At 42.0% G+C, this 568,761-nt stretch overlaps 6 protein-coding genes and 2 long non-coding RNA genes across 13 annotated transcripts; 4 read left to right on the forward strand and 4 right to left on the reverse strand.

Moving 5' to 3' along the window:
• Nucleotides 1-30,981: 30,981 nt before the first annotated feature.
• ANTXR1 (ANTXR cell adhesion molecule 1) lies at nucleotides 30,982-266,063 on the reverse strand. 2 transcript variants are annotated; one of them, XM_037806755.1, is made up of 18 exons: nucleotides 265,512-266,063; nucleotides 237,784-237,855; nucleotides 232,652-232,723; nucleotides 204,969-205,050; nucleotides 204,412-204,445; nucleotides 203,166-203,245; nucleotides 199,644-199,712; nucleotides 198,171-198,251; nucleotides 184,382-184,442; nucleotides 176,981-177,079; nucleotides 158,067-158,136; nucleotides 156,485-156,563; nucleotides 123,894-123,989; nucleotides 106,887-106,928; nucleotides 101,869-101,964; nucleotides 101,202-101,369; nucleotides 91,449-91,529; nucleotides 30,982-34,940 (listed from the first exon to the last, which is right to left on the reverse strand). In XM_037806755.1, the coding sequence occupies exons 1-18, from the start codon at nucleotides 265,661-265,663 to the stop codon at nucleotides 34,680-34,682; spliced, it is 1,695 nt and encodes a 564-aa protein (XP_037662683.1). In that variant the 5' UTR covers nucleotides 265,664-266,063; the 3' UTR covers nucleotides 30,982-34,679. The 2 variants fall into 2 exon arrangements, with proteins under 2 accessions (XP_037662683.1, XP_037662684.1); XM_037806756.1 differs by lacking the exon at nucleotides 30,982-34,940 and adding an exon at nucleotides 62,043-62,084.
• On the forward strand, nucleotides 50,252-64,811 carry LOC119512209. Its single transcript, XR_005212338.1, has 3 exons — nucleotides 50,252-50,633; nucleotides 57,297-57,975; nucleotides 64,526-64,811. It is a non-coding gene; the product is annotated as an uncharacterized LOC119512209 (long non-coding RNA).
• On the forward strand, nucleotides 261,810-298,933 carry LOC119512208. Its single transcript, XR_005212337.1, has 4 exons — nucleotides 261,810-262,186; nucleotides 290,165-290,307; nucleotides 294,179-294,298; nucleotides 298,367-298,933. It is a non-coding gene; the product is annotated as an uncharacterized LOC119512208 (long non-coding RNA).
• LOC119512207 (gastrokine-1-like) lies at nucleotides 288,049-293,381 on the reverse strand. The gene is made up of 6 exons (XM_037806757.1): nucleotides 293,346-293,381; nucleotides 291,690-291,743; nucleotides 291,464-291,601; nucleotides 289,978-290,088; nucleotides 288,840-288,987; nucleotides 288,049-288,143 (listed from the first exon to the last, which is right to left on the reverse strand). The coding sequence occupies exons 1-6, from the start codon at nucleotides 293,355-293,357 to the stop codon at nucleotides 288,049-288,051; spliced, it is 558 nt and encodes a 185-aa protein (XP_037662685.1). The 5' UTR covers nucleotides 293,358-293,381.
• Nucleotides 298,934-305,495: 6,562 nt separating the features above from the next.
• On the forward strand, nucleotides 305,496-318,225 carry GKN2 (gastrokine 2). Of its 2 annotated transcripts, XM_037807767.1 has the most exons (7): nucleotides 305,496-309,781; nucleotides 310,230-310,425; nucleotides 312,946-312,999; nucleotides 314,178-314,315; nucleotides 316,142-316,252; nucleotides 316,919-317,075; nucleotides 318,066-318,225. In XM_037807767.1, exons 2-7 carry the CDS (start codon nucleotides 310,414-310,416, stop codon nucleotides 318,146-318,148), a joined length of 555 nt encoding a protein of 184 aa, XP_037663695.1. In that variant the 5' UTR covers nucleotides 305,496-309,781; nucleotides 310,230-310,413; the 3' UTR covers nucleotides 318,149-318,225. The 2 variants fall into 2 exon arrangements, with proteins under 2 accessions (XP_037663695.1, XP_037663694.1); XM_037807766.1 differs by having other exon boundaries at nucleotides 305,496-310,425.
• Nucleotides 318,226-330,416: 12,191 nt separating this feature from the next.
• Nucleotides 330,417-343,969, reverse strand: LOC119512060 (gastrokine-3-like). Its single transcript, XM_037806612.1, has 8 exons — nucleotides 343,956-343,969; nucleotides 342,814-342,961; nucleotides 342,293-342,343; nucleotides 336,822-336,872; nucleotides 336,505-336,639; nucleotides 334,812-334,919; nucleotides 331,911-332,052; nucleotides 330,417-330,561 (listed from the first exon to the last, which is right to left on the reverse strand). Exons 1-8 carry the CDS (start codon nucleotides 343,967-343,969, stop codon nucleotides 330,467-330,469), a joined length of 744 nt encoding a protein of 247 aa, XP_037662540.1. The 3' UTR covers nucleotides 330,417-330,466.
• A 54,109-nt stretch (nucleotides 343,970-398,078) lies between these two features.
• Nucleotides 398,079-403,674, forward strand: BMP10 (bone morphogenetic protein 10). The gene is made up of 2 exons (XM_037807419.1): nucleotides 398,079-398,412; nucleotides 402,702-403,674. Exons 1-2 carry the CDS (start codon nucleotides 398,079-398,081, stop codon nucleotides 403,640-403,642), a joined length of 1,275 nt encoding a protein of 424 aa, XP_037663347.1. The 3' UTR covers nucleotides 403,643-403,674.
• Nucleotides 403,675-435,848: 32,174 nt separating this feature from the next.
• On the reverse strand, nucleotides 435,849-528,796 carry ARHGAP25 (Rho GTPase activating protein 25). 4 transcript variants are annotated; one of them, XM_037806465.1, is made up of 11 exons: nucleotides 528,369-528,796; nucleotides 490,940-491,139; nucleotides 481,580-481,667; nucleotides 477,408-477,524; nucleotides 464,596-464,803; nucleotides 458,531-458,663; nucleotides 456,071-456,144; nucleotides 454,422-454,543; nucleotides 452,868-453,064; nucleotides 440,949-441,463; nucleotides 435,849-438,934 (listed from the first exon to the last, which is right to left on the reverse strand). In XM_037806465.1, exons 1-11 carry the CDS (start codon nucleotides 528,427-528,429, stop codon nucleotides 438,727-438,729), a joined length of 1,923 nt encoding a protein of 640 aa, XP_037662393.1. In that variant the 5' UTR covers nucleotides 528,430-528,796; the 3' UTR covers nucleotides 435,849-438,726. The 4 variants fall into 4 exon arrangements, with proteins under 4 accessions (XP_037662393.1, XP_037662392.1, XP_037662395.1 ...); XM_037806464.1 differs by lacking the exon at nucleotides 528,369-528,796 and adding an exon at nucleotides 528,088-528,350; XM_037806467.1 differs by lacking the exon at nucleotides 528,369-528,796 and adding an exon at nucleotides 500,340-500,760.
• Nucleotides 528,797-568,761: the final 39,965 nt, after the last annotated feature.

The raw sequence follows: 568,761 nt of genomic DNA on the forward strand, positions 1-568,761 counted from the left end.
AACTTGATTTATCTATTCAATTAAGAGCATTCAGACTCTTGGTTATCTATATGAAAAAAATGAAATTGAATCCCTACTGTGCACTATTCACAGAAAATCCATTCTAAGTAAAGACACAATTTGAAATGTAAAATTATAAAACTTTTAGAGGAAAATATAGAAAAATAGCTTTACAATATCAGGATAGGAAATAATTTTTTTCTATGAAACAAAAATCCACGATCCGTATGGGAAAAGAATAATAAATTAATCACATTAAAATTAAGAATTTCTGTTTATCAGGAGCATCTAAAAAAGAGTAAAAAGACAAGTCACAGAACAGGGAGGAATATTTGCAGCACTTGTAACTGTGAAAGGATTAATATCTAGAACATACAACCTCCTTTAAAAATCAGTAAGAAAAAAGATGAACAAGACAAGAAAAATGAGTAAAAGATTTGATGGACATGTCGTAGAAGACGAACACAAATAACCAATAAATGTTTAAAAAGATTGACTATCTCATGATAAATCAGAGACATACAAATTAAAGCCAAAATGAATTATCAATGAATACCCCAAAACTAAAGGCAAAAACTAAACAGTATGAAAATGCCAGATATTGGTTATATTAGGTTGAATTATACACCCCAGAACAAAGCAGGTTCTTGATTTTAATCCCATTCTTGTGGATGTGAACCCATTGTAAATAGGACCTTTTGAAGATGCTATTTTTAGTTAAAGTGAGGCTAATTGAATCAAGTTAGGCCTTAGTCCTGTTACTGGAGGCTTTATAGAGAGAAAGCCATGGGGAGGCGATGGAATGTTCCATGTCTTCCTCCGAGTGGAGTGTACACAGCGCATTTTGTTTTTAGTCTCCAATTTAGTCTATTCAGTACTTTATAATTGAAAAAAAAAATACCAAACTCTGACCACTGGATTTGGGGGGATTTGTTGTTGGTGGGGGCACAGAAGAGATTTTGATTACTGATTCAATTTCTTTATCATTTTTGGCTTATTTAGTTTTCCCATGTAGAGTAAATTTTGTGAATTAATTAATATCTTTTATAAAAAATTTTTCATTTTACTTAAGTTTTAAAATTTATTTGCATAGAGGTTTTTTTTTTGTTTTTCATTTGATCTTAAAACATCCTACTGCATCATAGTTTTATCTTTCTTTTTTTCCCGATAACCTTATTCGTACATTTTCTCTTTATTCTTGTTCAATTTTGTTAGAAATTTGTCCACTTAAGAACTAGCTTTTGGTTTTTGTGTACACACTCCAATAATTGTTTCTTTTTCTCTCTTTTTTTAAATTCAGTTTTATTGTGATATATTCACCTACTGTACAGTCATCCATGGTATACAATCAACTCTTCACAGTACCATCATATAGTTGTATATTCATCATCCCAGTCTATTTTTGAACATTTTTGTTACACCAGAAAGAATAAAAATAAGAATAAAAAATAAAAGTAAAAAAGAACACCCAAATCACCCCCCCATCCCACCCTATATTTCGTTTAGTTTTCGTCCCTGTTTTTCTACTCATCCATTCATATACTGGGTAAAGAGACTGTGATCCACAAGGTTTTCACAATCACACTGTCACTCCTTGTAATCTACATTGTTATACAACCGTCTTCAAGAGTCAAGGCTACTGGGTTGCAGTTTGATAGTTTCAGGTATTTCCTTCTAGCTATTCCAGTACACTAAAACCTAAAAACGGATATCTTTATAGTGCATAAGAATGCCTACCAGAGTGACGTCTTGACTCTGATTTGAAATCTCTCAGCCACTGAAACTTTATTTTGTTTCATTTTGCATCTCCCTTTTGGTCAAGAAGATGTTCTCAGTCCCACAGTGCCTGGTTGCAATTCATCCCCAGGAGTCATATCCTGCTTGCCAGGGAGATTTACACCCCTGGGAGTCATGTCCCACGTAGGGGGAGGGTAGTGCATTTACCTGTAGAGTTGGCTTAGCTAGAGGGGGGGGGGCACATCTGACAACAAAGAGGTTCTCAGGGGGAGACTCTTAGGCACAATTGTAAGTAGGCTCAGCCTCTCCTTTGCAGTAACAAGTTTCATAAGGGCAAGCTCCAAGATAGAGGGCTTAGCATATCGAACCGCCAGTCCTCAGTGTTTGTGAGAACATATATATTGTTTCTTAATCTTTATGATTTCTTTTCTACAACTCTTTAGATCTACTCAGTTGTTCTCTTATAGTGTCTTAAATTGAATACTTAATTTCCAGCCATCATGTTATAATAAATGCTTTTTATGCTATTAATTTACAGCTAACAGGGTCACTCCGCTTTTCTTTTCATAGATTTTTCAGTTGAATGCTTAACTCACTTATTTTCAGTAGTTTCTGTCTTGTAATACTTGCATTTAATGCTACAAAATTAGCTGCATCCCGCAAGTTTTAAATTCGCTGCATCCCACAAGTTTTGGCATGTGGAACTTCATTCTGATAATTTCTCAATATTCTTTGATTTCCTCCTTTTACCCTGAGTTATTTAGGGAGTTCATTTAAAATTCCCAAGAATAATATTTTAAAAACAAGTGTTTTTTTTTTTTTTTTAATTTATGAGCCAGAGGAAATTTTCTGTATATTGAAGTTGGTTGAGACTTCCTTTGACATCTAGAATGTGGTTGATTTTTATAAATATTTTATGTTTGCTTGAAAAGAATGCTTATTCTCAGTTTGTTCACTGTGTGGTTTCATGTTGGTCTATTAGATCAGACTTAGTTATTTGGATCATTTTAATTTTCTATATCCTTAATAATTTTCCTATAGCTTGGTAGTTCAGTTTCTAATAGAGATAAACTAAAATCTCCAATTATAATTCTGGGTTTGTCAATTTCTCCTTTAAATTCGATACATTTTTGCTCTCTGTAATATAAGCATATGGTATTAGCTATGTTACAAGTTTATCGTAGCTTTTCTATCTTCTTTCACAATGGTTCCCCTCACATTTATCAGTTAGGATTCAGTGAAGGAAATGGAAACTATTACAGGTATTTTAAACGCAAAGGGCTGAGACACAGGAAATCAGATGCTTTAAACTGCTGGAATAGCTGAAGGAGTTGGTTCTAGGCATCTTCGAGAATGATTCCCTGAGGGACACAGCACTGAGCCAACAGGGGACTGACGCCAGTGAGGCCATCTTAACTGTGCTGAAATTAAGAAGCCACCATTGCTGCACCAGTTGCCCCTCAAGACCCATAAGCTGGAGAATAGACACAGGAAACTCCTGAAGTAAAGCCTCTCTGCTACACCTCTGCCAGTGAAAACAGTGAATGAGTTTGCAGGAAAATGGCCTCTGCCTGACTACCATCTTTTAACTCTCCAATTGTTATAACCTGATATGTAACACAGTTTTCATGCAGGACCCTAGCCTCAAGGGACACTGGGAAATTCGGTCTTCAGCATTCCCACAGTTCCAACTGGAAACAAGATGGACTGGAATTTGTTATCAACCAGTCCACATTTATCATTACTCCCCCCACACTCCCCTTTCTTGCCTTTTTAGGTTAATTAAATTGTCTATGTTCCCTTTATTTTTTTCTTTGCCAGTTTGGAAGCTGTGATGATTTTTTCATGTGTCAACTTGGTTGGATCATGGTTTACAGTTGTTTGGCCAAACACTGGCCTGCTTGTTACTTGCCAGGGTATGTTGAGATAGGATTTGGATCTATAATCAGTTGATTGCGTATAGGATCAACAAAGAAGATTGCTCTCAGCATGTGGGGAGTCTCCTCATCCAGTCAGAACTGAGGATTTCAGAGGTCAGAAGAATTTGAATCAACTTCAGCATTGGTTTTTGTCAGAATTCCCAGCCAGCCAGCTTCCCCTGGGGAATTGGGACTAAGGACTTTGGCTTTATCTTTATGGGAGATTCCAACTTGTTGCCAGCCCTATGGAGTCTGGACTTAACCAGCCTCCACTGCTGTGTAAGCCAATTTCTTATAATAAACCTCTTTATACACTTATACACATGTGCACACACACATATGTATACTGTTGGTTCTGTTTTTCCTGAGAACCCTGACTAATACAGAAGCTATGAATTATATTTCTACTCTTTTAGTGAGTACCTTAATTATTTTTTAGGTAAGTAAAATTATTTACTACATCTAATGTTATTTGGTATTTCTCTCCTCTTCCTAACCAAGGTAAGGTTATTATCGTACTTTATTGATACATTGAACACCCCCTTTCTCAATCTTGTTATAGTTGTAAAATTTTATTCTTACATTTTTAAACACAAGAGTTAGTTTTATTGTTATTATTTTTTTTACAGTCAATAGGTAACTAAATTTATACTGTTTAAAAAATAATGTTTTGCTCACCAGTGTTCCTGGTAAACCGTGCTTCTGCTTTTCTTTCTGTTGAAGTATATCCTTTAGGACAACACAGGACAACAAGCCAACATGCTGAGGATTGCTCTTCCTAGCAGTCAAAAGCATTTCCAATGGACATACTTACTTTGCAGGCTGTGACAATTAAATGAAATAATGACTGTGAAAGAGTTTTGGAGAGTTCCTGATGCATAGCTAGAGGTCAACAAATGCTCATAAGCTGGAGAGTGGTTATATGCGGACAGTTGTATTTGATTGGCTTGGCTGTCCCAGGCCTCCTCTTCATCTGTCCTTGGTTTCTTTTGATTGTATCAATTAAACAATCCCCTTGTTGGCTGCCCATGTATCTTGCCCCTAGGAACCCTGTGTTCTATTAAGGATTTCCACAGCCCTCTACAGCAATGTGCCCCCATTGCACATTGGTTAAGCATCTCCATCTGGCCTCTAATATTTTGGGATCCATTTCCTTCCCATTGCTATCAGGAAGCCCATTTCTATAACAGCCTCTCTTGCCATCATCCCTAGCCTACGGATGACAGCCACCACAGAGCTTCTCAACAATGCTGGTGTCCTCTGCAAGTGCCTTCCTGATTCTTTTGGTAATTGGAGTATCCTCTGGGCCGTCCCATGGATATAGTCAGCCAGTAGGTTTCTGGTCTTACTAGAAAAATATTCAGGTATGCCTACCTCCCTGAGCTTTTTGATCTACCTTCTCCCATCTGCTATAGAAATTCCAGCATTTCTAATTCACTTAGTTTGGGCCAATACTTTTCCAAGCTTTCAAAATCCATCCTAGCATTGTGGTTTATGTATCTCCTGGGGTCCTTGCTGGGGTGTTAAAATCTGTGTCTCAGCAGAGTGCTTCCACACTGATAGACTCTTCAACCTTTATGTTCTGCCTTGATCCAACCCTCTTGGGATCAAACCCCATACTTTCCTCACTCCTTTTGTTGGTCATGTCCTCTAGCTCCTTTGGTGTGCAGTCCCTGTCCCTTAGTAGCACCTTGCTACTGTTGGGATTTGACCCATGCTGTTGGCCTGGTTGCCATGGTGGGAAGTTGGGGCGGGGGGGGGAGGTGATCCCAAGTGAGTCAAATATTGTCTGTAAGGCAATTACCTCATCGGAGGTTTTAGCATGACCTTCAAGCAAGGAGGGGATGCTATCTTCTAGCAAGGGGGAGTGGGCCGCTTCTGCAGCCACAGCAGGCATAAGGAATCAGGGTCTCACTCCTTCCTTATCAGGACTCTGACTTTGACATAGGAGACTTGCTGGCATTGAGAATTCAACTTTCTCTGAAGCGCCACTACTTTCATAATTAAGTTCCCAGCTGTCTCTCCACTCTGTCTGCTCTCCACCTGTAAGTGATTGGGGTTTCCTTAAATATTGCCAAGGAGGCATTTTAAGCTTTCATATTTTTTCCTTGGCTGATGATTAATCACCCTGAGTCTGTCAAATCTTTCTTCAATGAATCAATAATGGTTCTAGCAACAACCACCAAATTCCATAGTCCTCATATTTACTATCTCCCTCATAATTAAAGTACCAGAAATAATTTGTCAGCCAGTGCACCTCTTTCCAGCCCTACCCCATCCCAATTCTCCATCTATGACCATATTAATAATTGCATGACCACAGCACTCCAAGGGCTGTCCATACTCCACCTACATCAGTGGTGGGGTCCTCCTTGCCCAAGTGACTGCTATAAGTGATCAAAATCCAAAGTGAGAGTGCTTCCTGGGACAGGCAACAGAGTTGGTGATCTGAGTAGGGAGTATTCTTAGGAGATTAGATTAAAGAAGAAAGGATTGGGCAGGGGGAGAAGCTGACTTGCAACAGATCTGCAGCTGAGGACTCAGCTGACCCTATAAGGAGCTTTGCAGGTAGTGTGGCTCTGCAGAGTTGCCCCAAAATGAAATAAGAGAACTAAGCCATGGTATCCATGCAACAGCTGGACCTTGGCAATGGACTGCCCCTGGGAGGGGGCATAACCTTGGCCAAGGCCAGTAGCAAACCCAAGTGAGAGGTGCAACTGGGAGCTGCCAGCAGCTGATATTCCCAGCAGCTTGGGATGGGTTTGTCAGCCTAGAAGAGGGCATCTGTGCAGGGCACCACACTATCTACTACACATTTTCCGTAATATCAAGTGAAAAGCACAGGGTAGAAAATTGTATATATAGTATGATTTAAATATGTTAAAATGAACATGCATAGAAAAACAACTGGAAGGAAATAAACTAATAAATGAACAAAAAAATCAAATCAATCAATCAAATAAAATGTTTAAGAGGTGTTTTGGTTTTGGGATAATGGACAATGTTTTTTTAATTTAATTTAATTTTTTATTTATATTTTTCCTTATCTCTGTCTTATAAATACACAAAGAATTTTAGAATACTTTATTGAAAAAATAAAACCATCCTGCTGGTTTTTCTCTATGAGCTGTTCAAATCAGTATGAAAGTGAGCATCAGTTTCTGTAATCTACTAAGGCAACAACATTAGCAGAAGCTGGAACTGACTTTCCCAGAGGTCACCCTCAGTAAACAGAGAAGAGACCTCCTTATTATGACTTGAATAATGCCCTTTCAGGCAGCTGTCAAATATTAGAACATTAATCTTCAAATAAAGAGCTGCTTTTTTGTGGATGCATCAGTTGGAATCACGACAGCTTAATTCCTGGATTCTGGATTCTTGGTGTTTCCACAAGGAACCACGAGGCACCATGGAGTCTTGCTCTACACTTTCATCTCATTGCGGGGCATCTGGTCCTGGGACAGGATGTTTGATAAGCAAACGAGGCAATTTGGAGCTGATTGTTCAGATGACTGCCAGCGCTGGCGCCCTTTTCCTTCTGGCACCTACCCACAGTCCCTGGCATCTCTTCTTCATTTTCCTCCCAGGCTGATTTCAAAAAGGACTTGACCTCAGCTGACGTGGAATGTGCAAGAATGTGTATGCATTGAAAAGCAATCCAGTAAGCTGACAAAATTAATGAATTTTCAGAGGAATTCATTCAATACCACCCAGCACGAGTTTACCCTTTGAATATTTGCTCAAAGGCAATGGGAAAATGTGAACTTGGTTAATTGCCGATGGTTCTTGAATGAAAACGTTGCCTCAGATATAGCTTCCATTTCTGTTGTTGATTTGCTTAAACATTTGGAAATCTTGAGATTCTTTATTCATATGTTTTGTCACCTATCTGACAACTATGTGCTGGGTACCATATGCATGGAATTGTTACAGGAGAGGCTATACTACACCTGAGTGTAGGGTGGGGGGACCTTCTCCTTTTCTCTCCTATTCCTGCCTAGGTTATGAAGAAGGCACTCTTACCTGCCCTTCCATTCTTCTTTCCTCCCTTTTCTTGCTCTTCCCTGGGAGCCAAGAACTGTCTGATTGGCTGGATTATAAGAAACTTACATTCAAGGGCAGTGTCACTAATGGACACAATTATTGTTAATTAGAAGCAAGAAAACTTCCCTTGCATTCTCTTTTCTTTTATCCATCTGGAATTTATTTTTCAATGATTTCACCTTCGATAGCCATTTCTTACAGAATTAGTCCTTGGATATGCCACCGTTATCATAAACCGAACTTCCATATGTTTAGAGAACTGTTCCTGAAAATTGTTCTGTTATTGACCATATATTGATTAACTTGTGTATTTTCTTATCTAATCGAAATTAAGGATCAGCTTTTGAAATTACATGAAAATCTTGCTAGGATTTTTGTTGACATTGATTTGAATTTAATTTATTAATTTATTAATTAACTTATTTTTTTCAAATCTTCATTTTATTGAGATATATTCACATACCATGCAGTCATACAAAACAAATCGTACATTCGATTGTTCACAGTACCATTACATAGTTGTACATTCATCACCTAAATCAATCCCTGACACCTTCATTAGCACACACACAAAAATAACAAGAATAATAATTAAATTGAAAAGAGCAATTGAAGTAAAAAAGAACACTGGATACCTTTGTCTGTTTGTTTGTTTGTTTCCTTCCCCTATTTTTCTACTCATCCATCCGTAAACTAGACAAAGTGGAGTGTGGTCCTTATGGCTTTCCCAATCCCATTGTCACCCCTCATAAGCTACATTTTTATACAATTGTTTTCGAGATTCATGGGTTCTGGGTTGTAGTTTGATAGTTTCAGGTATCCACCACCAGCTACCCCAATTCTTTATTTTTTTATTTTTTTATTTTTTATTTTTTATTTTTTATTTTTTTTAATCATCATTTTATTGAGATATATTCACATACCATGCAGTCATACAAAACAAATTGTACTTTCGATTGTTTACAGTACCATTACATAGTTGTACATTCATCACCTAAATCAATCCCTGACACCTTCATTAGCACACACACAAAAATAACAAGAATAATAATTAGAGTGAAAAAGAGCAATTGAAGTAAAAAAGAACACTGGGTACCATTGTCTGTTTGTTTCCTTCCCCTACTTTTCTACACATCCATCCATAAACTAGACAAAGTGGAGTTTGGTCCTTATGGCTTTCCCAATCCCATTGTCACCCCTCATAAGCTACATTTTTATACAACTGTCTTCGAGATTCATGGGTTCTGGGTTGTAGTTTGATAGTTTCAGGTATCCACCACCAGCTACCCCAATTCTTTAGAACCTAAAAAGGGTTGTCTAAATTGTGCGTAAGAGTGCCCACCAGAGTGACCTCTCGGCTCCTTTTGGAATCTCTCTGCATTGAAGCTTATTTCATTTCCTTTCACATCCCCCTTTTGGTCAAGAAGATGTTCTCCGTCCCACGATGCCAGGTCTACATTCCTCCCCGGGAGTCATATTCCACGTTGCCAGGGAAATTCACTCCCCTGGGTGTCTGATCCCACGTAGGGGGGAGGGCAGTGATTTCACCTTTCAAGTTGGCTTAGCTAGAGAGAGAGGGCCACATATGAGCAACAAAGAGGCATTCGGGAGGAGGCTCTTAGGCACAATTATAGGGAGGCCTAGCCTCTCCTTTGCAGCAACCATCTTCCCAAGGGTAAAACCTATGGTAGAGGGCTCAGCCCTTCAAACCACCAGTCCCCTATGTCTGTGGTCATGTTAGCAACCATCGAGGTGGGGTAGGCCAATACCCCTGCATTCTCCACAGGCTCCTCAAGGGGGCACTACATATTTTTGTCCTTGTTTTTCTTTTCTTTTTTTTTTTTAACTTTCCTTTCTTTTTTAAATCAACTGTATGAAAAAAAAACAACAACAACAAAAACCATACAATAAAAGAACATTTCAAAGAGACCATAACAAGGGAGTAAGAAAAAGACAACTAACCTAAGTGCTTTACTTCTAACCTGTTCCTACTTTACCCCAAGAAAGTTACCTAATATAGCAACATTTCTGTGAACTTGTTCCTACTATATCCATCAGAAATTAACAGACCATAGTCATTCCTGGGCATCCCCAGAACGTTAAATAGCTTATCTGTTCTTCTTGGATTATTGTTCCCCCTTCCTTAATTGCTCTCTATCGCTAGTTCCCCTACATTCTACACTATAAACCATTTGTTTTACATTTTTCAAAGTTCACATTAGTGGTAGCATATAACATTTCTCTTTTTGTGCCTGGCTTATTTTGCTCAGCATTATGTCTTCAAGGTTCATCCATGTTGTCTTATGTTTCTCGAGATTGTTCCTTCTTACTGCCGTGTAGTATTCCATCGTGTGTATATACCACATTTTATTTATCCACTCATCTGTTGAAGGACATTTGGGTTGTTTCCATCTCTTGGCAATTGTGAATAATTCTGCGATGAACATGGGCGTGCAGATATCTGTTCATGTCACTGCTTTCCGATCTTCTGGGTATATACCGAGAAGTGCAATCGCTGGATCGAATGGTAACTCTATATCTAGTTTTCTAAGGAACTGCCAGACTGACTTCCAGAGTGGCTGAACCATTATACAGTCCCACCAACAGTGAATAAGAGTTCCAATTTCTCCACATCCCCTCCAGCATTTGTAGTTTCCTGTTTGTTTAATGGCAGCCATTCTAATCGGTGTTAGATGGTATCTCAGTGTGGTCTTAATTTGCATCTCTCTAATAGCTAGTGAAGCTGAACATTTTTTCATGTGTTTCTTGGCCATTTGTATTTCCTCTTCAGAGAACTGTCTTTTCATATCTTTTGCCCATTTTATAATTGGGCCGTCTGTACTATTGTCATTGAGTTGTAGGATTTCTTTATATATGCAAGATATCAGTCTTTTGTCAAATATATGGTTTCCAAAAATTTTTTTCCATTGAGTTGGCTGCCTCTTTACCTTTTTGAGAAATTCCTTTGAGGTGCAGAAACTTCTAAGCTTGAGGAGTTCCCATTTATCTATTTTTTCTTTTGTTGCTTGTCCTTTGGCTGTAAAGTCTAGGAAGTGGCCGCCTAATACAAGGTCTTGAAGATGTTTTCCTACATTATCTTCTAGGAGTTTTATGGTACTTTCTTTTATATTGAGATCTTTGGTCCATTTTGAGTTAATTTTTGTGTAGGGGGTGAGGTAGGGGTCCTCTTTCATTCTTTTGGATATGGATATCCAACTCTCCCAGCCCCATTTGTTGAACAGTCCACTATGACTCAGTTCAGTGACTTTGGGGGCCTTATCAAAGATCAGTCGGCCATAGATCTGAGGGTCTATCTCTGAATTCTCAATTCGATTCCATTGATCTATATGTCTATCTTTGTGCCAATACCATGCTGTTTTGACAACTGTGGCTTTATAATAAGCTTCAAAGTCAGGAAGTGTAAGTCCTCCCACTTCGTTTTTCTTTTTTAGAGTGTCTTTAGCAATTCGAGGCATCTTCCCTTTCCAAATAAATTTGATAACTAGCCTTTCCAAGTCTGCAAAGTAGGTTTTTGGAATTTTGATTGGGATTGCATTGAATCTGTAGATGAGTTTGGGTAGAATTGACATCTTAATGACATTTAGCCTTCCTATCCATGAACATGGAATATTTTTCCATCTTTTAAGATCCCCTTCTATTTCTTTTAGTAGAGTTGTGTAGTTTTCTTTGTATAGTTCTTTTACATCTTTGGTTAAGTTTATTCCTAGGTACTTGATTTTTTTAGTTGCTATTGAAAATGGTATCTTTTTCTTGAGTGTCTCTTCAGTTTGTTCATTTCTAGCATATAGAAACATTACTGATTTCTGTGCATTAATCTTGTATCCCGCTACTTTGCTAAATTTGTTTATTAGCTCTAGTAGCTGTATTGTTGATTTCTCAGGGTTTTCCAGATATAAGATCATATCATCTGCAAACAATGACAGTTTTACTTCTTCTTTCCCAATTTGGATGCTTTTTATTTCTTTGTCTTGCCAGATTGCCCTGGCTAGCACTTCCAGCACAATGTTGAATAACAGTGGTGACAGCGGGCATCCTTGTCTTGTTCCTGATCTTAGAGGGAAGGCTTTCAGTCTCTCACCATTGAGTACTATGCTGGCTGTGGGTTTTTCATATATGCTCTTTATCATATTGAGGAAGTTTCCTTCAATTCCTACCTTTTGAAGTGTTTTTATCAAAAACGGATGTTGGATTTTGTCAAATGGTTTTTCAGCATCTATTGAGATAATCATTTGATTTTTCCCTTTTGACTTGTTAATGTGTTGTAATACATTGATTGATTTTCTTATGTTGAACCATCCTTGCATGCCTGGAATGAACCCCACTTGGTCATGGTGTATGATTTTTTTTTTTTTTTTTTTTAATTATCCATAACATTTTATTTCTTTATCTTTGAAAGAAAACCCAGGCATTTATATATAAATTTGACCAGACAGTAAGTTTATCTTGATTCTATTAATATCATTGCTTTGAATTGTCTGAGGTAAAATTTCAAATTATAGTCAGAATATTAACTTAATCTTGAAACTTTTGGTTAATTAGCTTTCAGTTGAAATACCACAAAAATTAATGTGGTGGTCATTTGGGTTAAAAGGTCTGAAACTAAGACTGTATTAGATTTATAAGCCAGGATTGTATTTTTAGGTAAAACAGTAGTTGTTTTATGACATTTAGTCTGAAAGATACATATTGAGTTGGACTTCTGTTAGCAGTTTAATTTTTCAAGGCAAGGCTTTTTAGAAAAATACGATAATATACTGTGGTGTTTGGGCCTTGGCAGTACCCAAACTGAGTTTTGCAGTCCATGTTAAAGCCAAGTGAATTACTGATTTCCTTTCTGGAATAATAATTGTAAATTACATAACGTGAACTTTGGATACATTATTTCATCATTTTGATTCTTATTAATTCATATTAATCAGAAAGACATTTGTGTATTACATTTTGCTGCTTGTTTTGTGTTACTGCCATTCAGGGTGGAATGTTTGTCCCTAATTCACTTCGTAATCCCCTTGCAAAGGGGAACTTGAGAGAGGAACATCATAAATATTTTCATTGTTAGCATTCGAAAAGAAATTTTTTATAAGGAGAACATCAAAATAAAAAGCAGTCCAATTTTCTGTTAGACTTAGTTGAAAGCCCTTATAGGAATTACCTAGTATGAAGAAGACATGCTTATCCAATATTTATCAAATACCTGCTATTTTCAGGACTCTCTGCTAGGCTTTGGGAATAGGAATAATAAGAAATAATATATGTATTCAAGGAGCTCACACTTACAGATGGTGAGACTGAGTCAGTGGGGTTACAGCTTACATGTGCTAAAGTCCAAGTTTGAAATGAAAACCCTGATAGGCAGAATTCTCCTTCAAAAAGCTATTAAATTAACTGAAATCTACCTTTCTATCTCTCATAAGCCCAATAGCTTAGTTTTCCATGGATATAGAAACTAATCACTGTTTCCTCAGTTAAGTTCCAGTTGAAATAGTTGGCCCCCACTGAGGAGGTATGTTTTATGAGAACCAGAAACTGTATCTTTTAAGCAGTAGAATCACACTCAGTTACCTCTTTGGGAGATGCTTCCACTGTTAAGGGAACTGAGACCAGTTAACGAACGGCAGAGATATATACTATACCTCACAGTGCTGGAGCATAAATTTATTGATTGGACATGCTGGCTCCATTTAATTGTGTGCTCAGTAAGTAAAATGCACATATGATGTGATATTCCACTGTGTATAAACAATTATACATATACATATGCATAGCATCGTGTGGAAGTGCCATAGATTTTATATAGATGGACATAGATGAGGAAACAAGTTTTAGATTTACATTTGTAGGTTAAAAAGGTATGTATGTTTTTTTTTTTAATTAGCAAGTGAGCTAGTGTTTGAAGAATGAGGTTCAGTTACCATGTTTTACATCTAAATACTCTAGTCATATTCTTTATTTTCTACAAAAATACGCTTTATCAACCTTTTCCCTATTCCCTCAGTGATGATTTTTCTGAGTATAAAGTATGTTAATGAATTCAAGAAGATGTATTGGGCACATCTGAGCCAACACTGAGGCAAAGGATCCTAATCCCCAGAGATACTTTGGCTTGTTATGCTTCTGTAAGTTCTCCCCATATTGCACAAATTGTACAGGTAAAACAGTGCAAAAATGGGAAAATTGAACTTCCCCATAAGTATTGATCTATGAGCCAAGATATAATGTCCATCTACACATTCTATATACTTTTGCATCTGCTGTTTTGTTAGTTTTTCTCTTTGTCTTATGTCTTTTTTTTTCTGTCTTCCTACACTACTGCCTTCTTATTTTCTTGTTTACCATTTAATTCCCTTGTTTCTTGTATAGTTTTTTTTGTTTGTTTGTTTTTGTTTTTGTTTTTTTTAATCATCATTTTATTGAGATATATTCACATACCACGCAGTCATACAAAACAAATTGTACTTTCGATTGTTTACAGTACCATTACATAGTTGTACATTCATCACCTAAATCAATCCCTGACACCTTCATTAGCACACACACAAAAATAACAAGAATAATAATTAGAGTGAAAAAGAGCAATTGAAGTAAAAAAGAACACTAGGTACCTTTGTCTGTTTGTTTGCTTCCCCTACTTTTCTACACATCCATCCATAAACTAGACAAAGTGGAGTTTGGTCCTTGTGGCATTCCCAATCCCACTGTCACCCCTCATAAGCTACATTTTTATACAACTGTCTTCGAGATTCATGGGTTCTGGGTTGTAGTTTAATAGTTTCAGGTATCCACCACCAGCTACCCCAATTCTTTAGAACCTAAAAAAGGTTGTCTAAAGTGTGCGTAAGAGTGCCCACCAGAGTGATCTCTCGGCTCGTTTTGGAATCTCTCTGCCACTGAAGCTTATTTCATTTCCTTTCACATCCCCCTTTTGGTCAAGAAGATGTTCTCCATCCCATGATGCCGGGTCTACATTCCTCCCCGGGAGTCATATTCCACGTTGCCAGGGAGATTCACTTCCCTGGGTGTCTGATCCCACGTAGGGGGGAGGGCAGTGATTTCACCTTTCAAGTTGGCTTAGCCAGAGAGAGAGGGCCACATCTGAGCAACAAAGAGGCATTCAGGAGGAGACTCTTAGGCACAAATACAGGGAGGCCTAGCCTCTCCTTTGCAGCAACCGTCTTCCCAAGGGTAAAACTTATGGTAGAGGGCTCAACCCATCAAACCACCAGTCCCCTATGTCTGTGGTCATGTTAGCAACCATGGAGGTGGGGTAGGCGAATACCCCGGCATTCTCCACAGGCTCCTCAAGGGGGCACTACATCTTTTTTTTTTTTTTTTTCCCTTGTTTGTCTTTTTTCTTTTTTTTTTTTTTTTTAACTTTCCCTTCTTTTTTCAAATCAACTGTATGAAAAAAAAAGTTAAAAAGAAAACAAACATACAATAAAAGAACATTTCAAAGAGACCATAGCAAGGGAGTAAGAAAAAGACAACTAACCTAAGATAACTGCTTAACTTCCAACATGTTCCTACTTTACCCCAAGAAAGTTACATAATATAGCAACATTTCAGTGAACTTGTTCCTACTACATCCATCAGAAATTAACAGACCATAGTCATTTCTGGGCATCCCCAGAACGTTAAATAGCTTATCTGTTCTTCTTGGATTATTGTTCCCCCTTCCTTAATTGCTCTCTACTGCTAGTTCCCCTACATTCTACATTATAAACCATTTGTTTTACATTTTTCAAAGTTCACATTAGTGGTAGCATATAATATTTCTCTTTTTGTGCCTGGCTTATTTCGCTCAGCATTATGTCTTCAAGGTTCATCCATGTTGTCATATGTTTCACCAGATCGTTCCTTCTTACTGCCGCGTAGTATTCCATCGTGTGTATATACCACATTTTATTTATCCACTCATCTGTTGAAGGACATTTGGGTTGTTTCCATCTCTTGGCAATTGTGAATAATGCTGCTATGAACATTGGCGTGCAGATATCTGTTCGTGTCACTGCTTTCCGATCTTCCGGGTATATACCGAGAAGTGCAATCGCTGGATCGAATGGTAGCTCTATATCTAGTTTTCTAAGGAACTGCCAGACTGACTTCCAGAGTGGCTGAACCATTATACAGTCCCACCAACAATGAATAAGAGTTCCAATTTCTCCACATCCCCTCCAGCATTTGTAGTTTCCTGTTTGTTTAATGGCAGCCATTCTAACCGGTGTTAGATGGTATCTCATTGTGGTCTTAATTTGCATCTCTCTAATAGCTAGTGAAGCTGAACATTTTTTCATGTGTTTCTTGGCCATTTGTATTTCCTCTTCAGAGAACTGTCTTTTCATATCTTTTGCCCATTTTATAATTGGGCTGTCTGTACTATTGTCATTGAGTTGTAGGATTTCTTTGTATATGCAAGATATCAGTCTTTTGTCAGATACATGGTTTCCAAAAATTTTTTCCCATTGAGTTGGCTGCCTCTTTACCTTTTTGAGAAATTCCTTTGAGGTGCAGAAACTTCTACGCTTGAGGAGTTCCCATTTATCTATTTTCTCTTTTGTTGCTTGTGCTTTGGGTGTAAAGTCTAGGAAGTGGCCTCCTAATACAAGGTCTTGAAGATGTTTTCCTACATTATCTTCTAGGAGTTTTATGGTACTTTCTTTTATATTGAGATCTTTGGTCCATTTTGAGTTAATTTTTGTGTAGGGGGTGAGGTAGGGGTCCTCTTTCATTCTTTTGGATATGGATATCCAACTCTCCCAGCCCCATTTGTTGAAAAGACCATTATGGCTCAGTTCGGTGACTTTGGGGGCCTTATCAAAGATCAGTTGGCCATAGATCTGAGGGTCTATCTCTGAATTCTCAATTCGATTCCATTGATCTATATGTCTATCTTTGTGCCAGTACCATGCTGTTTTGGCAACTGTGGCTTTATAATAAGCTTCAAAGTCAGGGAGTGTAAGTCCTCCCACTTCGTTTTTCTTTTTTAGAGTGTCTTTAGCAATTCGAGGCATCTTCCCTTTCCAAATAAATTTGATAACTAGCTTTTCCAAGTCTGCAAAGTAGGTTGTTGGAATTTTGATTGGGATTGCATTGAATCTGTAGATGAGTTTGGGTAGAATTGACATCTTAATGACATTTAGCCTTCCTATCCATGAACATGGAATATTTTTCCATCTTTTAAGGTCCCCTTCTATTTCTTTTAGTAGAGTTATGTAGTTTTCTTTGTATAGGTCTTTTACATCTTTGGTTAAGTTTATTCCTAGGTACTTGATTTTTTTAGTTGCTATTGAAAATGGTATCTTTTTCTTGAGTGTCTCTTCAGTTTGTTCATTTCTAGCATATAGAAACATTACTGACTTATGTGCATTAATCTTGTATCCTGCTACTTTGCTAAATTTGTTTATTAGCTCTAGTAGGTGTATCGTCGATTTCTCAGGGTTTTCTAGATATAAGATCATATCATCTGCAAACAATGACAGTTTTACTTCTTCTTTTCCAATTTGGATGCCTTTTATTTCTTTGTCTTGCCGGATTGCCCTGGCTAGCACTTCCAGCACAATGTTGAATAACAGTGGTGACAGCGGGCATCCTTGTCTTGTTCCTGATCTTAGAGGGAAGGCTTTCAGTCTCTCACCATTGAGTACTATGCTGGCTGTGGGTTTTCCATATATGCTCTTTATCATGTTGAGGAAGTTTCCTTCAATTCCTACCTTTTGAAGTGTTTTTATCAAAAAGGGATGTTGGATTTTGTCAAATGCTTTTTCAGCATCTATTGAGATGATCAATTGATTTTTCCCTTTCGAGTTTTTAATGTGTTGTAATACATTGATTGTTTTTCTTATGTTGAACCATCCTTGCATGCCTGGAATGAACCCCACTTGGTCATGGTGTATGATTTTTTTAATGTGTCTTTGGATTCGATTTGCAAGTATTTTGTTGAGGATTTTTGCATCTATATTCATTAGGGAGATTGGCCGGTAGTTTTCCTTTTTTGTAGCATCTTTGCCTGGTTTTGGTATTAGATTGATGTTAGCTTCATAAAATGAGTTAGGTAGTGTTCCATTTTCTTCAATGTTTTGAAAGAGTTTGAGTAAGATTGGTGTCAGTTCTTTCTGGAAAGTTTGGTAGAATTCCCCTGTGAAGCCATCTGGCCCTGGGCATTTATTTGTGGGAAGATTTTTGATGACTGATTGGATCTCTTTGCTTGTGATGGGTTGGTTGAGGTCTTCTATTTCTTCTCTGGTCAGTCTAGGTTGTTCATATGTTTCCAGGAAATTGTCCATTTCTTCTACATTATCCAGTTTGTTGCCGTACAGTTGTTCATAATATCCTCTTATAATTTTTTTAATTTCTTCAGGATCTGCAGTTATGTCACCTTTTTCATTCATTATTTTGTTTATATGGGTCTTCTCTCTTTTTGATTTTGTCAGTCTAGCTAGGGGCTTGTCAATCTTGTTGATCTTCTCAAAGAACCAACTTTTGGTGATATTTTTCCTTTCTATTGTTTTTTTGTTCTCTATGTCATTTATTTCTGCTTTAATCCTTGTTATTTCTTTTCTTGTACTTGGTTTAGGATTGGTTTGCTGTTCATTTTCTAGCTTCTTCAGTTGATCCATTAGTTCTTTGATTTTGGCTCTTTCTTCCTTTTTAATATATGCGTTTAGTGCTATAAATTTCCCCCTTAGCACTGCTTTTGCTGCATCCCATAGGTTTTGGTATGTTGTGTTCTCATTTTCATTCGTCTCTATATATTTAGCAATTTCTCTTGCTATTTCTTCTTTAACCCACTGATTGTTTAGGAGTGTGTTGTTTAACCTCCAGGTATTTGTGAATTTTCTAAGTCTCTGATGTTTATTGACTTCTAATTGTATTCCATTGTGGTCAGAGAATGTGCTTTGAATAATTTCAATCTTTTTAAATTTATTGAGGCTTGTTTTATGTCCCAGCATATGATCTATTCTGGAGAAAGTTCCGTGAGCACTAGAAAAGTATGTGTATCCTGGTGATTTGGGATGTAATGTCCTGTATATGTCTGTTAAATCTAATTCATTTATCAGATTGTTTAGGTTTTCAATTTCCTTATTGGTCTTCTGTCTGGTTGATCTATCTATAGGAGAGAGTGATGTGTTGAAGTCTCCCACAATTATTGTGGAAACATCAATTGCTTCCTTTAGTTTTGCCAATGTTTCTCTCATGTATTTTGTGGCACCTTGATTGGGTGCATAGACATTTACGATTGTTATTTCTTCTTGCTGAATTGCCCCTTTTATTAGTATGTAGTGGCCTTCTTTGTCTCTCAAAACATCCCTGCATTTGAAGTCTATTTTATCTGAGATTAATATTGCTACACCTGCTTTCTTTTGGCTGTAGCTTGCATGAAATATTTTTTTCCATCCTTTCACTTTCAGTTTCTTTGTGTCCCTGTGTCTAAGATGAGTCTCTTGTATGCAACATATTGATGGTTCATTTTTTTTGATCCATTCTGCGAATCTATATCTTTTAATTGGGGAGTTTAATCCATTTACATTCAACGTTAAAACCGTGAAGGCATTTCTTGAATCAGCCATCTTATCCTTTGGATTATGTTTGCCATATTTTTCCCTCTCTCTATTAATATCCTTTATTGTACCCATACCGAATCTCTTTAGTACTGAACCTTTCTCCAAGTCTCTCTGTCCTGTCTTTGTTTCTCTGTCTGTAGGGCTTCCTTTAGTATCTCCAGTAGGGCAGGTCTCTTGTTAGCAAATTCTCTCAGCATTTCTTTGTCTGTGAAAAATTTAAGCTCTCCCTCAAATTTGAAGGAGAGCTTTGCTGGATAAAGTATTCTTGGCTGGAAATTCCTCTCACTCAGAATTTTAAATATATCGTGCCACTGCCTTCTCGCCTCCATGGTGGCTGCTGAGTAGTCACTACTTAGTCTTATGCTGTTTCCTTTGTATGTGGTGAATTGCTTTTCTCTTGCTGCTTTCAGAACTTGCTCCTTCTCTTCTATGTTTGACAGTGTGATCAGTATATGTCTCGGAGTGGGTTTTTTTGGATTTATTCTATTTGGAGTTCGCTGAGCATTTATGATTTGTGTATTTATGTTGTTTAGAAGATTTGGGAAGTTTTCCCCAACAATTTCTTTGAATACTCTTCCTAGACCTTTACCCTTTTCTTCCCCTTCTGGGACACCAATGAGTCTTATATTCGGACGTTTCATATTATCTATCATATCCCTGAGGTCCATTTCGAGTTTTTCAATTTTTTTCCCCATTCTATCTTTTATGCTTTCATTTTCCATTCTGTCATCTTCCAGGTCACTGATTAGTTGTTCAACTTCCTCTAGTCTTGTACTATGAGTGTCCAGAATCTTTTTAATTTGGTCAACAGTTTCTTTAATTTCCATAAGATCATCCATTTTTTTATTTAGTCTTGCAATGTCTTCTTTATGCTCTTCTAGGGTCTTCTTGATTTCCTTCATATCCCGTACTATGGTCTCATTGTTCATCTTTAGTTCTTTGAGTAGCTGCTCTAGGTGTGTCTCTTCTGGTCTTTTGATTTGGGTGCTTGGGCTTGGGTTATCCATATCGTCTGGTTTTTTCATATGCTTTATAATTTTCTGTTGTTTTTGGCCTCGTGGCATTTGCTGAACTTGATAGGGTTCTTTTAGGGTTTGTAGACCAGTTGAAGTCCTTATCTCTAATTTATCAGATCTACAGCTTCGTGGAGTACACTTTCTCTAACTAACCAGCAGGTGGCGTCCACGAGCCACCTGTTCTCCACAAGCCAGATCTCCCCTGCTTAGCCTTTTTGGTGAGTGGGGGAGTGAGTCTTGTGGGGCCCAATTGGTGTACCAAGCTTGCGTGTGTAGTTGGTGTTGCCTGCCCTGTATGTGGGGCGTGTTTCTGGGCAGTCGGGGAGGGGGGGTGGCCCTAACAATCAAATCTCCCTGATGATCCTAGAGTTTTAAAGCTACTGCAATAGTCTAATCCTTCAGTTCAGTCCTGCCACAGTTTGTCTCTGCCACTGACCCACAAGTCTTTGGTATTGGCGTATGGCTCCTGAGACTTGCAAGTGGGCCCCTCTTCCAGGCTGTGCACCCCGGGTCCTCTGTTGAGGGATGACAGTGCTATGTCACAGGTGAGTGCCGTCCCCCCAGGGCAGTTCTGGGCTGCTGGGCTGTGTTGGGAGGCTCCCAGTCTGCTCAAATGATGGCTGAATGGGGCTCTGTTAATTCACACTGCTCCCCCTTCCCAGCTCTGGGACATTCAGCTGAGGTTGCAGGGAAGGCTAATGTCCACGCCCAGTTTTGTGGTGTGTGCCTGTTATTTGAAGCACTTCCGTCACACTGGGTTGTCTGGGGCTGCTCTGGGCTATGGGGCTGGCGATGGGCAGGAGTGTTTCCTGTCCACCAGGATGGTGGCTGTGAGCGGACACCCCCCTTTTCTTGGGAAGTTGTGTTGTTTAGTGAATTTTCTCAGCCACTGGATTATTGCCTTTTGTCTCAGAGCTCTCTTAGTTCTGCTCTTGACTTGACGAGCCCAAATTTCAATTCTTTGAAGCTTTCTGTATTGAGCTTCTTAGAGTAATTGTTTTAGAAAAAGCAAAAAGGATTGAAAAAAAAAAAAAAAAAAAACGGCCCTCCTCAGAGATCTAATGGGTTATTGAAATGCTAATAGACAAAGCAACCAGGGCCATTAAGGAAAGGTGCACAGGGCAGAGAGATCAGCCTTGCTTCGGGATTTGCATATGCGCCTCAAGGCCTGATCTCCGCCCTTCCCCTTTCTGTGTTCACCAGAACTCCAAAAATCCTCTGCTTTTATTTTGGAGTTTTTCGTGTTGTTTTTTTTCTATGCCTGTCTCCTGTCTGCTGGGCTGGCTGCTCTCAGAGTCTCTGGTGTCTGGTCTCAGTCTATCTATGGTTGGAGTTTGAATCAGTAGAATGAGTTTCCGATAAGAGCAGCCACTGCAATTCTCCCTTCTCCTTCCTGGAGCTGACAGCCCCTCCTCCCCCAGGACTGAGCCTGGCAGGGAGGGGCGCGGGTCCCCTGGCCTCAAAAACTTACAGATTTCGCTGATCTCAGCAGTTCCACGTTTTCATGAGTTTTGTATGAAGTATGCCCAAAGACAGATTGCTCTGTGGTGTCCAGTCCACGCAGTTCCTGGCTTTTTACCTACTTTCCTGGAGGAGTAACTAAAACATACAGCTCACCAGTCTGCCATCTTGCCCCGCCTCCCTGGTGTATGATTTTTTTAATGAGTCTTTGGATTCGATTTGCAAGTATTTTGTTGAGGATTTTTGCATGTATATTCCTTAGGGAGATTGGCCGGTAGTTTTCCTTTTTTGTAGCATCTTTGCCTGGTTTTTGGTATTAGATTGATGTTAGCTTCATAAAATGAGTTAGGTAGTGTTCCATTTTCTTCAAAATTTTGAAAGAGTTTGAGTAAGATTGGTGTCAGTTCTTTCTGGAAAGTTTGGTAGAATTCCTCTGTGAAGCCATCTGGCCCTGGGCATTTATTTGTGGGAAGATTTTTGATGACTGATTGGATCTCTTTGCTTGTGATGGGTTGATTGAGGTCTTCTATTTCTTCTCTGGTCAGTCTAGGTTGTTCATATGTTTCCAGGAAATTGTCCATTTCCTCTACATTATCTAGTTTGTTGCCATACAGTTGTTCATAGTATCCTCATATAATTTTTTTAATTTCTTCAGGATCTGCAGTTATGTCACCTTTTTCATTCATTATTTTGTTTATATGGGTCTTCTCTCTTTTTGATTTTGTCAGTCTAGCTAGGGTCTTGTCAATCTTGTTGATCTTCTCAAAGAACCAACTTTTGGTGATATTTATCCTCTCTATTGTTTTTTTGTTCTCTATGTCATTTATTTCTGCTTTAATCCTTGTTATTTCTTTTCTTGTACTTGGTTTAGGATTGGTTTGCTGTTCATTTTCTAGCTTCTTCAGTTGATCCATTAGTTCTTTGATTTTGGCTCTTTCATCCTTTTTAATATATGCGTTCAGTGCTATAAATTTCCCCCTTAGCACTGCTTTTGCTGCATCCCATAGGTTTTGGTATGTTGTGTTCTCATTTTCATTCGTCTCTATATATTTAGCAATTTCTCTTGCTATTTCTTCTTTAACCCACTGATTGTTTAGGAGTGTGTTGTTTAACCTCCAGGTATTTGTGAATTTTCTAAGTCTCTGATGTTTATTGACTTCTAATTGTATTCCATTGTGGTCAGAGAATGTGCTTTGAATAATTTCAATCTTTTTAAATTTATTGAGGCTTGTTTTATGTCCCAGCATATGATCTATTCTGGAGAAGGTTCCGTGAGCACTAGAAAAGTATGTGTATCCTGGTGATTTGGGACATAATGTCCTGTATATGTCTGTTAAATCTAATTCATTTATCAGATTGTTTAGGTTTTCAATTTCCTTATTGGTCTTCTGTCTGGTTGATCTATCTATAGGAGAGAGTGATGTGTTGAAGTCTCCCACAATTATTGTGGAAACATCAATTGCTTCCTTTAGTTTTGCCAGTGTTTCTTTCATGTATTTTGTGGCACCTTGATTGGGTGCATAGACATTTACGATTGTTATTTCTTCTTGTTGAATTGCCCCTTTTATTAGTATGTAGTGGCCTTCTTTGTCTCTCAAAACATCCCTGCATTTAAAGTCTATTTTATCTGAGATTAATATTGCTACACCTGCTTTCTTTTGGCTGTAGCTTGCATGAAATATTTTTTTCCATCCTTTCACTTTCAATTTCTTTGTGTCCCTGTGTCTAAGATGAGTCTCTTGTATGCAACATATTGATGGTTCATTTTTTTTGATCCATTCTGCAAATCTATATCTTTTAATTGGGGAGTTTAATCCATTTACATTCAACGTTATAACCGTGAAGGCATTTCTTGAAGCAGCCATCTTATCCTTTGGTTTATGTTTGTCATATTTTTCCCCTCTCTCTTTTAATATCCTTAATTGTACCCATACTGAATCTCTTTAGTACTGAACCTTTCTCCAAGTCTCTCTGTCCTTTCTTTGTTTCTCTGTCTGTAGGGCTCCCTTTAGTATCTCCAGTAGGGCAGGTCTCTTGTTAGCAAATTCTCTCAGCATTTGTTTGTCTGTGAAAAATTTAAACTCTCCCTCAAATCTGAAGGAGAGCTTTGCTGGATAAAGTATTCTTGGCTGAAAATTTTTCTCAGTCAGAATTTTAAATATATCGTGCCACTGCCTTCTTGCCTCCATGGTGGCTGCTGAGTAGTCACTACTTAGTTTTATGCTGTTTCCTTTGTATGTGGTGAATTGCTTTTCTCTTGCTGCTTTCAGAACTTGCTCCTTCTCTTCCATGTTTGACAGTGTGATCAGAATATGTCTCGGAGTGGGTTTATTTGGATTTATTCTATTTGGAGTTCGCTGAGCATTTATGATTTGTGTATTTATGTTGTTTAGAAGATTTGGGAAGTTTTCCCCAACAATTTCTTTGAATACTCTTCCTAGACCTTTACCCTTTTCTTCCCCTTCTGGGACACCAATGAGTCTTATATTGGGACGTTTTATATTATCTATCATATCCCTGAGGTCCGTTTTGATTTTTTCAATTTTTTTCCCCATTCTTTCTTTTATGCTTTCATTTTCCATTCTGTCATCTTCCAGGTCACTGATTCGTTGTTCAACTTCCTCTAGTCTTGTACTATGAGTGTCCAGAATCTTTTTAATTTGGTCAACAGTTTCTTTAATTTCCATAAGATCATCTATTTTTTTATTTAGTCTTGCAATGTCTTCTTTATGCTCTTCTAGGGTCTTCTTGATATCCTTTGTATCCCGTACTATGGTCTCATTGTTCATCTTTAGTTCTTTGAGTAGCTGCTCTAGGTGCTGTGTTTCTTCTGATCTTTTGATTTGGGTGCTTGGGCTTGGGTTGTCCATATCGTCTGGTTTTTTCATATGCTTTATAATTTTCTGTTGTTTTTGGCCTCTTGGCATTTGCTGAACTTGATAGGGTTCTTTTAGGACTTGTAGACCAATTGAAGTCCTTATCTCTAATTTATCAGATCTACAGCTTCGTGGAGTACACTTTGTCTAACTAACCAGCAGGTAGCGTCCACGAGCCACCTGTTCTCCACAAGCCAGTTCTCCCCTGCTTAGCCTTTTTGGTGAGTGGGGGAGTGAGTCTTGTGGGGTCCAATTGGTGTACCAAGCTTGCGTGTGTAGTTGGTGTTGCCCGCCCTGTATATGTATATGGGGCGTGTTTCTGGGCAGTCAGGGAGGGGGGGTGGCTCTAGCAATCAAATCTCCCTGGTGCTCCTGGAGTTTTAAAGCTGCTGCAATAGTCTAATCCTTCAGTTTAGTCCTGCCACAGTTTGTCTCTGCCACTGACCCACAAGTCCTTGGTATTGGCGTATGGCTCCTGAGACTTGCATGTGGGCCCCTCTTCCAGGCTGTGCACCCCCTGGTCCTCTGTTGAGGGATGACTGTGCTATGTCATAGGTGAGTACCATCCCCCCAGGGCAGTTCTGGGCTGCTGGGCTGTGTAGGGAGGCTCCCAGTCTGCTGAAATAATGGCTGAATGGGGCTTTGTTAACTCACACTGCTCCACCTTCCCAACTCTGGGACAATCAGCTGAGGTTGCAGGGAAGGCTAATGTCCACGCCCAGTTTTGTGGTGTGTGCCTGTTATTTGAAGCACTTCCGTCATACTGGGTTGTGTGGGGCAGCTCTGGGCTATGGGGCTGGTGATGGGGAGGAGTGTTTCCTGTCCACCAGGATGATGGCTGTGAGCGGACACCCCCCTTTTCTTGGGAAGTTGTGGTGTTTAGTGAATTTTCTCAGCCACTGGATTATTGCCTTTTGTCTCAGAGCTCTCTTAGTTCTGCTCTTGTCTTGACCTGCCCAAATTGCCAGTCTTTGAAGCTTTCTGTATTGGGCTTCTTAGAGTAATTGTTTTAGAAAAAGAAAAAAGGATTGAAAAAAAAAAAAAAAAGGGCCCTCCTCAGAGATCTAATGGGTTATTGAAATGCTAAGAGAGAAAGCAATTAGGGCCATTAAGGAAAGGTCCACAGGGCAGAGAGATCAGCTTTTCTTTGGGATTTGCATATGAGCCTCAGGGCCTGAGCTCTGCCCTTCCCCTTTCTATGTTCACCAGAACTCCAAAAATCCTCCACTTTTATTTTGGAGGTTTTCATGTTGTTTTTTTCTATGCCTGTTTCCTCTCTGCTGGGCTGGCTGCTCTCAGATTCTCTGGTGTCTGGTCTCAGTGTATCTATGGTTGGAGTTTGGATCAGTAGAATGAGTTTCTGATAAGGGCTGCCACTGCAGTTCTCCCTTCTCCTTCCCGGAGCTGACAGCCCTTCCTCCCACGGGACTGAGCCTGGCAGGGAGGGGTGCGGGTCCCCTGGCCACAAAAACTCACAGATTTCGCTGATCTCAGCAGTTCGATGTTTTCATGAGTGTTGTATGAATTATGCCCAAAGTCAGATTGCTCTGTGGTGTCCAGTCCACGCAGTTCCTGGCTTTCTACCTACTTTCCTGGAGGAGTAACTAAAACATACAGCTCACCAGTCCGCCATCTTGCCCCGCCTCTGATTTGAATTTATAGATAATTAATATTTTTTCAATATCAAGTCTTTCCACACAGGAATATACTATATTTCTCCCTTTTTAAAGAGTATTTCATGCAAGTTTTATGATTGTCTTCATGTAGGTTTTGTGCATTTTTTGTTAGGCTTGTTTCTGGTTAATTTATATGGATTTTCTATCATAACTGGGGAAATTTTCTCTTGTTTTCTGATTGATCTATGCTGGTATAGATCATGCTGCTGGCCATTTCATTCATCTCTTTTATTAGTTCTAATAATTTTAAGTTGATTCTCATGGAATTTTTAAGTAGTCAGTTATTTTTTTTTTGTAAATAATGACAATATTTTTCTTTCTGGTATTTATAATTACTTTTTTCTTTTGCTTGTTTCATTGCATAGGCCAGGACCAATGGTGAATAGTAATAGTGTTGGTAGGAATCCTTTTTTTATTCTTGATTTTAAAGAAAATACTTCTACTCTATTTCAACATTAAGTGTAATGTTTGCTGTATGTGATAGATATCTTTTGTCAGGCTAAGGAAGCTTCTCCCCTCATTTCTAATTTACTAAAAAAGTCAAAAAAAATTTTTGAATCAATTACACCAGGACACAGAGTTCAACAGAATCCTTTCTTGTTTTTACTAATGGTTTGAGATTAAACAAAGATAATGAAGATTAAGAATCTAATAAAAGCAGATATTGAAAAGCATTAAAAATACTGATCAACACATCAAAATGCTGCGAGAACCAAGTCCCAATAGGTAACATGTGGAGGAGCCAGGACCACGGAGAGCAAAAAGTTTGTTTAGGCAGCTTTGACGGGGCAAAGGAAAATGTCAAATGTAAGGACGTGGAATGAAATTCTCCTGGAGATCTGCAGGTCTTATTCCTCATAGTGTTGACTTTGTTGGAGCAGTCATAAACGGGAATGAGTCTGAAAGTCTATTCGGCCTTGTTGGAACACAGGAAGGAAAACCACTGAAACTTTATATGTAAAGCACTGATCATGGCCAGAGGTGCTGGTTATACCCAATTTTGCACGGAGTGGAGAAGGCAATCCAGGATATGGCATTAACAAGGATTATTTGCAGCAAATACTTACATGCTTGTTTGAAGCAGGAAAGAACATTTTCTTTCCTGGAGAGATGACCATGGCCCATATGACTTCCCTTAGGGATGGGTTTACTCACTTGAGGTTTGAGGTCCACCATCTTTGCCACCATCTGGAACAAAAGGAATTAGGCAGGGTCCATCTGGACTTCCTCTTGGCTCAACCCCATCAGCTGCCAGGAATGTTCTGTTAGGGTGTGCCAGCAGGACTGTTTTTGCCACCAGAGGTCACTAGACCCTTGGCTCCGAGCTACAACCTAGCAACTTTACCACCCATGCCTGATGCCTAAGCCAGGAGGTCCACTTAGCTAAGCTAAACTCTCAGCCCTAGGTCCTCAGCATCATAGTTAATTCCAGGTGTTCAGTAACCAGAAGGTGCACAGCCTGTTTGGCCACCTCTTCCTGCCTTGCCTCTCTTGCCTGGAATGGCACCTCTCACCTTCATGTCTGTGTCTCATTGCCCTCCCAGGGGCTGCTGTTTTCCCTTCCACCCTAAGGAACCTGCCTTCTGAACCCGGGGGCTACTTCGGCAGCAGCAAAGGCTGCTTCCTGCACACTCTGGATCAGAAGTCCTTGCCTCGGGCCCTCCCCACTGCTGATGGCACTCAGTGAATCCACCCAGCCAGGGAGAAGCCCAGAGAAGCCCATTTCTGCAGTTTTGGGTGAATGGTAGTGCTTTTGCCTCACCTTCTCTATGAACCATTCTTTGGGTTTGTGCAAAATATTTATCTCCACAAGGGCGTGGTTGGGAATGCAGACTCTCATTAATTTCAAATGGGTCTTTTACAGTCTCTGTAGGAGTCCTGTAAGTAGTTAAAAAGATAAAGCTAAGCAAAAATCATCGGCTCTATGTCCTGCAAAATTGGAGTGGGGATCAGAGGAAGGGCCATGTCAGAAAGTGCCTGCATTTTAAAAAATTGTGAAGGTAAAGGGCCGTACAGCCTTCTGCAGTTACTCTTGGAGGTGCATATCTTTGGAAAGGGCTGGTGATGGGTGGGCTCCTGTCTTACAACTTCTCCTTCAGAAGAAAATGGAATATCTTATGCATTCTCAGCACACATACCCAACATTTCTTGTACTTTTTAAACCTTGTGCAAGAATGCAAACCACTTCAGTACACAAAGGAAAATGTCATGTTTGTGAGTCCCATCCCTTTTAATGTTTATAAGAAACTCCCAACTCAAGATGCCAGCTAAAGTACTGAATGTGCACAGTTAATTGAATGTCTTTTAACAGTTTTGTTCTGAGTTCTCAAGTGATTCAGGCCAAAATTCGCTAACTGCTGCTGTTGCTATTTTATAAGTACACTCTGAAGTGGCATTTAAAATAATAAAGTAGATGTTGCAGTTTCAAATCCAAAAAATTAAAATAACATATCCCAACTTTAGCAGGGAAGGAAGAATCTATATAACTTAGTGACTATTTGAACATTGAGGGGAAAAGGAGAGGAAGGAATCAAAGATGACACCATGTAGAATTGTATTGTAGGGCTTCTAATTCGTTTATGTTTGATAACTTCAGCGCAGGGAGAAGTGCGGGGTTCAAGTGAACACACAAACTGCTGATAACTGTAATCACAATAAAAGCCAATTGTTTTGAATATGCCCACTTTATACAAATACCATATGTTTAGCAATTAAAAGCGACATTGACCTTGTTTACAATGTAATTTAGATGGACAAAGTGTTATTCTGTTTGTTTTATACTTAAGTGAGACTCCAGAGAAACAGATTTATCTGAAGACAGAAAATTGGATTTAGTGATGGATAATCCTAGATCTCAAGCTCATGTTCATGGCATCACTTGATAAATTATCTTGTTTCTGTCACTAATGGTTCCTTTGTTTATTCAAGGCAATGCTTTGTAGCTCTGCTCAGAATGTCTGATTTCGTGAGAAAGTTGATTGGTAACGCAGAATTTTTAAATTCTTCATGCCATATAGAAAACATTTCTTCCTCTTCTACTTTCCTGGTTTTAATGGTTACATTTAAATCAAATACAGCTGGAATTTATTTTGGTGTGAGGAGTGAGGTAGGGCTTTTCTTTTTCCTTCCAAATTGTTAGCTGGCTATCGCAAAATCATTTGTGAATTGAAGATAATAATTTTAAAACGTTGCTTGGGTCCAAAATGCCATTAAAAAGTGAATACTAATGAATACTTGGAAAAATTGTGGCATGTTTTTCTGTTTGCAGATGGTTTCATTCCAATTAAGAAGAATTCAAGGCTTAACGAGGACTTGTAAAGAAACACATTCAGGAACCAGTAAGAGATGCTCTTTCACTTACAAAAATTTAAATGGAGGAACTGAATTGAAAGTATTAAGGAAAATAAAGTGGTTTGTATCAGAAATGCAGAAATAATAAAAATGTTGAGAAGTATATAGAAACAAGGGCATTTATTGCTGCTGATTTCTTGAGCAGCTACAAATCTCTGGACACCTTGCTGTGAGTAAAGTCAATCATGGTCAAGTTCTGGTCACAGGCAAACAGAATCCTAACTGATACAGTGATATTTTTCTTTTTGCTTTTTATTCTGTCTTCCCTTTCTATTTTATTTTTTTCATTTATTATGGATTTTTTTAAATTGAGGTGAAACTTACGTAACACAAAATTAATCATTTAAAGTTAACAGTTCAGTGGCATTTAGCACGTTTACAATGGTGTGCAACCACTACCTCTACCTAGTTCCAAAAGCATTTTCATCACTCCAAAATAAAACTCCATATCCATTAAGCAGTTATTCTCCATTCCCCTCCTCTCCTCAGCCCTTGACAACTGCCAATTCACTTTCTATTTCTATGGATTCACCTATTCTGAATGTTTCATATAACTGGAATCAGACACTATGTGATCTTTTGTGACTGGCTTCTTTCACTTAGTATAATGTTTTCGAGGTTCATCCATATTGTATCATGGATCAGACTTCTTTCATTTTTATGGTTAAATAATAATCCACTTTATAGATATATCATAATTCATTCATCCATTAATTTGTTGATGGACATTTGGGTTTTCACCTTTTGGTTATTGTGAATAATGCTGCTATGAACATTGGTTTACAAGGATTTGTTTAAATCCCTGTTTTGAATTCTTTTGGGTCTCTACCTTGGAGTGGAATTGCTGGGTCATATGGTAATTCACTTTTTAACTTTTTGAGGAACGGCCAAACTGTGGTTGCACCATTTTACATTCTCCCCAGCAATGTACAAGGGTTCCAACTTCTCCACACCCTTGAAAACACTTATTATTTTCAGTTTTTCTGATTATAGCCATCCTTGTGGGTGTGGTGTAGTATCTCAGAGTGGTTTTGATTTTCATTTCCCTAATGACTAGTGATGTTGAGTGTCTTTTCATGTGCTTGTTGGTAGCATGGATTACTTTTATAATTTAAAAACTGTTACTAGAAATAAAGAATATTTTGTAAAAGAAATGACAGTAAAAATTTAGTGGAGGGCACAAAATAATTTGAGAAAGGGTTGCTAAGCTTATTATGTAATTTAATTTGCATAACAAGGACCAATTTTATTACTATCAGGATGTTAGGTATTCGAACAATCTGCACATTATTTGTAACAAAAGACAAATACCCAGTAAAAAAACTGATTTTAGGAATTTATTATTTTTTTAAAAAAAGCAACTTCCAGGGTTTGTCATTGTACAGGTTTAGCCCAGTTTCCTATAGCATGGTACAGTGATAACTGATTTTTATAATAATGACTTAGAGGCACCGAAGATCCATAAGTGTCTTCTAAATTATCACAGAAAGAAAGATTTAGAAGAGTTTAATGTTAAGTGTATTTAAAAAATCATATTCTAATTCTTTTAAGTTGGTTATCCAAGAATGATAATATAGTAGAGCTCAGATAACTAGAAAAGGCAATTGACTAGAACACCCCATTCCCACCCGGTGTGCATTAACAGGAGTTTTACTGCATATATCTTTATATAGATTGCAAACGCATTCAACCCATTTGACACAGCATTAATTTTTTTATTGATTTGGCACTAGGCTGAAACTGTTGCTCATTATCTCATAATTTATTTTCTAGTTCCTTGATAGATTTTCCTCCATCTGACATGGTGTTTGGATTTGAGTGTATTTGAGACTGCAAGTTCATCGCTGCTTATTGTAGTGATATTTGCAGTGAGGCTGCCTATGGCCAGACAGCCAAAGCCATTGATTAATTTATCCACCATCTCTGTTCTTTAGGTTGGTAAAGAGAGCCCTTGTGTCTTAGTGGTGTGTGTACCTAGCTCCAGGGCAGAAACTGTTTGTGAGCTGGTGGTCAACAGAGAGGACCCCGGAACTCAAGGTTCTGATTAATGCTGTGCAAACAAGGGTCTCGTCATTTCAGTTAATATTTGTACATTTTTAAAAGCAATACAGTTATGGAGAAAACCAACAAGCACAGCTTGGTAGAATAACCTGCCATGAAATATCATTGGCTTTATAATAATTTACTACAACTGTTCTTTTTATTCACACTGGATAGGAAATGCTTCCATCTAACACATGGAATACGAATATATACAACACAAATTTGGCTTTTATTAAAAAACGAAACCTCATGAGGGCAAGAACACAGGGGTTGGAAGAATAATTTTGTGCAGTTTCCTGATCACAATCATATATCTTCTACCTTTTACAGGGAATAGCATGAATTCTGATAGGTTTTATAAACCAGTGAAAGAATTTTCCTGTCTATTAAAATATTGCCTTGTTCATACAGTGTATAAAGTTTCCCCTTCTTGAATGTAATTCTGAATTACTAGGGATGACATAAGTGAGATTTAAGGACAAACCTTGCTAATCCTCTATAAAATCATAATATATTTGCAGTTCCCTATTTCATACAAAAACATCACCAAAACAGCATCTTGGAAACTGCACGGGGCACATGATTGAGATGTGGCGATACTGGGTTTTGCATTTTCACCTGATGCCCGCCATCTGGTTGCATGGCCATGGTCAGCATCTTGCTTTGAACTTTCTCATGGCAGCAGTAAGTCATGCTGCAAGGGTGGGGGATGGACTGTTCTGTACTGCCAGCAGTCAAAACAGTTGTGATGGGCTCAAAGTCTCTAGGCTGTGAGCCTGGGGAACCCATTCCCTATGGAATGGTTGTCTGGGGCCCAGCAATGTCACTGTAGGTGGCCAAGACATTTTGGCCCCTGCTTCATGAGGGATTATACTAAAGAAGAAGCCTAGTATTCTGAAAATAGACAATGTGGTGGGTGGGACAGAGTGGGAGAGGGGAGGGAGGTCGCTTTCATAATTCCTGAAAACCAATCTGACTTAGCTCCATGAGAAGGCCAGGAGATTCTCTGGAAGTAACAGGCATGGGGAGAAGGGCTGGGTCTGAGGTACACTTGGAGGAGTTTGGTGTTGGCACTGCAGGTTCCATGCCCAAGGCCCCCCATTAAGGCACTCTGCCTTCATCTGGTTTCCCCTGACTGAACCCTTTGTGTTCCTGGGCTTCCCCATTTCCCATGCAATCCATTCCTTTACTTTCTAATGCAGGGATGGCAAATAGGGCTCGCCTCCTTCTCAATTCTGAGTGACGGTTGGTGGCTCTTTGGAGTTATGATATGAGAGGGATTGTGAAGGAATATCTGGGTTCGGTGGGAAAGAATGCTGTGATCGATTAGCAATGTCTGCTACGGGCAGACATTGGTACTGGTAGAACGCACGCCAGGCCCTCACATCCCTGTTCTAAGTAAGGTGAGAGGAAGATGATGGCTGAGGGGTTCTTGACGGGTCTTTGGAGATCATAACCCAAACCACTAAGTTCATATTAAATTTACATTCTGCTTTTTTCCAGTAAAGGTTTAAGAATTTTAGGGGGTATAGAAAAAGGGATTTTAGGTCCTGTGGAAGGCTGGAGGGGAAGATGGTTTTGAACAGGCTTGTGCAGGAGGCCCACCACAATGCCCTCTGTTTTCATCTCTGGGTGATGATGTTTAGAAAATGATTATAGGGCTTGCTGATCAACAAACTCAGAAAGGCTTGAAGGGACTGCGTGCCCCCAGGCATGGTGGGTATTCCAGACACAGCATTTCCGTGCTGTACATCTGGTGTATCTGTCCTTGAATAACAGCTGGTTATAGTTGTGAGTAGGCTGAAAGGCCAAGGAGAGAGAGATGTGCAGCCACACACTCATGCCCTTTTCTGTGTTAATCAACGGACCTGGGGATAATTTCCTTATTATGTCAGGACCACTGCCTCCCAGCTCTACCTAGAAGTCTCTGGTGCACAACTTCACCAAGACAGGAAAAAAAAAATTGGTGGACTTGCCTGGTAGGTGCTAATTGCCATTTGGGGAAGATGAACTCACGTTTGTTTCTGGAAAACAGGATCAATCACTTCTTCATATCTCATGTGATTTAAACATAAGCCAAACCTTGATTTTTAACATGAATCATTAACAGGTTGCTCTTCAACAATGCCATGGTGTGTTGATTTAGGGGACCCTGTCTGGCCAAAGCCAGCCACCTCCAGCTGCCGATGGCAGGTGGCTTTTAGAAACTGTCCGTGGCTTCCATCGATACACCCTTGTCAATGCACACAGCTGATTGCACTTACACATCAACATGTCAACATACCTTTTCCCATCAGTCAACACCTGCTCTCTTCATCACTTGAAAACTGGGAGAATTCGAAAGGAAAGTAAGGCACACTTTTTACTCTTCCGCAAATCCCGGAAGAACATCCTTTTGATAGTCTAACTGTCTGATGTTGAGTTTCTTGCCACATTGGGGACCCCGACTTTTCCAATGCTATGGACAAAGGGCTTCTACCTTCATGGGTGGTGCAGACGGGTGGGGATTCCTTGGTTCCTGGGCCAAGGGTCAAAGGTCGAGTGTCGAAAGTAGAATGGAGGAGGGAGGGCGGCACTCAGAAACCCAGCAATGTCATTTTTCATCCAACTCTGTGTTTCACCCTCAGAAAAATGCTTTGCTTACTGGTCTGCATGAGACATAATTCCATTTAGAGCATCTTGGCAGTTTCACTGTCTCTGGAACCTTCTAGAGGTGACAGATGGCTGGCTATAAATGCGACTGTAGTTGCCTCATTATTTGTTTTCAGGCAAATCAAAGTTTCTATTTCTTTCCGCTGGTCCAGGTGGCTGGTGTCTTGGCATTACAAACCAATTTTTAGTGTGTGGACGTCAGTGGGCCTTATCGCCACTCATTCCCAAGTGGAAGCCTCCTCTAACTGGAAAGACTTGTTCTAACACCACGGAGGAACCTCCTCCCCAAAGTTTCTGAGAAAGCCCAGAGAGTGAACTTTGGGTTCTAGACAGAAGGCCTAGGCGGAGGTCGGGAGGGGGGTGGCGCCCGGTTGGGGGGTGGAGCCTGGGGGGGAGGAGGGAGGGTGGAAGGTGGGGAGGGAATGGGAGGGGTGGGGGTGCTGGGGGGCGGGGGAGGGCAGTGGGGAGCAGGGGTCGGGGGGGTGTAGATGGGGGCCGGGGGTGGTGACGTGGTGTGGTAGGCGTTGTTGAGGGGGTACTTGGCCGGCGGGTTGTTCTTGACTCTGGTGAAGTTGATGCAGCGCCCCTAGGAGAGAAGAAAGAGAAGGAAAAGTGAGCTGATACTCACTGTTGCCTTAAAACCAGGGCCAGTGAGAAGTGTGACTTGAAGGAAGTATTTAGAAAGCAGACATGCTGTTTATGACAACATCATCCTGGCATACAATGGAACTTGACAACGCAGAAGCTCTGTCTCCTTTTCCTGGGCTTACCGTGTTGCAAAATTATTTGTTAAAATTCATTTTCCTGATGCCTTTGTCTTAAGGGGGAGGAAGAGAAGGTCACTAACCTTAACTGGACACCTAAGGTCAGGCAGTGCACAGAGATCACCGAATTTAATCTCTTCAATAGCCTTGTGAGCCAGATGTTACTACTAATAATTACTAATTGTTCCACATTTCATAGATGAGGAAACTGAGGCTCAGAAAAGTTGTCACTTTTGCAAGGCAACATAAAGAAGATGTGGGACTGATGAGTTGAACTCAAAATAGATGCAAGAGTGTCTATTCTTTCTGATACACTATATTGCCTTGGGAAGAGGGGCCCCCAAATTCTATAAATAAAAATAATTTATTTCAACTCATTTTAACCATGCTGCTGGGAGGCAGTAAACGGTTAACAATATATACTTCTCCTATACTGTAATTCAGGGGCACTGAATTAAGCTCTTGTCTGAGCTGTCACAGATGGGGCGTATTGGGGTGATCCTCTGAGGCCCCAGGAATTTCCCTCCTCTGCTGTGCCTGCTCACCGACTGGTGCTGGGGAGTGATTTGGAGGCAGCTCCCTCTCCTGATGTGAAAAAGGCACAAACAGACACAGCTTCCCCCTTCGAGGCCCTGCCTTCCCCAAAGCTCTGTTATAAGTGATTTATCCTGCTTCTGTTCTGGATGGGGAGACCCTCTTCCTCCAGATGCTGCGTCACCTGTCCATTTACTCGTAGGCATTTAAGAAATACAGCCCGGAGAACATTTCGTTCCTCAGCAGGGCATTTACCCTGAATTCGCTGCTTTCCCGCCTCTCTGGGCACCTGCCTGGGCAGTGGAGAGCAGACACCTGGAACCCCTTCAGGACCCTCTTGAAAATCCAGGATCTGAAGCTGGCCCAAGTAACCCTCCCTCCCCGGCGGCATCTCCTCTTTGCTCCCCAGTCACAGGCACCCACTCTGCACCCCCCCCACCGTAGGTGCCCCTAATTTCGACAGGCCCCTCGGGAGCCTTCTGTCCAGCACAGGGCTCTGAAAGGGAGGGGAGCAGAGGGTTCTCCCACTCATGATGTTCTCCTTCTGGTATCGGCTCCTCTCCCATTTCCCAGAAAGACCCTCCCTCACCTGGGTGGGGTACAGGCCCCCCTTATGTGGCCCCAGCCTCCCTCCAAACTTTCCATGCCTGGGGACTTTGCCTTGTTCTCTCTAGTGTGTGTCCTGAGCCTACTGGACCCCTCCCCAAGGGAGAGCCACACCCCTCTTGGGCTGCACCTTCCCTTTCTCCTTTCCTGTCTATTGTAACCCTATTACCTGGACTCAGCTCTGTTCTGGGGCTGGATGTGGCATCGCCCTCGGAGGTGTCTGGGGGATCGGTATGTCCAGAGTGGCCAGTGGGGAAAGGCCTTTTGGGGAAGGTCTTTTAGGGGAATGGAGAGGGGAGGTTGTGGGATTTAAGGTATGATTCCTTCTAGGGCAAGAAGAAAATAGGAGGGTGCTACTTGAGACTTGGCCCTGGAGAGAGTAGCAGCAGGGACTTGATGGATGTTTGTGGGAGATGCTGGGGACTGAGCAAACTTTCCTCCTCTGTGCACATCCCCACTCATCCTTCAAGTCATAAGTCAAGCTCCCTTCCCTCCAAACATTTTTCCCTGATGACTCCAGCCTCCATTTATCTTTTGTCCCCTTCCCTGAATTCTTCTCTAAAGTCTACGCCACCTGCTGAGCCTGCACACCCTTTTATCTGTAGATGCCTTGCCATCCTGAACAGGTGAGAAGCGCCCGGAAGGTGGCAGCCTGGTTTTGTCTACAACTTGGTGGCTCATGGGGATGCTCTGCACAGCGCGGAGATGCTCAGTCAAACCGAGTTATGTGAAGCCACTTGGGAAACTGTAGACATTTGACAACATCGGCAATAAACTGAAAATTCATTTACGAGACATGGCATTAGTCAGTGAGAACCGTGACCGGGCAGGGCCAAGCTGAACTGGAATGCAGTAAGTTTAAGAATTGCAATGTCCCATTTTGGTGCCAGCAACCCATTGTCTCCGGGTTTGTACTTCATGAGGTTGAATCAAGACGCAACCATGTTAGGTTCTGATTGGGGGCCCCCTGATTGCAGAAATAAATTCCCATCTTCTTATTGCATTGCTCAGAACTGCCAGGTCATGCTCAACAAGCTTTTGCGCAGTAAGTCGATTTTGTAACCCAGTTCTGTAAATCCCTGGTTGTCCAAGCAGCCCCCCTTTTAAAATAGCTTTATTAAGTCTAAACCTTGATTTCAGTTATTTATGATTCTGGAGAAAGCGCTTTCCTCCAAGATGTTAAAGTCCTAATGATTACCATCTGCGATAAATTCCAGTAATGGACAACTCAGAGTCAGGATTTACTGTACTGCATATTCTGCTCTTCATTCCTAGACATGCTAAATCTGACCAAGGGGCTCAAGAGATTCATTTCCTTTAAAATGAAGGAAAATCATGATCCTGGGGAAGGAGCTCCTACTGCTTGGTGTGGGGTTCGCATCTGGCTTCAGCTCTCCTTCGGAGCTGGGCTTCCCACTGCTCCCTCCCTCCCTTTGGGGATCATTGATGGTGGGATGGGGGCTAAGAGGAGGCTAATTAATCCAGAGGCCCATTTATTTGTATCATGAAATTGTGACTCTAACTATTTTTATCAGAGACTATTTTGTCCAGCCTTCTTCTACCCATACCTCTGTTCTTAACCCAGATTAGGATCCCAAAATGTTTTCAAAAAGGTCTGAAAGGATTCACAGGGATAAAAGATGATCTCTCGTATCTGCCAGCTGAGAATGGAGTGAAAGGGGCGGCTGAGGGCTGGGGGGCAGAGGGGGTGGGAGTGAGGTGGGGAGAAAAGCCCCTCCAGGTCAGCACTCTGGCTGCCAGGAATGGGGTAGAGGAGGGGAGAGACAAAAAGCCCCACTTCCGATGGGCAGTTACACCCCAGGGGGCACCCACGAGTCTCCTGCTTCAGAGCACTGGGTTGTGGCTCATTATAGACCCCTGAGGACATTACAGCTGAGCACAAAAGCCCAGAGTTCTCCTTAAGCAGCCTCAGAGGCGCTGGTAAACCCACAACCCCTGCCACGTCTCTGCTGTGAGAGACAGGGCTGGGGACAATGATCCCCCCTGACCCTTACAGTCATTTTGAGGAGGAAGCTCATCATGTTGGCGGAGGCCTTGGAACAGTGCCTGGCACTTCATTTGGTAAATGAAGCTGAGTCCAGTGCTCTCCCTCTGTAGTTGGGAAACAGATGCTCAGACACAATAATGACCTTGTCTAGGGTAGAAAGGCGCGTGGCAGGTTTTCCGACTCCTACCGCAGTGCCTTCTGAGTGGGCTGCAGACCAGAGTGTCTACACCCTACACCTGGCTTCCCTCAAAAAACTGGCACACAGGAGGCAAATGTAAGGTTGGGCATTTGCTCCAAGCACTCCCAGAGCCTGCTCTTTTGTGTGCCATCTTGGCCTCACATCACTACTTAACTCCTGTAGTTTATATTTCTCATAGGACCTCCCATAGCATGCTTTGCACACAACGCTGATTGATGATGCATTCACAGGTACTTATCTTCCTGATACAGGGTGCTGGCCACGTACAAATGAGTCCCTGGGGTCATGTAGAGTAAGAAATAATTAGGTCTTCAGAAGAGGGGTGTGGCTGCAAAATAAAGTTCTTAAAACCTGAGCCAGAGGAGCCAAACCAAACTCTGTAACATTTAGATCATATAATTGGCCCAAAGATCAGTTTACACGACATCATTTTTTGCTTGCTGGAGGATAATAGAAAGGCCAGATGTTTTCAGTGTACTATGTGCCAGCAAATCCCAGCCAGTGTTTGGTTAAGGGGTTGCTAGGATGAGTGAAGCTCTCACTTCAGACACTGGTCTTTGTAACCCAGTTTAACTCTCCACGGTATTGCTTTTGGGTGGTTTGATTCAGATCCATGATTTGCTTTGACCTCAGTTTACCGTAGCTTCCTCATTTACCAAGTATGAATGCCAATTATTTTCACACATTAACAAAATATTCTGGTTCAATTCTAAGGAAGTGCAACAATATCTCCTCTAGTTGTGGCTTAGCAGGATGTTGTGCTTCTTTGCTTTTAGGCTTTAAAATGCCATTTTGTATTTGCTGAATTTAATGGTGTTTGGAGGATTATTAAAACGACCAGACACCTCATCTTCTTTGTTTCTTATTAAAACCCTATGAGCTAAGTATGCTTATCTTCATTGTACAAAAAGGAAACTGAAGCCTCAGAACTATTTCAACAACTCTCCGAAGATTAAATAGCCTATAAGGGGTAGAACTGGCATTAAAACCTAGTTCTGCTTGCTTCAGGGACTCATCCTCTTTTCACTACGTCATCCTGAACATAGACTAAAAGTAAAAATAATTTCTAGAAGGACTTACAGATGGTATCACACAATGTAGCACTTGGCCATAATCCATCTTCCACACAGCTGTCAAGAAATCTTTCCAGAATACATAAATCTGGTCAATTCACTCTTTGGCTCAGAATTCAATAGCTCCCTATCGCTTTAAAAATAAAACCCAAACGCCTCGGTGTGGCACATGCAACCCTTTATTATATCAGGCCTTTGCTTACATTTTTCAGTTAATTTCCTACTCTTTTATTGCAGGATGTCCAGCCTGCCACATCATAAGCACTCCACAAATATTTTGTTCAATAAAAGAATATCATATGCATCCTGGTACTCTTCTCTGAATGTTTCTCAATAGAGATGTTGCTCCCCAACTCTCTGAGGAGTGTCTCTGAGACAGCATCTAGGTCTTCTCCCCTAGAGGTCTTTAAGGCAGCACCACTGGGTTCAAGGAGGCACTCAACAAACACTGCTCATACCCATGAGGATCCCTGAGGCAGAGCTAGACTTCTTAGAAGGCCCAGCATTCCCTGCAAGTTTAATTTCTCCATTAACACAGCTGCATGCTTAGGTTCCTTTCATACCTCCTTTGGGTCCTTTTGGACATCTTCTAGGCTCTTGGAGAAGGTGCTGAGAACACTATGTGTTCCCCTTGGCTTCCACACTTGAAATGTTAACATGCTATCTTTAAAAATAAAATACTTTTTTTGTGCTGAGTTTGATTAATTTATCAAAGGAAATTGTCTCTCAAAAAACCTCTATCTAAATTGGGGGCAGCATGCTCAGAAATGATCCTGGAGCCATCAGGATGAAAGCTTTTTTGTTGACCAGGTTCTGTCTACGAAATGTAGACACAGATGGTCCAAGAGCAGGCAGAGAGGAAGATGGTGGAGTGGGGCTGGGGTCTGCTGCCTGGGGCAGTGTTCAATGTCCGGTTCTGCCACTCATGCACTCACTGTCAAACCTTGAGCAAGTCACTTTCTCTCTATGGGCCTCAGCTTCCTCATCGGTAAAATAAAGTTGTGCTAGCTAGATGACATCCAAGGTCCTTTCAGCCCTAATATTTTGATTCCAGTAAAGTTGGAGTTGCTTTGGAATCCTTTGCTTGGATACTTTCATCTTAATCCTTTTGGAGCAGCCAGTGTGCACATCTTTTCATTCTACTTAGTTTGGCTAGCTTTTTGTATTGCATATTTTCCAGTAGGTCATTAGAGATTTTAATACTAGTAAATCGAAAATCCAAAATTGGATGCTCTACTTTCTGCTCTTCTGTCACTGTGGTAAAGATTTGAGCTTGCCTATGAGTTCTGAATTTGGGTTTGTGGGATGACGGGGGAGATGTGAGAAGAGTGTGGGGCTGATTGTGTGCAAGGGACTTGCCAGTGGTGAGCTCATGTGTGTGAAGTGATATAAAACATCTGTTTGGGTACCAACATGCTCAGTGGAGGGGGAGCTGGCTTCAGAGACGGGTAAAAATATGCCATAACTCCCACAGATTAAACCAAATAGTTTCCTATGAATAGAGGTCATCTAAGGAAATTAGATTTTACAAGGAGAATACTAAAATAATCAAATGGAAAAAGTATAAGCCAAGCTTCTTCGGACAAATACCTTTTTCTTGTCTGGCCTAGTTCTCCCATTGATTGTCCTGTTTGGAGGACTCTAGGTATTTCTCAAATTAGAAATGCATTGGGTTTCCAAAGTTAAGTCAGTTTTTTGGAATTAGGAGCGTAGTTCCCAATTTTAATCACTCATGTAAATGGAGGTTGGTTCCCAGGCTAGACCACAGGAATTCATATATTGTAGAAGACAATTGATGTAATTCTGCCCAAGTTGATGCTCTAGTGATGAATTAAACACAGAAGCAATAGATGGAGGGCTGGACTGGATGATTTAATAGTGCCTTCCACCTCTTCTATGATTTTCTTCATTTGTGCACTTGTTCATTTGACAAATGGTTATTGAGTTACTGATTAATGTTCCGGACACCTTGAAGATACTGTGGACATGGTGTTGACCGACCCAAAACAGTCTCTTTCCTTGTGAAGCATTTAATCCAGAGGGGTAGATGGATGGCAATCAAATGATTCCACAAACAAAGGGGCCCCCACAGCTAGATTCGTGCTCTGTGACCCTGGTCATGGCCATAGTTGATTGGACCAGAGGTGGGCACCTAACCTGAACTATGTCAATCAGACCCTCTCTCCTGGGAATTGGGAATTTGGATTCCAACTGAGTGATGGGCGGCCAGTCAGCTGGAATCAGTCTCTTGAGTAGAAGGAGTGTGATCAGGAACTATGGGGTGACTGTCTTCTGCCACAGCCAGGGAGCAGCAGAGAAAGTGGTCTGCAAGGACAAGGAAGGTGCTGATGTACAGAGGAAGCAGAGGTAACGAGAGGGAACTGCCTGGGTTCCTGATGGTTATCCTGTCCTCGCTCCTTTGCCAGGAGGAACAGCTGCCCTAGAGTTCTGGAAGACAGGCCTTTGTACCCTTCCAGCAACCCCTCCCCAACAATATTTACATAAGCTAGCTAAAGTCGATTTCTCTTTGCAGCCAGAGGAGTCCTAGCTTAACCATTCTCCCCACCTGGACACATAAACACATATAACTGGTCAACTCTACCATTTTCCAAGGTTCTGGTCTGCTGAGCTTCTCCACGAACCCCAGGCTGGCCCCAGAGCCCTCTCCCTGGTCTCCATAACACCCTGTGAAAACTTCCTGCACTGCTCTGATTGGTATCACTTGGGGATTAAGAGCTTGGCTTCTTTATTTGGTCTACCTGGGTTCAAATCCCCCCTGTCTGAAATGTAGATCTCTCTATGCCTCATTTCTTCATTGGAAAGATTGAGATAAACCTCTTAAGATGATTGTAAGAATAAAATGATATTACTTTGGAAAATTTAGTTCACAGCAAGTGCTTAGTAAATGTTAGCAGTTACTGTTATAGTAATAACTGAGCACACTCTGTCTCTGTTATCTGTCCATGTATTTCTACTGTGGGCTCCTTGAGGGTATGGACCGCACTTACTCATGTGTGTGTCTCTAAAGGTGTCTATGAAGTGTTGAACTGAATCGAATGGCAAGGGGCTGGGGATGGATAATGGGGTCTGAGGAAAGAGAGACCACAGGAAACAGTCCAAAGCACTGACTGGGAAAATTTATGAAGCTTGAATTCCTCCTCTCAATGACAAAGATAATAATTTCTCCCTTGGAGGGTTATTGTGAAGCTCAAAAGTGATGTAAAGGCACTCAGATAAATGTAAGGTTTCATGGCAGTATTTCCCAAAGTATGTTCTGGAGAACACTAGTAGCATGACATAAGGTCCTGTGGTCAAACTTGTTTGAGAAACACCAGGTTAAAACCCAAGTCAATGGTTTCTTCATCCCAGGATGTCTCAGAGTCTATTTTCCATATGCTAAAAGGATATAAATCTCCAAGATGGAAATTTTTTTTTTTTTAGTCACCGAGCATTTTGTGAAACTAGTGGTCTGTGGACATGCTTTGGAAATCACTTCCCTCTACAATAGAAGTGGGAACTGTGCTTAAGGATAGGACATAGGTGGAAGAAGGAATGGCACTGTGATTTCCAGGCCTGTGGAATGTGCTCCGGTTTCCTCCATCTTGACTGAAATCACTGTGAGATCAAACCTCCCGGCAGTGGTGACAGGCTACCATCCAGTGCAGCAGCTCCCAAACAGAAGGTTGATCCTTGATAAAAGGCCACCAACAAAGAGGTTTTGGAAAAGCTGCATTCCATATCCCCCCTAAAAACTTAACGCAGCACATTTGCACACTTCTGCTTGGGCCTCGGCTGGCTGTCACTGGGTCGCTACGCCCTTAGCCTTGTCTCGGTGAAGAACTCCAGAGCCCTCCTCGTTCCCTGGTCCAAGGGCCTCTCTTCTCGTTCCTTACTCTTCCTCACCCTCTGGGCACTGATGGCACCTTCCTCCTGGCTATCCCCGAAACTGCCCATTCTTTCCCAGGCGTCCTGGGCCACCATCTGCTCCTCCCACAATCCGGGGCAGCCTCTTCCTCTTCCGTGGGGGTGACTCCCAACACTCCTTCTCCTGTCCGCCCCTCCTGGGGTTCAGACGCCATCTCCAAATGCCCACTGGGATCTCGTTCAGAAGCCGCATGGGCATCTCAGCTCCCCCGTGACCAAGCCCGTGACCTCCCCACCCCGAGAATCTGTTTTTTTTTGTCTTGTATTCTCTGGCCCTGTGATGCTACTGTCTTCATAGTCACTCGAGTCAGGAGTCTGGGATTCCTCCTTTTCCTTAGCTTTCATACGGAGTCTGTTCCTAAGTTCTGATTCTACCTCTGATTTTTATACCCATGCACTTCCCCCCCTTTCACCATCGCTCGTCTTCTACAGGTTCTGTAGATGTTTATAACCCTGGACCACCAGGCTGGTGGGCTTGCTCCTTCAGTCATTCCCTTTTCCACTGATACTTTGGTTTCCATATAAATTTTATATATACACATACATATATATTTGTATGTGCATTTAATACATATATGTGCACACACAAACACACATTATATAAATATGTAACACAGACATACACAGACACAATCATGTTATCTTCCAGCTTAAAACCTTTAGTGTCTCCCCACCTTCAGCAGGATAATGTGTGTGCTGGTTTGGATCTGTTACGTACCCCAGAAAAGCCTATGTTCTTTTAATCCAGTCTTGTGGGGGCAGACTTATTGTTGGGTGGGACCTTTTGATTAGGTTGTTTCCGTGGAGACGTGACCCACCTAATTCAAGGTGGGTCTTAATCCTTTACTGGAGTCCTTTAAGAGAGCTCACGGAGAGAGAGCTTAGACGGAAGCCCAGAGGCATTTTGGAGACGGCCATTTTGAAACCAGAACCCAGGAGAAGAAGGACCAGCAGACGTTGCCATGTGCCCTTCCCATGTGAACAGAGGGAACCCTGGGTGCCATTGGCCTTTCCTCAGAGAAGGTATCAACCGCTTCACAACTTAATTTGCATATTTTCATGGTGTTAGAACCTGTAAATTTGCAACCTAATAAATCCCCATTGAAAAAGCCCAATGCATTTCTGGTATATTGTGTTCCAGCAGCTTTAGCAAAACCAAATGGCCCCATCCCCCCTTTGCATGTCTCTCTGCCCCACCCTGCTTTCCTTCCTTCCTTTGAACCCTACACTTGAGCATTGGTTCATTATTTCAAATGAAGCCATCATACTCTGGCTTTTCTTTTGGCAGCATTGATTTCATAAACCCAGCTCTGTGATGGACAAAATGGCTCAGAGACATCCGTCTTGCTTCCTTCCCCTTCCCCAAAGCTGCAGCCGAGAGCAGAGAGAAGGGTGTGTTGTGGGTGGTAATGCCAGAAACTTTCTCAGCCCCCTCTCTCCATTTCAAACTTGTCCTGTCTATAAATCTCATGTAATAGCCTGCCTCAGACGTGCTGTTCATGGAAAAGCATCCGAGGTCAGTTCTTTCACTTATTTGATTCATTTTGCTGACCCACATGCTGGCACACCCTCATAATAAGCTCTTTGGATGCCAAAGCTGAGGGTAAGATGAAAGCACAAAAGAAATATTTGGTAACATTAAGGAAACTAGAAAAATGAAGGAAAGGATAGAAATAAAAATGACACATCTTTAGTGAGACACATATAAATATAGGGTTTGTAAGGAATTACTACTGAGGTAAGGCTTGTTTAACAACAAAAATTGTTATTGTTATTGATTGCAAAAGTTCTACATGTCCTTTATAGAAATTTGGAATATTTATCAAGGAAGGAGGAAGAAGAGGAGGGGAAAGAAGAATTTTAAATAATAACCCTCAGAGTTAACATTTTGTGCCTATCCTTTTAGATTACACACACAAATACACACACTACACACACAGAGACATATATTGATGCTTATATTTACAAAAATGAGATCATCTTGTATAATTTGTTTTGCACTTAATAATTTGCTGTGATCCCTTCCCCCTGCCATTAAATGTCCTTTTTCTATATTATTTTCAATGGTGGCACAATATTCCACAGCATGGAAACACCAAATGTGGTTATTAAATTCTTCATTGTTAAGTATTGAGTCCATCTGATTTTCTCTATTATAAAAACTGCAGTAATAAAACTACTCATACATAAAAATTCCCATAATTTTATTGGTAGTTTTAGGACAATTTTTTCTGAGGTGGAATTGCTGGGTCCAAATGTATACACAATTAGCACTTTTTAAAATAATATATTGTTAAACTGTCATCTAGAATAAGTTACATCTAGTTATAATCCAAACACCATTTTATGAGAATTTCTATACCCCTATACTTTTAAATACAGAATTTTACGATTAAAAAATTGCCAATTTAGTTGTTAGAAGGACTAGTATCATTGTTTCAATGTTCACTTTTTTATTACTTGTGAGATGAAATAGTTTTTTACATGTATGTATATATACATGTATTTCATTTTTGATGATCTGCTTGTTCACATATTTTGGCCACTTTTCTACTGAGGCTTTGGTCTTTTCTTGTTGATTTGTAAGAGCTCTTTACATGGTAATGATGAAACCTTGGTCATGCATGCTGAAAATATATTTTTCTTTTGTCTGTCTTTAATTTTGTTCATGGTGTTTTTTAAGTACAGAAATTAAACATTTTCATGTGACTGACCAATTATATCAACTTGTAGAGTCTATCTGTCATATGCATTTGAAAGGCCTTCATTATTCTTTTTTTTCCCTAGGTATTTTATAGTTTCACTTTTCTATGTTTATAGAATGTGGATTCTACAGTCACACTACCAGGACTCAAAATCTGGTTCTGCAACTTGCTCTGTGATCCTGAACAAATTAATTAACCTCTCTGTGCTTGTTCCTGTAAAATGGAGTTAATAATTGATCCTATCTCATAGGATTGTTGTGAGAATTAAGTGAAATTATACATGTAAATACTTTGAACATTGTCTGACACAAATGCTCAACAAATATTATTTATTATCATCTGGAATATTTTTTGGTATAAAATGTGAGATGTGAGTTCAATTTTATTTCGTTTTTTTCTAAACAGCCAATTGTGTCAATACCAATACTTTTAGTTAAAAATCTGCCACCTTCCAATTGATATAATGCCACCCTTATCATATGGTAAAATTCTCATTAGTTCTTTCATTTGTTTCTGAGATCTCTGTTATATTTCTCTGGTATGTCTGTCTATTATTTGTAACAGCAGAGTTTCAATTATTGTAGTTTCACAATATATTTTAATACTTGTATTATAAATAAACCTTTATTATTTTTCCTTTTCAAATTTGCAGTATTTTCATCTGTTTATTTTTCAAGAGGAACATTAGATTAAGTTATTAAATTACTTTAGTTATTTAGAATAATTTAATTCACAAATTAAGTCAGGGAGAATTAACCTTTATCATGTTATATCTCCTCGTCCATAAATAGGACATTCAAGGAAAGATTTGTGGTTTTCTTTATAAGGTCCTCCTACTTTTAAAGGTTTATTCCTAGATTAAAAAAAAAATGTTGCTATTCTAGAGTTTAACTTTTCTCTATTTCAGTATACTACTTTTAGTATGTCTATCTGGATATTTCCCTTATACTTTTTAAGTTAATATAATTTTGTCTTTTCATTTCTAATATTTCTCATTTCTTTTTCTTGGCTTATTGCATAGGTCAGAATGTGTAAAATAGTGTTAATAAAGAAGTGATGCCAGCTTTTATTTTACTGTTTAATGGGAATGCCTCTAGTATTTCACAAAGTTGTTCTGAGATAGCTATACTTATTTGTGTTAAAAAACATCTTTCTCAAAGCTCCAGAAAACGGTTAAAGGGCTGCAGTAACAGGGAAAGTGCCAAATCAAGAAAAAGGCTACTTAAAAGCTGTAGGCTCTTGTGGTGCACATACAAGGAGCATGTTTGTCTCATTCAGTCTTTCTGGTGGTGGGCGGAGGAACTTGCCATCTCAGAATTTGCCGTGTGTATGGAAGGCAGCTCACGGAGCTCTGATACAGAATGCTGTGGGAGAGCAGACAAGTGGATGCCTGGGGCAGGGGATTGCTGGCTGTAGGGCATATAGTATAGTACCTGAGATCAGGAGGAAATTCTTTCCTAGGGAAGAGGGGACACTTGTATATGTGTAAATGGGAGAATTCTCAGGAATGAACATGCATGTCCAAAACAAGACACATGCACAGAAGGGCCCAGGGAGGCCCTTACACTTTGGCTTGGAGTTATTCTCTAAATTCATTGTATGGATAAGCTCTGAAGGAGACAGAGCACTTGCACAGGCCAATCTGCAAAGAATAGGAAAGGTATTTTCCTTTTCTTCTTCTTTTCTTTCTTTATTTTTTTGTTAGCTTCTAGCATTCATGGAAAGTTCTATCATAATGCTAGCTGGATACAAGCTTAAGGAACAGACACCTCAGAGTCTAAATTCCTGTGATGCCATTAAAATATCAACATGCCCAGGTTTCATCAAAAGATTATAAAACATACAGAGGAAAAGGAAGTGGTGGTCCAGGCAAAGGATATTAAAACATTAGAAACCATCAGTGAAGAGGATCAGACCTAGGACATTCTAGACAAAGACTTTAAAAAGTGGTTCTAAATATGCTTTAGGAAAATATGGACAAAGAACTAAAAGAAATCAGGAAAGTGATAGAGGAAGACAAAGAGAGTATCAATAGATGGACATTTCAAAGAGGAACCAAACACAGCTGAAGACCACAGCAATAGAAATTAAAAATTCCCTAGAGAGGTTCAAGAGCAGATTGAAGCTGGTAGAAGAAAAAATCAGTGAACTTGGAAGGTAACTGAAATCATCCAGTCTTAGGAGCAGAAAGAACAAAGAACGAAGAAAAGAAGATCCTGAGGAACCTGTGGGACACCACCGAGCATGTCAATATATGCATTGTGGGAGTCCAAGAAGGAGAAGAAAGAGAGAAAAGGAAAGAGAGAATACTCAAAGAAGCATGGCTGAAAACCAAGTGTAATGAAAGACATATATATATATATAATCAAGATCCAAGATGCTCCATGAACACTAAACACAATAAATCCAAATAGACCCACACCAAATAATAATAATAAACCAACCTCACATTACTGAAATATGCATGCCTTGCTCAAAGTATATTATTTTCTAATATAGTACTGGAATCAATTTTTAAACCTTGATTTAGGATTTTTGCATCCAATTTCATATGTGGGATTGGCTATTTTTTTTTGTGCTATTTTTGTTATCAAGGTTATATTAACTTCATAAAAACAGTTGAGAAGCTTTCATCTCTTTATATGTTCTATATTTATGAAATAGCATAAGAGGAATTTGTTCATTATAAGTATGAGAGAATTCTCTCGAAAAACTTTCTGGACATTCTGTTTTCCTGGAGAGTGGTTCTTTGATACTTTTTAAAAGTTTTGCTACATTTTCCCAGGTTTTGCACCTTTCTTGAGTCCACTGCATAGTTAAATTTTTTTTTTTTTTTTTTTTTTTTTTAGGAAATTATACATTTCATCAAGATATTTAAGGTATTTGCATAGATTTGAACTTTCTACACAGGAAATTCTTACAATTAAATCTCCTTATTGTGGTGATACTCTTTTTGTCATTCTTAATATTATACATATTTATATGTTATGACTTTTTTTATTTGGCTTTCAAAGATATGTCAATGATATTGGTATTTTCAAGGAAACTACTATAGATTTATTTCTCAGTTCTACAGTTTTTTCTTTGTTTTCATTAATTTCTTGTTTCTGCTTTCTGTGGATTTTTCTGTATTCTTTTCTAATCTTTAAATAAATGCTTAGCTCATTTTTTTTTTGTTTAATAGTGAGAGAATTTAAGGCTATGGATTTTCCAAATCCCATAAATTTTTACTGTTCAGCATCAATTGTCATTATTTTCTAGAATGCCAGTAATTGCTATTTTGATTTCCCCTTGGACTCAACAGTAAATTATAAGAGTGTTTCAATAATTCTAAGCATTTTAAAAAAAGTTTAACCTCTTATTGCTGACAGCTTGTGTGTGTGTGCGTGTGTGTGTATGTGTGTGTGTATGGTGTGATGGGAAAATGTGGCCTGTGAAAAATACACTTCTTCCCTTTTTTTGAGTTTTCTTTGTGGTTTAAGTTATTTTTTACAAATTTAAAAAGTAATGTGAATTCTGTATTTGAAAGGTGCATTGTTTGATAAGTATCAATTCATCAATTTTTATTAAATTAGTTAAATAAGCTATGTATATTTTTTTCATGTGCTCGATTATTGAAGTCCAAGGATGATGTGGGCTAACTAACTTTTTCCCCCAATACTTCAAACAGTTATATTTGCTCAAAGTTTACTTTCCTGCTTCAGTCACTGGGCCATCCAAGAGTAGCAGGAAGGGGGCACAGTCAGAACAGTCATGACAGAGAGAATTTCTTCTCTTCCAAAGAGAATTCTCTCTTCCTGTTTGTGGAAAGGAATATGCAAAGATGACTGCCATGTTTTTCCCTCCGATATGCCTCCTCTACACCATCAATTCTTTCCCCTCCCTCCACTGTGAGGAAGAGTCTATTCCTCCAGTCCCTTGAATCTGGGTTGGTTTGTGATAGTTTTGAATAATAGAATATGGTGGAAGTGATGTTGTGCCAGTTTTGAGCCTGACTTTAAGAGGACTGGCAGTGTCTGCTTCCTGTTTTAGGTCTCCTGAGCCCCCATATAAGAAGTCCAGTTACTCTGTGGGGAGCCGGAGGGGACAGGCATGTGAGGAGGAAGCCATCTTGGACGTCTTGGCCAACCCAGCTTCAGATTGACTCCAGCCCTAGCCCTCTCTGACTGCAACCTCATGAGAGATCCCAAGTGAGAACTGTCCAGCTGAGCCCAGAACCCCACAGAACTGCTGGAGAAAATAGTACATTGTTGTTTTAAGGCAGTATGTTTTGGAGTGGTTTGCTACAGAACAATACTGGAACAGGTAGCTGTGTATAGGAGTTGCTGCTAGTTTCCCATTTTCTTGGACTCGGTAACTTGGCACCCTTACCAGAGGTGCTGATAAAGATCCAGATCTGGCTCTACTCATTGCCTGATTGGCTAGAACTTTACACATCTGGATGACAGAAAGATACAACTCCAAAGGTAACCATCATGAATTCCCCTGTCCTGTTTTGATTGCCCTGCACTTTCTGTTATACAATATAAGCTGTTATGGTGATAAGAAATGGCTGAATTGAGAGAGGACTGGGAAGATTTTGCAATATTGAAAGGGTTTAGCCTGTTTACACACTTGTGCAAGCTTACTCGTGTGAGTGGTCCTGTGACATCCCATCACCTACTCCCATGCTGCCAGTGGGTAGTTCAATGTTGAAAAGTCTCCCTTGATTCTGCAGTCAAGTTAAGCACATGTGCTCAAATTGCCATTTTGACCTGAAGTCTTCATACAGTAGTTTAAAAATTACTTTGACAGAGAGAAAGTACAGTAAGATAAATAGCCTTGCCACCCAAATGGTAATGGATGAAGTCTGTCCTAAGGCGATATGAAAGTCTGGTAAGTGCCCATGTCTAACCTATGCCTTTAAGGTGGCAGGATGTGAGTTAGCAACTATAATCCATGATGTGTCATACAAGTGAATGAATTAGTAATCCAAACAGAGAAGGACTCGCTCTGATGACCCCTGAGGAAGGTCAGTACGCCATTGCAGCCAACAAAGATGAAAACATACTGGGTGACATAGAAATTGTTTCACAAATATAACCTCTTGCCTTGGTTCAATGCTCAAATGCCCTCTTTAAACCTTATTATACAAAGCCATGGATATTATGTTTGTACCTTTCTAGTTCTAACTTACACATCTCAAAAGCAAAGCAAAGCAAAATGAAACAAAAGCAAAAAGGACTGGGGAAAGGAGATGCAGGAAAAATGATCAAGAGGTCAGAGGATTGTCAGTGGGGTTTGACTTGAAAAAATCCAGACCTTTTGGGGTAGCAAGACAAGAGACTTATGTAGAGACACCATGGGTAGGACACCTCAGGAATGAGTAACTTTAGAGGTGGAATAAGTTGAAAACATTTGTCACACAAGAGGAAGCACATGTTGAATGCTCTGATCCAGCATGGCCTGCCCTAAATATTGTTTCCTAAATCTTCTTTTCTAAAAACTTTGGTGCTGATCATCCTCTTCTCGTCAGTGGCATCAAGTCCAATGCATGCTCCATGAGTCCTGCCAACCAGTGCAACAATTATTTCTGCAGAGAACCTGGTTTTAATAGACCCTTTTGGATGGGTCTCAGTAATAATGTTTCTTTAATGTACTTTTTTAAGATTTAAATAAACACTGTGGCGTGTTCCTGCTGAGTGAGTGAAAGTTTGACCCAGGATGAACTAATTTTATTTCATCTTCCTTCTCTCCCTGTCTGTCCTCCCCAGTCAACGGTCTTGAGAATATTTTTCCTGTCCTTGTCCATGTCCCCAGTTAAATGACTCTAACCATTTAGAACCATCATTAGTGTAGTCTTTCTATTTATTATTTTATTTATGTTGAGGTATTTGCCTTGAAAAATTGGTGCCAGGGGATAAATTGACTGAGACTGAGGGGCCAAGAGCATGATTTAGTTTGGACATGAACATGTAAAATTATGAAATTATTTATTCATCTGGTGCAGAGATCCCACCTCATCCTGCCCCTATATCACGGATGAAGCTTTGCTTTTCCTTTTGTACATCATGAGGAATGCCATCTTCAGGGTCATTTCTTTTCATATATCATTTAGCTACCAAAGTGCCTTCCCCAAAGTGGAGGGGATATTAATGAAAACACAACAAAAGCACACTTTGTTTTTGTGATTTCTATATTGTTCCTGGTGAGTAGTGCCCTAAAGGGGTAAGTGTCTTCTAGGTTCTCAGCACCTCTTACACACACACACACCAGTTTCCTCTCCTATGACTCTGTTGCACTAGCCAAGCTCCCTACCTATACAAGCTCATTTGATGGACCAGTTGTTTGTAAAAAGTGAAAAGTTTCATGGTAATCACAGCTACCACTCACTGAGTGCTCACCCTGGGCCACGCTTGGTACTGATTGTTTTATATCCACCATTTTATTTTGTCCTCCTAACTGTACTGTTGATACTTCAGATTATCTTGATTCAGAAATACTGAAACCTAGGCTCAGGCAGGCTAAGGAATTTGCTCAAGTCATTGCTGCAGGAAAGTGATGGAGCAGAAAGTTGAATTCAGGTCTGTTTAACTCTAAATTTTATACTCTTTGTGTTGAGCTCCACATACTTTTGGATTGGAATACATCTCGGGCAGAATAAATCAAGAAGCAAGGCCACTTAATAGAGTTAAGTGTAATATAATACATTTGAGAATTTGCTTTGGGTTCCAACACTTCTACCCACCCACTGTTCTCTCCCTGCTTTCCAAGTTTCCATTTCTTCCTTCCTCAGGACTTCAGTGCCCTCCGCTGCCCTATGTATTCCTATCCTTCCTTCCAATCAAAACTTGCTTGTCCAGTGTGCCTCTCTCTTTCAGTCCTTCTCTGGGCTTTCCAAATGATAAACCTCTAATCCATGATCTGAGTCAACTCTGATGGTTTATTCCTTAACATACTCTTTCTTTCCATGGACACAAATATATACCAATATATTGTTTCCTAGATCCATATCCAGTTTCTTCCTTCAGCAGTGGAACCCTTGAATTTCACTGGGCACAGGACCACCTAATAGTGATTGTACTTCCCAGCATCCCTTGCATAAGTCAGTTCAAGAGGCAGTAAATGATGCTGAGAGCCTGGCTCCAAGTGGTACACAAATCTGCAGCTGGGTGTGGCCTCCCTTGCACTGATGTAACCTAATTTCTGGCGAGGTGGATGTGAGCAGAAGTGATGTGTACCAAGTCCAGGACTATGCAGATGAGGGCCACACTCTGGGGATGGTGAAGAAACAAGACGGAAGGAGCCTGGGCCCAGATAGCATGGAGCCGCCATATTGACCCTGGACAGCTCATCCCCAGAGGGTTAGGGTGAGTGGAGAAATGTCCTATCTGGTTGAAACCTGTATTATTTTGGACTTTTGCTAGATCAGCTGAACCTCTAACCTAAGTAACATAACTCCTAAAGGGAACCCCCCAAAGATAGTATTTTATTCTGGGCATTGGGATGCAGGATGGGCTACTGTGGTGATCTACTGGGAGCAGACTGTGTTTTGGGGTGCCTCTTAATTTCGAGCAGGCAGTTGGCTGCCCACCCAAGCTTTCCGCAGGCTGCCCCCCTGCCCTGCTGTCTCTGAGGCATCTTCTGGGTGTTTCCTGGACTTGTCTGCTTATCAGGTAATGACTGCTATGATCTTGCCAGAGAGCCTCTCAAAATGAAGCCAGTGGAAGACAGTAAGTGGAGAAATCTTATGGCTGATGTTGGTGATCGCCAGACACAGAAATGGAAAATTTACAGCACTTGCAATCTGGGATTTGCTTAGGAGTAAAAATCATCAATTTAGGTTATCCAACCTCAAAACTGTTTTCAGGCTTCCACTGGGCCCCAGTACTCTTCCTGGACATGAGACCATGTAGAATTGCCTGAAATTAGACCAGGAACCGGGGTCAAATTGCCTCATTTCCATGGTGTAGGAAATTTAGGATGCACTAATTAACTATATGTGATAATTCTCCCTAGGCTGGGCTGAGCTTAAGTTTTGTATGATCTGGCAAGAAAAGATTTTCTAGACTGATACTGTATAGTGAGACTGAAGGAGCAAGCTTTAGGAGAGGAAAAATATTTAAATCATTTTGGAAAGAGTTAGGGTATAAACTATAGTAAAGCTTTTTAGGGATATCAGCATCTTAGATGTAAATAAAAGATGCTGCTAATTACCAATGCATTTTTTTTTTGAAATTTTTTAAAATTCATTTTCATTGAGATATATTCACATACCATGCAGTCATACAAATTGTACATTCAGTTGTTCAGGTGTGCGTTCATCACCAAAATTAATTTTTGAACATTTTCATTACCACACACACAAAACTAGTAAGAATAAAAATTAAAGTGAAAAAGAACAATTGAAGTAAAAAAGAACACTGAGTGCCTTTTTTTTTTTTTTTCCCCCATTTTTCTACTCATCCATACACTGGGCAAAGGGCAGTGTGGTCCATATGGCTTTCCCAATCACACTGTCACCCCTCATAAGCTACACTGTTATACAATCATCTTCAAGGTTCATGGGTTCTCGGTTGTAGTTTGATAGTTTCCGGTAGTTACCGCTAGCTTTTCCAATTCATTAGAACCTAAAAAGGGTTGTCTAAAGTGTGCGTAAGAGTGCCCACCACAGTGACCTCTTGGCTCCTTTTGGAATCTCTGCCACTGAAGCTTATTTCATTTCCTTTCACATCCCCCTTTTGGTCAAGAAGATGTTCTCCATCCCACGATGCCGGGTCTAGATTCCTCCCCAGGAGTCATATTCCACATTGCCAGGGAGATTCACTCCCTGGGTGTCAGACCCCACGTAAGGGGGAGGGCAGTGATTTCACCTGCCCAGTTGGCTTAGCTAGAGAGAGAGGGCCACACCTGAGCAACAAAGGCATTCGGGAGGAGTCTCTTAGGCACACTTATAGGCAGGCCTAGTCTCTCCTTTGCAGCCACAGTCTTGCCAAGGGCAAGTCCCGTGGTAGGGGGCTCAGCCCATCAAACCAATGCATTTTTTTGGACTCAGCAGAGACCTCTATTTGGTAGGACCGTGCCTGCCTCATTTCCCTTTATTTAAATAGACCCTCCTGGTTGCACAAGCCCTTACCAGGACTGCAAAAAGTTGCTCCTAACTGCAGAATTCTCAGTTTCCTCCTCTCACCAGTGTATGTTTCTGCTCCTGGCTTTCTGGACCCCTGTTTTGGTTCCCAGGCTCACCCATTATTACAGAACTAGCTTTGCCCTTTATCTCTTCTCTGGCTTCCTGACCTGCTCCATGTCCTTCTCTGTCTGACTGACCTTTCTCCAGCCCCACCGGACAGGTGAGGAGCACTGCTGTGTGGCAGGTGATGACATTTACCTGACAGGAATAAGGCTGCCTCTGAACAATGTGCAAATCAGGATTTTTGTTAATTTTACTCTGTGCTCCTCTCTTCTTACACTTTGATTTAAATCTAACTCAGTAAGGTTACCCTGTACAATTCTATTTGCTGGTTTGGCACCAGCGCTTTGGGAAGGCACCTTGCTCGCTGTAAAAAAGCTTCTTCCTGCTCACCTGGTTTAGAGATTTAGACTGCAGGAAACAGCTGTAAGTCACAGAATATTGAAGGGGTTTGAAGGCATCTGAGATGCTGCTTTATATATGTTAACCAGTTCCTTGCCTCCAAGGAGTGAGAGGAAGGAAAGTTTTCCCAGGGGCTCTGGTCTGTATCAGAAATGAGCAGAAGGCAGCCACCCTCTTCCTCCAACTAGTCAAAGCTGACTTCTTTCCTGCTTCCTAACTGGCCCCTTTCCAATCCACCCACAGAGCAGCCAGATGTGCTTAACCATCACAGGATCATACCACTTAGCTGCTCAAATTCTCCCCCAGCTTCCCAGGGCTCAGGAGCTGAAATCTGAAATCCTGACATGGGCTACGAGGCCGTGCATTATCAACCTCATCTCCTGCCTCCTTTAAAATCCATGGTCTTCTCTACTCCGGGATCTTAACATTTGTTCTGCCTGGAACACTTTTTCCCACAAACTTTGCTGGGCTAAATTCTACTCACCCCTTATGTCTCAGCTTCAGAGCCCCTTCCTCAGAGATGGTTTGCTTGGCCACATCCAATCCCAGTTAGGCCTGCTTGGAATCTCATGGTTTCCTGCACATCTTTTAAACAGTCTTTGTAATCATTTATATATGTAATTAGTCTCTCTCTCTCTCGCCACTATACTTAGTGCAAGCTCTTTGTTCATCACTGTATTCTCCTTACCGTTTGGCACATGGAAGGGCTGCCAAAGATATTTGTGAAAGATAGGAATGAATACGCAGACCCTACTTTCTGGGAATGTGATGAAACATTTGTCAGATACCACATTAAGCCTCATGAGCATCATTATTCTATTTGCATGCAATGGATGAGCAAATGCCATTTCTCAACCTGGTAATCGCTCCCAGACGATTTCAGATGTTGGGAGGTTCCCATAGCATAGGGGCAGTAGTTAGCGTCTGCAGAAGCGTCTTACAAAGCTCCTCCTATTTCAGGAGTACATTTGCTGAGAGCTTTTGGAAATCCCACGCTCCTATGTTAGCACCCTTGGATATGGACTTTGCTTGCCTATCACTTACTCCCTCAAACAGGAAGCTGAAGGTGCTTTGCTGAATTTCTGAGTAGTAACCCCAATAAGGCTGAGCAACATTTTTGGTCACTGAGGCCATGAGAACACATGACTTGTCACATTAGAAGAAAAACACGGTCCATTCAGCCTAGAATTGTTTTCTCTAGAAGCATAAGGTTGTTCTCTTTGATAAACTTTGTAATTTCCTTTAAAAACTTATTCTACTCCAAGTCTTCAAAAGCATCTCTTTATAATTTTGCATTGAACTACCTGCCAGGCAGGCAATGAACTCTCCAACTCTGGAGGTCTACTTTGGAGCTACTCTGGAAAGCCTCTTCACTGCGAACCTTATGGGGCTGACTCTTATACTAAAAGCTACAGTTACTAGTCATCATCTACCTCAAGAGCTGGGGGCTGGGCTAGGCACTTTGCAGGCTGAATTGAATCATACACAATAGGTTACCTTTTCATTATACCCATTTAATTAAGATGTTCAATTTAAGTATTCGATTTCTGTCTTACAGATGAGGAAACGAAGACGCAGCATGACTGATTTTCTCCATGGTAGCACAACTCTGCAGCCAGCGCTTGAATCCAGGTCCCTCTGACTCTACTGAACATCCTCTCTCCCCTTCCCAAATGCCCCATTCAGAGCACAGGTCCAGGTATCAGAAGATGTACATCTAGCCCCCTCTCAACTAGAAGCTGGGAGTGCGTCAATGAGCAAATGGCACAGCCTCTTTGGGTCTAGTTACCTCAGAATAGGGGTTGTAAATCCAATGCACCGGTGCAGCAGTGGAAGGAGCTGCAGGGGCTCCAGAAGCACGACGGACCTGGAGGAGACTGTATGCACAATTGCCCAGATTATCTCCCCAGCATCCGTTGAGGCTGCTGGAGAGTGTTGGCTATTTCTTGGAACTCTGGAAGGAGGTGACAACAGGAGGAGAAGATGAGTTGGGAGGATGGAGGAAGATAGACTCTCCTCTCCCACGAACAGGGAGGAGGCAGGAAAAGGAAAGAACGAGTTGGAGACGGCTTGCCCATTTTGTCTTCCTACAAGGCTGCAGGGTCCAATAACCTCTTCATGAGTTACAAGGCTCCAACCCACAGGAATCTTATGAATGGAAACCTTAGAAGGGAGTTAAAGGTGGAAAAGTGGGGTGCCCCTCCAGGATCTGTCACTGCACAGCTGCCTGACAGCAAGTGAGTTTGTTTCAGTATTAGGAAGGCAGGGGAGACACCAATTTGCCAATGTCAACTGAAAATTGGATGCTCTGTTGAAGAGGAAAATTGTCAAAATCAGAAAGGGTAACCCAGGAAAATGCTGTCTGGAAGGAGACTCAATTTGGAGGCAAAAGCAAAAAGACCATTGAGATCACTGAGTCTGATCTTTTCTTTTAGACATGCGGGCTTTTAAGTGACTACATCAGTGTGGGTCCTTGGGTCCCACAATGAGTTGTTGATCTTAAAAACTGAAATGCTCATCTAATGAGCATGGGGCGGTCATTTTTATAACTATAATAGCTACAGTTTATCCAAGTATTACCTATGTTATCCTAAAACCTCATCACAATCCTATCAGGTAGGGGTTATTATCCCATTTTATAGACAAGGGAATGGAGGCTCTGGAGGGCCTTCTCTGGGGCCATGCAAGTAGTAGATAGAAGGACCGAGCTGCAAACCGTGTTTGGTCTGACTCTGAAGCAGGTGTGCTGCCCCTCAATGCCGCGGCCTCTCAGTTGCGCCCCTTTGCATTTCTCCAGCCTCCAGGAGGCATTACAGACTTTGCTGTCTATGGGGAGAGGGGACCTCCATGCTTAGCTGGGACCCCTGGCTGGGTCCCAGGGCCTGCTCACAGAGACCAGCTCTGGAGTGAATTTAGCAGGAAAGCCAAATAAATCCCGTAAACCCAGACGGTCCAGGGAAAAAGAAAGGTGACCTCATGCTTAGTAAGAACAATCTTTGTTCAGTCTCCAAAGACTCTGCAATGAGTGGGGGGGTGCTTGTGGTTTGGCCCAAACCCCCTTCTTGTGCCAAGGCCACAGACCCCCTTCCAGTTCACTAAGGAAGAGGATTCTTGAGGCTGAGAGGTATGGCTGGGACCGAGGCAGAGGAATGCAATCGTGAGGCAATATGGGACACTCCATCACTTCTGCACAACTCACTACATTTATCTGGGAACTCTTAGCTGTGAAATGGTAAAATAATGCATATGTAAAAAAAAAACAAAACAAAACCCAGTTGCAACAGCAGTACTCCTATCCTCTTTTGCTATCAGAATGTTCACCTTGGCCCTTTTATGTTTTTCAGCCTACTTTCTTTGAGAGTAGGAACTTTGTTATATTATTTGGTCTAAAGAAGCTTCTGGAATAGTATTAGACACTTGCTAGGTATTCAATAAATAAACTGCCTAAAGGGGTTGAAGAACCGTAAGTTGGGGAGGCAGCTGGGGAGGACTGCATTGTCAGTTTCTCCTAACTCATTACTCTTTCTCAACTCTCTTCTTCGTCCTGTTTCTTTCTTTGTTTCTCCCCCACGTATGACTTTAACGCCTCTGGGGAGTGAGCTGAGTGAGACTCCAAAACCTATTTGCCTTAATACTTCCTCTTCCTACCCCCTACACTGGCATGTTCAGCCTATCATCTGGGCAGCTCGTGGAGACCTCTGTTAAAATGTCAAGGTTTTACCCAGAAAGGAAATTCACTGGACATTGGGACTCACCAATCTGTGGGGTCTTCAGCATAATTATCTATACTTTTGAGGCCAAGAAAGGGGAAAGGGCACTCTAGTCTGTTAAATGTTGGGGTGGGTAGTGGTCTGGAGAAAGGGACATGAGAAAAATCAAATTTTGCTGGGAGTTGGATAGGCCCAAAGGATAACAGTGTGCAAAGCACTAAAGAGAAAGGGTGTGAGGGGCTAGCTGAGAGGTTGGTATGAGAGCTGGTCCACCCAGCAGGGAGTTCCCAGAGAGAGGAGGGGGGGGGTGGCACCAAAGATGTGTTGAAACATCTTTCTTATTTTTTTTCAAAGAGAGAGAGAGTTATACTGCTAGGTGCAAAGCAGGAGAGCAGATGGCCTATTGGCCCAAAATGCGTTTCCCTGAACTGCAGTAATTCTGATAGTTTTACACTATCAAAAGATGGGCAGGTTTTAGGATAATGAGCACAGTGGTCCCAGATGATGTAATTAGAGGTGATTTAATTATTGAGCATGTGCAGATTGTTCACATGTGTTTAAGTACCTTTTGACCTAGGGCTTACCTTTCCAAGCTTGTATAAGGAGCCTAAGACAGATTTATTTAATTTCCAAGGAGATTTCTGTTAATATGTTAGTCAAATGGTTTAATGTGGACTAATCCTAAAGGTTTCAATATTTTGGGAAAACTTCCACAAAAGGAATGGGAGTTGAATTCCTCTGCCCCCCTGTGTCATTCTTGGGGGAGAATGATGCTTTCAAAGCTGTCAGGGGCCTTGGATTTACATGGTTTTGGGTGGCAGAGCAGCTGTGCAGGATCTGACCTGAGAGATGTGTATGGGGATAACTGTATGGGGTTGTGCCAGGATGTTTGACCATCCTGTATGTTCTTGGGGGGAGACAGCCTGAGTTAAAGGAGTGCATTGTAGGTACTTTTTGTGGGAATGGAATGCATCCAAGGGACTTCAGAAGCTTGGTCCCCACTATAAAAGGGCATTTACTTGCCTGGGTAGGGATTTCGGTGTGGGGGAGGGACAGAGAGGGAAAAAGATGGTAAAGAGAAAGAGAAGACCACAAAAATGGCCCAGCATTTCATTTCTTGCACAAACAGAACAATTTTATGAGGAACTTAGCTTAAATCGGAGGTAAATTTTGATCTGATTACCTTCAACCCACTTTCAAAGTGTATTGGCACAATCTTTAGTCAATAAAAAAACCAAACGTGATTTCAACCAACTGCTTTCAAGGAGGCTGTTACCATATAAGCATCACTTCTTATTTGAGTCTCTGAAATACTCATCATACACAGCTTGATCAAAAGGGTAATATCTTTTATAGGAATAAAAGAAAATTCCCAAAGTCCATATGTCTTGAAAATATCTTTTGAAGAGATCCTATTTTTTTTTTTTTTTTTTCATGTTGCTCGTGTCAGAAATAACTTGGAATCTGTGTTGCTACAGGTCATCTTTTGAAGGCTATTGACACAGTAGCTGGTTTTTTTTTTACCTTAAATGTTACTCAGAAGGCAGGGCCTCTGGCCGTATTGGTATAGGAGACTGAAGGCTCCTGGCTTGACCAGGGGAGATGAGAGCTTAGTTTATGCACCAGAGTTTCAGACTCAAAGAGAACAGTGGAAGTGTGGTTTTGTTTACTACACAGCCAATGATTAACTGAAATCAGGCATACTCCTATGTCACAGATTAAAGACATCCTCTGTAATATTATAATTTTCAGCCATTTCCTCTTTTTAGGCATTTCATATTTGTTTCCTTAGTCAGGGTCTTGACTAATTTTCAGATGCTCTTTCTTTTGACACATCAGTTTGATTATTCTAATTTAAAGGATACAACACACAATGAAATTGTTAAAATCGTAACCATTTTATACAAAAAGATTGAAACATTTTTTCATCATTGTAATAACTGTGATGATGATGATGATGTTTCCCAAAGTGTTGGCCCTTGTTTGCCTTAAGAGTGACCTTGGAACTAAAGAAGACAATCTTGAGTTACTCTCTTCATAGATAGTTATCCTTTTAAGGATAGCATTCCTTATAGTTTCATTGTGTAATAAAGAAGCAAGAAAACTCAGTTTTTCTTCTCCCCAGGTTGGTAAATTAGTAGGAAGGAAAACTTGTCAAAGCAAAGTGAGAAGACACTGGGTAAGAAAAGTACAGAGGACTTGGAAAGGAAATCAGCTAGATGCATAGCAGTTGCTATTTGGGTGAAGAGTAATGTAAGAGGTTGCTTCTAATATCATCCAAGAGAGGACCTGGTGCTGAGCAAGGCATGGCCCTTCCTCTGGCTGCTGATGTCCAAGTGCAGGCCACAGGAGGCACTCTTATCCATACGACCCTCCAACCTATCCATGATGCTGGCTCTTGGCTGGTCCACCCTTGAAGTGATCTCAAGCCCCGGGCCATCCTTCAACCTGCACAGGCCACAGGGTGCCTTCTGAATAGAGGTGACCCAATGCCAGCTTGTTGCTGCTCGCTGGAAGAGAGGCCTTCTCTTGCTTCTCCACCCTGGAACCACAGGGGTTCCTGAAGAATGGAGTATGATTGTACTAAAGGTGCTCATTCTAAAGGCAAATCACAATAATTTCATATCTGAATGTACCTGAAAGAGCACAAGAAGGAGCAGTTTAAAAAAGGGATTGTAAAATTGTAATTTATGCAAAATAAAACCTCAAAGAAGGTTTTGGGTCAGTGGTGAGCTGAAGAAGGCTGGGCGCCTTTGCCCTGCTAACGTGTTCACAAATGTCAGATTCCCACCACTCCAGAGCACACCCCTCCCTTGTGACTGACGAGAGCCCTTTGAAAAGTTTATCACCTTGATATGCTAGGGCTGGGTCACTAGCTCACTGTGTCATGTTCAGCTGGAGTCTGAGAGTCTAAGGAAACCAAGACTAGGACGCTCCTTCTCAGAGTCTTTTCAACTCTTCACCCTCTTTCTCACCAGCAAAGGACTCCAGGGTCATCCCCACCCCCTTCTGGCCTCCTAATATTCTGACTAGTATTACAGTAGCCTTCTAAATAGTCTTTGGGGGAAAAGACAGTTTTCTTGGGTTCTTTGTGTACAACCAGAGAATTCATGACTAATGCCACAGAGAATGACCAGCTGCAACTTTGCACTGTGGGGAGACAGGGACAACCACGCGTCTGTCTTTCTGGAGTCAACACCTGGGAAAACACTGTCCCCTCAAAGACACTGGAAAGAATATTGGACCTGGGCTTTTTAAGCTCTCAATGTTTTTGATTTTTTAAGGTTTAGATCTTGGGCCGGTCTGCCAAAAACATAACCTCATCATACTCTGTCCCTGGGTCAAGAAAAAAAAAAAAAATCCTGACCTAAATGAAGATTGAATTTCATACCAAAGCTCTGACTCCAAAAAACCTTGGGGGATCACGAGGCACACAGAACGACAAGAAGACTAGAGAATGATTTTTAACAGTGGTGAGTTTGCAAACGAATGTTCTGGGAGACCTGACAGAAGTGAAGGTGGTGTTTGAAGACTCTGTAAAGCAAGCACTCCTCCCCCAACAGAGCTATCCTGATGTGCTGGGACACTCACGCGCCCTCACTACCCCTCACTCGGGCTTTATGTAATGGGCCGGAACATTTTTCCACTCACCAGGGAGTCTAGTTCTGACATCACAGATCCGGTTCTACCGCCAGCCCTGAAAACTCACATTTGCTTCTTTCTCTCTTTTCTTAAATTACCGTTTCTTTCATTATACAAGTAATTAAGGGCATTAAAATCTTTATGAGAGAGAGGGTGGGGGAGAACCAGGTTCACTACCCCAACACAACCATGGTTAATACTGGGAACTACATGTTTATTTCCACATTTCACCATTTTCATATTTCAATGGGTCCCCTATTTTTGGTTGATGCCACTGGAACCAGGGATCTTTTTTGTAAGAGGGGGAAGCTGAGTCCAGGCAAAATTTAATTGACTCATAGATAGTCTCTCTCTCGGGTGAGCTGTTCTCACAAATAGAACTGAGAATGCACAAGACCACTTTCACTTTATTCTTAGATCCTCTTTGTGCTCTCACTCACAGTAAGAGTTGAATTATGAGATAGGGACAAGATAGGGCTTTATCTGGAAAATTAAAGGAGATAATCTTTCAAACTGATTTATGGGAGAAAAAGAACCTCAAACAGTGATATCTCCTTCATGAGTTTTTACTGTATTTTAGGTGCATAAAATTGTATAAATACTTTTGAAAGGTGTCTTTAAATAGCTCTCAGTGGAAGGTGACTGTTTTGGGGGGCAGTGTCCACTGGGGTCTTGTCCTCTGTACTTGGAGGTACCTTTACAGCTTCTGGTCCTCGGGCAGCTGTGATAAATGTGTAGTGTCACTTAAAAGCCCCACAATGCTGCAAAAAATGCCTTCCCATATGCTTCCACTTCCCAGCACGTAAATGAATAGTCCTTAAATCTCTTCTACTCCTTAAATGATGTTTATTCATTAGAGCTTCATTCAATTAACAAGGATCATATGAGCTGTATTTCCTGCACATACTAAATGAAATTGCCCTTTATGCTTGATGTAATGATCCTTTTTTTTTGAGTCTCAGGAGGAATTTGATAGAGGGGAGAGGAATCATTTGAGCACAGGGACCTCCAGGGGCCAAATGCTCCATCCCTTAGTTTCATAGCTAGGACTGGCCCCAGCAAGCTCTGCTCAGAGAGAAGACAGTTGACTCTATCTATAAAATCCACCGGGGGAGAGTCAACTATTGCTACATAATTCATTTTAAGAAGTACATTCAATTTAAGCTAAAACATGCTAACACATCGTTTGGAAAGTAGTTTCAGAAAAATAAAGAACAATCTACAAATATCTGCCTCAAGAGTAATTATTATAATTTATAATTAGTATACGGTATAAAGAAGCCTTTTATGTTATATACACAAGTTGTAAATTTACTAGTGTCCCAGACCCAGAGATTTCAAAGCAATGACTTATGGCCTTGTCAGCCACAAACGGGAAAACTCTTGGGGATCGGTTGCCTATGTATCTACATTTAAGTGTTTCTCATCCCTCCAGACACTAGTGGCAACACCTGGTGCACGAGAAAGCCTCGTTTCAGAGATGATACCACGACTGCAACTGTTTGATTTTGCCTGGGAAACTCCAAGCCCTGCACAGCACCGTGCTACAGATCCCTTCGGCAACTCTGTGTGAAGAGGAAGGGGCAGGAATCATTGGTCCCTTATATGGCTGGGAAAACGGAGCCCCAAAGACTTAGGTTGGGGCACAGCTCCAAGGTTTCTTTGCAGCCATACAATGGCCTTGACTCCCTATACGGATATTTCTGTTAATTTTTTTTTTTGTCTTTTCAAAAGATGGAACTACCAAGAACATAAATGCTAATAACCAAAATAAACTTTGAGTTGGTTGGCCTCCTCGTTCTTTAAATCATGGCTCGAACTCCCCAAATTTAATGAAAAGCAAAAAAATGCTGTCTATGGTTTGAGTCTCTTTCCAACAAAAATTTCCTTGCAGTGTACTACTTTCATTTTCAACAGCTAAAAGCCTGTTCAAAGAAAAAAAATGCTGGAAGGATAGAGGAGCTTCTGGAAGGGCTGAACATAACAGGGGAGTGGAAGCTTCCCAAGACAGGAGCTCCTGCCCCCGGTGAACAACAGTGCACTTGGGAACTTTCTACCCTGTGATGAGTCCTGGCTGGGTGGGGGCCTGACACATGGGAGAACGGGGACAGGGTGCTAAAGAGAACTAGAACAGCTGGAACGATAGGCTTAATTCAACGAGATGGTACCTAGGAATAAAAGTCAGGTCTAGTAAAGAAAATCCACTGGTGAGGCACAACTAATCTGGGATGGAGGACCCGGCCCCAGTTCCAACCTGAGGGAAAGAGGATGGGGGTTTGGGGCTGTCTGGTCAACAGGAGGCAGCTGTGTGACATGATGGCCCAAGAGGGCGGGTGGGCTCTCAGGCTGCAATGGGAGGCCAGCCCCCTCCCTCGGGACACCAGAGCCTTTGGGATGACACCACACCTGCTGGGGTGCTATGGGCACCTCAATCAAGGTGGATTTGGGCAAAGCCTCCCGGGGCAGTGACCCATCATAAGTGTCACTTGGGCTACATGTTAAAAACACAGATGCCAAGCCCCACCCTACAGCCACTCAATCAGAATTACCCAGAGAATCTTAATACACCCTGAAATTGATTCTTATAATCAGAAAGTTCTGTGAAACATAAAGACAATGAATTTATTAAGCATATGGCACAGTGCCTGGCTCTTAGTAATGGACCCAATTATTAGGAATACAATCAATGGTGAATGAATAAATGAACAAGATCTAATCTCAGCCAGTTGGTTAAGGGAGTCCACTGATACCCTAATTTTTATCAAAGGGGTGTGTATTTCTTCTTCTGGAAGGCACTGGGATTTTAACTAGGTTCAACGTCCTTAACTCAAAGGGAGTAACATTTCTCCTTTTGAGGAATTTCTGGCAGGTGGGTTGGGGAGATACTTTTGCCCAGAAAAGTCTTTCAAATCACAGCAAGGGTCTCTGGCCCATTTTGCTTATGCATGTTCTCACTCAACCCCAAATATACTAGTATGACCACCAGAACCCTGGTAAGGAATCTGGGGGCTTCTTCCCAATAAGAGGCTGGCTCTGGGAAAAGCTGCCCATCCATAGTGGCTGAGAGGTTGGGGTCTTGGGTCTTGCTGGTTTAATTATTTTAGGCATTAGTTAAGTCCATGAAATTAAAAAACAAAAAACAAAAAACAAAACACCTTCCCCACATTCACACAAAACCAAACAATTCGATATGCTAGCCATTAGCAGAACTAAGAATGAATTTCCTGATGTCGAAATAAGGTAGCTATTAAAGCTCCTGGCTTGTTTTAATTGGACCTGGGCCTTGCAGACCAAAGTCTCTCCAGTCTTGGGAACCATCTATATTCTTTCTGCTTTGAGGGTCTCCACCCCAATTAAGTGGTGAATTCAGGTGGGGCAGGGATATGTAATAAGCCTTTGGTTTTCTGTGAGCCTTTTATTAGCGCTGTAAGCTACAGTGGCCAGATGGTCTGCAAACCAGCGTGGCTGGTTTCAACCTCTGGTGCTGAGTTGCTGTCTTGGGTTTGTTCCCAATGTGATTTGTGACTCCTGCTGAAAGCTGGTCAATGTCAAGGCAGGAAGTACCATCCCCGAAAGAGCCCCAGGCTCGCCCAGACACACAGGTGGAGGTGCTTTGCATAAAAGCAACCTGGCAGACACTGTCTCCTGCCCTTTTCAGTGAATTTCCAGCAGCCTTCTGTTCTTAACTTACTCATGTCACATTCGCATCATCCAGGCAGGAGGGCTAAATTCCGAGTTTTCTAAGCAGTCTGATGCATGGCTACAGAACATGGAATTGATTACTTTTAGACTAACAAAGACAATGGAATCTTTCCATTGACTTATCCTCAGTATGAAAATATAAAAGGATAACCCAACTCCTCACACCTCCATTTTTTCCCCAGAAATGAAAAATAAAGCTTAAAATTACTGAGTGTCAACTTTGTATTAGCACCTTTAGCTTAGTATTTTAAAAACAACTTGGTTTTAGACAGTGACCTAGAACTTCCAAAACTCACTGTAGCTGAATCTTGCCAGCTTAATTTTTAATCAAAGAGACAGGAGGTGACTCTTCTGCAATTTGCACATGAGGGCTGGGGAGGAGTGTGACTTCCTGGGCTGACACTGTTTTGAGGGGCCTCCCTCCCTGGGCATCTTTGTTTCCTTGGTGTTCAGAGACAATCTGAATCTGCCCATGAGATACTCTGTGTTCTCCTCTGAGAAACAGCTTCCTCCCAGAACCAGCCTGGCGCTAATCCACCACAGCCTCAGTCTCACCTGGGGGCAAATTCACAAACCAGGTGACTAGAAGGAGATTTCTTCTCTATGAGACTCTAAGCTCTCAGGGGAAGAGGGCCTTCCTAATTGTGCTGTGTCTGTATGTGTATCCCCTGCACTCACAGTCCTCTATCTGGGCCTGCTCCTTGCTCCAGCCTCACCCCTGACCCACAGTAGTTGATCAATATGACCATATTCTTTTTCTTGTCTTAGCCATGTGCTGAGCACTTCATGTGCAATATTGTGTTTAATATCCACAGTCCTCCCATGTGCTCATTTTTCAGGTTCAGGGAGGGTAATTATCCAAAACCACACAGTAAGTGGTAGAACTGGGTTTTAAGCCTGGCTCTGTGCCACTCTAAGGTCTCTGTGCTTACACTCTGAAAGCTAAGTTACTGTGCTAGTTTGAAGCTGTTATGGGCCCCAGAAGAGCCATAATCTTCTAATCCAATCTTGTTGGGTAGGACCTTTTGATTAGGTTGTTTCTTTGGAGATATGACCCACCCAATTGTGGGTGGGAACTCTGATTATATTATTTCCATGGAGGTGTGAACCCACCCATTCAGGGTGGGTCTTGATTAGTTTACTGGAGTGCTTTAAGAGAGCTCATGGAGAGAAGGAGCTCAGAGAAGCCGAGAGAGACATTTTGGACAGAAGCTAAAACATGTTATCCAGAGTTTGTCCCCGGGAGAGCTAACAGCCTATACAGACCCAGATGCTTGGAGATGCAGACAGAAAGACATTTGGAGATGCTAAGCTAAGAGATGAAGCCCAGAGTTTGCCCCTGAGAAGATAAGAGAGGACCCTCAGACACTTGGAGAGAAATGCCCTGGTAGACACAAGCAAGGATGCACAGGAGCTAAGAGAAAGAAGCCCAGACACATTTTGGAGAAAGGCACAGAAACAAGCAGCTAACCCCAAGAGAGGCCCAGCAGACTCCAGCCATGTGCCTTCCCAATGTGACAGAGAAGCCCCAGATGACATTGGCCTTTCTTTACTGACGGCATCCTGTTGTTGATGCCTTAGTATGGACACTTACGGCCTTAGAACTGTAAACTTGTAACTTAATAAATCCCTTTTATAAAAGCCAATCCATTTCTGGTATTTTGCATAATGGCAGCTTTTAGCAAAACTGAACAGCAACCCCGAGCCCTGAGTTGATGTTGCCGATAAGGAAATAAATACACTAAATGGAACGCTCCAAGACCGCACATTGTGCTCTTGCAAAAGGCAAGTTGTTCATCCTCTCCGATAGAGCCTAGAGTGATGAGGGATGAGGGAACCATTTTGGTGACCTGGACATCGGCCAGCAGCAGGGATGGGGGGACCTGAGGCCCTAAGCACTTTTGGTGGGAATTGCTGACTGGTGAGATTGACGTCAGCCCTTGGCAGGAAGCTAGAGCAGATTATTAAACAGCTGGCTTGTAAGCTCTGAAGACAGGAAACAGTGGTCATCCCTGAGAGCAAAGGTTTTCAGTGAGCAAACTGTGCCAAACCTCATTTTATTTTGCAAGCTTTACTAGATTCACAGATGGGGGCTGACAGAGATGTAATTTATCTGCATTTCAGCAAATCCTTTCTCATAGTGTCTCACAATACCTTTAGAGAGAAGATGGAAAGATGTGGGTTGGATTTTTAATTGCAATTTAGATGGTTCCAAAAAGGTTGAACAAACAGTGTTCAAAGAGCGTTGGGTAATGTAGAAATGACAATGGCCATTGATTTTGAGTCCTAAACACAGGGCCAAGGATGCAAGAAATACCTGGTCATATTAAACTCATAGGGAGGTCTTTGGTGCCCCATAAAAGGGCTCGTCCTTTGACTTAGCAAATGTTTATAGACTAGATGAGGAGTTTGGGAAATGGAGGGGGCAAGGTCTGCTCCTCTATCCAGGAAGGGAGATACAGGCGCTAGTGTCCATTTTCTGTTGATCTCTGGAGCTCAGACTCTCCAGGACAGGAGGATGGCTTTAGAAGACGGCAGGTCTTTCACGGTGTTTGGACACATTGGATATGATGGTTAGTTTTATGTATCAACTTGGCTAGGGTGTGGTGTCTAGTTGTTTGGTCAGACACTGACCTAAATGCTGCTGTGGAGGTATTTTGTAGATGGGATTAGCATCTACACTCAGGTGACTTTAAGTGAAGGAGATTATGTGGGTGGCCTCATCCAATCTGTTAGTTGGAGGCCTTGAATGCAAAGAACTGGGAGTTCTGGGAAGAAGAAGGAATTCTGCATTAGGATTATGCCCTTTGCTCTTTCCTAAGTTTTCAGCTGCCATCTTCCCTTAAGAAATTTTTATGACTTCAACATCACTCTTATTGGAATTTCCAGCCTCTGGCCTGCTACAGAATTCAGACTTGCCAGCCCCACCCCACAGTCACATGAGTCAATTCCTTACAATTTCTCTCTCTACCTAATTATCTGTCTATCTATCTGTCTATCTATCTATCCATCTATCTATCTTTCCATCCATCTATCTATCCATCTGTCATATCTATCATATCTATCCATCCATCATATCTATCTATCCATCAATCATCTATCTAATATGCCTCTATCTTTTATCTTCTGTCTCTGTCATCTCTCTCTGAATCTATCTTCTATCTCTCTATCTAATCCATCTCTATTTTCTATCTCTGTCTCTATCAATTATCTATCTATCTATCTATCAACTAACCTGTCTATATCTATCTATCCATCCATCTATCCATCAATCTACCTTCCTACCTACCTACCTACCTACTTACTATACATATATTTAATTGGTTCTGTTTCTCTGGAGGATTATGACTAATACAGTGTCTCATGAACATTTAGGGATTCTGGCGGGAAGGTTGAGAGACTACTGTGGGAAAATTATGTGTGTGTGTGGGGGTGGGGATAGTTTCCTGGCCCACCAACCTGTCTTGAACAAGATCATCTCCACTTATCTGTTTTTCATATTGGGCTTTTTGGTGAGATTTTACTTAAGGGAAGATTTCTCTTTTTGGCTAAAAAATGCTTGAAAACCACAGACTCTGATGATATTTAAGATTCCTTCTAGCTCTAAAAACTAAGCAGTTCTTAAAAATTGTGTAGGAGGAGGGAATGTTATACAATATTGGCTTCTCTCCCTTCCATTTCCCCTTTACCTGCTGGTACATTCCCTATTCATCAGTCTCCTGGCAAATCCCCCACCCCTATTGCTAGGCCCACTATCTTCTTTCTTGTAAGTGCCCCAGGCTTCCTCCTAACACTTTCTGAGGCCCTCAGAACTAGTCTTCACATAGCTTCTTGTATCAAATTGCCTTAAGTATAAATGACTGATGGCTTCCATTTACCCAGTGGGGATATTTGCATTGTTAAAGAAATCAAACTGATGAGATGAATTCTAATAGAATGTAAGCAGTGTGGTCAGGTGAAGAATTGGAGGAAGGGTTGGAGAGAGGCTTTGGGCCAGTGGAGCCTCCCTGAATTCTGTTTAGAGAAATGTGGCCATTTTCCCAGGTTCATTAATTCATTCAAAACTATGTTTTAAGCACCAACTATAGGCCAGCACTCTGCTGAGCACTGGGGGTAAATGTTGAGTAAAATAATCTCAGCCCTTACTCTCATAAAGTTTTCAATCTGGGAGTGGGTACTTTGCTTAAACATTAATTCATTAATTCAACAATTAGTCATTATTATTCACTGACTGTCTATTACATGCTGGGCATTGCTCTAGGAATTGGGATGTAGTGGTGAAAAAACCAGATGAAGTCCATGCCCTCATGGGGCTTATATTTAAATGAATAGGTAACTAAACGCTGAGATAAGTATGTAATGAATGTAAAAATAAAAATTTTGACTAGGTTCCAAGATACAAGAACTTCTAATGAGGTGCCTAATCACCCAATGCACATTTCCAAGTGAACGTCTATAAACTGGTTCCATGATGCTTGGATAGCTTGGCCAGATGAAGGATAAGAAGAGGGGTCCGCGTTAGGAGAAGGATTTGTGAAGGTATTTCTTGAAGGGAATTGTTGCTGTGCTATAAAGAATCTCCAGTGACCCTCCCACCAGGGGGGAGGGGGAAGGGTTCTATCAGCTTCACTTCAAGTCTCGTGAGGGGTGCTCCCATGGGGTTATTTGGAGATTTTAGGAATAGACACCCAAAGATGGAGAGCACAGCTCTCGCTAAGAAAGCCGAAGCAGCCTGCGGCAGCAGGTAGACATACCTGCCTTGGGATTGGCCTGGCCTAGTGTGGTGTGAATGTCTCCTGTGAGCCTGGGCCATGGGGAACAGAGATCCAGGATGGGGTCTTCTTGGATCCCATCCAAGGGGGCCATCAAGTAGGACAGAGGGACTTCATCAGCAAGAAGCTGGAGGGGAATGGTGGATTCCTAGAGGCTGTGGAAGTGGCCACACGCAAACACTGGGAATAAGGACACATTTGTCCATGTCAAGGAACCTGCAACAGAGAGAGGATCCAGAAGGAAGCTCCAAAGAGTACTCATGAGGAAAAGGGTTAGCATCAAACACCTGCTGGGCCCATGGAGCACAAAGTCAGCTTGTAATGGTCCCGCTTCAAGAAAGATCTACTTCTCCTACCTTGCCTCACCTGTCCTTACTTAGGAGGGGTAAGAAATTGGCTTACAAGCTGGGATGGGAGTTGGAGAAGAGAAGAGCAAAGTGGAGAGACAGCAAAAGAGGACAACCATATCCCTTCTTGTCACTGGGGGCATCCAGACCAGTGGGGGAGGAAAGAAGATTTAATGCTGGATCAAGTTTGAGATTTTGATTAAGCTCTTGGATTGGACTTTCCAACAACTGAATCTGGAGTGTGTTTTTGGTGGCAGACCTGCCTATAATCTAATAGTTAGCAGAAAAGTTACGGGGCCTGCTACGTAGAGGCAGGAGGAAAAAGCTCTCCTGATGAATCAGGGTTAAAAGTGGAGCAGGGAAACACAAACTAAAGGTTTATTCTGATCATGTCACAAGTCACCTTGCTCCAGATACCAGGTATCAGTGGTCTGAAAGGAGAGAAACCCAGTTCCCTGGGAGCTGGCCACAGAGGAATTGTCTAGCCTCTGGGGCCTGGAAAGTCCTGGCCTCCCTGAACTCTGGGGACTCCTCACAGGCCCCGGGAATGCTCCATGTGACCGGCTCTTCTAGATGCTCAGTTCCCGACACACAATCAGCTCTTTTCCCCGCACTGGATTGGCTGAGAGACAGCGGGGCGATGAGGCCCTCACTCTGGCTCGATCCTGCCCCGGCTGAGCCCCACTTGACATTGGGCTGCACTGGGAGCCAGCGGAGGGACCTGCAGAGCTGGGAAGACCCCTCTCCTGGCCCCCGTACTGGCTGATTATGCTCAGTGCTCAGTGCCCTGCCCACATCCCCTGGCTGCTGGTCATCGGCTGCAACTTGTAAAAGTCAGGGGAAATGTTGACGGGAACCCAGGCCTCGTGACATACAGGTTTGGGCTCTTTCCACTGACCACATTTGGGAGACTGATTTAGGTGTTGCCCTGACACTCTGAAATGGAATTTATGCATAAGCACGAAAGAAATACATCTGAGCATTTAACAGAGCATTGGAGAAGGGAATCTGGTGAACCTGCCAAGATGTGCTTCCATAGGATGAACTTTTCCAGGGTGGAACTCTGGCAAGATTGCTGGTCTTTGTAGAAGGTAACTAAGTCGAAAGAAATGAATTGACATCCCACCAAAAAAAAAAAAGGGCTCTTTCGGAAGATGGAACCTTGTTTACAACATGTGCTATTTTGTTTAGGTGGAAAAAATGAAGGTCTGGTCCACTTAGGTAAACAGCTCTTTTAAACGGGGTGCCCATTTTGGGTGTGAGTTAGAACCATGAAGCAGATGTGGGAATGTTTCTTGTGTCTCCATCTCAGAAAGGCAATTGGCCATTTGGTAGAAAATGAGATCAAGGCCTCCCAATCATGAGAAGCAGAGCTTGAAGCACTTGCACTGGGCTCCAAATTTGAGGTTTAAGCCCCAGCTCAAGCCGCTAGGCCTCTGGGGTCTTCAGACCCCTCCCGTGTTAAAGGAAGGCACTGGCTTCAGTGGTAGGAGCTTTAGTGATTATAAGGGTTACGTACTTTGTACTTTGTTAGTTATCTTGCTTAACATTTGGTACTAACTATATGTTGTATTATGTTGTTTAAAAAAATAACAAAAAATGGAGATATACATACACACACACACACACACACACACACACACACACACACACACATGCTGTTTCCTTAAGGTAAAGTGCAGGTGAGGTTAAGGGGTCACATTCTGTGCCCTTTCTCAGACACTGCAGCTGCCAGTTGGACCCGACACTCTAATGGGCACTGCCCTTCACTGGGGGGTGGCATGGGGCCAGCTCCATCTTCACCTCCAGGGTGGTGGCCTTGGCCTTCTCATACGTGGAGAACCTCATGGATCTTCTTTTCCACAAACTAGTCAACAGGGCTTTACCGGGGCTTTGCCTCCCCAAAGTACCATGTCTAAGATCCAGTGAGAATCAGTCCCTTCCCTGGTTTCCTCTCCTTCCTCTACCTCCTTTTTCCTGTCCTCCTCCCTGACTTGTTCCTTTGGGCTTCTTTGTTACCTCCTTTCTGCTTCTCCTCTTTTTCAACAGAGAATTTCCTGACCGCCTACTATGCACAAGGTATTCGAGTTATAAAGGGGTAGAAACTGCCTAGTAAGTGCTAAATGAGTATGACATAAAGCAATGTCATGAAAGTACAGAGGCAGAAGGTGTCTCCAAATCCTAGAGGGGACCAAGAGGGCTTTCCAGAGAAGGGCAGCAGGGTTGACTTACAATGAGAGAAGAGAAAGGGGCAGGATAACTTGGACTGGGGGATGGTGAGAGCAAGAAGTCTAGAGGCACAACGACTGAACCCATGACTCAGAGGGCAGGCTGCTGTGGCGGACACGTGGAGAGTTCAGCAGGGGCCTGATGGGCCATGGAGGATGATGCAGGGTGAGCTGCTGAGCCTAGCAGTTCCCCAAGTGTCTTCTATGGAACACTAGTCCCAAGTGATGCTTTTTGGAAGCAGGTCAGCAATTTCCATATTTGGGAAAGGCCATACACGATATCCCCTCTTTGGATATTCCCAATGCCCATTGGCTTAGTAAAGCCTCTCTGAAGTCCTGCAGGGAAAAAAACCTGTTTAACATTAAGTGCTGCATTTTCCAAATGTATTTGACACATATGAGCAGCTATTGAATAAATGGTCTGCCAAAACACACTTTGTGTGGGCAGGCAGTGGGGAGCCAGCGAAGGCTTCAGTGGGAGGTATAGTACATTGCTGGGAAATAAAAACTCCCTCATGTTGGAGAAAGGTGGGTGGGGGTGTACGGAGAGACATGCCAAACACCTGCTGCCTCTGTTTTCCTGGGAATCGGCTGGCTGTGTTGGTAGGTGAAGAAGGTGGGTTTTCATTCTTTAGCACTGAGAGCATTTACTGCCCTTGGGGATTACCAGAGGCTCAATGCACATGCCAAGAAAATGTTTTCCCTGGCCAGAGAGGGTGTTGCATACACATATTCATGCACTTGTAAACTTTTGCTGACTGACAACCCTTTTTGAGCTAATATTCTCCCTGCTTTTCTTTGTTTACCCAAAGCCTGAGCATCCTCTAAGGAAAAGCTTAAGTCACACCATTCTGTAGTCTTTTCGTACAACCTTAGCCTCCAAGTTTATCACCTCCACCCAGGATCTCTCACTTCTTCACCTTACTCTCCGTAGTAAAAAAATAAGCACTTCATGATGTTTGTCTGCTTCTCAAATACAACTTTCCTCCTCCATCCCCTCTGCCCTGCAGTCAGTAGTGCCTACCCCATCTGTGCCCCAGGGTGGCGTGCTTGGTACATTTTCGGTTGATTGGCATATATGACATTGCATTCCTCTGCGGTTTTTGGTCTCCAGTTGGTAGTAAGATAAACAAGTGTGCAGACCACTCATCTTCCTGCCAGCTCCGGAATGAAATAGAAAGAACAGAATCATTTTGCTTTTATTCTCGTTAAAGTGATTTTGGAATGTAGCAAGGTCTTACCATTCATCATGGGTGTGTTTCTAAAGGTCAACATGAACAAGTAAGAGACCTACAGCTAGGCAGGAGAATGAATTATGAAGCAAAACAATGGAGCGATTGAACAATGACAATCCACAAGAGTTTCATTTTGCTTTTGAGCCTTACTGGGAGGTCACTCCTGGGTAAATGAAAATTAGATTTCCCAAGGCAGAACACATTGTGAAGGACACTGGAGGAGTGGAGGAGGCTGGAGGGACAGTCAGGTTAAGAGAGGGTTAAGGCATTGTTGTGGATTGACTCATGCCCCCCACAAAGACATGTTCAAGTTCTAACTCCCATCCCCATTCCCGGTCCTGTGAACCCATTTGCAAATAGGATCTTTGAAGGTATAATTATGGCACAGTTGAAAAGAATCAGTGTGGGCCTTAACGTACGTGTGTCTGGTGTCCTTATAAGCATAGGAAATTGGACACCACGGCAGTAGGAGCAGGAAGGCCACGTGACATGGCAGAGATTGAGTTATGGACTGCCAGCAAGCCGCCACCAGAACGCTACAGATTTTGGAGAAAGCATGACCCTGCTGACATCTTGATTGTGGTCGTCTAGCTTCCAAAACCATGAGACAATAAATTCCTGTTGTTTAAGCCAAACAGTGCATGGTCCTTTGTTACAGCAGCCCTGGCAAACGAAGGCAGGCATCTATAATCCAGTCTCGTTGGTTTTATCTCCAACAGACGTCCAGCCCCCATCCACTTCTTGCCATTCCCACCTCAACCCTGCCAGTCCACCACCAAGGCCTCTCATCCTGGCTGTCGCGACAATCTCCTGACGTCCACTCTGCCTCCTTTAAATCTGTTTTCCCACAGCGGCACGGGCAGTCTTTGTACAATGCTAATTAAATCATGTCCCTCTTCTACTAACCCTTCCACCCCATGAAGCCTTCCCATTACAGCAGAGTAAAATCCAATGCCTTTCCCTGGTTCACAAGCCCGGCCTGGCATGGCCCTTGCCTTCCGTTTTGACCTTGCTGACCCTCACTTCTCACTGCTCTTCACACACACTGACCTCGTGGTTCCTTCAATAGGCCAAGCTCTTCCCAGCCTTTCCCCGATCTCGATGCAGCCAGCTCCTTCTTGCCGTTAGAGTTCACCTTCAATGTCAGCTCCTTAGAGTGGGCTTTCCTGGCCATCCAGCCTAGGTGTCCAGTCTCGTTTGATCCCATCACCCTATTTTAGTTCTTGGTAAAGCACTTGGCACTGGGTGTTGTGAATCCTTGAGTGCAAACGCCATGATAGGACCATGACTTCCATGTTCACTGGTGCTCCCCACAACAAATAAACATGTGTTGAATGAACAAATGCTAGTTCTGCCATTTACCTCCTTATCTGTAAAATGGGAACAAGAACACCTATGCCATAGGGTTATTGGAGGAAATGCATTAGAAAATAATTGCATATTACAAGGCTTTTTGCAAATATTAGTTATTATGCTCAGGTTAGGTCAGTTTCTATGGTAGATTGAGTTATGTACCCCAGAAAAAACATGCTCTTCATCTCAATCTCATTTCTGTGGGTATGCACCTGTTATAAATAGGACCTTTTGAAGAAGTTATTTTTAGTTAAGGTGCAGCCAACTGAATCAGGATGGGTCTTAATCCTAATATTGGAAGCCTTATAAACAGAAAGCTAAGGGGAGGAGCCAAAAGCTGGAAGTCAGCTGGAAACTGGAAGAGAAAGGACATCACCATGTGATGGGAAAGCCAAGGAATCCAAACTACTGCCAGCCAGCCGGAATGCTACCAGCCCCAGGAGGAAACAAGCCTTCCCATCTCTGAAACTGTGAGATTATACATTCCCGTTGTTTAAGCCAACCATTGTGTGGTATTTGTCTTTTTAGTAAAATGGAGAAAATTCTTCCTTTCCAGGAATGTTTCAAAGGTAAAGTACAACAGATAATCCAATAAATGTACAAATACTTAAAATGAAGTTTTAATTGCTGCAAGCCCTTGCTTCCTTGTAATGATGTCCCTCTTGGACAGTGCAGCTGGAGACCTTACTCTGGGGGTACTCACGATAGAAAAACATCTGTTACTCGTGAGGGCTAGAAGGGAGGTCACAAATAACTTTTTAAACAGTGACTCCTCACGTAATCCCACCAAGTTGTTTCATGTTATTGTACACAGAGGAAAAGTCCTGGTTGGCTCTTCCAGTGGCCAGTGAAGAGCCTAAAATTCATTTAAGACTTTAATAATAAATTCTGTAATGGAAATTCTTTTATCCCTTGAAACTCCATAGACTCTATTAAGACATGGAAAACTTTATTTGAAGCTGTGCTTTTCTCTATCTATGTATCTATCCATCTATGTATCTATCTATATCTATCTATCTATCTAATCTATCATCCATCTATCTTTCAATCATATATCTAGCTCATCTATCCATCTATCTATGACTCATCTTCGTCATCATCATCATCATCTTTTGGAAGCAATAGTTAGGAAGAGTACAAATTTAAAATAAAATCTTGTTGTCTTCCTCTAGCTCACCCTATTAAGCTCTGGGGTCCTACAGTTTTGGACCTGGTGCTTCTGGAGAAGATTTATGAGAAACTGGGTTTCCTCAGGGTGGGACAATTTATGCCAGGGTTTACAAAGTGTGATGGTTAGGTTCATGTGTCAACTTGGCCAGGTGATGGTGTCCAGGTGTCTCGTCAAGCAAGCACTGGCCTAACCATTACTGCGAGGACATTTGTGGCCGGTTAATAGACCAGAAGGTTGGTTTATTAAACCATTAGTCAACTGACTGCACCTGTGGCTGATTACATCAAGGAAGGGCGTGTCTTCTGCAATGAGAGAATTCAATCAGCTGGATATAATCCAGTTAGTTGAAGACTTCTAAGGGAGAAGGGAGAGAACTTTCATTTCTTCTTCAGCCAGCCAGCCTTTCCTGGGCAGTTCATCGAAGACCTTCACTGCTGCCTGCCCTATGGAATTTGGACTTGTGCATCCCTGCAGTTACATGAGGCACTTTTATAAAATCTCATATTTACAGATATCTTCTGTTGGTTCTTTTTCCCCAGAGTGCCCTAACTAATACACAAAGCTAGAGGATTACAAAAATCAAAATTGTTGTCATTTAAAAAAAATGTCAAACGTGGAAGTGGATTAGAACTAAACATGTTATCTACTGAATGGCTTTAAGAGAGCAAGAAATTATTACAGGAGTAAAGTTACCCAAATATTATTGTTCTTTTGATGCTTTGGGGCATAAATCAGCCTATGCTTGGACTTTATGGATATGGAGAATGAGTTTTATAAAGGATGAGCGCCAAGCCTGTCTGTGGGTGATGATCCGAGGGTCAGAACATTCACTGCAAAGCTGGGGTCTACAGAAATCTGGACAACCTTGAAGAATGAAACCAGAGTTTTCAAATGGACTGTTTGGCCTGTTTAAATCAGTGATGCTTTTGAGTGGCATGATGCGGGGTGTGGACATGTGTGTTGTTGGCTAGATACTAATTAGCTCCTAGGTCTGGTTTTTGCAGGGAGGTTGTGTTTTGATCCAATAACAAACATTTACAACTCTAAGTCCAGCAGCAGAAGATCCAGTGGCAAAACTAAGCTAGCGTGGCTGATCGGGTGCAGCTTGGACCCTGGGCTGTGACGAGTTCACATGTGCTTATTCTTGGTGGGGGCTGCTTACTGTTTACAAGCACAGAAGGTGGTCCTGCTTCTGCAGGTGACTTGGGCATCTCTAGAGGTCCCCATGACATCCCCCAGGGCTATGGACATGGTGGAGCATGGAGGTAACGGCCTCATAATAGACTCCGATAAGCTTGCTCCTATCACCAAAGGGAAAAAAGCCCACCTCCCTTCCATTTCTCCCTTCCCCTGTGCCTAAGAAACCTAACCTTGCTTGGCCAGAACTACTTTCCTTGGAAAGAGAGAAGGGGAACACTTTTAGGCTTGTATGGCAACAGGAATGCTTCCACAGTGGACTTTCCATTGGGTCCACTTTTACCAGTTATAACTCTAAGGGGAATGGTTGTCTGTTATTACGTCCAATTTTCCAGACTGTGACATTTAGAGTTTCTCATTACAATTCATCTTTAGTAAACAGGAGAGTATTTGGAAGAACTTACACAAGATTTGTTCCCATTTAAATTGAACAATGCTAACACCTGGGTGTCAGCCGCTAGGCCCACAACACTCAGGAGGGCTGCCCACTCTGGTTGTTGGACAGACAGACAGACACAGACAGAGGTGCTGGAGGCTGGAGGAGTGGGCACCCAAAAGCTAACTTCGTCATCACTGGGGATTCTGAACATGATTTTACTGTTTATGGGTTTAACCAGAAAGAAAAAATGGGAAAACACTAAACATTAAACAAATGTCATAAAAATGAATTTGTGAAGTGAGACTAATAAGAGCTTGGAGAGGTTTCGTTTTGTTTTGTTTTAATTATATGTTCTATTTTCAAATAAAAATCTTTTAAAAAAGCCAAACAGGTATTATTAACAAATGACAATGACAGAAAGTATGAATTGCACTTCTAATGATAGTTTAGTGTTTTGATAACCCCTGAACAGTCTCATTTTATTGCTAAATGCCTCCAGAAGACAATGTAAACTCTTTCTCCTTATTAAAAGGCAGAGGGTTTATTCAGAAGTCCCTTTGCCCATTACAAAAATGCAGTTGCCTCGGAAAGGAACATTGTAAAAGTTTGCACATAGCTTGACACACTTGAGGGATTGCAGAAAACATCACAGTCCTTGGGACAAGGAAACGGATTGAGCTATGTCGTCAGTAATGTGAAGGCAAATGAAAAAAATATGAGCTGTGGTCCCTGCTCTGAAATCACTTACAGCTTATTTTGGGAGTGAAAAGTCAGTAATGATAAAATTAAAATGGTGTAATGATACGCTAGACTTTGTGGCACTAGCCGCAAGCCCCATGACGAACTGGGGCTGGAGCAGGGTGTTGGAGGAAGTGGGGCTCAGCCGAGTAAGGACCAGAAGAATTTGGGTAGACAAAAAAATGGAGCAGGCAGAGCCAGGAGGTGTGGTGTGGCTGCTTCCCCTTCCCTTCCTCCACTGTCCGGCGCCTCCTCTTTTGGTTCCTCTGACATGCTAGTCGTGCTCCCATCTGGGCCCTTAGACCGTTCCCTCCACCAGAAAGCCTTCCCCTTACTTCACCAGGAGAGCTCTTCTTCAGGTCTCAGCCAAATCGTCTCGGCCTTTTGGAAGTCTTCCCTGAACCTCTAGCCTGGGTTCAATATCCTTGCTGTGTGCTCCCATAGAGCCCCGAACTACCGCTACCACTCCTCACATCCAGTTGTAATCTAATGATCTTTTCTCACTATTCCAGAGTACGTTCCACAAGAGTAGGGGCCTTGCCTTGTTCACGCTAATTCCCCACTCTCTTGCCTGGTGCCTGCTGTAGAGAAGGAGCTCCAGACCTATTTGTTGCATGGAGGGGTGTCCTCTGCCCGAGGCACTGTGTTGGTGGAAAGGGGAAGGCAAGGAGAGGTGGAATCAGGGAGAACAAAACAACAGGGGATAACCTGGGAGCACAACCCTTGGGGCAGGAGAGCAGGCCTGTATGAGGCATCAGAAGTGAAGTCATCCTGAGCGAGGTGCAAAAATGGAAAGGTGTTGGCTGGTGGGAGAAGAAAGGAGGGCAGAGAAGGAGGTGATTGGGTGCTAGGGACTAGCTCTGCCTTCCAAAGCATGCTGGTTTGGGTTTGGTCCTATCTTCTCCTCTAGACTTGAAGCCCCAGTTGCAACTCCCACCCTCCTTTTCTTGCCTGGGGTGAGCACTCAAGAAGAGCCAGGGAGCACAGGGCTGGTGGACCCCAGTCATGCCACTTTCTCAAACTCCTTTTGTAACTCAACATAGCAGGGCCCTTCTCTGAGCCTCAGCTTCCTTATATGCAAAAGGGGAAAGGGATAAAGAAGGAGAATGGTGGGGAGCAAATGAGACAATGCATGTGGGAGTGCTGGAGGTCTCTCTACCACCTCTCTGGACCTCAATTTCCTTACGTCTAAAATGAAGGGACAGAGATTGTCAGGAATCCCCCATACATTCTTGATACTGAGGGTCAGACTGAGGCAGGGGTGTCATGAAGATGCAGAGAGGAGATGAGTGTATGTGCAGGTGTTTGTTCTACAGCAGATTGGCTCTCCCCACCCTGTGAATTCCAGAAGGTCACAGAGAAGAACCAGGGCTGGGCACCCTGCTTAGGTATCTTCTACTTCAAATTTTGCCATTTATGATTCAATCCATCACTTTCAGGCCAGAGCAGAATTCCCGGTCAGTTAGGATTATAATGATTCTCAGTTGAGATCCATCACCGAGTCATAGAATGTCCTCACAGATGACCTTTCCAAGTGCCCTCAGATGGACCACCAGGCCCACAGAAGCCAAGTAGATAGATACAAACATCACGTTTGAACAAAGTAGCGAATTTCCTAAAATGTCATCCTCTTGGGTGAAATTTTGATCCTGCAGCTAAGCCTACCTCCCTCAGTCCTGGTTCTGTTTGAAAGGAAAAAATGAGTTCAAAGGCTTTGAGCAGGGTTGTCTTGTTAGCCCTGTCTTGTTAGCCTCTAGCATTGACTTCTCCCCCATTAGCTCTTGGCAACTTGATTCCAGAACTTGACCTGTGGCTGCAGCTGTTTGGGAGATGAGGCAATTCAAAGTTGAAAGTTCTAAGAGACACCACAAATTGATGATGATGATGATGATGATCATGGTGATGATGATGTATGTGAGTGTATGCTGTGTGTGCTGTGGAAAAGGAGGGTAACTTTGTGGGGCATTAGAGGAGAGAGAGAGAGAGAGAGAGAGAGAGAGAGAGAGAGAGAGGGAGAGAGAGCGAGCAAGGAAAGCCCACAACCACAACAATTGCCTTCACATTTATTTACCTAGAGAGACCTCCTACTGTAGGGGAAGGAAGTTGATGCAAAAAACATCTGAAGATAGTATATTTTGCAGCATCAACTTTGGGCTTGTCATCTCTGAAAATAGCTAACTTTGCAGGTTTTGGGTATAGTTTGGTTTTTGCTGTGGACAGAGTGTCTTGAAAAAAATTTTTTTTTTTAAATTCAGGAAAGTAAGCCAAGAATTCTGAGTACTCATGTCCTTCTCCAATGAGACAATGAAGGAAAGATTTCCAAGAGTGAGAACTGAATGAGCATTCAAACATCCAGGGAACATGCTGGGCCAAAATAAATCACACCCTCTAGGAACATTTCCTATAATATGCACCCCCCCCCCCCGCCCTTTCTTAAATATTCTACTGCTTACAAAAGTTTATAAAAGGTTAAGAGCCACAGGTCAGCAGATTGAGTTTTCTCTCCAGATCTGCTACAGCCTGGTGTCAGACAACTGACAGAAATTTTGAAGACCCCAGTTTACTCAAAGTAAAAAGCCAAAATAAAGCTGAAGCCTGCAAAGGAAGTCTGACTTCACTTAAAGACTTCAATTTGTAGATAACTTGATTCTATTAGTCATTGCTGATATAAGCATAAAGGAATCATTCTGAGAAAAAGGATTTTTATACATGTTGAGATGTCACTAAAATTCCTGGAATTCAATTGCAGTTTTTAGGGAGAAGAAAAGGAAGAAAGTAGACTTGCATCTATTTTAATTATTTACAATTGCCATTTTATTTAATTCCAACAACAGCAACTATTAGACCATTCTATGGATGAGGAAATTGAAACTCTATGAAGCTAGGTAATCTAGCTAAGGCTACAGGGCAGCACTGGGATTTGAACTCATTCTGTTGATGCTAAAATTATCACCTTCTTTCACCATATGATGCTGCAACCAGTTTCAGATGGTGCTACCTTCATCTATTCCTTTTCTTTCTCTGTTACGTTTAAAATCAATCCTCATGATCTATGCTTAGAGTATTGTAATAGTCTATTAGCCAGTTCCCAATACATTAGAGCCATCTTTCTTGAACTTTGGAAGGACAGCTTTAACCTAGCTGTTCTGCAAGACAAGATGTAGTCAAATTTAATATATATGTTAAAAATAATTTTTTTGGAGGGCAAAACTCCTATTAATATCTAGTCAAACTAGAGCTCTGCAAAACATTTGGGAAACTTTATACCAGATTAAATTCCTTGAAATGCAATACAATTTGGCACTATTATATTCATCTCAGATGAATCTTCATCTCAGGTGATGATTAGCTCCCAGCGCTTACAGAGTTAAGTCCACATTTTTTAAGTCAGATGATCAGGATGGTGACATCTCTCCCATATTTGCCTTTCTTCCCAATGGGACACCACTTACACCCTCCACTCCAGCCAGAGAAGTCTCCTCGATGCTCCCTGTTTTTCATGGGCACTGTGGGCTGTCTTCTGACTCTGGAGTTTTTTTGCATCAGGTCTCCTACATTTTCTCTGCTGGACTAACAAGCAACTTACCCTCCAAAGCCCAACCTAAGTCCTCCCAGCCCCTGAGGAGACCTCCCATTCTCCCAGCCACCAGCGATCGCCCCTTCTGTTGCTTTTGGTTCTTTCCTCCTGAATCTGTCCAAGGAACTACCTTGAGCCCTAGCTGCTCTCTCTCCTCAACCAGTCTGTGCATTCTTTAAGGCCAGGCCCTTGCCTCATGCTTGTCTGCTTTCCCACAGAGCCCTTCGTGAACCTCGGCAACCATTTGCTGATCATGATCATACCTAATGGAATGAATAAACATTTCCCGCTCCTGAGTTTGCTCTGTTTGTTTTATTTTTGACAACCAGTACTGTCAGAACAAAGGAGTTCTACTAGAGATGCTATCAAGTAAATTCAGATGAAAACTGGTTAGGAGTGTATACTATAGAAGCTGGGACTTGCCCAAGTTACTGGTTTTCACCAAGTTGTTTGGAAGTGTGTAAGAAATTTATGATAGTTGGATCTGTTGTTTCACCAAACACGCAGTTCAAATAGGAAAGTCCATTTCTTTATACAGACATGTAAACTCCTTGGCTGGGCAGACAAGCGTCCCATGACCAGCACCCCACACTTCCCTTCCTCCTGTCTCCCTCCCCTTACTCCCTCACGTGCTTACCCAACCATACCCTGCTCCTTGTGTCTTCCTGAACAGCCACAGTCTTTCATCTCCAGAGCTTTGATCAAGCTTCCTTCTCACTGGAACATCCTTCTCCTACATCTCTCCTTCTGGACTCAGGTTTATACATCTCTTCTTCTTGGAGGCCCTTTTTGACTCCAAGGCTGATGAGATGCCCTTTCTGGGTGCCCTTCCCCCAAACTCAAGAACTCAGCTCCATCACAGAGTCTTTCACACCACAAACTGCTTGGGGACTTGCTTGTTTGTTCCTCCCACTAAACCATAAGCTCCTTGAGGGCAGGGACAGGGTTTACTCATCATTAAATATCCAGCTTGGCTCAAGAATGTGCCTGTGGTGGTTTGGAGCTATGTATCCCAGAAAGAACATGTTCTTAATCTTAATCCATTCCTGTGCATGTGAACATTTTTAAATGGGACCTTTAGATGAAGTTATTTCAGTTAAAGTGTGGCCCAGCAGAATCAGGATGGATCTTAATCCTATTACTGAAGGCCTTATAGGGAAAGTCACAGAGAGTGAGAAAGACACAGGGAACATTCAGAAGCTGAATGTCAAGGAACGCAGAAGCCTGGATAGTCTGCAATGCCATGTGACAGAAAAGCCAAGGACCAAGGATTGCTGGCAGCCAGCCCCAGAATGCCACAGTCTTTGGGACAAAGCATCACCTTGGTGACAACTTGATTTTGGACTTCTAGCTTCAATACCATGAGCCAAAAAATTCCCATTGTTTAAACCAACCCATTGCATGGTATTGTAGCTTCAACAGCCAGGAAACTAAAACAAGTGCCCAATGGGCATCTGGTGAAAGCATGGAGGAAGTAAGGGATGCCCACTGTGGACTTTCAAGTCTGATAGCCCTGGATTCGAGCTCCAACTCTGCCCCTTACCAGCTGTGTGTCCTTGGGAAAGTTACCAACTGTCCTTCTGCTTAAGTTTTTACTCTGTAAAATGGAGATGATAATTACCCCCAAATGGGGTTTGTGCTTCTGTAACTGTCTGCAGTGAATTCACCACTCAGCCCTCCTTTCTCTTCCAAATCATACACCGAACTCCAGGTAGCCGGAACTGTCTCCTATTCTAATTGGTATCCACAGTGGACAGCCCAATGGCAGACTCTTAATGGAGCTCAGTAGATGTTTGATGAAACAGTGCTTCAAGGGAGGCTGCTGTGACAGGCTTTAGAAATTGGCAGTGAGGGGAAAAATAAAGAATGGAGAAAGAAAGAGGGAATGCAGGAAACATGAAGGAGGGAGAAGTCTGTTTTCTCTGAGGTCTGCTGTTACAGGAGGCTCCTCTGCTTTGGAAGTACCAGGCTGAGGCTACCTCACTTGTGTCATGTTCTCTCCCCTCAGACCATCCCGGCCTCTGGGACAGTAGGGTGACCCGGGCACCCATGTGACCAGCCTCATTCTTTATTGGAAACAGCTGTGCAGTACGCAGCCCTGGGCTGGGGCTCTGGGACAGGATTTCACAACCTCTGGGGCTGGTGCTTCAATGAGTTTCAAACGTTGTTTATGTGCATTTTTATGAGTGTTTCCTCAGGTCTCTTCTGATGGCAAGGAGGCCCGGCCTTGCAAAACAAGCTTGGAGGGTGCCTTAGTATTTTGTTCTGGCTGATAATAATGGAAAGTACCAGGCTCCCGATGCCAGAGCTGAGAGAAACCAAGGCAAGGAAAACAAAGAAGACATCCAACCCCAGTGGGCTCCTCCAGGAGCATGTGAGGAGGGGGCTCAAGCTGGGGTGAAAACGACTGGGGAGGCTTAGGCTGCTGATATTTTTACTGAGTTCCATCCAGAAAAGACACAGGAAGCAGAGTTATATTTTTCTCTTTTCTATCCTCTTTACCTAAGAAATAACAATAATATAGCAGCCAGAATCTACATTAGTCATATTCCTGGTAGGAGAGGGACTGTTGAAAGCAGCTGAAGATGGTAATCACCCATTTCCCTTAGGCCTATGAAACTCTTAAGAGTTTTTCGAAGAAGGGTGGAGAGTTGGTTTCAAACTGTTCTGAGAAGAATAGAGAAAACGTTGCCCTGGATGGAAAATAGGGAATTGGACAAGATCAATGGTTCTCAGTCCCGACTACACATTAGATTCACCTGAGGAGCTTTTAAAATTCCAATGTCCAGACCTCATTCCTGGCCAAGTAAAGTAGAGCCACTGGGGTGGGACACAGGCCTCAGTGCTTTGTAGCAACCACATCGATTAAAATGTGCCACCAGGTGAAAGTCACTAGATTAGATGAATTCTGATCTCTGAAGAAACATTGTGTTTGAAACTAGTAGGCACATGAAGATGAGTTAAGAAAATGACCACATCAATACTAAAACATCCAATAGAAAAATGGGCCAATGATGTGGACAGGTAATTGGCAAGACAGAAAATAAACAGTTGAAAAATTGTTCAGTCTCTCCAATCATAAAGAATGCAAATTAAATTAGCATGAACAGAATAGTTAAGTTTAATAATGTTGGTGAGCATCTGGGGAGAAGAGCTCTTTATAGATGCTTACAAGAGGGTTGATTTGTACAATCTTTCATAGTTGATACAAATTTTCCATGTGTACCAAGGCTTTAAAATTTTGCATGCCATTTGATCTAGTAGCAGCTGGATAGCTATCCTAAGGAGATCTTCATGAAAGTGCACAATGATTTGGTACCAAGGATATTTATTGCAGTTTTGTTTGGAATCATAAATACTTGGAAATAAATATCAAAAGACAAGACAGGCAGAAATATTTATAGCACAGATATACAACGGAATATAACACAGCCCATTAAAATATTATTGTGCAAGAAGCTGTAGTGGCATTGAAAGAATATTCCTTGAAGATGGTTAAGTGATAGAAAATAGATTATGAAATCAGGTGCACAAAGCTGACAACCAAGTAATGACCAAGTAAAAAAGCTGCCACAACCTCTCTAGGCTTCTTTCTCAGGTTGAATATTCTAAATTCCGGCAACCAACTGTCCTTGAAAGGTGAGCTAATTTTCTGAAGCCAAAGCTTGACCCAGATATACATGAAGCCTTGGGGATCATCCTGGAAATGCTCATATGACATGGATTCTGATTCCCATACCGTGTTGCTTCATCTCTTTTTGGTAATGAGCCCTTGAAAGTGTGAGTCTGGCCAGCGAATCCTCATATTTACAGAGATACCATGGGGACAATGAACAATATTACCAGTTTACTAGGTAGAGAGAAAGGGGAAGGAATTGCAAGCAGAATGGATGGCATATGCAAAGGCCCAGAGGCACAAAAGTTTCTGGTGTGTTCAGGGAATGGTGAGCAATTCCCTGTGGCTGGAGCCTATTAGGAGTGATGGGGGAACCTAGGGTGAGCAGCAGAGCAGATAAAATCGAAAGACAGGCCTTTCCAGATCAAGCTAAAGATTTGGGACTTTTTCCTATTCTTTGCAAGCCGGAGACTGAGGAGTAACAGGTTGAGGTCTGCATTTTAGAAAGAACATGTAGTGGCTATGTTCTGGAAACAGAGGGATGGTTGAAACAAAGGATATAATATGCTGGGTAAACTTTCAAGATTTGAGGATCTGACATGTTGCTGGTTTGCTATTTAAAATGGTTTCTTCTAGCTCTTTCTCTTTTATGTTGGCCCAGGGATTTCCTGGTGGGCTCCAAGGAAAAAAGGGGCCCATGAACCTACCCAGGCAGACAAAGGAAGACTGGAGGTGATAGAAAGGAAGCAGTCACATCTCCTGCTGTCGTCCCATTCATGCTTCCCCTGACCTTGGGCTTGGGCAGCTCTAAGGAGATGGGCGCCAATCCCAGGCAAGGGTGGGGTCTCTGGGCTCCTGCTTCCCCCAGCTCAGGGGTGGAGGGAGGCTCTCGGCCCTTTCAGCAGCCTTGTAGGCTCTGTTGGTGGGCCCGGTACCCTTGTCTTCATCTGCAGGACTGGGGTGGGCTAATTCGGGAGAGGCTGCAGAAGTCAGGATCAGAGAAGGAAGCATCGCCATATCTCTGCGAGGTCAACATGTGTTAGATGTAATTGAGAATGCAACCGAAAATATAATTCGGTGATTTTTGTTTTTGTTTCAAAGGAAAAACTCAGAACCTGTGACTCTTGTTCACAAGCACATGCCTGGATGTAGTCATTTTGAGTTTATGGAAAATGTGGTGAGCTCCATAAACCAGGGCTGAGGAATTCTTAGTCATCACCGTGCAAGCGATACAGGTCTGTAGTAAGCCTTCTAAGATTATGGAAAACAAAACAGAATAAACATGCAGACCAAGCTCCAATGGAGTCCTCCCTTACCCCAGGAATTCTTTCCTGAATGGCCATAAGGCAGCTTTGAGTTGCTGCTCCTACCTAATTAGTGACTTTATTGCATGCACTGAGATGTCTTGTGGATGTCATCATGACTATGAGGACACAATTCTCTGCATCCATTTCCCCCAGGTATCTTAACATTTTAGCTGGATTTCTATACTTACTTTCTATAAAGCAAAGCTCCTTTGAAAATTGCACCATCATAATATGTGGCAGCACTGAGAATATGTTCAAATGTGTCCTAAGTCTTAGACATCCTGGACTTCCCATCTATTACCTTCTGAGATTGGAGAATGAAAGTTCAAGGTAGTAGTGCAGTTCCCCAAAAACATAAGGAACATTTTCAAGATGTTACTACAAACTTTCATTCAGAATTTGTAAATAAAGAGATTCGATGTAGATATGATTCATTGAAGGACACTCCATCAGTTTTCATTCCATTCATTGTTCTTGGATTTTTACAATCAGCCTCCCCTTCCTCCCCAAACAGTGTTGGTTCTTAGAGCTTGTAAATTACAATATTTCTTTCTAACCTTCTCAGGTTGACTCAGTTTATGAACTTGTGTCTGTCAAGCTGGACAGTGGTGAATGGAATATTAACATATTTTAGTGGATATGTTTTTCAGTTGCTCTGTAAAAAGTGGGCTTTTGCACATTTTCTGTCAAAAAAAATAGTACTGCTGAATCCTGGTTTAGGTATATTATCATTTTTTTTTCCTGGTGTTCAATGAGTCTCATGCATGCTTAAAAATTTCCTTATTTTTCCACAGAAACCAGATATACATAGCTTACAAGGCCAAACACCTCCCCCAGTACAAACTTTATGGTCTATACTCATTTCTGTTAACTATAGAGTTTTTGCTTTAAAACTTGCTATAGAAATTTGTTCTTGTTGACTTTCAGAGACAAAAGCACAAACTCCATAGGCCCTGAGGGCCAAACTGACCCAGCATTTATATGACCTGGTCTCGTGTCATCGTTGCCTGTTGCCCCTGCCACGACTTGGACAGGAGCAGCTCGTCGGGTAGTAGCTCACATGAGCTACAGAACTTAGACCCCAGTCCCTTCAGCCATAAACCACTCATTGCTCCGGGTGCCAAGGGAATGGGGAGCAGGGTCCTGCCTCGGCTTCCATTCTAGGGTCTCATTAGTTGGGCCATGTTGAAGCCAGAGAGGGCAGGCAGAGCATGGAGTTTTAGTTTCCCACCTGCTAAAACAAATATATGCATCAGGTTGGCTTAACAACAGGAAGGCTTGCTTCCTCCTAGGGTCGGTAACTTCTGCCTTTCCTGCCACATGGCAATGCACATGGTGATGTCTTCTTTCTCCTCTGGGTTCCCTTGATTTTTGGCTTTGGGCTGCTTCCTCACGCTCCTGTCTCTGTGGCCTTCCTGTAAGGCCTTCAGTAATGGGAGGAAGACCCATCCTGGTTCAGCTGGGCCACCCCTTAACTGAAGCAACCTCATCAAGAGGTCCTACTTACAGTGCGTTCACACCCAAAGGGATGGATTAAGATTAAGAATACATTCTTCTGGGGGTACATAACTCCAAGCCACCACATATGGGTATATCTAATGTACATCAACTGCAATACGGTTAGAATTTTTACATCACCCATCTGCATACAGTACAAAAACACAGAGTATATAATCATAATAATATTTGCCACTGGTTGAGAGCTACTGTGTGTCAAATACTGGGCCCAATGCTTTACAAACATTACTTTACATTTCTCCAATCAGTCACATTATGAAGTGGTCATCATCATTTATTTATAAAGATGAGGTTGAGAGAGATTAGGTGACTTGCCTGAAGTTTTCCAGCCAGGAAGGAAGTGGTAAGGATGAGATTCAAACCTGAGTCTGCCTGATCTGAAAGGCGTTCTAAATTAGACACCTGTAATTTGCCTTTGGGTTAATGTGCCTGATTCCCGGAGAAGCAGATGGCAGAGGCAGTTTGCTGATAGCTGACGGGGAATTTGGTCCCAGGCTTTACTCTGTAAAACTTATGGAAGAGAGACTAGCTTTTATAAGAAGAAGAGCAATAGGTTTGATTTCAGCAGAATTGAGGTTGTTTTCAGCTTTGTTATTTACTATCTGAACCAGAACAAGTTATTTGACTTGGCCTCCATTTCCTCATTGAAGACACAAGCTAGATGGTTTCTAAGGTCTCTCCTGGTGCCACCATCTCTAACCCCTCGTTGTTCAAGACGTTCCAAGCTTGGCCCTGCCAGTTTCTGGGCAAACCCTCACCAGACTGACAATCGCCTTAAGGTGCTGACCGTGTGGACTCGACACCTGCTGGAACACGCTGGGAGAGTCCTGTGGCACTTTTATTTCTTCAGCCCATCCTTGTGGCTCTGGTTCTCTGTTCCTCTCCATGGCCAGTGTGGCTGAGGACCAGCAGGCCTCTCTCCTGAGATGGCTCAAAATTAGAGCCAGCCCCACTTTATTCATTCACTTTACCTATAAATTAAAAAGCTCAAGTCCCAGAGAGTTAAGCTCAACATATTTCTGTCAAAATCCTCTGCAGAAAAGCAAGCCAAAATGCAAAGTCCTGTAAAAACTAGGATTTTGAAAATTGTTATCTTCTTTGTCACCTTGGAATAATAGCTGGGTTTGTACATATGGAGTTATTCTAGCTCTGCCTAACAATGGGAGAGAGAGAAAGAATATTTGTGTTTGTGTGTGTGACGCCATTAACAAATCCTACCGTGTCTCCTGGCTGTGGACGCATCACGGACACACGATCGTATCCTTTTCTTAGTAGGACCCATAAGGCATCGAGTTTTCCCTGAAATAAAACAAAGGCATCCAGGTTACACATGAAACCGGGCCCGTGGGCAGCACAAGCCCAGGGACCTTCCAGGCTTCTCCAGGCGGGTGGAACCGCCTGGCACGTTGACTCCACCCCTGGGGTCACGATGCGTAGCAGGAGGGGAGAGAGACATAGCAGAGGACACTCAACCTTCATGAAGGGTTCACCCCGAGACCTCAGTGTGGCCCCAAATTTGGAAAGAGGAGACGTGCATTCAGGCTCTTGGCTTTTACACTTATCATACTTCTGGGCACATTCACACTCCACAAATTAATCTTTTCAACTTCCACTAATGTCCTTTTCTCCCACTTGGTGTCCAGAATCCAGACACGACAACAATGAAGGGAATTTCAGGAAACGTGTGCCAAATAGAAGTGTCAACAGGGCATGGCCAATGAAAGGCCTCTGGGATTCAGGTCCCTGGCTGTCTACCAGGTTCACTCACCAGCTACACCTTGCTCAGGAACCCAGCATCTCCACACATATTTTGTGCTTTAGCAAAGTGACACTTTATCAAAAATCACGGAAATTTGGGATTGTAGCTAGTTGGCTAAAGCCAACAAGAGTGAATCTGTGAGAGTGGAGGTTTTTATGTTAGATGATAAAGGGGGTCTAGTTCCCTTGACATGCTAATTGGAGGCTGGTTTCTGCCACTACAGACTCAAAGAGAAAAGACAAGCATTTATCAGTTCTCTTAGTATTAACACTGGGGCATGATTCTCAATAGGTAGAAGTCACTTTTGTCTTATTTTTCTTCATAGTCTTTGTGGCAGAGAGAATAAATGCCACTCCCCCACCCCGCTCCCCCCATCCCCAAAAGAAGTTGTCCATGTCTTTTTCCTCAGAACCTATAAATATGTTACCTTATCTGACAAAAGGGGCTTTGCAAATGTGATCAAATTAAGGATCTTGAGATGGGGAGATGATACTAGGTTGTCTGGGTGTTCCCAATCTAATCACAAGGGTCCTTCTAAGAGGGAAAGAGGGTCAGAGCCAAAGAAGAAACGTGGCAGCAGAAGCAGAGTCAGAGAGACTCGAGGTGAGAAGAACTCAACCCACTATTGCCAGCTTTGGAGATGGAAGGGGCCCATAAGCCAAGGAATGCTCTCGAAAAGACGAGGAAACAGATTTCCTCCTAAAACCTCCAGAAGGGATGCAGCCCTGCTGGCACCACAATTTTAGCACAGTGAGACCCATTTTGGGTTTCTGAACTCTAGAACTGTGACATAATAGGTGTCTGTTATTTCAAGCCACTAGTTTGTGGTCATTTGTTACAGCAGCCAGAGGAAACTAATACTGTCCTTATCACTCCCTGGCATAGTCCACGGTTATTTGCTTATCATCTGCCTCTGCCCAGTGGGATGCCAGCTCTATGTATTGTTGGGTTTGCTCACTGCTGTCTGCCCTGTCCTTAGGGCAGTATCTGGTACTCAGTATTTGTTGAATGGGTGAATATATTCCATGCTGCTGTGTGCTGGGCTGGGTGCTTTCACATGTGTCCCCTCACTTCATTCTCCTAACAGCCCCAAAGTCACGGAGAGGAAAAGAAGAGTTAGAGAGGACAAGTAACTTCCCACAGTTGCACAGCTTGGGAAGTGGAGTGGTGTTGACTGGGACGTGGGTCTCTCTAAGCCAAAGCCCATATACTTTCTGGTTTCCTCCTCATGCAGAGTTTCTGGCCACAGCACTTTAAAACGAAGTTTATAAACTGTGGATTGTGACCCTTTAAACCATCACAAAATCAATTTAGTGTGTCAGGACCAGAATTTTTAAGAAATGAAATAAAACAGAAAAGAAAATATGAAGTTAATTGCATCTGGAAAGGATAGTTATTATTTTGTGAAAGCTGTTTTAGTTAAATGTGTATGATCACGTGTGTATGTGCGCGCGTGCACGTGCACGCGGGAGCAGATATTGGGTGAAGATGTAAAATGTATTCCTGCTGGGGTCTCAGTCAGGAATGTTTGAAAACACTGCTTTGGAAGAGGCTTTTGAATGATAGTTCTGGAAAGGCTGGGGAAGTCCACAGAATTCAAGTTCCTGACATAAAGCTGTTTTAGTGGCAGCGTTAATTGAAGAAAATCATCTTGAAGGCTCCATGCTCTGAAATTGTTATTTTCCGGTGGGTCCTCTACAGAGACAAAAAAAAAGTGTATTCTTGAGTGTTTATCAAATGTTTGTTTGAGTTCTTGTGGGTTAAATGTTGTCTTGCTAAGTGTGGTGTTTCTCATCACTTTTGGCCAGGAGTTTATGAACGCCTTGAAAAATATTTTGAAATGACTTTAGAATGCTGGATAGCCCTGCTGGCTGTGTTCAGCATGGTTTTCTGTATTAAACCATTTCAATCATCAGTTAAATGTTTTCCTTTAAGGTTCTCTGGGATAAGCATTTATATTTCAGGACATAACCAAGTGGATTTCCTGGATGAATGCCTCTTTTTCATTTTCTTTTCCTTTTTGGGGGAGACTGCCAGGATTTGGCCATGTAGATCAGCCCACCCAAGCGTGTGTGCTCATCACTCAACTCTGTGACAAACAGGGAGCGAGGAGACAGGGCTGAAAGAAGAAAATTTGGCTGTCGAACAAGTGTATTAATCAGCCCAGCAGAAATTTAAAGCTACATGCATAGCAAAGAAACCACCTAAGATGTACAATAATAGGAGAAGGAGTAGTAAATTATGTTTCCTTGTGGCAAGAGGCTAGTGCAGTTGATTGCATGCAATGTGACTGCAGTCCAATGACGGGAGTTCAAATTCTGGGTCTACCCCTCACCAGCGATGCAGCCTTGGACAAGCTGTTTAATCTCCCTCAGCTACTTTTCTTGCCTATAAAATGGACATCACGGTACTACCCACCTGCAGACTTGTCATAAGGCTTAAAATCAGATATTGAAGGAAAGGCAAGTATTTGTCTCACGGTAAGCACTCACTAAATGTCAGTAAGATGACAATTAAGGAGGCTCTGTAGAAACACGGAAAAGCAAGAATGTAATGCAGAATGTAAGAAGCCAATAATTTGCACTTTCTAAGAACGTGTATATCCGTCCTCAAGTCTGTGCTCCTCCAGCCCCACATCCCGCTCTCCCTCAAGGCACATGTCTCATTCCTCTTTAGCTCCTGCAGCTAGGCTCTGCCCCCACCCCTCCACTGAAACTGCTCTGGTGAAGTCACCCCCAGCGTCCAGATTGCCGAACGCCTTGGCCACCTTCTGGGGCTCATTTTACTGGATCCCTTCAGATACCCACCCTTGGCCTCCGTGCCACCAGCCTCTGCCTGCTTCATTCCAGCCCTCCAATGATTCCTTCTCAGCCTCTTTTGCTCCTCTCCTGGGTCTCACAAGTTGATATTCTACCAATTTGTTGATGACTCAGTTTCTATCCTCAGCTTAGTCCTCTTGAATCTAATCAGATACCCAGATCAGCTCCAGCTCTACCTTAATTGCTATGTAGATATCTAACAGTTATCGAAAATCAAACACAGCACAAAGTGAATGAATTACCTTTGCCCCAAACCTCCTCGTCCTTTTGCATGCCCTGTCCTGGCTCCTGGCACCTCTGGTCACCCAGTCAGGCAAGGCAGACCCCAGAGAATCACCACCAACTCCTCTCTCCGGGCCACTTCCTCAAATCCAACTGTGACCGCGTCGAATGGATGTTCCCTCTGTAACAGCTCTCTAGCTGTCTCTTCCTGGCCACCCTGCCCCGCCATTCCCACGGCTCCTGTCTGGCCCAGGCCCTTGCCAAATGTCATTCCGTGAAGTTTCCTAAGAAGGGCTTCTCCTCCAGGCTCCCCGTCCTTCTTTCCAGCCCCTTGAGTGTGTTGTTTTCTTCCTGACAATCCTGCATGAGTATTTTTCAAAAAGTAATTGTACATCATTAAATTATCAATTGCCATTTTTAAAAAGGAATGTACTAATAGTAGAGGCTACTCTAAAAATTATTTGGAAAACCTTGTGTAGTATATTTGAACTTCCTGTTATCATTCTGCCATGGACTTCAAAGCCTGGCAGTTCCAGTGAAGTGTCGGGGAGGCCAGATGCTCTTTCACGATATTTGGATTTTCTCTTCTGTTTAATGAATAAATGGATTTCATTGCTAGCCCATGTGGATGCATTGCACTTAATAAAATAAACCAAGAAACATCTTACTAGCAGCAAGCATTTGGGCAAGTGACTTAGCCTCTCCATCCCTTAGTTTTTCCACTTGAAAAGTGGGAGTAATCATAGTTTCTACTTCCGAGGGTTGTTGGGAGAAACAACTGAGCGAGGGCAGGGATGTCACTTGGAACCCTGCCCAAACATGGCGAGCGCTTCCTGCGGGCCGTCGCTGAGTGGGCTGTTCTGGCGAAGGCAAGACTGGCTTGTTCCACTTGCCCCTGCAGTTTTCTAAGTTCTGACTTTCTCACAAATGACCTCAAAGTCCCCGGCCTGTGGTGTAACCAACACAATCTATATCTAAATCCGGTAGGTTTTATGCAAGAGCCGAAGTAAACTGTTTAGAAGAGGCTAACTGTCTAAAGTTAAAGATAGTGCAGGACAGAGGCTCTTTGAACCCTGATTTTCGGAATTAGTCAGAAACTTATGGTTTATGAAGAACATATCTCTTTGCGGCCAGAAAAGCCTTAGGAAATTCTTCCATCCAGCCCCCGGCTTTATCTAAAACCTGGAAAAGGACCCCTCTGAGTTGACTCCACTTTATTCATCTCAGATTTAGGTGTCCTTCATGTACAGCTTCTCCACGTGATACACTGCAAGACACTGGCCCTCACTCCCTACAAAGAACTTTGAACTGCTGCTGTGAAGCTAAAACAAAGCTTTCTCCACATATCTGGCCACCCTCGGCCAGGCTGTATTAGCTGACAATTAAAAATAGCTTCCTCCCAAATGAGGTTGACACTGTAGGATAAAATGAGAATTTTACCAGTTCCAGACTCCCTGTGTATCTCAGTTTGAGACAAAAACTTCCAGTTCACAAAGGCAGACAAACTGGAAGTTCAATGTAAACTCCAGCTCTTGTTTCTTTACAAACAACATGAATATGCTGGGAATGTCTCTGCAGGTGTCACTCAAAGCACCTGATGCATGGATGTTTGTGGTTCAGTTTCCTTCCCTCCCTCCCTCCCTCCTTCCTTCCTTCCTCTCTCCCTCCTTTATTTTTTTAATTTTTTAATTTTTTTGCCAGGCAACAGCTGTGTCTTTTCTTCTTCTGGCTTGTTTGCCTTAGCCAGTTGAAGTTAATCGGAGGTTGAGAATTTCGAGAACAGTTCAACTTATAGAGTGACCATAGACTGACAACTAAATTTTTGCACCTCAAAATATATGGTAAATAATCTGATCAATGTTTCCCCTCAAATGAATGAAATTAATGCATAAAGTTGCAACCTTTCCCCACATACACACACAAGGTAATTTTTGTTTTGCTTTTCTCTTCTTCTTCTTTGGTCTTTCTTAAAAACAAAGATTGGAATTATTCTAAAAAGTAGCCAGAGAGGGACAAAAGTCTGTTCAATATCAGCAGCACATTTGACAACCCTTAAAGCTCTGGGATGTCTTACTTGGCTACATCCAGCTTCATCCAGAGCAGTTTCATGACAGAACACTGCTTGTCTACAAGGTTAAGGTGTTTAAGGTCAAGGATGACAGAAGGACCTGGTGTAAAAGGAGCAGACGACCACCAATCTCCCAGGCCCTGCACATCACTCAGCCCCCATTTGCTATCTGGCTCTCTCGGAGAACAGTCGGCCCAGCAAGCCAAGGTCTGGCTTTCCTCCTCTGCCTGCCATTTCTGTCATTTTCAGTCATGTGGACGAGCTACTGGAAAAGGAGGAAAAAATGGTTTTTGTGAAGGCTGCGAGCCTCCCCACAAACCTGAAAACAGTCCTGGCTTGAATCCATCTGGTGGCCACATAGAAGGGCATTACTTAACTTGTCTGAAATGGTTAGCTGCCATCTAATGAGAAGCACGGGGTACTGTACATCCAGGGGATAAAAACTGACCAAAGGAAAATTCAAGCCAAACATCAGGGAAAACTTCCTGATCAGGGGCCTGGAATGAGGACGGGGTGAATTGTGGCCAGTGTGGTCAGTGCCTTAAATTACAGAAGGGAGTTGAGGAGCTTGGTGTAGCTCCCTGCCCCACAGGGGTTCCCACGGGGTTTGCTCAGCAAATATGCCCACCTGCTTCTCTTCTTCTCAAATCAATTTCATGGAATGCATGAAAAGGGTGAGTCAAATGCAATGCAGTTAAATATGTAAATGATTCTGGCCACTTTTACTGGTGAACTAGGAATGGTCCCAGTACCTCCTGAAAGCTGTGTTCCAGGACAGTGGGCAAGAAAAGGGGACAGGGAGTGGGCTGGTTGCTCCCCACAAGCCCCCTGTCCATTCTCTGTGTCTCCGCCTTGCTCTCTGCCCTGGAAGGCAGACCCTCTACAGAAGGCATCCTCTCACTTCCTGTGGGTTTGGCCAAGGAGTAGCACCGGCATGGATGGAAGGTGAGGGAGAGGCCAGGGAATTTGTTCCTTCTTCTCCTCCCAGCCCCACTGAGCTCTAGCAGTGGCTACATCCCTCTAGGGCTGGGGTCAGTAAACCTTTTCTATAAAGGGTCAGAGAGTAAATATTTTAGGCTTGCAGGTCAAGAGGCAAAATCAAGGATATTAGGTAGATTATTAGGTACCATTTAAAAGATAGCTTCAGCCTAGGGGTTTAACAGCTCTCTCTGTTGCTAGTTCCTGGGGCCTCACCATTCTTATGTGTCTGCTGAAGCCGGCTGCACCTCTGTAAAGAGGCTCTTCATTCTGCACTGTTAGCTCAACACTTTTGAGTGTGCCTTCTGTTTCCTGCCAGGACCCTGACCAATCAGGAAAGGGAAGCAGAGGATAAATGTTTTGTCCAAGGCCCAGCGACTGTCCGTGGCATTGAGGCTGGAGCAGGCATCGTGCTAGACTCTACGATGCAGAGGTTCTGGTGATATCTGTTCTTCTTCTGGAGGAAAGGTACAATTACTACGTGTGAATTCCTTTCTGTCCTGCTATTCTCCAATCTTCTTGTTTCTGCCCTTCTGTCACCCATCCCACCCAGGCACACTTACAAGGACCTCTTTTTCTCTCCTCTCCTCAAAGAGATGGCAAGAAGGCAGCCACTTTCTTTGGATGGAGAGTACCAGCGTGATCCTCGTGGGTCCCAGGAGATGGTCTCCCCAGCATGATGCCGTGGGAGGGGTTTCATGATCACATCCCATGCTCAGCTCTTTAACAAGCGATGATGGGTTCCGACTTGGTGTCAGCCACGGGGCTGTACACTGGGGGTTCAACGATGGATTGAGCATCGTGGGTGCCCCCGGGGACCCAATCTGGTAGAATGACTCATAAACATGGAAAACTAAACCACTGGGCTCCTCCTCCACCTCCTTCCTAGGAGAGCTAGCTGAGTGAGCACTGGCAAGAGAAGCCTTTGCACTTACTCAGGTCAAAACAAGGGAGTCTAGCCCCAGGCGCCTGGAGCATCCACCAGCCTCATGGGCACTTCCAATCTGGTCTCTTTGGTGATTCCTTGACACTCAGATTGCCAGCTATTAAACATTAACCCTGCAGCTGTATTTGTGATTTAAATGGACACACTGTGAACTGGAATGTGGGTTCCCCTTGCTGAGGCTTCTGAGAAATCACTAAGGTGTGATAATGGCTTCTTGCCCTCGCAGTTCCTGCACTCGGGGGACTTCCCATGGAATGCGGGCTAGGAACTTCAGGGACAACTTGCATTTGAAAGCAGGCCTGTCTGGAACCCTCTAAAAGTAAAAGAGTCTAACTCAATGGTGACCAGAGAACAAGTCCAAGGTAAAGAACAAGTCCCAAGGCTGCAGCCAGAAAGGGGGACATGGGCGACTGCAGGGCACGGTTTGCCCAGTGGATCTCAGACTTGAGCCTGCATCGGAGTCATCTGGAGGGCTTGTGAAAACCCAGATGGGGTTTTAACTCGGCAGGTCTGGGGTGCGCTGATAGTGGTGCTGCCAGTTCAGGGACCACCTTGGAGAGCCAGTGGTTTAACACCGTGCGCGAGGAGGAAGACCAAAGGCAGAGGCTGTGGAGGGAGGCGTCATTCGGGAAGCAGGGGAGTAAAACTATCGTGTGGGGAGTTTGCGTGTGAAATTTGAAAAGGGAGAAGGATGAAGAGTTTCACTTGTCAAGACAAAGTGAGCCAGTGGTGAGGGTTGGTGTGGTTCTGGAGGCCTCTTGTGGGGCTCTGAACCATCAGATTTGAGGTGGAATCTGGGATCTGTGTTTATGAAGCTCTCCCGGGTGATGCTGACACTCAGCCAAGTTTGCGAGCCTCTGTATACTCGGCGTCTGGCACGTAGAGGGTGCAATACAAACACCCATTGAATCAATACTAATTCCAAGTTTTTAGGTTTTGAAATGTACTTGTCCATATCCTTATTTACTTCATAAAACTCAGTCTTAAACCACCAGTTACTAAAGGAATAACATGCTCTGAAGCAGAAATTGGATTTTGCAAACAGAATTCCTAGTCTTTCCAACGTCCAAGATTACAGAAATGAAAACCTGGCTACAACCAAAGATATTTTATTAGTTACAAAGTACAGATTCCTGAAAGTGACACAATAAGAAAACCCCCTTTCCTCTTCATCTCTGAGGTTCTGTTTGGCTCCTTCCTGTCTGGACTTGCTCGCACGCCACTGCATGTTCCACATTAGACAATAATTAGAAGCAAACAGCTGATGTTAGTCAAACAAGCTGTACTTCGCCCCCATCTTTCCAGAGTTCAGTCTGTTGCCCCAGGGTTGCTTATCTTAAAAAAGAATCTCACTGTTTTAAACACAACACGGCAAACCAAAATGAAAATGCATCGCAACTGGTGTGAGCATGTGCTAGCTCAACTGGGAAAGACAACTACCAATAAAATTTCATGTCACTGATTCGAAATAGTGTTTCTTTTGATTTCATAGCAGGAGGGCTCTAAAATTAGCAAATAACTCAGAGAATGATGAGAATTATTTTTGTTGGAATTGGAAGAGGGGTAGGTCTTGGTGTATGTGTGTGTGGGAGAGTGTGTGAGTGTGTGTGTGTGGTGATGAAAGCTTGCTCTCACAGTGGGTCTTTCATTTGAGGTCTTGGAGTTGGCCCAATTTTGCTTGCAACTTGGAGCTAGAGGCTGGAGCTCTGAGTTGGGGCCTTGGATCTCCCACAGTCCACCGGTGCATCCTGAAACACTTGTGGGAGGCTCGCGAAAAGGCGAATGGGGCTTATGACACAAGGGCAAGAGGAATAGAGTCTAGGCATCAAGGAGAATCCTGCCATTGTTGTTAGATTGTGGAACTGCCGACTAAGTGAAGCTATGGGATGTTATGAAAATTTATGACACTCTGCAGTTACAACCCCAGTCATCTGACTCACAGTCCATGCTCTTTCCACTAGCTGCCACGGTGATTTAAACAGTATCATTCTACACCTTGGTAATATGGACATTGAGCAAGTAATTGCTTGTACTTCCAAATCCGTAACTTTAGAAATACGTTCCCCTGAGATCAGCAGATTTTGGTTTTGACAGGTTGTCATGTCAAAAGATTCCGATCCTTGCTATGCAAGTGATTCATCAGGAATGAAGACGGATTTTTGAGCAGAGAGAGACACACCTTTATCGGCGAGTACCACTTGCGGGGGGAAGAGGGCCTGCGCATATTGTTGTTGAGATTTCGAGGCTCAGGGAATTCGTACTCCTGCTCCGGCATCTTGACTCTGGCATTCTTTGCCTTTTCCAGCTTAGCACCCTCTTCTGTGGAGCCCTTTTCTCCCCAACGGACCTGAAAGAAATAAAATACGAGAAAACAAAATGAAAAAATAGAATATGTTGCCCCTTGAGAATGGTAATCACAAATGTGAGTCCACCCAACCCTCAATTTCTTTGGGTTTTGAGGGCCGGGGAGGAGGGGGAGATGTGGGAAGGGGTAAGGGGGAGAGCAGAGGGAGTGAGCCACGAGGATGGGTGTTTAGGGGAGGAAGTTGTCCCGGCAGTGGGACAGCACAAGTGAAGGCCTCACAGGCCCAGGTGAGATCTTTGGATTTCATTCGGGTGAGAGAAGAAAGCTTTGGGAGGTCTGAGCAGACGAGTCACCTGCTCTGACTCACGGTGGGTGAGATATGGGGGGAGCACCGATAAGCTGTATCTCCCATTTCCCCATCTTTCTGCTTCACAAACCGCATCCCCACCAGACCTCAAGTAGGAATTTTCACCAATTTGCTTTTGTGTTCCATTGTCGAGTAGTCACACATAGATACGTGCATGTTACGCTGCAATCTTACCTCCATCCTTTTAATGCCCCCAACGCCTCGCCCACCATAGTAGGAGGCGTCTACTGTAGGCCACTTTTTCTTAGGCAGGCCATCATCATCTTCTTCCTGCAAAGAGATGGCACCATGTGAATTTCCAAGCGACACATGCAGGAAAGAAGCACTATTGCTATTGTGAAAGAGAAGGCAGCCAGGAAATGCAAGGCTCAGTAAGGAGAGCAAAAGAGAATAGTACAACTAGGGCCATGGACAGACTGCAGAAAACAAGTGGCCTCCTTTGTGTCAATCAAAAGGGGCTGTGGGCCCCGTCTGATGCCACCTGGGCTTGGGTGGGTAGTGTCACCACGCAGGAAGGGAGCGTCCGATGCTCACACAGAGGTCTGGATCCTCCCTGCTGGAACAGGAGCTCCATGTTCCTCAGGTTCTGGTGAGGGGGATTGCTCCACTTCCCTTTCCGGCACAAATTTGAATTCTGGTGCCATCCCAATACCTGTGTGATCTCGGGAAAGCGTTTCAACCTTGCTGTGCCTCAGCTCTTCATCTAAGAGGGCCCACCCACGTCCCAGAGCTGTCGAAAGGTGAAATGCAATGTTCTAGGAAAAGTGCTCTGTGCAGCTGCCTGGATCGCTGAAAATACTCAGTAACTGTCATCTCTACCAATGCCTATTAATTTTTACAGACTCACATGCAATATCCCTCAAAAATAGCTCCCTTTTCCCCTTACTTGTCGGGAGACAATTAACTAGAACATCAACTTTACAAGCCTTCTCTTAAAATAAACTCCCTGCAGGCAATCTCAGACTTGTTACTCATGGCAACTAGCAGGCCCTCAGTCCAGAGTTGTTGAATGAATAAGTAATTTAAATCTTAAAAACAACAACAATGTGGCGGCTACTTATATACCTTTTACCTCTATCCTGTTTATTTTTCCCAATGTCCTTGAGTCAGATCCTGAGGACTTCATTCACCTGAGGCTAAAAAGTACAATGTTTATACTTTTAATGTCCAGGTCTGTAGTTTGGGTACTTGCTTGATTTACTCCTGACATCATATTTAATTGATTATGCCAGAGAGTTTCAAAGGGAAATGAGTAAGGGAGAACCCCAAGAAGGGATGGTATTGTTTTTCACCAGCACGTGAAATGCACTATTAATCTGTCCAGGCCAGGCCTGGCCAAGGCAGGGTGTTTAAATAAGAAAACTGCAGAAGTGTGTGCTATGCATTCTATAGAATAAGAGAAGGGTTGGGCAAAGAAAAGTACTTCTCTTTCCTAACACTGTTAACCTCTTGTGTAGATCTGTGTGTGTCTGAGATATGTAGTTGCTTAGGGCCCCACTGCTCAGTCATGGGGCTTTCTGTTATGTGTTACTTTTCAAGTATTAGTGGGATCTTTGGGAACCTGTAAGAATGGCAGGTGGCGGAAGCAGGTGGCATCTGTTTCGCACTGTGCTCGGTTTTCTGATATTTAATTAAATGGAAGTTTGGAGAATGGCCATAGTAGTCCTGAAGGCCATGGTGCCCAGTCACTTCCACTCTTCCCTCTCGGGGTGACTCCTTTCGCTGTGCGGAGGAGCCTGGGGGCCTATTTTGAAGGACATGACCCTTCCCTTGGCCGCACCTGATTGGGTAAGGAGTGGGGACCTGACCCGAGGGCAGCCAGTCCACAGGTTAGCCACAACCTATGATGTATGAGGTATGGTCTGGAGTGAAAAGATGAGTTGGTCTGAATATATTTCTCTCTTGGGAATGAGAAGACAGAAACTGAGGCAGTCAAGGGTGGGGCAAGAGCTGAATGATGGTCTAGAAATGCCATCAGGTAGAGTCAGAGGAGGTCAGGTGAGGGAGGGCAGAAGGGAGGAAATTCCCAGAAAGCAGCAGAGACGTGTTCAGTGAGGGTCCAAGAGACCCACCGGAAGAGGTGGGTTGCTGCTCCCTGGAGCTCTTGATGTTTCCCCAGTCTCAGTCTACGTGGGTCCTTTCATCTCGAACTAGTTGAACCAGCACTTGTTTTTTGCAGTCTAGTGATCTTGATAAATCCCAGAAGGAGTCAGAAAATCCATGGAGAGTGGTTATAGTTAGCACTACACCATCCAATGAAATACTCATGGGTGCCAATTATCTGGAATAATGAGAGACTTGGTGAGGTATCCTCACTCTGCTGCCAATTAGAGCAGACCCTTAAGCCAGAACATGCCCCTGGTAGTTGCTAAATTGCAGCTTCCCGGCTTTTGTTGAGATCTTGAAATCTCAAGTAATTTTGTATTCTCTTTATATAGGGGGAACATTCCTGGTTACTGACATCTCAGAAAATCATGGCTTTTTATATTACGCATTTTGGTATTCTCTATTAAAGAGGATCACTGAGAGCTCATTATAAGACTTGTACAATTGCTTTTGTTTTCTAAATTTAGTTCTTTAGATAGTTGTGCTGGTTTGAATCTATTATGTCCCTCACAAAAGCCATGTCCTTTTAATCCAGCCTTGTGGGTACAGACTTATTATGGGTGGGATCTTTTGATTAGGTTGTTTCCACGGAGATGTGACCAACCCAACTGAGGGTGAGACTTTTTGATTAGATTATTTCCATGGAGGTGTGACCTCACCGATTCAAGGTGAGTCTTGACTAGTTTACTGGAGTCCTCAAGAGAGCTCAGGAGCTGACACAGACCAGATGCTTGGAGATGCAGACAGAAAGACATTTGGAGATGCTAAGCTAAGAGATAAAGCCCAGAGATTGCCCTGGAGAAGCTAAGAGAGGACCCCCAGACACTTAGAGAGAAACACCCTGGGAGAACAAGCAAGGATGCACAGGAGCTGAGAGAGACAGAAGCCCAGAGACATTTTGGAGAAAGCCATTTTGAAACCAGAACCTGGGAGTAAAGGACCAGCAGAAGCCAGCCATGTGCCTACCCGGCTGACAGAGGTGTTCCAGATGCCATAGGCTTTTCTTCAGTGAAGGTATCCTCTTATTGATACCTTAGTTTGGACACTTATGGCCTTAGAACTGTAAATTTGTAACCTAATAAATCCCTTGTATAAAAGCCAATCCATTTCTGGTATTTTGTATTTTTGGCAGCATAGCAAACTGGAACAATAGTAGACATGCCTCCCTTTGGATATGATGGTTATAGAACTGATGAAAGCTTGAATAATGAATAATTAACTTGTTCACATACTTGGCAGAGAGTGTTTGACTTCATATAGCTATCAATTATTGTTAGGCGTTCTGCTAAGCTCTTTGGAGATAACTCAAAGGTTAATTAGAATAGATCCTGACCTTCAAGTAGCTAATGGTCTTGAACTTTGATGCACAAGGAAAAATCAGTAGAATATCCTGGGAGTCCAGAGAAGGGAGAGATTAGTCCTGATGGAAGGAATTACTGAGTGCTTCATGGAGACAGTAGAACATGAGCTGTGCTTGGAGGACTGCGGGATTTGGATATGGGGAGCTGGGGTGGGGAAGGTATTGTAGGTTTAGACTGTAACTTTCAAAGCATTGCATAAAATATTTTGCATAGGCAAGTTACGTTATCTGTTTCTGTGGGACTTCTTTTTTTCTGCCAAAACACATTAAACAGGATATTAGGGCCGTGGAACCCACGGGGCCAAGAAACTCTCAGGACCAACAACACATGCTAAGGCAATCAGCAGACCCATAGCCTGTCCCTGGCCCGCAGGGGTGCGTCTTGAAGCCCAACACAAGGAACCCTTTAGATCTCAAGAATCCTGAGGTTGTCATTCTGTTTCAGAAGGCAAGTACAACTTCTCTAAAAATATTGGATGAAACTGGAAAAACTCAACTACTTCTCTTCCCCTGCTTTTGGCTCATTCATTCTAGGTGATTTTCTTGTTTGGACTTTTTTTCCCCCTCCAAAATTGTTTTGTTGAGCTTTACTGTTGTGGATGTAAAGAGGGGTTTTCCCTCCCTCTTCTTCTTCGCACAGCAATGTAATTTCCTCCCTTGATTTCTGGGCAGAAAGTGAACATTCCAATAAGATGCGCTTTAATTGATTGCAGCTATTAAATCCCTTGGCTTCCATGCATATGCTTCAGGATATAAGAGCCACATGGAATTTTAAACCTAATCATTATTCTTTCTGTATGTAGGAAACTTGACAAAGGCACTGGGAAGAGGGAGGGTGAGGGGGTGGTGCTTGGTTTGCACACAACAGGCCTTGGGGACTGAGGACAATGAACATGAAACTTCATCAATATTATCTTTTGGTCCCTCGAGTTTTTGGATCTGCACCCCAGCTTCTAAATTGGGGGGTATTTCATTCAGGAGTCCAGCTAGCCCAGGAGTGACCTGAGGAGCAGAAATCCACTTGCCACGCCCTCCCGCCCAGAGATGCTCCTTCTCACAATCGACCTTTGGTGCTTCCACTCTGTTCTACCCAGACCACCTGGGCATCTGAACCGCTTACTGGTCAATTTAGTGACAGGGTCTGGAATGTCTTTTTTTCTCCTTCACATGATGAGGATTTGGGAGCAAGGGCAGAATATTAGCATAGCCCTCTCCAGCACATTTTCGTTATTGTCTGGCAAATCTTTAGATAACAGTGCTTTAAACTAAAGAAAAAATTAAACACTTTGGCAAGAAGCTGCTCCTAGAAACATGACTTATTTGGAGAATGTGGTAAATCTGCCCTGATCTGTACACTTAAGGCATGCATTTCTGCAGGGAGGAAGAGAACCCGAAAGCATTTGTTTCAGATGGAAATCAGTACCTTGCAGCTCCAAATACTTGTAAGGATAAGACAACATCTATATTTGCATCTCAAATTTTGTCTTCGGTGGGGAGAAAAGCCCCCAAATTATTTTGTCTTTGGCTGCCAGTTTAGTTCAGTTCCTGTTCAATCTCTAGTTAGGAAAGGGCCAAAGACACCAGTTTCCCTCCCCGCGGCATCACATATAGTGGGGGCCTGGGCCTGCCTTAGCTCTGCTGGGCATGGAGCGGAGTCTCGGGGCACTCAGCCATCTCTCTGCCCGGCTCCCCTGCCCTGTCCACCCGGCTACACCCTGTCACTTACCTCGCTCTCCTCGGCAGGGGGTGGGGGGACCTCCTTGATAATCTGAAAAGAAAAAAAGAACAAGTCAGCGCAAATCTCCAGCTACCTGAGGTGCCTTGAGGTGTTGTCACCACAACTAGGTAAGTGGGCCCAGCCCAGGCAGGTCTAGGCAATGCCGGGACACGTCTTTCTGGGCACAGTGGCTCAGTTAGTTAGAGTATGTCCCAGGCTGAGAGCTCTTTTCTCAGTTGTGTCTGCTGTGGTTGTGTACACATAAAAAAAAAATATTCCATAGGTAACAGTTTTATCTGTTACCCCAGGTGGCTCTCTTGTAAATTTATTTATTCATTTACTCATTCAGTCATTCATGCATCAAGTCATTCCTTCATCCATCCAACTGTCTACCCGTTTAACAAAGACTTGTTACCCGGCAGAAGTTAGGATGGGTGCTGCAAAGGCGAATCAGCTATGGACCACACTCAAGCCACTTGCCGTCCCTTTAACAGCCACTGGCCCCAAGTGGTCCCCGTGGAGGGAGAGTGTGATGCTCAGGCAGACTGATTCCTGACAGAATGGCAGCTCAGGAGGGGTAATCAGGGGTTTGTTTCAGGGCACTGGCAGTGGGAACAAAAGTTTAAATAATAGTATTATAAGATGTGCTCTATGACTGCGTCCTCATCGGGACTGACTAGCGGCAGGAACACATCCAGGGAGGGTAAGCAAATGAGGGCCCCTTATGGCCAATGAGAAGATGACTGATGCACAGGAGAAGGACAGGGAAGGAGGACATCCAGGGGCAGCAAGCACCTCTTTTCACTTTTATCCCTAACTTGTATAGCCCATTCATAAAAGGAAACCTTTGCAATTAACTAGATTTACAAGGCAGTTTGGCCATTATCTACTGTGACTCCTCTATGTCCTATGAGGGGGCTCCTTCCTCTCACTGCAAGCTTATTTTCAGAGTTTTCAGACCTCTATGGACAGTTCTTTTTCCTTACAGGAGTTAGGGTAAATTCCAGGCTCACTACATACATCTGGATGTCACAGCCTCAGGGCTGGCCTGCATTTTATAGATGGTGACTCAAGCACTGCCCATGGGACCAGTTCCTGAATCTTCCAGCTGGGGAGCTGGTCCCTGACAGCAGGCTCTTCCCCACCTCTCCCTAATAAGCACACACCTCCTCTGATTTGATGATTCTTCTGGGACCCAGTTAGGGTTCCAATCTCCACTGTTGTCACCCACTATCTGTAAAGTCATCTCTACATGATGAGCATGCTACCAACTTAAAGTTGTTTTACTACCAGCCAGTGGACCACATCTCCAGTCCTCTAAAAGTATGCTATTCAATTAATCGAAGAGGCAGAGGTTAAGGTCTCCAGGGGTTTCAAACTATCATTTCATCTGCCTCCACTTCCTGGCCGTGGTGGGAAGCCTGGTGAAGGTTTTTGGAAAGGATGAAGCCATGATTTTGCTCACCCACTCAACCCTGGCTCAGAACTTCTTAAGAGAATCTCTGGGGAGGGCCATCACTGCCCAGTGCTGATCTACCATCAGGAATTAGTTTCAAACAGGAAATGCCTGGAAAGGGGATGGTGGGGTGAGGATCTGGGACAGTGATTTGGAATGCATCTTAGGTCAGGGTTAGGGAGCTGAGTGTGAGGGAGAGCAGGATACTTGGGAAAATGGACAGATGTTGACAAGAGTGTTTTGAGCAATCAAAAGGCTACAGCTTCATGAAATGAGATGGGAGGGTGGTGTTCAGACAGTGGCCAGGGTGGCTCCACCTTAGGGGACAGTATTCTGTAGTGGGCCAGGGACCTGAGAGTGGCCAGGGCTGCACGGGGGGCTGGTCTGCAGCAGGACATTTTCCCGTGTACACGTGGCCTGTGACATTAGCCCAGCATCTGTCTTCCCCTGCACTAGTGGCCGGCCACTTGGTCCACCCTCTCCATGGGCTGCCATTCAACATAACTCACTGGGTATTTACCAAGCATCTACTCCATGTCCAGCAATGGGACAGAGCCTGGAGGGGAACCTGAAAGACAGTGCCAAAATACATGGCTTATTAAATATTAATCAAAGGTGGGCTAATTTGTAATCCACTGCAAATTGGGTACCTGAGCTTCTGGAAATATGCCACCAAATTCAGGTAAAGAGGAATTTGGTAATTCGAATCTGGCCTCATTTGTTTGATGTCTGCTTAGGAAGAAGCCTCCTCTTGCTTGAAGCTGCCCACTAGCCAACCCACAGGATGGCTGAAGGGCTTTTCAAAGCGGGAACCAGCCAGGCTAAGCTTGAAATCATGAGATGATTATTCCAAACAGTGACGACGGATGGGCAATCTGCGAAGGCGCCAGATCCTTGCACCAAGACCAGCACATAGGCTCAGAGCACAGGGACACATCAGCCTTCTCCGTCTCACTCCTCTTGAGCCCAGAGCCTGGGTAGACTGGGAGAGCAGCCTGGGCAACAGCTTTGCACTGCTTTCGAGCCTGCAGCCTTGCTTGCACCACAGCCTTGCTTGCACCACAGCCTTGCTTGCACCACAGCCTTGCTGCAGACAGAGTGGTCTTAAAAACACAGATCTCAACTGCCGTACCTACAAGCCGTCAAGGGTTTCCCACAGGTGACCAAGATAAAATGCAAACTCCCACTCACCGCCTACAAGGCCCTGCAACGACATGGCCCCTCCACCTTTCCACCTCACCTCTCCTTCCCTTTCTGCAGTCCAGCCTCCCAATTACCTTCCTGTTCCTTCTACAAGCCCTGCTGCTTTGCACTTGCGGCATCTTCTGCCTAAATGCTCTGTACTCCCTCACCGCTCCGAGCTAGCCCCGCACACCCTCTGGTTAACACCTACTCATCAGACAGATTTCCAATACATGCATCTCCTCAGGGAAGCCACTCCTGACCTCAGAGAATGGGCGAGGCCCCCTTTATGGCTTTCAGCACCCTGAGTTTTTTTCTTTTTTGGAAGCGCTTTTAATTAAAAGATTGTGTAATTCTTTGTTTCCAAGTAGAATGACCTAGAAAGTCTTGTAGTCAACTGGAATGCAAGCTAGAGTCACCTGAGCACTAACAAGTTTAGGCTTGGTTTGGCAAGCAGGTTATGGGAGGCTCCTCTTGGTGGTGGATTGGTTCATCAGCCCCCTTCCTCTCATTATGAGGTACAAATAGAAGACAGATAGGGTTGAGGATACCCTTAATCAAATATTTCAAAGGAAAATTCCTCTACAAATATATTTATAAGCATAACATGGTAGAACTGAATGGCAGTACTTGGGTTGAATCGAGGGACATCTTTTCTATTTCCACGTTGGAAGCCAGCACTACTTCCCTCCTGGCTGCCATCTATAAGTTGGACATTTTGGATGGGTAGAAAGTGAACATTTGCCTCCTTGCTGGAAGGCAGGCTTTAAGGCTCTCCTAGAGCCCCTCTGCACTAATGGTTGGACTCGTGATGTAAAGGGGATAAGAAATATAAGACCAAATATGGAATTTTTGAATTCTATGGGTGTTTCTTTGCTACCTGAGAATTTCTTGAAGCTTTGTTTGCTGGGGTTGGGGGGTGTGTCTTTCCTCCCATCTTAGCAGTAAACTTTAACTCTGATTTTATCCATTCTCAGTTCAGGAAGACATTAGGTGAGCCAGACTTGACTGAGATTGTTTTATGGCTAGTGGACAGAAAGCCAAAAGATGCCAGGTAGAATCTTATAAAATGGAAATCTTACTGACAACTTCTCAATGCATCAACACAATTTGAGTTTTACGTGCACCCCTTGGTTTGACGGTTTGAAACGGCAATGACAGAAGATTTGGAGACACAGTTAGCCTGGAAAGAATATAGTAGCAAGACCACCTATGCTCAGGTCCCATTTAACACCTGGCAAGTTTAATTATTCAAGTTTATGAATCAAGTTCAACTGACTGGTTTTCTGCAAAGGCTCTTTCTTTCAGTTTATTTCATAAAATGTTAGCATGAGCTAAAGCACTTTGCTTTTCAATTCTCCACAAGTATTCCAGTTTTGCTACTAATTTGTAGGTTTTGATCTTTGTGGCTTTGTTTGCCCTCGCCATCTCTCCTGCAGAACGCAATCTTTCCAGTTTTTAGCAAGGGCACCTCTTTCTACTCCTGAACGACAGTCACACTGGCTTATTGGACATTTCATGTACAATTGTGAGTCAGGCCACATGCCTCATGAGGAAACGGGGGAGGACTCCAGGCCTAGCTATTTCTCTGTGGTCCCCTGATATGTCTCTGTTACCTTGTAGAGAAATCTCTTTACCACAACTTTTTTCCTCCTCATCTTTCCTTGCTTCTTCTCTCTGTGTCAGGAATTGATTATAGGCCTAGCTGGACAAACTCATGTTAGAGTCTTATGGCATGAGAAGCAGGACAAAGCAGGAGAATTTTTGGCCCTCTTTTGGGGATTGAATCATGTCCCCCACAAAAGGCACATGCAGGTCCCAACTACAGGTGCTGTAGGTGTGAACCATTTGTAAATAGGACCTCTGAAGATGTTATTAGTTAAGGTGTGCCCAAACTGAAGGAGGGCGGGCCTTAATCCAATATGGCTGAAGTCCTTATAAGCAAAGGAAAGTTGACAAAGAAAGAGTGAAGCCTCAGGGAGAAGCCAGAAGTCGGAAGTCAGTGGAACCAGAAAGAAATGAGAATATGCTGCCATGTGCCTTGCCCTGTGATGGGAAGGCCAGGGAACCCCAAAGATTACTGGCCATCCAGTAGATCCCAACCCCAGAAGGAAGCAAGCCTCCCAGCCTCTGAAACTATGAGCCAATAAATTACTGTTCAGCTAACTCCTTGTAAAGTATTTGTTTCAGCAGCTGGGAAACTAAAACACACCCTTTCTTCTTAAATTGTACTTGGTGTCTTGATATCTGTTTTGAATGAGCTGGGTTTGGGGCATCTCCTGAAACTTCTTCTATGCCGGAGGAGTTCTCTTGTTAGAGACACTTCCCTGATCCATAGCCAATTCTACTGTCTGAATAAAGTCTGAGAAAACAGCTTAAGATCACTATTCTATTAACAACATTAAGCACTTGTCCTCTTATTTTAGTTAGCTCAGTGGTTTCAAACTTCATGGAGAATCAGAATCACCTGGAAGACTTTCTGAAACAGGGATTTCTAGGCTGTGTCCTTCTCCCCTTAAGTTTCTGATTAGGAAGTCTGAGGTGGGGTCTGAGTATTTGCATTTCTGACAAGTCCCCAAATGATACTTTCGCTGTTGGAACATGGACCAGACTTTGAGAATCAGCAATCAGCTTATTTCTAACAACAATGAGGGTATGTTTTGCTTCAAGTCAGACATTCCTATGATTGCTTTGTTGAGATTTGCTAATGACTGATAAAACACTAGCTTTGAAAATATTTCAGTCTAAAGATTATGGTGTCCCTGCTCTACTGTGGTTCCATTATCCATGCGTCCCTGCGTAGGGGAAGACAGAAGTGTTTGTGAAGGAAACTCTCAGCTCTGCTTGCAGGCACTCTCTTGCTTCCTCTGGTGGGTGTTTGTGCTCAGACACAGAGGGCAGAGCTGGCATGGCCTGGATTCCTGGACCTAACCCTGGAGCAACCCCAGCAGGTCAGTTCCCTGGGAGTCAGGGACACAGACCTTATTGTTCACCGTCTGCACCACGGGCAGTTACTTCACTGAACTGTGTTTGCATCTCTTTCCTCCTCACTGAACTCTAAGCTGCTGGAAGACATTGGCATATTGGTCGGCTCTTATCTCTGGCATGTAGCCCAATGCCAGTTACTCAGCAACTATTTCTGGAATGAATGAATGTTCCCATGAAGGAGAAGGTGAAGGAAGCATTTCTGATGATTCTAAACTTCCTTGCCCCTCACATGAACACTTACTTCAGTGGTATGAGGTTCAATCCTGGCACTCAACTCTCCATACAAGCATGTCTTTAGTAATTCCTATGCTAATGGCTCCCAACTGCCAAGAGTCGGTTGTGACACTTGGATGCATCCCGGGGATGGAATTAGAGTCATAGGTTGGTCTTATGGTTAATGACTGTACTTTATTGCAACACATTAATACTCTATTCTACCCATGAAATCCAGCCTCCAAGTAACTGCATTTGCCCTGTGGTTCAAGAATTCACTTTCCAACTTTGTGTCTGTTTTGGATTGACTTGTCCCCTACAAAGGCATATTCAAATCCTTATCCTTGGTCCTGTGGGTGTGAACCCATTTGTAAACAGGATCTTTGAAGATGTTATTAGTTAAGATGAGGCCAAATTGAATGAGGGTGGGCTTTAGTCCAATATGATTGGAGGTCTTATAAGTAAAGGAAATTTGGAGAGCCAGTGGAAGACAGACGGGGAGAAAGATGGCCATGTGATGGAGGCAGAGGGTGAGTTATGGACTGCCAACTGCCACCACCAGAAAGCTACAGACTTCAGAGAACGCATGGCCCTACCCATAACTTCATTTTGGACTTCTAGCCTCCCAAACTGTGAGATGATAAATTCCTGCTATTTAAGTTGACTAGTCTGTGCTACTTTATTACAAGCAGTCCTGGCAAACAAAGACAGTGTCCCCAACTGAATTTCTAAGAAGACTTCTGAAAAATTGAAAAATAATGTGCAGTCTCTTTTGTTACAATGCAAGTAAAGTAATATATGAATTTGTTCACACGTGGTAAGTAAAGAGGACAAAGTCACCAAACTATGAAATCATGTTAGGTCAAAATATGATTTTTCATGAGGTGATAGTGTTTTGTCCACTCAGCAACATCAGGTGAACATCGGCTGCCTGTCGTGACCTTGGGCAGAATACACAAAATCCACACACGCTTGCACTGCTTTCTCACCCCTGTTTACCCATGTGCAATGCACGCTGTATTGAGTCCCCTGAGTTTGTGTACTTCTCTCCATGAAAGCATTTAATACAGCGTCCTCTACATGAGTGTGTGTCCTGGTTGTAAGCATCCAGGTATTGAGTGAAGGAGGAAAGAAGCCCGTGAAGAGATGAGAGAAGATGGGATATTGTGAGAACAACAGGCCTAAAGAAATCCACTTTAAGCTTCATCAGAAACCTGCTGAAAAACCAAAAGGAAGGAGAATGGAGCTCTCAGAGCCACCGTTTGCTGCAAGAGGGATCAAGAGCTTGTGCCCTCTAATGAAGAAGCAGCTGTAATGCTGACAGCAGCAGAATAGCAAAATCAGCACTTTCATGGTGTTTGGTCTTATTCGGAACCATACAGCTTTTTTTTTTTTTTTTTTTTTTTTAAATTAAAAGAGGAACCTGGCAAAACAACAAAAGCTGGATTTCTATTCTGAGCCACTGCAGAAGAAGGAATAAGACAATGAGTCATATCCATACACCTTTGATGTTGTGACACTTCATCCTAAAAACGTCTGTCCTTCTGTCTCTTCTCCCTAATGCAAAGCCTCGGTGCTATATCACATTCCCATCCACCAGACTCCATCTATTTATTTTTAAAGTCAAGGCAAAGTGCTATATTTACTGTAATATTATTTATTAAGAATTTAAGAGGTTTAAAAATGATGGAATTTTTTATTTAGTTTATTTATTTATCTTTTTACTGTATTGCTTTATGAGACTGCACAGGTTTAAATATTCTGCTTTGATCCTATTTCCCCTATTAGTCCTGCTATTTTCATGGGGCCAAAATTCCACAACGCAGTGATAGTTTTAGGAACTCACTTCATATTATAGGAGAAATGATGGTATTTAGAGAACTTTCAATGCATCTGCTACTTAACAACAATTGTTAACTTTGGAGAGAGCAAGGGAAAGACTGCTGGCAGGGCCTGACTTGTTCATTGCCTGGCTGTTCTCTTGTGCTTTCCATGTGTATAGCAAAGTTCCCAAAGAATCTAAGGAATAATTTTCCTTAGTGGTTAGTAGTTTTGGGTTGTGAGCTCATGTTTAGCTCACATTTACCCGTGGGAATCCTAGGGAGCATGGGTTGGGGGACCAACCTGTGAGAGGATTTCAGATTTGCAGATGCCTGAGGCACTTCCAAACTGTAACATGTTTTTCTTGGCTTGGGATTCTATAGAACCCCAAGGAGTATAAATTTGAACTCTAAAACTCTGGGAAGTTCTGGTTAGGAATTCTCAGGGAACATATCCACACACAACCACACATCAAACCCGTAGCCACCCTTTCAGTTGGAGTTTCGAGCTTTAGGCAGGGGACTCAGTTCCAATGCCCATGATTTTATGGCCCAGGGCCACTGCGAGGCTATTAAACCAACTCTTTGGGTCACAGGGGTCAGAAAATATTCCTCAGGATGGCTTTAGGGTCAGTTTACCATCTGATTTCCAGATCCTTCTTTATTTTGGTTCTGGGAATGTCCATTATTTCTCTGCATTTGAAACAACTTTTATTATATTTTATCCAGGAGTGTTTTTGTTTGTTTTTGTGTTGCCAAGTAGTCCACTGTACCATCAGTCAACAGCGATTGATTTTTCACAAATGATGTCCTCCTTCACCCTTGCAGGAGTGAGTTCAAATGAATGTTGTAGTTAGATGGCAAATGTTTTTGGAGCCTTTGATTGACAGCATCACATACTCTGGGATTTCTGGTTTGATAGCTTAAAGGCAACTCAGCTGCTGCTCCAGGACTTTGTAGGTTGAGCGTGAGGGAAAGCCAGCAGAAATGAGCTGTGTGTGGCAGCTGTGCCAGTTGAGAACAGAGAAGCCATCTTAACGGGGCTTTAGTGTCACAGGTAGAACTCGTGCACTCTAGCTTTCCATTCTGATTCCTAAGCCTTATAATACGGATTCTTCTAGAAATCAAGGAAAAATAGGCAACTTGATATGCCAAACATCCAGGAAGGATGCAATGCTTGCTGGCAGCAGATAAATGAACCTTTCCGCTATAAAGCAGTATACATTTAATAGAAACCTCACAGCTGACTGCAGCAGGTTAATGCCTGCCAAGCACGGCTTGAATCCAGTAACTTGATCCTGTAAAAATTTAGCAAAAGCTAGTGCCAAGGGTGTTGATCTAGAATTTAGTACAAGACATATTCAAACAAATGAGCTTGACTTTATTCTTTTTTCCATTTGGAACTCAAATTTCAAATCATCTCATCTCCTTTAAGACTTGGACGATTTCAAAGGCCAAATTCATTAGTTTCTAAAGGGAGAGCAGCGGGAGGAATTTTAACATGAGTTGGTCTGGCCTAAGAAGACTTACATGGTAGTTTGGAGGAATGGCTGTGCATATTCTCCATTAGATGATATGTCATTGTCACTGCAGAACGCTATTAAGTGAAACAGCAAGGAATCCCTGAGTGCAGATTCCCTGAGGCTGGGGAGGAGGAGCGTCTGTCCTCTGCCTGGTTACGGGCAAGGTGATCCAGCCACTCACGTGCCTGTGAGATCCGAGCGGGGCACAAGGGGACTAAAGATGCGTCAATGGCGTTCACAGTAAACCTGTTGGTACTGATGCAGCCTCTGAGAGGGGCAAGGAAGAGGCCATGCCATGGAACCCAGGGACCTTCTCTTTCAGCTGCTTTGGTGCTCTCTATGGCTGCGCTTCCCAAACAGTATTTGGCAGAATACCAGCGTCCCTCCAGATGTCAGTATGTAAATAAGTGTTTGGGAGGGTGGGGGGAGGAATAAGCCAAGGAAGGGTTTCAGGGTCAACAAAAGCTTTGAGATTCACAATGCAAATCATCCTACTAAAGGCTCTGAGAAGTCCTGCAGTAAAGGCACTTATTCAACTTAGTTTAATGGTGTCTCTCAAACTTATTGTCTAAAATACCCCTTGTTTTGAGGTGTACCTATTCACATCTTGTAGGGTACCACTCTTCTGTGGACATGGTTTGGATAGGCTGACCCTGAATAGGTGCCTCATAAAATCTCCAGGTGGTTTTAGTGTGTAACCAGGTTTGAGAACCAAAGGCCAGGAGATCTGGAAGGGGAAGGAGTAGATTCACATACAGAATGTAAGAATATAAGGAAGCAACCTCTGTGACAATATGGTTCCAATTTTCTAATTTTTTGTGGGGGAAACTCAAGGTTAAAGGGTTTTCTGCTGTTGGAACCCAGCTGTCTTGATTGTCAGTGCCCCTCTTTCTGTTTCACCCAGCAGGTGAGTGGGTGGGGAGGGTGGATATTAAGGCAGCAGGGAGCCAGCCTGGCAAGGAGGAGAGAGCCGGTCAGAGAGAGGATGTGAACAGACGGGATGTGTGCGATGGCACACTAGGGGAGAGGGCAGGCCATGGTACAGCTCTGACCAGTAGGGAACGGGCGGAGGCTGGAAAGGGATCAGGAAAGCACAACCTGTCTAGGCCCAAGATGCCTGCATGAGGAGCTGCTTGTATTAGTCGTGATTGCCAGCAAATCCCTCTGGTGATGTTAGGCTTGGTTGTCTGGAGCTATAAATTAAATGTGTTTAGCAGTGTGGAGCACAACACTGGAAAACTGAAAGTATTTTTATTTCAATTTAAGGCACATCCAGTTCTTGATTAATTTTTGTCCCTTGAAATTTGTCACTGGAGATAGTGGGCTTATTTATTGAATTATCCTTGAGATTCAATCAAGTGAATGAAACATGACCCTTTACATAAATCTTTAAAACTGTTCATAAGATACCTACAAGGCCATTAAGAACATAACAAAAGAGAACAGATTTTGTTTATATATAGGGAGAAGTTCTGAATGTATGCACACCATCCTCTCCCAACAAAATGAATAAAAGTATCTACTTTTATTTGATCAAAAATATAATGATTTGATTTGACCTAAATACCATGGTTTCATTAGTTTGACTGCAGAAGAACTGCAATTTTATAGTAAGATCTTTTACTCAGGGTTCAAGATCTTCAAATAAAATGAGCACATTTCTAGGATTACGCATAAGAAGTATATAGAAATGTCCTCTGTTAAGTAATATTTGATATGTATAAGACATTGCATGTAACATGCCTAAGTTATGAAATATATTAATACAAAAACCCAGAAAACACTATCTGATACAGTTCCACATCTGCTTGTGGGTTCTTTCTGTATTTTATTCCTCTTCCTCCAAGATGACTTAACATTTAGTTTAGTTTAGAAAACAAAAATTATGTACTAGACATTGTACTTATTTTTGGGATTAGTTTCCATGACTAGATTCTCCATCCTCTAGAGGAGTCCATAGTAAAGTGAAAGAAATATACATACAAATAAATACTTGTGATAGAATGAGAAAATTCCCCAGTAGATGTGTGAATGAAGTCAGGGAAACCAAGTGAAGGAGCAGCTCATCTTCCTTGCGTGGGAGAAGGGGAAGGGTGTGCAGGGAGCCTCTGAGATAAGCGATCAGTGAGTTGGACTTTGGAGCAAAAGAATTGTTGGCCTTCTTTATATAAGAGGAGGGAAACATCTCAGCAAGAAGGAAGAATAGGAGTAAAGAGATTGTGGTAAAGAAATACATGGTTTGTCCAAAGAGCCCCAAAGAGCAGAATGTGTCTGGAGATGGCCCTCCAGCCACTGAGCCACTCAACAAACGTTGTGATTTATTGAGCAGTGGTTTTGAGCCAGGCACTATGTTATGTTCTGTGGACCTCCAGCCCTGGCTTCCAACAGCTTATGTCCGCAGGGGAAGACGACAATGACAGCATGACCAGTGCTATGGAAGAAACAGGCACAGGGCACTAAGGGAGTCTATTCCTAGGTGGAGAACGTAAGACGTGGGGTTGCAGGAGTAGGTTGGGGCCAGGTTGGGAAGGGCTTGCATAGGCCACTTCAAGAAATGTGAATTTTATTTTTGCAACATTGAACAGACAAGAAGATGTTGAGCAGGGAAGTGACCTAGCTTCAAACATTTAAAAAAATCTCTCTGGTGAAGGTGAGAGAGATTAAAAGAGTAGTTAGAAAGTTACTGCAATAGTTCAGGCGAGAGATGTGGAGCCCTAGCCTAAGGCAATGGCATTTATTCATTCATTCAACAAATATTCACCAAGCAACTCCTGAGTGCCAGGTACTGTGCTGTGCTGGGGTAGAGGGTGCAGATGGATGTGAGAGAGAAGGTGAGGCGTGAGGGAAAAGGATGCAGTGTAGACAACTCTCAGTGAGACAAGACCCGAAGTGAGAGGAGGAGGCATCAGTGACCACTTCGCAATCTCCAGTTTGGGCAGCTTGGAAGATGGTGACGGATCCACTGATATAGGGCAGGTTTAGGGGATAATGTGATGAGTTTTGTTTGGGACATGTTGAGGGTGAATTGCCTGCATTTGAGATGCTCTTTGGGCTCCTAGAATGAGGGTCCTTTTCCTCTGGAGCCAAGACCAACGATCGGTGAACAAGTTAAGTAGTTCTCAGCATATGTGCTTCGGCTGAAGTCCCGGGGGTGGGCGATATTGCCCAGGGACAATGTGCAGAGAAGAGGGCCGAGCGCAGAGTCCTGGAGAACAAGTGGCGAGCAGAGGAAGAAGAACCCATGAAGGAGACCGGGACAACCTCAACAGAGACGTAAGAGAAGAATCAGGAGAAGCCGGTAGAAGAGCGTTTAAAGGAAGGAGAGGTCCACAGTGCTTACTGCTCAAAAAGGTGAAGTAGAAAGAGAAATGAGCAGAGACCACGGGTTGGGGGAATTTACCCTGATGAGAGAGGGATTAGAGAAATTATGGGATGGAGGTCGGGAGGCAGTGGGGTGAAGACAGCACGGGATGGGAGGGATAGTAGACAGTGGCTTCTCTGCAAAGATGACGGCAGGTAAAAGGAAGGGGAGAGGTAAGAGTATTGAGTATCTGGTTGGAGAAATAGGGTGTAAGACATTTTTTAAGGAATGGTGGAAGCTGGCATTTGCAGGCAGAGGGAAGGGAGTTAGTGGAGAGTGAAAGGCCCATACAAAGAGAGGAGGTGGGAAGGGACAGAATGAAGAACACAGGTGGCTGGAGGAGGGAAGGCCGCACCTGAGAAGGGAGGGTGGATGACGGTACAGGTAGATTCATGTTGAAGAGAGGGAAGTGAGAGGGTTTTCCACAGGACAGCCTCTGTTTTCTCATTAAATAGAAGAGCAGGTTTTCTGTTGAGAATGAAAGGCTCAGAAGGAGGGCATGGGACTCCAGGAGGATGGGGAGAGGGGGGCCTTCCGGGTATGGAATCTGGAGCTCCATAAGGTTAAGTGAATATTTGCTAGGGAGTGCTGACGGCCTCGTAAATGTGCAATGGTCCCAGCTGGCGTGGTTGGACAATTCTCTTCCGAAATGATCTCGGGAACAGAGAACATATATAACTGGGTTGGTCTTAATGTAGGGAAGGGAAGGGAAATGGGGTGGAAGGGTAAAGGAGCTAGAGAATCAAGTGTTTTCGTGGGCGCATCCACACGGGTTAATAGATGGCGAAGCCAGGCAGGCATTTCTTTTATCCCCCAGATTTTTTTTTTTTTTCCTTTTTTTGAGGAGCTGGTCCTTATTGCTAAACAGAATCTGTTAGTGTCTTGTTACCTGCTAAAATTCAGGAAGGACACTCCAGGCTCACTTGGAGTGTATCATCTCCCATCAGGGCAGTGCCTTTTGGTGAGAGGATGGTAGATTCTTGGGGCTGCCTGAGAGCAGTTTGGTGCCTAATTTTGATTTATTGCTGATTCATTTCTCTACACATTCAAGTCATTCATAAGATTTATTTTTTTAATACACTTCAATTATTATTTTCATGATCTTTCTCATTCAGATTTCCAAGTCTTCTTCTTTTTAAAGTTCAATTTAGAGATTTCAATAATATTGGACGAAACTTATGAGTAGGCTGAGTGGGCACGGCATGACTTGAAGGGTTCTGGCACTGTCCCTTGTGGAACTGAGCCAGGGAATTAAATTGCTTTTCTGGTAAAGTAGCAGCCCCTGGTATTTTCTTTTGTAAAATGCAAACAAGTTCAGTGTGCATAGCCCAGTGCCTCTCTCCCTTTCCCCTTGCGTGTATCTGTACCAATGAATAAATGCGAGACTCCTTAGAAGCCAAAGGTATGCCTCTGGAAACTGAGGGACCAGCTGTGAAACACTGAAAGGTTTCTGATCAAGGATCTGGTCAATTCCTTCTCTTCATCAGTTGTTATGAATACATTATGCTCTGTTATCCAACAGTGAGTTAAACCAGATTCTATTTAGCTGGAAGCCATAAGCTCAGATGGGAGTGGATTTTTTTTTTTTTTTTTTTAAGGAAAGGCTGAATGGAATGGGTAGTCACCAGCCCCTGTCACCCATTAGGTATCTCCTTCCAGATAGGACCAGCAGAAGGCAAGAGGTGGCCCAGGCAGAGGGCAGGCCTGACAGCAGCCACTCTCCCTGGTCTGGCCGTACTGGAGGTTACATTTAAAAATGCTCATTATGGTTGGCGGATAGCTACCGGAGTGCCTCTCCTGCCCCCGCCACCCTCCAGGACTTTGCAGACCTCCCCTTGTCCCACCACTAAAGGGATGATGCCTGGCTCAGGTGGGTTGGGGCATGTTGTTCAGCATTTTCAATGTTGACCCTGGAGAAATCACTGCAGAAAGAGGATGAGGGGACACAGCAAGACAAACTTCAGGTTCTCTACATTTTGCTGGCCCTTTCTGCTCTCTGGCTTTGCCCCATCATTGAGATTCAATTTTAGCACTAGGTCTTGGGAGCATTTCCAACATTGGGTGTCGGGACAGGAAAAGTGACAGAGGAAAGTCTGGGGACCATTATTTACGAGGACTCCCTCGGCTGCTCAGGGAGCTGAAGAAGGGAGAGCAACTCTTGCACCCTTCTGAGGGGAGTGGACCCACGTTTGCCCTCCTTCCTGCATCCTCCCATTTAGGAAACACATGGCCGTGAACCTGTTCCCCGCAGAACACGATTGCTTGTCTAGGAAGCCAGTGAACAACACACAGCGCATTGGGGCCCAGGCTAGCTCACAGAGATAGAGGGTGGGGGCTGTTTTTATGGATATAAACAGGAAGATTAATCTCCAGGATCTTTCCTTGTAAGAAAATCCTCTGGGACTTACAAAACCAGACCACATTAAGACATTTTGGCCACTTTCCAAAGCAACATGGATGTAACCAGATAAATTCATTGAAAAACATTTAGAATATTGCAAAACATTCTCGCCTTGGGTGATTCTACTTCCAATAATGAAAGGCTTATTTTGGTAGACATTCCCCACCAAGATAAACTGAATGTCATACAGAACAGCAATAGATTCAAATAACAATAAAATACATTTTAATAATAAAATAAATTAATAGAGTGCTTACTGTGTGCTAGGAGCTATTTTAAGCACTATATATGTATATATGTATGAATTTATATTTTTTTAATCTTCACAATCTACCTATGAGGTCAGTGCAATTACTGTCCCTATTAAACCGATGAGAAAACCAAGGCACAGAGAGGTTAAGTAATTTGCCCAAGATCACACAGCTACACAGCTAGTAAGTGGCAGAGCACTGCATGGCTATTCTATTGTTCCTTGCTGTCCCCACATGGAGGTAACTGTGTGCAATAATCAAAGGGACTAAGTGAATGAAGGTGATGCCTAGCAGAATAGAAGTTCTGCTTGGTGTTCACTATCTGCTGCCAATGTCCCTCCCCTCACCCTTCTTTAAAAGCCCAGGCAAGTTTTTTTTTTGGGGGGGCGGGGTTAAATTTTTTTTAAACAATTCTGGACTTGAAAATGTGCTTATTTTTGAATCAACACAGAAAGCACCCTGGTGGACTCATGTTTTTTTAACACCCCCCCCCCAAATAAAGTGATTGTACAGCCTTATGTATTTAAAACAACATTTAACTCTTGAGGCTGCCTTGGTAAGAATTTGTTTAAGATCATCTTGAAATCAGTGCAAGATGGCCCCTCCGCCCCGCCCACCCATGTGCTCTTGTCTGCCCCAAGCCACCCCTTTCCTACAACACCCAAAGGTGGCTGTTGGACCCCGGGCCTCCTCTCAGAAACCCCTGCTGCATGGATCTGCATCCAGCTCTCGTTCACTTTCCACCTTTTAAAAATGTCATTCAAAGCCGTTTCCCTCCTTTTCAAGTCCAGAGCTCTGTGCGTCTCAGTCTCTGTTCAGTTTAGTTCTACACACGCACGAGAGTCCCCTGCACTCTGTGCTAAACCCTGAAATGTTAGAGGTGAAATGAAGACAAGAGCCTGTCCTGGAGAAGCTCACAGTCTACTTCTCCCCACTCTGGGGAAAGGAAGACATGAACAAGTGGAGCAGCGTACACGTCGAACTCACCTGGGCCTTACAGAGCATGCTGATTTTGCAAAAAGGCAAAATCTCTAAAAGTAGAGCTGTCAGAGCTATTGTATTTTCTTCACTTAGATATTACTTTGTTTGGGCTTTTCCTAGTCTAGGGGCTGGGGAATAGAAATTGACAACCAGACATATACCTTTTGGGCAAGGCAAAAATGGCAGGTGGTAGCAGATTCTAAGCTATTTGGACAGACACTGGCCAGGGCTATGAGGTGACTGCAGATGACAACAGGAGGTGGGGAGGTGGGTCCTTGTTGACGTGGTGGCTGCAGTGTCTAACCCAGTGCTGGACACCAGAAGGTGTGTCCTATACATGCTAGCTAAAATTAGTGAAAGAGGTAGGTGCCACTCTTTATTGTTAAAGATAAGTAGGCCCGAGGCACTCTTTCAGATGGGCAGACTTGTTGCTTAGCAACCACAGTGGCCCTGGAAGAGAATCGGTTGGGGCAACTCAACACAGACACCTGCACATGCATGTATATGTATTCACATGTCAAATAACACTCATCATGTGCAGTGTCCCGTGGCTCTTTCCTAAGCACTGGGCCATGTGGCCTCCCCAGTTGCCCCACCCCAAGGAAGTGCCTGCAGGCCACCCCACTCCTGCCCCCCACGGACGCCCAGTGATCTGTGGGTCCACTGATCAGTGTGCATTTATACCAATTCTGTATAAATTGTATAAAAACATGAAAGATTTGCCCTCGATCTTCATAGATTTTTGCCCCCTGCCCCTGGCATGGTCCTGTTAATGTAATGTTGCCCTCTGCCTTGCACGGCCAGAGGCCCGAGGCCCAGGGGCAGAGCTGGGGCACTTACCACGGTGCAGCAGAGAGGCCAGAACCACCAGAGCAGAGCCAGGGCCAGAAGAAGGAACAAGATCAGCAGGGCGATCGCCAGGATGGTGCCATCGGACTGCAGGGCCGAGAGAGAGGACGGTCAGTGGGATGGGGCTGTGGGTGCAAGGGGCATGCATACTCGGGGTGGGGGGAGCTAAACCCCTGGTCTCCCCCTCCCTGTACGCCCATCACCAATATGCAGATTTCAGGCTTAGCTACAAGCACAGGTTGCCAAGCAAATGGCTGAAACTCTGTCATCATTCTCGGACTCATGGCCCTGCAGCACACTCTATTTAGCCGGTGTGCAACAGAAACGGATTCGTCTTTTTGGCAAGATCCTGCTCTACCCTTTGAGTAATGTTCTGAAGGACTGACTCTGCAAAGAACACAGCAGGAGGCTGCCCTGCTGAGATGGCCTGTGCTGCCTGTCTGCCTCTGGGCCCTTATCACTGCCTGCTGGCGACCTCCCTGATCACCGGTCCCAAAAGGGTCACCTGGGCTGGACTCAGGACAAGTCTACCCAGCATTGCCCTTGTTCACCTAAGTGCATGAAACAGATCCCTGGGGCTGTGGACGGAGAGCCCAGAGCCTGCAGGTGAGACGTGCCGTGGGGCAGCTGCTGCCGGACCCGGGATGCCAGGGTGGCGGCCGAGTCAGCAGCACAGCCAGACGGAGAGGCTCTGTGCGGCGAGGGGGAGGGGCCGACACCCAAGACAAATTCTCCCCACTTCAAAACATGCCCAGGCTAGTCCTGGAAACAGACCCGGGTGTTGTGGCCCGAGATGCTTGCTGACTTTCAGCAAACAGAGATTCCACAGGTATCAGCTTTCTGCAGCTGCTGGTTCAAGGAAGCCACTTGAGAAGAGGGTTTAACTGCCCTCTGCCCACCGCCCTCCCAGCTAGGGGGAGTGTAATGGGCACAACCTTTCTGGGGAGGGGGCAAATGGTCACCAGTATCTGAAGTCCCCTTCTGAGTAAGGCTGGCAATTCCACTTTTAGCCCAAGGAAATAATCAGGTATGTTTGCCCAGAGAAGAAGAATAAAAATTGGAAACAAGCTAAATGTTTAACAACGAGGAAATGGCTACCTAAAGACATTAAAAAACTACCATGTGATCAATGACTATGTAGACATTAATTATGTTTTCAATTGACTTTTAAATGGTAGGAGAAGATATTCTTGGTATAATAAGTGGATTTATGTATATATACTGAGAATAATATATATACATATAAAATATGTATATAAAGAGTGGGAAGAAGTTTTACTAAAATATTAATAGTGATTTTACTGGTGGTGAGTTTATGGGAACTTCTTTTGGTTTCTCTGTGTCTTCTAAACTACTGAAGTTGCTCTTTACACATCTGCACTTGGGGCTCCCCTTTGCTGTCAGGGGTCGCCTGGCCCAGCCATTCTTATCCAGCTCGGGGGACCGGAGAGGTTCACGGATGGGCTCAAGTAGCTGGAAATTTCTGGCCCTCCAGAAACGACACCCATGATCGTGAGCGCCTGCGTCTGCCGGGAGGCAGGTTCATGGCAGGGTCACAGCATCATCAGATTCGCACCCTCCCCACTCCCCACCCCTGTTCACGGAGGAGGGAGGCTGGTGGCTGCCGGGGGAGCGCAGCAGGCTAACGGCAAGGCTGGGACGTGCTCACTCCCACTTGAAGAGCTCAGCAGGGGCTACTGGAAGCTGTTGAAAGGCAGCCCTTACTCCCTGGAACTCCCTGGAATGCCTTTGACCAAAAAGCCAGGGAATTAAACACCCCCGGACTCCAGCAAGCCAAGGCTGGAGAATGCAAATTGTCCCTAAGGGAGGCGCAGCCTCACAAAAGCAGGTGCAGGGCCAGGCGGCCGGAGGGGGGAGGGTGGGGGCAGGGAGTGTCCGGCCGGACCCGGTGCTGTGGCCACGGCAGGCAGGACATTTGTGGACTCACAGCATTTACATGTGAGTGAAGGTGGAGGGCAGTGCTTTCGGTGGCGAAGGAAAGAAACCACGTGTTTTACAAACTCACTGTTAGTCAAGGACAGCTCTCTTGATCTCTCAATCTCCTACTTTCCGTGTCCATAAAACAGTAATAATAACACCCCCCCCCCGCCTCCCTGGGTAGATGCCAGGATACACTGAGCTATAGGATGTAAGCAGACGGTGTTGGGTAATTCCGATGGAAGCTATTTTATCAAACCCTGAGCTGTAGCTCTCCCTCCCTCCCTCTCATTTCCCCAACACAACAAATACAGTGAGCATTTCAGAACATAAATCTGTTTGCACTTGGAATAATATATGGTTTTGGTTGCTGAAAGGCTTTTAGTATTGGGTTATAACTTAGTAAAGACTACATTTATTCACATGATACATGATTTCACCTCTCTCCAATTTTATTTTTCACTTTCGATAGATGAACTGGAGCAGAAAGGTCGATCAATTGTGGGGGAATATTTTTTACTTCCTTCTGAAAGGAGTCCAATATGCTGGGGGGGTGAAGGAGCAGGCCCACCAGGACAGAGAGGAGAGCTTCCAAGCTGGAAGACTTCCAGGATTTGGAGCAAAGCTACATTAGGCTTTTTTCTGGCCAAGTCTGGTTGCCCCTACAAGTCACTGTTTACCTGGCTGAGAGTGGCTGTGAGGGAGGGGGACAGATGGGCCTCAGGAAGGGGCCACGTGCAGTGAGGGGTGAAGCCGGGGCAGAGAAACGCATGGGGTAAAGAACTTTCTGGGACTCTCTCCTGCTCTAAAAACCTCTAAAGCACTGCCAGATTTTCAAAACTCTCTGCAATTTATGCCCGATTCAAAAGAGTCAAAACAAAAGGCATACCTTTTTGATGAACACAGACCTAAAGTTAATGTTTCACTGGGAGATAACAAGTACATGCAACTCTGGAAGTTCATTCATTTATTTCTTCAGCAAATGCTTATTGAGGGTCTACTCTATGCCCATTGTGCAGATCCCAGGGATACAGATTGATTAGTTAGGGCCAAAGTGCTTATGATCTGTGGAGGCAGATGTTTAACAACTTACCACAATGCAGGACTGGTGCTATTCAACAGCCTTACACTTAGCGCCTTTCATGTGCCCGGCAGTGAACAAAACAGTTTCTATTCTTAAAGTGCTTACATTCTAGTAGAATATTAATAATGACAATGATATGGTGACAAAAATAATTGCTATTATTATAGCCAAGATTTATTGTGCACACACTATGTGCCTGGGACTATTATTTCCATGTGCTAATATGCTGTCCATATACCAGCTCATTTAATCCTCATTAGCAATCCTCTGAATTCAATAAAACTACTTTTCCCATTGTACAGAGGAAAAGAGAAGTTATGAAACTTGCCTTAAAGTTATATGGCGAAGCCAGAATTTAAACCTGGGGAATTTAGCTCCACAGCTCGCAGGATTATCAGGAGCCAAGTGCAGGAGAACCAAGTGCCGGGAACTAGCACTTCACACAGTGGGTGGCCCTGGAGCTCACACGCTGACACCAAGAGAGGCTGACAGTGCTGCTGCACAGGAGGACAAGGAAAGGCCCTGGGGTCATGGAGCTGCCCGGGAACACAGCGTGCATGGGGTAGGGTGGAAAGGGAAATGGGTCTCTACTGTGAGAGGTTGCACAAGCCAAACCAAGCAGAGGGGCTTCCATCCTGAGCCAGGGGGGAGCCACTGGCAGCTTTAACCCTGGGGTGCTGGGATTAGATTTTTTTCTTGGAAGCAGAAGTTACCTTCACTGGAGACTATAGACCTGGGGAGGGAGAGGTTGGGTGCCAAAGCCTGGGTGGAGGGCTGCTGCGATTCTGCCTAGTTCTTTCAGGAATATGTTACAGGCTCACGCCTTCTGAAGCTCTTGCATCTTCATGGATATGTTCCTGACAATTTTCCTAACCACAGCTAACCATTACTGTGGGCTTTCTAAATTCCAGGCACTGTGCTAAGTGCTCTAGGTGCATTATTCTCACATCACCCTTAAAACAGCCTGATTCTGTAGGAACTGTAATTCCCTTTCTGCAGGTGAGGAAAAGGACAGAAGATGCAGAGATGCAAAGAAGGTCTGTAACTTCCCCAAGACCCTCCTCCACAAGCCACTTATGGGCGTACTTGTATTTATATGCCCACAAAGTCAACATTGCAAAACTGGGATTTTAATCCACATAGTCTGATTCTAGAAACTTGCAGCCCTCCCCCATAATCATCAAAGCAGGATCTTTGAGGATGCTATTAGTTAAGATGAGGTCAGACTGGATTAGGGTGGGCCTTCATCCAAAATGACTGATGTCCTTAAAAGAATTAAAATTGGAGACACACACACACACACACACACACACACACACACAGAGAGAGAGAGAGAGAGAGAGAGAGAGAGAGAGAGAGAGAGAGAGAGAGAGAGGGAGAAGACAGCCACATGTCAGAGGCAGAGACTGAATTAAGCCACAAGCAGAGAAGACCATGGATGGCCAGGAAGCCACAAGCTAAGTGCTAGCCTCGTGTTACCAGAGTGAGCACGGCCCTCCTGCATTCCAAGTCTAGACTCCTGGCCTCAGAACTGTGAGACAATAAACTTCTGTTACGTAGTCACCCAGTTTGTGGCTCCTTGCTATGACAGCTCCAGGAAAGGAAGACAACTCCAGTATCGGAATAACAAAAATTCATTTGAGAAATATCTGTACCTTAAGAACTAAACTTTAAGCCTCTGCATCAGTGATTGAGACTGTGCCTGTAATTGCTACATCCACTGGGATAGCAGGAAGTTCCCGCACATGGACCAGAGTGGATCTAGTCAGAGCGAGTTTGGAAAGGGAAGGTGTCAGAGCAGAGGCTGCCTTCCCCTTCCAGGCTTGGCTTGACAATTAATGTAAGAGTGGACTTATGTTACCTCTTCAAGCTATTTCAATGCATAATATAGCAAATGCACTGTTTAGTAAATGGTACTTGTTTCATTCATGAAACTACGCCTTTTGCATCTTTACCATGTTCCAAGAAGAAGAAGCACCCCTGGGTGCTAAAGAGAAGGCCACGAGGCATGTAGGGTGCCCCAGGGCCCACCCAGCCCAGCCCAGCACCCATGGAACCCAGCTCAGCTCCGTGGTCTTGTTCTCTGGCTTGGACACAAGCTGCAGTGACTTCTTGGGCTTCGGCCTTCTGACCCCCTCCTGTGTCCCTGGCTCCCTTCTGGTGCACCTGCGCTGACCACTGCCGGCTCTGCAAGCGATTTCCTGGATCGAACCCAGTTAGGCGTTGGGCTGACTGCTGCTCTCAGCCTGATTCTTGGCTTGGGCTTGGCGGCCAGGACTGGAGAGACTGTCAGGCCAGCACGGTCACCACCCCTGGGCTGAGTGGGTCAGCATCCCCCTTACTGGACCGTGCCCGTATCAGACCCGTCTCAGGGGGTAGCTGGCAGGGGGAAAGGTGGCTCCTGAGCACTGGGGCTACCTGACCTCACAAGTTCAGCAGCCCCAGCCTCCTGCCTGGAAGCGCACCACGGCTCCATCCGGAGATCTCCCTGCGGGGGGCGAAACCTGAGGTGGGACTTGCATGGACCTGATTTTACAGTGCAAGGGCCATGTGAGAACAGAAGGGGACTTGCCCAGCACACTCCGGTCGGACCCCCACCCTGGCTGCAGAGCCCAGCATGGAGGTCCCTACCAACCCTGGAGAGAGATTTTAGGGGGAAAAAGCAGCAGATAAATAAACAGCCAAAGATTGATCCCTACCGTTATTATTTTCCCAGCAGCCTACTCATCAACATAAGTTAAATTCGTATTTTATTTAAGAAATGAAAATAAACGTTTAAAAAATCAACATGGTCCTTTAATATAAAAATGTTGGCATGAGGTGTGTGTGTGGGGGCTTTTGGGGGGACCAGGAAGCGCCTCATAAAGGAAGTAACCTAAGGTGGGGCATCGCTCAGCTAGGAGAACCACCATTTTCTTCAATGAATAGTCCTAAGTTGTTTCGTTTTTTTTTTCCCTATCAAAAGCTGAGCTCAGATATGCTGAGAGCAGCCTGCTATTACACACGCAGATGTGTGACATCGAATGTGAGGGAAGGACATGTGCTGTACCGCTCTTCCCTCAGGGTATTCCGGGTGAGGAATGACATTCCCTGAAGGCCACCTGGCTTGCATGGCCAAATCCCTGCTTCCTGGCTTGCTTCTGATTCTTCTGTTCTCAGCTCATGAAATGAGAATGTCTCTTTAAGATAAGGGGTCATCGTTCTCCAGAGTATAGATCTGGAACTTGAATAATGAAAGCATCGTACTTGGTAGGTAGACTGGAGGTAATTTTGGGGTTTCTGACGCACATGGGCTTGTCCTGGCCTGTCTGCAGCCCGAGCAGAGAGAGACAAGGTCTCTGGACAACGCAGGTGAACTCTGCTGCTCCTTTCTGTTTTGTTTTGAGGGTGGCCATAACAAAGGGAGGAGGTAAAACTGAGAGGAATTGATGGGAGATGGGGAGATGTTCAACCTGAAAGACCTTTGTGAAATCCTCCCCCTGAAGGCTGGGTTTGGACTGGGATTTCTGGCCTAACGCCCCTGGCTTGGGGTTATTATGCAACCAATAAAGCATCCTGCAGCTCTGCCTGGGTCACTGTCTCGGTGAGGGAGGGAATGCTTGTGTCCACTCCTGATGTCTCCTGGCAGGCTGAGTGCTCTCAGTTTGTGTAATTCCAAGCCTTTTTCTTCTCCTTTACTCATTCAAGAATAAACTTAGCACTTTTGAATCTGCTCTCTCCTTTCTCTCTAGAGCATGCTGCCTGCAGGGAGCAGGATGTGTCCTCTGCTACCCCACATAAGTAGGCTTGTGGGGTCTGATACTTGTATAATTTTGGAGATTGTCTTTAAGAAAAAGAACCTAAAATTACAAATGCAACATGATAAGGGCCCCTTCCAGGGCCTTCACAGGGGCCCATTCAGGTGAGGGTCCCTGAAGTGTAGGCTTCATTGGCTTCGTGATAAATCTGCTGCCGGCTCTGAGTCTTCCCTGGACAGGCCCTATGCTGCAGTGATTAAATAAACTGGTAAATTTATTTAATTCTGGGCTTCAGTTTCTAGCCTATCTGTTTGCCACACTCAGCCTTCGTCTACAACTCATCTGTATAGCAATAAGCGTGCAGTTTTGGCCTTCATGTGCCATTCTTTGTCTCATTTCTCAATCATGCCTCTTTCAGGCACACTTTATTGCTCCCACTGCAGCCATCCCAAGATCTCTTAAGTTACCCCAGGATGGGTCCCGGTAGTTGTGACAATTATATTGTCAGGAGGGGTTACTGGACACTCATTGATGGGTGGTGGGTGATGGGGGCTCTACGGTCTCTGCCAGGTTCTGCAGATTCTGAGCCTTCACACTTGACTACAGAAGCCACTGAAAATACTCAGATTCTTTCACATGGTTAGATGGTCTTTTATACATTTAACATGAAAGAATGAATGAGTAAGGTTTTTTTTTTTTTGCCACAGTGAAGGGCTATGAGCCAAAGTCTGCCAAAAATATGGACAAGAAAATAGCTGAGGCTCTATTAGAGCTTCTTTAAAGCTGTCAACGCTATCTCCTTGGATTCTCCCCTCCACAGGGCATCCAGGGACACGACAAGGCAGATTTGCAGATGTCGGGTGGCTCCCCACTGGTCTCTCCCCATCTTCTCCTCCCTCCACCCCTGTCCCTCTTCCCTCTCTCTGAGTGAGGTTGCTCTTGAGCTCAATCAAAAGCTTCCCAGGGGTTCAGACCCTGTAACCAGGGACAGCTCTGGTCTGTCAGAGATTATGATTTCATAGCAACCTGCTTGTTCCAAATACCAAAGAGCCATTCCCAGTGAGAGGGAAATAGGCAGAGATCAAGAGACTATGGAGCTGCAGACTTGTCTTGCTCAAATGGGAGACCCATGTGCCTGGGCCAGCAGCAGAGCCGAGGATATCAGTGCTGGCCAGTGGAAGGCCGGAGGGCACCACACACCACCACTGCTGCTGCAAAGTGCCCCCGACTTGTAGGGCAAAAGCTGGTGCTTACGAGGTGCCACGTTCCAAGCGCTCTGCAGCATCCCGAGCAGCTGGTCTGAGCTCTGTTTTCTGTTCAGACAAAAACTGGCAGAGCACGGGCAAGTTTTCTTTGGAAAGATAAAATTTTAGTCATTTTATTGCTGCTGAGGAGTTCTGGAAGAGCCAGCCCACAGAGCAAAATTCTTTCTCTCCTAGAGCTTATATATTCCCACTGTTATTTCTGGAAGCAACCTTAGCGATTATCTAATGTATCCACCTACCCCGCCCTGCATTTATTGGAATTCTATTTCCCTGGCATTTGTGACAGTTTTCTCCCATTTTCCTCTCTTCTCTTTGACTATTCCTTGTCAGCTTTCCTCCTGGGTTTTAACTCTTACTCAGCTCCTAAATGTTGACATGCCCCATGGATCCATTCTTGGTCCATTGCTTTTCTCTTTCTAACACTCTCCATGGGCTGTCTCATTTTCTTTCATAGTTTAAGCTCACATCTAGATATCAATGGCTTAAATCTTTATCTCCAGCTTAGACCTCTCTCCGTGCATCAGGGTTATATTCTCAGCTGTCTGGTAGGTCCTATCGATCCTTCAAACTCAACAGTTCAAACTGAGCTCACTGTTTTCCCCTTCAGATCTGCTCCTTCTCCTTCTCCCATTTGATGGTACTCCAACTTGGAGACCTGGGAATCAAAGTTTGCTCTTCCCCCTCCTTTTCTCTCCCCCATACCACCCTCTACCAGTACATCCTGTTCCTCCAACCTCCTAAGTATTTCTTGAATCTACCTCTGTCTACTGCGTCTCTAACACCACTGATCGGGTTTGGATCTCATTTTTACCCTGGACTGTTGCAGTTCCCTCTTTACTGGTTTCTCCACCAGCAATTTTACTACCCAGAATCCCATTCTCCACACTGCAGCTGGAGCCCCATCCATCTAAGATGTTATTCTGATAGCTACCCCTGCCCAGGAACCCTTTAATAGCTTTTCATTGCCTACAAGAGTTCTTTATCCCTTTCCTTAGAAAAGCACACATTCACATTTACTAACAAGCCCACAAACGTTTGCCTACAACTTCAGGGGGCCATCAAATTCCCAGAATCCCTCTATGGACCCTGGGTACAAAGTGGGTGGTCCTTAGCAGGACACTGAAGGCTCTCCACCATCAGGCCTCTCTTCTTTCTCCAACCTCCTCTCCCACCACCTCCTTCCTTACACTCTATGCTCTGACAATACCAAGTCATATATAGTTTCCTGTAGGCACCTCACTCTTCTCTCATGTTCTTCTTACTTCTGAAACACCCTTTCTACCTCTCATTGCATGAGTAACTGCTGTTTACCTTTCAAGTCTTAGCTTAGCTCAGGCACCCCTTGATTCAGTCAAGCTTTACATATTTATTGAGCACCTACTAGGCCCTGTATAAGCACTGGAGAACAATGACATAAAATACGGACATGGTCTCTGTCATCACAGACCTTGTAGCTGAGTGAGAAAACCTATGAGTAAATGACATCAGTGAACACTAAGAATGGCTCCCATTTTATCCTAACCCTATCTCTACCTTAGCATCCACTATATACATATTTTTAATGCCTTTTTAATTGTGAACTTTAACATACATACATAACAGTGATAACTTTCAAAGTATGATTTAACAAATAGTTAGAGAAAAAAATTCAAAGAATGTCATGGGTCACAGTTCCACAACTTCAGCTATTTCCATTATTGTAAAATATAACATACAGAAAGGTGTTAACTTTAGATGTGCAGCTCAATAAGCAGTTACATTGTTAAGAGTTACAATTCCAAAGTTTCACTTCTTTCCTTTTTATGCAATATAGGGTGTATACAGAAAGATGAAGACTTTCGAAGCACAATTCAACGAGTAGCTATAGAGCAAATTTCAAAGGATGTTACAGGTTACAGTTCCACCATGTCATTTACCTCCTTCCAGCTATTCCAAGCATCCACTATATTTTAGAGAAAGTACATCATGCACCTGTCTCTCCCACTGAACTGCAAGCCCCCAGAAGACAAAGATCTGATTTTCTTAAACTTTTATCTTTGAGGCTGTGGTGGTTAGGTTCATGTGTCAACTTGGCCAGGTGATGGCACCCAGCAAGACCTATAACTAGACTAAAGTCCCAACAGGCCCTGAAGGGTGAGGTACAAAGCGTGACCCATGAGGAAGTACACTATACTCCAAAAGAACTGTATGAGTTTTCCAACTTATACAGACAGAAACCAGGGGAATATGTGTGGGAATGGATAATGGTGGAAGGAATATCAGGTTGGATCAAGCTGAATTTGCTCTATAGCTACTCGTTGAATTGTGCTTCGAAAGTCTTCATCTTTCTGTATACACCCTATATTGCACAATGAGAAAAGAACAGAAACTGTGGAACTGTAACCGTAACAATTTTTGAAATTTCCTGTACAACTGCTTGTTGAGCTGTATATTGAAAGTTAACACCTTTCTGGGTATGTATGTTATATTTTACAAGCTGAAGTTGTAGAACTGTGACCCATGACATTCTTTGAATTTTTTCAAGCTGAATTTACTGATATGAGCCCACTAAGCAGAGATTCTGCATTCAGTGTTGTAGCTCGAGGGGTTAGAAAGGGCATTAACAGTTTGTTTGGGTGGCTGGCTGAAACATGGATCAAAAGGTGACCGACATTACCGGAGGTTGAAATGCTAGAACTGCCCTGGTATATGGAGGAGCGGATTCAAAGGTTAGAGAGATTGGAATGTTAGAGTGGATTTATCATGGAAGACCTACTCACACACCCCTGGAATGTCCAGAGGACACACCTTTTACCAGGACTGTGAGGAATAAATTTGTGAGACTAGCTCCATCATCCCTGAAGAGCTCTGTAGTTGCCCTTCTCTGTAGGTCTGATATTACTGTAGGAACGGCTGTCACTGAGCTGGAATCCTTAAACACAATGGGGATAATCAGGTCCCGAGTCAGCAGAAGCCAAGTGGCTGCAGTTAATCGCCACAGACAAGGTGGGCATGGCTACCATAATGGAAAACAGGCTCAAAGCAGCAATCAAAATAATATGACTCGCAGAGACTTACGGCATTGGCTAGTAGGTCATGGAGTACCAAGTAGTAAAATAGATGGGCAATCAACTAAATTCTTGTTTGAACTATATAAGCAGAAGAATTCTAGGTCAAGTGAACAAAAGTCTCCCTTGAATTACAAAAACAGAGAGTCACGTCCCTTTAATCTATTTTAAGAGTTAATGTCACCCAAGGACTTGCACCTTATTCTGAAGAGATTTAGTGTGTTTCCAGTTGTACGCTGCACAGCGGAGTATTGTTAGATGAAATATATGTCTGTTATTGTTCTCTACTTAGAGATAAAGTATGGTTTTAGGTGATGTGTATAACTGCCAAGTTGACAAGGGGCGGACTGTGATGGTTAAGTTCATGTGTCAACTTGGCCAGGTAATGGTACCCAGCTGCCTGGTCAAGCAAGCACTGGCCTAACCATTGCTGCTAGGATGAGGATATTTGTGGCTGGTTAATAAACCAACAGGCTGGTTTATTAAATCATCAGCCAATTGGCTGCATCTGTGCCTGATGACTCAATGAAGGGCGTGTCTTCCACAATGAGACAATGCAGTTGGCTGGACTTAATCCAATTAATCAGTTGAAGACTTTTAACCGAGACAGATAGAGGACCTTCACTTCTTTGGCTGACCAGCAAAGCATTTCCTGAGGAGTTTGTTGAAGTTGCCAGTTCGTTTCCTGAGGAGTTCATCAAAGTTGCCAGTTTGTTTCCTGAGGAGTTCATCGAACATCTTCATTGAAGTTGCCAGTTTGCTGACTGCCTTACGGAATTTGGACTTGTGCATAACCACAGTTGCGTGAGTCACTTTTATAAATCTTATATTCATAGATATCTCTCATTGATTCTGTTTCCCTAGAGAACCCTAACTAATACAGAGACATAGTGCAGTACTTCAAACATAGAAGGACTCAAGAAATAGTCATCTGACTGTATAATGGATTGAGGGAGATGGAAATTTAGGAAGCTAAAGCATTCTGACCAAGACCAGTGGGTGGCAGAAGGGGCCCTGAAGCCAATCAATGTTTCCCGAGGCTGCCCACCTCCGTCTCTATGACACCATCGTGAGAAACAGCTGTACCAATCCAACTGCAAAGAGCTGGGGCTTTGGAATCAGGAAAAGACAATTCAAACCCTCACACCTCCACTTAACAATGTAGGGGCTTTGGATAAGTTAGCTAACTTCTCTTAACCTTCCTTTCCTCTCCATACGTGGAATTGAGATGATAATTATGGTAATTCCTGCTTCCCAGGACTGATGTGATGACTGCATGAGATAAGGCATGTAAAGAGCCTGGCACATGGCCATCCTCAAGCACACCTGACTTCTCCTTCCTTTCTCCCCTTGCTTCCACACCCAAGTTAAGGTCCTGGTGAGGTACCCAGACTTGGGCTAGGTAAACAACTGATTCCTGTAAACAGCCTGGTGCTAACTGTGGCTGGAATTTTGGTGTAAGTGGGTGGTCCCAAGTTACATATTTGGGAAACCAAAGGCTCTCAGATTGCCAGACCAGTGTCAAGTGTCAAGTGAGTATTCCAATGGTAAATTTAATAGCCCTCATCAAAGTTGGTCAAACATTAATGGACATAACTATGACTCATTCTTGCTATCTGAGAGGTAATTAAAGCTTGAAATGGCAATAAAACTGATTGACACTGAAGATATTAAATTCCTTAACCCCAGAAGTGGGTGGTATAAGAAAAAAAATATCAGGTGAGAATTACCTAAGCCCTTGTGGAACTCTTCCTAAAAAGCATGGCTATGGAGTAATGGGGCTGTTCATGTAGTGATCCTAGCAGAACTCCTACAGCCAAATAAACCTAGTTTCCTTCAAATAGTGGCTTTGGAGGCTTGACACTCTCCAGCGATGCAGCCACTATTCAAATCAATTCTGAAATAACTCCCTTGGAGCTGTTTCTAAAAACAATTTACAGGCCACCAAGAGACAACCTTATAACTTCTTAGGTCTTGTTATTTTTTTTTTTTTTTTTTTTAATTAAATTCAGTTTTATTGAAATACATTCACACACCATACAATCATCCATGGTATACAATCCACTGTCCACAGTATGATAACATAGTTATGTGTTCATCACCACAATCTATCTCTGAACATTTTCCTTACATCAGAGAGAACCAGAACAAGAATATAAAATAAAAGTGAAAAAAGAACACCCAAATCATCCCCCCATCCCACCCCATTTGTCCTTTAGTTTTTATCCCCGTTTTTCTACTCATCCATACACTAGATAAAGGGGGTGTGATCCACAAGGTCTTCACAATCACACTGTCACCCCTTGTAATCTACATTATTATATAATTGTCTTCAGGAGTCCAGACTGCTGGGTTGGAGTTTGGTAGTTTCAGGTATTTACTTCTAGCTATTCCAATACATTAAAGCCTAAGAGGTGTTATCTATATAGTGCATAAGAATGTCCACCAGAGTGACCTCTCGACTCCATTTGGAATCTCTCAGCCACTGAACTATTTCGTCTCATTTTGCATCCCCCTTTTTGTCAAGAAGATACTCTCAGTCCCACGATGCTGGGTCCACATTCATCCCCGGGAGTCATACTCTGCATTGCCAGGGAGATTTACACCCCTGGGAGTCGGGTCCCACGTAGGGGGAAGGGCAGTGAGTTCACCTGTCGAGATGGCTCAGTTAGAGAGAGAGAGGGCCACATCTGAGCAACAAAGAGGTACTCAGGGGGAGACTCTTAGGCACCATTACATACAACTTTAGACTCTCCTTTGTGGTAATGAGCTTCATAAGGGCAAGTCCCGTGCTCGAGGGCTCAGCACATCAAACAGCCAGTCCCAATGTTTGTGCTTAGGTCTTGTTTTTAACCAAGGAGATTCCCTGGGTTGATAACCCATCATTCACCAGGCTTGGTTCCCACAACTTTTGGTGTTGTTTTGAATTCAAATGTTGCAAATGTTCCCCTGTTGAGGACCTTCCAATATTGTGCCTTCAAAGTTATGACAATTCCAGAGCAAGGGTGCAGAAAGTAGCTGGAACAGTGACAGCACTTTCTGAGGTAAATACTCTAAAGGAGCAGTGATCCTTTGGATACATGAAATCTAGTTTTCTAGAAATCTTATTACTTTATGCCTTATATGGATAATTTCGGAAGAACTTAGATAAGCCACCACTGGTATGCAGTTAAAGAGAAGAATGATGCCTTGTTCTCACAAACTCAACCTTGGAGGTCCTTATTGTGGAAGGACACTCTGCACCGTGGTTTTCCAGCATCACCTTGATCTTCTTGTCACTCGGATGCAGTAGTGGCATTGCATGTCACTTACAATGGTGAGGATGACAATAAGCAAATCTTGGATTCATTCAGCACTTTCCTTTCTCTCCAAAAGACACATAGCACTTAATCAAAGCCAGTGTTTAAAGAATAATACAGACAAGATGTAGCTCATCAGTACTCAGAATGCCTTAGTTCCTCGAGCGGGCTGCTGATTAGGATTTCAGAGGTTACTTAGTAATACCCACATCTGATGACACTGGAAGAGAAAGTCTAATTTCTTGTTTTCAGTTTTTGTTCCATTAAGTACAGACACCTGCCTACTTGCCTTTAATGTACATATTTATTTAATGTATATACTTGATTGGTCTCATTGATCATCCCTCATTTCTGTCAGCATCATTACCTACTATCAGCAAGTGAACGTCACTGACTGTATACTGTTGGCTGTTGCTTTAGATTATGAACTTGTAAAGAAGAGCCCATGCCTACGACTTGAATGAGGCCTCATAAGGTTAGGTGCTTCATAGTGTTCTCCATGATGACTGGATTCCCTAAAACAATGTCTTCAAACTGCAAGACAGGGTATCAGAGAACCCACAGATCATTTTCTATTGAGTTTCTAACCCATGCTCAGCAGAGGGAGATGCAGAAAGATGAACAAAGTCAGCCTCCTATCCAGGAAGATGCCATCACAGTCCATCAGAGAGTCAGAACTGATTCAAGGGGCTCACTCAGGCGCTGCAGAGACCATGTGCAGTTAGACTCTAGAAAGTGCTACAGACGCAGTTCTGGAGTTCGGAGCAGAGGGAGCGCAGGAGGCTTGCCAAGGCCAGGAGGCATCCCTGGGTAGGCTCAGACAGCACGTGGCAGGCCTTGAAGGCATGGTGAAATGTTAGTAGGTGGAGGGAAGAAGAGGGAGTATTCCAGAAGAGAAGTGGAATGTGTTCAAAAAGCACAGAAGTATGGAGGGCTACAATTTTATTTATATAAAATGATGACTGAGTATGTATGAGATATAGAGTCATCTTCAAATACATTTACCTGTTAGGCACCCAGTGCACTCACTAATTAGAAAGCCAGCACTCAAGGGCCAACTGAGGCTGCCAAGGTGGACTTATCATAAGCAGATTTTTTTGCATATTTATTTTGTCTGAGTTTATACCTTTATGTACAATCTCAAGAACCTTGGGCTTTATAGACACCTCTTCTAAGCCTATAAATTTGGGTAATGCAGGTAAGGTAAAATTGCCTGAGCTGCACCTTTCATACTTTGCCTGCAAATGAAGGCGTTTTCCTGATGCTGGGTTGTGGTGTTAAAGAAAGCCAGAAATATTTTAGTTGCCACTTATTCAAGTGCTTTTTAATCTGAAAAAAAAAAAAAAAAGAAACGAAACATCAAGCCCACTGCTTTGGGCACTGACTAAACTAACATCTGTTCTAGCAACCACAGTAACAGCAAAGGAATGCCAGTTATGTGTTGCACTTTTGAGGAGATATAAATTAAATCGCTGATCTCCAAAGTTCCTTGGTGCCCTAATGAATAAGTGAGAAGACTGCATTGGCAAAAGGAAGATGTTTCCATACCCTTGTGGGACTTTGCTATTCTGCAGTGAACAGAGGAAAGAGTTTGCCAGCTTTTGGGGAGCACAAACAATATTAAATCACATCAGTTCCAAATAAAATCCTGAGCAGAAGATAAGTATAAGGACCCAGGGACAGCTTGTGATTTGGCACAATATGACTGTAAAACTGCCACTATGGTTTGGGCCAGGCCGTTGTCTCTTCTCATCTTGTGATGGTGCAGTCCACTGAGTTTTGCCAATTTTGGACCATTCAAAGAATTGGTGATTTTTTGGTGTTGGCAGAAAGGAGAACTTCTCAGCCTCTCTCTCCTTGTTGATTCTTTCTCTCAAACTATTAATCTTGTCTCATGTCTTTCTCTTTCCCACCTACTTTTTTGAACATCTTTAAATGGTGCACTTCTTATAATTGTGCCTCTGTCAACTAGATTCCCTAACCCAGACAGCTCAACCCCCAAAACTCAACCATCTAGTATAGTTCCATTAACCCAGGGTAGGCATAGATGGGCCCATTGGCCATGCACTAAAGCTTGTGTACTTAGGGCATATGATTTTTCTCAAGTTCTTATACAGAGACCAGGATTCCTTATTTCATACATAATTAACATGAGCTTGGGTAACTGAAACCCTGGTACTCAGAAGCTTAAATGGCCAAATTAGGAAGGTGGCTGGGTATCTAGAAGAGAAGGCACATTTATAACATCAAGAAGTGAGATGCCAGGAAAAGCAGACTCCTAATTTGGCAAATTTTAGTTGGTAAGTAAGAATAATATAAATACGCTACAATGTTTCCTAGTATTCGTTTTGTGTACAAAGTCTCCCTCAGGAAGAAAGACTGGGTGGGGGGGGGGCGCACCCCATTTGCATGTGTTTATTTGGTTCCTTTGATTAATGATCCTATTGCCCGCATGGCCCAGAATCTCTGACTGCAGGGAGTTTGACCAACCTTACCACCAGGAGCTGATCAGGGTAAAACGGCTCTTTGGATTCATGTCTATTTTCCTTTTTGACTTTGGATCCTCCCAACTAATGGTGTTCTTTGTTGAGTCTCTCTATTTTGTTTTTTAATCTATCGTTGCCTTTATTATTTCCCCCTTTGTACTTTGGGGGGAGTTTACTCTGTCATTGTTCTCTAACTTCTTGAATTCTATGCTTAGCTCATTGATTTTTTTTTTTTTTTTCATTTTTATTGAGATTGTTCAGATACCATACAATTATCCAAAGATCCAAAGTGTACAATCACTTGCCCCTGGGTACCCTCATACAGCTGTGCATCCATCACACTTAATTTTTGTTCAATTTTTAGAAACTTCATTACTCCAGACAAGAAATAAAGTGAAAGATGAAAAAAGAAAAAAAGAAAAGGAAACTCTAAACCTCCCCTATCCCTAACCAACCCCCACAATTGTTGACTCCTAGTATTGATTTAGTACATTTGTTACTGTTTATGAAAAAATGTTGAAATACTACTAACTGTAGTATATAGTTTGTAATAGGTATATAGTTCTTCCCTATATGCCCCTCTATTATTAACTTCTGATTGTATTGTCATACATTTATTCTGGTTCATGAAGTGATTTCTAGTATTTGTACAGATGATCATGGACATTGCCCACCATAGGATTCAGTTTTATACATTCCCATCTTTTGACCTCCAACTTTCCTTCTGGTGACATATATGACTCTGAGCTTCCCCTTTCCACCTCATTCACACACCATTCGGCGCTGTTAGTTATTCTCACATCTTGCTACCAACACCCTGTTCATTTCCAAACATTTAAGTTCATCCTAATTGAACATTCTGCTCATACTAAGCAAGAGCATCTACATTTCTTCCACAAGGCAGGAGGGAGAGTTGAAGGTAGAGAGGCAAAAGAAAGAGGAAACAAAAAAAATGACAGCTAGGAAGCAGCAAAAGGAAAAATAACCTTAAATCAAAGTAGAATAAAGAATCAGACAATACCACCAATGTCAAGTGTCTAACATGCCTCCCCTATCCCTCCCCCCTTATCTGCATTCACCTTGGTATATCACCTTTGTTACATTAAAGGAAGCATAATACAATGATTCTATTAGTTACAGTCTCTAGTTTATGCTGATTGCATCCCTCCCCCAATGCCTCCCCATTTTTAACACCTTGCAGGTTGACATTTGCTTGTTCTCTCTCGTAAAAGAACATATTTGTACATTTTATCACAATTGTTGAATACTCTAGATTTCACCAAGTTACACAGTCCCAGTCGTTATCTTTCCTCCTTTCTTGTGGTGTCTCACATGCTCCCCATCTTTCTCTCTCAACCATATTCATAGTTACCTTTGTTCAGTGTACTTACATTGTTGTGCTACCATCTCCCAAAATGGTGTTCCAAACCACACACTCCTGTCTTCTATCACTCTGTAGTGCTCCCTTTAGTATTTCCTGTAGGGCAGGTGTCTTGTTCACAAAGTCTCTCATTGTCTGTTTGTCAGAAAATATTTTGGGCTCTCCCTCATATTTGAAGGACAGCTTTGCTGGATACAGGATTCTTGGTTGGTGGTTTTTCTCTTTCAGTATCTTAAATATATCACACCACTTCCTTCTTGCCTCCATGGTTTCTGCTGAGAGATCCACACATAGTCTTATTAAGCTTCCTTTGTATGTGATGGATTGCTTTTCTCTTGCTGCTTTCAGGATTCTCTCTTTGTCTTTGACATTTGATAATCTGATTATTAAGTGTCTTGGCGTAGGCCTCTTCATATCTCTTCTATTTGGGGTACGCTGCGCTTCTTGGATCTGTAATTTTATGTCTTTCATAAGAGATGGGAAATTTTCATTAATTATTTCCTCTATTATTGCTTCTGCCCCCTTTCCCTTCTCTTCTCCTTCTGGGACACCAATGATACGTACATTATTGTACTTTGTTTCATCCTTGAGTTCCCGGAGACGTTGCTCATATTTTTTCATTCTTTTCTCCATCTGCTCCTTTGCATGTAGGCTTTCGGGTGTTTTGTTCTCCAGTTCCTGAGTGTTTTCTTCTGCCTCTTGAGATCTGCTGTTGTACGTTTCCATTGTGTCTTTCATCTCTTGTGTTGTGCCTTTCATTTCCATAGATTCTACTAGTAGGTTTTTTGAACTTTTGATTTCTGCCGTATACATGTCCAGTTCTTCCTTTGCAGCCTCTATCTCTTTTGCAATATCTTCTCTAAACTTTTTGAATTGATTTAGCATTAGTTGTTTAAATTCCTGTATCTCAGTTGAAGTGTACGTTTGTTCCTTTGACTGGGCCATAGCTTTGTTTTTCTTAGTGTAGGTTGTAATTTTCTGTTGTCTAGGCATGGTTTCCTTGGTTATCCAAATCGGGTTTTCTCAGACCAGAACAGGCTCAGGTCCCAGAGAGAAGAAATATTCAGTATCTGGTTTCCCTGCAGGTGTGTCTTAGAAAATTGCTCCACCCTTTGATGCCTCGGGTCACTGTGCTTTTCTGCCCAGCAGGTGACGCCTGTTAGCCTATAATTCTTGACTGGTGTGAGGAGGTATGGCCGAGTTCCCCCAGGCTCTGGGGTCTGGTTGTGAATGGAAAGGGCCCCACCCCTTTCCTCCTAGAGAAGACAGACCCCTCAGGTGGAGGTCATTAGCATTTCAATGGTCTTGCTCTCTGCTTGTGCTGTCTCCACCCTTCTCCGCTTCACAGCCCTGGAAACTGAAAATGACTGGGGCTTTCTCCACTGAGCCGAAAAAGAATCAGATAGTCCCCTTCAGACCGAGTCCAAGGCTCTCCAAGGTCAGTCCTCACCCAAAGCCTCTGTCTGTTTTTTGGGGCTGCGTACCTGTAGTGAGCAGTTCACACTCGCTACTTAAAACCCAGCTGGAGCTCAGCTGAGCTGTATTCGCTTGCTGGGAGAGAGCTTCTCTCGGGCACCATGAGGCTTTGCAGCTCGGGCTATGGGGGAGGGGGGTCTCCCGACCTGGTTCTGCAGGTTTTACTTACAAATTTTATGCTGTGTTCTCAGGCATTCCTCCCAATTCAGGTTGGTGTATGATGAGTGGATGGTCTCGTTTGTCCCCCCGCAGTTATTCTGGATTATTTACTAGTTGTTTCTGGTTTTTTGTAGTTGTTCCGGGGGACTACTTAGCTTCCACTCCTCTCTATGCCGCCATCTTGCCCGACTGCTCATTGATTTTTGACTCTTCTTTCCTAATATAAACACTTTAGGCTATAAATTTACCTCTGAGAACCACTTTAGCTGCATTCCACAAGTTTGATATGTGGCAATTTTCATTATTCATTAGTTCTAAGTATTTTCTAGCTTGTATTACAATTTTACTTTGACCTATAAATGATTTAGATGGGTGTTTGAAATTTTCAAGCATGAGATTTTCAAAATTGATTTGTAACTTGATTTGCTATTGATTTGTAATTGATTTTTTGGTATGACATCAATTTTTGGAAATTTGTTGAGACTTGGCTTATGGTCTAGTATATGGCTAATTTTTGGGTAAATTTTCAAAGTATGTTTGAAAAAGAATAGGTATTCTCTGCCGGGTGCACCTGGCAATAGCACTACGGGCCATATATGAATTTGGATGTAATGGTGTGAGCAGCTCCTGTCCTAATTTTCCATTGTGGGTGGCGATGGGTGGTGAGGAGGTGGTATTTTCCTCCAGATCATTTGGGACTCTCTCAGTTGAAACTATGACTAGTTTTCTCAGCATATATTTCATTATCTTTAATTTTAGTACAGTAAGGACTGATAGAAAATATTTCAGATGCATTCATTATAAGATGCATTCATTGTAAGATGCCCCATTATATTATGAGCTATTAGGGGAAAACACTGCCAATTAAACTATGATACATCCCAATTTCAGAGAGGCTAAAATGTGAAAAAAATGTGTCTGAGAATAGATGAAATATGATATTTTTAAAAATTAATCTTATAATTGCATAATCCCCCACATTATACAAATAAAAAATTTTGGACCTTACTTAGAATGTTGTGTTGGAATCTTATTTTGTGTCCACTAGATCATGATTGATTGCATTATTACTTACATTTTATTAATTCTTTTGGCTGTTTGATTTATTAATTACTGAGAGGGTTGTACTCTCATCTCTCCTTATAGTGGTGAATGCATCTATTTCTCTTTGCAGTTCTGTCAATTTTTGCATTATCTATGCTAAGGTTATGCCATTACGTGCAGAATAGAATTATTACATCTTTTAGGTTAACTCTTCCTTTTAACATTATGAAATGGTCCTTTCTATACTAATAAAATTTTTTATGCCCAAAGTTCATTGTATCTAATATTAACGTAGCTAGATTAGCTTTCTCTTGGTATTTGCCTGATATAACTTTTTCTATATGTTTACTTTCAAACTTTCTGCACCCTTATATTTTAGTGAATGTATGTCTTAATGTTTACAAAAAACATATATTCAATAAAATATAAATATATTTTATTGGATATTTAAGAATACAATCTGTCCATCTCTGTCTTTTAACTGCTGTTTGGTCCATTACATTTACATTGGTTAGGGATTATTTGGATTTAATTTTTATTGCTACCATATTACTATGTGCTTATCTCATAGTTTTCCAAAGCAAAGATCCAGAAAAATCTTTCTCAAAACAAGGAAATTTTAAACTCAGGGCAAGCATTCTTTAAAATACTTAGAGACGAAAATATTGAAAGTCAATTGCTCAAACATCCAAGAAAAACAAATCAGCACGAATCCCCCACAACATATTTGAAAAGATATTTTTACACATACAGGGGTTATCAAAATAGAGATGTTGGCAAATGACTTTTATTTCAGTTCATAAACAAAATTTGAGACCTAAGTTCTGCATTCTGATATTCCTGTGGTCTTTTGCCCTTTCTAATGACACTACAGTGAAACCGCAGGTCATCTTGTTACAATAAAATAAAAAAATTACGAGGACATTGAAGAAAATACCTTGAGTTCTGTGTGACTCTACTGAGACTGGCTAATAAGCTGACAACAGTTGTGACTGGTATAGCAATTGTTTGTAAATAAAATAAAGGACGTGTTGAGGTTATTTGAAAACAACTGTTCTCAGGAGAACTTTAAATGCTCTCCATGTTGAAATGTAGTCTCCCTTGCACTAGGCAGAGGATGGCCAACATGAAACTAAAGTTGTCTGCAGTGTCACCAACAGAGGTCTCCATATTGATTTTCAAAATGTAAAACCCAAGCTCATTTGTTCTGCTGTGTAGGACTGATAATGTTTACTTTACTCCTTCACTAACATACTTTAAGGACTAGAATTACAGACTTGGCATGGGAAGGAGTCTAAAAGTTTTTCTAGTCCAATTGCCTATCTGATGCGTGAATGGTATTTACTAATTCTGCCAAGTTGTCGTGTTGGCTGGACTCTGCTTGCATACAATCAAAACGGGGAGCTCACTCGCACCTGAAGCAGCCAATTAGAAAGACCTTTATAAACTAAGCCAGAAAGTGTCTCTCTCAGCCCATTCTACCCCTTGAGTCCACAAAGAACAAAACAGATGCACCTGCCTCCGGACACAGCTCTAAGGATTGAAAATGGTCATCAGACCTCTTCATGTCTCCAGGCTAAAGAGCCCCGATTCTATAATTATTCTGTAAAATATATCATACTTGGTAATATTTCTCACATGTTTAGTTTATCCAGGCTCTCCCCTGAAGAGTTCTGGGCACTGAACACAATACTGGTATAGAGATTTAACCTTCACCAAGTTGAGATGTCCCATCATCTCCTCAGTCTTGGATACCATACTTTTGTTAATTCAACCAGAACTAAGAGTCTCTTGGGAGCCTCCGATCCCTGGGCTGATTCTTACAGAACCTATAACATCTGGGCACAGAAATTAACACTGGGTATATACTGTGTGCCAGGCCCCGTGCCAGCTATTCTAACCTCTTAGCTCAGTCTAAAGTGTGACCCCAAAGCCTGCACTGGCTCCCATTTTACCTCTTCAACTAAATCTTTCCCTCATGTTTTGCAAAGCCACATCTTTCAAAGGATATATGAGCACCTTTAAGTGCAGCAATAACCAAATGCATAAATGGTTATCTTTATTCAGGGGCTGAGGATGAAGCCCCAGGGCTGTGGACTGGCCACTCTTGGTACAAACTTCTTTTACTCCAAATAATGATTGGAAAGTAAATTAGAGCTTAGTCCCTTTCCAAATGACCGAATTTATAAATCAGTGGCATCTAAATTAACGTTATTTTGTTTTAGTTATATATTTGGAATATTCAAATGCTGGATTAATTTTTCCTAAACTGTTGCTTTGTGCTTTCTTTGAATGGCTTCCCATTGCCCAAACTCCATATTCTGTCATTTGAACTTTTTTCGTGGTCAGGTTCATATCCCCCTCCAATACAGTCTTCCCTTACTCTCTCAGGCCATGAGAAGCAACTATGGCTAAATGAGTAAAGGGAGGGATGGGTGAGGGGGAGAGTAGGACGAGAAGTGGAATAATGTCAGAGTAAAGGAACCTATGGGGGTTCCTGCCTCCTCCGTTGGTTGTTTGGAATGAATTCTTCTTCTCTGGGGGTTGGTTTCTAGATTTGAGCAAAAGTTTGGGGAGGGTCTTGTTGAGGAAAAGACATTCATGGGCTAGAGTTTTTAGACTGGGAACAATCACAAGCTTCCTCCGTGTCATTGCAGGACGTGGGGGGAAGCCTTCTTGGGTAACTGGGAAGTAACCCTTGACGCCCATTAAGCAAATACTCCTTGAGCTGGGCAGGTTGTGTTTCAATTCATTTATCCAAAGGCCTGTGTGGAGGCTCACCAGTCTTCGGAATAGATGGGAGACTTTCTGGTTCCTGGTGGCATTTTCTCTTTGTTCCCCAGACAATATAATGCCTCTTGGAACGTATCGCCTGCCTTGGCGACTATATTGTAGGCTTCTGGAGGGTAAAGAGTAGCTATTCTTTGTGACCCTAACATTTTGCTCACAGTACTGGCTTAATGCACGTTGTCCCTGATCACCTCCATATCTTTGGCCCATTCGCCACCAGCAACCTTCTCCCTGCACTTCTTTCCTTAGTGAAGAATCTCTCATGCTTTGACCTCCCGGTATGAATTGTCTGTCCCAAGGACAGGTACCTATTTTGATTGATGGACTGCTTTGCTGACTTTGGAAAAGAAACAGAAGAAAAAATTCTTCCCTGATTTCCACTTTTTCTGAAGAGTACGCAATAAGTTTTATGATGTTGGAAGGCAAGGTTGCCACTCAGCACAGGCTACGGATTCATTCCCTCCCAGGCTGGTGAAATTCAAGAAATGTTGGCAAGAACAATCGTGCCAGCTGTGTGTTTACCTAGATAGCCATTAACTACAAAACCAGGCTGAATTTGTATTTTCCTAAGTTACTTTAAACCAAGAAGTAATAGAACTGAACTGACTTAAAAATCGAGGACCACGGGAAGTTCCTTCAGACAGAATCTGCAAATGGTACTGGGAGGTGGTCCTGCCTCCCTCTGGGGGTCTCTCTAGCTGCAGCCACTCTAGCCTCCGTCCGTGGGCTCCTTTGGACCAAGACAGTCCGTGCACCCTCAGCCTTGGCTGGCAGCATTCAGCTGAGCCTAAGTTTCTGGTATTCCAGGATGAGCCCAAGCCATGCCACACCAATGCTAGAGCTTTCCCTAGTGACTGTGATTCTACCAGTCTCTGTGGTTCTGCCGGGCTTCCAGCCTGGTGTTGCAGGCCTGCATGGACCAGGGGTCACGCCCGGAATCTTGCTCCAGATGTGTGGGCTATTTCTAGACCCCTCCTCCAGGCCTGCACCCCAGGCAGTGTGCTCCTAGTGGAGCTGATACTGTTCTGAAGAGGTTGCAGTTTCTCACCTGGCAGATCTGTCCCTCGTAAAGCATGTCCAAGCTCCCCAAGTTCTTTGGCTGTGCATACAAGATTCTTGGCCATCCTCTTTGAGGGCTTACCCTCCCACCAGCTCATGGCCCCTATTCTAATCCTATCTGATCTGGCTCCCTTGCTCTCTTACCAGCAGGTGCCACTGTGGTCTCAGTATGACCCTTGATTGAGTCCATTCATTCATTCACTGAATATTTCCTGGGAAACTACTGCACGCAGTTATTGTGCCAGGTGCTGGGGTGCAACAGTGAAGAAGACGGTTTCTGTTTTTCCTCAAGAAGCATGAGGGTACACTGCGCCGGAGAGAAAATTGCTCTTTCCAAGGTCTGTGATTTTTTTACTCCGAGTCTCCATTTGTCTCCAAAGTTACAATCTACCTCTGTATGGCAGTCAGAGGCCCCTCTTCTCTGAGATATCAGCTGCTGTGAAGTGTTAAAAACAAGAGTGTTGCCGACTGGGATCTCTCGTTCTGAGATGAGCGACAAGTCGGCAGGCCTTGGTTATGGAAATGAATATGAAAAAGGGGAATTTGGGGAATAAGGTTTGCAGTGTTTGACAGCAAAAAAGGGAGACAGAGTCTAGCTTGATTACATCAGACTAATATTATTCTTTTAGACAAATTCTGTCTTTATATCAGAAAAGGGGTCCGAAGAAGTAACATTTAGAGCAGGTTCTGATTTTAAAATCTTGGGATTCTTATATAAATAGGATTGAGAGGGAAGCAAGAGAGTAAACCATTTTCCTTAAACAGATTTCAGTGATTTTTTTTTCACTTTAGAGGATAAAGGGGTGCTAGGTAAGTACAATGAAAAGAGTCCTATATGCTTAAGATTTAACTCATAAGCTTATAAAATGCCGAATCTTGGGCTTCCCCCAAGAAAATCTCATTCTTTAGGATTTGTCAACCTTGGTACTACTCTCATTTCGGACCAGATAATTCCTTGTTCTTTGCCTTGTAGGGGGTTTAGCAGCATCCTTGGGCTCTGCTCACGAGATGCCAGTAGTACCTCCTAGTGGTGATGAACAAAAATGTCCCCAGACATCACCAAAAATGTCCCCTGGGGGCAAAATAACCCCCAGTTAGAATCACATTGTTAATAGGTAGATCCTAGGAACAATCTCTCCTCTTCTTCCTCCACGACTACCACTGCTCTCTCTCTCTCTCTCTCTGTCTCTCTCTCTCTCACACACACACATACACATACACTTGAAAAAATAAATATGTGTAGAACAAATGCTACTAGTTCAGGAAAAGAACAGTCTGAATTCACGAACTTCTGAAGGATAGAATAAAGAAAATCCTTGGGAAATAATTGGCACCAAGTTGGCCCCCTTGCAAAGTATTCAAACCATACTCTGAAACCACAGTGAGTCACGGCCTCTTCAGGGGACACTGGAGGCCCCAGCCCTGTCAGAGTCTGCAGAGCTCATCTGCAGGAAGTGGTACCTGCTCGGACAAAATGCCTACAGATATACTGGGTAGGATAGAAAACTGTTATTGTTAATAGGAATGTTCTATGTGGCACGAATGCACCAATGTTAATAGAGACTTAGCTTAGCTCCTGCTTTTAACGGTCTAAACATGATACCATTTACTTGGTTCATTAACTAAGAAACCTTTTTTCAAAAGTAGCAAAGAGTCAGACTGCAGCCAAACCCGGCTTGACTTATCACTAGATCTGATTTATTAGTGTTGTTTTCCTTAGTTATCCTGCTGGCAACCTCTTCAAAGTTTTTTTTCCAGTTTTTTTTTTTCCAGCCTTCTTCTAGAATCCAAGGTTATCACAAGCTGAAAGGGATCATGCCTCTTAATCAGAGGAAAATAGCCTGTTTATAAGCCACCGAGCACGAACAGCAAATCCTTTAATGAGGCAGGTCATCAGGCTTTTATTTGACATGGAAAGAGAATGAGATCAGTAAACTAACAAGCAGGTGCTTTGTTACAATATATCTTTGTAATCAATATATACAAGATATATTGATTACAATATATCTTGAGTACCTTACATTATATGCATTACTGTTAATCTCCAATCTCCACAGCAACCATGCCAGAGAAGTTCTGAGACAGGCTCAGTTAACTCATCCAAGACTACCCTAGAAAGTGCAGGGGCTAGAATTTGAAGTCAGGATTTTTGACTTGATTTCTTATGACCTTAATTCTTCCATTATGCTACAACTATATAGAGCAGTTGTGTCTGCTTTGATGCCTTAGGGATGAGTTTATTACATTTTTAATTTTCATTTGAAAAGGATTTCTCTGAGCAGTGACTTGGCATGGGTCCTCTCAAATTTATTAAGCTGGTTGTTGTTTGCAGTCAGGCTGTCTCTTACATATATTTGGGGGGAAAAGATAGGGCTCTCCATTTATTTAGTGTTGATTTTAGAACACTTTGTCTAACCTTTGGTCTCTTTCCTTTCTTCAAAGATTGTGATTCTCCATCCTGGCAACAAACACAAATCAAGTCCTGATGATAGGTAATGGAGAGAAGCACTGGCTGGATCCCACTGTTCCATACAGGACCATCGAGGACATAGAGTGTAAACCCCAGGACAGTAGCTGCCAACTTGAGAAACAGCCCTAAATCAAAATGCACTCCAAATGGGAGGAAATGCAAAAAAGAGAAGCACTGAAGGACTTAGCTTGTTAAATTTTCTAAGATTGAACCCAAGTTGGTCAACTCCAGAGCCTGAACTATTAATCCTACTCTATGTTGCTTTGAGAATGAAGATTAAAAAAAAGGCTTTGGAGATAGTAGATATGGGTGACGTAGCATGGGAAGTGATTATATAGGGAATTATAATTGGTCTTTCTGAAGGAGAGACCAAAAAAGGGTCATAGAAAACTAATCAAAGATGTAAGAGGAAGAAATTTCTTGAGCAGAAGAAAGACTTAAGTATTCAGATTGAAGAGTCTATCATGCCCCTAAAATATTTAATTAAAAAAGATCAACACTTAGACATTCTGGCTAAAAGGTTTGAACCAATATAATGAACAAAAACTCCTCTGGCCTTCTCAAAAAGTGACCCACAAATCAGTCAATGCTATGAATTCACTGCTGCAACAATAAATGCCAGAAGAGGTTAAGCAATGCTATAGAACTTTGAGGTATAATCAATTTTAGCTGAAGAACTTAATGCCTAGCAACAGGACTTCAGAGCAGAGAAAAATGAGAGAAACCCAGAGGAGTCATGAAGGCTCCATGGGGGAGTAGAAGGCATCAGAAAGACATTTATGTAAGGACTCAGAAAATGTATCACCCATGTATTCTTTTGAAAAAGTAATTGAAGATACCTTTCTCCCAAGTGTGAGAAAGGACTATGAAATTTATGATGCACAAGACATCAACAAAATATAAAACTAAACTCTCACTATAGAGTATTTAGAAATCAATGATAGTAAGCATCTTATATATATAATGCATGGGATGAAGCCAAAGCTATACTCTAGGAAAATTCAGAGCCTAAAACAGTCCAGAAGAATGAAAATAAATGATATGAACTTCCAACTCAAGAAGCTAGGAGGTAAGAAAAAGAGTAAAAGAATAGCATAGTTAATTAAATGGAAGGAAAGAATTAAGGTAGAGGCAAAAATAATTAAATAGAAGATAGACAACCAGGTGGATTTGATTTATAAATCTAGGAGATGAACAGTGAAGCACATTATCAGAATTTTTTACCACCTAAGGACTGTGAGACACAGATCTGAGGGACCATGAACAGAACAGACTCACAGACATATCTAGCCCTGGCTCAGGTTGGTTTCTCTTTAGGGTATGGCTTCTTCCCACTTCTTCAGCTATTCAGATAATGATCAGTTTTCAAATCATCGCTGGGGTTTTACCCCTGACATGAAGTTCTCATGACTCTTGAGGCTTCACTCACCTTTCCCCTCTCTGAAATTCCATAGCATTTATACTTGATTCACCCCATCTTATTCTTTATCATATGCTCTTGCTTATACTTGTTGGCCTCATTTCTCCAAATGGATTATAAGCTCCTTAAGGACAATGACTTTGTAAACGTCAACAGAGCACAGGGGACAGGGCAGGCTCAATAAATACCTGTTGAATGATTCATTGATTTTTGTATACTTTAGGTGGGAAACTATACAATTTTAAGATGTATACCTAAAAGAAGACAATCTTTCACAAATATTTCTCTAAGGTACTTAAATTTGCTTGCTTTGTTCTCAGAAATCAAACTTTGATATTTCCCTTAAAGGAGCACCCTATTGGTGATTTCCTCAATCTATTGCTCAAGATTGGGGAAGAAAAGGCAGGCTAATTAAAACTTCAAAAGTGGGGTGCACTTAAGTATGCCAGTGAGACAGGACTTGGGATATTTCACCATTTTCTATAGTCATGGAGCTCAACAAAGTTTACCCTTTGTCTAAGAAACTTTTAGCTCTTGGATAGAATAATCTCTTTCCTGTAAAACTTCATGGAATTTCTGCTCCTGGCAGGGGCAACAGTTATTCATTGACAATGTTGAAAACTTATGACAACTTGTCCAAATGGGCACCAAATAAAGTGAGAAAAGTAAAGTCTCAACTACATCTTTTTAAATTATTTTGGTTCCATGTGAAGGACTGGGCAGGTTTCGACTGGCACTGACGGGAATCACCCTTTTTTCAGACCCAGGAGATCATTTTTTTGCTCTAAAGCCTTGTCTGCCAAACCAGCTGCCCAAGAAACAAATGCAAGCCCAAGACCTTACTTCATACCTCAGATGACCACACTTTCTACCTGCATCTCTACTTTGCCCAGGGATGTTTCAGTCTTTAATTTGAGATTCTGCATAGGCCTTGATTGGGGATTGAGTCTTATAATTGAATACGGGTCCCTTTCCCTGGATGATTTTGGCTCTCTCGTCTGCCTTGTCAATCATCTGGGCTTGGTCGACAACAAACGAACCCCCAGGGATATATCTTGTCTTAAAAGAGTCCTTTGTTATAATAGACTTTGAAAGGGGGCATCAACTGTCTGGGGAGCATCTCCAATTAGTTCAAGAATTTTCATTAAGCTCCCACTATTATAATAGTTAGCATTTATTGAGCATTTACTAACTGCCAGACCCTCTGCTAAGCACTTTGCACATATTTCATTTAATGTCCACAATACTGCTAAGAGATGAAAACAATTATTATTCTAATTTTATTGATCAGGAAACTGAGGAGCAAAGGGGCTAAAAAACTTGGTCACGGTCACACAACTCATAAATAGCAAAACTGATCTCCTGATCTCCCCCCCCCCCCCCAAAATCTTCTCTGCCTACAGTCTACCACCTGAAAAAACCTGGGAGCCATCCTTGATTTCTCTCCTTCTCTCAAGCCCCATATTCAATGCTTTGGGAAATCTGTTAGCTCTGCCTTCAGCATATACCCAACTTTGTCCACTTCTCTCCAACACCATTGCTCTCTCTTGCAAGCCGCCATTGTCTTTTGCCTGAAACATTGCCATAACCTCTCTAACTGGTCTTGCTACTTCTATCCTTGTCTCTCCATAGGCTGTTCCAGCAGCTGTAGTGAGCCTCCAGATGTAAGTCAAATCACGCCACTCCTCTGCTCAAAAGCGGAAGCCCTTACAAGACCCCACCCTTTGCTTCACTCTTTAAGCCTGTACTCCAATGCCATCACCTTCCTCCATGTATCGATTACGCTATTTAAAATTGGAACCTGCTCACCCAAGTATTCCCAAACTCTCTGACTTCGCTTTATTTTTTCCTATAGCATTATTACTTAACAGAGTATATAATTTATTCATTATATTTATTGTTTATTGAGCATATCACCACTCCCTACTCCCTCCTGACCCCCAACACACCATACACGACAGGGATCTTGCCTGTTGTGTTCTCTGTTGTATCCCAAGCACCCAGAACAGTGGCTGGCATATTGTGCACGATCGATGGATATTTATTAAATAAATGAATGAATGGACCTAATCTCACATCTCAAGGTTAAAAGGGAACAATGCATAAGATGTTATGAGGTGGTATTGAGCCAGGGTCAAATGAACAGAAAACTCAGTGACATTCACTCAGACGAGGAAGATCAGAGTAAAGGGGCTGGAGTGAGTTAGGAAGATACAGTGGGACTTTTCTGGGAGTTCTTCTAATTTTGCAGTATACTGGTAAGGAGAAGCTTCTGAGAGGTCCAGGATTTGTATTTGTAGCCCTGTATTTGCCACACTACAGGTTTAGGCCTGAGATATTTCCCCTTCCCTCTTCTCCTGCCTTGCATAGCCAAGGGCAGCATCTGTTTCTCTGTGGTATGGTCAGACATAATGAGAAATACAGGCCCAAATGGTTGGATCACTCAAAGCTGGGAGGAATCTGAAATGGAGTTATTAAATTTGGGGTATTTTAATCATTTCCTGCAAGTTGGCAGGTTACAAAAGAGTCAGTTTCCAAAGGCATCAGGCAGAGAACACTGGAAGGAATTTCACTTTTTTCCTGCACACAGTTTAAAGTTTGGTGGTGTCCTACTCTTGTCTCCAGATTTGAGATCATCTGGGTGCCCGTGACACAGCCGTTTCACAGCGGCGACGCTTTTCTGGGACAACCCTCATCTCCTGCATTGGTCAAATCAAGCCTTTCCATCATCTGTCCTCACTGGACTGGCTTCCCTTGATTTCAAAGAAACTGGTCTCCTGCTATCCCTTGTCCATCTGTGACGGTGCTAAGGACACAACCCCAATTACTGAGGGGGTCTGCTAACATGTCTTCTAAAGGCTGGCCAGGAAGTGACCCGAGGATCTGCCTAAGCTGTCCATTGGGTCAAATGCATTAGTCTCTAGAATGATCTAATGGAAAAAGTTTAGCAGCTTACAGAAACAATATTCAGACAGATTATTCCGGAAATGCCTATGCTAGAGGCTGTGGTCTGTACATGCGCTAGCTAAGCCCTGGCTGGCTCCTCCTTGGCTGAGCCCTGAGAGACTGACAATGGGTGGGAACAGCTACATAGGCTGTAGAGGTTCTTAGCTCTGGTGGCTCACGAAACCTCCCAGGGAGGCCTTGAAACCAACAAAGCTAGGGCTCCAATCCAGAGATTTGGTTCAATTAGTCTCGCATGAGGCCAGGCACCAGTATTTTTTAAAAGCTCTCCTGGTAATTTTATTTGTGGCCAGAATTGAACACTACCTGACATGAAGGATCCACAGAAGGGGCATTGGAGGAGCTAAAAGAGAAGAACACCTTTCTCCTGCATCACATTCTGTATGGCAACTGGCCCATTCTCTCCATTATCTCCAACTTCATCAATTTTCCATTTTTTACTGGATCATTTCAACAATCATATAAACAAGCTGCAATTTCTCCAACTTAAATGAAAGACCTTCTTTAGACTCCACATCTTTCTCTTGCTACTGCCCATTTTCCTGTTTCCCTTTACAGAAAAATGCCTTGAAAACGTGCCTTCAATACATGCCGTCCAATTCATTTCTTTCCATTCTCCCTTAACCCACTCCAACCAGGCATCTGTCCTCCCTGTGCACAGAAATTGGCACTATTTAACCATCTGGTGATGTCAGTGTGTCCTGGCTGCACACTCAGTAACAGAAATGGAGAAGGTGGACCCAACCCAGGCATCTCTGATCTGCTCTGGTGGGAGGGTGGGGGGGACAGTACTCCCCGATACAGCCCATTGCTGGCTTAGGAATGCCAGGATAAAAGCTCAGCAAACAGAACACCAAACCAGAATGTTTTCTAGGGACACCCTTGGAAGAGAAGACTGTTGCTTAAAAAAAGTTGTTGTTGATGATAATGAGGTCTTCAGTACAGGGAAAGGTTATGACTTACACAGTGTGTGGTGGTGATGATGACCGAACTGGAGATGAAAGACAGACCATCGTTCATGCTGACCTGGAGTGCAGCTTTCCTGCAATGACAACAAGCGAACCAGATACTCAGGGTGGAGTGCAATGAGCAATGTACCGAGAGCCAGCGATGGAGGCCCCCATTGGGCTGGGCTCCTAACCACCCTGGGGACTGTAGTCATTTCCCTTAGGTGGTCTCAGTTCCCTCATTTGTAAAATGTGGAGGATGATTTCCATGGCCCATCAGCCTCTAACATCCTAGAAAGATGGCAGGATGCACTTGGCTGGTGCATTCAGGCCTTCTTGCATTGCAGGGAATTGCATCCAATGAGCAAAGCCTGCTTCCACTTAATTTACTTGTCATATTGTAGTAGGACAGAGTATTCTTAAAAATCAGTGATAAACTGAGCAAACTATAAAGTTGATGTTCTGCTGCTGTTATCAGAGCTCTCAGCAATCTGATGGAGTCGCTTGTTACCACCCTGCAAGCTCACAGAGAGGCACAACGGTAGATGAACTAATTTGTCTCTACCTCTTCCCATCTTAGGAGACTCACTGAAATGTGAGTTTGTACTTTGCTTGCCTTTCCAGCATGGACACTGGATGAGTTTGTGGAATCAGTTGTATCACAGGCTGATGCTAGGCAACCAGAGTTGGAGGTTTTACAATATAAATAAATGACTGAAAGCAGAATTCAGATGAACAAGTTTACCATTTTTTTCTTTAAAGTAGTCATTCTATCTTCAGCCTGTTACAGACATGTTTACAGAGGCTTGTGATTGTTCTCTGCACTGTTTCTTTTCTTACTCAGGATGCTAATTCTCTTTCTTTTGTTGAATCTTTTGATCGCATTTCACTAGCACTTATAATTGCACCACCATGAGATTTTCCCCATAAATTAGTTAAGGGAAACCCTTCCTGTGTGGGTGAACATCCAGTGCTCTGTGGGGGCCTAGAGGGAGGAGCACAGAGCTTGGCACCAGAGGGTCTGAATCCATGGTCTTGGTTTTTTATGTATGAACTAGCTGTGGCCCCACTTTCTGAGTCTCTGTTTCCTTATCTGTAGGGAGGAGATAACAGTCACCTGGCAGGGCAATTAGGGCAACAGGGCAAGGTAATATGTATGAGAGCCCTTTGGGAAGTTTAAGTGCTTTCTAGAAATGTAGATGCGATGAAGCCAGACAAAGCTTGGTTTGAGCCCAGCCTCTGCCACTTACTGCTTGTGTGACCTTGGGCAAGCTACCTAAATTCTCCCAGCCACAGTTTCCATGTCTATTAAACTGGGATAACGTGAGTGTCTGATTTGTGGGGAACATGGGAGGATACAGTGAGAAAGCCTTTGTAAAATGCTTACCCCAGTACCTGGCTCATTCTCCATAAACCCCAGCACCATCATCACTACCTGGTGGTAGCTGGGGTGGGGCTGGATCTAGAGAAAGCCTTGTTGGGAGCTTAAGTCATAAATATGATATGATGTGGAGAAAGACATTTATTTTTCCCTTTGTATCCTCAACCTCCCCCTTTTTCCCTCTAGCTGTGAGGTTTAGTTGCTGGTGAAAACTTACATGCCAACTTCTTTTAAGATAGGTGCTGGACACAGCAAATAGGTATCTTCCACAGTGAAGGGTTTCTCATCTGTAAAAAAGGAAGCCACTGGATTAAGAGGAGAAAGACAAATTTCTAATTTTGTATTCGGTGACTACTGGAGACCATCAGCCAAATCCAAGGAGATGCTAGAAAAGCAAAGAACTTTTTGAAATAAAAACTCTTCTTGAGCTGTAAAATCCATTAGCAGTGAACTCTAGGTCTCCTACCTGAATACTGTCCACTGATTCCCTATGTACAGTTGAGTCAACCAGTGGGCAAAGAGATTTTTAGCTCTTAAAATAGACCAGGAATAAGTGAGGGGAAACAAGAAAATATTGTCCTGGTTGTCAAGGAGATTCGTGTCTAAGTCTAGATTGAGAGAGATGCTATATTCAAGTTCTTTGAGTTGGACTGCGAATTTGGACATCACTCGATAAGCTGTGAAAAAAACTTTGGAGGTTTTTGAAAAAAAATTGAAATGCTGATTTTGGAAGTTTTAGCAGATATGCTGTGAGAGATGGATGAGGTTCGGGGAGGGACTGTGGAGGTGGGGAAGTTCTTGCTCTTATCCTAATGGATGACTGGGAAAAAGCAGCTTTCATCTCAGGCTCCTTAAGAACTTCATTGTGTCCAGATTTGGGGGCCAGAGGCAGGGCTGAACAGTTACTATCCTCAGTTTACAACTGTCATTCATTCACGACTCAACGTTTATTGGGTAGCTGCTCTGTACAAAAGACTATGGTAGGAGCTGTGACATGAAGATGGATTAGATTTGCTGCTTTAATTAAGCTGTGACTACAAATACCTATGTGAGAAGATAGAAAATAATACATCTATTATCAAAGGATGATATTCCACTACCCGGCCTTTGTTCTGAAACTGAGGTCTCTAATGACATTTGCAATTCCTACTTCAGAATACGGCTGACACTAAATGCTTGCCTGAGCTGAGGTTAGGAACGTCACACCTGCACATATGGGATGAGGAGTTAGAGGACACATTTCAGTACCATTGGAAGAGGGAGGAAGATTCAGTACCATTGGAAGAGGGAGGTCAATTACGCTCTCCCTTGTTGACTAGGGAAATCTTCACGAGCTGAAAAATCAGGTTATTCCATGTCATTTGTTCATTCATTCATTGAACAAATGTTTATTGAAGGCCAACTACGTGCTGGAGACACAGGTTTTGAGAAGAGGAACAGTCCCGAGTTCAGATTTTACAGGAGCTGCAGGGGAGATGGTTGTTACACACCGTCATTTTAATTAAAAAATATATTCCTTGAGTGGCTGCCACATGCTGAGCTCTGTGCTAAGGCTTTGCAAGAAACAATGCAGATGAAGCACTGTGCCCAAGGAGCCGACCTGGTAGTAACTACATAATGTATTATTTGATTATAATTGTGAAGAGTGCAAAGAGAAGGAAGGGAGACAAGGCTACCTGAACCCAAACTGGAAGGTTAGGTGAAGAGAAGGTGGGATAGGAGAGGACGCAGCAATGCCAAGATCCTGGAGCAGGAAGGGGCCCAGATCTTCTTTTCTTTTCTTTTAATTGAAATAAATTTCACAAAACATAAAAGCAACTATTTTAAAGTGTACAATTCAGTGGCATTCACTGCATTCACGATTTTGAGCAACGACTACCTCTTTCTAGTTCCAAAACATTTTCATCACCCCTATTAACAGTCAGTCCGTATTGCCATCTTTCCCTGGCTCCTGCAACCACTAATCTGTTTTCTGTCTCTAGGAATTGATATGGACCTTTTGTATTTGGCTTCTTTCACTCAGCACAGTGTTTTCAAGGTTCATCCACATTTTGGTATGCATTAGAACTTCATTTCTTTATACAGCTTCATAATATTTCATTCTATGGATATACTACATTTTGTTATCCATTCATTGGTTGATGGACACTTGGGTGTCTTCCATCTTCTGGCTATTGTGAATAATGCTGCTATGAACATCGGCGTGCAAATATCTGTTTGAGTCTCAGCTTTCAATTCTTTTGGGTATATACTTAGAAGAGGGATTGTGGGTCATATGGTAATTCTATACTCAGCTTTCTGAGGAACTACCTAAATGTCTTTCACAATGGCGGCACCGTTTTACATTCCGACTAGCAGTGAATGAGAGTTCCTACTTCTCCACATCATCTCCAACACTTGTAATTTTCCTTTTATTTTTTTGAAAAAAATAGTAGCCATTCTAGTAGGTGTGAAATGGTATCTCATTATGGTTTCGATTTGCATTTCCTTAACCACCAATGATATTGAGCATCTTTCAATGTGCTTTGTGGTCATCTGTATTTCTTTTTTGGATAAGTGTCTATTCAAGTCTTCTGCCCATTTTTAAATTGGCTTGTTTGTCTTTTTATTGTTGAGTTGAAGAATTTCTTTATATATTCTGGATATATTCTGGGTATTCTGTTGTCCTTACTGGATATGTAATTTCCAAATATTTTCTCACATTGCATAAGCTGTCCATTTACTTTCATGATAAAGTCTTTTAGGCACAACAGTTTTTAATTTTGATGAGGTCTCATTTATCTATTTTTTCTTTTGTTGCTTTGGGTATAAAGTCTAAGAAACCATTGCCTTACACAAGGTCCTTAGGATGCATCCCTACATTTTCTTCCAGTAGTTTTATAGCTCTTACTCTTATATTTAGGTCTTTGAACCATTTTGAGTTGATTTTTGTATATGTTATTAGGAAGGGGTCCACTTTCATTCTTTTGCAAATAGAGATCTAGCTTTCTAGCACCATTTGTTGAAGAGACCATTCTTTCCCAGTGAAGGCCTTTGCCCCTTATCAAAAATCAGTTGGTCATAAATGTGAGGGTTGATTTCTGAGCTCTCAATTCACTTCCATTAGTCAATATGTCTGTCTTTGTGCTAATACCATGGTGAAACAAAAAGGACTGTAAAAGGAGACTATGAAAAACTGTACACCAATGCATAGATAACCTCGATGAAACTGACAAACTCCTAGAAACACATAAACTACCTACACCGACTCAGGAAGAAATAGAAGATCTCAACAAACCAATAATTAGTAGAGATTGAATCATCAAAAACCTCCCAAGGAAGAAAAGCACAGGACCAGACGGCTTCACAGGGGAATTTTACCAAACATTCCAAGAAGAATTAACACCAATCCTGCTCAAACACTTCCAAAAAATTGAAGAGAAGGGAACACTCCCTAATGCATTGTACAAAGTCCAAATCACCCTTACATCAAAGCCAGAAAAAGATAACACAAGAAAAGAAAATTACAGATGAATATCTCTTATGAATCTAGATGCAAAAATCCTTGTACTCTTTAGGCTGTACCACCATCTTTGATAAGATCTTGCTTCCTTCCCACAACAACCTTGTGAGCCAGGCAAGGCAGGGATAATTAGGCTAATATATCAGATGCAAAAACAGAGGCTCAGAGACATAAAAGTGACTCATGGTTGCACAGCAAGTCAGGGGCCAAGCTGAACTAGAACTGAATTCTTCTCCAAAGTTCTTTCCTTGCCTAGAGACTCTCCATTCCCAGAAAGGTTTGCATTAGAGAATCAACCAAACTCAGGACAGGCATGGCTGATTAGAATCTATATTTATTTTCTCTTGGTTATGGCTTATCCTGCAATACCTGGGAGTGCAGATCTCTGCCCACAGAGCCGGCCCACAGAGTCACGGGGCAGCCACAGAGCAGCCACCGAGGGCCTCGCGACTTCTGCCTACATTCTGTGGGAAGAGCTGGGTCAAGCCGAGGAGGCGCCCGAGTCAGCACGCTGCAGCTGGCACAGCCAGGGGCACTCCTGGGGCTGGCATGCCCGCATCTGCGTTAGCACCATGGTCACTGCTGGGCTCTCTCTGAAAATCTACTCTCTGCTGCCTTCAACCCCAACTGGAATGGAGTGAGAGGATTGAAGAGAAGGGAGGATGAGATTGGCCTAGGTCAAGTAGATGTTACTCCCCTTCCTTTCATCTTCCTTTCTTGCTTGTGAAACCAAATATTCCTGGAGCAAAGCAGAAGAAAACCTCGCTGGGAGGACTGAGGAGATTTTGCTGAAGGAGGGGGACGGCCGCCTTCCATCAGAAAGCTAATCAGCCTCCTAGGCCTGTGGCCCATGCGCTACGGAGATGGTATTTTCTGCTCTAAGATGGATTGTTTGGTTTGGAGTCCGTTTTGTTTCACTTTACCACAAAAATGAGTGACTTTTTTTTCCCCCCCTCTCTCTAAACAAAGGAGGGCCATTTGGTTTCCATAACTCAGATCATCTGATTCTTTCCTGGAACGTCCACTTGGGAAGCAGCCTTCTTCATCTGCTCCTCGGCTGGGCCACGTTTGGTGAAGCGGCCATGCCAGCCTCCTGCGACTCAGCCAAGGCCAGTTGTATTGTGACGTTTATGGGGCCACAGTCCCCTCCGAGGACAGCTGAGACCCCTGCTCCTCTGCCTGCTGGGTGGCCATTTCACTGCTCGCTAGCACTGAGGGGGCAGGGGAAAGGGAGACTGGGAGCTGGGACCAGCCCTCTTGGCTTTGGTTTGCAACTTGGGAGAAAATTAGGGAGGGACAGGGAGTTTGAAACCAGAAGTTAAAAGGAATTTTTAGATGCTTTGTAAATATAAATCTCTTTGCCTATTGCCAAAAATATTTCAAAACTCAGTGCATAACCATGACACAGGCTAACCTAAGGCATTTGTCTACAAGAGTCTGGTGATTGAACAGAAGCTTGATTTAAATCAGGATTTGGGAATCAGTGAATGTCATTACATCAAACTGCCAACCAAACACCCCAGACTTGAGAGCTGGAGATTCCTGAAACTAAGTACAGAAGGTTTAGAGGCAGGCAGTGTAGACTCCAGAGTCAAACAGATTCAGGTTCAAATCCTAGGCCTTTCTCTTATTAGTGTGTGAATGGGGATATGTTTTTTGCCTGTTAGTGGTGAGGCTGATATCATCGCATAGGATTGCTGTGAGAGTTAAATTAGAAATGTACAAAAGTACAATCCTGTCACATGACACTTAATAAGCATTCAGGAAACATTATATCCCATTATTACATGGGCATCCACACCTTTAAAATAGACTACATGAATGCAGATGTTTGAAATCAAAGACATTGAAGACGAAATTTTTTTAAATGTGTGAGTTTTTCATTGCATTGTTCTACCAAATTATCATCATTTTAGATATCAGCAATTCCAAGGAAAAATGAAAAATTTTAGTGACTATATGTGTGAGTATATGTGTGTGTGTGTATACTGACTTTAACAATATAACTATATAGTCATACTCTCATTTGATCCTTCCAGAACCCCCTGAGATACTATTATTATTATTTACAGTTTGGGAAACTAAGGCTCAGAGAGATTAGTTAATTGAGTCCATGCTACATACTAGTATCAGAGCTGGAATTCCAACCCAGGTGTGTTGAAATGACTTGCCAAGGTAAGCCTAGGTAATTTTATGATGTAGCCTGAAATATGTCAGAAGCTGGGGTTCTTAACACCATTTTGGAGGCACCATTAACACGGTCAAGACCATGATTGGGGGGAGCTGGATGGCAGGAGGCATGGCTCCCAGGAGAAGGTTCCAGGGTTGAAGGACTCTGTGATAAGGTTCAGGCTGTCTAAGAGATCTTGATCTACCGTGACAGACTCATGTTCCAGAACCATACACTCAAGCGTGTACATACCCAGGTTTTGACCTTGGATCAATGTAATCCTTTCCCGAATGGTGAAGAAGGAAGTTCCCAGAATTCTTCCCTGCAGTTGGTGACTGTCTAACGGATTTGGGATTAAAATTCATTAGCCAATTCAAATACCAATCAGAGTGAATCCTTTTATAAAGCTGAATAAATAATTAAAATATTTTCCAAGTCTTGGCAAACTTTTCTTGATATAAATATTTATTTCTGGCCAAAGGGAAAAGAAAAGTAACTCGTAGGCTTATCTGGAAGAGCTTGCTGAAACTCTCCAAAAGCTGATGTAAGCCCCAAAGCAGGCTTTACATTCTTACTGTGACATCTGCATTATGTAGTGGGGAAACTAGTGGAGTTAGGGACTGAATGAGCTCAGCCTGCTCTTTCTCCCAATCTCCCCTCGGTGTAGGGAGCATTTTCATGGCATTACAGAGCCAAGTATAGCTGCTCAGCACCAAATTACCAGCTGGTTTGGGAATGTGTATCCAAATGTAGGGAGAATAGACAGACTAGAGCTAGGCTGGATATTCCTACCTTCTCACCGCCTCCAAAAGTAACTAGCTTTTTTAAAAGTTAGACTTTTAATTAGCTATTGTATAAAAAGCTGAAATAAAATTAGATTCAGCAGGGCTCCAAGTTGGTGAAATTGAAAGCATCTGTAGCTTTCTGGAGCCCCAGCCAAAGAGGAGATGGCTGGTTGCCCCACTGGGGCTGTCTACAATGATAATTCACAAACACGGGGGTCTTATTGCAAAGCTAAATGGGATCCATTGCTAAGAGTAGGAAGGAACTAATATTTTATTAAGTGTCTACTATGCGTCAGGCCCTGGGATGGAAGGTTTTCACGAATGAGTGAGATAACAGCCTAAGGATTCTTTTGATAGAAGACAATAAAAGACATTAAACTCAACATCAGGGAACAAAGGACAGATTTTGGAAATGGAAAGAGTGGCTTCTACTTGGAAAGGCTCAACAGTGCTTGTAAGGTCAGCAAAATGAGAAGAAAGAGTTGAAAGAGAATGGGAGGAGAGGCTAGTGAAACACAAGCAGATGGGGCCAAGTTGGAAAAAACCCTCACAACATAGCGTGCCAACTCTAATGGCCTCTTGTGCCCAAGCTGAGGCCAGAGGGGTGCCTTTAAAGTGACAGAACCAAGTTGGCCATCATGCTTTCCCTTAGACATGACCCACAACCACATACCCCTTCCCTGGCTCCAGCTGGCTAGAATTTTGTTGCCAGGTTTCCTTAGAACCCCTCACTGGCTAGTTACCATGAGATCCGGAGAAGAACCTGGCCAATAGGTTCCAGGTGAGTTCCCCAGTTCTATACCTCACCATGCCAGCAATTCCTGTAAGTGTCCCTGGGGCCACCAGGAATCCAGGATTGTTCTTTGGGTGGGTTGGAGTGGGAGAGCGAACAATGAGCACATTAAGAGCCTGGGCTCTGGAGTTCAATCACAGCTTCTCCACTCACTGACTATGTAACTTCAGGCAAGGTTTTTTTTTAACCCTATCCATAACCCAGGGTTCTCACCTATAAAACGGGAATAATACTCATTTCATAGGTTGCTGTAAATTTTAATGATAGAGTCTTATTAAATGCTTAGAACACTATGTGGCAATAATAAGCACTCAACAAATGTTAACTGTAATTCCTAAGGTAGGGTAATGCTGGGCTCATTGTCCCAGACATCGATAAAGCACAAGGTGTGAACACGTGTGCAAACTGAGTGGGCCTTGCAACTTTCCAACCAGTTGTGTCAGGGTTATATGGCACAGCTGTGACAAGATGCAAGGCATCTATCTGAATGGTATCTGTGGGTATGCATATAGTGCAGTGGTTCTCAACTGGAGCAATTTTTCACCCCAAGGGACAACTGACAATGGGCGGAGAAAATTTTGGTCGTCACAACTGGAGATGCTACTGTCATCTAGTGGATAGAAATCAAGGATGCTACACAAAGAAACTTCCTAAAACAAACAGGACAGCTCCCTACACAAAAAATCATCTGGCCCAAGAAATCAGTGGTGCCCAGGTTGGAAACCCTGGTATAATGCCTGCCATGGCTTTACACCCTTCTTTGGCCCATGTAGAGGGGCCTGCAGATCTTACTAGGTAGTGTACAGCCCCTGAGGGTCTTGGTGGAATGTCCAGGAAAATTCAAAGGTGTTATGAGATGATGGGTAGAGGAGGCAGAGGGAGTAACAGCTGGGTGGACACTGGAAAAAAAGTCCTGGTTGGAGTAGGGAAGAGGATGTTTCCTGATACATTCCTCCATGAAGGCTTGGATAGTCCAGTTTTCCTAGTGGTAAGTGGCAGAGCACCTGAGTCATCCTTCTGCTTGGTGGAGCTTTATAAGTTAAACGGGGCATTGCAGAAGTGGGACACATATTGCTACTTAGGCTTAGAGATGATGTGGGAGGGAAGGCTGGAGTGTCAGAAGACCTTACATATAAATACCAATACAGAACTCAGAGCAAAGGGCCGTCTTGGAAGGAAATGAAGTGGGTTCATGAAAGTCAAGTCAGTGTGTTTGTGATGGTTAAGTTCATGTGTCAACTTGGCCAAGTGATAGTACCCAGCTGTCTGGTCAAGCAAGCACTGGCCTAACAATTGCTGTGAGGACGTTTGTGGCTGGTTAATAAACCAACAGGCTGGTTTATTAAATCATCAGTCAATTGGCTGCAGCTGTGACTGATGACTCACCAAAGGGCGTGTCTTCCACAATGAGAGAATGCAATTGGCTGGATTTAATCCAATTAATTAGTTGAAGACTTATAAGCGAGATAGATAGAGGACCTTCACTTCTTCTTTGGCTGCCCAGCGAAGCGTTTCCCGAGGAGTTCGTCCAAGTTGCTGGTTCGTTTCCTGAGGAGTTCATCGGACATCTTCCTTGGAGTTGACAGTTTGCCAACCAAATTTGGACTCGTGCATACCCACAGTTGTGTGAGTCACTTTTATAAATTTTATAGTCATAGATACCTCTCATTGATTCTGTTTCCCTAGAGAACCCTAGCCAATACAGTGTTCATGAAAATTGAGATTACAACATGGCCCAGAAGAAAATCGAGATCACAACATGGCCCCAGAAGGAAAGGAAGGAAGCAAAAGATGAGGGACCACGAGTCTGCTCCCAGAGGGGCACAGGGATGGACTCCAGCAGCCCTCCTCCTCTCTGGGTTGTCTTTGTTGGACATTCCCAAGTATCCCAGCAGACTGTGGCCTCCTGAGCACTGGGCACACTGGCTTTTAGAACTGGGGTATCAGCACAGCTCGTCTGACTTCTCAGGATGTAACTTATTTTCCACTCAGATCTATTGGTATTTTTATTAATTGCAGAAGTAATATACATTTAGTGCAAAAAAGTCTGGGAGATACAGAGTAGTATATAATAAAGAAATTAAAATCTTTGGTAATCCTGCCTCCCAGTGATAAACATTGCTAATGCTTTGGGGTATACTCTTTCAGGATTTTGGGGTATGAATTTGAATATATATTATTTTTTACAGAATTGGGCTCATACTATATGTAAGTTGTGGTATTTAGCATTCATCTCCATCCAAAATTAATGGGGGTAATTTTAGACATTCTAAGAAAAATGAACCAAGGTAAGGAGAGTCAGGGCTCTTGCAAAATAGCTTCTCTCAATAAATCTACAACGAAAAAAAAAAATCTTGACTGTTGACATTTATAAAGCTGACAAATTATCTTCTAAGCCCAGCATCAGGCCTTTAAAATTTTGTAATCCTGAGATCAGAATAAGTGCTGCATTTAAGACAGTCGTAATTTGCAAAGAGTAAATGTATATTTTTTTAAAGCTTTGTTTTACTTGGTAGAGGACAGTTCAGGATTCATGTGCAACGTATGTGTGTCCTATCTCACACACACACTCTCACAGCTGTGCACAGTTCGGTCTGGCAGGATATCACCTTTGAAGTTGGGATTGAGGGTGAGTCTACCCAGATGGCTAAAGCCTTTCTCGCAATCATGGGTTATGGGTTATGGAGGATACTGATGGCTCTTAAACGACACAAACCCACACAGCTACTTGGAAGAGAGGTGGGAAGGAGATCTGAACCCATACTTGAGCAACAGCGGATGGCCACGCAGCTGCTGTGGGCCAGGCCGAGTTGCGTGGAGGAGATCCGCCAGTAGCTCTCATTCTTCTTCCTTTCCCTCAGCAGCCTCCAACCTACCTTCCAAACGAATATTGAACAAATATTTAAAGAACATCAATCTGAAGGGCCACAAGATGATTAGCCTGCCTGGGGCTGTGGTTGTGAATCTACTGGTACTTGCGACCCTTTGAAGATATTATCAGTTAAGGTGTGGCCAGTGGAATCAGGGTGGGTTTTAATCTGATCACTGGAGGCCTTAAAAAGAAAGAAACTGGAAGCCAGAAGCTGGAGCAGGCCCACAGCTCTGCAGAAACTGGAAGAGCAGACACGGGAGAGAGAGATCACCATGTGGCAGGAGGCAGAGATGCAAGGGGCCCCAAGGATTGTGACAAGCCAGCACCAGAAGGACACCAACTCCAGGAGAGAGCATGGGCTATCCAGACTGGAAGATGGCCTTCAAAAGCGGGAGACAATAAATGCTAGTAGTTTAGGCCAACCCACTGTGTGGTAGTTGCATAGCAGCCAGGCATCTAAGACAACAGGGATACAACAAGCTCGTCCCTCCATGCACTGCTGTGATGATGACATGACATAATCCAGGGGGGACCTTAGCACAGTGCCCAGCTCCCAGCGCAGTCAGTGGCTGTGGTGCCTCGGATGAAGCTCCCTGGTGACTGCGACGGGCATCCCAACACAAACCGCAGATGAGATGCTCCTCTAGGTCTTTTCATTCCGGGTTACACAAAGTGACATTTCAAGTACATTTGATCAATACATGCAACACTAAATAGCAAGAAAAGGAAACAATGGGCTTTTGCTTAGGAAGCTTCTGCGTGGCTTCCCTCTGCTCTCCCTGCCCTTCGCCCATCTGCCCCCATATGGGTGCGTTTTAGTGGTCTCCTCAGGGTGTCCTTTGGGCCAGATGTTTTCTAAGATATTGTATCAATTCTGGATAATTGGACAAAATTTTAAAAGCAAATACTCTGGACTCCTATATCTGAATTAGTGCTGGCTCTCTTCTCTGGGGGAGCTAAGCCCTTGTTTGGAACTCTTAAAACTGCCTTCATGACCAATGCTCAGTTTGAGAAAATATCCTTAAAGGGGGCAATATCTAATCTTTTGAGGGTGTACTATATTTTTGCAACCAACAAAAAGTAAATCAGATTAAGGACTGAGCTGGGAAATAAAATTTTGCATCAAAAAAATAAAGTGTGCCTATAAAACCATGAAACTCATTTCACAGCCTCTAAATTGAATTTCAGTGAGTTTGTTTAAAATCAGTTTCTTTTGTTTACAGTCATACCTCATACGTCTCCATGCAACACCGGATAGTCTAGCATGTTTTTCATTACTGCATTAGTAAAATGTCCATTTTTAAAATTTATTGTGCATCAAAATGAATAATTTCTTCAGCTCATACCCCAGTGTCTCCTTGTTAGCATTTTAATCTCCCCACAAATGGATTTCCAATTGAAAGTGGATCTTTTCTTGGCACAATGCACTGAATACTGGAGTAGGAAAATGTGCAGCCAGAATAAATAAAGATTGCATGAAGATTTCCAAGTTATTTTCTTGGCCATGATTGAGTTCAGCCTAGTGATTAGAGCATAAACCAAATGCTAAACTTAGGATGTGTGCAAGGCCTAAATAATTACCAAGAACTTTTACATTAAATTTTAAATAACTTTTTTTTTCCTTACTACATAAGGGACAAGTTGCTTATAGAAAATTTAAGAAAACACAGATAAACAAGAAGAAGGAAATGAAAACCAGTAGTGGTCTTGTTCAAAGGTAACTAGTGTCAACATTTTGATGTGTATTCTTCAAGTATCTCTCTCTCTGCCTATAAATATGTGTGTATAAAATATAATAGCATCAAGGTACTACTTGATTTGTTTTATAACTTATTTTAACACATGATGCTAGATCATTAACATTGTGCCACCATTTTGCATTTTTCTTCTACAGTGTTACTTAGCTATTTAGAGGTGAAACATAATTTATATGACAGATTCCCTATTGTTAAACATTTATGTTGTTACCATTTAGGTTGTGTTTGTTACTTCTGTGTGTGTGTGTGTCTATGTGTGTTTTTGCTTTCCTTTTCTTTTTTCTTGCTATCATAAGCAGTATTATGATAAACATCTTTTTAGGCTAAGTCTCTGTAAACATTCCCAATAATTTCCTTTTGATGAAATAGAAATTCTAGGTCAAAAGGGTATAAAAGCATTTGAAACATTTTAAGAACTGCCTTCCAAAAGATAATAATGATTTCCCTGCCAATGATGAATCCAAACACTTGAAATCCTTGCCTATACTGGGCATTGCATCTTTGTTAATCTTTGCCAATTATATAAATGGCAGTTGGTTATTTCAATTTGCATTTCCTAGGTTACATTAAACATTTTTCTGTATGTCCATTGACCATTATTTTTCTTGTAAATTTCTTTTTCATATCTTTTACCCGTTGATGTGTTTGCCTTCTTCTTTATTAATTTTAAGAGCTGTTTCTATATTAAGGTTATTGATTTTTTGTTTCCTATATATCTTACAAATAATTTCACCAATTATATGCTCTGCTCAGTTTTTTTATAAGAGGAATTTTTAAAAGTACTCAAACTGTCAAATTTTTCCTTTATAATATCTCCCTTCAGTGTTGTGCTTAAAAAGTCCTTCTACATAGGAAGATTATATAAATATTTATTTTTGTTTCCTTCCAGAATTTTTATAGTCATATTTACGTTTAAAATTTTAGTTCATCTGGAATTTGTTTAGATGTAAGGTGTGAGATAAAAATCTAACTTAATTGTTTTTCCAACTGGTTAGCCAGTTGCCTCCACACCATTTAAGAATAATCCAATTTTTTCCCCACTGATTCAAAAGGTCACTTTCATATATGTGTTTGGCTCTCTTTATGGACTTTGTTTTTCCTGTTTCAATGTTTAGTTTGCCTCTTGTGGCACTGGTCACACATTGATTCAATTACTGCAAGTTTTTTTTTTTTAATATACATTTTTAAATCAGCTAGGGCAAGTTTCCACATTTTTCTTGGCTATTCTTGTATGTTTATCCTTCCATATAAATTTTAGAGTCGTTCTGTTAACTTAAAAAAGTCCCGTTGGAATTTTCACCAGGATTGTTTTAATACAAATATTAATTTGAAGAAAACTGATTATCCAATTGCCACTCTACCTACCAATAGTGATAATGATAATAATAAATTAATACCAGCAGTCAACAATGATTGGCTGCTCACTGTGTGCCAGCCTCTGTGCTGAGTCCCACACATAATTAAACCTCAGAACACCTCCATGACACAGGTACTCTTATTTCCATCCCCATCTTACAGATAGGGAAACCAAGGCACGGAGATATTAAATAACTTGCCCATGGTCACACAGCCAAGATTCTTTTCCTGGGTGGCCTGGCTCCAGAGCCAAATCTACACTGCTTCCACTTATTCATGCTTTCTTCATAACCCTCACAAAGTTTTTTAACTTTCTTCATATAATTCTTTACAAATTTGGTTAAATTAGTTTTTACTAGATTTTGTTTTTGCTATATTTTTCCTGTGGTGTTTTCTAATTGGTTGTTGCTGAACTCTGGCAGAGCTATTGATTGTTATATAAGTGAGGTATTTATTTTGGAATCATTGGCTCAATAACCATCTTATTAGTCCAGTAGTTCTGTAGACCCTCTTTATTTCCTCAGAAAGATATAACCATCATTTCAAAGTAATGATGATTGGACCTCCCTTTACTGTATTTATATCTCTTATTGGTTTTCTTGTTTTAATGCAATGCCCATGGCATTTTTCAATACGGTAGTCACAGACCATATGTGGCTATTTAAGTTTAAATTAATTAAACTTAAATATAATTAAAAATTTAGTACCTCAATTGCACTAATCACATAGGAAGTGCTCAATAGCCACATGGCTAGTCACTACTGTATTAGCTACCATTAAGGAAACTTTCCATCATCACAGAAAGTTCTATTTTCAGTGCTGCTAAAACTTTCAGATCTATGTCAAATAATAGTGGTGACATGGGCTGTACTGCTTTTTTCTTCCTTACTTTAAGGTGAATTCTCTAATTAGTGATTCACCATTAGAATTATGCTAAGGTTCAAATTCAAATATCTAAATACATTCTTTATTAAGTTAAAGAAGCCTTATCCTACCTCTAGTTTTCTAAAAGTATCTTTAAAAAAATCTGGAATGGATGATGAATTTTAATATCTTCTTGACATCAGTACATTTTGCTATGTAAGAGGCAGATTCCCCCTCTTCAAAATTGTCTTAGCTATTGTTGGTTCTTTTTAAATACATTGCCGGATTTTGTTTGCCAATATTTTTAGATGTTTGTCGTCAGTAAGCACGGTCTCAAATATTCTTGTCTTACTGCATTCTTGTTTAGTTTTTGTTAAAATCAAGTTTATATTATTATCATAAAATGAATTAAAAAGCCTTTTCTCTGTTTCTTTTTTCTGGAGCAGTATGTATCAGGTAGGGGTTGCCTGCCTCTTAAATCTGGTAAGATGTGGATGAAAAACATCTGGATCTGGTGTTTTTGTTGCAGGGGCGGGCCTTCCTCATCTCTCTGTCTTCCAGTTCATGTATTTCATCTTCATCTGTGTCTAATCGCACTGCTTCCTCCATCTATTAAGCTGTACTTCAGTGAATAAGCTTTCAATTCTAGAATTTCTACCAGGTTCTTTGGCAAATCTACCTTTGTTAAGTAGTCTTCACCTAGGGTCTGATTATCTCTTTACACATTTTAGACATTTATTTTATCTCTTTTGGATTGTTCCCTAATCTCTTCTTGCTTGTTCTCCAGTTTCTTTCATCCATCTCTATATAAGTTGTCATCTGGTGCTGCGAGACCATCTTCAGGGGGTAGTTTGCTGAGGGGGTGCTGTGTGTTAGGCTCATTCATCGCCTCTTCCAGGGCCAGAAAGAGCAGGATGGTTACAGAAACATTTTGGGGTTAGTTTCTCTATCTGGTGTTTCTGTTTCTCATGGGTGATATAACATCTTACTTCACACCTGTGGATTTTGTTTCCCCGCCTGCTTCCATGAGCCACTGAGCAGTTTTTCTAGTCCCCATTCAATGTGCGGTGGGACCATTGGAGTCTGGTTTCTGTGGGGGGTTCTGCTGTTGCCTGCTGCCTTGCGCAGACCAGACGTCTGTGGTAGGTTGAATTATGAACTCCTACCAACACATGTTCTTAATCTTATTCCATGTTCCTGTGGGTGTGAACCTATTGTAAATAGGACCTTTTGAAGATGTTATTTTTAGTTAAGGCGTGGTCAACTGCAGCAGAGTGGGCACCCATCTGGATTACTGGAGTCCTTATAAAAAGAACCCAGAAGCCACAGAAGCCAGAAAGGAGAAGACATTGTCATGCGATGGGAGGCAGAGATACAAGCCAAGGAACCCCAAGGATTGCTTGCAATCAGTACCAGAAGGCTACAGATTTTTGGGAGAAAGAAAACCTTGCCAACAACTTGATTTTGGATTTCTTCTAGCCTCAAAACTGTTAGCCAATAAACTCCTACTGCTCAAACCAACCCCTTGTGTGGTATTTGTCATAGCAGCCTGGCAAACTAAGACAGGGTTCATATCCTGTATCTGCGTCAGCATCGAGATCACAAGCCTGCAGAACCCCAGACCTGGGACTACTATTGCTTTGCTTTTTTGCCTCCTGCTTGGGTTTTGCATTCCTGTTTTGCTTCCTATACCTGGGGATTTCTCCTTTCCTTAGAGCAAGGGTACATGTTACAATTTTTAAAATCATATTTTATTCACAATTTTTGGGAGGGAACCCACCTGCATCAGTTTAATTTATTATCTGGACTCCAAATCCAGAAATTATTTTAGATTTCTAAATGGTTGATTGGTTGACTTTATTTTTAAGCAAAGGCAGGGAAAGGGGGAGAGAAGTAAGGTATTAACCTAGGGCTTTTCTTTACTGGCTATATTTATCATCTAAGAATGCATATGGACAATTTCTACTTTTTGGCATTAATATACTGGCATTTTATTTGAGTCTTGGTACAATAAAGTTTTAAGAATGTTTATAGCTAGTTATAATGCATAATATTTATATCTGCCCTATATCTTTAATTTTTTAATTAACAAGATCATTCAAAGACTTAGAGAATTGTATTATTTCCCACCATAAATATGAATTTTAAATTTCTTCTTTCATGTTTAATAGATTTGCTTTATATAATTTTCTATTCTATTATTTTTTGCAGACACTAAAACCTATATCATGTTTGGACTATCTTCAGTGAAGACTTAGCTCCATTTTGTGTAGGACCTTTAATTAGTCTTTTGCAGATATTGATTTTCTTACTTTTCCAAAGCTGTTAAAACAAATACTATACAATGGGGTGGTCTAAACAATGGGAATTTATTGTCTCATGGTTTTTGGAGGCTAGAAGGCTTGCTTCCTCCTTGGGTTGGTTGCATTCTGGTCTGGCTGGCAGTCCTTGGGTTCCTTGACTTTTCTGTCATACGGGAATGTCCTCTACTTTCTCCTCTGGGTTCCACTAACTTCTGTTTTCTGCCTTCCAGTTCTTCCCCGTGGCTTTTCCTTCCATGTTCAATTTCTTTTGCTTATAAAGACTTCAGCCATATTGGATTAAGGCCTGCCCTCACTCAGTTTGGGCACACCTTAACTAAGAACATCTTCAAAGGTTCTTTTGACAAATGGGTTCACACCCACAGGGCCGGGGGTTGGGAACCGCACGTGCCTTTGGTGGGAGACATGACACAATCCCCAACATTACTGATAACACTTAGATTCTCTTTTTGTTGCAAAATGCAATTCAGCCCTTAGAAAAAAATCTTGGAAATGAGAATATATAATATGAACATGAAAACAGATCTTTAAAAGCTTGGGATGTAGTGGTAGGGAAAGGAATTGAGAAAAGTAAAGAATCAAAATTAAATTTCTGTTACAGGGAGGAATCAATAGAAACTGTTACATTCATAAGGTTGATAGAAAAATACAGATATAAATATGCTGCATTAAAAATTTTGTGTATCTTTTCTATTCTCCATAGTTTCTTGCCCACACTTTTCAATGAATGCAAGTGAATAGGTGAATTTAAAAATAATGGCCATGTGTTTTCTGCAAACTCTAATATTTCCCCCACTGAATATTTTTAATAACTATATGTTCAAACTATATGTTTGAACTATATGTTTTAATAACTATATGCTTGCAGCATACAACACGATCTATTCATTATCTTCCTCTCTTTTGGACTGTCAGCAGTTAGGTTTATCGTTCAAGCCAAATACCTACAGCCTTTATTTCTGTTTGAAATGCAAGGTGGAGAGCCTGTGCAAGCATTCGCAAGTATATATTAGGAAAGGCAGAGAGGAGGAGGGAGAAAGAGGATAGACTGGTTTTCCAAGAAATATCATTGACAGCCTGGAAAATAGGCCTTCAAAATGCCTCTCTACAACTCCCTATGAATTTGCATTACATCTCGTCTTAACACACCACACCATGTGTCTTTTTAAACAATGGAATGTGAATGGATTCTCTCTCTCCTTATACCACTTTTCATTTATCTTCAGAGAGGAGTCAGGTCTGACAGCTTGGCTTGTCCTGACAGTGTTCTTTGGAAGGGAGTTGGTGTCTGCATTCAACCCTTAGGAGTTTCGGATCTTAAACTTGGGATTTCAGGTAAAGAGGGAGAAGGAATTGTGATCTCAGTGATATCACAATTCAGAGGGAAAAAAGGGAGGCCCCTGTAGGGGGTCACATCCAACTTTCAAATTGTGACTGCTCCATGATATTTCAAAATGTTTTCAGATAGTATGAACTTTTTGGAAATGTGAGAATATTTACAAACATTGAGAAAACTGAATGTTTCAAATGTTTGGAATTATTCCAAGGGCAGGAATTCCAGACGTTTGCTAAGAAGCCATGGTTTATCTCTGTTGAAATACTTCAAGTGGGTTTTAAGATGTCAAGGAAGAAAAAAGGCATAGTCCTCAGTTCTCTGGAAATAAACAGGATAATACCTATTTCATAAGCCTAAGAGGAGTACCAGATTACAGAGCACCCACAGAAGGGTGCGTGGCTACTCAATAAATGCGAGCTGCCTTACCCAACTTCCTTGTTCTTCCTACTTCTCAGGGTTGTTGTGTCAAAAAGATGTGAAGTCTTTAGGAAGCACAGAACACTCTGGAAAACGCAGTCTATTACTGCAGTGGCCCATCACTGCAGACATAGCTTCAATAATGATCTGTGTGATGATGCCAGATGTAAATAAAATCCAGGGCTCCTGGCATCTGTCCTCCCATAACCAGTCTTCCCCATTTGCCTGGACAACTACATGAATCTTACATTCCTTTAAATTAAGAACTTGCTTGTTTACAAATGTCTTCTGAGAGTGCCAATGTTATGATAATTCATTTTTTGCATGAAATGCACTTGCTTGACTTCCATATTCCTGTATTTCATGTAAGGTATTCACCACGATGAGAGGTTCTTGGCTCTTCCAAGCAAGAACCATCCAGATTTTTTAAAAATCCAGAATCTACCTATGCCAAGCCCAATAATTTGACTTTGGGTTTATTCAGAAGTAATAAATTAAGACCATCTATTTTTTCACTCTTCCCCTCAAGAGTCCCCAGTACTTTGTTAAGTAACGCCAAGTGTCATAAGCCCTCACCAACCCGCTCTGGCACCACCACCCAAGAGGGAATACCTTAGTGTAGATGTCAGTGGAATAGGAAATGAGCACCCTGCTGCTTCTTGCAGGCTGCTGCAGGGCTGCTGCTTAGGGCTGGGGAGGTTGTGGAGGGACCAGGGGTCAAGTTCAGCCTTCCTCTGCTCACCAAGCTGGGCACCCCCAGGACTGAGTCCACCCAAAGGGGTACCTTTTCCGAACGGAACAAAGACACTGTGGGGGCTGGGTGTGCTCTGGAGGCCTCTCCATCAGGGAAGTCCCTTCTCTACACGGTTTCATGTGTGTGGACTTGCTGGATGATAGGGCTGGGAATCCCCTTCCCTGATGGAGGTTCAAGAAGCCCACAGACTCTGCAAGGACTTACTGAGTGTGACTGAGTCGTTGATCTTGAAGCTGCAGAGGACCCGGTCCACGTTGCGGGCGTGCCGAAAGCCGTTTCCTCTCACGACTACTTGAAATGATTCTGAAATGAAGATCACAATGACAAGACGCATTATTTGACTACAGACTACAGTCCCATGTGCTCTGACTTAGGGCATTTGCTTACTACTTCACCAGTCTTAAAATGTTCAAAAATTAGTTTAGGTTGGAAGCCAAGAACAACCACGTGGATGACTTTACCACCTATCAACTCATTCTCTCTGGGTGCTCCGGAAGGAGGCATATTACTTCTTATTTTAAATTCCCAGCTTCTTGCCTTCACTCTTGCTGCAACTCCTACCTGGAATGTCTTGCTCCCTCCTTCTGTCCATTCAAATCTCACCCCTCTTCGAAGTCCGGGAAGTTTTTAAAGCTAAACTCTGATGCCAGAAGGGGCACAGGGGCAGGGGTGCCCACCTCCTCTTCAATCAACCCACCTCCTCTTGTGTCTGCTTTACATACTGGACCCCCAGGAAAGGATTTCTTAGAACCCTGGGTGCCGAAAAATCTTCATATACCACTGCCCTACGCCACTCACAGTCGGTACTGAACAAGGCAGCACACAGTTATGCACTGTCTATGTTGTTCTCTTGTCTTTTCTCCCCAAACTAGAGAAAGGTTGCTTTGGGTTGGGAGTTATCTGATATTGCTATTACTTTCCTCTCACTGCTGGCCACCCAGTAGTGGTTTCTAGGTTTATGCAGGAACAACTGTACGTGGCAAATGAATCACATCCTTACTTACTGGTGGCCAGTTGCAAAGCATTACCTATTTGAACTGACACCAGTCCCTCAGTGTGGCACCCCTTTCTCTGTGAATAAAGAGGTAACGTCTCACAGGTGTCTAGCACACACACATTGGTGTGACGTGTGTTGAGTTACTATATATGAATAATATCCTTATAAAGTAAAAACAGCTACACTTTACAATAGACCTACAAGGGAAAAACTGAATTAATTAATTAGCTAAATGTTTAGGAATATGTGCTTAAGTTTGATGGTAACTGTGCCAGTTTGAATGTATTATGTCCCCCAAAACGCCATTATCTTTGATATAATCTTGTGTGGGCAGACCTATCAGTGTTAATTAGATTGTAATTCTTTGAGTATTTCCATGGAGATGTGCCCCACCCAACTGCAGGTGATGACTCTGATTGGATAATTTCCATGGAGATATTACCCCACCCATTCAGGGTGGGTCTAAATTAAATCACTGGAGCCATATAAATGAGCTGGCGAACAGAAGGGACTCAGTGCAGCTGAAAGTGACATTTGGAAGAGGAGCTACAGCCAAGAGGGACACTTTGAAGAAAGCACAGGAGCTGCAGATGAGAGACAGTTTGAAGATGGCCGTTGAAAGCAGACTCTTGCTCCGGAGAAGCTAAGAGAGGACAAATACCCCAAGTGCAACTAAGAGTGACATTTTTGAGGAACTGAAGCCAAGAGAGGAATGTCCTGGGAGAAAGCCATTTTGAAACCAGAACTTTGGAGCAGATGCCAGCCACGTGCCTTCCCAGCTAACAGAGGTTTTCCGGACACCACTGGCCATCCTCCAGTGAAGGTACCCGATTGCTGATGTGTTACCTTGGACACTTTACGGCCTTAAGACTGTAACTGTGTAACCAAATGAACCCCCTTTTATAAAAGCCAATCCATCTCTGGTGTTTTGCATTCTGGCAGCATTAGCAAACTAGAACAGTAACTAACAGTCAATGCTCCATTTTCTTTGTTTTTGTCAGCCTTCTGTATCTACAATTTGGAGTTGGGGATACTTCTGTGTGGCATATAAAAAGAGAAAGAGAATAAGGGTCAAGGAAAAATGCAGTATTTGTGAAAGTGGATTTTCAACAGTAAATTGCTACCCAAATGGAGATTTTTGTTGGAGGAAGAATGGAATTACAGGACTAGCCTCTGGGACTCTTCCAAAATTTAATACATTTCATGAGTGTACATCAACTTCAATCCCAGGAAACTCATTTGGAGGTCACGTTTGCTGAGATGATAATAACTGATATTAATTGCATCCTCATCAGGCCAAGCCCTGTGCTCAGTGTGGTATGGGCATGATGTTATTTAAACCTCCCCACAGCCCAGGGAGGTACGAGTGAGGAAACTGATCTTAGCAAGGTCAAGTAATTTGTCTAAGATCACACAGCTAGTATCAACCAGAGTAAGAACAGGAGTCCAGTCTGCGAGGCATCAATTGCCTTGGCCTTAGATCTCAGCCACATGCTCTTACTGTCTTATGATGGATGAGTAATTTAGAGGTTGGGGCTGTGAGCTTTGAACAATTTATTTATTATATATTTTTAAATTTTAGGCAGGTTTGCCCGTTTTGCAGAAAAGCGAAGCTGGCCCTGGTGGGAAGCAAGAAATAGAAATCCAAGTAAGAGAATCCAGAGGCACTCCATGGGCCACAAAGAATGTAATTTAGGACAAAATGTTTTTTAGAAGTAAAAGGGACCTTAACAATAAGGAAATTGAGATTCGGACATGTTAAATGACTTGCCCAAGGTCTAAAGTTAGTAAGCAGCAAAACTGGGACTTGTATCCTGTACTCATTGCCTTCATTTAAACCTGCATTAACCATGGTCATAGGCATATATGGTTTTCCAGGATCCTAAATCCTATGAAAATTAAGGATTTATATATGCATGTTGATGCACACATGCAATTAAATTTAGGGACGGACTTTCTACTTCTCTTCAGAGGTCTTCCTGGCATGTGACTGATGACTCAGTTAGTTCAACGAGCTTTTTATTAAGTGTCAAGCACTGTGGAAGAATTTTATTATATCTTATGCTCAGTTATGCCTATGGAAACCATTTTTAGTTTGTGTGCCGGACATAGAAAAATCTGCCTAAATTTTTGCTGATTCAAATTTTTTTCTGCCTGATTTCTGTGACTACTTTCCTTGTTTCCCCAGAGATCAGCAGGAGAGGGTTGGGGGTGGGGGAGATTGGGAGTGAAGACTTTGGAAATTCAGGCTGCACGCCAAGCTCTCTTCTCTAACACCATGTTTTAGCATTACCAGTTCAGCTGCTGCATCCTGTATAAAAGAGACTGCCTGCATTTTGGCTTGGCCCAACCCCAGGGAGTTTAGAAGGAAAGGCAGCAGGATTCCATAATGTGGCAATGGTGGAAACCAAACGATTTAACCCACTAGGCCTGGGGAGAAGACGGAGGAAATGAGGCTGTGGGGAGCACTCCAGAGCAGAGGCGGGGGCTGCCCCCCTGCAGGGAACTCTTTCTATGTTAGTGTACACATTTGGTTTCCAGACGAGCCCAAACGTCTGACCCGGCAGCCTGGCTGGAATGTCAGCTCCTCACACATAGGAGTTATGTAACAAAACCCTGCCTGATGAATCTGCCAGCAAGTGAGATCAGGACAAACTAGAATCAGGAGATATCCATTTAACTCCATTTATCCACAAAGCCTTGAACCCAACTTTGAAAATCAGTACAGCTAAGTATTTCTAGGTAATCCCCATGTTGGGTTTCAGCTCCCTACAAACAAAACCTAGTATTGTAGGATTTAAGGGAGCAAAGATTTAATTTTCTACCTGAAATGGTCTTTGATTTCATCTTTTAGGGTATATATTCATTATGATTTTTCCTGAGGGCAGAGGCCATCATTTCTACTTCTTCTGAATGCCTGACTTGTGCCTAACCCAAGGTTGAGTCAGTCTCAGTATAAGCTTACTGAATAAATAGATGGCATGCCTTGGTACAGAAAGGGCATAAAGGGGAAGGACAAGGTGTCCCTACCAGGTTTAATTCAGTTCATTTTCTGAGGTTTGATTAGGTCACTGAATGAAAAGATACTCAACATCATTAGTCTTTAGGGAAATGCAAATCAAAAGCACAATGAGTTACCACTTCACACCCACAAGGATGGCTATAATAAAAAGGACAGACAATAACAAGTGTTGACAAAGATGGGGGAAATTGGAAGCCTTATACATTGCTGGTGGGAATATATAATGGTGTAGCCACTTTGGAAAAAAGTTTGGCAGTTCCTCAAAAAGTTAAACATGGAGTTATCTTGTGACTCAGAAATTGTACTCCTAGGTATATACCCAAGAGAAGTGGAAATGTATGTCCACACAAGAACCTGTACATGAATGTTTGTAGTAGCACTATTCATAATAGCCAAAAAGTAGAAACAATCCAAATGTCCATCAACAGACAAATGGATAAACAAAATGTGGTTGATCCACACAATCAAGTATTATTCAGCCATAAAAAGGACTGAAGTACTGATATATGCTACAACATGGATAAATGTTGAGAACACTGTTAAGTGAAAGAAGCCAGACACAAAGGAAGATATTGTTTGATTCCATTTATATGAAATGTTGAGAATAGGCAACGCTATAGAGACAGAAAGTAGATTAGTGGTTGCCAGGGGCTTGGGTGGTGGGATGGGGAGTGACTGCTAATGGGTACGGAGTTTCTTTTGGGGGTGATTAAAATATTCTGGAATAAGATAGTGGTGAAGGTTGAAAAATGTTGTGAATATACTAAAATCCACACATTGTATACTTGTAGTTGATAACCTTATTCCATTCCGTTCCCTCTTTTTCTTTCGTCGTATTTTCTTTTTCTTCTTTTCTCTTTTTGGAAATGTAAAACACAAATAATTTTGAGATACTCAGTAAATATTGCTTAGCATTCAATGTACCTGAAAATGAAATGAGATGTTTGCATATTCTGTTTATTCTGGTCATCCAAGATTTTTGGATAAATTACTGTTAGTTGCTATTTCATCTTGTGAATCAATGATATAAGCACCATGCTAAATGGCAATCATTGGCTTGGCTTGGGTACTGGAGTGACAATAGGGATTGGTGGGGACTATGGTGAACTGGAAAGAATGCACGTGTCTTCTAAAGGTTAGTTTCTGCATGAGAATCCTCCAAATATCTGGAGATGCTCTTGTGAATGCCTCAATTCTTTTGTTCCCCTCAGTGTAAATCTCTGTCGTGCCTCAGTCTTTTCTAATTCTACATGCGTCTCATTTTTATTGCTCCCAGTGCTCTTTGAGCTGACCTCTGTTTTTGCTTAATGCATGGTTTTGTAACTTGTCTGAGCACACAACTATCTCCTAGAGTGTACCGTGAGTTTTGTTGAGGTGAGGGGGCGGGGGAGTTGGAGTAAGCCCTATACATTTTTATACTCATATCTTTTCACATTGCTTGCTTGGTATATAGTAGGAACTCAATAGGAATTGAAAGAAGTAAAGAAAGAAGAAAGGGAGGGAGGGAGAGGGAAAGAGAGAGAAAGAAGGAACAAAGGAAGGAAAGAAAGAAAAGAAATAAAGAAAGAAACCAGTGAACAAATTATTTATGTGATTTTTAAATCCACCACATCTTCTCCAATGGGCATGCCTTTGTCAATGTCATTCTTAAAATGTGAGACCTGGAATTGCGGTCTGAAAACAGAATAGTAGGACTATCATCTCTCTTGACCTGGACACTCTTTGATTATTGATGCACCCCAGGATTGCGTTAGCTTTTTTTGGTCAGCAGCATTCTTGTTGGCTATCAAGATAGCAATGATAGTCCTTGTTTTTCCCCCTACCCTCTGACATGAACTGTTACTAAGTCAGGTTTCCCTAAACCTGCTTGCAGATGAAACATGATTTGAACCTGAATTCAATACTACACTGGTTCCATTACATTTCACCTTGTTATTTGCAACCCAACATATGAAGACCTGTGTTGGATCTCAGTTTGTTGCCCACATAGTGCCTTGTCTTGCTGCCTCTCCCAAGAGCTCCATTTGCTCCCAGAACCACTGCTGTGGTTGAGCTGGCTGTGAGAGCCAGCTGAGGTCACTGTCTTGGGGGAATGCAATCATCAACACCCAGGGTCCGGAGCAGAAGGGGCCTGGGTGGGGCTCCACAGCCCATAATAGAGGCTGCCCTGAGGACCAGTGAAGGGAAGTAATTCAGAGAGCAAGGGGAGGACTTGAGACAACAGTTTTTTTTTTGATGAAAGTGAATTCTACCTTCTTCACAGATCTGTCTAAGGCTCTTACATTTTAAAATGTGAGCAATCAGTTATTTCCTTGTTTTTTTCCCCCAACACAGAGTCAATTAATCCTTTTGCAGATACTCTGAACTCCATCAATGCTCTAATTTTTCTTTCAGTGACGAAACACAGAGACATGTTTTCTCATCTAGATAGATAAGATATTATCCAGCATCATGATTCCAACATTGACCCTCTATTTAATAGTTTGCTTTTGGCACAGATTATTCAGTGCATCTAATTCCTTGGAAGTTCTTTTAGCTGTTCTAAAATATAGCCAAGAATCCACAATGAAATCCTCAAGGAATGCCCTCATTTATACCAATAAAATATGTCATTAAGCATTGAATGTGCAGTGTTTGGAAAAGCCTGAATATTCTTCTTTCAATGGTTAGTGCCTTCTTAGGGTTGTATGACATATTTTCTGTTGATAAATTAATAACTGGCACTTTGTATTTTGACAGACTAGACAGGGAAAAGAGCTGGTATCAACCATGAACTCTCACAGGTAAAATATACATGCTCCTGGAAGACAGGGACTCAAGGAGAAAGTTTATCCTTCTGTATCTCCAGCGCCCAGTACAGTACTTGGTATTCAATAGGAGCTTAATAATACTTTTTAAATGAATTAAACAAGGGTGATAAGAAATCAGCCAGGAATGATTACACAAGAATAGCCAGAATGAGAGAAGTTTTAGGCAGTCTGTCACAAAATAAAGCAATAGCAAGACCCAAATGTTGATCAGTTAGAGAAAATACTGTGACTCAAAGAAGTCCAATTCGGTGTATAATTATGAATGACAAAATTATAACGACCCTTTACTTGGACAGCTGGAGTTGTCCACAATCAATTTGTGAGGACTGGTCAATTGAACAATTAAATAAGATAACTATTAATTATGGAGAAAGGCCAGTGTCAATTAAATAATTAAATGTATTAAAATTCCAGGGGTAGCCTATGATCACTAGGATCTACTACTACCTGTAGGACTGCCATGAGGAAGAAGGGTTAGACACCACTTCTTTCCAGAGGTGGGGTGTAGGTGGTGACATGTGGGGAATGAGAATTTCTATAATTCCCTCGTAATGCGGTCTATGAAAGGAGAAAGTTTGGACAAATCTTTCTAAACCTGAGAAACAACATGTTGCTTCTTTCTTTTCTTTTTTTTTCCTAGAAACAAATTTATTTAGCAACTTCCACCTCTCCTTCTACCCTCCCTGCTTGCTGCCCAGTCAATGATGTAAACTTGTGATTGGAATTCAATATAACATGAATTGTATGAGAACAAGTAGCATTTAATTTTATCTTACCTCCTGCACATATGGTGGATGGTTCAGCTGCTAAAATTTCAATGCAGGACTTCTTCAAAATCTAGGAGAAGAGGAAATTAAAAACTCAATGTACAGATTATTTTGTTAGAGCAGTTTGGGTTTTGTTTTAAATTACCAAGATGGGAAGGTTCAAGATTATTGGGGGTGGCGGGGTGGGGGGATAGGTTAACAGCTTTTTATTATCAATCACACCTTTAATGAGTCAGGTTAATGACAGATGTTTCAAAAGCCATAAGACTTAGTCATTCATTCTTCATATTTATAGAGGCAGAATATTTACAGAGCCTGTAATATGCCAGTCTTGAGTTTTGGAGAGGCTTAACAGATGGTTAGGGAAATCTGTGGGGCTCAGTCACGTGGAGAGGAGAGGGGTAGGGTAGGGTTACGGTCCAGGCCAGGGAATGGCATAAGCAAAACAGAAATACTCAGACTTCTTTAGCTGGAACAAAAGGGGCTTGAAAGGTAGGGAGAAAAAAAGACAGACAATAGAGAAAACTGGAGAAGAAGGATGGAGACGGCCAACTCTCCACAGAAGTTGCATTTTCAAATTACTCAGAGCTCCCATTTCGTGAGAAAGTCTGGAAAGCTCTTGTGTGCGAGAGGGCTTTGAAGGCTCCCCGTGTGTGTCACTCCTCAGGAAGATTCCCTGAACCCTCCTTAAATGGGAAATGTACTCTTTTTCCCAAATGAATCTTGAAGGGTCGAGTGAAGAGTCTGGCGGAACCCACGGACCACACAGGGAGTCAATAACCAAGAGCAGGGTTTCTCTGCACCATTTATGGATACCACCTCTTGTCGACTATTGATTCTGAAATTTCGGCCAAGCATTTTAAACAAGCATAGAGCACTGAGTTAATTTACCAACCAAATGTGGTATCTTTATTTGGGTCTTACTTAATTTGGAATTTGTGATGATTCAAAGAGCTGAAGGAAACCATTTCTCTATTTATGAAAGAGGCATTTATTAAAGCAACTAATGGTGGAATTACAAAATGTGAAGCCCATAAAAGAAGAAAGAATCTTTTTGCACTGCAAAACACCCATTTGCTTGCAGCAATTGATAAATTTATATATGTTGGCCTCTTTGTTCTGGCTTAAGTGATACACACACCACAAAATGAGATCATTTAAAAGATACAATAAATTACAATAGGGAAGAAAATGGATTAAAGGGAAAATAAGGGGAAGATAAAGCAAGGAGTGAGAATATCACACAAATGTATGCTGTGAAGAGCTTGTTTCCTTGCTACAAGTGGCTCATGGATTTAGTTCCAGGCTTTCTAGCAGCAATTGAAGGCATATAATAATTTACAAGATTCTCAGTCTGTGGGATAAAAATAAACCAGTTATTCAGAAAACATAATATTTACCCATTCCAGAGAGAAGTCCGGGCATCCTCATAGAAAAGCATTGGGGAAGGAAATGAACAACATTCTAAAGAAGATCTTCATCTGATGTACAGATGACAAAACATTAAAATTTATTCTTTGAAATAGATTCCCGTTCAACCAATTATTTTAGGCAACTCTATATACCTGAGAGTCATAAAAGGCAGCATTTCTTTTTTTTTTTGACAACTCCAAAATTCATATTTTCCAGCTACTATTCCTGATCTTGCTTCCCACTCAGTTTAATTTAAAGGCATTTGCATACCTTGATTTCCCGATTTGTTTTCAACTTCCTCCTAATTCTGCAGTAGGAACCAATTTGTTCCCTTTTATCAGCTTTTGCCTTACTTCCCCAGCCTCTGGCTTACCCAGCTGCCTCACCCCAAACACAGATGCAGCCGTGGGTCCTTGCCAGTCTCTAAGTTCACCCTGACGGCCACAGCGAGCATGTGCGGTGGCCTCCCCGAATTGTTCACCCTCCCACCCCTGGCTCTGAGGGCCTGGTGTCAAAACTGAGCTCCTGGTTTTCCACCCAGCTTCCCCTCGTGATCACTCTGACTAGGGAGTCTTAGACCCGACTTTATGTCCTGGGCACCTGTGTTTCCCTGCTGCCTCTTCCTCCTCTGCGTTCCTCTGTTTGACTCAGTCTTTTTGGTCTCTTAAATCTAAACCCCATTAATCATCCTGCCTTTACGTGGCCATGCCCTAAGACTGGGGCTTGCCAGGATCGGGGTGCATAGTGATTGATATCCTGCCCCACCTGAGTTCTGACGGTTGCCCCCCACTCCAATTTGCTGCCACTGGGCTCTCCCTGGCTGATGGGCCTCCTCCTCCACGAGGGCTGCCGGGAGCCAGGCAGCCACCCCCCTTCTGACATGCCCTCAAGCACAAGTCCCCACACAAGCCACATTTGAAGAAACAGAATTCACACAGATGGAGACACTTACTAAATAGCAGCATTAGAATAACACAAAGCTATGTTTCGATATTTTCAATAAAATTCCTCAGGCATTTGATGTCTCCTAATAAATCATTTTATCATTCGCAACTAAAGATTTCAAAACAGTCTAAGAAAAAAAGCCGAAGTATTGGATCTAGCCGTCCCTGTTCTCCAAACTCCAGCAAAACAGCTAATGAATTTTTCAGCCATATACCTTCCTGACTTTGAACCAACTCTAACACAGAACCATAGAATCGGTAAAGGAAACACCAGCGGATCTTTGGCCACAGAGGCACTCTAATGGGGTTTGTTATAATAAACACACACTGTCTTATTCTCTCATAGTGTCTGCAATTAGCTGATAAATCTAAGGGGCGTATGAAGGGCCAAAAAATGTCAGCCAAGTGCTGTGATTCAATCCAGTAAAAACACAGCTTTCCCAATCTTAACTTAAAACATCTGGAAGGGACACATTACAGAGAACGGAGTAAAATTTATCAACGAGAGGGATGGGTGGGATTTGTCTGGGACTGTGACTCCTATTAGCTTGAAATGTCTGGTTTCAAAAGGTAGGAAGTCACAATGGCACAGGGTGCACATGGGGGGTTTCCCTTGGTGAACTGCAGCACAGACTGCACAGGACTCAGTCTGTCTGAACTGCAAGCAGACAGCACAACAGCTTAGGGACTGGCATGGGGATGAGGGGGAGGGCTGGGTTGGAGGATCCCGCCCACCCCACCCACAGGCAGTGGTAGCCTTGGAGGAGGTGCAGACACAGGGTTGGGGAATCGCTGATGGGCCACGCCAGACAACGTACAGGGCAGCCGTCACACTCCAGGCTCCCACAGTCTGGGCTGACGTCAGAGGGGCTTCGAGGTGAGAGGATAACTGGGCCTTAGAGGAGACCACCAGAGCTGCAAGTTTGATCCATTCTGAGGGGTCAGGTTGTGTTCCTGGCCCTGCACTTAGCTGACCTATGCCCTTTGACAAATCCTTTAACTTTTATGAACCCCAATTTTGGGGGGCAGTTTACTATACTGAGTAGTGGCTTGGGAAGTAGACTCAGATTGCTTGGACCAGCTCACCCATGAGCAGTGTGACCTCAGGCAAGTTCTGTAACTTCTCTGAATCTCCGTTTCCCCATCTGTGAGGGTGGGATAACAGTAGCACCTACTGGATGAGGTTGTTGTGCTGGGAAGATTAAATGAGATAATACAGAGTGCCTGGAACTTGATAGATCCTTGTCTAGCAGTAGAAATTATTATCAAGACCTTGGGCAGTAATAGATAGAAAAATCTGGGCTCAGAATGGATTTTCTTGAACAAAAAATTTGGAAAAAAATCTTATAAACATACTGCCCATACATTTTTAAATCTCAGTGTCTTCTTCTGGAAAACAGAGATAATAAAAATAGTGATCTCAAAGGGTATATTACAATTAAATGACATAATACACATGAATGCAGAGATATTTAGATGGTACAATCAATCGATTTAGGTCACAGAATTCATATTGGACTGGAGAGTGAGGTCAAAGAGAACTGGGGAGGCTTTTGCTTTACAGGCAGTACTAGACAGATGCGATTGGTCAAAAGGCAGTTAACCACCCACATCATGAAACCAGCATGTGCCCTTTGCTACAAATAAGGCACCAAGAAACAAGCACGAAAAGATCTTCTGAAATAAGTGTGAAAGCAAAAAGGAGAGTCCTCAGGCCCCTAGACAACAAATGGATAAAAAAGACTGATCCCGTTATTAACACACACGCACACACACGCCCCCTCTGAAAGGAAATGGCCAAGTAAATAAAGACTGGTTGTTTATTGGGGAAGGAGATGGAATGGTTAGAAAAAAATTTAAGTGTGCCTATGGTAAGGGAAGGGTTCCTAACGACTCTATGAAAATACTCACCATTCATCGATTCTTGAGAATCTCTGCATAAATTGAGGACTTTTTAAAAGGGAACTTATATTTGTAGAACTCAAACACGAGTAAACAAACAAACAAACAAACAAGCAAATTCATATACAACCCGGACTGGTCCACAGTGGAGTTCACTTTATATTAAATAGCTCTTGTGACTTGACAAAGTTCCTTCGTATCTGCTGCCTTCTTGCTCTCCCAACAATGCAATGCGGTTTGTGTAAGTAGCCACATCAGTAGCAACACATTGCATGTTATATAGCTCTTTGTGGATTTCCGACGTGCTTTCCTATCTATTTTTCTCTTTGAAATCTGACCAAAAATTTCCAGGGAAGAATTATGAAGCTTGGTTCATTTTTCCAGCAAATACGATTAAGCACGAGGCCAGGGATGGGCGGTGGGATACAGCACACAGGAGGCACAGGCCTTGCCCCAGTGTGGTAGCCGCAGTAGAAATAACAGTAAAAGTAAAAGTAATAGCTGCCATCGTTTGAGGATGGCAAATATATGAGACATTCCCCTAAGAGGGATTTTTCCCTTGGGTAAAAGGTAGAAGTTTGTGTTTGGGGGTGGAGCACAGGCTCCCAACAGAAGGGCCACAGGCACTGTTAGCTCTGATGACAGAAAGCAAGATGCGTGAGTCTGGGCCATTGCCTTTAGAAGCAGGCGGGCAGCCTGGGTTAGACAGCTGGCTCACCCACGCCTTTGGGACTGTAAAGGTTGCCCCTATGAATTCCGAAACAATTTAATCTCTAATTTATTAATACAATGTTAAGAAAAAAAGATAGTCCCCTCTCCTAAGTAAATTCCACTCCACACCTTAAACAGGCACACTCACGGTTAACACTGGACATCATCCTAGGTCCATTTTCAGTCCTACAGAATCTGAATTAGAAGTAAAAGTTTATTATAGACATGCCTTTCTGGAATCCATATATGCTTTTACGTAAACTCATACATTGTACCCAATAAACATTCTAACATGTAAGAAAGACATTTTTAAGGGGTTACTGAATTTTTAAAACTAAGGCTTGCCTTCAAAACATGCAAAAGTTTTCATCTGAGGAAGGGCACCCAGCTGGCTTAGCTAAATGTTACTCTGCTCTCTGCTGGTTTCACACTCAGTGAGAGTCTGGTCTGAAGGTGTGTAGGGCATAGATGTTTCTGAAACTGAAGAAATTCACTATTTCCCCACTAAACCACTTTCTTCTTATGTTTTCAGAAGGAAAGCTCAGAGAGCTGTGAACTCCAAAGGGGTTTATTTAGTAAGATGAGCTTGTTGACCTCCCGGATATTGGTGCAGTGTGTGGCCTACCTCGGGAGCTGAATCCTGCAGCATTTCTCTGGATTTTCATCCTAATTCTGCGCTGGCTTTGCTTTACAATAGGTCCTATCAGATTCCTAGATATAGGAGCAGGAGGAGGCAGTGGTCTGAAGATTAACCGAGTGTGCCTCTCTGCAATTCTGTTGCCTCTTGAAGCTAAGGGAACTTTAAAAATTACATTTGGACCTTTAATAAGTCAACTAGGAAGAATAGCTTAGGAAAAGAAAAATGCCTGGTCCGAATGTCTGCAAAGTCTGACTCTGATTAATGCCTACTGAGGCAACCGATCTTTTTTAAAAAAGATTTTCTGTTCACAACAGAAACTATAATTGATTCTGTTTGTGCTTCATATCTAGACCTGCTAATGTGAATGGAGCCCCAAATGCCCTCTTTTATAGATACAATCTTGGAGGAGAGGGAAAGCCTAAGGGGATTTTATAAGAAACAGAGCTTTGGAACTGTCCACTTGTGTGCACTGCACGTCTTCCATGGATGACGAATGCTATACGGCCCTCTGGGCTGCTTTATAATGAACTAAATATACAAAGCATGGAGCTGGACACCATGGGAAATACAGAACTTAACATCTGCCCAGGAGGAACAGCGTGTCGCACGGCAAAGATCCAAGAGTCGAGTGAGTGGGTCTAACAATCAGTGCCACTGGGTTCCAGGCAGGGAGAGCTCCCAGTGGACGACATACCAGAGGAGAAGACAGGATTGTGCAGGGCCCTGAGGTCTGGGCAGGATTCACATGAGGCAAAGGAGGAGAAGGCGTTTCCTCTGATCACAGATAAGCCTGATTTAAGAGAAGGGCTGCTCCATAAAAAGGAACGACGTGCTGATACATGCGCAACGTGGGCGAACCTTGAAAACATTATGCTAAATACAATAAACCAGGCACAAAAGGTCAGATATTGTATGATTCCACGTCTATGAAACAGCAAGAATAAGCAAATTCACAGAGACAGAAAGTAGATTACAAGTTACCAGGGTCAGGAGGAGGAAGGAATGGAGAGTGATTGCTTACTGGGTGCAGAGTTTCTGTTTGAGTTGATGGTAAAATTTTGGTGGTGGATGGTGGCGATGGTCACACAACATTGTGAATGAAATGTAATAATGCCACTGAATCGAACACTTGAAATGGTTAAAATGGCAAATTTTACGTTGCAGATATGTTATCACAAGTTTCAAAATTAAAAAAGAAAGGTATATTTAATACTGCAGGTGGGCAAGTATTAAAGAATAAAATATATGGGATTAGAAAGCGTCAGAAGAGATTTCTCTTTATATTAGGTGCTCAGAGGAAATATGCTAGAAAATAATAGAAGAAAGTGAATGACAAGCCATGGAAAAGCCATGGAAAAGCATTCCAGACAGGGGGAAGGCCTCAGAAATGAGGAACTGCAGCAATCTCCAAGAGGCTGGAGTGGAAGTGGAAAGTGGAAAGGGTGTTGGGAGATGATTTCAGAGCATGTGGAACAAATTAAACTATGTAGGTCTTTGTAAGTAACTAAACCCCCAAATTCTAGGGATTTTCATAGCTGCAAATATAATCATTGAATTCATCCTACTTGAATTTGTCAATGATTTCTGATGGATCGTATTTGCTATAAAATGGATCTTTAAAACTATGGTACTTTACAGAGGTATTTTAATATTCTTCACAAAGAAACTATATTCTTTTCTTCAGTCTTTTGTTTAGTCTGCCAGAACATCATAGTTGAAAAAACTGAAAAGTCAATTGTGACTTTCCCCTTTCTATTCTCCATTATCCTTTTCTTTTCCTCCAGCAATCTATCCTAGTTATTTATGATTTTATTATTCTTTGTCTTCCAAATTTTACTTACTAGGAAAACTGCCATCTTTTGCAAAACTACTGAATAAATAGAGGCTTTTATAAAAAGAGGGAATACCTTTATTCAACATACAGATAATCCTTCTGCTGAAATTTCTCTTGCAGTTTTAAAAAAATCTTTTTCCTCCCCACCACTTTTATGGGGGGATTTAGCTTACATTAAGCACTATACTCTCAATCTCTGTCTTCCTGCTCTTATTAGGTCATGTCTCCAATATATGTTCTAGCTCAAAGCTGGGGTGGGGTATGTTTTTATGCCTGATACAGGGAATGAGGAGATACTGCTAAATGTATAGAGTTTCTGTTGGGGTGATGCAAAAGTTTGGGTAGTGGATGGTGATGATGATTAGCACAACACAAGGAATATAATTAATGCTATTGAACTTTACACTTAAAAATGGTTAAAATGGCAAATTGCACATTATACAAATGCTATCACAATGAATTTTTTTTTAAAGAGAGAGACGGGAAGGGCTGCTACTGGTGAAATGTGCCTCCCCATCCACTAGCCCTGGAAAGAAGATCATTAGGTCAATACGGTCAGGCACTTTCCAAGAGTAGGGGAAATGCAATGCTGATTTCGACTGGAAAGAAACCCTAGCAGGGCCCTGAAAGAGTAGGCAGGGAGGGAAGGCCTGGAAGACAAGCTTTGACTTTATTTATCGCTTTGCCTGGGCCTGGGCCAAATTAGGGGCACGTTTCTTCCACCTTCCCATGAGCGAAGGGAGAAATCAGTGCAGGATCTGGTTTTCATAAATACACTAAATTTATATACACCATGGAACAGATTTATTCCTTAGTTTCAGTGATCTTATTGGGAGAAATTCTTGCAAGTATAGTTGTGTTTGCTCAATGCCTGTTGTTACTGTTGATACGACATGCAGAAAGCTCCATGCGCTGACTCACCCTCACATTAACAGGGAGTCCAACGCAGGCTTAATTATCTATTCTGAGAAAGTGCTCCTGGATGGTGATGGTCTGGTGCCAGCAACTGGGTTCTCCTTCTCATAGACAGTGTGTCTGATTCCAGGCACTGCCCTCGATTGTCCCCAAGTGGGGGCATCTGGAAGGAGGAGCTTGAGTTGCAGTTATCAGGCCAAGTGTTGGGATTCAAAGCTGCAGACCCGTTTCAGTGTTATCTGAACCCAGCTTTCATGCAGATTCCCGTTTCACTGCCTGCAGCACTTTTGAAAAGGCAAACAAAGACCCATGAGCCTCGCTGGACTTTTGCTTCATATTTTCACTTGAGGGCTGGCACCAAATTCACCGGTTGTGGTCAGTGGAATTTAATTCCCCGAAGAAGCCACAGCAACAGAAGGCAAAGGAATAGTTTCTTCCTTACAGTTATACTGGTTTAAAGGGCTACGATCTTCCAACTATGCCCAATTTTTCTTCTAATTTCCTCAACTGTATTCTGCAAAAGTGAGTGGGGATACTGCCACAGACCTCAGGGGTGGAGGCCTGTCCAAGATTAGACAAGAAGATGCTCCTTTAAGTCCATGTCAAGTTGCCAGCTTCTCAGGGAACTTCATCCGTAGAGCAGGATGGAAATTTTTAGAGCTCTCTACCTCTGTAAGGGCCCACAGCTCCTCTGCCCCACCCTCCACCCCCCACTGTGCACCCAGGTAAGGCCATATGGGTTCTGGTCTTTGAGACAGATCTGGGTCTATTCTGGATCACTATGAACTGTGAATCGTTCCGAGCCTTAGTACCTACTTCTGTAAGGTCTACATCAAATGGTGTAGGTCTACACCAAATGGTGGCTGTGAGGATTTAATGAGCTGATGCATGTTAAATGACTTGCACAGCATCTGGCAGATAACAAGAACTCACTAAGTGGTAGTTTTTATTAATCTTCCTAAGGAAAAAGCATAGGCTTTGGAATCATGGAACTGGGTTCCAACCTGGCTTTTCCCTTAGAGCTATGTGCCCTTTAGCAGGTTCTCTAAGCTTCAGTTTCTTCATCTGTAAAATGGGGATAACCATATTTACTTCAGGTGGTTGTCAGGATTGTTAACCATTAAATGGGATAAAGGAGCAATATGGGCCCCAAAGCAAGTTCCCTACAGCTGTTGATTTCTTTCTGCCTTTTCCTCATCTCCCATGGATGAGATTCCACAATAGAAAACAAGTGAAAGCACTTTGGAAAGTCACACATTATAGAAGTCTGACACATAAGTGTTTCTTCTTTAAAGAAGAGAGGACTGAGGAACAGTTGAAAGACAGACATCAGATTGGAGGAAGCCGAGAATCTGGGTACTTGATGCATCCAGGCCCTGGATACCCAGCTTCTGGGAATCCCGTGGTGAGTCCCCTTCCCTCAGACATTTGTGTCTGTGCATCATGGAAAGGGCAGGCTCTCTGGAGCCAGACCTGGGTTCATATTCCACACTCCACCATTATAGGCGGGTTTGGACTTGGAGCAACTTATCCAACCTTCTCTCACCTCAGCTTCCTCATCTATAAAATGGGGTTAATAAGTTCTTCTTCAGAGATTGGTTGTGGAAGTGCTGGTACAAGAGAAGATGCTCAGTAAGTCCTGGTGAGTCTTCTTCAAAGGCCTGGTGATGCTAAATGACTATGAAGTCACCATCCAAAGGCTATGGATAAAATGCCACGGCCTCTAGATTTCTGAGTCTTGATTTCGAGAACGATTGCTCTATTTGCCAGATTTTGTATCTGGCTATAGTTTCCCCTTGTCTGTAGAGTAAAAGAATACCATGGCCTTCAAAGTGTTTTGTGATTTAGCCACTGCCTGCTTCTTCTCTTCATCTACTATCGTTCTCCATCTCATGTATTGCTCCTTTTTCATTTTCTCTGTTACATCATCTTAGGGCCATGCTCTCCCAGGAACATTCTATCCATGCTCTTCAATGGATGTCTCCTTTAAGTTCTTTCTCAATTCCTGTACTCTTAATCTCAGTAGTATGTTATTTCTTTTATACCATCTATCACAATTTCAATTATATATTTATTTTCTTGTTTTTATGTGCCTCTCCCACTAGACTGTAAGCTCCACTAGGAGCTTTACTTGTAACTGAATCATCAGAGTCTACCATAAAATGTTTTTGGTGAATATTGGATAAATGAAGAAATGCTCGACTTTGCATCTTGATTCAGCATTTAAAAATAAGGTCCTTATGGGCAGAGAACTTTATGAACCATTTGAGCTTATTGAAAGCTGCTCTGTAATCTTATTTTGGATAATTAAGCCCAGTCCTATTTTATTATGAGAAAATAACCAGTCACAAAACAACGTCCATGGGAACAAAGCTGGAATAGATGATTCTGATGGGAGCGGGGTGGGGGCGGGGAAAGAGAGCTCTCTTTTCAGCCTCCAAAACGGGAAATGAACCTACTTCTTAAAAATAATTAGCCAACTTCTAGGCTATAATTATTTGTCTGATTTGAGAAAGATGAGCCTTGCCATACTTGTGTCTGTTTCTCTGACCAACCAAATGAATTAACAACTGCCATAAACACGGGTTTCAAATACTGAGTCTAAACCACCGGCATAACTGCAGATAAAAGCTCACGAGAATTTTATCATTCAGCTAAAAGTTTGGAGACGTAAGTCTCAAATTATTATTTTTTTTTCCTTTTGGGGGGGACTGTTTTGCTAAATGTCTTTGGAGTTATTTCCACTTGAGGGTGGACAGAGTTTTAAAGACTTCTGGACTCATGTTGAGCTTGGGTGAGTTGCTGAGGTTGCTAAGGTTGAAACAACCAAGGACAACACAGGCTTATGTAGATAAAAATATTCTAATTATTTGTGTAGGAACCAACTCTTGGATGATGTTAGGCACACAGCTTACAAGACTTAACAGCTGTCTCTTTTTAGTGTCCAGCCATCTGAAGGCAAGATCACTACAGCAGCCTCCTGATCGGGCTGCTCCCTCTGGGTCTCCCATATCTCTCTCCTATATCCCATGGACACTGCTATCAGATTCTCTTTCTTAAATGTCACTTTTTACATGTTCAAAATGCTTCAGGGATTACCCCTGCTGATAGGTTAGAGTCAAAACCCCTTCAAAGCCCTTGTCAATCTGATTCCAACTCAATATTTAGGCTTATTTCCTATTACTCCTGCCTCCTTTACCCAAACTCTCCTACTAGACAAATAGGCATATCGTCCCCTGGATATGCTGTGCTCTTTTCCGGCCTCTGGGCAGTGGTTATGATATCTCTTCTCTGACACTATCCACCACCCTCCTCTGGTCTTTCAGGAATTCAGGTTTCCCCCCTCCTCTTCATGAACATTCCAGCCCAGAATAACCCACCTCCAAGCTTCTATAGGATTCACGATCAGCCCCAAATCCTGCTGTTAACCATGTTTTGCACCCCTTATGTTGTTGTGTTGAATGGTCACTGGAATTCTTGTTGCTTTTCTTGTCAGATATGCCACAGTGACTTCAGAAATGATTTAGAGTAGGGGTCCCTCACCTGGGCATCTATACTTGGGACCGATATTTCTCTATCCTTCCAATACTTTCTTTCCACTTTCTGCTTAAGGTAGTAATAAGGTAGTAAGGTAGTATGAGTGGGTTTGTATATTCCTCACCAACAAACCCATCCTGAATAAGATGACAGTCATTACATGTACAGCTGTACATATTTAAGCTAGGAATTCCCAACCTGAGGCAGATTATTTTTCATGGTTCTGAAAACATAAGGGCATACATAGCAACTGTCTAAAAGTACAACCAGAGCACTTATTACAAAATGCAGATTAAAGATAAGCAAATTCTGGGCTTTACTCTAAAATGACTGCAATAGAATCTTTTGGGAATAAAACCTAGGAATTGGTATTGTAAACAAGATTCCCAGGTGACTTTTTTGCATATTCAAATTAAAAAATTTAGGGCCTCATGTGATGAGGGTCATGCTTTACGTACCTGCTATGTATGTGCCTGGTAAAATACTAGGTATCTTCACTGGTGTTGTATTTTATAATCCTCACAAAAGCCTATGATGAAGTCTCACCATCAATCCCTCTTTACAAATAAGGAAATAAGTGAAATATTTTATCAGTGATAAATCCAGGATTTATTGGTGATAAGTAAGTGATTGGGCCAGCATTTAATCTCTGAGCTGACCATCTCCAAAGTTCTTACTTCTCACTCTGTTTTCCTCTCTGCTCAAGCTCCTAGCAAATATTGGGAGAGAAGGGAGTATGAAAGCAAAGCCATATTGGAGGTTTATTAGGTCTGGGGAAGAGGGAAAGATCTTTTTTTTCTTTTCCTTTGTTGGAGAAGTTATGTGCATAAAATACAGGATTCCCATATACCATATATATTCCCATGTACCACCCCACCACCAAAATCTTGCATTGGTGTGGGACATTTATTGATAACACAGAGAGGGGCAGCTCTTGAGCCCCTGGCTGACAACTCCTGCATCAAGACTCTTCCATGACATCTTAAGAGGACAGTAATCCTCTGTGCTCTGAAATTGCATCCTGGACCTCAAGTCTGGAGTTTGGTGAGCTTCCACGTGAGAAAGCTCCAGCTTCCAGCCTAGCCACAAAACCTAAATATGGAGGCCAGCACCCCTGGATGTCATTACTGACAGCTGTGGCACACACACTGTCCTGCCAGCTGAGGCTTTAAAGACCAGCCTCATCCAATACTCCAGCTGGACCAAGTGTCTGCTCTGTGTATGGAAGGCGGAGAAAGTAAGCCCTAGAAGCCAATGTCCTATTTGCTGCAGGGGAAAATGGTGACAGAAAACAATTTGTGTGTGAAGGATCATTCCATCCAGCCCAGGTTAGGATGGAAAGGAGAGATGGTGATTGTGCAGACCGTGAAGAAAGCTTCTCAACCTTGGCTGGACATTAGAATCACCTGCATCAGAGGCCCAGGCATTGGTGTTTTTTAAAGCTCCCCAGATGACTTCAGTGGGCAGCTAAAGTGGAGAACCACTGGTCTACTGTCTCCAATGGCCAAGAGATCTAGGTTGAGCCTGCAAATGCCCCAGGACAGCTCACGTTTGGCAGTGGCTGGGAAAGCTGAGTCAGCAAGTGCAAACCATCAACCCACAGCCTGTCCCATATGAGAACTGCTCCTCACTCACCCTGCCTGAAATTTGGCTCACTGCCAGAAGCAGGGCCTCCTTCACATTTTCATTTTCTATCATAGAGGAGAACTGGCCCGGGAGAAGGAGAAAAGAAATACGTGTGAGAAGTAGGAGGGAGAAGTGGGACAGGGCAGACACAGATAGTAGGGGTAGTCTCTCAAGCAGAAAAACACCAGCCTTAGAGAGATGAAATTGGGGTATTTATAGCAGAACAGGCAGCAGAAAGTGCCTGGCTTTCCAGGCTCAGGGGAAGCATCTACTCACTGAATGGATGATGCCTTGCAGGGCCTGAAAGCCGTCGTTTACTGGAAACACATGGTCCTTACTGTCTGCAATCCGGGCCAGCTGAAGACACACAACACACGCGGATATTTGTCAGCTTGAACATGGAGGATTTATGAAAGTTGCATGGGTTCGGGGGCTGCAACTACGTTTAGAAGCCTGGGGAACCTGAGGCCGCCAGTGGGCCCAGGGGCCTCACGGAGAAGCCTTCCGCGATAATGAGCTTACCAGTGGCCACGCTGGAGCAGGCCCAGGAGGGTTGGCTACAGCTTTTATATTTGTTTTAATACTTTTCTCCTCTGAAGCAGAGGTGAACTTTCCCAGCTAGATGAAAATTTGGCTATGGTTGATGTATTTATGGATTTGGGGGCAGGCCATTGGCTCAGTTTTTTCCCATTCACTCAAATTCCTTTTGGCAACTTTATTTGAATCAACCAGACTCAAGTTTCCTTTCAGAGCAACTTTAGAAATAAATTCAGGCTTTGGTGTTGGGTGAGGCCAACGAGTGGGACCCCACCTTTCACCCATCCTGCTCATTAAGGAAAGGACCCTTGAAAAAGGTTGGCTGGTCCTGCTTTGTGGAGCCGAGGACTGAGGGGAAAGCAGAAGCTGATCTGTGAGCTTTCCTGCTCCCAAATCTCTGTATAGATCTGAGATTGCCACAGTCATAGTCAGTGCCAGAGCATGTTTTTAAAAGTTACTTTTATCGTTTATTCGGATTGCAATAACACACACTCATCGTGAAAACTTTAGAAAACCCAGGAGAGTTAAAATAAAAAGAAAATAAAGTTTACTCATAATCCTTCTCTATTATTTGTAGCAATTTGAGATATAGTCTTTTACAATTTTTCTATGCAAATATATACATATTTCTGGTGAAACAGGCTCATACAATTCCTACTATTTTGCAGCCCGATTTTCTTCATTCAACAGTATATCATGAGCATTTTCCCATGCCATTAAAACAACACAAAATTATGAACCTCATTGGGGAACATTTATTTAGATTGCAGCACAATCTGCACAATTTTCTTATATGTGCTTATTCATTCTTTTTGTTCCCATGTCCAATTATTTCCAATTTTGTTTGTATTGAACATGCATTTTTAGTGAGCAAAAAGGAATGGTTGTCATTTAAATAAGAAAATCACAATGGTCAAATAAAATGGAGAGAAAACCCAAAAAGTTTTCCAAGTTAATTCCAGTCTGTGACAATTTACTGTCTACTAAGAAAGGTACCATCTGAATGATCTTGCTGAAGACCCCAGGCATCAGAAAATGGCTTCTTACACCTACAATAATTCCTTCCTGCTTAGCATTTTTGGAAAAATAAGCTGCTTAAGGGATATTTATGCTGCAGATGCACCCTTTGCACTAAACACACATTGTCTCAATTATTCCCAAGCATAATATTTCCCCAGATCTGAGGCAAACTGAGGAAATCCATGAGCATACCTGGGTTTCGTTGAAATCTTTCACTCCTACACAGTAAACGATTGCACCAAGATCTCGGGATCTGTTAGCCTGTGACAAGAAAAGAAGGGAAATTAGAGAGAGAAGCAGAGGTGAAACGTATTACCCTTGGATTTGCTGCACTAACTTCACCAGTCAGGTATTTATTGAGCACCTACTATGTGCCAGGTACTACAGTGTCTTTGAGGAGTTCATACTCTAGGGAATGTCGTGTTCTGTTGTAAGGCTTGGCAGATATGAGGGGAGAGATGAGGCTAACGGTAGACGTTGGGAAAAGACTCATAGAAGTAGAGTCTTGATGAAGAGCTTGTCAGGATGAGGGGAAGAACAGGGCAACTGCAGGCTAAGATAGGTCTTATTAAATTTTCTGGGGAAATGATGATCATTTCTATTCCTCTGGTTGATTTTTATAGACATACTTCTTTCCCTTTGTAATGGCAGTAAGGTATAAGGAAAAGAATGTGGTCTTCTGAACTGGATATGCCTCCATTTGACCCCTGGCTTTGCTTTCTAAAGTGTTTTGGGAATTACATGAGATAATGTTTGCCAAGCTCCTCACACATGGCATACAACAATGTAGATGCTCATTAACATCAGCACCTTTTGTAAATAAGGCTTTTTTCATTCTTATGGAACAAATTTCTTCCTCAGTTCCAAAAGAGGGGATTTCATAAGTCAATTATTTATTGCACTGGCCATGCTATGTCACTGTCTTGTCCCCCTGTACTTTGAACGTCATCATCCATCAAGATGAGCAATTATTCAAAACTCAAATCCTAAAATGGTCTCTCTGGACTTCAAAACCATCTGGAGAATTCTCCTTTTCATTAGCCTTCCATGAAGCTTGAGAACTTTGTGGCTATATATTTTGGAAGTTTGATTAAAGCAAACTGACACTTCATATTCTTCCTCCTGCTGAGAAGCATATAATCAATACTCATAATTCAATACGGGGAGCTACAGTACAAAAGGGCTCCCAATAAGTTGTTTATGGCCAGATGTGTCTAAACTCATGCCAGATATTCTCCAATAACAGGCCCTAGAGTTCAAAGGTAGTTTAGGCCAGCATTTTGCTCACTGGGAACTTTATCCCTGCATTCAAAAGGGTTGCAGTGTGTCTAAATGAATGGTCGAGAACACAGGCAAGTTATACTTTCTAAGCCTAGGTTTTTTCATCTGTACATCTGTAGATGTTGTTCTAAGAATTAAATTAAATAATTTATGTAAAGTACTTGAGCCTATGCACAGCATATTCTTATTTTTATTCTTATCCTACAGCTTTCTACTCTAATGTCTTCAATTTCATAAAACTCACTGTTCTTCCTGTTGGCCCCAATTTACCCCATATCATTGTTGGGCAATTTAAATTGTTAGTGCATTGGACATGCACTCTGCTTCCTCTTAATTTGCTATTTCTGGAGCTGCCTCTTTAAATTAGCATATCTATTGGTAATCGATTGATATCTCTTTTCTCTTAAGCTTTATCTTATTTTCTCCCCTCAGAATACATATCTATTGATTTAATAGTATAAGGATTTTGGCTCACATTTGAATAGGTGAATCCAAGACTTCTAGAATTACGCTACCGAGAGGGCAACATAATGAATGACATCCAGGTTTTGGCTTGATTTTAATACATGATTTAATAAAGGCTCTGATATCTGCTTTCCAGGTTCTTCTGCATTTCAGAATAAGAAAAAAAATGGAAATCTTTGGCAAATACAGTAAGTGCTTAATAATTGATAGAAAACATATAGTAGGAGCTATATGCCTATTGATTTGCATTGTGTCTTTCATTTTTTCTCTATCTTAGTACTCAAACCCATGTGTGTATAGCATTATATTTTGGGCAGGACGGAAATATTTCTTTTTCCCTTTGTGTTAGAAATATTTCCAGCTGCTTCTAGGACAAAACAAACTTTTAGACAAAGTCTAGCCCCAACCTTATCTTCAACAACTTCCGTGATTCTTTTCCTCCAGTTGGGCTTTATATGGAATTATCGAGTGGGAGAGTTCATTTTCTTTACATCTTGTGCTTTATCTTTCTTTCTCAGAAAACTTTCTTCTATTGGCATTGGCACTTCTAATATTTTTCCAAGTTAGTGTATGCCATTCCAATAATTCCTTTTTACTAATCCCTATTTTAAGCCTCTGACATACATCATCATTTCAGTATTTTCCTTATTAGGGATTTTATTTTATTTGACTGTTGTTCAGTGTCCAAATAAACTATTTCTGCCTTTCCATTTTACAGTCAGTTTCAACTTTATAATATAGAGCTGTATTATTTCCCAGATGCGCAGGGTGTATGTGTCATATTTATTGCATGTTTACCCATTTTCGAATTATCCTTTATACTAGTTGGGAGGGGATAGGGATAAATGTGTTTACCTGTGTAATTTCATTTTGTCCTCAGCTAGCAGGGGTTTCTTAGAGCTGAACATTATTACAGATAAGACCCATGGGGGCAGCAACTGTGTCTTACCTGCCTTTTTATCCCTAGGATCTAGCAGACAGCTCAGCACATGCAAAGCTTGCAACTAACGTTGAATAAATCAATGAACGAATGAATGAATAGATATACTCCATGTTTGCGGAGGAAACTGAATTTAAATTAAAGAGTAGTCAAGAGCTTGAAGTAAGCACACTGCTCTGATTAACTCCTCTCCCAGAACCAGTGTCTCCTGAGCTCCTGCCTGCCTTTTCTCCTACTGTGTTTCTTTTCCCCATGGCCTGAATGAGCCTTTGTCAATAATAAGGCTTCAAAACATTCATATGTTAACTTATTTTTTGGACCAATTATACATACAACTCAAATCTAAAACTTGAAAGGAAAGCATTTCCTACATGTAAGCATTACTTTTCAATTACTGAATAAACCTCTTTTTCTGAATCTCTTTACATAAACCAAAAACTACTTTTAGAGAATTCTTTTACTTGTTTTGAGAAGCACTTTTTGAGAACATAAGGAAAAGGAAAAAAGAAATATTGAAGAAGAAATTACAATTAACTGCCACCAATGACTGTTCAACTTTGGTTCTAAGACCGAAAATGTCAATGGTTAATACATTTTGACAAGTTTTGTGCTTACATTTTCCAAGTAATTCTTTCTGCCTCTTCCTGTTATAGTAGAAAATATGAGGGAAAGTGGAGGAAAATTCATAGTCATGATTTTTTTTGTTTAAAAGTGATATATAATATTTCAAAGCTGCTAGAGCTATAGAGTGGCTTCAGTAAAGGCATGGTAGATATTTTTTAACCTTCAAAACACAGAGAAATATGCAAGTATTTCAAAAGAGGGAAAAATCCACCACACGTAAGGCATAAGAATTCACTTTTTAAAAAAAATGAAAATTTTCTTTGGCATATGAGACAGTCTTTTATCCAGGGGCTTTACAAAGTGTACCTATCATGTTGCCCAAGTTGAAAGGTGGTAGCCCATTTCCGTACAGAGAAGCCCTGTTTCCAAGTATGTTTTTAGACACGGGCCAGGCTGTCGCTTACCTCCCTCTCTGAATAGAAAAAGAGATCTTCGTGCAGTTCCCCATCAGTCAAAGCAATGATGACGCTGGCTGTCCTGTACCCTGCTCAACACAAAGCGAACCAGTTCAGTCCTCCTGCCACACTCGGGCAACTCTCCCCCAGCCCTGGGATGCCATCTCGTACACGCTCACCCACCCAAGGTCAACACTGTGAGAACCAACAAGTTTTCTTTTGGGACTGGAAGCAATGACAGCATGATGAAAAATGCTTCTGCAAGAACAGGCTCTAGGGGGAATAGGTTTGGCTTCTAGATTTCTCAGCCTCACTTCAAAAAATGGCCAGTTTGGTGAAATGGTCCTTGAACCAATAGCTGGGGGTGTCTCCACCCAATTAAGTGTGATTATTTCCCAGCACCCCAGCCTTGGAACAAACTCTGCCACATGGCTGCCCAGAGGCCCACCCTTGAAGACAGTTTGACAAAGAGTAATAATACTTATGATTTACAAGCTGACTGGCAATACTATGGCAGTTGGCAAACCTATTAGAATTCTTTCAAGGATTTTTCAGACTTGTAGTCATGTTGCTGATGGTTGATTTATTGTAGCAAATGTTGGTGGTGATACTGGGTCTGTTCTATTTATTGCAGTTTAGGATTAAGGAGGAAGTGGACACCTCTAATGGCCTGGAAAAGAATCCTCACTGTGAAATTTACTCTCTTTTAAGAGATTTGCCTCAGATAAATAAATATTACCCATGAAAGACATTGTAGGGAATAGTAATAACAGCTAAATAATAATTATTATTACTATTTCTGTGTGGTAGGCATTCTACTAAGTGCATTGCATGCATTTTTTGACTTAAGTGAACACAAATGTAAGCCAAACTGCTATCTTAAAATATCATATCTAATCGCAGTAATGAAAAAGCTGGGACCTCAAGGAAGGACAAGAAAATGAAATTTGACATAAAAACCCAAGACTTTACTAACCGATCCAAGTATTTACTAATTTAATGAATTATTGAAAAACTGTTCATGGGAATTACAGACTATGGCCATAAGGGGCTCTAAACTACATTTATATAATTTTTCTTGGATTGCAGAATTTGACCCAGTACCTGCCATCTTCCAGTGTATTTCTTCTTAGGATGAAATATGTGTTCAGGGGTTACAGACAAAATGACATGTCTTTTTAAACATGAAATTGCTGAGTTACTTTTTCAGAAGCAAACATAGAAAAAAGTTAAATAATCCATAATATTGTCTTACCTTGACTGTTTTCGTAATAAATCTGCTCACTGGCCTGAAATACACATGAGAGAACAGAGTATCAACAACTGTCTGTCATTCCATACACCATACTGGGCAGTGGGCTCTGGTGTTGGATATGCAGCTGGGGTTCAACTTCAATTCTTTTATTATTTATGTAATTTACTCAAATATCAATGGATGACATTCATCTAAAGTTACTCTTATATTCAACTAATATACTTGTGAACACCTGTCAGTGTCTTACTTCTCATAGGCTGGAACTTACTGAAATTCCAACTCAAACTTTGAAGCTGCCATTGAGTAAATGTCACATGGGCAATGGCGTGCACTTGTGTGTGGAGTGATTTATGAGTGCCAGCCAAGCATCACGAAAAGGGAAGGAGGAAGGAAATTTACTTTTCAGGTTCTTTTGGCTAGAATAATCAGTGTACAAGCTCACAGGAAAAAAAAATGTATTCAGTCTTCTTAATATATGTGCCTTATCTCATCAACTTCCCTATGATGATGTTTCAACACCACACTTTATATTTAGAGTTTAAAACTTTAAAAATCACCCTTTCAAATCCTTCATGCATGTAAGTGTCTCCTCCTGGCAGGACCTTCTGGAGTTCTTCTAGGCCGTGGCGGATCAATTCCCTGCAATCCAAAGATACCCATTTAGTCTTATTAGAATATTTTTCACTTTGCTGTTGATAGTCATATGTGTCAGTCTTTTTTAAATCTCCATAGATACCACTATATTGTCCCAACAGTCTCCTAAAAGCCTATCAGAGGGAAAGTCTTGCATTACATTACACATCCAGGGTCAGCCATCATGTAGAAGAGTGAGATTTCCATTCTCTTAACAGAAACAACTTTTCTTTCTACATTGGAAATGCAACAGTTCATGTGTAAAAAGCACTTGGAAAAATTCTGAACACATTAGCCATTTGGGAAATGTAAATTGAACCCATAATGAGATACCTCTTCATACTGACTAGATGGCTATTACTCAAAAAAAGAAAAAAGGAAAATAAGTGTTAGAGAGAATGTGAAGCAATAAGACTTCATACATTGTTGATGGAAATGTAAAATGGTACAGCTGCTGTAGAAAAGAGACTGGCAGTGCGTGAGAAAGTTAACCATAGAATTAACATATGACCCAGCAATTCCACTTCTAAGTATACACCATAAAGAACTGAAAACAGGGACTCAGACAGATATTTGTACACCAATGTTCATAGTAGCACTGTTCACAATAGCCAACCAACAGATGAATGGATGAGCAAAATGTGGTATATACATGTGATAGAACATTATTCAGTCATGAAAAGGAATGAATCCTGATGCATGCAACATGGATGAACCTCTAAAACATTATGCTAAGTGAAGTAAGCCAGACACAAAGGATAAATATTGTATGATTTTACTTACATGAAATGCCTAGATTAAGCAAATTCAGAGAGACAGAGAATTGATTATAGGTTACCAGTGGCTGGGGGAAAAGTGGAATGGGGAATTACTGCTTAATGGATACAGAATTTCTTTTGGTTGATGACAAAATTTTGATAATGGATGGTGGTGATGGCAGCATAATGTTGTGAATGTAACTGATATCACTGAATTGTTCACATACAAGTGATTAAAATGGGAAATTTTGTGTTTGTATATACGCTCTAAAATAAAAATTAAAAAAATAAAAAATAACTGCTCCTGTGAGGGTGCACAGCAACTTAGTTATATTTATGTAAAGATTCAAATGGCTCATATGAGCCAGAAAGAGGTGTGATATGAGAACCCAGACAAAGCCATGGCAAGGACCGTGGGGAGAAGGGAAGGTGTCCTGAGAAACTCTGCCACCGCCTGTGACCAAAGGAAACCATGCAGTCAGCTTTGAAAACAAAAGCCTTCTAGGACAACCAAGTGCAGCTTCTGTGGCTGGGGCCTGTGTTTGCTTGCGCTGGTTGCTCAAGGTGATGATGGAGGCAGAGGGAGGAAGTGTGGTATGGCAGTGGGAAACGTGAATAGTTTGAGGACCAAAAAGAACCTTTGTGGACCATTCTCTCTGGGATGTAAGATGTCCTGATGAATGTCCCTGTCTTTTAAATAGCTCCATACTGTGCTGAAAGGGGCAAGAAAGGGTAATTCCTGCAAAACTACTGGGATCTCTGCAGGGGCAGAGAGTTGGAAATGCACTAATTAAATTAGGGAGGGGGCGCTCCTTTTGACTAGGGAAGGAAGGTAACATTTATTGCACATCCTCTATGTAAAAGGCATTGTTCAGAGGTTTCTGAATTCATCTTCACAATCACCACTCAAGGTAGTATCATTATCCTCATATTTATAGAAAGAAAACTTGAGCTCAGAGAGGTTAAGGAGGAGAGCAGAAACTTGAAATCAAATCTGTGTAAAAAAACCTATGGAGCCTCATAGCACAGAACATTGCTGGGGACATGGGAAGCTTTCAACAATACTTGAATTAGTGAAGAATGGTCATTTCTAACACTATTTGAGCACTTACTATGTGCCAGGTTCTGTTTTAATCACCATCATATGTAATGAATTCACTTAAACCTATGACAACTCTTTGACACCTCATAACTGTTCTTTCATAGCACTTGTGACAATATAACTAACAATATTTGATTGTGTAATTATTTGTTGGGTTTCCTTCCTGTTCTAGACTTTAAATTTCATTAAGGCTGAGGCTATGTTTGGTTTGTTCAATGTCTACTATCGTGCCTGGAACAGGCAATGAACAAATCTGCCAAATAGATGAGAAAAGGGAATAGACATTTCCACTGTTAATCATCCTGCGAAGAAGTCAATCTTGGGATTAGGAAATGAGGCCTTAGATGGACCTTAGAATGTGGTGGGGGAAAACTTCTCTCTCTTTCTCTTTTTTCCTGGGGAGACCAGCGTGCCTGGACCTAAGACACAGACTTACCTGGAGCTTTCCCATGGTGGGAGACGAGCATCACTGGGCCATGTGGAAGGACACCAAGGGGAGCAGGGCTGGTGATGGACCCTAGGGCAGGTGTGGGCCAGGTGCTGCATTGTACTTCCTTTTCATTATTCCCCAAATTTCAATACGTCCCATTAAAAGGCCTAAATTAGTTTCAACTCTGCTGTGGGTAATGAGGAAGAGCGTATATATGGTGCATCAGAAGGAAAGACGACGATGAGAGCAGCCCCCTCCACCGAGGTCACAGGGGAGCAGCAGTCACCTGGCAGGGCACAGCTTTGCCCAGCAAGCCAGGTCGGCAGTTTCATGAGGGGCACAGAGCAGAGGCAGAGGCAAGCAACATGGAGGGGGGGTGGGGAGAGCTGGGATGGGAAAATCAGGGTCTGCTCCAGAGCACACAGGGCTGGCACTGTGGAAACCTTCCAAACAGCGGGGGAACGTGGTGGAGGGGTCTGACTTCTGACAAGCAGGTGGGAGAAGAGTAGACATTAAAAGTAATTTGGTCTTATTCTTTTCTCACGGACTGGTGAGGTCTGAGATATTCTGGTAACACTAAAATTGGAATATTGTGTGAGAATGTGGAAAAGGTTCCTTGGCTTCATCATATTTATCCCTGCCAGATAAAGTCTGGGAACTGGAGCATTTTCTATAATCCTATTCCCCTCCCCCTCCTTTTTCTTAAAAAAAAAAAAAAACACAAGTATTTTCTTGAGCTCTCTGTTTTCTTGGTACCAGAGCAAGCAAAGGCTATTTTGGAACATTTCCTTTTACTTGATGCTTTGTGTTTGGGAAGATATGAACTCACTAGTCCCAAGCAGTAGGTACAACCCTCCATATCCCACCCTTACTCCTCAAAAGATCAAATAGCATTATGGCCCCACCTCCCCATCTCGGCCCCTCCTCTAAGCACCCACAACATCTGAGCAAATGAAACAGATGGTCTCATAGAAATTGTGGGTCCATTTTAATCCTGGGACAAAAGAACTATTATTAAGGATCTATTCTTCATGCTGTCTTAGAAACTGAAGAAAACTGGGAGAAGGATCTTTTAAAAGGTTGATAAGAACTTCTCTGAGGACTTGGGTATTACCAAATGAAATGCTATCTTCCTGGGAAATGAGCCTATGCAAAGCTGCTATCTGAGTCCTCCTGTTTTCCTTGATAGTTCGCATGCCTGGCAAGCGTTCCCACTTAGGAGTCGAGGGTTTTTCAGGGCACTATGTCCTGCGTTCCTTCTGCAACCCCCTACATCACACAGTGATGGGCTTAGAGTAGCTGACTGTTGAATGGACAATTCCAGTTTGGGTGCTTTCATCCATGCATTCATTTATCTGAACAAGGATTTAATGAACACGCACCACGTGCTGACTGATAGGAGTAGGGAGTGGGGAGAATCAGTCACAGTAGCTGCTATGATAAGAATCACTGTCTAAGGCTGACAAATCCACAGTTTCTAATTAGCTTCTCCCATGACATCTAAGTCTGCTATTACCAGCAAACCAGTAAAATCAGCCAAAGCCCTTCCTCATTCATAAAATGGGGATAATATTTGCTTCATAGTGTTTTAGTGAGGGTTAAATGACAATCTCCATTATTACAAAGAGTAAGAAACGGAGTCTTAGAGCTGCCAGGTAACTTGTCTCATATTAGCCATCTATTCAAACCTGGGATTTGAACCCAATGGGATTTGAACCCATTTCTGTCTTTCTCCAAATTCTCTTTAACTACTAAAACTTTCTACTGCTTGTAGCTCTGGAAAGTCAGACCTAAACTTTTTGGCCTAATAAAAAAATTGGAAGTGAAGCTTTATGGAGGATCCAGTCCCAGAGGGAAGGTGTTGGTAAAGGTGGACAATGACCAGGAATGCTACTTATGTAACACTAACTTTTTAAATGTAATCTTAAAACTGTGAGCAAGCTGGAAATTATAACTGTGGCCTTTAAATGAAACTTCAAAAGTGTAAGCAAGCTGTGAATATGAGCTCTTAGTCTCACAAAGGAGCAATATAAAAATGTAAAGTCCAGCCCCAGGCCTCCCAGATTTGAATAAGCTTTCATTTATTGCCCCAGACTTGGAGGTACTAAGTGTCACAGAAGATGTAAATCCTAAATGAAGTAGCAAATAATTTAGATAAAAACTACTGAAGTTCTCTAGACCTCTGTTACCTGTTACCCAAGATGATTATCTTTCTTTGTTTCTAACAGGTATAAAAGCCAATTGAAAAATCACTTCCAGGAGGCTGATTTCAACATCTCTCCTGCCCTCCCGCTGGCATAAATAAAAATGTTTTCCTCCTCAGCCCTGTTTGGTGTGACTTTCATTGGCTGCACCGAGCGACAAATCCAGAGTTTGGGTTGCCCTATCTACACTTATACACTCAGACTCATCAACAATGTGTTCTGAACTATGAACACCTAATGTAACTTCCTATTGCCCTGGGGATTTTTCTACACTTCATGAAGATTACTTTCTGGGATTCCAGTTGTATTGTGACATTTTGATAATATTTTCTGATGGAAACATTAAAAGGTGAACACACACAAGGGTGTTGTGCCAGTTTGAATGTATTGTGTCCCCCAAACGCCATTATCTTTGATGTAGTCTTGTGGGGCAGACGTTTTGGTGCTGATTAGATTTGCTTAGAATGTGCCCCACCCAGCTGTGAGTGATGATTCTGATGAGATGTTCCCATGGAGGCGTGGCCCCGCCCATTCAGCGTGGGCCTTGATCAGTGGAGCTATATAAATGAGCTGACTCAAAGAGAAGGAACTCAGTGCAGGTGTGAGAGACGTTTTGAAGAGGAGCAAGCTTGCTAGAGAGGAATGTCCTGGGAGAAAGCCATTTTGAAACCAGAACTTTGGAGCAGATTCCAGCCACATGCCTTCCCAGCTAACAGAGGTTTTCCGGACACCATTGGCCATCCTCCAGTGAAGGTACCCGATTACTGATGTGTTACCTTGGACACTTTATGGCCTTAAGACTGTAACTGTGTAGCCAAATAAACCCCCTTTTTATAAAAGCCAATCCATCTCTGGTGTTTTGCATTCCAGCAGCATTAGCAAACTAGAACAGGTGTCAAGAAGCATTTCAGTGAGATTTTATTCCAGGTGTCCCAGTGATGCTCTGACTGCAAAATCCTCCTTGATGTCATGCAGTGTCTACCATGTTTTCATTCTGTGAAAATAACCTTGACTACCACACAAAAATAGTCCAACATCAGCTTTGTATTGGCAAGCAAGTTCTTTGCCTCCTAGTAAAAGACCTTTTGTGGAATTGGATATTTCTCAAAAGCTTTTCAATTTTTGGCTTTGAAGTTTCAATTCATATAATAAATACACATTACTATTTATTACCAAAATGTGATAACTCACAAAATTTCCAGATGGCCCAAGACTCTAATTGTTGACCACAAAGAACAATCTAATGGCACTTCTGATGGATCCCACTGGCAGTGTAAGATGTTCCAGGGTGCCTTTCCCCCACAGAATCTTTGAATGACTAGCAAAATCTGGCAGAGCCATGTTCTTCAAAACTCCAGGACATAAAGGGTTGCAAATCAAGAAAATGCAGCTTTAAAAACAGTAGAAGCTCAGGGTGCCCTTGCTGAGTCCTCCTCCTTTCCCTCTCCAGCATGGTGTGGAGCCCACCTGTGCTCCCATTCTGGGTCCCTGGCCAGTCCCAGAGGGAGCAGGTAACCTCTATGTGCATATGGGGGTGCCTGTATGTCAGTGCCAAGATCTCATGTAACAGCCTGAAAGACTGAACCAGGAAACTCTTCTCTGGCTCAACCTCCCAGAACTTGCTCTGCAGGTAGAAGCAGCTTGCAAACAGCTTGAGCAGTGTAAGAAACAATTCCATCAAAGCAGCCTGCGGCAAAGGATTACTGGCTTTAAGACACACAATAGAACACCTGGAGGGGATGAATGTATATTTCATAGGGAGTAGAGGGAACATTTGAGTTTCTGTGAACTGGGGGGATTTCTAAGGCCATTAGCAAGCAAAAGCCCCAGATAAGATTCAGGCTCAGAAAAGGAGACAGGACCCTGTACTTCACATTCACCTTAGGCTGATCTTCTTGATAGGAGAGCTAAACTCTGAAGAAGAAAGAGCACCAGCCAACAGAGAGCCAATTTTCAAAGACAGTGAAAGATATATTTTGCCTGAGTTTGATTTTGTTAGATCCTGGCATTCAAGAAAATCTCTGTCATATCAATGATGGATACAATCTTAAGGAACAGAGGGCTCAGGAACTAAATTCGAGTTGACACTTTAAAATATTAAAATGTACAGTGTGCACTGAAAGATCACAAGACAAAGAAAGAGGAAATGAAGGCCTAAACAAAGGAACAAGGTAAAAATACAGAAATATCAACAAAGAGGATCAGACTTTGTCCAACAAAGAGGACAAAAACTTTTTAAAAATGATCATCAGTAAACTCAAGGAGATAAAGGAAAACACAGAGGAAAAACTAACAGATATCAGGGAAATGATGAATGAAATATGAGAATCATAATAGATAGAAGTTTTGAAAAGGAATTGAACAGAAATACTGGAGTTGATATATTACTAATACAGTAATAGAAATGAAATTCTTCCTAGAGAGTTTCAACAGCAAATTGGAGTTGGCAGAAGAATGTATCAGTGAACTAGAAGACAAGATAATTGAAATGATTCAGGTGGAGAAGCATAAGGAAAAAAGAATGAAAAAAGTGAGAAAGCATAAGAGACCTGTTGGACACCATCAAGAGTAGCAACGTACACATTATGTGATTCTCAGAAGGAGAAGAAAGAGAAATGGGCAGAAGGACTATTCAAAGAAATAATGGCAGAAAACTTCCCAAATTTACCAAAAGACATGCATTTACACACTTAAGAAGTCCAGTGAACTCCCCCCAAAAGAATAAACTTGAAGAGAACCACAACCAGACACCAAGTCTTGTTGAATGCCAAGGACAGGAGAAAATCCTGAAACCTGCAAGAGAAAAGCAATGTGTTATGTCCAAGGAAGACCCTATAAGATTGTCTTCATCAGAAACCACAAAGGCAAGAATGCAGTGGGACAAAATACTTGAAGTGCTGAAAGAAAATAATTGCCAACCACGCATTTTATACCAGGCTAGACTATCTTTCAAAAATAAGAGGGAGATTAAGACATTCCCAGAAAAAACCAAAGCTCAGGAGTTTGTCACCACTAAAATTGTCCTATAAGAAAGGATAAAGGGAGTCCTGCAGGTTGAAAGGAAAAGACAGTACGCAGTGGATCAAAGAGGCACAAAGAAATAAAGATTTCTGGTAAAGGTAACCATATGGGTAATTATAAATACCAGTATTATTGCATTGTATTTTTTGTTATGTAACTCCATCTAATAATTCTTATAGGTTCTAAAATGCAAATGCATAAAAGTAATGATAAATCTATGGCTTTGGACATACAATGCATAAAGATATAACCTGTAACAAGTAGAACCAAAAGATGGGGGGACAGGAACCGTGTAAATGTATGCTATTGAAGTTAAGTTCATAACAAATCAAACATGATTGTTATAGATTAAGGATGTTAAATTTAAGCCCAGTGGTAACTTCAAAGAAAATGTCTGAAAAATATACATAGAAGGAAATAAGAAGGAACTCAAAATGGTACACTATAAACAATCAATAAATATGAAAGTAGTCATTACCAGAAGAATTGAGGGACAAAAAAGGCATAAGACTTACAAGGAAAAAAATATCACAATGAAAGAAGAATGTCCTACATTATCAGTAGTTACTTTAAATGGAAATGGATTAGACTCTTCAATCAAAAGGCAGAGACTGGCAGAATGGATTGAAAAAAAACAACCCAAACTATATGCTGTTTATATGAGATTTACATTAAATTCAAAGACACAAGTAGTGAGAAAGTTTAAGGATAGAAAAAATATAAGTGATGCAAATAGTAACCAAAAAAGAAGTGGGGTAGCTAAACTACTATCAGATAAAATAGACTTTAAGTCAAAAACTGTTACAAGGGACAAACAATGTCACTGTATAAAGGGGTCAATTCAACAGGAAGACATAACAATTAATATACATGCATCTAATGGCAAGGTCCCAAAATAAATGAAGCAAAAATTGAAGATTTGAAAGGAAAAATAGATGGTTCTACACTAATAATAGAAGACATTAATACACCACTTTCAATAATGGAGAGAACATGTAGCATAAACCTACTAGACCTAACAGACTTATATAGAACACTTCATCCAACAGCACATTTTTCTCTAGTTCACGTGGGTCATTCTCCAGGGCAGACTGTATGCTAGGTTACAAAGTAAGTCTCAATACACTTAAAAATATTAAAATCCTACAACATTTTTACTCCAATCACAATGGAATCAAGCTAGAAATCAACAACAGAGGAAGAACTGGACAATTCAGAAACGTGGAATTTTAACAACCAAATCTTAAAAAAAACCAGTGGATCAAAGAAGAAACTACAAGGGGAATTAAGATATGTCTTGAGATGAACGAAAAAGAAAACACAACATACCAAAACTCATGGGATGAATCAAAGGCAGTGCTGAGAGGGAAATTTATACCTCTCAATGCTTACCTTAAAAAAGAAGAAAGACCTCAGATCAGAGCCCTAACTTCACAACTGGAGATTGTGAAATAAAAAGAAGTGCAAATTAAACCATAGCAAGCAGAAGGAAGGACAAAAATCAGAGTGGAACAGAGAGAAATGAAATAGAGAATAAAAAAAAAAAAATAGAATCAATGAAAACAAACATTGCTTCTTTGAAAGATCAATAAAATCTACAAACTTTAGCTGATCTGACAAAGGAAAAAGAGAGGATGCAAATAACTAACATCAGAAATGGAAAGGATGACATTACTACCAACCTCAGAGATAAAAAGGATTATAAGAGGATATTATAAATAACTGTATGCCAACAATTAGAAAACATGGACGCAATGGATATATTCCTAGAAGCACACAAACTCCTTACACTGACTCAAGAAGAAACAGAAGCCCTCAACAGACTAATAACGTTGTCTTATTAGTATAATAGAAAACCTTCCAACAAAGGAAAGCCCATGACCAGAAGGCTTTGCTGGTGAATTTTAACAAACATTCCAATCCTTCTCAAACCCTTCCAAAAATTTGAAAAGCAGGGAATACTGCCTAACTATGAGGCTAACATCACCCCAATGCCAAAACCAGGTAAAGATACCATGAGAAAAGAAAATTATAGATCAATATCCCTTATGAATATGGATGCAAAAATCCTCAACAAAATACTAACACTGAATCCAACAGCACATTAAAAGAATTATACACTATGATCAAGTGGTATTTATCCCAGGTTTGCAAGGGTGGTTCAACATTAGAAATTCAAGTAATGTAATATACCACATTAATAGAAAGGTGGAAAAATCAGAGGTGATCATCCCAACTGATGTAGAAAAGGCATTTGACAAAATCCAGCATTCCTTCTTGATAAAAACACTTAGAACACTAGGAATAGAAGAAAAGTTGCCCAGCATGTTAAAAGGCATATATGAATCCCCACCACTAACATACTCAATGGTGAAGGACTGAAAGCTTTATTCCTAAGAGCAGGGATAAGACAAGGATGACAACTGTCAGAACTGTTACTCAATACTATACCGGAAGTTCTAGCCAAGACAATTAGGCAAGAAAAGAAATAAAAGGCATCCAAATTGGAAAGAAAGAATTAAAACTTACCCTATTTGCAGATGACACAATGCTATATATAGAAAATTCTGAAACAACCCACAACAAATCTACTAGAACTAATAAATGAATTCAGCAAAGTGGCAGGGTACAAGATCAACAGGCAAAAATCAGTAGTGTTTCTATACACTAGTATGAACGACCTGAAGAAGAAATTTTAAAATTCTATTTATAATAGCAGCTACAAAAAATCAAATATCTAGGAATGAATTTAACCAAGTATGTAAAGGACTAACATAGAAAACTATAAAACATCGCTAAAAGAAATCAAAGAAGACCTAAATAAATGGAAGGACATTCCATGTTCATGGATTGGAAGACTGAATATTGTTAAGATGCTGATCCCATCCAGAGCAATTTACAGATACAACACAATCTCAATCAAAATCCCAACAGCCTTGTTTGCAGAAATGAAAAATCCAATCATCAAATTTATATGGAAGGTTAAGGGGCTCTGAATAGTGAAGTATCTTGAAAAATAAGAACAAAGTTAGAGGATTCACACTTAAAACTTATTACAATGCTACTGTAATCCAAACAGCATGGTATTGTCACAAGGACAGACATACAGACCAATAGAATCAAATTACAACTTCAGTAATAAACTCTCACATCTTTGGCCAATCGATTTTTGACAAGGGTGTCAAGTCCCCTCAATATGGAAAGAATAGTCTCTTCAACAAATGGTGCTGGGAAAACTGGATGTACGTATGCAGAAGAATGAAGGTGAACCCCTACACATTCCATATACAAAAATTAACTCAAAATAGATCAAAGACCTAAATATAAGAACTAAAACCTTAAAACTCCTGGAAGAATGCGGGAAACAAACAAACAAAGGCACCCAGTGTTCTTTTTTACTTTAATTGCTCTTTTTCACTTTAATTGTTATTCTTGTTATTTTTGTGTGTACGGTAATGAAGGTGTCAGGGATTGATTCTGGTGATGAATGCACAACTATGTAATGGTACTGTGAACAATCGAATGTATGATTTGTTTTGTATGACTGCATGGTATGTGAATATATCTCAATAAAATGAATTAAAAAAAAATACTCCTGGAAGAAAACAAAACAGGGAAGCATCTTCAGGACCTTGTGTTAGGCAATGGTTTTAAAAAATAGATCAATGGAACATCATCAAAATTAAAAACTTCCATGCATTAAAGAACTTCATCATGAAAGTAAACAATCTACAGAATGGGACAAAATATTTGGAACCCACATATCTGATAAGGGTTTAATTTCCAGAATATATAAAGAAATCCTACAACATAATAATAAAAAGAAAAACAACCCAATTAAAAAATGGGCAAAATATTTGCACAGACATTTCTCCAAAGAAGATATACAAAGGGCCAAAAAGCACATGAAAAGAAGTTAAACATCATTAGCCATTGGGAAAATGCAAATCAAAGCCACAATGAGATACCATTTCACATCCAGTAGAATGGCTGCTATTTAATAAATGGAACATAATGTGTTTGAGAGGATGTGAGAAATAGGAACACTTGTTTATTGTCGATGAGTACATAAAGTGGTGCAACCCCTATGGAACTACTTCCTCAGATAGTTAAGTATAGCATTGCCATATAACTTGGCAATCTCACTTCTAGGTATATACCCCAAAGAAATAAAAGCAGGGACTTGGACAAATATTTGTACACCAATGTTCACAGTGGCATTACTCACAATTGCCAAAAGGTGGAAGCAAACCATGTGTCCATTAACAAATGAATGGATAGACAAATGTGGTATGTACACACAAGGGAGTATTATTTAGCTGTAAAAAGGAATGAAGTTCTAATACATGTGACACAGGGATGAACCTTGAAGACATCATGCCGAGTGAAATTTTTTAAAAAACCATAGCACTGTACAACTCAATGAACCTTAATGTAAACTATGCACTACAGTTAATAGCATAATTATAATAATTTATTCCATCAATTGTAACAAAGGTACCACACTAATGTAAAGTGTTAATTATAGGGAAAACTGTGTGTATGAGGGGAGGTACATGGAAACTCTATTTTCTGCATGATTTTTCTGTAAACCTACAATTTCTCTAATTCATAAAAGCAGTGTAATGAACAGAAGAATGCAGATTAATTTAAATACTTTTGTTATTACTTTTGAATTCATGAATTTCCATGACCAACTATAATAATTTATTAATATCATGTAGAAATCATAGCCTCTTTGGGATTTTACCTAAGTATAGGCCAACATGATTAATTATACTAAGATGCATGCCGAACCAAAGTTATCATTTTATTTTTTTCAGTGAGGTATAATTTATATAAAATGAAAGGCACAGATATTTGTCTATTTCCTCTACAATTGTTGAATTGATTGTCATAAAAATGTTCATAATATTATCATATTTTACTATATGTAGGATCCATAGTAATATCCTGTCTTTAGTTCCTGATATTACTGATAATTTTTTTCTTGATCAATATTGATATGTTTATTAATTTTATTAATCTTTAAAAATATCCAATTTTGAGCTCTGCTGAATTTCTCTGTTTTCTATTTTCAATTTTCTTGAGTTCACTCATTATTTTCCATTTCCTACTTACTTTGGGTTTAATTTACTCTTCCTTTTTAGCTTCTTGGTTTAGAAGCTAAATCATCAATTGGTTTTAAATCTGTCTTTTTTCATACTACAAGAACTTAAAGCTATATGTTTCCCTCTAAGCACTGCTTTAGCTGCATCCCACAAATGTTGATCAGTTCCTCAGTGCTTCCCGTATCTCAGCCAGACCCATAGAAATACATTAATTTTATTTGTTTGGGTTCTTCTGGTGGCCATGGAAATTAAGGTTTCTCACATCCTTCTACACCCTCACCAGGAGCATATAACATAAAGGTTCTTGGTAAGTGTTTGTGACTTCATCTTTGTTTCAAGTCAGAAAGAATAATAATACTAGAGGCTGAGGGCCATCATAGAAACATATGCTAATATCTCTTATCTTAAAAAGCAAAAAAATCCTCTTTTACCTGAGGTCTCCCCCATCTATTGACTTATTTATTTGCATCTCTCCTCACAGCACACTCACCCCCTTCCTCACTTACTTATTTTTCCTAGTAGAACTTACTTAAAATGTTTAGTGATCTTTGGCTCTCTGTTCATATTTCATGAGTGAGATAGACTTCTTAGTAGCTGTGTGTGCTTTGAGGAGCATTTGGGTGACCAGCTTTTGTGTCAACACACTTTTTTGTTGAGGACCCTCCAGTATCAGGGCATGTACAATTTTTTCCTCTAAGACATTTATTCTACAGAAGTAGTTTGCTAACTCTTTCTTTAGGTGTTAAGTCTGGGATTAGACAAGAGGACGGCTGGAAATAGTAATATTTGTTATGCAGATTTCTCTTTAATCCCTCTGTGCCTGGTGTTCCTGATTATGAAACCATTCTTGTTCAATTTTGTCAGAGACCATATGCCTATTCTCTGGGGTACGTGGAGAAAGAATAGTCTTTTTGACTATAGCAAGAAGGCTGGGGTTCTGAAGGTCTAGCAGCTCCTTAGATAGACTTTCAAAATGTATTTCAGCTTTCACTATCTAGCCTCTCTGCTTTTTGCAGTAATTGACAGTTCGAGGTTTTGAGCTTTCCAGGTTTCTGCAAGGCTACACAGCTGGTTCCTCTTCAGTGTCTCCTGCTGCAGGATTACCTTTGACTTTTTTCCACACTGCCACATCATTTGCCACTCCTCCCTCCCCTTTCTGTCCTCATCTATTTTAATATTTCATCAAATATGAACTGTGTTTTTGTTACAAGTTCTCCTGGTTTCAGGTTTTTTGTTTGTTGACTGTTTTTTTTTTAAATTAAATTCAGTTTTATTGAAATAATATTCACATACCATACAATCATCCATGGTGTACAATCAACTCTTCACAGGACCATCATATAGTCATGCATTCATCACTCCAATCTAGTTTTGAACATTTTCCTTACACCAGAAAGTATCAGAATAAGAATAAAAAATAAAAATTAAAAAGAACACCCAAATCATCCCCCCCATTCCTCCCTATTTTTCATTCAGTTTTTGTCCCCATTTTTCTACTCATACATTCATATACTGGATAAAGGGAGTGCGATCCACAAGGTTTTTCACAATCACACTGTCACGCCTTGTAAGCTGCATAGTTATACAATCGTCTTCAAGAGTCAAGGCTACTGGGTTGGAGTTTGGTAGTTTCAGGTATTTACTTCTAGCTATTACAATACATTAAAACCTAAGAGGTGTTATCTATATAGTGCATAAGAATGTCCACCAGAGTGACCTCTCGACTCCATTTGAAATCTCTCAGCCACTGAAACTTTATTTTGTTTCATTTTGCATCCCCCTTTGGTCAGGAAGATGTTCTCAATCCCACAGTGCTGGGTTCAGATTCATCCCCAGGTGTTGACTGTTTTTTGAGAGAAACCCCACTTTTAACCCATTCTGATCTGACTTTGTCTCTACCACTCTGCTGAAACTGCTTTTGTCAGGGTCTGGGGTAGCCTACACATTGCCAATCCAATGATCACTTTGTGGCCACGTAACTCAACCTTTAAGCAGTAATAGACACAGCTGACCTCTCCCTCATTTCAATAATGATTTCTTCTCTTGATTTGCATTCTACCATTCTTTCTCATATTTCTGAGTAGGTTTTTCCTCCTCTTCTAGAACGCAAAAGGTTGGTGTGCTCCAGAACTCAGGCAGACACCCCCACTCTCACACCTACACTATTTTTCAAGGTAATTTCATCATTCTCATGGCTTCAAATGCCATTCTAAGGAGATGGACTTTGGAGGAAGGTGGATTTGGGATTGAATCCCAGTTCCACTACTTCTGAGGCAAGTTAGCTAATCTCTCTGAACTTTAGTTTCTTCAAACACAAAGTGAAGACAGCTTTGAAGACAGCATCTGATTTTATGTGGGGACCAAAGAGTGGGCAGACACAGAACCTCAGTGTGTGCTGGGAACAGAAAAAGCCACACTTGGCAGACAGGAGGGGTCCACGATGTACATGTGGGAATACCAGCAATGAGTTCACAAAGAGGAGCCCATCAAGGAATTTCCAAAGACTGCAGGTCCAGGCAGGTGCAAAGGAGAGGAGTGATACTTTTATCCCAAGGCAATGTGATGAATTTATCCTAACAAACTCCTCTTTACACAGCTCTATTTCTGTTGTTTTCTCAATTGTGCAGTGGTTTTCACCATGTAGCTTCCAACAGCATCACTTGGCTTTTGAAACCAATCTCTGTAAGACCTTCCCCACTATAATCCTCTTCCCCAGCTGAGTCATACTTTGCAGGTTGTGACAGTGGTATACAGTGGGTTGTACAGCGTCCTCCTATGAGAACCTTCACTTCCATGCTCCTCTTAGTTCAACAGGGACGGGGTCTTTCCTGGTGGCGTCTAGAACGTTCAGGTCGATGTACCTGATCTCAGTACTACTGACCACAGTGAGTATTTGGAGGGGTGTAGGATACAGCAGGAGTCTGCCAAGTCACGTGCAGCAGAGACTTGTGGAGCCCTGAGTTATCTTCTTTGATGGAACCTGGGAGTGAACAGCCTTAGGGCGGATGCCAAGCAAGGGTCTTCTGTTTTGGTGAGACCACATCTCCTCAGTGTAGGCTGGTATAGGCTACAGTTCTCCACCAAAGAGAAGACTTCCCTGTCCCTCCTTGTAGCAATGTTGGGCTGGGACTTGGGGTGGGGATATGTCTATACCACATCATCCATTCCACAAGTTGTATGAGAGTACCATTTGTTTGAGAAGGAGTTGGAGGATAATACAAAGATTGGGGGAGGATGTGAGGCAACAAGAACTCTCATAAGTCACTGGTGGGAATATGAATGGTACAGTTCCTTTGGAGAACAATTAAGCAATACCTAAAGAAGTTAGAGATTCACATATCCTAAGAACTGGCAATATGTCATAGAGAAATTCTTGCTTCTGTCCCCAAAAGACAAGTATAAAAATGTTCATTGCAGCTTTCTTTGCAACAGCAAAAAGTTAGAAACAAACTAATTGCCCATCAACAAGAGGGCAGATAAGTCCATGGTGGTGCATTATTACAATAGAATATAATGGAATAGAGAAGTATACAATAATTAAAATGAACCAATGACAGCTAAATGTATCTACATGGAAAAATCTCAAAAAAAAGTCTAAGTATAAAAAGCAATTAGAAGAAAAATACATATTTTTGACCCCACTTACAAATTTAACACGAAAGATAAATCTTTTATGGATGTATTAAGGTATATGACAGCCATTAAAATGATAAACCCCAAATTTAGGATAGTGCTTATCTCTGGTGAGTGAGGGAAGGGAAAGGGTAAGTGTGCCCAAGGGGAATCAAAATTATCTGTAATATTTTATTCCATATGCTGGGTGATGGTACTGAGTGTTTCTTTCTTTTCTTTTCTTTTTTTTTTTTGTTACACCTAAAATATTCAGTAGTTTAAAAAAGTTGTTGAGGGTGAGTAGCAAAGGTTGAACTTAGAGTTCATGGGACGCATTCAGAGCCTACCAAAGTCAACGCTAAATTCAGGGCTCAGAAGTCACCCACAACGGAGGCCAAGGAGGTAAGACAGGTCTTGACGGACAGGAGTGCCACTTCAGTTGTTGAGCTTCCTGATAAATGTTGACCAATACTAGGAATGTTTTTGTTGGGCTACAGAAATTTTGTTGGTTTTTCTGTCTAGTTTCCGATATAAGAACTTGACTGTGTTTTGATTCTGTACTTCTGAAAACTGCCTTGCTGTCTTTCTGTAGACAACAAGAACGTTTTTGGATGCTGCTCTGTCAGTTTTTATCCTTTATTTGGGTTGTTGCTAGTAGGTGAGGAAGGGAAGTAACACTTTCTGTGCATCTATGATGTCCCAAGGGCTCTGCCGGGCACTTTCTATAAATTACAAAAGCCTCACAACACCACCCAATAATAGATGTTATCATCTCCATCTTGCATATGAGAAAACAGATTTAGAGAAGGGCCAGATGTCCAAGATCACACAGGGGTGGAGCCAGAATTAGAGCTCAGACTGGGCCCTGGTCCAAAGTCTGTATTCTCTTCATTATATCTGTGGTTCCCAAACTTAGGATGTGACACGGTATTGGATTGTGCACAAAGACATGGATAAATGTATTTTTTTCTGAAGCGTAAGTTGTACTCAAAAATTTGAGCAAGAACTCAACAGGATTTTTATATAAGATCAAGAATGATAAATTATGTTGAAGGAGTTGGGGTATAATACCAAGATTTTGAGATTATATATAGCTTTATATACATACACATATATTAATATTATTGTATATCTATAGATATATAGAAAAAATATATATAGAAAAAATGTACATGAATTCTTAAGATGAAAAGATTTGGAAGGAATTTGTTGCTTTCAATGAACTGCTTCAAGCAATACCCTGGAATGCCAGGGATATACTACGTTTTACTTTCTTCCACTATTAGGGGTGCTCCAGAGGAAGAGTTTGAGAAGTAAGGGACCACACTTCTCTCACAAATTAGTCTGTTTCAAGAACTGCTGAATGACTCCAAGGTGGGCTCTTTTTATCACCATTTTAACTCAAAACAGAGAGCCCTTAGACAAATCTCCTCTAGAGACACTGCCTTTTGTGCTCTTGCCTGGAAGAAGTCTTGCTAGAAACAGACAAAGCAAACAATAATTTTTATTTGTCTCCCACTAAAGTGGTATTTACTACCCACTGTCCTTCTATATAGGGATAGACTGGTCAAATGTTAAAAATGTCTGAGAAGTGTGTGTGTGTCAAGGTGAGCTGGGGTCTCACTCTGAATTCTTCTTGGATGTGCTGTTATAATTTGAGATGGGGTTTACCCACAAGAAGTTGGGGTGATCCCTTAGCTGTCTGTGAAAACTCCAACAACTACCCCAAAAATAAGAGCAACTAATATTTATTGAGCACTTCCTGTCTGCCTGGTACTGTTAATCCCCTAACAATTTTGTGAGGTAGGAATTTTCAATGTATTCATTTTACATATAAAGAAATCAAGTCACAGAGTTCAGAAACTTTTCCATGGATTCAGGTCATGTGATATTATCTTGCCATCAATAGGACAAGAGAATAAATGCCACCCTGTATTTTTCTTAATTTTGCCACATAAATCCTCTCACATCCAAATGAATATTGCCTCAAAATGGAATGAATCCAGGTTCTTTCAAGCACTAAATATCTGAAGTCTCTTTTTCTTCTTTCGCTATTTGAATGTAGAAAATGCTTTCAGGACTATTTCTCTTGGTGATGCCAGTCTATAATCATTCCGCTCTAGGAATCAAGCTAAGTATTCAGGATCTGTCATTTTTCCCTGTGACACTAATAGCAAAACCACACTCTCATCCAAACCCAAAGAATGACGGCGAGGGATGAGATGTGGTCTCTTGGTTTCCACCCAGCAGTCTGCGCCAAGGCTTTTTAGCTTTCACTCCAACTCCTTAAGCCATGATTGACACACTTAATCTCTTACACCCATCTGTAAAATGCTGATGTTACTCCTTACCTATATTTTTGGAAGACTTGAGGAATCTATCCAAGCTGAAATTTTCAAAAGACCATCAAGATGAGATGTGTACAGAGCATGTGCTTTCAGGGAACTGTTTTCTTGTCTTTGGGTGGTGCACTGTTTATGTCTGGATTTGTTTTAATTGAAAATTGTATATAATATTAAAATCACGAGAACTCCTACACTATTGTGGTTCAGAGCATGGACCTTGCAGCCATTCTGCCTGGGTTCAAATCCAGGTTCCTACATTTTGCAGCAGAGTGACCTCAAGCTTTCTCTGCCTCAGTATGCCCATCTGTGATAAGACATATAATAAATAACATCATTCTCATAAAAATCCTGAAAGTAGGCACTATGATTCTCCCTTGTTCTAGATGAGGAAAGTATTCTAGGGTACTGGTACATAATAAGCCCTTAATAAAAGATTACACAGACACATATACACACATAACTCCCTACACACATGCACACATAGATACATATACATCGTGGCTGGTTCCATTTGAATATTCCAAAGGTAATAAACAAAAGACAGCAGCATGCAGGTATAAATGCAGTGTCCTGGGTAGGCTATGTAATACAGTATAAAAATCACTGGATTTAAAACTTTAATTTAATGAGTTTTTTGTTAATTGTACTGCCACTGATTATATGTTTGAATTTGGGCAAATAATTCAGTCTGTCTGGGAAAGGTTTTCCTTAGCAGGAAAACGAGGCCAATGGGTTGGGTAAGATATAATAATTCTTTGACCCGTTTTTGTTTAGCGTGTTTTATTTTTCACCTTGCAAAGTCTGGAAGAAAGGTGAAATTTCCAAAAAACAGTGATTTGGGCCTGCACATTTTAATTCTCCCTCTCCCTTCCAAATTACTGTGGAAACAGCCAAACTAGTGTAGTAGTGAAAAATGGTTTTCACTGCTGGAAAATAGGGAAGGATGCCATAGCAGGCCAGAAACTTGAAGAACTTCTGCAAGCAATGGTGCTGCTGAGCTCTGAGTGCGGAAAGCTCCCACCAGTCTGGACTCCAGGCCGTGAGAGGAAAGGCCTGCTGGGAGTGGGGTGGGGGTGAGGAGGTTCTTCACCGTGGCCCGACATCTACATCTAACCATTTTCCTTTGGCTTCACTTCCTCCATCCTTGGAAAAACTACTGGGTCTCTACCACATCGAAGAAAAAATTTCTACTGCCTATATTTTCACATCTTCTTTAGCCTGGGATTGTAACATTTTCCATAAGGATCTGCATGAGCTCCAACAAAACTCCCCCCAAATTCCAGTACTGAAAAGCCTAATTGTTTGTTTTTAAAGTCGCTGTAGTCATGAAAATCTCAGCAGTTGGGAAGTCAAGGACCAATTTGAGGACTTTGAGAAAATATTCCCCTTTGAACAAACTTATATAAGAAACAAGGGCGCACATAAGATAATTCTAATTCACAGTCACTATGAAATTAAAGACATTTCATATCTAAAACAATTGAAGACAACACACACACACACACACACACACAGGAAAATTTCAGAGACCAGGAAAGTATTCACAGGAATGAAATATATTATTTTGTCAGTTGAAGAATGCAATGGAAACAGTGAACAGTGAGTTGGATACTGCAAAAACAAAAACAAACAACTTGAATTGAAACATTCTCTCAGAACTCAAAGAAAAAGGATAGAGAAACTTAACAATTATACTTACAATAGAATACAAAAGAGGTATTGGATAGATTCAAGAATCCAATGAACAGACAGAAGAAAAATAATTATCAAAGAAATAATAGAAGGAAAATTTCTTAAGCCAAAGAAGTTTATTAAGTCTTGAGATGAAATGGTAAAGAACTATACAAAGCACTATATAAAATTAATGAAGGGACACGCACCTAGATATTTTTGGTTGATGTTTTTACAAATTTCAAAAATAAGGAGAAAAAAAATCTTACAAGCATCCAGGAGGAGAAAATAAGCTATCCATAAAGAAAGAAAGTATTAAATAGCCCTCCATACTTGCTCTAATACATACAAGCTGACAATGTGACAGTGTGTCACTTTTTCTAGTAAATTTAGGGGAAAAGATTGGCAAGTCATAACAACTTTATATTCAATTAAAATGTTAACCTGGAGGTAAACAGAAAAGAATGCTCAGATAAGTAGAGACTCAGAAAGCTTAATATTCACATATCCTTCAGGAAAATTTTACCTAAAAAAGGATGCAGTCAACTGAGAAATTAAAAAAAATAAATTAAATAAAACTTTTAGTACTGGAAAGGAAACACACACCCACAATCCCCCCACATATATTCAATGAAATTAGTAAATTTTACAAGTTTAAATCGTTATTGTTTATATATTTATGTAACATAATGCAAATATTCATCTAGTATTTATCAGCAAAGAGAAGCAATAGCTGTCATTTATTCTTGCTGTTATAAAGACAAGCAAAAATCCTAGGCAATTGTTATGAGAAGTAGATGAAATTATACTTTTTAAAATCACTGTTGGAAAATTAAACAAAATATCAAAGAATGATAAAAAATAAATGGATGGGCAAATATATATCAGGAAAATGCAAGCAAAATTCCAGTTTAATAATATTAATTTTGGAAAAAGTACTTAAAAGCATTAAAAGTGACCAAAAGCTTATATTATATTGATTATAAATGCACTCCATAATGAAGATACAAGTGAGCTAAATAATATTGCATTAATTATGGAGAAATGTGTTGGAGATTTAAAAGAAATCACGGTGAAAGATTTGTAATGTCTCTCTGTCTTCACAAATCAAGTCAAAGTTTAAAATGTTTGAATAATTTAATTAATACTTTATCAGATATTTTGTTAATCAAAGTATCCATGGATGATAAATAAATAAAATTTAACTATAAACTAGGACACTAAAAGAAGTTAACAATTAAAAAAATGTAGGAAGGATATAAGCCACATTTTCTGAAAAAATACAATGACTCCAAAAACTGAGAAAAAGGTAAATAAACAAAAACCATGCAAAAATTGAGAAATACTTTCCTAGATCATTCTAATTCAAAGATAAAAATTTTAATATACACTATTTAGAAATTAGGAATAATGAGACCAGTACATTTCAGAATGTATGAAATTCAATGAGGATCAAATTTAGAGCATAATTCATATTCTTAATTCCTTTTATTATTAAATGTAAAATAAAATATAGTGAATAAACTTTAACTCAAGAAGCCAGAAAAAAAGATGAACTAAAATAGAAGAAGCAGGAGGGATGAAAAACCTAATAAATCATAATGTCAAAATAAATACACAAAACAGAATTGATCGGTAAATTTAAGAGACAAAGCACTGGAAAATTTGTATAGAATCCCATTGGTGCCAAATCAAGAACCTCCGTTCTATGGTAAACAATAACAATTTATAAAATATGATAGAAAAAAATTTCATTCACAATTGAAACAAAACGTTAAAATACCTAGGAATAAACTGAACAAATGCTGTATCTGACTGATCTGAAGAAAATAACAAAACCTTACTGAGGGACACAAATGAGAAATGCTGTATCATATCCTTAGATAAGAAAATACATATAGCAAAATTACCATGCTTTTGTTGCTTCAGTTAATCTGTACAATTCAAATGAAATCCCAAAGAGTGAAAATCCCAAAGAATATTTTGAAACGTAAAAATACTACTTAAAATAAACATGGAAAAAAAAACACCAAAAGACCAAAGAGAATTTGCCCAAGATTAGAAGATCCCCCAGATGTACAAATTAATTAAAACAGCGTGGTTCTAGTGTAGGAACACACAGCCAAAACAATGCAATAGGATAAAAACCCAGCAACGGATCAAAGTCCAAAGTTTGATTTTTCAAATTGATGGCAAAAGAATTAGTCAGCAAACAGTGTTGGAAAAGCTAGCTAAACACTGGGGAAAAAAAAGTTGGATTTTGACCTTACATCTTACATTAGAATAAATTCTAGAAGTAATGATGTAAATGTAAAAAAACAAAATAAAAAAAAATACTCTAAGTAAAGGTAGTCATAAAAAGGACAATAGCAGAGCAATTGCTATTATGAATACTGACGCTAATTTTCTGAATAAAACACAGAAAATACAATTTACTTTTGTATTAAAAGAATAATATATCATGACCAAGTATAACCAGAAATACAAGAATGGCCCAAATATTTTTAATGCATTTCACCTTATTAGTAGTCAAAGAAAAAAAAAAACATGATCATGTCAATGGATACCAAAGATGCATTTTATTAAATTACACATCTATTCTTGATTTTTTTTAAAAAGAATAGTTGGACTTCCTTGACATGATCTCATTTCCAAATGATGAAACATCTGAAGTATTTCAATTAAGCTCAGCAACAAGACTATCCATGGATTTTGCAGGTAACCATATGCAATAGCTGATGTTAAAATAATGTATTCTAATAGTACTTAAATTAGCAGTATTATGCTAATGAAGTGACCAGTGAAATTTGTTAATTGTTTTGCAAACTGATAAAGCCAGGAAATCTTAGAAGACCAATATGACATAATGCAAACCATATGAGTTGGACTGAATCCAGAATCCAGAATCAGATCACTTGTTCTGCCATTTGCCAGTAATTTGACCTTAGCAAATTATCTAAACCCTCAGAATCTCAAGTCCTTATCTATAAAATTGAAGTTACAGCAGCCAAAATGGAGTAAGCTTGCTACTGCCTGTCTCTCCTGCTGATTACAACTAAAAAAGCTGGAAAAACAAAAGAGCAACTATCTGAGAACCCCAGTAAGTAAACAAAGCAGGCAGATTGGGGAAGGGGACACAAAATCTGGAGAAATGATTCATACAAGGTGAGTTTCCTCATGGTTTAACCTGAGGGTGACCCTAATGACATGGCAATGGCTTGGGACACCATCTAAAATTCTAAGAAAACCCCCATATTTCTGGCAGGAAGAACTGAGAAAAGGGGTCTGTTAGGTTAAAAGAATGAGGAGAGTCCCCATTTTTATTTCTCTTTTATTACTCCAAGCTTTAACCCAATAGCAGCCTCAGTGGAGAACTGCATGACAGTAGTGAGGGTGGTTAAAACTCCAGGAGAATCTCCATTTTTCTTTCTGGAGGACCTAGAGAGGGAGTTTCTGTGGGCCAGGGAAGTGGGTGGGTGGGTCATCCTGGAGAAGAGAGAGTTGGAGAAAGGGATCTCCTAATTCTGTGTATGAAGCTGTAAAAATCACAGGTTCATCCCTGAATTGCACATGTACAGGAAAGACACAGAGCAGATTACCAAAGGTTTTGAAAGTGAACTGACATTGAAACTGCTGCCCACAGCAGATGAGATAGAACTTGTGATTTGAACCCAACCAGAGTGATTACTATCAAAGCAAACAAAGAAAAGTAAATGAACATTCTCCAGAGGATATGAACACCATTCAGAATCTAAACAATATAATATATTTGAAATATGTAGGATATAATCTAAAATTACTGAACTTACAAAGCACTTAGAAAATGTGACCAATGCTCAATGGAAAAGGCTATCAAAAGATGCCAAGCCTGAGATGTTGGAATTATCAGACAAAGACTTTAAAGCAATTATAATAACTATGCTCTATGAGGTAAAAGTAAACACACTTAAAATGAAAGTAAAGACAGAAGTTCTCAGCAAAGAAACAAAAATGTCAAAAAGAACCAAATGGAAATTTTAGAACTGAAAAGTCAAATATCTGCAATAAAAATTCAGTGGATGACTTAACAGCAGAATGGAGATGACAAAAGAAAGAGTCAGTAAATCTGAACATAGAGCAATAGAAATTATCTAATCTGAAGACAATGAGAAGGATTGGAAAAAAAAAAGTGAAAAGAACTTCTGATTAATGTGGAATAATGTCATAAGATCTAACATTTGTGTCATTGGCATTCCAAAAAGAGAGGAGAAAACAATTCGTACAGAAAAAAAAAATTGAAAACTAATGACTGAAACCTTGCCACATTTTGTGAAAGACATAAATTTACAGACTCAAGAGCTTCAGTGAAGCCAAAATAGGATAAACTCAAAGAAAGCCATGTCCAGATGTAGCATAATCAAACTGCTGAGAACTAAAGAAAAAGAAAAAATCTTGAAGAGAATTAGAGAGAACATGTAAAACAATGTTTCAAATGACCACAGCATCTCCCTCATAAATTGAAGTAACAATGGTCATGTGAGGATAATTAAGAAATTATATGTAAAATGCTTAGCAGATAAAAGAGACTCACAAATAGTAGGTGTGGTAGATTGACTCATGAATCTCCACAAAAGACATGTTCTTAATCTTAATCTGTATTCCTGTGGGTGTGAACCCATTTGTAAATAGTGTCTTCGAATATGTTAAGGTGAGTCAGGGTGTGGACTCATTTGTGAAGAGAATCTCCAAAAATCCTATTCAGGTGTGGCCAACTGAATCAGAATGGGTCTTAATCCACATTGCTGGAGGCCTTAGAAAGAGAAGCCAGAAGTCAGCAGAAGCTGGAAGTGCAGACACAAGGAAAGAGATGATGTGACAAGAGGCAGAGATGCAAGCTGAGGGCCCCAAGGATTGTGGCAAAACAGCACCAGAGCACTATGGATTTGGGGGAGAAAACATGACCTCGCTGACATCTTGACTTTGGGCTTCTAGCCTTCAGGACTGTGAAACAATAAATGCTTATTGTTCAAGCCAACCCATTGTGTGGTATTTGTCATAGCAGCTCTGGCAAACTAAGACAATAGGTATTATTATTCTAATCATAATTCCTTTATTACATCTCAGACTCTATATTTATTTTCCATCCTATATTCTCAACCTACTCATGGTGTTTGCCTACGCATCTTTGACCCCAAGAAGTGGATGCAAATATACCTTTGATATTATTTCTTTTGACTTACACCAAATATTTTGCTCTTGTTGAAGTGAGGCTCTGCTAATCCATGTCTTGTTTTTGAACAAGTTTTTTTTAAACTCAAGTTTCCTCAAATATTACATAGGTATAATAATGGCTCTTTTGCCATCTTATAGGGATATTGTGAATGTGAAATGAGATATTGGGAAAATAGATATAATTTTCTGTGCCCAACTAAGGCACTGTAAGTCATACATTTCAGAAACACTACTAGCTCGGAAGCTCTGAAAGCCTGCTTCTTTCAGCCACTCTCCTGGGAAAGTATTTCCGAGAGCCATCAGTTGCCCACATCTTTTTCACAGGCTGATAAAGTTGAGATGTGTCAGGGAATCATGCTGTGCTTTATCAGCTGGCCTATGTTTAGGTCAAGGAGTCACTACATTAAACCCATAGAGCCTTTAGTAAGGTATCTCTGGCTGTTGTTTGGCTCCTATTCAGCCTGTTTTAAAAGCTGTTTTCAGCAAAATGAGGAATCTAACCTTTGTCTTCCTTCAGCACAGCAAATTAGGAATGGTGAAGTTAAGGTCCCCCCAAAACTGGATTCAAAGTAGGAGTCAGAGGATGATTCATTTCAACTTGCTGAGGCTTTCTGATCGTGATTATAAATTCCTGGCCCTCCTCTCTCTACCCCCACTTCCTAGAGGTTATGAGTAGTAGCATACAGAATATCTACAAATGATGAATGGACTTGTTCTCCCGGCCAAACTCTTACGCATGGAGTCAGCGAGAAGTGCTGGATTCTAGGAGGATGAAAGAATGGGTGGGAGGGATGGTTTTCTCTGTGTTTAGCTGCCCATCTCTGAATAAAAGAATCTCTGCCAAAAGGATAACCTCATGTAAAGAAGAATGAGCAGGATCAAGAGTGCTGCAGATGGCTATAGAGGCTTATCTCAGAGCTTCTTAAGCAGTTTGGCCAGTAGTGAAGGAATAGTCACATAGGCTTCTTGGATTTTATGAGTATCTGTTTAACGGAAAGCTGCAAGGTAGAGTGGAAAGAATGTGGAGACTGGGCTGGTCTGGGTTCTGCTCTGTGTCCTTAGTAAGGTGTTATGCCCTCAGTATCTTCATCTGCAAATAAGGACTAAGAAACGCCTGTTTTTTAAATGAGGTTTCTGTGCATCTCAAATTTAGATGCATTCATAGAATAGATACTGCTGAAGGAATCACAGGATTTGAAAATTGCTGTATGATATGGAGAACCCTCCTTTGTTACAGATGGGAGAGAAATGAGGACTAAGATTTCCTGTGAGTCAGGGCAAAATCCAGAAACCCTTACTCCATCCTGTTAGTTCTATTCTTATTTCTATAAGAAGAATGTTATTGAATAAATTCTTCCTGTCTTCCCTGTAACAGCCCTTCCTCCCTTCCATTTTCCAATATGTCCATATATCAGTCTCCCAATAGGCCCACATGTGTCCCCCATGGTGCTTCTCTCATCTGGACTTTATCATTTTAATACAAGTGGAGAAAGTGTTATTATGACAGGAAAAATATCTTCACCTCCCCAGTATGCCATCCTACCTAGGAATAAATGACATACTTCTGTTACTGATAGTTTTCATCTGCAGGTAAAATATGGTGAAACCCCAAAAAATATTTTTGTTAAGCTAGGTCCAAACTAATCCTTTTATGTCAACAACAGTTTCCCACACTTGATTCAAATTTTCTTTTATTTTGTGGTACCATAAGCCCTCCCTTTCTATTCCCTTCCTTGGTAATTACATGCGACAATATTTCAAGTTCTTACCTCTCTCATCATGCACTTTTATCTTTGAAAGCTTAAACCACAAAATAAATACAAGTTAAATAAAAGAAAATATAGTCCACCAGAATTTTGTTTGCTAAAATTTTTCTCTGAGTTAGCAGACCAAGTCAATCAAATGTAAGATCTATCTTAATGTAATTTAGTCATTTATAAAATTTCACTGGCTTCAGGAAATTCTATCAGAAGTCATCACATGGTAAACTCTCAGATGGCCAAATATGCCATGATCAAGGCTTAAGTTAAAGAGGGAACTATTAGAAACCACCAATGGGCCAAAGCTGGCACCAAGGCATAGATCTCAAGATTACTGAGAAGAGCACGACTTTTTAAAGACAAGGACGGGCTATAGACTTACCTGTCCTCTGTGAGCTTCATTAAGGTTGTTCCTCGAGTAGAGAAGACAATAAAGGACATTCTAAGCTGTGGGCTGGAGAGGAAAAGAAACTCTATTAGGGCAGATACAAAGACTGTGGAATGGGAGAGGTCAGGCAATTGAGGAGAAGGTCCTAAGCTATGGGAAAAGGGTGCCAGGTTTGAGAAAACATTTTGGGAAGTGAGAACTATACTATTGGAGCCAGATCAGGTGTGGAAGGTTATTGCAATGTGAAGAAATAGGTCGATGCCATAGAAATAGTCTGTTCTGTCTGTTCTTCCCCTTACATCATGGCTGCAGAGCTGAGGACATGCAGGCAAAAGGTGGCCCCCAAAGCCGGTGTCACAAGCATTTAGCCAGGAGCAGACTTAAAGCTGTGAGCCAAAGAGAGGACCTGGTTTGTCTTCCTGGAGTCTGCTTCTAGTTTGACACTGTTGGTCACTGAGTGTTGAATACAACAAAGAAAGCTTAAATCCATCACTGCTCTGTGCTGTCTGAAGAAGTGTATCCCTAGAAGGGGAATGGTCTACATGGTGTCTATAGAAAAGGAGAATCCTGACAGACAAAATTTGGCCATGTCTCCACAGTAGCCTGCTGTACCCTATAATAAAGAGAGTCTCAGGCTGTGGCAGCTTAATGTCATCAGCCCCATTAAGATCATAAAATGAACTCCCTTTTCTCTGAGTGGGATCACCATCAACTCCAACTTTTTACTTGGCTTCCCAAGGAGGTTATCCTATAAGGAGAGAATATGCTGATTGGGCACACAATTATCTATTACCCTTGGTAGTCACACTTCTCATTAATGAATAATTGTGATGGTTTTTATATGTCAGTGCCCAGGAGCTCTGCCGGTGTGAATGTCCCACTCTGAGAGAGAGAACAACTCTCAGCTGAGGACCATACAGTTTTCTCCATCTGCAAGGTGGGCTGTCAGGCTGTAGTGTCTTCATCAGGGGAATGCCATCCTTGTGGGGCTCTCTTTGGGTGGCCAACTGGATCATCCCTACGGCATTGACCTATTTCTTTACATTGCAATAACCTCCCACACCTGATCTGGCTCCAAATAGTATAGTTCTCACTTCCCAAAATGTTTTCTCAAACCTGGTGCCCTTTTCCCATAGCTTAGGACCTTATCCTCAATTGCCAGACCACTGCAATTGTTTTCTGGTTGGTAGGTATCCTAGCTTGTCATCATTCCTTGCTCCAATTCATTCTTTACACTGCTACCAGAATTATTTTCCCAAAATATAAATCAGATTTTGCCGCTTATCTGATATAAAACCTCCAACGGCTCTGTGATTGATGGGTTCATGAGTCAACTTGGCTGGGTGATGGTGCCCAATTTTCTAGTCAAGCAAGCACTGGCCTAACCTTTTTATGGTTGGTTAATAAACCGGAAGGCTGGTTTATTAAATCATCAGTCAATTGATTGCATCTGTGTCTGATTACATCTACGCTCAATTAAGGGAGGGTCTTCTGCAATGAGAGAATACAATCCGTTGGATTTAATCCAATCAGTTGAAGGCTTTTAAGGGAGAAGAGAGAACTTTCTTTTCTTCAGCCAGCCAGCCTCTCCTGGGGAGTTCATCGAAGACCTTTACTGGACTTGACAGCTCACTTCCTGCCCTACAGATTTTGGACTCGTGCATCCTGCTCTACAGAATTTGGACTCATGCATCTCCACAGTAGCATGAGACACTTTTATAAATCTCATATTTACAGAAATTTCCTGTTGGTTCTATTTCCCTAGAGGACCCTGACTAATATAAGCTCCTTTTGCCTACAGGATGAAATCTGTATTAATTATCATGCATCTGACTCATCTTTGGAAACCTTCAGCATTGTGTTTAATACTCGGTAGGAGTTCAAGCACTAGCTGGTAAATTGAATATTGGTCCCTTGAAATCAATCTCTGTTCTCTTTCCATGACACCAGGCTGCCTGCTATTACTTCACCAGTGCTGGGGCAAAAGGATGCCATGTCTTAAATGAGAATAACCATCATAATGATCATAAAAATATAACAATGTCCAACCTTATTGGGTGCTCACTATGTGCCAGGCACCATTCTAAGTGATTTACAAGTATTATATCATTAAACTTGGAACAAGTTTTTGAGGCTAGTTCTATTATTATTCTTATTTTCCACAGAAGGAAATTGAGTCCCTGAAGTTCTCCCAAGGTCATATGGTAGGAGTACGGTTGATCTGGGGCTTGAAACCAAGCATTCTAATTCTAGAACTTGGAACTTAACCACTATATTATGCTGCCTCCCTTATATCAAGCTGATGAGTTCAATTCTGGAGAGAATGGATTTGAAATGTGCAAATGTAGGTCTCTAAGAGGCAATTGGGTATATGAGTCTTTGCTGGAGACAAAATTTGGGCATTATCAGCATATTAATATGGGTAAGGTTATCATAGGCGTGTCGGCAATGAGAAGGAAAGTGAGCCAAATATAAGACCCACACCAACATTTAAAGGGCTGGCTAAGGTCAGTGAGATGGAAGAAGAACTGGGAGCCAGTGGGGTCACAGGAGCCAGTGGAGGAGAGAATTTCAAGAAGACACAAGTCTGAATAAAATGAAGTCCTGCAGAATAAGGACTAAAAGATGCTAATTGGATTTTTCTACTAGGACATCACCTAGTGACCTTGTTGAGAGCAGGGAGGTGGAGGGTGGGGATAAGAGCCAGATAGCAGTGGGTTAAAGAATGAATGAGAGGAATATGGAGATGGCAAGTCTTTCAGATTGTTTGTGTGAAAAGTCAGCAAAGATAGCGCAGTATCTAGAGGAAGATGCGATCAAGGAGAACATTGGTTTCGTTTTCCTGGGAAGAAGGGCAGGAGAGACTAGTTATGTCTATAAACTGTAGGGAAGGAGCCAGGGACAAGGTAGAGGGGAATAGAAGAGAGAGAGAGAGTCTGGAAGAGAGGAGACGAAGGGATGAATCTGGAAGAAAATGGAGACAATAGGTGGGATACTTCAATCTCAGAGACTGGTGGGAAAGACATGTATCTTTTAGGGATATGATTGAAACTTGAGGTTTTCACCCTCGTCTGATGCTCTTTGGTTCTTGGTGAAGTAAGAGGTGAGCCTCTGTGCTGAATGTGACTGGAGTGAGGTATAGGTTGAAGGCTTGAAGGGAGTGAAGAATTGGAAACATTATTAGGAAAATGGGAGGGAGTGAAAATAAAGACAAATAAGAATATTTGAAATTTCAAGGATCCCACTGAAATTAGAAATGATATTTTTGTATTGGCATTGGCCACTGCTATTGAATGAATTTTCCCACTGCAGTATTAGCTACTGACACTACATATTAAAATGAATGAACAAGTCATTCATTCATTCATATATTCAAAAATATTTATTGAGCATGTACTATGTGGCAGGCACAGTTCAGGTGGTCAGGCTGCAGCGGTTTACAAAATACAGTCCCTGCCTCCTGGAGTTTGCATGATGGTAATCTTGTTGCCCCACTTTGAGGATCCCCTCAGCCAGAAAAAATACCCAGAGAAATGTGCCTTACAGTCTGGATTAAGCCATTTCAACCTCTCTAGTCCTTATTTTCCTTTTAAAATATCTTCTATAAAACAAAGGGGTTGGACTGGGTGGTCTCTTATTTCCTGTCCCTCTCTTTCTCTGATTATGAGATAGTGAAGGGCTGGAATTGCTGAGGGAACTAGGAAAGGAAGGTCTCAACTATCCATTCTAAGCCATGTGCTGGGCTAACTGTCTTATACGTTTTCTCTTATGATCCTCACGTGTAAACTCAGGTTCAGCCAAGCCAAGCAAATTACCAGTGGTTGCACAATGGAGCTTGGATTCAAACCCTCATCTGCCTGACTTCAAAGCCTTTCCCATTACACAACTCTGCTTCAGAGGGAAGAGAAGATGAGGAGAGCAAATAGAGACACGGCAGATAATATCAAGTGCCTGAGGCAGATTTGTTTTACATTATTCCAAAGAACCAATGGATGAGAATGCAGGGAAGGGTATTTGGGCTTCCTAAAAAAACTTTTCTGAAAACTGGCACTGTCTAACAATTGGACCATTTGCCTCAAAGGCAGCAGTCTCTCACTGTCAAGTTGAGAGTTAATGAATGCCTCTTTGGGTATGCTGGGAAATTGTTTCTTTCAATTCTAAGTTTATGATTCTCTTAGGAAGTCTTTTATTTTTAATACCACCCATGTGTTTGTTTCTCTCCTTTCCCCATTCTCTTTTGTTCCCACCTCTTGGCATCTGCTTTCCAATCATCTGGCGTTTAGATCCATAAATCTTGCATGAGCGTCCTGCTGCAGCTTCAGTTTTCAGCAATGCAGAGAGAACACCTCCTTACCCTTTCCTTCCAATCAGGCAGGTAAGCATATGCTGAGATCCGTAACTGAATTTGGAGGGAACATATTTGTCACTACCCTGGGCCCAGAGAATAATCTGTACTCTGGGATAAGGAGCTTTATTCAAAGCAAAGTGCATGGTCATTCATATTAGCTGGAAGACTCTATGGAGGCCATTCCGCATGAAGTGGAGGTGCGTTAGAATTTACACTGATCAGACCAGTTTTACCAAAGTTGACAGTTTGCTCCACGCACATCCATGAAAGTTATTACAGTTGTGTCATCCCTTAAAGGCTGCATACAAATACGGTGAAATGACCCCCTTTCCTTTACTCATGGGTGTTCGTATGTACTGGAATGTAGTTCCCCCAGATCCCCCACAGTATTTACAGTCAAGATGTTAAAAAATGCCGATATATTGCCTTGCCTTGGAAAGCTGTGTTGAGGATGCTCAAATTATTCTGCCATAATAGGCACACAGCTAGGGTGACCAACTGTCCTGGTTTGCCCAGGACAGAGGAGCTTCCCAAGACACAGAGCTTTCAGTGCTAAAACCTGGGACAGTTATGCACAAAAATCCCGGTTTACCTGGGACTGAGGTGTTTCCTGGACTTTTAGTGCTAAAACCAGGAAAGTTCCAGGCTAACTGGGATAAGGTTGGTCACCCTTCACAGAGTCCAGTTAGAATGTAGTTAGTAAATAATAGAATAGCAACCATGGCCTGGTTTTACTTGTCAGGGAACTACAACTGCAACAAGTAAATTGGCTTCTCACCTGATGAATTTATGGGCCAGCTGTTCCACAAAGTAATAGATCTCATTCCAGTGATGCAGCACACTTCCTGATCTAGGAAAACAAAAGCAGATATTGCTTAACTCAGTTGTTCATTTGTCTTCACCGTGTATTATATTTCTCTTCATAGTCTATTATTTTACATTTGACCTATCCATTAACTGGATTCATTATCTGAAACTTCTGTAACTTGGAAAATTAACCTGAGAAATTATTTGAAAGGGTGTTCAGACTTTTTGCTAGAGTTCTTAAAAATTTTGTTAAAGAACTACCCTCACTCCCCCTCCCACCGCCCTTCCCTCTCCCTGCCCTGCCACATACACTGGGCCAAAGTAGACTTACAGGTTAGTTTCAAAACTTTAAGAAACAGTTATTTTTGTGCTATTTAAATTATTCCCTTGATTATAAAATAAAAATGATTCTAATTCATGTAAATGAAGTCACCACAAACTAGATGCCTAAAACTGATGAAGACAGTAAAACAAAAATGAATCCCCTAAAGACAAAATTCTGATTTCATTTGTAAATACAAATGCAAAATCCCTAAATGAAATATTAACAAAACTAACCCAGCAGAAATAAAAAATAATTAATTAATTGGAGTTTATTTTTGAAAGGTACTGATGATAGTTCGACATATAAGGAAATATAAAAAAAAATTAGTCATATCAATAAAAAAATAAGAAAAATAGGAGCCTTTTGTTATATTGAAAGGAATTCTCTTACCAAAAAAAGAAAAAGATTGGAAACTATTTCTTTACTTTGGAATCATATGGAATCACAGAATTTTAGAATTGGAAGGGGGCTTCTTTATTTCCCACAACTGACTTCTGTTTCACTGATACCACCTACTACTGCTTCATTTCAGCTTGTATTTTCCATAATGCTCTTCCTTAGTCTGTTGCAGTGGCTTCGTATTAGTTCTTCTTCTGCTAAACCATGTAGCTATGATGCCTCCTCCCTTTCACTTAGGGATCTGTTTCAGCCGAGCTCTGCATTTTTGCCTGTCATTCTAATAATTGTTGAGGCTAGGGCTTTTTCCTTCTACTCTGGCATTTTGTATGGAAAACATTCTCCACTGGTCTCTCAGATTACTTTTATTTTTTATGCACTCATTTACCTTAATTGTTACTTCTAGAAAGTTATTTGTTGCTATTTTTTCTTTGGTTCAGACTATTTTATAGATATTTAAGAAGAATCTATGCAAAGTAGATTTTATACCTTCCTTCTCATGGTACAATATCCCTAAGAATCCTCATTCTGATTGGGTGTATTCTCTCTATGAGGAGAACATCTTTTCTATACCCTTAAGACAACTCTCTACCTATATCCAGAAATGATGTTTGTCTGACCTGAACAAAAATGGTACAATATGTTATGATCATACACTGAAAGATTCCTTATCATAAGGATGTCACCTTCCCCAAATTAATCTAAAACTTCAATTAAATTCCAGGACAAGTTCTGAAAGGATTTTTTTGTGAAACTTAAAAACTGATTTTAAAGATGAAATGAAGATTAAAGGCAATTCTGAAAAGATGAAGGGACTAGAACTTGCTATATCAGATATAATGACTATATACATGATTCATGATACAGCGCTATAGTCAGTGGAATAGATCAGAGAGCTCAAAATTAAACTGCAACTTCACTTGCTATATAGTGAAAAAGGTGATTCAAAGTGGGGAAAGAGAAGAGATCCTTCAATAAATAATGCTGTGGCAATTGGATTTCTATTTGGAAAAAACTTCTAATTGGCAGCTGGATTTCTAATTGGTCTAGCAACTTATAAAAGGTCAAAAGACAGGGATCCAATTATAATTATATTTTCATGTAATGATCTTGAACATTACTTTGGATAATTTGAGACAGTATTTGGCATAACTAGCAGCAAGGGAATTATACTGGGGATTTTGTATTTCTTATCAGTTGCAAAAATAAATTATTGCCCAGCATTATTCTAACTGCCCTAGGCGCAAAGATGAATAAGAAATGGTGCCTTCCCTCCAAGAACTCTAAGTCAAGTGGGAAGACAGATTAAACAAAATGTAATATGTATGACATATTACACAAGTACTGTGTTTGAAGTCTGTGCTTTTGGAATGAGGAAGAGGGAATGATTTGCTCTGGCGGTGAAGGCTCTGAAAGGGATGCAAAAATTTAATCTGGGTTTTGGAGGATAGGCAGAGGAAGCTAAGGTGTAAAACACTGAAGCAAGAGCAGGCAGGCTGCGTGTGGCAAGAGCAAGCAGTTTCCTGTGGCAGCAGCATGGAGGCCTAGAGTAGAGGGTGAGGGGTTGGAGAAATAGGAAAGAGCTAGGGAGGGCTGGGGGCCCTCCTGTCACAACAAACATTTTCAGTTCCTTGTCTCTTGGCCATTTCCATCTGTTTGAGACACTCACTGCCCACACTGGCGAACTCCAACTCATTCTCCAAGACTCAGCTCAGACGTTTCCTGTTGCCCTTGACCAACACAGACAGACCTCACTCACTGTCCCTGCCCAATGTTCTCAGCACTTTGAACATGTCTCTAACATCATCATCTTCTAACATTGGGTTGCAATCACTTTTTTTTCCAAGCTCCCCTTGTGAGGCTCTTAAGGATATCTGCCTCCCTGGTATCCACCTGTTTGTTTGGTGGAAGATGGATGATCATGGAAAAGAGAAGCCTCCATTGCTCATGGATGCCTCCTGATCGTTTAACACCTGGACATCACCTGTCCCACCTCAGCTTGGATAAGCAGCCCAGGTTTGGGACTCAGAAGGCTTCAGAGAATTCCTGTGATCCCATCTGAGCCTGAGGAGCATGCACAGATAGGTCACTGATTCTAGAGTGAGCTCCTAAGCGACTGGGCCTACCAAATCATCACCAATAGTCATCAGATGTGAGTCAGATGGCACTTGTAAGTCTCCCAAGAACTCACCAGAACTGCACATCATAGACCTGGGCTTTCAAAGCTTTAGAAATCCTCTTTCACAAGGACCCCAGCCATCTAGCAGAATAGGATTCGTTCGTATACCTTAAATATCAGAGACTGGCCGTGACCACCCTCCTGCAGCCACAGGATGGATAATCTGTTCCAGGCATTCTGAGTGAGGGTCTAGGAGTCATGGCCCAAAGCTGCCCAGATGCCTCACAAGAGGCACCACATGACTGGTAAGAAGCCATCATCCATTCCAGAATTCCACAACTCCTTTCCACTGGAATCAAGAGCTTTCCTTCAACAGTAGCCATCTGTACTCCACTTCTGAAATGCAGTACTGTTTTTGGTCCCTACAACCAGGTGATTGAGCTCTGTAACTCTGGTTATGGAGGGGCAGAATATGATGCATAATGATTAGAGCAGAATCCCCATAGCTCCCCATCCCATACCTCATCAGGAAAGAATTCCTAGCAGGGGAGGCAAAATAGTGTTGGTGAAATAGAGACTTGAGCTAGATATTGGGGGAACTGATCTTAGCTGCCTGTTAAGGAGGAGGGGTTTTGGAGTAACTTCTTTCTGGGTTACTTTTTTTTTTGTCTTTGGGATTAGCCCTAATTCACAGCTACCCAGTGATATTTTACACTTTTTTTTTTTTTTTTTTTGTCTTAAAACATTTCATTTTCATTATTCCTCTATAGGACTGACAAAATTTATACAATTTTGGTATTCATCTGATTTGTTGATGCTAGACATTAAAGGAGATCCAAAAACTATCTTTGGGTGTTGAGAAAAGTCTAGATCCATCTGGAAACTTTCTTCTAATGGTCCAGTGCAGTGCTGTGTTTCATAAGATGCCAAGTTTTCTCAAGAAGAAAATAAAATGAGACCCCTACCACAAAGGAGGCAGGGTAATATTGATAGGCTTGTTTTCTCCATCCCATCTCTGCTAATAGTTGTCCTGTCACTGTAGGATTTGCTGTTTCATATATATATAAACAATCCTTCTTTATACAATTATATAAGCCTGATAAAAATATATCTTCTTGGGCTACATTTGAGATGTATGTAGCCTGTCTCCTCAAGCATTGAGGGTAAACATAACTTCTCAAGAATCTGGGAACCAAACTGGTTTCGTCTTCTCTGGGTTACCGTAGAATTCCAAGGAGCCTCGGCTTCTAAACTGGCAGCAGAATATAGGGTTGTCTGGATCTGCATCTTGGAAGCCCTCTAGTCCCAATTACTGTGCCTTCTTAACCCATACATCCAAGCTCTGTTCTACCCCAAGATCAACTCACTCCTTGGAAAAGGCAAAAAAATGGTATTGAGCCATTTACTGGTTTCAGCAGGAGCTGAGCTTGTTGTGTGTGCTGCTCTTTACCGTCTAAACCAAATCCCCCACAGTAGGAGGCTTGCCTGCCCAGGGCCCGATTTGCCCTAGTCTTAGTCAGATCTGCTTCATTCATATCTCTAATTGAAGTCTGGGTTCTTTTTCAGCTTTTTTTTTTTTTTTTTTACCAGTTGCTGTATGCACTAATACTGGCATTCATATCTGCTAAGCTCTAACTCTGAGTTTCAGGTGTCACACAGATACCCAATGTCCCAGAGACCAATCAGGTTATACACAAAGGGATCAGCATCTCAGAGTTTGGAGATAGCTGTTACAATTCAGGAATAGAAGTGACTGCTGTAAGAGCTCACAATCTAGGGACCATTACAATAATCGTTCCCCTGTTAGGCTGTGTTCTAAGAGTCAATTCTGAGTTTACACATTGTAGTTAGTCCATATTGGTGAGGCATTATAGTGTTTGCCTTTGTTTCTGGCGTATTTCACTCAAAATGCTGTCTACAGGATCCATTCACCTCGTTGTGTGTCTCACAGTTTCACTCCTCGTAGTTGTTCAATATTCCATTGCATGCACAGTTGACCATTCTGTTCCTCAGTCTATGTACTTTTAGGCCACCTCCACCCATTGCAAATCATGAATACTGCCTCCATAAACACCAGTATGCAAATGTCCATCCACCTCTCTGCTCTCAGATCTTCTAAGTACACACCCCAAAATGAGGTTGCACAATCTTATGGCCTCCACATACTTAGCTTTTTGTGGAACCACCACACTGACCTCCAGAAAGGCCACACCATTCTGCCTCCTTGTCAACAGTAGATAGATACATCCCTCTCTCCATGTCAGATTGCTGGACAGACTACAGTCACAGAGAGTTGTGGTGCCCATGTTCTAGAAATCAGTGGATGTGAAAGGTCCTTGATACTTGAGTCAATTCAATCCTAACTAAAATGTGGTTCTGGCCCCTGGAGATGTTCTACAGCTGGCTTGGGATCAGGACAGTGTGAAGGATCTGGGCCCCTTCTTGGGATTTTGTGACTCTATTCCTCAAGTATAAATTTCAGCAAAATTTGGAATTCAAGCAGCCTCCCAGGATTTCTTTTTGAAGATAGTCCTAAACTCAAGGCCCTCTCAGGCTTGGCTTTTGATAAGCCCATCAGACCAGGCTGTCCTCACTACTAGTCCCAGAAGAAGGCAACTTTGGGTGGGCATCTCCAGCATTTTTACCTATTTTTGCTTTTCTGGGTCTTCTCCAGTGATTGGAACATGGTCAAGAATTTTTGTTACATTCACTCACTGAATTTCCCAGTGAGGGATTTTTCATGTCACCTGGCCACTGCCCTCAGATTACTGCTCAGTTACTCCCAAGGGCCTAATATGCAAAGAGTAGGAGCAAAATAAGAACTCTAAATAGCATTCTGATCTGTTTTTGGAACTACATTCTTTTGCATTTGTGTGAGTTTCCAAATGTCCCTGTGGTTAAGCTCCTTAGGAAACACAGGCTCTTTTCATTAGCCACACATACAACCAGAGGCAGAAAGAATCAAGGGACCAAATTTGTGAGTTTAAATTGTTCCCCCCAATCACCCCTTGTTCTAATTTGCTAATGCTACCAGAATGCAAAACACCAGAGATGGATTGGCTTTTATAAAAGGGAGCTTATTTGGTTACACAGTTAAGTCTTAAGGCCATAAAGTGTCCAAGGTAACACATCAATAATCAGGTACCTTCACTGGAGGATGGCCAATGGTGTCCAGAAAACCTCTATTAGCTGGGAAAGCATATGGCTGGCATCTACTCCAAAGTTCTGGGTTCAAAATGGCTTTCTCCCAGGATGTTTTGCTCTAGGCTGCAGCGCCTCAAAAATGTCACCCTCACTTGCTCTTGTGGCGTTTATCGTCTCTTAGCTTCTCTGGAGCAAAAGTCTGCTTTCAACGGCCATCTTCGAACTGTCTCTCATCTGCAGCTACTCTTCTCAGCTTCTGTGCATTCTTCAAAGTGTCCCTCTTGGCTGTAGCTCCTCTTCAAAATGTCACTCTCAGCTGCAATGGGTTCCCTCTGTTTGTCAGCTCATTTATATGGCTCCAGTGACTTAATTTAGACCCACCCTGAATGGGTGGGGTAACACCTCCATGGAAATTATCCAGTCAGAGTCATCACCCACAGTTGGGTGGGGTGCATCTCCATGGAAACACTCAGAATTAAATCTAATCAACACTGATCTGTCTCCCACACAAGATTACATCAAAGATAATGGTGTTTTGGGGGACATAATACATTCAAACCAGCAGACCCCTGTTGTACTTGGGTTAGAATATAATGAAAGGGGAAAAGAGAGCTCTCAGCTGCAACCATCACCCAGGAGTCTTTAATTCTGGAAGAACACAGTGGCTGTGAGGATGGAAATGATAAAACCATCAGTCCTGGTTTTCCTTCACTCCACCCAGCTGAAGTCACTAATGTTCTTGGTGACCCACCCAGGTCCCCAACCTATCATGGAAAGGTATGGATATGTTCAGCAGCCTCAGCACCCTGCTGTCAAGGGCCCAGGTTTATTTGCTCTTGTGTCCCTTCCCTTCTCTCCTTGGCCTTCCTCTCCTTCCTTCCAGCTGCACACTGAACGCTGACTGGCTGGAGTCCTAACCTTGGTCCAGCTCTTTAGCCCTTGGCCTCCTGTTACTGACTGGAGTCATGGCCACACCTCTGTCCTGCTCAAAGGTTGACCTTGACTTTTGCTTCCAATCCAACTTCTTCAGATATCTGTCCAGACCCAAACACATCACTGAGCACTGCACTTTGAGTAGGGGCTTCCCATCCCATTCCAGTCTGTGTTATGGAGAATCCAGCCAGGACACCCAACCCCACACCCACCGATTTGCGACGAATTTCCCTTTTAGTCAATCCACCTGTTGGCTATGAAAACAATGATTAAGTGATAGAATGCAACCTCTTGGTAAGTAATCACTGGAGTGGGATATTGTCAACATTTAAAAAATGAAATAGAATAGCAAAGAAATATCAGACTATATTGCATACAGTTAACAGTAGGGTAATTTTACGTAAAACTTTTGATCAGGTATGTCTAAGTATTGTGTATGTTCTACATCAGGATGTAAAAAGTATGTTTTCTTGTGGATCAGGATCAAGAAGATTTTATAGCGAAATATTTACGCCTTCCATCTCTACTCTTTTGCCTTTTCTATCTCACACACACACACACACACACACACACACACACACACCAGGAAAAGCCTAAAAAAATTTTCTGCTTTCAAATATTGGTACATTTGGTACAAATTCGACACAAATTTGTTGTTTTTAAGACAGCAGCTCATGAGCTAGTTAACTAAAAGGTATTTCTCATAATTGAAATACACTGTTGTGGCTCCATTTCTCACCCTCTCCAAATTCAGAGATGAAGATGCCACTTTGCATCCTCCAGACAAATAAAGGGGGAGGGGGGGCGACATTATTGGAGTGAGTTTGGCTGTGGATTTTATTACAAAGGAGGAAGCGACTCAGAATGACAGCACCCAAGGGGAGGATTGTAAAATATTGTACATCAAAAGCAACATCTTCATTGCTGACAATGTGTGTGGGGGGGTGGGGGAGGGAGAGGCAAGCAAAAGGGAAGAAATACAAATCACCCATCATCTCTCATCTCAGAGGTAATCATTGTCCACATTTCAGTGACTATTTTCAGCTTTCAGACTTTTCTCTAAAGCATTTATACTTTGCAAATTTACAGGATATGGGTCCCTGTTCTAGTCACCTAATATGATTATGGTTATAAATAATTTTTCATTTCATTAAATAATCTTCTACAGCATCACTTGTAATATATGCTTTTTCTTCACTTTATAGATACATTATTTTTGGTATAATTCCTTTTCATACGTTGAATTTCTTTCATTTTTCACTATTATAACAACATCATGATGAACATTCCTGTAACATTATCTTTATCTACGTAATGGGGGTAATATTTTGAAATGTTTACTGTGCTTTTCTCTCTGGCATTTGCACAGATATGACCTAACCCACCCTGGTCAGTCCAAGGCATGCTTCTACCAGAGGCTACAATGGAGGGGAGGAGGATTAGCTTTTTTTCAGCAGTGATACAAAAAGAAAAAAAAAGTTAACACTGAGATTCAAAATATGATTTTACAGCAAGATAACAGATTTGCAAGGAAGGCTTTGTCAAAAGAGAAGATTTTCTAAATTCCTTTAGCAGTTCAAGAACCAAACTTAGAGGATTCAGATCATAATATAAGGAAGATACAGTTCTCTCTTATGTCAGTCAGTGAAGACATCCAAGCCTTGGGGTAGGCAATATGACAGAGGAGCCCTCAGCCGTCCCCTCTGGCACTGGGAATTGTGAGGCGGCGAGAGAGACAGGAGGTGTGCAGGGAGACCCATGGGTCCCCATCTCTCCTTGGCCCAGGGAATGGGAGATGCCGAGAATGGGGTATTCATGTTTGGGTCTCAGGGAAGCATTCACCCTACAGACTGTCCGACATCAAGGTAAGCCACTGTGGTTGGGAAGAGGAAGGGCCAAAGTTTAGCTTTCTTGAGACACCCTTAGTTCCTCTAGGGCATGAAAGGGGCCAGAAGCTCCCACAGAGAAGTCAGGGTGGGATGGTCTCGTGTGTGACTGAGGTGAGTCAGTGGGCCAGCCTAGCGGTTCCTCTTTCTGAGAAGTGGGGTTCAGGTTGACCACCCAGGCCAGGGCTGGGTTGAGGGCACGCCAGGGCCTCTGAGGGATCTCCAGAGAGAGCCAGGGGTCCCCACTGAGCCTCTGTGATAAGTAAGACCCCTGAGTCACCAGCCCAAATCACCAACATGACCCGAGAATGCAAGCCAGGTGACCATGTTCAGCCCAGGGATGCTACTGTGATTGCCAAGGAAGTCAGAGGCTCCTTTCAAGCACAAGCCACAAAGACACAATAAACTCCCTCTCAAACATGCCAGAGTGAGAGAAGTAGGGAGCAAAACCCAAAAGACTGACCTTTAGTGGCTGCCTAAATTCTTGCATTGGGCTAAGCTTTCCATTTTGGAAGCAAGTTGCCTCTTCTCCTCATCCAACCCCCATCACACCTGCACCCAGCAGGAGGGGTCTTATGAGGATTTAAATTTGCAGATTTAAATTTTTAAAATCTGAGTATAGTGAGAGTAAGTTTTTCTAACTTGAGACACATATATTTGCCATTACTGTATTTCACTAAATTTCTAGAAGTAGACTTTCTAGATTAAAGTTTATAACAATCTCTAAGACTTTTGATAGCTGTATTAGTTTCCTAGCTGTTTAAACAAATACCATACGATGGGTTGGCTTAACAACCGGAATTTATTGGCTCTTGGTTTCGGAAGGTTTGCTTTCTCCCAGGGTTGGTACCTTCTGGCTGGACACCAATCTTTGGAGTTCCTTAGCTTTTTAATGCACGTGGTGATGCCTTCTCCTTTCTCCTCCAGGTTCTGCTGACTTCTGCCTTCTGGCTGCTCCCCATAGCTTCTCTCTCCATGGCCTTCTCTGTAAGATCTCCGGTAATAGGAACAGGACACATTCTGATTCAGCTCGGCCACCCCTTAACTGAAGTAGCCTCATCACAAGGTCCTATTCCCAATTGGTTCACACCCACAGAAATGAATTGAGATTAAGAATATTTTTCTGGGGTACATAACTCCAAGCCACCACAATGGCTATGGCCAAACTGTCCTCCCAGAAATGTGGGACCAATTTACTCTTGAGGCCATCCAGATCAATGATTATACACACAGACTTGCCTAACATGGATTCAAACTCTGATTCTTCCACTTAAAAGTGCAACATTTGAACAAGATGTTTCACTTTCTTACACTTCAGCTTTCTCCTCTATGCAATGGGGATGATGGTATCTATCTCCTAAATACTGTTTTGAGGATTAAATCCAATAATGTTTGTAAGGCGTGAGGTTTCCTGCTGAGAACACAAATAACAATCCTCACAGTTATCAAACTTCCAGGAATAAGGGATGAAATGCTCTTTTATTTGCCCTTCACCTACACTCAGAATTAACCCTTTCTGAAATATCTGCAAGTTTGATAAACAAAAATGGATTTCCATTATGGATTTAATTTGCATATATTTAATTATAAGCCAAAGACTTCTTTTCTTCATATTTGTGGTTCAATTGATTTTCTTTGTTTTGCAAATACTGTGCATGAATCAGGATCAGCATTGTAATTTGCAGGGTCCCATATAACATAAAAATGGAGGGCCTCTTGCTCATAAATCATTAAGACATGTACAACAGCCACACTAGAACACTGAACCAAGTATGGGGTCCTTCTACATGTGGGTTGTGGGAAACTTCGCAGGTCACATGCCTACAAAACAGACCCTGGTATCAATAGCCTTTGCCCATTTTCTATTGGGGCGCAAATGTTTCCCTAGTCCAGAGGTCAGCAAACGTTTTCTGTAGAGGGCTGGAGAGTAAATACTTTAGGTTCCAAAGGCAATACAGTCTGTGGCTACTTCTTAACCTGCCTGTCGTAGCACAAAAGCAGCCACTGACTGTACATACACAAAGTGAGTATGACTGTGTTACAATAACATTTTATTTACAAAAATGGACAGCAGGCCACAGTTTGCCAACCTCTGTCCTGGACAGTCTTTTTCTTTTGGTCTTGTTTTAACCAATTCCTATATTCATTATCATATCTTCCCTATGGCAAGGGAATATAAAAATCTATTTTTTTGGTAGTTGAAGTTTTGCTGTACTTTTAAATTCATTTCCTGTTATTTATTGCTGAGAACGTAGACTCTAAAAAATGTGCCTTGGGATATACATTGAAGCATTCTTTTGTGATCTAATAAATATTTCATGGATATTTGAAAGGAAAGTTTATTCTCTGTGGAGTATAGGGTTCAAAAAACATTTATAAAATCAACTTCATTAATTATTATTCATATCCTTGATATCATTTGAACTCTTAAATATTCAGAGGGATTCTTTTCAGATTCTGCTGAGATAATAATATGGTTTTCATCTTCTGAGATCACAATAAATGTGAGTTATCTTAATATATTTCCTAAATACTGAAGTACTCTTGCATTCCTAGGATAAACTCTACTTGGGCTTGGTATGTTATTCTTTAATCATATGTTGGTTTTGTGTTAATGATGTTTAATTGAGGGTCTAAAGTTCTTATTCCAAAGTTGGTCAGGGGCAAGATGGCAGAGTTGCTTCAGGGCTCCATCACCCCCACAGAAGCTTTGAACACCTAGAAAAAACTTGCAGGAGCAATTTTCTAAAAGCTCTCAGAAAAAAGTTAAAGGTCTGTAGTAACAGGGTAGGACAGAAATCAAGAAAAAGGCTACTTGGAAGCAGTAGGAGCTCCTAGCACCCTGGCTGGCCCCTCCCCATCCCCTCACCTGCTCAGTGTGGAGGTGGCCTGGATCCCCAGTGTAGAACCCTGGTCCCGGTTCTAGAAGGAGTAGAGTAACCCTCATGCACATGCTGGGAACATGTATGTCTGGCCCAATATGTCTCCTGGTGGCCTGAAGTACTCACTGTCCCAGAACTTGCCCTGTGTGTAGAAGGCAGCTCACCTAGGTCCCCTACAGAACACTGTGGGAGGGCAGGCAAGTGGCTGCCTGGGGCAAGGGATTGCTGGCTGTAGGACATACAATGCAGCACATGGGGCTGTAAGGAAGCTGTCTCCTAGGGAAGAGGGGAATTCCTGGAACCATACGTGTGTGTGCCTGAGACAAGACACATGCACAGAAAGAACCAGGGATATCCCCACGCTTTGGCCTAGAGCTATTCTCCAAAGTCACTGAACGGCTAAGCTCTAAAGAAGAATGCTCACACAGGTCAAGCTACAAAGACTGGGAAAGGTGTTTTTATTTTTCTGGTGTTTTTGGTTAGCTCCTGTCATTCAAGGAAATCTATGTCATAACACTAGCTGGATATATAAGCTTAAAGAAGAGATGTCTCAGGGTCTAAATTCCAGCAATAACCCAATAAAATATCAAAATGTCCCAGGGTCAACAAAAGATTATAAAACATACAAAGAAACAGGAAGTGATGCCCCAGACAAAGGAGATTAAAGCATTAGAAACCATCAATGAGGATGATCAGACATGGGGTATTCCAGACAAAGCCTTTAAATAAATGGTCCCAAATATGCTCAAAGAGCTAAAGGAAAACATGGACAAAGAACTAGAGGAGATAAGGAAAATGACTGATGAACACAAAGAGAATATCAATAGAGAGAGGGAAATTATGAAAAGAAACCAAAAAGAGCTGAAGACAACAGTACCAGAAATTAAAAGTTCCCCAGAGAGGTTTGACGGCAGATTGGAGCTACAGAAGAAAGAATAAGTGACCTTGAAGACAATATAAGTGAGATCATTCAGTCTCAGGAGCAGAAAGAGAAAAGAAGGAAGAAAAGTGAACTGAGCCTGAGAAACCTGTGGGACACCATCAAGTGAACCAGAACATGCATTGTGGGAATCCCAGAAGGAGAAGAAACAGAGAAGGGGGAGAGTGAATATTCAAAGAAACAATGTGTGAAAACCTCCCAAATTTAACAAAAGACATGAATATACACATCCAAGAAGCTCAGCGAACTCCAAATAGGGGAAACTGAAATAGACCCACAGCATGCCATGTTATACTCAAGCTGTTGAATGCCAAAGATAAAACGAGAATTCTGAAAGCTGCAAGAGAGAAGGAACATGTCACATACAAGGGAGCCTCAATGAGATTAAGTGCCTATTTCTCATTGGAAACCATGGAGGCAAGAAGACCATGGGAAGACATATTTAAAAAGTGCTGAAAGCAAAAAAGTTGCCAACCAAGATTTCTATATTTGGCAAACTATCGTTAAAAAATGAGGAAGGGATTAAGACATTCACAGATAAACAAAAGCTGAGCAATTGGACTTCATAACCACTAGACCAGCCCTATAAGAAAAGCTAAAAGGGATTTCTGCCAGTCAAAAGGAAAGGACACTAGACAAATGACTGAAGCCACATGAAGAAATAAAGATCTCCAGTAAAGATAAGGACATGGGTAGATATAAATATAGATAACAGTACTATTGTACTCCACTTTTTGCTTCCTGCAGGATCTAAAAGGCAGATGCATAAAACATCATGATAAACCAATGCTTTTGGACTCATAGTGTTTAAATATGTAATTTGTCACAAGAGCTAAAAAAAGGTGGGGGGACTGAGGAGTATAGTAAGTTAGTTTATATGTACTATTAAAGTTGTTAAGTTAATATCAAAGCAAACAAGATTGTTATAGATTTAGGATGTCTCACAAAAATGGTAAACAAAAAGAAAATATCAGAGCATATGCAAACTCAGAGACAAAGTAGAGTGCAGGTTACCAGGGGTGGGGGACAGAGGCAATGGGGAATTAATGCAAAATGATATAGCGTTTCTCTATTTGGGTGCAGGGAAAATTCTCATAATGGATGGTAGTGAGGGTCCTAAAACATTGTGAATGTGATTAATACTACTGAAAGGTATATTTGTGTATATTGGGATGGGAAGATTTATGTTGTATATATGTTTCCACATTTAAAAAAGAAAGATAAACTGAACAGATAATGATAATTAAATGCAATACATCATCCTGGATGGGATCTAGAAATGGAAGAGAAAAGGCTTAAAAGGACATTATTGGGATATAAGAAAAATTAAAATAAAGAATGTAAGCTTTATACCAATGTTAAGTTAATTAAACTCTCCATCCTTCTCTATTTTATAGGAGAGTTTAATTAGCATTGAAGCGTTCTGTTTCTTGGAGACTTGATAGAACTCTCCATGAAACCAACTTATCCAGAACCAAAGGATCGCCTCACAAGGATAAAGTAGTCCCCCCTCAAATACCCAGCTTCTATGGGTGAGGAAAGGCAAAATCTGAAAGATTTAGCATTTTACCTAAAGGGATTTTTAAAAAGCACCACACTGGACTATTAATATCACCTTGTTTCAAAATACAGGGATTTCTCATCCTCCCATTTCAGCAGATTGAACTTGTGAAGAAGAAAAGAGGAATTTGGGAGCTAAAAATAAACTATGTTCTCTTGTGTATGTGAATGTAATATGAGCAATTATTGCTATCCTGCATAATACTCCCCCTACATCTCCGATTTTGTTTGTGTAACTTGAAATTTGAGTTCCAGATTATTATTTGTTTAAACTTTTCACTTTCTCTTTTGAGAATACATTCTTAAAGTTTTCTATTTTACTACATAACCTTATTGATAACATCATGACCTTAATATTTCTGGGCCCACTTCTGTTTATTTTACACTATGCCTTTTTCTAATACTTTGTTTCAAATACATTTTACCAATTTTAATGTCAATATTTTCAAGTAATTTTTTCAGCGAGGGTATATGGATGGTACACATTTAAAATTTTTGACTCCTAGCATTCTTATGGCATATATATTGGATGTCCTGTTCCTTCATTTGTATTACTTATCTCGTCTCTTAATTTTAATCTCTGAGTTATTTTCTTTTGAGTTCTAGGAAAAGCTTCTCAAACTTGTCTTCAGATGAATTTAATCTGGTTTCTGCAATATTCAATGTAGTGGTCACTCCTTCTAATGGATTTAAATATTCAAAAATAGCATATTTTCTCTCCAAAAGCTTGTTATTTTCAATGTATTCCTTTCTCATGATATTGTTCTCTTTTTTTGTTGCACCACCCTTTCAAAATTTATTGAGAATAATAAGTAGGCATATATTTGTTTAAATGTCCTCAAATGGTCATTGCTATTTCTTTTATACAATAACTACTACATTTTGAAGGTGTTTTTTAAAAGAATCTTCATGTACTTTTTGGTTAATTTCCTGACGAAAATTACTCCTACTCTCCTTCCCAGAAGAATTCATATATATCTGAAAATGTCTTTTTATTTTCTTTACATGTAAGTGACATCTTGACAAGGTATAACATTTTAGGTCACAAGTCGTATCCATCAATATTTACCACCATTTAATATTGCAGAGCCTTTGTAGGTACTCTATGTTTTCTCCCCATTCATAAAATTCTTCTTTTGTCTTTGAAATTTAAAAAATTCAGGAAATGTCTAAGTATTCATTTCTTTTAATGAATTAATTAATTTTTGTTTGTTACTTGAAATTATTCAATCTGCATTTTCAGGTTTGTCTGTTTTTTTTTTTTTTGCATTTTTATTGTGATATATTCACATACAATACAATGCATCCAAGGTTAACAATCAGTGGCTTTTAGTATAATAATAGAGTTGTGTGTTCAGTACCATAATCAATTTTAAAACATTTTCATAATTCCAAAAAGAAACCCCATATCCGTTAGCAGTCATCTCTCATTCCCACTATCCTTCCCTAGCTCCACATAACCACTAATCTAATTGTCTCTATAAATTTATTTATATTTAAAGTATACTAAAATAGTACTATAAATATTTTAATATTTGTATTAAATATTTATTTTATAATTAGTGAATATATTAATATAAATATTCTATATTTATAAATATTATAAAGTCCATAATTGGCCTTAGGGGTATTTTTTTCCTATATACCACCCTATTACTTGAAACAGTGACACACATTTGTTATAGTTCATAAAAGAACATTCTTATATTTGTACTATTCACCAAAGACATCAACCACCACAGGATTCAGTGTTATACAGTCCCATGCTTTATCCTCTAGCTTTTTCAGGTTTTTCTTAAGTCAGAAAAGTTCACTTATATTAAATCGTTGAACATTTCCCCTAGACAATTCTTTAGCAACCCAAATTATCTTGTATTTTATTTATTTATTTTTATCATTCATATTTACCATATTCTCTCTGATCACTTTTATCTGTCTTTGCTTTCCTCTTTAAATTGGGAGAACTTCTCAAACATGCTTTCATCATTTATTTCTATATTGCCAATTCTGCTCTTTACTGCTTCTCATATTACTTCAAATTTTGATAGTATTTTATATTTCCTTAACTATCCTACTCCCTTGTCTTCTCATTGCATTTTTAACTCCTTTTACATAATTAAAATATTTTTAGTAAAAACAAAAAATTAAACAGTTACTTAATTTCATTGACATCATAAAACATGTATTGTGTAAAAAATGACTTCTGTTGAAAATACCATAAATTATATATTCTTCTTTTACATCAGGAATTTTTGTTTATTCACTAATTTTAAGTTGCTAAAATTCATAGGCCCTTGAATTAGATTTTCATCCTTGAATTAGAAAGGTGTACTGGGGCCTCTGGACCTGGTATTTGCTTCTCAAGTAGGTTTTTTTCCTTTTTTGTTTTCTCACTGTTATAGTCTTCCCTAAGAACTTCATCTTGGGGAAGGGAGTTGTGGGTGACGGAGAACGTAGGCTTATGTTATTGTTCATCAGTCGGGGAAGAGTGGATCCTGGTCATTTCCCACAAGGAACTTCATCCTCACAAGGTGTTTTTGTTTTAGACGTGCTTACACCAATGCCAACTCGCCATCCGTAGGTTTTTCTTGGTCCAGTCTCTACGCTCACACTGTGCAATGACTGGCCTCATTCCTGATCCCTGTTGCATCAGAGAAGTTCCACACGGTAAGATGTCTGCCATTCCCCTAGAGATCCAGGGTCTATGGGAAGGGCTGGGCCACTCTGAATAGAAACACTGTCGTGAAAATGCCTGGTTTTCATGGTCTCTCTCTTTTGTGGTTTAATTTTCACTTCGACTACCCGGTACAGCTGACTGGTAACAGGCTCCAGGAGGATAGTTCCCATCTCTCTCCTGTCCCACCCCTCATTTCAATACTCACTTCCAGATTTTGGGCTGTTCATGGGGCTCCTCCAAAATCTTCCTCTACACAATTTTTAACAACTTGGCAACAGCACTGAAAGTAGGTCCGGGATGAATTCCTTCAAACTCAGTCCAACTGCTTTGCTTCTAGTAGAATTTCTTATAAATTTGTTGCATGCCATTGTCACCATCCTTTAGTCTCTGGGCCTGATGTACAGTTCCCCCTAGACAATTCCTTAAGACTTTCCTTCTCAAGGTTGGGGCAGTTTTAGATGCCAGCGGAGAAAAGGGGTGAGGGAGACACTGAGTGTTTATTCTCAGCTTCTTTTTCAGAGGTCATAAAAAAACTTTCTTTACTTTTTTGTCTCCCATTAAACTCTTGTTTCATTAAATGTTAGTTTTTGCATTTATCATGACTTGAAATAGCACTTCCAAAAATCACCACTGCCTTTATTTCTGCTAAAGGTATAGCCTTTTCTCAGTTCTCATTCTGCTGGACCTATTTATAATATGTCATTTATTAATTCAGCAAACAGATTTTTAATGCCTGGTAGGTCCTTTTAACTCTATAAAGATGAATAATTACCATATGTGACATTCATTGAGTACTTACTAAGTAATAGGCATTGTGCTGAGCGCTTTGTATTTATTACCATTTAATAATAATAGCCAACTCTTAATGAGCACTTCCTATGCTGGGCACTTTATGTGGGAGTGTGGAAAGGCATCACAGCTGAAGGCAAGAGAGAGCCTGGGTAGTTCAGGGAACTGGGTTAGCTCCGGGGACTGGGTAGCACAGTGATGTTGGAAATTACAAGGGTGTGGGATGTGACACGAGATGAAGCTTGGGAAGAACACAGTGAGCTGAGCAGAAAGGTGTCTTGACTACCTTGCTAAAGAGTTTATACTTTAACCTGCAGGAGTTTTGGAAGTGTTTAAAGAGTAGGGGCTGGGAAAGTGGTGTCACGATTAGATTTGTGTTCTGAAAGATCGATCTGGCACCAGAATCAAGAATACATGGAGGGTGGAGGAGGAGGGCAGTAGAGAAAAGAGCTAAGAGGCCAATTTAGAGAATGTTTCGGTGAACTGGGTGAGAAATGATGAAGGCCTGACGGAGGCCATGACAAGACAGAGAATGGGATCAACTCAAAAAAGGTGGGAGTAGACATCGAGAAAGAAGAACGCCCCAGAACTCTGGCTGATGTGGCTGGGTTAACGGTGCCATTGTTCACCAAGACTAGAAATAGAGACGATTTTAGGGGAAAAACATCTTGCTAATCATCTCTCCCCTGAAATTTTCTCCTTCCTAGCCTCAATTCTTGGCTGGTTCTCTTCTGTAGTTCTGGCCACTTCATCTCTGCTCCTTTTAGTGGACTTTCTTCCTTTGCCCAGCCCTTGATGTTGGCATCCCTCTTGGACCCTGGCCATCTTCCTCTTCACGCTCCACCTCTTTTCCCGGCAGATCTTAACCATAGCCATATTTTAAACTACCCTCTGTGGACTAACAACCCTTAAGTTTTTATTTTCAGTTCCAGGGTATGAATCCAACTGCCTACTCAACATCTCCACTCAAATGCCCCACTAATCCCTCAGACTCAACATGTCCACAGCACACCTCCTTCCTTCTGAAACCCGCTCCTTACATCACAACTCCTGCCTCTCCCATCTATATGCAATTGCTCATTAAGCCCTGTTGCCCCTCACTCCAAAAGAGCTCCCAATCTATTTACTCCTTTTCTTCCCTCTCACTACAAGAATAAGTGATACATATATTCCCAAACACTTTTGCCCTCAAAACCTTTAATCCCATACTCTATTGCTTATGAAATAAAATTCAAATTCTTTCCAGATTCTTTACCTTCTCTCTCCCTGGCATGCTCACACCACAGGTATGTGCCACTTTGCCTTCCTGTGTGCTGTTCTTTTGCCAGCAAGTCTCCTTCTTTACTTTGTCACCTAGCAGTCCTACACCCTTTCCATGTTCCAGCTCCAAAGTCACCTCTTCTCTAAGTATTTCACCGACTCTTTCCCCAGCCCGTTGTTTCTTCTTCTTAACTGTAAGAAGACAGCCAGGAACCTATCTTAAGCTTTTGTAATTGTAGAAGTCTAGAACAGTTTAATAAATATTGACTTGTATTACCCTAGCCATGTGGTCCTACCTGGCATCTATGGAGGTGTCTTCTGTCAAATGACAACATCTCTCTAGGAATAATTATTACCACAGCTACCACCACCATCACCATCATCATCTATTATCTGGGCATTCATTGGCCAAAAGCCTGTTTAAAGGTTTTAATCTGATCTGTTCTGATCTTTACAGTACTTTTGTGGGGCAGAAATTATTATGCCCATTTTATAGATGAGAAAATTGAGGTTCTAAGAGATTAAATAATCTTCCCAAGGCCACAAAGCTTCATGAACGGCTAGGCTGGGATTTGAAACCCAAGAAGCCTGACTCCAAAGCCTGCTCCTCTAAACACTGTGCTGGAGCCTCATTTCACTCCCATGATGTGGGGGCAGTTTTCTCCTTCTGTTCAGTCTCATGATTCATTTTGGGAGTGAGAGATCCACACTGCAATCACCTGCCTTCCAAAATATACATGCCTGCCTCAGTCCCTCAGGTTCTAATGGGGCCCCTGGTTTTGCCCATTTGTCTCCAAGGTCTGCAATTTCCACTGCTCCTCTTATCACTGAAGCCTCCCCACTTTTTCTCCAGACAAGTGCTCATCCCTTTCGGTTGTGGTCTTAGGGTGCTGAAGACTCGGGATCGTTGGCATTGCAGTACTTTAGACAGGGCTTCTCAAGCAGTGGGGAGCTACCCCAGAGGAGGCATTTAGAAACTGCAGAGGCACTGCCTGATTACCACAACAAGCAGGAATGCTAGTGGCATTTAGAAAGCAAGGATCAGGAATGCTAAGCTAAGTCCCTTACATTAAAAAGTTGTCCAATGCAAAATGCCAACCACACTGCCATCGAGAAACACTTCAGTCAAACTCTGAATCAGCCTCTGCAGTATACGGACATCCTCTCTGCTCAGCTGTTGCAGGGTTCCAGACTTCCTCCCTCTCCACAGCCTTTCAAATTTTGATATTTAGTTTTGGAAACTCATATTCCACAAATTATGGAAAAAGAGCTTCTCAACTTTTAGATATCTTCCTGTAGTGGTTAGGTGGCAGAGAAGCATGTCTAATCCCCACTTCTACCTTCTACTTCATCTAAGAACAAACCACGCATACTCTCTTTGCTCCCTTACTCCCTGTGAGGTTTTATCCAGAGCATGGGAGGGAATGGGAAAGGGAGAGAAAGAGCAAGGAGCCATCAGTGCCTCATGGGCCTATTGGAATAAGCATGGCTGACAGTAATTCCAGGTTGATAAATATATCCAAGATATAGCCCCAATCTGACCTTTTCCCAGAAGTCTTATCTCTTCCTTTCTCTCTCAATGGCTACTGCTTTTGGGCTTACTCAAGCTCTTCAGGCCAAAGCGGTGCATAAATAATTATATGTTTGCTGTAGAGGCTTTAAGCCAGCCCACATCCGGTTTTCCTCTCCTTCTGGACACATGGGAGGATTACATTTCTTTTCCCCCCTTTCCGTAGGGTGAGCCATGTGACCAGGTCTGGCCAATGGATTGGGGGTGTAAAGAGGAGTGTCCCTTCTGGCTGGAGCCTTTCAGTATCAGCAAGAGCCCTTCCGGCATTCTCTTCCCTTGTAACCACGATGGTGGAAGCAGGTATCGAGGCATCACCTTCGGCCCGGCTCCCACAACAAATGAGTTGAGTCCTTGTTGATGTACATCAGACGTAGCATTTGCAAAAAATAAACCTTTGTTGTTTTGTGTCACTCGGATTTCAGGGCAGTTACCACAGCATTACCTAACCTACCCTGATTGGTTCAATGTTCTTTTACATGTTTAGATTCTTTTCATCTGTGTGCGTAGATCGTGAGTCAGTGAGGCTTGGGTTTGAGGCTTAATTTCACCACTTGGAGTGACCTTGGCTAAACGTTCTAAACTTCAGTTTCCTCATATGTGTAATGGTGATAATGACTGTTCTGACCTTATAGTGGTTGAGAAGACTAATGGGATCATACAGGCAAAGTGCTTACCACAAAGTGGCAGAACTCAGTAATGTTACTTATTATTTCTTCTTATTATTGATCTGAAATTGACTTATCTGCCCCTGCCCCAAATCTTCATTGGAGCCTTCAGTTTTGGCTGCCTGGAGCCCTTCTAATGTCTTTCTACATCCAAAACAAATAGTCTGGGGCTGCTTCCTGCCCCTTTCACATTCCTTGCAGCCCCCAGGACAGGACATTGCATGCAACAGGCATTATGTTATCCAGTCTTTTAATGGAGAACACACTTGCGATCAGAATTGAGAACATATTTATGCCAAATGAATGAAAGAATCAGCTCAGCCAAACTGAAGAAACCTAACTACTTGCTCCGTATGAACCTGGCATGTCTGAAAAACATGTCAGGAAATGTCCAAATACCCTCTTTGTCTTTTGTTGCAGAGAGATCAGTGGGACAGGCAAGATCCAGTCTCCTGGCTACATACCAAAACTAGACACGCGTTCTAAATTAGCATAAATCAAAACCCATTTACATTTACGTGACAGCCAAGTCTCCCTAAGGAATACCAGAGTTTGTTTCTGGACCACTAAGAGTCCTTTAGCATTTGGAGATAATTACAGGTTATCTTAGGACGGGTGCCTTCCTCTAACACTTCTGGATTCTATTCTCAGCTTGACACTGAGTTTCACCAGGTCTCCACAGCTAAGGAAGGAGACGTAATTACTTGGCTGATCCAGACAGTAACAAAAACACAACACAACACAACACAACAATTTTGCCTTATTTATTTTTAATATTTTGACCCATATTGCCAAACCTTTCAATTCATAGGCAGTTCTACCAACAAATATCTGGCCCAGTAGGTCCTGTCTAAAGCTGGAACCTCATTTGGGGACAATTTAAAACCAACCATAGAATCGATCTCAACACACAAAAAATATTCTGAGTCTCTGAGAAACTATCTTTCTCTGATGCCTTTTAGAATTGTTATTGTAGCAATTTCAAGGTGACTTCTAATGGGCTGTTTGCTTTCCTTTTTCCAATTCAACTTTGTGTTTTCATTGCTCTAAGCCATCTTCCAAAGTATTTCTGAAAATAAGCCACACTTGTATGTTCTAATACATCTACAGGGTTGAATTTTCCTTTTCTATCAGGTCCAACTGGAACAAATCATTATTTTATTGAAACTTTAAGTGCATCTTCCTGAAAGCATTGATGTCCTGAAAGCACCTTAGCTTCTGATTCATCAGTCAACCTCCTAAGACCTCTGAAAGATGACTGTGGGCTGCAAAGGGTTGGCGTCCCTGAAGCTTTCAACCAACTACAGCTGATCTGGCCACGGAGCAGTAGCTCTGCAATTAAGTAACCTTAATTGCCTTATGCACCATCATTTACTGAAACTCTGAGGCAGGGATTTTTAATTTCTGGAATCCATCCAGTTCCTCTAGTTGGGTTGCCATGTGCTTCTCGTTATGACCCAACTGAGCAGGACAGTGTCATGAGCGGAAAGAGCTGGGCTGGGAGTCAGGAGCCGACACTGTCCCAGTTCTGTCATGATCTAATCCTAGGTCCCTGCACAGGTCACTTAATCCAGTGGGTCGCATAAACGTTTAACAGTCACCTCATCTGTTAATTAGGGATGGTAACATTTGCCCTACCAACCAAACAAGGCTGACTTTGGGGCACTTGTAAGGTAGTGTGAAAGCATTTGCGCAACTTAAGTTCCAACTCAAAGGATTTCTTCTGCAAGCTGGTGGTTGAGAACCAGAAGGTCTTTTCCCAGAGAAACAACACTATACCTGATGGTGAGGTTCCAAGTCTATGCTACAGAAAACCTGTTTAATGATTATGACCCTTGAGTATATAACCCAGAATAATGGCCCCACAGGTCATCACCACTATGAGATGATCTAACTGTGGGTGCTGGGGCTGGGACTCTGGGGTGAGAGGCAAGACGGAGTCACTTTGTGGAGGGAGAAGAGAAAGAGAAAATTGGTGCTGGAAGAAAGGGAAGATGCAGAAGAACTCTGGGAGCTTTCCTGGAGAAGGAGCACATGGTCAGTCTGTGGAGGGATTTAGTGGGCACAGGAAATAAGTGACAAGCTGTGGCTTCAGGAAGCCCTATAAATGAAACTGCTCAGTGCTTATTCCCACCCTCCAGCCCAACTCTCCTCTCCCGCTTCCTAGCCCACTGGTTATGTATTTGAAGTCTTTATGGTCTACATTAATATAGCTAGCACTTCCCTGAGACTTTCAATAGAGAATCCACTTTCTCTGTTTAAGTGACTAATAGCTCCACATAAAACAGACCCCTAGGCGATATATAAACAGATACCATAATAACAAGCATCTACTCCCTCTGCAAGGCAAGAAAAGTACCATAGGGCTCATGTTTATGGTTTGTTTAATGGGTGCAGTAATCTCAGAAGAGCCCCCTGGAAGACTTAAAAGAGGCTGGCTGCTGCCTTACTGTTTTTCTCTGGACAGAGAGAGGCCTTTCAAATCTGACTTCTCAAATCCCTGATTGCATTCCCAGCAATCTACTTTTCCTAACTATAACCAGAAGAGCAAATTTAAATGAACATGAAATTCCACCAGTAGAGAGCCCTGTGCAGCCCAATGCACCAGCCCAGTTGCCAAAGCCACTAATAATGCCCTACTGTGTTGCTGTGGCATTCTAGGTTACCATTAAGAAGTCTTTGCTCCTGGTTGAAAAAACATGACGTTCCATTAAATACATACTCTGAGTTCCCTCCAGGCCATAGATGCATCCTACTTAAAGCTGAAAGGAGCTGAGATTTAATGTCACAGAAAAAAGAGAGCCAGTCACTGGGAAAAGGGAGTTGAAGGGATGGGGAGAATAGTAGTTGCACTCCCCTGGGATCCACTGGTTTCAGCCAATAGACAGTGTCTTGCCAGCCAAGCGATCTTAGAAGGCCAAGGAAGTAACAAGTCAGCATTCTTTCCCTTTCCGCTCTGTTGTGGTTAGGTGCTGGACAGCAGTATTTGAGGCGGTTCTTTCTAGGACAGACGTCTTTGGGGCCACCCAGGGCCCCGCTGCCTTTTGGCCCATCCCCCAGCTCTGTGCTCAACAACCACAGGCCATCAGCCTGGACCGAGATGGCAGGCTGGGGGTGTGCATTTATCATTCCAGGTTCTAGCGAGTTTCTTATTCGCCACTCAACTATCCCTCTCTTCAAGCAAGAGGGCATCTAAAGGAAGTCAGAGGAGTCTGCCTGAAGGTAAAGGTAGGTGTCTGTAAAGACCTCCCCACCATGTTTTCCGGGAGCATTTCTGGGCCCCAATGTACTGCAAAGGATCCCATGGTACATTTAGAAATTTACCCTAAAAGTAAATATAAAAGAAACAGTATCCACTATTATAGTGAGGCGCTTGGAGCTTAGGACACTGGTTAGAGACGCTCCTTCACCTGAAATGATTTTTTAAAAACAAAAAATAACTTCATTTTGTTGATCATAAAAGTAATATATGTTCATTGTAGAAAATTTGGAAAATTCAGGAAATTTTAAAAACAGAAGTAAGAAATTCTATCATCTAGAGAGAAATGTTACCATACTGATAAATACAGACACACACATGCACAAGTTTAACTTTTTTTTTTTGCAAAGATAGAATCATAATGCATACAATGTTTGGTAATTGTATTTTCACTGACAGCTATATTGTGACCATTATATATTTCTCCTAAAATTACTTACAAGCATGCATATTGAATACTATATATATGATATATATATATATATCAAGCTGTACTTAATAAATTCTCTGTTGTTGGACATGTAAGTCATTTTCAGCTTTTTTTTATTATAAACAGCACTGCCATGAACATACATATAAGCACTTCTTTGTGACTGTCTTGGATTTTTTTCTTTAGGACATGAAATTGCTGGAATGGAAAAGCAGATATCCCCCCATTTTTAAAAAGCATTTGATACGTGTTGCCAAATTATCCCCTCATCTTCACTGCCCAGTATGGAAGGCACTAATCACATGTGGCAATTTAAATTTAAATTAATCAAACAAAATAAAAAATTCACTTCCTCAGCTACAGTAGCCACATTTCAACTGTTCAACAGCACATATGGCTAGTAGCTACCGTCTTGGACAACACAGATGTAGAACACTGCCATGATCCAGAAAGTTCTATTGGACAGCGCAGGTCTAGTAAGATTGCACCAATTTACAGTGCTTACTTCCCACATCCTGGCCAAGAATGAATATTATAATTTAAAAGAATATTTGCCAACATAATAAAAGTGAATCTTTTTTTATTTTTATTTTTTCATTTCTTTGATTACTAGCGAAGTTGAGCTTTTTTGTTTGTTTATTGACTTTCATATATGGTCTTTTCTTTTGTGAATCATTTATGTCCTAAGCCTGTTTTCTATTGGGATGATCTTTGCATATTGCTTTTTTATATATTAAGATAAATCTTTAGAAAAGTAGTTTATGCTGTAAAATTTTTGTACTTGTTTTTTATCTTTTAATTTTATTTACGGCATTTGTTTACTTATAGAATTGTAGATTTTTAATAAATTCAAATCTCTCCTTATTTTCCTTTATGGTTTCTGCACTATTGCCATGTTTTAAAAGCACTAAACCTAAGATAACAAATTCATCTAAATTTTCTTCTAGCACTTTCATCATTTCATTTAAATATTTAAATTTTTGATCCTTCTGGAGTTTATTTTGGTGTAGTGTGAAGTGTAAATCTAACCTTTTCTTTCCACAAGTTGTCAACCATTTGTCCACTAACCCTTTTTTAAATAATTCATTCATTTCTAACTGATACAAAATCCCTCCAAACTCTTACATGCATTTGGACCTATTTGTAGGTTTTCTATTCTGTCTACCTATTCTTTTTGGCTTTTACCATTCTGTTTTAATTAATTTACCTTATATTTAAGGGTAGAAGTATTCTCTTAGGTTTTTTTTTCCCCAAAAAGTTTTATTCTTTTTATCTGTTTATTCTCTAAGATAAACTTAGAATCATTTTGGTAAATTCCTCCCACCACCAAAATAACATTTTCAGAACATTGATTGAAAAGTTTAATTAAATTTTTAATTAATTTGGGGAGACCTGATAGCTCTAAAGTATCATTACATTCAGGAAGCTGCCGATTCTGTCCATTTTTTCAAGTCTTTCTCTGTTTCTCTGAACTGGCTGTTTTCAAAAGCAAGAATGGTGGGCATCTTCGCCTATTTTCAGACACCCGGTCTCTGAGACTGTGAGCTGGTGCTCCCAGCAACTAGAAGTAACAAAAGAAATTCCATTTCTTAGCATTGGCATATATATTCCGTATCCACCTTGTCATAAATCTGCAAGAAAGAGATCTCGCTTTTCATCCAAATAATCTGGAGTTCAAAACAGCCTTTACGGAAAAATCAAACTCCAGGGACAACTGCAAAGCACATTTGGTGTCTAGCTATCCAGCTTATTTTGCAGGACTCTTTTTTCCAACTCCCAAATACTTTCCAGTCTGTGAAATTCATCTCTGTAATAGCACTGTAACAGCAAGCATCTCTCCTGGCACTGAGGAGCCAACGCCGTTTTAATGAACACAGATCTTCTGTGAGGGGCTTTTTAGTATTGAAGCTGGTTTTCAGTAGATAGCATGAAACTTCCTTGTACGATTGTGGCTGGGAAAATGTATAGTACTTGGGAAGTGTTTAATTGGTCAGAGTTAGCTCTCCCTTGAGCCAAGTCCTGAAGCCTAACCTTATTTTAGTAGGGAAACCAGGGCTCCTGCACCTCCTTGGTAGCCCACCAGTCAAATGGCCAAGAGTTTGAATTCAACTACATTAGTGGTTCTCAAGGGAAGGGGAAAGGGGAATCTGCCTGCAGGGAACGTTTGGCAGTGTCTGAAGACATTTTTGGTTTGTCACCACGGGTGGGGGTGGGGGTGGGAGTCCTTTGGGCATCTAGTGGGTAGAGGCTGGAGTTGCTGCTAAACATCCCACAATGCACAAGACAGCCCAGGAAAACAAAGAATTCTCTTGCCCAAGATGCCAATAGCCCCGAGGTTGAGAAACCCTGCCTTACAGTTTCACTAACTGCCTAGTCAGCAATTAGGAACAAAGGTAATGCATTATGAGGGCAGCCGTTTTTAAAACGGGACAAATGATTTTTAAAAGTCCTGGCTTACTTTATAGTTGCCCCAAAGTTCTGCCTCTGGTCAGCAAGCCTTTCTCACCAATGTTTCCAAAGCACACGGAAAAGGATCACAGAAATCTAGCGGGGTCAATAGCATCCTCCTTTTTTTGCATACTCCTCGGTTACAGAAAACAAGGCAGAAAACAAGTCTGTCCCCCAAAACAAGCAGCGACCCCCCCCCCCCCAACCCCACGGGCTCGGGCAGCAGCGGAGAAGGGAGGCGAGGCGCGCTCCCCCAACAAAGGCGCAGCGCTGGGGCAGAGGCCGTCTCCCCGCAGCGCCTGAGTCCCTCTTGGTCGCCTGGAATGCGTGCTTGCCCCAAGCGACCCTGCCTGCCATCAAGCCGGGGAAAAAGCATCATCAGTTTGCACTAGGGCAGAACCACTTACAACACTTACTTGTCCAAAATGAAGTACAGGTCAAATCCCCCGTAGCAGGCTGGACCCCCATCTTCCCTGCGTCCCCCTTGTCCGGCGCAGATGAGCACAAAAGTAGCCAAGAAGAGACACTGGAAGCTAATCCCGAGGGGTTTCTGCTCCACGGTGGCCATGACCTGCACACCAGGGAGAGGGTCGGTTCCTCTCCTTCCCACGCTCCTCGAACTTGCCCAGGACCCTCAGGGACGCGCCATCCGAAAGCCCCTCCTCTCGGGCCCTTTATTCCCCCCTCGCTTTCTTGAAACTCCCCGGAAGCAATTGTCTGGAGGAGTTCAAGATTTTCCTTCTGGTTTCCGCTTCGATTCTGTTTCTAGGTTTCAGGTTTCAAGAATCCCAATACTGTACTCTTCTTTTTTAAAGGGGGGCTGCTCTTGACTCCGGCCTGCGGGGCGCTTGGGAGGCTGAGCCCAGGTTTTGCAATTGAAGCAGTTCCGTCCTGACGGTTCTTTGTCCCAGATTTTAAATAATATGGGGTGGGTTTTCAAATTGTTCTTGGTTGGGGCAGTGTTTTCCCTTTTCTCCCTCCTCACTACCCCCCTTTCTAATTTTTATGGGGGAAGATGGTTCAAATGATGCCACCTTGTGGCCAAAGACGGCGTAAAACTTGCTTCGGCATCCTCGGGCGTGTGGCTTGAGTGGGAGGGACTTCCCAGCTCCGGATAGAAATCTTTTCGTTAGCATTTTCATGTAAGCTGTACGTGTTTTCTCATTACCTCCTTTTCCTACACACCTTCTCTTTCTCCAGTTCTCTACTCTATTCCTAGTTTTCCCACTCTCTGACCTTTTTTTCCCCTCCCCTTTTCTTACTTTTCTCTCTTATGGCGGATACGATCAGTATAAACATGTGAGAACTTTCCGGCAAACTCGGTAGCCCCGGACCCAGGCAGGGATCTTTGCAAACAAGTTATTGTGCAAATTAAGTAGGGAAGAACGGGCCTTTGTGATCTGAATCATCCAAGTGACCTCACGTGGTCTTAGCGCAGATAATGAAAAGACACTGTTGAATGAAGTCCAGTCATAAAGCCGAAAACATCAAAAAAAAAAACGGCCCCACAGAGGGTGGTGCTCAAAAGCTGCTCCCGGCATGGAAGAGCTGAGTCTTCTAGACTGTCTCCCTCCCATATTTTGGAGATTCTGTGATATCAGCTCTTTTTTTCAGCCTGTGAATTTTGACTTTTTTCCCCTATCTTTGACATGGGACAGAAGCAGTAAACAGCTTTCAAGAGTACAGGGCATCAAAGAAGTTTGTGCTAGAAAATAGCTTTTCTAAAGTGGGGTGGGCCTGGGAATCCTCTTTGGCATGGCTTCTGGGCCCCAAATTCCGGACGGGACCCTAGGTCTGGTTTCACAGGATTCCACTCTGGAAGTCCTCAATGCACACTTATGTTCCATTCCAGCATTGCTCCTCCAGATTCACATCTCCCCTTCCCCAAGGTGACCATCCATGGTGGTTCCCCCCAAAGTGTGTACCTTGGAATCCTAGTGTCTTGGAATGTACCATTAAGTAATAATTTTATTGTCAAATAAGTCTTGGAAATAAGGTTTCTTAGTCAAAAAATCTTAGAGATTCATAAAGCATTGCACTAGCCAACCTCCAAATTTATCCCCAGTGTTCCCAATTGCCTCCTATTCACACCCTTGCATAGTCCTCTCCCACATTGAATAAGGCTGACTTTGTGCAATTAATAAGATAGTGCAGAAATGAAGCTAGGTCATAACAGATATGGCAGTTTCTCCTTACTTTCCTGTATCCTGCGAGAGCCCATTGCCATGTCATGATGATACTCAAGACAGTCATCTGGAGAAGTCCATATGGCAAGAAACTGCATTCTCCCGCTGACAGTCAACGTCAATTTGCCAGCCGTGTGAGTGATTCGTCTTGGAAGTGGATCGTCCAGCCTCAATCAAGCCTTCAGATTAATGCAGGTGCCATCTTGACTGCCACCTCATGAGAGGCTGTGAGTCAGAACCATTCAGCTAAGCCATCCTCTAATTCCTGACCCACAGAAATTTAGAGCTAATGAATGTTAATTAGTGTTTTAAGCCCCTAAGGTTGGGGGTACTTGTTATGCAACAACAGTTAACTAATAAATACATATTAAAGCTTTGAGAATTTCTGTAGCAAAAAATACCATTTAGCTGTGTTTACCAGACTTATTTGACCATGAAACTATTCTTTTCCAATAACACTTAGGGACATCCACACTTTTGGAATTAAATGCCCTCAGGAAAAAAATAATCAGGGAGGAATTAAAGTACTCTTAACTGTCCGAGACTGCCTCCCCCATACCTTCTCCCCACCAACCCCATCCTGGCCCCACTGCAGGTGTATGGTGAAAAAGAAGGTGGCAAAATCTATGGAAATGAGGCAGGTTAATGAAAGCAGGAAAACTGGGGGAACGGAGTGGTATAAGAGAGATAAGAAAATGTGGTGGAGAGAATATTTGCAGGTGACATGATTGGCAAGGATTAGGAAAGGGCTTGAATGTAGGAAGAGGCTTGGGGGACAGGAGGAGTCAGGGAGACTTTTCTCATGCCATCAGGGCCCTCTCAGGTCCCTTAGAGTTTGGGTGGCAGAGGAATGTCTTGAGGACTTTACAGACAAAACAATTTAGGGAGTTAGCTTGAAAGGGAACCAGAAAGTATCCTGACAGAGCTCTTCAAAATTAAAGACACCGTCATCAGAGGTAGATGAGGACACAACATCCAGAGGGAAAAAGAAATTCAGGGGAAACAAAGTTATGGGAAAGGGGAGAGAATGCAAGAGGGTCCCCTGGGACAAAAGGGCAGAGAGGTAGTTGGAGGGATTCAGACATTTGAGTGTCTATCTTTCTGCCAAGATTTTAAAAAGAGGTTTATTAATACAAGTTGACCGTCTCTAGATCTTAAAGCCTCTACCCTTCTCTCCCTCTGTCTTGGAGGAATCCATTCCAGGCTGCCTCTTCCAATTAGAGGGTTTTGTGCCAACCTCACTCACTATTGGGAGGTGTCCCCAAACACTCCTGTGAAGTGGACTTGACAATGACATTCCCAGGGAAGGCTGAAACAGGACAATGATGTCCAGCGTCTATAACAAGGGCAAATGGAGCCCCTGGTGTGAATCCCAGCAGGGTGGCTCAGTAGGTCTTAGGAGATATTATCAGGTGCCTTAAATTGGCAACAACAACAACGTTTGTCCTGGTTGTTGGAATGGAGGGGCCTCATAATTAGTGTTTGTAAAGAGAACGCAGGGGTGAATCAGTCACTGATCCCCGAGGCTGGTGGAAGACTTGGGAAGAGTCTCTGATGACTTCCTGCTAGCATATCCCAGATTAATTTCACAACTCAGAGGCATCCAAGTATCAAGATCCCTCTTCCCCAATGTTTCCATCCTCTTGAGCAAACTCTTGGTGTTCTGGATGGGCTGGGGATGTCCATGTTTCTAATCCCAGTTTCCAAGGACCCCACTCTTCTGGAGGAGAGCGATGGCCCTTTTCAAGATCTGTAAGGATACATGTATGAGGTTTGGAAGAAACCTCTCCACCTCTTAAATTCAAGTCAGTGTCAGAATGATGTACATGTTGATATCCAGGCTATGGGCAGATTATTCTGGGGTTGGAGAAGTAGAGGGGAGTTAGATTGCACTGGGGACCAAGGAAGCAGAAAATTTTCTTTCAAGAGGAGTAGGTGCTAAGGGGGTAACTTATAAATGTTTGAATGTTTTATATGCCACAAGGAAGGATCTCAAGATATTTAAGGATAGCAGGAATTCAAGTTCCCTGCTTTCCAGAAGCATGGAGTTTGTCTTTGGAGACTGATTATCTCAAGGCATTAGTCCTACACTCTAATCGCTGTTCTGTATGAATTTGCCAGGATTCTCTTTTTAAGATAGGAGTTATTAAATATGACCAGTCTGTGTACCAGCCTCCAGTAACTCACTCTCATTTGTTTGCCCGCCATCCCTCATTGCACATGATTAAGCCTCTTTTGTCAAACCAGCAAACACATTGACTTCTAATCTTCCAAGAATCTCATTGAGCACTTAAGGGCTGTTTGTCTGGGTTCTTAACAAAGGTCTGGATAAAGGCTTCTGATAACCCAGACCACCCAGGAAAACTTGGAGAATTTTTTTCTTAGCAATATTTGTCTATGACATGGAAAAAATCTGACACTCTCCACCAAATTTTGCTTCATTCAAATTGATCCATTGTTTGCCAAGTTCTTGAAGGTTCCACTGGTCCCTGGGTTTTGGTGCCACCCCATAGCCTCCTAGGGCAAAAACATTATTTAGCAAAAATAGTCTTGGGATATTTCCTTCATGCTTGTGCTCCACAGGACTTCTGTCTGCAAAAAGATGAGAGAGTATTCGCAGAAGCAATCTATCATCCAGACTAACAGAATTTTCAAAGAATCTGAATCATCTGAGTAATGACTTTTGGTGATAGGAAAAGTAAAGGTATGAGTAATAAAGTTAAGCCCAGCCCAGCCCAGAGGCAGAACCATGGAGCCTCATCCATCTCCTAGGCCAGGCCATCCACAATTTCAGCCCAGAGACAGTCAAAGCCTCATTGAATCCAGAGTTCCATTAATAGTCTAGCCCTACCCCAAACCCATCTCAGTCTAGCTTGAAAATAAACTCAACCCGATACATCTTTCAATTCAGTTAAAGGAAATCCGAAACTCAGCCCCAAACCCTGTTAATATCTACCCCGAGGCAGAAAGAAAACCCATTCAGCACAAGCTTCAACCAAACTCCGACCAAATCAGAGACATGAAAAAAACTAGCCCATTCCATGCATTAGCTAATGCTGCCTAGAGAGATCCTGTATAATCTGGTTCACAGCCCAGCTCTGCTAAGCCACACACCTTCCCAGTCTATCCAAAATCAGATTCAAGCCCAGCCTGAAGTTGAGTTCACCAAGCCCTTCTTATTCAAGTCCAGCTAGATTCTACCCAAAGCTCAGAGACAAGCATAGCTAGACTTCTGGAAACACATTCATACAAAAACTCAGCAAGAGAATAATCCATAATTCATATCATCGTATTCTAAAAAGTCATCCCAGATCTTCTCAAGGACACAAAGCTTGCCCAACAAAAAGTTCATTTCATCCAGAGCAGAGATCAGCTCAATATGACCCAGGTGAGAGATGAAATGAACCAGTACTGCCCAGGGTCCCGACAATTCCAGAACCTAATTATTACCCAGTGGAAGACTGTCGGACAAGTCAAGGCCAGCACAAAGCTAAACACAAGACTGATTCGGCACAGTCTTGCCCAATTCTGTTCAAACCTGGTATATTTAAGCATATTCAAGGCCAGAGTCTTACTCAGAGACCTCAGACCAGTTTACAGCTGAATATACCAGGACAAATCTATCCAGACCTGTCAAGCCTGTAATCCCCTCAGGACTTTTGCTAATTGTCACTGTCAAAATCCCGAACTAGAGAGACCAGTGGTTTCCACCCAAAATGTGTGAGCACATATGTGTGTATGGGTAGGTTTGGAAGGGATAGTGTTGGGATGGGGGCAAGGAGGTTTACTCACTCCAGTATAACTAATAGAGCTTTTTCAACATACACATATCTGTGAAATATCAGAAGTGGGTATGGGTGTTTGAGGAACATATGCAATTTAATACAGTGGCCATTTCTTTTTTCCTTCTTGCCTTATACCTGCTTCTTCCCTGATGAGATCTATTGAAATGGGTAGAATTAATAGCAGTCCCCATAAACTGTTTGAGTACTAGGCAGGACACCACACTGCCAAACAGTGTAAGCTTACATCAGCTCTGCCTTTACTAACTGGGTGACTACAAGTAACTTGAAGTAGCCCACCACAGCTTCCCACCTGCAAAGTGGGAATAATATTATCTACCTCCTGGGTTGTTGTGTGGGTTCAATTAGATAATGTCTGATGTGTGTGGCCCTCAGCAAGCACACAATAGATGATTACTTTTATTATTAGTGAGGGATTCTGAGAAATTGCACAGGAATTTCTTCCAGAGATAAGAAAAACAAATTTAGAAGAATTGCTTTCAGAGTGTTTGATTTTTCTACGACCAGTGAACCAAAGTCGTTTTTTGCACATGAGCGTTTGCATTATCAACTTTGAAAAATGCAAAGAAAAAAATTATTGGGAGCTGGTGGTTTCCTAAGAAGCATGCAGAAAACAAATAGAAAACATGCTTTGGGGCTATCAGTAATCTGTTGGCAGCAAGATGTTTCTGCTAGCCAAGAATGCTGTTAGCTAAACTCTAAAGGCATGTCTGAGTAAATGGTAATAATCAGTGATGCTTCTTTCTGATAATTGGTTTTCTGAGCTTCTGAAGATCCATAGAAAAGAGCCCTTATTCCTCATCATTAACTCATCCATTCAGTCACAAATAGTTTTTGGATATCTACTGTATTGCAGGGACCGTGCTTACACTGAAGACTCAAAGGTCAATACATTTTGTTTGGGATATTAGGAAGTTCTAGAAATAGTTAGTGGTGGTGGCTGCACATCATTTTAAATGTACTCAATACCACTAAATGGTACACTTAAAAATGATAAATTTTGTTACATATATTTTACCACAATAAAAAAGATGAATATAACAATAGACCTTGCAGAGTTCAGCTGGAAGACACGTGCATAAACAGATATTAGTACAATAATGTGGTTAGCCCATATTCTGGGGGAAATGCAACACGTACCCCCACCCCACCATGCTATTCCAAAGCAAAGTAGGCCTGACATCATGGAATCCTCAGTGACACTGTTGAACCACAGCTCACTGGGATGACTTGTCCTATGGGATGATTGAGTTAAGACATAAATGTCTCTTCCTACAAGGAATGTGTTGCCCCTTCTCTAAGAAGATCCAGATGTGACCAGAAAGGAACCCATGACAAAGAGGTCGAGATCTGGGCTACTTTAGCTGCTTCCAGTCTTGGAAAAATGAATCCCCAAGTCCTTATCCTACTTACAATCCATCTTTGCTCACCAAGGCACAGGGGTATTTGGGGTGGGAGCACAGGGAGAAAAGAGCCATAGCCAGTAACAAGGTGTGCATTTACCTGATGCATTGACTCCTTAGGGAACTGCTTGGGCAGCAGTTGGACCTGGGTTAGCTTTCTGTCAGAGGTTTTCAGAGTGAAATAAGCATGAGCCCAGGATGGGTGTCTGAGAGGCAGGCTCACTCTGAAACCTCAAATATGTGCTTCTTGTGGTCAGAGAAACAGTGGAGAAAGCATATGTCCTTGTAAGAGGGCCTCTAGCTGTCCTTTGGGATAGGGATTCATTTGTGAAATCAGAGCAGACTCCACTCAAAATAGGTAGAGCTCAAGGCATGGAAGGTGTTGCTACCTGTTTCAGTTTGCTAAAGCTGCCGGAAGGCAATATACCAGAAACGGGTTGGCTTTTTTACAATGGGGATTTTTTAGTTTACAAATTTATGTTTCTAAAGCCATGAAAATGTCCAAATTAAGACAACAATAGGATGGTACCTGGACTCTGAAGACAGGCCACCAGCATCTGGGACACCTCTGTCATGTGGGAAGGCACACGGCTGGTGTCTGCTTGTCCTTCACTCCTGGGTCTTGTTGCCTTCAGCTTCTGGTTCTAGTGGCCTCCTCTCTAAGCTTCTGTGGGTCTCTCTTAGCATCTCCAGGGCTTTTCTCTCTGAGCTCTCTCAGCTTCTTCTGCCTTTTTATCCTCTCATAAAGGTCTCCAGTGAGGATTAAGACCCACCTTGATTTGGGTGGGTCACATATCAATTGAAACAACCTAATCAAAAGGTCCCACCTACAAAAGGTCCTACTCCCACAGGAATGGATTAAGAGAACATGGCCTTTTCTGGGATACATAACAGCTTCAAATCAGCACAGTATCCCAGGTTTTCTTTTCCTCTCCATTGTATTTCTCATCAAAGTTTGAAGGCTGACTTGATACACAGTCTTAATTTTAGTCATAAATTTAGGTACTTGAAGTGTGAGTTTGAAGAAAATTGATCAATAAGCACATCACAAAGAAGAGCCCCTAAAGCAAAGGGGAATTGTCATCTTCGGTTGAAATGGAAGAAAAACTCAACGGAATTATCACAAATCCAAGAACCAGCAAGGACAATATTAAGACCTAAGCCAAGAATATGGTGCTCTAGAAATCAGACTTGCTTAGAGGCAAAGGGGAAGGCTTAGGTGATAGATAAGAAGGCTTTATAATTTGGTTTCTGAATAGGAAACTATAAAACTGAGGTCTGAAGGCAGTTCATCACACACTGAGAAAGTAATGGGGTTACCTTAAAAATAGTTCTCAATCTTGCATTCATTTCAGGAGCTGTGTGAAAGAGAAAAAAGAAAAGAAAAACACTCGAGAATCCAGCAAACAGCAATAAGTATGCATATATAGTGAGCATTTGGGGAACAGTTTTCCCACACTTTGATAGTATCTCATAAACAATATGTTTGAAATATGGCTCAAGTTCAGACATGTGAACTAGGAGTCCTACTATGTATCTTTGGTTGGATTTACTTTCTCCCTCTCTGAGGTGTCTCTTGACAGTTTTTCTTCAAAAATTTCCAACAATAACTGAAAACTGATCATTAGATTTAGCAAGTAGGAGTTCCTTGTTTCATGAAAGAGCTAAGTGGAAATGTAGGAGAATTCGTATTATATGGACAGAAGAATACATGGGACATCCAGATAAAGACAGAATACACACTCATCCAGTTTTGCTCTCTTTCTTAACACACACACACACACACACACACACACACACACACACACAGAAGCACACAGATGGGAAGAAGAGGGAGAGGAAACAATGACAAGACAAACTTAAAAGCTGGAATTCTAACCTGACAGTGGGAAAAGTCATAAACAACCCCAGTCTACACCGTAAACCCTCTGAGGGATAAAGCATGGGGCTAGAAAAAGGAAGGCTGTTTGAAAGCTGTTTAAAAAGCAATTAGATTCCCAGGTGCCCTCTGGGTGGCTGCTACTCTCAACCTCAGAAGAAGTTTGGAATTTTGCTCTCTGAAGGGCATAAAATAGATTTTTTCATGCCTGGGAGATGCCAGGCAGAATTGAGGCCATGAGTGCCCTATTGAAAAGAGGGGAGTATGTGACTGGAGGAAGACTGAATGCTGAACCCTGAGACCTTCAACTATCTTTCCTCATTAGGCTCCTGGAGTGGTGGCAGCCAGACCTTTGCCTTCCAGGCAGGAGACGGGAACCTTTTCTCTTGGGAATCTGCCAATGCTAGGAAAAATCTAAAGACACTAACATCAGGGCTTTCTCAACGACTGACTCAACCCAGTCTCTCTAGAGTGAAGCTTTAAAAAGACAAGCTACACCCACGAACTTAGAGCTGTTAATCAGCTTTGCAACCTCCCTCTCTTAAACAAGAGCTGGTAAGCAAGAAGTAGCAGATATCCAGGCAAGGCTGTGTTATGAAGGATGGAGACCAAAACAATACGCAGAGAAAAGCATTTGGAGGTAACAGAGATGATGCTGGAAGCAAAAAACCTATAAACAAATTGCTAGATTTTATAAGATTCTAGATGGAAACAGCAGGTACCATCTGGAAGATCAGAAATCAGAATGTCATTGGAATCCTCTATAGCCACATTGAAGCTAGCAGATAATGGAGCAATGCTTTCAACTTATGAGGAAAAATGATTTACAACCCAGAGTTATATTTATGGCTGAACTATCAATCAAATATCAGGGCAGAATAAGACATGTTTAGACCTGCAAGATCTCAAGAAATTTTCTAGCCGTGCACCCTTTCTCAAGAAGACACTGGAGGAGCTCCACCAAAATGGAGTAAACCAAGCAAGGAAGACAAGATACCAGGGAAATGGAAAGCTTCTGCTACATTCTGTTGGTCAAGGGAAGTCACTAAGGCCCTTGGGAATTCAAAGGGAGGGGGTTAGACTTGACTTCTTAAGGGAGGAGCAGCATGCCTGTACAGTGAAGGATGGGATTGACGGAGGCCGTGGTTGGCTATCTACCACAGCCTGAAGAGATTTGAGCCAGACAATGACAATGGTGGGCCTGGCATGTATATAATGGAATGAAACAAGTGGTTATTCAGTGCTCACTGTGCATCCCCACCTTTGTATGTACGATTACATTTCATCTTTGTAACAACTCTATAAGGTAGCGTGACACTGAATTTGTGTCCCCCATTCTTCATTGCTGCCTTACTCTATGCCACGTAACTTTTCATTGCCTCTCACATGAGAACTATATGATGGGGTTATGTGTCTGCCCTTTGGCCTTTGGCTTGGTGGTGACTTCCCTTGGCCCACGAAATATTAGTAGATGTGATGTAAACAGGACTTTAAAATGTGTCAGATGGTTGAGCATGCTCTTTAGCACTTCTACCCTTGCCATGAATATGGCTTCTGATGGGTAGCTGCTGCTTCTTCCATTTGGAGCACAGAATGAGACACATGGAAGAGGCCAGAGTCCACTGGAACCACAACTTGAAGGAGAGATGTTTAGTCAAATCCAGCCTAGGTCATAACCCATTGCTAGCTGACCACGGATGGCTGAAAAACAAATGCTTATTTTTAAATGCTACTGATATTCTGAGGTTGTTTGTGATAGTTGACTAATACAATAGGTATTATTAGCTTCATTTAGTTTTAATGAGGGATCCAGCTCTACTTTCTAGCTCTGCTCAATCCACCACCCCATATTGTGTTGCCCAGAACTATAGGAGATGGGTTAAGGTGGGTGCAGCCAAGTGCCTATACTGCCCTGAATGGGGAGCATGGGGTTAGGGGTTGGCAGAAACCTAAGCAGGACCTAAGTGGGAAAATTCTTCTCTGTATTTCTTGGTAAGTTTTTTGAGATTGCCAAGGATTTTGATCTTGGGATGTGCATCGATTGGGGGTTGCTGTACTGAATTTGGCTTCACTGTTTCCTAAGTGATTTCTATTGAAGAAATGAGCAGCTGAGGAGGGAGGGCCCATTTACAGAGCTGAAACATGAAAGAGAGCATTGTTGACTTCACTACATTGTGTGGTTAGATAAAGAACTCAGAAGCAAAGGACCTTGGGTGGGAGTTAGTCTTATTGAGATTAACTGTGTGTGTGTGTGTGTGTGTGTGTGTGTGTGTGTGTGTGTGTGTGTGTTTGGCCCAGGGTAATTGAGATTCTGTGCCCTAAAACTCTGACATTTGAGACTTTTCACAATGAGAACAAACGGAGGACTTGGCATTCATCTAAGGCTTTTAATACTGTCACAGAGTAAAGCTCTCTCTTCCATGATGAACCATGATTATTCTCTCAATGGATAATATTATTTGAATATATATAGATGTGTGAGAGGAAAAGTGCTGGAATCAGAGAAAGACAGATCTGAGGCCCAGTCCTGGTCCTCCAGAATTTACCACCCTGAGGGGCAAAAGAGCGATTAGATGGAAAAATACATAACTGCATCAAATAGCTGGGGAATGTACAAATTCGTACATTTCCAGAGTATAAATTGTTAATATATATCAAGATCCTAGAAAGATGAATTTTAACTTTCTTATTTTTGCCTTTATAACTTTTTTTAAACAAAAACAAAAATAAGAAATTGTATGGGGAAAAATTACCTATTGCAAGCTACAGACTATATTTAACTGTAATACCTTAATGTTTTTTCATTAACAGTAACACATGTACTATACCAATACTAGAAGCCAATAAGAGGGTGATAAAGGATATAGGGTGTTTGGGGTTTTCCTTTCTTTGTGCATTATTTTTCTCTCTGGAGCAATGAAAATTGTCTAAAATTGAGTGTGATGATGATTGTACAGCATGCATAAGTGATGATACTGTGATACATTGCATACTTTGGATAGAATATATTGTATGTGAATATATCTCAATAAAACCTGCAGATTAAAAAAAATAAAACATGTGGGGCCCATCTCTGTCATTGTCTGGCTGCATTCTGTGCATGTCAATGCCAATATGGCCATTGTTCCTCCCATCTCTCAGCTCCAGAGTCACCCCAGCCTGTCACAGATGCTGGTCACATCTGGTGGGGATCTCTATTAGCTCAGTTTCCCTTCTAGCCCGAGTCCAAGATGCCAATTTAAGCCTCTGCATTAGCTCCCCTCTCTTCCACATTCCCCTTGAATTGAACAAAAATTACAAAAATAGAGGTAAAACATTTTACTAGCAGTGGAAATGATGGAAGGATGTCATTGAAAATCGGGAAACTGAGACATTTTTATTACATATACAGTGATAAGGGACCAGTTTGAGGTAACTACAACCAGCTCTTGATTCAAGCAGGGGAAGGAACACTGTGCTTGAGCAGAACATCCATGGGCTGTAAGCAGAGCCCCCAGGGAGCTGGAAGCAAAGGTGGGCCAGGGAGCAATTAGAAGCAGTCGAATCTCTAATCTATGGGAAGTGGGCACATGCCAGCTCAAGAGCAACTGATGGCAGCAGCAACACTGGTTTTTGTTTCATTCAGGTGGCTTGCAAAGTCTTTCAGCAACAGAGTTGTAAAGAGAGCAAGCAGCCTTGTCGGCAGAGAAGGGGACAGTTCCCTCGCTAACTTTAGCACCACCACCAAAAACCCAGTAAAGAATACACTTGACATGGCACATCCTGAAGCTTTCTCCAGATGTGAATCCTGCCACGTTCAGTATGGCAGAGGATGGAGTTGAGGGCAGTTGGTCCAGGGTAAAGCTTGAGTCTACCAGCATCTCAGGATTTTCCAGAGTAATAGGCACATGGAGTGTGGTGTACTTTGGCACTTGTTCCGACCAAATAAAGCGTGTTATGGATTGAATCACGTTCCCCACAGAGATATGTTCAGGTCCTAGGCCCTGGTTCTGTGGGTGTGAACCCTTTTGCAAATAGGATCTTTAAGGATGTTATTAGTTATGATGAGGCCAAATTGAATCAGGATGGGCCTTAGCCCAATACGGATTATAATTCTTACGAACAGAGGAAATTTGGACACAGAAGCTGTTGGAGACAGGAGACAGGTGGGCATGAGGCAGAGGCAAGGACTGAGTTATGGGTTGCTAGAAAGCCACCATCAGAGCCCCACAGACTTCAGAGAAAGCCTGGTCCTGCCAACAACTTGATTTTGGACATCTGGTCTCCAAAACTGAGACAAAAAATTCCTGATGTTTGAGCCAACAAGTCTGTGGTACTTTGTTACAGCAGCCCTGGCAAACCAAGACACCTGCTAAGGAAAACAGGGGTGTTGTTTGCTTCAGTGGTCATCTAACCAGAGAATCCTATCAATTAGAGGACTAAGCTAACTTTAGGCAGTAAAACAAAAACTGGAAAACTTGTGAGCAGGTGGGACAACCAGGCCCCTTTAAGGCTCTGTCTTGGGGCTCCCTCTCTGCTATTCACAAATAACACATATCAAGCAAAATAAAAAATTTAGAAAATTGTAGGAAAGTTTTAGTTGCCAAAATTATCAGTGGGGGTGGGGGTAGGGGTGGGTGGAGGAGGGGTGCACAAAAGTTATTTGGAGGGAGTGGGCCAGGCACACTTTCTTACATGTTGTCCAGTGTGTGGCCCAGTTGCATGCTGGGAAGATATGTCCTGTTTGCCACATGGCCATGTTCTTCTCTGAGTCTATGTCCTAAGTTGCTTTAAAGATAAAGAAATTTGTACCTTTTTAATAGACAACCAACATTTTCAGGAGGGTATGTCAATGGAGGGAAGACTGTACTTTTCTTTTAGTACTCTATCAGGATTGTTTGCCATTTCAGAAAAATTGTGTCATCCATGCCACATAATTCTTGGCATCTTGGCTATTAATAGCAGATACCTATTAGTCCACATTTCACAGGCAATCTATGACCAGGAGCAAATATCTGGATACAGAAATTTTTCATATTGAATTTTTGTCTATTTGATCTGTCAGAGACTGAGAGGTAGAATTCAATCTCCCATTTTTGTAGTTTTTCTAGTTTCTTTCTACAGTTTCAATGGATGTTTTGGCTTCATGTACTTTGAGTCTATGTGATTTGGTATATAAAGTTCATCATTGTTAGGCTTTTGATGTGGATTTCAATGTTTTATTATGACAAATGACTTCCTAATATTTTGTTTAATGATTGCACCTTATTTTTTACTTTTCAACTATTAATGTTCCAACACCTGATTTGATTGCTTATTTAAATTATACCTTGCCAATTTCTTTATTTTTCACATATAAACATATCTTTGTTTTTATTTTTTTCTAATATTTATATTATAACAAAGTCTGAGTATTTATCTTTTAATATAATAGTTTCACCCAGTCACTTAAGAAAACTTATTATTTTGAAATAATTTTAGATTTATAGAAGAGTTGTAGAGATAGTACAGAATTCCCATAGATAGGCTTCTTTTAACATGAATGAACATCTTACACAACCATGGTATAGTTGACAAAACTAGGAAAATAATATTGTTACAGTATTATTAATGAATCTTCAGATTTTGTTTGGATTTCACCAGTTTTTTTCATTAATGTCCTCTTTCTGCTGCAGTATCCAGTCTAGCATGCACATTTGCATTTAGTCAGCATGTCTCATTAGTTCCATCTGTGAAAGTTTCTCAGTCTTTTCGTCTCTTATGACCCTAACACATTTGAAGAGTACCATTGGATATTTTCCAGAATGGCTCTCATTTTGGGTTTGTCTGATTTTTTCTCAAGATTAGGCTAGATTTATGGATTTTGGAAAGAAATCCAAAGAGGTGAAGTGTGCGTCTTGTTACCTCATATCGCAGGATACATGATGTCAACATTACTTATTACTGGTGGTGTTGACCTTGATCACTTGGTGAAGGTGGTATCTATCTGCTAGTTTCCTCCACTGTAAAGTTACTCTTTTTCCCCTGTCCATACTCGTTTTGTTAGAAGCAAGTTACTTTGTGCCGCCCACGCTCCAAGGGAGGGAATCAAGCTCCACCTTCTGCAATTTTACATTCTACTTCGAATTTTGGAGATGACATTCTTTTTAAATATCCCTTGAATGTTTTTAAAAATTGATCACAATCTAGGCTTTAAAAAACTATACATTCCAATTAGTAGACCTTTCAGAACCATGTTCTATAACCACAATGAAACAAAAATAAATAAATGATGAAAGAACAAATACAGTATCAAAAATCTTGGAAATTAAAAATACTATCTACAATATTGCCAATGAATAAATAAAATGCCATTATTGGCTATTTAAATAAATACTTACAATGTCATGAATACATATAAAAATATGAGGAATGTTCAGATGGTTTCTATGCTGTGTGAAAATATCTCAATAAAACTGCATTAAAAAAGTATGGAATGATGCCAAGTTATGTATTCAAGATATTTACGATGGTAAACATTTTTATTTAACAGCAACAACAAAAGGAATGATAGAAATAAACTTAGTAATTGTTGGGGATTGAATCATGTACCCCACAAAAGACATGTCCAAGTCTTACTCTCCTAGTTCTGTGGTGTGAACCTGTTTGCAATAGGCCCTTTGAAGACATCATTATTAATTAAGGTGAGGATTAACTGAATGAGGGTGGGCCTTAATCCAATGTCACTGAAGTCCTTATAAGCAAAGGAAATTGGGCACAGAAATGGAAAACCAAAGAGGAGACACAGTAGACAAATCGCCATGTGATGGAGGATTGATGGAATGCTACAGGCTTGGAGAAAGCCTTTGGCCTTGCAGGCCCCTTGAGTTTGGACTTCTAGCCTACAAAACTCTAAGCCAATGCATTCCTGTTATTTAGCCAACCATTTTGTGGTATTTGACATAGCAACCCTGACAAGCTAAGACTAATCAACTCAATAAACTAGAAAAAGGGTAACCAAATAAACTTAAGGAAAGTAATTGTTAAAGAATATTAATACTGAAGAAAACATCAATTAATGACATGAAACAGAAAAACAAACCCTAGAGCTACTTCTAAATATATATTTAGCAGTTATACCTGCTAAATAAATAGCAAAATATCACCAAAGTTAACACAGCATGCACTAGTTTGCAAAAGACACATAGTTGAACTGTTGCAGCTTGGGGAGAAATCTGCTCCAGGAATCAAGCCAAGGCAGAGCAGGAGGTTTGGCCCTAGTTGTATGTCTGACAGCATGTTTCAGGAGGGGAAAAATGGTGGGAATCAGCATTAACACTATTTATGATGTTAAGTAAATAAATAAATGGCATAGGTGTGGAGTTGCAAATGGTATGTGCTCTTGAAGGTGCTCTTTGTGCAGTGACCCCAACTATACCTGTGACTGCTGGGGTCTGATTTGATTCTTGTGGATAGAGGCAAGGAAGAGGCATGTTTAAACAGACCCAGCCTAATCTGAATATCTGGATAGGAGTTATTTAAATGTATGCTTGGCATACTTTCTCTTATGCTTTAATTTGGTTGTACTTCCTGATATCCTTGATTCCTAACTCAAATATTTGAGCAATGTGAAACTCAGTTAATAGATATCTGTGCATGTATCCATTTGAAAGTTCCTTGGAAAAAATGGATTTAGATTAAAATTTATTAGTGACTGTTCTGGAAAGATCCGATTGCTGGAGGTTTGGTTTAAATTCTTTGGTTATGTCAGAAGTGCAATCGGGAGGAGACCGCAAAGATATTGTAATAATGGGCAAGGGCTTATCTAAAATATTTTTGTTAACATTTCCATCTAAAAGACTTGTAACAAGATATTATCTGTTCCTCTGTGGTGGGTCTCTTGGGGCCATAAGTCAGTAAAACTCTTGAAGATTGTGCAAGCCAGCACTCTGAGCTACCTGCATCTCCTCCCAGCTCCAATGGGCCAGAAGCATAGGACAAGACATAGCCTGGTATTAGTTACTCGGATTATCCACAAGGCCAAAACAAACTGCAAACAAGAACGTGTGCACAGCTGGTCTCCAAGCAGTGATTTAGAGTCTTGCAGAGATCTGGGCTTGGCACAGGCATAGCCCAGGAATGGCGTCTCTCCTTGCAGACTTCTCGGCTGCCTGGGGTAGAATGAACTCATTTTCACTTGCACTGCTCTTCCAGAGGCAGGAGTCAAAGGCTGAAATGTTCGGAACCACCAGCCTTGGAATCAAGCTAGAGGTGAAAAGCCTCTGCCTCATGTTGGAGTGAAAGAACTGTTTCTTTTCATCCACACGTTTACCCTCTTCTTGATTTCATAATAATAACTTATATTCCTATTGTGCATTTAGCTTTCTAAAACTGTAATTAAACGCAAAGGACTTTTAAAATATATGTATAAAAATAAAATATATGTATAGTTTAAAGAATTATGATATGTACATTCCTCTCTCCTGGCACCCCCTGCAATCTACTTTGAGGCTGGGGGACAGAAAGAGAGGGAGGGAGGGAGGGACCCTGCAGCCCCCCTTTTCCCCCTCCGTGAACCCTTCTCTCCCTCTCAGGGGCCTGCCTGCATTATACCGAATTTTGTGTTATCACTGCCTTGCTAGTATTCCTAGTTTTACCACGTGTATGTACTTCTAAAATATATGTGTCATTTAGTTTTGCCTGTTTTTGAGCTTTCTATAAATGCTATGTGTAAGTTTTCTTCTGCAATTTGCTTTTTGGGCTCTACATTTCTCTCCAGAGAGTCATCCGTTTTTTTGTGGGTGACTGTGATTAATTTGTTCTTACTGATATTTAGCATTCTACTAAATATACTTATCATGATTTGTTTAGCTACTCTACTGTTGCAACAGATTCTTTCCAGTTCTTTGATGGTCCAGACACTACCACTGTGAACATTCTTGTATACGTTTCCAGATACCCATTTGCAAGAGTTGCTCTGGGATATATACATTAAAGTGGAATTGTTGGGTCATAGGATATGTACATCTTTAGCTTTATTAGACAAAGCTGATTGTTTTCCAAAGTGGCTGTGTCAGTTCACAATGGCTCTGGCTGCATTCCAATTGCCTCACATCCTCTCCAAGACTTGATATTGTCAGACTTTTTCACTTTCCAACTGAATGGGCATGAAATGATGTCTCATTATGTTTTTATTTTTTTTGAATTTTCATTTTATTGAGATATATTCACATACCACGCAGTCATACAAAACAAATCGTACATTCGATTGTTCACAGTACCATTACATAGTTGTACATTCATCACCTAAATCAATTCCTGACACCTTCATTAGCACACACACAAAAATAACAATAATAATAATTAAAGTGAAAAAGAGCAATTGAAGTAAAAAAGAACACTGGGTACCTTTGTCTGTTTGTTTGTTTGTTTCCTTCCCCTATTTTTCTACTCATCCATCCATAAACTAGACAAAGTGGAGTGTGGTCCTTATGGCTTTCCCAATCCCACTGTCACCCCTCATAAGCTACATTTTTATACAATTGTCTTCGAGATTCATGGGTTCTGGGTTGTAGTTTGATAGTTTCAGGTATCCACCACCAGCTACCCCAATTCTTTAGAACCTAAAAAGGGTTGTCTAAATTGTGCGTAAGAGTGCCCACCAGAGTGACCTCTCGGCTCCTTTTGGAATCTCTCTGCCACTGAAGCTTATTTCATTTCCTTTCACATCCCCCTTTTGGTCAAGAAGATGTTCTCCATCCCACGATGCCGGGTCTACATTCCTCCCTGGGAGTCATATTCCACGTTGCCAGGGAGATTCACTCCCCTGGGTGTCTGATCCCACGTAGGGGGGAGGGCAGTGATTTCACCTTTCAAGTTGGCTTAGCTAGAGAGACAGGGCCACATCTGAGCAACAAAGAGGCATTTGGGAGGAGGCTCTTAGGCACAATTATAGGGAGGCCTAGCCTCTCCTTTGCAGCAACCATCTTCCCAAGGATAAATCCTATGGCAGAGGGCTCAACCCACCAAACCACCAGTCCCCTATGTCTGTGGTCATGTTAGCAACCATCGAGGTGGGGTAGGCCAATACCCCTGCATTCTCCACAGGCTCCTCAAGGGGGCTCTACATATTTTTTTCCTTGTTTTTTTTTTTAAAATCAACTTTATTAAAAAAAAAAAAAAAAAAAAAAAAAACATACAATAAAAGAACATTTCAAAGAGACCATAACAAGGGAGTAAGAAAAAGACAACTAACCTAAGATAACTGCTTTACTTCCAACATGTTCCTACTTTACCCCAAGAAAGTTACCTAATATAGCAACATTTCTGTGAACTTGTTCCTACTATATCCATCAGAAATTAACAGACCATAGTCATTCCTGGGCATCCCCAGAACGTTAAATAGCTCATCTGTTCTTCTTGGATTATTGTTCCCCCTTCCTTAATTGCTCTCTATTGCTAGTTCCCCTACATTCTACATTAGAAACCATTCGTTTTACATTTTTCAAAGTTCACATTAGTGGTAGCATATAATATTTCTCTTTTTGTGCCTGGCTTATTTCGCTCAGCATTATGTCTTCAAGATTCATCCATGTTGTCATATGTTTCACGAGATCGTTCCTTCTTACTGCCGTGTAGTAAATAATTTGAATTTTTCTTATTACTAATAATAAATCTCTTCATATCTAGATTCACTATTCAGGGGTTTCTTTTCTGCTAGAAACTGATTAATGCTCAATGTGTATTAGTAAATGTCCTAGTTTGCTAGGGTTGCTGTAACAAATTACTAAATTTGGGTGGCTTAAAACAAAAGAAATTTATTGTCTCATAGTTCTAGGGGCCAGATATTCAAATCAAGGTGTCAGCAGGGTCATACTTCTCCTGAAGTCTGTAGGGTTCTGTGGTGGCTTGCAGGCAATCCATGGCATTCTCTTTTATTGTAGCATAACTTAATATTTGCTTCCAACACACAGCTGTCTTCTCTCTCTGTCTGTATCCCAATTTCCTCTTCTTATAAGGATGCCAACCATATCAGATTAGAGTTCACCCTATCCAAACTGGCTTCATCTTAACCAATGACATCTTCAATGATCATATTTCCAAATAGGGTCATGTTTGTGAGGCTGGGGGTTACGACTTTAACATATACTTTTAGGAGACAAAGTCAATCCAAAGCAGTTATTCATCATTTTCTTATCAAGATGTAGGAATTCTTTATATAATGTCTATACTAACCCTTTTTCAAGTTTATGAGTTGCAAATATCTCTACTAGGTTGTGGTTTGTCTTTTCACTTTTTGGTGTTTTAGATGAACAGAAGTTCTTATTTTTAACACAGAGAAATTTATTAGTATTTTATTTTATGTGTAGTGCTTTTCCCTTGAAGTTTAAGAAATCCTTAAGAGACATGAAGTTATTTTTCTATATTATCATCTAAAGCTTTCTATTTTTGCTTTTCAAATTTGGTGTTTTTTTCCTTCAGCTTTTATTTTAATAGAGAATTTGTGGGTTTGCAGAATAATCATGCATAAAATTCAGGATTCCCATATACTACCCTATTATTAACACTTTACATTGGTGTGGTACATTTGTTACAATTTTTGTGTGTGGTATGAGGTAGGGGCCTGGCTTTATTTTCTGATGTCTTTTCTTTCAATGAGGCTACTTAATTATTCTACACCACTTACTAAAGCCCGTCTTTTCCTGTTGATCAGAAATGCTGCCTGCACCCTATTTCAGTTGTCTGTGTATTTGTGGTCTATTTCTGGGCTTTATATTTTCTTCTGTTGATTTATTTGCGTATCCCAGTTCCAGTATAACATTTCTTAATTCCTGTATCTTTAAAACAATTATGATAAAGACAAGTTCACCCACCTTTTTGTTATACAGCAATGACTTGACCATCTTGTCCCTTTCAGAAACTATGAAGAGTCTGAGATTTTACCCTACTTGCAAGCTAAAATGTTAGCCTGCCACTTGGGTGCTAGCAGAAGACATGTGACTCCTGTGTCAGAGACAGAAGACTTTCTATTTCATCACACAGCAAGTGGTGTGACCAGAAGCATATTTGTGTCAGTGTCCTTTGCCTCACAATTTGTGTAGAATCACCAGAGATTCATGGAGAATTCTCTACCAACTGGCCCCTTGATCTTCCATGTCTATTCTCGGTTTAGCTTGCCATGTATTACACAGACACATACACCTACATACACATGCAAACACAGGACCTGCTGGGAATTTGTTTAGAATTGCGCTGGAACCATAGTCTCGGGGAGAGGTGACATTCTTAAGCTATTGAATCTTCTAATTCATGGCCAGGATATAGCTCTGCATTTATTTAGTCTACCTTAATGGCTCACAATAAAGTTTCCGTAAAAATCTAGCACATCTCTTGTTTTACTTGTTACGAAGGAAGATCATACCTTTTCTCTGATCAAAATCCTGCAATGCCTTCCTGTTTTACTCCAAGTAACACCCAAAGTTCTCACAATGGTCTCCAAGAGCCGTCATGATCTGGCTCCCAATTTCCTCTTTGCCCTCATCTGCTTGCTCCCTGCTTTGTTCATTCTGCTCAAGTTACCCTAGCCTCCTTGCCACACTTTTAATATGCCAGGCACCTCTGACTTTGGCTTTAGCCCTTGCTGTTATTCCTGTAATGCTTTTCCCCTAGAAATACAGCCATGGCCAACTACTTCATCTCATTCAATTTTCAATCAAATGTCCCCTTTCCAAGGACACCTATCCAAATGCCCTATTGATAATTGCAAACTGCCTCTTCCCTCCTGGCACTCTTGATTCCTTTTATGCTGCTGTACATTTTCCTGAGTATTTATCACTTTCCACCTTACTATATAATTTATTTATTTATGGATTATATCTGTTACTGATTTCAGCCTCCTCTAAAATGTTAGCTACAGGACGATAGGGATCTTAGCATGTCTTATTTGCTGATGGATTTCAGGCTTGTGGAATCATGACACATATGTAGCAGGTGCTCAAGAAATATTGTTGAATAAATCATTTTTCCTAGGTATGTCATTTATTTTGCTGCTTTTATAAAAACTAACGTTTCTATGTGTTTGCTGATGATACTTAGCCATGCAATTCTTATTTGATATTTATTTGAGTACCCACAATCTTTCTAAATTTTTTGATTCCTATAACTCATCTATAGATTTGTTTGTGTTTTTACACAGAAAATCATGTCATTTTGGCATAATGATGATTTTTTTCTTCCTTTATTTCTTTTTAATCTTTCCTGCCTCACTGACTTTCAGTGCAATGCTGACAAAAAGTGATGATGGAAGGCATCTTGTTGTTTCTTGTCTTTACAGGGATGCTTTCACTTTTTTACTTGTTGCTTACAGTAGAGTTTTTTTTAGATGATATTATTTAGATTAATTATGTTTTCTTTTGTTCTTAATTTTTCTAAGAATTATTTGTTTATTATTAATGGATATTAAATTTTATTAAATAATTTTTGGCTACTATAGAGATAGATTCTTGCCACCATCACATTGCACTTTTAATTCTTGTGCATTCTAAATAGAAATCACAAAGGATTTTAGCACAAACTGAATTTGGTGCTAAATAGGTTTACTGAAACTGAAAGATACCAAACACATTTAGCAGAAAACATTTAAGAATGACGTGATAAAAACCATTAAAACCCCATTTTTTCTGCCTAGCACTTCATGATGATTATATCCACAGGAGCTTTCGTTTTTAGCTCTCCTGCACTTCTCCACAGATGGAAATATTCAGAATCCAGAATACATCAACACTCAGGCACATTTTTGAGTTAAAAAACAGGCTTGCCCCTGGTAAAAGAAAAAATCAACATTAATATCTTAATGCAACCACTCTTTTCTCCAGGTTGTAACACAGGTTCCAAACTAGCTATACACCAATTCCAAGTGAGAAGAAAGAGAGAGAGAGAGAGGGAATCAATCTTGTAAAATTAATCAATTCAGAGATCTAGAACATTGTTGTGAGGTACATACATTGTTTTGTGCAAGCTATTTTTTAAATGCCCAGAAATTAAGTGACTGTCAGAGCTATAGAAAGTCAATAGATTCTATCAGCGTTCTTTAATTTAGCCAGTCAGGTATTCTTTTAAGCATATCTGGGGTTATCTCCAGATCCACCCTCGAAAGGCAACATTCCGCAATGGTTAATAGCACAGGTTCAGAGCCATGCTGCTTGGGATTGTCCCAGGCAAGAGTTGTGTGACCTAGGGCAAGTTACTTAACCTCTCTGTGCCTCAATTTCTTCATCTGTAAAGTGGGATAGCAATAGATACCAATAGACCAGACCACCTAGGAGTGTCATGAGGAGCAAGTGCGTTAACACACTTAAAAGAACGTAGAATAGTGCCTGGCACAGAGCAACCGCTGCATGAGGATTAGCTTTTATCATCATCTCCATATGACTGGTGCTCCCTGCAGATGTCCCCAAGAACAGTGAGACTGTTCCAAGAGCTCTAACTTGGAGTGCGCAGAAAGGATGCTGCTCACCTGGACTCTCCTCAGCCGTGTATGTTGGAACACCCTTGCACATCCCAACAATGGATTTTCCAAATGTGTTCAGGTCACTGACTTGGGTTGGGTTGATTGAGTACATCAGGCCCTTGGGAGGTGGCCCCCCTGGTCCCTTGCCCTGAAGCTGGGTGTGAAGAAGACAAGTGAAAAGGAAGAGAGAATGAGTGCAAAGCCCAGGGGTTTGTTGATATCAGGGTTAGGTAGAAAGATACCAGTGGGTATTGCTCTGCTGCAATTTTTCCATAAACAAGATGAAAAAGAGCTGAGTCCAGCTCCATATATCTCAGAATTTCTAAGTGCCCTATTGGGTTTAGCTGGTTTGACACCTCAACTTCTCATAAAAGCAGAAATCTGAAGCTAATGTTCTTCCAAAGTCTGGACTTCATGTGGTCATCTTAGATTTCTTGGATTGGGCTTTGTGATAATCAGCATCCGAGAATGCAGCTCATTTATTTTCTCTACCTTATCAATGAAAGGTACACATTCATCAATTACAGAAATACAAATGCAGACACATATTTTAAAGTGCCATGGATCCCCTCTTCCCGTCTTCCTCAACTAATGCTGCCAGATAAAATATAGGACTCCCAGTTAAACTTGAATTTCAGATAGACAACGGATACATTTTTAGTCTAAGTATTTGGGACATACTTATGTTTATAAAAGTATTTAAAAAGTATTCACTGTTTATTCACCCAAATAGTACATGGGATTTACTTACACTAAAAATTCATCCATTGTTTATCCGAAATTCAAATTTACCTGGGCATCCTCTGCTTTTATTTGCTAAATCGGGCAACCCTAACCCCAACCCTTGCATAGAAATGGCCATGGAGAATTGCTGAGGGCTCTCACTGGCATGACCAGAGCTTTGCTTCTCTAAGGTGTCCTGTTCAGCCCTGCAGAGGCAGATGTGAACATAGCGTCGGAGTGTGGCAGAAGCTGTCTCCAGATGGACCATGACCAATTACTACTCCCCTTTTGTGCCACACAGTACAACATGCTAAGGCCAAGGGAGTGATTGTGACTTTTCCAATATTTACTGGGGTTTTTTTCATACAAACTTCCACCACCAAAACTAAAAAGGTTTTTTTTTTTTTTTTTTTTTTTTTACCTTGTTTTCCTTGACTAGTGTATCAAGGGCTTGGATGGAGGGCATGACCTCCTTGTTCATTCTATGCACGATGCATGCCTTTTTGGCAAAGAGTCTGGTTGCTGCGTAGCCCTGTTAAAAAAGATGGTGGGGAGTGTGGTGAATATTCCAAGAAGTATTTCTCATCAGAAATCATTTCTGCCAGCAGAGAAAAATGGAACTCCAAGAACACAACGAGCTGGGGGAAAAGCACTGGATCTGACTTCTTTATCATCACACCTGTTGCTAACATTTGTACCGAAAGGAGACAAACTCTCTGAGGGCAGAGACTGAGGAGTTTGATGGTTTCAGGTATTTACTTCTAGCTATTCCAATACATTAAAACCTGAAAAGGGTTATCTATATAGTGCATAAGAATGTCCACCAGAGTGACCTCTCTATTCCATTTGAAATCTCTCAGCCACTGACACTTTATTTCGTTTCATTTCACATCCCCCTTTTGGTCAAGAAGATGTTCTCAATCCCATGATGCCGGGTCCAGATTCATCCCCGGGAGTCATATCCTGTGTTGCCAGGGAGATTTACACCCCTGGGAGTCAGGTCCCATGTTGGGGGGAGGGCAGTGAGTTCACCCGCCAAGGTGGCTTAGTTAGAGAGATAAGGCCACAGCTGAGCAACAAAGAGGCACTTGGGGAGACCCTTAGGCACAATTATAAGCAGGTTTAGCCTCTCCATTGCAGTAACAAACTTCATAAAGGCAAGCCCAAGACAGAGGGCTCAGCGTGTCAAGCCGTCAGTCCCCAATATTGTGAGAACATCAGCAACAATCCAGGTGAGGAAGTCCAACGCTTCCGCATAAAATGCTATAATATTTTAATTTCCTTTGATTGTCACAACACCTCAAGGATGCAGGTAAGAGAAGAATTAGTTTTCTAACTGATCAATGACAAAACAGAAACAAGAAGAGCTGCTTTTTAAAATATACAAAGTTGTTTAACCACCAAGCTCTTAATTGCAGAGTTGTTTCCTAACTTGAGCCAAATATTTTGTGCTTCCCTTGCCAATTAATATAGTCATTTACATTTTTTCAGACCTTTTGAGTCACAGGTGAAATGTCAATTTTTGTCTTTATTGAAGGAAATTGAAAACAGAATGGCATGGGCTATGCTTCGGCAGAAGAAATGCCATGTAAGTCTTTCATTATTGATGTAACTGCAGGCCAAGGCCAAGGGATGCTCATATTTGTCTATATCTCCACAATTCCTCGAATACAGTGGAGCCTAATAACTGTTGATTGGTTTGACTTTTAACTGATTGTGCTAAACTTATAAACAAGTTATATCTCAGGAGTGAACTTGGGTGAGCCAAAAGGGCACTTTTATGTTTATGCATAGTTAGAAATTATTTTATTTTTAATTTTTCATGGTTAGCATGCACTTTTTTTTTTTTGGTTAAGAAGAAACCCTCAATATTTTTAAAGAATGAAAATTGCATGTGGGCTACCTACAGTTTCATAATCCCAGATGCTGTTCCAGGAGTTCCATCCGTTGTCATGGTCAATGTTGACCACGTTATGGCCTTTGTTGACACTCACTGACTGCTGCCCAGTTCCACCACGGTTGTTGTCACCATCGATGTTGATATGCTGAGGTTCAGAAGGAATTGAGAAGGATGTAATACCACCTTTCTTTGCAAATGCATCTGGGCAACACACTTTTAAAAGTGAGACTTACGTAATTAGCAAAGGCAGGGGATAGGAAGACTCCAAGAAGTCCAGCAAAGAAAATCTGCAATTATAAATAAAATTGGCAAAACAAATTGGCAAAGCAATCTACTCTTCTTCTTTCTTCCCTGTATCCAAGCGTATGAAAAAATATTTACTAATTTTACCACTCTCTTGAGTGGTTTGTCAAAAAACTTTTTATTTTGATAACCTGAGGAAGTATTAATGGTGATGTAGAATTGTAGATTAATTTTAAGTAATTATACTAACATGATACATACTTTTAGAATTTATTATTTAAGCCTTCAAAAAAATTGAATGTCAGTATGTCGAAAAATAAAATTTGAAAATGAATAGCCTGCATTGTACGAAAATGGTTATAAAGCACTGAAAAATCACAACAGAAAATGATTTGTTCCTCCTTTCCTAGACCTATTAATAGCAGAATCCTCATTTATTTAAAGCAAGGGATTAGTAGGCAGGTTGGATGCTGATGGTTGGAGGGCAGATGTGGCCAGCAGTGTCCCAGGATACTTGGCTTAGTCATTTGTCCCTGGGCACACGCCTGACACTGCTTTTCACAACACAGAGCTAAATGTGAGATATCCCACTCCGGGTTCCAATTATCGTTTTCCTTGGTGAGGACAAAATAGTTTGAGAATTGTACTGGTGATTAGAGTAATTTTTTTATTTAATTTTACCCCATGGTGGCTTAAGAGGGAGGTAAAAATTACAGGCTCCTAAAAAGTCAGAGGTGGATTAAATCTTAGACATCTTCTACTATAACTCAATCCTTTTACAGATGAGGAAGCTGAGTTTCAGAGGTTAAGTGACATGGCAAAGGTTCTATGTCTAGTTTTTGGCAGAACTAGGAGAGAAACCAGACCTTCTGACTGGTGTCTGGATTTTTTTTTTTTTTTTTTTTACCATGCTGAGATTAGCAAGGTTTACTTGTAGGTTTATCTTTTTATATTTGCAACTCCACTAGGAAGCAGAATCTGCTACAATATATTCTAGTGCTTAGTTAGTTGAAACATGAAATAGGTTCAGCATCTGATTTTAGCTTTTTTGTACCCTGTTATGAAAGACACTATTATACCTGGTTACTTTGGTGGAATTCTGTGGTCCACCTGTTACCCTCTCAACCTTCTATCTCAAAACACAGGTGAGACACTGCACTAGCTTCATGCTTCAGATGCTTTCATAGAATAAATGGCCATAGACAAGGTTTAAGGCAAATGTTTCTTGTGTGGAGACCCATTTTATAGCAGAGAATGTCATAGAAATTCTCTGAGTTGGTACTAGGCTGTCTTGCCTGCATGTGTTCATGAGTTTGGTTAAAATAGGATTTCAGGGTGGGGAAAGATCAAGCACTTTCTAGGGGTCAGGCACTGCTTACTCTGTGCTGAGACCAGAATCCTCTGGGAAGTAATTTTATTTAAAAAAAGCCTGGCACACAGTACTCAGACAAGTGTCTAGTCCCAGTATGATCATCCCTCCCTCTAGCAATGCTTGTAAGATGCCACAATTCCAGGGGGAAAAAAGGTTTTTTCCCTCATTTTTTTCCATTATGGTAATATTGCCATAAGAAGCAGACCCCCTTATCTCAGAATGTTAACAGTCTCCAACTCTATGACAATAAATTCAAAAGGAAGGATCTACTCACTGTGAACCTCATCCTGTCTTCAACAAAGCAATGCAGCAGAGAAGGGAGGTGTGGACACTGGTTTGGAAGCCTTCTTCTATTTGTACTTGAGGTGCTTGATTCAAACTAGGAGTGACCAGGTGGGGTCAAAGATTTATCTTTCTTCTTTCCCATATCTGTGCCATGACATGGCGTACCAGGAACCTTGTGGAATATCAACATGGTTAGCATAATTTCAAGGATTTATGATAACTTCTGATCCAGTTGAAGCTGTGGGTGTGGGTATTTGATATTACATAGATTCAGAAAAAGAATAATCCCTAAAATCAAACAAGACCACAGATGAGCAACTGTGTGTATACGGGGCCTTCCAGATAGCAGTTCCTATAGAAGGTGGGACTTGTTCCTGCTTCTTACCTTAACCTGAGAGTGTTCTATTAACTTCTCCCACCAAACCTCCCCAGTTCTGCAATACTGCGTTCGCTCAAAGCTAGCACCAAACATCTGGCCAGAAAACCTGGGAGCTGCCTTCAGCACTTTCTTCTCACCCCCACATCCAGCTAGTTACCAAATCTTGTCATTCCAACTCAGTAATGCCTCTTAACTCTAGCCATGCCCACAGTTTCTCTCTCACCTGGACTTTTCCAGCAGTTGTGTAATTGATCACCCTGGTCACCACTTGCTTATATTCCAGTGTATTTTCTCCATTTTCCCTAGGATTGTCTTTCTAAAGCACAATCGTAAATAGGCTTTGACTATGCTTCTTAAAAACTTTCATGGGAAGCCTGCAAGATAAAGTTGAAATTCATTGGAATGGCATCCATGGTCCTCATAATTTTATGTCTATGTTTCAGCTTCACCAGAGTTCCTGCTATTTCTGGAACAGTCAAGACTTTCCAGGCCTTTAGGCATTTGCACATGCTGTGCTCTCGCGTTGGAGTGCCAGAGTGCCACCCGTTGCCTTTCTCCAGCTGGTAAGCCACTATTCATTTTTCAAGGCCCAGCTCAAATACCATTGCCACCCTCATGTCTTCCCATCCTCTAGATGGCATTTTCCTTCTTTTTTTTTCCTGGACCTGTAACATAAATTTCTCTCCTTTGTTTCCTTCTGGATAATTTAATTTTCAGAAATTATGTTAAAATAATTAAAAAAGCTTGTTTTCATGAGAAGCAGAGATTGGAAACTGTCACTTGGATAAACAGGTAACAGAAGTAACAGAAACTGAAGTTGGTAACATTCAGTTTGCTAAAGAAGAAAACTGCATCTCATTAACCGCTAACCTACAAATACCCCCTTTGGCAGCCTCCTTCTGTGTGCGGGTCGGAACCGTAAGACGGGATCACATGGTTATAAACCTTCACGCACTATCGACATCTCTTTCAAAATGTTGGTATAGGTGGCTTAGAATAGTCGTGGAAAGATTGTGTTTATGTTTTTGAGTCCCCTAATTCCTTTAACATTCACTCTTCAACAGCAAAGGCCGATAAGCCTGGGGCAGGGGACAGGCACGCCTGAGGGGGAGTTCCTTTGCATTAGGAACCATCACGCCGCTGTGAGGTCGTCTCTGTGGCCTCGGTCGCTGGACTCCTGGGCAGCCGTCTGGGCACAGCGGTGCGGCACCAGCACAGCTTTCACGTGTCCCACCTTTTCAAGGACTCGAGGTTGCCGAACTCTCTGGTGGGCCTGCGAAATGCTGGTCTGAAAGATGCTCAGCAGCAAAAAGAAGTCAAAATTTAAAAAATTAAAATAATAATTTTAATAATCCCCCCCTCAGAGATTCACAATTCAGATCCACATATCAACTGTGCTCAGAAATCTGCAAGGGAGAAACCTGTTTCGCATGTTTCATCCAGATCCTCCTAAACTTTGAGCACAGAACCCCGTTTTTGTTTTTATTTTAATTTTTAAAAAGTTATGTATTTTTTTCTGACTCCTGTTAACATTCCTTGAGGACAGCTTTGTTAGGGAAAAGATGATTGTGCTGCCTCTGAGGCTGCACCTATGAATTGAAAACTGATTTAGGGAGCTCCTGGTTGGAACTAAGAGCCAGGAGGCAATTCTATTTTTCTTCTGTATGCCAAAGACTTTTTTTTTTGGTCCTCCAGGCCTTAGGTTTCCTATCTTTAAAACAAGAAAGAAATTCCCCCTTTATTCAATCTCGCTATTTTTATGGCTCCAAAAATCAGAAATAAATAACTATAAAGCATTTAGCTTGAGCGCATCCCATATGGGGCCTATTGAGCATCCAATACTTCTGGCATTTTCTAGGCTCTATGTAGGTGACAAAAAAAAAATAGACACATTCTGTCTTCCTCCCATAAGAGGACATGAAATGTATGAAGCATTGCTCTCATGTCAAGAGGCAGCAAGAGACTTACTTGCCTTTGCTTCTGCAGGACTGTTGGCCTTGTAGGAGCCCAGGGGTTGAGTTTAGGGATGGCTGCCCTCCTCCATCCACACACAAAGTCCAGAGGGAAGAGGTTCTTCCATCTTAGTGCTTATCCTTAGAAAGACATACCTTCTAAGTTCCACCCTGAAAGCCAGCTGGCGAGGGCCTGTCCAACATCGGCTGTGACAATGCAGTGAGGGAGTACAGTATGGCCCAGTGCCCTACGGATAGTGTGGGGCCAACCACCATGAGTAAATAGGGCCTGCCCTTCACAGAGGCTCATGCAGAGCCACGCCAAGGAACAAGCCCCTATCGTCATTTTATCTCACAGTCCACACACACCCACGGCTTCACTTTACTCCACACCCCGTCAAGTCCAGCTCAATGGAAACTCCCTTTATGTGAAAGTATCGGGGGATATATTCCATGTATGTACAATATGCTAATACTGTGGAAACAGGGGCTTTTAGAGATTTCTTACAGAAATCAGACTTTTCATTTTCCTGCTTTCTCTCTGAGTGGAAGGAAATGTTAACTTATGGAATATCTTTTCACATTAAATACCATTACTCAAGATTCCCTCTCCTCTCTAGACAATTCCTGGATTGACCTGGCAGTTAGCAACATCTTCCTTTTAATTCCTGCCCCATTTTCTGATTTCAGCTGGCCTTTAGCCCATTTGGTCTCAAACTATAATTTCATTACTTGAGTGTGAAAGCCCCTAGATGCGCAGATACTGTCCCAGTCTCCCTTGCCTTTCTCATTGTTTTTCTCAGCTGCCTGCCCGCCTTTTTGATGATCCTTGTGATGATCCCAAGTCTGATGGTTCATTGTGAGGTGTGAACACACTTCTTCCTGTCTGGGGAGATGTCTACCCCTTCCGTGGTTCCCCAGCTTGCAGCTAAGAGTAGTTATCATCCTCGGTCCTCATGGCCACTGTCCCAGCACCTGGAGCAGTGCTGTGCTCCTGCCAGATGGTCCACATGTAGATGTGGCCCAGAGTGACAACTCTGAAAATATGGTGATAGGAAAGTGCAAATAAAATTTTCATAATTATTGCTAGGAAGTGTTTGATTCTAGAAAAGCCATGCTTATTCAGTAAGTTGCTTTTGCACAGGAGAAATTCCTTTCAACTTACTGCAAAGTGGAGGGAGCTTTTTCTTTTGGCCACACTGAGCACTTTCCTTTTGTTGTTCCCTCCAGGACCATTGCCTTTCAAAATATAACTCTGTCTTTCTGTTTCTGGTTATATATGTAGGTCCAGCTATATTTGCCAAACTTTCTGTATCTCCTCAGAGCCAAGCAATGATATATTGTGCCCCAGATCGGTTGTTCCTTGTGTTGGAATGTTATAAGCAGGATATGGGAAAATCTTGCTAAAAGAAGGTCTCCTGAGTGGTGACATCGTTCATATACAATATATGAAAAGTAGAAATAAAGGGGTGCTGATTATTAACATCATTTTTCATCCCAATGAAGAGCCATCAAACCTGGTTAAGCATTTCTGTTCTGAAAAGGATTTGGAGGAAATGCGCTCCTAGGAGGAAAAGAAATCACAAAGTAATTGTCAAATGTTGTTTCATAGTTAACTGGTTGGTTAATTCAGAAATAACAAGACTCATCACTTTGTCAGTGTTCCTGTTGAAGCAATGGTGCAAAAGCATTCAAGATTAAGGTGTGCTTATTTAACCACACCAGTCAGGCCTGGGAAGGACTGAACTGCTCATTTAAAAATTAAAGTTAGATCCCAGATGGCTAGGACCAGAGTGCTTCCGGCTGGTCAGCTGCAGGTCACCCCTGAATCCAGATCTCGTGAGGACCCAGTGGTCCCCGTACAACAGGCCTCCTATGGCTTCCCTGGCAGAGGAGGCCAAAGGAAGGGACTTACCCTCAGACCACTGGACAATGCAGCCAGGCTGCTAATGGTTAATGGCATCTTCTGCAGAGTGCCTGATCTGTCCTGGTTTCCTTTTCTACATCCCAGATAGAAAATATGCACACATATGTAAACTTTTCACTTCTGGAAGAACACATTCTCAGATATTTGGCTCCTCAGAGTTGCCTCAGGGAGTTGTGATCTTCCATGTTTGTTCAATTACTGCTCCTCCCTCCCAAGACCCCCGGCCTCCAATTCTCAGAAAAACTTAATACAACCTATCACCTGGGACTTATTCTGGATTTGAATAAAGAACCAACTCACCTCTTCCAAGCCAGGAAAATTTTTTCATTTGCTGCTCAGCAGTGGATCACTGAGCCGACAACCCCTGACTCATTTTCTCATGTGGAAAAATGATAAATTAGCCAACTTACCAGGCTCCAGCAAATGCAATGCCCAAGTTAAGCTCAAGTGCTAAAAAAGATTCAGAGATGTAAAACAACCAGTGCTCATACTCCAAGATCCTGGAATCTATGTGGGGGGCAGAGCTGTCTTCATGGGTGTGCTTCTAATTCAGCCATCTGGGGCTTCATGCTCAGAAAAAGTCCGGAACTTGGGTTTGATGCTCTGTAGTCCCCTTCTTAAAATTCTCAGTAATTTTATTTCTGAATTTGTGTTTTCTAAGTGAAGTCTGATGGGAAAATGGAGGCTATGCTGGGGGCTTGGAGCCTCAGTTCATGCATGGCTCCTCTACCCCTCCTTCCCCACCTCCGCAGGATGGGTTCTCTACCTCTACTCCCTTATCTCCACCCAGCAACTGCTGCTGCCTCTGCTGATGGTGGGAGCAGGAGAGCGCTACTGCACCCTGTGTGCTGATTTCCAGAGAGGGGCCCTGGTTGCACTTGAGGATCTGCATTTGCCTGGCAAGTATCCCCATGCCCAAAGGAGCATGAAGTTAAACAGCAAATAAAAAATCGCCATGGCAGGTTGAAAGAGGGAGACTATGAAAGAAGGGAAAAAGCTGTTATTCTGCTTTTGAAACAAATGATCCCACAATTTCATTTTTCACTGGGCCCTGCAATTTACACAGCTGGCCCTGGTGGGAAATAAGGCATCTACCCAGTATGGATATACTGAAGTAGGGTATCAGAAGCTGGGGTTCTGGGAGGCTTTTAACTTGCCTGAGGTCACCTGGTGGGTAATAATGGAATAAAGCATTCCTATAACTCTGAAAGTTGCACTCTTGCCCTTATGTCTTGTAGCTTCTCCAAATGACTAGTAGAGACAAAAACGTCCAGAGGCAGGCGAGTTCTCTAAGCTAAGTGGTACCCAGGCTTCATACAGAAGCTGGACCTTTGGTTGAGCCCCATGGGTCAGACTGGACATGAACATGGACAGAGGAGGTGTCAGACCACTCCAGCTTAGGGGTGTGGCAGAGCCAGCTGGTGTGAACAGGGGTTCAGAGACTGGGAAGAGATTCCTTTATAAGAGTCTTGACAGTTTCAGATTCTCCTTTGGTCACCAAATATCTCGTTTAATCACAATTAGCAAGAGAAAAATTGAGTGGGAATTAATTCACTTATCAAGCACCTACAATTTGCTACACACTGAGTTTGAGATTTAACGTGGATTTAATCTTCACTAATAGCCACTTGAAACCTCCCTTTCTCTCTGGTCCCTGGGCTCGCCCAACACTTCCTTGAATGCCTGAAGGCTCTTTCTCTTTCACACACCCATATGAGCTCAACACCTTGAGCTCCTCCCAGTAAATTAATATTTTAGTTGGTGGTGATGGGTGTTTCTCTAAAAAGGTGATCACAATTGTTTTTTTGCAAATGACACACCTTTAAATTTGATTCAGTCTCTTCATGAAATAATACAGGCATACAAATCTCAGAGATGTTGCAGGTTTGGTTCTGGACCACCACAATAAAGCAAGTATCACAATAAAGCAAGTCACACGATTTTTTTGGTTTCCCAGGCATATATAGTTATGTTTTCACTATACTGTATTCTATTAAGTGTGCAATAGCATTATGTCTAAAAAACAATATACATACCTTAATTTAAAAATACTTTATTGTTAAAAAATGCTAACCATAATCTGAGCCTTCAATGAGTTGCAATCTTTTTGTTGGTGGAGGGTCTTGCCTCGATATTGATGGCTGCTGACTGATCAGGGTGGTGGTTGCTGAAGGCTGGGGTGACTGTGGCAATATCTTAGAATAAGACAACGATGGAGTTTGCCTCACCAATTGACTTTTCCTTTCACAAAGATTTCTCTGTAGCATGCGATGCTGTTGGACAGCATTTTACCCACAGTAGAACTTCTTTCAAAATTGGAGTCAATCCTCTCAATCTCTGCCGCGGCTTTATCAACTAAGTTGATGTAATATTCTAAATCCTTTGTTGTCATTTCAACAATGTTCACTGCATCTTCACCAGGAGTCTGTTCTATCTCAGGAGATCACTCCTCATCTGTTCAAGTTTTATCATGAGATTGCAGCAATTCAGTTACGTCTTTGGGTTCCATTTCCAATTCAGTTCTCTTGCTATTTCTACCACATCTGCAGTTTCTTCCTCCACTGAAGTCTTGGACCCCTCAAAGTCATCCGTGAGGGCTGAAATCAACTTCTTCTAAACTCCTGTTAATGTTGATATTTTGACCTCCTCCTATGAATCACGATTCTAGAATGGTGACTCCTTTCCACAGGTTTTCAACTACTTTGCCCAGATCCATCAGAGAAATCACTACCTATGGCAGCTATAGTCTTATGAAATGTATTTTTTAAATGATAAGACTCGAAAGGTGAAACTACTTCTTGATTTGTGAGCTACAGAATGGCTCTGGTGTTAACAGGCATGAAAACAACATTCATCTTGTGCAAGATGATAGAACTTTCATCTCTGTCAGAGCTCTTGGGTGACCAGGTGTGTTGTCAACAAGCAGTAATATTTTGAAAGAAAACTTTTTCTTTTTTCCTGAGCAGTAGGTCTCAACAGTGGGCTTAAAATATTCAGTAAACCATGTTGTAAACACATATTCTGCCATCCAGGCTTTGTTGTTCCATTTATAGAGCACAGGCAGAGAAGATTTAGCAAAATTCTTAAGGGCCCTAGGATTTTCATAATGGTAAGTGAGCATTGACTTTAACTTAAAGTCACCAGCTGCATTAGCCCCTAACAGGAGGGCCCTTTGAAGTTTTGAAGTCAGGCATTGACTTTTCCTCTCACCTATGAAAATCCTAGATGACACTTTCTCCTTATAGAAGGTTGTTTTCTTTACATTGAAAGCCTGTTGTTTAGTGTAGCCACCTTCATTCATTATCTTATCTAGATCTTCTGGATAACTTGCTGCAACTTCTACATCAGTACTCGCTGCTTCATCTTAAACTTTGTTGTAATAGAGAACTTCCTTCCTTAAACCTTATGAACCAACCCTGCTAGCTTCAAAATTTTCTTCTGCAGCTTCCTTACCTCTCTTAGCCTTCACAGAATTGAAGAGTTAGACCCTTGCTGTGAATTAGGCTTTGGTTTATGGGAATATTGTGACTGGTTTGATCTTCTATCCAGACCACTAAAATTTTTGCTGTATCAGCAATAAGGCTGGTTCACTTTCTTACCATTCATATATTCACTGGAATAGCACTTTTAATTTCCTTCAAGAACTTTCCCTTTGCATTCACAAAGGCCCAGCTGTCAGCATATATCTGCTTTCAACATGCCACCCTCACCAAGCTTAATCATTTTTAGCTTTTGATTTGAAGTGAGAAACATGCAGCTGTTCCTTTCATTTGAACACTTAGAGGCCATTGTAGGGTTATTAATTGGCCTAATTTCAATATTGTTGTGTCACAGGGAATAGGGAGGCCTGAGGAGGGGGAGAGAGAAGGGGAAATGGCTGGTTGGTGGAGCAGTCAGAACACACACAGCAATTTTCAGTTAAGTTTGCCGTCTTATATGGGTGTAGTTCGTGGCACCCCAAAACAATTACAATAGTAACATCAAAGATTACAGATCATAGATCACCACAACAGATATAATAATAATGAAAAAGTCTGAAATATTGTGAAAATTACCAAAATGTGACACAGAGACATGAAGTGAGCACATGCTGTTGGAAAAATGGCACTGTTTTCTCTCTGTTTGTGAAAACCCCTGACCCATAGAGATTTTGGCACTGTGAGTGGTTCTAGAGGAACTAAGCCTTATGAACAAGCTTTCTGTATTGGTTCTGGAGTTTCTGGAATTGGTTCGCCAATCTGACTAGATTTAGAGGCACTAGTGACTCCATTGCCAGCGGTAAAGGAGGGGGGATCTGATAGTATGTGGTGTGATGTGGCCATAGAGATACATAAAATGTCACCCTGAAATAATCTTAATCACATACTCGTAAGAGGCAAGGTTCTGGGTGACCATGTATTTGATGCCTTAGAACATTTTAATCAAATTAATAGTATAATAAAATTGTCTGGTTGTTACTAACTGTGCTGGAGAAAGTGGGGAAAGAAAAGGATGAGCTCAAGGCTTCAAATTCCCAAAGTCAAGATGGGCATGGTTGCTGTAATAGATAGCAGAGTCCAAGCAGTAATCAGACTTGTACAGACTTCTGGCATCAGATAGCTGATCATGATGTCCTTAGAAGAGAAAGACCTTGGCACTCTACTGAATTCTTACATAAAAGTACTAAGTCAAGTGAAGACAAATCTGACTTGAATCACCAAAGCAGAATCACAGTCCCTCAATCAATTCCCAGCCCTGAGGCAGTTTACAGACCGAAAACCCTTTGCATGAAGAGGAGACTAGCTCCTCCTTGAGTAAGGACCCTTCTGCATTGCAAAAATTTATACTTCTTATTTTTCTCCCAGCCTTCCCCAAAGGAACCTATGGCCTTTTACCAGAATGACTATGCACTGGGCAAAAGGAAGTAATCAGACTTCTGGGGGTATTACTGGACATGGGCTCTGAACTGACAATAATTCTAGGGACCTGAAATGTCATCTGTTCCACCAGTCAGAGTAGGAGCTTATGAAAGTCAGGTGATCCATGGAGTTTTATCTCAGGCCCATCTCACAGTGGGTCCAGTGGGTCCCTGAACCCATCCACTTATTATTTCCCCAGGTCCAGAATAATTGAAATAGACATACTCTGCAACTGGTAGGATGCCTAAATTGGTTCCCTGACTTGTGGAATGACAGGAAAGGCAAAGTGGAAGAACTGCCTCTTTCAAGGAAAATAGCAAACCAAAAGCAATGCTGCATTCCTGCAGAGTTTGCAGATTAGTGCCAACAAGAAGGACTTGAAGAATGCAGGGGTGGTGATTCCCAGCACACGCCATTCAACCTGTCTTTTTGACCCTATGCAAAAACATACGGATCTTGGAGGAAGACAGTGAATTATCATAAACTTAACCAGGTGGTAACTCCAATGACAGCTGCTGCTCCAGATGTGATTTCATTGCTTAAACAAATTAATACAAAATTACTATGAGAGCTGAGCTATCCATCATGAATTGGGGTGTTGTCTGACTCACCAAGTCATAAAGTTGGGGGTGCACAGAACACACCGTCATGAAATAGCAGTGGTATATAGGCGATCAGGCTTCAGCGGACCCTAACAGCACAAGTTAGTTACACGAGGAAGTGGCTCAAATGACCACGGGCCCACTCTTGTTGCATTACCTTCTCTCGCCTAGCCTGCACCTTTGACCTCATGGGGAGTTCACCTGATCGATTGACTGAGGAAGAGAAAACTCAGGCCTGGTTTACAGATGGTTCTGTGTGATCTGCAGGTACCACCTGAAAGTGGGCAGTTGCAGTACCATAGCTCCTTTCTGGGACATCCCTGAAGGAAAGCGGTCAATGGAAATCCTCCCTCACAGTGCATTACTTCCACTGATCAATGAATGCAAGGAATCCAGCTCTAGCAGATGGAAAAGGCAAGGAAATGGATTTTTTCCCCAGAACCTCTTGAGGGAATGCGGACTTGCTGACCCCCAGACCTTAGCCTAGTAAAATTGATTTCAGACTTCTGACTTCCAGAACTGTAGGAAAATAAGTGTGCACTGTTTTAAGCCATGATGTTTGTGGGAATTTGATATATCAGCCATGGGAAGCTTAACAGAGTTTGCCAAAAGAAATAAGTTGTATTTTCTTACTGTACTAATTTGCAATTTCTTAATAATTAATGGGATTGAATGTGTTTTATTTCTAGTAAATAGTAATGAAGACATTAAATAACATTTATGGAGCACATACTCTGTGCCAGCAACTGTCCCAAGTGCTTTATATGTATGACCGAGCTTAACTTTCAAATGTGAGGAGACAATTTACGGCCCTTTCTTTACAGAGTGGTTAAGTAACTTGTGAAAGTTCCCACAGAGGATAATTAGAAAACATAGAATTGAAATGCAGGCAGGATGTTTCAGGAGCCTTAACTCAATCATCTTCTATTATTGCTGCTTCTGATCAGGTCCTTTGACCACTTAAAAAAATTACATGTGTTCATTTTTTTCCTGTAGATTTGTAAAAAATTTTATAAATTGAAGATATTACTGTTTGTTTCTATATATGTTGAAAATATTTCCCTAAGTTTTCAACTTGCTTTTAAATTTTGCTTATTCTTTTTTACATTTAATGGATATTTTTCCTAGTCAGGTCTATTGAAATATAATTTATAAGCAGTACAGTTTATCTTTTTGACTGTATAACTCTATGTGTTTTGACAAACTCATGCAGTCATGAAACCACCAGCACGATCAAGAGAGAATTGCCACTGCCCACAATGAGTCCTTTGTGTTCCTCTTTAGGCGATTACTGATCTCTTTTTTGTCCTTTTAGATTTGTTTTTTCCAAACTGTCATATAAAGGGAATCAACAGCATGTAGTCTGTTGATTCTGGCTACGTTCACTCAGTGTAATGCGTTTGAGATTCATCTGTGTTATTGTGTTTCAGTGGGTTGCTCCTTTTTATTGCTAAATAGTATTCTATCATGTAAATACACTATGTTTGCTCTATGGTTCACCAGCTGATAAACATTTGGGTTGTTTCTAGTTTTTGGTGATTACAGATAAAGCTATTATAAGTATTCACATACAGATTTTAATGTGCATGTATGTTGTAATTTCCCTTAGGTATATACCTAGGGGTAGGATTGCTGGGCCATATGGTAAGTACATTTAACTTTATGAAAAATTGCCAAACTGTTTTCCAAAGTGGTTCATCATCTTGAATTCCATACAATTCCATACACAGCAATGTATGATTTTTCCAGTTGCTCTGCATCCTTGACAACACATGGAATTTTCAAATTTTTCTTGTGATTTATTTTAATGCTTTTAGGCTTAGAAAATCCTTCTGCATTCTCAAAATCAGATAAAAGTTCTCCTGTATTGTCTCCTGGATTTTTAAAAGGCTTCTTTCACATCATGTACATCGTTTACATTTATTTAAAAAATTAATTTGGATTTAATTTTGCTTATGGTAGAATCTACATTATCTTTTCCCAAATAATTAAGCCCTAGTTCCAGGGGCATTTATTGTTGAATGCTTTTTGTTCCCAACAGCAGTTTTTGAACCCTTGTTGTGATATGGCAGTAAATGACATGGCAATGAATTCATAGGCTGATGGCAACATATCAAAGTTGAACTTTGGGAGGGTTGGGGAACAGGAGAGGGATATGTCATGAACTAAATATGTGAATCACTGCATGTTGACTTAATTCAGAGGTAGAATTCAGGATTATTAAGGAAATAATTGATTGCTTATATAATAATACATAAAACAATAGGTGAGATATATACATATATATATTTATTTATTTATATTTATTTATTTATTTATCATTGACAGATATTATGTCCACTACAATTTGTATTGTGGATTATCATATCATTCTATTTGTGCCTCTCTTCTGGTGCTTAAACATTTTCTATCTTTTCATAGTTTTTTAATGTTTTCTGCTAGACAGCAAACTGAGAGTAGAAACTAATTATATTTAGTTCATCCTTCAATCCCTTTTGGAATATTTTCTAAGAATATTTTTCTGTGGTAGGCATTCATTGAGAATGGAGGGAAAAAGTAAATGAGGGAGCACAGGGAAAGAGAGGAGGAAAGAAGCAAAGAAGACAAAAAGGGAAAAGGGAGTATGGAAGGAAAATGTGATAAAAGGTGGAGAGGCAAGGGATGCAAAGAAATATCAGGAAAATGTAATCTGTGACAACTGAGTGCATTGAACCTCTTTTTACCTCTGTGACCATTTCATTCCATCAGTTGGGATATTCCCTTCACATATACAATTAGAAAAGGCTGGTTTGTAAAAAAAAAAAAAACTGTACAATGAGTTTAATGTCAAGCTAAGAATTTGAACTTTGCCTTAGAGTTGACAGGGCATTTTTAAAAGTCTTGGAGCAGAAGATCAATGAGGGCAAAAAGGTGCTTTCAGGCCATGAATTAGTGGTGATGTCAAAGATGGAATAATGGGCATCCTGAAAGCAGGAAGATAATTTTGGTCTTTTTGCATAGACTGGCTTCTTGTCCTTGGCACTCAGCTAAGTTTCATTTCCCTCACATCTTGTTGGGGCCATATGACCGGTCCTTTCCAATGGACCGTGAAAGAAGTGGTCCTTTTTCATTCAAAGAAGTTAACAGCACATAATTTCTTCTTCATGTTGTCTGTCTGAGCCCCCATTTTCTGTCTGGATGATGCCAGGATAACCATGAAATACATATTGAAGATGGGGAAGCCTCATAAGAAAGAAGCCGGAATCCACAAGTCATTGCTTGGAGAAGAGCCACCATGATGAACACCATCTGCATTGGACTTTATGTGAGGGAGAGTTGAAGTTTATTTTGTCAAATCACTGTGATTTGGGTGTTGCTTATTATACCAGCTAGTGCCAATTATTCAGAATAAAAAAAGTTGTTGCAATAGGGACAATGTGCGGTGGTGAGGGCAAGGAAGGAAATTTGGGTTGATGGATTAGAAACAAAGATATAAATGGGAGAGGCATGACTGAGAAACAATGGAAGAAGAATCAACGATAACTTTAAGGTGAGCCCGAGAACCTGGAGAAATTGTCAATAGAAACAATAATGACCAGAAGAAAAGCTAATTTGGGGAAAGAATGCAACAATTTTTATTTTAGATATGTTGAGTTTGATGTATTATAGTATATCCAGATGTAAATTCCCAGCAAATAAAAAAGATGCAGAAGTAAAAAAAAAAGAGGAAAGGGAGAGGGAGACGGAGAGAAAGATTGTAAAATAGATTTAGGGCTCATAATTTAAAAGGCAATGGTTAATTAAAATGGCTCTAAACTTATGTGAAGAAAGTATCTTAGTTTCCCAGCTGCTATGAAAACTATCACAAACAATGGGTTGACTTAAACAATGGGAATTTATTGGCTCCTGGTTTCAGAGGCTAGAAGGCTTGTTTCCTCATGGGGTCTGTAGCATTCTGACTGTTTGGTAATCCTTAGATTCATTGGTTTTACTGTCACACAATCCTCCAGGGTGATACACGGATCAAGAATTTGCATCCTCCAAATTGCATTACTGTGAACTGTATAAAGCAAAACATCTCACAAAAATTATACATAGAAACAGACAAAAACACAATAATAGATTTTTAGCATAGCTCTTAGAATTACTTAGATTGAAAACTAGGAATGAAATAGTCTATTTGAAAAACAAAACTAACATTTTTAATCTAATAGAAATATCCACTAAAAGCATGCAATCATCATGTAGTGGGAAGAAGGAACCAATAATGATAAGAGAAGAAATCAATGAAATGGAAAATCTACAAGAAGAGCCAAGAAAAATTTCAAGAATAACAAGGTGGGAGGATTTTTTCCACCAGATATCAAAATTTACTTGTAAAGACAGTGAAATTCAGACTGTGAGATATTTCCATTTGGATAGAAACAGATCAATAGAACAGAGAGATAAGAAGCAGGCAACACACAAATGGAAACTACATGAAATAATAAATTAGTAGGAGAAAGCTGAAATATGCAATCATAGATACTGGACAATTGGATAACCCAAATGGGATGGCCTAATATCACACACAAAATTAAGTTATAGTAAAATTAAATGTGAAAACAAGACTTTAAGAAAACATAGAAAACTACATTAAAGACCTTGGAAAGGTTTCTTATGCAAGACTAAAAAGCACAGAAGACAGAAGAAAGGATTGCTCATTTTGACAACACGAAAATTTCAAATTTCCATATAATAAAAGACACCATAAACAAGTTTAAATGACAAGCAGTAGAGTAGGAGATTATCCATCAGAGAATTCTTCTGTAGGATATAAAAAGAAATCCTATACATCAATAAAAGCTGTGCACATACATTAGAAAAATAGACAAAAGATATGAACCAGAAAATTATAGAAGAGGAAAATTGAATGGTCAAAGTCATGAGAAGATAATTTCAGTAGTCATCAGGGTACAAATTAGTACCCAATGAGTATCACTTCTTGCCCATCTTTTGACAAAAATTTAAAAGCCTGGCAACACCAAGTGTTGACAAGATGTGGTAGAACCAGAACACTTGACATTGCCAGGGTAAGTGTAAACTGGTTCAATGCCTTTGGGAAACAATTTGGAATTATCTAAAATGGTTGAAGCTGCACGGCCCCTGTGACCCAAGGAACATTCTTGAACACATATATAAACGGCTGTAGCAGTGCTGTTTGTGTCAGCAAAGCAAGGGCCTGTAACTAGTAGAGTGGATAAATAAATGCTGATACTTTCATACATTAAAGGATTATTTCAAAAGTTTCAGTGCTTTACCAATTAAAGAACACTGGACTGAGAGATGATCTGAGGGATAGTCTTACCTTTGCCACCAGCTACAGATACGACCTTGAGCAAGTTCCTTAACCTGATTGGGTCTTAGTTTCCTTATGAGGGTTTGGACAGGACTTGAAGCGGCTCCTTCAAGCAACTCACCCATGGATGTTCTAGAGGTCCACACGCCTGTGCCCCTTCTCTGAGCTAAGGCATCAGCATTTCTGAGCTATGGGTACAGCCAGGCAAGCTCCATGAGGCCTTTTCATGTCAGCGATTTTCATGCCCTCAGGAAGGAGCCGTTTAGCTCTGACATGAATTTCATTCATAGCAACCTTTACAAACACAGCGTCTGGCTCCCTCTATTTAAAAGTTTTCACCCCTGAATTGTGGGTAGGCCTATTTCCAAATCTGGTTTTTGGTCAAGGAACATTCCAGAAGCAGAAGTCTCCTTGCCATTATCCCCATCTCAGCAAGACAAGCAGTTAAGCTTATCCAGCAACTAATCAGAGAGGCAGCATGGTGCTTTTCATTAAGAACGGACTCTGGGTCAGACTGGACTCAAATTCCAACTCCTGCCCTTAGAAGCTATGTTACCCTGAGTAGTTACTTAACGTCCCTGTGCCTTAGCTTTCCTATCTGTAAAATGGAACAAGACTAAAATGGTAACATATAGGGGTGTTATGAGGATCAAATGAGTCAACATATGCAAAATGCTTTGAAAGTGCTGGAATATATTAAGTGTGCCACAAAAGCTAGCTATTGTCATCATTAAACCAAGACCCCTGGAAGCAGGAGGAGGACAAAATAGAGGGTAGGGTGCAATGCTTCTCTCTGCCCTCATATTTATAGGCCTGGGTTCTGGCTTGCTTTTTGGGTCTTTGGAGCCAGATATAGGAGAAAATTTGCAGATGAGCTACAGAATGGTAATTCCCTGTGCTGCTCTTATCTCAGAAAGATTTAACAAAGCCTCACATTTTACATCCTCTCTAGCAAGGTAGGGGAACTCCAGGAAGCTAAGAAACCCCTAAATTGCCCACGTCTTTTTTAAATGTTCCGTTTTTGTTTTTGTTTTTGTTTTAAAGCTGCTAATAAGGGAAGTCATTGCAGCTGTAGACCAGGGACATCATCTATGTTATCTCTTTGTTTAGTGCGGAGATTCTCAATCTTCCACAATTTTGCAGATTATAGGCAATGTTTGTTTTTGCATTTCCCCACCTTCTGAGTTTATGATCCCACTTTAACACTTGCCATTTCTAATTGTGGCATTATAAAATTTGCATGTATTAAACTTTATTCTCTCTTTTTTTTTCTTAGTCTGAAAATATCTCCGTGCCCCTCAGGATAGCTGGAGACATATGACTCATGGTTTTCATGGAGTTTGAGGCAAGGTTTGATGTAAAAATTTGGTTAATCCTGGTAACTGGGCAGAGTGCTCTCTGAACTTCTTCTTCATAAACCTCTGGAATTTGGCACCAACTTTAAAGGGGAGGAGAAACAAAACTATAGGACTGTTCTCCAAGTGGGACCCCAAGCTCAGTCCTCACCTCTAGCTTCAGGTCTATTCCTTGGGGGAAGAATTCAACAAGCAGAACACAATGAAAAGACATTGACTGGGGGTACAACTCAGGTCTTAAAGAAGGATTTTACCTTCAGAAGGAGATATTAGGAATATGCACTTATACATCTATAAACTATATGTGTAGAATGAGCATCGTGAAACATTTTTAAAGGGTGGAAATTGAAGTCTCAAGTATAGAACATAGATAAGCAGGAATATTTACAGAATGCCCAAGTGGTGAATTTTCATAACTGACTAATGAACTTCATTCCTATCAGGTTATGTGGTTGGGTCTCAATCCTGATAAAGGAGTTTGCTGGGTGTGTCAGAGATAGAGACACAGCCTTTTCCAAAGTGATAGTTCGGAAAAGAGATTTCCACACCTTAAAGCCAATATAAAAGCTAGAAGTTGCATCTGGAAGCTTCACTTGCTCCAGCACCTACTTCTTCCCTGCAGGCAAAATGAAAATCCTTGTGAGTATTTGTCTATATTTCTCTATCCTCTTGTGGTGGCTGCTTGGCTACTAGCAGATGATGTCTGTCTCTAATACGCCTTGAATTTCAGAGGCATTAGATAATCACTGTGCATGCTTCTAAGAGTAGGGTTTAAAATGAAGTTTCTGTGGTTGAGTAAATTATTTTCCTGGCAGGAACAGTGTTGAATATTGCCAAATACTTATTTGTCCATTTTCTATTTTTAGGTGCTTACTAAAAAATACAAAGAAAAAATTTGAAAATATTTAGAGACTTTTAATTGGAATTATTTTTAATAACAGTTCTTCATTAGCTTTGGAGGGAATGTAGGCATTTGAGAATAACTGCATTTACTATCCAAAAGAGAAGGCATAATTTAAAAAACAATCCTATTGGTGATAATAATAATACAGCTGTCATTTCCCTAATGTGTAGTAGGCCCTGTACTAAGCATTTCACATGAATAATCTCTTATATTCCCTGCAACAACCCTATGGACTGGGTGGTATTATTCTCCATTTTACCATGAAACTGAGGCACAGAGAAAAGTGGTTTTCCCAAGGCAGTGAATGTGGGATTTAGCCTTGGAATTTACCCATCTTAGGCTCCATGTACAGGACCAGCCATGGCAATATTTAAATTTCCAGGGGGCTTGAGGGACCACAAGGGAGAGCATTCTTGCCCTCACCAACCCGCTCTTCCAGCTGCCTCACGCTGATCCCAGTTTCCCACTGTTCCACACTGCAATGCCCTGCGGACAGTGACTATGTTCTGATCTGGAATGGGATTCCTTCCCCACCCGGAGAGTGAGGACGAGGACTTTCTGGGGAAGCTGGAGCCCCCTGACAGGGCGGCCCTCCAGGATGGGCAGTCCAGCTGTGGGGCCAGTCTCCCCCAGCCGAGGTCCCAGGGAACCCTAGATCCCGGCAAGGGCTTTGCCACCTCCTTCCAGGAGCTTCCGATGACCCGGAAGTGCTCAGAACCAGGCGCTCATGGCATGCCAGCAAGTGGAGGAGGCTGGTGTGCACAGGGGTGTCCCGTGTCCCAGGCCTGCTCCCTGAGGAGCCTCCTGGCCCGGAAGCTTCTGCTGCTGCTCAGGAAGGCAGGGCCCAGCTGGATCTGGAGAGCCGCCCACCCCAGGAGGCCCCCGACCCCCATCCCCATCCTCCCTGCACTTTGTGCCCCAGGCCTCTGTCACGACCCATGTCCCCAGGGGTTCAACTCCTCCCCGAGCATAACTCTGAATATTTGAAGGAATAAGATGAACATCCTAGTTTTTAAATAAAAAGCAAAGCAAAGGCAAAAAAAAAAAAAAAAAAAATTCTCACCTGCTGAGAGAGAATGCCAAATGATAAGTACTTCCATTAAGGTGTTAATGCCTGTTAGCTTAAAGGGTTACCTCTCCCAAGGTCTGTCTATTTTCCAACAGGCCTAACCATGGTGTATTAAATGCAGTGTTAGATAGGTGGATATTTGGGGGCAGGGGATACTTCATGAGCTCTCCCTAACATACATACAGTCCTCCACCCACCTGTTCAAACCTCCGCCTTAGACCTGTTCAGTAGAATACGTGGGAGCATCAGAGGTTAGTAGAGCTGGCCTAGGGTGAGAAGAAGATGTGTCCCCATGAAAGCTTGCAGGCTGGATATCTACATGGAAATCTTGTTGGATTCTCCACCCCTGGTGACCAGGAGAGAAATGTCAGAGGTGGGATGGAAAGGGCAATAGAAAAGACCCACTGACAGCCTTTAAAAATATTTGCTCTTCCCACACTTCCCCTCTATCAACAGTTTTCAATGATAGTGCAATGCACTATTGAGGTTCAGGAGAAGAAAGTTCACAAAACCGAGGTCAGCATGTTGGATTAGACTCATGTAAGTATAGAAAAATACTTGAACTGCCTCAATGTCAATGTCTTGGCTTGCTGGTCGGATGCTTGTCTGATGATATCAGTGAGGCCTGGTTGTAGGAAAATATGGAGGTTTTCCTTGATGTCAGCCTCAAAAGTTAATAATGTGCCCAAGTATCTTACTCTTGTAGTTTTCCTTAGAAACTCATGGTGTCTCTATCATCCATGAATCCATTTTAAATCTGCTTTAACGTCTCAGTCTCAAAAAGTTAAGGAATTTTGGACCAGAGGACACAACTTGTCCTTGTAATCAAAGCTACTGTGAATCATAGGGTATTCCCATAGGAAAATGAGCCCTTCTTCACTGCTTGACTGCCTCAAATTGTTTCTGGAATAAGAACACATGCCTATCTGGAAGATTACAATGTTGAGAAGGGTTGGGATTTGAGTGGCAAAGTAGAATCCTTGTGTCTGACAAAAAAGCATGAACTCAGTGAATATTAAATGAGTGAATGTGTGTTTCCCACTTCAGACATAGGTTTTTGACCATCCATGACTACCTACCATTGTCTCTAGGTGTATACCTTCTGAGATATTTATGCTTTTTCTGTCCAGTGTCTCCTCATGTCCCCTAACCTATAGAGAATGGATATGACTCATCTGTTTTTCAGGTGGTGTTTCTGGTGGTGCTGGCCATCTTTGGTCCCCAATCTCATGGATTCGAGGTTAGTTAGTTCATTATGGGCTTTATCTCTTGGAGATATTGGGGGGAGGAAAGAGAAGGGAATACAAGGTCATTTGAACAATGGTAGAGAGTCTGTATGTCCTATCTTGGATGGAATTCCTAAAATAACTAATAATGGAAGCAATGAGGTTGGCTATTTCTCTCCAAATGCAATATCTTAAAAAATGTTACTCCTTATTTTAAAATGTGGTTAATGTCATTTCTCCTCTGATGTCATTGCTTCTCTTATATGTAATATAGTAAACCACGAGGAAGATATTTATATTCTTTCTCTAGCCTGAGCTCTTGGTCTGTGGTTCCAGGAGAGAAGTTTCAAGCTCCAATCCCTTAATCATAGGAGGCAGAAGACTTTACTTATTATTTTTTAATTTTTTAAATTAAATTCAGTTTTATTGAGATATATTCACATACCATATATTCATCTATGGTGTACAATCAACTGCTCACAGTACCATCATATAGTTATGCCTTCATCACCCCAATCTATTTTTGACCCCTTTCCTTACACCAGAAAGAATCAGAATAAGAATAAGAAATAAAAGTTAAAAAGAACACCCAAATCATCCCCCCCACCCCACCCTATTTTTCATTTGTCTTTGTCCCCATTCTTCTACTCATCCATCCATACACTGGATAAAGGGAGTGCAACCCACAGGGTTTTCACTATCACACTGTAAGCTACACTTGTAAGCTACACTGTTATATAATTGTCTTCAAGAATCAAGGCTACTGGATTGGAGTTTGGTAGTTTCACGTATTTACTTCTAGCTCTTCCAATAGATTAAAACCTAAAAATTGTTATCTATGTAGTGTGTGTGAATGTCCACCAGAGTGACCTCTCGACTCCATTTGAAATATCTCAGCCACTGAAGCTTTATTTCGTTTCATTTCACACTCCCGTTTTGGTCAAGAAGATGTTCTCAATCCCACGATGCCGAGTCCAGATTCATCCCTGGGAGTCATATCCTGCATTTTCAGGGAGATTTACACCCCTTGGAGTCAGGTTCTACATGGGGGGGAGGGCAGCGTGGTCACCTGCCGAGGTGGCTTAGCTAGAGAGAGAGGGAGAAGGCTTTATTTTGTTGGGAGATTGGGAGGGTTGGCTTTCAAATGCATATGATCTGTGGAAGAACTATTGTGTCTTTGTTGCAAATCCAGGTTTATAACGTCTTCACCCCAACCAATAATGGTGATGATGTTCAGGAGACAATGACAATTGACAATGAAAAAAATATTGCCATCGTGAACATCCATGCAGGATCCTGCTCCTCCACCACGATTTTTGACTATAAACACGTAAGCAGCAGGGGAATATTCATATTCTTCCGGGCCTGTTTTTAAAGGTCAAAGGGGGCAGCCGTTTATTATACATTTGTAGTCTAAGATATATCCTTGCATTTCTCAAAGAATATCCTCACTTTTGCTCTCCTTTAAATAATCAAGCAATCAAACAAAAGTATTTCTAAGAAAAGATATAACTGGACACATGCAAGTTTGCATGCCCTTTTCAGGGAGAATCAGAATAGTGATGCTACTGTACCCTCTAAGAGCTCAGAAAGTGACCAGAAGGGTGAACAAAACCCAAAACAGTGCCTGACATACAAGCCCTTAAAAATATTTGTTGAATCAATCAGCGAATGAATAAGGGCTTCCAATACAAAACATTATGCAGAAAAAGAACCATCATGAAAAATAACAATCACAGAAGAGCAGAAATCCAGAACAATTATGTACATTTAATTATGTACATAGGGTATATAATAAGTCATGTTTCTTCCATATGAAGGAAAGCATGTGACTAAAAACAGTACTATTTCCAAGTTTTAGTCACTGGTATTAATAGTCAGATCAGAAACCGGCTTGGAAAACTTATTCTCTTCTTCATCCATTTATTCATTTGTTTGTTTTCTGTTTATTCTGCCAACACTAATTATGGGCCTTCTTTTGACTAGGCATAGAGCTATGCTCTGGGATATAAGTAGGTCATGGCCATCATACCGGACTTTCAAACGTACTTTTCTTCTCCTTTTCCTGAAAAAACCTCCTCACATGCTTCCTCTCCACTGGTTTTGGAGTATTTGAAAGAGAGTTTAAAAGGAGGATGCACTGAAATTGTTTTTAAGCAGATGTCAGGGAAATACCAAAAGTGTCCTTGAAAAAATAGGGTGGTATTTGGTTTAGTCCTCTTCCACTATCATCAGGATCTCCCTCAGTCTACTTTTGAATTTCAGGAACTGACAACTTGTGAGAATTTTAGAACAGGAACTAGAAGGGTTCCCATTATATACAGTCTTGTGGGTTATATAATGATTTGTAATTCGGTAGAGACACTTTCCAGTCTGGATGAGGATTAGATGGTCTATTGGTCTTTCAATCCCAACTTCTACCAACCCATCCCTACCAGCCAGCTTGGGTTTGGGGTGGAGAAAGGATAGAGAAAACGGAAGAGGGAGAGGCGATGATAAAGGAGGGGAGAATGGATGAACACTGTGTTTGTGATGGGGGTGGTGAGAGTGGGGGAAGAAGTAAGTTTAGGGTGGCTTTGCAAGTAGCACTGTCCAATAGAACTTTCTGCAATGATGGAAATGTTCCGTATCTGCATTTTGCAATAAGGAAGCAGGAACCATTTGTGGCTATGTTGTACTTGAAATGTGCTGTAGAAGGATTACATTTTTAATTTGATTTAATTTAATTTGAGTGTAAATAACCACATGTGGCTAGTAACTATCATACTGGACAGCACAGTTCTAAAGAATATTGTATATGCTCCAATATTGGGGGAGAGGAGGGAGTTGTGCAGAATGCCATCTGTAGAAAGAGACAGAAAGTTGCTCCTTCTCAATATTTTCATACCCCGAATGGCAGACTCTGCTTCTGTTACAGGAAAAGTCGAGTAAACATCGTGGGTTCACAAATTTCATAAAGGTAGAAGTGACAAGTAAAAAAATAAAAATAATGTTTGAAAGAAGTCAAGTGGATAGAATGGACTGCAGATTGAAAAGCAACCCTATGCACTCACTTGTGTTTGGTCAAGTCTTTTCTCCAAGGAGCAGGCATTGTCCTCACCAGGTTCAGAATCAGGGAATTGGGGTGGGGCAGTAACTTTGCTCTCGCTGCCCCAGGGCTACATCGCATTGAGGCTGCTCTCCAGAAGAGCCTGCTTCATCCTGAAGATGAACCACCAGGCCATCCCTGCTCTGGACCAACTCCAACGGTACATCTATGAGAAGCAGGTAATTCTGGGCACCTTTGAATATTCTCCATTCTTGAGCCAGGCAGTACAGCTGTCTAAGGAGACATGAAGGTGCTGGAGAAGATCAAAACATTATTCCTTACCATGGTGTGTAATATGGTAGAAACTATTAAAGTGTTTACACTTTTACTGTTCTTGAGAGCAGAAGTACGTCTGTTTTCTTGATTTCCACCATGAACCCTAAATTCAAGAACTTATAATAAATTCTAGCATCTTTTAAAAAAAAGGCTAAATAACCTCTCTTCTCAGAGAAGGGCTCTAAGAAATAGTGACTGTCAGAGAAATTTGTAAAGTTATAATATTCATTGACATAAAGATGCAAAGAAACAATGTAGTATTGTGAGAGTAAAGGAACCCTGCACTGAGGCTGGAGAACTGGGATTTAATTCTCCCTCCATAACTTCCCATTCACATCATCTTTGGCATGGGATTTACCCTCTCTGGGTTTTGTTGCCATCAGAGTAAAATAGCATTGTAATAATGGGGCCTCACGGCAGACAGAGTGGTCAGAAAGAGCAGTCTTGAGGTGTCTGACTGCTTTCTGGCTAAGAACCTGAAAGAGAAAAATAAAGTCCCAATTTAGAACAAGGTATGCCAGGTTGTGTCATCTTAGTTTCCCCTGCCCTGCTCTATTTTACTGACCTAGGCTCTGAAGAGCATGTTCTCCAACAAATACACCTGGGTCAAGTACAATCCTCTGGAGTCTCTGATCACGGATGTGAATTGGTTCCTCTTTGGGTCACCCATTGAGCAACTCTGCAAACATGTCCCCTTGTATAAGGGGGAAGTGGTTGAAAAGAAACGTGAGTACCAATTATTTGTTCACCCAACATTTTCTGAAAGCTCACAGTGTGCCAGGCGCTCGGCTAGGTGGCGTACGAAGGACAAAAAATATATAAAACATGAGTCAATGCTGTTAACTTTAAGAACTAAATACCCACCATGCATAGAAAGTGTGCTGAATGTTAAGGAAACAAAAGAGAATAAACCTCTGGCTTCTAAGAAACACATACACTAGTAGAGAAGTTGACAAACACAGAGGATGGAATGGAAAAAATATTCCTGGGATGCCAAGGAAAAATGAATAGATTCTCTTATGCTTTCACATGTAAGAATTTAAAGTAGGAAAATGTCTTCTGTGCCCTTAGAATAGCATATTTTAGAGATGGTAGGAAGGAAGTTGCTGAGAAACATTCTCAGAATCTAGAATATAATTGGTCCAGGTAAAAGCAGGTGAAATGCATTGACAGACAAGGAATAAGAGCTTTAGTTCTTTCAGGTAATATATGTTACGATAGTTATTACTGGTATTTTTACACATTTTGTATAATGTAGTCACTACTGGTAAATATGGTTGTCTGGCCAGAGTGAAAGAGAGGAGGGCCAACAGATGGTGAATGCAACAAAAGTAATTCCCCAGAACAGTGGAAGGTAGATAAAGAAGAAGAGAATTAGCATTCATTACATTTTTATTGCCCAGAAAAAATTTTTAAATAAGATATGTTTTTAAAAGTAAGGTCATTAGTACTTATATGTAAAGGTAAATACAGATGTCAGAGCATCAGCCCATATTTAGCCAGCCAGCCCTTCCAGAAATTGTCAGTCTTACATATGCTAATATGTGATTATCCTTTGCAATACAAGTATAGCTAAAATCTTGGGTCATGAAATCACTATTTATTTGGGGGGTAGTTAGCATGTACATCCCTTAGTCAAAACTTTTAAGCATTGGTTTATTGCATTCTAATAATATATATCATATTGCTCTTTCTTTTAAAATTTCCCTGGTTCAGAGGATGTCGGCGCTAGAGGCTGTGCAAAGGCTGGACTCCTGGGCATCCTGGGAATTTCCGTTTGTGCAGATATTCACTTTTAGGTATTGGGACATTGATTTTGCTTTTTTTCAAAGAAATGCACTTTTGGTGTCCACTCAGATGCCAAATTCAATTTTTCTCAAAGCTTCAACTAATTTTGAGATTAAATAGTAAAACATAAATGCTAAATATTTACAGATAATTTGGTGTTTGCTTTTTTTTGCCACAGCAGAGGGAAAACAAACAATGTTTATGTTCTTCTTGTATCCCCTTTTCAAACAACTTGACTGCTCAGATGAAGGGAGCCATCCCCTCTGACAGAGTGCTCAGCTTTGAGGGCCATTCCCATGCGTTTTGGCTGGACAAAGTGGTAGACTCAACCTTAATAAGCACTATCATGATACATATTGTACTGGGGAATAGGGCGAGGAGGGAGGAAGGAGCACTCATCTCCCAGGGAAGGAGGCCTCCTACTGAATGTCTTAGCAGGAGTGGAACCTGCCCCAGAATGCCTAGTCAATATAAAGAAGGAAAGCAATTGCCAAACCAAGGGCAAAACGTGTGCAAATTCCCAGCTAACATAGCTGGGACATCTGCCGACTGGTCAGCTGGATAAGTTCGGGACAAAGAAGAACTGCTTTAGTAAGCACTGTTCCCTGTCTTAGATGACGTCTTTTCCTAACACTGCGCCCTATTTCTTAATAACCGTCAGTGAATTTATTTTAAGATACCCGAAGACAAACCTACCAAATCAAGGAAATTGTTTTTTCACTGGGGAAATAAGAGATTTACATGGAAATATTTGCTAATGACCATAAGGAGTGCATAATAAAGAGCTAAAGGAAAGGTAGAGTGTATTATCTAGGACTTCAAGTGATAGAATTCAATCAAATTAGCTGAGGCAAGGGGCAGGGGAGGTTTATTGCCTCAGATAATCAACCATGGAACGGTAGGGTTATTTTGGTCTCGGAGAGGCTAGGTGCTCAATTCTCAACTTCCATGACTCAACACACTCTCTCTCATATGTCAGCCTTAGTATCTTACACTGACTTCCTCCATGAGGATAGACCCAACATCACTGTCAGTCCCGAGGTTCCCATCTTCCCAGCTTCATTACCAGAAATGAAAGGACTCTTCTTTAGTTCTAAATTTAAATTAGTTCTAATTTCACATATCTATGGAAATGACCATAATGGACCCACTCAGGGCACAATCTCATTCCTGTGGCCATGATGGGGGAGAGGATCTTATGGTTGACAACCTCCATTAGAATCTACTGCTTAGAGATGTGTTATCCTCATTACTTTTTACCATATTATTCTCAGTTTTTTTAAATTTAATTTTATTGAGATTGTTCACATACCATACAATTATCCAAAGAGCCAGAGTGCACAATCAGTTGCCCATGGTACCATCATACAGCTGTGCATCCATCACCACAATTTTTTTCCATTTTTAGAACATTTTCATTACTCCAGAAAAGAAATAAAGACAAAAAAGAAAACTCAAATTCTCCCACACCCCTAACCACTGTCTCTCCATTATTGACTCATAGTATTGGTATAGTACATTTGTTACTGTTGATGAAATAATGTTAAAATACTACTGACTGTAGTACATAGTTTGCAATAGATATGTATTTTCCCTGTATACCACTCTATTATTAACTTCTAGTTATAGTGTCACACATTTGTTGTAGTTCATGAAAGAGATTTCTAATATTTCTATAGTTAATCACAGACATTGTCCACCACAAGAGTCACTGTTTCATACATTTCCATCTTTTAACATCCAACTTTCCTTGTGGTATCATATGTGATTCTAAGCTTCTCCTTTCCACCATATTCACACACCATTCAGCACTGTTAGTTGTTCTCACAATAACGTGCTACTGTCACCTCTGTCCATTTTCAAAACACTTAAGTTCAACCTAGCTGAACATTCCGCTCATAATAAGCTACTGCTCCCCATTCTTTAGCCTTGTTCTATAGCCTGGTAAATTATATTTCATGTCTATGAGTTTACATATTATAATTAGTTCATATCAGTGAGACCCTGCAATATTTGTCCTTATGTGTCTGACTTATTTCACTCAGTGTAGTGACCTCAAGGTTTCTTCATCAACCAGTTTTTTTGTTTTGTTTTGTTTTTTTAGGACGGTTTTGTTCACCTACCATATATTCCATCATAAGTAAACAATTGATGGTTCCCTGTATAGTCACGTATTTATGTATTCACCACCATCACTGCTATCTATATAAGGACATCTCCATTTCTTCCACAAAGCAGGAGGAAGAGTCAAAGAAGGTAGAGAGACAAGAAAAATAAAGAAAAAAATATGACAACTAAAAAGCAACAAAAGGAAAGATAGAATTAAACTAGAGTAGAATAAGAGTCAGACAACATCACTAATGCCAAGAGTCCCATACCCCTCCCTTATGTCCCCCTCTTATAGGCATTTAGTTTTGGTATATTGCCTTTGTTACATTAAAGGAAGCATAATACTGTATTACTGTTAACTATAGTCTCTAGTTTGCATTGATTGTATTTTTTCCCCAATACCACCCTATTTTTAACACCTTGCAAAGTTGACATTCATTTGTTCTCCTTCATGTAAAAACATATTTGTACATTTTACCACAATTGTTGAGCATTCTAGGTTTCACTGAGTTATACAATCCCAGTCTTTATCTTTCCTTTTTCCTTCTGGTGTCCCACATGCTCCTATCCTTCCTCTTTCAACCATACTCACAGTCATCTTTGTTCAGGGTACCTACATTGCTGTGCTGCCATCACCCAAAACTGTGTTCCAGATCTCTCACTCCTGTCTTCTTATCTGTCTGTAGTGCTCCCTTTAGTATTTCCTGCAGAGCAGATATCTTGTTCACAAACTCTCTCATTGTCTGTTTGTCAGAGGATATTTTAAACTCTCCTTTATATTTGAAGGACAGTTTTGATGGACATTGGATTTTTGGTTGGCAGTTTTTCTTTTTCAGTATCTTAAATATGTCACACCACTTCCTTCTTGTCTCCATGATTTCTACTGAGAAATCCACACAGAGTCTTACCAAGCTTCCTTTGTATGTGATGGATCGCTTTTCTCTTGCTGCTTTCAGGATTCTCTCTTTGTCTTTGATGTTTGATAACCTGATTATTAAGTGTCTTGGAATAGGTCTATTCAGATCTATTCTGTTTGGGGTACACTGCACTTCTTGGATCTGTAATTTTATGTCTTTCAAAAGAGATGGGAAATTTTCATTGATTATTTCCTCTATTATTGCTTCTGCCCCTTTTCCCTTCTCTTCTCCTTCTGGGACACCCATGACATGTACCTTCATGTGCTTCATGTTGTCATTCAATTCCCTGAGATGTTGCTCATATTTTTCCATTTTTTTACCTATCTGTTCTTTTGTGTGTAGGATTTCAGGTGCCTTGTTCTCCAGTTCCTGAGTGTTTTCTTCTGCCTCTTGAGATCTGCTGTTGCATGTCTCCATTGTGTTTTTCATCTCTTGTGTTGTGCCTTTCATTTCCATAGATTCTGCCAGTTGTTCACCCAGTGTTTTCTTTATAGCCTTCATCTCTTTTGCCATATCTTTCCTGAACTCGTTGATTTGGTTTTTGATTTGATTTAGCATATTTCTTTGCAATATTATTGAAACAATATCTCAACTGTGTCTTGACTGAGGTGTAAGTCTGTTCCTTTGACTGAGCCATATCTTAATTTTTCCTAGTGTAGATTGTAGTTTTCTGTTGTCTAGGCATCTGATTTCTTTTTTATCCCAAAAAGATTTTCCCAGACCAGAATGGATTCATATCTCAGAATAGGGTTTTATTCAGTTTCAGGTCTCCCTGCTGGTGTGTCTTAGAGATTAACAGACTTTCCTGTGAGGCCTCAAGCTGCTGTGCTTTTCCTAACCTGCCCAGCAGGTGGTGCCTGTCAGCCTGTAGCTCCCAACTGGTGTAGGGAGGTGTGGCCCCTTATTTTCTGTTTTGGCTGTTTTCCCCCAGGCTCTGGGGTCTGGTTCTAAAGGGAAGACTGGTAGTAGAGCTAGGCCCCACCTCCTTCCTCTCAGGGAAGATACATCCCCCAGGGAGTTATCATCTGCATTTGATTAGCTCCTTTGTCTCTCTGGCTCTATCTCCTCCTCTGTCTGGGTAAGAGTGCTGCAAACTGAAAATGGCCTAGGCTCTCTCCACTGAGTCCCTCTGGTTGAGAGAGAGGAAAAGGGACAGAAAGCCCCCTTTCAGAACCAGTTCATGGCCTCCCAGTTTCACCCATCAACCAGAGAGCACCTGGTCTTCTGGGCTCCCCCTCCCAGGAAGAGGAGTCTTCTGGCTCTTTAAGATCAGTCATCACTAAAAGCCTCTGTCTGCTTGTTGGGATTTGTAGCTAGTATTCAGCAGTCCACATTTGTTAATTAAAACCCCAGTTGGAGCTGGGATGAGCTATATTCACTTGCTCAGAGGGTGCTACTTTCTCCTACAGCGAGGTTTTGCAGCTCAGCCTGCTGTGGGGGGAGGGGGCTCCTGGCACAGTTCCACAGTTTTTACTTACAGATTTTATGCTGCTATTTCAGGTATTCCTCCCAATCCAGGTTGGTATACGATGTGTGGACAGTCACGGTTGTCCCCCAGCAGTTATTCCAAATTATTTACTGGCTATTCCTGGTTGTTTATTAGTTGCTTCAGGGGGACTAACTAAATTCCACTCCTCTCTATGCCGCCATCTTGTTCCTTCCTCTATTCTCATTTTAAAGCAGAAATTTGAGTTCTGATTTTCCTAACTCCACTTTCTCTAAGACAATTAACCCTTATTGCTGCTCAGTGTAGCAGGTGGAGTGGACCATGCACATGCCTAAAAGGTATGTGTCTCAGTGGAAACTACAAGGAAACTGGCAGAAGGAGCTCCTTCTTAAAGGTAGAGGATAGTAGAGGACTCACTGGATGCACAAGTCACAGACACTCCCTGGGCTGTGAGGGAGAAGGAGCAAACCTGGACCAAACACAAAGCATCAAGGATGCTGGAAGAGCTTGTCAGGCTACCAAACCTGGACCAAGAGAGCAGCCATGTTCAAAATACGAGTGTGCCAAAGGAGTTTTTACAGGAAGTTTGTGAGACTTCTATTTTCCTATGAAGTTTTACTCTTCTTAATAAACATCATCATAAATAATGTACAACATGACTCATTTATTCATTTGAGCTAGAATTAAATACAACTTTTCATTCAGAACTCCTAGGATTTGAATATGTGAATCCAAACAGGTACTTAATTATGAAATTTATTTGTAAGGATAACTGACCTGATGAATGAATTCAAACACTAATTAACAGAAACACAACAAATATATAAGTTGGTGAACTAATGAAATATTAGGATGTCCAGCTTCTGATAGCCCTCTTGTCATAATAATTGTAAACTTGGGAAAAATATTTTAAAAAGTAGCTATTTGAAGGCACCAGGAAGTGACCAAAAGCAGGCAGAAACTAAAGAGGATATGAAAGAAAGGAAACCAACTAGGTGATGTTTCTGGTTTTTACCCTCCAGGCATGTCCCGGTTCATTCCTCAAACAAAGAATAAAGCTCAAACTGAAAGATGTAGTCACAATGGGCTGAGGAGTTAGAGATCAGAGTTGCCAGTCTCTGGAAACTGAAGGGGATTTCCTAGAAAGTAAGACAACAGAAGGGAGTTCCGAATCTGCATACAAACTCTCCTCAAATTCTTGGTAGACTTCTGAGCTACACATGTGTGGGGTGAGACTGTAAGGAACCCAGTGGAAATCAACAGCTGGAAGGCTGGAAGTGTCAAGCAGAAACTTGGGTTTTCCACAGAAACTCTCGGAAGGTCACATATTAGAAGTTATAGACATATCTTTGTAAGGGTTAAACTCTGAGTCTAAAGGGCTACACTCTTACACTAAAGACAAAGCTGAAATAGATCTACCCTTTAAAAGGTCTAAAACCAAATTTCAAGGTTACCCAATGGTAATTTAACTGCCTACTAGAGCAACAACAACAAAGGAACACTCTTCAAAGGAAGATAACTGTTCTGGTTGCCAATGCTGCCATTATGCAAAACACCAGAAATGGATTGGTATTCATAAAAGGGGGGTTATTTGGTTACACAGTTACAGTCTTTAAGGCCATAAAGTATCCAAGGTAATGCATTGACAATCGGGTACCTTCACTGGAGAATGGCCAATGGCTTCCAGAAAACCTGTTAGCTGGGAAGTCACGTGGCTGGCGTCTGCTTGCTCCCAGGTTGCGTTTCAAAATGGCATTCTCCAAAATGTCTGCAACAGCTTCCAATGGCCGTCTTCAAAATGTCTGTCTCAGCTAGAGCTACTGCAGTGAGGTCCCTATATCTGAGCTTATATAAGGCTCCAGTAAACCAATCAAGGCCCACACCAAATGGGCATGGCCACACCTCCATGGACATACTGAACCAATAGGTTCCAACCTAATCCAAACATTCCAGCTTAATCAACATTAATATGTCCGCATCAAAGAATATGGCTTTTTCTGGGGGACATATTTAATTTAAAAATAGTAATATCAGGATGATCATGAAAGTATGATTCATGGTCAACAACAAAAAAGAGTGCTTTAGAGTACATCCATAGACAATCCATATACAAGAATTAGCAAATAAGGACTTTAAAGTGACTATGATAAATATGTTTCAAAAATATACACAAAAACTTGGAGCAAAAAGATGGGGAATTTTAGGACAGATATAGAAACATTGGAGATTGAAATGTTAGGTCAAAAATATAATATCTGGAATCCAACATTCATTGGAAGGGGTTAAGAACAGATTGTATACTGTGGAAGAAATAATCAGTGAACATTAAAACAGAGTTAATAGAAATCATCCAAACTGAAGGACAGAGGAAAAATTGTTGAAAACAGAATTTCAGAGACCTAAGGGGTGTAATCAAGTCATCTAACATATGTGTAATTGGAGTCCATAAAGGAGAATAGAAGAGAGAATAAGGCTTAAAAATATATGAAAAATAATAGGCAAAACCTCTTCAAATTTGATCTAAAACATCAACCTATTGATTTAAGAAGCTCAGAAAACCTCAGCACAATAAACAAAGAAAAGCAACCAGAGCATAGCAAAATAAAACTGCTAAAAGCCAAAGTAAAGAAAAACCTTAAAAATCAGCCAGAGGGAACAAGACACATAATACAGAGAGGAACAATGATAAGAATTAAATTTGAGATCTTAGAACCATCAGAAGACATAAGACAAATGAGCTAAAGCACTGAAAGTAAAACATCACCAACTTAAAATTCCATTTCAGTGAAAATATGATTCATAAATGAAAACAAAATACATTTTGAGATAAACAAAGGCTCAGAGAATTCTATTCTATTAGATTTGCACTACAAGAAATGGTAAAGGAAGTTCTTTAGGCTTAAGGGAGTCAACATCAGAATGAAATTTGGATCTGCAGGAAGGAAGGAATAGCATTGGGAATGGTAAATAGATAAATATGACTATTTTTTTCCTTTTTTCTTAATTCATTTAAAAGGCAACTTTTTAATGCAAAAATAACTACAGTATTATAGGATTTATAATACACGTACAAGTAAAATATATAAAAAAACAAAAAACAGGGATAAGTGGAATTATACCATGCTAAGATTCTTACATTATGCATGAAGTGGTATGCAATCCTGCATTGAATATGATAAGTTAAAGATACATATTTCAATCCCTAGATCAACTTCTAAAAATGCAGAAGTATCGTTAAAAATCAATTAAGATAAAACACTAAAAATCATGATTACTCCAAAGGCAGGCAGTGAAGGAGGAAAAAGGAACAGATGGGACAAATATCAAAATAATATACCTACACTGGACTATATCAATAATTACATTAATGTAAATGGTCAAAACACTCCAATTAAAAGGAATAGATTGTAAAGTTGATTCTAAAATTTAGAAAATGCAAAGGACCTAAGATAAAGTAAAAAAAATCTTGAAAAATAAGGAAAAGTTGGAAGACTTACCTCATCTGATTTTAATACTTACTATAAAACTACAATAATTAATGAATTGTGGTATTGGTCTAAGGATAAACAAATCAATGGGACAGAATAGAGAGTTCAGAAATAAACACACTCATATATAGCTTTTTTATTTTCAAAAAAGGCACCAAGATAATTCAACGGGGGAAAAGAAAAGTCTTTCAAGCAAATGGTGCCGGAATAACTGGGTACCTGAACGGAAGAAAATGAACATTGATCCCTACCTCAGACCGTACACAAAACTTAATTCATAAGGGCATAAAACTAAATATAGAAACTAAAACTATAAACTCACAAATGTAATTTTGAAATAATTCCTAACTGAACAATAAAAATAAATGTTTAAATGCCTTACTGATTTTTATTTTACACAGAAGATTTGGGACTAGATTTTTTTTACTCAATGATGTATTGTGACATTGTGCTATGTCATCAGATACAGCACTATGGGAGGGATACCTTTAATGACTGCATAGTGTGCCACCATACAGACTTAACACAATTTACTCAAATTCCTGTTAATGGGCATTTGAGTTGCTTCAGTTTTTGGCAGAGGGTGGATGGAAGTGATAAACAACTCTGGACTTAAGTCAGTAAGAGAGAGGTCCCCGACACACTGAAAACTCCCATCCCCAGTCAATTCGGAGATGGGGTTCCATTGGGCCCCTAATCACTGGGTCTTGTTTATTTCCACTCTCTCCAGCCCACTGTGGGTACCAAGCTGAAGAGAAGGATTAGCTCAGCTCTGACTATCCTTGGAATGCTGCCAGTTTACTTTTATACATTATTATCATTTGGGGGCTGAAAAAATGCCCTGCTCTCCTCCTACCTCAGTTCTCCTATAGCACAATGTTGTTGTAATGCCTGGTATTAATAACTGCATTTCCAGTTTTCTGATTACGCCTTTAAAGTGGCCACATCTTAACAGCCCACTGCCATTTACAGAATCCCTTTTAGCAGTGAGTTACTTATTTCTTCTAATATGTTAAGCAAGACCCACTTGAGAATTGCAGCTCCTGCCAACTTAGCAGAATATCACTGGGTACTTTTGGCCAAGTGACAGCATGCTGAGCTGCTGCAACTGGACACAGTCTTACTCCAGTAACAATCCCTGGAGGCAGGAGGAATTCTGTGCAGAGTGTGATGTATGCTGCTCAAATTTGTCCCCACTCTCATCCCCAACAGACGCCTGCTTATGGGCCCGGGTGGGTGGGGGGACTGTGAGTAAAAAATAGGAGAAGCACAGAAAACTGTTGTTCACTAAAGTTTCTCTAAGAAACCAAGGCATGTGCAGCATGCATTGTAGCAATGTGAACAACTAAGACACTAAAGGTGGCTCCCTATTTCTGTGTCGCATGTGGAGCGCCATGCCCTTTGGGCCCTTGAGGCTCCCCGGAGCAGTGGCAGAGATGGGAGTCTGCAGAAGCATGGTGCATAGGAGGTGCGGGCTGCACGTGGTGGGCACAGCTGAGCTGAGGCCAATGGGGCTGTGGGCTCTCCCAGTTCCATGATGCAGCATTGCAGATGTCAGCAGATGTCATCAACAGGTTCTGCCAAGAGAGAAGAAAAGAAAAAAAGAGAAGATTTTCCTTCTTGGAAGAGCCCTGGGCTAGTTCTTAGCCATTTCCTAGGAGCTCCTAGAAAGACTCATTGATTGTTACCATGGACTTAGCAAGAAGGTTAAGTACTTCAATCACAGGTCTGTTATTAATGTTGACGTGATCCTATTTTAAACAGAAGACTGGGGGCCTTGATAAACATGGAATCCTTTTGGGTCAGGGCCACTGGTTTGAGATTCAGATATGGTAAATTTCACGGGGTGTTGGATTAGATGAGCTCTACTGATAAATATGGTAAATTTCAGTGGGTGCTGGGTTAGATGAGTTCTATGGATAAATATGGTAAATTTCACAGTGTGCTGGGTTAGACGAGCTCTACAGATAAATGTTCACAGTGATCACCAGTAGGGTGGTGACATTTTGAAAGATTTTTTTTCTTCCTTTGATATTACTTAAATTTTAATGATCAGTATAAATGGCTTTTATAAACAGAAACATGACACATTTAATTTAGGAAAATGGGTATTCAAAGCAAATAACTCTGCCCCACCCCCAAAGGATCCAAATTCTGGAGCATGCATGGAAGGTTCTTTATGAGATGAGGAGTCAGCTTGTAACTCAAAGGACCAAAATTTACTTTGCTAGGCTGTCTAAGGCCTGCACTTGTTTCCCAGGACAGAGCTGTCACACCCATCAGGTATGACAGTGCACAGTGGGAAGGTATTAGGGCTTGATGATGTTTGGGGGAAGAAACCAGTCCAGCTGGCAGAGCTAGGATCTGCAGGGATGGCATCAGGTGGAGGCAAGTGGGTGTGTGTGTGAGGGTGGGAGTGGGGTGGGGTGAAGGGGTTCTTAAAGTCTCCAAGAAGTAGCAGGGATGTTATAATAATTGGGTAGGGCCTGGAGGTACTGGGAAATTCAGGAGCAGCTGACGCTCTGATGTCCAAGAAGGGGAGATTTGCATTGGTTGCAAATAGAATCACGTCCCCCACAAAAGATATGTTCAAGTCTTAATCAGTGTTCCTGTGGGCACGAACCTATTTGTAAATAGGACCTTGGATGATGTTATTATTATTAGTTAAGGTGAGGCCAAACTGAATCACAGTGGGCTTTAATCCATGTTCCTGGAGTCCTTATAAGAAAAGGAAATTGGATATGGAAGTAGAAGCCAGAAGTCAGCGGAGACCAGAGGAGTGGACACAAGAAGAGAGAGATCACCATGTGATTGCCAGAACACTACAGACTCCAGGGGAAAGCAAGCCCTGCCAATACCTTGAGTTGGACTTCCAACGTCCAAAACCATGAGACAATAAATTCTTGCTGTTTCAGCCAACCCATTGTGTGGTATTTGTCATAACAGCCCTGGCAAACCAAGACAGCATCTGGGCAGTCAGTGAGGAGCAGGCCCCCATCAGGAGCAGGGAAAATAGGCAACTGTCATGGGGACTGAGACATGTGTGATGGACGAGGACTGGTACCAGGAGCTGGGATTGAAGGTGGAGCCTGGGTACCAAGGGCAAGGCAGACCCAGAGCGGGGATAGACTGATTCCACAGTGACTTGATTCTGGGGACTCACTGGGCCAGACCCTGGGGCACCAGCTGCCTTTTGATCCTCTTAGGGCCTGGGGTTGACCAAGCCTTTGCCCATTGCAACTGCAGATTTCACCCAAAATCTGGTTCTGTACATACCTCCACTTGCCATATCCTCAACAAACTACATGTACACGAATCCATTGGTCACAACTAGCCTGCCCAACCATTCCCTGTTTAAACCCAGTCAGAGTTTTATCTCAGGCCTTTCCTGGGCAATCACACTTTCACTCCTGGCTGTAGGCAATCACACGACACAATACTCCACCCAGAAGGGCTCCCCCTCCGCAGACCTGGCTCTCAGCAGTGTCCTTGCTCACACAGAGCCTTCCCATCTCAGGCAAACACTATGCAGCACCCTGCTCAGTCCCAGCCTGTTTGAAAGTGCTCCAAACTCCAACACAACCTTCTGTGAACATCCATGTCTGTATCTCCAATACTCCGTCCTCATTTGCTTTTGTTCCTGGGGTAAGGGTGGCAGGGATGTTAGGGGTGGTTTGGATGGGGCTGCCTCTGCCCCTCCCAGCTATAGGAATGAGCAGTTAGAGAAACAGTCCTGAGTCCAGATCTCTTTAATTTACAATGGAGAGAAAGGCCTGGGGGTTATTTTTGACTAAGGGGTTCAGATCAGTTCAAAAGGTACACCTGAGAGGCCTAATTTCACTTGGATCTCTCATGAGGGTTTTCCACCGTAGAGGCTGAGCCACTGCAGGGAATGGGTTTCCTTAGAATCCCTCCACCAATTTGCAGGAGACAGAGATGCAGACTGAGATCTGACAGCTTAAGTCTGTGCTGTGGCCAGTGTGTTTCTGTTAATTTTTCATTTTTAATTTATTTAGCCAAAATTTTTAAGGGATACACCAAAAAGAAAAATGATAAATTTTAGGCGAAGCACATCCTCCTTCCTACCATGCTGGCGTGTGATGTTCTTGCTTGCCGAGAATGCCCATAACCCAAAAGGGGACAGGGCAGGCAGGGTGCAGCCAGGGCAGCCGTCTGCTAGTTCACTGAGGCACAAATAAAGTTTATTGTTCTAACCCTAGTTTCCTGATTACACAGCTGGGTGTTGGATCAAAAAGCAGAACGTGGAGAACATACACGAGCAGCGTCCTGCAGGCAGAGGGTGGGCCTGGCTCCAGGCTGGCAGTTCCACACGGGTGGATCCTCCGTCCTTGTGACCGACCTGTAGGCTCAGAGCCCAGGGATCTCGCCACAGATGGAGAGTCCCATAAAGGACAGAAGTTGGACTTCAAAACAGGAATTAGGGTTAGTTGCCAATGCCATACCTTTAATAAGAAAGAAAACCCTTTTACAAATGAGATCACTTCATGGTCTTAAGACTCCCGAGTAGAATAATACATTAGACGTTGCACCTAGATCAGATGAGGTGATCGGAATAACAGCTCTATTAGCCAAAGACTGGGGGACTAAACTGGAAGCTCCTCCTAGCCCTGCCCCTTCCTTTCTATTTCTTTGACCTTAATCATCCTCCTTAAAGCCCCCAGTTCCTCAACTACTCCCTGTTTTCCTGCCAGATCCTTCTATTAGAAAGAAGCCTTTCTGGTTGGGTTAATTTATATTAAGATGTAAGTGGCTAGAAACAGCCTAGTAGGAAGAGATTAGTGACTCTATCTGGAATAGCAGGTAGATCCTCAAGTCTTACCTAGAAACTTTCCAAGCTGGTTGCCACTGATCCCCTCACCACATCCCCAACCCTCCTTTCCCAGTGTAGTCTGTAAGTTTGGGGTCTTCCCTTCTACCCTCTGGGCAGCTTGAGAAAAAGAAAGTCTGAAGACCCAAAAGGAATGGACTAAGTCTGAAGACCCAAAAGGAAAGGACCTCTGATGGTGGAATGCCAGGCACTATGCTGTTTCGACAGGGGTTGATGAAGTTTCAGGTCAGGGAGGGTATTTGCCAACTGTCAAATCCCACTGATGAGCCTACTGTCCACTAGACCTTCCGGTAAAGCTAATTCCGCTCCCCAGTCTTAGTGATTCCCCTGTGTATCAGCCCAGCATGCTAGGGACCACTGGCTCAAAAACCATTGGTGCCAAATTCAAATTCTTACACACCCAATAGCCCAGGTAAGCAATATTTAGCTCTTTAGAGCTGACCTGCTTTGCGTGCCTTGTGAAATTGTGCCCGATATCTGCTAACCATAGGTGAAAGGCCCTGGGACTACATAAGGCCCCAGCCCTAAGAGCTCTGACCCCCAGAACCCCCACCTTTCACATAAGCCCCCTCTCTGAATTCCCCTCTCCCCCGGAGTTCCCTTGCCTTGCGTCCTCTTCTGGGAGGTCCCTTGTGCCACAACCTCTTGAAGTCTCCTGCTGAAAGGGTCTGCCCCTCCCAGGAACCTGTCCCAGGACTGCTCGAATAAAGCTTTTGTGTCTAGTGGTCAAATCTTTTTCTTGATCAGCTCTGAAATCCTTGAATTCATAGCACCCCTGTGTCAGGAAATCATATCTGTCACCAGGGCGGAGATACATCCCAGGCCACATTATCTCTACAGCCAGTAACAAAGAAATTGAACAGACCTGAAAATTCTCATTAGAATTTGCTAATGACTTGCAAATCAGGCTGCACTCTTTGAGTCACCTGTGAACTTAGGTTTCTAGTTCAGTTGTTAACACACCTTCTCTGTGTTGCTGGGCAAAGTAGGTGGGGACATCTCTGCACATGTCCTTGATGGGCATTCCATACTGGGCCAAGTTCTTGACCCGGATGGGGAGAACAGTGTAAGTCAGGCCACTGGTGGAGGGGTAGTGCTTCAGTTCCTAGAAGAGGTGGCACAACAAAACACTGAGACAGCACGTAGACAAGGTGCAGCAAGGAGGAGGAAACCTATCCCAGGGTCCTGGCCGCCAATCAGATTGTGGCAGTGCATGTGGGCAATTCAATTGGTCTCTAACAGCAATATCCTATCTGGCCACAAGATGACAACCTCACTCCAGAAAAATCTGAGTGTGCAGTACGTGCCCTGTGACTTTTTCTGTCTTTATTACTTTCACCCTTCACAATTTCTCAACTCTTCCAGCTTCTAATGCTTTCCCCATCTTTAAGGATAACATGGAACAGTTTTAAAATCATTCGTATTTATTCTGTTTTTTACTTTTTAAGTCAGATATGTGGAATGCTTTCTATTTCTCTCTTTAAAGACAAAAATTAATTAGTTACTTTATTCTTAGGTGACCTGACGTGCTTCCCATCCCCTCCCTCCCCATATCCCAGCCATGGACAACAGTGTTGCCCAAATGTGCTCTGAAGCTTCCCTAAGCAAATGGGCAGATTTCAGCAGCTTGCCAAGGACTTCCTGCTGGTTTTTAATTTATTTGACTACTATTCCATTTGGGAGGCTGAGGGCTTCAGCAATCCTGGGCTTATTTTAGGCTAAAGATAAAATGTGGGATGGGGGGCAAAAAAGGGGGAGGTGAGGTGTGTGCAAGGGAGGAAAGAAGGCACGGGGAGTGAATAGTTTATTAATTCACTATAATATTTATATTCTACAATTTGTATTCCTTAACATATAGCTCAAACCCTTTTGGAGCATATCAAAATTATGTCTATGAAATTTTCATTGAAGATATGATTTGACTTAGATGGGTCATTGGCTGGCCTTGGAGTCCCCTGCAATCATTTTTCTCTGTGTCCTTCTGTTTGGAAAACATCTATCGTAGCCTAAGGGTGCATCGACTGATGGACAGAATGGTGAACTGTGGTGTATGCATGGAGTGGAATATTGAGCAACTGCACGAAGGAGTGAAGCTGGGAGACACAACAAGGTGAATGGATCTTGTGAACAGTATTTTGAGTGAAGTATGCCAGAAAAGAAAAGGCAAACATTAAAATGCCTCACTAATATGGACTAACTACAAAGTATAAATTCTGAGAATTGAATCTTAGAGCACTGGTTATCAGGGGAATGCTTATTGTAACGGTCCCTGGATTGTAAACTCTTACAGCAATCACATCTTTCCTGAATTGTAAAGGTTATCTCCAAATTCTGAGATGCTGAGCTTTTTGTGTATAACCTGGTTGGTCTCTGGAACTTTGGGTATCTGTGTGACATCTGAAACTCAGAGCTAGAGCTCAGCAGCTATGAATGTCAGTATTAGCAAATACAGCAACTGTTAAAAACCTGAAAAAGAGTCCAGACTTCAATTAGAGATATGAATGAAGCAAAGCAGGCCAAAGGGTAAAGGCTGATATTAAAACTTCAACTTCTGTGTGAGACCAAGAAGAGATGTTTATTTGATGCAGGATATATATTTTCTGCAACACACTGGATAATTTAACTTGTACGGTCAGTTTATTCAAACACCATAATTACATGGAACTCTGAATAGGAAGTGAGATCTGGTAAGTTTGTACAGGTTAGCGTGAAATAGTGATACCTCCCAAAGTAATTTGGGCAGAGAATAAAAATACATTTGCAGGGACCCCCTGAGGAGCTGGAGAAAAATGCAGAAATGTTGGACGTTCCCACCTGGGTTATTACTGATATTCTGACAAACATTGAGGACTGACAATTTGGTGTGCTGAGCCCTCAATCTTGGGGATTGCCCTTATGAAGCTTGTTACTGCCAAGGAGAAGCTAAGCCTACTTATAATTGTGCCTAAGAGTCTCCCCCAGAGAACCTCTTTGTGGCTCAGATGTGGCCTCTCCATAAGTCCACTTGGCAGGTGATCTCACTGCCCTCCCCCTACATGGGACCTGACTCCCAGGGGTGTAAATCTCCCTGGCAACTCAGGATATAACTCCCAAGTATGAATCTGGACCTGGCATCATGGGACTGAGAAGGTCTTCTTGACCAAAAAGGGGAAATGAAATGAAACAAAATAAAGTTTCAGTGGCTGAGAGATCTCAAATAGTTGAGAGATCACTCTGAAGGGCATTCTTATGTGCTATATATATATATATATATATATATATATATATATATATATCCCTTTTTAGGTTTTCATGTATTGGAATAGCTAGAAGGAAATACCTGAAACTGTTGAACTGCAACCCAGTAGCCTTGATTCTTGAAGACGACTCCATAACTGTGTAGCTTACATGGTGTGACAGTGTGATTGTGAGAACCTTGTGGCTCACACTCCCTTTATCCAGGGTATGGATGGATGAGTAGAAAAATGGGGACAAAAACTAAATGAAAAATAGGGTGGGATGAGAGAAATTGAATGATTTGGGTGTTCTTTTTTACTTTTATTTTTTGTTCTTATTTTCATTCTTTTTGGAGTGATGAAAATGTTCAAATATTGATTGGGGTGATGAATGCGCAACTATGTGATGACTGTGAACAGCTGATTGTACACCATGGGTGATTGTATGGTATGTGAATATATCTCAATAAAACTGAATTAAAAAAAACTTCACTGTCTTAAAGTTCATTGATTCTCTCATGGTCTTTCACGGCATTAAGAACAAGCACAAACTAATATTTTGTGTGAAGAGCATTGTCCTAGGGGGTTGGGATGCAGAATTAGAAAACACCAAAAAAAGAAGGGACCACAGTGTGTTGGTCTCACTCACCCGCTGATCCAGGGCCTTGGTAATTTCATTCAAAGTTGGGAAGGCGGCTTGGTCCATCTTGGCCAGGACACAGGTCATCTTACTATACAGCTTAGCTGCCAGGAGGTCCTTAAAGCCACACACCAGAAACATTTCATTTACTCACAAAATATTAATGGACTCCTAGTCTCCATCAGGTGCTGGCACATAGCTGTGCTTTTGACTGTGAGGTAGAGCACCCCAGCAGAGTGCTTTCCAGAGCAAACAGCCAGGGTCAAGACTTGCGAGAGCCGTGGGCACTGTCCTCTGCTGCAGACATGGGAGGGAATCCCCAGGAAACACTGTGCACTTCAGTGGGGCATGAAAGGTAGGGAGCCAGATCTAGTAATCAAGCTGACTTTAACATCCTGTTCTACCATTTAACAGCTACTATGGTTCCCAGTGCCCTCCATGGTCCTCAGTGTCCTCATCTGTAAAACAGGAGCAATAGCCCCTCTCCTTTGGGGTTGTCATGAAGATGAGAGGATGCTGTGAGACATCCCTGCTTGTGAAATCATACCTGGGTCAGGATCTCCAGATTCCAGTTGCAGATCTGCTACTGACTGCCCCTTCCTACGACCCTGGGCCTGTTGGTGGGCCTGCCTCAGCTTTGGATTCTTGCAGTGGTTTTTTCTCAGCTGTGTGTGACTGAGCCCAAGGACACATCACCAGCATCTTCCTCCTCCTGCCTAGGGTAGTTCTGGCTTTGTGTGTTCTGTGTATTTGACTTCTGCAGAATGTTTTGTTTGAAGAAAGATTCCCATGGCTTAAAGCTGGAGATAACCAGACTGCATTCCCTCTAGAAGGATCCAGGGAAGATCTACATAATGAAATGAGGAGCGAGTTAGGTGAAGAGTGAAGGAGGTGGTGTTCAGACAGGAGAACATGGTGGGCACAGGTAGGAGTGGAGAGAAAGCTCTGTATTTGAGATGTCTGCCCTGACCTGTCCACTGTGGCTGCAGAGCACACAGTGGAGGTGTGGGGAGTGGCTTCCAGCCAGCCAGATCTTAGAGGGCCTTCTAGGCCAGCATGAGGAGTTTGACTTTTACTTCATTTAATCCTCTCAGAATCCTGTGAGGTAGGAAAGGCAACCATTGATGCCATTTTTCAAATGAAGAAACGGAGGCACACAAAACCTGAGTAATGGCTCAGTTTTGGTCCTAGAGCTTTTCTGTGGGAAACCCAGGCCAAACACACAGGCTTTTACTTCCTGATCCTACATCTTTCTGCTAAGCCTTACTACCTAAGGAGATGGGCAAGTTGAGGAGAGATTTCTAAAAATGAAAATGAATCACCCTTCTTTGGAAGTACACTGACTAAAATCTGGGGTCAAGAAAAAACAGCTTCTATAGCACATGCCAGGTACAAAAATGGGGGCTCTTTAAATGGCTTTCTTAATTCAGAAGGCTCCGGTAGCCCTGTGAAGCCAACACCCTCAGGAAAGTGAAGGGATTGGGATCCTTAGAAACCAGAGAAATGCCTTCTACAGTCTCTGGTTAGAAAAGAAGTCACCACAGCTGCAGGAAAGCTGGCTCCTCACCTAAAGACATGTACTCCCATCATGGGCCTAAACCTAGAGACCAATGTAGACAGTGTCCTCTTTTCTCTAGAAAAGTCTGAGGCTAAATTTTAGACCAGACAAGGTGTTCTTTAACAAGTGTGTTTCGCATCTTACATTCTTGTAGTCCAAGATTCCATCCCATTCACTCAAAACATTGTTGTCTCGGATGCTGACTATACCTCGCAGGGCGTTGACATGGATGATTTGGGTCCCGATAAAGCCATCCAGAGGATGGCTGTCACTGATGTTCTGGAGAAAAACAAGCAAAAGTGAGAAAAGTTGAGAGTCTGGAGTTCCTACTTTGCCCACACCTTGCAGGCTTAGGGGGTACTCACAAGAAATTTGAGGGAGGTCACCTTTGATTATGGCCTTTGCAATACTTCTGCTAAAGGAGGGCTAGACAAGGTCAAACCCTCTCCACCCTCACTCACCATCAGGGCCACAGTTGGAGGTAGGAAGATCACAAGGGAGAAAGACACAATCTGAAATGGAAACAAATATCAGTGCACTGCTCCCTGAGCCTCAGATGAAGCTAGGGTCTGGGGCCCAAAGCCCCAGAGGGCCTGGAGCCGTCTTAAAATGTTCTGCAACTTTTATCATTGCTTGAGCCCTGGGACCCCAAGGTGTAGCACTGGGACTGTCATTCAGTGTGATTGATACATGGGGTGTGCAAGCTGCTGAGGAGGCAAAGTGTTATTGTTCACTCAAGGCCACCTCTTACTTCCTACTACAGTCAATCACTGGGCTAAATATCAGGCAACCTGACAAACCACTTATGAACATAGAGCCTGATGGTTTCTAGGCAAAATTGTTTAAAAAAAAAAAAAAAAGAAAAGGTAGTAATTCAGGTTCTCAGTCTTCCCACATTCTTGGCCTTCCTGGCTCCTCTCAACCACTGGGAACTCCCTTCCTTACCCTTCTAGAATTTTCCACTTTGCCTGAAGAAGGACACACCAAGAGGTCTTTTATAAGACCTGGTACTGCTTATTTACACCTTACTTTGAAATAGATTGTACTCAAACATTGCTATTTCTTGAGACATTTGTAGTTTAATCATTTCCCCTCCAAGTGGCCTGCCTTGCCTGCTGAGGGAATTTCAGGCACCAGAGATCAAGTGAAAGAGAACTGGTGGGGGCAGGAACAGGATAGGGTAAGAAAGCGTGGCAGTGAACATTCCCCCAGCCCCAGAGTTCCTTATCTGGTCTACGTAAGGCTGAACCAGCTCAAGTGCACTCAACATAAGCAGGGATTGGCAGGATCTCCCCTCTCTCCCATCCCCACAATATCGCAGGCAATATTCTACATGCAATGAAAGCAATAAAAGGTGAGATACTTTTGCAGAGGAAAAGAAATCAGCTACCCTATGAACAATAATCATAGTACAGTAAGGTTAATTAAGGAGATACAGGAGATGCAGATAGCAACAACATTTTATTAAAATTTTCTAAGAGTTGGTTCCATCTATTACATAAATCTGAAACTTTCCTTCACTGGCAATTTGTAAATAAGATGGACCTAGGAAGACAGAACCCTAAAATAGGAATATCTTCATAATCTCAAAAGGATTCTTGAACTTTTTAGAAAATAGGTATTAGTCTCTTTGGGCAAGATGTTTCTTTCAGAGGTTCCTAAATAGATAGGCTTGCACATTACATGCCCAATTTGTATTTGAAAATTTTATTTGGGTTTAATTTGAAGAGTGCATGGGAAAAAAATAGAGCTGCTCCCTGGCTATTTTGGCTATGAAAACATAATTACTTATCTCTAAAAAATTAGAAAACATACTTACAAGGCATTTCATGTTGCTCTCTCAGACCCCATGCAACTGCACACATAATAGAATTTTCTATGCCTTGTTTCTTTTCTTAAGTCTGGTTTATATAGGCTTTCAAATGTAGCCATGATAAAGGACCCTTTGGTAGTTAGCCATGATCTAGATTCCATTCGGGGTGTGGGGGGGGGGAGGGCAGGGGTACAAAGTGATTTAATCACTGCTATTTTTCTTTAACAACTTCTAATCATTCTCCCTTTCCTCTGCTGACTCCCCTGGTTCCAAGGCAAACATGGCAAATGAACAAGTCTTTGTGGGCTGCCGTGCCCGTGACCCTAGCAACTAAGGTGAGGACTGGAATCAGTAGATCCTGCCTGATGGCCCTGACATAAAATCAATGAGCTCACTGTGCCTACTTGTCAATTCCAGAAAACTTCTTAACAGTGGGGGTGGTTGAGAAAAACTTAAGGAAGCCTAAAGCGATGGAGGAGAACCATAAAATTAGATCGATCAAAAAGCAATCTGGTCCAGGTCTTGACCCAGCCCCGAAATCACGTGGTTGATCCTGCACTGCTCTCTGTCCATCCACCAAGCCGACCTCATTTCACCTCTGCAAACGGCCACCTCTGATAGATTTCCCTGGTTCTTCTTCCTGATATTTTTCTCCCACTATACAATTGGTCTCTGTTCTCCCAGCTTTCGTGTCAGGGCACTTTTTCCCTAAAGCACTGAAACCCCTGAGAGATAAGGAAACTATTGACTTTATGTGGTGAGTCAGGCACCAGTTTAGGCCTTTTCATGTATTATCTTTTTTTTTTTTTTTTTTCTCAAGCCCTGCTGGTGTCCCAACTACCTGGATCACATTCCAGAAGTCCAGAACCAAACAGTGATTTCTTCTGAGGGAGATGCAGTATTTGAATGGGCTTGGACACTGGAATGATTAAAGAGGGCAGACAGACAGCTCAGTCCTTAATGTGCTTAATGCAATTTGGCCGCAAGAACTTCAAGTAGATGGTCTTTAGGGACTATCAGGTTGGCAAGTGCTTGGATAATATCATATTTATATGTGGATTGCTCCTGGTACTTCAGAAACACTAGGCATAGGCCATGTACTAAGCAGTTCTTGACTGAATAATTAAAATGGGTGAAAAGAATGACTTTCAGAGACTAACAAAATGGCAGGTTCTGTCTCTAAAGAGAAGAAAAAATAAAATGGGGGAAGAAATAGAAGTTGAGCTCTTTATTTTGCAGCCCAGGAAATTTAGAGAGTGGTCAAATTTGCAAGCCAGAAGAGATCTTAAAATCCAGTGTGAATCCTCTAATAAAAACTTTGCAGCCAATACCAGAAGAGAAAACAGGAAGGATGGTGAGCTGCAGAAAATCAAAGGGAAATATCATTATGTATACTTCTAAAGCACTTTAAAAGTTACAATTCACCTCCATAGTCATAATTTCATTTGCTCCTTATTACCAACTGTTAACCCATTTTACAGATGAGGACATGCAGATCCGGTTAGTGCAGAGTTAGGACTTGAACCCAGGTCTGCAGACTCAGAAGGCTCCAACTACAGACATTTCCCCCAGTAATGCACGGTCTTTAGGGGCTTGTTAACTTCAAGCTGTAGATGAAAAGAACAAGGGTCCTGAGGAACAAACATTCTGCCTTCCTATCCCTCTATAGTTTCTCTGCTTTTCAGATACCCATGTTGAGAAGCTAATTTTGTTGGAGTCTCTCTCCAGGCAAATGGGGACCAGGAGTCCCTCGGGTCCCAGCCAGCCAGGTACCACTCATCTTGTCCTTAAGTCCAAATCGAGGAGTGGAGGGACCAAAACTAAAGGCAGGGAGAGGTAGCAGATGATCCTAAACCAGTCACTGATCATGGACAGATTTGAAAAAAGAAGGGGAGCTCAGATAGGGGTTCCAAACAGAAACAGAATCCAAACACAGCAGCCCTCAGGGGTCAGAGAGTTATGAGATGGAAAACCTCTGGCAGCTCTGAGGTCCCCACTCATTCAGCAGCTCTCATGAGAGGAGGTCCGCGAGTCTGCAGGACAGACATCCAGCTTCGCCTCCCTCCACATGTCCTGCTGTAGCACCAGGCTCTGGGGCCACACCTCAATTTATCATCGTCTTTGGTGACTAATGTAATGTTGAGTTAGTGTCACAATAAAATCCTCATGTAAATACTACTTGCTATTATAATAGGGCTTGAATGCTTTCTAAAATACTGGTTTGTAGGTTTGCGAATAAATAACTATTCAGCTACATATTCAAATCTACATTTAGTTCTGCATAGACCAACAGTCATGCACAAAAAGGCATAACCGACATATTAAAACCATGGTATCTTTTTAAGTAATGAGCTCTGGCTAAAAGAGAGTTGGAAGGCCCATAAACAGCTCTGTATTCTGCCCTATACTCTCTCCTATATCTTCCAGTCCTGCCATTTCACTTCTCAAAAGGATTTTCATGATGTGGACCCAACTTACCTTTGCAGCCCCGTCTTCCACTTCTTTCCAACTTATGCCAGACGCTGATTAGATTTGGCTCTCCTCTGTGGGTAGCCCATGCTTTCTTAACTCATTCCTTTGTTCGTGCCTGGAGACTCCCGACCCTACCTCTTCCTCCTGTCCCTTCTTTGAGACCAGTTTGAATAGCTGCCCCCTGCTCCCTAATCTTTTCTCCCCACCCGGCCAAATGTGATTTCTCCTTCTTTTGAAATGTCATTGTCCTCTGCTCTTAGCTTTCTTTTGCACTTTATATTCTTCATTATTTTCTATTTATTGGTGTGGTACTCTGATCAGGCTATTAAATTGCACATTGTCACTAAACTCTAAACCCTGTAAGGTTAGGGACTTGGTTTTGTTCTCTGCTGGAGCTCTAATATTTAGAACAGCACATGGTACACAGTAGGTGCTCAAAAATATACATTAAGCGAATGGATGAATGGATTTGCAGATGTTATATTTTTCATCTCTGTATTTTTCCTGGAATACTTAGCAGTGCCTGGCACATAGCACACAGTAAATATCTGTTTAATTTAATGGCAAATAGTGGAATCGGGTATTTAATAATAATATGAATGATGAAGACTATTACAACCTGAATAGAATAATATTTACAACAAGAAGAAATGACCCTCTTTCCAAACTCCAATTATCATACAATTATAAGGTTAGCAGAGGGATATCACTAATGTTTTTGTCCCTGCATTTGGGGCTAGGGGGTGGAGAAAAAAGAAAACTAAAACCAGGCATCTGCAAAGTTGTTTGCCTTTTATCTTGCATCCTGGAGCCTTTGGCAAGATCAAGGCTTCTTTGCCCGGATCCCTTGTCCTGCTCGGTGTTTGGTTTTCTCTTTAACATACTTATTGCCTGCTGTAAACCAGAAACTTCCTCATCTTTATTTTACATTTTCTAGTGCCCTCCTGGGACACAGCCTTCCACATTCATCTCTGTAACGACTCTGGTAGTTAACCAGTCCTTTCAACTTTGCAGAACTCAGTGCAGCATCACAACTGAGGAATTGTTTTTAATTTGGTAAAGCTTTACCCACAAGTACAAATACCATACTTGTATTTCATGCAGAGCAATAACCAACCATGTCTCCATGGCCCATAAACAACTTTCATTCTGATCTTTTTGTTTTGTTTGGTGTGGTTGCTTCTAATTATTTTTTTTCCCTCAGCATTCAAAAAAAGAAAAAAAAGAAAAGAAAACAAAGCAGTGTATCTGGCCTTCTTCATGCATGTCCCACTTGTTTTACATCCTTCTATTCAGCTAAGATTATATTCATTTGTTTTCTAAGGCTCCTTTCAGACTCTCCCTTCTTTACACTTTGGATTTCCCCCTCTCAGCCCCCTTTGTCTCCTGCATTCCTACATATAACCCGGAACCCAGACCCAGTCTTCCAGGATGCCCACTGCCCCAGGTCCACCCAGCTCCTGTTCTCTTCCCTTTTTGGCTCAGTTTCCCTGGATGTTTTCTCTGACTTTTCTTTCATCTTCTGTGGAACCCTGTTCCAAATAATCTCCCCAAGGCAGACATCTCTGAACCTGCCCTTCCTGAGCAGGCACAATCTTCTAACAAATATTACCTTTCTTCATCTTGTATCCACTTCGAGTCTCTTACCTTATCTTCATGCCATCCAAAGTCCCACTGCTTCACTCCCTCTACTTCTTCCTGAAGTTCGGGCCAGGAAAATTGGCAGCCAGGGTCCCCAGTTCACCGCAACTGGTTAGGAAGCCGACATTGTGTTTTACAAAGTTAATTTTTATAACAGATCTTGTCTAAATGCAAAGGTTGTGATTTAGGCCCACAATTTATGAATGAGTTCTGAAATAAACTGCCTGAAATTTCACTTAAAGCTTTATTTTTGGGGAAGAACCAAAGTGTTCATCCAAAAAATGTTTAAAAATTACTGCCTTCCAAGAGCCTCTTTTTCCCACAGAAAATATTTATTTCTCTTTTTTTTCTTTAATTTTTTCTCTGATCTCCTAGTTAGTTTATGCAGGAAAAACTTCAGCAAGAAGTGGAACATAGTAAGGAAGATTGATTTTAGGTGTTAAAACTGTCTCTGGATGGTGGGGCTGGTATAATTGTACCCATTTCAGAGATGTGGAACCAGAGACCCAGATGTATAAAGTTGATACTGGCCTAGGGTCAGACAGCAAATTAGTGGCAGGGTTGGGGCCCGTGTGCATTGGCTGCTGGCTCCGGGCCCTTTCCACTGAGCCTGACATCCTGTTCTCAGGCTGTGCATTATCCCAGCTGGGGATTTCCCTTTTCCCTAACCGGAATCTGTACAAGACCAATAACAGCTCATTTTCCTGCAGATTCCTGGGCCAAGGTCACTCATTCCTGAGAGAAATTCTTTTCAGAATTTTGATCCTGAGGCCAGGACTTTGTAGAAAATACATAAGAGCTTATCAGAGAATAAATTGCAGAGCACGACTGAATTAGCTGATCATGCTTATTACTAAACTCTTTATTCAGGTAAAATCCTCAAGTGGCCAGGTCCTGTTTTCTCTCCAAAATGACAAATGAGCTTTTAGGTCATGCATCTCCATGAATGCATCCAAATGAGGTTACACCCAAGTCAAGATTTTGGTAGAATTTCTTTGATCTGGCTAACTTTAAAGAATGTGTTTATTAACAATCTGGGGAGGGATCTTGGAAGATCAGAGCCATGGGATGACATAATTGTTCCTGAAGTCCTGCTGGGGTGTCTTCCAGGCTCTGAAAACTGTAACCTTGGCAAAGCTACTATTTCAGAGAAGGGAGGGAAATGGACCTGGGCTTGGACAGAGGACAGGCCTAGGAGGAACGAGGAGGCAGGGTGTGGACGTGTAACAACAAATGAAGGGAAACTGGGGGACAAGGGTGGGGGTGGCAGAAGAGAGTCTTTCCTAGTTTCCTTCCAACATCTCCATTATGCAATTAGGAGGTAGCTGTCTCTTTATCAGGGATCGATATTTCAATCACTTAAGAGATTCTTGCCTCAAAGAAAATTAGGTTTCCCAGATTACTGCAAACTATACTTTCTTCAGCCTAACGTGTGCATGAAGCAATGTGCCCACAAGCATGTTCTAAACAGTTTTCCCATTTTCCCACATATGCTATTCACTTTCAATCTGTTTCCCATGTTTTCCACTCATGGTTTCCCCAGGTTTCCTTTTGTTCTCCACTTTTAGCGGTGGTTTGCAGGCTGAGAGGGTAACTCATTAATTCATTACTATCCATTATGTAAGGGAGGAGGAGGGTGTGGTACCAGCCTTCAGGTCAGCCTCCTTACTTCCTGATAGTCATATCCTGCTATAGTCCCTTACCGCACTGTGTAGCCAATGGGATACTGTGGAAATGACGGCGTGAGACTTTTGAGCCTAGTTTATAAAAGACTCTGTGACTTCTGCCTTGTACTCTCTTGGATCACCCACTCTCGGGAAAGCCAGTGGCCATGTCGTGAGGATGTTCAAGCAGCCTTACAGAGAGGTCTACGTGCTAAGAATCTGAAGCTTCCTGTCAACAGCCATGAGAGGGCACCATCTTGGAATCAGATCCTCCAGCCCCAGTCAAGCCTCCAGGTGACCGCAGCCTTGGTTGACATCTTGACTGCCACCTCATATGAGAGCCCCTGAATCAGAACCACCCAGGTAATCCCTCTCAGATTCCTGATCCTCAAAAATGTGTGAGATAAATATGCATTGTTGTTTCAAGTCAATAAATTTGAGGGTAATTTATTATGCAGCAAGAAATACCTGATTTGGAGGGTCTGCCCATAAGTCCACCCTGAGCTTCTTATCTGCTGACCACACTGCCCACAGTATTTACCCACCTGTACATGAGGCCTTCAGGTATCCCAAGGGTGGGCATGAAAACCATGCAATAGGTATCAATATCAGGCCCCAAAAACAAATGCATAAAAAGTTTTCTTTTCTTTATTTCTGTAAATAAAATGTAATTGGCTAAATATTTATTAGGTTGGTAAGGAATTTCAATTCAATCATCCCTGGGATTCCTGTCCCTGCTGGAGTTGTGCTAAGGAACTCAGTGTCAAATCATCCAGAGTGGTGGCTGGGTGGTGGTTGGGGTGGTGGTTGGGGGTGATGGGAAGCTTTCTCCGTTCATGGTTATTGGTGCACACAGGTTACCACTGAAACCTCGACTGCCCCATCCACATGCTTCTCCAGGTTCCGAAGCTCCCTCCTGCGGTTGCTGGGGTTGGCCAGCCGATGTCTACAATTCTACCATTATGGTTTTCTTCCAAAATGTGAATTCCATGAAGGCTGAGGTCATGTCCATTTGTTTCACTGAAATCCCCTCAACATCTGGCATGTATTAGGAACAAATTAAATATCTGTTGAATGAAAGCATAAGTTATTTAAAATGTCAGTCATCAAGATGTGAATTTAATCCTTGGGAGAAATGATCCATTGCAGTGTCCCCATTACTAACACATTAATTCACTCATACTTTGAACAAACTTTTCTTGAGCATCTTCTACAGACTGAGCACTGGGTGCTACAGAGATCTCAAAGATGAGTAAGACAAAGTCTTTGGCCCCCAAAAGCTTTTTGCCAACCAGGGGATGTTAAACTTAGCATGAATTTGTAGTCTATTCCAACTGTAAGCAGTTTTGAAGGGGCCATGAGGAAGTGTTAGGAGACTTAATATCACATTAAGGTAAGTGGATTTAAGACATTTTGGAGGGAGCTAGAACACTGCCAAATTCACAATTTTGTCCCAGGCTGAATAACTGAGCACTTTCCAGCTCTCCCGCAGCACTTTCAGGCTTACCTGGTGGCTGGACATAGCTTTCTCTTTCCTGGAAGACAGCCCAGTCAGCAATACATTTGCTTAGCTTGGAGTGAGGTTGAAGTTGGGGGAATGAGTGGGGAGAGAGTTGGGTTTTAGCCCAATGACATTCAGTTCCAAACCCTGGGCCTGAGCCTTGGGTCAGGCTTCATTGATCTTGTCTCTGGCATCCATGCAGACTTTCCATTCTCTGTGCTGATGCTGCCATATTCCTGTTTATTCCTTTAGCTTGGACACACTGGGAATTATGATATCTGCTCACACTGACCTTGAACTTGGCATTCTACTGGCTTATACTGATTACCTCCAGGTCTTTATTTGCCCCCTCTCCCTTCTGGCTGAAGTCCGCAGGTCCTACACAACCTGTACTCTATCTTCATGGCATAATCTGCTCCCATTTGCTGCTGAGTTTCTTTTCTCATCTTTCAAATACAGACTTAATTCATTTCACTTTAGCAAAAATAGTTGAGTGCCTACAGTGTACCAAGCACTATGATAGCACCAACGAGACTGAAATGAACATATTAGACATGGTCCTGGATCTCACAGGCCTGACAGACTAGCAGGAGATATGGCACTGAACACATTCATCCATTCATTTAAGAAGTCTTTTATTCAACAAATATTTATTGAGCTCCTACTAGGTGCTAGGCAGCATTCTAAGGGTGAGAAATACAGTGATGAGCTATATAGACCTATTCCCTGGAGGCAAGGAACTTTCTGTTTGTGGGAGAGATACAAACTTAGTTCATAAATGCATTCCTCATCTGCACTGCCCCCCATCTTCACTGCCTTCCTTACCCAGCTTAAATTCTATGGCCAGTTCTTATAACCACTCCCTTAAATATACCCTCAACTTCCTCATCCCACTCCTGCTTCAATGAACTCTCTTGACTAATCCACACTTTTGCCCATTTAGTGGGGTCTATGTGAACATGGCTGGAGAAGAACACACAGCCATGTGAGTGATCCAACTTTAAATTATTGTTCATTTACTTCTAATGTGCCCTTAGAACTGCCAGGCAATCATACTGTATTCCTCAAGGCCAATCATACACCCACTCTCCTGGACAACTGTTGCATGCCTTCTCTTCTGCCTTTAAACATGCAATATCTCCCTCCCTCTGCCCGACCTCGCTCTCAGCTGATAACCTTGTGTGGTTTGTGGTACTTCTAAGATCTTTCCTGTATTGCAGGAAAGTCTCAAAACTACATTTCCCAGCTCCCTTTACCAGCTGCTTTCCGACTATGTTCTGTCAATAGGAGGCACTGATTCCAGACTAGAAGGCAGGAGGAGGACAGAACTTACTCTGATTCTGGCTCCACCAATGGCAGCTGCCTACAGATAACTGCACTCCAGCAGTATCAGAACTTCTAGCACCTACAGAGGGGGCAGCTCCTGCTCAGCATTCGCAGTGGCTCCTCTGGTCACTCAGTGGTCCTCTTACGGGTAACACCCTGTGCCGGTTTGAGTGTATTGTGTCCCCCAAATGCCATTATCTTTGTGGTCTTGTGTGGGGCAGAAGTTTTGGTGCTGGTTAGATTTGCTTGGAGTGTGCCCCACCCAGCTGTGGGAGATAATTTTGATGAGATGTTCCCATGGAGGCCTGGCCACACCCATTCGGGGTGGGCCTTGATCGGTGGAGCTATATAAATGAGCTGACTCAAAGAGGAAAGAGAGTGCAGCTGGGAGTGATGTTTTGAAGACGAGCAAGCTTGCTAGAGAGGAACGTCCTGGGAGAAAGCCGTTTTGAGGCCGGAGCTTTGGAGCAGACGCCAGCTGCCTTCCTAGCTAACAGAGGTTTTCCGGACACCATTGGCCATCCTCCGGTGAAGGTACCCGATTGCTGAGGTGTTACCTTGGACGCTTTGTGGCCTTAAGACTGTAACTGTGTAGCAAAATAAACCCCTGTTTTATAAAAGCCTATCCATCTCTGGTGTTTTGCATTCTCCAGCATTAGCAAACTAAAACACACCCCCACCCCATTTATTCTTCAGTCCTTTCAATCCCTTTAACAATGGTTCATTGGTGTTAAATGAATACCAGTTCATTCCTCTCTAGTTCATAAGTGTTTCCTGTTTTCCAAATTGGGCTTTGACTGATATACCTTGATCTTATTTCATTAAGAATGTGGAAGCAATCTGAAGAGAATTTCCATTTTCTCCTATCACCATGTCCACTCAACTATCAGCATATGTGTGCATAGATTGTAACTTCTCTCCTGTTTCTAACAATTGATAATATTTCTAGCTAAGGCCCACCTCTCTGCTTTGGTACTAGATCCCATTCCTTCTCACCCAATCATGCACATCTCTATCCTTTTCTCTTCCTTGCATCATTTATGTTTCCTTCTTTTCTGGATTATTCCTTTAAAAAGAAAAAAAAAACATGCTGTCATTAAAAGGATTATAAGGGATTTATCCAAGTATTGCAAGGGCAGGTTAACATGTGAAAATCAATCAATGTACTGCACCACAATAATAGAACAAAGGAAAAACCCACATGATCATCTCATTAGATGTAGAAAAGGCATTTGGCAAAATTCAACACTGTGTCATGATTAAAACACTCAGATAACTAGGCACAGAAGGGAAATTCCTCAACATTAAAAGGCTATTTATGAAAATCCCATGGCTAATATCATACTCAATGGTGAAAGACTGAAAGCTTTTCTCCCTGAGATCAAGAACAAGATAAAGATACCTGCTTTTACCACCACTCTTGAACATCTACTAGATGGTCTAGCCTGAGCAATTAAGCAAGAAAAAATAACTAAAATGCATCCAGATTGGAAAGGAAGAAGTATATGGTTGTATACAGAGAGAATCCCAAAGAATCCACCAAAAAATAAAAATAAAAAACTGCTAGAGCTAATAAATGAATTCAGCAAAGTTGGAGGGTACAAGATCAACAACCAAAAGTAAATTGTGTGTTTCTATGTACTAGCAATGAACAATCTGAAAAGGAAATTTAAAAACAATTCCATTACAAGAGCACTCTAAAAGAATAAAATATGTAGGAATACATCTAGCCAAGGAGGTGAAAGACTTGTAAATGAAAACTGTAAAACACCGCTGAAAGAAATTGAAGGCCTACATAAATGGTAAGTCATCCTGTGTTTACAGATTGGAAGATTTCATATTGTTAAGATGTCAAAACTACCCAAAGCAATCTATAGATTCAACATATCCCCTATCAAAATTCTGATAGCATTTTCTGCAGAAGTGGAAAAGCCAATCCTCCAATTCATATGGAATGGCAAAGGATCGTGAATAGCCCAAACAATTTTGAAAAAGAGTAGAATTGGAGGACTTATACTCCCTGATTTCAAAACTTCTACAAAGCTATAGAATTAAAATATGTGGACCTACAAATAAACTCACTGCCCTTCCCCCTACATGGGACATGACTCCCAGGGGTATAATTCTCCCTGGTAGTGTGGGACATGACTCCTAGGGATGAGCCCGCTCCTGGCATTGTGGGATTGAGAAAGCCTTCTTGACCAAAAGGGGGAAAAAATGAAACAAAATAAAATTTCAGTGGCTAACGGATCTCAAATAGAGTTGAGAGATCATTATGGAGGTTATTATTATGCATTATATAGATATTCCTTTTTAGTTTCTGGTGTATTAGAATAGCTAGAAGAAACTTCCTGAATCTGTTGAAATGTAATCCAGTAGCCTTGATTCTTGATGATGATTGTATAACTATATAGTTGGTATCATGTGACCGTGTGATTGTGGAAATCTTGTGATGGACATTGCCTTTATCCAGTGTAAGAGCAGATGAGTAAGAGGCGGGGCAAGATGGCAGACTGGTGAGCTGTATGTTTTAGTTACTCCTCCAGGAAAGTAGGTAAAAAGCCAGGAACTGCGTGGACTGGACACCACAGAGCAATCTGTCTTTGGGCATACTTCATACAACACTCATGAAAACGTGGAACTGCTGAGATCAGCGAAATCTGTAAGTTTTTGCGGCCAGGGGACCCGCGCCCCTCCCTGCCAGGCTCAGTCCCGGGGGAGGAGGGGCTGTCAGCTCCAGGAAGGAGAAGGGAGAATTGCAGTGGCTGCTCTTACCGGAAACTCATTCTACTGATTCAAACTCCAACCATAGATAGACTGAGGCCAGACACCAGAGACTCTGAGAGCAGCCAGCCCAGCAGAGAGGAGACAGGCATAGAAAAAAAACAACACGAAAAACTCCAAAATAAAAGCAGAGGATTTTTGGAGTTCTGGTGAACACAGAAAGGGGAAGGGCGGAGATCAGGCCTTGAGGCGCATATGCAAATCCCGAAGCAAGGCTGATCTCTCTGCCCTGGGCACTTTTCCTTAATGGCCCTGGTTGCTTTGTCTATTAGCATTTCAATAACCCATTAGATCTCTGAGGAGGGCCGTTTTTTTTTTTTTTTTTTTTTTTTTTTGTTTTTTTTTTTAAATCCTTTTTGCTTTTTCTAAAACAATTACTCTAAGAAGCTCAATACAGAAAGCTTCAAAGAATTGAAATTTGGGCACGTCAAGTCAAGAGCAGAACTAAGAGAGCTCTGAGACAAAAGGCAATAATCCAGTGGCTGAGAAAATTCACTAAACAACACAACTTCCCAAGAAAAGGGGGGTGTCCGCTCACAGCCACCATCCTGGTGGACAGGAAACACTCCTGCCCATCGCCAGCCCCATAGCCCAGAGCTGCCCCAGACAACCCAGTGTGACGGAAGTGCTTCAAATAACAGGCACACACCACAAAACTGGGCGTGGACATTAGCCTTCCCTGCAACCTCAGCTGAGTGTCCCAGAGCTGGGAAGGGGGAGCAGTGTGAATTAACAGAGCCCCATTCAGCCATCATTTGAGCAGACTGGGAGCCTCCCAACACAGCCCAGCAGCCCAGAACTGCCCTGGGGGGACGGCACTCACCTGCGACATAGCACAGTCATCCCTCAACAGAGGACCCGGGGTGCACAGCCTGGAAGAGGGGCCCACTTGCAAGTCTCAGGAGCCATACGCCAATACCAAAGACTTGTGGGTCAGTGGCAGAGACAAACTGTGGCAGGACTGAACTGAAGGATTAGACTATTGCAGTAGCTTTAAAACTCTAGGATCATCAGGGAGATTTGATTGTTAGGGCCACCCCCCCTCCCCGACTGCCCAGAAACACGCCCCACATACAGGGCAGGCAACACCAACTACACACGCAAGCTTGGGACACCAATTGGGCCCCACAAGACTCACTCCCCCACTCACCAAAAAGGCTAAGCAGGGGAGATCTGGCTTGTGGAGAACAGGTGGCTCGTGGACGCCACCTGCTGGTTAGTTAGAGAAAGTGTACTCCACGAAGCTGTAGATCTGATAAATTAGAGATAAGGACTTCAACTGGTCTACAAACCCTAAAAGAACCCTATCAAGGTCAGCAAATGCCACGAGGCCAAAAACAACAGAAAATTATAAAGCATATGAAAAAACCAGACGATATGGATAACCCAAGCCCAAGCACCCAAATCAAAAGACCAGAAGAGACACACCTAGAGCAGCTACTCAAAGAACTAAAGATGAACAATGAGACCCTAGTACGGGATATGAAGGAAATCAAGAAGACCCTAGAAGAGCATAAAGAAGACATTGCAAGACTAAATAAAAAAATGGATGATCTTATGGAAATTAAAGAAACTGTTGACCAAATTAAAAAGATTCTGGACACTCATAGTACAAGACTAGAGGAAGTTGAACAACGAATCAGTGACCTGGAAGATGACAGAATGGAAAATGAAAACATAAAAGAAAGAATGGGGAAAAAAATTGAAAAACTCGAAATGGACCTCAGGGATATGATAGATAATATGAAACGTCCGAATATAAGACTCATTGGTGTCCCAGAAGGGGAAGAAAAGGGTAAAGGTCTAGGAAGAGTATTCAAAGAAATTGTTGGGGAAAACTTCCCAAATCTTCTAAACAACATAAATACACAAATCATAAATGCTCAGCGAACTCCAAATAGAATAAATCCAAAAAAACCCACTCCGAGACATATACTGATCACACTGTCAAACATAGAAGAGAAGGAGCAAGTTCTGAAAGCAGCAAGAGAAAAGCAATTCACCACATACAAAGGAAACAGCATAAGACTAAGTAGTGACTACTCAGCAGCCACCATGGAGGCGAGAAGGCAGTGGCACAATATATTTAAAATTCTGAGTGAGAGGAATTTCCAGCCAAGAATACTTTATCCAGCAAAGCTCTCCTTCAAATTTGAGGGAGAGCTTAAATTTTTCACAGACAAAGAAATGCTGAGAGAATTTGCTAACAAGAGACCTGCCCTACTGGAGATACTAAAGGGAGCCCTACAGACAGAGAAACAAAGACAGGACAGAGAGACTTGGAGAAAGGTTCAGTACTAAAGAGATTCGGTATGGGTACAATAAAGGATATTAATAGAGAGAGGGAAAAATATGGCAAACATAATCCAAAGGATAAGATGGCCGATTCAAGAAATGCCTTCACGGTTTTAACGTTGAATGTAAATGGATTAAACTCCCCAATTAAAAGATATAGATTCGCAGAATGGATCAAAAAAAATGAACCATCAATATGTTGCATACAAGAGACTCATCTTAGACACAGGGACACAAAGAAACTGAAAGTGAAAGGATGGAAAAAAATATTTCATGCAAGCTACAGCCAAAAGAAAGCAGGTGTAGCAATATTAATCTCAGATAAAATAGACTTCAAATGCAGGGATGTTTTGAGAGACAAAGAAGGCCACTACATACTAATAAAAGGGGCAATTCAGCAAGAAAAAATAACAATCGTAAATGTCTATGCACCCAATCAAGGTGCCACAAAATACATGAGAGAAACACTGGCAAAACTAAAGGAAGCAATTGATGTTTCCACAATAATTGTGGGAGACTTCAACACATCACTCTCTCCTATAGATAGATCAACCAGACAGAAGACCAATAAGGAAATTGAAAACCTAAACAATCTGATAAATGAATTAGATTTAACAGACATCTACAGGACATTACATCCCAAATCACCAGGATACACATACTTTTCTAGTGCTCACGGAACTTTCTCCAGAATAGATCATATGCTGGGACATAAAACAAGCCTCAATAAATTTAAAAAGATTGAAATTATTCAAAGCACATTCTCTGACCACAATGGAATACAATTAGAAGTCAATAACCATCAGAGACTTAGAAAATTCACAAATACCTGGAGGTTAAACAACACACTCCTAAACAATCAGTGGGTTAAAGAAGAAATAGCAAGAGAAATTGCTAAATATATAGAGACGAATGAAAATGAGAACACAACATACCAAAACCTATGGGATGCAGCAAAAGCAGTGCTAAGGGGGAAATTTATAGCACTAAACGCATATATTAAAAAGGAAGAAAGAGCCAAAATCAAAGAACTAATGGATCAACTGAAGAAGCTAGAAAATGAACAGCAAACCAATCCTAAACCAAGTACAAGAAAAGAAATAACAAGGATTAAAGCAGAAATAAATGACATAGAGAACAAAAAAACAATAGAAAGGATAAATATCACCAAAAGTTGGTTCTTTGAGAAGATCAACAAGATTGACAAGCCCCTAGCTAGACTGACAAAATCAAAAAGAGAGAAGACCCATATAAACAAAATAATGAATGAAAAAGGTGACATAACTGCAGATCCTGAAGAAATTAAAAAAATTATAAGAGGATATTATGAACAACTGTATGGCAACAAACTGGATAATGTAGAAGAAATGGACAATTTCCTGGAAACATATGAACAACCTAGACTGACCAGAGAAGAAATAGAAGACCTCAACCACCCATCACAAGCAAAGAGATCCAATCAGTCATCAAAAATCTTCCCACAAATAAATGCCCAGGGCCAGATGGCTTCACAGGGGAATTCTACCAAACTTTCCAGAAAGAACTGACACCAATCTTACTCAAACTCTTTCAAAACATTGAAAAAAATGGAACACTACCTAATTCATTTTATGAAGCTAACATCAATCTAATACCAAAACCAGGCAAAGATGCTACAAAAAAGGAAAACTACCGGCCAATCTCCCTAATGAATATAGATGCAAAAATCCTCAACAAAATACTTGCAAATCGAATCCAAAGACACATTAAAAAAATCATACACCATGACCAAGTGGGGTTCATTCCAGGCATGCAAGGATGGTTCAACATAAGAAAAACAATCAATGTATTACAACACATTAAAAACTCGAAAGGGAAAAATCAATTGATCATCTCAATAGATGCTGAAAAAGCATTTGACAAAATCCAACATCCGTTTTTGATAAAAACACTTCAAAAGGTAGGAATTGAAGGAAACTTCCTCAACATGATAAAGAGCATATATGAAAAACCCACAGCCAGCATAGTACTCAATGGTGAGAGACTGAAAGCCTTCCCTCTAAGATCAGGAACAAGACAAGGATGCCCGCTGTCACCACTGTTATTCAACATTGTGCTGGAAGTGCTAGCCAGGGCAATCCGGCAAGACAAAGAAATAAAAGGCATCCAAATTGGAAAAGAAGAAGTAAAACTGTCATTGTTTGCAGATGATATGATCTTATATCTAGAAAACCCTGAGAAATCAACGATACACCTACTAGAGCTAATAAACAAATTTAGCAAAGTAGCGGGATACAAGATTAATGCACATAAGTCAGTAATGTTTCTATATGCTAGAAATGAACAAACTGAAGAGACACTCAAGAAAAAGATACCATTTTCAATAGCAACTAAAAAAATCAAGTACCTAGGAATAAACTTAACCAAAGATGTAAAAGACCTATACAAAGAAAACTACATAACTCTACTAAAAGAAATAGAAGGGGACCTTAAAAGATGGAAAAATATTCCATGTTCATGGATAGGAAGGCTAAATGTCATTAAGATGTCAATTCTACCCAAACTCATCTACAGATTCAATGCAATCCCAATCAAAATTCCAACAACCTACTTTGCAGACTTGGAAAAGCTAGTTATCAAATTTATTTGGAAAGGGAAGATGCCTCGAATTGCTAAAGACACTTTAAAAAAGAAAAACGAAGTGGGAGGACTTACACTCCCTGACTTTGAAGCTTATTATAAAGCCACAGTTGCCAAAACAGCATGGTACTGGCACAAAGATAGACATATAGATCAATGGAATCGAATTGAGAATTCAGAGATAGACCCTCAGATCTATGGCCGACTGATCTTTGATAAGGCCCCCAAAGTCACCGAACTGAGCCATAATGGTCTTTTCAACAAATGGGGCTGGGAGAGTTGGATATCCATATCCAAAAGAATGAAAGAGGACCCCTACCTCACCCCCTACACAAAAATTAACTCAAAATGGACCAAAGATCTCAATATAAAAGAAAGTACCATTAAACTCCTAGAAGATAATGTAGGAAAACATCTTCAAGACCTTGTATTAGGAGGCCACTTCCTAGACTTTACACCCAAAGCACAAGCAACAAAAGAGAAAATAGATAAATGGGAACTCCTCAAGCTTAGAAGTTTCTGCACCTCAAAGGAATTTCTCAAAAAGGTAAAGAGGCAGCCAACTCAATGGGAAAAAATTTTTGGAAACCATGTATCTGACAAAAGACTGATATCTTGCATATACAAAGAAATCCTACAACTCAATGACAATAGTACAGACAGCCCAATTATAAAATGGGCAAAAGATATGAAAAGACAGTTCTCTGAAGAGGAAATACAAATGGCCAAGAAACACATGAAAAAATGTTCAGCTTCACTAGCTATTAGAGAGATGCAAATTAAGACCACAATGAGATACCATCTAACACCGGTTAGAATGGCTGCCATTAAACAAACAGGAAACTACAAATGCTGGAGGGGATGTGGAGAAATTGGAACTCTTATTCATTGTTGGTGGGACTGTATAATGGTTCAGCCACTCTGGAAGTCAGTCTGGCAGTTCCTTAGAAAACTAGAGATAGAGCTACCATTCGATCCAGCGATTGCACTTCTCGGGATATACCCGGAAGATCGGAAAGCAGTGACACGAACAGATATCTGCACGCCAATGTTCATAGCAGCATTATTCACAATTGCCAAGAGATGGAAACAACCCAAATGTCCATCAACAGATGAGTGGATAAATAAAATGTGGTATATACACACGATGGAATACTACGCGGCAGTAAGAAGGAATGATCTGGTGAAACATATGACAACATGGATGAACCTTGAAGACATAATGCTGAGCGAAATAAGCCAGGCACAAAAAGAGAAATATTATATGCTACCACTAATGTGAACTTTGAAAAATGTAAAACAAATGGTTTATAATGTAGAATGTAGGGGAACTAGCAGTAGAGAGCAATTAAGGAAGGGGGAACAATAATCCAAGAAGAACAGATAAGCTATTTAACGTTCTGGGGATGCCCAGAAATGACTATGGTCTGTTAATTTCTGATGGATGTAGTAGGAACAAGTTCACTGAAATGTTGCTATAGTATGTAACTTTCTTGGGGTAAAGTAGGAACATGTTGGAAGTTAAGCAGTTATCTTAGGTTAGTTGTCTTTTTCTTACTCCCTTGCTATGGTCTCTTTGAAATGTTCTTTTATTGTATGTTTGTTTTCTTTTTAACTTTTTTTTTCATACAGTTGATTGGAAAAAAGAAGGGAAAGTTAAAAAAAAAAAAAAAGAAAAAAGACAAACAAGGAAAAAAAAAACAAAAAAAAACGATGTAGTGCCCCCTTGAGGAGCCTGTGGAGAATGCAGGGGTATTCGCCTACCCCACCTCCATGGTTGCTAACATGACCACAGACATAGGGGACTGGTGGTTTGATGGGTTGAGCCCTCTACCATAAGTTTTACCCTTGGGAAGACGGTTGCTGCAAAGGAGAGGCTAGGCCTCCCTGTATTTGTGCCTAAGAGTCTCCTCCTGAATGCCTCTTTGTTGCTCAGATGTGGCCCTCTCTCTCTGGCTAAGCCAACTTGAAAGGTGAAATCACTGCCCTCCCCCCTACGTGGGATCAGACACCCAGGGAAGTGAATCTCCCTGGCAACGTGGAATATGACTCCCGGGGAGGAATGTAGACCCGGCATCGTGGGATGGAGAACATCTTCTTGACCAAAAGGGGGATGTGAAAGGAAATGAAATAAGCTTCAGTGGCAGAGAGATTCCAAAACGAGCCGAGAGATCACTCTGGTGGGCACTCTTACGCACACTTTAGACAACCTTTTTTAGGTTCTAAAGAATTGGGGTAGCTGGTGGTGGATACCTGAAACTATTAAACTACAACCCAGAACCCATGAATCTCGAAGACAGTTGTATAAAAATGTAGCTTATGAGGGGTGACAGTGGGATTGGGAATGCCATAAGGACCAAACTCCACTTTGTCTAGTTTATGGATCGATGTGTAGAAAAGTAGGGGAAGCAAACAAACAGACAAAGGTACCTAGTGTTCTTTTTTACTTCAATTGCTCTTTTTCACTCTAATTATTATTCTTGTTATTTTTGTGTGTTTGCTAATGAAGGTGTCAGGGATTGATTTAGGTGATGAATGTACAACTATGTAATGGTACTGTAAACAATCGAAAGTACAATTAAAAAAAAAAAAAAAAAAAAAAAAAAAAAAAAGACTTCCAGTGGGTCCATGTGAATGATGATAAGTGGGACCAGGCTTGCTTCTACTCCTTGGTTCCCAGACCCATGAATTCTTATTGGGTTTCCAAGTGCCATGTTAAGGTCTCTGATTTACTGCTTCTGTTGCTTCCTGAAGGATGGCACCATATCCTTGCAGAGTATTGCCCCTCAACTGGCACTTCAGCTGTGCCTTCAGTAGGCTACTCCAATGTCCAAGAGGCTGGCAGCTTCTGGATGGTGCAGGATAGGAACTAACTAGTGGAGCCCATGGACATGAACTTACTCTTCCACCTTCTTTGCTGTGAAATGAAGCCCTTGGTCAAATGCTATGCCATGTGGGATTCTATGACTAATCTGCCCAAAATAGTTGTCTGAACTTGTGGGAATGCATCATGGGCCTTTCCAAAGAACCTACAATTCTGGGTTCTTTTGGCCTTGTCCCCAAAAGGGTGCATTCTTGACAGGGTCTCAGCAAGGATTCCATTGAACTTCCTCTGGGATGGAAGGGAACCAGTGCAGCCAACTTGCCACCATGTAGCTGGTTGTGAGGAATAGTGCCATCTCAGTGGCTCAGCCTTGATCTCAGTAGCTGGCAGGCTGGCAGCAGCTAGATCAACCTTGGAAAGTGGGAGTCTATGCTAGGGGTCAGCAAACTACAGTCTTTGGACCAAATCTGAGTCATAGCCTGTTTTTGCATGACTCTCAGTTAAGAAATGTTTTTACATTTTTTAAAGGGTTGGAAAAATGTCAGAAGAAAATAATTAGTGACATGAAAATAATATGAATTACAAATTTCAGTGTATATAAATAAAGTTTTTTTGGAACAGAAAAAAAAAAAAAAAAAAAAAAAAAAAAAAAAAAAAAAAAAAAAAAAAAAAAAGAGCAGATGAGTAATAAAATAAAGACAAATATACATATGTGTGTGTGTGTGTGTGTGTGTGTATACACATATATGTAAGGGGCAAATAAGGAGTATGGGATGTTTTGGGTGTTATTTATTTTTATTTTTTTATTTTGGAGTAATGAAAATGCTCTAAAATTGATTGTGACAAATCCACAGCTATACGATGATACTGTGAGCCACTGATTGTATACTTTGGATAGTATGTGAAAATATCTCAATAAAATTGCATTAAAAAAAGGGTGGCAACAATTTTCATGGGGCTTTGGACTTTGCACCTGAGAAAGAAAGAAAACTAAAGAAGGGACAAATGGGAATCACACTTTCAATCATTGATGTAAGATTTATATGCAGGAAACTGTATGAAGCAGAAAAAAAAAGGAGAAACTGCTAATCAATTTTGGCTGGTGAAAAGTAAAGAATAAAAGAATAAAACTCAAGATATATAAAAAATATGTGGACTTGGTATAAGGATAGACATATACACTAATGGAAAATAACTAAAATCCCATAAATAGACCCATACATCTATGGCCAATTGATTGTCAACAAGGGTGCCAAATACTTGTAATCAGGAAAGAATAGTATCTAACAAATGGTGCTGGGAAAATTGGAAATCCACATGCCAAATAATGAAATTAGACTACTAACTCATATCATATACAAAAGTGAACTCAAAATGGACTGGCAACTTAAATGTAAGAGCTAACCATAAAACTCTTGGAAGATAACACGGGCAAATTTTCATGACCTTGGATTTGGTGATGATGCTTAGATACAACATCAAAAGCACAAGCAACAAACAAAATAATAAATAAATTGGACTTCATGTGTAAGACTTTGTGTATCAAAGGTTATTATCAAGAAAGTGAAAAAACAATCTATAGAATGGTAGAAAGTAGTTGCAAATCCTATATCTGACAGGGTTTAATATGCAGATTATATAAAGAACTCCTTCAACCCAACAAGGAAAAAACAACTCAGCTAAAAATGGGCAAGGACCTGAAAAGACATTTTTCCAAAGAAGATATACAAATGGCCAATAAATAGATGAACAGAAGCTAAACATCACTAGCCATAGGAGAAACGCAAATCAAAACCACAATGAGATACCATTTTATACATGCTAGGATGGCTATCAATAAAAGAACCAGAAAATAAGAGTTTGAAAAAATGCTGAGAAATTGGAACCCTTGTGCAATGCTGGTGGCAGTGTAAAAAGGTACAGCCACTGTGGAAAGTATGGTGGTTCCTTAAAAAGTTAAACGTAGAATCACCTGGCAATTGCACTCCTAGGTATATATCCTCAAAATTTGAAAACAGGATCTCAAACAGATCCTTGTACACCAATGTTAATAGCAGCACTATTCAAAATAGCTAAAAGGTGGAAACAACTCGAGTGTCCATCAACAGATGAATGGGTAAACAAAATGTGGTACATGCACATAATGGAATGTTATTCAAGTGTAAAAAAGAATGAAGTTCTAATATGTGCTACGAATGGGATGAACTTTGAAAACATGCTTAGTGAATACGCAAGGCTCAAAAGGACAAATATTGTGTGATTCCACCTATATGAAAGATTTAGAAACAGCAAATTCATAGGGACAGAATGTAGAGTAGAGATTACTGTGGAAGGGGTGAAGGGATAAAGGCGAATTATTGCTTGGTGGGCATGGAGTGTTTGTAAATTTTAGAAACTTTGAAATAAAAAAATTCATGCTGTTACTTCTCCCACATTAAAAACAGAACAACGATGGAAATAAAAAGATAGATCTCTCCTGAGAGCACCTCCCACGTTACATACTCCTTTTTTTCTCTATCCACTTACAACAAAACTTCTTGAGAGTGATCTTCGCTCCCTTGAACCCATTCCAACCAGCCTTAACCCCCAACGCCTCCACCGAAAGTGCTCTTAAATCTAATGATCTCCACAACACCAAATGCAATGGTCAATTCTCGGTCACCATCTTACTTGATAAACCAGCAGCGTTTACCTCTTTTGTGCCTCAGTGGGCCTCTAGGACACTGCACTTGCCTGGCTTTATTCTCAGCATTCTGGCTAATCCTTCTCCCTTTCATCTTCCCAACCTCAACACATGGAAGTGTTCTGGAACCTGGGACATTCTCTCTTTCCTGTTTACATTTAGTGCACTTGGTGATTCCATCTAGTATAATTGCTTTCAAATAGAATCTATACTCTGACAGCTTCCAAGTTTATATGTCTAGCCCAGTTCTCTTTCTTGACCTCCAAGATCCCTATGTCTAACTGTCCACTCAATATCTAAAACTTATCTAGAAATTGACACGTGCAAAACTGAACTCCAGTTGTTTCACCCGCATAGACCCGCTGCCCGCAGTCTTCTCCATCTCAGTGAACGGAAGCACCACCCTTTTCTTCACTTTATCCAATATATCAGGACTGTTTTCCAGTTCTACCTTCGACATACACACAGGAGTCAATAACTTCTCATCAGGTCTACTACAACTACCCTTCCTTAGTCCACTCCATCTCTCACTGGGATATTGCAAAGGCCTCCTAACAGGTGTTCCTACTTCTGACTCTATCCCCTAAACAGAGCTGTCAGAGCGGCCCTGTTAAATCCTAAGGGCGATCATGCTACTTTGTTGATCAAAATCAGCCACAGCTTCCCAGCTCACTCAGAGGAGAAGCCAAATCAGCCAAAGGGACCTGCAAAGCCCTACAGGATCGGCCCTGCACTTCCTGTCATCATCCCCCTTACCCTGCGGCTCCGACTGCCCTGGTTTTTTGCTCTTCTTTGCTCAGGGACTTGGCATGTCCTCTTTTATCTGCCCAGGAATCATTGTTCCTTGCTCCCTCATTTTAAGGTTTTTATCAAAACATGACCTCAATTAGGTCTTCACTGGGCACCTTATCTAAAACTGCAAATTTGCACCCCCACCCCTGACATCATCTATCCCCTTCCTTGCTTTGTTTTTCTCTATTGCATTGATCACAGCCTAACATATTATGCATTCTACCTGTGTAGTCATTTATTTATGACTTCTTCATCCCTTGGGATGCAAGCTCCATGAAGCTAGGCATTTTTGTCTGTTTTGTTTACTGCTTTATCCCCAGCCCATAACAAAATGCAAAGCACTAGCAGATGCTCCATAAATAATTGTGAATGAGGGAGTAAATAATTACTATAAGTGCTTTCAAGCAAAAGAAAGAGTGTTTTGAGAGAGGATAGCAACAAGGACCCAATTTAGATGCAGGGTTGAGAGAGAGAGAGAGAGAGAGAGAGAGAGAGAGAGAGTGTGTGTAGGTGTGTGGGGGAGGCACAGAGTGGAAAGGAGGACGAGTCAGACCTCTCTGAGAAGTGGCTTTTGGGCTAAGACTTTCCAGAAGCTTGGGCATGGCGAGGAAGGAGTGTGGGTTGGGGTGGGGAAGTGGGGAAGTTAAGGTTATCAATTGTTCCCATGAGAAGGGAGTTTCAGTGCTTAAAAGAAAGCACCAGGTAAACAGGGACAAGTTGTTCATCGCAGGGGGAGGTGGGAAGGAGTGACCCTGGCAGAGGCTGGGACATGTGCTGAGGCAGAGGAAAGGGTCTGTCTCCTGAGGAACTGAACCAAGTTTGGCTGACGGACAGTGCATAAGGGTTTAATGATGTGCAACGTGGCTGCAGAGCACAGGCTGGGCAGAGCCCTGTAGGCTGCAGTAGGGGCTGTTTTTTATTTGTGTGCAATGGGAAGCCCTCCGGAGGCTTTAAGATCACTCTAGCTCTATCGGTGAACGGGTTGGAGTTCGGGAAGAGTAGAATTGGGGGACCCGTTATCACCAGGTGATGAGGGTGATGATGGGGGAGGGGTCTTGGTTCTGTAGAGCACCTAGTCAGATTCATCCCAGGCCCTGGGTCCAGTGGGGGTGGGTGTTACCGCAGTGGCCAGGCTCTGGAGCTCCCTAATTTCAGTTAATACAGGCACTTACCACAAATTGCTAAGTGGGTGAGATCGGAGTGGTTTCTTGATAAAGAGAGAGCCTGTCAAGGGGGATTTCTCAGCCATTTTCTACATCAAATCAATAGAGGTGTTAATCCTCAATCTAGATAACAGAATAATTCAATTGCAGACTTTGGCTTTAAACCCCACTGCAGATTACCAACTGTCAAGGGCCTCAGCCGCCAGGAGACAGAGCTTGACGGTGAAGAATGTCAGACACCCAGGGTGGGAACTCAGACTTTCCAGGCCTGCTCCTCCCCGGGGTGGGCACGGGAGCTGGGGAAACGTGCTCCCACGTGCCACCCGGTGCTCTCTTGCTTGCCAGCATCATACCTAAAGGGCAGGGGAAAACCTATTTTGCACGACTATAGAGGGGGATTTCCTGACCTGGACTCTTGACAACAAAAGCTGTGATCTAGGAAAAGAGAACAGAAGGCTGATGAGCATCATCAAAAACAATTTTGTCATTTGCAAAGTAAATTCTTAAGCAGTATGACAACATTACCAGAAGTATCTTGAAAGTAAAGCTTACCCACCTACTGTCACAGACCTACTCTTTTCTTGTGCAGTCCCTCCTGGTATTTGCTCATGTGAATCATGTATTAACAGAGTTTCTATGAATCAATGGGTATCCTGAATTTTTCTTATTACATATTTCAATTAATCATTCATACTCTGGTAGCAAAGAGGTTATTTTCTAATCATATTGAAAACATTGCAATGAACATTTTTTATGTGAAAACATTTTTATCCTTTTTTTATTATTCCCATAAGATAAATTCCTAGAAGCAGATTTAAGCCAAAACATGTGAAACACATTATGATTTGTGATACACACTGCAAAATCTCTTTCCAAAATATTGCATTAATTTGCACTTCTACCTATAATGTATGAGTATACAAATTTTATAGTAATAGTTATCTTCTTTTCAGTTTTGTAATTTTGCAGGTATGACATCATATCTCATCTTTGTTTTAATTTCTCTTTTCTTTTTTTTTCTTTATTAGAGAAGTTGTGGATTTACAGAACAATCATGCATAAAATACAGGATACACATAAATCACCCTATTATTAACACCTTGCATTGGTGTGGAACATTTGTAACAACTGATGAAAGCACATTTGTATAATTGTACTATTATCTTAGAAAGGAAACAATGGACTATAGCTATTTTAGTTTTATTTCCTTGATTATTAATGAGATTGAATGTTTTTCCCCAAGATTTTTTTCCTTCATTTTTAATAATTTTTTGCTATATTTAATTCTTGTATGAGACTCAGCTTTCTCTTATGCAAAATGGAGACAGCAGCAATATTACTTTATAGGAGTAATTGAGGTAGTTGCTTCAGAGCAGTACTGAATAATTTTATGGGCTTCATTCTGGAAGTTCTCAGACTGTAGGGCTTTGGATATTAGCTCTGCCATTTGAAAGCTGATGGGGTGTGGGAAAGTTACATTGCCAAGAGCAAATGATATGGGAAATATTGTTGTGGTCATCTTTGGAAAACACCATCTGCCACAATGACCATTTTCTTCTTTAGGTAAGTTTCCACTTACACAAATAATGTATCCTGTTAAAAAAAATTAAAATGTGAAAGGTAGAGCTAAAGTCTCTTTTGACCAACACCTAAGTCTCAGTCTCCTCTACAAAGGCGACCACCATTTTCTGTTTGGTGGGCCTGTAGCAGCACCTTTTGCATGTACATATACACATGAACATATTCATATCAACAGAAAATCTGTAGTGTTTCTGTGTTTCACATAAATAGCATCATACTGCACTTACTTTACTCTGACATGTTTTTCACTAAATATGTCTAGAGGTTGTAATATGTTACACATTGAGATCTACTTTATCCTTTTGCATTTGCCCATGGTAATTGCGTAGTATAACTATTACATAGTTCATTGAGTAATTCCGCTATTGATGAATATTTACTTCTTTTTCTAAATGTATGTATATTCTCACAAACAGTGCTGCAGCAAATATCCTTGACTATTCCTCCTCATAAATATTAGCTAGAATTTCTCTGTGGTAGAGGTTAGAAAGTGTAATTACAGGGTAATTTGATATGCATATACCTTCCAAACTAACTGGTCCATCTACATCATCACAAGCAGTGAACGAGACTGCCCTCTATCCCACACATTTATGGAGAGTTATAGACAATGTTTTCAAGTTTTGCCAGTCAGGTTGGTGAAAGTGGCATGATTATTGTTTTACTTTGTATTTCCTTGATTTTTAGTGAATATTTATGTCTTTTCATAGGTTCATTCCCATTTTTTCTTATATGGATTGCTTATTTTTATACTTTATTCCTTTTTCGATTGGGTCATTTACAAAATTAATTTATGGACATTTCTTTACATACTATTCCTTTGTTGCAAAAATTTTCTCAGAGTCTTATTTATCTTTTAACTTTATCGCCTTTCATTGCACAATTTTTTTCCCTTTCAATGTAATCAGCTGTATCAATTGTTTTCTATAAGGCTCATTTGTGTTTTTAAAAATATTGCTTAAAAATCTCAAGATATTCTATGTTGATGCTTATATAGTTTTATTTTTTTAATTTAGGTCTACAATTCATTTAGGATTTAATTTTGCTACTGTGTGATTTAGGTTTTAGTGGACAGTTGGTTGTTCTAATTGCATTTATTGAATTCTGTCCTGATTAATTTGAAATACAGACTTTTCTCATGTGCTAAATTCCTATATATACATAGGAATGTATATCTGTGTGTGTGTGTGTTGTATATAGCCTTATGTCTAGATTTTCCATTGAGTTACCTTGACCTATTTGTCCATTCTTGTGACATTGCCACAATTTGTGTAACTATAACAAATATGTTTTTCTCTCCCCCTCTTTATTTGTAGTTTTCAAATGTCTTGGCTAGTCTTGCCCATTTATTCTTCCATATGAATTTTAGGATCACGTTATCAAGAGCTTTTGATCAGCATTACACTGAATTTTTAACCAAGTTGGGAAGAATTAACAAATGATTTTCTATCAACAAATTGAAGCCATTTCCTCCTCTTTCTTTCTGCTTACCATCTCTTAGCTATAGCAGGCCATTCCCAAAGCAGCCACAAGGTGGGTATAGGAGCAAAGAAGGCAAAACTGAGACCCATTATGATGCTTCTTGAGAAAACTGGTGTATTAGTTAAGGTTCTCTAGGGAAACAGAATCAAGAGATATCTAAATATAAGATTTTATAAAAGTATCTCACGCAACTGTGGGGATGTATGAGTCCAAATTCTCTAGGGCAGGAAGCAAACTGGCAACTCCAAAGAAGGTGTTCGATGAACTCCTCAGGCAGTGAACTGGCAACTCCAATGAATGTGCGCAATGAACTCCTCAGGAACACTTTGCTGACAAGCCAAAGAAGAAGCGAAAGTTCTCCATCTGTCTCACTTAAAAGTCTTCAACTCTTTGGATTAAATCAGCTGATTGAATTCTCTCATTGTGGAACACACGCCCTTCATTGATGTAATAAGTCAAAGCTGCAGCCAATTGACTGATGATTTAATAAACCAGCCTTCTGGTTCATTAACCAGCCACAAATGTCCCTGCAATAATTGTTAGGCAAGTGCTTGCTTGACCATACACCTGTACACCATCACCTGGCCAAGATGACACATGAACCTAACCATCACAGTTCACCCCTTGTCAACTTGGCAGTTATACACATCACCTTAAACCATACTTTATCTCTAAATAGAGAACAGTAACAGACATATACTTCACCTAACAATACTCGGCTGTCCTGCGTACAACCGTAAACATGCTAAATCTCTCCAGAATAGGGTACAAGTCCTTGGATGACATGAACTCTCTTAAAATTGATTTCCTTTAACTTAAATACTTCAAAATGAACAATACAGCTTATGCCATACGATAAGGGCATAAGACAGAGAGGAAAACAAAGATGTTTGTTTTAAAGACAAATACAAAGATAACAAAACAAGTAGGAAATATTCATGCCATCATTGTCCTCATTTCTGTAACTTGTCATGAGGTCATAGTTCATATTTATCACTACCTTCTTCCACTACCCGTTCCATGTTCCCTTTACCCTCAGCAAGCACTTCAGCTGGCCGTGTTTCTTTTGCCTGGTGGGGTGACCCAAACCTTCATTCCTGAAGTTTCTTGGCCATTGGTAGTCCTGCCTGGATTGGGTTGTTGCAGTTTTCCATTGACTTTAATCACAGGGCCTGGTAGTACTAAGAGATACCCTAGTGGATCTCCTCTTTTCCAGGAAAACTCTTCTTTACCTGCATTATGTAGTTGCAGTGCTATTTCCCCTTGATAATCAGGATCAATCACCCCAGACAGTACAGTAATCCCCTTCCTTGCCTGTTGATTCAGAGGCATAAGAAGCCCAAAGTGGCCAGGGGGCACTCTTAACTTCTGGTTCAATGGAATTATTGTTGTGTTTCCTGGTAGAAGCACTCCTCCTTTTGGAATGAAGACTTTTAGACCAGTAGAGCTTAAGCTTTCAGGGAGTAAGCAAAAATTTTCCTAGTGGATCACTAGGAGTGATAGTGAGTGGTGCCACTCCTGTTTCCACCCCTTGATTCCTGGACCCATGAATCCTGGTTATGGGAGAAACAGCACCATAGAATGGATGCTGATTCAGAGCATACACAGCCTCCTGGAGAACACTGCTCCAGCCCTGCAAGGTATTGCCACCTAGTTGGCACCATAATTGAGTTTTCAACAGACCAGCTGCCTCTGGATGATGGCGAACATGGTAAGACCAGAGAATTCCATGAGCATGTGCCCATTCCCTCACTTCATTTGCTGTGAAGTGGGTTCCTTGGTCAGAAGCAATGCTGTGTGGAATACCATGATGGTGGATAAGGCATTCTGTAAGTACGGATGGTAGTTTTGGCAGAAGCATTGCATGCAGGAAGGCAAACCATATCCAGAGTGTGGGTCTATTCCAGTGAGAGCAAATTGCTACCCCTTCCATGATGGAAGTGGTCTAATGTAATCAACCTGCCACCAGGTAGCAGTCTGTACACCTCGGGGAATGGTGCCATATCAGGGACTGAGTGTGGGTCTCCACTGCTGGTAGATTAGGTGCTCTGCAGTGGCTGTGGCCAGGTCAGCCTTGGTGAGTGGAAGTCCATGCTGAGCCCATGCATAACCTCCATCCCTACCACCATGACCACTTTGTTCATGAGCCCATTGGGCAATGACAGGAGTGGCTGGGGAAAGAGTCTGATTGGTATCCGCCAAACGGGTCATCTCTTCCACTTGATTATTCAGATCTTCCTGTGCTGAAGTCACCCTCTGGTGAACATTCACATGGGACACAAATATCTTCATGTTTTTTTTTTTTTTATCTAAATATAAGATTTTATAAAAGTATCTCACACAACTGTGGGGGCGCACGAGTCCAAATTCCATAGGGCGGGCAGCAAACTGGCAACTCCAATGAAGGTGTTCAATGAACTCCTCAGGATATGCTTCACTGGCTAGCCAAAGAAGAAGTGAAGGTCCCCTATCTGTCTCACTTAAAAGTCTTCAACTGATTGGATTAAATCCAGCTGATTGCATTCTCTCATTCTGGAAGACACGCCCTTTGTTGATGTAATCAGTCAAGCTGCAACCAATTGACTGATGATTTAATAAACCAGCCTTCTGGTTTATTAACCAGCCACAAATGTCCTTGCAGTAATGGTTAGGCCAGTGCTTGCTTGACCAGACACCTGGACACCATCACCTGGCCAAGTTGGCATATGAACCTAATCATCACACCTGGTAAAAGGTGTGGAGAGGACAATGAGTCTCCTGGACAAAACGAGATTGCGATTATCTGCAGATAATGCCTTACACTTATTTCTTATAGCGCCAAGCACTTCATACACATTATTTCCCTCGGAATAGGTGAAGAAGGTGATCTTTCTCCACTTTATAAATTAAAAAAACAAAAACAAAAAACAAAAAATGAAGCCCAGAAAGGTAAAATGACTTCCCTACAAAAGCAGGGAGTATGGGGAGGATGTAGAACCCAGTTCTCGCCTGCCTAGTTGAACACTCTTTCTATTATATCCCACTGCAAATTGCAGATTTCCCTTCTTTACAACCTCCCAAAGAAATAATATACAAGTAACAATTAAAATCCAAAGCAACAGTAGGAGCATGGGTACAGGACCATCTTCCTTACATTAAAAATCTTGGCATCACCTTTCAGTGTATCTCACGTCTGTCGTTTCTCTCTTCCCAACACACTCCTCCTCCTCTCACTTCTGGATGGCATCCCTAACCCCAGGCTGCCCCTCACATCCATCCCTCCTCCAAGGCCAGGGTAGTTATTTTCATTGGTCAGAGATGGAGAACGTGGAGACACACAAGACTATTTTTTAAAGGATGGGGTGACTAGGATTAAATGGGAAGCTAATAGAACTTCAAAATCAGGTGGACCTTCCAGAAACATTTGGGTGGGTTGATGCACAAGATGCTAAGGGCCTTGTGAGCTTAGACATGGTTCAGGTAATTATCTATATTTGCTTACCTGGTATGGCATGGGGGAACTGAAGAGGCTATTGGAAGCTGATTAGGGGAATATTCAAAGTTAGGCGAGCATGGACCTATGGTTTTCCAGATGTGTTCTTACCTCTTGGGGGCAACAGGACTACAACCACACTCAAGTTCGCTCAAACCCAGTCAACCACAACGATGTTTAACTTCACCCAAACCCTGTGTTTCTGTAAAATAGTGCCGTTTAAGAAATCCCCCCAGCTGTTTTATGTTGGAAAATGACTTACTACAAAGAAAACCCTTCCCCATATGACTTACAAATGTCTCCCCTTGTTTACCTATGACAAGTCTGGACATGGACCCTCTAAATTCCCATTCTTTGCCTCAAAAATCATTAGCTCAGCTGCTTTTCCCCACTGATCATTCAGAACAAAATACTTGTTAACCAAACATTGGTTGAACTTCTCTCCTTCCTCCAGACTCCTGAACTTTAGGGGCACCTCCCATAAACTAGGCTGCTTCAGCATAAAATGTTCTCAGATCTACTGTCTAATCACACTAACCTTTCATCCCACATCCCCACCCCTTCTTATTCGCTCTTCTCTATAAAAGAAAAACTCCTTTAACCTAACCTTTGAGATGCTTGCAGACTTTATGGTCAGGGCCCTCTCCTTATTGCAATAGCCCCTTCCCCCCACGTAATAATCCTTTTGAATAAAGCCTCTCTTTACCAAGTCCAGATTTTTTTTCTTGGACACCAGGGTTTGGAATCCATTATGCTCTAGGCCATGCTAATTCAGGCAACCTTGAACCAGTGTCTCAGTAGCTCAGGAGCTATGCTTCCTTAACCACTTCCTTGTTCTTGTTACTGAACTCTTGTCAAATTCCTCAAAACTGGGCCCTCCCTTTATACCCAGGCCCAATAATGGGACCCTATCCTGTCCTCATACCTGAGCAGCTGACTTGGCTCTGAGCTCAGCTCCCCAGTTCTCCCAGCTCCAGGGTCCTGCTTCATGGGTCTTCTTGGGGTCTGCAGTCATAGTCCTAACAGCCTCGCAGACCTCCCTTGCCCTGGACATCTTCCTGGATCTCCACCTCTGTCTTGCCCCCAGACACGCTGCCATCTTTCTCTGCTCACAGGCCAGGGTACCTCCCTCCATCACCTCTTACTGGACCTGCCTTCCTCTGAGCACCTACCCTGGGCTCTGCCTGCCTCCCTGCACACCCTCCCATCCCTCTTGGTTCCCATTAGGTCAGCTGAGGAGCCTCCTGAAGCCCCGAGGACCCGGGCAAGCTTCTCCATTAGCCCTGAGGAATGGACAGAGCAGGCAAGCATGCTGAGGACAACACGGGCAGCCCCGGGCAGCACCGCGCAGCCCCTCCATTGCCCATCACTGGCAGCTGCTGAGGAATGAGCACCTCACTGTGGGCCTATTTTCCAAGATGACTCTCCCTGAGTCACTGTGGAAATGTGACCCTGGTCACAGCCCTCAGCACCTGCTCTTTCTGCTTCCTGGGGCCCGAAGAAGAGAAATCAGGAGCCTTGGTGGTGTCTTAGAAGGCACCTTGGGGAAATTCTTTGGGAAGAAAGGGCTGTGACGCGGGGATACTGCAGAGGGGAGAGACAGAAGGTGTGGACAAGCAAGATCAGGTGATTACACCCACATATACCCTGGCCTTCATCGTGAGGACTGGGAAAAGGGACGAGATTCCTTCACCCATCTTATACACATGCACACCTTAAAGCTAAAGTTCCCCCTTTGTCTTTATGAATTATTTTCCTCTTAAATGCAAAGAACCTGGATTCACCTATGCAAATATTGGGGTGGGGTGAGATTTAGCCCTACCCTCCAGGAAGCCAATCTACATAAACTGTGCCCCTAAAAGGAGAAGGTCAGAGCTAAGAGTCTATCTAAGATTAATGGCAGGGAAAGGACTGAAATCTTACCCAATTTGATGAGTAGAATCAGAGATTTATATTAAATTTGGCAAATGTTTCACCGGATAGTAAACATTTCTTAAGCAGGTTTTGTAGTCCATTGCCTTAAAAAAAACCACCTTATTTGCAGAGGCAGTCATAGAAGCAAAAACATACTCACTCAATTCTCTCTTCTCTACCCAGCCCTGGACTCCATGTGAATGCTCCCAGAGCCCTAAATAAGTGGAATAAAATAAAGAGAATTGAAAAAGCCTGTTTTTTCTCTCTCATGGGTTCCAGTCTACCCTGTGCCTTGGTAACAGTAGGTGACAAATAATATTTGACCTGGCCACCAAGGACAAAGGAATTTGGAACAATTTGGGCAGAACAGGGAAGTCCAGACCCAAGTGTTTCTCCTGGATCAGGTCACCTCTCTGCTTAGCTACTGTTGTCTGTTCAAACACTGGATGTGACCTCTGAGAATTTTGGGTGCTTGCAGCCAGTATATCTCCACCTGTGCTCCTCCTTTAGGGTCTAAGTATCCAGACAACAGCTGCATGCCTTCCTGATTGTCAAGCTCCAGAAATATCTTCATTTGATGTCATATTTACAATGCAGCCACCACAACACTCAACACACTCCTGTGGCCATTCTTATAAAAAGGAGCCATTGTATCCCCTTCCCAAACCCTACTGAAACTCCTTCTTGTCAGTGTGATCTTACTCCTTTCCCAGAACCGATATCCAACCTTTATCCCTAGTTTGTATCCTGGTTTTGCAAGGCTGCTCATGGCCCTTTGCAATCCTACCAATTTCCTGCCCATGACTGACGGAATAATCACCAAGTGGAGCAATTATAAGTTGGCAGGTAAAATTTGCATGGTAGTTCACTGGGTATTGCTTACACAACCCTTCCACCTACCTTATCACAGCAGAATATACTTATGACATCTGCGTTGTGCTTGCCCAGACAGATTGCCCTTTTCTCAGTGTTAGGAGTTATGGTACGCAGTATTTTATTGCCCCATACCTTTGCTGCCCCTTCCTGGGGAGATGGGAAGGAAGAACATTTTATCTCCCTGATCCATTGACGTCCGACTTGCCCATGTGGTGTGTACGGGCCCGTGCATGTGCATGGAAGTGAGATGTGTCACTTCTGGGCAGAAGTTTTAGGAGCCAGTATTTGCTCCATCATATTCCCTTTTCTCTCACCTGTCATGGGCAGTGGTGTCCCAGACAGAGGCCACTCTGTCTCCCTGGGTCCCAGAGTGAAAATGACAAGCAGTAGATCTGCAGCTCACTTATAGTGAACATGAAATGTGAGCAAGAATTGAACTTCTGCTGCTGTCAGCTAATGGGCTTGTTGCTGTAGCATAACGGCAGGTGGAAGCACTTAACCCTTGTTTCCATAGAGGCAATGGTATTTCCTCCATTCTCTAGGAGGGAAAAATACGGTATAAACACTTCCAATTTTTCCCATCCCTCATCCTCCCTTTCTAAAGCAGAAGCTGTGCCTATTCTGACTGGTGGCTGCTATGGGTAGCTCACGCCCTCCAGGCTCCCATTTGGATCTGTCTGCCTGCAGAGTTGGCCTCTTCCGCACACTGCTGTGGGAATGGCCTGTAGCTGTCCAATGGGGTCAGTGAGCTGGTTGATGTGTTTCTAATGCAGGAGTAAAATTAAGTTCATGTGAGAAAACATCTAACACAACCTAGCTTTTTAAATAATAAATATATCTAACCCTCATATATGAACTTGGAAAACAGAAGTGTCATTTATTTGTCCCCTAAGACCCCAACACATAACATTTACAGGCTCCAACCCCTTTCCCCCATCTTATCACATAGCATAGACACCCTCAAAGCTGCTCATGGGGGACCGACGATGGGCCATCCAGAAAGACAAGGGGGCATAGCCTGGCAAGCCAAAGATGGCATATGAAGGCTGTCACTGCCTTCACCACAGCAGAGAAGAACTTGCCCATGTAGGAGGTTAGAGGGCTGCTCTTTGTGATGTTTAAAAGCATCAGAAGTCATTGCTCATCCAACTCCATCCTCTCTCCCTGAAAATGAAGCGTATCGTCAGCTTCTGTCTTTCCACCCTGCTCAACCTACTGAGTCTTCATGCCATTCCTCCACAAAGAGCTTCAGTGTTCCAAAACAGGGTCTTCAAATATGTGGTGGAAGAGGTTCTGAGCCACCAGATACAATGACTGGCTCCTCAGAACCCTCCAGAATTGAGCAGGACCTGCTCCAGCTTGGGAGTCTCCCTGCCATCCCAGAGGTGGCATCCACACACAATTGCTGCTTTAAGCCCATCCCACCAAGCCCATGCCCCTAGCAGCAGGAAATGGGCTAAAAGCTTCTGGGGTTCCTCCCTCTTAATGTTAGGAATTACCCCAGACACCACTCTCCAAGCTCTGCAGACATTCTGACTCAAGCACTCCCTTTGCCTCTGCCTGATTTGTTTCTGCATCTAATTCACACCTCTTTACCCCGATCCATTAACTTAGAAGACTCCGTTTGAGTCACATGCCCCACTTAGATCCAACACTTCCCTCCTCCTGGGGAAGATGGAGGGGGAAGTGAGGGTGAAAATAGAAGACCCCATTCCACTCTCAACCCCAAGCCAAAATGTGCCTACTTAATAACCAAAAGTGACTTAGACTTGATTTAGATATAAAAAAAACTTGGAAAAGAAAAGTTTTCAATGTACATTCTTGTATACTCATCACTTTGTGGATATAAAAAATGAGTATTAGACAGGTTGTATAACTAGCTGAAGGCCACATGGCTAGTATTTCTCTGCTTTCTTGCAAACCAGATAATAATCACAATGGTAACCATTCTCAATGTTTCCTTTTGATCCAACCCCATGCTCACCTCTCACCATGTATCATCTCATTTAATTCTCACACCAGCCATATGAAATGAATATTATTAATAATAATAATAATAATAATTTAAGAATGAGGAAACTAAAACATAATTTGTGTAACTTGCTTTAAATCCGTTTCCATCATTAATTCTATTATCTGTTTTTTACGATTGTATTGTAAATGTAGAAATTGAGGCTGAAAGCTGCTGTTTCTTGCATGTGGGAATTCAGATCCTATGCATCCAAAAAGTAATGTGAGGATCTTAGACTGTTAGAGCTAGAAAGCATTATCAGGTGGCTGCCCCTTGCTGGAAATCCCCCACCCCCACCCCTGCCTCCTCTATCTACCCTAAATACACTCTCAAACACACACATACACACAACACAGCACACACACACAGCTCGTATTTTCAACATCAGCTGCCCATAGAGAGAAGGAGTCTCAGGGAACCAGCTACAGCTGCCCCGTGCTCCCACACCAGACATGGCACACCGACCGAGAGGTCTAAGCCAACTGACTCCTGGAATTGAGACAAAGCCTGAGCACCAGAGCTAGTTAGCTTCCACTGGGGTAACTAGTTTTTGAAACTTAACTGCGTGCTAGTCAACTTACTGCAGTTTTCTCTTATGCTTTTTGTGAACGAGGTAAATGCTGGAAAACTCATCAGTCAAGGGCTTTTATTGTTAGTAGTAACAACACAAGATTGATCAAATTACCATCACATTTAAATGATCTCATTTGATGGAAACAGTGTAGATAAGAAAGAACAGGCAGAGCAGAATAATTGTACAGGTTGTCAACAAATAAGCATCAGTTATGCATTATTTATGTGTAATTTACTTTTGTTCTGAAAGAGTTATAAACTTGTAAAAAAATAAAAAGCTGCAAGTAGAGCAAAAAGAACTTTTTTTTCCTGACTCATTTGACTGTAAGCTGCCAGCCTGTTTTCCATTACCCCTGAAACCTTAGTTGTATTTCCTACAAAGAAGAACATTTTTCTATATAACCACAATACAGGCAACAAAATCAGGAAATTAACACTGGTGCATTCTTGTCACCTAATCCTTAAACCCTTCAATAAACTTTTTCCAAATCTCCTCATAATGTTCTTTAGAGAAAAAGGAGCCAGTTCAGCATCATGAGTTGCATTTAGATGTTATATCTGTTTAGTCTCCACCAGTTGGAATAGTTCCCCAGTCTTTCCTTCGCTTTAATGAGCTTGACATGCTTGAAGGTAACAGGCCAGTCATTTTGTAGCATGTCCTGTAAATTCAGGTTTATCTGATGTTTCCTCATGGCTAGATCCATCGTTGGCAGGATACTACAGAATGACGGTGTGTTCTTCTAGTGCATCCCATCAGATGGCGCCTGATTTGATTTGTTGTTCCCTTACCGATGATATTCACTGTGATCCCTTGATTAAGGTGGTTTCTGCCAGGCTTTTTCACTGTTGTTACTCTTTTTCCCTTAATACTTAATAAGCATTTTGTTGGGAGATACTTGGAAATTACGTAAATATTCTGTTTCTCATCAAATATTAAATTCATTTACTTATTTATGTCTGTGTGGACTCATGTTTTCCTACTTTCTTCAATGGCTTTAATCCATTTTTAACATTATTTATTCTGGTGCCAAAATTGTCCCCAGTTTGGCCAGAGAGAGTGCCTTCACTGGCTTCTGTTCCCTTCTGACATGCCGCATCATTTTTGGGGCACTTCATTTTCTGGGACAACAAGATGTTCCAGGCTCATCTTGTAATTTCCGTGCTCCAGCCCTGCAACAGCCATTTAGTCAAGGAGCCCTGTTTCCCTTTACTGGACGATGGTATTCAGAAGCCAAAATCTGGGTTCTGGGTGTTCTATTGGTATTGGGGATGTCTGCTCCCAGCCTTCTCTGTGGACAGAGCTGGGGAAGGTATGTAAGCATATGCATACATACATTCATACATATTTAGAAATACACAGAGAAACAAATATAGATGCAAATGTGTCACATTCTTATATTAAATACATTAATTCACTCAATTTATTATATAATTTATATCTACTGAGAACCATAGCTCATGCCAATACCTCAGATTTAAATATAACCCTACAGAATTCATTTTATTCCCTCACTTTCCATATTGGTAGCTCCCTTCTCTGACAGTGAAAAATCTGGCTCCCATGATCCTTAATATATTTGCCTTTTTGATCAATCGCCCTACATGTGACCTACCGTCTCCACTGGCACCTGCTGTCCTGTGTCCTGCCCTCCCCACCACACCACACTGTGGAAACCCTCCTCGCCCCGATGGGGCTCGAGTCCCAGCAGCACGTTGTCCCTCTATAGGGGATGCCCTCTCACCAGCTCGGCCTCCTCTGACACCCTGCTCAGGGCTGCCGTGTCCCTGCTCTCATCCCACCCATCCTGGCTCTGCCCCACCTAATGGCTTTAGGACAAAATTATTACTAAATTATCAAGGAAGGGAAAGAAAGAGACTAGAATGAGTATACTTATTTTCTGCAAGATGAAAGAGGGGAGAACCCTTCCACCATTGCCCTGTAGTATTTGAATGCCCTTGATGGCAACTATTTCAACTGTTTTAGAGTTGAAGGGAATATATCTGGGAACAATATTCTGAAAGTTTTGTGTCAAAAGGCTTTTTCCTAAGTGGCAGGAAAAAGAGCTTCAGCAAGCCGTGATGGCCTGACTCAGAGAGGGCAGAAGTGCTTTGTGAGTAAGGAGGGACCCTGCAACAGTGTCTCCTTGTGATGTGTCCCTCATCCTTCAGCGTGTCGCGGAAGCAGAGGGGAGGGTGCTAGGCAGGGAGTCAGCTCTGGGTTCTGACCCTGGCTGCACGACCCATCCCAGGAGTGCCACAAGACGAGTTCTTAGCCTGCTGGGTGTCGGTTCCCTTGTGAGTGAACCCCGATGATCCCTGGGTCCTCCCACAGCCCGACAGCCCATGACCCCCACAGCACTTTGTACATTCATCTCATTGTGCACCCCTGCCCACCCCCAGGCCCCCCTCATCTCCGCTGTGCCTGGCCACGTCTGGCCAATGTAGGCACTCGACTGGCCTCTGAGGGGTGGATGGAGGGATGACTGACTGCACACAGGACTTCCAGCTCCCCCTCCTGGAGAGCACCCACTCTCAGCCCCAGGGGAGAGCTCACTCCCAGACGGCAAAGCTGAGAAGTCGGCTGCACCGCGAGGGCTTCCACGCCAGTCCCCTCCCTCATAAAAAGCCCGGACCCCCTGATAAGGAGAGGAAGTGGCTGCCGCAGGAATGTGCTCTGTGATAACCCGTTCCACCGCTGTGGGTGCACTGTGGTGTGTGTCTGAAATGTGCGGCCTCTTGTCGCAGGAGGCAGCAGCTGCCGCCGGCTCTAGAGGAATGTGTGCCCAATATTTGGTGCTGAAAGGCTGGAAGGAGAAGCAGAGCCCAGGACGTGTCAGGGAGGACGACTCGCCGTGATGGAAAGGGTGTGATCCTCGTGTGGGCAGCAAGTGGGGGCAGGGTCGTGGGGAAGAATGCAGAGAGGACTAGTTCTGGCTTGCCGGGACTCTTTTTTTTTTTTTTTTTTTTTTAAAGCAATGTAAAATCCATTCTTCTTTTCTAAAGCTTAATATCAGTTTCCCTTTAATCTTGCAAACTTGGCTTCCCCTAAAATTGACTTCTAAATAAGCTAAAAGTCAGCAGCCCCTCTTGTGCTCATCCCTGAACTTTATAAATAGCACCATCTCTTTGGAGATGAGGAAATAGACCATGGTCTTATCTTTTAGGTCTGTAAGACAGCAGTTAAAGGACCCCCCAGCTTAGCAGTGGTGAAGATGGCACATTTCAGAAGTAAAGAGCCAGGTGGCAGATCTGAAGGACAAAAGGAAAGCTTTTACATGCTCAAAAATATCCCTGATAGGCATTCTGCTCATTCAGTAGGCCAGGTTGTTGGGTGGAAAGATCTCTGGATTAAGTGACAGAAGATCTGGGCTTTAGCCTCAGCTTTGCCACTTACTGATTCTGTCCAGGGAAAGAGACCCAGCTTCTCCCTATGTACAATAAATATACTCTTATGCAATTCAGAAATGAAAGTAGCTGTGTAAGAAGCAAAGGGCTGCAAATAGGTAAAAGGTATTATTTTGGTAGTTTCTTCTTTTTTAAAACACACTAAAACAAACAAAAAAACACACACATTCTCTGGGGGAAGGTTAAATCTATCATCATTCACACCTTAGTGTTAATTGCATTAATAGATAGTTTTTTCATAATTCTGAACTACAGCTAGTGAAAAAATGAGAATTTGGGTTCAGGCCAAGCTTCCACCCTATCATCAGAAGTTGACAAAGAGAGGGCTTTTGGAGTCAGACAGTTGTACTAATCTACTTTATATCTCTATAGATTTGCCCATTATTGACATTTCATATAAATGCAATCATACCATATGGCTTCTTTCACTTGCTATACTGTTTTTGAGGCTCATCCACATTGTAGCATATATCAGTATTTCATTCATTTTTATGGTTGTATATACATACCACTTTTTATTTATTTATTTTTGTTTATCCATTCATAGTTTATGGATATTTGGGTTGTGTATTAGGGTTCTCCAGAGAAACAGAACCAACAGGAGATAGATAAATAGATAGATAATATAAAGATATTTATTATAGGAATCGGTTCCTGCAACCATGGGGATTGGCCAGTCCGAATTCCTTAATGCAAGCCACAAGATGGGAACTCAGTGGTGACACTGAACTCCCCAGGGGATGCTGGCTAGCTGAAATAGAGGTAGAAATTCTTTTTGACTGCCAAATTCCTCAGTTCGCAGTTTAAAGCCTCCAACTGATTAGATGAGATGTCTCTCATTGCTTAAGGCAATCTCCTTTGTTGATGGTGGATGTAATCAGCCATAAATTCCATCAACTTATTAATGATTTAAATCCGCGGAATACCCTCCACAAGAATAATCAGGCCGGTGCTTGCTTGACCAAACAACTGGACACCATAACCTAGCCAAGTTGACACATGAAATTAACTATTACAGGTTGTTTTTACTTTTTGGCTATTATGAATAATGCTGCAATGAACATTCATGTACAAGTTTTTATGTGGACATATATTTTCATTTCTCTTGGGTATATACCTTGGAATAGAATTGCTGGATCATATAGTAACTTTATGTTTAACTGTTTGAGGAACTGTCACACTGTTTTCCAATGTGGCTGCACTATTTTACATTCCCACCAGCAGTTTCTAAGGGTTCCAGTTTCTCTGCAGCCTTACCAACAGTTGTTATTATCTTTTTTATGATAGCATCCTTGTGGGTATGATGTGGTATCTCACTGTGGTTTTGATTTGCATTTCCCTGATGGCTAATGATGTTGAGCATCTTTTCATGTGCTTATTTGCCATTTGTATATCTTCTTAGAGAACTGTCCATTCATCTCCCATGCCCATTTTAAAAATTGGGTTATTTTTCTTTTTATGAGTGACTTATAATAGTTCTTTGTATATTCTAGATACATATCAGATATATATTTTGCATAATTTTTATCCATTGGTGGTCTATTTACTTTTTTTATGGTGTCCTTTGAAGCAGAATTTTTTAAAATTTGGTTGATGTCTAGTTTATCTATTTTTTCCTTTGTTTCTTTTGGTGTCGTATCTATGAAACCATTGCTTGATCCAAGTCACAAAAATTTATGCCTGTGTTTTCCACTAAGAGCTTTATAGTTTTTGCTCTTACATTTAGGACTTGAGTTAATTTAGATCCATTTGAGTTAATTTTTGGTAGATGGTGCAAAGTAGGCGTCTCACTTCATTGTTTTTGCACATGAATATCAAGTTGTCTCAGGGTTTGTTAAAAGCATTATTCTTTTCCCTGCTGAATGGTCTTGGCACCCTTGTTGAAATTCAATTGATCATAAATGTAAGAGTTTATTTCTGGACTCAGTTCTATTCCATTGACCTATATGTCTATTCTTAAGCCAATCTACACTGCCTTGATTAATATAGCTTTGTAGTAAGTTTTTAAGTTGCGAAGTGTGAATCCTCCAACTTTTTATTTTTCCAGATTCTTTTTGCTGTTCTGAGTCCCCTGAAATTCCATATGAATTTAAGAACAGTTTCTGCAAAGAAGTCAGCTGGGATTTTGATAGGGATTATGTTGAATTTGCAGATTAGTTTAGGGATTATCATCATTTTAGCAATATTAATTCTTTCTACCCATGAATATGAAATGTCTTTCTATTTATTTAGATCTTCTTTAATTTCTCTCAATAATGTTTTGTAGTTTTCAAAGTATAAATTTTGTACTTGCTTAGTTAAATTTATTCCCAAGCATTTTATTCTTTTTGATTCTATTGTAAATAGAATTCTTTTACTAAATTCATTTTCAGTTTGCTCATTGCTACTTTATAGAAACTCCATTGCTTTTTATATATTGATCTTGTCTCTTACAAACTTGCTGAACCTGTTTATTAGTTCAAATCATTTTTTCAGTGGATTCTCTACAATTTTTTTATATACAAAACCACGTCATATGTAAATAGAGATAATTTTACTTTTTTTTTTGTCCAATCTGGATGCCTGTTCTTTCATTTTCTTGCTTAATTTCCTAGCTGTGGCTTTCACAGTCTTGCTTTTCAAGAATAACTGGTTTGAAGTGAAATCCTTTGTGTATTAAAGATCTAGTTGCGAAACTCAACAAATTCAGCTAAAATCATAAATATTTGCTTTACATGTTTTTGAAATGATGGTGTCAGCTTGATCTTAGGTATCAGAAATGGAATTTTATGACCAAGGAAAATGGGGTAATTTAAGTAAAAAAATTAGTTGCCTATTTCCTAAAGTTGAGCTATTTCATACATATGAATTCATTTTTCTAATAATTATTTATCATCTCCTACATAGATACCCCTTAGCTAAGTGCTCAGTTATACAAGGTCTAAGACATGAATCCTCACTTAAATAAACTTCCAATTTGAGGGCCTGGACCTCTGTTCTCTGGACAACATCCACCTTGCAGTCTCTTTAGCTCAGAGGGGTAATCTCTATAAGCCCCTCCAGAGAACAAAGCAAACATGAACTTGAGCCACATGAAGTTACTAATATTTTACCATTTTGGCATACAAAAATAACAATTTCAAATGGTTCAGTCTAATAGAAAAAAAATTGCACTAAGTAATGATAGTGAATTCTTACTATGCACCAACATTGGGTCTTAGAATATTTTAAAGGCATTTTCTCACTTAGTCTCACAAGAACACCATAAGGTAGGGGATATTATGATCTCCATTTAATAGATGAGCAAACAGAGTCTCAGGGAGATTTAGTAACCAATTTAAGTTCACATGGTCAGTAAGTGGTGGATCCCAGGTCTGTGGGAATCAGAAAACCTGCACTTTTAATTATTACATTAAATAAAAGCATTAAAGAAATTGGAGAGAAAGTAATGGCTACAAAGAAGCTCTTAGCAAACTGTCTAGTCTATGTGTGTGCTTAATGAACATCAGAAGGATGCATAAGCCAGAAAGCAGAGAAGAGAATCACTAATGGTAGGAAGAAAGCCAAAGAATGCAATCCTTTCCATGTCCTTCTTTTAAATTTCAGAGGATACAGGAGAATCTCCCTCATGCTATAACATCTCTCTTCGGGCTCATCTACATCTGATTTTTTCCAGAGGCTCTGGAAAAGTAGAGGCTACACTCAATTCCCCTTTAATCAATAAGCTCTGACCACTACCACTCAGAGCCAACAATCACATTTCCACTTAAGCTCTTCTTTGTCCAATGGACCCCAATCAGTCCCAGTTAAGACATAACACATGTACTCATGAACACTGAATAGCAATACAAAACAACAATAGAAGAGACACAGGCACTATGAATGGGCACCATCCCGACTAATATAATTCCTTCAGAATTCTGTTACAACTAGGATTCATGGAAGCTTTGGGCAGAGATGTTCTGCCTGGTAGGATACCTCTGAGTTTACTAACAACAATCGCCAACTGATAAAATGTCGATGTGTGAACCACTTGACTCCATCTTGTGATGAAGACTCTTTCCCAAAGTTCTGTCATTGTAATCCACCACCCTAAAAGTTTTGCCTGGAAAATGTGTGCTGGCAACTGCTTCCACAGCTATTTCAGAATCCTGACATCTAGCAACGCTCTTTGGGCAATGGCATGATACAAGTCGTCCTCATAAGTCATTGGCACCAAAGGGCAATTCTAAGTTCTTCCAAAGCATTGTGGGAAGAGCATCATGAAGATGCTCATAAATGCTATCAGGCTCTGCCTTCCACATGAGCAAACCGTTCAGTGAGAGGAGAGATATGGAGGAGCGTGACAAGGGTGAGCATGTGCAGGATAACTAAAATTAGTTTCCAATCTGAGATCCTCATTTATGCCTTCTCTGGAATGACCATCATCACCCATATTTTTCTCCATACATGGTCCATTCTGAAATAATTCCCATTCAGAGGTCTAAATGTCAACTGCTCTGAAAAAGCTACTGAAATTCTGATGAAGAATGAATGTGTAACATTTCAAACAGATACTCCATGGAATCTTATCACCACTGCCAGAAAAGCAGTATAGCCATATACTGAAGAAAAGCCTTATTTCTGGCCTTGTAAAGCAATGTCTCAAATACACAGGAACATATTTGCACTTTGGTATCTCATCCCATTAACAGATTCCCATCTCAACCTGACATTCTCCAGCCTTCTCAGTGTTGCCTTATAGACAGCTCCATTCGCTGGGGAGGTCAGAGACGGAACAAATGGAGAAAAGGTCTCCCCACTCTCCCAGAATCACAGAGTACAGTGCCCCTTCAGAGAATAGATGTTGTATAGGCCCAAATGCTAAATGACTGAAAAAATGGCTCAAGTGATAATGCAGACACTTATGTTGAAGAGTCAAATGAAAGGTTTGAATACAGTTTTTAAAATAAAATGTGAAAGTAGAAAAAAATTCTAAATTAATATTTTATTTTATATAACATTATTTATTAAATGTTCAACAAAATTATTAAATGAAATTATATAAGTAGATATTTGACAGTTTCACCTACATCCCTAAAAGATATGTTTTTAAGATGCCCCTAAATTTCTCTACCTCTCTTTTTTAATCTTTCATTGGGAAAATGGAAGATTCAACTTATATTTGGGCATGTATGACATTTAAGAAACGTTTTTGAATAAATATAAAGAAGTTTTGGGTGTCATACATATAAGAGAGATTGGATGTCATTGGGCCTAGTTTTGCCTGTTGACTCCATTTTTAAAAATAATCAGCAAATATTCCTACAGAACATCAGAATCCATATTAAGTATCTTAAATTATTAAAATTACTAACTTACTAAATTAATCTGCTGATGCTATCCAGTGTATTATCCATTAAAAAATCCCCTGCCTATTTTCTAGTTCACTTTAGCACTGTGTTTAACTTTTAGATCTTGATTCTAATTCTCATGACTGCTGTAAGGGGTGTTTGACAAGGGATTTAAATGCAAAGAGTCTTTTCATCTTTGGTGGTTTTGATTTCCCTATTTATATAAAAAGGATGGTTTTGTCTGCCCTGCTTTTTCCACAGGATTGCCGTGAGGTTGTGCTGAGGTGATGGACATGAAAGCATAATGTTCAAAGAGTGGTGTACTAGCTAAAGTTTCTTTCCCTAGGTAAATAATTTTTTTTGTTAGTTAACAATCAGAAACACTCCAAGCATATATTTAGGAAGGGAGAGAGGGAAGGAAGATGGAAGGAAGAAGGGAGAGGAAGAAAAAAGGAAGGAGAAAATGCAGGAAGGAAAAAAGGAAGGAAGGAAGGAAAGGAAGGGAGGGAGGGAGGGAGGAAAGAAGGAAGGAAAAAAGCAAGCCTTTTCTTTTCTCACACCTTTTCTCCTTTACTTGACTTCCTTGGACTCTTTGGTCATTTCATTTACATCCATGTCCATGAGAGGACAGGCTGGAGGATACATCATATTTCTCCTAGATTTGAAGACTACAGTCATTAACCTTACTTTATTTTCCTTTTCAGACACAGCTAATGAGGATTTAGTTGGAGTTCAGGGTTTGACTTTCTCTTGAACCGAGCATTCTAATAGCTACCTTAGCCAGCATAAATCAAATGGACCATTCCGATGAATGGCACATTCTCATTAAATGAGAATTAACCTTATATTCACTTAATCATAATTATAAAAAAAAATTCTAAGCAGTTTTCAAAAGGGCTTGAATCTGCTTACAGATTAGAGCATGGCAAAAGATATAGAAAATACTACATTTCAAAATAAGATTTTATATAAAAAGGAGAATAAATGGTTTCAAAGCCTGGAGCTGAATAGATCTTTACATTAGTAATAAAGATTGTTAGAACTAGTGCCAAGCACCACTATCCCTGCTTTATAGATTGAGGGGTTAAGAAAATCTCCTACTCAGGGTAAGAATCAAGTTTTTCTGACCACCAAGCCACACTCTTAACAGTAGAAAAACCTAGGCTAGACTGTGTCTCATTCTGACAATACATTTTAAATTATATTTTTATATTTAAATTATATTTTTATACAATTTTTATAATTATATTATATTTAAATTATATTTTTAAGCCATGAAGGTAAAAAGAAAATAGTCATCGTTTTTTTTTAATTCCCTGGGAATAAAACGAATAGAAATGTAGCTACTGTAGGAATAGAATATAGCTATTTGTTAAGTTGTAATTTGTAAGTTATCACCTTTTGTATATATGTTATACTTCACAATAAGGAAATAACTGAAACTATGGTACCATAACTCATTACATTTTGGGGAATTTCCTATATAACTACTTGTTAAATCATTCTTTGAAAGTTATTACCTTTTTGTATATGTTATATTTCATGATAAGGAAATAACTGAAACTATAGAAATGTAACCCATAACATTTTTTGAAATTTGCTCTCTAACTACTTGTTAAATAGCACTTGGAAAGTTATCACTTCTATGTATATGTGTTATATTCCACAATAAAAAATATGATTTAAAAAAAGGAACAGTAATGTATCTGCAGATTTGATTCACATCTGAAAAGGGAATACCACTTTGCTGTCTGGGAATGAGCATTTAAGATGCTATTTTATAAGGAGCACTGCTGTTGAGAGTCCTGTGGATGAAATCCTTGCGGATGCTTCCTTCCATGGACTATGAAAACACACGTACCGGGGGTGTGCAAAGCAAGAGAGTTTGTGATTGGGAGAGTTGATTGCGGGAGCCATAGAGGAAGAGATGGCAGAAGCTGGAGAAACGTTGTAGATAAATAAATGGTTAAAAAAAAGAGGAGGGGGGAGACTGTGTTAAAGAATTCCACAAAGCTACCTACTTGAGACATTCACTACTTAAAATACCTCAGGGGGTGGATAACACTGGTCCCTGACATCTTCAACAACAACAAAAACTCAGCAACGAAAGAGGGGCTTCTTTCTGTGGAGAACTGAATCTCTCGTTGGCTCTGTACCAAGAAAAGAGTAGCAAGTAGCAAAGGAAATAAAGCAGGTGCCAATCTTCATGTTTTCTCAGAAAGACCCACCGTTTCTCCCAGGCTTCCTCATTCTCCTTGGCAGCCGCTTTCAAAGTCTACAAAGCTGTCCTCATCTTCTCACTGCTTGATACACCAGCTGCTGCCTCGAGGACCTCATCCAGATGCTGTGATCTGACTGCTTCACAATCTACAGTCCATTTATTTATTTTCTTCTCCTGGATGGGACAGTCCCACAACCCTCCACAATACTTGCCCATCACCCCTTTGGTTCTGCTGGCACAGTTTATGTTACTACTGGAGTTTGCTATATTACTTCAATATTGCTGAAATTCAAAGCCTAGTTAGCTTCGATAGCTGTGTAAATGGCTTTAGTTCTACATGTATGGACTGGTTAATATAGGCAGTGCAAAAGATTTATGTTTGTATTTTACTGTAGCTTTTGGGTAAATAACTGTTTTAGTGCTATTCATAAATGCTGAGATTTATATATGTTTTGAATTGTATTGCTCACTAATAAGCAAACATTTTGTAATCGATAATGAATCTTACTATTAAAACTCCACAGCTAATCTCTCTTGAGCATCAGGTTCTGCATACCAAACAACCTTCTTGACTCGTTGCCCTTGCTGTCCCATTTGCAAGTCAAGCAGGCTAATCTAGAGTTTTCCCTACAAACCATCTCTCAGACAACCAAATTTCCAATTTTTATTGTATAAACTGCAAGTCAGTCAAGAGTTGTGTAAAGAGATACGTCCCTGATCAGTCTTCTCACCTTCCCTTCAGCAGCTTGGGCTCTGGAGTCAGACTAAACTAGTCTAAAATCCCAGTTCTACTACTTGCCTAGTACAAATTCAACAATGAGCATATTATTTCACTTCATTGAGGCCCCAGTTTCCTTGAGTGGATTATTTTTATTACATGTCTCCTATCCTTACATGCACTTTATTCACCAGATGATTTTAACTTTTACCTGACAGAGGAAATTAAGGATATTAGCTATGAAGCTCTTCACCTTCTCTCACTTCTGTGGCTCCATCTCTACCCATCTTTTCCTCTTTGTCCCATTACAAAGGTGTTCCCCTTCCTATGCCTTATCCTCACCTCCCCAGCTGTGTCCTCTGGGCCATGCCCTCCTGCTACTCTACAGCCCTCTCCTGGAAATGTCAAGTGGTGGGTAAGGGAATGGTTTTGGGATTGAACATGCTGTCCCCCTCCCTGGCTCTCTGACCAGCACCCTCACCTGTAAAATGGAAATGATGATAGCTCCTATCTCATGGAGTTTGGGGGAGAATTAAATGGTCTAATAACCACAAAGCATGTGACTCAGTGCCTGGCACTAAGACCAGAATAAGCGGTGGCTTTTCATGTTATTATTATATCTTTGAGTGTTGCCAGCACAGTGCCTTTCCCTGCCAGCCTGGTGTCACTGTGCATTGCACATTGTATGTGCTTAAGAAACATTTGTTCTAGTGGTGGTGGTGAATGATGAATTATTAGCCATGATAAGTTGCATCTGGCTGGGGCTCAAGATTCCTGACTCCTCTGAGAGCCGCCTGACATTACCACCAGTTCCAGAGAGTTGCATTTGTGCAGAAGGGGTAATGCTCCAGGCAAATCTTTTGATTTCTGTGAAGACTCTACCCCAAACCTAATGTGGTCTCCCGGCGAGCTGGGCTGGACTGGGCAGAAGAACACTTTTTCTCTGGCTATAGGCGAGTCAAGGCTTAGAACCCAAGAACTGCACTAGTCCTTTTTTTGTTTGTTTGTTTCCACTTAGGACCATATTTCAATTAATTCAAGATTAAGGCAGTCCTAAAGAAACCACAGCAGGAAAAGAAAGTAGTCAGAGAAGGTCTAGGGAAAGCAGAGGCAAGTTGAGGAGGGCATGTCCTCCTAACTGGAGGACACCCAGACCTCTTGTCTCATCAGTCACTGGAAGACCGAGATTCCCAGGAGTCCAGCCACTGGCCAGTATTTCCCCAAGTACTTACTCCAATGAGAAACAGCCAGAGAGAGAAGCTCAATGTCTTCAAAGGAGACCCTATGGAAATAGAGAAGGGAGGTTATGGAGGTGGGATAGAAGGGGGGGGCAAGAGGCAAGAGACTCTCATAAATGCTTTCACGGGTTAGGAACGCATCGGCAGTTTTGAGGAAGATTGTGACATTTAGGGAAGTTAATATCTTTAATTTAAATGCAGATTCCCTTGATCAGCTTTAAGCTTAATTCTCTGTACATTACTGTATAAACCCAAAGCAGATAAATATGCAATGGAGCCTTGTCACAAATGCACTCATTTGTTGTCTCTTCACTGAGCTTGTACTACGTTCCAAGCTTCCTACTGGGTTCTGGGATAAATGAGTAGGGTACAGTCTCTGCCCTTGAGGAATCCATGGTATTTGAGAAGGCAGATGTTCTAACCTTATCTTATGGAACCTGATACAGTGCACAAGTATGTTGATCATGCAACAGAGAATGACCACTCATGTGTAAGGAAGAATGGCTTGGGGATGCAGATTTTGAAATTCTTTTTTTATTCCAAATTTGGTCATTTGGATTTATTTCAGAGCTCACTGGGGTTCTTCATCTCAGCTAAGCCAATGATTGCTGTGTGATGAAAGTGGCAGAATCAAATCTTAAAAAAAATTTCTATATTAGTTCAGTTATCCAAGCTCCCTTTAGCTGTCTGGTTGACTATTTAAAGAATGTTGCTATCCTCCACTAGAATTCCTTTTAGGTGCTATTATCATCCCAAATGCACAAAATCCTCAGGGGCAATTAACCAATGAGTTCTAATCACACAGCCCCAATAGATAATTCACTAATAATTTCGGAGAGCTCGTGAAGACCATATAAATGGCTTTGGTTTCTAGGACTTCCACATGACTTAAATTGCATTGGAACAAGCTTAATTGAAGGCATTTATCTAAATTTCACTTTGTCACTTCCCAGTCATACATTCACATTACTTTGTAAGGGTTGGTTAAACAGAATTGCTGTTATATAACATAATATGATTAGACTGGAACTTGGCTCTTATAACCTGACCTTTTTCCACTGAAGGAAAGAAAGACATTTCAGGTAGAGGGGGTGCAGGGGTGCATGTAACTAAGCCTTTTAAGGCAGAAGTGAGCATCCCTTTCCTTTTAGGAACTAGAAGGTTGATTCTATAGACAAATTTGTCATTGCAACATTACCTGAAAATGAAGATTATGCATGGCTTCAAATCGCTTCCATCTCTTTGTTCTAGGCATGGCATTTAATGAAGATGTGTTACACATAACCTCTGATTTCACAAAGAAATGTGCAGTGCTCAGCAACAGTTCTGTCACGACACACTTAGGCTATCACTCAGATACGGAAGACCTTCTCCAAGAAGCCCTTCTGGCATGCAACCTTCTGAACTTGTCAAGTGAAAGTAGTCAGAAAAGTGGCCGCCCACTGATAAGGCAGGTCCCCAGTAATTTCTCTCTCCTTCCTTCTCTCTTCCTGCAGTGTGTCAGAGGCCAGTCAGGCCAAACTCTAGTGTTCCTTCCAATTCTGAGTCAATGATTCCAAGTTATGGGATTTGCCTCATTAGTCAATGGATGGTGAAACTGGGGAGCAAGGGGTTACTTTTATTACATTCAGTGTGGTTGCACAGTTTCCCCCATGGACTCTGGTATTCACAACTGTTTTGGCCAAGATGAATCTTTTTGTAAAACCATGTTTCTTTCTCTTCCTATTGTTTATCATTTTATAATGGTTACTGTCCAAGTTCGATACCAGGCATGTGGTTTGCTGTGAACTTGCAGTTCTTTAGGGAAGATCTTATCACTCAAGGGGGAAATGGGTTTTGCTCCTTCTAAATGTGTGATTTATAATTCACTGAATTCTACAGGCACAGTGAACATATTTTAATATTGAAAGAAAGAAGCAGAGCCCATGCTTTGCTTGTCCTTCCGGACAAAGAGGACAGAACATGTGACACTGAAACTGTCCTAAGAAATGTATGAACATCCAAGGGGTCATTCAGTCTTCAGGGGAACCACCACTAACGATGAGTACAGAGAAGCCCACCATTCTCTGATTTATATTCAGGGTTTTATATCATGCCTTCCCCACTTTCTCAGAGTCCCATAAGCCTAATGAAGGCTGTTCAGAGAATAAGGAAGGTGCACAGGCAAGAGTGTAGGTTTTAACCCAAGTTTTACCAGCTGCATGACATCGGGCCAATCTATTTAACCTTTGACCCTCAGTTCATCCGTAAAATGGGGTGCTAATGCAGCACGCCACTCGGGGAGTGAGCACAAAGCGGCTGGCATGTGGTGGGGCTCCTGGTGTGTTCCTTCCCCTGTTGCATATTAACATGCCAGGAAAACCCAAAGCTTTGAGGAAGGTGCTCTTCATGACTCCTGACTGAACTGAAATCAGAATGACTTGAAATACACTAATTTTTTTTCGCTGAAATAATTGCATTTATTTGTGTCTCTTAATTTCTCCTCTGAGCTGCTTTCCAGATCTGAGTGTGTTGTGAGGTGTGAATGGCAGCTTATCTCACTGAGAGTGTGGAATAAACCCTTAGCAGCCTCTGGTGTTAAAGGGCTTGACTTATCTCAGCATCGTGGCAGAGTGCCATGGCCGGGTTTGCGTCTTTGTCTTTGGACTCTGTGGCGTTGCTTAGCTCAGCTGTCAAACACCTCCAGTGGCTCTAAAACAGGTTGATGGGCAGTCTATTTCACTCCTAGGATACCCCGGGTCGGTGGGCATTTTTTATTTCAGAAATTACTGCCTAAGATGCACATGCAAAAGATTTTGTTAGCTTTCAAGAGCTATGAAGATGTTAGTAAAATACAGATAATGTAATCTTATGTAACACAAGATTGCCTCACTCTATGTGATAAATGAGTTTCTGAAAGGCCGGGAAGTGTAACAAATGATTTAAAATGTAAGTGGGGGACTCACTGTTCCAAGGAATGCTTGGTAAATCTTTCTATAAAACCAATAATAACACTCTTCTGATAGTTTGAAGTTTTATAGATAATATCAATTTACCTAATTTTTCTAAATGTGAAGTGTCTTTTTCTCCTTTTTTGAGGAAAGGGGGATAGGAAAATCATTTCTCTTCCAGTCGTCTTCTCTGGTTAGACATAGCATGAGCCAGTTTTGGGTGAAAGCAGCCCCTCCTGGGCGCCTCTATAACACCAAGATAAAGGTTCAAAATTAATCCACCTGGGTTTGACTTTTGTATAAATTATGAAGTAGGCAATCAATATTCCCAATAAAATGGTTCCAGCACCATTTATTAAGTGGTTCATCCTTTCCCCAATGACCCAAAATACAAGCTATTATTTATCAGTTTTTCATATTTGTGTGAGCCTTTTTCCTGATTTGCTGTTTTCTTCCATGATCTCTTCCTATGACAGCATCACACTGTCTTGATTGTATCTGATTTTAAAAGGCCTGAATATCTGGTAAGAAAAGTCTCCATCTTATTCTTCTCCAAGATTATTTTAGCTACTGTAATTCCTTTGCTCCTGCATACAAATTTTAGAATCATCTTTTCAAGTTATATTATTGACTCTCTATATAAATTTGGGAGATTATTGACATCTTTATTATACTGCCTTCCTATACATGAATATGGATTATTGCTACATTTATATGTCCTTTCCAGCCATTCAACAAAATTTTTACTCCTGGGTACTGTGCTTTACATGGGCTCAATCATTTAATATAGAGTCTGCAAGAAAACATAATGCCTTAAAACAGTGCTTCCCACCCAAAACTATGCCTTTTGACCAGGAAACTATCTGCTGCAAACCCCAAAACGAAGGGAGAAGAGAAGTAGGGAAGAAAGAGCCTCCAAGCCACAACTGGAGTCCTGGAAGTCAGCCAAAGCAAATTGCAAGTATGCAGAGCAGGAAGAGCTCCTGCTAGGAGGAATAGAATTGGTTAAAAAAAAACCACCAGAAAACAAAAAACAAAATAAAACAAACAAAAAAAACATTTGAAGAAACAATTTGGCATTACTTGAAGTAAGTGCAATCTGGCTACTGATCAGCAGTTCTATTTCTATAAATATACTCTAGACCTATGCATCCAATATGGTAGTCACTAGCCACATGTAGCTATTAAAAAAATTGAATTAAATAAAAAATTCAATCCCCCAGTCACACCAGCCATATTTCCAATGCTCAATAAGCACAGGCAGCTTCAATGGCTGTTCTATTGGACCGTACCGACACTGGACATTTCTATCAATGCAGAAAATTTTATTGGACAGTGCTGCCTAGAGAATCTCTGGAACAGAAGATCACAATAAAATTATTCATAGAGCACTGTATGTATAGAGAAAGAAACAATCCAAGTGTCATCAACAGCATAGTGGTCAAATAAGTATTTACAAAACTGACAACTATGCAACAATGAAAACAAATAAGCGACAGCTATTTGTATCAACATGAGTACATCTAAAAACATTTTTCTGAGTCCAGTAAAGCAAGTCAAAGAGGAAAATATATAGCATGATTCAATCTATATGTAAGTTAAAATAGGCAAGATTAAATAGTATATTTTTAGGGATTTTTTTCATATGTCTGCTTCTCTCCTGGTGAAGGCAGGCTATAAAATTGTTTAAAAAAAAAAGTGACAGAGCGATTAGCAGAAAATTCAGTCTTTTGCCTATCTCTGACGGGGAGAAAAAAGAAGATGAAATTTGGAGGGGTTACATAGAAGGTTTCAAAGTTACTGGTCATATTCTAATTTTTTAAACTGGGGGGTGGGGGGGGTCCATGGTGTTTGTTTAATCATTATCTTCAGACTCTTCATACACTTTAACAAACATTTTGTATCTATGATGCATTGCATAACAAAATTCAAAAAGAATTATAAATTAATTCTTTATAAATTTTAAGATAAATAGTATATTATTGTATATAAACCTAGCTATCCTCTCTTATCTATCATCTATCTATCCATCCATCTACCTATCTATTCTATTCTATTCTATTCTAATCTAAAATAAAATGCATGCATGTTTAATAATGGATATATTTATTTTAAATGACATTTATGCTTCTATAAAATTACCAGAAATAATTTAAGGAAAAAATATTTAAAATGTTTGCCCTCCTTTAGTCCTTCAACAGATACTTATTGAGTAACTATGAACCAAGTAAACTCTAGGCACTTATGATACATCAGTGAACAAAACAAAGATCCTGGCCATTGTAGAGCACATATTCAAGGTAGAGAGTGGATGGCAGAGAAAGACAGGGAGACAGAAAAAAAAAACAACAACAACAAAAAACAATTATGTGATGAAGCAAAAGTATATTTATCCATAGTTCAGTCATTAAAGCCCTTCTACTCTTTCCCTTTACTGTAAATATTCTACCTTTCTCGTCAGCCCATGAGCTCCTAGAAAGCAGAAACCATTTGTATTCCCAGCACTTACCCATCACAGTGAAGGTTCAAAGTAAGTAGATGCTTTAATGCACATTCGTCAAATGAGACGTTTCTCTCAGGAGCCTCAAATGCTGTCAGAAGTAACTTATCTAGGACCTACTAGGACGAAGAAGTTTTTTTCAAAGCATCTGTAAATATGTCTTTTGCCTCTCACTCCACAAATGGAGTGTCACACATGTGCTGCTGGTTTCTGTCCAACTAATTATTAAAATAGAAAGTTTATTAAAAAAAAAAACTATACTATATCAGTAAATTGTATTTTATTTTAGGACATACCCTATGTTATATCAGGGCACATATGTAAATGGAAGGGCAGGGTAAGTCAGTCTAAGACTGCAGTCAAGGTGGGCCTCTTGGAGGAGGTGACATCTAAGACAAGACTTGAAGGTGGTGAGAGAGAAAGCAAGTAGATTATCCAGAGCAAGTCTATTTCAGACAAAAGGGACAGCCAAAGCAAAGGCCCTAAGATGGGAACTGGCCTAGGGTATTTAAAGAATAGTTAGGAGGCCGCTGGGGCTGGAGAGGAGTTTGCAAGTGGCACTGCGGTCATAGAGGCTCGAGGGTTACAGTAAGACTTTGGGGAGAGACGTGATGATCTGATGTCAGGTCAGGATCTGGCTGCTGTGTTCAGAATAGACTGAGAGGAGGTGAGGGCAGGAACAAGGGGCCCAGTTAGTAGGATGTTACTGCAACCCAGGCAAGAGCTCACGTGCCCGAGACCATCACCCTCCGTGTGCTTCTGAGGCTGGTGCTATTCCACAGAGAGTCATGGCTGACCACACTGCATTTTCTCTTTGTCCTACCCATATTTCAAGTAAGCACATACTATATTAAGAAGTGCTTTCAATCTTAACAATATGCTGGCAGTTGTATTTCAAATGGAAATATCAAATGTCTTTACATTTCAATGGAAGTTTTTATATTTGTCCAGACTTCAAAAATCTTCTTATAGAGTTTTGGGATAGCCATCCAACGGAATTAGACAATTGCTATAATTAATGGTTATGGAGACAATGTGGCAACATGAAAAATCCTTCGGATGGAATGTTTAGTGAAAAAAACAAGAGGTAAAATTAGGTGTTTGTTGAGTACAACTATATTTAAAAACAAAATGGTGCATGGCCGCCTAGTTGGTTCAGCCCATGCTTACTCTGGGATCTCATCTCCTGAAACTTATCTCCTCGCTCTACTTTCTCCAGCCACGCTGCCCTTTTAACTGATGCTTATGTCTCTCAAGCATGCAAGGACCACCTCAGAGTCTTTGTACCGATGTTCTCTCTGCCTGTTTGGGCCTGTTTGGCTAACTCCCTCCCCTCCTGTAGGGAGACCTTGTCTGGCCTCAACAGTTAAATAACAACCCCTGTCTCCTGGCACTTCCTATCCCCTTCTTTTGGCTTGTTGATTCTGCTGCACTCATCACTGCTCAACATACACGATTTAATTTCCATATTTGTTTTCTCTCTCTCTCTCTCTCTCTCTCTCTCTCTCTCTCTCTCTCTCTCTCTCACAAACACACACACACACACACACACACACACACACACACACCAACTGGAAAATAAACTCTACAAGATCAGGGAGTTTGTCTCTGGCACATAGTGGGTACATAAAATGAATCTTTGTTGAATGGAAGACTGTTATAAAGGCGTGATTTTTTAAATTCAGTTTTATTGATATATATTCAATCATCCATCATGTGCAATCAACTGTTCACAGTACCATCATATAGTTGTGCATTCATCACCCAAATCTATTTTTAAACATTTTCCTTACATCAGAAGGAATAAAAATAAAACTAAAAAAGAACACCTGAAGTATTCCATCCTGCCCATCCCATCCTATTTTTCACTTAGATTTTGTCCCCATTTTTCTACTCATCCATCCATACACTGGATAAAGGGAGTGTGAGCCACAAGGTTTCCACCATCACACAGTCACCCCTTGTAATCTACATTGTTATACAATCATCTCCAAGAGTCAAGGCTATTGGGCTGGAGTTTGATAGTTTCAGGTATTTCCTTCTAGCTATTCCAATACACTAAAACCTAAAAAGGGTTATCTATACAGTGCGTAAGAACGTCCACCAGAGTGACCTCTCAACTCCATTTGAAATCTCTCAGCCACTGAAACTTTATTTTGTTTCATTTTGCATCCCCCTTTTGGTCAAGAAGAAGGCCTGATGCCTTTTATTGCTATCCTAATTATTGATTTCATATTATAGGCCTTATTGCAGAGTGAAAGAATCATGTGGAAGTTCATAGAAGGATGGCGGTAAGAGTTATTTAAATCATGTACATCAGAAAGTTGGGATGAGGAGAAGGTCTCCATGAGTTGGTGCTTGAGAACCGCTGACCCTCGTCAGCCTCAGGCTGATCAAATGCTGAAGGGTCAGAGAAGGCAAGGAAGTCCTTTCCCTACTGACGATGTGGGTTCTGGAAATACAGAGTTGACTAGAAATGTCTTTATCAAGTCACCTTTCAATCCTAAAGGGAGGTGCTGGGACAGATGATAGCAGAGGGGAAGAGGATCCTGGCGGCAAGCACCCCCCCAAAATTTGTTCCCAAGATCTCAACTGGGAATGAAAGGGCAGCCAGAGAGCAGATTCTAGAAGCAAGCACAGGAGTATCAATGCAGGCTTTCTAGCCTCGTGTTGAATTGGCTAGTTCTAATAGCATATAGCTTGCAGGGCTATGGCTTAGGAATTTTAGGCAGGGCTTCTATTTACCTGCTACACATAGCACAGTTATGTGTGCTGCTAAAATATCAAAATGCTCCCATACAAGTTGGTGAGCAGCTGCTTCTCTGGCCTCTTCCCTGGGACCTCTACGCAATCTCCCCAGGACCCAGACCTCAAGAGATAAAGCTTGGAGCCTATGGGACCCCCTGTGCAGCACTACGGCTGGTATCTGCCCTGACTGGCTGGGACTCTGTCATAGAGCTTGTTAAATATTTTTATTGTCATGACTGGTTTGCGAGATGTACCAAAAAGTTTTAAAACTTCCTGGTTAGATAGCAAGAGTAATCTATTGCTTCCGAAGTGAGGGCCAAGGTGGAGGGGATTCCAAGAATCTAGGATCATGTTCAAAGACCTCCTAACTTCGTTGACCTCTTGTCTGCCAGGAGAACTTTATCAATTGCATTTATTCAGGGTCTGTCCACTAATCGCAGGAAACAGCCAGATCCCCAGGGATGTTGCCCAATGGGTCTGAACCTCATCTGGCATGGAATTTGGTGTTAGATCTTACAAGTTTGTAGAGTTTATGGGAGCTCCACTTTAAAATTTGGCCCAGAATATTGCGAAGAAGAGGCTCCTGAGCATTGCAGTGGAAAAGTGGGATGTGTAAATAATATTTCACTCTCCACATATGTGGGTTCTCTTAAAACATCTAAACATACCCTATATATCCTTGGCTCAGCAAAATAGTAATCTTCAGTCCACGTTGAATGAATTGTCACACATTCCAAATGAATGAGAACCAAATGAGTGAGATCATTGCAAAGTAATAGAATAGATTGTGTCCAGAAAAATCAAAATAGGAAAGGAACATGGAGGTATTTGGACTCTATAGAGTCAGATGAGATTTACCAGGAAATGCTTGTTGAGAAAATTATGGAGATAAAGAGTCCCTGCGGCTAAAACGTAAGGTGTTCCAGGCCCAGCAGGGCGGAGGGTGGGGTGGGGAGCTTTTGTTCCTTTCCTTCATTCACAAAGCCAACCCCAGCACAGGGGTGGGGTTGAAGAACATTTACGAAGCAAGCACACATTTCAAGAAGCTGCAGGCACTGAAACGTGGTGATAACCATTTCCCTACTCTCTCTCTTAATTAGCCAAAAATGGAAAGATTTTGATGGAGAAACTTGGCCAAATCTTTAACACCATAGTTCCTCTAATGTCAAATATAGGGAAGCCAGTGAAGTCTCAGATATCTGTTTTCACCCCTGAAAATGTCAAGAATCAGAGCTCCTGACCTCGCAGTCAGCACGCTGGGTTAGAAGCCCCTCCGCTTACTCGCTGTCCCGGGGCAGTTACGCGCCAATGCCTGCTGTTGGGAGTTGTGGAGTGTGCTGACATCTGTGTGTGTGCGTGAAGATAAACGGGTGCTTGTTTAGATGCAGGGCGTGATAGGAAGGGCCTGCTGGCAGCTGTCAGAACTTCACGGTAAAGTGTACCCCCACAGAATCGGTCCCCACCACACTTGGGATCGCTTAGAGCCTGCTCGGGCTTAGCATCTATTTTCAGTTTGCAATTGTCTTTTTTAAAAGAGGAGCAGGAGCTTTCACTAAAATGGAGAATTGAATCAGAATCAACAACTACTAAACCCATGGGCATTTCTGAGGAGGGATTGTTCCTCAAAATACAGTTCTTTCTAAGGTAATTCCAAATAATTGCTGTACAATTTTGCATTTTGTGAGGGGAAACAGAAAATGACTATAAATCTTAGGGAGCCTGAAGAAAAGAAGCAAAGCTAACCTATTGCAGTAAATGTAGGAAATTTTAACTCAGAAAATAAGAAATATCTAGACACATCCCTCTGTGTACAATGTCAGGGCGCCTGAGTAGCAGCATAGAGAGAGCACGCAACAGACAGGACATTGCCTTGTCTGAAAAGCGCCCTCTAGCATTGCCCACAGAGCCACCCTGACTGCACCACAGCTGCTACCGCCACGAGTTAGGGTTAGAAAATGAGATGAAACAGATTTGTGTTTCCTAAACTAGATACATAATTGATTCCACAATTTTTTCCAGTCTAAGGCATTTTTCGTCTGCTCAGTAACTTTGCAAGCTTTTGCTGGAGCCACTTGATGATCAATTTGATTAAGCCATATAGGGATTTGGCCAGGGTTGGGGTCCAATTGACAACTGATTGCAAAGGAGAAAGATCTGAGCTCCACAACCAGCTGCAAATCGCTCCCGGGCTCCGGACTCTGGAGGCTGCCTGGTGATCAGTTACCATTTCAGCAACTTCACCTATGCCCTAGCCTGGTAGAATAGAAATTAAAAGTGTGATTTTTTTTTTTTTTTTAATTTCTGTCAGAGTCAAGACTGCCTGGACTTAAATCCTGGCTCTGCCACTTTGTAGCTCTGTGATCCCTGGCAAGTTATTTAACCTCAGTGGCCCACATATGAAATAGGGTTTGTTATGGGGACCGCATTAGATGACATATGCAAAGCACTTAGCACAATGCTTGTTGTGGGGAGCACTTAATAAATCTTAGCTGCTATAATAATTAAGCACCTGCCCTATTTAACCAGATCACATTTGTAGGGAAAATGCTATCGACCACAAAGCTTACTCTTTTCTATTTCTAAAAATGCATACCCAAAACTCGTATGTCTGTTTATACATGTATTAACCTAACTCGGAGATGCTGAATATTCGGTGTTTCTTCAGAAATGCACCACCACTCGAATTATTAAGTATCAGCACTGATGCAATTATCTTGATCCGCAGTACCTACTACATGCACGTGTGAAACCGAAACACATGAAAGAAGAACTTAGGCACTTCTGCCAAAGGAAGCGGATTGAAAGGAAGAGAAGTGGAGTCTTTGCAAGGAGCAAATTGTCCTATCTCTCAGCCAGTGTCAGAATGTGGAAATGTTTACAAAATGCTCATTAAAAGAAAAAAGGGTTGCAAGATAGAAACAAAATCTGGTGCACAAGTTTACACTGGGGAGATAAGAAAGGCTAGGCCCCTATAGGGGATTTTGCTATCCAATTACTGCAACCTGACTTTTGGGGGGAGAGGATGAGTGGTAGGCGGAGGGAGAGAAATGCCTCATGACTCCAGTGACATGAGACATTTACACTCCGCAAGATAAAAGTGCCACTTAGAGCCCCAGAGAGCTAAACCTTCCTGGGTTGGGCTGGGGGCTCGAGTAGAGTCATGGGTTCTCGGGCCCTGAAGCTGTGTGCCCTCTTCTGCCTGGTGGTTCACTCGGTTTCTGGTAACCCCATCATGAGCCTGGAGCCGTCGCCTCTGGAAGAAGACATGCCTCTCTTTGATGATGTCTTCTCGGAGCAAGATGGTGTCGACTTTAATACACTGCTGCAGAGCATGAAGAACGAGTTTCTGAAGACATTGAACCTGTCTGACATCCCCACTCAGGATCCAGCCAAGGTGGACCCACCAGAGTACATGTTGGAACTCTACAACAAATTCGCAACCGATCGGACCTCCATGCCATCTGCCAACATCGTTAGGAGTTTCAAAAATGAAGGTGAGTTTACTTTTCACAGGTGAAATTGGGCTTGGATTTTTTTTTTTTAGAGGAGGGATAAGTTAATTTACAATGCGTGGGAACGCCGAACATAAGAGTCAACGCGTCTGTCTAAGGGGTGGTTTGGTCTATGCCATTTATATGATTATTTCGGAACGCAACAAATGTATTGAGAACATCTTTTAACCCAAAGCCATAGTATGTCTATCATTTTGACATCAAAATGAGGCCTTTTAAAAATATCAATTTGAATGCTAAGTAATATAGAAAATTAATGTTAGATGATCATATCTTTGTTATTTTCCAGATAGGCCCCAATTTCCATTTTGGCTTTTAATTGACTACAGAATTTGTGAACTTCTGCCTACCATGAGAATTAAGAAAACACAGACAAAAAAAAAAAAAATACCCAGAAAAGTTGTGATTTCGGTTTTGTTCAAACCTTGAATGAGTTTCCATTTTGTGATCTTATTTATGAAATGTTCAAACTCGATGGAAACTTACTCTTTAGGGACTCTTCCAAAAGTTTTGTTGTACTTGATGGATCATGTGTATCCCTGAAGCACTGTTTATAGTTTCTAGGAAGTGCGCATGACCCAGTTAGTGATGCAGCTTATCATTGCTGTGTCTTTATGAAGAGTGATTCACAGGCTTTAAAATATTGGTGGAAAAAGGTCTTTAAATTTAATAACTAAATATAGTGAAATGTCAAGTAAATCCCTTGTTTGATACAGTGCTAATGGGAAAAAAAATTCTACATATCTATGGTAGAGGCTATGGATTCAAAGAAGCTAATTCTTCAATATTTACTAATTATGCTTTTATAGTCATTTATCAGGTTTAAGAAAGTGTTTAGATTGATGTTGACCAGAGGTTCTTGAAAACAGGAAAGGCAGTGGCAAAGAAATAGCTCAGGATTTGGAATTTTGAGAGCTGGTTCTCTTAGTAGTTATAGGTACTTAGCTTAGTTTCTCTGAACTTGATTGGGGATGAGTTCAATCATCCTGATCTTTAAATTAGGGGTGATGATAATACCTACGTCACTCACTGGAGCAACTCCAAAGAGGTTGCAGAGCAGAAAGCACTCCATTTGCTATGAAGTTCTGGACAAACATTAGTTATTATTAATGAATTACTTAATATTCTAGGCATTGGAGTAACTGTTGAGTGGGTATTGCTTAGTCCCTGTGATACCATTTGCTATTAAATTTCAAATTGTAACATTTCTAATATTTAACAACATATTTCTAAAGGAAATGGCAAGCTGAATTTACAGGTTCCTTTTGGAGACTAGTCTAGATTGAAAATTGAACCACCTCCTTCTGTGGGAATCCCTCCTAATGCCTCTTAGCACTGAACCCTAAGTGTCTGGCTTAGGGTGTGGGTAGGAAAATGTTCACATCGTCCAGAAAAACAGGAATGTTTTCAGTTCTCACGTCTCCTCAGGAGGATTTGGATGATCCAAGTCAGGACGTGGAGTTTGTAGAGCTTGTCATTACTAACGATCAGCAAGGGCAATAGCACTTCTGCCCATGAACGACCTCCGCTGCCAGGGGGGTGGGAAAGTGCGGCCCCCAGGCTCAGAGTCCTGCCCTGGGCTGCTCTGTTGGCTGCTATTGTCTCTCTTCTGACCCCTTGGATCTGCTCAATGCAGTACCCCTAAAAGGCAAAGACAAAAAAGTCTGCGAAACCAACTAAGCTGGGGAAAATAAGTGCCGACCTCCAAGGTGGGAAAAGCATGCCTGCAGTGCCTAGCACTGTCTGTTCTCACCATGTGATCTTGGGCAAGTCAGTTCTCTATATTGAGATTCAAATTCTTCCAGTGTAAAATGAACAGGGTAGCAACATCTGCATCATGGGAGTCATTGTAATAACTAAATAAGACAATGTTTGCAGAGCACCTGGCAAATTAAATTTGCTCAACAGACATTAATCATTAATTCTCTTGCCCTGCAATATCACTCCTCCACTTATGACTTACTCTATTAGCACCTGCATGGAACTTCACAATGAATCTATTCTTTTAACAGCTTTATTTGGGTATAAGTGGCCTACAACCCAGCACACATATTTAAAGTATATGATCTGATAGATTTTGTCATGCATAAAGAAATCATCGCCATGGTCAAGATAATGAACAAATCCATCACCACAAGAGGTTTCCTCACATGCCTTTATAATCCCTTCCTCCGATCACAGTGAATTTTTAATCTGCACTTTTCTCACAGATGGAGCAACCTGCCTTCTGCCCCATCTTTGGTCTTCTCATGCTTCCTGTCCAACAGGAGTCAGTCTCCTCCATTCTCATAGTGGGAAGAAAGCTCTCTGATTACTTCAGTTTCTTACCTAAGAGTTTAATGATGTATTAAGGACATATGTCATGCCCATCAATCAATTTGGCCCAGTGTCCAGAATCACCAATTAATCAATATATTTTTTTAAAAAAACTGCCTCTGTTTAAGGCTTTTAAGCAATGGTACTTGCCCCCTCCTCCCAAATGATGACAATCTAGTTGGGGAGATTCATTCATAAAATGACAATCAAAATGCAAGGATGTAAATAGCAAGAGTCAAAGGAAAGATAGAGAGAGTAAGTGCTTGAGTGACTTAGAGGGGAGTGAACCTCCAGAGAGGGGGGTAAGGGAGGGGGAGCTCCACAGGGAGGGGTCAGAGCTGGCCTGGCTGTGGCACTCCAACCTGTGAGATGAGGGAAGAGGACTTTCCAAGGGTCAGAAGAACATAGCCAAAATTATAAAATACATCAAAGCAAATAGCTATGTCTACTTGAAACAGAAGGGTTCATATTCATTCAATCATTCAACAAGTATTAACTGAGCACTTGCAATATTCCGTGTCTTCTAGAAGAAGAATGGGAGCTGGGCTGATCACGAGGTTAAGATCTGGGTAGAGCTGGTCTTGAGAACCAAGTTAATGAGTTCCAGTTCATTCCATAGCCTACTATTTCCCAGTGGCTGTGCATGAGATGATTTTAGGTGGTACTCAGCACAAGCTATCTTATTTAAATAATTATATATTTTTATTAATGTGGATTAGGAAAAAGCACAAAACTATCACATCAAACCCATCATTTCATGAGTACTGCTGCTTAGGAAAAGTCTAAAAAAGATGTTAAATGTAAAAATAATCATGTCAAGTTAAAGAAAAATAGTAAAGAGTATAGCCTGGAACAGAGACCCAGCTGAAATCATGAAGACTATATACCACTGGGGAAATACTGCCAAAGATGATAAAGAATCTCTCAATTGGTAATCCATAGCATCTTTGGTGTCAGGGAACCCTTTAATAGTCTGATAGCAAATATCTTCAGGTAGTCCTTTCTGTAAAATTCTCAGATGGGATGGCAGCATGATAGCATTTGGAGGTGTGCTGATCAGGTTAAAGGATCTTTCAAAAGGTGTTTAATATTCTTCTTTTGTTTGTGTTAGGAGTACAAGACTAAGACAAATAATGTATCCCCAAGTTTATCCTCTCCCATTCCCATAAATAACCACACCCCTCCAAATCACCACACCCCCCTTTAGTTTATGGCTGTCATGTTGGCTTTGTCAGGATTTTTTTGCCTAGAGCAGATATCAGCAAACTTTGTGTAAAGGGCCAGACAGTATATATTTTAAGCATTGGGGCCATATGCTTTCTTTGGTGATGGTTTAACTCTGCCATTGTAGTGCAAAAGCAGCCATAGACAATACAGAAACAAATGGTGAGGCTGTGTTCCAATAAAACTTTATTTTCAAAGCTGGGTTGCAGGCAGAATTTGGCCCATGAGCCATAGCTTGCCAAGCCCTGGTCTACATGGAGGTCTTTCAGGGAGAACAGTGCCCAGTCAACTATGTGGGGATTTCCACTCCTTAAAAATACAAGTATGAAAAGCCATAAGGTCTTCATTCCTGAAAAGCATCAAGAAAAAAGACACTCACCCAATGTCCTACCTGACAGCTGTTCATTCGTTGGAAAATTGGGGTTTGCCCACACAATCTCCAAGGACCCTCCTAATTCTGTGACTGAAAAGCTACTCAAGCAAGGCTGGGTGAGTTTTCTCCTACCCATTAAGCAGCCATTCTCCATTTTAGTCTTGACAGCTTAACTCAATTTAGCATTCTACCATTGACCTTTCAGTATTTTCTGTGTCAGAGAATGTCTCCATTGTGTTTGTTTTCACTGATCTCTCTCTATCAAGTTTCCTACGTGGACAGCCCACCTTATTCCATAAATAAGCATCTATTCTTCCTCTGAGACATATTGCTAACCCGACTTTTGTCTTTTTTCCAGATCTATTTTCCCAACCAGCCAGTTTTCATGGGCTCCGAAAATATCCTCTCCTCTTCAACGTGTCCATCCCTCATCATGAAGAGGTCATCATGGCTGAACTCAGACTATACACCCTGGTGCAAAGAGACCGCATGATCTATGATGGTGTGGACCGGAAAATCACCATTTTTGAAGTTCTAGAGAATAAAGGGGACAAGGAAGGGGAAAGAAACATGTTGGTTTTGGTGTCTGGGGACATCTATGGAACCAACAGTGAGTGGGAGACCTTTGATGTCACAGATGCCATCAGACGTTGGCAAAAATCAGACTCATCCACCCACCAGCTGGAGGTCCACATTGAGAGCAGATTTGAAGAAGCTGATGATAATGGCAGGGGACAACTGGAAATAGACACCAGTGCTCATAATAAGCATGTGCCTTTGCTTGTTGTGTTTTCTGATGACCAAAGCAGTGACAAGGAACGGAAAGAGGAGCTCGATGAGATGATTGCGCATGAGCAATTTCTGGAGCTGGATGACCTGGGCCTGGGTGGTTTTTCCAGTGGTCCTGGGGAAGAGGCTTTGCTGCAGATGAGGTCAAACATCATCTACGATTCTACTGCCCGAATTAGAAGAAATGCTAAGGGAAACTACTGCAAGAAGACCCCCCTCTACATCGACTTCAAGGAGATTGGGTGGGACTCCTGGATCATTGCTCCTCCCGGATATGAAGCCTATGAATGCCGAGGTGTTTGCAACTACCCCCTGGCAGAGCATCTCACACCCACGAAGCATGCAATTATCCAAGCCTTGGTCCACCTCAAGAATTCCCAGAAGGCTTCCAAAGCCTGCTGCGTGCCCACGAAGCTAGAACCCATCTCCATCCTCTATTTAGACAAAGGCGTCGTCACCTACAAGTTTAAATATGAAGGCATGGCAGTTTCCGAATGTGGCTGTAGATAGGAGGAGAGTCTGTGGCTTATTTAATAACTGTAGATGTGTATATTTTGTGTTCCTATTTAATGAGATTATTTAATGAGGGTGTACAGATACCATAGGCCTGCCACCTTGGGTGAATGAACAGGTTGGTTTGCTGTAGGAAATACATACTCTGCTCTACAGTCTAGTCCTTTTCACTCAGTATTTCTGCTTAGGGGTTGTTGCTTTGCAATTTACATGGAGGGCAAGTGGAGGGGGCTAGTCGTTGGCTGTTACAGATTGCAATGTCAGAAAATGAAAAGTCAAAAGAAATACAGATTCATATTTTCTTGATTCATCAATCAAAAGATACATATTTGTGAATGTATGTGTGTACATACATAAACTTATAACTATCTTTTGGTTCTCTTTCTATAGGCAGATTATACTCATAATATGTACATGACTCACTCAAATGTGTATACATTAAAAGCCAGTGGTGTGTTCTCAATCACCTCTTCTCTGTGTAGGATTTATGTCAAGATAATCCACAACAGGAGTTTAACCATCCTGGGAAATATTTGCATTTCCTAAATACATTTGGAAATGTACGTGTAGCTTTTGTCAGTTGAATTGCTGCCATATTTCAGAGCCTCTGGGCTGCATGTTTGAAGGAAGGGTATTTGATACACAAATAGATACCAAATGGCTTCGAGAGGTAATGTGGCCCTTAGAGGTACAACAATGAATGAACTCTGGGGGTTCAATGCAATCTAGAGGGAAGCACCTGGTCAAGAAGGGAAAACCAGACAAAATCGTTCCTGAGACAATAGGCAAGCAAGGTCATGGATGTGCTGGCCTTTACTGCTGCAGAGGGTAGAGGAGGTGGGAGGGGATACATGAGGGAGAAAGGGGAAAGGAGACAGATGCTATCCTTACATGTGTTTGCAAAATTGTACACACTTCAGATCAGCAATGAAACCTTTTGGACAAGAAAAGATTTACTCAAGACCAAGGGGAGGAAATTCAGAAGGGAACTGTTTGTTGGACTATTCACTTAATATTTTCCTTTACTTCTTCATAATTCTCCCTTGCCTCGGCACCTCTGTTTTTGCTTTTTTCTCTCTTTCTTCCTCCCTCTTCCTTCTTTGCCTTGTTGTCTCATATCCTCCTCCCGTGCCTGCTTGCTGTCTTCATTGGACTCCATCCCCTTCATTGGGCTGGATGGGGACATCTAAAAGCATTTGCTATCGAGATGAAAGGGGTTAGTGTTCCAATTTCTAGATTTCCCCCTACTCTTCAATTTGATTTGATTTTAATAATGTATTTCATGAAATATTTTGTCCATGAAGAACATTTAAGTAAAAGAATAAAAAACCAAATTCTAAACAATACATTTAAACAAATAGAAATATAAGCAAATGACTTGAAGGCTAAGCCTGAAATGTGGAATCAGGTTTCCTCCATGATAGAGACTGCAGCCTTCTCATTCTGGAAAGTGGCCAGGAATAGGGTCAGGAAGTGTGGCTGTGCCCGACAGGGTTGGCCCAGGGGGTGGGGTGGGGGTGGGGGTGAGGGTGGGAGTGGAAGAGGGTGCAGATCTGCAGAGTGGAGGATTCGGAGCCTGTCTGCGTCTTAGCCCCCATTTGGGATCACAAGCTTAGTTCAGGAAGAACCAGAGCAGAGAAGTTCCAAAACAGTTCCCACATCACACACTACACTCAGGAATGTGGACCCAGTGCACTGTCCCCTGCTCACCCCAATGAATGCTTCTTTCCAAAGTCTTGCACTTTTTTTTTCTTTTTACCAAGGGAAACCTCAACCTCCGTTTCAAAACACCTTAGAGTTGTAAACTCATATTGTACTAGGAAATAGAGGCAAGAGAACCTATTTTGAAGAACATCTTGCCCATTTTTGGAGTCCACTTGTGTCCAGAGGGCAAATCCTGGGAATTCGTTGCCTCTAGAACAGTGGAATTTCAACCACCGGTGTGTACACAGAGAATGACAATTTGAGATGGCCAAGCAACTCAGAATCATTTGTCTGTGTACTACCCTTCATATCAAATGGTCTCTGTGTGCATGTTTGTAACTGGCTTGGGGTAGCCAAGCTTAAGTTGTGCCCTTTTTTTTTATTCTTTTATTCTCTGTGATACACAACGTATACTCTACAGTACTTCTTAGTCTTTCTAAAGGACACTGTAATAGATATACAGTAAAACCTTGGCTGAACAAGATAGTTCTGGTTAGATAAAAATCAAGCAAAATTGTATCTTGATGTGTAAAATATAGACAGTGGCATGTGGGTAAATGTTTTACAACCACCAATCTGGGGAGGAAAACACACACACACATCCAAATGCTGATACATGGATTTCAGTGGTATAAATACTCCTGCCAAGGCCTATTTCAAGCCACTAATGTGATGTCGACCAGCTTGCAGAAGTCCCAAAAATTTACCTAACAGTCAGTTCTCGGGAGGCAGGCGAGCCGGCACACCTCTGATGCTAGCACCTAAGGGGATGGCAGCCCCTGTTTCCACCCACTGGGCAAGGCTCCTGGAGAAAACCTGTGGGCAATTATCATCACTGTTCACTGTAAAAAGATGTGTGAATCTAAGCCAGCGGTGACCAGGCTGCATACCCCAGGCGTTTCTCCTTCCACCAAAGCTCAGATGTAAGCCTGCATGTCTAAGGTCTTCCTCTTCTCTTATGGAAAAGGAGAGAGCCACATATTAGCTATTTGAATGTTGCTAGTTGCTTTGCTTTATTTTTTATTTTTGGCTTTCTCCTTATAACAAATGAAAAGACATGAAGGACAAAGAGAAGAGTTTTCCCTGCCTTCCTTCAGTCCATCCCCATCAGGCCCCTCTCAGCCAATCTGCTGCTTTTCTACATCACTGTATTACACAATTACATTGTATACACTTGTCAGATTCTTAGGGAAGTAGAACTTACTAATGTCTTCTCTGGCCATGGAACTTCCACCAAGTCCCTGAGCAGTTTTTTTATGCTTTTATGGCAGAGCTATCACTATCAGAACTGATAAAGCTAAATGACCCAGGAAGGAAATCTGATTAGAGATACGTTGGCAGCCAACAACCAAAATATTCATGTAAAAGTTTTTAAGCTTTCTATTTATTGATTGATATATTTATTTTTGTAATATAGTGTAGAATACCAAATGTTTTATTTTTATGTTTGTAATTCCCTCTTGGATAAAATGTTCTTCAGTGCTCTTCAAATAAATATCCTTCCTCAGAGTACGGCTTATTTACAATATATAGCCTGTATTTTCATCTCTCTCTTTTTGCATCAAAATTTCCTGTTATTTTAAGGAAACTTGCCTTAAGTTTGCCATAACTTTGTATATTTGTATCTTGTAGGCATGCTGGGAGTCCCTTGGAATATTTACTGATCTGTAAATAGTACGGTTTTAACTGAAGTGTAGGCATTGCAGAAAATATTTAATCAATAAAGTATCATGTTGTTCCATAAGCTGGCATTGCCATTTTATCATAGTCCCTAAAAATTCAGACAGGGCATTCCCCATGAGAAGCAACTGTTGTCAGGTTCTGAGGGAATTTAATTGCTACTCAGTGAACTCAGGCAAACATTGGGTCTTTTTCACCCCCCAAAGTAAGTGTGCCCCGACTCTAACTGTATCCATTACCTTCACGCAATCATTAATTGAGAGACCCAATTAGGCAAATCCATTTGTATTTACCAATTACTTTACAAATGTCAAAAATGTTAATTAGTGATTCCCAAAAAGGTCAGCCCCGATGCGCCTGGTTCTTTCCTTGTGTATAACTTCTGGCCTGGAAAATTAATGGAAAAAAACCTTTTCCAGAACTGTTAGTAAATGTTTTGGCATTCTTTGGAATCCAAGTTCTTCAAGAAAAAGATACTTTCATATGAAAGGATTTTAAATATTACTTCTTACTGGATTTGTCAACAGACCACAAAGTCAAGAAATGTTTTGGAGAACTCATTTGTAATTTGTAACGTGGAAGGGACGTTGCCCTTATTAGGGATTGTGGATCTTTTCAGAGTCAATGTCGGTCATACTGAGCCTTTTGCAGTTCTGCAAGATTTACGTGTGGTGAAAAAGGAAATGCTCTGCATTTTCTTGCCCTCAAGCAAGGACATTTAATTTCACATATTAGATGTAAAGGAAAGAGTCAACACTGTTCTATAGCAACCAATGAAGGGTGTTCTTAGATGTGGAAATGTTTCCATAAGTTAACAACCCATCAAAGAATGACTGTTTGCTGTGGTCATCCTGTTTCCATCACACACGAGCACTGGTTTTGTGGACACCTGGCCTGACTGCAGTGGGGAGGGGGAGGTGCTCGTGCCCACCTGACGAGCTTCCACGAAGATGGGAAATCTGCTCAGACACGGTCACCGAGTCAACCGAAGCATCTTCATGTTCTTGCGTAAAATATATTCATTACCTGTGTCCAAGTTTATGTAGTAATTGCTAGACCAAAACGAAGATGGAGATGCGTATTTCACATCGTGTTCATAAACCAAATATGTACATGATAAACAAAGTGGACAAATTATTTTGGCAATAATAATTTGTGAGCTAATTTTTCCTTGAAATGAAATATGATTTTCTGCTCTTTTTTTTTTTAAAAGACATTTCCCCTTCACAGTATATCCAAATGGAATAAAACTCTTCCAGTTTTGTCATGTTACATTAGCAGAGCATGACCCAAAGAATGGTAAGAGTTTTTAGCTTCTAAGTGGTCTTACCAGAGCATGGGATCTGTTCTTACATGGTTCTCCCATTTTACACAACTTTGTGAAAATCCTATGAGTGCTGGAGACTTACATAGAAGATGGAACTGGCTCCTCTTTGTCAATAACTGAGAAATATTTTTCCTTTAAATTCTGAATAAAACACATTAAGATATAATGACTTCTGGAAAAATATTCAGGCTAACTTTCATTATAATTTGATCATTAAACCTCATAGAAGGCATGGAAAGGGCTTTAAAAGTTATCTTTCACCAGCAGCCTGCCAAAGCACTTTTCAGCTTTTCTGCAAATATTAAATAGTGAGAAGGGAATTCACTACTGTCTTAAAGGCAACCATTGCATGTTTAGAGGGTTTTGTTTCAATTCTGCTCAGTTTAATAAGTCACTGTGGGAGAGATAAAGGTAAGCAAAAGTTGTTAGAAAATTCTTCCTTATGTGGAGCCCAAGTCCCACCCAATGACTCTCATAACTTCTCAATTCATAACTCTTGGGGCTGTGCACACGTCTAATCTTTCACCCTCATAACAGCCACTCCCTTGTGCAGACAGCTCTCCTGTCCTCTGTCCACTGTCCCCCACTTCCTGCCGGGGTGTGTGTCTGAGGACATGACCAGACACAGCTTCTGGAACTCTCAGCCAGGTGGAACTAGAGCAAAGAAGGCCTGTGCCCGGGCTGGATCGGCCCCTGAGGGGCAGCTGGCCTGGTGGACAAACAGACTCTGCTGCCTGTTCTGGAAGGAAGTTCATCCCTATGACAGAATGTGAGATTTGAGATACAGGGGGACAATCCGCTGGGGACAAAACTTCCTTCCGTCAGATGACCATCCCGCACCTCTTTAGAAGGAAGCATCCTGTGTCCTGCCAGGCTACATCTGGAAGTTTGTCAGCAGGAAGCACAGCCCTCACCCCTGGATGAAAACTGATGAGGCTGAGACAAACCTCCAATCACGGGGAAAGGGTGCTGAGAACCCAAGGTGGGGCTTAGGTAGGAGCTGGACTAAAGAAGCCTGAAAAGCCATTCTTATGATTTGATTTTGAATTCTTTAGCAACCTGTTCACTGTTTTCTGGAAATAATTCCATTTATGGACATTTTTCACAGTGCAGTGCCTAGACCTGTGGTTTCCTTGTGATCCAACCCAAGCATGGTGACCCAGGACCTCTGCCACCCTTGTTTGGGGAGGACGGGGTCCTTGTCTACCGGTGCAGCCTGGGATCCCATGAGGCAGGCATGCAGCAAATTATTTGTCATGATAATTTGTTTACAAAGTAAGAGAAAAAAAATATACCCAAGGCTCAAATTATACATTTAAAACTATATTCCAGGTTCTGCTAGTGCTCCTGATGTGAACTGATCTTTGTAGTGCTGCAGGAAAATAATTCCATGAGATTTGCTGCATGTGACCTAAGTCACATGGGTGACAGCTCACTTTCAAGGAGAAGTGCCCATTTGTAAATAAGAGGCCTATTTGGAGAAGGTGAGAGCTTGTTAACTTGGGTGGTTATAAATGGATTATGCGATTATCTCCGATTCACTCTCCCAAACTGTCAGTTTACAAGAAACAGCTCCTGCCCTCTCTTAACCTTCTCAGAACCTTCACACAGATCCACAGCAGCTCATCTCCTCCCAAGAAGAAAGCCCAGAAACACATGGACACTCCAGTCCACTTTTACTCATAAATGTGATGTTGAGAATCTTATTTAAAATTTTTGGACACTCAATTCAACTTAAGATTCTTTAATGGGAGGCGTGAACCACCAGTCTGGAATCAGGGCTTAATAGAAAATTTTCACACAAGGACACTGGGCCAAATTCCCTGCATAGCAAAGGAATCTTCTTAGAAAATTCAGTCCTGACCCCTTATTTGAATTCCTGCCCAAAATGCATAACATCATCTGACTCATTATGAGAAATCTTCAGATGAACAGAATTGAGAGCATTCGACAAAATAACTGAACTGGACTCTAAAAATATCAATGAAAGAGAAAGAAATATTGAAGAACTATTACGGATTAAAGGAGACTAAAGAAACATGACAACTAGATGCAACTTATGATCATGGATTGGAATTTAGAGTTGGAAAAATATGGTGAAGAGGACATTATCTTCATTGTTAAGCTCACTGCTTAGTCAGTGGAGTATCCAACTTTGGCAATTACACACTCTCAAATAACATTTGTTTTTTTAAAGCTTCTGTATTGCTCTTTTTCTGAAGCTGTGAGAATTGTGTAGAGGGAATAACTAGACTTTTGCCCAACGCAGTGTGTAAGAAGCAAACTGTCAACATTAAAAATGAGACCTTTGTCAGCCAGCGTGGCAAACCCAACTTCAATAAATGAGCTGTAAAAAAACATTTTTCTGCAATAACCAAGCACAATACTTCCTCCCCAGCAAAAGACACATCTGTTTCAAGTGTTTAGAAAACAGATCTCCAATCACTGGTAGTTTAAACTTCCTTATACCCCCAGTTCAATGTTTGATAAGAAAAGAGTGCTAACAGGATGGAAACTCAGTTACTAAATTAAGAAACCCAGTCAGAACAAAAACCAGCCCCCGTGCAGTCATTTTGTTTATGCTCTAGACTGATCTGTCTTAATAACATAATATTTACATGACACCAGCTCCTGTTACATCTTTTGCTACAACTGTTGCATGTTTTGTTCTTTGATTTTGTTTTTTTTGTTGTTGTTTTTTTTTAAGTACCTGCAAAAACCAAATTGCACAAAACGCCTGAACCAGGTGTAAACGTGGAATCACATCATAGCATGCTAGCTCCCAAGGGGCAGGTCCACCTGCTTTGTAGGTTTGTGATCAGGTGTCAGGTTTCCAAATTAATTATTTTTGTTTTTAGTGCAAATATGCCCCCAAATATTGCATGGAACATACTTATCTTAAAAAGTATTCATTCTTAGTTTGAAATTCAAAGTTAATTGGGCATCCTGCATTTTTATTTGCTAAACCTTAGTTATTGCTCAGAAGGGTAACTTCAGTGGAAAGAGCCAGAGGGAGAATGAAGTAGATCTCCTCCCCATTCGTTAACGGACTAGTCAGAAGATCACAAAGCAAACCTGCCTGCAGGGTTCATTATTGAAAGACAGCTTTGAGAATTGAGGTTGAAATCCACTTGACTGTTGTACTGGTTTGTACGTTTTATGGCCCCCAGAAAGAGCCATGCTCTTTGATGCAGTCTTATGGGGACAGACATATTGTGGGGATTGGGTTGGAACATTTGGATTAGGTTGTTTCCATGGAGATGCGACCCACCCAACTGTGGGTGATACCTCTGATTGGATAGTTTCCATGGAGGTGTGGCACCGCCCATTCAGCGTGGGCCTTGATTAGTTTACTGGAGCACTATATAAGCTCAGACAGAAGGAGTGAGCTTGCTACAGCCAAGAAGGACACTTTGAAGAACACACAAGAGCTGAGAGAGGAGCTACAGATGAGAGACAGTTGAAGATGGCTGTTGAAAGCAGACTCTTGCTCCAGAGAAGCTAAGAGAGGACAAGCACCCCAAGAGCAACTGAGAGTGACATTTTGAAGAGGAGCTCTGGCCTAGAGAAGAATGTCCTGGGAGAAAGCCATTTTGAAACCAGAACTTGGAGCAGACGCCAGCCACGTGCCTTCCCAGCTAACAGAGGTTTTCTGGACGCCATTGGCCATTCTCCAGTGAAGGTGCCTGATTGTTGATGTGTTACCTTGGACGCTTTATGGCCTTAAGACTGTAACTGTGTAACCAAATAAACCCCTTTATAAAAGCCAATCCATTTCTGGTGTTTTGCAAACTACAACAAGTGTGATACCTGCTATTAGGACCAAAAACAGTACTAATACCTAAAACACATCATTTTCCCCATTTCACATGAAGAAACTGAGTTATAGAGGGATTTGAAGCTGGGCTGCTCATTTTTAGCAATCAAGTCCATATCGGCTATGCCATGTGCCTTCCACTCAAAACTACAAAAATACTAAAGTTCACAGCCATTTCCTAATGAAATCCATTTGTCAACACACTAGAACCCCCAAACCCCTCAGGTCCCGGCCACTTGGGCCTTTCTCCACCTCTCGCCCAGGTCCCTTCTTGTCTGCTGCTTTCCTTTCTTCTTCTGAGCCACCCTTCACTATTACATCTTCGAGAATTTTCTCCCTGCAGGACAGCTGCAGAGTAGGGCCAGGGTCCCTCCTCCCACCCTTTCTCAAAATGCAGTCCCTTTAGGTTAAGGATTCACTGACAATTTTGCATAGAGACAGGTGTGGAGTGATGAAGATAGACACAGCGCCCACGCACAGGTTGCACAGGTTGGACACCCTCACACAGCCTGTGGGGTGCACGCTAGGTCACTGAGTCCTCTGGGCCCATCCCAGGGTGGCCCAGAAGTTTCTCTCCAGGCTGGGAGCCCAGCTGGTGTTAGATGTGAGACCAGATCTCAGCCCACAGCCCAGGGAGGAATCAGGCTGACACTCTGGCCTCTCTCCTCCCGAAAGACCCCTCCCATGCACCTGGATATCTGTGTCTTTGCAGGCTAGGCTTTACCGCCCCTCCCTCTCCCTTGCTCCTGCCCCAAAGTGTCTTTCTGTCTTCCTTAGCCCCCATAGCTCAGCAGGGAAGCTATGACAAACACCACCTTCTGGTTGGCATGACAACAGGAATTTATTGTCTCATCATTTGGGAGGTGCCAAGTCCAAAATCATGGCATCAGCAAGGCCATGTTTTTTTCCATGAAGCATTCTGGAACTGGCTTGCTGCAATCCTCGGGGTTCCTTGGCTTTCATCTCTGCCCCTGTCACATGGGCTTCTCCTGTAGCTTTCTCTGATGTCTTCTGGCTTCTCCTTACATGGTCTCCAGTAATGCCAAGTGATACCTACCCTGATTCCGTACGGCTGCACCTAAATAGGATCCACACCTTAAATGAAAACACATCTTCAAAAGGTTCTATTTACAAATGGGTTCAGCTCTGCAGGACTGTGGATTAAGATTAAGGACATGTCTTTTGTTGGGGTACATGATTCAATCTAACACAGCCCCCATTGGGCACATTTCCCCACAATTTCATGAAATGCTCAACTGGGCTGGCAGGCTTTCCCGTTACCTTTCCTGGGAATCTCTCCTATTCTGACCCCTGGAAAGCTTACCCTCAAAAGTTCTCTCTTTCTTGTTGACTTTGCCTACTTTAGATTTTGTTTTTTTACATTCATAAAAGTGAAATTTCTGAAGAAAAGTCTATGCACATTTAAAATATATAATTATGCTGGATACTAACAAATTACTCTCCAAAAGTTTATACCAAATTATACTCTTTTGGCTGTATATGAGAGTGCTGTTTCTATATAATTTCTAATACTGAATACTATTGCTTTTCTTCAGGGATGCCAAATAAAATAAATCATTGGCATTTAAAATTTATTTCTTTAATGATTGGTAAGTTTTCACATATTTCTTGACTAATTCTTGACTAATTCTCTTTATTCAATGACTTGACTTTTTCATTGTTCATATTTTTCTAATTGATTTGTTGGAATTCTACACATTATACACAATTAAACCTTTGTTATATGTTTCCAGTAGCTTTCTAAGTTTATCACTTATCTTTTGAAAACATTTTTAATGTTGTATTTGCTGGCCCAATTTTTCAGCCTTTTCCTTCATGGCTTCTTGGTTTTGTGTGTCACACTTAGAAATTGATTCTCCTCCTGAAAATTATTTAAATGTCTGTCAGCAAAGTAACTCATTTTTGTCATGGCCTAGAGATACAGTCTTTCAATCAGACTCAACACACACCCACATCCCTTCTACACAATCAGAAGGATGTGGAAAAAACAAATCTGGTGATGCCACCCCTTTGCTTAAAGCCCTTCATTGGATCCTGTTTGCTCCTGGGATGAAATCTAAGAAGACTTCACGTGCCCTATCAGGTTGGGTTAGCAGGACCCCTCAGGGCCTCTCCAACTTCAGCCTGTGCTACTCTCTCCATCTTTCTACCTTGTGGACACCTTAGCCTTCCTTCCGGTGCTCACATGTGCCCAATCCCCATCTTCCCTGCTGCCCTCCATGTTTTATTCCTTTTACACGGAACACTCTTCTTCTCTTAACTAATACCTACTCATTTTTCAGCCTACATTCTCCCCATCTACTGGGCCTATCTGCCCAGTTATCCTCAAATTTCAAAGTTTACATAACATGCTAAATAAGCAGCATTTGTCATAAGGCACTTTAAATTTAGCTGGGGGACCAGTAGTCCTTTCTCTGCCCATGAATAAACCTTTAGCAGGTGCTATAACTTTTCTGGTCACTCTTAGGAAACAGAAACTTCTATAGTCACTTTAAAGTGATCACAAACACAAGCTCAATTCTGTGGCTAAAAGTCCTCACGCCCAAGTAATCATGAACACTTCAAACTTAATTTGAAATGAATAATTAATTTCCTCCCCCAGCTGGGGTCTCAAATAATCTGGCCACTACACATAGGTCTTCATTCTCCTTACCCTGCAGCATTCTCTCTTGCTTTTTTCACCTCAGTTTCTCAGACAGCCAGGGAGGAAGCCAAGAGAGGAAAAAGAGGTAGAGGAAATAGGGAAGCTTTTCCTGATTTCGACTATCTTAAGCCAGTTTCATGCTGTTGGGGTCTGGAAGAAGTTTAGAGCTTCACTTTATTTCATGAATTCTTTGAAAACCTCTAATTTTGCAGTTGCTTCTTCTCTATAGTCCCAGTGACCTGAGAGCCAGTTGCTTACCCCATCTGCATTGGGAGTCCACCTCAGCCTCTTCTCCACCAGTGTCCACCCTGCCTTTACACAGTCCAGTTACCAATCTATCCCCAGGCAATATCTGGGAACAATAACCATCATTTATTTTGCTCATGAATCTGGGGATTGATAGGCTCAGGAAGATTTTCTCTTGGGCTCTGTCTCTTGGTTGTCTTTTCACAGTAATTGTGGCTCTGGCCATCTCAAAGCATCCCTCACTCACATATCTGGCACCTGGGCTGGAAAACCTGCTGAGCTGGGGCTATCTCTCTCTGTTCTCTCAGCATGGCTACCTCAAAGGGTAACCGGACTTCCTATATGGTGGCAGAAGTCTCCCAGAGCTAGCGTCCCAAGAGGGAGAGCCAGGCAGAAGCTGTACTGCCTTTTATCATCTAGCCTGGAGAGTCATACAGCATGACTTCTGCCACATTCTGTTTGCTAGGAATGAGTCACTGAGGCCAACCCAGAATCAAGGGGAGCAGAATTAGACTTGACGTCCTGATGGGAAGAGGATTATGATTTTTCAGACATCTTTTAAAACCACCACAGATAGTATCTAAGAAACCTCTAAACTGACTCTCTCTCTTCTGTGCATTGCCCGTAATCAGTCCCTGGTAAGCAGGTGTGCTTTCCTTTCTCTGACAAACCCCGAGAGTGCAAGCCAGTCCCTACCGAACAATAACTTTTCTTCACTCCTCCACTTGAGCAGGTCATGACACCAGCCCATCTCTTGACCTCAGATTTCCTAGATGGGATCCGACATGAGTCCTCCATGACCACTCCCCAAAGGCAGGAGACACAGATCAAGCTCTCTGAGGGGTAACATTTGAAGCAAGTCTTGTTATATGTCTCCTCCTCCGTTTTGGTTTGCTAATGCTGCCATTATGCAAAATACCAGAAATGGACTGGCTTTTATAAAGGGGATTTATTAGGTTACAAATTTATATTTCTAAGGCCATAAAAGTGTCCAAACTAAGGCATCAACAAGATACCTTCACTGAAGAAAGGTCAATGGCATCCGGAACACATCTGTCAGCTGGGAAAGCATGTAGCTGGTGTCTGCTGGTCCTTTGCTCCCAGGTTGCGTTTCAAAATGGCTTTCTCCAAAATGTCTCTTGGCTTCTGTCTTTCTTAGCTTCTCTCAGCTCTCTGCTTGCTTCTCCTAGGATGTTTCTCTTTAAGCATCTGGGAGTCCTCTCTTAGCCTCTCCAGGGTGAACTCTGGATTTCATCTCTTAGTTTAGCATCTCCAAGCAACCTTCTGTCTGCATCTCCAGTCATCTCCAAGCATCAGCATCTGTGTTGGCTCTTGAGCTCTCTTAAGTACTCCAGTGAACTAATCAAGACTCACCCAGCAGACACCAGCTGAAAGAGCTATTCTGGACACCATCAGACTTTCTTCAGTGAAGGTATCATCTTGTTGATGCCTTAGTTTGGACACTTTTATGGCCTTAGCACTGTAAATTTGTAACCTAATAAATCTCCTTTATAAAAGGCAATCAATTTCTGGTATTTTGTTTAACAGCAGCGTTAGCAAACTGGAACACCTTCCCATTAATTCCAACAATAAGAGCTTGGTTAAGTGAATAGGAAGGAATATAATTTTTTTTAAATTATGGCATATCATAGGAATATAGGAATATAATTTTTTTAATTATGGCAAATTATGATAGGTTTTTTACGACTTGGTGAGCAAAGATGGTTAGACAAAATGTTCAAGTTAGAGTTTTAATCCTCTTTTGTTTCTTTTTGATAATTAGTAGTTTTTAATGCTACATTTGGAGCTATTGTTCTTTGGATAAAAGAATCACAGAAAAATTAAGCAATAACTAAATTCATCTAATCAGTCAGTGGAAGAATTGATCATAAGACCTAGCTATCTTAACTTCTTAATCAAAGATCCGATTTCATATGACCAAGGTGTTTTTTGTGAAGTTGTGTCCTAGGATCTGCCTTAACACTTTTTTGTTTTAATGAGAAAGAAAATAAAAAAACAAACAAAATCCAAAAACTTCCTGATTCTACTATTGACTATATTTTGCATTATTCCAATTTTCACAAATGTATTTGAACAAAAGTCAGATTTTAACAAATAAGTAGCCAAGCAATAGTGTCTGATAAGCAGAGATCCACTAATGTGGCTGCATGACATTTGCTTGAGGAGTTGCAAAGTGAGAAGCAAAGTGCTTTTGAGACAATCCAGGACATGGTGTTGAAAAGCTACATACGGAGTTGAGTAAAGTTGAAGGCAGTGTGAGTTCACATGGCATGTACAGTAACTGAGTCCCATGATCCATCACCTTTAGGTTTGTGTTGTTTGTTTGCCATGACAACTGCTTATCTTTGGTAGATGTTTTTGGATCCACAGCTGACACTTGAGGAAGTGGTTCTTCTTAACAGGCTTGACAAATGAAGACCAAATATAATAATTGATAAGTCAGCAACAGAGCAAAAGGATTTCATGGGTTTATTATATTTGGAGGTCTATTACAACTGCCTTTTTCATGGTCACACAAGAGATGTCAAAAAGATATTGAATGGAAAATATCATACTGATATTCACCAGTATGATTTGATCTACCACCTACAGCTAACTTGAGCCTTTTAGAGGGATTTCTAGCACAACTTAAAACCACAATAGGAAGACTGAACTGTTTTTGCCTCTAACTTTTGTGCCCGAAGCAAATTAGACCAACCTGAGATCTCAGTGCCAGATTGCAGACCCTTCCATGCTACTCTAAACCTGGATGGCCATCTCGTTGCCCACCAGTGCAGCCTGAGTCCCTGTCTTCTAAGTCCATCAAAGGAACACACACTTCTCCTTGAGTTCCCTAGAACAGGGATGGCATCCCACGGTCCAGCTAGTAATGTGAATGAGAGACACAGCCTGGGAGCTGTGGCTCACTGGAAGTCTCAGGCCATAGCTGGTGGCAGCAGCCACCATGCAATTCCAGATGATTGTTGCCACAGTAGAGTTTAAGCTCATGTGAGCCATATATTCCAATTAAAAAAAAAATAGAAATCTGAATTTTTAATGTGAATTTTTAAATTTTCTGATTTTGCTATCTGATCAGTGAAAAGTGTTTTACTCCAGGAAGTACAAAGAATGCATAATTGTGAGCCAAATTTGGCCCACAAGCTACTACTTTGCCCTCTCTGACCTTGAGGTTAGTGGGGACACTGGGAGAGCCATGGGACCCTGGCTTTTCGAACCATAGTTCTGGCAATAGTATCCAGGACTGGAATGCTTCCCCTTGAGGCTCATTACCTCTGTTTAACTCTCAGCTGACTTGGTTGGGTAAGATGCCTCGGGAGTTGGGTTAGGTGCCTCCTTGCCCACAGTTCAGCCCCAAGCTGAAGTAGAGAAACAGCATCCTCACAGCCCCAGTGGGCCTGATAAGGCCTGGCCTTGTCTTGGCTTCGTTCCTACAGCTTAACAATGGAATGGGACTTCCTTCAACAAGAAACATTTTTTATTTCAATGGCTCTTGTTATAGTTTGTGTATGAGAATCATCATAGTTTTAAAAATAAATGTCCTGGTCTCAATCAGGATAATCAGATTTAGCTAAATTGATAGGACGTAGGGCAGTAATTCTTAAACATTTTAGTTTTCAGACCCCTTGGCACCTTTAAAAATTACTGAAGATCCATAAAGAACTTTGTATTTATTTGGGTTACATCTATTGACATTTATGCCGATAAATTAAAATTAGTTAAGTTTCAAATTAAATGTAAAAAGGAGCAATTAAAAATGAGAATTTTAAAGAGATATATTTATTAATTCATTTAAAAAGTAATAAACTCAGATAAGGTGTGGCCCTACTGAATGAGGTTGGGTGCTAATCCAGTTTCCTAGAGTTCTGTATAAGCAGAAGAAATTCATAAAAAAAGATAGACAGTCATGGAATGAAGCCAGCTCTCAGTCGGAACCTGGAAGAGAAAGGAGAAGACACCACCATGTGACCATGCTGGAGAAAAGCCAAGGAACCCAAGGATTTCTGGCCAGCCCAAAATTCTACTGACCCTTCTCACCTCTGGAACCATGAAACAATAAATTCCTACTGTTTAAACCAAAACCAGTTTGTAGTATCCATGATAGCAGCCTAGCAAAAGTATAACAGAGAGATAAGTACATGTTCTCATTGCCTGGGTCACTCTTGGTTGGGCATTCTATTATTCGCAGCTAAACACTTTTTAACTGAATCAGGTAATTGCCATTCTTCGACCACTTTTGTGAAAGACCCTGAAACATGGAGGAGGTAAGCACTTTCCTAAGGTTGGTTCATGGGGAGGGAACCAGGCTTTGAACACACACAGCCTGACTCAGGTCTGCCTAGCCAGCTCTGTCTGTGTCTGCCAGGTCACCAGATGTCTGTGATGAAATGTTGGCAGATGAGCAGAGAAACAGAGAGCCAGGTAAAGGGGAATCATAGGGAAAGGACCAAGTGAGAGAGGCTAGAGTGATACACTGATTAAAGAGATGGGAAAGAAAAGCAGGAGCAGAGCCAAGGTTAAACACCCACATAAACTGAACATCTGGACTGAGGGTAGAGAAAGTGATTTCACTCCCATCGCTCTGCAGTGTAAAAGAAGTGGGGATATTGAACGTACTGCTGGAGGTGTTACTGAAACATGACAGAATTAAACTACTGGAATTCATCTCTGCTCTTTCAAATGAGATGCACTGTAGAGACTAGAGATGGCCTACAGAAGCTGGCCACAAGGGCCCAGAGCCAGATGTCACAATGAAATGACAAGTTCCCCATGGCTTCCCATAGAGCAGATGAACCTCTTTTAGGTATGTCTTAGTCTTCCAGGGCTGCTATGACAAATACCACATAATGGGTTTGGCATAAACAACAGGAATTTATTGGCTCACGGTTTTTGAGGTTGGAGGTCCAAAATCAAGATAACGGCAAGGCCACATTTCTCCAAAGTCTGTAGCATTCCAGTAGTCCTCCAGCATGTGGTGATTCCTGTCTCCTTGTGTCTGCTTCTCTGGTTTCCACTGACTTTGTCTTCTACTTCTGTGTCCAATTTCCTCTACTTATAAGGGCTTCACCCATATTTTATTAAGGCCCACCCTCATTCAGTTTGGGCAAAACTTAGCTATAATAGCATCTTCAAAAGTCGTACTTACAAATGAGTTCATACCCACAGGACCAGGAGTGAGAACTGGAACTTGTCTTTGCAGGGGGGTATGAGTCAATCCCCAACAAGGTAGTAATTCATTCACCAAAATTCCAGCTGCCCCATTGTAGAACAGAATGGAGAGAGACAAGAACAGAGAGTCACAGAAAGAAAGGGATAAATGTGCAGAATATTCACTAAAGAAAAGTGAAATTCTTAAATTTCAGATTTGCACCAAGCTGCTCAGCAGGTGATTTTTAAAATTCAGAGCTGGACCTGAGGAAATACAACAGATGATGACTCTTCAGAGATGTGAACTTTGAACAGTTAGTATAAACCCCCAATCCTGCCACCTTTCATTTAAATCCATTCTCTTCCAGCCACTTTTGGAACCTGGTTCCGGCTGACCAGATCGATCAAGGTTCCTGAGTGTGACTCTCTGCTCTGCAATGCCGTTTTCTCCACCTGGAACCCCTTTTCCCTTCTCCTCTGAATCGCCCCTTGACCAATTCCTCTTCACTGTGAGACTACTGTCGCAACATCATCTTTTTCAAGGAGTTCCCCCAACATCTGTTGGTTTCTCCTTTTCTTGTGTACTTGCCTGTATTATAGCACTTGTCCTATTCATCTGGAAATTCCCCATTACTAAGGGAAGGACTGTATTTTTATTATTTAATCTTCTTACCTACCTGGAACTTTGTTTCTGCTGTTCCCTCTGCCAGAATGTTCTCAGGGATCTCTCTTGTTTTCAGATCTCTGCTGATTCTCTAGCAGAGCACTCTGTTTTTTCTTTATAAAATTAATCACAATCTGCAGTTCTTTTCTTAATTTGCTTTCTTGTACTTTTTTCTCTCTCCTCCTCTAGAAAGTACATTTTGTAAGGGCAAATACCTTGTTTTCTTGTCTCTACCACAGAGCCTAGCCCTCACTGGCTGCTCTAACATTATTAATAGACTAAATAACAAAATGCCTGGCAGATTATAATCGAATATAGTACCTTAAGCTCAGTTCAGGGCTGCTTTATTGCCTAACTTTCCAAAAGCTAGTTATTCACAATTTTTGTTGTTGAAAATTATTTTCTGCGGTACCAGTATCGTTAAAATGATACATAAAATACTAATGTTTGGGTGCAAACCATGTAAAAAGCTTTTTCTGAGGGATGATGTTTCAATGACAAGGACCACATACTTCTCTGAAGAGTACTGGCTCTTCATGAGTTTTCTTTGAGCCAAAGCATATCATCTTTTAAAAGTCCTCCTTTTGAAATTATTGATAGCCTCCATTGGCACTCCCTTGTAGGTCTTAGCAGAGCAGGGGTCAGACGAGAGTGACCGTCCCATAGTAAGTGTTGGGCTATGTGGTGATGCCAGCTCCAACTTAACACTCTGGTCCCTGTAAATTAATGTTTCCAACTCAAATTACCTATTCAGTTGTGGGTAAGAAATTCAGAGAACATTGTTTTTTCAATAATTCCTCTACCAAAGAGAAATATTGTTTATCACTATGGAACAGAGAAGCCACGGTATTTTCTTTTTCCTTGTGTTGTTTTTCTTGGCACGTGTGGCCTTCAGCATACCCTACAAATGGCTGTAGAGGAGAAACTGTGAACAGGGAGAGGCCCCCAAGAACACCCAGCCCACGGCGCTCACCAAAGGCAGATAAGTTTCTATCTGGAATAAGTGCCCTGGCTCGAAGAGGCCCATGTTCCCCCAAATGGCTACACAACAACCCTAAAAAGAGTCACTTACTCTTACAGAGAGAAGTTTGGCTTCCTTCTGTCTTAACGTTTCTGGAAGCTTCCAGCCCACTCAAGACTGTGGTACTGCAGAACTACACACAAACTACACTGAAAGAAATGAGCCTAACTTCTCCATCCCCTGCTTTTGAAATCAGTCTCTACTACTTGCCTTAAGTCATTTCTCTATCCAACAACCAAGATTTCCTAACAATCCCTCTTTGGCAGCATAAGCATGGAGCACAGTCAGGCTGAATCCAAAACCTGGTTCCACTACCCACAGCTGTGAGAACTTGGGCTGGTTGTGTGAGGTCACTAAGCCTCCTTTTTGTTGTTGTTGTTGTTGTTGTTTTATTTTGTTTTGTTTTGGAAACAGGATTCATTATCCTAGTAACACCTACTTCTCAAGATTTTAATATTAAATGGAATGATCCATGTAAACTGCTTATACACTGTTTGGGATTTTGTTAAAGCTTAGATTTCAGCTATAATAATAAAAGTATAATTAGTTAAAATTATAGCTAATCATGATAAATTACCAAAATTTATTATAATCATCAGCTCTATGATGATGATTAAGAGAATGGGTGTTAGTATAAAGCAAACCTACTCGTGAACCTGTACCTACCACTTATCCTCTCTGGCCTGTTCCTCATATATAAATATGAATAAGCTCAATAAAGTTCCAATGTATGCTACACCATAGATGAACCACGGAGACATCAGATTGAGTGAAATAAGCCAGACACAAAAAGACAATAAATACTGTATGTTCTCACTTGTATGAAATACCTACAAGAAGCAAATCCCATAGAGATAGATAGTAGGTGTTAGGTTTCCAGGGTTCAGGGTTGGGGGAACTAGTGCTTAAAGCGTTCAGAGTTTCTATTTGAGGTGATGAAAAAGTTGGGGTAATGGATATTGGTGATGGTAGCACAATATTGTGAATGCAATTAATACTACTGTACTATTCACTTGAAATGGTCAAAATGGGAAATTTTGAGCTGTATATGTGTTACCAAAAACAAGTTTTTTAAAAAAGATTGCTGTGACAATTAAATGATTTCATGTAGAAAATAAAACAAAACACCGCAGGGCCTGGCTAATAGCAAGTACATTCGATGGTAAAATCCTTTGTGGCTCTGTGAGGAAACACAGAAATTTAATAGAGCAGAAACACTTTTTCTCTAAGGGTTCTATGTTCATTTCATTTTGTTTTGTGGATGAAGTGGTCAGGCACATGATGGAAGGCCTATGACCCCAAGGCCATCTGTCAATCAACAAATTTTGACTTCACCAGAATCCCCAATCTTCTCTGTTCACAGTGCCCTCACTTACTCAGTAAGTTTTTCATGGTGTCCCTGGGTCAAAACAAAAAAAAATCCTAACAACTCTTTCTTAAGTCAAGTCCCAGCAATTTAGAATTTAGTATGTATTTATGTCCCAATAACTTTAGTTCAATACATACCATTTGAAAGAAAAACAATAGCTTTTAAATGTTGTTTCTAAATAACCACAATTCTTTGCTAATGGAATAGGTACTCCTGATAAGTGCCAGGTGATTTCTCAGATTTTGGAATCAGATTGGACCCCACCACCCTCACTTCCTGTTCATCTTGATTTTTGTGGGGGTAAGCATGCTTTAGCACAGCAACAACCAAGAGCTTAGCTTCATGGAGATATGATGTTACTGAAAGGAATGCAGGAAAGTTAATATTTGAACCAGAAACAACCTTGAGCTGTTGGCCTGCTCCATGTCCCACGGATGTCAAGTGTTGCTGTGTTTCCCTGGAAATTTTAAAATATTGCTGTGCCCTTGTGAGTTGAATGCAGCTGTCCAGGATGGCTCAGCACGCCGTCTGGGAACCACCAAACTATACAATTACCGTGCCAGGAAATCTGCCAAGCAGCAGGTCTAATGCAGTGAACCAGATGGACACAGCCTGTGCTCCAGGATCTTACGGGTTAGAGGAGGAGATGACATTCATCAAACAATATTTGGTAGCAGCATTAATAAATGTAGTATTACAAACTATGATAAGTACAGGAGTATCAGGGTATTCCCAGTGGAGCCTTGTTCTCAGGCCAGAGAGAAGAATCTATCATCACTTGGTTCTCAGCAGACATTTCCTTTGGCAGAATCAAGCCTACAATTGCACTCAGGGCCATCCTTCCCAAAACAATGATTTGGACAGAGGAGGAAACTGTTAGGTCCAGCATTGTCAAATTAAAAATAACAATGTCAGTCTTAAGGAGATGGCATCTGACTGAGGTCAGGGATACCTAAATCTTGCATCGACATCATTTTGTCACCCTTGGCTTAGGGAAGGTATTCAGAAGGGGCTCTCTGAAAGATCACTTTTCAATATGTCTTTTGCTACAAATCCTAGTGGCACTCCCCTGGTGGGCCAGGCTGGGCCCCTGGGGCTTTCGAGAGCCTTCGGTCCAGGTCCCAGGCAGACGGGAGCTGACAGCTGGAAGCAGGCACTGTGGCGTGGTGGGCTCCAAGCCCTGGGCTCTCACGCTCAGCTCTTTGATTGTTTTTCAAACCCGCAGTGTGTACGGGGCTGAATACATCAGGGATGGCCCAGGTGTTCCTTTCCAAACTGGTCAGGGATGGCCTAGGTGTTCCTTTCCAAACTATCTGTGTGTGGGGAAATAGGACTCCCAAAACATCACATTGCAAGGGAAAGTTTTGCTCTCCACCTTTCATGCCCTAGTCCCAGAACCCCCAAAATACTCTCTCCCTCCTGGGGTTACAGGAGACACATGAGCCTAGGGCTCCCACTAGTGGCAGGAGAGGACCACAACACCTGCTTTCCATTTGCTGCTTCCCATTCCCATTCCCAGTGGGTTTAATAGCCAGGCCTACCTCCACCAGCAGTGTCCAAAAAAATGCCATCTTTATCTTTATGGGGGCATTTCCCCAAAAGTCCGCGGTTTTCTATAGACCCTCAGGGAACAATGGGGCCTCTGATCTTTTTAAGTGTCTCCTCATTGTTCACTCCAAAAGCCTCAGCTGCCAGGAGGGAAGCTCAATGTCACCTCATTTTAACCACCACCATCCCGTCTCCCTGCAATAATCCCCTTTTCTGAGAACAGGTCAGAGTCAAGAAGTGTGTATTTTTCTGGGCCGTGATGTTATAAGAGTTTTTTGTGATGAGAAAAGGTTAAATCTGAGGATAAATGACAAATTCTCTCTCTCTCTCTCTCTCTCTCTCTCTCTCTCTCTCTCTCACACACACACACACACACACACACACACACACACACACACACACACAGGTTTAAGGGATCCCTGCCTTCCACCAGCTGAGAGAGGTGGGGCTGTTAGGGAGGTTGGGAGCGTGTGGCTTAGGACAGCAAGCGATTAAGAAAACTCCTCTCCCCCTCCTCCTTGGTGCTGCCCCTCCTCAGCTCTGCCTCTCCTCAGCCTCCGTGGTGAGGGTGGGAGGGGAGGGCCCAGCACGGAGGGACTCAGGAGGCTCCCCCCGCCCCAGCCTTCCCAGATGCCACAGGTCCTCACCCAGGTGAAAGGGGCCCCTGTGCTGCCGTGAGGTCCAGCCCAGCTTACCGGGGGACTAAACTGTAGTTTGGGGCAAAATCTTCATAGTAACAAGGAATGTGCAGTTGTCCGGCACATCCCCACGAACCCACTACAATAATTGCAGGGCGATCGTGGGTTAGGGCATTCAGAGGTCCTGGGTCAAGTGAAATATTGTCTCCTCACATCTAATAGTGGTATCAATAATAATAGTTTGATAAATAATATCACAATAAAATTACTGTGTATAGCAATTAAAAACCAGATTTTCAGACTCCCACTGTGTTTTTCTTACCATATTCATGGATCAGCAAGGCTTTAAAGTTTTTAGGGTTCTCATCTTATTCATCTCCTGTGATAGAAAATTTAAAATAAAATGAAACAAGACCTGTGATTTCTAGTGTTAAAGGGAGCAAGCTTTTACTGCTTTGCAAGGAAGCCTCTGAAATACTGGAATCCCTCTTCACTGGAAACCTAAGTGAAAATTAAAAAAACGGTTTCCAGTTTGGGAGTGTTTCTGACAATTTTAATGCGGATGCAGAATTTGAAATTATACCATTGAATAGAGTAAAACTGGGATTCAAATTCAGATAATTCTTACTTCAAAGTCTATGTTAATGGAAAATATTAATTGTTCACCAACCTGAGCTGTTTTGAAACAATGGTTTCTAAAACGCTGTTAAAGCACATTTTGGGAAAAAAGTGTATTTTAGTGAAGAGTCCTTTCTAAGTGACATGGAAGGTTAAGCAGGAAACTTAACCCATCACCCTCTGTCCCAGGCACTTGGCTTCCAGCTGAAAGCAGAAGCCTGCCTTTCCCCTAACTGCTGCCTCTGAACCAAATGCCCAGGTGCGGACAGGGTACCTGGAAGGCAAAGTGGAGGCAGCAAATTCCTCAGGCCACTGTAAACCTGGTCCTGCCCCAGAAGCTCCCTGAGTGCACGTTGGTCAAAAGCTTGAAGCACCCGTCGTGGCTTCGGCAGTAACAGCCTTCCTCTGCCTGCTCCGGGAGGTCCAGATGCTCTCACTGTGAACGGGGACTCTCATCCTCAATCCCTGCCACCCGGCAGGAGCTGGGAGCAGTTTCTGTCTTGCTGGGCAGTTACTGCCTGACAGCAGGTCTCATGCAGACAGCCAACCCGCCAACAGGGGAATTCCTCATTCCGGGGGGTCTCGAAGTGCAGTATGCCCGAATCCTTCTGTTGGTAGCTGACTCATGTACAGCCCTTTGACATGCACCATTCTGTTTGTTCCTAAGGCTGTCATTTGCATGGGTAGGACAGGTCTCACCATGACCTGAGTTTTCCAGGCAAGGAAAGATCGTAGATCTTCTTGAGGTCTAAGAGGCCCTGTGCAGTGACATCTGGAACTCCCTTACGCTCATCACACTGCGCTGCTGTTTCTACTCCACACAGATCACCTGGTGGAGAGACAGCCGGCAGCCTATGTGGCTCGCTGGTGTGAAGCGAAAAATGTGCCCCCCTTCTCCAGGGCTCAGTGCCCTGAAAAGGACCCCTTCCCTGGGTGAGCACATCAGGGTGCCAAGCTGGGTGAGCAAAGTGTGGCTGGGTAGACACTGTCCTCGCCCCCTCAGCTGTACAAGCTAGCAAGGCAACCCTGATGTAAGTCACCTCCCGCATTCCAAATGGCAGCTCCCTCCGCTTTTGGCCTCCCTCTCATCCTCTCTGTGGTGTTCCTAACCCCTTGCCCCACCTCACTCCCACCCCAATCCCAGCCATGTTCTCCTGTTCAGGGCTCCAGGAAAAGGTGTCTGCCTTGCCTTGTACCCTCTAACTCTCTTCCTCTCGGCTCTGTGCAGCTTCATGTCTCGCCTCACCATGGCTCCCAGTAAACCTCCAAGCTGGCCAAGCTGACTAGTGAAAGTGGACTAATCTGCCAAAAGCCAGTATGTCAGTGAGCAACTAACCAAATTACTGGAGATTTTTTTGAAGTGTTTATTTTGCTTTAAATCTGTCCCAGCTGCACCCCCAGCCCAGCTCAGCAGCTGTCAGAAAAAGGCATTCCTCTAGGTGCAGGACAGTTTGTAGAGCCACAGTATTGCAAAAACAAGAGGGAAGGAAGAAGCAAGTTACTTCTCTATAAAACTGAAAAACTTGTATCTAGTTCTGTGGGGTTTGTTAGGATTAATTCAGTTAATACAAGTAAAGCCCTTAGATTAGTGCCTGGCAAGCAGTGATCAGCACCCAACAAATGTTGGCTATTATTACTATCATCATAATTACTTTTAACCTCATACATGCATTTAAATTACACAAACCAAACTATATACCAGATGAAAAATAAAATAACAATTTAAGTGAGGATACCAGGAAAAGAAGATAGCAATCACTAGGACCAATTCACCCTGCATTATAATTATTCAAATACTTTAGTGATCAGAATGTACACATAAACCTATAAATAATGAAACTGTACAAGCAACTTGGGGGATAATCAAGGATAATTTTAACAACAGGTGTGCTAGTTTGGCTGTATTGTGTCCCCCAAAATGCCATGTTCTTTGATGCAGTCTTGGGGGCAGACGTATTAGTGTTGATTAGGTTGGAACCTATTGATTGAGTGTTTCCATGGAGATGTGACTCAATCAAATGTGGCAAGACTTTTGATTGGATAATTTCCATGGAGGTGTTACCCCACTCATTCAGGGTGGGACTTACTTAAATCACTGAAGCCATACAAAAGAGCTGAGATAGAAGGAACTCAGAGATGCTGCAGCTGAGAGACACATTTTGAAGATGGTCATTGGAAGCTGATGCTGACACTTGATATTTGAAACACAACCTGGAAGCAAGCAGAGGCCAGCCATGTGCCCAGCTAACAGAGATTTTCCGGATGCCAATGGCCTTTCTTCAGTGAAGGTACCCTATAGTTGATGCCTTAGCTTGGACAATTTATGGCCTTAAAACTGTAACTTTGTAACCGAATAAATCCCTTTTATAAAAGCCAATCCATTTCTGGTATTTTTCATAAAGGCAGAATTAGCAAACCAGAACAACAGGTGATTTTCATCTTAGACACTTAAGAAATAGACTCACAAATGAGGAGCTGGCTGCCTTGTGAATCTTTGAGTTGGACTAGAAGCTTTCCAAGGACAAGCTTTGGGAAATTCTTCTATAGGAAATTACTGGGAGATCTTCAAAGGACAGGGGCTTAATCTAGAGCTAGAGACATGCTGTCATCCCAGAAACATATATGGCAGGCCTCTCCCCAGTCAGACAAGAGCCAAAGTCAGTTTACTTGACTGCTCTCTCCTTGGAAGAATGGTGGGAGTTGTGATACTGGGCACTGATTCTCAAATTCAGTGAGCATCGGACTGTCAGTGAATATACCACTGTCTGGGCTCTACCCTAGAGCTCCCCATTCCAGAAGACATATGGAAGGGCCCAGGAATATGCATTTTAGCACATATCCCAAGTGCTTCCGATGTAGAAAGTCTATGGACAGCCCTTATGAAAACTGTAATGAAAGAAGCACTGGCCTGTGGTCAAAACCCTGAGTTCAGAACCTGCTTTTTTTTTTTTCTTTATCCAGAAGCAAGAGTAAAATTTATTATTGAAAAAGTCTAAAGGGAAAGTGGGACAGTGAAAGAAAATTGCATTATGATCACAACTGATGCTGAAAAAAAACTCAGGAATACTGCCTGATGCACTTGGTGTTCAATCCTGAGACACTGGGATTTCAAAGAGAGAAAGAGCTTTTGTTGTGATGTACAAAGCAAGGAAAACAGAAGGTTAAATCCTCAGATCTATCTCTCCAAACTGTAGAAACTCTGAGTTTTATAGTATTCAAAGAAATGCAGGCAGGTTTAGGATATTGTGTATAATGGCTTGAGATGACAAAGTTAAAGATAGTCTAATTATTGAGCTTCCACAGACTGATTACATACTTAGTCACAGAATGTATGTAAGAAAATGGTGAATTTAGCTTGATGATGGGAATGATTTTTAGTATTATAATGAGGTATAGGCCACCTCTAGCTTAAGGTTTAAGCTATTGCACATGTCAGGTGGGCCAGTTCCAGCTGGAACTACCTTTTTCTAGCAAGATAGCTTAGGAATTGAGGTGGACTAGCTCTGGGCTGATTCAAGTTACTTCATTAAAAAACATTAAGGGGCTGTCTCCATGATCACAAGACTTCAAAGTTATAAAACAAGATAAGGGGGTACAGGCAGAGCCAGTCACGAGTTATCAAGAGGCTTTACAGTTACAAGGTAAAGATTATAGAGTTACTCAATAAGGCACCATCACCAAAGCATCAAGGTATATGGGTTACAGTTCAGTGAGTTTTACCTGTTGCAAGTATTTGCTTTTGGCTACTCCAAATGGTTAACAGACATCAAGACTATTGTTCAGCAGTTTATAATAGTTGTGTTTGCCTTTTGGCTACGTTAAATGGTTAACATACATCTAGGTTACAGTCAACAAGTTTCAGCAGTTTAGCTATTCTATAATATGCTAAAAATTAAGAAAGCATCTATCTAGATATAAATTCAGTGACTGTAATTATTTGTTAATTCTTAATACTCAGTAAGAATTACCCCCTTTTGTTTGTCCATTTCTCAAGCTTGAGGAATATTTGGGTGACCTCTTTAGTTTCTTCGGTCTGACAAAGGTGCATTGATCTTAAGAATATGAGAAATGGAACTTTTCTGATCATAGTTGTATATATTCTTTTATTGCAAGCTTCAGCTGGAATGCTGGTGCTGACTGGAGGAATAGTTCTTTTTCTGGTATTTTGTTTCTACAGGGCCAATTTGACATCTGGTCTTGGAACTGTTTTCCCTTTTGAAATGTTGAAGCACCAACAAGTCTGGAGAGCTGGTAGGGCAAACTCAACCGTGGAGGCTCTAGACTCACGGGTCTTGGCGGCCACCACAGACTCACTCAGCATGCCCACCCGTCCAGCCAGGGCTCCAGAACCTCAGGCAGTCAGACTCTTTATGGGCCTTCCGGTCCCAGCTGGGTCACCAAATTGATGCTGGCCAAAATACAGGTACACTCCCTGATGCATTCCAGTGTTCAATCTGTTTTGGAGACTGAGAGGCTCTCTTCTTTCCAGGGTCGGTAGCATTCCTGCTGACTGCCAGTCCTTGGTTTCCTTGGCTTTCCTATCAGGTGGTGGTATCCTCTCCTTTCTTTTCCATGTTCTGCTGATTCCAGCTTTTCCTCATGGCTTTCTCTGAGTGTGCCTGACTTTCTTCTGAGTTTCAGAGGTCAGAAGGGCTACCTCCTCCTGGGGTCATTAGTGTTCTGGCTCGGGCTGGTCACAAGCCTTGAGGTTCCCTGGCTTTATCTCTGCTTCCCATCACACTAAGCCCTCTCCTTCCTTTTCCGGTTCTGCAGACCTCCTGCATCTGGTTCCAGAACCTGCTTTTACAATTTTGTACAAGTCAGTTAATGTGTCTAAGACACAGCTACTGCATTTGCTACCAATAAAAAAACTGGCAGCAAAACAGGGACCATAAAAAATTAAGTAATTTATTTGCCTGGCCATGTCTATTTAAATATGCATTGAAAAAAAAATTCTCACTACAGAAATGGAAGCCTGAAGCTTTCTAAATGCTACTCAGTTTAACTTATGATTCTCTACAAAGAATAAATTGATCAATCTAATTGAATTGACCAAACCGTTGTTATAACAGAGTAAATAATACCAAATATTCAGGTTTGCTAATGCTGCTGTTATGCAAAATACCAGAAATGGATCGGCTTTTATAAAGGGGGTTTATTTGGTTTCAAATTTACAGTCCTAAGGCCATAAAAGTGTCCAAACTAAGGCATCAACAAGAGGAAACCTTTACTGTAGAACAGCCGATTGAGTCCAGAACAACTTTGTCAGCTGGGAAGGCACATGGCTGGCATCTGCTGGTCCTTTGCTCCTGGATTGTGTTTCAAAATGGCTTCTCCAAAATATCTCTGGGCTTCTGTCTCAGCTCCTCTCTCTCAGCTCCTGTACGTCCTTCCTTCTTTTCCCTAGGGCATTTCTAAGCCTCTGGGGGTCCTCTCTTAGCTTCTCCAGAGCAAACTCTGGGCTTCATCTCTTAGGTTAGCATCTCCAAACATCCTTCTCTCTGCATCTCCAATCATCTCTTAACATCATCCCCAAGCGTCAGTATCAGTGTTGGCTCTGGAGCTCTCTTAAGTATTCCAGTCAACTAATCAAGACCTACACTGAATGGGCAGGGCCCATACCTCCATGGAAATAATTCGGAGGTTCTACCCTTATCAACAGACTAATCAGTGTGCCCCCACAAGATTGCTTTAAAGAATATGGCTTTTCTGGAGGACATAAGATAGCCAAACTGGCACATCAAATATGTGGGAACACTGAAGGAGCATACTCTGTGATTGAAATGTGGGTTAGGTATTATTTTTGTGGTCATTACTTAGACATAATAGGAGTGTTTCCTCTGGCACTCAAAGCCTTTAAGGTTGGGTGATCCAGTGCTGGAATCAAGTAGAACTGATTTCAATGCCTGTTTCTGTCACTCATTAGATTTTTCTCAATTCCAAATACCCACCAGTTTGTAAAATGTTACAGTGATATAATTAGAAACCTTATTCCTTGAAATGTACCATTTAAGTGTAAGATGCATACTAATTTCAGAAGTGTCGAAATGAAAAAGTTCTCTCTTAGAAATAGAGTACTCACTGTGGGCCTAAGTGACTTAAGCTCTGTAAACCTCAGTTTCCTCATGTGTAAAACGGGGATGATAATAGCAACCACCTCACAGGTTATTGTGAGACTTAACTGAAATATTGCATGTAAAAGCATAGAATACCATACTTAGGGGGATGGAAAGAAATCAATAAATGTGTTATTTTTAATATCTCTAGGCAAATACAGCTTTTCTAAAATATTCATTCACTGCAGAGGAAAGAATCAATGTTGTAACATTTTGTTATACCTTGGGTGCAATTTACTTGTACAAAGTAAAGATATCATTGGCCACATGGCCACTCAGATTATCTTTATTTAGGGATTCACTGTCTCAAAATTGGTATGGCAGCTGCTAGATGCTGTATGATTTTCAAGCATTTTTTTTTCTCCAATAACCCTCCAATTATTTGAGAGATGGATCCCAGTACTTTCAGAAGAGCAACAGAGATGCACAAGCATGACTGCCCATGACTACATAAGTAGCACACAATTATTTAGTAGCAAAAATAAACAATTGTTAGGCACACAGTTGGGTACAAAATCATGACATCCTACATAAGAAACTTGTAAGGTAGGGCATTAGTTCTAGCTAATACTCAGCATTTCAGCAGGTGAGTAAACTCAGCATTGCACAGAATGTTGTTGGCTTTTTCTGATTGGGGGTGGTTTTTCACTGAAAGTTATTTCTGGTCCTAAAATAGACACTGGATCTAATCCAGACCACCTGCTTTCTGATGGTCAAGTTCAAGTTCCCACAGAATATGTCTGGTGTCCAGCCTCAGGCCAGCTGAGCCGGACCACGTACTCATCCAGTTCTTTTCCTGAAACGGGACTGGCAGGCAAACCTCTGCCCTCTTTTCACAGTCAGGGGAAGAAGAAACTTCTAAGGGAAAGAGAGGCTTTGCATCAGAGCCAAAATTGAGTTAATGATAAAGCACAAGATGCGGAGAGCAAGTCCATGTAAACGCATCCTTAGCTAGGGCCTTGTTTCCAAAGCAGGATGTGATGGTGCTTCCTCGGCTCCCTGCTCCAGAAGGAGTATTTGGAAAACAACCAGATCTTGTGAAATAGAGTGAAGACATTCCAGGGCCCTAAACTCAGAAGCTGTGAGCTTCCAGTCAGCAGGGCTGTTTTAGGATGTGAACTTCCACAGGGCAGAGCCTATATTTAATTTAGGACAAACCTTAAGATGAGGAAATGATAGGGGATGTATGACCTATTTCCTCCCACCACCACCACCCCGTTCACGTGGAGTCCTTTCCATGGCTCCTGAAGAGATTTCTCTCTCTCTGAAAGGTCTCACTGGCACTACATCCTTCACACTCATCCAATATGCACTCATTTACTCGAGGGCCCTTCCAAACTACTGGGGAGAGAAAAGAGCTTCTAAATGAAAAAGCAGAGTTGAGAATAGGTGACGAAGTTAGCATAGAGGTCCCAGGGACTCTGTCCTTTTATCGATGTGGAAACGGGTTCCTAGGAGACCCCAAGTCTAGAGTTATTCCCAAAGGCCTTTTGAGTGTGGACCTGATGACACGGGACCCTGAATCGACTCCAGACAAGGCCTTGGTGACATGTGACCTCTGAGGTATCCTCAGATCAAGCAGGCGGGCATCATCTGAGGCAGTGGGGAAGGTTTCTGCCCGTAAATATTTCTCCACCTTAGTGCTGAGTCAGAAAAGGCACAACTAGTGGAATGTCCTTGGAAATTTTTTTAGTCCATCACTAGAGACAGTTTTCTATATTGTACTACATGAGGGTAAGGCCAATGCAGCATTGAACAGAACTGGTCAGACTTGGGTCAATTCCAGGCTCTGCTGCATTAAAACCTTAGTTTTCCTCATCTGTAAAAGTTAAGGCAACATAGCACTTAATTCAAAGAGTTGTGATGGCTTGGAGTTACGCACCCCAGGAAAAAAAATATCCTTAGACTTAATCCATTCTTGTGGGTGTGAACTCTTGAAAATAGGACCTTTTAATGAGGTTACTTCAGTTAAGGTGTGGCGCAAATGAATCAGGATGGGTCTTAGTCCAATTACTGGCCATATGCCTCAGTGACATCCCATACTCCTGATCTATCCCTCTACCCACAGCACAAGGTACGTAGCCAGGCTCTTACTCCTTCATCACACAGCTCTCTCCTGGGAATCAGATAATGAACACAAAGATGGTATCGATAGTTAATAAAGCCTTCATGGTTTTCTCCCAACAAAACCATGTTCATGGTTAATATCCCAAAGGCTACTTGGTAGGGATTTTTCTACTATGGGTTTGAAGGGAAGATGGTTCTAATCAGAACCATTCTTGGGACTCTTGAAATCAAACTTTCAATTTCTTACCTTCCTCTTCTTCTCAGAAATGGATATGTAACATGAACCCATTTTCTCTCTCTTAGGCATCACTTATCCTAAATGAAAGAATACATGATAAACCAGCATGTTTTATCCAGGGAAGACCAGATCGTGCAGTCATATTGATTGGCAAGAGGAGAGAGGAGCAGGTAGATCTAATATTATCATTTGGCATGACTTGAGCCAAATTTAAGTTATTTAAGAGCCATGTTTAACAACCCTGGCTGCATATTAGAATCAACTGGGAAGTTAAAAAAACAAACAAACAAACAAACAATACTAGGGTCCTACCCCCAAAGATTCTGAATTGGTATGGGGTGGGATCTGAACATTAGGATTTTTTTTTAACTCCAAAAGGTGACTCTAAATAATAATAATAGAGTTGACTCTACACTGCAGCAAGCTGAGAACCACTGTCTTAGACTAGCAGCAGTAACACAAGGTAGGTAGAAAATGGCGTCATAGTAAGAGGGTCTTAGTTGGGCCCAGCTGTATATTCTGGAAAGAATCAACAACTGATGTTCAGTGGGTTTCACTTCATGGTTGTGGTGTGGAGGAACTATTCCTTGCTAAAAGCCAAGAATCACAAGACTTAGTGAATCGTGAGTTAGAGGAGCCCTCAGAAATCACCCACCTTAACCTCTTCCTCATAGCTGTGTGACCACTGGAAATTCAGCTTATGTCTCTGGATCTCGGTTTTCCTGTCCATTAATATATGGGCAGGTAGGATTAGATGAGCTCATAGGTCCCTCCCAGTTCTGTTATTCTGTGATTCTAAGATAGTTTTCAAGCATTGGAGGAAAGGGAGGTGAACAGTTACACACTGTATTGATAGTCTCTGCTGATTTTTGCCTAGAGTTGCCTCTGGGCCCATAGGCACTCCAGCTCCAGCTCTCTCTGCTGCCAGCCAAAGCCAGCCTGGGCTCCTCAAGCAGCAGCTAGATCTGACTCCTTGAGGCCCCGCTCCATCCAGCCTTCCCCGGCAGGATGAGCCATCTCAGTGTGATTCTTGTAAGAACAGCCCGTTTGAATTGCAGGAACAGCCTTTAAGTGCTCGCTCTGCTCCCCAGGAAGCACGCAGCCTGACCACTGCTGGTATCTGCCAAGGAAGTGGTGGAATGTGGAAGCTTACAGGCATCAGCGCACGCACATCAAGCCAGCGAACAGTTGGTGTGCCGCTGAGCCCCGGGCCTCCTCCTCTCAGCAGCCTTGGGCTGCCTCGGAAACTCCCACATCACACTCTTCTGGGGAGATGGACCTCTGAGCAGAGCTTCAGGAAGTTTGTCAAAACAGCAAAACAACAACAAAAAATCGTTTATTGCTCACATCCTATGTAGTAGGCTCTATGCTAGGAATGTCACACACTTGATCTCTACAGACCTCAGATTCTGACCAAATCCAGCGGAAGTGAGTCATCCCAGCCAAGTCCCTAACTGTCCAGTAGACAACATACTTGGAAAACTATCAAATTTGCCTCAAACTAAAGAAAAAATTACCCTGATGCATGCTATGCTTGAGGCTGTGAAGGAGAAGAGTGATTTGGTTGCGAAGAGGACAAGAGATTTGAAAGTGCACATCAAAGACCTTTTGAAAGCATTTAGGTTCTCAGCATCTGAGCAAATAGAAGAGAGGGTAAAGTGAAGAGGAGTTAGAAGCTTTGGCTGGAAAAAAGACAGATTTATTAAAGTCCTGTCCATGCAAGGACTTTAAAAGTACAGACGGGAGCTCCAGGGTCCGATGGAACACTGACGACACAGGTCAGTTTCTGGTACTGCCTTCCAAAAGCTGCCCCTTGGCCCAGGCCAGGCCTGGAGCTACCCTGTCGCACTTCTTGTGAGAAGCCTTTGAAGGCACTGAGGACAATGACACTAGACCCCCGAACTTCTTCCCTCGCCCTCCTTTAGGTTCATGAGGGTCGAGGATCCTGGGAGAACTCTGTTTCTTGTGTTGTGCTGGTGGTTCTTACATGGAGGGTAGGGCAGGGCCAGATAGAGCAATTTAAGCCAACCAGATTCCCCTGTGGACTGTGAAGAGGCACTGACACTCCCAGGTTGTGCAGTGCTTCCAAAGCTGCAACAGCTGCTCTCTTAGCTCATAGTACAGGGGGGAAGGACTAGAACAAGAGCTACCAGACCTGGAGGGATCTGGGATTCCAACGTGGCACTCTACTCAGCCTGAGCACTTGCTCCCAGACCCAGTGAGCTCTTTAACATAGACCTGAAACGAACAGACTTCAGGACCTCCCTTTTATACCTTAAAACCAATGTTCCATTTGCAATTGTGAAGCCAGTCACTTCCATCCACACTCTACTCTTTTAGCACCCAAAGAGTCAGCATGAGCAATAAATGAGAGAACATGGGGCATGTGTCTGGCAGAACTGCAGGTTGCAGCAAATGTCTCCAGGTGAGTTACCGTGTATTTACAAAAAAAACAAGCAAATCCTAGGAAATCAAATATTTCAGTGCTTTACTTAATAATATCCCAAATCAGTTTTGCCCCGAATTTTCTGCAAGCCGGCCTACAAGAGGATGCTCTAAATGTGGTCCCCTCACCCTCCATGAGGCTGGTCCCCAGGACCCTGGCAGGGTGGAGCAGGTCCTGAGTATATTCTAAGAGAAACAGACCCTCCTGTCCTTACCTCTTTTGCCCTGTGGGTAAAAGCCATGGCCACAGGCAGAGGAGGAATAACCAGAGGAATAAAACACTAGAATGGGAGAGGAGGAGAAAAAGGAATAACAGAGAAGGCACATATATGCTAGTGAAGGCTAAACTCGTACCGTATATTTCAAACCACTAAGCCATGTGACTTTAAGAGTTACTATAAATTTATGGTAAAATGGGATAAAATATGTAAAACTGGGACAGGTAATACTTAGGGGGAAACAAGACCAGTGGTCTCCAGAACTCAAAGGGCATTTTAGAACATCTATTATGTTTGCTTCTATCTCATTATTATTCCATTTCTGTCACATGTATGTTTTATAATATACATGATGCATTAAGACAGTAGTACATGTGTTTAATTTTAAAATAAATATATTGGGAGGTGCATGCTCAAACGTTTTCTACTGATGGGGCACACAATCAAAAGAGCTTGGAGACCATCTGACTAGAACATGACAAAAACCATAAAAGAGTCAACCAACCTACCTAGCAAGGCTGGGGCACAGACTTTTAGACTTTTCACCTGGAGCCAGGCTGGCTTAACTTAGAAGGAGAGTGGTCAGCTGTGTCCCCCTCTCCAGCTCTTTTTTAGTGCTTGACTTCCGTTTAAAGGATGAATTCACTAGCATTTTAGTGAAACAGAAAGCATTATCATAACTATTACTACCTAAACCCCAACCAGCTCTCAGGAGGGCACATCCTCTTGGGAAAGCCTTTGTTCCCAGGCCCTCCATACAAGTTGTGCAGTTCGTGGTCACCGAAAGGCAATTGGGGGCTGAAATCCAGCACAGGACCTGCTCGCCAAGCCATGTGTCCCAGTGAGGGCATATCCCACAAACGTACTGTAGAGATTAGCAAAGGCCTTGCCTTTTTTAAAATAATTTTTTTTCATCGATTTTGCATTTATAAATACCATTTTGTTGCTTGTTTTTGTTTAACAGTAATCTTGAGTTTCCAACCCCTGGAGCGGGTGTAATTTGATGGGGGTGACAGAATGGGACTGTGGCTGCACCAGTTGCAGCCCCATAAAACACAGCATGCCATGGATGAGCCCTCAAAAGTTGAATATCATTTTCTCCCCACTGTGTCCCAGAGGGGGCCGACGCCATCTGACGGAGTGAGTTGTTCCACACGGAAAACAATGACCTAACACATCAGCCAGCCTTGAGATGGAGCCAGCCTGTTGCCGGAGTCTGAGCCGTGACCTGCCTCAAAAGTCTCCCCCGGACATCATCATCCAGTGTCGGCAGACTCCAAGGCCAAGGTGAAATACGCAACCAACCCCTTCGAACACAGCAAGGGCAGTGAGAGATGTGCACACATGTGTCCCTGCTCACACTCATCATCCTGCAAATTCCATTGATTTATTCACTGGGAAATGCGATGTTTTCCCCCCAAAATGTCCTTTCCCTCTCAGGGGGTAATTTTGCTTCCAAGCCATCGGGTGGGACTAAGAAAGGCAGCCGTGTTGGGCCTCTCCCGGGCCTGTCACCTTTGGGATTTCTGGGACCTTAAGCATCAGTCTTGGGCTGCTTCATCGATTTAACAAACTCCTTGACTTCTTCTTCCAATACCTTGTTCCTTTTCTCAACATCCTCCCGGGAGCGCTCCACATTGCGGAAACTGATTTCCAAGGCTGTGAACTTCTTCTTCTCTTTCTCCAGTTCTTCATTGAGCCTCACCACCTTAGCCCAGACATCGTAATTTTCTTTCTCAAGGCTATGAAGAAGGAAAGAAAAGAATGACAGGACAGATTAACTCTTCACCCTTGCTCGCAACCTTCCTTGTCCATTGTCCTTTCCAAATCACAAGGCCCTCTGACTTTCCACCTTCCCATGTCCAACCTGTCCCTCTCAGTTGTGTCCCACCTCCCACACGAGGGCTTCCCAGGTAAGCCTGAATTCTCAGAGCATGTCTGAGCCCTTTGCCCTTTAATACTATCCTATAACATCTCTTATATTGTTTTTGATATGCCTTATGTTTTATATCATCAATCAGGTAATAAGGCCTCTGAAAGAAGACCACCTGTAATACATGTTATCTTTCACCTCCTCGGTAACTTGCATCAGTCCTGCTCAGTTGAAACTGTTGATTGTCTAGTGATGTCCCATCACTATTCTGGATTCCCAGCACCTTTGTGCTCATGAGTGCCTCCTCATCCTGCTTCAATGGACCTTATCAAAGATCTCTTGGGGATCAAGATTTGGAGAAGCAAGGGGGCAGGCTGTCCCTTGGGAGCGGAAGTCCCAGGAGATGCTGCTCCAGGCAAGTATATGTAATGAAAACCAGGATTTTCATTACTACTGACCCAAATCCTAACGTAGCCCCATGTTCTCCTCTTCTCCCCTGCCAGGCTGTGCTAAATCTTCCCTTTGGAGGGTTGTTCTGTCAATGCTGAGATGTCACAGAAGTTTTGTAATTCTACAAATTAATGATTTCAGATTCTTAGACAAAGGATTTATATTTTGCTTCTTGAGAGGCAGCCCTCTGTAGGGACAAAAGGATGAGGGGTCCTCAAATTCTTCCTTTAACTTACCTGAATCTTAATGGATTGAGAAGTATCCATAAATAGAAAAACCCCAGGTAAGTCTAAATTCATGTCTGAGCCCTTTGCTTCAGTACTTGAAGATGTGTGTTAATACAGACCAAGCTGGACTGAAGTGCTCTCTCATGAAAAAAGAGTTTTCTGGACAATCAGTAGTGTGTAAAAGATTTCAAGAAGACAGTTACCCTACCCAAGAGGAGCAATTGTGCCCAGTCATCTGGGGAGTTTGCATAGGATGGTGGAAAGGGTCCCTTCCCTGGTCTCCACTTCTGTTTGCCACCCTGCAGCCTATACCCAAGCAGAAGCCAGTGACCCTTTGAAGCATGGGTCAGGTCCAAGTCCTGCAGAGGCTCCCTTTTCACTCGGGCTTTACTGGATGATGGAGCCCAGCCTGTTCTGGCCACCTGCCCCTGCATGACCTCATCTCCTTCCACTCTCCACCTGCATGAGCCCCGCCACCTGGTTCCTGTCCATGGACACCCAGACCTGCACCCTTCTCATTGCATTGCCATCTTGGGTGCTCTCTGCCTGGTGTGCATTTCCCCAGAAATGGACCTGCCTTATTCCCTCATCTCCTTCAGGCCTTTCCTTAAATGCAGCCCTCTCCACAAGGCCTTCCCTGATCACACTACCTAATGCTAAGAACCCCTTCTTGAAATCTCTAACTTCCGGCTCTGCTTCATTTCTCTCCATAGCATTTTTCACCACCTGACATAGCCTATATTTTTAATTACCTATTTTTATTGCCTGTGTGTCCCCACCCCATTATGAAAGCTCCATAAATGCAGAGACTTTTGTCTGTTTTGTTCAGTACTATTCCCCAAGATGCCATCCATCCCTAGTGGGGCCTGGCACATAGTAGGTGCTCATTAAGTATCTGTGGAATTTATGAATGAGATGAATAAGAAAAATTCGTTAAAGCATATTGATCCTTGAAGAACCATGACTTGGAAATAGTTTATTCAGCTACTGAAGCTAGGTACTTAAATGTTCACAAATGTAATCTAAAATTTGGAGTTTTCACTTATGAACCTTTTACCCTTTTCCTTATAAAGTTCAATTGCTATGTTCACTGTGGTCTCTAAATCAAAGCTTTAAATGTCACAGTCCAGCAGATTAGGACAATCCCTTTTGCATCTATCGAAGGAAGCCGGGTGGCTGCCCAGGGCCCCTCTGTGTGTGACTTACCTTTTAATCTGTTCCTCATACATTTGTTTCTGTGTTTCTATCTCCTTTCGTAGTTCTTGGACCAACCTTTGCAAAGATTCAGGTTCCTCTTCTCCAGAGTCCTTTTTTTCAGGCCCGGCTTCAGAATTTGGGCTGGCAAGAGGATCTCCCTTGGAGTCACAGGCTTGGGAAGAGGGTGCACCCACTTGGCCCCTGGGGACGTTATCGTAGGTGGAAGTCCTCTGGGGGTCGGAAAGGTGGCGCACGTCTTGAGACAGGGTTCTCCGGTGCCCTTCCGCTGCCTTCGCCTCTGCAGAAGGAGACCAGAACTCGTTTTTAAGTATCTCCCCTTTGTTGCTGTTGGCCCCTTGCAAAGCGGAAGTCAAAAAACATTTCCGGTTAGGGAGCGTCTGAGTCCTTTTCCGCGACTGCAGCTTCCAGTCTCCTGGCTTTTCCCTGGAGGACATGCTGCTCTCCTCCAGACACCCGTCGCTCGGCTGTGGTCCGGTGGGGCTGGTTGCGTCTGAGTCACTGATCTAGAAAAAAAAAAAACGGCGCGGTTGTTACATGGATCTTTCCCACCTCTGTGTCTTGCTCCCAAGATGGAAACTGTAGACCTAAAAGAAAATGTCTCCTGGCGGCACACCTATGAAAATCTTAATCATAAGATCATCTCTTAATTTATCACGTTCATCAATTATCCCTGTGGCGTTTTTTTTCAAGAGGATATTGTGCTTAAAGGAACTTAGGCTCTAGAGGTGAATCGCTGACTAAAGTGATGTGTGTGGTAAAGAGTCCTAAACTAGGGTTCTTTTATAATTTTAGAATGGGAGAGGACTTTCAAACAGATCCAAACATCCAGAAGTCAAAAAGAAAAGGCTGATAAATTCAACCTACATAACCAAAAAAATTTAAAAATGAAAACAAAATAAAATTAAAATGAATCAATCATCGCATGCTAAATCAAAAAACAAATGACAAATTGACAAAAATATTTGCAATGCATATAACAGACAATAGGCTACTCTTCCAAACATATAAAGTTCATTAAAAAAACTGAGACAAAAAAAGACAAACTACCAATGTAACTATGGGAAAGGTACAAGATCAGACAGTTCACAGAGAGGAAAAAATACAACTGGTCCTTAGACATAATATGTTCATCCTCTCTCAGAAGAAACTCAAATTAAAATTAAAATTACTGAAATATGAGTTCTCAACTCTCAGATGGGCAAACCCCCGAAATCTGATGACACACTCTTGGTGAAACTGTCTAGAAACAAGTTGTTTCATGCGTTGCTTGTGGGGATACAATGTGGCACAACCTCCATTTAACAATTCTTTTTCAAAATTACACATTAGAAACCCATTTACTCCCTGACCCAGCAATCCCACTTCTGGGAACTTTTCCCAGAAATACATATGCATGAGTACAAAATGAGGCATGGTCAAGGTTATTCATTACAGTCTTGTTCGTAGTGCAAAAAACTGAAAACCACCTGTCCATCTTTAGAACCTCGGTAAGTAGATTTTGGCACATGCACACCGTGGGACAGTCTACACCTGCCAAAAATATGAGGTGGTATGAGCGTGCTGTCTAGGTACTGACGTGAAAAATTATCCAGAGTATACCATTAAGTAGAAAAAGCAAGATATGAAAAAAAAATGTGTGTATATGTATGCATGTGTGGAGAAAAAGAGAAAGAGATACGTATATTATGCCATGTTTTGTGTATATGTATATTATGCTTTCTGTTTTGCATAAAGGAACACTAGGAGGATAAATAAGAAACCAGTGGAGGTGGGGCAAGATGGCGGAGTGCTGAGGAGCAGAATTTCGTCTCTCCCCTAGAGCAGCTGGCAATTACCCAAGAACTATATGAAACAGTGTTTTCGGGGTCTCCAGTAACCAGTCACACACTGGACACAAGTTTGGAATTCAAGGAAAAGCTGAGATCGCAGCGAACATTGTAAGTTCCCCGGACCAGGGGTCTGGCGCCCCTCCCCACCCAGACCTCACAGACTGTCTTGCTGCCAGCTCCCTGAAAGGGGGGGGGGGGGAACCAAAAAACAGCAATCTGCTGAGGGCAAGAAGGGAGGCTCAACCCAGCCTCAACTGCAGAATTAATTAACAAATTAATTAACTAACTTTGGGAGCTGGGGTGCTAAAGAAGGGCTGGGCTCCGAGAAGTGGGGGCACGTAAAAGCGGGCACCCATTCCCAGACTCCAAAAAAGCCATTTTTTTTCCCCCTACATTTTGTCCCTTCTGGCTTCTCACTGATCCCTTATCTTTTTGCATTTCAATAGCCCCCAGCAGGGGTGGAACTGAAGCGGTTGGAGAGTAATTATCAGACAATAGCCCAAAGCATATCTTTAAATGCTCCATTCTGACACTGACAAAACTTCCAGGCTGGGGAAAGACTTTTAAAAGAGACTCTTTTTTTTTTTTTTTTTTTTTTTTTTTTTGTTTTTTTTTTTTTGTTGTTTTTTTTTTTTTTTTTTTTTTTTTTTTTTTAATCTAAAAGTAATATATGTGGTTATTTTCTATCGGAAAGCCCAGGTTGAGGGACTAGGCTGGGCTTGAGGGGAGACAGAGTACCCACAGTGTCTTTGAGTTCCGTATTCACTACTGAAGGCCTCCACCCCCGTCTTTAATTGGCAACTCAGGCTGACCAAGGAATCTACCTGGAGAGGCCCCAAAGAGGAGAGAGGAGAAGGGAATAGTGCCTCTGAGAGACAACTGGAGTTCTGAGGATTGGGAGAGTGGAGGGAGGTCCAGCTCAACTGGCAGTCCTCCTTCTGGGAATTCAGACCCCAGGGGCTGGAATTCAGATTCCGGCTTCAGTCAGCCACGCCCCTGACAGGATCAGAGTCACCAGGAGAACTAAAGGCTCCATACCTCCTTACACTGGTGGGGGAGCTGTGGGCTGGCCAGCGCCACCTGCTGGACAGGAGAGGAAAAGCACCAATTCTAAAGGCCTCATAGGAGGGTCTCATTCTCAGGAAAACTCCATACCCTCCCAATGAGACCTGGGCCTCACTAGACTGGGAAAATCTGACCAGGGTCGACCATATCTGAGGAGACCCACTCACAAAAAGGTTACATAGAGGCAGAGCAAGAAACAGAAAAAAATAAGAGGGGAAAAATTCTGATCAACTAAATAGAACCTAAGTTAGAGGTCTAGAATAAGTTGAACTGAATAACAGAGGCCAGAAAACAAAGCCAACCAACAAGAAAACCACTAGGTAAAAGACAGAAAACAAGCTCCAAAATAAACTAATCAAGAAAATCAGATGCCTAGACAACTTAAGATAACAAGCCATACCAGGAAACACGAAAACATGGACCAGCCAAAGGAACAAACTAATAGCTCAGCTGAGACACAGGAGTGGAGGCAACTGATGCTAAATAAATTTGATGAAATGAAGGAAGATATAGCAAAAGAGCTGAAAGATATAAAGAAGACACTGGCTGACCATAAAGAAGAATTCATAAACTTAAAAAACAAATGGCAGAACTCATGGGAATGAAGGCCACAATGGAGGAGATGAAAAACACAATGGAGGGACACAACAGTAGATTTGAACAGGCAGAAGAAAGGATCAGTGAACTGTAAGACAGGTCATTCAAATTCATACACACAAAAGAACAGATGGTGAAAAAAATGGAAAAATATGAGCAGGGTCTTAGGGAGCTGAGTGACAACATGAAACACACAAATATATGTGTTATGGGTATCCCAGAAGGAGAAGAGAGGGGAAAAGGGGCAGAAAGAGTAATAGAAGACATATTCACTGAAAATTTCCCAACTCTTATAACAGACAGAAAATTAGAGATTCAAGAAGTACAATGTACCCCAAATAAAACAGATCCCAATAGACCTACTCCAAGACACTCACTGGTCAGATTGTCCAATGTTAAAGACAAAGAGAGGATTCTGAAAGCAGCAAGAGAAAAGCAATCCATCACATACAAGGGAAGGTCAATAAGACTATGTACAGATTTCTCTGCAGAAACCATGGAGGCAAGAGGACAGTGGCATGATATATTTAAGATACTGAAAGAGAAAAACTGCCAACCAAGAATTCTATATCCAGCAAAACTTTCCTTCAAAAATGAGGGAGAGATTAAAACATTTTCAGACAAACAGACACTGAGAGAGTTTGTGAATAAGAGACCGGCACTACAAGAAATACTAAAGGGAGTGCTACAGGCTGATAGGAAAAGACAGGAGAGAGAGAGTTGGAGAAGAGTGCAGAAATGAAGATTATCAGGAAAGGTAAAAGGAGAGGAAAAAATAAGATATGACATATAAATTCCAAAAAACAAAATGGTAGTAGAAAGTACTGCCCTTACAGTAGTAACACTAAATGTAAATGGATTAAACTCCCCAATAAAAAGACACATACTGGCAGAATGGATTAAAAAACAGGACCCATCTATATGCTGTCTACAAGAAACTCACTTTAGACACAAGGACAAACATAGACTGAAAGTGAAAGGTTGGAAAAAGATATTTCATGCAAACAACAACCAGAAAAAAAGTGGGAGTAGCTATATTAATATCAGACAAGTTAGACTTCAAAAGTGAAACAATTAAAAGAGGCAAAGAAGGACACTATATATTAATAAAAGGGTCAATTCATCAAGAAAACATAACAGTCATAAATATTTATGCACCAAACCAGAATGCCCCAAAATTCATGAGGCAAACACTGCGATCACTGAAAGGAGAAATAGATACCTCTACAATAATAGTTGGAGACTTCAATACACCACTCTCATCAATGGATAGAACATCTAGACAGAGGATCACTAAAGAAACAGAGATGTTGAATTGTATGATAAATGAACTAGACTTGACAGACATTTATAGAACACTACATCCAACAACAGCAGGATACACTTTTTTCTCAAGTGCTCATGGAACATTCTCTAGGATAGACCACATGTTGGGTCACAAAGCAAGTCTCAACAAATTTAAAAATATTGATATTATACAAAACACTTTCTCAGACCACAATGGAATGAAGTTGGAAATAAATAAAAGGCAGAAGGTCATAAAATTCACAAACATATGGAGGCTAAACAACACCCTCTTAGAAAACCAGTGGGTAAAGGAAGAAATTACAAGAGAAATTAGTAAATACCTCGAGGCAAATGACAATGAAAACACAACTTATCAAAACTTATGGGATGCAGCAAAGGCGGTGCTGAGAGGGAAATTTATTGCCCTAAATGCCTATATTAAAAGAGAAGAGAGAGGAAAAATTGAAGAGTTAACTGCTCACCTGGAGGAATTAGAGAAAGAACAGCAAACTAACCCCAAAGCAAGCAGAAGGGAAGAAATAACAAAGATTAGAGCAGAAATAAATGCAATTGAGAACAGGAAAACAAAAGAGAGAATCAACAAAAACAGAAGTTGGTTCTTTGAGAAAATCAATAAAATCGATGGACCACTGGCTAGGCTAACAAAAAAAAAGAGAGAGCAGATGCAAATAAATGCAATCAGAAATGGGAAAGGAAATATAACTACCGACCCTGCAGAAATTAAGGAGATAATGAGAAGATACTATGAGCAACTATATGCTAATAAACTAGACAACTTAGATGAAATGGACAACTTCCTGGAAAAGCATAAACAACCAACATTAACTCAAGAAGAAATAGATGACCTCAACAAACCAATCACAAGTAAAGAGATTGAGTCAGTCATCAAAAAGCTCCCAAAAAGGAAAAGCCCAGGACCAGATGGTTTCACATGTGAATTCTACCAAGCATTCAAGAACGAATTAGTACCAATCCTGCTCAATCTCTTCAAAAAAATTGAAGAAGAGGGAAAGCTACCTAACTCTTTCTATGAAGCCATCCTCACCCTAATACCAAAACCAGGCAAAGATACTACAAAAAAAGAAAATTATAGACCAATTTCTTTAATGAATATAGACGCAAAAATCCTCAACAAAATACTCGTAAATCAAATCCAGCAGCACATTAAAAGAATTATACACCACGACCAGGTGGGATTTATTCCAGGTATGCAAGGCTGGTTGAACACAAGAAAATCAATTAATGTAATACACCACATCAATAAATCAAAGCAGAAGAACCACATGATCATCTCGATTGATGCAGAAAAGGCATTTGACAAAATTCAACATCCTTTCCTGATGAAAACACTTCAAAGGATAGGAATAGAAAGGAACTTTTCAATATAATAAAGGCAATATATGAAAAACCCACAGCTAACATCACACTCAATGGGGAGAGACTGAAAGCTTTTCCTCTAAGATCAGGAACAAGACAGGGATGCCACTATCACCATTGTTATTCAACATTGTGCTGGAAGTTCTAGCTAGAGCAATTAGGCAAGAAAAAGAAATAAAAGGCATCCAAATTGGAGAGGAAGAAGTAAAACTTTCACTATTTGCAGATGACATGATTCTATATGTAGGAAATCCAGAAGAATCTACAGCAAAGCTACTAGAACTAGTCAATGAATACAGCAAAGTAGCAGGCTACAAGATCAACACTCAAAAATCTGTAGTGTTCCTATACACAAGTAATGTGCAACAAGAGGAGGAAATCAAGAAAAATATCCCATTTACAACAGCAACCAAAAGAATCAAGTATTTAGGAATAAACTTAACCAAGGACACAAAAGACCTTTACATAGAAAACTATAAGAAACTGCTAAAAGAAATTGAACAAGACCTGAAAAAATGGAAGAACATACCATGTTCATGGATTGGAAGACTAAATATAGTTAAGATGGCAATTTTACGTAAACTGATTTACAGATTCAATGCAATACCAATTCAAATCCCAACAACTTACTTTACAGAAATAGAAAAACCAATAACTAAATTTATTTGGAAGGGTAAGGTGCCCCGAATAGCCAAAAATGTCTTGAGAAAGAGGAATGAAGTGGGAGGTCTCAGACTACCTGACTTTGATGCATATTACAAAGCTACAGTGCTCAAAACAGCATGGTACTGGCATAAGGACAGATATACTGATCAATGGAATTGAATCGAGTGTTCAGAAGTAGACCCTTACATCTATGGACAACTGATCTTTGATAAGGCAGTGAAGCCAAAGCAACTGGGAAAGAGCAGCCTGTTCAATAAATGGTGTTTGGAGAACTGGATATCCATTTCCAAAAGAATGAAAGAGGATATCCATCTCACACCTTATACCAAAATTAACTCAAAGTGGATCAAAGACCTAAACATTAGCACCAAGACCATAAAACTCTTAGAAGAAAATGTAGGGCAATATCTTAAAGATCTTGTGAAAGGAGGTGGTTTCTTAGACCTCACACCCAAGGCACGAGCAACCAAAGAACAAATAGACAAATGGGATCTCCTCAAAATTAAACACTTTTGTACATCAAAGGACTTTGTCAGAAAAGTAAAAAGGCAACCTACACAATGGGAGATGATATTTGGAAACCACATATCAGATAAGGGTTTAATATCCCGAATATATAAAGGAATCCTGCATCTCAATAACAGAAAGACAAACAATCCAATTAAAAAATGGGCAAAAGACATGAACAGACATTTTTCTGAAGAGGAAATACAAATGGCTCAAAAGCATATGAAAAAATGCTCAACTTCACTGGCTATTAAGGAAATGCAAATCAAAACCACAATGAGATATCATCTCACACCTACCAGAATGGCCATTATCCAAAAAACAGAAAATGACAAGTGCTGGAGAGGATGTGGAGAAAGAGGCACACTTATTCATTGTTGGTGGGAATGTAGAATGGTGCAACCACTCTGGAAGACAGTATGGAGGTTCCTCAGGAAGCTAAATATAGATTTGCCATATGACCCAGCTATTCCATTGCTGGGTATATACTCAGAGGAACTGAAACTTAAGACACAAACAGACATTTGTAAACCAATGTTTATTGCAGCATTATTCACAATTGCCAAGAGATGGAAACAGCCCAAATGTCCATCAAAGGATTAGTGGATAAACAAACTGTGGTATATACACATGATGGAATATTATGCAGCTGTAAGACAGAACAGAGACATGGATCATGTAATAATGTGGATGAACCTTGAGGACATTATGTTGAGTGAAGTTAGCCAGAAACAAAAGGACAGATTCTGTATGGTCTCACTAATATGAACAGACATTAATGAACAAACTTTGGGAGTTAAAAGCTGACAACACAGGTGACAAGGAGATAGAAAGAGGGCAGAGATCAGCCATTTGATGCTGAAGGACTACAGAATGTTTAGGATTGATTGCATAGATCCAGAAATAGATAGCATAATACTGTGGGATGGTAGCATGGTATTGTAAGTACACTGAACAAAGATGTCTCTGAGTAAAGCTGGAAGAGTTGGGATAGGAGAATGTATGACACCAGAGGTAAAGATAGATGATAAATACTGGGACTGTATGACGTGGCAAAAACTGGAGTGGCCAATGACTGTTACTAAATATACAAATATAAAAATGTTTTTGCATGTGGGAAAGCAAATGAATGTCAACCATGTACAAATTTGAAAAAGGGATGGTATTCAGGAAAAAACATAATCAAAGCAAACTGGAGTCTATGGTCAACAGTAACATTGTAATATACCTCCATTAAATGTAACAAAGGCAATATGACAATGCTAAATGTATATGAGAGGGGGATACAGGGGAGTAATATGGGATTCTTGGTAGTAGTGTTATTTGCTGTCCTTAGTAGTATATTGTATTGTATGACATGTTATTTTTCTTTTTATCATTTTTTCTTATTGCTAAAAAAAACAAAACAATTTTTCTTATAGTAATCAGTATGTTCAAGTGCTGATTGTGGTGATAAATGTACAACTTTATGATGATACCATGAACAACTGATTGTACACTGTGGATAAATGTATGGTATGTGAATATAACTCTATAAAATTGTAGGAAAATATATATATAGGAGTAAAAGTGTTGGAGAAAACATGGTGAGTGGGATGATGCCTCACCAATATGGACTAACTACAATGTGTAAACTCAGAATTGAATCTTAGAACATAGCCTAACGTGGACACAATAATTGTAATAGTCCCTAGATTGTAAGCTCTTACAGCAGTTAACTCTATCCCTGAATTGTAAGGCCTATCTCTAAACTTTGAGATGCTGAACACCTAGCGTATAACCTGATTGGTCTCTGGAGCAATGCGTATCTCTGAGACACCTGAAACTCAGAGCTAGAGCTCGGCAGTATGAATGTCAGTATTAGTGCATACAGCCACTGTCAAAAAAAAAAAAAAAAAAAAAAAAGCTGAAAAAGAGCCCAGACTTCAATTAGTGATATGAATGAAGCAGGTCTGGTTAAGACCAGGGCAAGCCAGGCCAAAGGGTAAAGGTTGAAACTGATTGTATTTTAAAACTTCAACTTCCATGTGAGACCAAGGGAAGAGATGTCTATTTGGTACAGGATCTAAATTTTCTAAACGGTACCACTCTACAGTCGATTTGTTCAAACACCACAGTTGCATGGAACTTTGAATAGGAAGTGAGATACGGTAGGTTAGTATAGGCTGGAGTGAAATAGTGACGCATCCTAGAGTAATTTGGGCAGATAATAAAAAATATATTTACAACCTCTCCCTCCCCAGCCCCGAGGATCTGGGGGAAGGTGAGGATGTGTTGGACATCCTCACCTGGACTGGTGTTGATGTTGTCACAAACATTGGGACTCGTGGTTTGATGTGCTGAGCCCTCGAGCATGGGACTTGCCCTTATGAAGCTCATTACCACAAAGGAGAGTCTAAAGTTGTATGTAATAGTGCTTAAGAGTCTCCCTCTGAGTACCTCTTTGTTGCTCAGATGTGGCCCTCTCTCTCTCTAACTGAGCCATCTCGACAGGTGAACTCGCTGCCCTCCCCCCTACGTGGGACCCGACTCCCAGGGGTGTGAATCTGCTGGCAACGCAGAGTATGACTCCCGGGGATGAATGTGGACCCGGCATCGTGGGACTGAGAGTATCTTCTTGACCAAAAGGGGGATGCAAAATGAGACGAAATAGATTCAGTGGCTGAGAGATTCCAAATGGAGTTGAGAGGTCACTCTGGTGGACATTCTTATGCACTATATAGATAACACCTCTTAGGCTTTAATGTATTGGAATAGCTAGAAGTAAATACCTGAAACTACCAACTCCAACCCAGCAGTCTGGACTCCTGAAGACAATTATATAATAATGTAGATTACAAGAGGTGACAGTGTGATTGTGAAGACCTTGTGGATCACACCCCCTTTATCTAGTGTATGGATGAGTGGAGGAATGGGGATAAAAACTAAAGGACAAATGGGGTGGGATGGGGGGATGATTTGGGTGTTCTTTTTTCACTTTTATTTTTTATTCTTGTTCTGGTTCTTTCTGATGTAAGGAAAATGTTCATAGATAGATTGTGGTGATGAACGCATAACTATGTTATCATACTGTGGACAGTGGATTGAATATCATGGATGATTGTATGGTGTGTGAATGTATTTCAATAAAACTGAATTAAATAAAAAAAAAAAAATAAGAAACCAGTAAAGGCAGCAAAGAATGGATTGGGTGGGAACAGGGGATGGAGCAGAACTTTGCTATCATTTGATTTTTTGAACTGTGCATATGCATTATGTAGTTTTAAATTACATTTAAAAGACAAAGAAAGAAGAAAAAAAGCTTAAAGTGAGACCTAAATGTAAAATCAGAAAACCAAAGCTCAATCTCTCCCTCTAACCCTTCTAGATGATTGTCAGCCTCAGCAACCCCATCTGGAGTTGGGCACCTGGGCCTTGAAAGGAGAACTAAATCCAAGGCCCATCTTTTAGCAGGCTGGTGCTGTCATCTCCGGCCAGGGGCCAGCCTCTCCGAGCCTCACTGCCCCAGCCATCAAATGTGGATGATAAACTCTGCCCTACAGAGCTCTGGTGAGGACTGCTCAGGTGCTCTATTTAAACTGCCTGCTCAGTGCTGCCCATAGCAGACAAAACAGTAACTACCTGTCAAATGAGCAATGGCTACTCTCAAGGAGTGCTGGGATATTTTCATTAGATTAATTATGAGCCTTTTTTACTTTTTAGTATGTTCTAGAAACATAGGGTGTTAGTACGAGGTGTTGCTTGCAGACAGACCCTATCCTAAAAAACCACAACCATGACCACCACCTACCTTTTTTTTTCAATACCTTCTTAGTCATCCTCAGGACTGGCAGTGCTACAGGTTAACTTAAGTTACCTGGTCAACCAGAAATCTTAAGTTCATTTCTTGGTCTCACATAAAGAATCAAGCTGTTACATAAAGTTTACATGTTCTTTTTACAAATATTTATCCTATAAGTATATAAAAATATTTGACCTTTGTAAATTATTGCCCTCAAATGCTCTAAATTTCAGAGTCTGCAGAGTTTTGCACACTGAGGACGTGCGCCCCAATCTTTAAATACAAACAAGGGAGCTGACATTGCTGAGACGGCTTATCAGGGAATGAGAAATATTACACGAACACATCACATATTCTCAGAAAGAATCACGTTTCATGGGTTAGCAGGAAACCAGTTCTCTCCAGACTTTCACCCGTAATTTTCAGCAACTCTCACAAAACGTTTCAAATGTGGTCCATTTATTTTTCCCCATTGAACTTCCCTGGACTGTATTTGAAAGGGTTTCTCTCTCAGAGGGGGCGTCAGTGAGGACCCCCACTGCTCAGTCACTGGGCAATTGGCTCCCATGCCTTGACTCCCCTTTTCAGGGTCCTAACAGAAACTAGATGAGAGAGGACAGGCTTTCAAGAGGTGTCCACGTGAGCTTGTGCCCGCCGTGCCCACTGCCAGAGACTCATCCAAAATGTCCAAAGTTGCCATTCCAGAGCAACCTTTACGTGGCATGACCTGGACTAAAAGAAGAGACGGGGGAAAGAGGAGGGCTCTTGGCACCTTACCGTGTTATTGAAGCTGTCTGTCCGAGAGATTGAGGGGTCCTCGGTGGCATCCCAGCCCACTGAGCTTCGTGCCACTGGAGGCTTCTTAGGGTCATTTTTCTGGGCAGGGGGAGACAGGGGTGCATCCTTGGACTTGGGGAAGAGGACATCATGGTCTCGGATCATCATGGTCATCACCCTTTGGATCTGAGGAGTCCCTGAAAGGAAGAAGAAAGGCATTTGTCGCACCATTGCCAAGGAAGAAGGCAGACGGCCCGCAAAGTCCTTCACCTGTGTGATGTCTCCAAACCTGGCTCTAAAGCAACAGGCCCAAAAGGACCCCATAGCTGATGATAAATGACTTTGTTCCTCAAAGAAACCCTCATAATTCCTTGGGGTTGGGGGTTGTGGTGTGAAAGGGACAGGATAGCAGAAGGATATGGGAGTGGGGTGAAAGAGGGAGCTGTTAAGGATTATTTTTGGCTTAAGTCTGCTGAAACAGACTTTGAACAGGAAAATCAGTAATTTAATAGGAGAAAACTGAAGTCATCTTTCTTTCCTAATGTGGTACCAAACATGACAGTCTATTTTCTTACCGGATGCATGGATAGTGAATACTGCCTCCCCACGCCCATGGCACACATCAGTACTCAATGCTGAGACACAGCCTCAGAAGCCTTCTCAACACAGCTTTACAAGCAGCCTTTGTGTGAGTTAGCTTATCAAATGAAATCTGTTTGTATTCTCTAACTAGGAGTATTTAAAAGTAGTAAGAGACTAAGAAATGCTAGGTAATCGTTTCATAGCAGCCTTCTGTACTGTGTAACCATTGGGCAAATTTCTTAACCTCTCTGCTCAGATGTGATCTGGAAAACAGACATAATTCCTGCCCTGCCTACCTCAAATGGCTATTGTAAGATGTTGTGCTGGTTTGTATATATTATGGCCTCCAGAAAAAGCCATATTCTTTAATGCATTCTTGTGGGGGCAGATGTATTAGTCTGGATTGGGTTGGAACCTATTGGTTCAGTGTCCATGGAGATGTGACCCACCCAACTGTAGGTGATAACTCTGATTGGATAACTTCCATGGGGGCGTGGCCCCGCCCATTCAGCATGGGCCTTGTTTAGTTTACTGGAGCACTGTATAAGCTCAGACAGAAGGAGCTCACAGCTAGCTGGAGCTGAGACAGACATTTTGAAGACGGCCGTCGGAAGCTGATGCAGACATTTTGGAGCATGCCATTTTGAAATGCAACCTGGGATTGAGGAGATGCTAGCTACGTGCCTTCCCAGCTACCAGAGGTTTTCCGGATGCCATTGGCCATCCTCCAGTGAAGGTAACCTTTGTTGATGGACACTTTATGGCCTTAAGACTATAACTGTGTAACCATATAAACCCCCTTTGTAAAAGCCAATCCATCTCTGGTGTTTTGCATTCCGGCAGCATTAGCAAACTAGAACAGATGTATATGAGTCCATCAGCTGAAAATGCTCACTAAACTGCAGAGCAGCACACAAACGCAAAGGAGTGGGGTTGTCACAATCGTTAGGATGTCCAGAAGGCCGGCCATACCTCTCATGATCACAGCAGGGTCTTCCACCTTCGACCTGATGAGATTCACGCCAATCACAGTGGCCAGATTGTCCACGCTCATCTTGTTAACAGCGCAGTTCAGTTGGATCTCATGCAGGAACCTGCAGGCAGCCAAGAAGTCCCACAAGGGAAGACAGGAAGTTGCCAGAAGGAAGTTCTTCAAGGTACTCACAAAATCCCAACCCACAATGGATCCCAACTGTTTCCTCCTGGTCTCTGGTGTTGGGACCAGCCTACCTCTGCCCACAAAAGTTTAGCTCGGTCCTGAAAGATCCAAGACCAGGAAAGGATGAGAAAGCAGAAGGGACCTGCCCAGCCGCTGGCAGAGGCGGGAGAGGGAGGTGGGGGGTGTGAGGGCAGTCGCATCATCAGGAGCAGGATCTAGACCAGGGAACTGAAAGATGGAAAGCAGTGGAGGCAGGCATTTGACCTCCCCCTTGTCCAGCTCCCATCCCACCCTAGTCTCCAAAAAAGAGATCTTGGAGATGTGGAACCCATGGCCCCTCCTCATGCTCACCCTCCTTTTAGAGCACTAAGCATCTCTAAAGTTCAGCAGGTGCCCAACAATAAAAATGAATTTCTACTATGATTCCACCCATTTGAGGAATGCAGCTCTCAGACTCACTGTAAAAATCTGAGCAGATCAGCAAAGGAACTTCTAAGTAGTCTCTCTAGAAATTATTTGCAAATGGATAGACTGAAGCAGCATAAAATTCTAAACACAGGGAAATTATTAAATAAATGGTGGTGTTACAAATGATGAAACATTATTAAACACTTTGCAATCATTCACAACCATATTTTGACGTAAGGAAATGCTCAAAATAGAACCTTAAGCTAATAAAAGCAGGATTTAACCATATATATCTATATCTATATATATGGTGAGATTCAAATGTGCAACCATAGAAAGTGTTCCTATATATTCATATTGCTGTATGAAATGATCTGTTACAGAGAGAAAAACATACAGAAGGAACCACACCCAAGCATTAGTAGTAATTATCTCTAGATGAAGGGAGTGTGAGCAATTTTCATTTTCTTATTTATAAATTGCTATAATTTTCCAGTTTCCAACTGGAAACCATAACAAATTATTTTTTAAAAAATAAAGACAAAACTCAGCTCCATCTGTAATGAGAGCCCAGACTCCCACCGAGATAGATCTGGGTTATTCCGCCTGCTAGATGTTGCCACTGGGATGACATACAGCAGTTTCTCAGAAGAGTTCAAGGGAAATAAAAAGAGTGGCCCAGAAAGTCGTGGGGTGCTAAGTCCTGGCTCAGAGTCAGGAAGATGGGAGAGAATTCTAGAAACATTATGAGGAGTTGGGTTCTCTTGCATGCCCCAGGACTCAGGCCAGCGCTGGGACAGGCCTGAAGGAGGAAGCACTTTCATTTTGTGGGCTGGCCAGATTTTCAGGGACCCTTGAAATTACCTTGTGGAAACAGGAAGCTACCTCATTGCTGTGTGAATAGAGTTGGCCTTCCAAAAACCCTACCCAGATCTGGGCCAGAATCTCTGAGCTCACACTGACATCCCCTCACCTCCTAACCAGGAGCTTCTTTTTCTGACCTGGCTGAAAACTGTGGCTCGTCACCTTGGAGCTGAAACAAGGGGCCTCTCACCTGCAGGTGTAGCTCAGGAGGCTGTAGTTGTCACGAGGAAGTATGGCGAGCTGCTTGATCAACTCTTGCTGAGCCTGGGAAGAGATCATTAACACAGGTAAAGGAGCCTGCCCCTTTGCCAGTGAGGAGACCCTAGAAGTAGTGGGTATATCTCCTTGAAAGTAACACTTTGGCAGTCACTGCTGCTCCATTGCTTTTTTCTGTTTTTTAACTTTTTTATTTTGAAATAATTACAAACTCACAGGTAGTTGCAAAAAATAATATAGAAAGGTTCAGAGTTTTGGGTACAATGTATTTTCTTTATTTGCCTAGAAGTACGTAAGAGTTATGGAGCAAGTTCCCATGAGACGCATGGGTTGTCTTCAAGCCTGAGCACCAACTCTTCACAGAACTCAAGATCAACATGCCCTACAGCCTCAGGAGCCCTTCTGCAACAACTTTTTGCTGACTCTCCATCTTCTGATTCAGTCAGCCAGGGCCTCCGAGTGTCTACCTCATACGGAGATTTTCTTCTCTTCGGTCTAGTCAAATGGATTCTTTGCAAAGCTTGCAATAGACTTACCCCTCCCAGCTACCACCCCTGCCTCATATTCACCGTAAGAAAGGCCTTGGTCCCTCACCTGCCCAGAGGTGCGAGGCTACAGATGTAGAAATTCTCAGATACATTAAGACTGAGAAGAGTTGGTAGAAGCAACTAAAAAAAAAAAGCAAGGACGGTCAGGGTCGGGGAGGAGTGTCACCCTCAGGACAGTGTTCCCGAGCCTCCTTCACGTTCCTTAGAATGGAGGGGCGAGATGCCACCGGGAACAGTTGGCTTTTACACTGCCTTTTAAATCTCGTTGCACATAACTTTACTAGTTCCACAAATGTGAGCTGATTCACCTGTGTAAATTAAGACATTCCATATTTTCACCCCACTCTACCCCCAAACTTCATAAACTACACACAAAATATCCTATAACAGATCACGCAACCTAAATTTTTGTTTGGAAATTAGTGACAATAGCTATAGCATGTTAGCCGTATCATTATTCTTCTCTTCCTAAGTTTGAAATTTTATGATTTTTTCTTGTTCTGGGATCTACTCAAATCATGATTTTACTCTGATAGTTCTTAACCTGAAGCTCTCTACTCAATTAGAACAGGATGTTCTCACACCTATGCTTATTAAAAAAAAATACAGGTGTAGGACACTTTTTTCTATTTTTTAAAAATAGATATTCTATCCTGGGAAGCAGATTATATGACAAACCCTGAAGAAGTAGAGCAGAAAATAAACCATCCCTTAAATGAATATTTTTTAAAGCTCATTCATTTTTATCATATTCCTTGGTTTCAAAATACTCATGGGTATAGCAGATATTATCATGAAAATTGTCTTCATTTGTGCTGTCCATTGCAATAGCTACTTGCCACATGTGGATCTCTAAGTTTAAATAAATTAAAACTAAATAAAATTAAGATTTGGTTCTTCTGTTGCACTAGCCACTTTTCAAGTATCAGTAGCCATGTGAGGCTAGTGGTTATTCTAATGGACAATGCCGATACATAACAGATCCATTGTCGCAGAAAGTTCTATCAGTCTAAGAAAATAAACTGAGTCTCATAGAAGATGCTACAGTGTCTAACATCCTCTTGCAGGATAGTAGCAAAGTCAAAATTAAATCCAGGTCTTCCTTACAAGTTTTTCTGTGCACCACTTTGCCAGAGAGAGCGTTTAATATAGTAGTGATAAAAATGAGCCTAACGTAAGGGAGGGAACGTTAGACTCCCCCATATTAGTGGTATAACACAAACGTAAAGTGGTCATGGGCCATTGGGTTTTACAAATCTTGGTTGGAACCCATGAAGGTTTTACTGCTTTTAGCTAGGTCTTATTGGTTTCTTTTGTTGATTTGTTTAATTATCATGACCACAGTGTGGTGACAGTTGACTGTGAAGCCTCTCTGGAAGTAATTTGTATAGGACCAAAGATCCTTCAGGTAGACCTGCACACACTCACAAGCACGTGGTGGTGCAGGTGGTGATTACAGACCCTGCAGGCTGAAGAGAGCACAAGAAAGCTCCCCATCCTTTCTCTCTGTGGCACGCGCATGCCTTGTGCCACTGTGCCTGACACTGTCATCACAGAACTAAAACAGTCCAACTGGAGCCTGCCCTTGTGTCCAATCAGTTCTTAGCAAGGTCACGTTCTTAAAACCCTCCTCAGAAGTAGCCTCCTCCTTGCACTACTTTTAAAGTGCTTCTGAGAGATTTGATTAAGGTCCAGTTCTCTATTGCATTATGTCGCAGGTAGGCTGTGGTTTGCCAGGCACCATGATTGCTGAGGAAGTTCCAGTTTGACAGAGTATCTCACTAAAAGGCATGGGGCCCCCTGACCCACTGTTACCTACCAGAATAGTGTTCAGGAAACCAATTGCTTTCTACCAAAGCAGGATGACCAACTAATGAGATACATACCTTCGTCTCATCTGCATTCATGAGCTGCCCACAGAGGAGGAAGCCCTCATACTGGCTCCAGGGAACCACGGGCTCCGGGAGGTCTCGGAGGTAGAGTTTTAACAAGGAGGCCACCGTGTGCACATCTGTGTCTCTGAAAGATAATAAACAATCTCTTTGAATGGGAAACTCCAGAATTGTCCTCACTTCCACCCCTGTGATCCACTGAATGAAACTCGGGTTCCAATGGGTTTTTCAGAGGACCGGGGTTTTGGTAAAGATGTATCAGATAATCAGATCACGTTTATGTGAACTCCCTTTTGTGGAATAACCGTCCCCAACATTTCTTCCTCTCTCTCTCTTCAACCCGTCTGCCTCAAAGGTAAGTTCAACGTCCACTTTTTCATTAAATTTTCTTTAACTCTTTCAAGTCTTTATTGGTGTCTTCTTTTTCAAGTCACTTGATTTAGCATTCTCTAATTCATCTCTCAATTTTCATGTGTTAATTTCTTTGTATCCGTGATTCATTGATCACCTTAATTCCCTAGAGTGCTTAGAATAATTCTGGGATTCATCCAGCTCTTTACTCAATCATTCATTCAGTCAACCAGCATTGAGAGGTTACTAAGAGCAAGACACTCTACCAGTTGCTAGCATATCAGTCTTTAACCCTAGGCACCCCAGGGACATGCAGGATCCCAGCCTCATTGGGCCACAAAAATGTGTGGGACTAAAACATTACCAGGTCATTATAATACCATGTGTTAAGTGCCATGATAATGGACATCCAGGACCCAGGACTACATGGAAGGATGGAGAAGGGACAACCCAGATTTGGGAAGCAAGAGCAGGTTCCTCAAGTGAGATCTAAAAAATGATGAAGAGTTACATAAGGAAAGAGTCTACGGCATGGGGCAGACAGCAGGCAAATCAGCCCTGAGAGTGGAAAGAGGAGGTTCTACTGCAGGAATTGAGACATCATTACATATGATTGCTGATTGACTGAAAGAGGCATGGCTCTTCAGCTCAGCTTTTCCAGGTTACAGCAGGCGGTGGGCAAACCACGGCCCACTGCCCATATTTGTATGGCCTAGGAAATAAGATGGCTTTTACATGTTAAATGGTTGAAAAAGAAAATCAAAAGAAGAATACATTCCATGTGAAAATTATGAAATTCAGATTTCAGTGTCCATAAATCAAGCATTACAGGAATACAGCCATGCTCTGCTTGTTCATTTAGATACTGGCTGTTTTCATGCCACAAGAGCAGAGTTGAGTAGTAGTGACAAAGACTGTATGTCCCACAGAGCCTGAAATATTTAATATACGGCCCTTTAAGAAAAAGTTTGCTGACCACTGGCTTTCAGGGCTATTGCACTTACTCTGCAGCTGTACAAGAGAAAAGAAGTCACAATCTATCTACCACATGGTTGAAGTCATTAGTGAATTTTCTTTCCTGTCAAGGAAGACGGGCATCTTAAGAGGAGATGCTGTGTTTAGAAAAGCTGCGATCTGATAGCAGATGATCTGAGTGTCTCCTGGGTTTTGACTATGAGGAATATAAAATAGGCTGGGTGCAAATGCCTGCTGGAGGGGGGCAGCGAGGGGATTTGGGCAGGAGGAGGGGAGGGGAGGCATTAGAGGCAGCGGAAACCAGAACACTGGGGCTTGATTATAAAGCTCCATCTCGGCGTTATGTGTAAACTTTTTTTGTTTTTAATACCCTGTCTTCTGAAAAAGCTCCCCCTTTGCAGCCTATGAACTCTCTACCTCAAAGGGAGAACTTGGTTTGGCATAGAGCCCTGTCTCTGCTCCACCGCTGCCTCAGGAAATCTGGGGTGGGAACCATTCCGTTTAATGTGGAGATTCTGGAAAATCCTTCCCTGCTAAGTCACTACCTAAAAATATCCCTGGCAAAGCCAGGCTGGGAAAAGTTCCCTGTCTATACACACTGAGAAGTTCCCAAGAAAGTGGCAGAAAGACCACCAGCTGACAATTTGCAGGAGTGGCATTCTCTTCAGAGCCCCGGTATCGCAGTCCACCCAATTCTCTTAATCCAAACCCCCAACTCTGGGTTGATTGGGGCCTCTCTTTCATCCCACATCCATTTAGTCTCCCAAATCCCCTCAATTCTATTCTTTAAATGTCACGTGGATCCCTCCAAAGCCCTCCCCCATTTTCACTATCCTTTTTCAGAGCTCTCTCATCATCTTCTGCAGGAACACTGCCCTTGCTTCCCACTGGTCTCCCCATTCCATGACCATTCCCAGTGTCCACTCAGAACACCCATGGAATGAATGAAGAAAACATAGAATTCTAAATGAGAAAAACAGTAGAAGCAACAAACTGGACATTTTGAAGAAACACAACACAAAAAATTACAAAGGCAAACTACTACATAACTTAATCAGAAGAAACTGAGATAGCAAAAATATCCAGCACTAGAGAAGAAAAAGAGGTTATAACCACAGATGTAGTATGGATATTTTTAAGTTACAGTAAAAGAACACGATTAGCTATATACGAGTCATCTTAGAACACTGAAAACTTTGGAAAGCTTCCCAATTCATTTTTCCAGGTGACGATAACACTGCTAATCCACGCCCACTGCTTTGCCTGGCTGACTCCTCATGTTTCTTTATCGGGTCTCAGCATAAAATTCACTTTCTTGGGGTGGGACTTTCCTAAATTCACTAGACCATGTTAAAAGCCCAAGTTCGAAGTTCATAGTACGTTTTACTTTTATATTTTAGCACTTAACACAATGGAAATTGGTTATTTCTGTACATTTTTGGTTTAATGCCCGTGCCTCTGTTGGAATAGGGCTGACTCAGATGTCATTTTTACGTTCCAAGTTTCCAGCATTAATTTTCCTGAGTTTTCTGTTCCTCCAACCCAAGGAAACCCCTTTAAGTGAGATATTTTTTTAAAGGGTGGGGTGAGAAGACCCAAGGCCTATTCTTTAGAGCCTAGGAACAGCCTCAACTTTCCGAGGCTGCCTCATCACCTTTGAGATGGTGAGAATCCCATTCTTTCTCCAGGCTTGTTTTGAGAATCAAATCAGAAAATGGGTGTGAAACTAACTTAAAAACCTTGTTGTTCAATGTAATTTTAAGTATAATATTACATAATATATCCCAAAGTCTGTGGAAGGCTTTTCCCTGATAATCCATCAGTAGAAGTTTCTCTTAATCTTAGACCTGCTCTTAGGGGAAGCCGTGGCTCCTAAATAGATCTGAATGTAACCAAATAACAAGGATCCAGCAAGGACTGGCCATACCTCTCCCCATCAGACTTCTGCTCTCCAGGGTCCTGCAGATGCAAGAGTCAGACCAGGGAGGGCCTGAAGAACCCCAGGGTTGGTCCTTCCAATTTCTGTTGTGGGAATGTCATGGCAAAGTGTGGTAACTTTCCTACTTCCAGCCCAGAGTATTTTATAGGGATCAATGACCCCAACCACATCACCTAGGCTGAACTTTACAGGTGCATGTGATGGTTAGGTTCATGGGTCAACTTGGCCAGCTGATGGTGTCTGGTCATGCGAGCACTGGCCTAACCATTACTACGACGACATTTGTGGCTGGTTAACAAACCAGAAGGCTGGTTTATTATATCAGCAGTCAATTGACTGCATCTGTGACTGATTACCTCAATAAAAGGCCTGTCTTCTGCAATGAGACAATTCAATCAACTGGATTTAATCCAATCAGTTGAAGACTTTTAAGGGAGAAGAGAGAGAACCTTCATTTCTTCTTCGCTAGCCAGTGTCTCCTGGGGAGTTCATCAAACACCTTCATTGAAGTTGCCAGTTCACTACCCGCCCTATGGAATTTGATCTCGTGCATCCCCACAGTTGTATGAGGCACTTTTATAAAATATAGTATTTACAGAAATCTCCTGTTGGTTCTGTTTCCCTAGAGAACCCTAACTAATACAGTGCATAAGCTAAAGCCTAGGGCAGTTATTTGGCAAATCTGAGCATCACCTCTATTGCTTTAGGCTCACTGTTGGCATTGCTTTTGTAGAAATCCTCCTAATTAAAAACATAAAAGGAAAACTGAATATAAAGGTATTGAGCATAATTGGACAGGTGCCTAAATGTGATTTATGATGCTGCTGAAAGGCCCTTAAGTCTGACACCCATAACCTGCTCTCATTCCAGGAACAACTCATCGTTGCTTCTCCGGGAAACCCCTGTTAAAATAGAGCACATTTGGAGAGGCTAGGCCTGCCTATAATTGTGCCTAAGAGCCTCCTCCCGAATGTTTCTTTGTTGCTCAGATGTGACCCTCTCTCTCTAGCTAAGCCAATTTGGCAGGTGAAATCACTGCCCTCCCCCTACGTGGGATCAGACACCCAGGGGAGTGAATCCCCCTGGTAATGTGGAATGTGACTCCTGGGGAGGAATCTAGACCCAGCATCGTGGGACGGAGAACATCTTCTTGACTAAAAGGGGGAAGTTAAAGGAAATGAAATAAGCTTCAGTGGCAGAGAGATTCCAAAAGGAGCCGAGAGTTCACTCTGGTGGGCACTCTTACACACACTTTAGACAACCCTTTTTAGGTTCTAATGAATTGGAAAAGCTAGTTGTGGATACCTGAAGCTACCAAACTACAACCCAGAACCCATGAATTTTGAAGATGATTGTATAACAATGTAGCTTATGAGGGGTGACAATGTGACTGGGAAAGCCATATGGACCACATTCCCCTTTGTCCAGTGTATGGATGGATGAGTAGAAAATGGGGGCAAAACAAAAAAAAAAAAAAGGCACCCAGTGTTCTTTTTTACTTTAATTGTTCTTTTTCACTTTAATTTTTATTCTTATTATTTTTGTGTGTGTGGTAATGAAAATGTTCAAAAATTAATTTTGGTGATGAACACACAACTATATAATGGTACTGTGAACAACTGAATGTATGCTTTGTATGACTGCATGGTATGTGAATATATCTCAATAAAATTGAATTTAAAAAAATAGAGCACCTTTGGTGAATTAGCCTATGGCATGCTAAGGCAGGAAGTTAGATGGTGGCACAAGCTAAGACAGTGACTGTGAGAGCAGAGGGAAGCAGATGGATCCACAGATGCTTTGGAAGAAGCGTGAGCAGCAGTGGGCACTGGTGGCTGGAGCATGGGCGGGGGGACAATGCGGCTGCCAGAGAAGCATAGCTCTTAGGTCTTTGCAATTTTTCCAGGATCAGTCCAACTCCTCAGTCCTAAATAAGGTCTTGAGGAACTTCAGCTTTGGAAACTGGGTAGAATTCAGGCCTGCCTTATAAAATCATGGCTTATTGGCGGCTAATTTGGAAAGATCAATGATTCTTAACGCCAGCATGACAAGTGAGTGCAGGCAGCCAGGGGTGAATATTATGCAATAGGCTTGGGGCTGGGGCTGTACGAGCTAAGCCAGGTGGAGAAGGAAACCTCGGTTGGGGGGCTGGAGGAGGTGGGGTTGGAGGGCAGTGGTGGGAAGGAATGTCACTACCCCTTGTATGCCCCAAACAGGGCTGCTCCACAGAGGAGGGCCCAGGTAAGAGGGTGGCAGTATACACTCCTTCCTAAAGGGCTCAGAACTAAATTCAAAAAAATGCCAGTCCTGTGGTCTCTCCAGCCAATAAGAAATGCTGGTTCTAGTCACTTCTGGAAACCTGAGGGAGACCAGTGGGCCCCTTGGGTATAGATATGGTGTGATCTCCACTACATCAGAGTCTGTATAGCCAGCTCGGCTCTCCTGGGATGTTCCTTACCTACCCCAGTGGGTGGGCTTTGAACCCGTTTCCATCTCTCTCCCCTTCACTGCCCTTCCCCTTCCCTGCATCCTAAATGTCTCTTGGATCTGCCAAGCCAGGCTCTAGTTCTGGTAGAGCTCATCCCTCACAAAAAACATCAACATATTCTCCTAACCGTGCCCCAAGCTCCCAAATTCTGAACTATAAGTCCAATGAAAGTCTCCTTCTATTGTGAGACAGGACTCTAGGAAAAGTCTTTGCAAGCCCCATGGCTTGACTGGCTTGAACAACTCCTCTTACCAAGCAAAGCAGAGATAGGGACGGAGATCATAGCAGGGGTGGGGGACAGCGCACCTGTCAAAGGAGGGCCGCTCCCCGGCGTCAAACGCATCTCTCAGCTGCTTCACCAGGTTGTCCTGCCCAGGCAGGCGGAAGATGCCCTCCTCATGCAGGCCGTGCTCCAGGATGAATTCCGCACACTTCTCCACCAGGATGGGCACAAGGTGGGGCCCGAATTTCTGTTCATAGGCCACGGTCTCATCCAAGCGCTGCCCAAACACCGCTGGAAAGAGAACAAAAAACAGGACTCCCCCATCATTCTTTTTCTTGGATGAACTGATAGGTCAAAGTGCTTTGCTTACGTCTTGATATTCCACATCACCTGTGACCTCAACGTTTTTAAAGCAACGATACTAAATAGAACATGGGAGACAAATTACCCATACTATTTCTTGCCCTAAGACAAAGGCTGTCTTTGAGCCACATTGTTACATATTTAGAATGACAGCTCACTCTTCCTGAGCGCTCGTCATGTGTTAGGAATTGTGCTAAACATTTTGCACACATTTAATTTTGACAACAGCCAATGAGGTAAGTGGCCATATTGTTATCTCCATCTCGCTGTTAAAGACACTGAGTCTTGGAAGCATTAATAAGCTTGCTAAGGGCAGATGTCTAGTGTCCAGCACAGGAAGAATTCAAGACCAGGCAGCAAACTCAGGAGAATGTGCGCTCAACCGCCGCAGCAAGCAGGCCTTATTGAATTCTGCTTGTTTCATATAGCATTAAAGCACAATAGTCTATCTCATTCTGTATTCAACCACTGCAGCATTTCTAGTAATTTAGGTTTTGTACTATTATAAACCTAGCCCGCAGCAAACATGTCCATTTGCCTGGCAGAGTTCCTGGAGTGTATGCAGCACCATACATAACTTCTAATCAACTGCTTAATTAATTAATATGCTGATGGCTGAACACAGACTTCATTCTTTTGATTTCCTTCTTTGGGGAGAATTCCCACACGTAGAATTACTGGGTCAAGTGGTAGGAACATTTTTATGGCATGAAGACATGCAAATTGCTTTCCAAAAATATATTTCCCAAATCGCATTGCCTCTGGCAAAGCATGCACGGGCCGGCTCCACCCAGCCTCAGCAGCTCAGGGCTCTATCATTTTCCCACCCCAGAGGCGTAACAAGGTTAGTTTGGAAATCAGAGGACATCTTGGCTACCCATTCTCCCCCCAGTCCTCGTGCCCCTCATGGCCAGGGGTCTCAGAAGACGGCTCCTGGCTGCAGCTCTGTCCTGCCTGAACTTCCCTCTGCATAACTGGGGCTCTGCTGTCCTGGAAGCTTCGATTCTTAGGACATTGATCCTCAAAGTCCTTTGGTTCTCCCCATGATTGTCTCTCTCTGTCCCCTATAACCAGTTAGTCTTTAATGTGGATTCCATCTGGAAAGAGCTGTCCCAAGCTGTTGAGGGCACTGTGCCCTCCCCACCACCACCCACTGCCCTAATCCGGGCTGGCATCCTCTCCCACCCACAATTGCTGTGCTGCGTCTTTCCTGATCACTCCTGCTACTTACCTGTCTGAACCAATGAGCGACCTGAGCACTGTTCTGCCCCACCGTTTTTAATAGTCATCCACTTTTTCCCCAATGGCCACAGCAGTATTTTTCAAATTGGCCCTGGGGTGGCCAGATCCAGGAGGGGCTGAGGAGGGGGTCCTCGAAGAGCTGACCCCCACTGCTCCCAACCGGATCTGCTGGGTGGCTGTCTGTTTTGCTTATTGCATTTCAGTGGGACTTGGTTTGATGAAATATTTCTGTGGCTAAAGTTTGAAAACTGGTGCTGGAGAACGCTTAAGTGGGCATTTGGCTCGACACCTACCTTCCTTTCCAGCCTGACTTCCTGTCATGCCCCCAAAGGCACCTCACCCTGACATTTCCAAAGCACCCTTGGATAGTGTCTTCTCACTGTCCACCTGTCTCCTCCTGCTTCCCTGGCTTCTGGGTTTGACTTGTCTTACTCAGGCCCTCTCAAATATCATCAGCCCATCACACCCTCCCTGACCCCAGACCGAGAAACTACTTCCCAACTCGAAGCAATGAGAAACAATTAGAGAATGCCAATAATAATATAGAATTAGGTTTCTATATATCTGTGAAGGGATCTGGATATTTTTACCAAATTGGAAGGATGTGATTGAAATGATCTTAATTAAAGCAAAGACCAGATGACATGTGCAAATTCCCTTTGCAGGGTCCAGGGAGGGGACACCTCAAAGAGAGAGGCAGATGTCTTCCAGGGAAGCTGAAACTTGGGTTCAAGGGGCCCACTAGACCTCAGTAATAATCTATTCTCCTTCTAAACTCATCGCAATCCATGTCCCAAACATGTGGTTATGATGTGCACAGAGAAGTTGGTGCTTTCAAAGATGAGCTCCATTGGTGAGGTTCCAAGGCCAACGCTCCACCTTGCAGGTGATTTAGAACCAAGTTGCTTCCCACAGCCTTCTGTAGGGCTAGTCCTGTTACTTTTCTCCTCACCTGAGTCTGCCAGCTTTGTGCCAAATTCACTTTTGATTCCTCTCAGGCCCCACAGATCGTCATTTTGTTGTCACTCTCACCTGTACATATGCACATTTCCCAAGACTCCTTTTTCCTCTGACGCATCCACCTCTCTAACTCCCACTACCCACTTCACTCTTTCCCTCAGGCCCCTAAGAGCTACTAGGGAACACAGCATAAGCATTTCATGGAAAATTTATACTCCCAATCTCTGCGAGAACATCAACAAGTCTTCACCACTCCCCTGGAGCTCACCACCCATTTCCTCCCCTCTGCCTCAGCAGGGGGCCTCATCTCTTTCACTCATCTCCAAAATGCATCATGAGCCACCTCCCTCAACCCTGGCCCCTGCTTCTCCCATCCCACTCCTGTGTGTGTATCTGTCCTCCCTCCGGGAAAGACACGGTCCTGAGCTTTCCTCTAAGATGATACTTTACTGCACTTTAGATTTCATACCCTCCCACCTCTTCGAGGACTTTGCTCCTCTTTTGTATCTTAAATTTTTCTCTTTCAATTGAAAGAGCCCACAGGAGTCTAAGTCCTGTCCAGTTTATTAAAGAAAAATCCCACCCCAGTTGTCATACAACCAACCAGTACTTGCCTTTCTTCTCTTCACCAACATACTCACAGAAAAACATGTCAACTTCCGGAACAAGTCATCCACACTCACAGCCTCCACTCCACTTTTCATTCACTCCTCAACCCACTGCAATACGGTTTCATCTGCCTGCTTCTTTCCACTGAATTTGCTCATTCGGATTTCTCAGGTCTTTCTAATGACCAAATTTGCCTGCGTTCATTCCACACCCAACTGGTCTCTGAAGACTCTGACGGCGCTGACTCTCTTTCCTCCCCAAAACTTTCTCCCTAAGTGGCTTCCACAAAATCATCTCTTCTTGTTCTCCTTCCATCTCCCCGACTCCTTTGCAGTCTTCTTTGCTGTGCCCCTTCCTCCTTCTACTCCTTTATCTTACATTTCCTAGGATTTCAATTCAGACTTTTTTCTATTTTCACTTTACACATTTTCCTTGGGAAATCTCAAATAATTCTATGGATTTGGGATATCACCTACAAACTAAGAGCATAATTTTTCATATCTTTCCTATCAGCTATAGCTCAAGCTCTAGTTCTTCTCTCTATCTTACCTCTGCTCTAGTTTCATAATTCCTTTGTCTAATGGTAGTTCTCTCAGTGTCTTCTCAAGTCTCACTCAGTCCATCCCCTGTCCTCTGCTCCTCCTGCAGCCTTCCTTGTGAGCAAGAACATTCAGTCAATCAGGGAAGTACCAGATCCTCTGCTGGGCACTGAGACTACAAAGCCATCAACACAAGGTACCTGTGCTCACCTAGCCCAGTTAGCAAAAGTGTGATCCTTAGAATCATCCACAACATTCCTCTTTCATCCAAATAGACCAATACACTACAAATAGCCTTTAAATCAGCTCCTCTCTATCCCCACTGCTGCTGTCTAAATTACTATAATGGTTTATTTTACAACTTTGTGTCTTGCAAATTCCTTTCAATCCACAAAATCATTCAGCAATTGCAGAAGAGCATCTGCCATGGACCAAGCCCTTTGGTAGCTAGACATCATGATAGAAAGAATAAAAGATGATCTTTGCTCCTGAAACTCTCAAGCTAATGCCCTTTTCCCTACTCGTCATCTAGAAGCATTAGCTTCCTTCAAGCCTGAGTTCAGATGTCTTATCAGAGACAGCTGGTCATTCCCTCCTTTGGGCTCCTAGTGCCCTCTGCATATACCTTTATGCTATCACTTTTCATGCAATTTTGTAATGATTTATTTCGACATCTCTCTCTCTTCCAGTGGACTGTAGATTCCCCAAAGGCAGACAGCCATTGGTTCAGCATCTATTTTTGTCCCTGCTCCGCGACTGGCACATGATGGTCCAGTCCTCAAAGAGCTGTCTCCAATTCCTCCCATTCTCTGCCCGTTCCCGGACAGACACACTCTGAACATGCTTTCACCCAGTGCTCCTCAAGCCTACTCTTGTCAAGGGGGTCAATAACTTTTACATTTTTAAATCCAGGGTTAAATTCTCAGACTTCATCTTAACTGCCGGATCAACAGCATGTGGCACAACCCTCTCTCCTTCTTGGGACACTTCTTTCTGGGACTTTTGGGATGCCAGTCTCTCTTTCTTCTCCATTTGTCTCATTGGTTTCTCCTTCTCAGGCTCCTTTGATGAGTCCCCCTTTTCTACCTGTCCTCTAAATGTTGGTGCTCCCAGGTCTCTGTCCTTGGACTTTCTGCTTTCCGCATCTGCATGTACCTCCCGATAATGTCCTGGCTTTAAATATTACCCATATGATATTTAAAACTTTACATCTCCAACCTAGAAATCAGTCAAAGCTATTCCCTCCAACAAGAAATAACCACTGCAGGCTCTAAAGACATTAGGACCAACGGCATCCCTTCTTACATGTCACTCTTCATGAAATAGTGGAGCCCATATGAGGATTGCATATGAGGATGTGAATACCCGAAATCTCCCCAACAGTCCAAAGGCCCAACCCTGAGTTTTACCTACCTAGGTCCTCATCACCACCCTTTGATCCTGCATGGACATTAAAAAGCCCAGATAAGGGGAAACCGATGAACAGAGAAATCCCAAGGAGTCTAGGGAAGGGCACCAGTAGGAGGAAGACAGCAGACGGTGGGTGAGGAGGTCCTCAATGACCATCTCCCAACCCAAGAATGATGGGCAAAATTGTGACGTTGCTCACCCAGACTCCCCACTCTGTGCTGTGCCATTATAGGTTGTGCCCATGCCTTCAGGGTGCTAGTGCCCTACTCCCCTTTTTACTCGGGGCTGGCAGAAGAGGATCTAATCAACTCATTCTTTCACAATTGACAAGCACCTTGGGGCAGTCACCACTAGCAGAGGCATATCTATGGTAACAGGTACAAAGTTTGTCTGATTAATTATAATTATTATGTATAATACATATAAGTATTAATGGATTGAATTAAACTAATTAAATGTATTTAGTCATCTTAATTAAACTGAATCAATTTGCTTAACTCTATGCTGGCAACTGTCCTGGAAGATCTCATGGGTGCATCTCATTTAGTTCTTATAAGAACCTTATGAGCTGCATATTATTAGTCCCCTCTTACAGCTGAGAAAACTGAGGCTTTGCTTAGGCAACTTGCCCAAGGCCATATGTGCCTCATGATTCTAAATTCAGTGATTTAATCCCTTTTATTTAAAGTCAATGAGATAAAAGGAAATTGCAAACGCCGTCAAGTTTCAAAGGCTGGGAATGGGGAGGGGGTAGATTCTTGGTGCTTCTTATGGAGTCCTCCAGTGCCAGCCCACACCACCCTTCCCTCCTCTCATGCCATTCCTCCTTGTTCATCTGCAGACCCCAGATCTAAAGCTTTGACCAGAGGGTGCCCCCCGCCCAGGGCAACCAAAGGAAAGCTGAGTCCACATTGCCACAGACACCGGCAACTGCCCGTCTCCACTCACAGGCCATCCTCCATCGTTGACCCCTCAATACCCCCTCCCCACTCAGGGTTTCCAGACAGCCCTGGGACACTGGGGTGGTTTGGGGAAGTGAAAATAGTAGCATCAGCTGCCACCTCCTTCCCAGCCTTGTCCGTCCTTCATCATCACTCACAGTCCTGGGTTCAGGGCAAGAGCCCCCTCCCCACCTCGCCTCCACCTCAGCCCTGGAAAGCCTGTGGATCCTTCCCGACTCTATGCCCCTGCTGGCACCAATTCCTAAGGGCTCCATGCAGGGAGCCTCCCCCATCCCTGACCCCAGAGGGAAAGGCAGCTGGGAAAAAGTGAAGAACCAAATCACAATATAGGGAAGCGATACCTTTCTGTCGGTGTTTGGGGGTTTTCCTCTTGAAATCCCAGCAAGAGAGCAGGGCCAGGGTGGAAAAGCCGCGGCACACATCCCACCACGGCCTCCCGGGACCACGAGGCATGACGGGCGGGCACTCGCAGCCTCTGTCCGATCGGCCCCAGGCCTTCCCTTCTCCGCCCCAAGCCACAGGAACCATCCTCTCTGGCGTCCACATCAGCACATGCTTGCGAATCGTGCTCCGGCTCTGACTCTAATACGGAAACCAGGGATCTGTCCGCACCTGCCCCTGGCCCGCCCCTCGCCTGCCCACTCACCTTAACACACATGACTCCTGGCTTCTAAAGAGAGAGCATAAAGCTGTCAGAGTCCACAATAAACGTAAGTGCCTCCTTTTACTTAGCAGCTAATTGTCAACTGCCATTCAGGGGATATCCAGGAGGTGGGTTAAAAAATAAAAGAATTAAAAAAAAAATCCCACACACAAGCCTTTACCAGCATTGCTCCATATATCAAAGTGTCTGGCAGGAACACAGGATTTCACTTAGCGTTTATGAAGCCAGCCTAGCCTGCTCTGGAAACGCTTTCAGAGTGGCACATGGCTCAGTCAGGGCCGTCTGAGATAATAGTTTTGGAGGTGGGTTGTTGGATAGCATGAGATGGTTTTCTCCCTCGCCTTGAGAAGATTTAGCAACTCGTGCAGTGACCCTACCAGACAGGCCCAGGAGATGGGAAATGGACCCCCAGCCTCACTGGAGGAGAGGCAGGAAGGACACCGGGGCAGCCCCTCACTGTCCTGCCGCCCAGCAATCATCCCTCCATTCATCCTTGACACCACATTCTCACCCAAATGGAATTCACCCCCACGTGCTGGCAATGCTACCTGTGAAACGTGCAAACCTCTCTCTCCACTGCCATCACCTCCATCTAAACCACTGTCCGGTCCGTGCATCCTTTATGCCTGGATGGCTGCGTGAACTTCACTCTGGCCCACCAACCCCAGCCCAATCCGTTCTCCATAAAGCCACTAGAATGAGCTTTTAAATATAATCTGATCTTATCACCTTCCTCTTTGAAACGCCAACAGCAGCCTATCCATCTTGGGATAAAGACCAATATCCTCAACAAGGCCTTTTTTCCCTGTTACCATCCTTCCCTCACTCCAGAGCCTGTTCTCCTTTCTGCCCCAGGACCTTGGCACATACCGTTCCCCCTGATGGAGACACTGTGCTTCTTCCCGCTTCTCTGCCTAGTTGTCCTCCCCTGGCCCTTGGGATTTAAGCTTCATCATTTTTTTTTCAACATAGTATCACGTGTTCTTCTTTCATGGCACTCTTCACATTTGTAGTTTTATGCCCCCCCCCCTTTTTTTAAAAAAATTAGTTTCTGTCTCTTCTACTGGACTGTGAGCTTCTTGAGAGGAGGGACTTGCTTTTTTTCTTTTTTCTCTCCTCTCTTTCTTTCCACTGTTGCAGTCCCAGGGCCAACCCAGCGTTTGGCACCTGGCACATGCTCCAGAAATATTTGTTGAGCAAATGAAAAACATCTGCCTGGTGTTAGGAGCTGGTGGGGAGGGGCAAGGAAGCCATCAAAACTAAGTGGAAATCACTGTTCTAATGTCCAGTTTGGCGAGCGGGAAAGGACCGGAACACCTGGAATAACAATGGGTCACAGCCAGCCCACCCCAACAAGCAAAACTGTGCTGTGGATTGTGAATTCATGCTCAGAAGGATGCAAAGGGCATAAAGAGATGGAGGAAGAAAAGGAACCCAGAGTAAACAACAATTTAATATTTGCCTACCATATGCCTCGTGCTGGCAAACACACAAAGGCGCTTAAACCCCAGGACCTGCCCCAGGGCCTTAGTTTGGTTGGACAGAGCAGAACGATGCACAAAGGAAGGCAGTGCTTGTGTGCCAGGCAATGGCCCAGGAAACCCTCAGATGGCTTGGGAGGAAGAAGGTAAGAGAGAGCAGGTCTTAACTAAGGAAGAATTTGCAGTGTAGACTGCCTGCTCCGGGGGATGGGGCAGAGACCTGTTCTCAACATGCGGCTCCAGGGAGGCATGGCCTTTTTACTAAAAGAAGAAAATGGGCAGGTGTGAGCCTGGTCACAAGTTGCCAATGATCTAGACATGATTGTCTCTGCTCCCTTTCTCCTGCTGAAATCTAGAAAACCTGGAATTGTATCCAGAACTTCTGGGAGAAAGAGATGGTCTAACTTTTCCAGCCAGGCCCTTGGGAGAGAGTTGTAACAAAAGAGTTAAATTGGCCAGGTGGGAAGGAAAGGGTCAGCGCACTGAGGTGCTGCTCCCCACAATGCAAGGACCCTTCACGGCCAGCCACAGGCAGGAGGACCCAAGAGGAGACCATATGGGTCAGCTCTCCAGCCATGAGAGACAAGGAGCCAAAAGGGGTCTTAGGGCCAGGAAGAGGACTCAACTCTGCAGAATTGTCACCTAATTTTCCTGGTTTACAAACGGGGAGAACGTATAGGACTTGTCCAGTGGCCTCAGACTGGACTCCCCTGCTGTCTTGAAGAGCCTTCTCTCCCTAGGATCTATGGTTCTGATTCAACGAGAATCTTCTAAAAATGGCACATTAAGGCCAAACACTGTTCTTTGAATAATAAATAGTACTGCACTCTGCTTTCCTCTCCCCTGGACTTTCCACCACCTACAGGACTTAGGCTTGACTCGCTTCTCGAGGTAGTAGACTTGGGGTAGGGTGAAGGAGAAATCCCCGAGAGTGTTATGACTGTTTTCAGTAATTTGCCACCTCCAGGGCTCGGTCAAGCACCACTGGGGACATGTGGCCTGGTGAAAGCACATGTGCAGCATTTTGACTCAAAGCAGGTGCATCATTAGGCAATGTGTAGTCAGTGCAGATAGCCTAAAGCCCTGGACCCAGGAAAGCCAAGAATTTCAATGCAGCTCCCATCTCCTAATCCAGGGCAATGAGGAAAGTCATGGCTAAGGTTATCCAGGCTGAACAGCATGTGACCAAGCTTTAATAAATAGAAACCTCATCTCAGCATGATCAGCACAGTAAAAAAAAATGTTTGGGAATTGGAAATGGTTAATGGAATCATGCTGCTCTTTCTGCAGCAGTGAAGGGTGACTGTGGCAGATGCTTCTGAGTTTGGCAACTTCTTTTACACAGCCCCTCTGGGTGGGTCACAGGCCACACTGCTTGCCACAGCCCCTGGGGGTGCAGACAGCTCCTTTTTCCCAGGGAGTTGGAACAGGGTTTCAGAGGCTGGGCTCAGCCTCCACAAGGGCTCAAGTGAGAAGTGTAGGAAAGGTGGGGCTGGCAGCGCGTCTTTGGGATGGGTGTGAGGGGCTGCAGAATAGAGGAATGTGGGAGGCAAGCAGAGCAAAGCAGAATGAGAGGCGGCATGGCCCCAGAGAAACACGTTCCATGTCGATGTTCCATTTCTTGGCCCCAGTGACTTGTGAAGCCTCTTGGCAGTGCCAGCCCTTGGTTTCTGTGAGAAGCTACTGTATGTACTCAATAAATCCCTCTTTGTTGTTTACCTTAATTGGATAAGATTTCTGTTTCTTATGAAAAAAGAATCCCTGAAATGTGTCAGTTAAGATTATGTGGAAACATAAGCTCGAGCTATAAAATAAAAGGTATTAAATTGTATACAGCATGCCTCAAAGATATTGCAAGTTTGGTTCCAAACCACCGCAATAAAGAGAATATCTCAATAAAGACATGAATTTTTTTGTTTCCCAGGGCATATAAAAGTTATGTTTACAGTATATTGTGATCTATTAAGTGTGCAATAGCATTATGTCTAAAAAAAAAAAAGAGTGCATACCTTAATTTAAAATACTTTATTGCTAAAAAATGCTAATCCTCATCTGAGACTTCAGCAAATTGTCATCTTTTTGCTGGTGGAGAGTCTTGCCTCGATTTTGATGGCTGCTGGCTTATCAGAGTGGTGGTGCTGAAGGTTAGTGTGGCTGTGGTAATTTCTTAAAAGAAAACATCAATGAGTTTGTTTCATCGATTGACTCTTCCTTTCATGAAAGATTTCTCTGTAGTGTGTGATGCTGTTTGATAGCATTTTACCCATGGTAGAACTTCTTCCAAAATTGGAGTCAATCCTCTCAAACCCTGCCGCTGCTTTATCAACTAAGTAGATGTAATATTCTAAATCCTTCTTTGTCATTTCAACAACATTCACTGCATCTTCACCAGGAGTAGATTCCATCTCAAGAAAACACTTTCTTTGCTCATCCACAGGCATCTGTTCAAGTTTTATCATGAGATTGTAGCAATTCAGTCACCTGTTTAGGCTCCATTTCTAATTCTAATTCTCTTGCCATTTCTACCACATTTATAGTTACTTCCTCCTCTGAAGTCTTGAACCCGTCAAAGTCATCCATGAGAGCTGGAATCAACTTCTCCCAAACTCCTGATAATGTTGATATTTTCACCTTCTCCCATGGATCACGAATGTTCTTAATGGCATCTAGAATAGTGAATCCTTTCCAGAAAGTTTTCAATTTACTTTGCCCAGATACATCAGAGGAATCACTCTCTATGGCAACAACAGCTTTACAAAATGTATTTCTTAAATAATATGACTTGAAAGTTGAAATTACTCCTTGATCCATAGGCTGCAGAATGGATGTTATGTTAGCAGGCATGAAAACAACTTTCATCGCATTGTACATCGCCATCAGAGCTCTTCGGTGACCAGGTGCATTGTCAATGAACAGTGAAGTTTTGAAAGGAGTCTTTTTTTCTGAGCACTAGGTCTCACCAGTGGACTTAAAATACTCAGTAAACTATGTTGTAACCAGATGTGCTGTCATCCAGCCTTAGTTGTTCCATTTATAGAGCACAGGCAGAGGAGATTGAGCGTAATTGTTAAGGGCTCTTAGGATTTTTCAGGGAGGATAAATAAATGAACCGTGACTTCTACTTAAAGTCACCAGCTGCATTAGCCCCTAACAAGATAGTCAGCCTATCTCTTGAAGCTTTGAAGCCAGGCATTGACTTCTCCTCACTAGCTATGAAAGTCCTACATGGCATCTTCTTCCAATAGAAGGCTGTTTCGTCTACATTGAAAATCCGATGTTTCGCATAGCTACCTTCACCAATGATCTTATCTGGATCTTTTGGATGAGTTACTGCAGCTTCTACATCAGCACTTGCTGCTTCACCTTGCACTTTGATGTTATGGAGATGGCTTCTTTCCTTAAATCTCATGAACTAACCTCTGCTAGCTTCAAATTTTTCCTCCAAAGCTTCCTCACCTCTCTTGGCCTTCACAGAATTGAGGAGAGTTAGGGCCTTGCTCTGGATTAGGCATTGGCTTAAAGGAATGTTGTGGCTGGTTGGATCTATCCAGAGTACTACAACTTTCTTCATATCAGCAATAATTCTGCTTTACTTTCTTATCATTCATGTGTTCACTGGAGTAGCACTTTTAATTTCCTTCAACAACTTTTCCTTTGCATTCGCAACTTGGCTAACTGTTTGGTGCAAGAGGCCCACCTTTCGGCCAGTCTTGGCTTTTGACATATCTTCCTCACTAAGCATAATCATTTCTAGCTTTTGATTTAAAGTGACAGACTTGCAACTCTTCCTTTCACTGAACACTTAGAGGCCATTGTAGGATTATTAATAGGCCTAATTTCAATATTGTTGTGTTTCGGGGAATAGGGAGGCCCGAGAAGAGGGACAGAGCAGGGGAACAGCCAGTCAGTGGAGCAGTCAGAACATGCATAACCTTTATCGATTAAGTTCTCTGTCTTACATCGGTGCAGTTTGTGGCTCCCCAAAACAATTACAATAGTAGCATCAGAGATCACTGGTCACAGATCACCATAATAGATGTAATAATAATGAAAAATTATGAAATCATGTGAGAATTACCAAAATGTGACACAGAGACAGACAGGCACTCTTTTCGTGTGGAAACATCTCCCAAAACAATCCCTGAACCTCTCCTGAACCTGACCGCCTCTTTTCTAGACAGCAGCTCATTGTCCTGTGCCGATCGGCCCAACATATGCTTTCAGCACAGCTCTTGCCATATCTCTTGCCGTCGGCCCCCTCAGGTCTCACGCCTCCCATAATCAGGCGGTATCACAGTGCTGTCGAATGTCCACACTGCCAAGGACCGGGCGCCAGCTGCTCCAGCCATTCATTTTACGGAGGGACGAGAATACTGTGGCCCCGAGAGGAGAAAGGATGGCTCCAGGACATCACACACTCGCAGATCAGTGCAAAGGGCCTGAGGTCACCTCACCTAATCTTTGAGGCTGTTTGAGATGACCAGAGAGGCTCTGAACCCTCTTTTCCTACAAACTTGACAGAGGAGGACCTGGCAATGACAGTTACCTCAGAGTTATTCTCTGTTTGTCTCGCTTGAACAATGTAGCTTATCTGGGGCTACTTGTTCCCCATACCTGGAATGTCTGACAGACACCTGCCCAGGAAAACCTGCAGGAGCTCCTTACCTCCAGAGGGTGTGCCGGCGACTCTCCTGAGGAATTTAACCCACTCCTCCATCTCCGCCTGGGAGCTGGCCATGAGGACGTAGGAGTCCTGTCCCGTGCGGTTCTGGTCCCATGAGGCTGGAGGAAGAAGGAGCACTCATGAAGGTCTTAGAGGGGTAAGAGGGTAGAGCCAGGGGCAGGGAAGGGAAGCTGAACCTGAATTGATTTCTTGGTTCAATTAAGTGCATTATCTACTCAATCCTAGCAGAAATGAACATCCATGTACTCTTAGTGTTTTTGCTAAAACTCTGATTCTAAAGAAAAATCATTGAGCAGAATGGTTTACAATTGGGGTCACTTTGGTTGGAGAGACGCTGCCATGGAAGACAGAAGCTGTTTCTGACAAAAAGGAAGAAGCTCATCTTGCAGGCTCCATGTTAGAGGGGACAAGATCTGCCCCTGCAAGTTTGAAGACTTCAGCCCATCATGCCAATCAGGGATCCTTTCCTAAGCTACCACCAGCCTCAGTTGTGAGGTGGGGAGAGGATGGCAACCTCAGGTGGGAGGGACGATGAGCATGTGTGTGCCTTTCTTACAAAATCAGGTGCCTCCTGTTCAGGGTGACTTCCTTCCTCCCTGCACAGGACCTTGCAAATGGCAGCTTCTCAATACATATCTGACGGACAAATGAAGCCTGCTAGGGATCCCTGCACCATTTTCACTTTAAACCTAAGATCATAGACAAGCTATAATGTAGTGTTTCCAGGCTCTCTCTGAGGGAAATGGCCTGACATACTACAAAGCCCATAAATAGCAACTCTAACGTCAGGCACACACTTTCTCTGACTTAAACACAGTCTGCTGGACATGTGTCACCTATTGGGCTGTTTCCTTTGTCAGAAAAGGGCCTCCCTTCTTTTCTTATCCCGTGCAGAAAACTCGTATCCTTCCTTTAAAACTCAGCTCATATGACATCATCTCTAGGAACTCTTTCTTAGCATCCCCTCTTTCTGCACCAGATTGAGTGGGGAGTCCCTATTTTATATTTCCTTAACATCCTGTTCTTAGCTCTATAACAGCAGTAGCTAAATTATCCTGACCATTGGTTTCCTTATTGATAAAAATTGAGATAATTTCTTCATATGTCTAAAAATTGAAACCCTGATTTTCCTCCCAAAACTTGCTACATGTGTACACTTCAGCAAATTCCAGCAAATCCATCTTTCCTGTTGTTTACATTAAAACCTTGGGGTCTGTGGGGGATGATTTGGGTGTTTTTTTTAACTTTTATTTTTTATTCTTATTCTGATTCTTTCTGATGTAAGGAAAATGTTCAAAAATAGATTGGGGTGATGAATGCATAACTATATGATGGTACTGTGAACAGTTGATTGTACACCATGGATGACTGTATGGTATGTGAACATATTTCAATAAAACTGAATTTAATTTAAAAAAAGAAAAACAAGAAACAAAACCTTGGGGTCAGCCTTGGCTTTTCTTTTCCACATCTGATCAGTCAGCAAATCCAGTCATCTCTGCCTTCAAACTGATTATTTCTCACCCTCTTCATTGTTATCATCTTTGGTTTGAGTAATTGTGGCTGCCCCCTGACTAGTCTACCTGCTTTGTCCTTGCTCCCACCCTACTCCCCACTTTTTATTCTCAACTCAAAAGGGCAACGCTTTTAAAACATAAGTCAGATGGCGGCACGCCTCTGCTCTACACCCGCCAATGTCTTCCCAGACTACTAGCCTAAGAGTTAAAGTCCATACAATTGCCTAAAAGTTCTGGTAAGATCTGACCCCACCCTGATCTAATCTCTTCTTCCCCATCACCACTCTGCTCTAGCCACACTGCTCTCCTTGACATTCCTTAAACATGTGATATGAGCACAGGGATTTTTCACAGGTCATTGCCTCTGCCTGGAAGGCTCTTTCTTCAGATGTTTCCTTGCCTCACTCCCTCCGTGAGCTAAGATCTTTGCTCAAATGTCATCTTCTCAAACAGGCCCTGTCTGCCCACTCTTCTTAAAGTGACAAATCAACCTCCACCATGCCCCCTCAACTAGCACTCTCTATCTCCTTTCTTACTTTAAGTTTCTCTTTGGCACTTATCCCATCTGAAAAACTACACAATGTACCCAAGTATTTAGTTTATTTTCAGTCTCCTCCAAGTGATACGTAAGTCATCCAAGGCTCTTTTGTTTTCTGCTGGGTTCCCCAGTCCCTACAACAGTGCCTGGCTCAGAGCAGGTGCTCAATACATTTGTTGTGTACATGAATGAGCACATCTCATAATCTGTTATGAGAATAAATGAGATGATGTATACAACAGAAGGAACTACGCTTATCCCTGCTGATTCCCTCTAGATGGAGAACACAGTTATTCTGCTAGAGATAAGTAAGGAGTAGGGAAACTTTGCCCTAAATTTTGGCCTGCTCCAAATAAAGAGAAGCATAACTATGATTAAAGACTTTTACCTGCCCTCCATGCTGATTAGAAAGGCCCTTTCTTAGGCCAGTGTTGTCCCCTCAGAATCATCTTGCACAAGAGAATAGCAAAAAGAGGAGCTGAAAATTCTCTATATCATACCATAAAGGGCTGTCTCACCTTCAGCTGGGTGGAGCCTTGGGGGATGGTGATGCCTTTAGGAAAATGGTTCCCCTCCTGACTGTGACTTTAGAATTGTTTTGCCCTGATGTGTGTGTCTGTGTCTGTGTGTCCGTATATGTCGATCTGTCCAAGAGTCCCCCAGGAGCTCAGGAATCTGCTGCAAAAGTGAGTGATAACGAAAGGACAAATCTTTACCCTATCCTAGCACAGAAGTCTTTTGGTGCAAAGCCTGGGGTGAATTTTCAGCTGGAGCTCTCCATAGTGTTAGCCTCGGTTGAAAACTCAGTCTTTGTGACTCAGATTACCATGGATGGTGTGTTCCAGGGATCGCACTAAGAGAGGGGAGGTTCTGATTTTAGGAATAGATAAAGCCTTGTGGGAAAAGGGTGGCATTTTTCTGGAGAGGAAGGCCTGGAAAAACAGCCTCTCTCTTGAAGATGAAGAAAATTACGGACCTTGAGATAGGAAAGCAGGAGAGTGTATCACCTGGGAAGAGCTTAATTTTTTAAAAAAAATTTCTTTGGTTTCTATAAATAATCATAGCCAGTTTAGGGACTTTTTTCTACATTTTAATTCCCTCTAGCTAACCCCCCAAATATCCTACAATTTTAAGGCATTTACTATATACCAGGTACTGTACCAAGTGTTTTATATAAATTTCTTTATTTAATCCTATCATCAGCATTGTCCCCATTTTACAGATAAAGAAACAGAGGCAGGTAGAATTTATGTAACTTGATCACTGTTGCACAAATACTAAGTGGCAGGGATTTGGACTCAGGCAAGCTGGCACTAGGCTGGGCATCCCCAGTTTCTGAGCTACACCACCTTTCCCACCAAGTCTGTTAAGCACGCAGCCACCTCATGCGAGTATGATGAGGATCTAAGGGAAGGAACACTCAAGGGTTCGTCCCGTAGTTCCCGGTCAGTACTAGGGCTGGCGTGGGAACAAGACCTGACAGCGGAGATAGAGCCTCGGTGTGTGGACAGACGCAGGAGCATGGAACAAACCCCCTTTCTCCAAATGCACTCAAGGAAGGTCACTCGTGCTCGGGAAGAGGCCCTCTGGGTTGCACCACTCACGGGAGCAATGTGTGACACCCAGCACCTGACACGCAGTGAGTGCTCAGAAGTCAGAGCTGACACTTGTCATTATGTCATATTGACCCCTAGGGGGCTGACCACAGCTGACCATTTCTGACCTTCCAAAATGGCAATTTCATAAAGTTCAATTTATATTTTAACTGTTCGTGCTAGTATCCCGCATCTTTGCAGATGGAGCTCCTTTTAGCAAGCAGGCTTGATGTATTTTCACATCTGTGTCCTAGTGCCTAGCAGGAGTGGCTGGCTCCAAACACACTTAGGTAGGTAAACCCAAGGCACATCAACTTAGTTCATGGGCCTTATTAGGGCCCTGGATACTAGTTAATGTATTAGTATACATTTGTTAACCACATATAGAACTAGTTTAGATTCTTAATGGGTTGGGTAACTGACTCACTAAATATTGCCTTGAATTAAGATCAGGAAGTAAAATGGAAATGCAGTGCACCTCTGTCCCATCTTTTGCCACCTACCTGGAATGACTTCAAAGACAAACTTCCCAGCTTCATCTGGGTTTGTGGCAATCTCCTTGATGGTACTTCCTGGTAGATACATGCAGCCCTGGAAGATCAAATTCAGGCTTTTAAGATGAGCAGCAATTTTATCACCTGTGAACTTAAATCAAGTTGGAGCAAGGTGGGTGGGATAGTGATGGGATTGGGGGAAGGGTGGAGAGGAAATGAGCCTCCCGTTTTGAATGGAGCTTTTCTGCTTCTCAGGCCTCCGTGACCTCAAGCTGTTTTTCACACCCAATTCACATTCCCGTGAACACTTTAGGATCTCAAGTCAGAGTGTCAGCCACATTCACTTGGGGACATTTATCCAGAAATAAATATCTCTTGGCACCTTTCCCTCAAGGTTAATTTGACTGACTTTAAGGAAGAAGTTTTTTGAGGTCATTCAAGTGTCCACTTTTCAAATTCTCGTCTCTTTGTTGTGGCACTAGCCAGATACCTAGTGGCCTCCCGATTGACCCAAATCTACCTTTAGAGAGAAGCGATATCAGTCATTTTCACTTTAGTGTGAATGTGCCTGACTCTTAGCGTCTGCTACAAATACGTTTCCATTTTAAGCCTTCTCACCCACCGTGGAATAAAGGGTTTCATTCACCAAGTAAGAATTTAAGGCAGGGACGCTTTTGGGGGCAGTGGTCCCTTCACAGACCCAACTGCCACCTCTCCTGGAAAGACTGACCTAGATCCCCAGGACCATATTAAGATCCAAAGAGCCCTTAAGCAATGAAAATAGCATGGTGGCATTTTCACCCTCACTATATGCATTTAAAAATAAAAGTAAACTACGTTGTAAAAAAATTGTAAGAAAACAAAGCTTTTCTTTTTTCTATGATAACGATTTTGATGCCTTTTAAAAAATATCCGGTCAACTTTTCTCAAAGATATTTCCTCCTATTTTTAGGAGCTCCTGTTTACTTTTCTTTTTGGTAACCTGACATTAGGGGGTCCCAGAGTTCCACGGGGCAGGATTTTGTGCCCTTCCTACCGCTGGGCTCTCGTTCCCCCCAGCTTGCCATACAGGGTGAACAGCACTTGGGGGACAGTATGGACAGAAACTTGGGAAACTAGGATCAAGAGACTGAAACACGACCCCAGATCAGTGTCATATGGTGCCCATGTTCCTGAATGTATATTCAGATAAGATTTTCTATCCCTGGTTCCTCGTGGTAACTTAAAGAGGCCGACATATCGCCTGCCCAATCTCAGGTGCTTGGTTGTAAATCAATATGGTCAGCATATGGGAGAAACTGCAACTTAAAAGGACCAGTAAATTACAAGCAAAGGCCAGTCCACCTAATGTCTGCAGAGGAGCAATTCACAAATTTACACATTAAGATGCTATTTATATTTCTATATTCTGTTGTTAAGGCTAACCATGTGTCTTTTAAAATAAATTTTCCCTATTGGGTGTTCATAAATATGTTTTATTTTCATAAGTCTTGTATTTCCCAAGTACTCAATGTTGTACTCAAGACAATGGGTTTTATTTAAACCAGCAAATGATACCTGTGATTCATAAGTCTGTTAGCTGTTCTTCTCTGAGAGACTTGCAGCCAACAATTAAGAACAAGACATATTCAATAAATTTACTGCATTCTTCAATGCTAACAGCGATGTGACCTTGGGCAAGTCCCTTTGATTTTCTGGGTCTCAATATCCTCCTTGTAATTTGAGAAGATTGGATGAGAACAGGTAATATCTAGGTCCTATCTACCCAACACTGCATGATTCTAAAATTTTGTCCAGGTTAGACTCACAGAATTCTCAAAAAGGGAAAGACAAGCATTTACCTCATTTTCTTAGAAATTAAGACACAGAGATGCCAAATGATTTCCCTAAAATCACACAAAAGCAGAGCTCTGGCATGCTTCCAGACCTAAATAAACTCTCTCTCTCTCTCTCTGTCTTATCTCCCTCTGCTGCCCTCCTGCTTCCACTCAGTTCCGGGCATACTTAAGAGTTCCATGAGTTTTGAGAACCCTATTAAAGTGGTGACCCTCTGGAACGGGTTTCTCTTCCGAGCTACACTTTCGGACTCTTCTGGGGAGCTTTATAAAATATGGATGCCCAGGTCCCACAGCCAGAGATTCTGGTTTGATTGGTCTATGTTACAACTGACCCTGGGAATCAGAATTTTTTAAAGCTTCCCAGATGATTCTAATGTGCAGCCAAGGTTGAGAATGACTACCTTTTGGGATAAGCAGTAATCAGCTAATACCTTAGCCTAGAGATGTCTAAGAGTTGTCAAAAAGCACTAGATGATTAAAAATTTATTTGTATGTCACCTGCATAAATTTTATTGAAATAACAATAAGTCTGAGGCATCGCCTGGAAATAGGTGTTTGGGACTTGACTCCATCATAGTCTCTGAAGTCTTTATTCAGAACTAATTTGACATTATTTCAATATGACCTAACAATTATGAATCAGGGTACATAATCTAATCAATTGCACTTAGAATGGGCGCCCAATGGCTGAGAGTTAGTGGTAGTTGGTTGTATAAGATGGTGGTGGATGGTGGCTCAGGCATCAGTTTAGATAAAGCAGTTGTAAACTAAAAATAGGAGGCAGTGGGACTTTGGAGTCATGTGGCCACATGGACCCAATGTGCCACATAAATAGGCATGACCTCTATCCTATTAAGTGGCAGCTATCCGAGAGCAAGCCAGGGTCCTGGAGAGAAAAGGACCAGCTCCATGCAGGAGAATGAGATGAGAAGGTGCCATCACCAACACTTGCCTCCTCCCACTTTTCCAAGGACCTGACTTCAAGGTCAAACCAGACCCCTGATCTTTGTAAAGGCAGTGCTGAGCCTGGGTGGGCCATACCACCTGCCTGGCTGAGGAGGGGGGCACTTAGGGCTGAACCACAGGTAGATCTCAGGGGTTAGGGTAATTAGTAGCATCAAGACCTACTGAGCAGCACTTTCCAGGTGCCAGACCCTTTGCTAACCACCTTGAATATATAATTCGTTTAGTCTTTTCAGCAATCCTCCAAGTAGGGTATCACTGTGTGCAGTTTACAAACTGAGGGAACCGGGGATCATAAAGGTTCTAAAACTTACACAGAGCTAGTAAGGGGCAAAGCCAGCATTCACCCAGAAGTGAGCCCAAAGCCTGTGCTCTTCACCATTATAGCTGCCATGTTGGGGGAGGTGTCAACTTAATCCTCTCACCCCCCTCATGGAAATGGGATAAAGGGTCATAGAGCCATGGAGGGAGGGAGCGGGGAAGTTCAGTAGGATGTGTGAGCTCTTATACACAGATATGTCATTGAAAAAAAAAATGGTGCTTTGCCATTTACAATACACTTCCATTTGCAATATCTGATAAGGTCCTGGCAACAGCTCTATGTAAAAAGCATGGCAAGAATGATCACCTCTACTTTGCAGATGAGAAAACTGATGCTTTGAAAGTCTTAAGAGATTGCACAAAGTGGCACGGCTGATTTATACTGGCGTTATAACTCATAATTTATATATCACTAGATGTTGAAGCTAGCATGCCTGATTTTGAGCTGAGTAAACACGTGTGTCTTCTTCCAGAAAAAAATATGGTTGAAGAGGATGGGTGAAAGAAAACTATAAAGGCAAAGAGTTGTGAGGAAATCTCTGAAGTAAGATCAGCTCAGAAGCATGTAAGAATAGTTACTAGGTGTCAGGCTTTGTGCTAATGCCCTAAACATATCGTCACATCTAATCTTCATAAGACCTCTAGGAGGAAATGAGGCTCAGGGAGGTTAATTAACTGACCTAAGATCATAAAACTAGTTAATAGGAAAGCCATGATTCCAACCTAGATCAGCGTGATTCCAGAATTACTAGTAAGGCTTTATGGACAAGTCCCACTTGCTGGAAGAGCTGTCAGAGTTAAACTTATTCACTCCAAAGCATGTATAGCTAAGATCAGGCCCTTTCCAGATATGAAGCACAAGAACTTTGAACATCTTAAACGAAGAGAGGAGGGTAGGAGAGAGGAAGAATGGGAAGTGGTGGAAAAGATACCAGTGGGGCTAGGGGAGGGGACACTGATGGGGAAGGAGGCATTGTCCCAGAAAGGGAGGCACCCAAATTGCCCAGGGCACTGTCACCCACTTCACACGTCAATTAGTGTGGACTCTGTACAGATAGAAGGCGGGGGCAGGGAGAGGTTTATGCTGGAGACTGCAAGTCCTTCAGCAATGAAGCAGGAGAAACAGCATGGCAGTGGCATGCTAGAAGTGGCTTCTACCATTCAAGAGAACTAGCTGCTACAGTTTCAAGTACTTCGTGAGCCAGTTGTTAAACACAGCCTCTATTGAAAGGTAAATGATGCAAACTTACAAAGAAATAATTTATTTTAAAAACAAGGGTAACAACAGTCAAAGCTCATCACTTCTTAATTTTTTCACTGCATTTTATATCATTTCTACTCATGATTATTTACATCTATTCCATCTGCGTGGAGGAAATACTGTATAATGTGCTACTGCACATCCATTCTCAATTCTGCATTCAGTGATGGTGTACTTGTAGCATGAATAAGCCACGGTGAGGGTATTTACACCACAGGGATTGGCAAATGCTGCAAACCAAGCCCCTCCGTGAGAGCCGGTTGTTAAACATTTAGCAGCACACCACTGGTATACAATCACCTGCTCTAACTTCACAGAGAACAGGAGATGAGTTAATGGAACATTTTGTCTAGCCTAGTAAACTAGGATTGTTTGAAACCATCATTGTAGCCAGGACTTGAGGATAATTTGCAGAGATTCTATCTCAAACAACTTCCCTGATAAAGAAATCTTTTGGAATGAGTTATTTAAAGCAAACAGACTTACCAAGCATTACACTGTCAGAGCCGGAAAGAACCTTTCTAGGATCTTCTTTACCGCCCCAAGTTCCCCCTAAAGCACATACACAAAAGTCCCTCATGTAATCTATTTAATCATCCTTTGTTGGGCATTAGAGCCAATGTTTCACATTATGTATAATAAATAATCTTATTATTTATTTTAGATAGCTTAATGCCAGAATCACTGGACCTAAGTGTTGCACCAGTATTCGCACCCATCAACAGCTAATCTCACAGCCCCTTTTATTTGATTGCGCCATTATTAGGGTAGGTTTTTTGGGGTTTGGTTTAGATACAATGTGTATGTGTTACATTTGATTTGCAAAGCATTTTATATTCATTATAGAAAAATTAGAAAATAAGCAAAAATAGAAAAATTAAAAATTGTGTGTAACCCTAGTATTCAGAGAAAACCACAGTTATCATCTCTATTCCTTTCCAGACTTTTTTTCATAAAAACAGATTCATGATTCCCCCACTAGCCCAAGAATGAGATTAGTGTATAAGCATCTTCTATTGAGAACGGCTTTTTTGGTTTTTCAGAAACAATAATATTGTAGGTAACTTTTCATTTCAAAAAGTGTTCATTTACAGCATTGTACACAATGGCCCATGTGCATTCCATTGTTTAGATATGTAAACAAACCCTGATATAACTCAGCCCCTACCCCCTACCGCTGGGTATTGTTTTCAAATCATTTCTATAAACAATGCTGTGTCAAAAGCTTTACAGATAAGTCTAATTATCTACACCATTCTTAATCAGGACTCAAAGAATTTGTATTAAAAGACATATTACCCTCTAGAAAGTTTGTACCAATTTTCATTTTCACCACCTATGCATAAGAATTCCTGCTCACCAACACTGAGATTTTTAGAAAATCTTTGCTAATTTGATAGGGGAACAGTGGGATTGCATTAGTTTACATTGCATGTCTTTGATTATTTCTGAGATTGAACTTTTTATGTATGTTTATTGGCTATTATATTTCTTCAATGAATTGTCTGTGTAATGTCCTCATTTTTCTATTAACTGCTTGGACATTTCTTATCGATTTGAAAGAATACTTTAAGTGTTAAGAACATTTGTTTACCAAATGGGTATTGACTATTTTTTCCTCTTTATCATTTACCTTTCCACTTTATTACGCTGGTGCTTAAGGTACACATATTTTTATTTATGGCATTAAAACAACTTTTTCCTTGTGCTATCTTTGTTATTATGCTTTAAAAATATGCCTCCTGAAAATTTTAAAAATAACTACATCTCTTTTGTATTTCTATGAATTCATTTTTTTTTTTTTACATTTAAGCCTAATCCACCCAGAATTGCAAATGGTGTGAAATGTGACAAGGAAGTGTACCTTTTACTTTGCCCCAAGAATTTATAGTCATAGTTGTAACTTCCATTTCATTTCCAGACAGTTACAATGTCTACATGCCCCCAAATAATGTTAAATGACAGCATAGAAATAATACTTTATTTTAAGGTTTTCTTTACCTTAACGAAATAATTACGAATATATGAAAAGTCACGAGGATAGCCACTTAATTCTTGTTGGTAATAATGGTACATGAACATCAGCCCAAATTCCTAAGAGTAGGAAATTTGTTAAATAAATTATAGAACATCTCTCCAATGGATTGTTTTGCTACCAATCAGACTTACACAGTAGAAGAATATTTAATAAAAAGGGAAATATTTGTGCATAGTATTAATTTTTAAAATAATATAATACTAATTTTGCATTATAACAGATGAATTTCTTGATGATGGGATTTCATATAATTTTTATTTTCTACTTTGCTCTTTTCTGCATCTTCTAAATTTTTTTACAATGCCCATGTATAGTTGTAGTAATAAAAATATAAATAACCATGTAAAGTAAGAAATTCTAAGGAATTCTAATTGTACCCCTAACAGTTTTATTTTTTATATCTAAGTGTTAGATTTTAGCAAATGATTTTTCAACCATCTGTTAAAGGGTTGTGTGGCTTTTCTCACTTGATTTATTGATCTCAATCTTTTGATCTGATGTATTATATTAATAGATTTCCTGAAAACAAAGTATATTTGTCTTCCTAGAAGAAGCTTTACTTGATTATCCCAGGTTAATTTAATCCTGAGATTAAATTAAGCCTTCAAATATTTATTTTACCCTTTGACATCAGTTTATGCTTTTACAAAACAGTTTTCCACATATGATTCAGCTCATTTGATCCAGATGGTGTCACGGTGACAAAAACAGGCCAGGTATTATTGTACTATTTTACAGAGAGAAGAGGAGAAAGAGAAGTCCACAAAAATTAAATCGCGGCAGAGCCAGAAAATAACACAGTTTCGACACAACCTTCTCTAACGCGCTGCGCCTCGTGGAAGCAGACACCACCGAGCTGCCCTTTCCACTGATTTGGGGTGGCCGAGGCATCACTTCCAGCTGCTTTACCACATGGAGACAAAAAGACTCCCCGTATCAGATGTTTACACACTGACTACCACAGTCTGAGCCCGGACTTGCTCGGCTCTGACAAGAACCAGGTTGTTGGTAAAGAGAAGGAAGTCTGGTCACCACACGCAGGACACGGGGCGAGGAGCCAGCCTGTGGGGCTCCCTGTGGGGCTCCCTGTGGCCCTCCCTGTGGCCCTCCCTGTGGCCCTCCCTGTGGCCCTCCCTGTGGGGCTCCCTGTGGGGCTCCCTGTGGCCCTCCCTGTGGCCCTCCCTGTGGCCCTCCCTGTGGGGCTCCCTGTGGCCCTCCCTGTGGCCCTCCCTGTGGCCCTCCCTGTGGCCCTCCCTGTGGCCCTCCCTGTGGGGCTCCCTGCGGCCCTCCCTGTGGGGCTCCCTGCGGCCCTCCCTGTGGGGCTCCCTGTGGCCCTCCCTGTGGGGCTCCCTGCGGCCCTCCCTGTGGCCCTCCCTGTGGCCCTCCCTGTGGGGCTCCCTGGCCTCCGCAGTGACGGGCACTGAGAAGACCCCAGCGCTGCGGTGGACGGCTGGTCAATCAGGGGCTGTTGCTGTCTCACGGATCCTGCAGCCTGCCCTTAGAAAAAAATATGACCTCTTCCAAAATGACCTTTCCATTTCTTTACCCCCAATACCTATACACTTCTCATCATCACCCTTCTTGGAACTTTTTCCTGACTCCAGAAGGTTCCAGAGTCTGCCTTCCGTAATAAGTTCCTTCTGGTCAAACCTACCCTTCCATCTCTATAGACAGGAGCTCTACATAGGGTGACCAGCTGTCCCGGTTGCCCCAGTGGACATCCAGTTTATCTCTGAGGGTTCAAGGAAATGAATAGCACCCCCTTTCACTCTGATGTACCATAATGGCCATGAAGACTGTCCCCTCCATCAGGAAATCCGGTTTGTTCTGTTTTCAAAGTGTATCTGGCATCTGACCTTTCTCCTCCAGCCCACAACTACCACTGAGATTCTAAACATCACAGCCTCTTACCGCGATTGTCCTTGCCCATCCCCACCTCCGCTGCCCTAAGGATGCTCTTGGTCATAATAGAGCCATCCTTTTACAGCGAGTCGAAGAACGCGGCCTCTGCTAGGAACACTGCAGCGGCTCCCCATTCCCTCAGAGTAAACACCCATGTCCTTACGGTGGCCGGCAATGCTCGTCTCAACCTGCTCCCCCGTCTCCCCTTCAGCACCTCCTCACCCTCCTCCCCTCTCTGCCTCCCCCTCATGTTCTCGCTCTGCTCCACCCACTCCGACCTCCTTTCTCCCGAGCTCCACAGGCTCTGCTTTTGGGCTTCTGCTCTGGCTGCTCAGTCTGCCTGCAATGTTTCTCCCAGACATCCACATGGCTGATTCCCTCTCTCCTTCAGACTTTGCCCAAATTTCACCCTCTCCAGGAGGTCTACCCTCACCATCCTATTTGAAACTGCAACAACTTCCCCTTTACCTATTTGATTTTTAACTTACAGAACTTTTTTTTTTCCTAACCAACTATGGACTTGTCTTATTTAGGATGTTTATTTTCTGCCTTCCCCCTATATTCTAAATTTCACAGGACACAAGACAGGGATTTTTATCTTTTTTACTTGCCAATTTATTTCAAGTGCCTAGAACAGTGTCTGGCACAGGATAGATGCTCAATAAAAATTTACTGACTAAGCAAATAGATGAGAGCCCCAAGTCTATTCTCCTGAACCCCAAATTGATCCTCTCTGAGCCCTTGTACTCAACATCACCATCCTCACAACCGCTGCGCAAGCCTTGGCTTAGAGCTCCATTTAGGGAACTCCACAGCGCTCAACTTTAGAACTTGTAGGAGGTCTGCTCTGTCATCTTTGCAGCTCAGTTTATATACCTAGAGAATGGTGAAAAGGAATAAAACCGTCTCCTCCCAAAGGGATATGCATCTATTCCTAGTAAGAAGGCCCATGTGAGTTTCTGCACCATCCAAGTGGCCACTGTGCTCGCCTCTTCCACACCGGGAGAGGGAGAGCCCATCCATGAGGCCCAGATCCCGGCTGGTACCTGTGGCTTCGTGTCCTCTTCGTCCTTGTAGTAGTAGAGCTGCTGTGCCCTCAGCACAAAGTACCTCTGCTGCCAGTTCTTCACAATGGACCTCTGCTTCTTCAGCCAGCCCATCTTGATGGGCCGCTCCAGCGGGTTGGGGGTGGCCGGGGGGTGGAAGGCTGCCATCAGCTCGCCGGTCATCACGCTCCTCGACCGAGCTATGGAGAGGAACAGACAGTCAGGCTGACTGAGGGACATGAAGCAGTGCCCCAAGTGAGGCCGGAGAGGGGAGCGAGAGGAACCGGATGGGGCCACGGCCAGGTCTGGCTCAAAGATCCCGATCTGTATCAGAGAAAATCCCCCATGCCCCTGAGAGGCAGCCGAGACGGCTGCTCCCAGCGAGGGCTGGGCCAAGACCCAAAACGGGGCAGAAGGCAGTGGCCCGTGGCACACTCAGTCCAGCCGTTGATGTCAGCCCCCTCATTCTGCAAAGCAAAAGATTGGCTGGAGCCTTCTGAAGAGGAAGTGGCCACAGCATCTGACAAAAGGTGCTTCCTTTTTCCTGCGTGGGAGTTAGTATCTGACAAGAGGGTGGAGAAAATAAGCCTCTCTCTAAGGTCAAGGGTAAGCTCCAGGCAGCTGCAGAGCAGCCAGAAGCCGCCCGGGCATCTTCCACAGCAGCGGATCCCGCCGAGGAGCTGGCTGGGTTTGCCCTGGCCTCACTGCGGAATAGTCCTTCCCCAACAGACCCCACTAAAAGCCCCAGCCCCCGTCCACACAGCCAACATGCAGGAAGTTGGCACCTCCTGAATTTTCCTGCCAAGGACCAGTCTGTTCCTTCCGGCTGAGTGTTTACAGCACTTTTTGCAGGACCCAGAGCCTCGCTATCTGCTGCCTTCCTATTAGCTTTTGAGTCAGGTAGTCACTCCCATGTGGCTGATAATCATGCTAGCATTTGAAAGGACAAAAACCTCAACAGAATGCAGAAGCAGAATTGGAATGCAGAGCCCTCAACCCACTGCCTAGGGGGGTTGGCTTTTGTTTCCACACGAGTTCTGCCTGTCACTGAATTAGGCTTCCACATCTTGTCTCTAAGCCCAGACAATGCTCTCCTTTCCTTACCTTCCCAGCTATCATCCTGCCTGTGACCCAGGTCCATCGCTTCCTCTGAGTCTTGCCTTCCTTCTTTCCCAGTTTGGCAACACCCTTCAAGCCATACCACACTTGCTGATACCACTGTCTGCATCCCTCCCCTTCTGCCGACGTCTCCATCTTACAGTCCCTTTGTCCAGTTCATGTTGGTCCCCAGAACATTCAGGACAGAGCTGAGCTAAGTCATCAGCCCCACCCTCACCCCATTTTAGCTCATCTGCTTGGAGCACTTGTTCTTCTCTTCCAGGCTCTGTGACCATGGGTAAATTACAAAACCTCTCTGAGCCTCAGTTTCCTCACTTGTAAAACTAGGAAAATAATAATCCCCACTCTATGGAATTGTGGTAGAGATTAAACAAACTAACCCATATAGAGCACTCAGCACAGTCCCTGGTCAAAGAGAAGCAAATGTTAGTCCAATTGTTTCTATTGACAGATGACTTGACTTCCTGCTACCAAAATAGAAATCATCTTTGAGAGCTTCCTCAACCTCTCTCTTCACTTCAAAATATCTCTATCATCAAGCATCCTTTCTTCCTTCATTCTTATCTTTAATGCAATTAATTGCCAACTTCTTCCAATTGCTTTGGATTCCTTTCTTTTTATCTCTTTCTAGGTTTATAGTTCTCAATTCTTATTTGTGTGCATTCAAATGTCAGAATTTTATCCTGCATTACAGAGTCTTTCTTCCACTGAATATAATTATGACCCTGTTTACGTGTTTTGCCTTCAACCCTGTATCCCAACAGGATCCTTGATCCTCATAAGGGTCTGCATTTCTGGAACATCCCTGGTGCCAGCTTGTAGTCACTCCTCACCTCTCACCACTGGCCTGTGTAAGTCTTAACTATGTTGGACAGCACATTGCAAGGCACCCTCCATTCAACCTCCCACTCAACAGGCATCATCATAAGCCTGCATGCTCTCAGTTGCAACAAAAGGAAACTTCACATTTTGATGACAATTGGGCAGCATGACTGAAAAGGTTTTGCATTACATCAGTGTGTCCAGCCACACTAGTTAAGAACCTTGTCTTAGCTCTTGCTTCTCAGTCACCTGCTATCTTAAAGTTTTCCATTGCAAACTCAAAAAAAACAGCCACTCTGGGGCTGATCACTTACTTGAAGGCTCCATAAAGGATCCGAAGGAATGAAAGGCAGGGCATTGGCAAGAACACAGTGGGGATGAGGGAATTTGAAGGACATTTGTCTATCTTTCTAGGTCAGAGACTGTACCTGGCAAGGACATGTCTCTATCTTCCTAGGAAAGAGACTGTACCTTGCAAAGACTCATATCTGTCCTAGAGAGAGGGCAGATAATAGGCAGAAATTAAAAGGGTGGTTTCCACACAAAATTTCTGGAGAAGGCAAAGAGTGAGGCGTCTGAGCACATGAAGCATAGCCCAGCTCAGCGTGGCTGCAATGGCCATCTGCAGGAAGCAACCACAGACGTGGGAGGAGGGCCCCCTGAGAAGCAGCGCAATGAAGAGTCTCCCCAGAAGTGTCTGTGCTTTGCAGAGTACCCCGGTGTAAGAGTCTTCTGTTCTTCAACCTGGTCAAGAAGGGCATTGATGGCCGTGGATCAGGAAGCCAACCACTTTGTCTGCATACAGTCAAGGCCCTGACAGACCCTCGTTTATATTCCAGAAACAACACTACCAAACAGTATTCCAACCAGCGTTTCTTGAGCACCTGTTATCCCCACCATAACTGGAATGACTGTGGGAACTGGGTCATGTGCTACAAGTTTGGGAGGGTGAACGGCTCATTACAAAGTTCCCACTGCTGGAAATTCTGTCCAGACACTGGGGAGACGGTGGCTGGGGGCTCAGATGAGCCAGTGACTGAAAAAGGGAGCTTTCTGTGCCATCTGCAGAGCCGACTCCCGCCCTAGCCCTCCGCAGTACTGAGCAACCAGCCACCCACCACGAGACGATTCGAATGTCAGAGAAGAAAGCCCAGTGGGCTTTGTTCTCACTTGGTTCTGACTATGTTTCCTTGGTAGTTCCTTCAAACAGTCTCTTTTCTTTGTGGGTATAACTTATTCACGGATAAAGTAAACAAAGACATATATGGCTATTAATAGAGCTGATTCTCATAACGAAAATAATAATCGTGATAAGCTTTGCTGGTGAGCCAGCCATTGTACACTGAGTACAGACTCCCAGCCCTTTGGGGACGAGGCTGAACCAGGTTGTGGGCTGGAGAGGGGGCTGCAGGCAGACCAAGATGCAAGGTGGGAAAGTGGCTGCTAAGAGTTTATAGAACGCTCTGGGCCAGGTGGGCAAGGAGGGTCTCAGTCATAGCAGAAGCCCACCCCAGTACTGTGCTCTCCACTATGGCAGCCACTAGCCAGGGGAGGCTATGCATATTTAAATAAATTAAGTTAAATTAAAATTCAGTTCCTCGGTCACACCAGCCACATTTCAAGTGTTCCACAGCCCCCTGTGGCTTGTGCCCACCATATAGCACAACTAGAGAATATTTCCATCCTTCACTGAAAGTTCTGTTGGTAGGCACTTCCTAGAATCTGAGTGCTGTCGTTACAAAACATAGGACAAAAATGGGCCATAAAGCTGATTTCGCAGTTCATCATGTGGAGAAATCAAGCAGATAAGAAGTGGCTTTGGGTGACAGAGTGAGAAGTTGGACCTTGATCTGAAAAGTAAGAGGGAATCATTTAATGTTCTTGAGCAAGGGAGAAGCATGGTAAAATAGAGATGAATTGCATCCCAGACTGTGTATACTGAATTTTTTACCGTCTGCAGGTGAGGGAGGGTACCAGAAAGGAAAGAAGAGAAATGAAAGAAATGCCACAATCAAGGATTTCATTTCTGCAGTAGAAGTCAGTTAGTTTTGCCCAAGTTGAAGCAAAAGAAAAGTAAATAAGGAAGTATGAACAGAGGAGTCAGCTGGGGGAACTTTATCACTTCCTTTCTTCATCTTCCCATCTCCTCGCTCCTAACCCCCAAAATAATCAATCATGAAATCTCCAAGGATCTACCCTTGAGATATTTCTTATATCTGCTCTCAGCTCTGCCTTGGTTTAGATCATATTTTAGATGGCTTTGAATGTGTGGGGGAGGTGTGAGTAGTTGACTCAAAGCTAGGGGGTACTTTTTAAGGTATTTTCTCAATGTGCTGACATGAGCAGTGGATTTGCCTGGGAACTATGTCTAAATGAATTCAAAAAGCAGTTGAAATTCACAGGGCTTCACTAGACCTCTCTCCTCAGCTAGCCCCTCTCTCCTGGGCTGCCCACATGTACCCGAGCAGGGAATCTAACTGACCATGTTGCTAACCTTCCCCCTCCTACCATTCCCCTGCTTTGCACCAACACACATACCCAGAACTGCTTTACCTCCTCTGGCCTCTGGGATGTGCTGTGAATGCCTTCTCCCAGCTGACTACATCGGAAAGCAGGCAACCAGCTCAAGCCTCCCTGATGCCCAGGTGCCCTCTCCGTTCAGTCATCACAATCAGCATCTCTCTCTCTTTCTCCCATCCAGCCTTCCTCTTCATCCCCACCTGGCCCAGGCCCTCCTATCCTCACCTGCATTTCTACAATAGCCCCCTGACCTTCTCCTTCCTACCAGCCCCACGTCCAATCCTCTAATGATGCTATGACATGATCCTTCTAAAATACAAATCTGATCATGTTACTCTTCTCTCCAATGACCCACTGTATCAGTTTCCTAGCTGATAAAAACAAATACTATACAGTGGGTTGGCTTAACAACAGGAATTTATTAGCTCGTGGTTTCAGAGCCTAAGGGGCTTGCTTCCTCCTGGGTTGGTATCTTTGCCTGGCCAGCAGTCCTTGGGGTTCCTTGGCTTTTCTGTCACACGGCAATGCACATGGCGGTGTCCTCCCCATTCTCCTCTGTATTCCAGCTTCTGGCTGCTCTGCCATGGCTCCTCCCTGTGGCCTTCTCTATAAGGCCTCCAGTAATAGGATTAAGGCCCATCTTGATTCAGTTGGCCACACCTTAATTAAAAATAACCTCATCAAAAGTTCCTATTTGCAGTGAATCCACACCCACAGGAATGTATTAAGATGATTCAATCCCCAACATCTTCATCCTAAAAGATGAAGGCTGAACTCCCTAGCATGAGGTTCAGAGGCCTTTGCGGTTTTCCAACTGCATTTCCTGCTCTTCCTCCAAAGCCATCCTGCATTTCACCCTTGACAAGATGCTCTTCTCTCTGCTGGCACCCTCTACCCACCTGTCCCCACCCACACCCCAACTTGACCTCTTGGAAAGCTCTTATTCACCTTTCAAGAGTCATTTCAGGCCATACCTCCTGTGAGAAGCCTTCCCCAGCACAGCCAGACTTGGGCACTCCCCAGTTCTGTCCCTTCTTCACCTTGCTTGGTCCTTTATTCTTACTCTGTCTCCCCTCTCAAAGTGCTGTCTCAGTGTTTTAGCCTTACTCATCCTTGAATTTCCAGCACCCACATAATGCCTGACAAAGAGAAGGAGCAAAAGGCACACAGGCTGCTGCGTACGCTGCCTTGGGCATGTCATGTGCCCCCTCTCAGTGTCAGCTTCCTCCTCTGGGAAATCGTGATAATATGTACTTTGTGGGGTGGTTAAATTGAAAGGATTAGTAATGACAAGTGCAGAAGGCCCAGCTAGCAATAGTCTCATAATGCATGGGCATTAAATGGAGGCTGCTATTTTTATTAATATTGCTGTTAGAGTATGTACTCAATTTTACTCTGACGGAGAGGAGAGAAAGAAGACATGAAAGAGGGGTGATGAAAGGATAAAGGCAGGAAAGAAAAATAGGAAGACTAACTGTGTTCAGTGCTGTATTTGACATGCAAGTTCTGAGTCAGGATAGTGGCAGTGGAAAAGGAAAGAATATGAGATGCAGAGCTGAGGCTGAGCAGGGAGGAGCGTGAGGCAAAGGCTCCTGTGAGGTTTGGCATTTGAGTGGCTCAGGCCAGGCCGCCTCCTTCATCAGTTCCCTCAATGCAACACTGAGTGGCTGGATACCTGGTCAACATCAGCAACTGGGCCACGTGCTGGGGATATAAGATCATCCACAACAGCCTCACCCCAAAGGGCTCAGGGGCCTGGGAGACCAACTTCTGGAAGCAGGGAAGGGAGTCAAAGAGCAAGCCTGGTTTGGACAGGAGAGTGAGTCCAGTTTCAACGTGATGACGTGCGAGGGTGTCCCGAGAGCTTCAGGCTACCCCAGAGCTCTGGTTTTTGACAGGTATGGCCTGTAGATTGAGAAAGGGAGAAAAAGAGGTGCAAGTGAAAGCCAGGCTATTTGAGTGACATGATAATCTCAGACCAGAAAAGTAACACAATACATGTCCAGAAATAACAACAACAAAAAGGCTGAGCACACAGGCATTTAACACTGAGGGAAGAAGTTTTAATTTGAGACTATGAAGAGCAACTCACACACAAGACCGAAAAGGGCACTGTTTGTTTTTCCTTGGACTTTTAAGAGAGCTGGCACTAGGCTGAAGGACAGAAGAAAGGAGGAACATTTTCTCCCATAGGTTGGCAACAGGGGAGCGTACAATGCATTCTTGTGTGCCAGGGTGCTCGGTAAATGTTTGAAACCCCACAGGTCTCAGATTCACAAATTTGGAGGGTTTCCTCTGCTTCTCTAACCCCACCCATGAGGTTGAAGATGGAGCAGGGGGCTGCTGCCTGGAAGGGGAATGAAAGGAGAGAGGCTTTCATCCTATGCCAAGCAAGAGACAAGGCCACTTCTCACCCATTCAGCATGTCTGGGGCAGGAGCAGACCTTGGTGAGCAGATGGTGCCTTTGGGAGAAGAAATAGGCTCCTCTGTCTCTCGGTGGGTGCATTACCAGGGTAACCACTTAATGAGAGGGGCAGGAGCTGGATTTCGGCCTACTGTCTCATTCTGCCCAAAACCCTTGTGCAGTGCACAACCTGCATGACCTTATGTGTCCTGCAAGAACTCATGTAAGGCTATAAATCACCATTCAAAAGCAAGAGATCCTTTTTAAAGAAGTGTTCAAGTTTCTGCTCTGACTATACATGTGCCCAGAAGGCCTCATGGCTTCAGGAACAACATCTTTGAGCTTCCCTTGTGTGTCTGCAGGTTCCAAGTTGCTGGAGTTCTAAAGTGGTTCTTGAAGGCAAGGACCGTGTCTTATTCACCTTAGTATCCTGAGAACCCATCACAGGGTCTAGTTCGGAAAAGTTAATTAGAAAGAATGAAGAAAGGAAGGAAGTATGTGGGTATGTGTGAGTGAGACTGCATGCACAAGTGTGTGTTATATGTGGAGAGAGAGAAAGTAATGTTGAATAATGTTCAAATAACGTTATCCATGGGTCTCTGTGTGTCTCCATCAGATGGTCTCTAACAAAGAAACTCATCTTCCTTTTCTATCCCTTTCATTAACCAGTAAGAACAATTTATGATGCATTCCTTATGCATGAAGCACTGGGGTAGGTAATGGGTGGGGTTAGAGAAGTAGAGGAAACACTCTAAATTTGTGAATTTGAGACCTGTGGAGTTTCAAACACTTACTGTGCACCCAGTCACACAAAAATGCATTGCACACTCCCTGTTGCCAATGGCCGCCTCAGCTCCAGCCCTAGTTCTTGAGGGCCCCAAGCCCTGTGAACCCTCCTCCTATAAAAATGGGGGGATTAGTAATCAATTGTGAACTGCAAAGTGTTAAGAAGAGATTAACACCTCAGAGTGAGAAAACACCACCAAAGAAGACTATAGAATAGACGCTCAACCGTCAGAAAGTGGTTCCACAAGTTTTCTTCACTGACATATCCTGACTCCTAGAAGAGTGCCTGGTCCATCGAAGGTTTTCAATAAATATTTATTGAGTGAATAAAACAAAAATTTTAGAGAGAATTACAAGCCACCTTCAAGGCATTTTATATTTGCTACAAACGCTGGCTGATTTATTGATGTGTGGGATTTGTACATACGTCCACTAGTGTCCACCCAAGTCGAAAGGGGAGTAGCAGATACAATCCCTGACCTAATAATAGTAAACATCAAATTATTTATTTATCGAAGACAGTGCAAGTGCTTCACATGTCTTGTGTCATTGAATGTACCTGCTAACTCTTTATGACACATACTTTTATTGTTATCCTCATTTTACAGGTGAAGAACTGCAGCTCAGAGTGGGGAAACGATAGCCCCAGTCACACAGCTAGAAGCTTGATCTCAGTCTCTATCCCAGGCCACACAGCCCACAGAAGAGCATGTATTAGAATGGTGAAGATCAGGTGTACACGTTTGGGGATCCAGGTATGATCAGTCACAAGGTTACACAGTAAGAATCAAGTGGGCAGGAGACGACGCCACCCCTATTCTGGGCAGGGAATTATGCCCCCTCCCTTACCGGGTACCTGCTACCTGGACAGGCCAAGAGACCGCACCTGTGAGCTGGTGAGGGACAGAGGTATGTGACTGCCTGCAAGTGTAGAAGGGCCAAGTGTGCACCCGTTTCAGCCCCCACCCATTTTACCTCGATATTGTGTGTAAACAACACCGGACTATTTTTTCCACCCAGCCTCTGCTCTGCAGGACCCAGCAGAAACCTCAAGCACCACCTCCGGGCTGTGCTGACACCCCACAGGAAGATGGACATATTAGGTAATCCCGAGATGTCTCACCAGGTCTCTGCCCGGGCTCACTTGAAGAGACCCCAGGATTCTGACTAAAGCCTGGTATGGCCCCCCAGGGCGTGGGAGGCAGGAAGACTCAGCCGGCTGGCGTGGGAGAGGACTCAGGGACTCGCTGCTGCTCACAGCCATGCCTGCCCGGCGACAGGTCGCTGCTGGGGAACCATCGGAAACAGCAGAGCCCAACATCCCTGGAAATGGCAAACCCCAGCTCGCACACCCTTGTCCCTCCCACACTCGCACATGCAGACTCTTGCCTGAGCAGTTGTCAGACTGGGGAATGGTGGTTCTCGGGTCCACCCAGAAGGAAGTGAGGACATTTGACTCCAGAATCTCCCTCCTCACTCCCTTTACCCCTTTCCCCTGTTCAAGGAAAACTGTTCTCTATTTTAAAGCACCCAGCCTACAGAGGGTGAGACTTTTCAGAGACTTTGTACTTTTAAGTTAAATTGATTCTGATTACTCTCCTGGCTTTTTTTAATTAGTAACTGTTACAAAGGACGTTGCCCTCTGCACCCTGAAATTAAACTGCTCCGGCCTTCCCAGGACACTACCCACTGAGGCTAATTTGCATAACCGAATTAGTAGAAACATTTAAAAGTTGTTCCCTGAGTACCTCAATATCCAGGAATTAATTTTCCCATGTTCTACAGCCTGTAGAAATTGCCTTCTTTCTTTGACAAGTGAGCATTTCAACCCGAGAGAGCAAATTCTGCTTTGAAAAGGGACTTAGATCAAAATTTCTTCTGTATGAAGAAGTAAAAATAAATGCTGTCTCAGTAGCTGAGACAGAGAGAGTGTGAAGCTCTCTGTTTCTCCTTTCCCTCCAGCAGCTCTGGAAACGTGAGCTGGCAACAGGGCTTCAAGGTCTTCTATGTTCTGGCAAATTCCCTTGGCCTGGGGTCCTGGGGGCCTGCGTGTCCCCTTGAGGAACCGACAGGGCAGGTGCCTCTCTGGGTCTGTGTGTCTCCATCAGTTGCAACACTTCACCCAGCCCTGTCCGCCTATCTCTGCATAACAGGAAGCCAGTGTAATAACAAGAAGCTTGCAGAACTGTGAAGTCTCCTACAAAACACAGACCTGGAACTGCCTCTGCCACGGCAGAGGTGAAGCCTGGGTTGGGCAATCAGGTGGTAACTTCATCGGGTAACAACGGGCCGTCTGTGGGTCACAGCTCACTGTTTTCCCGGACATTTGTAGGAAGAACAATGCATATCACATAGGAATTTTAGCACGCTGAGCTCAGTTTCAGGCACACGGGGTCTGTTGAATCAGGAGGGCATTAAGGAGAAGCACTGGCCCTTCATTTTCAAAGCTACTCACTTATTTTAGGTAAGAGGTTTCATTAGCATTCATAAATAAATAGTGCAACAGGATGCTTGACGTATTTGTGTGTTAGAAGCCTGACTACATCCTGTGGCCCCAGTGTCTCACAGTCAGAGATGCAACCAGCACCCAGGACCCAGCGCTGGGCCTTGAGGTGACAAGCTACTTCCCCTCCTGACAGATGTCACTCAGATCAGCTCCTGGGTCTTTGCTGGCCTTCTGAAATAGCGATATTCAGCTTTACCTCTGCTCGGGGTGTGAGCAAAGCTTGCAGTGGTATGGGCCTGGGACACAGGTCAAAAGATGTTTCTCTTACTCTACATGTGATAAAAGGAATCTATTTAAAATGGAGGCAACTTGATTATGAATAGAGAATAAATGGTACCAAGGAATTATCACATTTGTTAAGTGTAATCATGGCACCGTGGTTAGGAAATAAAATAGTCATATTTTTAAAGATGCATCCTGGAGCATGAGGAATTAAAATTACATATTGTCTGGGATTTGCTTTAAAATATCCCTGCAAAGAAAAGAAAGAAAAAAAAAGAAGAAAGAAAGAAAGGGAGAGATGACGCAAATGTGGCAAAATCTTGATAATTGTTGAATTTCAGTGATGGTTATGTGGGGGTTCACTGTGTTTAATTCTATGTAGGTGTGTGTTTGAAATGTCTGTATAAAAAGAAATTGTTTTCAAGATTCTACTAGTCTTAAAAAAAAAAATCCTATTAGGTTTAATTTTTTCTTTTTCTTTTTTTTTTTATTTTTGCACATCAGCTGTTGCCCTGAACTTCAACTTGCTCATTTTCCCAGGGCTGCATTTCCAGACCTGCTAGTTATTCTTCTGAACACAGCAAAATGATACTACCCAGATGTTCCACCACACACGCACACATTCCCTCCCAGGCAGATGCTGCCCCTCCATTCCCCCCACAATGTCATTTTATCAGTTAATGAAGAGGAAGAATGGACTGTCTCCTGACGGTTCCAGTTATAGATAGTACTTCCTGTAAAGTCAACTTTGACTCAAACAGCTAGTGGTGGTGATGGTGTGTGTGTGTTCCCAGGGTAAGGGAAGGAGGAATGGGCAATCCCACCTTAAAGAACAACTGCTGGAAGGAAAGCAAAGCCTTTCCACTGAGTGTGACAGCTCCTTCTGCTTGGAAATAATGCCTGGAGGTCTGAGGCCCAGGGCAGGCTCAGTGTGAGGACAGCAGGAACTGACTGTCAGGGTTTGCAATGAGAAAGGTGGAGGAAGTGGGAGCTGATGGGCCATGTCTTGCCCCTGCAGCGTGGCAGATCACCAACACCTGGCCATGTCTATCGAGGCTTGTGGTGAATAGGTGGGCAACAGAGGGTAATGGAAGGTGGAAGGTGTATCTGATTGGGCACCAAGAAACCTGGGTTTGAGTTCTAGCTCAGACACAAGCCAGCTGTATAACCCTCTTGGCCATTCCAAGCCTTCATTTGCTCATCTGTAAAATAAAAGGATGGAAATACAGCATCTTTAGTGCATTTTCAACTCTAAAGGTTTACTGATTGACCTATAAAACAACTTCCAACTACTTTGTGCTGTGATCCTATTTAGGGGTGATGTGTCTAACTTAATTTACCAACTCAGGCAGGACTCCAGCTCCATACCTAGAACATGGACCTCTGAAGATGCGTTTATCTAAGAGATTAAGAAAAATGGATTTAGCAAAAGACATTTGTACTATTTGTACCATTGCACCATTATAATCAAGCACAAATTGTCTGGCATCCGCTGGCTGGGGTGTTTGTGAATTTTAGAACCAGGCTGAATAAGGTCACCTGAGAAGTCAATAACAGTACAGAGTAGGAGGTAAAAAGACAAAAGCCACTGTACTTATTACCCCCAGCTGGACAGGCAGCATGGCCAATTTGTCCTGGGGTAATACCTTAGCTCCCAAATGTTACAGACCCATCATCTTTTGGATAGATCTTCCCAACTTTATACCAGACAGTATGACTCAAAAGCTGCAAACACATCCATGTCCTTTTGACCAAGGATGTCTTCTAGGAATTCAGTTAAGGAGATAATAATATATGTATATTAAGTTTATTTACAAGGATAGTCACAGCAGCACTTTTATAAAAAATACGGATACAACTAAATGCCTAACAACATGAGGTTAATTAAATGAAATATGGGATGCTCATGAAGTAAAATACCATGTAGCCTTAAAGATGTTGCATTACTGGATTATAATGTCATAGAAAAACATCGACTTTGTGCAATTAAAACAGTGTATATAGTATAACCCCATTTTGCTAAAAAAAAATATGCAAGCACACAGTCACACACATACACATGTATACACACCTATTGTAGCATAGGAAAAGGATAAATATATGTGGCATAGAGCAAAAACCATAAGGGCAGGCTGTCTTTCCTGAGAGGTGGGATTATGGGTAATTGTTAGGTTTTCTATTTGCTGCAATTTTTTATAAGGGAAACAAAAGTTATTTGCAAAAGCTCAATGCCAGATTTCTCTTCAATGGCTTGCAGGCCAGATCTACCAATCTAATATTCTTTAGAGTGAGACAAGAGAGGGAAATTATTGAGTAGCTTCTGTGCCAATGTTAGGAGGCAATTTACATCATCTAAACCAAAGGAAATTCCAAATGTTTTGAAATAGATATTTTCAGGAACTAGCTATGCCACCTTGAGCAAATCCCCTTTCCCTGCCTCACAGCCTTATTTACCAGCAGGAGCCAATGCATAAATGCCCTTTATGAAATATAAAGTAGGTATAGATTTTTTTTATTATGTGTCATTAATAAGAATAACTTCTACAGGTCTCGGTTTCCACAAATGTAAAAAGAAGTGGTTGAACAAGATGCTCGCTAAGGTCCTTCCCAGTTCAAAATTTCTTCTAGTCTTTGTATACTAGCAGTTTCTACAAATACCATAAAATGTGCAGAGTATACAACTGAAACACAGGCAGCAGAAATGAGGGAATGATTTCATGGGAAAGAAAATAAAAGGAGAAGCACTCAGGGAAGGAGTGAATCAGTGAAGCCTGGAGTGGTCAGCCAAGACATCACAGAAACCAGAGAACCTGAACACATTCTTTGGAGCTAAGGGCAGGCCTTCCTAAGAGAGAAAGGCCGGAGGGAGCAGAATGGTGTTGTTCTATTGCAGCCGGGAAGGAATGACCAGCTGGAAATCCAGGTGGTTAACGTCATAGCATAACAACCCCATTTCCAAATTCCTACTGAAATGACTGAACACTATCGCAGTGATAATAAGGGGAAGGCTAAAATTAAAGTAGAAATCATAAAGAAATCATAAAGAAAAATGCTATCTTCTGTGCCATTTTAGGTGGGAATAGATCTGTGTAAGTTGTAGGATAAGCAAGAATGCAGTGAGACGAGTTGACCAACCCATAAAGATTTACAGGGAACAGCCTACCAGGAGGAAGTGAAAAGGACCCAAGAAGAGTCTGTGTCAACAGCTCCCAGAGAGGAGCAACAGTGCTGGAGGCAGGGAGCAAATGGAGACCCTGGGGGCCTCTTCTGAAAGTGCTCACAGAGCACAGGCCTGCCTGGGCACGTTGCTTCCAGCTTACCCAAGGGGCTAAATGTCGAACCAAACAAAAAGCATTACCCTTGTCTTACTGGCTCCTAAAGCCGGTGACTGTACCAAGGAAAGCAGAGGGCACTTTTCCAACTAACCTGGGGCTACCACAAGGAAAAAAGAAGAAGAAAAGGAAAAAAGAAATTCTCCAGGCACAGAGAAGGGCTCCCTCCCTAACCTGAATGCTTCTTAATAAGTTGCACACAAGCGTACCATGCTACCCAGCCATTCCACTTCTAGGAATGTCCCCAAGAGAAGTGAAAGTGCATGTCCACAAAATGTCTCGTATATGAATGTTCCTGGCAGCTTCACTCTTAATGGCCCAAACCGGAAAGAATCCAGAGTCCATCTACGGAGAAATGGAAAAACGAAATGTGGTATATCCATACAATGGACTACAACTCAGTAATAAAAAGAAAAGAAATATTGGTACATGCTACAACATAGATGAACCTCAAAAACCTTGTGCTAAGTGGAAGAAGCCAAACAACAACAGACAATATATTATATGATTCCACTTATAAGAAATATCCAGAAAAGGCAAATTTATAGAGATGGAAAGCAGATCAGTGTTTGCCTGGGTGAGAGCAGGGATTGACTGCAAATGGGCACAGGGAACTTTTGGGGATGTTGAAAGTGCTCTAAAGCTGGATTGTTACGATTCTTGCACAACTCTATAAATTTACTAAAAATCAATGAGTTGTACACTTACAATGAAGGAATTTTATGAAGACGTCCACTGCTGGGACATCTCGCAATTCTGCTAACAGGTCTTCAGAGGTTGAAAAGAAGAATTCATTCTAAAATTCGTGAAACATGAATAGAAAGAAATCAGTGTCTTACTTTGAGCCTTATGGACAATGCATAGATTGTACTTTTTCATCAAATGATGTCATTAACAAGAGTTTTCAAAATGCATTTTAGCCTATGCTTCATGGTACTTGAGTGAGGCTTTGCAGAATGCGGAATTCTCCCCCTGCTGTTTCTGCCACTGAATCTGTTTCTCCTTCAAAGCTGTCAAACTTTATGTACAGTCTGAAAAGTGCTTTAAGGGGTTTCCCTTTTATCACCGAATAGCCTCACAAAAATGTTAGAATTTATTTCCTATGCATATGTGAGCTACCTTAGTGCATGTGTCTGACCTGGGCTTTCTCAGGGGGCAGACACTGACCTTCGCCCTGCTGTGTCGCTTTGGGGCTGGCCCCGCACTGACCATTCTCATAGCCCCTCCACGCCAAGTCTCTCATCGCTCATGAACACCACTGCTTTTTAACTTTTTTCTGCTGTTGTTTGTAGCCAGCAGTCTTTGGAGGGTGAACTAAGCGCTGAAAGAGTGGGGACAGAGGTTGAAGAAGCAGGAACCACGGACAGACAGACAAACAGGAACTGGAAGAACGGGAAGCTCAGAAGGGTGAATCAGCTGACTGACACGGGGACATGCAGGGTCCATGCCAGGCCCCGAGTCCCTCCGGCCTGACACATCTTCCAGCAGGACAGACTGTACAAGGTGAAAGATAATTTCGATTATTTGGATTGGGTTTCATTTTAAGGAACAACTCATTAAATTTAATGCTTGCACTCAATGGAGATTCATCAAACATAAAACAACAGACGTGTTTATAATAAACCGCATCGGGTACCTCTAGAAAGAAATGATAAATATTCAACATGGAATTTAAAAAAATAGAAGAAGAGGATTTGCTTCATGTGCTCAAGGATGAATTGTATTTTCTCTCCTCCAACTCTTTAATTCCACCATTCCCCTTTTTTTTCCTCTTTCCAGGCATTTATTCATTGTATCAACTGTGAAGAGACCTGACTTCACCTACGGCCTATGAGAAGTGGGAGGGAAGACAGACTCAAGAAAAGCCTCTGATTATCTGTTCCTTTTAATATGTGGGAAGATGTTTAAAAAGACAACTAGATAAACGCAGTTAATTAGTTGACTTAAACATTAAATTCCATTGATGTATAGTGTGAGTTTTGTTATACTAGGACAGATGTATTTTCGGGGTTGAGTTTCCAGAATACCATTTCAACTTGTATAATGTTGAGAAACAGAGTCTAGAATGACATTCTGGAGTGTTCTGCCATAAAAATAAGCACTGACCATTCCAGTCCTCCAGCACTTCCCCCTGAGTGATACAATACTGTTAGGAAAATGTGATTTTTATGATCTTTGGGAGGAGGCCTGGAAAAGGAGGCGGAGGGTTCAGAGTGAACAGGAAATCTGTGTTTGTAATGCGCAAGTGTGTGGGTGTGTTCCTGTGGGCGGTATTGGAGAGGAAAAACGAAAGAAAATGTTTGCAAGCCACTGCAGGCAGGAATCAAATGAGAAACTCCAAGAGTCTATAGTATTAGTGAAACAAATATATCTGATACTCCTAGAGTATCCTAGATTTGAATAATCAAAAAAATTTATTGACACCAAAAGCACAATCCATAAAAGAAAAATTTGACATTAGGTTTCATCAAAATGAAAGCCTTTTGTTCTGTGGAAATTTCTAAGAATGAAAAGAAAGCCAAAGATGAGGACCAAATATTTGCAGATCACATATCTGACAAAGGACTTATATCCAGAATACATAAAAAAATTCTCAAAAGTCAACAATGAGTAAACAAGCAACCCAATTTTTAAAATGGGCAAAATATTTGAACTGATAATTCACCAAATGAAAAGATGCTAAACATCCTTAGTCATCGGGAAAGTGCAAATTAAACCACAATGTGATGCCACTACAGAAGCATTAGGATGACTAAAACAAAATTTAAAACCAAACTCACAATATCAAAGACTGGTAAGGATGAGAAGCATCTGGAACTTTCAAACATGGCTGGTAGAAAGACAAAATGATGTAGCCTCTTTGGAAAACAATTTGACAGCTTCTTATAAAATTAAACATACACTGACCAGACGACCGAGCAATCTCACTCCTCAATACTTACCCAAGAGAAATGAAAATTATGTTCACACAAAACTTGTAAGCAAGTATTTATAGCAGCTTGTTAAGACAAACAAGAAATTCAAAACAATTCCAATGTCTTTCAACTGGTGAATGGATACATCCATACAATGGAATGCCACTCAGCGATAAAAGGAGACAATCAAAGGAGAAAACTGTTTACATCAACACCAGCAACAATGTGGATAAATCTCGGATGCATTAGGCTAAGTGAAACAAACCAGACTCCAAAGCCTACATACTATGTGATTTCATTTATATCACATTTTGAAAAAGGCAAAACTGTAAGTGACAGAGAACTGACCTGTGGTTGCCCACAGTTAGGGATGGTGGGAGGAGCTGACTAAAAAGACACATTACGAGAACATTTTTTGCAGTGATGGAATCGTTCTGTGTCTTCATTGTACAAGACGGTATACATTTGTCAAAACTCATAGAATTGCAGACCAAAATGAATGAATTACTAGATGTAAATTTAGAAATAATTTTTTCATTTGCTTCCATTTGTCACACAGAACTGATAGTCTGACTTTATTCTGACCTTCACATTTTTCCATAGTGAATGCAAGTTCTCAATGAAAAGCTAAGTGATGACTACCATCCTACAGTGGCTTGGGTAAGGTGAGTGAGCTCGAAACACATTGCATTAGAGAAGACCAACAGATCAAACCAAGTCTACTCCAGATCCAATGGAAGCAGGATCCTAGGATCAGCTGATCATGCCCCTTCATTTAACCTGTCCCTTTATCGGATGCTAGCAAGGGCCATCTTGACAAGCCCACACTGCTTCAACTTCCCTAGCAACAAGCCCACACTGCTTCAACTTCCTGTGAAGAAAGTTTGACTGTGATCCTCACCCGGTTTATTCATTTTGGTGTCTCAAACAAATAAAGGAATGTAGCAGGTGGTGTTTCCGTCCATAAACACATTCTCCTAATTCAAGTAGAAATGGACTTTAATATAAGGGACAGCAAAATAATAAGCAAGTTGGAGTAAAACCCACCAAAGGAGTTCACTTACAGAAAGTTGCAGAAAACCCACTGGTCTAGTGTTCAGGAGACCTGATATCCTGCTCTGGTTCTGCTGCTAACCTGCTGTGTTCATATTTGGGTAGTTCATGTAATTTTCCTATGTCTTCATTTCCTCGATGTCTTGGTCAACAATTTTTTGGCAACAAGAAACAGATACCAAACCAAGCTGATACAATCCAGATAGATTAGATAGATCATAGATACAGATTAAATAGAGAGATGAAGAGATAGATAGATAATAGGTAATAGATAAATACAGATCAATTGGTGGTTCTCACTGAGGGGTGGTTTTGCCCCTAGGGTAGGTACATTTGACAAGGACTGGAAATATTTTTGGCCATCACAACTGGGAGGCACTACTGGCATCTAGTGGGTAGAGGCCAGGGATGCTGCTAAACCCCCTACAATGCACAGGGCAGCCCCTAAAACAACAACAACAAATATATGGCCCAAAATGTCAACAGTTCTGAAGTTGAAAAACCCTGCTATAAATATAGATGTACTTACACATATATATAAATAATATTTAGATATGTGCAGGTGTATATATGTATGTATATAAATACATATATATAATTTTTTAAGTATAGTGTATCAGGTTATAAAATCTAAAGAAATTTTGAGAAAAAAAATCACTTCTCCAGGAAGATTAGAAACCAAGGCAGATTTTGCAGATTTCGAGTTCTTGACAGAGTTCGAGGCATTAGTAGGGCCTCGCATTAGTAGGGCTGCGTTCCCAGCACCCATTCTCTGGGAACCTCAGACACAGAGAAAACAGGATGGCCACAGCCTGTGTCAGCTGTTCACCTTGGTCCAGGCAGCTACGTGCAAGGGGGCAGTGGCCACCTGGAGACCGGGTGAAGCACTCAGAGAGGACGAGGGGGAAGAAGCCCCCCAAAGTAGTTAAGGGTCCCCATCTTCTAGAAGCCTGCCATTAAATCAATGACTGTGGGGCCCAGGTAAGGCAAAAGTAGAAATGGCAGCTCTCTCCTTGACATTTCTTTCCTTTTTTTTTTTTTTCTATCTTGAAGACAGTTTACAACATTTACACTGCTATAGAACAAATGCAGTATGACTTATATTCCTCAATCTGCATAGCTGATTTCATGAACTTTAACAATTTTTGCTTATTTTTGACAGTCCTAATTTTTACTCCTTCGAATATGTCAGAATGCAAGGGAATTATGCAGCTTGCCATGTATGGTTGTTAAAAGGACCAAGTGAGACATTTGAAAGTATCGTAAATCCCTGCCCTACAATAAGTGAGGTCCCAAAAAGATTCAGTCATGCGCTCCACACGGTCGGGCTGTTTTGAGTTTGATTGAATGGCTGCTGTGAACTGCGGACTTGCCCGCGGCTCTGGCTGCACCATCCCAACCCTTCCCAACCCTGGCTGAGTGTGCTGCCCTCTGGTGGCCACTGCTCAGCTTCCGCTTACACATCAACCAGCAGGACACGGGGCTGTGGCAGGCGGAGACTTGCAATTCAGCAACAAGAAGCAATTCTAGGAATTTCCCAGTTAGTTATCACCTCTTACAATTGGCTCAGCCGGGAAGACATGGCCAGGAGAATGTGGACAGGGAAACCAGGTGGTGCTTTCCTACCCATGCTTCTCCCTTCCGCATCTCTCTACACACAACACCCAGGATGTAACTTAGGGAAGGAAGGGCAGGGCAGAGGACCTGAGCCCTTTGCTCAGGCCCGTTGTTATATCTGAGCTCAGTTGTCACAGGGTTGCTCATAGAGAGGTTTTTCTTTACTTGGGAACGTAAAGCAGCGGTCTTAACCTTTGTAAGATTATGGACCCCTCTGAGAATCTGTGTTTACATATAGAATTTTTCATACAACTTCCAGAAGCCAGTACATGGTCACCAAGGGAAGGACACTGAATACAAATATAATATTAATTTTAATTGGATATTATATATATAATGGCACGCTATTATGAAATCATTTTGGAACAGAGACAAAAAAATGGCATGAGAAAAGGAAGGAAAACAAGCCCCTTACCACTGCTTAAAATGTGCCAACGGCCATGTGGCTCTTTACCCATCTTTATTCATGTCGTGTATCCTCTGTCTTGTCTTTCATATCCTTAAACTCGGTTCCCTGTTTCACTGAATTGCAAGTGAGATTTTCCTGGCCTTCCCCATTTCCCTCCGGTTTCCATCCATAGTCCCTGGCTGACCAGTAATGAGGTCAGAGTTCAGAGCTAGAAGATGGGCTGGGATTAGGCCAGCAAACCCCTGACTCACCAAGTGAGCGTGGGCAAGTCGTATCCCCACTCTTAGCTATGAAATGAGGATGAACATTCTGTAATTCCTTCTAGAAAAGTGCCAAGATGGACTGAGACACTGTGTGCAGGTGAAAACCAAAGAAAGGAATAAGGGCATTGTACAACTTTAAGAGACAGGAGCCACAGACAACATGCAATTCATGCTTAGGACAGGTGAAATAAGCATTAGCTAGGCTTGCTGGGAGAAAAAGGATGGAACTTCCTCTCTTCCATGGATCTACTGACAAATTACATCAATAACTATTATTAGTGACTTTACCTATATACATATCATAGTCAAGAAACTGTCACCTGTGGTTTTGGCAAGACCCCAAAGCATCTTAATTACCTCGTGGACTGTGGCACATTATCCAAAGCTATCTTCTAAGATATAAATAATGTTTTCATGTACATTATTAGAGGAGAAAAATGGTTCAAAACTCAAAATAACTAAAGCAAAGTAACATGATTCCAAAAATTTCAGGAATCTCTGGGCAAGGTCGGACGATTTCACTGGTCACCCTTCCAGTCTGACGTGGCTGTCCCCACCTGCTGTTATCCTGCGTCTTGGCAGCACTGCAGTAGCAGATTCCAAACTCCACTGCACATTTGATTACTTGGAAGCTTATAAAAGTCCCAATACCTAGACCACACCCCTTACCACTTAAAATCAGTATCTCCGGCGCTGAACCCAGGCAGCGGAGTTTTTTTAAACCTCTCCATGTGATACCGACAGACAAACGGGGTTGAGAACCAGCGATTTAGAGGAGAGGTAGGGAATGTTCAGCTCAAGAGCCTGATGCTGCCTGATTCCTTGAGACCTGAAGTGACTTCTCTGATCAGTGAAACTGTTAGCACATGCAGACAGTGGAGCAACCAGAGAATAAAGGTCATAAAAATGGGAGGCCGAAAATGGTTAGGAGGCTTTCAGTGTCCTCTAGGCCTGAAGTGGAGCTGAAGGGCAGCGGGTGGCTTTAAGATAGATTCAGCAGGTAGAATGCATAGGGTTGATGGTGAACTACTAATGTAGAGTGAGGGTCCCTGGACCAAGGCTGGCTCAAAGATGACCCAGGTCCTGGGATACAGGTGGAGGAACATAATTTGCAGGACCCAGGGCAAGGTGAAAATATGGGGCCCCCTTGTTAAAAAATGATTAAGAATTTCAAGATGGGGACAACAGAGCATTATACCAGCATGGGGCCCCACTGAGCTAGGACCCTGTGTGACCGAGCTGGACACATGCCATGCAGCCGGTCGTGGAAACAGGATCTGCTCTAAGGGAGAAGTGGACAGTAGAAGACTACAAGGAGAGAGACAACTAGAAATAGAAGGCCCCTGGACTGATAACCTCTGTCTCTTTGAAGGACCCAAAGCTGCACTCCTCCAGCGTCTAGCCTGGGGTTATTGCAGGAGATTTTCCTACTGGCCCATGAACTTCCTGTAAGATATTTGAGTGGCATGAGTGTGCCTCTGAGGCCTGTGGTTTGCTCAAGCACTGACTGGCTTTTGGGATATTAAGGACACCAGAGACCCAAGAAGTACTTGGTGGAGGAGTCTATGGAATGGGCTGTTCATCTGAAGAAGATGATAGAGTTGTGTGCAAACTTTGCACTAGTGACATAAGTCAATATATCAGTCAGCATTTCTAGGAAGTAGGACATACATTACAGGAAATTTGGTGCTTATAAATTATCTGGAGGTGCTGAAGGAGCAGGCTCTAGTCCCTGCAATGCCTCTCAGCAATACAGACATGATTCCCTCAGGGAGTTACAACCTCTGAGGCTATCAGTGCAGAAATTCCATAAGTAAGACCTCACCACAGCTGCTGCTACACCTGCGTCTCATGCCCAAGATGCTGGAGGGTGGACACTGGGCCTCTGCTACCAGGAAGCATCATGTGTTCTGATCCTGTTTGCTAGTAGTAACATCCAGGGACATCCACCTTCCAAATCCCAAAGAATCAATCTAATTGGCAGAATGTAATCCATTTCCAGAATCCTAGATGCAAGGGAGTCTGAAGAATTTTGTATTTACCTATCCAGCCTCTCCAAATAGAGGGAAGGTAGAATGAAGTTTGAGTGAAGCATTCCAGAGTAACCATACCCTGCTTTGACTGCACGGCAGGGATTACTTTCTGAAACTGTGGTTGTTAAGCTCACTTGGGCCACTGCTCTGCAGCTGGTGGAAGTCAACTTGCAGGGCTTTGAATGTTTTCTTTCAAATAGCAAAAGAGTTAGCAGTCTCCTCTCTTCCTCCCACCTCCTCCTGCTTTTCACCTCCATCTGCCTTTGGCTCCCTCTGTATGTTGGGTGCGTCTCTCTCACTTTCTCTGTCTTCCTTCCTCCCCTCCTCTGCCTTTCCTGTCCTCTCTCGACATCTCAGCTATCCACCTACACTAATTGACGATAACACAAAACTAATGCCTAACTTTAGAATTTGAGTTTCCTGAGTAAGGTTGCCTTTCTCCTGCTCATTAGTAAATGTGAATTTGATATATTTTTCTTCAAGGAGGAAAAAGCTACTAAATTACTCATGTTGCCCATAGCCCTTAATATGAAAAAGTTTCTAAATGCCTGAGTTAGAGACTCCCTGGATGAGAAGAAGAGAACCACTGTCCACATAAAGAGAAGAGGTGGGGAGAGGGCAGTGTCAGTGAGAATGGCTCTCTCAGAACCTTAGTCTGGAATGGAGGAAATCTTTGCTCACACTTTAGCCTCAGTTGCCAAGAAGACTTTGAGTACAGGAGCAAGGAGCAACTCTTGTGACCCTTCTCATCAGTGAGTCCCATGACTCAGGCCCTGACCTCCTTCAAGAATAGTTGAGTGCCCAGTCACCTGGGCATTTTCCAAATTAGCTTCAGAATCTGAAAGTTCTTCTTCCCTCTCTTCCTATAAGAAAGACAGAACTGCCCCCCTTGGATCAAACCATTGCTCAATCACTAATAAGGGCAGAAAAATGCAAGCATTGGTCTTAACTTAACTTAATTTCCTTGGGGTGCAGGGATGTGCATCACCCACCCTCATGGTAGTTAACAGACCACAGGTCAGTCCCTATCTACTCCACAAAATCTTCTTGATCACCTGCTATATGCCAGGCACTCTTCTCGGCAGCAATGATCCAGAAGTGGATGAAACAGAAAAGTCCTGCCTTCAAGGAGCTTACATTTGAGTGGGGTTAAAGACCATGAACATGGAAACAAATGAAGGAAATCATTTCCAGTAAGAATAGTGTTATGGAGAAAAAAAATAAGATCATGTGATAAAGACAGACTAGAGCAAGGGGTGCCATATTAGATACTATCGTCAGCAAAGACCTCTCTAAATAGATATTTGAATTGAAACTGATGTGGACAAAAGTTCATGATCAGATCTGGGAGGGGCATTTCAGGCAGAGGAATAGCATACAGCCCTTGAAGTACCAATAGTTACAGAAGGTGGTGCGGCTGGAGCACAGTGTAAGAGGGAGGCAGAGTGGGGTGGGGCAGAAGGGCTGGGGGAGAGGGGCAGGGGCCAGAATTCCATGGCGAGGGAGAGCAAGTTTGAATTTCATTCTCAGTGCACTGAAGGTTTTAAGGAAGAAATGTTACGATTTGATATATGGTACAGGTCAAGAGTAAAGGCAAGAAAACTAGTTAGAAAACTATCACAGTACAATAGGTAAAAATGATGGTGTTTAAGTTCTGGAGATAATGAAAATGATCTGATGAGAGATATAATTCAGTGATGAATCCAAAAGGATTTTCTGATGGAGTAGATGCACAGTGGGAGGGAAAAAGATGAACAGAAAATGACTGTGGGTTTTCAGCCAGTGCAACTTAGTGAATGATAGAGCCTCTTATTGAGTGGTTCAATTCCCCAGCTGCCAAAGCAAATACCATGCAATGGGTTGGCTTAAACCACAGGAATTTAATGGCCTGCACTTTTGAGGCTGGGAGAAGTCCAAAATCGAGATGTCATCATGGAGATGCTTTCTGCTGGAAGACTGTGGCGTTCTGGGGCTGGCTGCTGGTGATCCTTGGTCCTTGGCTTTTCTGTTGCATGGAGACCTCTCCTGACTTCTCTGGGTGCCCTTGACTTCCTGTAACTTTCTCTCTGTGTGTCTGCATTTGATTCTGCTTATAAAGGACTCCAGTAATAGGATTAAGATCCATCTTGATTCAGTTGGGTCATCTTAACTGAAGTAACCTCATCAAAAGATCCTATTCACAAGGGGTCTCACTCACAGGAATGGATTAAGATTATAACATTTTCTGGGATACAAAACTCCAGGCCACAGGTTGGGTAAACTGGCTGGGGAGAGGTGGGAAGAGAGAAAATGCTGGATTTTTTTGGACATGCTAGATGAGAGAAGCCTCCTAGTTACAAAGTGGAGATGCTGAGCAGTCTGGAACCCAGCTGAGAGGTCAGGGCTAATGTCTAAATGTGCAGAAGGGATTTAAAGCTACAGGAAGGGATGAGATCACCGAGGCAGTGAGCACGTATAAAGAGGAGAGAAGAGGACTGGGGTCCAAGCCTGGCACCAAAGTTGGCTTCACGGGCAGGCAACCATGCAGTCACGCAGGGCCCCGCATTTGGTTTAATGTTCTGTTGTTACCTCTTGAATTTCTTAATCATTTCTTAAATAGGGTCCTTGCATTTTATTTTGCACTGGGCACCAAAAATTATGTAACTGGTCCTGCCTGGGGTACTTCAATGTTAAGGGGTCTGGTAGAGGAGAGTCTCCACCAAAGAAGACTCAGAAAGAAAGGGAATGAGGTAAGGCAAAGCATCAAGGAAGTCTTGAAAAGAAATGATTTCAAGGTGAAAATGGCTGGTGGTGTCAAATGCTGCAGAGTAGCTGAGTAAGATGAGGGCAGAGGATTTACCATTGGCTCTGGTGAGGTATGGGTTACTAGTGTCTTTGATAAGAACCGCATTGGTGTAGCAGAGTGCACCAACGCTTAACTGAGTTGACTGGAGAATGAGCAGTAACAGGCCCACAACTTACACTTGAGAGCCTGAGGTCAAAGTACAAATGGAGGCGGCCCCTGTCCTGCAGCCCAGGCCCGTTTCCTTTCCACCGCCAGCTTCAGTTCTCACAGTGAGGGTCCTGGCACACATGCATGCCCCAGCTCTGTTTCGGGCCTCCCTGCAGTCAACCATCCTTGGAACACCATTAAAAGGACCCAGGAAAACAGCCATGTGGGCCCAGGAAACCAGCTGCCGGCCATCTGCATAGGGAAGTCCCCAGCCCCAGCTATCTATGTGGTCCCAAGTGGTACAGAAGGCAGGCAGGGCACAGCCTCCAAGTGTGCCCGTCCCCTTGGCCAGGCCCCTTCTCTACAAAGAGGAACATGCTAGAGCAAGGCCAGAGCAGGACACTCTAAAACCTGGGGCTCTAGTGGGGACCCTGGTGCCCAGGCCTCAGGGTAGAACTGGAGGCAAAGATGTGGGGAGACAGAAGCATTTGGTGGTGAGAAAATGAAGTAGTTCTCATTCAGTTGCACATATTTTTTCTTTTGAAATATGGAAGTGAGAGTGATGGCAGGAGAAGGTGTCTGGGCCTTGGGAAGAGAAAAAGAAAGGCATGACATAATAGGTTGGGGAAAAGGAAAGTAAATTTGTAAGGGGGTTGTCTGGCATTGTTGAACACCCGCTTGAGATGATGGGTCATAAATTTATAGTGAATCCATCCGGCAATGTGGTCTCTGATTTTTCTCCAACGATGTTCAGCTGCCCCAGTGCAGGCACAGAGAAGGTGAATCATTGGGTTTAAACAGGGTTAGAGGTTTTCCGGGTAGTTGCAACAGTGGGAGAGAGGGGCAAAGGATTTACGGTTGCTGGCTCAGCAGTGAATTTAATGCTAAAATTAGAAATCCATGGTTTAAAAAAAAAAAGACACAATGGGGTGAATGAGAATGAAAGCAATGGTGGCTCACTGAGGTTGGAGAATGGCTGGAGAGAGTGAGCCAGGTGCAGAGGATGTGGTGGTCACAGAGTGGGAAGTCTGAAGGAGAGATTTTGGAGGCAGTACAATTATACAGATGATCAGGTTTATTTACGATTCTGAGTAGCTGAGGTGGGAGGAGGGAGCATTATTGGAACTGAGGCCATCGGGGGGTGATATCAATAATAACAATTCACTACCAGGCACTGTGCCAAGTGATCCGCACACACATTATTGATCTCCTGACAAGTCTGTAATGGAGGCAGAACTCTTGTCCCCATTTTTCAGATGAGAAAACTGAGGCACCTAGAGGGATTAAATGTCTTGCCCTAAAGTCAAAAAAGTGATAAAAGACTGAACTGGAAATCAAAACCAGGTGTATAAGCTTTCAGGTGTATATTTTTAAAGATCCCACCACACAAAGGGTGTGGGTTTTTTGCTAAGTAATGTGTCTTTTTTAATTTTTCTTCAAGAAACACTTTTTTTTAATCTGGAACCTCACTTTTGATCTTTGTGAAGATGCAAAGGTGACTAAACCATCCATCTCATTCATTTTGGGCCACAGAAGGATATGGGTGGGAGGGTATGGGGCTAATTTTGTGATTGTGGAGAAGCAATTAAAAACCTGAGCTTTCTGGAGAGAAAGATGGAAACAGACCAAATTTTTCAGTAGAAACACAGCTATATTGTCTGAGGGCGCCCTCTGCCGGCCACTATTCAGAATAGCAATCTGGGATTGGGAACTTCATTTGTGTTTTCCAGAAAAACAGTATAGACTTGAATTAACAAGTAAAAACTTGCCTCTTGTAGATATTTGGGGGCTATGGCTCAAGTGGGGCAAGAAAAACTGTAGTTACAGGACAGCCCATCCCTCTGGATGTCTTTCCACCCAGACTGAGCTACATGCGGCCAGGATCTTACCCTTCTCATTTTCTTACACACAGAGCTTAGTATTGTGTCCAGCCAATAACGGGTGCCCAATAAACATTTGTCAACCCAAAAAGAAGAAAAACGAGCAAAGCTGTATAATTTCAGAGAAGATGAAAGGACTAATCCCATTTGGGGAATTCAGGAAGTCTTCCCAGGAGATGGATGGAGGCCAGAGTGAAGAGAAGGAAGCAATATAGTAGGAAAAAAAAAAAAAAAAAAAAAAAAAAAAACAAATCCAGAAAGTAGAATGTCAAGCTTAGAGTCCAGATACAGTTTCCATGAGGACAAGAAGTTTTGTCTGAAAATGATTGACAGATGTGGCTTCCAGTCTTCCCAGAGAAATTGCGAGCAAAAATTAAAGATTTCATTTGAGCAGAATGGCAGGTTCAGGTAAGCTGAAAAAAGAATTTGGAAGGGGGTGCTGGAAAGAAGGAACAGAAACTCAGGATTTAAAGAAGTTTTCCTGTAACTCCATTTTCACCCTAAACTGACCTCACTAGAAACTCAACTCAAGAAATATACAGAGCATGTATCACAGTTCCAGCATTGCTTTCTCAAAATCCCTTATTTTCTCAAGCCTAGAGAGCTGGGAAGAGGGTGTGACTTTCCTGGTTTTCTCACTGAGAGTCCCATGTCTCAGGAGGTCCCCGGGTCCTCGGCAAACCTGGATGTCACACCAGCTGGGAGGGAGAACTCGGCATGGCTCAGAGGTCAAAGATTGGTGCCAACTGAAGATAAGTGGATTGTTCTCAGGACAGAGTAAAAAATGGCCCTGGCTAAGAATGGAGTGCAGGTGACAACTGTGCTCTTTATCTTTACCTTCATAACTCCGGGTTGTGTACCTGGCAAGATTCCTCACCTGCCAGCAAAGCGATGTTCTGAGTTCTAAATGCTCAGGATAAGATGCAAAAGATGCTGTGGATAGTAAGAGGGGAAGAAAGCACTCACTCCAGCAGCAACAGCAGAATTGAGGGCCAGGAGGTGTGGGAGCCTCCATTTGAAAGTACTGCTGTTTCCGAACAAGTATATCTAAAAATAATGATCTGGAAATGAATAGTAGGCCACTGGTGGGATTCTCACAGTAAACCAGAAACTCGCCCACTGCCACTGTCACCCACATGTAAATGATCTCAAAATGGCTAAACATTGAACCCCAGTGAGACCCAAACAAACGACATGTCACCTCACTCGGTGGCCACGGGTGCTGGGACAGTGGGTGATAGTTAGCAACTCCGGAAGAAGCGCTCCTCAGTGATGGGGGAAGGTCTTCAGGCAGTGCACTGTTCCCACGTAAAGTAAGGTGAGCGGGAGAACTGCTCCAACACAGCGCAGAGACAGTGGGGTTTCTGCAGCACACATTCACTGCACAGGGAACTCACCAGAAGCTACTCATCGTTGTCCTTATTGGAAAGTCATAACGCAGCCATTTTACAGATTTAAGAAAGAACTGATAAAAAAAAAAGAAAAAGAAAAGAAAGAAAAAGAAAAGGAAAAAAAATAAGTAGAGCTATGCAAGCATAGAGCAAGTCCACAGGCACTAAGGAAGAGCTTACAACGATTGTGGGGATGAAGGGCGAGACGGGAGCCCTCATTTAGGAACCAGCGGGGCTGCTGGGGGCCTGGGACTGACATTTGTGCAGGAAAGTGGATTTTCTAAAGAAAAGAAAGAGGAGTTAAACTGGGCCAAGACATACAAAACCAATGAACCCATGACTTGGTTGGAAGGAGCTGACATCAGACCTGCATTGTAGTAACAACCATCAAAATGATGATGAAGATTGATGGTGATGGCGACCGATGTTGCAAAGCACTTACAATTTGCCAGCTATTGTGCTAAGCATTATACAAAGATCATCTCCTTTAATCCTCACAATAACCATATGGGATAGCACTATTATTATTACCATTTTTCGGATGAAGAAACAGGACCAAGGACATATAGCTAGCAATTTATGGTGGTGGGATTCAAATCTAGCCAGCTTTCTAACCACTATACTACAGGTGGCTCATTCCATTACAGCTGGTTTAGACTTTGAAAATTATTTTTTCAAAATGTGTAAAATTATTTAAAAATATAAAAATTATAAAACTCGTTCTGCATCAGCCTCAGAAGCTACACGCAGCACTTCCTTTCACTTTGAAACTCCCAAACCAAGAAGGAAGCACACAGATGGTTCAGCAGCCACAGGCCAGGGTTCTAGCAGTGGAGCCTCGACCATCCCTGTCTGGGAACTAAGATCTGTGGGTGCCCACTTTGGGGGTGGGCAGGTGGAATGGGCAGGAAGAGAGAGAATGAAGCCACCGTCACCTGATCACAGTCCTGGTGACAGACACAGCTCACAGATTATGGACACTGGGTGTCAGCATCAAAGTTGAGAACCCCTTTCCTTAGAAAGGTGGGGGTATGGATGAAGTAACGTGATTAGTATGAGAGGCCCGGTATCAGGAAGGCTGTTTGTAAAGGGTCTATCACATAGAGATGAAGAAATAAATGTTTTATGAGTGAATGAGTGAATGCAGGAAAGAAATGACAGAACCGAATGTACAGAGGATACCATAATTTTCTGTAATCCCAGGGAGAGAATATGTGTGGTCACAGAATCATGTTTTCATTTACAAACTAAAAGACCTGATCCTCAGCACTGATGTTCTTTCAACACCATATTAAGAATGTAATGCTCAGCTGCTACTCACTGAAATCTAACCACAGGATCTGAGGAGCTGTGTAATTGATATATTGCCTATACTTACACTCCCTTCTTTAAAAAATAATAAAAAAGGACAACTTAATGGAGTTTACACATTCAAATAGAAAACTCATTTGCAATGAACATAAATTCTTATTAAAGACAAAGGAGAACGTAAGTATGCTAATCACATGGGTGAAAGTTGCCATGATTGACCTTCAGATTTTGTTCTGAGCTTCCTGGCAGCCAAAATGAAGAGGGAAGCAGATTACATTGCACCTCTGTCTTATCAGAAAGGAGGAAGCTCGGCAGTCCCCCAAAGGAGAAAAAGTAATTTTGGGTAATAAATTCTTAAATAGTTTTCTCACATAGTCATGCTGGCATTGTCCATTCCTTGTTCTCATTCTTACAACACAGGAGCAGATTTTGTGATTTTATGAAATCATTACTCACAGTAATGATAACAAGTGAGAGTATAACATTCAAGCACAACTCAGTGAGCCCCATTCTGTGAGGGCACTGACATAATGCAGTCCAAGTAGAGCCTCTAGTCTGATCTGAGGTTGGAAATAAGATTGTCTATAAAGAAAGGAGAAAAATATTTGCTGAGCACCTACCGTACAATTTCTACAGGGAAGATTTTCTCCCTCACAACACACATGTTGTTAATCCTACTGTGCAGAAGCTAAGCAATTAGCCCTAGGATTCACAGCTACTTAGCAGAAGGGCTCCTAACCCATGCAGGTCTTCCCTACACCCACTTCCTCCTGCCCTCCTACATCCCTATCAAGAGGTATCAGTGGACAATTCATCCCTTAGACAATCCTCCATCAATGGCACTTTTTTTAGGCAATTCAAGGTTATTCTCTCCAGAGAAAGTCTAGAGCACTGGTGTTGCATATTACTGATTAAGGACAAATCTTTTGTTCAGAAACCAAATGATCAGTTCTTAGGGTTGATTCATAAGACGCAAGTTGAGGAGGCAGCCACAGTCCTCACCTTACAGGAAGTCTGGTGGTCCTGAGAGCTGTAAGCCTCTCTGCTTAAATGGCTCGGGGATGGATTGTTTTACTCACTCTGCAGTGATTAGCAGACTTAGGGACTGCCCGAGTCCCAGAGGACTAAAGTGACACTAAACAGAGTAAAAGGAATTAGATGGAGGGGTGGGGAGCCCTGAGGGGAGACAGGGCTCCGAGACAGGAGAAAGAGCAGGGGGGATGCAAGGAGGTTAGATGTGGTGGAAGCCCAGAGCATGAGTGTGTATGCTTAGGGGCAGGTGGCAACAGACAAGCGGGCAGGTGAGCAGGGCAGATCGTAAGGGGTTTTGGTTTTGTCCCCACCAAGGAGGAGCTGTAGAAAATTGTAAAGCCTTTTTCTTCTCCAAAGAAGTGGAAACTATATATAAGCAAATCAGTGGGAGCAGGGTGGGGAACCTGAGACTCACCAAAAAATATACATCTTAAATAAGGGAATGGCAGCGATGGGGAGGAAATCAGTGGGACCCGAAGACCTCCCCACCACACGACCAAAGTAACTGTTCTCAGGCGGTATTTACGTGGCTGTATTGTAATCATGTCCTTGTCTCTGCCCCACTGGCCTGTAAGCTCTGCAGAGCCGTGACCAGGACGGTCTGTATAGTATTTGGCTGCCAGATCCATGGGTATAGTTCTATGCATGTGAAGTTCATTTTTGGTTTTGTAAGAAGGCTTCCAAAGAGAAAATGGTGATGAGTAAAGCCTAAGACAAGAAATGTAAATTATTTTCTCTTTGTAACTCCATATCTCAGTTCCCGCCTGGGAAAATGCCACAAAATTTGCATGAAGCATCCTCGGTGATAGAAATCCCTCCAATGACCCTGTGCCTGGCCACGGCTCTGCCAGGGCTTGGTGTCACCTCGTCACTCCCTCCCGTCTCTTCCATCTCAACTTATCTGCTTGGCCAACCTCAACCTCGTGGCTGCCTCACGAGAGGTGACCCTTCTTTTCTTTCTAGCTGCCCTGGGTGTGAAAGGACCATTGTCACCAACTTATTCCTTTTGATTGGTCCTAGGACCTGTCCATCACTCCCAGGGGGAGCGTTCCTCACTCAAAGGACCACACTCCCATCGGGAAGGGGACAGCCGGAGTCCCTGCGGGGTTCTTCCTCTACGATGCGGGTGCAGAAAGACCACTGCTCTATTACAGCTGTAAGCTACTTACAGCTGTTTGTACCCACACAGCCCATTGTGACTATTTGTACCCACACAGGCCATTTGCTATCTCTCAATTACTATTAGCAAACTCATCCACCGCTAGCAAATCTGGGGCAAAACCCTCCAGATTTTCTGAGTGTTTATTTATATCTCAGAGACATGGGCACTGAAAGCTTCTGCCCACTCGAGGGCTCTCAGTCTCATCTAAGGGATAGAATTGAAGCCAGCATGGCCGAGCATCTGCAGGAGGGGTTTTGTGCATGCGTGAGTATAAAATAAGGCTTGACTTCCCATCACCACTTATGTGGATGCTTGCTCTGCTGCTGCTGCAGAAAGCACAGAGATGACGTCAGTCCCTGTTCCCCAAGTGGGCAGAAGGCTCTCACCCTGGGGGGCAGGAAGTACGTGCCCAGTGGAAAGAACTTAATTTATGCCTAAAGGGTAAGTCGAGACAACTTAGGAACAGCATTTTTACTTCAACAAGGTATAATGATGTACCCTTCACTAAAAGACCAGCACAGCGCGTCCTAGAGCCCCCTGCATTTGTGTTTCACTGCCTAAAGAAGGCATGTCCTTCTCTTTGGCAGTGTGCATATGTCAGGGGAACTTTATCCATCAGGGACCTGGAGCCTCCATAGGGAAGGCAAAGGCTACGGCCACAGAGAATAGACTACATTAGATCCAGAATCCAGACTGGTCTGGAGCAGCGCAGTGTATGTTTAGCAATGAATTGTAGAGACAGTGTTAACTAAAGCTGAACCCCAAACAGGCCTGGCCCAGCCCACCACGAGCTGTGGGATGTCAGACTTCCCGTCCTGGGGAGCCAGTACATCCATTTTGAGATAAGACGTGAAATGTGCCCAAGCAGGCTGCCCTGGTCACCGTGGAGCCATTCAGCTCTGCCAAGAAAGCCCTGGATCCTGAGACTAGAGGTACAGAAAGTCTACAGAGTGGAGGTGTTGGCTCATTCAAATTCTGTCAGACAAAGGCAATGGAGCTGGCTGCTGGGTGGTTAAAGAGCACACACCACTGTTAAGACTGTGGGCCAACATGCCTGGCCAAGCACTTGGGAAATGTGTCTTAGCTTTGGGTATTTTTGATAACACAGTTAATACTTGTTCATTTAAGAAAACCTGGAAAATACATATAAACTATACGTGTGTGTGTGTGTGTGTGTGTGTGTGTGGTGTGTCACATCCATAAATCCCTCACTCTGAGTTAACTGCTATTGGCAAACGGTATATACTATTCCGGGTTCTGAAGGTTTATTTATACGTTAGTTTCTTTGTCTGTTTTACACACAATAATAAAGCAAAGTCTCATGTACCTACCCTTGAACTTAAATAACATTTGAAGCTTCCTAAAGGCATCTCCTTTCCACTCCCTCCAGAAGTAACCACAATCCTGAATTTCTTCATAGTTTTTCCGTATACATACATAGTTTTTCATATTTATATAAACAAATCATTCTATTCTTCTGTGATGTCCCTTTTATCCCAATGTCACATTTTTGATATTCCATCTCCTTTAAGTGAGTAGTTATAATTCACTGCTTTTTGCTCTCATGTGGTATTCTACTTTTTGAAGATATTAACAGTTTACTTGTCCATTCTAGTATTGATGGGCCTCTGGGTTGTTTTCTGTCTTCTGTTATTACAAACAATACTACTAAAAAAAATCTGCATGAGAATTTCTCTAGAGGACATTCTCAGGAGTAAAATTGCTGGTGAGTAGGGTTTGTGTGTTGTCAACTTCTCTGTGCAATGCTACATTGTTTTTTAGTTTTTTTTTTTTCATCAGTAGATGAGGGTTCCTATGGATCCACATCATCAATAACACTTGGTCTTGTCAGGCTTTTTTGTGTTAGCCAATGTTGTGGGTGAGAAATAGAATGTCATTGTACTTTTCATATGAATTTTCCTCATTATTGAGATTAAGCATAGTTTCATATGTTTATTGGCCAGATATGATTCTTATTCTGTAACATGCCTATTCATGTTGTTTGCCCATTTATCTGTTTTTATATTTTTAATTGAGTCACAGGACTTCTTTATACATTCAGTTCTCTCTCTCTCTTCCACTCCGTGCCTGCATGTGTGTGTGTCTCTATAAAATATGTATATATGTATACATATACACATAACTTTCAAATCTGATCTGTTAACACTTTAATAAGAATAATAACCTACACTGCATCATTATCATTTTGTAAACTGGTCTAGTTATGAAAGTCTTAAGTAACAAATGTCTCCATTCCCTTTACTCTCGCATTTTCTGAAAGGCAAAACTAGACCCCACATAATGATCAGGTTAGTATCAAATGGGAGGAAAAATAAACACTATTCACTTTATTCCCTTTACGACTTGGGAGAGTAGAACAGTGAGTTTTTGTTTATGAATAGATTTTTCTTGCAACATTAAATTTCAGAGGAAAAAAAGTTGTTTTCCATCGTCCCCACCAAGTCACTTTTTATTTCTTATATTTCACAATTATAAATCCATAAACCCTGCAGGGCCTGATTTCCCCTATTTTGGTTTTGAAAAAAAAGTAAGATGTGTGTTGCAACCGGATATGATACAATTGCAGTGGTCCTGAAACCCACCCAGCAGTGTTCCAACTAAATGCTCCCCGGCCACCCAGCACAGCGGGACTTTCCCTGGCAGTCAGCATGCTCCCGATGAAGTCCTTCCTGCAAGCCCTGGACGTGCCAGACCCCCAGGAGAGCATGAGAAAGGAGGCAGCCTCATAGCCCCTGCCAGTTAGAAAGACACGGTGTGCACTAGTCGAAGATGTGAATAACAATGCGTGAAAGCTGTGGAAGGGCTGTCACATTTTTAATTGCTGGACTAAAACTGATGATGATAAAGGATCAGAGGAAGAAATTTGCACTCTTGGCTGCACCTCATGTGGAGTCTGTTTTCTCTGCATTTCTCTTTTCCTTCCAACCTCTGTTCTCCCCCAAGATCAATAGGTTAGATCCAGGCTGGCCCTGGGCCCTGCTCTCCCACCGCTGCACCACCATCTGCCAGGCAGTGGGGGTGGTCCCCAGGTCAGCCCTGCTGTCCAGCTGGGCCGTGATCAGGGCTCTGAGATGGAAGGACAGTGGGGAGCCCCTCCCACACCGCTCAGAGACTTTCACTTTTGCTCCCGCCCTGGCTCAGCACTTACAGGCTTTGGGGGCAACTGGAAGTGTCACTCACCAAGAAAAAGCCAGGACTCCTTCCTGGGAAACGTGGTGGAGTCAGTGTCCTCCTGTTTCCAAGTCAAGTCCTCACCCATCCTCCTGATGTTATATCTTACAAAGAGCTCTTGAAAATTGACCAAGAAAGGAGATGGGGGGTGGTATTTAGGGTCCAGCTGAACAACCACACCCTTAGAGGATCCACTCCAGTGGCTCTCAACCAGGGGTGATGCTGCCCCCCCAGGGGACATCTGGCAATGCCTGGAGACAATCTTGGTTGTCACGAGTGGTGGCGGAGTTGTTCTGCCCTGCCAACAGCTGTGTTTGAATAGAGGGCAGAGGCCAGGGATGCTGCTAGACCCCCTGTAATGCCCTGAGCAGCCCCCACAACGCTCCAGCCCTGAGTGTCAAGAGATGGAGAAACCCCGGTCTCCTCCTGACTTAGCTCCACCCGTCTTCTGGTTAGAGATGAGCTTCCTTGGCTACATTGTCAAGCCTGTTCCTACGGTGGCCTCTGGCCACGGGATGCTGGCAAGGGGCCCAGAGGTCCCGTGGCTGAATCAGCCACCCTCTCCCCGTGGAGGACTCCTCTTGTGATCTGAATTCTAGTCTCACGTGACAGTTGTGAAGTCTGCTCTGCTGGAGACAAGGCCCTTGCGGTGACCAACTTGTGGATGGCATGGATCGCGACAAGGCCTTCTCTACATTGCCCTCTAATGGGATTTTCATTACAACACTGAATAATATCATCTGCTTGTAGTCAATCCAGCCAGCAAATATTTAATGGGTGCCCATCATGGCCAGGCTCTTTGCTCTGTACTGGATGGATGGGAGCTCCCCCAGTCCACTAAATTAGACACGGCACTGACAGCAGGGGTTCTTCACCGGGAAGAGGTGGGTGCTTGCTAAAAGGCAGCTTCCTGGACCTCCACGCAGAGGTTCTGATTCCATGTCAGGATGGTGCCCAGGAATCTGCATTTTAAACTACCACTCAAGGTGATTCTGAGACAGACTGCCATTGGGACGTCGCTTTTAAGAAATGCCGGTAGACATCATGAAATCCAACCAACCTAAACCCAGGCCCAAGAATACACAGACCCGAGCTCTAGTGTGGCAATTTCTTTTATCCCCTAAAAAAAAAACTGCTTAATTTTTTAAAGCAACTATTAATTGGCTCAAGTTTCCCATTTTAAATAGAAGGAGACTGAAACCCAAGACCTACTCAAACACAGCTGTTGGCAGGGCAGAACGACCCCAAATAACTGAAAGCAGGACACTTCCAAAGGAACAGAACCAGAGCCTTTTTACTTCTAAAAATTATTTATGGCAGGTAATAGAATGGGCATTAACCAAGTACATTTGTATGAACAGTAGTTAGGAGAAAAATCTCTTGCTTATGTAAGGGGCCTGAACCTGTTCTCTGAACCAGCCTTAGTGTACAATGATTCCTAGTTTTATTAGGAAATGCTCACGCCCCCTGGTTACAAGAAAAATGGCTTCTCTGATTACCCACAATCCATTTTCTTTAAGACCCTTTCTCAGACCCACATCATCAGCATTCCCTGCCCTGTGACTCTTCAGTGGAACTTGCCAACCGTTAGAGGCCCAAGTCTAAACCTTGTTCCTAGCAAAACTTTTCCAAGATGTTAGAAACACCTCAACACATATCTATGTCTAGGAAGTCATCTCATTATAAGGAGAAAACACAGTCACTTCTAAGCCCAACTGCTCCACCCTAAATTACTGCAATCCATTTAATGGTAGAAGAAATCCACATAAAGATCCTCATGATAATAATTATATAACAGATTAAAAGTAATGTCTCATCATCATTAGAAGGAAAGGGTATGTATAGATTAAAGGCCAGAATATCTCAGAGAACATGTCAGGATTCCTTAAGACAATCCAAAATATATCTATTTTTTTCAACTCTTATATCTAAGAATTCCTACCATTCTCTTCCTTTAATGAAATTGTCTTTATTATAACTTCAAATGCATCTAAATACTTATTCTTTTCCTCATTGTTTACTTTTTGCTACAAGTAAACCAATCTCCCCCTACCCAAGCCCCTAAGTCCACTGTGAGACCCCAGAAACCCAGTGGGCTCACAAAACAGGACACCTCGAGTTTACCTGAGATCAAGTACTTCAAAAGACTCTAGTTTTTGTGCTCCTATCCACAGCTATTCAAAATATAGTTGCATTTCCAAAAACAGGACGAAATGACCCTTTATGATAAATGGAGAAAAACTCACAGTTTTGGATGTAATCTGTAGTTTTAACCCATCCAAAGTAACCCAGATCCCACAAACCAGGGAGCTCCATCGCCCAGCAACCTCTTGACTAAAAAGAAGCCCCTCCCAGCATTTTGGAACTTTGACCCAACATATCAATTCAAATGCAAATTTTTCCCAAACTCAGATTTGCTGCGAGATCCATTTTTAAGTAGACCCCGCTCCCTGCAGACCAACATGCAAATGGCGAGTGTTGAAGTGTAAGTAGGAACCACAGATGCAACGAAAAGACACCACCGTACCTATTTTCCCAGCCTCCATCTTCAGGTTGAAATCCCAGTTCCTTGGCAACTTCAGGGACATTTTGCTTCCGGTTTGGGAGAGCAGCTGGTGGAGTAGCAAGCCTGTCACAATTCGCACACTTCTTGCCTTTTCGATCTTTCCCACTAGCTTTTGTGTTCTTTCTCCCCCTTGATGATTGCTTCAGAAGCAATCTTGAGTTTGAGGTTGACTTGCCAATGTGTCTCCTCCTTTCTCTCAGATGAAAGGTCCATCCATCTGTCTCTTGGGGATGCCACCCAAACGCCCCCTACTCCCCTCCAGTGTCCCACGGGGGCTGGTACCCTCCTGACACTTCTCTTGCTTTCAGTTTTACCAGAAATATCCCAGTTGACACTTCGCTCTGCGTCATGTGAAGCAAAGCTCCCGTTCGAAAGAATCTCAGGCCCCACTGAGGCGAAGCGAGGCCGTGATAAACAACTGCTGCCTTTCTGCTTTTTTTTTTTAACTGTCTGTTTCCTTGCATTTGAGGAAGTGGGTGCCGTGCAGTGTAGATGATGCATTATGAGCACTCTCTTTCTTAAGAAAATGGTTTCTGGAAATGTTTCTAAAAGCCGAGTGAGTGCTCTTATCACATAAGGCTATCGTTTTGATTAAAAGAAGCAAATAAAGAAAAAGAAAATTCCAAGACTCCCACCATATGCCTCTGCTAATAAAACGCTCCTTCTCTTCATCTAATGGATCAAGAATCCAAAAACAATCAGTAAGGTAACGGGCATTCCCCAAAGTACCCTCTTTTAAATTCTTCCTGCCACAAGGACCACTGAGTAACTTCTCTGCCTGTTCAGGATAAAGATTCCAAGTGATCGCCACCTGATGTAGGAGGATTATGATATGTTTAGCTAAGTTAGCTCAAGCTGGGTAGACCCACTTGCACACTTTAATGGTTCTTTGGCATTGTGTACAGGATGTGGGCTTTGGATTTAGACCAACATGGGTTCAAAACTCAGTTCTTCTACTTCCTACTCTGCAACTTGCCTCAACATCCTCTTCAGTAAAATGGGGTTGATAATAACCATGACCTCACAGGGCTGTTGTGAAGACATCTGTTACAGAAATTGGTATACAGTAATTGTACCACAAACATTAATTCAATCCTTATTCCATTTAGTTCAGTTCCATGACAAACTTTCTCATGTTTACTAAGGTCAGCCTAACCCAGTGATTGTTTGGACCCTGGAACCAGACTGCCTGTGTTCAAATTCTGGCTCACCCACTTTCTTGCTGTGTGACTTTGGACAAGTTACTTGACCACACTGTGCTGCAATGTTCTTGTCTGTAAAATGGGGCTAATAATAGGTCTACTCTGTGAAGTTGTGTGAGGCTTTATGAGATCATAGGCACCAAGAACTCAAAATAGTCACTGCTGGCCTGCACACAAGCTACACATCTCTGGCCCAGTCATTCTTACATTCTCCTGGATGACTGTCACACTTTCTTCTTTGCCTCCCACATGCTCACCCTCTGTTGGTGACCTTGCTTCCTGTTTAATTGAGAAAACTGACGCAATTGGAAGAAAATGTACACAGGCTTCCATCTCCACATCTACCCACCCACCTGCAAGCAGCCTGTTCCAAAGGATGAACTGACTGTCATCAACAATTTCCTCTCTCTTCTGGATCATTCTCATCAGCATTCAAACTGGTTGCTTTTTATCCCATTAAAAAAAAATCTCTCTTGATCTCTTGATCCCACCTCCCCCTTCAGCTACTGCCCCATTTCACCTTCATTTCTGAACAAAATTTTGGTAAGAATTATCTTCTTTTTTTCTCTCTCCTAAATCCTCTCTGCTGAGTTTTTGCCCCTGTGATCCCATGGAATATGTTCTTATCACGAACACCAAAACTTCCCTATTGCTGAATGCCCTGGTCAGGTCTCCGTCCTCATCTCACTGACCTCTTGGCAACATTTATTTGACACTTTGACAACTTTCTCCAATTTGGAATCCTCTCTCCACTGGGCTCCCAGCATCCTCACTGGCCTGGTTTTTGCTGCCTTTCTGGATACTCCATCTCAGTTTCCTTGCTGATTCCTCCTCATCTCTCCGACCTGTCACAAGGCTTTCAATGCCATGTACTCATGAATGGCTCCCAATGTGTATTTCCAGCCCAGACCGTCTCACTGAATTCAGACTCATACACAACTCGGCTTCAATCTCTGATAGCTATCTCAAACTAAACATGTGCAGCACTTAGCTCGGATATACCCCCCCTTTGTAGAAAAGTCCTCTTGCTGCAGCTTTGGCTTTTCATTGGATGGCAAGTCCATTCTTCAGCTGCACAGACAAAAAAGCTGACAGTGATTCTTGACTCCTTCCGCACTTCAAATCCAATCCATCCTTGACTCCTCTCGTTCTCACATGACACTATTGGCTCTACCCCCAAAATAATTCCAGGATGTGACCACCTCCAATCAACTCCACTACCAGCACCCAGGTGTCTCTCACCTGGATTTTTACTGTGGCCTCCTAACTGTTCTCCCTTCTTTAGGCTCGCCCCAATTCAGTCTATGCGTAACCCAGTTGTCAGACTGATCTTGCTATAGGCTGTATCGTGCCCTCCACTGCTCTAAGCCCCCATGGCTTCTTAGAGTGGAAGCCACAGTACTTCCTGTGACCCACAAGGCCATGGATGATCTGCCCGCCTGACTCCCCCTGTCCCACCATCACCTCTCTGAACTGATTTCATTCCGCACCTCCCCCCTCCCCACTCCCCTCCAACCGCACTGGCCTCCTTGCTGCTTTTGAAAAAGTCAGGCAAACCCGCCCCTCAGGGCCATACTATCTAAAATTTCAAACACTAGTCTCTATCACATCATAGCCCTTCCTCACACTTGATTATTTTCCCCTTTTCTCTAGCATACCATTTATTTTATGCATTTTTTAATTATCTTTCTACTCCAGTAGAATGAAAGCTCCATGAGTACAGGGGTTTTTGTCTGTTTTGTTCCCTGCTGTCTCCCCAGTACCCAGAATAGTGCCTGGTATTTGGTAGGTGCTCAGGAAGTGCTCATGGCATGAATAAATGAATGAATGAATGAACAATACATAACACATAGTCCTCCAGAAATGTTAGCTCACATCGGTCAGGGTGTGAATTTCCATCTTGCCAGTTCCTGCAAGCCTAAGCACTATTTTAATTTAAAACAGTATCCCACTAACTTTGATGGCACAGAAATATGTATTCCATGACCAAAGTAGGCCAAATTGACTACAAAAAATTCTCTTTTCTTAACCCAACCATTCTGAGCAATAATTTTCTTAAACCTCTTGTCACAGCTCACAAGATGGAGGCAGAATCTGTCAGAAGCTCCTAGAATAAAAGATAACCTTTGTACTGCTCTAAATCCTTTATATGTACTAGCTTATTTAATTTTCGCCACACTCCTATGAAAAAGATACTATTATTAACTCCATTTTACAGAGAAGAAAACAGAGGCACCAAGAGGTTAAGTAATTTATCCAAGTTAAAAGACAGAAGACTATGGTCTCTTTATCTTATAATTGTAATGGAATGGTGAATTCCAGAAGGAGTGAGGAATTTGACACTTTCTCAGGGTGGGGAGGGTCACTGGGATGATGTTCAGGCTTTGGGAAAAGGCAGATCATGAAGGAAGTAGGTGCAAGACAAAGGAAGGAAGAGATATGGGATCACTGATATGGCAGATAATCCTTTCTTTATCATTCCACAAATATTCAGAATAAATTACTAAAAAAAAAAAAAGGTTTTAGATGTGATCGTGCAGCTTGCAGAAGGCAGCAGACAGTGGAACATTCCATCTGGATCTAAACCGGCACAGAAACAAAATGGTCTGCACTGGATCAAAAGCAGAGCCAGAGGGAAGCAGGAGGAAAAAGGGTACTGAATTCACCCTTCAGAAGTTCTCAGTGAGGCCCCAAGCTCTGAATCAGGAGTTAAGTCAAATTTATTAAAATCTTTGAGGATAGGAAGTTTCCAGGTGGAGTTTTGGATTAAGACCTGCACAATCATTTGAGAGTGATCAGTCCGCCCCCGGCCCAATAATGCTTTGTGCCTTAGTTTGCCGGAGCTGCTATCACGAATATCACAAACAAGGGAAACTTACTGGCTCACAGTTTTAAGTCTAGGAGAAGTCCAGAATCTATTGGCAACATTCTGGTGCTAGCTGCCAGCAATCCTTGGGGTTCCTTGGTGCTCCCATCACATGGGGATGTCCTCTCCTTTCCCTTTCAGGTTCCTGCTTACTTCCCACTTCTCCCTGCTGCCTTCTTCCTATAAGGCCTCCAGTAATCACCACACCTTAACTAAAAATAACATCTTCCAAAGGTCTTATTTACCATGGGTTCATACCCTTTGGGACATGAATCAAGATTAAGAACACGTCTAAATTAAGGTTCATAATTCAACCTACCATGCTTCGTAACAAACAACCCCAAAACTCAGGGACTCAAAACAGAGAGCATTTATCTCTAGTCATGGGTCTTTGAGTCAGCACAAATTGGCTGGGTTCCAGGCCCGGGGCCTCAGGCTCCAAGCTGAGGCTAGGTTTGCATTTGCTTGGTGTGTTTCATTCTGGGGCCCAGGCTGAAGCCACAGATTCTTCTCTGGTTAAAGAAGGGATTCTCAGGGGGAAGAGCCACACAAGCCTATTTAAAGCCTCTGCTTGCAGTTATGCCTGCTCTGGCTCCACTGGTCAACACAAGTCACAAGTCACAACCCAGCCAATTTGTGCTGACTCAAAGACCCATGACTAGAGATAAATGCTCTCTGTTTTGAGTCCCTGAGTTTTGGGGTTGTTTGTTACGAAGCATGGTAGGTTGAATTATGAACCTTAATTTAGACGTGTTCTTAACCTTGATTCATGTCCCAAAGGGTGTGAACCCATGGTAAACCCAAAGCCCATGAGGCGGGAAGTACACACAACCCCCCAGGGGCAAGGGAAGGAAAAGGGAGCGAATGGTGGCTGACCAAGACACCAATCTACAGCACCAAGCCGGCTTACCCAGGCTCCCTCTGCAGTTCTCTTAACCTGGCGCAGCTAAATGGAGACATTAGAACTCTCCTATTCTCTTGGCTGCCCAACCCAGACACCACTGTGCTTTCCTACCCTGACTGTGGGGAGAGCCACTCGGAATCCCCCCCAGCAAGGAAGCTGACAGCATCCAAATTCCAGACCTGGGAACTTTTAACTTGGGAACCCCAAACATATTTTGAAGGTGGCATTTATTAAGCCCTGGGGAACTTCCTTTGCTCTTTAGGGTAGGTGCCTGTGAATCTTGGAAAAACGCCTGACTGACGGGGGAAGTTGGTTGTGAATGCTTGGAAAGGCCCAAGCTGGGAGCCCTGCCTGCCCTAGGGTGGGGGTGGGAGGTGGTTGCCAGTTGCAGAGCTGCTCCCCTCCCCCAACCTTCAGAAAATGAAGAACTAGATGTCTTCTCCATCCCAAAGTTTGAGTCAGCATCAGTGATAGCAAAAGCAAACACTCATTTATCTGTGTGCTTCTTGAATGCTAACCATTTCTTGAATCTGGACTTGCTTTTTGCAGGACATTGGAGGGACATCGTGAACAAGCAGACTCTGTCCCTGTCCCTGTGCAGCTTACAGTCTGTTGAAGGAGAACAACAATGAAGTGAGTAATTAAATCCAGCGGGAGAAGGGCTAGGCTGGGAGAAGCTTCGGGAGCTATGAGAGTTTATATCCAAGGGACCTAAGGGGTCTTGGGGAAGAAGAGACGCTCTCTAGAGGAAGTGTCTTTTTCAATAAGACTTGACAAATTAGGGAGGCAAGAGAGTTGGAAAAGGGGTCCAGAAAAAACAAAGAAGAAACCAAGAGGCACAGAGCAAGAAAGAACCCATCAGGTTGCTGCCAAAAAGGATGTAAGGGGTGAAACAGAGCCAAGATGAAGTTGGAGAGGTAGCTGGAGCTGGAGCATACAGGGCCTGGTAAGCCTTGGAAAAGAGCTTTGACTTTATGCTGGAGGACTGCAGAATTTTTAGCAGAGTAGGGGTGATGAAGCTGTGAGGTCTGCAGCAATGGGTGGGCATGGAAAGAAGAGAAAACAATGCAAGTCATCGGGGCGGTAGAATTGATAGCCCTGGGGAATTCTTGGATAAGCGTGAGGGCCACTGGGGAGCAAAACAGGGAGCCCACAGTGCTGGCTCCAGTCACCGGGAGATGGAGAATCTGATCTTAGAGAAGGGAGGGCACGTAAAGGAAGAAGGCTGCTATCGAGGGGCCAGGAGTCGAGGTGGGCCAAGGAGAAGACCTCAGGCTCAACTTGGGGTATGTTACATTTAGGAGCCTCTCTCAGTTTTCCAGGGCTGCTGTGACAAATACCACTTTCTGATTTGACTTAAGCAACAGGAATTTATTGTCTATTGCCTCACAATTTTGGAGGCTAGAAGTCCAACATCAAAGTATCAGCAGGCCATGTTTCCTCTGAAGTCTGTAGCGTTCTGATGGTGGTGATTCAATCTCTCCCTTCATCACAGGCCCTCTGTCACTTTCTCTCTCCTCCTCTGGTTTCTACTTTCAGTTCAAATCTCCTTTGTGTTAAGGACTTCAGCCATACTGGATTGACCTTCCTTCAATTTGGGCTCATCTTAACTAAAAACATCCTCAAAGGTCCTATTTACAAATAGGTTCACACCACGGGACCAAGGGTTGGGACTTGAACTTGTCTTTTAAGGGGGACACAATTCAGACCCCTACAGGGCCTGTGGAGCATTGGAGAGGTGTCCTGTGCACAACTGGATACGTGAGTCTAGAGCTCAACGGGCAGATTCATTCATTCCTTCACTCATTCATGCCACAAACATTTATCGAATTTTCACTAAGCCAGGACTGTGCAGGATGCTGAGTAAACAGACATGAATAAGAACTTGGCCTCATCCTGACTCACGTGAGAGAAGGGTAAACATAACACAGTACTGTGCGAGGTACAAAAATAGTTCTTGCACAGGGCACGGTGGGGGCAGGACATCTTTAGCTCTGCCTGGGTGGCAAGAGGTGGCTTTCCCAGGAAAAGCCGACCCATGAGAGGGCAGTCACTCAGGAAGCAAGGCGGAGGGGGTGGGAGGAGGCCATCCAGCAATTAAGCAACCTAGAGTTAAAACTGCCACGGGTGCCAGAACACAGACACACAGCCTACACTGTGGTGACAGTCATTGGAGGAAGTTTTAAACATTCCTTTTATGGTTATTGGCATCATTGCAGAAGTCCATGCATGATCTTTGAAGAATTTTTGAATAAGTGTTTTTGTTTCCTAGACTGCTTAAAGCAAATGCCATGAAATGGTACAGCTTGTGCAATGGGAATTTATTCGCTCACGGTATTGAGGTCAGAAACATGTTCAAGGTGATGCTTTCCTCCCGAAGACCTTCTACTGGCGATCCTTGGCTTCTCTGGCACATGGCAAGGCATGTGGTGGCATCTGCTGGTCTCTCCCTTCTCTTTCGGGGCTCTCTTCTTCTTGCTTCCAAGGCTTTCTCTCTCTCTCTCTCTCTCTCTCTCTGTGTATTCATTCCAATTATAAAGGACTCCCATAATAGGATTAACACCCGTCCTGAATGAGTTGGGTCACACCTTAACTGAAGTAGCCTCATCAAAAGGTCTTACTTCCAATGGGTTCACATCCACAGGAATGGGTTAACTTTAATAACATGTTTTTCTGGGATATATACAACTTCAAACCATCACAAAAAAAAACATAAAGAAAATAAAAATCACTGTTACTATTTCTAGTGTAATGAGAATTTTTTTCCATTCTCATTCTCCATCTCTCTCTCTTTCTATCCGTGTATATGCATGTGTATGCTTATATGTATTTTTAAATAAAAAGAGAAATTTGAGTGTGTATGCTGTTTTATAAGCTATCTTCATAAAATAGGAATCTGTCATTAAGTATTTTTCTAAAACATCATTATAATGGATTCATAGTTTTTAATAAGATGGCAAAAGCAAAATTATTTAGCAAATTCCTTTGTCATTGAGTATTTGAACAGCATGAAAATTTTCCTAACATTCTTACAGCTAAATAGCTGGGTAAACCCATTCTTTTTCCCCCTTAGGATGAATTCTTAAAGATGAAAATGCTGAGAAAGTGGATAAGAAAATGTTAACACTTGGTATTTATTTCCAAAATGTCTTCCAGAAGATTCTACCAATTTATGCTTCCACCAGCAATATACGAGGGGCCCAGTTCCCTCACAGCCTCGCTAACAGTTGGCATTATCAATTTTAAAAAATCACCGCCAGTTGCATAAACAAACAATCCTGTATTAAATAGTGAAACAATTATTCTTAAATGTTCTTTCTAGCCATTTGTAAGGTAGGATGTGTCTCGGTGTCTGTATCTGAGTGATTTTGCAAGGAATCAGTGCAGGAAGTTTTTCTTATATCTTTATTTGTGACTCATCCCACCTGCTCTGGGAACTCCTTCAAAAACTCCAGTTTTTTCCTGCATTCTAGCTTTCCAATTTGTCACTGCCTTATCTTTCATTTCATCCTCTCTGATACTGCCCTCTGCAATTGGAGAGAGTTTCTCATATTTGTCTTCCACTTCACTAATTTTTTTAACAGCTTTACTGAGATATAATTCACATACCATATAATTCACCCACCTGAAGTGTACGAGTCCATGGTTTTTGGTATGTTCACAGAGTTGTGCAACCATCACCACAATTTTAGAATATTTTCTCACCTCAAAAGGAAACTGCAGACCCATTAGCAGTTCCTCCCAATTTTCTCCCAAACTCCCCATCCCCAGCTCTAGGCAACTACTAATCTTCTTTCTGTCTCTATGGCTTTTCCTTTTCTAGACATTTCATATAAATGGAATCATAAAATATGTAGTGTTTTGTGACTGGTTCTTTCACTTAATATAATGTTTTCAAGGTTCATCCATTGTATGGATATACCACATTTTGTTTACCCATTCATTAGTTGATGGACATTTGGGTTTTTGGGTAGTTTCCACGTTAGGGCTATTATGAATAATGTTGCTATAAACATTCATGTACAAGTTTTCTTGTGAACATAAGTTTTCAATTCTCTTGGGTATATCCCTAGGAGTAGAATTGCTAAGTCATATGGAGACTCTATTTAACCTTTTGAGGAACTGCCAGACTGTTTTTCAAAGAGGCTGTATGCATGTATCATTTTACATTCCCACAGAATGTATGGGGATTCCAGTTTCTCACATCCTCATCAACACTTGCCTTTTTTATTATAACCATCTCATATCTCATTATGGTTTGGATTTGCATTTCCCCGATGGTTAATGGTGTTGAATGTCTTTTCATGTGCTCATTGGCTGGTTTGGTTTTCCATTGCATAAATTCTGCTTCCTGATGTAGTCTTGAATCTGCAAGACCACAGTGAGCAGAAGCATAGGCCTCCAATTTTGACTTAAATTCTACTATTGTGTTTTGCATCCTTACAATCCTTCCTTGAGGTAAGCTAATATAACACTGTGCTCAGTGTCATTCCAAATTTTCTGCAGCCTTTTTCCTATGGACTTCTCCACTGAAGGGCCACCTTCCCCTACCCACTGCCTTGTTCTCATGTGCTTTGAAGTGATGCTGAGCCTGAAAAAGCAATTATACTTTAGTGATCAGAGCTTTTCAAGACAATCGCTTGTCAGCAGATCTCTGCCTTTCTTTCCCCATCACATGCTCCAGATTTGGGTCCCTCCAGCATCCTCATTTCTAGCCATTACTATTGTGGCTGTTATGTTTGGCAAGGATTTACTACGATGACTGGGGAGCAGATGGAGGGAAGACGCTCTCGCTGCCTCACTGATGAGCATTGTCGGAGACATGGATGGGGGCAGAGGGGAGGGTTTAGTTTTCTGATTTCTACACAGTTTGAGTCGAGGAACAGATTCTGGGTGAGTCACAACTTGTCTACGTTTGTCAGGCAGTCTCTGCTCAGGAAACAAAGCCTGGGGAGGTTTCTCTAAACCCATTGCGTGAATCAGTAAGTTTCTCCTTATGAGGAACAAACAGAAGCTTTGTTGCTAGTGCTAGCCAAATTGTTGTTGTTGTTGTTGTTTTTCACGGAATCAATTGGACATTTGCTGGAGGAGGGCTGCATAAACAAAGATAAATCTTGAGTACCTGGGTGTTGGAGTTGAAACAAAAGGAGGTTTCCATAAAAGTCTTGGAAAAAGAGATGGGGCTGAGGCTGGCTTCCATCCCATCTGTCGTCCGACAGTCCTTGAAGGAGTTGCTTGATGAAAGTTTAAGGCCCTCTCTATGGTGATGGGTCATTGACCAAATGTCCTTCTTTTCAGGGGTGGGGCAGGGGGTGGGGAGAGAGATGGGAGGGGCTTGCCCTATGTGGGTAATAAGGGTGCATTGTCTGTAGAGAATTTTAAAATAGTAACAAAACTAAAAGCCATCTGCTTTTTATTATCACCATGTATGGTAATTCCAAACAAAATCAGCACCAATACATTCCTCCCTCTTAGACTATTTTCACCCCCACCTTGGTAGGCCCCCATTACCCATGATGATTATAATTTGGGGGCTCATCCCTGGGAGAATTCACAACTGTCTGTGGAACCTGCCCAGGTCTTGTGTATTTTGACTGATTAATCCACATACCTGCAGATATCAACACCTTTCCTAGCCCTCCTCCTTCCCCACCATCTGCAGCTCCCTGAGTATTTGAACCCCTATTCAAGCCCCTTCCCACTTCCGTTGTATAAGAAACCCACTCACCTTGTGGGTTTTCCCGGGAGCCTTGCATTCGAATCAGGTGACCCACTTCAGAAAATCCACAGGATGCCATTCCTGAAAGAAATGCCATGAAAGATACATCTTAATGAGCTTTTCCTGACAATTTGGGTAGAGCACCCACCTGTTTGTAACCTCCCCATGTTGGATCACACAGTATTTATTCTTTAATAGAACTAATTGCCATAAGTTTTTAAACTTTTTATTTTGAAGTAACTGTAGATTGACAGAAAGTTGCAAAGATAGGACAGAGAGATCCGTGAACACTTCACCCAGTTTCCTGCAATGTTAACATCTTACATAATGATAATTCTGGATGGTCCATGAATCTTCCTTTTATCATTTCCTCTCTTTAGTTGCCGTAGTTTTAAAATTAGGATATTCATATAGGAATCTGGTTTCTGGCATCTTGAAACAGCCAACAATACAGGCACTAAGTATCCTGGTGTCCGTGTAGTACCGCGGCCAGCAGGAGCTCAGCAGACGCTGCCCTCCTCAGACAGGTCAGGTGCTCTAAGTTTGCCAAAGTCCTTTCACTCCCGACAGCCAGTGCCAGGTGCCATTTGTTGTCATACTTGTTCTATTGGCTTCCCGTAATAGATTTAAGAAGACAAGTGTCATCCTTTGGACCTACATCTCATTTAAAAATGGGGAGAATAATAGTATTCTAAGGTTTGATCCGAGGAGTAAGTTGATCTGATTTATATATTTCAAAGATCATGATGGCCGCCATGTTGAGAAAAGACTGAGCAGGGAGAAGGACAAGGGCAGAAGCAGAGAGACATCAGAGGCTGACTGTGACCGTCGTGGCGAATGAAGGCAGTGGATCTATCTGGAGCAGTGAGGTAGCCGGTACACTGTGCTTGCCGTGCAGGTGGTGAACAGTACAATGCACCAGCCTAGTGGGGAGATGAGGGTGAAATCCAGCCAGGGTGCCAAGTCCCAAGCCCAGTGCCCAGGCATGGAGCTGCATCATTCTCTGCACAAAGATCCACTTATTAACTCGTGGGGGTGATGTTTCTCTAAATCTCACCAAAGCATTGCCATATGAACCAGCAAAGGCCATGGTGTAGACATGGAGATGGTGAGAGGTTAGATTCCGGATATATCGCAGATCAATACTGTTGACTGACAGACTGGATGAAGGGTGTGAGCGAAAGAGAAGAACAAAGGGAAGCATCAGGATCAGGGCCTGTGAAAATGGAACAGTGGAGTTGCCATTTGCTGAGATGGGAAAGGCATCAGAAGAGAAAGCCGGGAAGATGAAGTAGAGATCAACAGATGCAACCCTCCCAACTGTGGGTGATAACCCTGATTAGATAATTTCCATGGAGGTGTGGCCCTGCCCTTTCAGCGTGGGCCTTGATTAGTTTACTGGAGCACTATTTAAGCTCAGACAGAAGGCACAAGCTTGCTACAGCCAAGAGGGACATTTTGAAGAACGCACAGGAGCTGAGAGAGGAGCTGCAGCTTACAGAGACATTTTGGAGACAGCATTTGAAAGCTGACTTTTGCTCCAAAGAAGCTAAGAGAGGACAAATGCCCCAAGAGCAACTGAGAGTGACATTTTGGAGAGAAGCTGAAGCCTAGAGAGGAACATCCTGGGAGAAAGCCATTTTGAAACCAGAACTCTGGAGCAGACACCAGCCACATGTCTTCCCAGCTAACAGAGGTTTTCCAGACACCACTGGCCATCCTCCAGTGAAGGAACCCCATTGTTGAGGTGTTATCTCAGACACTTTATGGCCTTAAGACTGTAACATGTAACCAAACAAAACCCCCTTTATAAAAGCTGATCCATTTCTGGTGTTTTGTTCCATTAGCAAACTGAAACAGTAGCCAACTGGCCTCCTGTTTTGCCCATGTTCTCCAAATAGACCTCCAGGCTGCCCAAGGAGCCCAGTGTGGGCAAGTCCACCAGAACACCCCTCACTCTCTTGAGCCCAGGTTTTTCCTCCTGGCCTTGAACATCCACTCATTGCCCTGTACAGGCCAACCAAGCCAAGGGCTGAGATAGATAGCACTCATGTGCACTTGTCTGGTTCTCCCAGGAGGTTGGGTTTTGCCCTTTCAGGCTTTTAGTATTTTTCCCCATCGTTTAAGAATCAGAAATGCCACCCCACCACCCCCTCTTTCTTGCCTAACAAAGCTGCTGTTAGCCATCTTGCTTCAGGTGAGGGGGTCCAAAGACAGATCTGGGCCACCCACTCTTCCGTTTCTGGGCTCGCTCTACTTGTCCTCTCCTAATACGTTCCTGGGTAGAAATTGGGAAGTTGCATCCATTCAGCCCAGGCCCAGGATGTTACAGCATATGCTGACAGAGCAGGCTGCCTCCAGGTGCCTGTGGTCTCAGCAGACCTGTGAAACTTTGCATCCAGGGTTGCTGGGAAGTTATACCCCCACAGAGGTATGTAAGCCTATTTTCCATCAGTCCAGTTCAAGACTGGGGCAAGTGTGTCTGCAATAAACACCTCATTCTGCAATAAAGGGCCCTGTAGGAACCGCTGCCTGTTACCTGGTCTTACTCAACTGCCGAGAGGTTCCAACTAGAGATTCTTGTGACATGACTTCAAGGAGCTTAGTTCTCTTTCCCCAGAAGGCCTGGAGTCTATCTATACAGCTAGTCCCCCAGCCTGGGCATCTCTTTGGCCCTGCTAGTCCCCTAGCCCTTCATGCTCATGAGGAGCAGCCAGAGGATTGGATGACAGCAGTCTCGTGGCTCCAGTTCCCCGTTATGGGCAACCCACCACACCAGACTCCTGAGGGGCCCACTTCTCAGGGCTTTCTTGGCCCCCGGCAGGCAACACGGCCACCCTCCTTAGGGTCAGTGGCCCCCCTCTCATATGTTTACTGGGCCTGGACGTTGTGGTCACCCTGGTCACTGATCCCCCATGACCTGCTCTCACCGTTGGGTTAGGGCAGCTATTCCCTCTGGAGGGCCCCGTCAAACCCTGCTGCAGGCCCTAGGATGGCAGCGTTCGTTCCACATCAGCGCCCTCTGCCTCAGAGAGCACTGAGGCCATCGTGTGTGCTGCTGGAGCCCTGGCAGAAGGGCCAGCTGGAACCCGTGGTCCCCGTCCTCTCGGCAACATGAGCATGTAGCCGTGCTCCCCAGGGGGACCACTTTTGAGAAAGGTATATGGAACGGAAAAGCCCAAGGAGCCATTAGATCATATCCAGAGCAGTTCACGGAGGCCTGCACACTCCAGGCTCAGAGCCAGCACCGCAGCGAAACGGCCCCCGAGGAGTGGGAGGCTCAACCAAGAACTTGTCCGACCCAGAGCTGTACTGCTCGCCAGCTAAGCCTCGAGCATGATAGGTTCACTGCCACGAGCATCTAGACTGGCCCACAGTTAGGAGATCACCTTTCTAGTCTCCCTGCCCCTGAACTTAACTTTCTTGCACACATTCTCAGGACATGAAGTTGTCTGAAGCCCCTGAGTGGATGACCACAGACTATTAAGATGATACATGGCCTCCTACAATTCCCTGATCATCTGACAACAGAAACTCCATTTATGACCACCACCTCCCAGTGGGCCCATCATCGTGGAATTTGCCAGCTTTTCCACACTCGTGACCAACCCTCAGCAGCACATCTAAATGGGCATGGGAATGGCCAACCCAAGACGGAAAACAAGGGCACAGTCCCGCTGGCCCCCTAAGAACAGGGAGCATAGGGGTGGTGGCGCCTCAGCTGGAGCACAGCCCGCAGTGCATCCAGCAGAATGCCAGCCCACGCACGCCTCTCCCCAGCTTGGCAAATGGGGAATCTGTGCACCTCTTGGGTCTGCAGCCAGTGACACTTGCATGTTTGTCCCAGGTCCTTTGCACAGTGTTTTGCACAGCTGTCCTTGAGCACTCATGCGCCCGCAAGTGAAATAGAAAAGTCAAGGAGTTCAGGGGGCTGAGAGGTGGTGAGAAAGCATTACAGAGAGTGATGAAGAGCACAGGCCCCAGAGCCAGACTCCCCGGGTTTAAGTCCTACTTCCTCAGCACGTTACCTGGGTGACCATGGGCTTGTTGATTAACCTCTCTAAGCTTTACTTTTCTCATGCACAAATGAAGATTATTCATTTCTTCATTATGAAGATAATTATTATATCTCTCTCAAAGAGCCAGTGAAAGAGTAAATGAGATAATCCTAAAAAGCACTTGATGTGGTGCCTGGCATATAAGCAAGTTCTTAATAAATGTTAGAGGAGAAAACAATCATTTCCATTGGTGAAATAATGTGTTCTGAAGAGCCCTGAAGTTCCGTTTCATGGGACTTAATAATAACGTAAGCAGGATAGCAAACATGTTAAAATGTGCTTACTCTGCTCCAATTTGGGGAACATGAGAGACCTGCTCTACACTGTTTAAAAGAGCACTTGGGCCAGTTGCAGGGATGGGGTGTAGAGGGAGAAAGGAAGGAAGCTGTCTGTCCATGAAGCAGTGCAGCCCGCGATGCTCAGGGTGTTGGCAGATTCTGGACCAGAACCATGGGTGTGGTTTGAAGAGCAACTTTGTGCCTGCCCAGCAGCCCAGCAGGTGTGCAAACGATGACACACCCAGTTCATCAGCCTGGCTGCATGGCTGGGAGGAAGTGGTGTGGTAGGGAGGTGCCGGGAGGAAGGGGCTCTGCTATATTCCTGACAGCCAGAGAAGGGAAGAGAATCCAAGTTGCAGAACAGCAAACTTGTAATCTTTTGTCCACCTGAGGCTTTGCCCAGAGGAAATTCAATCCGGCATCTGAGACTGCTGTTTTTGCACCAACCATGGAGTGCTCTGCCAGCTGGCTTCTTGTCTCCTGAAATCACGAGGAGCTCAGCAAGGCAGGAAGTGATAAAGGCAGCTGATTTCACCAGTGATAGGAAACCCACGGTTTAAGTTGACTAATTTCACACAGAACTCAGAGATCCTGCTGGGGGAAGGGAAGAGTTAATGTGAGCAGGTTAAATCAATTCCACACACAGGCTTGGGAGCACTTTGACTTCCATAGTCATTACAAATCAATTCTCCTTTACGATTCTCATCACAACCTTGTACACAAGTAGGGCAGATATTATTCATCCCATTTTACAGACAGGAAAACTGAGGAATGGAATGGAGGAGTGATTTGCCTAAGGTCACACAGCCAGGTATTAGTAGGTCAGGTCTTAGATCAACACTTTTTCCATGAGTCATGACAAAAAACTTAAAGATCAGAAAATATACAAGCTGATCCTTAAAGTATAAAATTCAAAATAAAACAAAGAATCACTTTCTGATCATTAGTTCTGATGGTAAGAAGGAAATGAGTTTTGGCCAGTTTCATAAAAGAAGTCACTGTGCTTTATCTGTTATGCAAGAGGTTTGTTTATGATTTTTAAAGTAGACAGTGCAATTAAAAGTTGCATATGTTTGCATTTGGAGAGTGATTATTCCCGGTGTTGATCTAGAGTTGATATTGGTTAAAGTTGCTCCCAAGAGGTTTCATGCGTAGTTCCTGACAAGGGGCAGAAGAAAAGCACTGGGGATGTTAATCCACAATAAGGCTTTGGAGTCTGTGGGCACTTAAGTTTCTGCATTGTCACTTCCGTGAGCACATGTGGATTTCTATAAAAGCTTATTTCAGTTTTGGCCAAACGGAGAGTCTATTAGAATCATCTTCAAATATCCCCAAACACCTGGTAAACAAAAGTGTTTCAGAAAATAGTCTACAAGTTGTAAGACCGTGTAGATTTTGCACAACTTGCTAGAGGACTTTGGGGTCTGGCAGGATGGGAAAAGGCTGAATGCAGACTGGCTCTTAAGCACTCGGTTTGTCTTTCTGGTTAACCCCAATAGCAAGGTGATTATGACTCCATAATGGAGGGGAATTTGATATCTGTCCAGAGCTAAGCTTCCAGAGCAAGTCCAGGAATTATTTTTTTAAATCACTTCTGTGATCTCTATCCTCTCCCAGCTCCATTTCCCAGCTCCACTAGAAGTTTCAGCTAAAATTTGCCAAGGAAGCGCGTCAGGGGGTATCTCTCAAGCCACCATCTGCCAAAAGGGACAGCATTTCTGCCTGGCACCTGTGATTTTAAAGATGGGCGTTTTCCTGCCTGCATGTAGATTTCTAGAAACGCGCCCTGTCAGCTGACAGTGCACAGGAAGCTGCTAGGGCTCTTCACTGAAACATCACTTTGGTCTTTGCATAACATTTAAAGGCTCCTTTTAAAAATAAGCATAGGCTTTAGATCTGTGGACATAACAGGTACCTGGACAACCTTGCCCGCCATGGATAGGAGCCCAGGTGCTGGGTGTCGTTGATAAGATGACAGCGATTTTTGGTAATTCTCCCTGGGTTTGCACAACACTGTCATTCACCTCACTCAGCAGTAGTGATGCCTGGAGTTTTATTCGGCAATATGAACATAATTAAAAAGGGAGTGTGCACAAGATGCCTTTTCCATCCACTGAAGCCAGAATAAAACTGTGACCATATAATAAAAGGACAAAATGGGAACAAACAAGCAGAACGTATGCATTTCAATGAGCTCTCACGCTTTCGTTGTTGTCCCGGTGGGACCCTGGAGGCTTAGCCCAGTGATGTGTTCCGTTTCGGAAACATTTGGGAATCGCCTTCACAGCCTGAAGCAGAGTTATGAGCGTCCTCAGCAGTGAAAGCTCTGTCCTTCCAGAAGTGTTCGTTGGATTGTCAGATGTCACTGGTGCTGCACTTGGAGAATAAAGGGGGTGACAGTGTTGGTGACATGAGCCAGGTGTTAAGAGGCATGGGAGAATGGGGGACTCGGGAAGGTCTGGGTGCCAACTGCCACTGTTACCACTCGCCGTGATTTCTGAACCCCAGCTCCTCATCTACAAGGGCAGGACGATAATATCCACTGCAGGGTATTCTTATGAGGATTGGGCTTCATGTCTATAAAGTGCCTGGTGCAGAGCAGGCATTTGTTAAATAGTAGTGAAAATAATTGCTAAATTACCTTAAAACTACACCTGTCAATAAGGGTGCGGTAGGCTGAAAAATGCCCCCTCTTCCACTGATGTCTGTGTCCTAATCCCCAGGTCCTTATGTGGTAAAAGGGACTTTGTGATGTGATTAAGTTAAGTACCTTGAGCTGGTGTCTTTACATGAGGGAGATTTGACTACAGAAGTAAGAGATGTGGCAATGGAAGCAAGACGTTGGAGTGATGCGCTGAAGGGATCACAAGCCAAGGAATGCAGGCTCCAGAAGCTGAAAAAGGCAATTAAACAGATTTTCCCCTAGAGCCTCCAGAAGGAACCAGCCTTGCTGACACTTTGACTTTAGCCCAGTAAGACTGATTTTTGGTCTTTTCAAGAACTGTACAATACTAAACATATGCTGTTTAAAACCACTAAATTTGTGATAATTTGATACAGTAGCAAGAGGAAACTAATTAAACTGTTATGAACCTAATTTTCTCAGGTGGCCTATAAGCTGGCTCTAGAGGCATTTTCCAACAAAAGAATCCTTCGCATATTTTACAGAAAAAAAAAATCACACACCACATATTTATCTCATATGTATTTTATACCAGTTTCAAAAGTAGGTGAGTCTCCCAAGGGAGACTGGGGAGAGAAGGAAGAGCAGAAGCCCCAAAGCAGAACACTAGAGCAGTGATTCTTAGACTTCACTGAGCATCTGAATCACTGGGTTCTTGTTAGAGTGAAGATCCTGCTTTGGGAGATCTGGAGAGAGGCCTGGACTTCTGCATTTCTAACATGATCCCAGATGACGCAGAAGCTGCTACTACCCAGACCACACTTTGAGCAGCCAGGCTCAAAAGGGCCACTTTGAAGGGAACGTCATTTAATTGGCACAGAAGAAGCTCCTTTTACGGACCTGCACTTAACCAACTTCCCAATGATCTTCAGTCCTTTGCAAAATCCCTTGATGGGTGCCCAGGTTTTGCTGAAGACTCCAGGCTGGTAGGATGCCCTCTTGCAGACCCATTTACTTCAACTCCTAGCAAGCGAATTGCATGTTTCTCACCTCAGTTGTACCTGTTCCCGACCAGGCAACACAAGCTGTACTCATTATTCTAATTGTATAACAAAGTACATTTTGTAAACCAATGAAATATGAGTGTGAAAAAACAGAGTGACTCCAATGAAATCTAACCTAATGGCTTTGGAAAGAAAATATATGCACATCACAATAAAATACACCAAATCACATGTGGTTAAGCCATGGGAGGGTGGGGATCATGAAAACCTCTACTCTTGGAATGCTTAAAAAAATGTCTTTAAATTCTCACCACCACTTTAAAGAAACTAAGAAGACTTCCTTCCCAGGGCTGCTATAACAAAATACCACAAACCTGTTGGCTTGAACAGTGGGAATTTGTTGGCTCACAATTTTGGAGGCTAGAAGTCCAAAATCAAGGTATCACCAGGCCGTGCCGTCTCTGAAGTCTATAGACTTCAGTGGTGGTTTGCTGGTAGTCAGTCTCTAGCTCCGTCACATGAGCATCTCTCTTTCTTGCTCTTAAGGTTCCACCAGTGGCTTGCACTTGTGTGTGCAAATTTCCTTTGCTTGTAAGGACTCCAATCATACAGAATTTAGACCCATTGTGATTTGCTTTGGCCTTCACATCTTCAAGGGCTCAATTTACAAATGTACTCACAGGATGGTGGGGAGTGGGGAGTGGCGGCAGGGGGCTCTTAGGGCTTGAACATGTCTCTGTAGGGGACACGAGACAATCCACCTCACAGTGCATTGTGGGTAAGGTTTATTAGAAGAAAAGCTCTCGGGCTCTGCAACTGTTTTTCCAGTTCAAATTTAAAAAGTAAAGGCGTGTACTGTCTTTAAAGAAATCGGTTGCTGTTACTCTCAATGATGGCGTGTTCGTTTAAGTTTCAGACCTTTGGCTTTATAGATACACCACTGACAGTTTTTATCTAACACCCCAGTCAAGCCTCAGCACCACAAACTTGTCAGAGGCTGTGATTAATCTGTGGTCTTTTGTAGAGGAAGAATCGGAAGCTCAAAAAGAAAGGAATGAATTGACTGTGTTCTAGACCCAGTAAAAGCTTCAATGTCCTGACCCTGGGCCAGATCCCAATGCCGCTGCCATAGTTTGCCCTTTTTAATATAGGTTTTATATAGCATAGGACCTACAGTTTAACTATAACAGAAACATAAAGTACACAAAGTAAACACACAAAGTAAACATATAGAATATTTTTTAATATTCTGACATTTAAAGAGAGAAAATCTGCATGTATTGTCTAACTAAGATCAAACATATAAGCCACATCAGGATGAAGGAACTTTAGGTCTGACAACTCTATAGAAGTAGAATACAGATGCCTATGGGAGATGGCCTCAGAGACACCATGGTGGTTTCTCACCATAAAAATGCTACCTTAAGATAACATCATGTGGTTGAGGGCTTGAGAAAAACCATATATAAATCCTCAGACCATTTGTGCTGGATAATTGAAACTCGAGTTGCATAAAATTGTGAAGAGAGAAGGACCCATATTCTAGACCGTCTGAGTTACCTTCTGAGAGGGAAGGTGTTGGCACAAGCTTCAGCGGAAGCTAGAAGCAATCTAAGACAATCTCAGGAGCCCAGCTGACCTTCTTGCCTGCAAGCTGAGTCACTGCTGTCTATCTTGAAAGATCTACATTTTTTGAAAAGCCACAGCACGTAAAGAATTAAGATTAGTTTTCATAGCATCAGAGTATGTCCCACAAGTGTTACCTGGATGTTGCAGAGGGGACCTCATTGAGTATCTCTTCTCCTTCCCTACGTACATAATCTCCCCTTCTTGTTTTGATATGGGTTACAGTGGACAACAGGAACCAAGTCTCAATTAAAACAAAACAAAACGAAACAAAAATAAATAAAAACTGGGCCTTCTATCTCAAGTTGGCAGACTAAACATATTCATTTATCCCTCTGCCCTCCCTAAATTCCAGCTAAATGACAGGGGAAATGGAGGGGATAGGAGAGCAGGCATCAGCATGCCAAAGATTTTCATGAATTTCTGGAAGCCAGTTGATGGGTGGAATTATGCTGTTGGACAAACATGAGCAGAAGGAACAACAACTCAGAACATGCACAAGAGAAGACTGCAACAGAGCAAGGAGCCTGGCAGAACCCCGGGCTCTGAGACAGCAGCTATGAAAATGACTGAACAAATGCCTGTGAAATAAACAATGACTAGGTCCATTCTCCCACCCTCTCCCCTCACCCACTCATGCAATAGAGGCTTTTATGTCCCAGCCTAGAGTCTGAGAGCTACTCTTTGCAGTAATTTATCCATACATCTGAGAGGAGATAGAGCTCCAGAATAGTGTTGTATTGGGGTACATGATTCTGGTAACAGACAGCCAAACACAACAGGTTTAAAAATTTTTTTTAAAGATTATCGCACAAGAATTACATGGTAGGATGGCTCCAGGATGGTTAATTCAGGACTCAAGGATACCATCAAGCATCCAGATTCTCTCCATCTTTCAGTTCTACCCTGGTCCCTCTGTCATGGGTGCCATGACCACTAGATGGTGACAGCAGTTCAAGCAGCTGACCTAGCCTTGACACTATCTAGTAGACTGAGGATGGCTCTTTCTTCCCATGCATCTCTTTTTAGCAGAGCAAGAATTCTTTTGCCAGAAGCCCCTAAAACAAACTTTAAAGCCATCACATCTCATTAGCCAGAACAGAGTCACATACCCAACCCTAAAACAATTACTAGGAAGAGGAATGGAATTTCTATGGTTGATTTAGAGAAGTGGTTCTCAAACTTGGGCAGGCATCTAAACACTAGGAAAACCTGTTAAAGCACCAATTGCTGGGCCCCACCTCCAGAGGTTCTGATTCAGTGGGTCTGGGATGGGGCCTGAGAATTTGCATTTCTGCCAAGTTTCCAAATGATGCAGATGGTGCTGGTTTGAGAACCTCTGTATTTTAGGAGCCAACCAACAAGGAAAGGGCCCACTCTCTTTCAGCATTTTAACAGTGGCTTAACCTGATTTCCTGCCCATGTGTTTCAAGTTAAGCCCAATGATCCATATCCACCAGCCTCATGCTCAGAGTTTAGTCATCCCTCTCAGTCTAGGAAGTTATGGTTGTAACCAACAGAACTAAAAGCAGAAACAGTCAAAATTGTCTATCTTTGGGGACTGAGTGAGAGAGGCAGGGAGGAAGGGAAGTAATGAGACATTTATTATTATTTATCATCATCATCATCATCATCGTTGTAGTTGTTATATGCCCATCTAAACTGATTGGATCTTTGTTTTCATCAGCATTATTGCTTTAATAAGAATACTTTTGTTGGACACATTTTTCCTACCAAAATTATTCTCAACTTTCTTCCTTTCTACAACCAGCCTTTTCTGTGTATCAAGATCAGGGATATGAATGGAGCTTAACATAGGTGGGAGTAACTATTTTTTAAAGAATATAAATAATTGAGTTTAAAATAATCACAATGAGTTGATAAAATATTAACCTGTGGCTTGCACCAAAATTTGTCTTAGGAAGGACACTCTTCCTTTTTGGAAAAATATCTTGAGAAAGACAAAGAAAAATTCACCTCCATGCCTCCCCAAACCACCACCGTCTGCGCCAAGGACCTCCACGAAGACCAGCACCAGGGCAAAGAGAAAAGAGCTGAAATGCTCAAAAATAAAGGGAGGAGTAGTTGGCTCTCCTTTGGAAATCCAGGGGAGAGCAGGATAGGGAAGCAGAAAGAAATGGACACCACTGAGAGGAAGGGACCACATTGGACAACCCTCAACACCACCTTCCAGAACCTTCTCAGTGAAGAATCTTATTGTTGCTTGGTACAAGTGACTTTGTGTGGTGAAACCCAAAGAGGCCAAGTTTCAAGTCTGACCCGGGATGACCCAGACAGCCCAGGAAGAAGTGGGAGGCCAAGGAGGTAGAGGATATTCTGAGAACAACATAAGGTCCTTCCACACTAGAGAAATAAAGCAGAAATCTTGGTTTTCAGTTTCCATGGGCCCAATAACTACAGAATTTGAGCCAATTTTGCCTACATCTCAAAGGGCAGGTAAGTCCCCCACTGACTTCCAGTTATATAAGAATTAGAAAAAGTCACTGAGTTCATGTCAGAAAGCAAATATTTCACCCTGCAGAATCACCAGCTGGCTGAGGACTCTGACATTCTGGAAAGAAGTTGTCACTCCCATCCTGCAGAGACATCTTCTTGGAAGTGAAGAGGTCCAGCAGTATCTAGAACCACATGGCCTAAGAGCCACTATGTACCAAAAGCTGAGTGTATCCTTCCAGTGAAGCAACTCTGAGAGCTCCTGGAGGGAGACAAACATTCATTTACAGAAGAAAGCAAAACAGCCGAGTCTGACCCAATTTAGGCAAAAAAAAAAAAAAAAAAAAAAAAAAAAAAGCAAATGAATAAATATTCTTCAGCTATTTTTAGCCTGACTCTCTCCATAATCATTATTTCATTACTATTATCTGAAGAATAGGGACTCATTCAAATAATACTTAGGTTCCATTTGGATCTGGTCATCATTCTCCACTGCTATTCAGGAAATAATCGGAAGTTCTACCATTAGTACAAAATTGTTGTTATTATTCCATTTGCTCAGGAACTTAATGGATTCTATTCATCAATTTCTTTCAGAATTCAAGTTGTGAGTGTCTTTTTTAGGCATTTCCGTTTCTCTTTACAATTGCTAGACTAGGTTGAATTTTTTTTTTCCTTTCTATGGCCTATTCTTTTCATTTGTAAATTACCGGTTTGACCCATTTGCCAACCCAATATAAAGTCAACCTCATGCTATCTGTCCTGGGTAATTGCCTCCTTCCTTTATGAAACCAAATGGAAGGGCTGCTCATCATACTCTTCAATAAGATGTCTCATGGAAAGGATAATACGTTTACCTAGAAAAAGCTCATTTTAAGAAATTTAAATTATTTGTAACTATATAAACTTCTTTATTAGTAAAAAAAAAAAAATCTGAGAGAAATGTATTGGCAATTTGGTCTCATAATCCAAAGTCCATTTTTTTTCCCCTCTCTTTATCTCTACCCCCAAGAAGGATGATAGCATAGTCCAGAAATACACATTTGCTGGCATGTGTTACATTTGTCCTCCTAGCAACACTGGGGCTGGCTCAGGCAAGGAAAATGGAACTGAAATATGGGTTACAATCACCTGACAAATGATGGGATATTGGGTTCTTGGTTTAAACTCTTCCAAATTATAACCAGGTAGAGAAAAATGGTCTGTTTTTATACATTCTTAGCCCTTGGGATTATTTGGCAAGAGGAAAATCTTGTTTCTCATCTCCCTCTGCTGGCCTTTTGCAAAACCATTTGTTCCCTTCCTGCCAGATAATGAGCCGTGTATACATAGAGGGGAATCTTCCTGCCAAATGTGAACTGATAGAGCGTTAGGTCCATGACAGCTGGAAAAAGATCAACAACAGGCTTTAGCTGCCCAGAGAACCAAGTGCTCAAAAAGATGAAAATGAAAGAGGGACCCAGCCAACAGCAAAACCAAATTAAAATGCATATTCCCCAGCCCACCCTACAAAGAAGTAAGACTGAGGCGGGACCCAGGTATATTTATTCTGAGAAAGAATCCCAGGTGATTCTGCTGCACCTCCTGGTTACAGACCACAGGTCCACAAGTTCTGTTTTATGTTTAAGTCAAATTTCAGTTGCTACAGCTTAAACTTCTCTCTGTTTTGAGGGCTTAGTGGGGAAGAAAATAAAGAATGGCTAATCATTAACTTGGCCCACTAAGGTTGATTATTTAAATGGTGCCCATATATTTCCTTCCTCAGGCTACAAAACCCAATTCCCTTATCCTTTCTTCACAGTTACTAAAATCCTGAAAGATTCTAAGGAACCAATAATAGCAATTGAGAGAGGTATACGATAATGCTTTCTTCTCTTCAGCAGTCTCATTTCTGCTTCTTAAGGACTTTGCTAGTATCCTTGCATCCTCTCTGAAGCTGGTGAGCAACCAGTCAGAGTCCCCCAGTGACAGAAGGGCTACACCTCCCACCAGCTTACTGTCATCCCTCGTGCATGATGGCAGGGAAGATAAGCCATAGCGCTGCCTCACACAGAAGGCGTATGGAGTCCACAGCCCTGAGACTGTAAATCAAACCCATCCCTAGCAAGAGGTGAGGTCTTGGATTTTCAGCTCAGTGACTACAAGACTGGTTGTCACTGGCCAAGGCATGATTTACACTCAAATTCTATTTACCCCAGTTAGAGCTATGCCAAGAAAAAAAAATGGTTTAAAGGCTTTAGGCTCTATCTAGAACCTTGGACAGATGCCTTTCAAATGTGCAGTCTTGATTATTTCCTCTCAAGGGAAATAACTCAAAATTTATCCAAATAACTATAGGTCGGTCAAAGCACACGCTGAACAAGAGAACAAAACATTTACATAATTTGCTCTATTTAGGGAAATATTATACACACAATAGAATACATTCCTCTAACCCTTCATTCTTTATGAAGCATGATAATATGTATTTTACAATTGGGTTTGTTAACTCCAACCGCATATTGATTTGTTACATTGGTTTGTTACAGTTGATTTGTATGTGTGTGTGTATATTATATGTAATTTATTTACATGGATACATGTAATTTTTAATGACTAAAAATCAGGGAATTTCTTGGAAAGTGGATTAGCATATTTAAGATAAGAGGCTCCTTGATTTTTGAAAATAAAGTTTCAGTTTTGGCAAATATTAATCCAAAATATCTGTAAGGACTCAATTGATGACACAATGCACAAGCACTGAAATTTAACCAATAGCAACACACTGAAATGATCCAGCTTCTATGAATGGAAGAAGGAATCCAGAGATAAATAAAGGTCTCTTGGCTTTCCAGAGACATGTCTTTTTTAAAATAATATTTTTACAATCGATGTAACAGGTTCATCATGCCCCAGAACTGGGCGACTCATGTTTATAATGTGGACAGTTCTCTGAAGATAATTTGTGACTCTCCAAGGTGAAGACTGATACATGCCTTCTACCATCCACTTTGTTCACTCATTTGAATGATCACTGGACAAAGTTACACAAAGTTAAATTTTACATTTTTTTCCCAACAACTAACAGATGCAATGCCAAGTCACACAAAATTGCCAGATTAAAGTGAAAATGCACTGGCTACTAGGAAGAAGTCAGGAGAACTCTGGATTATTTTTTTGTGCTTCTTAGGGCACAGAGGCAGAACCAGGAGGCAAGGGGAGAGTTTAAAATCCCAGATGTTTAAGGTTTAATTGGCACTTTATGTGGACTCATTTTCTAACCTTTTTTTGTAACCATTTCATTATGGAATTTAACATGACCTTGCCTGGCTTTCTACATTCATTCATTTGACAAATACCTGCTGAGCATCTGCTATGCTCTAGGCACTGTTTTCCGTGCCAGGGATACAGCAATGAACAAAGTCATTACCTTTGTGGGGCTCACATTCTTCAAGGGAAAACTGACAATAAACAAGTAAATAGACAGTATATTCACATAGCGTGCAGTGGTAAGAAGAAAGATAATGAAGGCTTAACCAAGGGAAAAGAGTGATGGGTGGGTATGGTGCGGAGGCTTATGGGGTGGTCAGGAAAGATGTGAGGAGGTGATGGATGAGAAGAATCCAAGGAACTGATCTGGAGGAGTAAGCCAGGGGGCAGATGGGGGGAGGGGCGGGTACGAGTTCTCCAAAACAGGGAATAATAGCCATGAAGGCCTGAGGTCCTTACTGAGCACCTCCTCAGTTCCAGATGCTGTTCTAGATACTAGATATAAAATGCAGAACAAAATGGGTGTGGACTCCACTATCATGGAACTTATAAAACTCTGTGAGGAGGGGCCCATCAGGGAGATCTAAGAGAACAGTGGTGAGGGTGGGAAGGAAATGTTCTCTGAAGAATTGACATTCACCTGAAAAGTGACATCAGTTAGGGAACAGCTCTGGTGCCCAAGACCACGTTCCTGGCAAAGAGAATGGCTTTCTCCAAATCCCTGGAAGAGCAGTTGGTTTGCTCCAGGAAGAGAAAAGACAGCCAGTGATGCTTGAACTCAGGGAGCCAGAAGTAGAGCAGAGTGAGATCAGTTTAGAGAGCTGGGTAAACATCAGACCCTTCAGAACTCTGTAAATCATAATTAGGAGTTTGAAGTTTATTTAAAGGGCATTGTATAGACAGGTAGAAAGTTTAGCAGAGAATAGCATTACCTGGCCTGTGTGTTCAGAAAACAACCGTGGCTGCTTTGAAAGCAATAGTCTGAAGAAAGACAATAAGGGAGGTGCAGAGTTCATTAAAGAGGCTACTTCAGTAGCTTAGAGGAGAGATCACAGTGGCCTGGACTTAGAGGGTCCACAGTGGCGGCAGCAGGAATGGAGACACAGAACCTAGATCCATTTTGAAAATAGGAGACACAGGCCTTGCTGTTGGTTTGAAAGAGGAGGATGGGAAAAAAGGAAAAAGTAAGATGGCAGTCTCTTTCCTACATTTGGCAATAGGTGTTTGGTAATGTCATTTACTGAGATGGAGAAGCCTGAGAGAAGCAGATTTGAAGGAAAGGGAGAGATCCAAATTCCATCCTGAACACATTACACTTGAAATCTCTGTGAAGTCACCAGTAGAGATATCAAATAGGCAAGTTATACATGTCTTCCCTTTAAAAGGCAGTTTTTAAAACTAAGTGTGAATTATATCTCAATAAAGCTTTAAAAATGAAACAAAACAAAATTTGGGTTTGGGTACCTTCTAGAGCCAGTCACTTGACCAGTCATTCAGGACCAACTCTCAGGTAGATCAAGTGGTTAAGTTATGTCAACATCTGGTTCTACTTGGCCAGTATCATGCAGGGATGCTGCTACTGAATTGATTGGCACACATAGGAAAGGCATAGTCTTCCAACAATGAAATTATTTGCACTTGGAATAAAAGATTCCTTTAGAATAGAACTTGAAAAAGAAATAGTAACAAAATTAAACATTTGTGAAAGTCTACTTATAATGGATCAGAGCAAATCAGAGTCCAGATGAGAGTGCCAGAGTGACTTGGGTGCCTATTACAAACAACTAGGCAAATAGCATCACAAAAATAATAACATAGGGGTGGAAATGGATAGATGGTTGAATGGATGGATGGATGGATGGATGGATGAATGGATGGATGGATGGATGGATGGGTGGACGGATGGTTTATACTGACGTCAGGAACCTGAAGTTTCCCATCTGCTCGTGCAAGTTGTTCACTCTTCCTACTAGATTGTTTAACTTATTAATCATAGTTATTTTCCAGTCTCTGGCAGACAGTTTCAACATCTTGGCCATTTCTGCATCTCATTCTGTTCTCTTCATCTTTGATGTGATCGGTTCATCTTTTCTCTTGTATTATTTTCTCTGTCTTAAAATATTTTATTGAATGCCAAACATTGTGTGTAAAAGAACAGTAGAGAGTAGAGTAAATAATATTTATGCTTGGACACTGGCACTTAGTTTTCTTAGGCGTTTATCAAGAGCGTGGAGAGGTGCACTGATCCTATCGATAGTTGAGGTTGGTTTTTTCTGTTGTTGCTAAGTGACCCTCAGTGCACCACCAGCTTCACAAGCCTCCCACGGTGGATTACTGCTACCTTGTGCAAAGTGAGGCCTGGAGTCCCAGAAGGGTTTTCTCAATATCCCTGCTCTGACCTCAGTCTTCAGCCAGCCCTGCTGGCCTGTGCCACAGACAGGGTCTCTCTCTCCACTTTTGCTGAGTAGTAGAATACTATTGCTTGTTACTCAGTCCAAGGCTCATGGTGACAGCAGGTGAAGTTTCTCAGCTCTCTTGCTTCAGCCTCAGTTTGGGGCAGTCTTTGTGTTCCTGAATTTCAGGGAATGACTTTTTCAGTGTATCTGCCTATGCCCAGGGTCAGATAACCTTTGTCTTCCACAAAGTACAGGTCTAATTCACAGGTAGGTTTCCTGCCACTGCCCACCATGGCAACCAAACTCTGCCTTGCTTCAGTAGGGACGTCTTGGGCAAGCCAGTTTCTTTCTCCCACCCCAGTAGCAGCATACCTCTGCTTTATATCAGTGAATGATACTAGCACAAAGAAAGCTTCCCATCCCTCCCCCAGCAGCAGAAGTCTTTTACCTAGTGTCAGTGCAAGGTGGAGACGCAGGATTTTTACCCCTCTTCCATAAGCAGCAATTTTTGCCTGGAATGGGGTGGCAGGAGGGGGCACATTGACAAGGATGAGGGGTGCCCTCCTAGCAGCAGACAGAGGAAGAGGGGGTGCTTTCCCAGCAGCAGAGGGCTCCTATCTCTTGTCAAACAAGGCAAATCCAGGGTGTGAGCGTTTTCCTTTCCTACCTCCAGCAGCTGGCAGCTTTTGATTCATTTTGCAGAAGTGCACAGGTTTCTTGCCTGTCTCCCAGTGACAGTTAATTACAACTTGATATTCATACAAGGCCCAAAGCATGGATAAGCTGCTCCGGGTACTCCCGGTCTATCCTCAAACCTTGGCAAGCCCTGCTTTCCTGCATCATCAAAAAGGTCTCCATCGCCTGGACCCAGCATTGTGGGATTGAGAAAGACTTCTTGACCAAAATGAGGAAGAGAAATGAAACAAAAAAAAATTTCAGTGGCTGAGAGATTTCAAATGTAGTCAAGAGGTCATTCTGAAGGGTATTCTTATAAGCTAAATATAGATACCCATTTTTAGTTTTAGTGAGTTGGAATAGCTAGGAGGAAATACCTGAAACTGTTGAACTGCAACCCAGTAGCCTTGATTCTTGAAGGCAGTTATATAACTATGTAGCTTACACTGTGTGACCATGTGATTGTGAAAACCTTGTGGCTCACCCTCCCTTTATCCAGTGTATGGACAGATGAGTGGAAAAATGGGAACAAAAATTAAATGAATAATAGGGGTGATGGGGTGATGCGATATTTGGGGTGTTTTCCTTTACTTGTATTTTTATTCTTATTTCAATTTATTTTTTTGAATAATGAAAATGTTCAAAAATTGATTATGGTGGGGGATTCTGGGAAGATGGCGGCATACAAAGAAATGGAAGACTTAGTCTCCCCAAGAACAATTCATAAATGAACAAGAAAACTAAATAACCTGGAATAACAGCGAGGAGACAAACGTGACTGCACACTCAACATCCACGGACATGAATTGGGAGGAATGCCCGAGATCACAGCATAAAATCTGTAAGTAAAACTGCAGACCCACGCTGAGAGCCGAGAACCTAGAGCCGAGAGCCCCCACCTCACGGAAGCTGTGCCGTGCACTTTCTCAGCCCAGCTCCAAGTGAGGTTTTAATATTAACTGCTCAATATAGACAGCGAATCCTCAACAAGCAGACAGAGGCTTTTGGTGACAACTGACCTTGGGAGAATCGGTGAACATATCTGTCTCAGGATAGGGAGCCCAGAGGATCGGGTGCTATATCTGGCTGACAGGAAAACCTGGGAGGTTTTCTGTCCCTCACTCTCTCTCTGTGGAGAAAACCTCAGCTGTTCTCAGCCCACAAGGCATTGCAGTAAAGACAGCCTCACACATTCTGCAATCTGAAACGAGCTGAGAGCCCCGCGGCAAAGCCCAGCGGCCCAGGGCTTCCCTTGAGGGACGGCACACACTGATGACATAGCACAGCATTCCCTCAGCTGAGGGAGGATGGCAGCTGGGAGGCAGGATCCACTCAGAGAACCCAGGGGCGCTACGCCAAGTCCGGTGGTTTGTGCGACACCGAGAGAGAAGGTCTGGGGCTGAACAGAAATGAAGGCTTAGACTCTTACAGCAGCCTTGAATCTCCTGGAACCTGGGAGATTTGAACAGTAGAACTGCCCTTCCTCCCTGGCCACCCGTACACACGCCCCACATTCAGGGCAGACAGGCTCCAGCAACACACCCAAACTGAGTTCTGCAACTGAACACACAAGAATCATTTCCCCACACTACATGGAAAAAAGGTTGAGAACTGATCTGAGGGATATAGGTGACTCACAGATGTCATCTGCTGGTTAGTTAGAGAAAGTGTACGTCACCTGTGTCTCTGAAAAATTAGATCGATATCCTTTTTTTTTTTTGATACAACCTGAAAGAACCCTATCAAGCAAAACAAATGCCAAGAGGCCAAAAACAACAGAAAATCTTAATGCATATGATAAAACCATACGATATGGAGAATCCAGCTCCAAACACACAAATCAAGATTTCGGAAGGAAACTTATACCTCGCAAAATTAATCAAAGAACTACAATCGGAGAACGAAAACATGGCAAAGGATTTAAAGGATGTCAAGAGGACCATGGCCCAGGATGTAAGTGTCATAAAGAAGACCCTAGAAGAGCATAAAGAAAACATTGCAAGAGTGAATAAAAAAATAGAAGATCTTATGGAAATAAAAGAAACTGTTGGCCAAATTAAAAAGACTCTGGATATTCACAATACAAGACTAGAGGAAGCTGAACAACATCTCAGTGTCCTAAAAATCCACAGAACAGAAAATGAATAAACAAAAGAAAGAATGGAGAAAAAAATCGAAAAAATCGCAATGGATCTCAGGGATACGATAGATAAAATAAAACATCCAAACTTAAGACTCATTGGTGTCCCAGAAGGGAAAGAGAAGGGTAAAGGTCTAGAAAGAGTATTCAAAGAAATTGTTGGGGTAAACTTCCCAAACCTTCTACACAATATAAACACGCAAAGCGTAAATGCCCAGTGAACTCCAAATAGAATAAATCCAAATAAACCCACCCCAAGACATATTCTGATCAGACTGTCAAATACTGAAGAGAAGGAGCAAGTTCTGAAAGCAGCAAGAGAAAAGCAATTCACCACATACAAATGAAACAATATAAGACTAAGTAGTGACTACTCAGTGGCCACTATGGAGGCGAGAAGGCAGTGGCATGACATATTTAAAATTCTGAGAGAGAAAAATTTCCAGCCAAGAATACTTTATCCAGCAAAACTCTCCTTCAAATTTGAGGGAGAGCTTAAATTTTTCACAGACAAATGCTGAGAGACTTTGTCAATAAAAGACCTGCCCTACTTCAGATTCTAAAGGAAGCCCTACCAACAGAGAGACAAAGAATGGAGAAAGAGATATAGAGAATTTTAACAGACATATATAGTACCTTACATCCCAAATCACCAGGACACTCATTTTTCTCCAGTGATCACAGATCTTTCTCCAGAAGGGACCATAAGCTGGGACATAAAACAAGCCTCAAGAAATTTAAAAAAAAAAAAAAAAAAAAAATTTGAATATACTGAAAGAATATTCTCCAAACACAATGGAATACAAATAGAAGTCAATAATTTTTGAACTATAACTCCACTATTTACTTCCTACATGATAAAAAATACACATACTCTAAGGACAAATCAGTGGTTTTGAACTCAATGTAAAATACGTAACTTTAGACAACTATATAAAGGTGGGGGACTGAAGGAGTATAGGAACATAGTTTATGTGCCCTATTGAAGTGAAGGTGGTATCAAAGAAAAACAAGATTGATAGGGATTTAAGAGGTTAATTTTAAGCCCCACAGTAAACACAAAGAAATTATCAGAGAATATAACCACAGAGATGAAAAGTAGAGTTTGGGTTAAGAGAAATGGGAGAAGGGGCAATGGGGAGTTAAGAAAGGAGTGTAGGATTGCTGTTTGAGGTGAAGGGAAATTTCTAGTAATGGATGGTGGGAAAGAGCATAACATCATTCTAAATGTGATTAATCCCACTAATGGAAGGCTAGGGAGGGGGTGGAATGGGAAGATTTAGGCTGTATATATGTTTCCACAATTGAAAAAAAGAAAAAAAAAAGTCTAACTAGACAACAATTGAATGCTAAGGATGAACTTGGATGGGATTGGAGGGTGGAGGACAGGTGGCTGGAAGGGACACAGTTGAGACATAAGGAAAAGGAAATATAGAATGTAAGCGTTGTATCATTGTTGAATCTCTTATACTTCTTAGCTGCGCTTAATGGAATTACGTAAAAGAATGTTCTTGTTCATGGGAAGTACATATGTGAATTATAGTGTATGTTCAAGGATGTGTGCAGCTAACTCTCATATGTTTAGAAGACAGAGAAATAGATGATGGATGATAGATATGGAGGGAAAGAAATACTGATGTGACAGCATGTTAAAGTTGGTTGATTGAGCTATCGGGGGAGGGGGGTCAGGGTATGATGGAATTCTGTGTATGGGGCTAGTATTATTTTTGCAACTATTCATGTAACTTTAAATTTATTTCAAAATAAAAAAATAGATTATGGTGAAGAATGCACAACTACATGAGGGTACTATGAACAATTGATTGTACACTGTGGATGATTGTAGGGTATGTGAATAATTGGGGGAAAAAAGTGCTCTTTCAGGTCTCGTGCTCTAACCCAGTGTTTCTCATGAGCTTCCAGTGGAATTCATGGAAAAGATCTGGAGAGTGAGTGCAGACTCCCCTTGTGTCTGGGGCTCCTAGGACCTCTAAGTTGTCATGCTAGCCTGTTCAGGCTTTTAAATTTTTAGTTGTTTTCTTATCATCCTTTATGGCTGCCACAGCTTCCTTCTATTTTCTGCCAAAGGTTAAACAGTTTGTGTGTCACATCTCTCCTTGCAGGAGGCTATTACTCTTTGAAATTCACATCACCTAATTGTCTTGCAATCTCAGCTCTCTGACGGGGTCAAAAATTCTGTAGATTACCTGGATTTTTCTCATCATTATGGTGGGGGTGACATTCCCCTCCAGCTTTCTATATCCTAAGCAGAAGCAGAGCTCCTACCTTGATTCTGAAGGGTCCACATGTTGGATAGAGCAAACAAAGACTTCAATGAAACCATCATAAATTTGTTTAAAAAAAAAACTGAAGAAAATATATTCAAAGAATTAAGGAAAACATAGTCTTGATGAAAACAAAGACAGTTAATCTCAACAGAGAAATGGAAATCATTAAGAAAACAACTATATGAGGGTATTCTAGAGCTGAAAAATACAATTGCAGAAATGAAAAATTCACCTAGATGGATTCAATAGATGACTAGACATAGTGAAATAAAGAATGAATAAACTTGAAGACAGATCATTGGAAATCATCTAAAAGTTGAAGAGCAGAGCAAAGCAAGATTGAAGAAAACGATCAGAGCCTCAGAGACCTAGAGAACAATATCAGGTGGTCCTATATATGTGTAACTGGAATCCCAGAGGATGGAAGGCAGAGTAAATTTCCTAATGCCCTCAATTAAGGAGCTATTCTACCTAAAATGAAACTCAGTAACCAATATTTTTAAAAGATCTACTTCTATTCACACTTCTTATTTCATGCGTACTAGAAATTTTAGCCTAATCTGTTTTGGCTCTAATCTATTCACATAGTTACTCCAGCCCATGTGGCTGGTAGTCCCGAGGGGGTTGTTTACGTAGGGAAATCTCACTCCCATGTATCTGCATGGTTCTGTGGGTGCTGCTGCTCAGCTGAGCACCATGGTCTCTCTTCAAACCTCTGCCCACTTGTGGCCACCATCATTCTACCAAACAGACCCTGCCCCTGCTCCAGTGCAGCTCTTCCAGAAATGACCACCACTGTTGCTCCCTCAGACTGCCCTGCCAGGAGTGAGCCATGGGGCACCAGAGATGTGCAATGATCTGGAGGGGAATAGGAGAGAGTGATCATCCTTTTTGTATTATGTACTATATGAGGGATCCCAAAGCAGAGTTTCTGGAGCCCTGGTGTATTACAGAATATCCGATATTTACTCCAACCATCTACCCCTTTACACCAAAATATACATGTGATTATCTAGGTGAGGGGCAAATTTAAGCAATGGCAATTAGGTTGTCTGAATCCCTCTGTCTGTGGTTCAAACTCTTTATGCTTGCTCCTTCTTACTCAAGATACAACTTCCCACAACAGACTTATTTCAAGCCATTCCACCAGTTCACCAGACACCTGCAATTTTGTTTGAACCCTAGAAATATATAAAGTAGAAATCACACATACAGACACACAATTCCAATCAGGAGACTCCTTAGCCCCAGACACAAATAACCATCTGTCTGACCTGTTCACCAATAATCGAATATTTCAGAACTCTTTGTAGCAGACAGAAAAAGGCTGTGCCTCCAGTTGCAATTTTCATGTCAAACATTTTTTCATAGACAAAGGTTCTCTTCCCCAAAGGAAATTAGAAATATGAAAAATTAGAGAGATGAAAGTTTCATAATGAAATTTGAATTGCTGCATTTTAATTACATAATTGACATTTACAGAGTTTTCTCTTAGGGAATGGACCTTGTTAGTGTCAAGAACAAAAAAGTTCAGATAATCTAAGAAATCATTTTTTGTTAGTAATTAATTGAAACTAAAGAAAAAATTAAAATGTTTTTCAATAAAAATGTTCTTTCTTATTTGTATAATGTTAAAAATAAGAAATAAAAGAACAGGAAAGACACTAAAAGATAATGAGTGTTAACTTCAGAATGTGCATACCATAACAAGATCACAAAATCTCAAGTTCTCACACCTGACTTATTTTCAGACCATTAAAAATGTAGAAGAATGCATATTACTTCATGGCATTGAGATCTAGGGACCAAAATTGAGGCCCTTTGAATTTCTTATTAATTTCACAACTTATAAAGAAAAAATTTGCTAATAGTTTGATGTGTGCTCTTTCCTCCCATACATGGTTTCATATTTTATTAGCCAATTACAGGTATGCCCTCCTTCTCCATACCTCCCTTCCCATACTAGAATCTCTTCTCTTTCACTCTTCTTCTACTTCAGATTCCTACTACCCTCCCAGGTATACTTTTGAATAACTCTCTGATATCAGTTCCTTATACCTTAGCATGCATTTATGTCAAAGAGTCATATTTCTCAGGAATAGTTTTATTCTATCTATATCAGCTGTCTGAGAGACCAGGCAAACTTAGTTCAAAACTCCTAATTCCACAGACTTGAAATCCAATTCAAACATGATTTTTGTGCATTCCCAAGAGTTAGCATTTTCTTGGTGCCCTCTGCCAATAGCTCTTGAGTGTGTACCATCTCTGTGGTGTACCAACTTAGACTCAGAAGCCAGCACCATGAGTGGTTTCTAGTCTCATCCAATTATTTTTTGAGTTTAGGAGGATTTGCTGTATATCTGGGGTCACAAGGGAAAGCACATGTCCTCCACCATCTCACATGCTCCATTCTTCCCCTTTCCTTCCCTTCTCTAAGCACATCCTGGGAACTCCAAATTCTTCCCTCTATTATATAAAGCATGTCTTCTCTCTGTATGGACCCTACTTTGAAACTTATGGACAGAAACCCATGGAGGTAATCATCAGAATGAGAGCCTTTCCTTTAACAAGAAGATAGTTGAGATTATAAACGGCAGGTCTTCTTTTACATCTGAATAAGACACTTATGATAGTAGTTGGAAAGGCTGCTGCAAGATAATCAACTTTCATAGTTTTAGTTGCATGAAGACTATGGGTTTGGCCAACTTTGGAGCACCAACAAAATAATGGCATGGGGCGGTTCTTGGGAAGGGATTGCACCTCTGCACATTCAGCCTTATTGACAGCAGCAGTTAAGGATATTACTGAGCAGTGAGGAGCAACTAAAGTAGACAATTTGCCCAGCTCCCAAAGAAGAGAGGCTTTGGGGGTAATGTGAGGTCAACACACACTGGCACTGGCCATTTCTGATCATTTGTTGGAAAAAGGTTTTGGCATATGTTATAAACACATGTTTTTTCTTTTCTGAGGAAAATGAATTGCTTCCCTCTCCCTCAATGATCCAAACTCTAAATAATGCCCCCTATTCAAAGAAAAACAGCCAGACAAACAGTAATTAAAACAATTCAAATCAATTCAAATATTGTTCCATCTTTTGAGGAACTGCCTTGTTAGTCCACGGTCAAGCACCTTAAGCATCCTTTCTCCTCAAGTCTTCCTTTCTCAATATGCTCCATGTAGATGAAAGGTACTCCCTGAGAACTCCCCCACCCTCAACTCCCACCTTAAAACTCCCTGAAACCTCCTCTATCCAGCTCTTCGAGTCCTCCACCTCATTCTTAGAATTTTTGCTTTTTCTTTCATTTCCATTATAAATTCTCCAGGAAACTCTTCTCCTGTTCTCTAATAAACTAAATCTTCATAACAATATAAATGACCATGGGGGGAGGTTAGAGGGAGGAGAAGGAGAGAAGGGAGGAAAGCCTGGTCAAGAGGAAAGTGCCACGTCAACAATACTAGAATTTCTAGACTCCTTTTGCATTAGGTAATTTTGTCTGTATTGTACAAGGTAATTTTGTCTGTATTGTACAAGGAAAATAGTATCTCTTAGAAGGGATCAAGCTTTTCTGGATACAGAGGAAACATCCCTCCACTACTTTTTATATCTAGGTTAAGGAGCTTCATTGAAAAAAACAAAATGCACAAAAAACATATGCTCAGAGTGGAATTTTCTGATCCTAGCACTAGCAGATGTTCATGGCCCCTGTTTGCTAGAGCAATATGAACAGTTTCTTCTGCCCAAAGGGACCACAATAACAAAAGCCTTAACAGAGAGCATGAGAATTCTTGGAACTATGGGGACTACTGTATAATTACTGAGTAAGAGGTACAGGGACTTTGAATGGCCTGAGTCATTCATACTAATGACCCCAGGGAGGGTCTGGCCCCTTCTGTCACTTGCTCATGTTACATAAATGGCCACCAGCATTGGGTGTTGCCGAGAGTGACCCTTTCCAAAAAAGGATTTTCCAAAAGATGAAAACAATTGACTGCAGGGGTTTTCCAGGAAAATGGAATGCGCTCCAACATAAATATGGTTAAGCAACACCTGGTGATAAATCAGATTGGGTTCAGTAGAGATGGCTTACCAGAGAGGACAAGCATGCTATACTAATCAATGTATACTGTTCCCCATTTTGTAAGACCCTCCTATGTAATGGAGAACTTTAATGTCAACTGGTCATTGTAAACCACCACTCCCCTTGGAAATTCCCCAAATGCCTTTATAAGCAGCTGTGACCAGATGGCTACTGAGACTCTCACTCCATTTTCAGTTTGAGATCTCCCTGTTCCAAGAGTTTTTCTCTCTCAATAAAGCCTTTTATAATGCTTTAAGTTTTAAGTGGTAAATTGGTTTCTTTTGACACTCATTGCCCCTAGAATTTCAGGAATAGAGTTATGCAATGTTCTAGAACCATCATCCCTACCTGGAAAAAAATGTTCCATGCTAGATCCCTGTGAGAAATGAAGGTGGGACAATCCTGCCCTGGCTGTTGGTAAGGTGTCACGCTCATTAATTTCCTCCAGCTGGTTAAAGTCTCACTAAGGGCGCATAGGCCAGTTGCAGAGAGAACATCCTCCCAAGAACCACAATCTTTGGAAAGCTTGTTCTCAGCTGAATGGATAAAAGACCTTCCCCAAACCCAGTGACAGGCTTCTATTCCCAAATGCTCCATCCTGGAGCTCTTGGTGCAGTGAGCAAACCTTTACTGCAGAGCACAGCCCAGGCCAGTATGTTGGGAAAAACATAAGCCCTTGCCAGACACTTATCTGTACCCCCATCTGCAGGTGAGAAGCATGTCTCACTAATCTGCTGGTTATTGCCACGTGTGGAGATGCATGACTAAAAGGCCCTTTTCAATTTTAGGTGCACCAAGGTCAATTCAAACAGTTTCTACTCGTACAGCACTCCTACAAAGATCAAGTCTCTGCTGGGAGCATGCAATATTCAGATTTTAAAACAAGAATACAAACAGAAACAGCTCAATAAAGCGGTTAATAGCATATGAGGCCTTATGATACTTTTGAAACAGAAGACATGCTACATTGCAGCAACAGGAGCTAACAAACATTGAATAATCCCCGTGGGTCGGGCACATATTATGCTATGTCATTTAATCCATGGCCTACTCCTGTCAGAGGCCTCCTTGCTCTGAACTTGCTCTGACTCTCAGCGCTAAGGAAGGTTCAGGTCCCCAGGGAATGGAGCTAGCACAGAAGACGAATAAGTAATCACAGGCTTTGTTCCAGTCTAGTTGGGAATACACTTCTTCATTATGAGAGTTAATGCAAATGAGCACAATTTAAATGAAGTCCTGCTAAGTTACTCAGTGTAGGAAGCAATGCAAGAAGACATCAAAAGGAGCCGTGCAGAGAGGAACTGCAGTGCCACAGGTGGTAATGGCCGTCTCATTTCCTGCCAGTGCCAGGGACCTTCTCATCACACCACACCACCTCTCTGTATTCCTGCTTTATCAATCAGCAAAATGAGAGCCTCCTGACAATAAGACCCAAAGCCCAGAGATCATGATTAAATGCAATATTCAAAATCAGCTGCCACAGAACAAAGCTCTAACATGGGTTCCTAAATCATATTTGCCTCTTTCACTAATAGGAGGGAAAGAAGGTTGCTTAACTTCTCTGGTTTCAGTTCCTCTTCTGTGAAATGAGAAGCTGAACTTCATTTTTTCTTGACCCCGTAGTATCTAGCCCTCCTCCTCATCTGCCTGACCAAGAACCTGCTTGGGAGGCTGTGGTTGCTGGCCAGGAAGGAAGATGCATAGTTTGGCTTCTGGAGAACAGGGCTTCTGCAAAGCTAGGCAGCTAACCCACTCTCCACAAAGCTGATGCTGTCCCCTCAGGTCCCGTGGCATAAGCTTTATCTAGTATTTATCTTCTTACCTACTTGCAGGAAAGAACAACGAATGGAGAGTTACAAGACCCTTCTTATCCCAAATCTCAACTAGCTGTGTGACTTTTGCCAAAGCGGTTAACCTCCCTGGATCAGTGTTTCCTCGACTGAGTAAGAGTGGGTTGGACCAGTTGGACTCTGAGGTCCTTCCAGGATCTGAAATTTGGCAGCACCGTCATGCAAAATAAAGGAATTTTCTCAACCTAAAGTTCTCAAGCTTTGAACTCAGCAGTAACCCAGAATGTGGACCAAATGCGCCTTGGATGGAAATACCTTCCTAGAAATGTTACTGATAAGCACTTAATTTTCATCCTAGACTTACATTACCTACTCCCTTATTTAGAATGCAAAGCCAATCTCAGAAACAATTATAAGATCAATTTGAAAATAAAATTTCACAAAGAACAAATTTCTCTTAAATATTGATTTCTGCTTTTCTTGGTATAGAAGAGATAATGGAAATGTGGTCTTTCTTCAAATAGCCAAGGTTTCATTAAATTAAGATAAGAGCTCAGTAAATATTTTTGAATAAAGAGTGATATGAACATGCAATATTTTCTAACCAATTTATTTCCTGCCATTTATGGGAATTCCTCATGAAAGTGACCAAACATATATTTATTGTGCCTCATTAAAGTCCAGGAACTATACTAGGTTCTGGAGATACAGAAATGAAGAGATCACAGTCTAGCTTGCAAAGGGAGAATAGAAAGCAAATGGTGAAAGGCAATTCAGCTATATTCACCTTCACTTTAAAATTGCTGTCATAAATTCTGTTGTTCTTTACAGGCAATGTCATGTTTTAGTGAGTGTTCCACAAGTTAATACAGAGCAACTAAGACGCTGTGTGGGAGGTGGGGTAGGAGTGGGGTGCACATACAGGGGAGTGCCCACACATGCTTTGCAGCCTGGAGCAGATCATTGGATGGATGAATTTGGGGGGATCACGTCTATGAGAATC

This window comes from Choloepus didactylus, chromosome 17, assembly GCF_015220235.1.
Source record: "Choloepus didactylus isolate mChoDid1 chromosome 17, mChoDid1.pri, whole genome shotgun sequence".
NCBI lineage: Eukaryota > Metazoa > Chordata > Mammalia > Pilosa > Megalonychidae > Choloepus > Choloepus didactylus.

What these genes read in the sequence shown, in the direction of transcription:
- ANTXR1 (XM_037806755.1), bottom strand. Translation starts at nt 265,663, where the DNA reads ATGGCCACCGTGGAGCAGAAACCCCTCGGGATTAGCTTCCAGTGTCTC. An exon ending in AAGATTTCAACGAAACCCAG is followed by an intron (nt 198,252 to 199,643) that starts GTATGCTCATGG and finishes GTGTGTCTTCAG; the next exon opens with CTGGCCCGGATTGCAGACAG. An exon ending in CCCCTGCCGAGGAGAGCGAG is followed by an intron (nt 101,965 to 106,886) that starts GTAAGTGACAGG and finishes ATCTCTTTGCAG; the next exon opens with GAAGAAGATGATGATGGCCT.
- LOC119512060 (XM_037806612.1), bottom strand. An exon ending in TGCTGTCTGACCCTAGGCCA is followed by an intron (nt 342,344 to 342,813) that starts GTATCAACTTTA and finishes CCCGAACTTCAG; the next exon opens with GAAGAAGTAGAGGGAGTGAA. An exon ending in TTGGATGGCATGAAGATAAG is followed by an intron (nt 336,873 to 342,292) that starts GTAAGAGACTCG and finishes TTTCCATTTCAG; the next exon opens with ATTGTGTCTTTCTCCCTTGT.
- ARHGAP25 (XM_037806464.1), bottom strand. Translation starts at nt 528,157, where the DNA reads ATGGAGCTCCCTGGTTTGTGGGATCTGGGTTACTTTGGATGGGTTAAA. An exon ending in TACAGATTACATCCAAAACT is followed by an intron (nt 491,140 to 528,087) that starts GTGAGTTTTTCT and finishes TCCTCTCCATAG; the next exon opens with CTCGGTCGAGGAGCGTGATG. An exon ending in TATGAGGAACAGATTAAAAG is followed by an intron (nt 438,935 to 440,948) that starts GTAAGTCACACA and finishes CCTTCTTCATAG; the next exon opens with CCTTGAGAAAGAAAATTACG.
- GKN2 (XM_037807766.1), top strand. An exon ending in CGATTTTTGACTATAAACAC is followed by an intron (nt 314,316 to 316,141) that starts GTAAGCAGCAGG and finishes TCGCTGCCCCAG; the next exon opens with GGCTACATCGCATTGAGGCT. An exon ending in GGTACATCTATGAGAAGCAG is followed by an intron (nt 316,253 to 316,918) that starts GTAATTCTGGGC and finishes TTACTGACCTAG; the next exon opens with GCTCTGAAGAGCATGTTCTC.
- LOC119512207 (XM_037806757.1), bottom strand. An exon ending in CCCCTGCCTTTGCTAATTAC is followed by an intron (nt 291,602 to 291,689) that starts GTAAGTCTCACT and finishes TCTGAACCTCAG; the next exon opens with CATATCAACATCGATGGTGA. An exon ending in GCATCTGGGATTATGAAACT is followed by an intron (nt 290,089 to 291,463) that starts GTAGGTAGCCCA and finishes CTTTTTTAACAG; the next exon opens with GGCTACGCAGCAACCAGACT.
- BMP10 (XM_037807419.1), top strand. Translation starts at nt 398,079, where the DNA reads ATGGGTTCTCGGGCCCTGAAGCTGTGTGCCCTCTTCTGCCTGGTGGTT. An exon ending in TAGGAGTTTCAAAAATGAAG is followed by an intron (nt 398,413 to 402,701) that starts GTGAGTTTACTT and finishes TCTTTTTTCCAG; the next exon opens with ATCTATTTTCCCAACCAGCC.